At 40.0% G+C, this 531,715-nt stretch overlaps 3 protein-coding genes, 3 long non-coding RNA genes and 1 pseudogene across 15 annotated transcripts; 4 read left to right on the top strand and 3 right to left on the bottom strand.

Annotated features, from left to right (window-relative positions):
• Window positions 1-14,155: 14,155 nt before the first annotated feature.
• Window positions 14,156-19,285, bottom strand: LOC121488337. The gene is made up of 2 exons (XR_005987027.1): window positions 18,868-19,285; window positions 14,156-14,463 (listed from the first exon to the last, which is right to left on the bottom strand). It is a non-coding gene; the product is annotated as an uncharacterized LOC121488337 (long non-coding RNA).
• A 22,613-nt stretch (window positions 19,286-41,898) lies between these two features.
• Window positions 41,899-48,326, top strand: LOC121487829. Its single transcript, XR_005986918.1, has 6 exons — window positions 41,899-42,015; window positions 42,961-43,150; window positions 43,259-43,381; window positions 45,853-46,077; window positions 46,892-47,008; window positions 48,201-48,326. It is a non-coding gene; the product is annotated as an uncharacterized LOC121487829 (long non-coding RNA).
• A 16,439-nt stretch (window positions 48,327-64,765) lies between these two features.
• LOC121488392 lies at window positions 64,766-105,143 on the top strand. The gene is made up of 5 exons (XR_005987040.1): window positions 64,766-64,959; window positions 82,834-83,591; window positions 98,009-98,180; window positions 104,778-104,950; window positions 105,058-105,143. It is a non-coding gene; the product is annotated as an uncharacterized LOC121488392 (long non-coding RNA).
• Window positions 105,144-112,480: 7,337 nt separating this feature from the next.
• Window positions 112,481-123,814, top strand: LOC121487256 (selenoprotein P). Its single transcript, XM_041748774.1, has 5 exons — window positions 112,481-112,633; window positions 115,865-116,080; window positions 116,820-117,032; window positions 118,518-118,635; window positions 122,359-123,814. Exons 2-5 carry the CDS (start codon window positions 115,878-115,880, stop codon window positions 122,986-122,988), a joined length of 1,164 nt encoding a protein of 387 aa, XP_041604708.1. The 5' UTR covers window positions 112,481-112,633; window positions 115,865-115,877; the 3' UTR covers window positions 122,989-123,814.
• A 108-nt stretch (window positions 123,815-123,922) lies between these two features.
• On the bottom strand, window positions 123,923-166,623 carry CCDC152 (coiled-coil domain containing 152). The gene is made up of 9 exons (XM_041748470.1): window positions 166,383-166,623; window positions 146,064-146,157; window positions 144,289-144,394; window positions 137,409-137,477; window positions 132,845-132,909; window positions 129,433-129,535; window positions 127,089-127,216; window positions 125,147-125,230; window positions 123,923-124,072 (listed from the first exon to the last, which is right to left on the bottom strand). Exons 2-9 carry the CDS (start codon window positions 146,148-146,150, stop codon window positions 123,923-123,925), a joined length of 792 nt encoding a protein of 263 aa, XP_041604404.1. The 5' UTR covers window positions 146,151-146,157; window positions 166,383-166,623.
• Window positions 166,624-174,572: 7,949 nt separating this feature from the next.
• GHR (growth hormone receptor) lies at window positions 174,573-446,245 on the bottom strand. 10 transcript variants are annotated; one of them, XM_041747919.1, is made up of 11 exons: window positions 348,612-348,629; window positions 335,304-335,355; window positions 317,911-317,991; window positions 249,954-250,019; window positions 205,941-206,070; window positions 198,945-199,117; window positions 193,818-193,996; window positions 185,469-185,634; window positions 182,449-182,539; window positions 178,122-178,191; window positions 174,573-177,594 (listed from the first exon to the last, which is right to left on the bottom strand). In XM_041747919.1, exons 1-11 carry the CDS (start codon window positions 348,612-348,614, stop codon window positions 176,623-176,625), a joined length of 1,983 nt encoding a protein of 660 aa, XP_041603853.1. In that variant the 5' UTR covers window positions 348,615-348,629; the 3' UTR covers window positions 174,573-176,622. The 10 variants fall into 10 exon arrangements, with proteins under 10 accessions (XP_041603853.1, XP_041603855.1, XP_041603856.1 ...); XM_041747921.1 differs by lacking the exons at window positions 335,304-335,355; window positions 348,612-348,629 and adding an exon at window positions 445,697-446,245; XM_041747922.1 differs by lacking the exons at window positions 335,304-335,355; window positions 348,612-348,629 and adding an exon at window positions 444,564-444,679.
• LOC121486740 lies at window positions 185,642-192,299 on the top strand (annotated as a pseudogene).
• Window positions 446,246-531,715: the final 85,470 nt, after the last annotated feature.

The following is a 531,715-nucleotide window of genomic DNA, read 5'->3' as shown; positions in this document are numbered from 1 at the left end:
TCCTAGCCAGTTCTGTGAAATCATGATTAAATCGTGTAATTGCCACCACTCTAGAAATTGTTGTATATCTGTGAATTTGAGAAATTTCTTCCAATAATGTCAAAAAAATCATATGAAAAAAAATAAAAATATAAATAATATAAAAAATAAATAAAATAAATATTACATGTACTTGTTTATTTTTTCTCACATTCAACAAGTCGGTATACACTGTGGAAAAACGACTTTAGCATAAAGAAAGTGAGAGAGACATAGATAAACTGTCTCCTTGCCAGTTTTGTGAAATTATGATTAAATCGTGTAATTGCCACCACTCTGGAAGTTGTTGTAGACTAATGAACTTGGAAAATTTTTGCCAATTATGCCAAAAAATATCATATGAAAAAATATATATAAAAATATTAAAAATAAATAAATAAAATATTACATGAAATTATTTTTTTTCACATTCAACAAGTCTGTATACACTGTCGAAAAACGACTTTTAGCAAAAAAAAAGGAGAGAGACATAGAATGCGGGGGCGTTAATCCACGCAGACCGAACCGGCCGCCGATGGGTGTCGCAGGCTCCTTGCAGGGCCCGGGGCAAGGTGCTGGAAGTCCCCGTGTCCGGGCCCGCCGCCGCCGCCTCGGGTCGCGGTGCCCGCAGCTCCGTGGCCGTCCGGGCCTGGACGCGCGCGCTCGGCCGCGGTTCTGGCCCCGGCAGGTCGGGCCCGGGGCTCCCGCCCGCACCGCGGCGCCCGTCCCCGCAGGCCTGGGGGCGCCGGCAGGAGGGCGGCTGAGCCCCCGGCAGTGCCCGGGCGCCCGGGGGCAGGAGCGGCTCTGGACCTGCCCCCCGCGAGGCAGCTCCCCCAGCCGGGGCAGACCGGGATCCCTCGCCTCGGCCTCCGGAGCGGCCCGGGCGGAGGTGGGGGGGGGATCAGCCAGCGCTGGAGACCACGCGGCGACGGGGCCGGTTCGGTCTACGTGGACTAACGCCCCCGCATTCTGGGCTGGCCCCGAACCGATTTGCGCCTTGGGGTCTTTATGGTGCAGAGCCTTCCTCGACGCTTCCTTTCCTTAATTACCTACAGGGTTTTTCAGTTAGCAAACACTCGTCGTGTAATCCGTATCTTTAAAAACTTTTCTTCTAGATCTACTGAGAATTACACAACTTTTTTTTTTAATTTTTTTTTTTAAATTTTTTTAAATTTTTATTTATTTATGATAGTCACACACAGAGAGAGAGGCAGAGACACAGGCAGAGGGAGAAGCAGGCTCCATGCACCGGGAGCCCGACGTGGGACTCGATCCCGGGTCTCCAGGATCGCGCCCTGGGCCAAAGGCAGGCGCCAAACCGCTGCGCCACCCAGGGATCCCTTTTTTTTAATTTTTATTTAATTATGATAGTCACACACACACACACACAGAGACAGGCAGAGGGAGAAGCAGGCTCCATGCACCGGGAGCCCGACGTGGGATTCGATCCTGGGTCTCCAGGATCGCGCCCTGGGCCAAAGGCAGGCGCCAAACCGCTGTGCCACCCAGTGATCCCTTTACACAACTTTTTAAAGATTTATTTATTTATTTATTTATTTATTTATTTATTTATTTATTTATTTATGATAGACACAGAGAGAGAGAGAGAGAGAGGCAGAGACACAGGCAGAGGGAGAAGCAGGCTCCATGCACCGGGAGCCCGACGTGGGACTCGATCCCGGGTCTCCAGGATCGCGCCCTGGGCCAAAGGCAGGCGCCAAACCGCTGCGCCACCCAGGGATCCCTTTTTTTTAATTTTTATTTAATTATGATAGTCACACACACACACACACAGAGACAGGCAGAGGGAGAAGCAGGCTCCATGCACCGGGAGCCCGACGTGGGATTCGATCCTGGGTCTCCAGGATCGCGCCCTGGGCCAAAGGCAGGCGCCAAACCGCTGTGCCACCCAGTGATCCCTTTACACAACTTTTTAAAGATTTATTTATTTATTTATTTATTTATTTATTTATTTATTTATGATAGACACAGAGAGAGAGAGAGAGAGAGAGGCAGAGACACAGGCAGAGGGAGAAGCAGGCTCCATGCACCAGGAGCCCGACGCGGGACTCGATCCTGGGACCCCAGTATCGCGCCCTGGGCCAAAGGCAGGCGCCAAACCGCTGAGCCACCCAGGGATCCCCAATTCTTATCTTATCCTAATTGCACATGACGATTAAAGCCTTTTTTCCTTATTCTCAGCTGTGGCTTTGATTTGGGGCAGGCACTGTCTGGACCAGAGGAGTATTGGTAGGTTTGGGGCTGAAAGGCACGCAGGAGACTCAGGTCAGAACACGTAAAATCAAAGAAATGCAAATGAAAACAATGATTACCTTGTGTGAGGTCGGTGTGAGTGGGGGGAGGTGGGGAAACAGTGAAGAATGAGAGCACACTTAAGAGTGATGAGCACTGAGTATCCTACACTTTGTTGAATCACTGTTACACACCTGAAATAATATAACACCACGTTAATTATACTGGAATTAAAACAAAATTTAAAAATCTATGAAAACAATGGGATATAGCTCGACTACTACAGTGGCACACATTAACATTTTTCATTTTATCCAATGTTGCTAAACATATAGAAAGTTGTAACTCTCAGCCGTTTTGGGAATGGATTTGAAGAGCTCTTTGGAAAGGCAATCTGGCTAGTAAACATTCCAATGTGAGCATTCTGTGGGTCCAGAAATTCCACCTCTTACAAGCAAGAAATTATAACTTTAAAAACAAGCATGCAAAAAAAAAAAAAAAAAAAAAAAGCATGCTTTTCAGTAAAAAAAAAAAAAAAAAAATTAGAAAAAAAGAATCATTGTATAGCTGTAGAATCCCCAAACTATGCAGCCCTAGGAAATAAAATGGAAGGTGGGATTTTGAAAAGCTATCCTGGGACTCCTGGGTGGCTCAGCAGTTGAGCGGCTGCCTTTGGTTCTGGCGTGATCCCAGAGTCCTGGGATCGAGTCCCACATGGCTTCCTGCATGGAGCCTGCTTCTCCCTCTGCCTATGTCGCTGCCTCTCTGTGTCTCTCATGAATAAATAAATAAAATATAAAAAGGAAAAGCTATCCTATTACTCAGCTATCAGAAAGGATGAATACCCACCATTTACTTCAATATGGATGGAACTGGAGCGTGTTATGCTGAGTGAAGTAAATCAATCGGGAGGGACAAACATTATATGGTCTCATTCATTCGGGGAATATAAGAAATAGTGAAAGGGATTATAGGGGAAAGGAGAGAAAATGACTGGGAAAAATCAGAGAGAGTGATGGAACATGAGAGGCTCCTAACTCTGGAAAACGAACAAGGGGAAATGGAAGGGGAGCTGGGGGGGTGGTTGGGGTGACTAGGTGACAGGCACTGAGAGGGGGGCACTTGACGGGATGAGCACTGGGTGTTATGCTATACGTTGGCAAATCGAACTCCAATAAAAAATATATAAGAAAGTAAAAAAAAGAAAGATTTTATTTATTTATTTATTTATTTATTTATTTATTTATTTATTTATTTATTTATTTGAAAGAGAGAGCACACCCACAAGCAGCGGGGAGTGGCAGGCAGAGGGAGAGGGAGAAGCAGGAAGCCAGTTGCAGGGGCTGGAACCCACCACTTTGGGATCATGACCTGGGCCAAAGTCAGATGCTTAACCGACTGAGCCACCCAGGTGGCCTGAAATGGAGCTTATTTTATTCTAAAATCCATCTACATTTATTGCACATCAATTTCAATGATCATTTATGAACTCTATAAAATATTCCTTCTTCCTTCTTTTTGAAAGCTCCTCATTATTGTCTTGAGAAAATAACTGCCTAGATAATTCCTTGCTGTTTCACATGCACAAGATTGAAGGATGAACTTGCTCCATCCCGACACACAGAATTGGTGGAACATTCCCATTTTTGATGTTCAGAAAGGTTGTTTACTAATGAAACTTTTAAAAATAGGTGAGATGCTGTAATTGACATGTGCTTTCCTTCACAAAATAAAAGGAAAAATTAAAAGAGATGGGGATCTCATAAATTAAAAGAGATTTTAAGACATCTCGACTATATGTAGTGAATAGATCTGGTCTGAATCCAGGTGATCCCTACCTTGAGACTGATGCTAATCATCTGCAGTCTGGTCACACTGCTGGGTCTCACTGTAGTGGCTTCTTTCTCATGCATCTACAACACTGACTAGCTGCCCCTAACCTCTGGTCGAAATCAGCTGTCACTGTGGTTCAGGCAACTCTTGGGGAAGGTTCTACACCACTAAATTCAGTCTGCTCCATGCTGAGCCCTCAAGGGGAGCATGGATCTGGAGCCTATGTTTGTCCCACTCATACTCAGCTCAGTAGAGCATTCTGTCTTGAGTATCTTTATCCCATGCCCTTAGATGCAAAGATTCCACGTTGCTCCAGTGAACTCCTTCAGCTTAGCATTGTTGGCTCCCTTGACCAGTTTCCAATCCCCTGCTTCTTCTGTTGTGCACACTTTTATCTTCTTTCATTATTTCCTTATTTCTCCCCCAACCAAATATCTCTCTCTCTCTCTCTCTCTCTCAGCTTTGAGTGCCTGTTCTCTCTCTCTTTTTTTTTCCTATTTATTTCTCATTTTACCTCTACCATTGTCTTTTTTCCTCAGCTCATGCAGAAAGACTGTCTTTGGTGGGAGCCATCTCAAACATTAGAAATTTTCTTTCCTAGCATGAAATCAACCACTATAGGTAATAGAAGTTGACTGTATCCTCATGGTTTCTTGAGAATACCATGGAGCAGAGCACCTCTGTTCTCCCCCTAAAATGTGACCTTTGCAGAAGCAGGAGCCAGTTCTTTAACTCTCCCTGTGTAGCACCAATCATGAGCACCTTGCTCATGACAGGTGATCAAAACATGCTTGTGAAGCTCTTTAAATTAAACTGACTGTGTTATATTGAAGATAAATGTCTGATCAAGGAAATGTAGGCTTGGATGTATTGACAAATTTACCAAGAGAAGATCTGAAACTTTTGAAAAGGATACATCCTACATCCTATCCTGTAATAGGATGTGATTTCACTATAGATATGATACAAGGAGGAAAAAGCAATCCACCAAGAGAAAACACACACAAAAAGACATTAAATATTTTTTCATTGATGTCATGTTTATACCCATGGCCATATCACCAATAATGACAATAAAAATAATAATTGTAACAGAACAAACTTATTTCGACCAGGGATGTCTAATTACTTAGCCTTTGTTATCAATTTAATCATAAAGCCTAGCTCATAAAATATTACCTTTTACCTGCAATCCACAGATGAAAATATGTGGACAAGAGAGGCTAGGAACTGAGTGTCACATATATGGAAATGAGGGAGGGGTGCCTGGGTGGCTCAGTCAGTTAAGCATCTGACTTTAGCTCTGGTCACTCTTGGATTGGAGCCCGTCCCACTTCTGCCTCTCTGCTCAGCCGGGAGTCTGCTTCTCCATCTCTCTCTGTCCCTCCCCTCCACTCCTGCTGTCTCTCAAATACATAAATAAAATCTCAAAAAAAATATGATGGACCAAAGTTGAACAGAAACTGTGCATCTAGACCTTGACCCCTCCCCATCATAGGCGTTGACTGAAATTCTGAAGCTATTTTAACTTAGACAAATACAAGACCAGGGTGTGAGTCTGACATCTGTCACTGGCCAGCAGTGTGATTTCATGCAGAGATGGCCACTTCCCACTCTGGTCATCTGGTAAAATCTGCTGGTGTGTTCCAAGCAGAAGGGCCATGAGAATCAATGGATGTAAAGTTGCGTAGCATATAGGATTTTTAAAATAGAAGAATAACCTCCTGAATAGCATGTATTGACCAAGCCCCTCTACCCAAAGTTTCTTTTAAAACAAATTTTACTTTATTAAGATTTATTTATTTATGATAGACCTAGAGAGAAAGAGAGAGAGGCAGAGACAGAGCAGGAGGGAGAAGCAGGCTCCATGCCGGGATCCCGACGTGGGACTCGATCCCGGGACTCCAGGATCGCGCCCTGGGTCAAAGGCAGGCGCTAAACCGCTGCGCCACCCAGGGATCCCCTAAAACAAATTTAATCTTACCAGTGAGTGAACAAAGTTTAACTCCACAGGAGATGATTGAATTTTCCTTTAATTTCACCAGGTTCCCGTCTCCTGAAGCACTTTGCATCTCGGGACCCCACGCAGCCTAGCGCCCTCGGGTGGCCCTAGCGCCCCGGGGGGACCCACCGCGGCCAGGGGGCCCCGCAGCCCGCGCTCCCGGCCGCTCGCTTTCCAGCCCGAGCTCGCCGCCCCTCGGAGCGACAGGGACCCGCTCCGGAGCCGCCCAGTGTCCCGGGGGCTTCTGCGCCGACGCTGCCGAGACCTGCCCCCGGAGCAGAGCACCCGGAGGCCGCCGCCCTTGCCGCGGGTCGCCCCAGGACTCTCAGAGCGTCACCGTCCTCCTGCCCGGGGGATCGCCCCTCGCCTTTCCGAGGCTGCCCGGGTTGGGGCCTCGGAGCTGTCGCCGCCGCCGCCGCCGCCACCGCCGCCGCCTGGAGCGCCCGGGGCCCCTGCGCCCGCCCCTCGGAGCCGCCGCTTCTCCTGGAGCCAGGATGCTGCGGGGACAGCGACCCGCCCAGCAGTCCCTTATAACTGAGCAGTTTACGTTTGTCCTTCATAGACCCCGGAGACTTTCTCTCAGCTTCCTTACCAAAATTATACGAAAATGCTCAAGTCCTTCTTTCTTTTTTTTTTTTTTTAATATTTATTTATTCATGAGAGACAGAGACAGAGAGAGAGAGAGAGAGACAGAGAGACAGAGAGAGTCATAGGCAGAGGGAGAAGCAGGCTCCATACAGGGAGCCGGACATGGGACTCGATCCCATGGGACTGGATCCCGGGTCTCCAGGATCATGTTCTGAGCCACCCAGGCGTCCCCCCCCCCCCCCGCTTTTTTTTTTTTAAATTTTTAAAAAGATTTTATTTGTTTATTCATGATAGACATAGAGAGAGAGAGAGAGAGAGAGAGAGAGAGAGGCTCCATGAGACACAGGCAGAGGGAGAAGCAGGCTCCATGCTGGGAGCCCGACGTGGGGCTGGATCCAGGACTCCAGGATCACGCCCTGGGCCAAAGGCCGGCATTACACCACTGAGCTACCCAGGGATCCCCCCCCCCCCCCTGCGTTTTTTTTTAATGAGAGACAGAAAGAGAGGCAGATCAACCATGCAGTGCCTTATAGAAGAGGTGACTGTCTTGAACATACATGTTGACTGTTTGGCTCCAACTCCAGCAGGATCAACCAGGACCACTTTAGCTGTCCAGGACACCTCTCACACTCTGGCAAGACATGGCCTGTCCAACTTGGGGGAAGTTGCCATTCCAACCCATTTGAGTGTCCCCTCCCCCATGGACAATGGACTGAGGAGCACAGAACCATGGTTATTTCTGCAGAGCCTGCTTTGAGCTCAGGAACCAGGGCCTCAGGCCTCTTTTCCCAGACAGCAACAGTCAGAGGCATGCTGGTTTTGGCACCTAACTGCCTATAGGATGTGGCCACAGGCTGTCAAATTTAACAAGTGTATGGCCTCTGGCAAGATATGCAACTGTGATGTACCTAAGAGGGCTCTCAGTTGAGTTTTAAGAATGTCATTCTTCCTTTCAGTGAGTCCAGCAGCTTGTGGATTATAGGGTAAATGAAACTGCCAATGTACGTCCTGCTTATGAGCCCAGCCCTGCACATCATGACCAGTAAAATGTATTTCCTATCCCTGTCTATCCTTTGAGGTTATCTATACATGACACTAAGTTGTTCTAGGCCATTGAGGTTGGCATTTTGATTAGCCCTTTTACAGGGGAAGACTTGTGTCAGCCCAGTGGCTGTATCAACACAAGTTAGGATGTACTGTTTTCCCTGACTCATGTAGAGGACCAATAGAATCAATTTGCCAGTTGAAAACTGGTTGGATCCCAAGGTGAATGCATGGTGTATGGAAACTTCCTAGGTCTCAGATGGTAGGAGATCAGGCAAGTTGCTGACGGCCGCTAGGACTTCAGTACAGTCAAGTGGGATGCCAGCTCCCTTCAGTATGTTCCAGTTCACCCGAGCACTGCGATGCCCACTGGGCTTATCAATCCCATGCAACCAATTCTGAACTTTGTTGGGGGTAAAGGCCCTGATCTTTGCTAAGGTGTCTGTCTCAATGTTGTAAGGGGGCAAGGTAGGCCTATGCTCTGAGACATGGAAAACAGTAAATGAGGCAGTGGGGTCCTCTATCCTTTCTGATATATTTTCCCATGATTCTGTTCTCTATAATGGTTTCTGTAAAACTTTCTAGTTGTCCCTAGCCTATTGGGCCACCCAGGTTGTCAAAGCCTTGCAGATAGCCCAACTGACAATGCAAAGGGAAAGAGCCAAGGTTCATGTATACTTATACCATCCAGGCTGCCCTCAATTCAGCCCAGTGGCTGCTTTTACTATTCCCAGTCTCAAACCAGATTGTATCAGTCTGGGGTTGGATTACTACTGCAGTCCAGTGACTAGAATTTTCTCTATTAGAGCCATCTATATACCAAGCATCTTTAGGAATAGGGTATATGCCTTCCTTTATTTGTGAGGGGGTCTCCATAGGAGGCTGGGGGGGGCATTAAAGGTTTTATATTCTACTGGCCCCAAGATAGCATGTAATTCAGCTCCCAGTGAACTAGTGGAAAGAACACTCCATTGTTGTAAGTAAGCATCATAGAGGCTTGTGCTATGGCAATTGCCAGTCTTGCCAACGAACCATTTAACTACCCCTTTATAGGCAAACCAGTCCAGTCATTTACCAGAAGAGTGGTCATGAAGGGCTCTCCCTGTTAAAGGTCCTTATAGACTCAACACTTGTTCAGTAGGAGAATATCAGATCTCTGCCAGCATTGTGACCAAAAGCCCAATGGAGATAACTTCCCATGCTGTTCCTGCCGGAATGCCTAATTCATCTAATCTGGTGTAGCAGCCACATCTAGGGCTCAGGGATACCAGGTAGAGGTGTCCTACAGCCTGTTCTTTTACAACTAATATCTTAGTTTGGTCAAAGGTAGCTTGATGTTCTTCTACCCAATGCCAAGTCACTCCTTTTTTTTTTTTTTTAACCAAATGGTATAGAGAGTGCAGATACACGAAATATAGTCCTAAGGGGAGACCACCCAGGAGGAAATGTTTGAGAATCAGAGTCTTATCTCCAGGAGAGATCAAGAATATTATGCCTCAAGACTACCTAAGTGTGTTACTAAACAGAAAGAAAAAATGGAGAGGGTGCTATGCTCAAGAAGCCTTCAGGTCATGGACCTGTCATCATAGTGGGTTTGTCCAAGAGAGTGTTAGTCTAGTTTACACACTGGGTAAATACAGTTATTATTGGAGAAAGGTAAAAACAAGACCCTGGACATTCTGGCCATAAAAGTTGAACTTAGTAAGAGACTTCTAATTGATTGTATTTTGATTGTACTTGATTGTATTTTGCGTTGACCTTAGGAAAAGAAGAGAAATTGGTCACAGGGAGGATGAGAGAATGGATCTCAAGCATCATGGATAGATCAGAATCTTTGATGACAAATCCAACAATTTGAAGGCTTACTCCCCTTAGAAATGGTCTGGGAGATATGAATGCGGGTGTTCTTTCCAGGCCAATGCCAAAAGAAAGGAAAGGAAAAGATGGAGAAAGTATTTCATGTTTAAAGTATCAAGCCGTGGGGCACCTGGGTGGCTTCAGTGGTTGAGCGTTTGCCTTTGGCTCAGGTCGTGATCCCTGGTCCTGGAATAGAGTCCTGCATCAGGCTCCCTGCAGGGAGCCTGCTTCTCCCTCTGCCTGTGTCTCTGCTTCTCTCTGTGTGTCTCTCATGAATAAATAAATAAAATCTTTTAAAAAATAAAAATAAATAAATTGGAATCTGGGGAGGCTTCTTTAACCTGTTGATGAAAGACTTTAGCACAACACATTAAAAACTTAAACAGTAGCCAGTCATATTAGCAAAAGATAATAAAGGGTCAGAAGAAAGTTGTATACCAGTTGACATTGGTCCGCTGGTGACAATCTAATGTGGAATGAGTTTATGTTTCCCAAAAGGGATACCATGAACAGTCAGCAAAATCAAAACCATACATACATCAGGCAAGTCCGATTGTTTTGGCAAATTTACAGGTTTTAAGTTTGAGGATCCCATTAGTTCTCTCAACCGTGCCTGAAGTTTGAGGAGAATAGGGACAAGGATAATTCCAAGAAGTTTGCAAGGTTTTCGTTAAGGTTCATATGATTTGCCTGGTGAAGGTGGGTTCTATGATTACTTGAGACTGGGAATGATATACCAAATGGTAAACACATTTTCTAAGAATTTCTTTGCTGCCACGAGGACATCAGCCTGGCAGCAGGGGGAACTTTCAGCCTATCTGGAAAACCACACACAATAACATATTCATAACCCATAAGAAGTGGCAGGTTCAAAAGGTCCAGAAGGAGGTCTGAAGCCTCTGGAATAAAAATTTACAGGATTATGGACTATGTCCCAGGATTATTGCTGGTAGACTGTTTTTGCAAAGTTATGGAAGTTTTCCCACCAATGTCTATTCACAATTTGAGTCACTTTGAATGGACTAGGGTAGAAGAAGGAATGCAAAAACAAAAAAATGGGGTTTGCCAGGGAGTTGGGAAGAACCAAGCTGGTGTCTTGGGTTTCCCATAGCCCTGACTGTTCATTTAATTTTGTTTTTAATTTCTTTTAAAGATTTTTTTTATTCATGAGAGACACACAGAGAGAAAGAGGCAGAGACACAGTTAGAGGGAGAAGCAGGCTCCATGCAAGGAGCCCAACATGGGACTCGATCCTTGGTCTCCAGGATCACACCCTGGGCTAAAGACAGTGCTAAACCACTGAGCTACCCAGGCTGCCCTGTTCACTTAATTTACAACTATTGTTCATCCATTTGAATTTCTCTGATTTAGGAGCAGTGTTGCCACATTACAAAGACATCAAGAAGGCAAAAGCCGGGCAATGAGGGGCCATTTCTTGCAAGAGAATGGACTTATCCACATGTACCACAATCTTACAAGTACAATATAAAGAAGTCTTAGTATTACTTATTTGACAATACTTCCTATGGAATTGACATATCAAATAAGCCTAATTTAACATATACCTTCCATTTATTTACATTTCACATAAGCATTGTTTAGCAAACACTTTGAAATGCTGCATGTCAAAAAGACTTCATTTACAATTTGACTTTGAGAAGTTTGTGAGAATCTTTAAGGGATCCCTGGGTAGCGCAGCGGTTTGGCGCCTGCCTTTGGCCCAGGGCGCGATCCTGGAGACGCAGGATCGAATCCCACGTCGGGCTCCAGTGCAAGGAGCCTGCTTCTCCCTGTGTGTGTGTGTGTGTGTGTGTGTGTGTGTGTGTGTGACTATCATAATTAAATAAAAATTAAAAAAAAAAGTTGTGTAAATTCTCAGTAGATCTAGAAGGAAAGTTTTTAAAGATACGGATTACACGACGAGTGTTTGCTAACTGAAAAACCTGTAGGTAATTAAGGAAAGGAAGCGTCGAGGAAGGCTCTGCACCATAAAGACCCCAAGGCGCAAATCGGTTCGGGGCCAGCCCAGAATGCGGGGGCGTTAGTCCACGTAGACCGAACCGGCCCCGTCGCCGCGTGGTCTCCAGCGCTGGCTGCTCCCCCCCCACCCCCCGCCCGGGCCGCTCCGGAGGCCGAGGCGAGGGATCCCGGTCTGCCCCGGCTGGGGGAGCTGCCTCGCGGGGGGCAGGTCCAGAGCCGCTCCTGCCCCCGGGCGCCCGGGCACTGCCGGGGGCTCAGCCGCCCTCCTGCCGGCGCCCCCAGGCCTGCGGGGACGGGCGCCGCGGTGCGGGCGGGAGCCCCGGGCCCGACCTGCCGGGGCCAGAACCGCGGCCGAGCGCGCGCGTCCAGGCCCGGACGGCCACGGAGCTGCGGGCACCGCGACCCGAGGCGGCGGCGGCGGGCCCGGACACGGGGACTTCCAGCACCTTGCCCCGGGCCCTGCAAGGAGCCTGCGACACCCATCGGCGGCCGGTTCGGTCTGCGTGGATTAACGCCCCCGCATTCTATGTCTCTCTCCTTTTTTTTTTGCTAAAAGTCGTTTTTCGACAGTGTATACAGACTTCTTGAATGTGAAAAAAAAATAGTTTCATGTAATATTTTATTTATTTATTTTTAATATTTTTATATATATTTTTTCATATGATATTTTTTGGCATAATTGGCAAAAATTTTCCAAGTTCATTAGTCTACAACAACTTCCAGAGTGGTGGCAATTACACGATTTAATCATAATTTCACAAAACTGGCAAGGAGACAGTTTATCTATGTCTCTCTCACTTTCTTTATGCTAAAGTCGTTTTTCCACAGTGTATACCGACTTGTTGAATGTGAGAAAAAATAAACAAGTACATGTAATATTTATTTTATTTATTTTTTATATTATTTATATTTTTATTTTTTTTCATATGATTTTTTTGACATTATTGGAAGAAATTTCTCAAATTCACAGATATACAACAACTTCCAGAGTGGTGGCAATTACACGATTTAATCATGATTTCACAGAACTGGCTAGGAAAATACCGTTTCTCTTTTCCATCTCTTTCCTTTTTAATTTAATTTAATTTTTTACTTAAAGTTCTTTCTTTGCTAAAAGTCGTTTTTCCACAGTGTATACCAACTGGTTGAATGTTTCAAGGAAAATACGCGGTTTTATATGATTTTTTAAATGACATTAACAGAAAGATACCGAATAAATAGTATACAACAATTTTCAGTGAGGTGACAAATGTAAAGTTAAATCTCGATATCACATAAGTGGAAGGACAAAGAAGTCGTTTTTCTCTGTCTCACTTTGTAATTTAGATGCCGTTTTTCCACAGGGTATACCGACTTGTTGAATGTGAAAAAAAATAAAGAATTTCATGTATATTTTATTTATTTATTTATTTTTAATATTGATTTTTTTTTCATATGATATTTTTCGGCATAATTGGCAGAAATTTTCCAAGTTCATTAGTATAAAACCACTTCCAGAGTGGTGGCAATTACACGATTTAATCATGATTTCACAGAAATGGCAAGGAGACAGTTTATCTATATCCCTCTCACTCTCTTCTTTATGCTAAAGTCGTTTTTCCACAGTGTATACTGACTTGTTGAATGTGAGAAAAAATAAACAAGTTCTTGTAATATTTATTTTATTTATTTATTTATATTACTTATTTTTTCTTTTTTTAATATTTTATTTCTTATATTATATTTTTATTATTTATATTTTTCTCATGTGATTTTCTCGACATTATTGGCAGAAATTTCGCAAGTTCACAGATATACAACAACTTCCAGAGACGTGGCAATTACACGATTTAATCATGATTTCACAGAACTGGCTACGAAAAAAACGTTTCCCTTTTCCATCTCTCTCCTTTTTAATTTAATTTAATTTTTTACTTATAGTTCTTTTTTTGCTAAAAGTCATTTTTCCGCAGTGTATACCAACTGGTTGAATGTTTGAAGGAAAATACACGGTTTTATATGATTTTTTAAATGACATTAACAGAAAGATACCGAATTCAATAGTGTACAACAATTTTCAGTGAGGTGACAAATGTAAAGTTAAATCTCGATATCACATAAGTGGAAGGACAAAGAAGTCGTTTTTCTCTTCTCTCTCTCACTTTGTTTTTTAGAAGTCCTTTTTCCACAGGGTATACCGACTTGTTGAATGTGACAAAAAATAAATAAGTCCATGTGATATTCATTTTTTTAATTTTTAATTTTATCGTTTTTTCATGTAATTTTTTTCACCCAGCCAAGAAAATGCTCTTTCATCAAAAAGGCCTCCGATCAGGAGGTCTTCAGCTTTGCACAGATTAAACTGGCAAAGCCGGCCGCGCTACCACGGCCCGGGTACTTATAGCCCCCTGGGCTTGTGGGCGGGGCCGGGGACAAGGTGACGCTCAGTGCTAACTAATCAGAAGACACAACGAAACAGATAAGGTGGTAGAGGATACCTAGAACCCGCCCCCTGATCAAATCAAAGCGGAAACGGACAAAAAAAAAAAAACGAAAAAACGAAATTAAACTGAAAAATAAGTATAATGTGCTAAAGGCATAAAGAGGATAGTTTTCAAGCCAAAGTTCTAAACCGAAAGAAAGTAGGTCTAAATCGTGCCGGCCTACGACAATCCGGTCTTCTTACCCGCAAACCGAGAGGAAGTCGATCTGAGAGCAGGCTGCAACGACTAAACCAAACCGGTATTTGTTCCACCTAAAGGTATCTCCACAGGCAGACAGCATCGCCACGATTAACAAATCGTCTTCTACAGGCTCGTTAAACAAGAGCATAGCTAAATCAAGATTTCCTGGAGCAATTTGTGCACAAGGAATCTTTTCAGGCAGTGGACGCTGTCTTCTACTGGACTCTGTAATAAAAAACACAAAGAAGTTCAAACTTCCTGTTACAAAAACATAACTCCTACTGCTAGGAATGACTAGACAAGGCGGGCTCTGTTGCACCGCCGAAACTCCTCACCAGGAAGCAGCTGTTTTCAGCGGTATATCCCGATTTTACGGGATTTCGTGTAATGAATGGTTGACCGACCTCTCGTTTCTAACTCCTCACTTATTATGATTAAGAAATAGATTTTGTCCATATACACCGACTTTGATGGCATAAGAAACAGAGATGCAGATAAATCTAGATTTACAGAAGTAGCTACGAAGAAGACAATATTTTCCCCATTTTATATCAACTTCCAGCGAGGGGACTTAGTAAACGGGGGCAGGGTCTGTCCTATGGCAAATCCAGCATTGGCAGGATTTAAAAATCGCTTTGCCAGCACACATCGACTTCTAAGAGCTTAAGGATGCAACCATAACTCAGGCGGAACACCCCAGAGCTTGCTGCAAATCACAAAGGGCTTTAGCAAATACACATCGACTTCTGTGAGCCTGACAATCAGAAACAGCAAAGTCCGAATTTTCCAAAAGTTCCTATGAATGTGAAGTTTTTGTAGTCTGTTGATGTGGGCTTCTGGATTCAGTAATAAAAAGCATGGCCAAGGTGGACTTTCTATAGCAAGAAATTCTAAACAAAACCATTCAAAACCAGCTAAACAGGACAAGAAAATGGGTTTTGCCGATAGACTCCTCCTTCTGTGGGACCCAATGACAAGGGTACTTGTTTCCAAACCACAATTTGCTACCTTTGAGTAACGACAGGCCTCATAAACAGGCACAGTGTCCTGGAAAATCTGGACATATTGTCTCTTGAATTGAATTCCCGGGATCTTAGCTATCCCAGGCACGGTTTATTGGGACTCACTGCACCTGGAAAAGTTGGGCTCAGCGGAAGCTCCTAGCCTCATGCTAATCTCTAAACTGGGATTTGGCGGGAGGGAGAACTCTGCAAGGCAGGATTAAATAGCGATTTGCCCAGAGTCCCCGTGGACTCCTTTTACTAAGGTGTTGCAGGCCTGGCAAAGCCCTTGATCTCCCTAAGCGGGATCTGCTGCGGCTGAGAAATGTCCTTCGCCGGTTTCCCCGATTTGTACAAGCTGTGGACCGACCGAACCCGACTTGCGGCAACCAAGAAATCCCACGCCCCGCACCGCTCAGTCCACATTTGCGAAAGGGAACAAGTCGACGAGGACGGCGAGATCCGGAGCCCCCGAGACCGAGCCCCGCGGCTCCAGCAGTGCCCGTCCTCGGGGCGGGGGGCGGGGGAGGCGGGGACGTCGCCGTCCTCGCCGGGAAAGGGAGCGCGCGGGCTCGTGTCGACCGGCTCGGGGACCGAGCGCCGCGCAGCCGCCGCCGAGAGAGCCGGTCGGGGACAGCAGGGAGACTGCACCTTGACAAGGCCCGGTCGGCGTGGCTGGAGAGATGCCAGCGGGGCCAGAGCGGCGGTGCTGGCCGCGAGAACCCGCGCTCTGCGGCCGGCGGTGCTGCGGCCGGGAAGCGGTCCCCGCTGGCAAACGCGCGGCGAGGCGGCGACACGGGCCCGGGTCCGAGCTGTGGCTGGCGCCGGCGGCTCGCGTCCCGGCCGGAGGGCTGAGGGCTGCTCGGGAGGGCTGGGAGGTGCGGGCGCCACGAGGCCGACGGTGCCCTGGGCTGGCTGGAGGGGGCGCCCCGCAGGCCCCACCTGGACGCCGCTAGCGAAAGTGGCGCCGAGGAACCCCCAGGGCCCCGGCCGGCCCCCCCCGCGGTCCCCGGGTTTCGGGCTCCTCTGGGGCCGCGAACCAAACACCCCGCCCCGCTGAGCGGAGAGGGCCGAAGCCCGCAGGGAACACCGCGGCTCTGCGCCCCCGAGTCCCCGCGGCCGGGACGCGCCAGCCGGGCTCTGCTCGCTGGAACCTGCGACCGCGCTACGAGGCCGTGAAGGCGGGGGCGGGGGGGGCGGCGCCGAGGCGGACGCGAGCCAACAGGGGGCAGCGCACCGCGCGGGGGGCAGCAGGGCCGGCACCGAGCATCAAGCACCGAGCACGGAGCACCGAGCACCGAGCACCGAGCACCGAGGCGGGCGCGCGCCGGAGGGGTCGGGCTCCGCGACCGGCGCTGCGCTGCCCCCGCCCCGCCGCTGGGCTCGCGCTCCCGGCGTTAGGGATCCAGAGAACGCGCGGCTTGTAGTTACACATTATCTCGGGTCTTGCATACCTGAAATACATCTGGGTTTGCGTCTAAAGTTCTGACAGAGAAAGAATTCATTTATTTAAAAGATTATTTACTTGTTTGTTTACTCAGGAGAGACAGAAAGAGAGACAGAGACAGAGACATAGGCGGGAGGGAGAAGCTGCCGTGCAGGGAGCCCCATGCGGGACTCCATCCCAGGACCCTGGGATCACCCTCTGAGCCAAAGGCAGATGCTCAACCACTGCGCCACCCGGGCGTCTCCGAGATATAATTTATACAGACATTCCCCCTCTTCGATTATTAAATAGAGCTCTTTAAACAACATCACATGTACATAATGCCAGCCGAGAGAAAGCCAACCTGCAAATATCTTAGGAAATGCTTTGATCCCGTCTTACTGAGGACTCTAGCCCCGGAGATCGTCTTTTCTTACCTTAAGATTTTATTTATTTATTCATGAGAGACGCACAGAGAGAGGCAGAGACGTAGGCAGAGGGAGAAACAGGCGCCCCCGAGGGCAGCCTGATGCGGGACTCCATCCCAGGAGCAAGCCCTGAGATGAGGCAGATGCTCAATCCCTGAGCCACCCAGGCACCCAGAGACCATATTTCAAATGCTCTGAAGAACTGCTCCGCAGCTTGTTCGCTGTTGCAGATTATACATAGGAGGAGGGCAAAGGGATAGTGGTACTTGCAAGCTGTCTCCCAATACTTGCGCATACAAGGTGTAATTTGTTTGGTTGTAGAGATGAAGGCTTACTAAGTTCCACGGAGACATGTGAGAGACCTTCAGATCATTTTAACATATGTTTCTGTCATATCTGATTTTCAAAAATATTGCTTGTATGCCTCTACTTAACTGCTTTCCCAGTTTGTTTTCAATATCTCCTTGAGATCACCTGAAATGGCCCACAGAAGGCTGCCATCAGCAGTTTTAGTGCACAATAATATATATCCATACATAGGTATACATAAATGCCCAAATGCAAATATTAAAGCAACCATCTACAAATGTTAGCCATGTGTCAGGTATAATAATTCAAAGTTCAAAAAAATAGCTGGGGACGCCTGGGTGGCTAGGTGGTTGAGTGGCTGCCTTTGGCTCAGGGCATGATCCTGGAGTCTTGGAATCCAGTCCCCTATCAGGCTCCCTGCATGGAGCCTGCTTCTCCTCCCTCTTCCTATGTCTCTGTCTCTCTCTCTGCCTGTCATGAATAAATAAATAAATTCTTTAAAAAAAATAGCTGGGTCCAAACTGTGTTTTTGGCAGATGGTATAAGTTAAGCTTAACTGCTGGGATGGGTACAGGTGTTCATTAAAGCTTTTATTTATTTTTTTTTAGATTTTATTTATTTATTCATCACACACACACACACACACACACACACACACACACACACGGGGGAGGGGCAGAGACATAGGCAGAGGGAGAAGTAGCCCCCCTCAGCCCCTACCCCTCCACCCAGCAAGGAGCCCAACGCAGGACTTGGGACTCCATGTGGCACTGGATCCAGGACTCCATCTAGACCCCCAGGATCATGCCCTGAGCCAAAGGCAGACATTCAACCACTGAGCCACCCAGGTGTCCCTTCATTAAAGCTTTTTAATAAAAAATAAAATAAAAAAAAAAATAAAGCTTTTTAATATACTGTTATATTTTTCGAGGAACTTATTTTCGGAGCTTTTGTTTTTTTAGAAATTTTTGTATACTAATAAGAGAATGCATTCCTTTGTCTTGGAGAGGTTTGGGATTCTCTTTCTTTCTCTTTCTTTTAGATTTTATTTATTTATTCATAAGAGACACAGAGATGCAGAGACTTAGGCAGAGGGAGAAACAGGCTCCCTGCAGGGAGCCGGATGTGGGACTCAATCCCAGGACCCCGGGATCTTGACTTGACCCAAAGACAGATGCTCAACCACTGAGCCACCCAGGTGCCCCTGGATTCTCTCTTTTTAAGAGTTTCCCTGAAACAGACTTACTTATCAAAGTTAATGGTTCCCCCAAGTGGCTGCTGCAACTTCAAACTATCCACAAGTTTACCCATTTTCCAAAAAGGCACAAGATTCTGCTCCAAGGTTTGGATTAGGTGGAACCCATTTCCTAAGACAACAAATCAGTGGGAACCCAGGAATATTCCACTGCCCCTAAACCCAGGAAAGCAAGGGCATTCTCTCCTTACAGACAGGAGTGTGACTTACCAAAAAGCAAGGAAGTTGCTCAGTCAGTTGCAGAGGTCACCATACAGGGAATGGAGCCTGGATTTGGGAGAGATCACCTGGAACTCCAGGATCAGCAAGGAAGCAGTGAGTCCTATGGACTCCACAGGTACAGCACTCAGTTACTCACTGGACTCCGGGTTCCTCGGGGTCTTTTCCAAATCCCACTTCTGGCGCCAGTCGCTGCACACAAATTTTTACCAAAAAGTCAACATAAATATTTTCGTGAGTAAGAAGCAAACTGTTCATAATGAAGGAAAATTCAAGGGCAAAGGTGGTCTGAGCTTCAGGGCTTTACTGTTACAGGGTGGTTTCTGAAATGATAGTGAGGAACCTGCCCTTTACAATGATTGGTTCTTACAGTGGAGGTTTCCAGGTGGCTGGGGGTTGATTAAGTGACTCTGAGACCGTATTGGAAAGATATGCTTCATTTATGAAAACCAGACACATTTATAAGAAATAACCCAAGTTTTGCTCATGTTCATGGCATCAGTTAGTTTAATTTGCTTATGTGGCTAATTGTTAGGTTTGCTTGGGAGATTTTCAAACCTAGTCTCTATTTTATTATATTTTAGCACCTCGAAAGACAAAAGCAGCCCTGACATCCAAGAGCTCGATGTTGCTGTGTATGATGCCTGTGTTGCCATGAGTTAGCTTGAGAATCACAGGTAGGCACTGGTGTTCTTAGGTTGAATATAAACAGTTTCCTAGAACATCACCATCACACAGGGTCATCCTGTGCCAATAATCAGGACAAAAATACCCTCTATTCATATCTGATCAGAGGCAAAAATGTGAATATTATCCTAACCACAAACAGAAACAAAGATGCCTGTCTTCGATGATACCAAGTGGACTGTCTTTTTTTAATTTAATTTAATTTTTTACCAGTTTTAGGCATGCTCTCTGTCTGGACTTTGATCCTTCCAGAGAGATTAATTAAGATATTGAATCATCCGGAGTACCTGGATGGCTCAGATGGCAGAGCACCTGACTCTTGATTTCTGCTCAGATCATGATCTCAGAGTCCTGGGACTGAGCCCCACATAAGGCTCCCTACTCAGTGGGGAGTTTGCTTGAGGATTCTCTCTCTCTCTCTCTCTCCCTCTCTCAAATAAATCTTTAAAAATATATTAAATCATAAAATTACCCCTGACTCCACACAGGGATATAATGCAGAGAAAAAGTTGCTTGCTGAAACCCTCTACAGGGTCAGTAAACAAGCCCCATCACATCCTATAACATGTCAAAACCCTCATATTGAGGCACCTCATGGTTCCCCCATGGCATAAGTTCATCTTGTGTAATGAGTAATAAACCAACTTATTCAACTGCACGTGTATTCCTGGTGGTCTTTGCCTGGAGCACATTGACAATTAAGGAATTAATGAAATCAATATATACCAAGGGCTTAAGGAATTAATGAAATCAGTATATACCAAGGACATTAGCGGTTCTTTATTTAAGTAGTTTGATCTTTCTGATTGGCTTTTATTTCAAATGAAAGCATATAAGAGAGGAAAGGCCTAAAGTTGAAGTGGACGCATTGCCAGGAATTTGTTTTTATTTTGACCTTTCCTCCTAGGTTTTAAGAATAATACTTTTATTCTTTGGGGAATATACATTATGTATTTAAACTCATTGGTAGGGGTACCCGAGTGGCTCAGTTGGTTGAGCATCTGCTTTTGGCTGAGGTCATGCCCCCAGGGTCTTGCTGGGAGTCTGCTTCTCCCTCTCCCTCTGTTCCTCCTCCCCCCTCCCCACCTTGTACTTTCCCTTACTCTCTCTCTCTCTCAAATAAATAAACAAATAAACTCATTGGTAAAGAAAGCTTGACCTGCTATGTGATGAGGCTATGTATAGTGTTTTTTTATCAATTTTTAAAAATTGTTGATATTCCACACTCTAAATTATGACCATTTTCAGTATGTTGGAATACTTTTTAAAATTTGCTTATTCAGGGATCCCTGGGTGGCGCAGCGGTTTAGCGCCTGCCTTTGGCCCAGGGCGTGATCCTGGAGACCCGGGATCGAATCCCACGTCGGGCTGCCGGTGCATGGAGCCTGCTTCTCCCTCTGCCTGTGTCTCTGCCTCTCTCTCTCTCTGTGACTATCATAAATAAATAAAAAAAAAATTTTGCTTATTCATGAGAAACAACACAGAGAGGGAGAGGCAGAGACATAGGCAGAGGGAGAAGCAGGCTACCTGCCAGGAGCCCAATATGGGACTCCATCCCGGATTCCAGCATTATGCCCAGAGCCGAAGTCAGATTCTCAACTGCTGAGCCACCCAGGTGTCCCTGTTGGAATACTTTTATAGGGGCATGGTTCTTGGGGTGCCTGGGTGGCTTAGTTGGTTGAGCATCTGCCTTTGGTTCAGGTCATAATCTCAGGGATGGAGGGAGCCCTGCACTGGGCTCCCTGCTGGTGGTGGGGAGCTGCTTCTCCCTCTGCCTCTGCCTCTCCCTCTGCTCCTGCTGTCTCTCACTCTCTCTCAAATAAATAAATAAAATCTTTTTTTTTTTAAAGAAAACAGTTCAAGAGGAAAATTTACTTCATAAGAATCTTTATGCTACCTGTTTGATCAATATTTCTATATTGTTCTTTAAAATGTTGTACCAAATTAAAAAAACCACTTGCTCAAATGACAGGTGTCTCCCCACTCCCAAGTATCCTCCCTCCTGCCTGCCACTTGCCAGGCTGTACACCTATACTCCCCTGGTGCCTTAAACATTTCCTTTCTCAAACCTACCACTATATCTTTGCTTATTGGTGTGGATTTTAATATGAATTTGAATCATATGATCTGAGCCTCATATGTACAAACATAATAATAATATGTATATGATAAAGGTGTATTGGGCCCAGTGCCTGGGAAAATTAGAAATGATGCTGGCAGTGTGCCTAGCATAACACTTGAAACACAGGTGAGTTCTCTAATGGACAAAACTACTTAGAACTACCCAGAATGGCGTCACTTGGCCAGTCCTTCCACTTCTTCCTTGCCTGTGTACCACTTTAAACTCTATATTCAGTTAGAAAGCATCACATTCCTGTCAGTTTTCACTTCTAACCGTTTTTATTTTTTTAAAGATTTTATTTATTTATTCATGAGACACACACACACACAGACAGAGAGAGAGAGAGAGAGAAAGAGAGAGAGAGGCAGAGACACAGGCAGAAGGAGAAGTAGGCTCCATGCAGGGAGCCGGATGTGGGAATTGATCCCAGGTCTCCAGGATCACACCCTGGGCCTAAGGTAGGCGCTAAACCGCTTAGCCACCCAGGGATCCCTAATTCTAAAATAGATAATCAGAAAGAGAAGAATGGAAGATTCTTTCTTCTTTCTTTTCTTTTCTTTCTTTCTTTCTTTCTTTCTTTCTTTCTTTCTTCTTTCTTTCTTCTTTCTTTTTCTTTCTTTCTGATTTTATTTATTTGAGAAAGAGAGAAAGCACAAGCAGAGTGAGCTCTAGGCAGAGGGAGAGGGAGAAGCAGGCTCCTCGCTGAGAAGGCAGCCCAATGCCGGCTCCATCCCAGGACCCTGAGACCAAGACCTGAACCCAAAGCAGACCTTTAACCACTCAACCGGACTGAGCCACCCAGACACCTGGGAAGATCTTTCTTAAAGCGGAATTCCACTGGACAAATGTATAGAGAGTGCTACCATTGGAAAATCATTTTGCAACCAGTACATTAAAAGTTTATTTGGACAGGAGTTGCCAAAGGATACTAAATATGGAGGGGGGACTTTAATGAAAACAGAATATTTGCATTATCTCAACTTGTCTGCCTTCAGACTGCTTATTAGTTGTAGGGTAGGGGTGGTGGGGATTGTAAGTCTGCAGTGGAGACATCATATAACACCTTGTTGGCATTATGAGAGTTAACACCGCCAGTGGGAGGCACACAGAGATTGTATACTTTCAAGTGTGATGCTTTGAAATTACACAAAATCCCTTATACAGTATTCAAGCCAGAGATGCATAATGCCAATCTAATTGTAAGGAAACATCAAACAAATCCAAATTGAGGACTATTCAGTAGAATAACTGGCCCTATTCTAGAAACTGTCAAGGCCATGAGAGAGTGGGGAACTCTTCTGTCTTAAACAAGAAAGAAGAAGCAGGATAAATAAATGCAACATTTGATTCTGGACTGGATTATGAACTGGAGGAATAAGTACGACATTAAGAATATTTTTGGGGGGCTCAGTGGTTGAGCATTTGCCTTTGGCTCAGGGTGTAATCCTGGGTCCTGGGATGTGGTCCTGCTTCGGGCTCCCTGCATGGAGCGTGCTTCTCCCTCTGCCAACGTCTCTGCCTCTCTCTCTGGTTCTCTCATGAATCAGTAAATAAAATCTTAAAAAAAACATTTTTGGGAAAATTGACAAAATTGGACTCTGGAGTTTAGATTACATAAAAGTATAGTATAGAGGTTAAATGTCCTGAATCTGATAATTGTACTGTACTTAAAGAAGAGCCTTAAGTAAGGTACCACTGAAACCTTAACCTATAGCTGGACATATTACATGCAAATTGTGTGTACATGTGCCTGAGAGACTGAGAAAGAGTAAGAAAGAGACAGAGAGAGAGAGAGATCAAATGTGGCACATTGAAAACTGAGGCATAGGAATAAAAGGTATGTTGGATTTCTATATTCTATTCCTGCAAAGTTTAGATTATTTCCAAGAGAAAATCTTTAAAAAGTCAGCTTCGTCAGCGCTGGGGAGGCTCAGGTGGTTAAGCAGCTGCCTTGGGCTCAGGTCAGGATCTCTGGGTTTGAGTCTGGAGTAGGGCTCCCTGCTCAGCCTGCTGTCTGCTTCTCCCTCCCTCTCCCCCTCTGATACCTCCCCACCCCTTGTGCTCTGTTTCTCTCTCAAGGAAATAAGATTTTTTTTTTTACAGAAAAGTCACCTTAACTCCTAACTCTGGGAAAGGAACTAGGGGTGTTGGAAGGGGAGGTGGGCGGGGGGTGGGGGTGACTGGGTGAGGGGCACTGAGGGGGGCACTTGATGGGATGAGCACTGTGTGTTATTCTATATGTTGGCAAATTGAACACCAATAAAACATAAATTTATATTTAAGAAGTCACTTTAGCTACCTATACTCTTCATCTCCCCCTTTCCCTTCCCAGCCTCTCCTAAACCTCTACAATGGGATTTTCATTTCCACCATTAGACTTCTCTATCCTCACGGTCCTCCTAGGGAGCCTGTTTCCTTGGCTTCCAGGATATCCCATGCTCTTTGTTTTCCTCTTACTTCAGCAGACACCCGTTCTCAGTTGGCTGGGCAGGAAACCTGTTTCTATGCTCTGCTTCTGGAATACTGGGGCCTATGAGAATCAGCGTGGCCAGACACGACCAAGGCGCGCTCCCAAGTGGTAATTGAGAAGGTGGCGCGACCCGCCGCCCCTGTACAGAGGGTGGGCGCTGGCAGGTGAAAGGGAGACCACAGTGGATGGGGAAGCACTCCCAGGCCAGCACCCTACAAGACAACAGCAGGATGAGTGCTGTTGTACGAAGAACGTGCTGGAAGACATGGCCACTTCACAACACCTTTGGCTTTAGAAGATGTAATTTACCTGATGCACCAGCTGGGAGAGAGCGGGGAAGGAGCTACCCGCCTCACACATCCGCAGGAAACCGCTAGAACCGCCGTCTGCCCTGCGTGCCTGCCGGCTGCTCGGAGCGGTGGAGCAAAGTGCTCACAGGTGTCAAGGACGGAGGCGGAAAAGGCACCTCTGATGCCGCCCAGGGACTGTGGGTGACCTTTCAAAAGTACATTCCCAGCACTCAGCAAGTGGAAAGAGGGGCCATGAGGCGAGGGGGCTCCCCCAGCGCTAGCTGGGCCCCCACCCCCACCCCGCCCAGGTCCCAGGTTCGGGGTGCGCGCAAGGGGCGCACAGGCTGGGCAATTTCGCCCGACTCAGATAACCTGTTTTCTGGGTCCCCCCCTCCCCCGTTAAAAAATAGACCAGTAAGGGATCGTTTAGGATTCCTACGCCCGCCAGAACCCTCCAGGAGGCAGCGATGCCCCCTCCCGCCTCCCCGGGTCCTCGGGCCCCTCCGCCCCCAGACTCCTTTCCTCCCCAGCTCCGTGGGGCCACCCCGCAGCCCCCAGCCCAACGTGAGCAAAAAGCGCCTTCGCCTGGGCCAGAAGTTTTTAAGACTTCATCTACTGGGAGAGAGGGAGTGACGGAGAAGGGGAAGGCAGAGGAAAGAGCAGGGCTGAGCGGAGCCTGGGCGCCGGACCTCAGCCCCACCCAGACGGTGACCAGGGTTGAAGTCGCTTGACCTCAGGCCCCCCAGACGGTGACCCGGGTGAAGTCGCTGGACCTCAGCCCCCCCCAGACGGTGACCAGGGTTGAAGTCGCTTGACCTCAGGCCCCCCAGACGGTGACCCGGGTGAAGTCGCTGGACCTCAGGCCCCCCAGACGGTGACCCGGGGCGAATGTGCTGGACCTCAGGCCCCCCAGACGGTGACCCGGGGTGAAGGCGCTGGAACTCAGGCCCCCCAGACGGTGACCCGGGGCGAATGTGCTGGACCTCAGGCCCCCCAGACGGTGACCCGGGGTGAAGGCGCTGGAACTCAGGCCCCCCAGACGGTGACCCGGGGCGAATGTGCTGGACCTCAGGCCCCCCAGACGGTGACCCGGGGTGAAGGCGCTGGACCTCAGGCCCCCCAGACGGTGACCCGGGGGAATGCGCTGGACCTCAGGCCCCCCAGACGGTGACCCGGGGTGAAGGCGCTGGACCTCAGGCCCCCCAGATGGTGACCCCGGGCGAAGGCGCTGGACCTCAGGCCCCCCCAGACGGTGACCCGGGGTGAAGGCGCTGGACCTCAGGCCCCCCAGATGGTGACCGAGGCGAAGGCAGACGCTGAACCCACCGCGCCACCCAGGCCCCTCGGTAAGAATGATTTTTCAGGCTCTGATATTTTGCAGAAGGAATGGAGAAACACTTCTTCAATTCCCTGAGCGACAATGAATTGTAAAGATGAATCCTGGAAAATTCTCTTTACTGCAAACGGAGGTGATTTCGCCTCGCAGGGGAGGGAAAATAAAACAAGAGGAAATCAGAGAGGGAGACGAACCATAAGAGACTCTGAACCCAGGGAACAAACCGAAGGTTGCCGGAGGGGTGGGGAGGGGGGAGGGGAGCCGCGGTAACTGGGGGTGTAATGAGCCCTGGGCGTTCTATGAATCTGATGAACCCCTGAACTCTACCTCTGAAGCTAATAATACACTCTATGTTAATTAATTCGATTTAAATAACATACAACTAAACCGAATAAAATAAAAATAAATTTAGGAAGAGTCCAGAAGGCAGGTTGGGTTTGCAAGCCCTCAAGGGTCCCTGGCTGCAGGAGGTCCTGGCCGATTGGAGCTAGAGTCCCGGGGCCCACTGCAGCCAGCCAGGGTCCACTGGCACCCCAGTCTTGGGAGACCCCTGGGGCCGCCAGGCTGTGCTGCACAAAGGTGGCCTCTGTAATTCCCATAGCCTGCTGGGACAGAACCAGCCCTCCCCTTGGTGCTTCAGGCTCCTGCCCCTCCTGGACTGGAACCCTAGCAGGTCCAGGCAGGAGCTGGGGCCTCTTCTGGGCTTGGCTCTGTCTCTGTCTCTATCCCCCTCACTCCCAGGGCCCCAGAGAGCAGGGACTTTGTATCGCATCCAGCCCTGCCCTGAGGGTTCAGCAGAGCCAGGTTCAGTTGAGGGAGTAGAGGGTCTCTCCTATTGAGTGATGCCCACTTTGGGGCTTTACCCTATGCAGAACTGCAAGTCCCAGAGGCTGCCCTACCACAGTTCCTGCAGAGCTCCCCTATGGAGAGTGATAAGGCAAAGGATTCAACAATAGCTCAACTTTATGTTTCTCATCCTGATCCCAATCCCATTCTGCCCCGAAGGAGGCAAGTTGTGAAGTTTTCACATTAAAAACTTTTCTTCTGAATGAAATAGATGGACAGCATCAGGTAACCGATTCTTCCTAAGTATATTCGTGCAAGCCGGCATTAGCAAAAGAATGAACTTCATTCAGGGTAGATTTGCTGCCCTGTGAATTTTGCAGTCCCATTTACATTTTGCACTGTAGGTTGGCTTAACTGTTAGGATTTTAGCCTTGCTGAAATGTGGATTATACTCTGAATTTGACCAGCTAGTGATAAGAGATTTTTTAGGGGACTATTATTCTCTCAATGAATTCAAGATGTGTTTTACTTATTAACCCCCTCCCTCTACTAAGTGTTGTATTGGAATCACTCCAGAAAAAGTTGCGGATGAGATAAAGAAACAATTCTGAACAATAATTTATATCCCATCTTTACTCGTTTTTTTTCTTAAACACATTTCCTAAGAAAAAAAGGCCAAAAAAGAAAATGAAAGACTTTGAGTAATTAATGTCTCCAACACACATCTAACTAACAGTTCCTAGGTGAGCTAGCTCTTACTGAAAAAAATCCCCTTAAATATTTTTTTTTTTTTTGAGACTGAAAAGGCCAAAATATCACCCTATGGCCCAAGAGACATGGATAAGCAGGTACTTTGCAGTTCCCTGCAGACGTGATGTTCACAGGGGTCTAGCAACAGCATCCACATCAGCCAAGGTGGCCCAGGAAATCCTGACAGAGAGGAGGGAAGGGTGGGCACAGGGTGGGATCCTGGAACTGAAGAGGTGAGGTGAAGGAAGCAGAGAATTAACCCAGGGCAAGAGAGTCCGAACTTTCATACCACACAGCACAAAATCCCAGTGAATTTTCTTGTTCTAGAGAAATGGCAGAAGAAGGATATCAAGAGTTATTGTACTTAAGCACACACTTAACACTGATGACTGTGCTGGGAATTGTTAAGTCACTGTTCCCTTTGAACCCCAGAAAGTGCCAATAAACTAATCCCATTCCCTTTCCTATAAAGAGGGCGAGTGCTTTGGAAGACCAGCAGTCCAGAGTGGGGATTTGAAGCCAGCACACCCACTCCTTACCTTAGGGCATAAAGGCAACACTATCAAGAGTGGTGGCTTGTGATTTATTTCTCCTTGCCCAGGCCACATCTGCCTTCCCACACCACCCCAGGATTCTTCCTGTCTGTGAACTCCATTGCCCACATTACAAATCCAGATCTGGAGAGTGTGAGACCGAAGGAGCACTTCTTGGGATTTTTGTCTGCACCTGAGAGAGAGACAGAACCCTGGCCCTGAGAAGCCCAAGCTTACCTGGGGCTTTTAGAAAGTGAGAGATGGGCAGCCCTGGTGGTGCAGCGGTTTAGCGCCACCTGCAGGGTGTGATCCTGGAGACCCGGGATCCAGTCCCAAGTCAGGCTCTCTGCATGGAGCCTGCTTCTCCCTCTGCCTGTGTCTCTGCTCCTCTCTCTCTCCCTTCTCTCTGAATAAATAAATAACCTTAAAAAAGAAAGTTCTTCCCTTAATTTATCTCTTTAAAAAAAAAGAAAGTGAGAGATGCTATAGATACTATAGATGCAGCATAACAACTTGAAGTGATCAGTGGGCCCCTGAGATGAAGTTGGAGAGAAGGGCCAGCACAGTGGAGCAGGAAAGTTCCCTGGCTAAATGGAGTCCTTGGGGCTGCTGGCTGCTGGACCTCTTGGAGGCCCAGTACTTGAGAGCAAGTTTGACCAGGGTCGTTTTGACCTCTGTGGCTCTGATGTCTGGGTGCCCCCCTACCAGCAAAGCCAGGTGACCAAGAGTCCTGCCTAGAAACAGCATCCCCACAGCCACCCCTAAACCTGGTCTTTCTCCAATAGACAAACCAGGAACATATGGGAGGAAGAATTTCCCTTCTGTGGGAATTGAGAAAAAGAGGAAAATGTACAAAGCAGTCTCAAGGAACCCCCCTCCCCCCCTCCCGCAAAGGGGCAGGTGGCTACAGGCTCCTCAGTGGGTCTGGATGGTCTGGGGGTGCCTTGGGTTACTCGTGGGTTTCCTTTTTTTAAAATTTTATTTATTCATGAGAGACACAGAGAGAAAGGCAGACATAGGCAGATGGAGAAGGAGGCTCCTCGCAGGGAGCCGGATGTGGGACTCAATCCCAGGACTCTAGGATGGCAACCTGAGCTGAAGGCATATGGCCAACCACTGAGCCACCCGGGTGCCCCTCCTCATGGGTCCCCTGATGGGTGGGGGCGCCCCGCTTCGGGTCTTCCAGGCTCTCCACGTCTGTTACTGGGCAGTGTCAGCATAGCAGCCCACAGATGGGAAAGCATTTCCCAGTTGAAGTCTTGGCGGTGGCTTCAGAAGCTGCCAGCCCATGGGGTTTAGTGATTTCCTGGCCTCTTGAACAGTCCTAAATGGATAGAAAGAAGTAGGATGGTGACAAGAAGCTTAGGAGCAAAGTGCAACTTAAGATGGAATTAGAGATATTAGCATAAAATCCTATCATGTTGGTTGAAATTATCCTGAGTCAAACTCTGTGGCTGATAGATTGGCATAGTGGCTGAAAATAAGTACTTTGGGCTTGGGGGAGAGGAATTTAAGGGGACCCTGGTTTATACAGAGATTATTACAGCTCGGAATTCTACTGGTCATCCTGGAGCAGAGACTAGATCCCTCTTCTGCCAGCAGAGCAATGCTGGCCGGTCGCCCCTCAGGGATGATCTGTCAGTGAGGAGCAGGGAAAGGGTAGTTGCCCACGTCCTTGCGGGGTCTTTCACTCTCCCAGCTTTGACTTCTATGTCTGAGTTGCTAAATTGAAAGGCCTTCAGAAGGTGTCCATGTGTGTAACAGCCAGAAGCCGAGATCTCAGGCTCCAGAGGAAGGCCGAGTTAAGATGAGTTCTGTGTCTTTCTAAACAAGTGACCCTCAGCAAGTTTTCTGATTTCTCTAGGCCTTATTGTATAATATTTGAAAAGGAAGCCAAATTTGTTCTTGTTTTACAAGGTAGCTTTCATGAATGCATTCGATAGTACTCGTTAAATTTTAGGCCGTGTCTGGCAAAAAATAATTTCCTCAGTTGTTCCTAATATCATTATTACTGATTTTACAACGCAGAGAATGATGATCTCAATGGGACCAAATGTAAAATGGCAACTTTTTTGATGTACTCATTCTGTAAGTGCGTTATTTTTACTTCTCTTAACCGTGATGAGATTGTGTTGTAATACGTTCTTCATCTGAGTCAGTGTACACAACATTGATGGACACAAATGGAATTTCTCGTTCAGATATTAGCGTTTACCGTAATGAAATTTGATGGTTCTCAACATTTAACAGGCAAGTTGGGATAGTCTTCCCTGTTGTAGGTGCTGTGATGGGAGCCACACACACAAAGATGAAGAAGTGCCTGCAGCCTTCACAGACCTTGCAAGCTAGTGAGAGTGCAAAGACATTGTGGAGAGACCTTGCTCTCTTGAGTACAGCCAACTCCATGTGCATCAGGCTATGTGTTTAAAGACCAGAAAGAAATGGTACTGAATATGTTTTTTTTTTCACGGATTGAGAAAAATAGGCAGTTATTGAATAATAGATGAGGAATAATGAAACAGTAAAAAAGGATGATCAGCATCAAGTACCGAGAAAGTGCATTCGTAAAAGTACATAACAGGAATAGCAGATCAGAGCCAAGGAGGCAATAGACTTGAGTGTAAATATTGACAGAGTGTCTCCTTGGATTACCTTCGGCTCTAGAGTTCTGGGAGAATCCTGGGTAATCCTAGCATGTTCATGCTAAAATTTACTGAATTGACATTGGCAGCTCAAACAGATTTTTGAAAATATTTTGCATATGTATCTATTTTGCACACGTGTATACATCATAAACACACTGTCTGAATGCTCAAGTTTGAATGAATTTATCCTGGTATGTGTCAGACACCTTTGGATGTGGTCCTTTCTTTATTTCAAAATTTTATTTTATTATTTGTTTATTTTTATTTATCAAGATTTTACTTTTTTATTCATGAGAGGCACAGAGAGAGTGGTAGAGATATAGGCAGAGGGAGAAGCAGGCTCCCTGCGGGGAGCCCAATGTGGGGACTGGACCCCAGGACCCCAGCATCATGCCCTGGGCGAAGGCAGGTGCTCAACCATGGAGCCACCCAGGTGCCCCTCCAAATGTTATTTGGAAAAATGCAAGTACACACTCTACATACAAATAGAGAAAAAAGTACAAGGAACCCTTATGTATTGCCCAGTCTTCCTTTTATTTTTGAAGATTTTATTTATTTATTCATGAAAGCCAGAGAGAGAGAGAGAAGGGAGGGCAGAGACACAGGCAGAGGGAGGAGCAGGCTCCATGCAGGGAGCCCAATGTGGGACTCAATCCTGGGATTCAAGGATCATGTCCTGGGCCGAAGGGAGACTCAACCACTGAGCCACCCAGGCATCCCAGATCATGATAAAGTATTTGTATATAACTAGAAAAAATACAGGAAGCTCTACAGTTTTTAAGAAATACTTAGGGCATGTTTGGCGTAAAATTCAGAATGTATAAAACTTTAGACAGGCAAGTGAGTGCCCATCCTGATAGAACCCTGAGCACCTTTGCCTGGGGTACCAGTCTGTAACATGGTATTTCCATTGTGGAAAGTATCACTATTTCTGTTAATTGGGAGAAATAAAGAGCATAATACACCTTCACTTGGCTTCAGATCTACTTTGATGCAAAATAGTCTAGGGTCCAATTGTGTGTGGGGTGGGGGCGAATTCAGGCTTTATGAAATTTTGGACTTTAGAATCTCTAGTGAGACATTATAGAACTGTACTTCACAGGCTATCAGTGGTTATTGGCAAGCGGGATTGTTGAATACTTTCTTTTCTCAGTTTATACAGCAGTTATTTTATTTTAAAGATTTTATTTATTTACTCATGAGAGACACAGAGAGAAAGAGAAAAAAAGAGAAAGAGAGAGCCAGAGAGAGAAGCAGTCTCCATGTAGGGACCTGACATGGGACTCCCGGGTCTCCAGGATCAGGTGCTAAACCCCTGAGCCACCCTGGCTGCCCCTATAGGGTAGCTATTTATCCCTTTCTCCAACCCCCATTGATTAGTCAGTGTTTTGGAAACAACAACAGAAAGGGTAGAGGAAAAAGAAACTGTAATTTCTGGCAAACTCTTATCTTCAGTGATTGTCACTTTTCTTACATACAATCCTTGGAACCAAAAATTATTGTATTTAAATGAAGGCACCCAGCACCTCCAACATACCTCAATGTCTTTAATTCCTCAGGTGCTAGAATGTATGTTTCACAGCTAACTGTTGGAGAAATCAGAATTGAATCTGTAGTAACAGGAATATCAACCTGTAGTCAAACAGATGGACGTAAACAATGTTTTCCAATTCTCCAAGAAAGGCCAACAGTGACAGGATAAGCGACAGCCTCAGACCAGTGAGGTTGACGCGGTGATTCTCGGTGACAGGGAAAGATGGAAAGGGTGGGATGGATATATCAGAAAAGAAAGGAATGATGAAAAGGGTATTGGAAATAGCTCTTGGGGAAGAAAGCTCGGAGCATTCAAGTACTACAGAGCTAATAGAGTTGGACACTTTGCCCTTCCAAAATTGCTGGAAAAGAGCAACTGGCATCAACTCCCAGTTAGCATGTATTGACTTTACACGGTGCTGCATGTATGCCTAAGGGAGTGCACCCACTAAACACATCGCTAGGGTGGGAACTATAATTAAACCTTGTTCCCGGGGTCCCTGGGGGGCTCAGTCAGTTAATCGTCTACCTTCTGCTCGGGTCGTGATCCCGGGGGTCCTGGGATTGAGCCCGGTATCGGGCTCCCTGCTCAGTGGGGAATCTGCTTCTCCCTCTCTGTCTCCCTCTGCCCCTCCTCCCACTTGTGTGCATGTGCTCTCTCACAAATGAACACATAAAATCATTAAAAACCAAACCAAACCAAACCCTGTTTTCCTTAATGAGGACAAAGAAGCGGAAGGGATAAAGTAAGTTTTGAAAGTCAAGAGGTGAGAAATTTGAAGAATGACTACAGCAGACTTCTAATTCTAAAACCATCAGCCTACATAGCCCAGCTGTCTGGGCCTCCATGGTCACTGGACTCCCTCCCACCTGCCCGCTGCCCCATCCTGGGAATGCAGAGACTCCTCTTCCTTGGACCTCCTCTGAGTTCCCAAGGTGACAGATACCAAACAAGGCCTCATCTGGTTTGTGTGTTTGGTGGGAGAGAGGAAATTCAAGAAACACTGGTGCAGATGACAAGCTATCTGAAGATACTAGGAGGTCCCTCAAGACAGGTTCTGAGGGAAAATATCCTAGGCCTAGCAGCAGAACGTTTATTTTTCTTTCTTTTCTGTGGCTCTGTTCTTTTTTTTTTTTTAATTTTATTTATTCATGAGAGACACAGAGAGAAAGAGAGAGAGAGAGAGGCAGAGACACAGGCAGACGGAGAAGCAGGCTCCATGCACAGAGCCTGAGGTGGGACTCGATCTCGGGTCTCCAGGATCAGGCCCTTGGCCGAAGGCGGTGCTAAACTGCTGAGCCACCCGGGCTGCCTTTGTGGTTCTGTTCTAAGTAAACTTTATTTAATTTTTTAATTTTAATTCTTTCTTTTTTTAATTTAAATTCAATTTGCCAACATACAGTATAACATCCAGAGCTCATCTCATCAAATGCCCTCAATGCCCATCACCCAGTCACCCCATCCTTCCACCTGCCTCCCCTTCTGCAACCCTCAGTTTGTTTCCCAGAGTTAGGAGTCTCTCCTGGTTTGTCTTCTTTTCTAATTGTTCCCTACTGAGTTTACCTCCTTTCCCTGATAGTCCTTTTCACTATTTCTTATATTCTGCATATGAATGAAACCATATGAACATTTGTTTCTTGATTGACTTTTTGCCCCTCTTGCTATTCCCATCATGTCCTATCTCTCGGATCTTAGGTGACAGCTTTGGTGAGAAGGTCTTGCTGACTGACAGCCTTCTTATTGCTAATCTTTTGTTTTTGAGAAAGAGATCAGATAAAATGCAGGTTTCATAAGAGGAAAACCACAGTTGTTTTTCTCACCCTGGTAGCACAAGTAGGTGGCAGCTGTGGTTCCACCTGCCTGACAGGAAGGGTGTAATGTGGTGCATACAGCAAATCTCCTGTAAATATTCTGGTTCTAATTTGAACCATTATTGTGCCCTATAAGTAAACTAATTTTAAAGAGGTTTGTTTTCTCTAGATCAGTTTACATCTAGGAAAGTCTTTTATTTTATTTTATTTTATTTTTTTTAATTTTTATTTATTTATGATAGTCACAGAGAGATAGAGAGAGAGGCAGAGACACAGGCAGAGGGAGAAGCAGGCTCCATGCCCCGGGAGCCCGACGTGGGATTCGATCCCGGGTCTCCAGGATCGCGCCCTGGGCCAAAGGCAGGCGCCAAACCGCTGCGCCACCCAGGGATCCCTAGGAAAGTCTTTTAGAGTACTGTTTATAAATTGGGTTACCATGCTGCTTTAAGTAGAAGACACAATTTTTTTTAAAAAAAAGTTATTTATTATTTATTCATGAGACACAGAGAGAGCCAGAAACACAGGCAGAGGGAGAAGCAGTCTCCCTGCTGGGAGCCTGATGCAGCACTCGATCTCAGGACCCTGAGATCATGACCTGAGCCAAAGGCAGATGCTCAACTATGGAGCCACCTTGTGCCCAGAGACAGTATTTTTGAATAAAGAAAGAAAGATATCCAAAATATTGATAAGTGACAAGTTGTTGATTCCTGTTATAATAGGATTTCTTTGGAGGGAAGTAAAAATAGTATGTTTACATTTGTGTAAAATTATAGAGAGCCTCCAAAATATATCCATTGTGGTTGCTTGTCATTTGGGAGGTAGGAAAAGTGAGGATGGAACTTCAGCTTTCACTTTATACTTTACTGTTTTATTTCTTTTTTTAAAATAGTTTATTTATTTATTCATGAGACACACACACACACACACACACACACACACACAGACAGAGAGAGAGAGAGGCAGAGACATAGGCAGAGGGAGAAGCAGGCTCCATGCAGGGAGCCTGATGTGGCACTCGATCCCGTGTCTCCAGGATCGTGCCCTGGGCCGAAAGCAGGTGCTAAACCGTTGAGCCACCCAGGGATCCCCTTGTTTTATTTCATTTGGAAAGAAATATGTATTATTTTGATGATAGAATATTAAGGATAACTAAAAAATGAAAGAATTCTAATGCTATTCACTTTAAAGAATTCTCCTGATATTTATGAAGAATGGATATATGATAGGTACTATAAGTTTTATTTTTAGTATCTTATTTATGTATTTATTATTTAGCTATTATTATGTACAATTTACTGGTAAGGAAATGTAGCTTTGCAGAATCTGAGTAATTTGTTTGCATGAGGGGCTGCTTAGCAAGTGTTTAGTCTGTAGCTCCCCATTGGGACACCCCACACCTCTGTGTGTTTTAGTCACCACGGCCAAGCATTCACTTTCCCACTGGAGGGGCTCTCGGGTGGCTCAGTCCCTAAAGCATCTGCCTTTGGTTCAAGTCATGATCCTGGAGTCTTAGGATCGGGTCTGAGGATGGAGTCTGAGGATTGAGCCCCAGGATCGAGCCCCGTGAGGCTCCCTGCTCAGTGGGGAGTCTGCTTCTCCCTCTCCCTGTGCTCCTCTCCCCACTATTCTCTCACTCACTCTTACTTACTCTCTCCCAAATAAGTAAATGCATAAAATCTTTTTTTTTTCAAAGATTTTATTTATTCATTCTTTCAGAGAGAGTGAAGAGAGAGGCAGAGACACGGCGGAGGGAGAAGCAGGCTCCATGCAGGAAGCCCGATGTGGGACTCGATCCCGGGTCTCCAGGCGGGGTAAACCACTGCGCCACCGGGGCTGCCCAAGTAAATACATAAAATCTTTATTTTTTATTTTTTATTTTTTAAATTTTTATTTATTTATGTATTATAGTCACAGAGAGAGAGAGAGAGGCAGAGACACAGGCAGAGGGAGAAGCAGGCTCCATGCATTGGGAGCCCCATGTGGGATTCGATCCAGGGTCTCCAGGATCGCGCCCTGGGCCAGAGGCAGGCGCTAAACCGCTGCGCCACCCAGGGATCCCAGTACATAAAATCTTTAAAAAAAAAAAAAAACAAAAAACAAATACTTTCCCACCTGGAGAGACTTATCCAAAATCACGTGGCTACTAGTGGATATATAACCTATTCAATTTGCTCTTAAGGAAGATTAAAAACTGATGTACATCTTTGGTAAGATATGGGGAAAAATAATGTGGCCTCAGAAGAGTTCAATGGCAGCAGCTCTTTCTGCTGGAGGACACTGCCCCATGCTTTAAAACCACCTTTTTCCACCGGAAACCCCCCACAAACAAACCCAGGAACAAAAGAGGCACCCCCTGGAGTGCTAAATCCAGAGAAGTGAACCTCCACAATTGACTGCCACGTCAAGTCTAGAGAAAGAAGAGACAAAAAATACTTACATTGGCACGTGTGAAGCCTTCCCTAAAAACAAGAATGGGAACTCTCTTGAGCAATGTGAATTCCTAGGGGTGGTCTCTAGGTGTCTGGAGGATGGACCCTGAGAGCAAGAGTAAGCCCAACTGGCAAGGGATCACTGAGGATTCCAGTGGTGACCCCAGGAAAGTGGCTTCAGCATTTCTTGGGCTAAGGAGCAGAAATGTATCTCCCAGGCGTGAACAGTGTATTTCACTTGCATTGTACAGAGTGGGTGGTACCTGGGGGGCTGTCACACCCAGAGCAGTGGGGTTTCGCAGTGGGGACTCACATTACCAAGGTAGAAACCTGCTGAGCAGCCTTGGTTTCATCTAACTCCCCAAACCAGAAACTACTCACTGTGACAGGAGATTTTATTAGGGAATCTTGATTTATACAATCTAAAGTTACACTTATTCTTAAATCAAAATGTTACTGGTCTCCAGTGAGTGTGAAAGTTTCCTTGAAAGATCACTTACAATGTTTTGCTCTTACACATTTTTTCTTTTCTATTCTGTCCTGGAAGACATTAGTGTGTCATAATTTAGAAACTAAGCAGCCCAAATGATATGGGGTAATATAATCTGATACACTTAGGAAGAAAATGCAAAAACACACCCTTACACACAATTGGTTGGATCTCCCTTACCAATCTCTTGGGTACATATCTGGCCAATCTCATAATTTACTGGATCAATATCATATATCTGAGTAGTCTTATTGTCAGCAATCGATTGAAACTGAATTGAAATTTCCATCTTTCATCCAAATCACATCTTATGGTTGCCTGGAGGCCAAGAGGCCCTCTTGGACAGGATGGTTCCAGTCCAGATACCTCCCACTTGGGTCACCAGTTGCTTTCTATCTGTTCATGATTGTATTAAACTTGTTCTAGACTCAGAGCCCTTGTACTTTATATTCCCTCTTGCTGATAACACCTGTCTCAGACTCTGCACGGCTTCCTCCATTAAATTATTCAGTTGTACGGCTGTCAAAGCGACGCGTGATACCAATGAAGACATATTTGTGGCATGCAGGCGGTTATTTCTGTTTCTTAAAAAGCTATTGCCAATGGGCTATTAAACTTGCATTTAAAAAGAAAAAAAAAAAGGACAGTTGAAAGGACACCGCCATATCTGACAATTCCTTGACTGCCCTAGCTTAGCACCCTCCCAGCTACATTCTTTCCAATTATCTTGTGTAATATTCTTGATAGTACTTATCATACACACATATATATTTTTTTAATTTGTGAGCATGTTTCCTGCTTGTTTCCTCCCATGAATGTGTCAGGCACATCGCACATAATTCACATCTGTGTTATCAATCACTGTATTTCCAGGGCCTTGATCACCATGTAGCATAATATAGGCACTTACAGGTATTCATGAATGAAAAAGGAAGGAGTGTATGCAAAATAATCTCCAGGCATTGGCTCAACAGAGGAAGGGCAGGTGTAGATATCTTCCTTGGAAGCCTTGGTTCCTTTGTTTCATTTTTTTTTTTAATTTTTAAAAAATTTTTATTTATTTATGATAGTCACACAAAAAGAGAGAGAGAGAGGCAGAAACATAGGCCGAGGGAGAAGCAGGCTCCATGCACCAGGAGCCTGAAGTGGGATTCAATCCAGGGTCTGCAGGATCGCGCCCTGGGCCAAAGGCAGGCGCCAAACCGCTGCGCCACCCAGGGATCCCCCTTTGTTTCATTTTGCTTCTCAGAAGATGCAAGGAAACTTGCTATGACCATGTAATGCTATATCCCAATCAGTTAGACCTGTAAAGCTTTCCTGAACTTGCTTTGATTAATGTCATGCAGAAAGAGCATATTTACCTGCTTCCTCTCACCACGCCAGGCTTTCTGAAGCAATCCAGTTTTCAGCATTGGGTTTTTGCTCATTAAAAGTGCTAGACTGGAGGACCGCTCCTTCCTTGTCTCTCTTGGCTCAGACACTGTTTTGCCATCCAGGAGCCTGATGGATGACAGCTTCATCTGTTTTGCTGAGAGGGTTTGGTTGTCTGCCCGCAAGAGGTGGGGGAACCCTGGTTACTGTCGCACTGCACATGATAGAAGCATGGGCCTGCAGCATCCAGGTACTGAGAAGAGGCTCAGCCAAAGACCTCAGACTGCTGAGAATAAGGGAGATCTGGAGACTTTCTTTGTACTACCAGCAGTTTGAAAAGCCACCTAGATAAGCTTACCTGGGAGTTGATACTGAGTTTCCAACTGGGCCATAGCAGATCCAGGGGAAGGGAGTTCTCTAGACCATGTGGCTGAATGGGACCCAGAAACGCTGAGACAGGTCATTGCTGGTGGAAGCTGAGAGTCCTGTGACCTGATGTCCATTCAGGCAGGGATCCTGGAACTCTGCCCCCTTTTACCTGAACCTGGTGGCTTAGCCACAGCGCTTTCCTCTCCAGCCTGGCTTTTCCACTTCTTCCAAGCCCTGGTGTTGGAGCCGGCAGCCCACCCAGTGCTGGGTTTGTGGTACTGTAGGACAGCTTTTCAAAATCATTTACTTCATTTTATTTGAAGGGCTACACAGTTTTGGGTTTTCAGATGTACCATAATTTTCCCCAACTCTTTCCTGTAAAACACGTTTGTTCATTTTGATAGATCTTCTTTTTTAAAAAAAATATATTATCTTTATTTGTTTGAGACAGAGAGAGAAAGACTGCAAGAGAGGGGAGGAATAGAGAGAGGGAGAAGCAGACTCCTCACTGAGCAGGGAGCCCCATGGGGAGCTTGATCCTGGGACCCTGGGATCATGACCTGAGCCAAAGCAGACACTTAACCCACTGAGTTATCTGGGCACCCCGACTTTCTTCTTTAAAGTCGTTTTAGGGCACAGCAAAATTAAGCAGAAAAGAGGGAGAGTTCCCATGTATTCCTCCCTTCACACTAGCATAGCTACCCCTAATATCAAGGTCCTTCATCAGCGTGGAATATTTATTCCAAGTTATGAACCTACAGGGACCACCTGATTTCAGAAACGCTGTGCTGGAGAGTTCTATCCATGTTGAGAATACTCCATCAAATATGGGTATTGGTGGGTGTTCTGCTTTTCCTGAAGCCATGAAAGACCCCTTAGCCATGTGTAGTGCTGAAGAGTGAATACCCCGGGTTGTAAGTCCCAAACCCTGGTGGATGGAACATTTATGGATCAGGAAAAAATAATGGAATGGAGGGCTTAAAGAATTTGGCAAGTGTGTGCTTGGCGTAATACGATGTATTGATTCAAAGCAAGCATATAAATATCTCAGGCATCTGGGTGTTCTATTTCTTCTATCTCACCGTTTGTTACTTTCTGGGCAGTTTTGTAAATATAGATGATGCAACTCTCTGAGCCATGGTTTCCAGGAAAGGCAGTGAAGTAGTAGGTATAGGTCTTGGCTCACACAGCTGCTACAGTCTTTAACCACTTTCAACCTTTGGCAATCTTGTTTGATTCACGTGTCCCAGATTTCAGGTAGAATGCTTTAAAGCAGATCAGAGACATTATTTCATTGAACTCATCAATACGGTAGCATTCAAGTAAAACAGATCAGACCTTGTTCATAATGCCATTATCTTATAATTTTAACAGGAATTCTTTAATATCACCTAGTAGTCAGTACTCATTAAATTCTCCCCAGTTGCCTCAAACTATCTTTTTGTACTTGAGTTCTTTACATGAGGGTTCAAAGGAGGTTCGTGCACTGCATATAGTTAATATATGTCTCTTAAAACTCTTGATTTATTATCCCCAGTCCACCTTTTTTCCCCCTTCCCTTTCATTTCTGAAAAAGCAGGGTAATATATCCTGTACAATTGTCCACATTCTGGATTTGGCTGATTGATTGCTATGTGTTGCTTATTCTTTTATTCCTCATAACTCTTTCTCTTTTTTTAAGATTTTATTTATTTACTGATGAAAGACACAGAGAGAGATGTAGAGACTTAGGCAGAGAGAGAAGTGGGCTCCCCATGGGGAACCCGAAGCCGGACTCCATCCTGGATCCCAGATCATGACCTGAGCTGAAGGCAGATACTCAACCTACTGAGCCACCGTGGCGTCCCCCTCATAACTCTTGTATATTGTTAGATTTAGCGGTGTGATTGCATTTAGACTGAATTTTTAGGGACAAGAATACTTCATAGGTGGTGCTGTGTTTCCTTTTAATTAGGGGCCATGTAGCCTGTAGTCTATCCCCCTGTTCGTGGGTCCCACTGTTAGTGAGAGTCAGAAATTATTAGAGAAGCTCCTGGGTGAGAACCGTGCTTCAGGATCGGCTTCAGTAGGAGAACCTCCTACAGCTAAGGCTAAAGGATGAGAAGAAGGTTGGTAGCTTAACGTGGAAATCCCGACATGCTTCACTATGGACAATGGCTGGGAAAAGGGACAGTTTATGGAAAGAAGAAAAGCTTCCATTCATTGAAGGATACATGAAAAGTGATAGATGACACTAAATAGAAGGCTAATATAGAATGGCTAAAGTGAACATGGAGAGAAGCTCAAATCATTCTTGAGAAGGTAACACACTAAATAAAACTATGAAACTATCAAGTAGACACAAGTTAGAAACATGGGTGACTCATTGCTCTGGTGGTAAGGATTTGAAGTGAATAGACCTGTCAAAAGGCTGGTATTGCTGTTAAGTCTGAAAGGCATGATGGCAGTGTTTGTGGAAGGTCGTGTCCTTTGTTCCTCTAAACCCCATTCCTGGACCCGTATCACAGAAAGGGTCTCGTCTGGGTCCCTGGGGATTCCTACAAGATGCTGCTCATCTTGATATTGTTTGTGAGGGAAGGGGGTTGGAGGCAACTGTGAGATTTCTGTAAAATGTCCTGTATTCATTCTAGAGCACGGTCTGTAGCAATTGGAAAAACAAGTCGTACTTATAGCTAAATTGATGAATCTTAAAATCCTAATGTATAATATAATTTCATATTTATATATAACTAGGATAAACATAGTACCTCAATAGTATTTGTGAAATATTAGGGACAGATGTGCTTTAGGATTCAGAATGCAGAGGATTTTAGATGGACTAGAAGGTGCATATTCTGAGATATTATAACTGTGACATCCTGGTCTGGGGTAGCATTCTGTAATGTAGCATTACTATTCATGATGTTAAAAAAATATTCATGATGATTGTAATAAAGAGCTTGATATATATTTACTTCAGATCTGTTTTGTTGCCCATAGTTAGTGGACCGAATTGTGAAATAAAAAGACTAGGTTTTAAGAAGTTTTTGACCTTAGAGCTGCTAATAAGAAGTTGTGCTCCCATCTCTGTCTGTGGTCATTGGCAAGGAGGATTGTAGACTATCTACCATAGTCCATTCAGGGACTATTTATCCACATTTCATTCCCCTTTCCTGGTGATCAGTTATTAGTTTGGAAAGAATAAAATAAACAGTAAGGTTAAAAGTGAAAAGTAAAGATGGAATTTCTGGCAATCTTTTATCTTCAACAATTGTCTTTTTTTTAACTTGCACTTCTTAGAAGTAAAAATTAAACCAAAAAAGTTGAAGTATTTAAGGAAAGGCACATCAGTGTCTCCAGCATATATCAACTGCTCAAAGTAGTATGATTTATGTTTTACAGGCTAGCCCTAATCGAAGGAATTGGAATTGACTGAAGTAACAGGACTGAAATAATATCATCCTGGGTTTAATAGGTGGATACAAACAACGCTTTTTCAATTCTCCGTGGAAAGATCAAGTAAACATTACTTCCTGGGTAAGTTATAGCCTTGGCTCCAGAAGGGTGGTGCAGAGAATCTTGTAACAGGGGGAAACATGGTGTGATATCTTAGAAAATAAAGAAGGGGGTGCCTGGCTGGCTCAGTCGGTGGAGCATGGGAGTCTTACTCTTGGGGTTGTGAGTTTGAGCCCCATGTTGGTATAGAGATTACTTAAAATTTTTTTTAATTTTTATTTATTTATGATAGTCACACACACACACAGAGAGAGAGAGAGAGAGAGAGAGAGAGAGAGAGGCAGAGACACAGGCAGAGGGAGAAGCAGGCTCCATGCACCGGGAACCCGACATGGGACTCAATCCCAGGTCTCCAGGATCACCCCCTGGTAGAAGGCGGTGCTAAACCACTGAGTCACCCGGGCTGCCCAAGGACTACCTCTTAATTGTATTTTTCCAATACTCCCTTTTCTCATCTATTGTCCTATCTGCCAAATCTCAGGGCTGTCTTTGAGGCCAGCAAGGTGGCAGCTGCTCCAGTTAATGACCAGGATCATTCACTGATAGTCCCTATCCAAAGGTGATTTTTGGTTGTTCCTGCTGCTCAAACCCAGAGTGTCATGGACCCCAGATAAGACCTCCATTGAGGTACACACTGACCCTAAATTGCATTCCTTTCCAACAGCTGTCCAGTTCCCCTACACACACACACACACACACACACACACACACACACTCACACAAAAAGATGCTGGCATTTGTGTACAGTTTTATTGAAAAAAGAACAAAAATTTTATAAAGACAACAAAGACAAAAACTTCTTACATCATTACTGAGCAAATTGGAGATATCTTAATTGAGCCATAATTTTTTAAGAGGAAGATCCAATAAGAAGAATAATAGAGCTTTTATTGAGAATATTTTTAAGGAAGATACAATCAAGATTTCCAAGCTGAGATCTCAAAGTTCCTGTTTGTCAAATGACAGGTGGCAGCTGCCCACAAGCAGGAAGACAAGGAGGAGTCAACCCACTCCAAGCAGATGGAGGAATCTTGGCAGTGTCTTCTTCTAGCTGGCCCCAGAGGAAGGAGGTGCTCATAAGGTCCCGGTTCTGAGGACTCTCTCAAGCTCTCTATAGACCAGCTGGAGCAGGTTGGCCAGGAAAGTATACCTGGAAGTGAGTCTGTCGGATTCTTGTGCTTTGCCAACTCTCCAGGTAGTGATTTGAGGTCCATGGGAGTTGGAGTCATCTGTCTGGTTTTGGCATGTCTGTCTTCTCTTCCAGTGTTCCGGGCACTCTGCAAATGTTCCTGTGTGGGCACCAGTGTGGCAGCTTGCAGAAACTGGAAAGCATTCCAGTTGAAATGCTGGCTATCCCAAGAACATGTACACAGAACTGGACACTGTTGTAAGTTGCTTGCTTTCACCATTGCCACTGTGGAGAGGACAATTCATCAGAGTGGAAATAGGGATTGTAAGCAAGCATGCCAATTCTGGAATCGCAGCCCATAACGTCCACATTCTCCAGGCTTGGTGATGTGGTGTTCCTGTGTCCAGGCCACAACTGCCTTCCACTTCACCTCAGTGCTCTGACAGCAGGTCACCTCGCTTGTGGCCACTGGGAATTGGGGTTCTCCATAGCTAGAGGCTGAAGGGACACTGTCTGGGATTTCTTTTTTTTTTTTTTTTTAATAAAGCTTTTACTTATTTATTCATGAGAAACACAGAGAGAGAGGCAGAGACACAGGCAGAGGGAGAAGCAGGCTCCATGCAGGGAGCCCGACGTGGGACTCGATCCGGGGACCCCAGGATCACGCCGTGGGCCAAAGGTGGCGCTAAACCGCTGAGCCACCCATGCTCTCTGGGCTGGGATTTCCTCAGTGCCCAAGGCAGATAGCTGCTCTGGGCCCTGGGATACATAGTCAGGTAGACGAGTCTGGGGCAGTGGAAATTCAGAAATTCAGCAGGGGTAACAGGGGAACAAGATCTATACAACTCTAATTTTCAACAATTGCAATCCCAGAGACGCACGGGATCCAGTTCCTGTTGTTGAATTTCTTTCAACAATAGCCCTTTTATGGCGCTGTTTTTTCTTTTCCTCATTCTATTGTTTTCTGTCAGCCTTTCTCCGTCATATTTTGGAACTTCTATACCTGAATCATTTCCTCTCTCATCTCAATTTTTTTCCCTGAGATTTTCTTTTCTTTGCAATTTCTAGTTCTTGCGCCTGGATTCCCATGCTTCACTGTCTTCTGAGCTCATGTCCTCTTTGATCTTTCCCATCCTTGTCCACAACTTGTTTCTGTTGGGCCCTCAAACCTGGCAGTCCCAGGGCTGATGCAGGGTAAAAGCCACTCCTCCCCTATGGGACTCATGTCTTTCCATACTGTGGAGGCCAACCTGCCTCCTTGTCGTTAAAAGAAATCTGAACGAGAGGGAGGGGAAGAAGAGCAGACAGAGAGACTTTTGGACAGGAAGGGAGGCCAATCAGATGGGGAAGCTCCCTTTACATCCAAACCACAAAACCACTCCAACTCCTCTCTGACCATCTACTATTTTTTTAAAGATTTTATTGATTCATGAGAGACCAGAAAGAGAGAGGCAGAGACACAGGCAGAGGGCTCCAGCAGGAGCCTGATGTGAGACTCTATCCCAGGCCCCAATGATCACGACCTGAGCCAAGTCAGGCACTCAACCACTGAGCCACCCAGGTGCCCCTGACCACCTACTTCCATTCTCTGATCCCAATGACCGAGTGTGCTTACTCAGTTCTGTAAGGCGGGCAAGGCAAATGTCCATTTGTCTTAGTTTTTGAAGCAATCGCAAGACTTCAGCTCTTCTACACAGATATCTGTGGTTTACGGTGGTTTGGCTTATGATCTTCTGACTTTATGGTGGTGCTAAAGTGATACACATTCCATAGCGATTGTACTTTGAGGTATGAATTTGAATTTTTTCCCCAGGCTAGTGATACATGGTACGATTCTCTCTTGTGATGCTGGACAGTGACCCCCACAGCTCCCATGATCACGAGGGTCAGGAACCCATGTGCTTCCAACCATTCTGTTCTCATACGTGTTTGCACACAAGCATTCTGTTTTTCACTTTCAGTATAGCATTCAATAAATTATGTGAGAGGGTCAACACTTTGTTATAAAATAGGCTTTGTGTTAGATGATTTTGCCCAACTGTAGCCTAAGGGAAGTGTTCTGAGCACAGTGAAGGTAGGCCTGGCTCCACTGTGATGTTCAGTAGGTTAGACGTATAAAATGCGTTTTCATCTTCTGGTATTTTCAGCTTATGATGAGTTTATTGGGACATAACCTCATCATAGTCAAGAATGGTTTGTGTTGAAATGTAGAACTGTCTGTGCGAAAGGAGAAATGTCCTCATAGGAAGACTAAATTAATGCCAGCGCCCATTTTCTGGGTCTTGATTTCTAATATCTGAGGGGACAGAAAAATTTAAAAGACAAACGTGTCCTTACTACAAGCTTTTTCACATCTCCCAGCCCAGCCATTTTCATGTAGTGTGCAGGCTGCAGGACTGAAGAAGTAGAAATCTTTCTCCTAGGACACCAACAGGAAAGAGTAACTCTCTGCAGCATCTAAGACTCCGAGGCCACAGCCTCACCACGCCAAATGGCTGCACTCAGGAGCCTTCACGTTTGCTGGATCTTTACTAGAGTCCATATGGATATTGGTACAAGGCAGGTCCCAAGAGAAGGTGGGAGAGGTGGATTCTGTAGCTGCTAGAATTGTCTGACCCGGGGCTGATGCCCTGGAACCCCACAGCTGTCAATTCAGATAGCACAAGGCTTAAGATCTTCCTTTTTCTATTTATCCCCCTAAACTTAACCTGTACCTTCCCCCTTGCTAGTGCATCCTCCAAAACCTTCAAGGAACGCTGACATCTGCTCTCCGCACTCAGCTGGAGGGTCACACTCAGCTTCAAGGGAGACAGACCCCTGACCAGGTGTCCTCTGCTGTTCCCTCCCTCGCCAATAATACCTCTGACTTCGGAAAAGTGTTCTAGTTCACCTCCAGCTCTTCCTGCCCCAAGGCCACCTATATTCCTATTGCGCCTGATGCCACCCTCTGAGAGGTAAGCCCACCCTGGAAAGTAGGAAGGAGGGTTCAATTGCTGTATACATATGCGGTAAGAGAACCCTGACGACTATAAGTAGAGGTGAAAGTCCTTGGCATATCATAGATCCCATTAAGAGCGTTTTTCTCCTAACTTAAAAGAATCTGTAAGTCATCCAGGAGAGGAAAAATAAGGAACGTTCTGTATTGCAGGAAGAACTTCCAGGGGCGGGTCGCAGGCTCCTCGTAGGGCCCGGGCCAAGGTGCTGGAAGTCCCTGGGTCGCGGTGCCCGCAGCTCCGTGGCCGTCCGGGCCTGGACGCGCGCGCTCGGCCGCGGTTCTGGCCCCGGCAGGTCCGGCCCGGGGCTCCCGCCCGCACCGCGGCGCCGGTCCCCGCAGGCCTGGGGGCGCCGGCAGGAGGGCGGCTGAGCCCCCGGCAGTGCCCGGGCGCCCGGGGGCAGGAGCGGCTCTGGACCTGCGCCCCGCGAGGCAGCTCCCCCAGCCGGGGCAGGCGGCCCGGGGCGGGCGGGGGGGGGGGGCACCCGGCTCAGGTCGGGGCGCTGCTCTGGGGGGCGGGGCGTGCGAAGGACCGTCCCAGTCCCGGGGGCGGATCCTATTTGCCTTGCAAAGTGCCTCAGAGCCCCGTAGGATTAAGGGGAAAATTGCGTATTATGGAGCCGCTGCTGAAGTTGGGTTTTGATGATTGAATCAGGCCGAGGACTGGCTGGTGGGTGGGGAGGTTGGTCCAGTGTTGACATCTCCACCCGACATAGACGGTTGCAGACAAGCCTGGACGAGTCACACTTACTAAACCAATTCTCTTCCCTTCACAGAGGCATTGCCTGGCAGTGGAGACGAGACTCCGGTGAAGCCGGATCATAGTCTGACATCGCAGAGCTCGTTCACGTTAGCGATGGACTGAGAACCAGGGCCTTACGCACGTGCATCAGGTAAGGAGTGAGCAGAGGAGAGTAGGTAGGGTCGGGAAAAGGGGCCTCATACCTACTTAGAGTTGTAATTTTTCTATTTTGGTCTACACTAAACTACCTGAAAGGGACATCCAAAATTGCTATGATTTTCATACCTCGTGGGCAAATGGGTTGACTTAAAGTCACATTTTCAATAGTGTTTTTGCTGAACCCTATCCATTTTAATGCAATCATGTGCATTATAAGCTATTTCCCTTATTTGCTTTCCCTTCTTCCTCTGCATACTATTTTACTTAAATGTGTATTTTTCTATCAGCCAGTCTTGTAACATGTGATTTATTTTTCCATGTGCTTCTATTTTCAATTCATGTAAAAACTATTAGATTGTAGGTTATTTATCATTTTGCACTCATTTGCCAATTCCTAGGATCTTTACATGGACTTTGATCTATTGCTTCCCAGTCTGGTGTATTAGCCTCTGATGAGTCTCTGCCACTCCTTACCCATCTGCTGTCCCCAGTGGACACTCAGATTGCCACTCGGTCACCATCACCACCTATACTAGTCCCTTACAGACTTGTGAGAGAATTTCTCTAGGCTATGAACTGGTGAGCAGAATTGTGCCATAGCAAGTATATAAACCTAATTTTCCTGAGTTCTTACAGATTGTACGTTAGCACGAAAGCAGCATTTACCTTCTGACAGTGCATGAAGATTATTCCATGCACACATTCCTCACAAGCCGTTGGAGAGGCCTAGCGGGCATTGGAACACTCACTAGGGGTGGCGATTAGCTGTGGTGGTGGCCACCTGATTCAGTCTGTTCTGACTGCTGCCAGGATCTGTCTTGGTGTGTCAGTCTGCACTGTGCTTTGAGACCCATTCTCTGATGTTCAATAGAAAAATCTCTGTTCACCTTTCTGTTGGATTTGAAGCTATCTTAATTTGCTCAAACCCTTTATGCTTAAACTATTGTTTCTGTCACAAAAAAAGACAAAAAGCACAAAAACCAAAAGCCCCAAATGCAAAAACACCAAAACCAGAAAAAGAAACAACAGTCACTGCACATTCAACTTCATACTTTAGCTTATTGTAATCTCTTTTCTTTGTAGCAACCTGGGTAGAATGAATCTAGATTTTTCCTCATAAAATAATTAAGTATTTTAAGGATTTTTTTTCTAGTTTCAGGATATTTCAAGATTTTTATTTTCAGGTAATTTCTACACCAAACATGGGCTTGAACTTACGACCACGAGATCAAGAGTAGCATGCTGTACCAACTGATCCAGCCAGGTATCCCTATTTCAAGAATGTTAGTTTGCCATTGTCCAGGATTTTTAGATGAGAAAAAGGGTAAATATAAAAGAAAAAGCAAATTCCCCTCATCACATCTTGAAATTTTACATTTTTCCTTATAAGCCCTTCCATCAAGAATTATTTAAATAAAGACATTTTGATCATTTACATGTGTGTTAGTTTCATTCACACAGGAATCTTGGGGCAGGAGCCAGGAGGGCTGCTTTCCAGGACCTCTTTTGATCCTGATGGGATGTCTACAGATCCAGATCACACACTGATTGGAGCCAAGCTCTATGGTTGGGGCAGGGAAGGTGGGTAGAGTAGAACCGCAGAGAAACTAAAGATGTAGGAACTGTTCCTTGGCTAAACTCAGAAGAATTGTTCAAGCAGAAAGATATCCTACTTAACCAGATTCTCAGATCCCTGCCTCATTGTATATCCACTCCCCGACTCACCCAGATTTTAAGGCTGACTTTGTATGAAGCTAAAATTGGCACTCCTTTGTCCCTGGTCAGCTTGAACACTTCTTACCCAACCCTGCCCAGGACCAAAGAAGAGGAGAGCTCTAAATTCCTACAGCTAGTAGGTCCCAAGGGTAGCTCAGGATCAGAGCTTTGTCCCCGGCCTTTCACCCTTCACCCTTTTCCTTTCTCCAGCTCCATACCTTTATTCAGAGTACTAATGGGAGAGAAAAAGGACTTCCTCACATATGCACCCTCCCTCCCCTCTCTTTCCTCTTGTAATTCTGTCTACTATTGAGAAAGGGCACAAAACATTTATGAAAGGCCTCTAAAAACACATTTATTGTCTTAATAGGGACTAAATGAAGAGACAAGTTCCCAGGCTGATCCTTCAGCTTTCCTAAGGCCATATGGTCCTAAGGCCTCATGGTTCAAAAGTAGCATGTATCCAGGGTGGAGTAGGGGAGGACAGCATCATTCTGGAGGTCTCCACCACCACAGATCTCCATCTCTGGGGGGTGTGTCCAGAGCTGGACGGATGTGGCTAAGAGCCAGCCATGGCAGGTAGCTGTCCAATGTTCTGTAGTACCCTGTTCTCTGGAGGCTGTCTGACTCCTTTTGGCTCATGGATGATGGCTCCTATGCAGACAGGTCTAAGTCTGGCTCCAAAGTGTTCTGGGCTCCAGATGAGTGGCTGTGTTGAGGGCAGGTGTGGTTCAGTAGCCCACACAGAGTAGAAAGTAGTTCCCAGTTGAAATATATACTGTCCCACCAGGGCTCCCCCAGCTTAGGGTAGAAAGGGAGAGGCCATGGCCCCAAATCTTTTGAGCTCAGAGGCAAAGGCAGTGGGGGTTCTAGCACCACCTCTGCAGATTCCCAAGCCTTCTTCACACAGTGGCAAAAAGGCTGGTCCATGACTTCCACCTCTGGATCTGGAGAAATGGAGTGTCTAGACGGAGAGAAGAGGCAAAGGACTGAGCTTAGCATGGGTTTTTTTTTTTTTTTCGAGGACATGATTGCTACGTTTAATTCAATGGTTATACCCAATCTTGTCTTGTAAAACCAAAACACCCCTATCAAAACTACATTGTGATGTGAGTACAGGTTTCTCATTTTTGATACAGCTCTAGAAAAAAGTTGGCACCAAATGCACATTAAAAGAAATTTTAAGGCTTAATAAAAATACGGACTAAGGATTCCAAAATGCAGCTTAGAGGTTGAGAACAGGATGCTGAGTTAATGAACCTTCCAAATACAGGCAGTCCCCGGTGTATCGAGCATTTCCCAAATATAAATGGGCTCACAGGAGTAGGAAGTCCTCTCCTGCTTCTCTCAGTGACCAGGCTACCAGGCACCTAAACCCACTTCTACAGCTCCAGGGAGGGAAGGGTGGGGAGAGCAGGAAGGGAGGGCACCCGTCTGTACTTTGCAGAGACTCCTGCTCAGTTCCCCTGTGCCTCCATCCCTACTTCTAGCATGGGACTTCATATACTGTTTGGTCTCTTGTGCAGTCCCAAATTACAGTGCATTAGGTAGGGTGGTGACATTACTTTGAGACAAATTGTTTCAGAAGGCTGAGTCTGATGATGTTAAGTCAAAAGTAGAATCATATTGATCCCAATTCTATAAAATTGAACTGGTATCAGTGATTAATAGGGTTAAAGTTAAAAACAAGAAAGGTCACAAATGGGGTTACTCTGTGTGAAAAACCAGATACATTCTGTGTCCTTTACATATGTGATATTGGATATTCTCATCATCACCTGAAATTAGAGCACAGGCTTTGCTAGAGTGGAGGTGAAAACCTGGGTCTCCAGAGAGATTTCTGTAGGGGTACTGGTTTGGAGAGGCGGTGAGGACCAAAGTGATTCATCAATTCACCGGTCTTGATTTGGACTCTCAACTTCCTGCTTTGGTCCTCTACTTCTGGATTCCTAAATGACAACCGAGAAGAGAGAGAGAAAAAAGAGCTTTAGATATCAAAAGGTTACATGTTTTGGGTTCCAATTCTTATTTCAACCTTTACCAAGTGTATATAATTATTAAACTAAGTTGCTTTTTAAAAAGATTTTATTTATTCTTGAGAGACACAGAGAGAGAAAGAGGCAGAGACACAGGCAGAGGGAGAAGCAGGCTCCATGCAGGGAGCCCGATGCGGGACTTGATCCCGGGTCTCCAGGATCAGGCCCTGGGCCAAAGGCAGGCCCTAAACTGCTCAGCCACCTAGGGATTCCCCTGCCAGTTGCTTTTTTTAAACTGTGAAGGGAGAACAAAAAAATACTGATTTCAAAAGGCAGCTGTGAGGATTTAATAAAATATAGGTAAGGTGACAGTTCCTGACACACAACTAATAACCTTTGTAAAGGTATAATCATTATTATTTGATCAAAGATATGATGGTAGAAGTCCATGGTTCTGTCATGGTTTTTGTGTGTGTGCATGTGTTTTTTTGAGATTCACTTGAGAGAGAGAGAGGAGAGAGAGAAAAGGAGAGAGAGAAAGAAAGAGAAAGAGAGAGAAAGAAAGCGAGAAAGAAAGTGAGAAAGAAAGCGAGAAAGAAAGCGAGAAAGAAAGCGAGAGAAAGAAAGCGAGAGAAAGAAAGAGAGAAAGAAAGAGAGAAAGAAAGAGAGAGAAAGAGAGAGAGAGAAAGAGAGAGAGAGAGAAAGAGAGAAAGAAAGAGAGAGAAAGAAAGAGAGAGAAAGAAAGAGAGAGAAAGAGAGAGAGAGAAAGAGAGAGAGAGAAAGAGAGAAAGAAAGAGAGAGAAAGAAAGAGAGAGAAAGAAAGAGAGAGAAAGAAAGAGAGAGAAAGAAAGAGAGAGAAAGAAAGAGAGAGAAAGAGAGAGAGAAAGAGAGAGAGAAAGAGAGAGAGAAAGAGAGAGAGAAAGAGAGAGAGAGAGAGAAAGAGAGAGAGAGAGAGAAAGAGAGAGAGAGAGAAAGAGAGAGAGAGAGAAAGAGAGAGAGAGAGCACACGCACATAGGGAGGAGGAGGAGCGGGAGAGAAGCAGCCGCCCCTGAGCGCTGAGCCCAGGTGGGGCTTGATTCCCACCACCCTGAGATCATGACCTGAGCTGAAATCAAGACTCCTGTGCTTAACCGGCTGAGGCCCTGAGGCGCCCCCAATTATAGTTCTTTATTCCCAAAAAACAAATGGAAACGTGGCTTTTAAGAAACATCTCTCACGTGAGTAATTTTTACATTCTTGGATTCTGGAGTAAAATCATAGCCACTATACACTATTCTCTGTTCTGCATTTTGCGTGATCCAAGGTTCTTCTTCAAGGTCATCAACCTTGCATCCTCACTCCAGTCGGCATGTGCCCAGAGACTGCCCCTTGCCAGGTGCTGTGAAAGGGGCCGCATATACAAAGACAGTGAAGACCCGTCTTCCCTTTCCCGCCTGAAGCAGGTGCAAGAGCTTGCAGCCCCAGGACTTGAGCCTGGAAGGGATTTGCTCCCTTGGGGACCCGGTCTCTAAAAAGCAATGAGCAGACGGGCTCCCCAGCCAGCCTCCCTTGCAAGGTCTGCCCTGTGCCAGGCCGGCGGGGGCCCAAGCTAGGTCTGGGTCTGGGTCTGGGTGTGGGAGGGCGAGGCAGCCCCGAGGGGCCAGCGGCAGGGCCCCTGGCAGGCAGGGGGCTGCGGGGCGGTCGTGCACCCAGGGTGATTCCCGCAGCCTGCTTGGGTTGGGCTGTCTCCCATTACCATCCATCGCTTTTTGAGGTCTCCCCCGCCCACTGGGTGCCCGCACCCGGAGCCCCTCCTCAGCGCCCCGCGGCGCCCCCTCTCCTGCTGCAGGGGAGCTGGGCCCTGGGTGCACCGCCGCCCGAGGCCTCAGCCCGGGGTTCCCTTCCCGGTCCCTCCTTTTCTACCCATTTAGAGTCTTGGGAATTAAATCATCCACTTCGGGTCAGTAATAAGGCAACAGGATTGACTTTCAGGGGTTTTAGAGATGGTGAGGGAATGTTTTGCAAGGAAATTTTAAACCCCGCCCCCACAGTAACAGTTATTTCACTAATTTATTCGTTTAGCTGTGAAGCACAAAAAAAAGAGAGCCCCCCCCCCAAAAAAAAAAACCCCTCAGTAAACCGGGAAAATGCAAGTCCCTTGCACCGACCTTTGGTCTTCCAGGTTAAGCCCTGACACGGGTTTCAAATATAAGTCTGCATGGGTTTCACACCTAAGTGTGCTTAAAATAAGACTAGTGGCCCAAGGGAGCAGCATTACCAGCTAATGAAAAGAAACAAGACACTCGCATTAAAAGCCAGCAGGCAGCTACTAGGCATTAGAGAACAAAGTTGAAACCTAACACAAGAATAGAGAGCCAAAGAGAGTGGATTCTAAGTGTTTTCAACACACACACAGACACACACACACACACACACACACACGGAAGTAACTGTGTGAAGTGATTGATATGTTAATTTGATTGTGCTAATCATTTCCCATAGATTAAATCATTACTTTGTACATCAAAAAAAAATTAAAGATAAAGAAGAATGGAGTATAGAAAGGAGTTTAAACCAAGGAGAAATTTCCTCCAGATGAGAGAAACGTTTCTACCCTGTTCTCCCTCCTATGGCCCAGTACTTTCCAGCAACACCATTAATTATATCTTTCATCCCACTATGCACCCACATAGTCACAATAACAATTCCAACACCATAATGTGATTACCAACAATCATCATAATTTTTGAGTTCTGTAAAGTCTTTGGTCCATCCCATTAGAGAGAAATAATATTACTGTCTTTTAAAGTCACTTGAAATCGTTCCTGGTGTGGTTATAACTCACATTTGTTACACATTTAGGACCTCTGTTGTTCATTTTTGTTTCAATTCTTAAAGAATTATTCTATGTTTTTTAAAGTATTTAAAGTTTTCCCAAACCAAATCTACAAATTACATTCAGAGGTGTTTAGCTTCTATTCAAGCATCCTCCACTCTGTTCTATTCACATAGAGCAGGGTAGGGAGGAAGGGGGAAAAGGAGAGGGGAGGAAGAGGGAGGGGAGAGACTGAGAATATTCATTTCCCTGCTTTTCTTCACTTCGTATTTCCAGCACTAGCTTCTCCCTTGGCTGCAATCCTTTCCCCATCTTCAGGATTCCATAAGGGAGTTCTCACTACGTTTTGTTAGCAAAGGACGTGATTTGTGATGGACAATTGAGATTTCTCCCTCCCCACCCGTCTTACTGATTTAGAATGAGAAAATTGGAGGGGTAAAGGCAGAGAGTGGAATGGGAGAAAAGGGACTCCCATTCAAGAATGAGGAACTTAATTTTGATTAATAGTTAAAAGCATCCAGATAGGGATGCCTGGGTGGCTCAGCAGTTGAGTGTCTGCCTGTGGCTCAGGGCATCATCCTGGGGTCCTGGGATCGAGTCCCACATCGGGCCCTTGTGTGGACCCTGCTTATGTTTCTGCTTCTCTCTCAAGAAAAAAATAAAATCTTAAAAAAAAAATAAAAGCATCCAGATAAATGGATTCTACTTTTCTGGTTTCCTACTATTTGGTGCAAAGAGATCAGCTCTCTTGATCTCTCAAAATAATAATAAGCAATGAGAGATCAACGGTAGGAAACCAGAAAAGTAGAATCCATTTATCTGGATGCTTTTAACTATTAATCAAAAGTTTCTGAAACGAGGTTTTAGAAAATAGGGAAATATATTTAAAACCGAGGCTAGGGTGTCCATCAAAAGATGAATGGATAAAGAAAATGTGGTCTATGTATACAAGGGAATATTACTCAGCCATTAGAAATGACAAATACCCACCATTTGCTTCGATGCGGAGGGACCTGGAGGGTATTATGCTGAGTGAAATAAGTCAATCAGAGAAGGACAAACATCATATGGTCTCATTCATTTGGGGAATATAAAAAAATAGTGAAAGGGAATAAAGGGGAAAGGAGAGCAAATGAGTGAAAATATCAGTGAGGGTGACAAAACATGAGAGACTCCTAACTTTGGGAAATGAACAAGGGGTAGTGGAAGGGGAGGTGGGTGGGGGGTTGGGGTGACTGGGTGATGAGCACTGGGTGATATATATTGACAAATTGAACTCCAATTAAAAAAAAAAAACAACCTGGCTAGGGTGGAAGGTAATGATGATTCATAAAATATGTTTATTATTAATCACTCTACAGATGACTTAAGCTAAAACATCTCTACTGAGATTTAAAAAGTTTTCACTGCCTTAAAAAAAAACTCCTTATTCTCCAACATCATTAAAACCTTGGAGTGCGTTCAGAAATTTCAGACAGCAGGCTGTTATCTCTGCCCTAGTGTCCCGAAGACGAGTGTTTCTGACCAGTTCCCAGGAGCATGCAGAGCTCTGCTTATACCTAGATATTATCCACTTCCCAATGCCCAACCACCACGCTCCAAACACATCTTCATACCTCCCCTGGCAAAGATCTTTCCTTCTCTTCTTTGCGCTGGCAAGTCAGTGCTGCTGCAATCGCCAATAGGTTTGACTTAGTTTGTTGTTCATGGAAAGCAGAACAAAAAAAGCTCTTTCCCCCTCCTCCTCCCACCCTTCCCTCCCAGCGGAGCCAGAGGTAAGCTAGGATTTATAGTTTAACTTGCTACTGAATGTGTGGTCAGCCGACAGCACTAGCATCACCTGGGAGCTTGCTTCGAAGTGTAGTCTCCCAGGCTCCACCCCAGACCTACTGAATCTGAATCTCATCCGTGGCAGGTGATTTGTGTTCACATCCGAGGTGAGAAACACTCCTCAAAATTGGGTTCTGGGAGTTTGGGAACCAGCTCCTTGTAAGAGGTCTGGGGGACACGGGCTCAATGTGGTCATCAGATCCTCGATCACAGGCTTTGGAACACAGATGGCACGCTTGCTGCTCAGCCTGGAATCACTGTTCCTGGGAGAGGTCGGGGCTGCTTCCTGCAAAACAGCTGCCAAACTGACCCCATGATTCCAAACTAGAGGAAGCAAGAGTCATTTCTTGGTAATCTCTAGGAGGTACCCTCCAGGCAGCTGTGGCCTGAAGTCCTGCAGTGCCTCTCTCTCCAAATGTGAGGACAGTTATTTTTGTTATTGGGAATTATTGTGGGACTACTAGTCCATGATACTTTATTACACTAATTAATATTGTTTGATTCTTGTTGGGCAGATTGAACTAGAGGTTGAATCTAGAGGCAGTTGGCAAGATCCTTCTGAGTGTCTAAAATTGATTTTTTTTAGTATGAATGAACATTGAATTTTCTTTTTAAAAATATTTTATTTCCTTGAGAGAGAGAACTCAACAGAGGAGGGACAGAGGAAGAAGCAGAGTCCCCGCTGAGCAGAAAAACCTGGCCATGACCCTAAGATCATGACCTTAGCCTAAGGCAGACCCTTAACCCACTGAGCCATTGAGGTGCTCCTGACTTTTGAATTTTCAATCAAATGATTTTTCTATGTCTATTGAGAAGATCATAAGATTTTTTTTCTTTTATTCTTTCAATGCATGGAGTAGCATTCCTCAACCTATTCCTTGGTGCCCAGTTTGGTCTCCATATTTTTCTTTTTTATGCATATTTCTGGTTTCAGTTTCCTAAAGAGAAGCTGAAGGGACTCCATAAAAATCTGCTTTTTGCCTCTTTTCCTGCTTCTATTCTTGCCAGGACCAGCACCCCCACCTTACATATGCTTTATAATACAAATAGTGTATGTCTTCCTTGTCAGGGACAAGGAGTTGAATGATTTCTTTGGAGCCTTCCAGCACAACAGATAACACCTAAGGAAGGACCAGGCAAGAAAGAGCAGATGGAGCCAATATGTGTGTATTCCAGATTACTGGCGCTAGGCTTCTTAACACAGGACCCCCTGGCTCCAAGGAATAAATGACTCATGGAGGACACCTGGACTCCCGTCCTTGTGCTAACTGGTTCCTAAATGCCTGAAGGACACGTATATCAGACCACAATCCTCTAGAAGTACCCCAGACCCCAATCCTTTCTGTGCTGAGTCCCCTAGATACTCTCTGTACCTGTACTCTCTCTACACCTTCCACAAACTCTGCTCTCACTCCTGCTGGCTCAAGTTTGATTTCTATCCTGTGTGAAGCCAAGGATCCTCTTGGCTAGTCCTGCAGGGACCCCTTCTGGTCCTCAGACTCAACCAGCCTATATCACTATTACTTTGTTTAGAATATTTGTATTACTGTTCATAACTGAGATTGGCCAGTTTTCCTTTTTTGCTATATCTTTTTCAGGGTTTGTATCAAAGTTACTATAGCTTCACAAAATGAGGAGGGAAATGTTCTCTTTCTCCGCTCTCTGGAAGTTTGTGCAAGTATAGAGTTATTTCTTCCTTTAAAAAGCTGGCTTCTCAGAGGGATGATGTTGAAGTCAATCAGTCCTGGTAAACAGCCAGACCTGGTTGGACTCCAGCCCCAGATCTTGCCAGGGTAGGGGTGGATACATTCTGAACCATGAATGTCAACATGGCTAAATCTGTAATGTGAAGAGATATCCAGAACCATGGTCTTGTAATATACTTTGTGACTTAAATAGAATCATCGCACAGTGAATTCAAATTATTTTTTTCAGTGAACTTATTTTTTTACCAACAAGAATCAGTCACAATGTAATTTCACTGATACAAAGAAACAAACTCAAATTTATCATAAAATTTTGAAGGTATTATACCTGGAAATATAATACAATTTAATATTTATTGTTTTCCTGAATAGTTTGTTTTTTTCATAATCATAACATTAAAAAGTAATGATTTTTAAAACCAAGCCCCATAAACCTCTCCCTAATCTTCTTCACTTTAGCCTGGGTGCCAAATATTTCCTTCATTGTGTGCCAGGATATAAAAACACTGAGAAGTGTTGTGTGAGGTTATACTACAACTTAGTTACAAACTATATTTCTATTACATATTTTTCAAAACTGCTCATATAATTGTAACTTTTCTGACTTAGGAAAACAACTGCCTCATCCATTTCCATTTTTATGAAAAAATGGAATCTCTGCAAGGATGAATGTGTGTTTACAACTAGTAATGCTTTCTGTGGTCACTGCACTATTACTGAGTACAAACTATTATGTGACTTTAGACCACAGAAGCATTTTAAAAATACTGGAATTAGTAATTTTAAGAGACTTTACTGCTGGCTAGAAGTCCCAGTCAACGTTTAGCTCTCCTACCACACCTCTGGTGGCTCCAGGTGCTGAGATATGCAGCCCGACAAGAAGAGCTGAAATAATCAAGACAAATTTGAAACATTTCCTCTGAACTCAGATAAAGTCAGAAGGAGCATGTGAGTCCTAACTGGGCCACAGATTCACCAGAACATTTCCTCTCTCTTTCTCTTTCCTTTACATTGGTCCCATTTTTACCCTCTCTAGGATATTTTCTGCCTACCCTTGCCAGGTGACTCCTTTCCTCAGTGCAATTTCTTCTTTTTAAAAAAGATTTTATTTATTTATTTGAGAGGGAGGGAGAGAAAGAGAGAGAGAGCACTGGAGTGAGCACAGGAGCATGGTGGGGGATAGAGGGTAAAGTAGACTCTCCATTGAACAGGGAGCCAGACTCTGTTCCATCCCAGGACTCTGAGATCTTGACCTGGGCCTAAGGGAGATGCTTAACTGACTGAACCACCCAGGTGCCCCCCAGTGCAATTTCTTCTTAACAACTAAAGAATAGTCAATAACGTAAGCAAGGAGGTCTCCACTTCATCTCCTCTGGAACTGCAAGTAGAAGAGCCCCCAAATAGGCAGGTGGTTAATCTAGTAAGTCAGGCAGAAAAAGGTGGTGGAGACACAGGGGAGTGAAATGGTGTGATTGTTGCTTTTGGAGGCTGGTTTCCTATAGTCCTTAAGCTCTGAAGTAACATCTTAATTTTTTTTAAAGCCTTCCTTCCCCAGTAGCACTCTTCTACAGAGAATTGTAGCCCAGCTCTTCACTTTGGAATCCCCAGCTCTCCCTGAAAAGCTCCCCATCATTTCTTCCCTCCAATCCTCACACTGTGTCATATGCTGGCCAGAAGCCACATCATCCCACAAAGATGGCATTGGAGGACTCTGGCGGGCAGGAAAGGTAGAGAAACAGGACAGTTTAGAGAGTCTTTTAGAAAACTAGCAAAATTTGCTCTATATCTTGTGAAAAAAATTTTATTCACTGCTGTCATATTTCTATAGCACATCCAGTGAATGATAGCACTGCAGGGATACAATTCTGTATGTCTTCCACTCAAGCAAGAAATTTCTCTTTCTAAGCATATATATATATATATATATATATATATATATATATATATATATATAATCTTCATTTGTATCTAACAGCTTCTGCTAACAAGTCAAAAACAAATGTTCACCATCATTTGTCTACTATTTATTTATCAATCAACTGAGGGTCAGAGATGATAAACTCAGTTCTCCAATCATGAATATATTTTTTAAAGATTTTATTTATTGATGAGAAACACACAGAAAGAGGCAGAGACATAAGCATTGGGAGAAGCAGACTCCCTGTGGAACTCAATCCCAGGACCCTGAGATCATGCCCTGAGCTGAAAGCAGATGCTCATCCACTGAGCCACCCAGGCATCCCTCTAATCACGAATATTTATATCCACTCATACACACATACTTACACATCATATTCCAGGCACTGAGCTCTGCAGTGGAAAACAATGGAGAATGATACAGATATGGTTCTATACTTGTCAACCACCATCCCTCGTAATTCAACTGACTCTGGAGAGGGACTGCGATGCTTTCTCAATGTATTTTTTTCTGGCAGCTCCATTGGTAGGAGAAGATGATGTTCCATAGATTCTTGGTATGCACCACACCTCTTGGCTCATCCTTCACTATCTTATTCTTTGAGCACCAAATCAAGTCCTGGAAGGAGCCTAGGGGTACATGGGGAACAAAAATAAAATTATGTTGTTAGGGCTGAGGTTTAAGTGATTAGGAACCTACCTGTGGCAGTTTATTGTCCTCCATCGAGCAGGTGCAAGAGTGAGCCAAGAAGCAAGAGCAAGTTGAGAGCTGGGGTCAGCACTGGTTACTCACCCCTGGTCATCCCGACATCCTGGGGGAAGGAGGACAAGGAGGAGGCTTAATTAAGTCCAGTTAAGTTAGATGGGGCCGGAGTGGGGGAAACAATAAAGGACTGGGGTTGTCTTGGCTCCCAGCCTGTCACCAATCTTAGGTAGCTTGAGAACAGAGGAAGAGAAGCTAATCTGGCAGGGGAGTTAGAAGGGCCTCTAGGAGAACTAGCGTAGAAAGCAGTGGCAGAGAAAGATAAAGGAGGTTGGGGAGCATTTACACAGGAAGAAATAAGACTTGGGAATCAGTATATTTCCCTAGAACTTGCTGGAGCTACAGTCATCTGAGGGAGTTTCTGAGCTTCTAGGAACACTGGTGCCCAGGCACCATGCTTACAGATTTAGTTACTGGTTGGTGGGACGCCCGAGCACTGGTTTTGGCTGCAAAGCTCCACAGGTGGTTCTAACATGTAGCCAAAGTTGAGATCAAACAGCATCACCAGAACTGGAGCTCATTGGAAACCCAGAATCTTTAGCCCCTGATCTACTGAGTTACAATCTGCATTTTAACGAGATCCCTAAGTGATTTGTATCTCCACCGAGTTTGATAAAGACTGGGCAAAAGGAAAGAGGTCTGAAGGCAATTGGGAACTGGCTCCAGGTGGGGCTGGGTGTGCCTCCCCCTCAGGTTTAGCCTGTCTTCCCTTTCTCATGAATGACTGACCCCTCTGTGCTCCCCCTTTGTCATCTTCTGCGGCCTATCAGGCTGGAACAGCTCAGGATGTGGAGGTTTGTTCAAGGAAAGCTGTGAAAGCTGCTCCGATGGATCCAGTGGCAGGGGGAGAGGCTCGAGGCCACAGAGGACCTGAGCGGCTAATGCCTCGGGAAGCTCCCAGGAGGCCGAGGCCCATGGCCATGGGGACATGCCGCTTGTCTTCCCCACAGAACCTTCCTGAAGCTCCCACTCCAAGGAGTGTGGCTGGCGGGGCGAGTGCTCCAGGCCACAGCTGTCCAGTCCAGATGCCGGCAGTTCCTTCAGGTTGTGTAAGCCCTGGTGATTGCCAGGGAAGAAAGAAAGTGAGGAAGGGGAAGACTAAGCAAGGCGATGGGATGCTGTTGTGCTGTCTGTGCCTTTACCGAGCACCGGCACGGGTGGCAACTTGGCTCAGGACCGGCAAGGAGAAACCAAGCCTCAGATAGTTTGCTGAAGAAAGAAAGGAGAAGTAGCTTATTTGCCTGGCTCCCTGAAGTTTCCATTTTTCCCTGGTCCAATTTTACCTTCCGGGGAGCTGACTCTTGCACTTTGGATTGCTTCATCCTGGCTTCCAGGCTTTTCAGGATGTTGGATCCCATACTTGGTGGGCCAGTATTTCACCCACGACCCAGAGAGACATGGCAACCAAGAAGAGGGAAAGTGGGGGGTAGTTTGGGGTATCTAAGAAGATGCATAAGTCTGTGTTTTAAAACTTTACCCTTTCCCCCCCACGTAGATCGACTCATACCTTCCCAATATCTGCAGCTCCCAAACCACAATATGGGGCTTCCCCTTTCTTCCTTGGGAACAAAAGTGTCCTCACTCTTTGCCTGTAAGGAGAAGTTCAGGTCCAACCTTCTTCAAGGCAGGTAATCATGATCTCCTGGAAGAGGAAGGCAAGAATAAAAACAAGGAACATTCTCCACTTCCTGGCTGGTCTCAAGGCAGCTCTTCATGCTGCCACCAGGTGGAGCCATTGCATCCTCCTATTTTTTCCAGGAGGCTGACTCTTCAGCAAATACTCATTTGTGATGTCTTTCGTAAGTTAATGGGAGCCGCTGAGACATTTTAGGCAGAAGAAGGGCATGCACAAAATCAAATAAAAAAAAAATCTAAGGAGGATGGATTGAAGGAGGCCATAGCAGAAATAAGGAAAATTGTTAGGGATTTACTGAAATACTCCAGGTAATAGGTTACTGTAGATTTGAATTTGGGCTGTAGTAGTGGGAATAGAGAAGAGGCCACAGGAGAATATAGCACATAAAATAGGCCTTGGTGATGGACTGATATAACTTGATATAATTGGGTGTATATCTACCATCTTAATATGTTTTCTATTTGGCCCATAAATTTAGTTCTATTTCTCCTCCTTTTTTATCTATTGGAATATCTAAACACTTTTATCCTTCCAATGTTTTCTTCTATTGACCTATTGGTTATACATTGTTCTACTACTCTTTTAGTGTTTATGTAAGGGATAAAAATATTCCAATTAGACTTAGTCTAATAGATATTGATTTTGTCAATTGGTTTTCCTTTTTATTAGCATCAATGTCTGGATCATCTGTGGGTTTAGTTCTATTATCTTTTTTTTCCCCACTTAATTATGGACTTGGCTTGTTACGTATCATCTTGTTGTATACAGAAAACATTAAAAAAAGATAGGTGGAATCTCCATATGATGTGATCTTCCACCAGAGAGGGTTCCCTCTCTCTTCTCTTAGGTGGATAGAATGAGGACGTAACAGGGTTTGAGGAAGGTTGAGGCTGGGTTGCAATCTGTCTTTGCTGTACTTTCACAGGAGGGGCCATTTTGTCCTTTCGTTGAGGACCATGCTAATCTCTGTCATCAGCCCTAGAGAACTGAGGACACCTGCTCTGTTCTTCAGAAGTTCTCATCCTTGCTCTAGAGCCTCCTGCTCTCTGCTGCTCCTATCAAGTATCTGGAGAGAGGGAGTGGCCATGGGCTTGAGACTGGCCTTCTCTGCTCATGGGTCTTATTTCCTGAAAGGGGCAAAACACTCTGCCTTCTAGAAGCTTTCTGGACAGCTCTTCAGCCTCTCATAGAGCCCCAGAACTTAGCAAATATCACCTAGGGAGGAAAGGTTATGTACTTGAGGCACATCAAGTTTTCCATTTGTTATTTTTGTCCTAGTCTCCTGTAGAATTGGCCTGGGCCAAGGGTCAAGCCTGTTGTCTCCACTCAGGATTGACAAATCCCTGTGGGGTATGTGTGTATGCTGGGAGATTGGTGACTGATACTGTCAGCACATCTCAGATCAGTTCTCCTTTCCCCAGAATCTTAGCTCATCTGGTTTTCTCCAAGTCCCTTTTCCTGTTTGTCCTTTGTTACTGAGCTGTTCTGACAGTGGCCACCTGACTGCTGCTTCTAGTTCCTGTTATTCTCTGAAAAGCATATGTGATATCTTGGCTTTTGGCCAACATTCAGAGACTGATTTAAAGCACATTTCACTGGAAATCCCCAAGTGAAATTTCAGTAAAAGGAGAGTATTTTTGAAAATCAGAGGGAGGGCAGCCCCAGTGGTGCAGCAGTTTGGCGCCGCCTGCAGTCTGGGGTGTGATCCTGGAGACCCAGGATCCAGTCCCACATCAGGCTCCCTGAGTGGATCCTGCTTCTCCCTAAGCCTGTGTCTCTGCCTCTCTCTCTGTGTGTCTATGAATAAATAAATAAAATCTTTAAAAAAAAATCAGAGGGAGAGATCAGTTTGTGACTTGTTTCTTGGGAGTTCATTTCTCTCTGGATCTACCTTCAGAGTCCCCACCTGCACTAATACTTATTGTGCACATCATACTAGGTGCCGGGCTCACTTCTAGGTGCTGGGCATGTAGAATTTAACAATTCAAAATCTCTCAGCCCATGGAGAACTTATATTTTCTAGCAGGGGAGGAGGAACAATAAACAAAGACATGTATCAGATAATGTCAGGAAAAGTAAGAAGGGGTATAAAAACATGTGAATAGGATGGAGAGTAAGAAGACAGAGGTGTAGTGATTTTAGATAGAGGAGTCAGGAAAAGTCTCTCTGGGAATGTGACAGTTGAGCAGAGATTGGAACTCTGGGAGACTGTGTATGTCTAGGGAGAAGAAAGTTCTAGGCAAACAGGCCAACCAACATAAGAGCATAAGAGTGAATTTGGCTCATCCTAGGAAAAGCAAGCAGGTCATCTTGATCAAACTGAATAAGGCAAAGAGTGAAAGGAGATAAAGCTGAAGAAATAAGCAAGAGCCAGGTATTCTAGACCTTATAGGACTTGATAAGGAGTTTGAGTTTATTCAAAATGTTACAGGGATCCCTGGGTGGTGCAGCGGTTTAGAGCCTGCCTTTGGCCCAGGGCACGATCCTGGAGACCCGGGATCGAATCCCACGTCGGGCTCCCGGTGTATGGAGCCTGCTTCTCCTTCTGCCTATGTCCCTGCCTCTCTCTCTCTCTCTCTCTCTCTCTCTCTCTGTGTGTGTGTGTGTGTGTGACTATCATTAAAAAAAAATTAAAAAAAATGTTACAAGAAGCCACTGAAGCAGGGGTGAGATAAGATCTAACTTATGCTTTAGAAAGAACATTCTTTCTATCTGAAGAGCTGACTACCGAGGAGTGAAAAAGGAATCAGGAGTATGGATGTAAAACCATTGTCATAATGTAGGTAGACGAGGATGGTTTCTTTGGTCTAGATGATAGCAGTGGAAGAGGGGAAGTGTGATGGATTTGAAATAAATTTTGAAGGTAGAGCGAATGGAAATTTCTGATGAATTAGATGTTGAGTATAAAAAAAGTAAAGGTCTCATATTTTGATTCTGAACAACTTGGTGAGTATTTGGGCCATTTATTGAAATGAGTAAGGCTGGAGGGGGCGCTGATCAGGGTGAGGGTTTCACCAAACACAGACAGCTGGAGACATGAGGTGGGAATTCAGGGTCGGATTGGTGGTAAAGATGTGGGTATGAGATTCTTCAGTATCTAGATGTCTGTAAAGCCTGGTTGCTACCGATCCAGGATAGTTGGAGACAACAATATGAAGAAAGACTCGGAGTCTCACTGAATTTTAATCTGGGGGACAGGGGTACCGAGACTCAGACTCAAACTGGACTTGGACCCCGAGGCTTTGTCTCCTCCAGTTTTTATTAAGAGAGCTAGCAGATTGGCTATAGGAATGATTAACTTTGGGAAGCAGAGAAAAACATGTTTACTTCAAAAGGTAAAAGAATAATAGGCTATTGACTCAAGAAGGGGGGAGTGGAGGAGCCATATCTGAACAATGTAGTCAAGAATCAGTGTGTGGACTCAGGACCTCCTGTGTCCCCAGTGTGCTGAGGACTATGAGATTCAGTTCTCAGACACACTCTGCAGCTGGTTCCTCACACCTGGTTCTGAGTGAGACCATCTAAGGGGAGGGAGGTTCATAGGAGGATTGAAGACTGAGCCCTGAGATGCTGGAAGAAGAAGGTGGGTATCTGAACAAGATCAAGTTCAAGGGAATGGTAGGGGTGACCTCTTAATCAGTGTGGGTTGAAACCACAATGAGAAGTAAGAAAGTGGAGATGTAAGTATAGACAACTCTATTTAGAAGGTTTGTGGTAAGGAAAAGTTGAGAAAAGCAGCAGCAGTTGGAGGGGATGAGGGGCCTAGAGAGGGATCTTTGCCTGCTTACAATGAGAGGTGTTGGAGCGTGGCTCCAGTTTCAGAGCTCAGGACTGGTTGGATAGAGCTTGCTCCTTGCTCCCGGCAGGGGGCACTCAGAGGAGACTTTTGCCTGAAAATATCCCTTGGCTAGAAGGGATGAAGCCCATTGGCTGGGGCGGCATAAACAACGCTGCTGTGTGTTTTGGGGGGAGCAGATTTCCATTTTGTCCTGAAGCTTCATAGTGAATTTTTAATTAAAAAAATATTTATTTATTCATGAGACAGAGAGAAAGAGAGAGAGAGGCAGAGGCACATGCAAGGAGCCCAACGTGGGACTCGATCCCAGGTCTCCAGGATCATGCCCTGGGCTGAAAGCAGGCACTAAATCGCTGAGCCACCCGGGCTGCCCCATAGTGAATTTTTAAATGACATTGTTTTAAAATAATCTCTACACCCAATGTGGGGCTCAAACCCCAAACCCCAAGATCAAGAGTCACATGTTCCACCAACTGAGCCAGCCAGGTGCCCTTCTTTGTGAACTTCTAATTGGGTAGTAGTCAGGGACCACACATGTGTTATCCCCCAGTTATTGGTGAAATTGGGTCTAAGCAGCTGATGTGTGGTTTTGAAGTCTACAGACTATGACAGGGCAAGGTGAGTACAGGGGCAAAGGGCACATTCATGTCTCAAGAGAGGAAAACAAAGAAGGACCTACTGGTGCTATTCTCTCCATCTCTTTCCCCTCTCTGCCTTGTTTTTGAAGATGTTGTAGAAGCAGGCCCTCTGTACCCTCATCATACGTGAAAAGTTGACATGGACTGATCTTCTGTGAGGTCATGAGAATCCCACCAGAGAGTATGATTAAAGCACTCGAATGAGAATAGAACATCCCAGTTATCTTGTGTCATTGTGGAAATTGTATTAAACTACAATCATGGGCAACCCGGGTGGCTCAGTGGTTTGGTACCATCTTTGGCCCAGGGCAAGATCCTGGAGACCTGGGATCGAGTCCCATGTCGGGCTCTCTGCATGGAGCCTGCTTCTCTCTCTGCCTGTGTCTCTGCCTCTCTCTCTCTCTGTCTCTCATGAATAAATAAATAAAATCTTAAACACCTACAATCATAGTGTGACCTTGATTGAGTGTGTTATCTTTGGACCTAAGTTTTGTCACCTACAAAATGAGAGTTTGGGCAGGATAAGACAGTATCTAAAGTCCCATTTGCTTAACAGTTTCTAGCTCTATGATGTCTAAATTTTGAAGTTGTAGTGTGAATAGAGCTGGGGTTCTCAACCTTGCCTGCACAGTAGAATTATCCAGAGGATGGATATTTATTTATTTATTTATTTATTTATTTATTTATTTATTTAAAAGATTTTCTTTCTTTATTCATGAGACACACACACACACACAGAGGCAGAGACACAGGCAGAGGGAGAAGCAGGCTCCATGCAGGGCCCAATGTGAGACTCGATCCTGAGACTCCAGAATCACACCCTGGGCTAAAGGCAGGCGCTTAACCGTTGAGCCACCCAGGCGACCCTCCAGAGGATCTTTAAAATTTCCTGAGGCCACAATGCAGGTGTCATATCCTCTGTTCATAAAGCACTCCCAGCTGATTGCAACATGCAGGCGCTGAGGCTGAAAAGCGCGGCATGAGAGCCTGGCTTCTCTCAGTGTGTTCAGGAGCCAACATAGGCATCCCTTGGTTGCTAATTAGACACAGGGACCCACTGAGTTAGAATTTACGTTTTAGCAAGATTCTCAGGTGACTCCCTAGCAAAGCAAAGTTGAGGAGGCTGTTTAGAGCTCTGCTGACATCTACTGGAGACAGTGAATTTGGAGTTCCCTAAAATGAGTTTTAAAATCAAATTGCAGTATCAGGTTGTCACGGTAGGAAGTCTAATTTGTGAAGAACCAGCTTCGTGAATCCCGAGAACAATATCTAAGGGGAATGGCCATGCATTTCTCAAGAGTAAAGAGAGAATACAAGAAACATGCTAAACATACTCTGTTTATTCGAAAACAAAAATGAAAATCGCTGATGGTAGCACTTCTGTACGTGTATGCCAAGATTTAGCTTTATGCAATGCAGACTTTCTTGTCAGTTTAATTTCTGGTATTAAAGAGCACCAGAATTAGAAATAATTCAAGTGTTCCCTAGTAGGGGAATGGTTAAATAATTACATCCACTCAATGGATTTTCAAACAGATACAATGAGGATTTGGATACATGAAAGAAGACTTATGTCAATAGTAAAAAAAAAAATTAGGTACACACTTGTATACAATCTGATGACAGTTATGCAACAATAAAAAGACAAGCCCAGGGGTGCCTGACTCAGTAAGGTGGAGCATGCAACTCTTGATCTCTGGCTTGTGAGTTTGAGCTCCATGTTAGGTGTAGAGATTACTTTAAAAAATCTTAAAAAAAGAAAAAACCCAAAACAACAACAAATGAGCCCAAAACTATGAGAGAAGATGGGAATGATTTGCATCCAAGTGTTACTAGTGGTTATCCATGAGTAGTAGATACCTTTCTATTTTTTTCTAAATATTTCAATAATAAATATAGTTTCTTATAATTTATTTTTTATTATTATTTTTTATTATTATTTATTTATGATAGTCACAGAGAGAGGGAGAGAGGCAGAGACACAGGCAGAGGGAGAAGCAGGCTCCATGCACCGGGAGCCCGATGTGGGATTCGATCCCGGGTCTCCAGGATCGCACCCTGGGCCAAAGGCAGGCGCCGAACCGCTGCACCACCCAGGGATCCCCAGTCTCTTATAATTTAAACCATCCCTCCAAACAACCCAGAATTTGTATGTTAAAAAACCCTCCTGTCTTCATGAACTGTCCACAGCACACTTACTACAACATTTTAGTCTCCTACCAGTATCCTCAAGTTTTACGGAAATCTGATCGAGGGACACACAATCATGCAGCATGATGGCCCCTGATAATGTGTACAGCTTGCCTACGTGGCTCGATGAGACTGTGTCCCAGTTTGCATTCTCAGCAGATCAAATTCCACCTCAGTGATGCAAAGCAATGGATGTCTTGTGTACGTGATTCCCTCTGAAGCAGGCATGGTAATGACTGCTCACGTGTACAGGCATAATTGCTGTTGAGGAAATATAATTAAAAAGAAAATCGCCCAAGCTGGTGAAGGGGTTCAGGACAGCACCTCTACCCTACATGTGCCACTTTGGCATGTGGGTCATTTTGACCAAAGGGATTCAAGTCCCTGCGGGCTCAAGAGAAACTTTTGCCCATCACTTAATTACACAGAAGAATCTAAATTGGGGATCTTACCCAGAGCAAGGGCTATCAACAGAGATAAATTTTATCTGAGTGACTCATCTGTATGGTAGGGCAAACATCTCGTTACTAAACATCTCTTATTGCCCTGTGAGGTGCATCCTTTTCCTCTGAAGTCCCAGACCTTTACCCTTTTCTGTAGTTCAGGATGACATACATACCTCGTTTTCCTGACCGTCTTTGGAATTTCCATGTCTATGTGGATTCCCCTTGTGTTTGCTATTGGATCTCCTGTTGGTCTGCCTCGTGTCTATTTGATTCTTAGTTGGGCTGGAAGGACCTTTGAGGGGACACGAATTCTTGCTCCGTGATGCTAGAAAATCTCTCCACGAAAATAGGAGAGAAAAAAACTCATTAAACCAGAATTCAGTAAGCATCGCAAACAATCCAAGGGATTGCAAAGACAGAAGGAAATCTCCTCTTTTATATAGTTAAGAGGATACAGCCCTTTACATATGTGCTGTCTAGATAATAACTAGTCCTGAAGTAAGAGGATTTAGCTCCATTTGTCTGTCATATGCAGTCCACCCTAAATTCACCTGGTAATTGGGATAACCACCTGCCTTAGCTCATTGGCTTTATTTACCCAGAGGAGAAACAAACTTCTGTCTTTGTGACAGGAGTTTTACCATTTAAAGTGAGGCATGCACCCAAGTTGGGCTTCTACTTTTCTAGAGACCATGGCTCTAATTCCCTCATGTTTACATTTCTCGAAAGACATTCCTGGGTCCTAAGACCAACTGTGGGGGCTGGGATCCAGCCTAGGCCTGACCTCGGGACCTGGAATTCCCTGAGGGAATTTGCTCCTTCTGAATTTGTGGAATTAGTGGGATCTTAAAAGTTGACTCTAGATCTAGGAGAGGCAGACTGCAAGATTTCTGTTCCTCCGTCAGTGCTGGAGCCTAAAAGGAGACACAAGCACATTCTGAAGGGGCTGTCAGCACTGTTTGCCAGCTGTAAACTCAGTTAAAAACATGCAGATGTGGGTGGTTTCCTGTACAATGCGTACCTTAACCTGGCCTTAGGAGTGAATGGCCTTCACAGTTGAAGAGGTCTCGCCTCAATTCAGAAACACCTATTGCTGCTGCCAGTGGAAGCTGAAACCATCAAAGGCCTCATGGTTGCTGTTGAGAGGCCTCTTCCCTCTGATTATGTCTCTGAGCCCAATTCTCTACATTTCCCATTTGAGTGACCAGGAGCTGCTAATTTCTTATCTACTTGAGCCTCCACTGCAGCTTCCTTTCACTAAAGTTGTATTGATTTGATCCGTCCAGGGCTCGCCCCCCCCCCCCCCCCCCAAATCCTTCAGTCCCTGATGATGTAGCCCACTTGGCTCCTTCTGTGCATACATGCTTGCCGGAGGCTATCTAATATATCCTCAGGAATTTTAGGATCCCTAGGCCACGGTGCATGGCTGAGCACCATTTTGACCTGGCAGCTGGTTCTGCTCAGACATCATACCCGGTTCCTCTTACCAGCCTTCTGTTTTGTTCCTGAATCTAACTAAGCCCGTATTTCATACCAGGTCAGCATCTTGCCCAACCAAGCGCCTTTGGCTGAACGACTACATTTATAATCTACCTGGGATTCTATTTGCTCTAAAATCTAGCCTCCCACTTTACAGTTAATTGGTTGCCCTTGAACCACCGTGCTGAATCCAAGCTCCTTTCCTTGGTGCTGAGAGCCCCGACACTCCTCCCGGGTCCTCTGCAGAGGCCTCTTCCCAATCCTAGTTGGCTAGTTGCTCTTGCCTGTCAGGAGTCCACTTCTCCTTTTGCCATCCTATATATTTTTTCCATTCTATTGGCCCTTCCATCTATCCCTTCCCAGTGAGGACACTGACTGAGCTTGGCAGTGGGAATGGAGTGTTGTGTTAAAGGTTAATGGTCTATTTCAGGATGAAATGTAACCCTGAAACCCTGGTTGAGACTTGGGTAGTATCTTCCTTTAGAATCAATATGATAATTAGTGACTAATGATTGTACTTTTAAGAAATGTACTCATTACCCAAATAATACCTATTCATTATAAAATTAGAAATTATGTTCAGAAGGAACAGAAATATCCACTTATAATCTACCCAGCTGGGCTCAGTAGTTTCAAGTGCTATCTGTTCATCATTATACGGAGATATTGTTAAGAGTACATGTTTCTGGTCTCTAATCCAGAACTGCTGAGTTAAAGTTTCCAAGTGTAAGGCCTGAGAATCTGTGTTTTAATTTGTTTTAAAGATTTTAATTTATTTGAGAGAGAGAGAGAGAGAGAGAGAGCGCACAAGAGGGGGGAGAGAGGAGGAGGGAGAGGGAGAAGCAGGTTCCCCACTGAACAGGGAGCCAAACATAGGGCTTGAAAACTCAAGCTAGGGTGTCTGGTACCTTTACCACCTTTACCTTTATTTGGAAGTTAAGGCCCTTCTCTCTTTTAATGACTCTGGGAAGAGAAGTTCCAGGGCTTGTCCTCATTAGCCTGTATTTCACGTTGTGCCAAGGGATCCAGGTACTTAGATTTGATCAGATTCACTTCTTTGACATACATGGGTTGGAGTCAGCACCACTTAAAACACATGCAATTGTTTCTCTCTGAGAAGGGGAAGTTCTATTAGCAGAAGGAGGGGAAGGACATTTGCTGATCAGACGAAAACCACAGAGATGCAACACACACTGCACAGATGGATCTGCTTCCCACTATTTTCACTTAATATTGCATACTCATCACATTTCATGCCATCAAGTATTCTTTGAAAATCTGATATTTTATTGCCACATAATGTTCTACTTTATATGAACACTGTATTGGTAATCTATTGCTGCATTACAAATTACCTCAAAATTTAGCAGTTTAAAACAACAAAAAAATTAGAAGTCTAGCAGGAACCTCAATAACACACCTTTATGGGAACTCTTCCACCTTTCCTATCTCACCAAGCTCACTTGCTCATGCTTCCTGGGATAACTTCTCCAATAAACTCCTTGCACCAAGTGCTTAACTCGGGGTCTGATTTCAAGGAAATACTAAATAAATCAGTTTGGTTCTAAAATTACATAGCAATCATTCTGTTGAACTAAACTGGTGAAGTTCCAGAAAAGACCAAGGATTCTTTGCTATCCTATGAAGTACATGGGACATGGTATATATAACCCGTCTTATTGTGCTTTTGGGTTATAGAAACATCATTTCCTTATTTCCTTTACTAAACACATTACAACAAGCTATGTTAATAGATGCTAATAGAAACCACTGCCTCCCAGATAGTTTTCTAAGCTATATATTTCAAAGGATCACAATAGTTTCTCCTCCAGAAAAAAGAGAATAGTTAAGATTCACGATCTGTGGCATCTTCTCTCCTGGGAAACCAAGGCTTCTAGCTCCTATGGAAGGTCAAGGCCACTAAGCAATGGGATGTCTCCATTTTAAGCAGGAAGAGCTTACACTGACCACACCATAATTGGCCCAGATGTGGAACACACCAAAACTACTATTCAGGACAATTTTCAACTTCGTAATGTGTCAGTCCTAATACAGTACAAAAAACAGTCTAAAGTCCTGTGGGTTGGCCATGTACCAACCCCCAGCACTTTGTGCACAATCCATTGCTGGGTACATGGCTTCAAGTCAAATCTAAATCACTTTGGGTTTATGGGAGGAAGAGAGGTAAGGCATCTGCTCCATAATGTCCTTTGTCCTTTCTGTACATAGTTTTACAAGTTATGTGTATGCCTTACTTTATGGAATGGAAATCTAAATGAAAAAGTTCTGAGCAAATCATATTACTGTTTAAAATCACTATACTTGAGGGGGTGCCTGGGTGGCTCAGTGGTTGAGCGTCTACTTTCAACTCAGGGGGGCATCCCAGAGTCCTGGAATCGAGTCCCACACGGGTCTCTCTGCATGGAGCCTGCTTCTCCCTCTGCCTATGTCTCTGCCTCTCTTATGAGTAAATAAATAAAATCTTTAAAAAAATAATAAAAAAATAAAATCACTATACTTGGGACGCCTGGGTGGCACAGTGGTTGAGCATCTGCCTTGGGCTCAAGGCGTGATCCAAGAGTCCCGGGATCGAGTTCCGCATCAGGCTCTGCCTAGCTCTCTCTCTCTATGTCTCTCATGAATAAGTAAATCTTTAAAAAATAATAAATAAAATCACTATACTTAACTCTAAACTCATCAAGTTATATATGCTAATTATGTATAGCTTTATGTATGTAAATTTTTTGGAAATAAAATCACTTAAAAATGAAGGAGGAAGAAGGTGTTTACTCATGAGGAGATGGGATAGCTTTAGATTTAGATTTTATTCTCATTAAAATTTTCAACATTCCAAGAGGGTGCTAGCCAGTCTTTGGTTGAGCTGTCTGTCAAAACCTTTGTGTCAGAACTTAACTGAAAACACATTCCCAAGGGAATGACAGGGAATTGACAAAACTTATAAACTTGCTGTGACTCGGTATATATTAAAAAGTTAAGATGAATGTATAAAAAGACACTAATATTTAAACACTGAATATTTTATTGAGGTAAAAAATACTTCTATCATGTAAGTAACCAGTCTAATTTATGTTTGGATTTTTCACATAATAGATTTTCTGCTGAATCACAAATTATCTGTATTACTAAAATGAATTGACATAATTTTAGCTAAAGGAAAACAAAACAAACCAAAAAACCCCACCAAACAGAAAAACCTTAGGAATCTGGTAAATATTTGTACCATTAGGGTAGGCAAATGAAAATAAGAGGTTTTTTTTTTTTTTTTTTGAGATACAATTTTTTAAGAGTCCCCATGACTAATTTATTTATATTTTCAATTACATATATAAATGAATTTGGCATATTTTTAGTTGCAAAAATACAATGAACTTGAAAATATGAGATATTTGTATCATAACATGAACTAAAAAATTCAAATGGATGTTATTGGAATACCAAGAAATGGCTTGTTTGTATGAGCATAGTAAAATTCAACATAATCATATTAGCCTAACTTATATTCTAAATATGTGTATATCTATTTTATTGAAGTATATTTGACATTGAAATACAATTGTAAAGAAATTTCTCAGACTCCATTACTACTTCATCTGGGTATCTGAAGTCCCTAGATTAAGAGCCCCCGGTTTAGGTCATTCTTCTATTTCTTGGAAGTCTGTCTGGGATAGTTGGTGAGAATCAAGAGGAGGGCCCTGGTAATCCAGAATTATCTCCCTTCTAATGCTGAACTATCTGGTAACCTAAAGATCATAAAACCATCTTAGAGGGCCTTGACCTCTGAGAGATGAGTTCATAGCCAAGTCCACAGCCAAGTCCACGCTGGAGGTTACTCTCTTACCAGTGGATTCTGCATGGAAAATGTTTGATTAGAATTTCTAGATCAAACCTTCCATTTGTGAGGTCAGAGGCCTGTCTGCTGTCCTGCCTGTGCTCAGCCAGATGTTAACCTGGTGGTAGATCAGAAGCAAGCTTTATTTCAAGCTCTGAGATAGAGAAATCTCAGTTTTTCTGCTTTTCACTCTACTCTTCTGCCCCTAAATCCCCAAATTCCTCTCCCTGACATACATACTACATACACCCCCAGACCCCACACATACACTTGTGCTTAGGAGTAGGAAAGTGGACTTGAGCACACAGTCCATTAAGTATAGGCCTATAATGTACTTTTTCATGTTTGATATCTAATGCTTCCAGATGTGGGTTATCCTGGAGAAGAGCTAAATATCTTGACAAATACTCTTCTTTCCTAATACTCTCTTCTTTCTCATTGAAGGCTAAACACTGAATTCACAATTTTTAAAAAAGATTTATTTATTTATTTATTTTAGGTAGAAAACATGAGCAGGGGGAGGGGCAGTGGGAGAGGGAGAGAGAATCCTCAAGCAGACTCCATGCTCAGTGTGGGATCTGACGTAGGGCTTGATTCCAGGATCCAGAGATCATGATGTGAGCTGAAATCAAGATTCAGATGCTTATCTGACTGAGCCACCCAGGTGCCTGAATTCACAATTTTTATAACGAAGCCATATCATCTTTTTCTAGGTCTAACACTCAGATATTTGAGTAGTTGGCTTTGTCCTTAAAATAAAATTTATGAGTTTTTCCCTTTCCATTCCTCCCTTTAAAAAACACCCAAGAATTCATTTTGCATTTTGGGTAGTAAATTTAGGATTATAATCATTCAAAAACAATATGTGAATATGTGTCTTGGTCAATAGCAGCTGGAATTCCAGCATAAAATCTGTCAATGAGGCAGAGATCATTTGTTTCAGTAGCTTTTGTTTTGTTTGTTTTGTTAACTCTCTGGCTGTTGACAAAGGGTCAATTGTTAGAATTTGACATCGAATAATTTTTCAGGGTTAATTTTCTTCCTCTTGTCTAATTTTTTTTTTTAAGTTTGGAGTCATTGTCTGAAGATTATTAGACCCATCCTATCCTGGCAAGGATGCTGTATCCCAAGGATTCTGCTTCCATCCCAAGGACAGCTCTTCTGCACTTTGCCAATTTCTGTGCTCCTTCTACCGACCCTGAGTTTTTATTTAGAAGGTCAAATGCTTGAGAGAGAACTTGATAAAACAGCCAAGAGGGACACGAAGATCTGAACTCTTTGGTCTCCTTTGGCTTTTGACCTGAATCCCATGTACACTTGAGTTTAGCAGGCCTCAGAATGACCAAAGACAAGAAGCTAATTGGCCTTTGCCTTCTCAGAAAGGTCCTCTTTCTCAAGTTCTCTGGACCATCAAGCTTTCTCCAGCAATCTGAAGTGCAATGATTGAACACAGCTTAATTAATGATGACAGGAGGCAGCACTGAGTACGTATGGTGTTGGGGAGCATACACTAGCTATATTGTATGCAATCTCATTTCATCCTCATGTAACCAATAAGATCATTACTTTAATTTATGGGTGATGAGGTCTATACAACTCCCCGGGTAGAGCTTTTTCCTAAAGCCTGTGTCCCACACCCATAGGCTGCTTTCTGAATGCCCCAGTAAGAGTAAAAGCTACCATTTATTTAAGATCTGTTAACATCCCAGGCATTAAAATAAATAAATAAAAATAAATAAAGTCCCAGGCACTGTAACAGCAGCCTTAGGTAGGTTATCTAACTTGGCTACTTCCCCATCACCTTATTAGTTAGCTGGCATTACACCATTTGCTTATGAGAAAATTGTTTCCTCAGAGAGTTTGAGTTGCCCAGCTAACTATTGAATAAAAGAGAAAATATTCAAACCCAGTATTTCTGATTGAAAGAAAAACATTGCTTTTCCAAGGCTATTAATTATAACCTTGCTTTCTTAGCTAAAAATTAATATATGAATTCAAATCAGATTCAGTGTGCAATGGGGCCTTGCAATAGCTTATTTGAAGTCATGATTGTCTTAAATGAATAGGGAGACATGTTGACTGACCCCTATTCACAGTAACCTCTTGTCCAATCTCCTGCATGCTTCAACCTGCTAGATATTAGCTAGCTGTTACAAAGGAAGCAACGAGATGAAATAAGTCATCCCTGTTAGGCTGTTGTGTCTGTTGAGTTGTGTTTTGTTTCCCTCTGGTGTGAGCAATGGACTGCCTCAAATTATGGAATGCTTCAAAGATTTTCCTGTTTTCCCGTTACTATTTTTATGTGGAATTTTAACATGTAATTGCCAACTTGACAAGAACTCTTTTTTTCCCCTCTCTCTTCTTGAGCAGCATACAAAAGGTCCAAGTTTCCTATTGGCTCCCCCCTTCCTCTCCACAGCTGATTCAAAGCCTCCCTTTGTCTACACTATAGACAATTCAGCGCCGTGTGATTGCTTGTCCATTTCTTTTTTCCCTTTAATAATTAGCTTTGTAAAGGAGGGTAATTAACCCCCAATGGAACCTCTAATTGGTGGGTTTCTTGCTGGGCCCACTTTCTTTTTTTGGGGGGGGGCACCACTTTCTAATTCCTCTGAAATCACATATTGGGTAGGCATCCATGCACCCCAGGAGTAAAGTGAGTATTGGTGGAAGGAAGAGAGATGGAGAGAGCCCATGAGCTCGCCGGGGAGGAAGGAAGAAGTTACAAACCCATGGATGCTGAGACCTCCCTGCCCTCATTCAGTTATCTTCTGGATTATACATGAGGCAGGTGGCCTGGGCTCTGAGGGGTCCTTAAAGTAATGGCTTGGTGGTCTCCTCACCAAGATTACTTTTCCTGGACTGACTCCTGGTTTCTTTCTTTTTTTCTTTTTTTTAAAAAGATTTTATTTATTTACTCATGAGAGACACACACACACACAGACATACAGAGGCAGAGACACAGGCAGAGGGAGAAGCAGGCTCCATGCCGGGAGCCCGATGTGGGACTCGATCCTGGGTCTCCAGGATCAGGCCCTGGGCTGCAGGCGGTGCTAAACCACTGAGCCACTGGGGCTGCCCTGACTCCTGGTTTCTGACCCCAGGATAGATTAAGGTTTGTACCATCTGGGGCACCTGGGTGGCTCAGTGGTTGAGCATCTGCCTTTCGCTCAGGGCATGATCCCTGGGTCCTGGGATCGAGTCCTCATCATGCTGCCCACAGGGAGCCTGCTTCTCCCTCTGCCTATGTCTCTGCCTCTCTCTCTCTGTCTCTCATGAATAAATAAATAAAATCTTAAACAGAAAAAGACCTGTACCTATCCACTTCCCATTTTTAGCTAGAGCCTGGGCACTGTTTCCTCTTTTACGTCTGTGGCCTGAAGAAGAGGAAGGACGGGAAGAGGAAAGGTGACTCCCTAGAGGAAACAGAAGCTGGGCTGCCTCCAGAGGTTAAGTGAGACTTAGCACTTCTTGGAGCAGAGAGTGGACATCCCGAGGGTAAATTCTGGATCTTAAATGTTTGAGAATCTGGGGGCAGAGGAAAGGACAAGGAAATCAGACCAATAGGATCTGGTCAAAGAGGTTGCAGCATTATGATTAGGGGACCTGTGTCCTAGACCCAGTGAAGTGGGTGAAAAGGGCAACATTTCTGCCCATAGAGGGTTTACGAGGGTGCCCTCGAGTTGGATGAGAGGTTTTTATTAAAATTTTCCACCAGGTTACTAACTTCAAATATGTTGATCTTCCAATCCATGAAATACTCAAATTTTCTAAGTCATTTTTGCTGTTTATTCATTTCTGGGCACCTTTTCCCATATGTCGGGAGAAAGGGCACAAACACAGCACGCCCGCTCCTGCAACAGGTGTATTTACTCTTAATAAACCCCTGATACCAAACTCAAGCAGGAACAGACCACCTGCATTTGGCCAAGTCTCTGAAGCTGAGTTTCTTCCTTTGTAAATGTGGGAGAAAATACCTGCCTCATCTTTTTTATAGGGTGCTGTGAGGGTTAAAAGGGTTAATAAATTTTTGTTCATTTTTTTCAAAAGATATTTATCAAAAGCCTATCTTGTGTCCAGCTTCTTCCAAACTTTGGGGTTCTCAGTCAACGTGATAGACAAGGATCCTGACATCAAGGCATTTATAGTGCCTAACGCTGCATAGCTGAAGGCAGACGCTTAACCGACTGAGCCACCCAGGTGCTCCATCACTCTCATTTAAAAATTAAAAAAATTTTTGATTACAGTTATATTTTAGTTCCGTGGGCAAGACAGAAACTTATAAAAATAATTTCATCTTTCATGAATCATTTATTTAAAAAAATTTCAGTGAAGACCGTATGTGGGTGGGCTTTTGACTGAAATAAGTGCTATTCACATTGCAGCAGAAAATGTGGTGGTATTTTGTGTCATTTGTGCCTTCTTGGCCCTGGAGACTGGGGAACACCATACGCATGGGAGGTCGGCCACACGTGTTGCTGAGGCTGGAAATCCCTCTTGATCTGGTGTTTTTGAGGTATCTTGGGGGAGGAAGTATGAGTGTGTGATATGTATGTGAGTGTGTGTATATTTGTGAGAGTGTGTCTGTGTGAGTGTGCATGTGTATGGGGAAAGAGCGGGAGACACCAAAATCCAGGGGGGACTGTGGAGTCCTCCAGCCTCAAGGAGTTTCTCTGGTGGTGCAGAGTGTTGTTTCCTTTGGACCAGAAGTCAGCATCCTGGTTGTGTGTGTGTGTGTGTGTGTGTGTGTGTGTGTGTCACGGAAGGGGATTTGTCGAGGGCTGACCACATAGCCTGGCAAAGTACAAAGCTGGGGTTCGAGACAAAGTCTGCTTTTCAAGAGTCATGCTGTTGGGGAGACTTTGGCCTCTGAGGCAGCGCTCATCTCTAAGTTGTTACCTGTGTATTTTCCTGAATTATATCATGTTAAAGAAAATTCTATGTGTTTGTATAAATATTTATGTGCATTCTTACTGGTTAGGGCCCTATCATAAAACACACAAAAGGGAATTTGTGAAAAGGGGTGAGTGAGCACAGTTTAATGGGGAGTGGTTATAAAGGTGGGGCCATGATAAAAGGAAACTAACTTGGTGAGACCCGTGGTGCGTGGTGCGGGGAGACACTGCTTGATGGCCCTTGTAGCTGTTAGCAGAGGAATGCAGCTGCTGCCTGGTCCAAAGAGGCTCTGACCTCTGCCTCTTCCATCTCCTGCCAATGTTCTCCATTCTGGTATCTGGCCAAAAACTGAAGGCAAAGAACCCCTGGTGATGCAGGCACAGAGCTGGTGGAGAAGGGTGGGGAGAGGTGGAGAGTAGACCTGGAGGGAAAGGTGGAGAATGTCCATGACAGGACCCGGCCACGTGGCAGGCTCTCAGCGAGGTGCTGTAGGGGCACAGTAGGCGAGCCTCGGCCCCTTCTAGAAGAACAAAGTCAGTAACTCTGGGAAAGCGTGATAAAGACTAGAGCTAGATTAGCATCACCGTCTGGATAGTGGCTGTCTTATGACAGAGCAAATGACAACTCCAAATCAATCGTGAAGCTGGAATCCTTACACGTAACATGGCTTTATTCAACAGTGGTGGTTGAGCCAAAAACCTGATATTGATAGGCAACACCGTTCTTGTCTCTTTCTCTGACGGGATTCTGTCAGGGAAGTGGAGGCCCTGACTCTTAGATATTTGGCAACCTGCTCTCCTTGTCAGTATAAACTGCTTTGCTAAAAGCATTAAAAAGTGTTTGCAGGGTGCCTGGATGACTTGGTTGGTTGAGCGTAATCTCTTGATTTCAGCTCAGGTCATGATTTCAGGGTCATGGGATTGAGCACCACGTTGGGCTCCACGTGGGGTGTGGAGTCCACATAAGATTTTCTCTCTCCCTCTGCCTCTGCTCCTCCCCTCCTCTCAAAAATAAATAAATAAGACAAAAGGTGTCTGCAGTAACAGAGCAGAATGGAGGAGGGACCCACCCCTACTCACCTCCCACACCATGGGCCAACTCATAATGTCCTGTCATCTCAGAGAGGGGGACGGTTGGCCACTGTAGGAAACATAATGAAAAGTGAAACAAGATATTACGTGATATGTACATGACATTACTGAACTTAAGAAACCTGTCACAGTTCTATGTGGCCACAGGGTAAAAATCACACGCATGTGTGTGTGTGTATATGATTTTAAATACATAAACAAAGACAAATTATGTGGATTGTGTAGATCCCTCTGGTGTTAGATTATTCCCTTCTCATCTCGGTAAGTCTCTGTTACGATGAGAGGAGATGTGGAGGTAGGTGCCGGTGTCAGCCTGAGATGGGGGTGGCAGGGCTCCGGTCACCTGAGCATCCATGGCCCTTGTTCTGCAGTGGCTGACCCTGACCCTCAGAGGGCAGCTCCTGATAAAGCCTGAGGGTTTGCTGGTTCTCTGACCCCTGGGGAGAGCGTCCGCAAGAGAGGGCAAGAAATCTCATCCTAGATGTTGTAGTTCAATCTCAAATTGAAATGCCACGTGGGTTGTTGGGAAACATTGAAATAAATTCTTAATCAAGTAAAAGTGTGGAAAGAATTGTTTTTTGGTCAGTAAACACATTGCTTTTTATAAAGGCCAGTAAACATGTGGAGAAACCTCTGATTTATCTGATGCAAGACTCCTTGATTCTGACTCGATTTTTCTAAGAATTTGAAAGGAAACCATTTCACTGAGATAGAAGGGAGTGGTTAATTGACCCCCCTCTCAGAATCCTCTTTGGCTCCCTTAGCAAAGCAAAACCTGACCAAGATGGTGTTTATGAGTTCCTTTCTGAAAAGTAAGTAATATGAAGACAAATTATGTGGATTGTGTAGGTCCCTCTGGTGTTAGATTATTCCCTTCTCATCTCAGTAAGTCTCTGTTAGGATGAGAGGAGATGTGGAGGTGGGTGCCTGTGTCAGGACCTGTGTCAGGTCTGTTTGGAACATAGACTTTCTAGTCTGACCTTGTTTTCAGAAGCTGCTGTTTTCAATCACCTAAGACTGTGCTTTTGAGGGGCATACTATAGAGGTGCACCATAGAAAGTTCCTCTGGCTGGGATGTAGGGGAAAGGAGCCCCAGGTTAGCAAACAGCACATGGGTATACACACTGCTAAACAAACAAGCACCCCTAGGAGTATGAAGGGTGGCGGTGCAGGTTCTCAGGGCGCTTCCTCTTCCAGCCGCTGGGCTGCTTGGTGTGGGAGAGCTGAGCTGGTCCTTGTCACCAGGGGCCTGAGAAGAAGGAGGTACACCACAGACCTGAGGACATAGTTCAGGAACCGGTCTGTGGTTTGTCTTCCGAGACCCCTTAGTGAGTCATCAGAGTCAGCATGCTGATAGTTTAAGGCTTGCTGACTTTCTTTTCATGACTGAATGGCATGTATTTATTTATTTTTTTAAATCCAAGGGTTAAAGTACCAGTATTATTAGTGGAAACACTGGGTGGAGGAATGCTGTTTGGACTAAATGCCAAAACACAGTTTCCTTCTGTTTTCTCCTTTGAATCGTGTTAACCCACTTAGCTATGGAGGGTTGACAAAGAGCCCGTGGAAAGGTAGCCGGGGCTGCCACGGCAGGGGGATGGCAGGGGGGCCTCTGGGCACCAGCAGGTGGAGGTGCAGGGATGAAGGTGGGCGAGGAGGAGGAGCAGGGCTCTTGAGTCTTCCTGCCCCCCCCCCCTTTTTTGCTCAGCTGTCCCACCGCTAGAACAGGGGAATGATATCCTCCTCCTTTCCCTGCTTCTCTCTTTCTGTGGCAGCCATACCTACCCCTGTACAGAGTTGGGCTTGGGTGCTGTTCTACCGACCATTAGTGTGTTCCTTGGACAAGTTACTTAACTTTCTGGTTCCCTCATCTGTAAAAAGGAAATAATAATAGTCCTGAAGCATCCTCAGGATTCCTTGAGGTCATCCACTGAGAGCACTTAGAACAGTGTCTAGCAACAGCAGGTTCTCAGCGAAGGCTGATAAAACTCACTGCTCCTCCTACTGATAACCTCTTTGGATTTCCCCAAGGCCCTTTGATCACCGACTTGGGGTCTGGGAGGCCACGGGTATAAGCAGCTAACTGGGAAGTGGAGAAAAAGAATTTGTCAACAGAATCCTCTTCTTTCTGGAAATTCCTGAAGATGGTGAGGTCAGTGAAAACAGCTGATTAGGAGGCATCCAATAAGCGTTGAGATTCTAATGATAAGCGACCCCTTCAATGTATGCTGTTGATTGTGCCACCCAGATGTGGCCCTTTGGCCTGCAGATCTGTGGTGGGCCATATGTAAGAAAGAAATTATTCATCCAGAAGTGGAAAGAAGTCATGTACGTAATGAATGGGAGTAAAAGATATGGGAATACCTATAGATGGTTAGGATTAGCACCAAAAATCTTGACTTGCTTGGCCTGAGGCTATGGAAAGGACTTCACTTCTTGCAGTAGGATTGAGAACTTGAGCAGAGTGAAAAGTAGCAGGACTTGGTATGAAGAGCTTTGAGATAGAAAGGGGTAAGGCCAGAGATGAAACAGAGAAATCATTGCTATCACTTTCACCATCAATAGATAGATACTATTTACTAAATCTCTAGACAATTTTTATCTCATAAGTAATATACCCCTGGATTTTAAAACCAGACCATTTACATGGAATAATCTTTTTTTTTGTTTTAAAGATTTTATTTATTTATTCATGAGAGACACAGAGAGAGAGAGAGAGAGAGAGAGAGGCAGAGACACAGGCAGAGGGAAAAGGAGGCTCCACACAGGGAGCCCGATGTAGGACTCAATCCTGGGACTCTGGGATCATGCCCTGAGCTGAAGGCAGATGCTCAACCACTGAGCTACCCAGGTGTCCCTGGAATAATCTTAGTTATAGTAGTTATAGAGTGTTTTTACTGTATTCTGATTATAATAAAAGCCAAACATATATATTCAATTCCTGAGCACTCAAGAAAACTGCCTTTCCCAGTGCTTTGGGACTAGATGATTAGTTCTGGCCAAAAGAACATTAGCAGAAGTGACACAAGCCAGCAACATTTGCAGATCTTCAATTCTCTCCCCTTTTTTAGGAGGCGGAGCCACGGTTGGAAGGGAGCCTGTATCCCGAGTCAAGACTTAGAAGAAATCCACCTGGGAAATCCACCTAACCAGCATCAGAATGCAAAGTGGACTAGAAACAAAACAGCAGTATTAAGTCACTAAAGTTCTAGGATTTTTCTGGGGGAAGCTAGTAGCACTAATAACCCTGACTAGGACAGCCTTAGACAGTAAATGTGACTGACCAGTGTTGAAATCTTATTATTAAAATAGCCATGGCATTTCACAGCAATAATCATTTGTTTTGCCTCCAGATTTCCCATTAAAGTACACAGATAAAAATATAATGTATTATGTGATCAAAAGGCATGATGACATTTGCTGAAGTCAGAGACCCATGGAAATGCATAGATTCATTCACATACTCAGTATTGAACAAGTACCACCTACTGTGTCCTTGGCAATGGGCTAGGTGTGAGAGGTACCGGCAGTTTTCTGATAGTTTGTGAAGGGCTTGTCTACTAGGATTGAGATCTTTTATTTGTACTTAGTGTTATTATACATAATCTGTACACCCAATGTGGGGCTCAAACTCATATCCCTGAGATCAAGAATCGCATGCTCTACTGATTGAACCAGCCAGGTGCCCCCAGAATGGAGATTTTTAGATCTAAATGAGAAACTTGAACTTTCTATCATGCCTCCTCCCTAGTTTTTATTCCTCAGTCACACCCAGGAAGGACAAGGAAGGAACGCCAAACTTTGAGCATTTGGACTCGCCCTTTGCAGTGTAAGTGGAAACAACTGTCTGGTTGAGAGGCCCTGGGCTGGGCGGGGAAAGAACAGGGAACTTCATGCACCAGAGATGGGCGGGTAGGAGAGGACTGTTTACTTGCTTATGGTGAGATAAGAGCCAGGAGGAAAGACAGAAAGACAAAGACAGAAAGGAGTTTCTCACCATATTTTTATTCAGAATAGGTTGCAGGAGGTCTTACAGGATGGGAATCAAGGCCCTAAACACGCACGGTGCAGGAGTACAGGATGGCAGCTGGGGTGCAACAGACCATGTGACGGGCTGCCTTTCCATAAACTGTTACCTGGTGCGTCGGCCTGATCACGGTCATCTTTATAGCTGTTGTAAAGAGAGATTATTGCTGGGGCCGAGCCCAGCTGATCAGGACAATCACGGACCACAGACGTGCTGCTCGCCATCATCGCCCACATTCTGGGCACATCATCCTTCCTTGCTTGTCATTCTCTGTCACTTCGTGACTGTCAACAACACCAAGAAGCAGGGATGAAAGTGGCATTTTCTCTGCCCCAGGGTTCCAACTATAGTTGGAACAACTCCGAGCAACCTAATTATATGTGTTGTTGGATTAACTGGAGGGAAGGGGAAATCAAAGCAATAAAGAAATAATCACTGAGATTTTTCCAAATTCGATTCTTTTTTTTTTTTTTTTTTCAAATTCGATTCTTTTTAAGCAGAAACTCAAGATCTAAGAATCTCAGTAAGCTGGGAGCACAAGAAAAAAGAGGGAGAGAACATATCAGTGAAAGTAATTTATTAATTTATAGGGGCAGCCCCGGTGGCCCAGCGGTTTAGTGCCGCCTTCAGCCAAGGGCCTGATCCTCGAGACCCGGGATCGAATCTCACGTCGGGCTCCCTGCATGGAGCCTGCTTCTCCCTCTGCCCCTCTCTCTCTCTCTCTGTGTGTGTTTCTCATGAATAAATAAATTAAAAAAAAAAGAAAGTAATTTATATCAGTAGTGGAAATCTGTAAATTATTTTTCCTTAAAAGAGGTCTGTCTGAAATTTTGAAGAGCCTGTTTTAAATAAATTGCTTTTCTCCTCTAAGTCAGTACTGCAGTGGGAATAGTTTGATTTGTTTTAGCAGAACTCAAAACTAGCTTGGATATTGAATAGGTCTCATTGTTTTGCTCATGTACTATTCATCTTGGTCACATGCTCAGGACAGACTAGCGTTGGGATTGTTGACAACCGGGAAGAGGACACACCCAGCACCTTGGCAAAGACGGCAAGGAGCACGGTCTGTGATCATCCGGATCAGCCGGGCTCGGCTCCAGCAATAATCTCTCTTTACAACCAATACAAAGTATAACTGTGATTGTCAGACACATTGTGTATCAGTTTATGACAATTGCCCAATTAGACCATGAACATGATAAATGTAGACAGACAGAGACAGTCTGTCTCTGGAAGAGGCCTTGAAAGGTTAAGATTACTCTTCCAGGAGAATCTAAGTGATAATCACAAACGAGAGCATGGAGGTCACTGGGACCTGGCAGGACGGGCTGTGACTGTTGCTGGGAGGCTGGTGCATGAGCTCGGAGTTCAGATGGCGTGGGTACCTGCTGGCTCAGTTGCTTAAGTCTCTGCTTTTGGCTCAGGTCATAACCCCAGAGTCCCGGATCAAGTCCGCCACTGGGCTCCCTGCTCAGCAGGGAATCTATTTCCTCTGTTCTTACCCCTGTTTGTGATCTTTCTCTCTCACTTTTTCTCAAATAAATAAAAAAGCTCTTAAAAAAAAAAAAAAGTTCAGATGGCTTCCAGGAAAAACAGAAAGGTAAATATCCTCTACTTCTGCTTCTGTAGGAGAGGCAAAACGGAGTGCTGCTAGCTTAGTCCTTATTCAGTGAAGGGTGAGTGATTATGGAGTACATGATCAGGTAAAAACTGACAATTCAAAGCACAGGAAGTTTACTCTTTAAAAACAAAAAAAACTTAATTGTAATTTTAAATTTTAAAAAAGGGAAATTATAGATATACCTATGGAACTAACAAATATTAATTTGTCAGATTTCCTTTAGATCTTTTTTTTTTTTTTAAGATTTTATTTATTTGAGAGAGAGAGAGAGCACAAGAGCATGGTGGGGTAGGGAGAGGGACAGAGGGAGAAGAAGCAGCAGGCTCTCCACTGCGCAGGGAGCCTGATGCCAGGCTCCATCCCAGGATCCCAGGGAGCATGACAGAGCCAAAGGCAGACACTTAACTAATGTAGCCACCCGGGCACCCCAATCCTTCTTTGTGTCTATAGATATTAAGTACACCTACAATTAGTCACACTCACCACAATTTTTAAGTTCTCTTACTTTGAAATGAGGGATCGTAATTTTCTTTCTATAATGGTTAGTCTTGTGTCAACAAAATCCCCTAAAGAGTCAAAAATCAATATATCTGTACTTTTTCTGAACAAAGCAACGACTTTAGAATTTTTTAGAATAAAACAATCAGCTTCCCACCTTCTAATGTTTTAACATTTTAATTTTACCACGTCTAAGTCCCCATCCTCAGTCATTATTATCATTGTTATTTCAAAGAGTCAATGAGTATTTACCTGAGTACTTATCTGACTCCTTTCTTTCCTTTTCAGTTCCTTTTCCCAAAGCACATCCTTCAGGGTTCCTTCAAGGACTATCTGAACAAGTATGCCACTCATTGTGTATGGCACACACACTCAGACTTGGCTTATTCAATTTTCTTTCTCCTCTTGAATGATAATGTAGCTGACAGGTCTCCTCAGCACTCTCTGTTTTGTGGGCTTAGTTTTTTTTCTGTTGGGAAGTCTACTTTAGTCTAATTGTAACTCCATAGATAATCTTTTTGTTCTGATTACTGTTAGGATCTATCTCATTATCAATGGTGTTCTGCAGTTTTACTCAGAGGAGTGTAGGTGTGGATTCATTTTTACTTGTTTAATTTAGTATTCATTGTGATTCTTCAGTCTGGAAATGTAAGTCTTTCATTAATTCTGGAAAATTCTCATTGAATATTGCATCTTCCTCCCTGCCAGTCATTCGATTCCCTCCTTTGTTTTTTTGTTTTGTTTTCTTTTGTTTTGTTTTTTTCCCCGATTCCCTCCTTTGTAGCCTGTAGATCTTGTCCAAATTCCTCTGTCTCTGTGGTTAATTTCGTATCCTTCATGAAAAATTCGGATTCTATCCAACATAAATTCTTACAAATTCCTACCCCATCACCTATAGATGTTTCAATATTTGCACTTATTCTCATTTCTTCACTTCTGTTTACATAGGTATTAGGACGTAGACTTGGGTGTGAAACTCAGGTTCACATTTGTGTTCTATTCCTACCAGATGTTATTTAATAATTTCCAAACCTCAGTTTCAGACTGAGCAGAGGGTGCTGAGTGGAGATAAAAAGAGTATGTGCCCCTTACATTTGTTGTGAAGGTAAAATTAGATAATGTGCAGAACACTTAGGCTGGTACCTGGCCTAGTGGGCATTTAATAAAATGGAATAATTAAAATCGTCCTCCTCGTGTCATCTGATCAAGGCAAATTCCTGCACCTGCATTCATTATCCAGCTCTGCAATGTGCAGCTCTTGTATTTTCTTTTTTTTTTTTTTTTCTCTTGTATTTTCAACTTCTTTGACTCCCCTAGAGCCTGCCTCACAGGATATACAAATATTTGGGTTTCTTGTCTTTCAACATAGAAAGCTCTATCTCTGTTATCTCAAGGTCTTTTCCAGCTATCACCTTTTTATTTTATATTCCTTTCTCAGTCAAATTTTCTTTCTTTCTTTCTTTCTTTCTTTCTTTCTTTCTTTCTTTCTTTCTTCCTTTCTTGAGAGAGTGTGCGGGAGGAGGGGCAGATGGAGAGGGAGAGAGAATCCTTAAGCTGACTCCCCGCTGATTGTGGAGCCCAATGCAGAGTTCCATCTCATGACCCCAAAATCATGATCTGAGCTGAAACCAAGAGTCGGCTGCTCAACCAACTGAGCTACCCAGGAGCCCCTAAATGCTTCTTTTTAAAAAGAGCTTCCATTACATTCTACGGATTATCACTCTCAAATCACCTTTCAACCAATTTTTTAAAAATCTTTTTTTTTTTTTTCACAAAATCAGCTGTGGGTTATAAAATTCTGTGTTTGTTTTTTAAAAAACTATTTATTTATTTGACAAAGAGAGAGAGAGCACAAGTAGGCAGAGCAGCAGGCAGAGTGAGGAGAGGGAGAAGCAGGCTCACCTCTGCACAGGGAGCCAGATGTGGGGCTCAATCCTGGGACCCTGGGATCATGACCTGAGCTGAAGGCAGACACTTGACCGACTGAGCCGCTCAGATGCCCCAAGTCCTGTGTTTTTTAAAAAAATTTTAACTATTGCACATAGTTAACTAGTTTAATTATGACAATGGATAAAAATAAACAGGTTAAGTAAGTGTTTTATTACCATTGCTACTCAGCACGGGAGCTGGGAACCTTGAACCAAGTTTTTTTGAAACCTAGTTGGAGTCACTAGATTAACACAACTGTGATGCCTGCTGTACTTTTAGGATTCTAATTACATCATCCAATAGTTTTTAGTGGTTAAGTCTATCAGGTTTTCTGGTATCTGTAGTCTATAGTGTCCTATAGCTGATCTGGGATATAATGCTTCAAGTCCCTTAAGGGCTGGGTTTGTGGTTTGTTTTTAATCTAGGTGCCTACCACAATGCCTGGAACACTGTAAGTAGTTGAATCTCTCTTGAATGAAAGAAGAAAAGTGTTTTTTTTAAATTTTTATTTATTTATGTATGATAGTCACAGAGAGAGAGAGAGATAGAGGCAGAGACACAGGCAGAGGGAGAAGCAGGCTCCATGCACCAGAAGCCTGATGTGGGACTCGATCCCGGGTCTCCAGGATCGCGCCCTGGGCCAAAGGCAGGCGCTAAACCGCTGAGCCACCCAGGGATCCCAAGAAAAGTGTTTTATTTGTTTTTGCCATTTATGCTCATTAGTTCCTCTGTCAACTCTTCCATTCATTTGAACACTGAATCCAGTGATTCCTAATTGTGCAAAGAGGTGACTGAGCCACTGTGAGGTGTACTGACTGAGCTACTGAAGGAAATATGTTATAACCCTCCTGTTTGTTAGAAAGGTCAAAAGTCCAGAACCCCTGAAAATCTGATATTCCTATTTAATGATTTTACACACACAAATCTTGTTGCTTCTGATAGATTGTAAGAAGTTAGCAGAAATTCTTTCTTCATCTTGGAGATGTTAGACTCACAGAACATAAAAACTAGAAGGGAGCTAGTATTATTTGGTCCATTGATCATATTTCACTGATGAGAAAACTGAGGTCTTAAGAGTTTCAGCAATATGCCCATGGTTGGATCTTTTGCAGTGGCTAGCAAACTGTTAGGCACATAAATATGTGCTCAATAAACATTCGTATGCATGAAAGAATTACAAATACACATGCAGAAGAATGAAACTAGACCACTCTCTTGCGCCATACACAACGATAAACTCAAAATGGATGAAAGATCTAAATGTGAGACAAGAGTCCATCAAAATCCTAGAGGAGAACACAGGCAACACCCTTTTTGAACTCAGCCACAGTAACTTCTTGCAAGATACATCCACGAAGGCAAAAGAAACAAAAGCAAAAATGAACTATTGGGACTTCATCAAGATAAGAAGCTTTTGCACAGCAAAGGTTACAGTCAACAAAACTCAAAGACAACCTACAGAATGGGAGAAGATATTTGCAAATGATGTATCAGATAAAGGGCTAGTTTCCAAGATCTATAAAGAACGTATTAAACTCAACACCAAAGAAACAAACAATCCAATCATGAAATGGGCAAAAGACATGAAGAGAAATCTCACAGAGGAAGACATGGACATGGCCAACATGCACATGAGAAAATGCTCTGCATCACTTGCCATCAGGGAAATACAAATCAAAACCACAATGAGATACCACCTCACACCAGTGAGAATGGGGAAAATAAACAAGGCAGGAAAGAACAAATGTTGGAGAGGATGTGGAGAAAGGGGAACTCTCTTGCACTGTTGGTGGGAATGTGAACTGGTGCAGCCACTCTGGAAAACTGTGTGGAAGTTCTTCAAAGAGTTAAAAATAGACCTGCCCTATGACCCAGCAAATGCACTGTTGGGGATTTACCCCAAAGATACAAATGCAATGAAACGCCGGGACACCTGCACCCCGATGTTTCTAGCAGCAATGTCCACAATAGCCACACTGTGGAAGGAGCCTCGGTGTCCACTGAAAGATGAATGGATAAAGAAGATGTGGTCTATGTATACAATGGAATATTCCTCAGCCATTAGAAATGACAAATACCCACCATTTGCTTCGACGTGGATGGAACTGGAGGGTATTATGCTGAGTGAAGTAAGTCAGTCGGAGAAGGACAAACAGTGTATGTTCTCATTCATTTGGGGAATATAAATAATAGTGAAAGGAAATATAGGGGAAGGGAGAAGAAGTGTGTGGGAAATATCAGAAAGGGAGACAGAACATAAAGACTCCTAACTCTGGGAAATGAATTAGGGGTGGTGGAAGGGGAGGAGGGCGGGGGGTGGGGGTGACTGGGTGATGGGCACTGAGGGGGGCACTTGACGGGATGAGCACTGGGTGTTATTCTGTATGTTGGCAAATTGAACACCAATAAAAAATAAATTTATTATAAAAAAGTATAAATATATATGGTATATAAAGATATATAACCTAAAAAAAATAATTACAAATAAAAATCAGATGGACATAAAAGCTGGCTTGCCTTTCTACTAGGTTTCTTCAACTTCCAAGGACAAAGGTGTAGTCAGAAAATGTGAATTGGACTTGCCCTATATCTGCTGATCTGTCTCATCCTTGAGTTCTTGTGACATTGTAAGATTTACTGTATGATCTAAGTGCTTATTATTTTAAATATTTTTCTGTAATGTTTTTCTGCATTTTAAATGTTCTGAAAATATCTTATTTTGTATTGGTTTGCCTCCCTCCATTATACCCAGCCCTGGCACAGTGTTGGGATTTTATTTTATTTTTTTAAAGGTTTTATTTATTTATTCATGAGAGACACGGAGAGAGAGGCAGAGACATAGGCAGAGGGAGAAGCAGGCTCCACGCAGGGAGCGCGACGTGGGACTCGATTCCAGGACCCTGGGATCACGTCCTGAGTCAAAGACAGATGCTCAACCGCTGAGCCACTCAGGCATCCCCAGTGTTGGGATTTTAATAGTGGTTAACTAAGTCCTCCTTCATTGATTATTGATAGATTGACTGATGCCTAACTTCTGAGTAAAGTTGTTATGCAGGTAGCATTTACTTTCTTCGAGTTGAATACTGTCACTTGACGTAGTCTTAAAAGTAAATGAGTGAGTAAAGGGTAAATTCTCCTTTATTTATTTTTTTTTGAAGATTTTATTATTTATTAGAGACATAGAAAGAGAGAGACACAGGCAGAGGGAGAAGCAGGCTCCATGCAGGGAGCCCGATGCGGAACTCGATCCAGGGACTCCAGGATCACACCCTGGGCCGGAGGCGGTGCCAAACCGCTAAGCCACCAGGGCTGCCTGTAAATCCTCCTTTAGACATAACTCCAGCAAATAACACATTGTGCTGACTTGTTCTTAGAGACTCAAAAATACAAAATTTGAGAGTACCTTCCTGTTCTTTAGGAACATGTGATCTTAGTCTGTAAACATTAGCATGCTGGAGAATGATGTCTTATTTACTTATTTCACAATCACAAATCCACAGCCTTGTTAATATGTTAATATTTAATGGGAATGACAACAGACTTTGAAAAGATAAAAGCTGCAGAAATAGTTCGATGTTACCCACAGTTTTAAACCTAAAGTCTATTGCACAGGAAAAGACCAGGATGAAAAGCCTAGGATGGCAATAAATTAAATCTCCTGTGAGTCAGGAGATTAGATTTCCAGTTCTTCTCTGGTTCAAGCCAGCTGTGAGTCCTTGGATAAGTCTATAGATCCTACTGAGCCTATAGCTTTTCATCTTTAAAGCCAGAGGATTGAATTTCAAATGATTTGTAATGTCTCTTGCAAGTCTAAGAGTCTACTATTTATTGGAATCAATAACCACCATGTTGGTAAGAATACAGAGTGGTAACAAAGTGTTAGCACTGGGAAGACATGCTGCAGGGTGGAGAGGAATAAACTAGTATTCTTGAGATGATTTTATCAAGCCTGGTCAGGGTGATGAACTCACACACCTTCCCCTCCCTCTTTGGGGTTTGCCTATGACTGAGGCGATCCTGGGTCAGCATCATGCAGTGAGTGGGCTTAATATCTTTTAACTAAAAGCACTAACAAGACTTACTCTGGCTGAGTGATTGCAATTTTTTAAGAGAGGATGAACCACAAGTAGAGAGGATAAACTTATAAAGTGCCTCTAAGGGACACAAAAAAATGCATGGAAAACCAGGATAAGTTGGGGTGATATGTTTCAGGGAGAGAAGAGGGACAATATTTGGGAAACAGAAGAACCATCAGAGTCTGAAGAGCTATATCATCCTGTTGAACCCTCAGCACAGGACTTTGTTCTCTTCACTAGAGCGTCACCATCGGTGTGACTCAGCCATGCCCTTATCTTTGTTTTTCTTTGTGGTTGGTCATTTCTCCCCTCAAAATCAACAGTCTGAGGCTATTCTTGTTTCCCAAGTCATATTCCTGAGACAGAGTTTATCAGTATAGCTAATAATTACCACCTCTGCTTTGGGCCATGTGCAGAAAAGAGTTAACATAGCAGGCCCGAGACTGCTATCTCTAGAAGGGCGGGCTTACAAGATTGGCCCTTGGCTGGTGTCTGGGTGTTTCCAACATCTCATAACTGATAAGGGTGGTTTTCTGTGCCTAGACTGTTTGCGTGAACAATGTGATTTATGCTGAATACCTGAGCTCCTCCTGGGAGTCTGGAATTTGGAACGTGATAGGTAGAGTGCAGATGTGATCAGCCCCCAAGAAAAATGTTGAATGCTGAGTCTCTAATGAGCTTTTCTGGGCAAAAACACCATATACATGTTACTGTATTTTTCAGTGTGGAGAAAGTAGTATGCTCATGTGTATCCCCTCATAGAAGGAGAGAGCGTAGGAAGCCTATGGATTTCTCTAGATTCTTCCTGTGTCTTTTTCCATTATAATCTGATGGTGTATCTGTATTGTCATTGTAATAAATCTTAGCCATGAGTCCAGCTTCTGTGCTGGATCCCATGAGTTCTCCTAGCAAATCTCTAAATACAGGGATGATGGTCTTGGAGATCCTAACCCACACCACCTCAAATGACCCAGGCCAGCTTAGGTATTGGCTGTCCTTGGGCCAAGTGTTAAACACTGGTCCAATTAATTGCATATGGGGGAGGAATGTAGGATTGTGCTGAGCCTGGCTACTCCAGCTTATGGAATGGTCTAGAACAGTGGTTCTCAACCCAATTGGCAGAACAGTAGCTTCTGTGATGGCTTTAGAAATTAGATCCCATCCAAGATTAATCAGAATCTTGGAATTAGAATCTGTGGGAGTGGGGTTTAGACAGTTGAATGCTCTTTTTTCTTTTCTTTTTTTTTTTTTTTTTAAGATTTTATTTATTTACTCATGAGAGACACAGAGAGAGAGAGAGGCAGAGACACAGGCAGAGGGAAAAGCAGGCTCCCTAGGGGAAGCCCATGTGGGACTCAATCCCAGGACCCCAGGATCACGACCTGAGCTGAAGGCAGACACTCAACCACTGAGACATCCAGGCATCCCTGACATGTTTTCAAAGCTCTCCAGTGATTCTAATGTGTAGTCAGAATCGGGATCGATGGCCTGGAGCATAAGGCTCTAGGGGGCAGTTTCCTTCAGAAGGAGACTATAGCCTTGGGAGGCATTGTGATCCATTTGGTGGGCAGTGTACATTTTTCACATGAAGCAATAAACTCATGTCTTCAGACATCCTGAAAAAAAAATGAGTAAGATTGCTTAGTTATACTTATGAGCAATACTCTGGGAATTGTGTCATTTTAGGGGTTCTCCTGGGGCCATCTTGAGAGCATAAAGTGTATGTTGACAACTTTCAGTGCTTCCAAATTGTGGTAGAAAAACAAGCAGGAAAAAAAATGCATTAAAATGTATGTGACCGGTTGCAGCAATATTTTGTCATTGACCCAAATTCTTCAACATACTGTTTCGCAACATCTCTCTCTTATGAAATAAACAGTCACATCTGTTTCTTAGGGTTATTTAAAGATCTATGTTAAATTGTTTATCCTTAGAGAGATTCTTTCTTTGTCTTTAAAAAAAGCTGGTTGGCAGAAAATCACTCTTGGGCTAGTCTATGATACATGGTGATCCTTCCTTTTCGGTGCAGGGGGGCACAGCAGTTGACCTTTGGGTATGCAGGGAAGGGCGAGGGTTCCTTGGTCACTCTTCCTATTGCTGACCTCCTCACAGCCTCCAGTTTTTAAGCAGGCTGGTAGTTGCTGCATGAGAGAGCTCCTTCATTTGGCAGATTACCCCTGATGCAATGTCCTGTTCACAGTGACACCTGGCAAATATTTGTTGAGTTGACTTGACGTGATAGAGTTACTAGAAGAAAGAACTGCTGCTGACAAGTAGGCAGCACTCACAGCCCTCTCTGTTTTATATTTCCTTTTTTATTTTATTTTATTTATTTATGATAGTCATACAGAGAGAAAGAGAGGCAGAGACACAGGCAGAGGGAGAAGCAGGCTCCATGCACCAGGAGCCTGAGGTGGGATTCGATCCCGGGTCTCCAGGATCGCGCCCCGGGCCAAAGGCAGGCGCCAAACCCCTGCGCCACCCAGGGATCCCTGTTTTATATTTCCTATAGAGCTCAAGCTCACTCCACAAAGTGCCATTTGGTAAAAGCAGTTCTTTTCTTTTTTTCTTTTTATTTTTTTTAAAGATTTTATTTATTCATTCATGAGAGACACAGATATAGAGAGAGGCAGAGACACAGGCAGAGGGAGAAGCAGGCTCCATGCAGGGAGCCCGACATGGGACTCGATCCCGGGTCTCCAGGATCACACCCTGGGCTGAAGTCGGCACTAAACCGCTGAGCCACCCGGGCTGCCCTCTTTTTTAAAAGATTTTTATTTTATTTATTTGAGAGAGAGCGAGTGAACGAACGCACAGGTAGGCCAAGCAGGAGGCAGAGGGAGGGAGAGGGAGAAGTAGGCTCCCCGCTGAGCAGAGAGCCCGACACGGGCCTTGATCCCAGAACCTTGGGATCATGACCTGAGCTGAAGGCAGACACCCACCTGACTGAGCCACCCAAGAGCCCCAAAGCAAGTGTTTTCTGTATGGAAACCATCTTGGTCCACATGTCCTTGGAAGGTACCCTGAAGCCCAGGCCAAATGTAGACTTTCCTTCGTGATAGTTGTAGGGTATTTGTAAGAGACCAATCACACCACCCTACTGCCCTGATAGCTTAGACTAGTCCTTGCACAGTTGGAGGTAAACAGGACTTAACTTCCAGCCTCCCCTGGAATTGGTGTCTTTCTTAGCCTCACACACCATGTGATCTCTCAAGCTCTTCCCCTTCCCCCATTAAGGGCTGCTTAGGAAAGAACTTGACTCATTTGTTCTAAGAACTTCAGGTTTAAATAGTCTCATGAGTTTTTGCATTTTAGGAAAGCTCCATGGACAGAACTTCAGGTGAAGGAGGTTGCTTTTTGGTGGTAGTGTCAGGATACTGGCACAGAGGGGGTAACTTCTTAGTACCCTTCACCACTACTGGAGTTTCCTCTTATAGGCCTCCTCCATCTGGTGGCAGCCTAGGTCTGGTTCAGACATGTGGACTTGGGGCATAGTTGACCCTTAGAACCATTGCTAAAAGCACCAGAGGAGCAAATGTCTACTTGGCTATACCACCATTTTGTAAGCTCCAAAGCATTTCATTTCACAATTCCATTTTGTTTCCTTTCCCCACAAGTTAACTAAGGCATCTGGCAGCAAAATGTAGAGTCAGCAGGAACAATTCTGTTTGCTTTTTGCTGCCTGGAGACGTCTCAAAGTTGAACACAATCTTAACCCCGACTGTGCTTCTGGAAGTTGTCCTGAACACAAGGAGCTGGGGCATTTATATATCCAGAAAGGAAACTTAATACCTAGTAATGAAACTATACCAAACATGAGAAAAGCCAGAGTGCAAAAATAGCATGTGCAGAATTAGCCCATTTTGGTAAAATATAGGCTATATAAAAATATACACAGTATTTTTTGTATGCTTACTGTGTGCCAGGCACTTAGTCAGGTGTTTTATACACAGTACTTTATTATATATAATTGACAAAAACCTGGGAAGGCCATTCATATTATCCCTGTTTTACAGATGAGCTCATGGAGGTTCTGACTTGGTCAAACTTGACTAAAGTCACATCGATAATATGCAGGAAAAGTCCATGACCCACTAGAACCCTGTGAACCCTTACTGTATCAATCTGTAAAGATAAATCACTGGTGCTACATCGGAATATAAGCTGGTAGAGGATAATGAGTAATTTTTATTTTCTTCATTTTGCTTATGTTTATTATCTAATCTCTTTCCAATGCATATCTTTTGTTAACAAAGTTATTCCTTAAGTAAGAAACTTATACCAAATAGAGGCTTCCCTCACCATCCAAAAGTCAAACTTTTCCATAAAAACTTTCCATAGCCAAAATGTCATAAAGAGAAGATGCAATTGCCATTAATTTATATGGAAACATTTTGGAGCATTCATAGACCCCCAAAATAATCTCTTCTAGGTTTTTCTGATACTTTATAACACATCTTACTAACAGATGCATAGAATTAATTAAGATAAAACACAGATGCTCACAGACACAGTTCAAATCTCTAATGGCTTGATGCTGAGATGCTGAGCACAGCTCCGGAGGTGAAGGAACTGGATGGCACCATTCTTGCTACTTGGGGTGTGCTGACTCTATAAAGGCTTGTTGCAAAACCAATGCTGTACACTTTTGTCACTTTTTGCCTTTTCCATAAAAGCAAAAATCCTCTTAGGATTCTTTTGGTTAGCGAAAAAAGTACTAATGCAAGCCTCTTGTATAAGTGAAGAAGTGTAAGGCAAACTTTCAGAAAGTGGGGTACCTGTCCCAAACAGTTTATAGATGAGTTAAAATATATTTGCTATGAAAGGATGATTTTTAAAGTTTTAAGTAAGTTCTTTTTTTCTGTTTGTGAAACTATGAAGACTTCAGTATTAGTTTGCTAGGGCTTCCATCACAAGGCACCAATAAGCTGGGTGCCCCCCCTGCCAGTACTTTGATCTCAGACTTCTACTCTCCAGAACTGTGGGAAAATAGATTCCCATTGTTTAAGCCACCCAGCCTAGAAGCTGAGGCTGCAGAAATAAATAAGATAGCTATGACCCTGATTTTATTGCTAGAGATAGATAATAAATACAGAAATAAATAAGCACCCGCAAAATCCAATTATTGTGTGAGCTGTGCTGTGTATTAAAATAAGATAAGGTTATAGAGTAAGCTTGAATTCTGAATTATAGTACAGTGTATGGGGTAAAAGCAGGGACTTTGGAGCCACCTCATCATTTACTAGCTGTGTGACCTTGGGCACATTATTGTGGTTAAAAAAAAAAATCACATAAGGTTAAATTTACCATTTTAGCCAGTTTTAAGTGTACAGTTGAGTTAAGGATATCCACATTGGGGACACCTGGGTGGCTCAGTCATTGAGCGTCTGCCTTTGGCTCAGGTCGTGATCCTGGGGTCCTGGGATCAAGTCCCTCATCAGGCTCCTTGCAGGGAGCCTGCTTCTCCCTCTGCCTGTGTCTCTGCCTGTCTCTCATGAATAAATACATAAAACCTTAAAAAAAAAAGTATATCCACATTGTCATGACCGTTAACACATTTTTTGCACGAGTTTGCAGGATGGGAAGACTGCCTGGGCAATCGGAAGACCGATTCCTCCTAAGGACTGTGAGAACCGGGTCTGAGGCAGGTCTAACGTGATTGTCAGACTGAAGTCAGGGCCTCCCCTCCTGGGGACCCAGATCTCAGAGCTCACGAGACATTTCCCTGGGACACACCACTGTGATCTCCAACATGTTGCAAAGTGTGGCTGCTTGATCAAGCTCAGTTATTTATAAAGAAACAAATGAAGGAAGGAAGGAAGGAAAGAAGGAATATAGGCTGTTTTGTTGTGAAGCGACTTGTAGTATTTTATGAAGACCCAGCTTTCATGGTGTTAGTATGGGACAAGATGCTTCTTGTGTGGCCACAAAATGACTAATGTGCCTTCTCAGAGGGCTCAGGAATGCCAAAGAGATGGATCGTGAGCCTACTTCCTGGAGCTTTCTTCAGGAAAAAAGAAAAAGAAATGTGTTGTTTTTCCTCCCTAAAGGCCTCTAGCTGCTAGGCATAATTTTTTTTTCTCATTATTTTCCAGGAAACCTTGCCCTTGGACTAAGATCAAGAAACTCAGAGCAAATGCAAAGAAGATTTTGAGTGAGGTCTTCTTCAGCTCTGAGGAACACTGTGTTACTTTCACCAAAAGACATGCTTCCCTCATCGCAGACCTGGGGGCTGTAGCTGGGCACTGCCAGTGGAAACCCAGAAAGGTGGAAGTCCCTGGAGCTCTGCAGAAAGCCAGGCCCCCAGCTCTTTCCCCTTGGCTTTATGCCAAACTCACAAATTCCTTAACTAAGACATCCGTTCCCAATACAAACACAGAACCTTCGAAGTCTCTTGATTATTCCTTATCAGTCCCTTTTCTATGTTTCATAGAGGAAATGTATTACTTTAGGGGAAAAAGCAGACTCCCTTTTCTCAGGACAACAAGCTCTGTATAGTATGCATTTGTGGTCACCAAGATGGCAAGGCATGAGTCTCACTTGAGAGCCAGGAGGGTAAATATGAGCCTAGCAAGAAGCTTAGAACAACTCTTTAAATAGAGTTTGGCCCTTCCTTCAGCCCCCTGCTATTTTGGCCAAGTGTGCAAATGGCCTCTCCAAGCTCCTTTTTGAGCCCCTAGACACTCGCAAGAAGGGGGCTGATGGCTGAAAAGGCAGCGGTTGGCCTTTAGAGAAGCTCTTCTGACTAACTAGGCTACACCTGCCACTCTTGCTGCCTTCCAATCCATTCCTCACTGTGCACTGAAGTGATCTTTGAAAATACGAATCTGATAGGATTCCCACAAAGTCCCACTGGGTCTACAAGGTCTGGCATATCTGGCCCCTGTGCACATCTCCCATCCCATTGCTACCCTCTGCTTCAGCCACACAGGCCATATTCTGTTCTGTCCAGTTGCCACACTCCCTCCTACCATAGGCCTGCACTCATGTTCTGCTATCTTCCTCCAATTTCACTTTTTTTTAAAAAAAGATTTTATTTATTTATTCATTCATTCATGAGACACACACACACACACACAGAGAGAGAGAGAGAGAGAGAGAGAGAGAGAGGCAGAGACACAGGCAGAGGGAGAAGCAGGCTCCATGCAGGGAGCCAGACGTGGGACTTGATCCCAGGTCTCCAGGATCAGGCCCTGGGCTGAAGGCAGGCGCTAAGCCGCTGAGCCATCTGGGCTGCCCCTCCAATCTCACTTTTGATTAACATCTACATCTCATTCAGGTTGCAGATCAATTGCTACCTCATCAGGGAAACTTCCACCAATTCTATGAACTAGTTATCTCCCTGTCTTCTACTCTCTGGTACTTAGCCCTCATTGACCTTTGTTCGACCACGAGACTATAAGCACCATAAGAGTAGGAATGAGTGATCTATTTTTTCTTTTCAATATGTATCCAGTGCTTAGAAGAATAACACTATTTATATACTCAATAAATATCTGTTGAACTAATAAAAAACACCTCTTAGGAACAGTGACCAAGATACTATAAACACCATATGTTCCCTTCCTGGGATTTCTTGAGTTTTTGCCTTACTTTTAATTTCTATAACCACTTTTAAGTAACAGGGTATAGTTGTGACACCTAATTCCAATGTGTGTGTCTTTTCCCCACACCACCAAGCAATTTCCCGACACCAGATGAGCGTCTGACAATTTAACTTAATTTTGACACTTATCTATGTGGAGATAGTATCAGAGCCTGCAGGTTAAGGGCTCAGTCCCTCAAGACACTCTCCCCCATTCAGATGCCAATCACAAGTCTGGATTGTCACCTGTGTGTCTCACCAACTGGCTCTAGGTTGGAGGTTCCAACGACTCTTTCTTGTCATTTGCTAGAATGACTCAGGGAACTCAGAGAAACATTTAATTACTAGATTACCTGTTTATTATGAAAGGATATAACAACTCAGAAGCAGCCAGATAGAAAAGAGGCATAGGGCAAGATTTAGGGAAGCAGGCGGGACCTGTCACCCTCAGAGCCCTGCAGGCCATCAGAGCAAGTGAAGGAGAGGATAGGATATGAGGAGTTCACTGGACAGTGCATTTTCTCCTCCAGTCTTAGGTCTATTTATAGTCTAATCTCTGAGATGAGCATAACTTGTTAGAATATTGTTGATAAGTAAGAAAATATGTATTTGTGGCTAATGCTATTAAAATCTATGTTGAGTTAGTAGCCTTTCAAAACTTGCCATTGACAGAGTATCAGTTCTATAGTATCCAAAAGCTAAAGAAAATGAAAATTTATTACCTAGATAATTTCATAAAAACCTCTTGGCTGTATAATTCTGTATAATTCATCAAGAGAATTCCTTAGTTTTAAAGAATCTGGCCACACAGTACAACAAAAACTGAGAAAACAACTTTTCAAATACTTCCGCAGTCCTAAAGTTCCTGAACAAATATCTGATTATTCACTGAGTAGCACCTGTGTATGCAGAACTGGGCAAAGCATTGCGGGGAGACCTAGGAGCATCAAACCTTTCCCCTTTAACATATTATCTACCCGCAGAGTTAGGAAATTCAAGTTTAATAACAACAATACCAAAATTACAGCAGTAGAAGACACCTAAGGTTCAGTGAGCTGTATAAAGTGCAAGCTTTAGGATCCTTTAAGGAAGGAGACCTCATGGCAGGCTGGTGGGCTCCAGAGCTATTGGGAATTCAGTAGGAGTCTGAAATAGCAACAGCAACACTTTGTGAGCGCTCACTAACTCAGGCACTGGGCTAGGTGCGTGCGTGTATTTTCGTATTCAATCCTCACAATGACTGTACGAGGCTGTTAGGTAACCCAAGCACAGCAGCAAAATGAGGTGGAGACTTATTTGTCCTCCCATAAAAAGGGAGTCCAGGAGCGGGCAGTTGGGGGCTGATGCAGGTGCTTGAGAAATGGTCAAGCTTCCAGCTCTTTCTAGCTTCCTGTTCCACCAGTTTGACTGTGGTTTCTATGCCCTAGGTATAAAGCGGCTGATCCATTTCAGGCATGACATTGGCATCTCAGCAGAAAGATAAAGAAAACCACAAGTGCTAATTAATGGGAAGAAAACCTTCCCTGGGGGTCCCCAGCTGACTTCAGACTTCTCCTCCATCCCATTGGTTAGAACTGGGTCATATAGACTCCCCGCCACAAGACTGGCTGAGAAATGGAGGCCTTTTTTGTTTTTGTCATTTAGCCTGAGCCCACAGCTGCTTAAGAACCTCAAAGCTATGTACTGAGGGAGAGGAAGGAAATGGATGTGGGATAGACCGTCAGCAGTGCCTCCCAGGGCGTACTGCTGTTCTCATTTTCCACAGGAGAAAACCCAAGTGTTAAGTAACTTGCCCATGGTCATATAGTTAATAAATAGAAAAGCTGGACACACACACACAGAAGCAATCTGGTTCCGGAGCCTGAACTTCTAACCCTGTGCTAGGATCTGAGCTAGAGAGCAGAGGGAAGGACACTCTGTGGCAGGGGGATGGGGTTGACACAGGTGTGTGTGGGGGGGTGGGTTGGAGGGGTGTATAGTGTGCGAGTGAGGCCCTCAGGTTGGATCGGAGGAGCGACCCTGAGGAGTGGTGGGAGATAACATGGGAAAGTGGTTTGGGCTCATTTCACCTGCCTGATTAAGCTGTCAGGGTCATAAGACTTGCCAGTCCCGAGACTGAAATAATAATAATGTAGATAGGCAAGTGCTGGCAAGAAGTGAAAACCCTGTCCGGAAGGCAAATCTGACTCAGCAAATAGGACATCCAGAGATGTCAAATGTGAGGAGAGCCTGAACCAAGCAGGGCCTGGATTTGTGGGAAATCCAAGTTGAAGTTGGAAGAATGAAGGAACAGCCAAGGTTAGGCCAGGATGTGTGATGATTACGAAAGTCTAAAGGGTGTAGGAGCTGGAGGCCAGGGTCTCTGGGCCTGACAGTTTGGGGTCAGAGAGTTGAAGAACCAGAACCCTGGAGTATATGACATACCTGAGGCCTGATGGGTTTACAGCAGTATTTGTACATTCCAGCACCTTTGGAACATAACTGGCACATCACTTAGCACTAGCTTTCAGCTTCCACAGTCACACACTTAACCTTTGAGAGGATGCGATGACCCCAGACTATCACGACCTCAAGGAGATGTTTTCCATTGGAACTTACTCCTTTAAATATTAGCTTTACCTTCGTTATCTCACAGGGTAACTGGAGTGGGAACACAGAGAAAGAGGAAGAATTGGTAAGTGGGGAGCTGTGCAAAATGACCAACCACATCAGGTTTAGAGCGTATGCTTTCCTGTATAGCTCTTGAGGATGGAGTTACGCCACAAGACTTCAGGTTCATGTCAGGAGACATTACTTAGGACACAGGAGACTCAGCAGACAGCATTCCCCTCTGAGTGGTGACTTTCCACACCTGCAGTGCTTAAGCAGAGCCCAGGAAAGAGGTTTCAGAGTGGTTTCCTGCCTGCATAGAGCTTGAAGACTTCAGGTCTTTTATAATTGTTCAGTGCGCACATCTGAAACAATCTGAGCTGTAGGCTCGGAGTAGTAATCTGAGAACATGCTGTTCTGAGTTGGCTGCCAGCCAAACAGTAGGAGAAGCTTTGCAGAACCTTCCATTTCTTCCCACGCGTTTATTCTTTATTTAGTTAAAAAAGTCTTCCAGTTAAGATAGTTGGGGAAATAGTTATAGTTGACTCTTTTCCAGCAACTGAGAAAATGGAATTCAACTTTACATGTTATGCACTTATTTAAACATGCCAAGCCTCAGCATACATGCACCTGGCCTTAAATACAACCACACATAGACAGATGACCCTTGTACAATGTGGAGTATAGGGGTGCCAACCTCTGTGCAATTGGAAGTCTGCATATTCATTTTGACTTCCCTCAAAAATGTAACTGCTAATAGCCTACTGTTGACTGAAAGCCTTACCAATAACTTAGTTGATTAACACGTATTTCATCTGTTGTATGTATTATATACCGTATTCATGTACAATAAAGTAAGCTAGAGAAAAAGAATGTTAAGGCCAAAAAAAAAAAAAAAAAGAATGTTAAGGCCATAAGGAAGAGAAAGTACTTTTGATAAATACAGTGCAGGACTGTGAATGTATCTGTGAATAGGTGGTCCCATGAAGTTCAAACCCATATTGTTTAAGGGTCTACTATACATACACACATGTATATATGTGCACACACTTTTACAAAGAAGTAAATTCATGTTTATTGTAGCAGTTGAACCCTTAAACTCTGCAGCTGATGAGTTTGATCTCAGCTCTACTTTCTATTTTCTTTAGAAGATTTTATTTATTTGAGAGAGAGAGAGAGAGAGAGAGAGAGAGAAACAGTGGGGGGAGGTAGAGGAAGAAGCAAACTCCCTGCTGAGCGGGGATTCTGGTGCAGGACTCAATCCCAGGACCCTGAGATCATGACCTGAACCAAACAGATGTGCAGCCAACTGAACCACCCAGGCGCTCTCCTCTACTTTCTAGATCCAAGTCTGGGGGAGGCTACTCAATATCCCGTTGCTTCATTTTCTCATCTATAAAGCATAAGTCCAAGGCTGCCGTGAGCATGGAGTGAGCTAGGGCCTGTAAGAGACTTAGGGTCGCGGCTGGCACATGATAAATGATAGCTGTTATTATTGTAGACTTGTTAGTAAAACAATGGAGCACAAAGAACTAAAAATCACCCACAGGTCTGAAGGAGAACTACTGATAATTGTGAGTGTATCTTCCCAGTCTTTTCACGTGTGCATCTTCTGTTTACTTTCACTCTGGAGTCACACTCAGAGCAGGTGTGCATGTGGTTGAGCTCACGTGCACATGCACGCACATACACACACTCACACTTTTGTATGCTTCTTTTAAAGGCTAGAATATGTGCGTTAATGATTAGATAATCTGGCCCAAATATGTATTCAGGATTAAGCCATTCACCAAAAGGTCAAAACTTGTAACAGTTATCATGGAGTCATTTTTCAAAAATGCCACTTCCCCATTAATTCTCTGATCAGTGAAAGTATATACTCTGCTATTGGTTGCTTTGTTTGAATATTTATATTTTTGAGTTACATATCCATAGAAGATCTTAGGACTGAAACAGATACCTATTTACACAACCTGTGTTTCATTTCAAAAGGGAAATCCAGGGATCCCTGGGTGGCGCAGCGGTTTAGCGCCTGCCTTTGGCCCAGGGCGCGATCCTGGAGACCTGGGATCGAGTCCCACGTCGGGCTACCGGTGCATGGAGCCTGCTTCTCCCTCTGCCTGTGTCTCTGCCTCTCTCTCTCTCTCTCTGTACTATCAAACATAAAAATAAAAAAAAATTAAAAAAAGGGAAATCCAGTAAATTGTAAATTACTGATGAATTGCCAATAGTGTCTCAAATTGCTAGTGCATCCCTTTATGCATCTGGTCTGCTCCCGCCTTCCGCTCCTTCCTTCCCAAGGTAGAGAAGTCATTTCATATAACACAGGTCTCTGCTCACTTCTTTGTCATGGAGGGGGACGAACTGGCCTAGGGTGATGTCTCTCCCTTCTCTGACAGTTTGTGATTCTAGGTTCTGGTGGTAGAAAACCAGAGATACTGTTATACAAGTTGGGAAACTGGAATGAAGGATGATAAGCTTCCAGTTTCCAAGAAGTAGTGTGGAGTGGTGTATCTCCTGTTTACTCCCCATCCTCCAGAAGGAACATTCTCTGTGCAATTTCTTCCCCTCTTCACATGAGGATTCCCACAGACCCAGGGACCGTGCGTCTCATTGGTGAACAACATGACCCAGTAAGTACGTGATAAATGATGTGTGATGATGACAGTGTGACTGTTTGTATTCTCCAGGTTCTAAGCTCTAAGTTTCATTATCGGACCCTCATGGACCTCATTTCCTTAGGCCTGTGACCTCACTGCAGTGCTGAGTCCCTGTGCTGACAGTAGCCTTCATCTCCACTAACCATTCTGCTATGTCCCAGTGCTTCCTGGAGTCAAGGACAGTTTTACTGGGAGGATTTAAGGTACAGAGGAAGTATTTTTGTGCTACTCAAACTAAACCACATGGACGATTATTTACTTGCCTAAAAAAACAGCTGGTTCCACAAACTGCTGTTTTCTTTCTTTTTAGGATGACCATTTTAATGATCGCTTTGCTGGTTATTATTGGGAGGTTTAATAATGATGCAGAAACAGAGGAGAGCCTGGAGCTAAATGTGAGTGCTGGCTTTATGTATTTTAGAGCTAAGAGGTCTTCATGCTGCCAACATTACATTGAAACTCCATTATAGCAAAACCTAGTTTGAAACCCCCCCCAAAAATTGGGGTATCATGCTTCTATTTGGTATTTTAAGGGCATAATAAAAGTAAAATCCCTTCTGTACCTAAGCTTATACTGTTAATAAGCTAGAATTTAAAAGATACATGTATGTAAGTTGATACTTAAAACAGCAAAGAAAAACACAAAGAGGAAGAATAATTTCCTTAAATGTACGAATAATGTTTATAATACATTTATTTAAAAAGGTGAGCCAATTAATAGTAAAATATCCATCTGGCATGAACTGGCATTTCACAGAAGAGGACATACAAACGGTCAATATTATGGGCTGAATTGTGTTCTCCCAAATTCATATGTTGAAGTCCTAACCCCTAATACCTTGGAATGTGACTAGATTTGGAAATAGGGCCTTTAAAGAAGTAGTTAAGATAAATTGTCGTTACATGGGCTCTAATTCTCATGACTTGGTGTCCTCCTTTTTTTTTTTTTTTTTTTTTAAAGATTTTATTTATTCATGAAAGACATAGGGATTGAGAGGCAGAGAGAGAAGCAGGTTCCATGCAGGGAGCCCGATGTGGGACTCGACCCAGGGACTCCAGGATCATGCCCTGGGCCGAAGGCAGGTGCTCAACCGCTGAGCCACCCAGGCATCCCATGAATGGTGTACTCTTAAGAAGAGTTTAGGACATAAGCATGTAGAGAGGAAGAACATGTGAGAACAGAGAGAAAATGGCCATACAAACCAAGGAGAGAGGCTTCAGAATAAAATTAACTCTGTTGACACCTTGATCTTGGACTTCTACCTTTTCAGAACTGTGAGGAAATCTATTTCTGTTGCTTAAGCCACCCAATGTGTGGTACTTTGTTACAGCACTTAGAGCATCTAATCAGTCAATAAACTTACAAATGATGAAATAAACTCAAATTACACAACAATTTGATGATGATGGAAACAAGTGCTACAATGTACTTTTGAGTGGGAGTATAATTTGATACACTTTGAAGTGCAGTTTGGTAATAACAATCAAATTTGAAATATGCATTCTTTGGCCAAGAATTTTACTTCCAGCAGATACTACATATCATTCACAAATATAGATGTATGTATAAATGTGGTCAATTAAACTTAGAAAACTGGAAACAACTTACATTAAAAAAAGATTACATATTATGAATAAGATTTTGTGCAATTTTTTAAAAGAATGAGGTATACACATTGACATAAGGTGTCTGTGGGTTGAGAAGATGTCCACAATATATTGTTAAATTAAAAATAGTTGTGAAAGAGTATGTAGAGAATGACTATATCTGTTTATAACCTGTATATAGTTTTTTTTTATCCATTTGGGATACAAATTAAGATGACATTTCTTTTTTTGATAAGTTGAATTATTTTCAGAGAACATTATATAAACCCACCTGGTCTAAAGTTAATATACTTAATTGGTTCTTCTATTAGAAAATTAAAATTTGACTTAAGATCTTATCAGAAACTTTTTAGATTTGAGAAATCACTAACACAGAAGTCCTAGAAGAATATTTGGTAGTACATACATATGTAAAATGAAAAGTGGCAAATTAAGATCACCAGAAATTAATGTATATAGAGTTGAAACATCCATTTAACTGAGATGAGAGGAGTGGTTCTGGAGAAAATGTTTCAACTGTATAAACCTAGCCCCGCTGCAAACCAGACAGCAGGTTAGCCACACAATAGAAAGCTCTCCAAGTTTTAAGGAAAATGGGCATAAGTGGTTTTTAATAGCCAGTCTAAGGTATTATTAGTTTTGAAAAGGAGCTCATCAGATAGAAGACCTGTGTGTTTCTCCCTAGGATATTAGGAAGTGAACATTTGCTTGAGCTTCACTGGCAACATGGCAGCTCTGATCATGGTAAATGTTCAAGATAAGAATAAATGATTTACTTCATTAGGTTTGAATGCTCTTTGGGCTATAAGGGATTTCAATGGTATCTCATCATTTGAGAATTCAGACTTAGTTCATATGTCTCAGGGAAAAATTCATCATTAATTTACACATTCCTTCCACAAATATTTATTATGAATCTCTAATTAATCAAACTGCCCACTAACTGTCCACTGTTGTGATTTGGAACCCCCAAGAGCCATGAGGACGGCTATGGCATGTCCCTGTGCTTGTCTAGGACCCATCTCTGGTCCTTGTCACATTGCCCTGTTAAGTATGCAAGTGCCCATTACCGTCAACATTGCCTATTTAGGTGTCTGTCTAGGCATGGCTTCCAGATTACTTTTTTGACCCCAAACTCCCTGATCTTTTCCCTCTGTTCCTTTCCCCCAGTTCCATACCTGGCATTTGAGCACTGCCACTGGCTCCCTTAGTTTGCTGACCTATTTGGGCTCTTACGAACCTCAGCTTCTGATGCAGATTTTATCTGTATAGGCTCCTTGGACTTTAATGTCTTCTGAAGCATTGAGTCAGAGATTAGTTCAGGTAGCCCTACCATCAAGAACTTTTATCTGCTGGGTTAGTGGAAAAACTGTAAAGGCCAAGGGTCCCTTATTAGAAAATATGAGAATAGGAACGGAGTTGCATTTCATTTTAGATTTTGGGAAAACTAGATGGGACACTTAGGAAGAAATTCCATAAAATCTGCTCCAAACACTAATCTAAACGATGACATAAGGACTGATCAATATCATTATAGTGAAAAATAATTGCCAGATTTGCCAGGAATATTTTTTTTATAAAAACAGTTTTCTAAAAGTTATTATTAGACTCACAGGAAGAGTTGTTGACCAAATCCACACATTTATTATATTATATCAAATCCACAGGTTGATCAAATCCACTCCAACCAGTGCAGTGGTTAACTATGGCATCAGCGTGCTTCTTCTTCCAAGAGGACTGGGGGCCCCCTCACCTGTGGTATATAGGGCAGATGGTGTGAATCAGGATCCACTGCCCCACATGACCTCTGCCTAGTGTGGCTGCAATTGACCCAAGAATCTCCTTAGCACCTGTCTAAGCTCAAAAGCTGTATATTTGCTAGAGCCCCAATACAGCTATTGTTGAGTGGACTCCATGCTAGAACACAGAAAATACTTCAAGGCTTAAGAAAACTAATAAGAAACAATACTGATATTTTAAAAGATAAGCTAAAATAGAACATTGATTTTTTTCATAGTATGTGATTCTTAGTGTGTCATCATAATGTTAAAAATTTCATGTTAACTAAAGCACTTTAAAAAATTAGCTAATATGTTATTCCTTGTTTTTTCTTTAAAAATTTTTTTTATTGGTGTTCAATTTGCCAATATATAGAATAACACTCAGTGCTCATCCCATCAAGTGCCCCGCTCAGTGCCCATCACCCAGTCACCCCCACCCCCTGCCCACCTCCCTTTCCACCACCCTTAGTTCATTTCCCAGAGTTAGGAGTCTCTCATGTTCTGTCTCCCTTTCTGATATTTCCCACTCATTTTTTCTCCTTTCCCCTTTATTCCCTTTCACTATTTTTTATATTCCCCAAATGAATGAGACCATATAATGTTTGTCCTTCTTTGATTGACTTACTTCACTCAGCATAATACCCTCCAGTTCCAGCCACGTCGAAGCAAATGGTGGGTATTTGTCGTTTCTAATGGCTGAGTAATATTCCATTGTAAACATAGACCACAGCTTCTTTATCCATTCATCTTTCGACGGACACCGAGGCTCCTTCCACAGTTTGGCTATTGTGGACATTGCTGCTAGAAACATCGGGGTGCAGGTGTCCCGGCATTTCACCACATCTGTATCTTTGGGGTAAATCTCCAGCAGTGCAATTGCTGGGTCTAGGGCAGATCTATTTTTAACTCTTTGAGGAACCTCCACACAGTTTTCCAGAGTGGCTGTACCAGTTCACATTCCCACCAACAGTGCAAGAGGGTTCCCCTTTCTCCACATCCTCTCCAACATTTGTTGTTTCCTGTCTCGTTGATTTTCCCTATTCTCACTGGTGTGAGGTGGTATCTCATTGTGGTTTTGGTTTGTATTTCCCTGATGGCCAGTGATGCGGAGCATTTTCTCATGTACTTGTTGGCCATGTCTATGTCTTCCTCTGTGAAATTTCTGTTCGTGTCTTATTCCTTGTTTTTTTCAAACAATGAATATTTTAGAAATCATTAATATTAACCTCATTTTTTAAAAAAGTGCCTGACAATTATACTTAAAAAAGAAAACCTCAAGTGTTTTAATAGTGTTATAATGCTTTAAGTGTTATAATACTTAAATATGTATCTGGTTTTGCTTTAGGTCAAAATACAACAGGTATACTCTTTGAATATGGTGTTTCATTAATTCAGGGGATTATGTCATTTGGCACTGTGTATATATATTAAACAATTCTAAGATTTGTAAACTTGTGAGCTTAAAGCAAAGCTCTCTTCAAAGCATATTTCAGTTTCATATAGATCTCAAAGGATCAAATTGGTCCTTATCTAACCAAAGCTGTTGTTCCAATGCCTTCCTCTGATCACTGTTCTCATTTATCTTGTTTACTTTGAAAACATCTTTCCTTTTCCTAGATATCTCTTCCACACTCAGGGGCTTATCTTTCAACATGGATGCTCAAACAATATTATATTTGGAACAATGCATAAGGTAAAGTCTAGGGCACTTTCTTGTACATGCAACAGAAAGGAAGAATCACTTAGGTCAATAGGTGCTATTTCCCCAAATATTGGGAAGGTCTTCATTTCCCTTTGCACATAAAACAGCACCTAACAGCCAAGTTAAGGGGGTTAATGTTTTACATAGGCTCTTCATGTAATAATAACATTCTTTCACTTTCTAATATTTTGAGACATTAATGTTTTACAAACGTTAATGGATCAATGCCGTATGATCACCTGCTGTAGCTAATAAGCTGATTTATTAAATCATATTCATAGTTTATCGCTCTTTTAAGTATATCTAGGACTCAGATTTGGAAGGTCCTATCCTCCAAGGAAATTATCTGCTGCCTATAAAATGCTTATTACAAATATGGCTTAAATAAATTTATAAATATTCTGGGGACAAATAATAAAGTTGGGGAAGAATGAGACTGTATGAAGAAAGTTCTTGGTTCCAGAGCTGGAAGTCATAAGAGATGAGATCATTAGGATAAAGTTGAACTTGATAGAATACAGTCAGTGATCTTAATGTTTGATTGTGTGGTGGTGGCTGGAGCAACTGGTCAGGAGATTTTAATTATTCATACAAATTGGAACGAGGGGCACCTGGATGGCTAAGTGGTTGCGTGTCTGCCTTTGGCTCAGGGCATGATCCCGGGTCCCTGGAATCGAGTCCCACATCAGTTTCCCCACAGGGAGCCTGCTTCTCCCTCTGCCTATGTCTCTGCCTCTCTCTCTGTGTCTCTCATGAATAAATAAATAAAATCTTTAAAAAAACCCAACAACAACAAAAAACAAATTGGAACCAAAAAAGCTTTCTAGATAGTGCTGTGGTCAGATTTGGTGGGTAGTCTGAAGTAGAGGGTAAAATCTAAGAAAGCTCCTGTTGAACTTGCTTGAAGTTTACCAACCTAGCATGCTGGCCCTATCTCTAGGCTGGGTTAAGATGCTTCTTTTTTAATTTCCAAGTTCCTAACAGAACCTTGTGCATGCAGCCATTTGGATGTTGTCACACTTTACAGTGTTTTCATTTTGTTTTGTTTTTCTGCTTACTTGTATGCCTACCCTATTAGGTTTTGAGATCCTTGAGAACAAGGGAACTTAGCACTGTGCCTAGCATAAGCACCTAATAAATGTTTATTTAATTTAATCTGATTTAATGTAATTTGATTAACATCAAATCAAGGATTGTTTGAAAATTCTGCTCTCTTAAAAATGTTGACTGGTCCCAGGTTGCCTAGCGCAGGAGAGGCTGTTAAGAATGGCTCCCCCTCAGATATCATAAGCTCCTCATCGTCTCCTTTTGCCACCTGGAGTTTTAGACACACATTGGATTGAACACACACAATCCTGGGTACTTTGCTTTGTAGCTAGATACACATGTGAGGGGAAACCTTTTTGGGGCAGGAGGCAGCTGCTAAAACCACTTGTAAAGAAAGGAGGTGATGGCAAAATACTAGATTTCCTGCCGCAGACAGACCCAAGAGGACTATTCAGGTACTTTGTCAAGGAAAATAGCTACAGGGGGACTATCTGCTTCATACAAGAATCTTTCAAAAAGCAAGTTTGGATGTTTACATTTTTTTTCCCCTGGGGAGAAATTAAGCATTTATCAAAGGGATCTGGAACCCAAAATGGTTAGTACCTACTACTTAGCACAAGTAAACAATTTGGCTTCTCATTTGATGTTTCTTTGTGGGAAGGCTAACATGTGAGTCTCTTTGTCTTTACCCCCACGTGGTACAACAGTACCCAGCACACAATCATCAATAGGGGTTTGTTTGGACAAAATACATTAATAGTAAAGGCAAGGCTTACTTGAAAACCATCGCTTTCCAGGGATACCATCACTTGGCATTTCTCCTTACCTTATACACCATGGTGTGCTTACATGTAGCAGTCAGTAGAAAGAATTTACCTCTTTCTGAAAGAGTAAGAATTTTCAATTTAATTTGTGAAAAATTTAAAATTTCTATACCCTTTTCCATGTCCAACTACTCCTCTAGAAACTTTTATTTGTATGGTACATTTATTTGTAAATATTTCTTTCTATTCTTAAAAAATTCAGCAGGATGCATAGGCCTTCCAAGGAGTAAGATGTCTGTGATGATTATATGAGGCTTGGTTTCCCTCAACTACAAGGCCTGGTTTCTTGTTCCTTTTCTTAAATGAAAAAGAAAAGAGCAGAGGTCCTGTGAGATCCCACACAGATCCAACTTTTAAACACAGCAAAACAATCCAAGCAGGTCTGTAACCACAGGAGATTGGAAAGTTCTGGAACAGCAGGTGACTTTTCTAACAAAGCTCACACAGTCTGGGTTAGGATAACCTGGCCACAACAGAGCAGAAGGAAAAACTTTTTTTTTTCCTTTTTAAAAAAGCAGCAGCTTAACTTGCTGGCTCAGCAAATGTTTTTCCCTATTATAGTTTGAAAAAGAACATGACTTGGAGGCCCTTTTACCCTTAGCCCTTCCTCCCGCCCCCGACTGTACCATTAAATTCTAGATACTGGGGTGACTAAAAAGGATAGGAAATAAATCAGTAATTGCAAAAAAACTTTCCCCCTATTTTACGCTTGGCAGCACATCCTTTCTTTTAAGTTGTTTATAATAATCAGTTCAAGAGTTTGCTCTGCTTGCAAGGTCACAGTCAGAGCGGGCAATGAACTTTGGACTATTGCTGGAGAGAGGTAAACAACAGGACTATAAATACCAGGGCTTCTGGCTGGGGCTTGGAAGAGCTGCAGAGCTGAGCAAAGAGAAGGGAAGCAGCCTGGTCAGAAGGGGTTGTGTAAGTAGGAACTTTGCATTTGCCAATATTTGATTCCTTTAGAGTTGGCTAAATAATTTGATTTTGAGTCTGATGAAATGTTTCCGTCATTTTTAAAGACAGGATAGATTTTTTAAAAAGGGAGATGGGTAAATAAAATAGAAATAATATAAAAGAAAGAGAACTAGAGTCTGGAATTGGGTGTGGTGGGTGAGATTCTGGCCCCGGGCACTAGGCAGTCCTCTGATTGCTGCCCTGCCTTCCACTTGAGGATGGGAGCAGGGGAGGCTGGAGAAAAGGAATGCTGTTACTCTGCAAACAGTCGTGTTGTTATATAAGCAGTATTGCGTGTTCAAGCTTAAATATCTCCCACTGAAAAACAGAGTGAGAACTCTAAGGAAAAATCAGCCCATGGATTTGAAAGGTAGAGACTGAAATATGGCCATTCTACATGCTGTAGAAATGTCCAGGGATATTGTGAGAGTTTCAGGAAAAATAAAGAGAGCTGGGGTGGCAGGTGGGAGAGAACAGGTTCTGTCCATTGTACAGAAGTGCTTGCCCTTAAAAGAGTTAAAACCCATGTCAAATCAGGTGGCCTGGAATTAAATGCGAAGTTTTGCAGTGTACAAGGTGAGTGGGGCTTTCAGGTGAATGAGGAAGGACCCTCAGATGTCAGTCTGAAGTTCAGGAAAAAGTTTCTGCATATTTTGCCTTTTAATGGGGAATTTAAAACAAATGTAAGCCTGTATTCGGTAAAAAAAAAAAAAAAAAACTAGTTTTGTGATTGAAAAGTGTTGAGATTAGTGAAATTCACAACTACTTTCAACAGCTTCCAATAATTCTCATTTACTTATCTTCATTATTTTATATGGCTATCTGATAGCTATAATTATAATCAAATGTTAATTATGTAAAAAATGATGTTAAGAAAATGAAGTTGAACAGCCTATTGATCATAACAAAAGAAGAAAATTTGTGTGAACTCCATAATCCACTACTCTCTGCCAATGACTTTATGCCTTTTTTTAATAAAAAAACTAAATGAGGGAAATGAGGGAAAAAAGTCTTTTCATTTATATTTAGCCCCTTGAAAGTGTATGTATATGGTAAAGTGAGCATACCAAGTGCTGAATTTATTCTGAAGATTCCATAATTACTGAAATTATATTCTAGAAAGTAGGGGAAATCTCTCCATTCTAGTAAGAAACAAAACAGCTTGAATTATTTTAATGTTCTCTTTGCCATCCTAGGGCATAAACTAACGAAACCCTGGCTACTGTAGTTGTTAGAAGTGATCTAATAGCTGAGAGATCATGTTTTGGATTTAGCAGAACTGGTTTGAATCCAGTCTCTTTTGTGACTTACTAGCTATGTGGAGTTGAACCAGATGCCTAACTCTCTCTTAGCCATGGTTTCCTGAGCTGCAGAAGAGGATGGTGATGGTCAGGATTAACTGACATGATATAGAGAGGTGCTTAATACCACTTGTGTAGAGTTCTGTAAATGCTTAATGAGTGGTTAGCTATAACGAGGGTAATTTGCACCATCAATATAAATACTAGGCTAAAGAAATTCCCTAGATTTAGTCCAGATATAGCCTCTATTTTTAAATATTAGGATCTTAAAGATATTAGAATAGTTGGGTGTCCTTAATAAATCATTTAGTTTTTTTTTTCTCTTCTCTTTTGTTAGGCTCTTATCAAGATATCCTATATAGGTAGGAATTTTGTTCGTGTTAAATGATGTGAAAGATAGTCAGGTTTTTGTTTATTTATTTTATTTTATTTTTTTAAAGATTTTATTTATTTATTCATGAGAGATACACACACATACAGAGAGGCAGAGACACAGGCAGAGGGAGAAGCAGGCTCCATGCAGGGAGCCTGATGTGGGTGGGACTTGATCCCAGGACTCCAGGATCACGCCCTGGGCCAAAGGCAGGCGCTAAACCACTGAGCCACCCAGGGATCTCCCTAGTCAGGTTTTTAAAACTTCTATCTATATGTACCAGTGCATGAGAGCCCCAGTCAATCTGATTCTAGCCTTTCTACACCCATCTTAATTTGGGGCTCACTCTAGGTAACTTATTCTGCATTCCCTCCCCTACCCCCTACAAAAGTTCTTTTGCTTATCCCAGTCTGAAAGTGTGCCAGCTTCCTAGTTCTAGAATGTTGTCCTGATCACTCTCCACAGACTTTTATATAAGAATAAGCTTGTTCCTTGGTGGATTTTTCTTTTCGGCTCATCTCTGCTGAATGTGTTCCTTATTTTCACCACCTCTCTATAAATCACCTATTTTATGTGTACCTGTCTACTGAGAGAGTTAGCCTTATTTGGGGCAATATTTCTAGTCAGATATTTAACTTTTCTACCCAGAGAGGGCATCTTTTTACCCAAGAGCATGCCACCTAGTCACAGGAACTTCCTGAAAGTCATGGTAGTCAATATGTAGACTGAGTGTAAATTGCAGTGAGCTTGGAATGATAGAGGGGCAGTTATTTGCGACTGTTTTCCTTGGTCAGGTGTTTTTCTTTGGTCCATATTTATCTGGGATGTGGTAGTAACATTTTGGCAGGTGCTTTTATACCTGAAAAGATTCAAATCCTTTATTGTTTACATAGAGCTAGACTTTAAAGAATAAGAGGAACAGAAGGGAGCTGTACCAAAGAGACTTATAAAAACAGAATGCTTGAACCTGAAGAGCCCCATGTAAGCCACCTTCAGGTTGGCAAATTGTCCCTTTTGCCATCTCTTTTCTTCCTGGGTTCTCTTTCCATGCTGACTTTTTCCATTTCTGTGCAGAACCCCCTACTTACCCTTTCCTTTTCTTAGATTGGTGGAGGATAGAAAGCAGCAGCCAGAACTTGGTGCATCTTAAAAACAAAATCATTTGTAGAATGTTATTTGGTTATAGGGGCTATCTCAAAATTTTTCTAAACTTTTATCTTCTCCTAGACAAGTACTTGGCTGCCTGTTCAGGCAAATCTCCATTGCATGCTTACTAAAATATCTTGCCAAGCCAGGTAGTTAGGAGATACTTTGATAACTCCTCTGCCTCTGGCTGATTTTCTACCCCATCTGGGAAGATTTGGTGCAAAGAGACCCAACATAATGAGGCTAGCAGCGCTGGGATAGAATTCACAGGCTAGGTACTGAGAGGAAGGTGAATTGGACTGGCTGGCTTTATAGAAATTCCTGGTGATGACTTTGAGGTCACCCGTGAAGATGACAGAAAGATTTCCTCTTTTACAGGACAACCCCAGCAATGTGGAGAAGCCTGGGGCTTGCCCTGGCTCTCTGTCTTCTCCCATGGGGAGGAGCAGAGAGCCAGGGACAAAGCTCCTTTTGTAAGCAACCTCCAGCCTGGAGCATAAGGGATCAAAATCCAATGCTGAACTCAAGTGGTAAAGTGACAGTGGTTGCTCTTCTTCAAGCCAGCTGATACCTGTGCATACTGCAGGCATCCAGGTGAGAGGCCTTCTGTGGTCTAGGATTTCTCAAGGGGAAAGCTATTAAATACATACATACATGAAATAAAAATAGAAATGGAAAAGATGTGTTTATTAGAAAAACTATACAAGTTTGCATAAAACATATTACAAGAAAGTATACTAGGAGGATATACAGCAAAAAATTTATAGTGGTTTTTCTGGGATTATAGAACAATTGTCTTCATTTTGTGGACCTATATTTTATAAATGTCCTACTAAATATATATTACTTGTATAAGGAAATATTCTAAAACATAATCCTGCAAATATGTTAGTTATTTTTATACAGGAAGCAAATACTGCACTTTGCTGGAGTAGAATCAACACTAGATTGCCACCAAATGTCTTGTGTCATTTAACATATATATGTGTATATAAATTATATGTATAACAAATGTTTTTTATTTGTTGGGTTATTCAGTATTTATTGGGAAGAATACTCTGTCAGATGGATTAAAAAAATACACACTTTGTATTATTAATTTGAGGACCAAATGAGCTATTTCTTGTGCAACCATTTGGTGTTTGGTATTAACTGAGCACAATTGCTCAATAAATTGAAAAAAACAGAAAGTTTTAATTTTTTATGACAATACAAAGAAGAGATAAGTAAAAAATAGTGAAAGAGTTTCATGTGAAAAATAGCAAGGAGAGAGAAGTCTGTAATAGAGTAAATGAGATTATTCCTTTTTGTGTATTTTTCCCAAATATTTTAGATTGGAAGACCTGCGGGTAAAGCTGGAGAAAGAAGGATTTTTGAACATCTCTTATGTTGTTGTTAATCATCAAGGACTCTCTTCTCAATTAAAATATATGTACCTTAAAAATAAGGTTTCAGAGCACATTCCTGTTTATCAACAAGAAGAAAATCAAACAGATGTCTGGACTCTCTTAAATGGGAAAAAGGATGACTTCCTCATATATGACAGGTATGTACATACACACACACACACACACACACACAGACCAAATTAAAATATAACCTGCTTTTCATTTAATAGTAAGTGATTTGAAATAAGAAATCTTCTTTTGTTTTATTACCAGGTACTCAGAGTGAGCACATTAGAATGTTTGGTTTTAATGTTTTTGAAATGACTCTTTTGTGCAAAGAATTCACCATTCTTGTAGGGAAATAGAGAAAATTAACTATACATTTTCCCCCCATAGATTGGCATCCTGAAAAAGAAGGATCAATTTGTATATCATGTACAAATCTAACTTGAGAATTTTGCAGATGAATAACTATACTTTGCAGACCACTTGCTTATCTCTACTCTGATTAACAGTATAAAAGCTACATACCTGAATTTCTGAACTATAGAGTATGTTAATCATTTATGTCAAATCTGCATAAATCTGCTTTTGATCCCATGAATGAATAAAACATTTGTATTTTGTTTTTTTTTTTTTTTAATTTTTTTATTTATTTATGATAGTCACAGAAAGAGAGAGAGAGGCAGAGACACAGGCGGAGGGAGAAGCAGGCTCCATGCACCGGGAGCCTGATATGGGATTTGATCCCGGGTCTCCAGGATCGCGCCCTGGGCCAAAGGCAGGCGCCAAACCGCTGCGCCACCCAGGGATCCCAAACATTTGTATTTTGAAGAAACCTCAGTGCTTACGTTATTTGATTAGTTGGTGCTATTTTTTTCTGACTTTTCAGAAATGGTGAAGCCAGACTCTGTTTAGGCCTAAGCCCTAATTCATCTTATTCTAAATATTTTTAATATTATATATTCTTTTAGGATTTCAAACTTCTAATTTAGATAGTTGCAAAGTGTAGCTTCTTGATATTCACATAATATTATATATGCTGGGTAAAATGTAGGCAAGAAGGACATTTCAACTCCACCATTTCTGAGAATACCAAGTATTATAGTTTAATTTCTTTCATTATACTGAAATTTTTTGTTGCATCAGATATATTTTTTAAATAAGTGGGACCAAGACATGAGGATCTTTTTTGTTGTACTGTGATTTTTTTCTTGTGTGGAATTTGTGCTGCCATAGCAGTTATGAAAACCTCATGTGATTTGCAGAGCCCAATTTATGATAGGTCGGTGGTTTGGGCATTGGTAGGTTTTATGTCTATTACCAAATTATATTTGACCAAGTCACAATAGCTAAACTATGTAGTTTTGATATTAATAGTGGCATATCTATAACATTTTGAAATGCTAGGGTTAGACTTACTGTTGTTGTGCTGTGACCTAAGCTGGTATTCAGTGTCAGGGAGCTCATTTGAGACCCCATTCAAGGAAATTTACTGAAGTTGTGAATGGGTCTTAAAAAGACCATTAAACACCCCCCCCCAAAAAAAGACCATTAAACCAACAATATCTAACCCAAACTGCTTGAGTACGATCATGATACAGAAAATATTGTAATGATATTGTATTTCTTTTTTTTTTTAGATGTGGCCGTCTTGTATATCATCTTGGTTTGCCTTACTCCTTCCTAACTTTTCCATATGTAGAAGAAGCCATTAAGAGGGCTTACTGTGAAGAGAAATGTGGAAACTGCTCTCTCACGGTATTTTATTTTTCTCAATTATTTTCACTGGGAGAAAAGAGAAAATCTTTTAAGAGATATCTAAATAAGTTAGTGTTTCATGACCAATTAGCTAATCAATGTTTCTGTTGGTATGCGAAAAATAAACGACAACAGTAATTTTTATAATTATCCCCTCTTTCTATTATGTAACATACTGTAAGACATCTTTACAAGATCTGTATTGCTGCTTTTATCTAGGAGGAGTTTGAAAACAAAAATCAGTGTAGATTGCATATTTCAAATACCACCAAATGATGTTGCATGTGTTCAAAGTGGTCAAAGAATTCAGCCAGCATAAAATAACATTATTGTAATAGCCTGAATATGTTCACACAAGAGCATAGTGATAGCAAAGCTTATTCATGGCATTACCCAAAATGGAATTGGGGCCCAGATAGCTACTTAATTTATCAAGGATGTAAAACTATCAGCTTTTCCGGGAAGCCCTTACACTGACTGCCTATTCTGTAGTTAGAATCGCCATGTTTATTTAACAGTGGAATAGATTTTTTTTAAAAGATTTTATTTATTTATTCATGAGAGACCCAGAGAGAAAGAGACACAAGCACAGGCAGTGGGAGAAGCAGGCTCCATGCTGGGAATTCGATGTGGGACTCGATCCCAGGTCTCCAGGTTCACACCCTGGGCTGAGAGCAGCACTAAACCACTGAGCCACCTGGGCTGCCCTGGAATAGTTTTTTTACTCGTTACCGATATTTCTCTCTTAACCGTGAGAATATTTCTTCCTTGTTAGGAGAAGCTCTCTTTTAAAATACTGTTTATAAAAAGATACTCAAGGAATGGATTTTAATTTATATTAACTAGCCTTCCCCTGTCCAATGTTGAAAATAATTCCAAACAGTTTTCCTTAATAGAGCAAATTGGCAAAATTTGAACTCAGGTTTAAAAATAATTCTGAATTTTATTTGTGAGCTATACATCCTTCAGATTTTTCCAGTTGTAAAAAAAGCAATCTCAATTTTTAATGAATTATTTAATTAACTAATTTAGTTGTTATGAAGCACAACAGATTAATTACTATAGTTATATAATTTTCCACATTTTAATCTTAATTATAATCCTATGAAACTTATTCTACCGCTTTTTAAAAAATTATTTTTATTTATTTATTTATTTATTTATTTATTTATTTATTAAATTATTCTACCGCTTTTAAAGATGGGAAGTCTGAGGTGCAAATAAAGAGTTAACTCAATGTTTAACTTCTATTAAGTGCTTATAAATGCTAGCTATATTGATTTCTCATAGTTTGGGTTTATTTTAGTATTTGGCATTTTTGCAAGTGCCTAATAGTATAATTATGTTCAGTTATATTGAAACAAATGCAGAAACACTTCCCATAACATGCTTAAAATTTACAAACCACTTGTGAATAGGAATAATATACCATATATATCTGATATACCAAAAAAATTAGAGTATTCCTATTTCATTGTGTCCTAGATGCCATTAATCATAGGACACCTTAATTTATGTACTATTAAAAAATGTTATCAGTAAAGGTAGGATGCAATGTTACCATCAACAGTAGGATGCATTCTGATTTTAAAAACAAAATGTGAAAAAAATACATTGTAAGATCAACAAAATATAGTAATTGATTTTTGAAATTAGACTACTATCAATCTGAACATTTAGAGCATTATGTAGTGCATTTTAAACATTTATCAGCTTGTTACTAAGTTTATCAAATTTTGTGTATTATTGAATTCTCAAAAGTGAAGGAAACAAAACTAAAGGGCAACCTATGGAATGGGAGAAGGTACTTGCAAATGACATATCTAATAAAGGGTTAGTATGAAAAATATATAAAGAACTTCTAAAACTCAACACCAAAAAATCTGAATAATCCAATTAAAAAATGGGCAGTACACATGGACATTTTTTCAAAGAAGAAATTGTTCTGGTTTAGCACTGCCTTCAGCCCAGAAATGGCCACATTACAGATGGCCAACAGACACATGAAGAAATGCTCAACATCACTGATCATCAGGGAAATACAAATGAACATGGGGAGAACAAAAAGAGAGGCAAATCAAGAAACAGACTCTTAATTGTGGAGATCAAACCAAGAGTTGCTGGACGGAGGGATGGGGATTAAGGAGGGCACTTATGATGAGCACTGGGTGTTATATGTAACTGATGAATCACTAAATTCTACACCTGAAACTAATATTGCACTGTATGTTAACTAGCTGGAATCTAAGTAAAAACTTGGAAAAAAAATAAAAAGAAATAAGATAAAATAAAAAATAAAGCAAAAAAAAAAAAAAAAGAAAGAAAAGAAAAAAGAAACAAATGAGCAAAGGGAGAAAAGAGAGAGAGGCAAACCAAGAACCAGAAACAGACTCTTAACTACAGAGAACAGACTGATGGTTACCAGATGGATTGGGTTAAAAAGGTGATGGGGATTAAGTAATTCATTTGTTGTGATGAGCACCAGGTGTTGTATGGAAGTGTTAAATCACTCTATGGTATGCCTGAACCTAATATTACACTGTTGTCTTTTTTTTTTTTTTTTTTGTATATATTTTTTGAAGTTCGATTTGCCAACATACACTGTTGTCTTAACTGGAAATTGAATAAAAACTTTAAAAATTGCATTAAGTTTTCAAAAGTAATTCAGAAATAACCAAAAAATATAGCATTTAATAATTGTATGCAAAATCCAGTAGAATTTTTAACTTTTCAAAACACTGAATCATACCACTTAGAAAATCAGTTTGAGAGACCACATTCTCTCTAACTTTACTTACAAATCACTCTAGGTAGAAGTTTCATATGATATTGCTGTATCTGTAAGCTTTGAGCCTATGATGTATGGGCACACGAAACAATAAAAAAAGACTTGCAGCAAATTAACAGATTGATGCAGAATGGAATCTTTTGCTCAGTGGAAATGCGCAGTAATTTGCTACTTGCAGCTGACAGCTCTACAGTAGAGACACAGTAGCAAAATTAGTGAAGTTCAAAACATTTCCTGACATAAGCTGAGGCATGAAAAACAATCCATTTTGAGGAGAGTTTATTGGCATTTTTGAGCTCTCAGAGAGAATTGGTTTGCTTCAGAATATAACATTAAATTTGAACAGAGGAGTAGATTGACACAGGTGTAAAAGGGTCCATGTAGTTCTACTGCTTTTAAGATTTGGTATTTGTTTAATGTAAGTTATTTTAGCCAGTTTTAGTTTTACTTTTGCAGATGTAAGTTCAGTGGTTTGCTTTCATTTTAAGCCTTACGTATCTCTTAAATTCTTCAGAATTCTTAAAAATCTGGGAAATTCTCTTGGTGAGGAAAATTTGAATTCAGCTGTTGATTTAACCAGTATGGAAACTTAGGTGAACTGTTGAATTTTAATTGTCTTATGCTCTATTTTGTCTACTTGCAAAACATTAATGTTAATTCTTTTGTGAGATGCTTGAGGATTCTTTGGTTAAGTGCAAACTTTGCACAAGGAGCACTTTATAATTAGGTATAATGGGAACCAAATTTTTTAAAAAGGCTAGGTGTTGAAACTGATATCAATTTTTTATCTCATTAATAAGAGGCTAGAAAAACAAAGCAAGTTCAATCCTAAGTAGCTGGTTTGAATTTTACATATGTTAGCTCTACAGATAATTTTTTGTGCACTTCTGCTAAATCTATACACTTGTTGATAAGTAATTATAAATTTGTTCTAGGTCCTGGAAGATGAAGAGGTCTGTAAAATGGTATCTTCAGGCACTGTGGAAAGCACAACTGAGGCTCCCCAGCCACATCCCCATGACCACCACCTTCACCATCATCATCATCATCATCATCATCACAAGCATTGGCATCAGCCTCATGAGAATGATGAGCTTTCAGAGAATCAGCAACCAGAAGAACCAGATGTTTCCGAGCATCCTGCACCTCAAGGCCTTCATCGCCACCATAAGCACAAGGACCACCAGAGACAGGGCCACCCAGACAACTGAGATATGCCAGCAGGAAGTGAAAGTTTACAACTTTCTGTTCCACAAAATCAGCTCTGACGAAAGGGATGTAGAAACCAGTTACTCTGCAAATTGCCTAGAGATTCAGGGTTGGCCCCTAGCAGCTGATGCTGACACTGACGACATCTGATATTTGAAAAGACAGGGTCTGCAATCACCTGACAATGTACAGAAACCCTCCCCTCTTTATGCAGCTGACAGGGACTTTGGGCAGAGGAGAACGTCATTGAGTCTTGACAGTGACGTTGGCCTCCAGCTGCATGACAAGCAAGTCAGCAGCTCAGGCCCACAGAAGCCAGCACCAATTGAAGCTGAAAACATAAGACCAAAATGTGAAAATGACTTCCATACTAAATACTTTAAATAGGATATATTCCCCCAGTCTAGACAATTTCATTTCCAGCTTTTTACAAGCTACCACAATAATAATGATCCAAAAATAAGAATTGGATTTGTACAAAGAAATCTATTATATTGGCCTCCAAATTTTAAAATTTAAGTCAAAGAAATTTTGACCCAAACCATATTTTCATTATTTTATTATAAAAGGTGATTGCAGCATTTGGTTAATATGTCTTTCTTTTTCTTTTTCCAGCATTCTACTTGCATTAATGAAAACAGAGACATAAACTATGACCTAGGGGTTTCTGTTGGATAGTTAGCAATTTAGAATGGAGGAAGAACAACCAAGACATGTTTTCCATTTTTTTCTTTACTTATTTCTCAAAAAAACATTTAGTCTTTTTAATCTTACATTTTTAACTGATTAAACCTTTAAAGAACTCAGTGAATTCTATCTTTTAGGTTCCAGAAATACTGACACAAATATTTTAAATATCCATTTACACTTTGTATATCTAAGAGTCATATCTTGGTTTTTACTATCACATATACATGAAGCCTTTATATCTTGTTTCTTTATCTAGCATTGTATCACTCTCTTTAAACTTTGAGATAGTCTATCTTGAAAGTTGTAATGGAAAAGATAAAAGAATGTCTATATCTTGATTGCTTAGAAAGTATTTCCATAGTCAATGATGGTTCAATAGGTAAACTAAGTCCTATAAACCTGACCTCCTATATGGTTAATACTATTAAGCAAGAATGTAGTGCATAATTGACCAAATGTGGATTTGTTTAAATAAACTCAATTTAAAAAGTTTAAAGCTCTCTTTTCTCATTATTATTTAGGCAATATGTTAATGATATAGGTAAATTTTCAACTGCTTTTAGAGAAATTGAGTAGCCACTAATGAATTTACTGCCCTAATCAAAACCGTCTACGCTTAAGATAAGAACCTTTGCCAATAGGTTTAAGTTGAGAATCTTTGTCAAGAGAGAGGCGTTGCTCTAAATCGTGAATGGTATTACGAAGAACTGCAATCTCTTTGTTTTTTTCTTCTTGAAGATGTTGAAGCTTCTAAATAAAACAAATAAATTTGTTATTGCTATTTAGAAATAGTAAGATTGAATACAAGACACAATAAAACAACAACAAAAACTGCATTTCTGGTTTAAGTAGATATTTTAAAAGACAGCTTAGGGGCAGCTCCGGTGGCTCAGTGGTTTAGCGCCGCCTTCCGCTCAGGGTGTGATCCTGGAGACCTGGGGTCCGGTAGCACGTCAGGCTCCATGCATGGACCCTGCTCTCCCTCTGCCTGTGTCTCTGCCTCTCTCTCTCTCCTCTCTGTGTATTCTCGTGAATAAATAAATAAAATCTTTAAAAAATAAATAAAAGCTTATTTTGAAAGGTTATAATTTTATTTTTAGGAGGCTTATGGAGTAAAACTGGAATAAAGATATCAAAATATATATTAGTACCATTTCTTCTGATTTATTCCCTCCTCTCTATATAGCTGAAAGTTATAAACCATAAAGGAGGAGCTGAACAAAAATCTATTATCTGAGTGCCTAAATAACTTCAAAATAGTAGGTCAACTTGAGTTCAGACTATATTATAGAATTCCTTAGATGGTCCAGAGTCAAAGAACTTCTCTAACATTTTAATTTACTGCTAAGATTTATTATTTTAAATTGAAAGTGAATTTTAAAGATTTTATTTATTTATTTTACACACACACACACACATACACACACAGAGGTAGAGAGAGAGAGAGGGAGGGAGCATGCTTCTACCTGCATGCATTTGGGAGGGGCAGGGGGAAGGAGAGGGAAAGGGAGAGGGAGAGAGAGAGAGAATCTCTCAAGCAGATTCCACGTGGAGCGCATAGCTGGATGGAGGGTTCAATCTCATGACACTGAGATCATGACCTGAGCTGAAATCAAGAGTTCGATGCTTAACTGAGCCACCCAGGCACCTCAAATTGAAAGTGACCTTTAAAGATTATTCAAAACTCAGTACCTTTCTGATTGTGTGATATATTTTAAGAAAAACTGTTAAGTACATTAATAGTAAATACTAGATAGCTTTTATAGAAACACATTAAAAAGATTATTTTCTTAAGCAATAGCTAAGGAAGAAAATCTCACATACCCTTCTGTAGATACTCTGTGGCAAAATAGTAGAATCTGGATATGGTTTTGATTTAGTTTGAACTCTTGCTAGTTTGGCATCAAACTGAATCAAGTTTAAAAAGAAAGTTAATTGAGAACATTCTAGCTAGACAACTAGAAACAATTATTTCTATAGCTCTGAGCATAATCCATTATATTTTTAACACACCTATAATTTAAGTATATTCTCTGTATAACATAAGATACAGAAGTCTTTCTTTAAGAAACAGTTTTTAAGAAAGAGCAAAGAACACTCAATCAAGAGTAATTTTGCTGCATGTTAAAATTACCTGGAGAGTTTTTTAAAAGTACCAAAATGCCTGGGCAGTATGTTAGAGATTCTGGGATAGAGTCAGCATAATCTTTTTGTTAAGACATTAGGTAGAGAATCTAGATAAGCAGGATTGGGAATCTAGTTAACTTAAAGATGGATAAAAATATTTTCATGTTACCATGAATGTCCTTTTATAAAAAGAAAACATAGTGTAGTCAATAGTCATGGGATAAGAACTCATTAACACTTCTGTAAAACCCTTGAGGCTAAGTAGTAGAATTTGGATACCATTTTGTTGATTTAGTTTGAACTCTTACTGGTTTGACATTAAACTAATCAGGTTTAAAAATTCTCATAGGTCATTCTTACAGGTCATACACACACATACACACACACACACACACGTGTATATATATATATATATTTTTTTTTTTTCTTCAAAATCTTCCATTATAATTCTTCCCTACAGGCTGAGTTCAGTGTAGTCTCTCTGTGGTCTAAACACAAACTGTGAGATTGGATTGTGTTCTGGTTTATGGAGGGAAATGGATATCTACAATGAAGAAGAACAACGAAGAGCGTTCTATGTATCAGTACAACAATAGACTTGGGCTCCAGTGACAGAGTACAGATATCAAACAAAATGCACATTTTCAGTAAATGGATTGGAAGTTGATGGTAGATCTTGAAACATAGCCTATTGTATCTCAGTGGGCTATTCAGCCCATCCTCTCTGTGGGTTGTGGGCATACTTGACCAGAGATGGTAGCAGCAGCAAAATGCCTCTCAAGTCAACATCAGTCCCCTTTTGCTCAAACATTCTACAGATTTCACCATTGTACCTCACCAAGAGATACCAAACTTTCATGAACATGAATAGGAAGTTATCTTAATGAAGCTGGTGAATTCTGACTACATAAGGTAAAGTGGGAGTCAGGTTGGGAAAGAGCAATGGAAGAATGATGGACATGGAGATGACTAGAAGCAAGAAAAAAATTTTAAAGAACAAATATATTGTCAAAACATCTATGTCTTTGAGATTCTGACATAGGTTAAATAACCTCCTGAAAAGGCTTTGGAGCCTAGAACTGTAGCCTTTGATATGCACTATTTGAAGTCCCTTTAACATTAAAAAAAACTGGTTTGTCTGCCCTTATAAGTATTTTCTATACATTTATTAGGGAGCCACTTACCAATTTTTAAAAGCTGAAGGAATTTCTAATTGATTTACTGTGGTACCACAGTTTCTGCTGAGGAGAGAAAAATGTTAAGGACTAGAAACATTCTCTCCACTGCTGGAATGGTAGTCCTATGAAGCTTACATAGACTCAGCTGCAAAGTGTGGGGAAATCTTGAGTTACAAATCTCCAGTCTCAGAGGAAACAGTACCCTCTGTGGAAACCAGGACCCTTTGAACAACTGAAGAGTCCTACCTTCGGGCCAAGTGCTAAAAGGCAGGGTAGCTACCATTATCTGATGTTTGAGAACTGCTTGTGATGGAGAGTGAGGCTGTGTGTGTGTGTGTGTGTGTGTGTGTGTGTGTGAGTTGGGTCTACTTCTGAAATTTATCTCACTGTGATGAAAAAAACCCAAAGTCCAGTCTCGACTAAGAGATGCATCTTCAAATTTAGCAGACTTGTGCACTTACCTCTAATTGTAATTTGATTATTTCACTTTGTTTTTCCTTTTCTTGAGTTCTTAACTTTGCATTTAACTCTGAAATTTCCAGCTCCTTTTTCTCTATCAGTTCTTTATGTTTTTCTTCATTTGACTCAACTGAACAAAAATTAACTCATCTTAACATTTCAAAAAGCTTATAAGCTTGTATTTCTTAGCATTTTAAATAATCTATAAGATAAATTTTATTAATAAAAACATATCTTTTAGAAACCATTCGTATGCAGGGTAGCTTTTATATATTTTTGATAAGCCCATGCAAAATGCTTGAGACATAAAGATTACCCATGAAATGCTTTTTTAAAAAATATTTTATTTATTTATTAGAGAGAGAGTACAAGCTGGGGAGAGGGGCTGGGGTGGGGGGGTGGAGAAGCAGGCTTCTTGCTGAGCAGGGATCCCAATGCAGAGCTCTGTCCCAGGACCCTGGGATCATGACCTGAGCCAAAGGCAGACAATTAACTAACTGAGCCACCAAGGCACCCCCATGTAGTGTTTTCTAAAAAAAACTATTTATTCATGAGAGACAGAGAGAGAGAGAGTGAGGCAGAGACATAGGTAGAGGGAGAAGCAGGCTCTATGCAGGGAGCCCAACGCAGGACTCCATCCCAGACGAGGTGATCATGCCCTGAGCCAAAGGCAGATGCCCAACCACTGAGCCACCCAGGTGTCCCATGAAGTGTTTTTGAACAAATAAACTGACCTGTATTCTTAAGCATCAGTTATATATATATATGTAGTGTACACACACACACACACACACACACACACACACACACACGTACAAACATTTATGAGAGAGAATAAATAGGAGACTTAGTGGTTAGAGAGGTTAGAGAGAGACACAAAGCCTGGATTCCTAGGTACAGAGGGCTCCAAATTACTGGATGGTTTTAGAGCTGCATGATTATTCTACATGATTAGGCCTCTGTCATAGTCACACCACATGTCTATGCTTCATCAAATTTCCTCTTCTCTCAACTTTCCTATTCCTATTAATGACACCATATCATCCAGGATGGGAGCCTCAAGGAAATTTCTGACTTTACGAAGAAAAGAAAATCAATTATTGATTAGCTCCACTAACAAAGGTTCTCCATCCAGGACCAATCTACTACTTATTTAGTTTCAAGCCTGGGTTTTCCTCACTTGGACTGTGTCCAGGCTCTCAATCACAAGTCCCTACACCCTACATGCTGTTGCCCGATTAGTCTTCCTAACGCACACCTCAAAGTATGGCCATCACCTTCTCAAGAACTTTTAATCACTTCCCATTTTTTATCTTACAATTCAAGGGATCAAAGAATCCAGCCCTAGCCACGGTTTTAGGCTTCTCTTGCTAACCTTTCCGTGGGAGCAAAGAAAAGGTAGGAAATGGACTATTATTCCCTAGAATGTCCTATGTCTCCCCCTCTATATGTCTTGGCTTTTATTTTCTCTCTGCTGAGACTCTTTTTTCCATTTTCCCCAATGAATTTGAGCCATATTGAGTCTATAGGATCAGGGCATAGTACTTAACCATATTGAAAGACAGAAGTTAAAAAAAAAAAAAGAAAAACAGAAGTTAGTCACTTTGATAAAATTCAGTTTAGAATTTTTTCCTTTATTGTTTGTGTTTTTTAATTCTTTCTAGGAAGTTGTGGCTAACTCAGGTTCACAAAGATTATCTTCTATGCTTTCTCCTAGAAGTTTATAGATGTAGAAGTATGAGCCATACTATGAAAAGTTTTTATTATTTTCATGAAACCAGTTAATTCAAAATAAGTTCATAAAACCTGCTTTAGTGAGAGAAGGAAATTTCATTACTGAAATAATATTCCATATGCAGGGTGTATAAATATCAAAGTTATTAATTATACATTTCACTGTAATCTTGTAAGGACATTAACTGCTTCATATTAAGTAATGTTAAGTGTAAAAACCATAAATCTAGTTTAGAAATGTTGTAATTTATATTGAATAAATATATAGAAAGGTACAAAATTATATTAAAATTTATCAAGGCAGGGACATTGGAGTGGCTCAGTTGGTTAAGTGCCTGCCTTCAGCTTCAGGTCATGATTCCAGGGTCCTGGTATTGAGCCCCCACATCAGTCTCCCTGCTCAGTGGGCAACTTGCTTCTCCCTCTCCCTCTGCCGCTCCTCATGCATGTGCTCTTTTGCTCTCTCTTACATAAATAAATAAAATCTTTCAAAAAATGTATCAAGGCAACGTTCATTCAAGAATATTGGCAATTACTGAAAGAAGTCCATGCATGCATTTAAATTATTTAATTATGTCTTAATATTCAGTAAGCTGAAAACAAAAAACTTACTTCTCTCCTGCATGTCCTGATGAAGTTTCCTTATTTCTATCTTATGTCCCTCCTCTTTGATTTTCATTTCACTCAAAAGTTTGGCAATATTATTCTGATATTCCTAAAGATTAAAATATATATTCATTCCTCAATTAAATGTGTACACAACTTTCCATTAATTAGAAAGGTGAAATTCTCAAAGTTTATGTTAATTTTTAATATGTAATCATATCTAGAGGGGAAAGATATTGTCAATTGCTTGAATAATCAGCTTTAAGAAGGATCAATTTCCGGTCCAAGGAGATAGAAACCATCTAGAGACAATGTCTTATCTTTGCTTCCTGAATACTCGTCATCACTATTTATCATAGATGCTCAAAATATTTTGTTAATTGTATGAATAAATGCCACGATAGCATTAAAATATGTCCACTAAAGCCAATGCTATACTTTAGAGCCAATAGAAGGTTCTGTTTGGTAACTGGCAACCCTAACTTAACATAGATGAATCCTGTGAATGTGGCCTTAAGTTCTGTTTCTGAAAATTATATATACATTCCTAATTCCCAGAAGGAGGTTAAACACTATCCATGGTAAGGGTTAGCTTTATGAGGAGGAGGCTAGAGAAGGATGAATTTGGGAGTTGAGAAGTTCTCAACAGGTGCCTGAGATTGGTTTCTTAGATTGCTGAAGCACAGAAGTGATTATTGCACTAATGGGGAGAGAGGCATTCAGAGATGTGTTGGGAAGTGAAAGCCCCCAAAGATAAAATTTACAATTTTTCCAGAGGGATGTTTCTACATAAAGAAACCACTCACAGCCTAAGATGTAGGTAGGAAAAAGGAAAGAAGAAAGAATATAAGTAAAGTAGGACACTAATAAAGGTACATTAATGAAGGCAAGAGGTTCAAGAAAAGCTTCTAAAGTAAACATCATAAAAGCAGGGACGTTGTTTTTACTCCCCATTGTATCTCCAACTCCTAGTGTATATCTCTAGATAATATTTGTTGAATGAATAAGATGCCAATAAGAATTATTTAAGTAAAATCTCCTAGCCTAGACCCAGTAAATGAGTTTTTAAAGATCCATTAACTTTCTGAAATTGTATGAAAGTTAGACACAGGTATGTATGCATGTGTACCATTGAGCGCTTTTTCTCAGAAAGTGTTCATGGCTTTCTTTCCTTCCTTCCTTCCTTCCTTCCTTCCTTCCTTCCTTCCTTCCTTCCTTCCTTCCATCTTCTATTTCTTTCCTTATTAAATATTTTATTTATTTATTCATGAGAGACACACACACAGAGAGAGAGAGAGGCAGAGATATAGGCAAAGGGAGAGGCAGGCTTCCTGCAGGGAGCCCGATGTGGGCCTGAATCCCAAGTCCACGGGATGATGCCTTGAGCTGAAGGGAGATGCTCAACCACTAAGCCACCCAGGCATCCCTGTTCCCAGCTTTCAACAGGTATTCAGGGGGTATTGAGCAGGTTAGATATCTATAACTAAAAATAGAGGTATATTTGCCGAGATGATATAAGTTCAAGGGGATATAGTGCGGATACCTACTTGTGCTACTCATCCTGCCTGGCAACTTGTAGGAATAGGCAAACCTATCTAATCATTGGCTTTGATTTAAGCTTGGTAGATGAATATAGGGGTGAATCTCATAAATTGCCATTTTTCACATGCATGTATCTAGATTTCTAGGTGGGCAGCTACAGAGTGGCTTTCATAAATTACTCCCAACTCAACTAGATGCACTAAGCATTTGCTGCTCTGAGAAACCCAAGAGATAAATCTATGTTTTCATTCCTCATTGATTTTGCTGCCTGAAGATGCCACCACTGAAATGGAAAGCTTCCATTAATTTGGAAAGACAGGATTTTCACTCTAGCCTCCAGGCATAAAGGTTATTTTAATGTATGGGCTCAGGCCCGGCTATACCTCACTAGGTTCTTCCCCCCAACTTTAGCTTGTGTTAGTTCTGAGGAATCTGATTCTTTCTAAGGGGACCAAGTTGTAACAAATTATCCTTGGTTGCTTTCTTTTCATTTTCCTTCTGGGAACTATAAATTTCAAGGGGTAGCCCCCTGGTTGTGTTTTTGTTTTTATAAAACTTAAGGATCTTCTATATACAAGTTACAAAACCTCTTCCAGACTTAAAAATAAGGACATTTAGTACCTCTTGCGTTTTTTCCTAGAGAACAGTTCTCCATATGTTTTAGATGTGCCTGGACATTTTGTATCAGAGACTTCTCATTGGATTGAGGTTATTTTTAGCTTGCTTTGAACAGCTGCTAATTAAGAACTTCTGAATCTTGGATTATAGTGTTTTCTCTTTAATTTCCACCACTTTGAAAACTATAGTACCCTAGGCAAAGCAACATTCTATGGCTTAATATTTTAGAAGAGAAAGGCAAAAATTTCTCCCACTTCTCTTTCTGCCCCAGAATATATATACCCTTTTACGTATATAGTTGAGCTTTAAAGGCAAATATGAAAAGAATGGGAAAGAAAAAAAAAGGCATAAAGGAAAGCAAAAATAAAGGGTGGTATATATTCCATAGATATTTAAATTATCTCAAGTGAGGGAGCATGTTGAATTTGGAAATGATCCTTCAAGCTGGAGTTCTCAGGCTGATACAGATCCAATTTGAGTTTTAGAAATCTTAGGTCTGTCAGAGTTTGACATATTGGCTCTTGGGAGATGAAAAAAATGATCATAATATGCCTCACAAAGGGCAGGGGGAACTGATATTTACTCAGTACTTTTTATGTTCTAGGCATTGTGTTATCTGTTTTATAATTGTTGCCATATGCCATTTCTACAGAAGAAAAGAAAAAGTAACAGAGGGTATGCTAGCCTTTGGGAGATAAAATAATTGGTGATACACATAAAAATCTCCCTTCATTTGGATTATGTGATAAATTGCAATGGATTACTCAAGTTAGAAAGATTAAAGATTTATTTATTCTATAATAAAAAGTTTAAAAGTGTTAATTAATAGAATATACTCTAGGGGTGTCTGGCTGGCTCAGTCAGTGGAGCATGCTGATTCTTGATCTGGGTGTTGTGGATTTGAGCCCCACACTGGGTGTAGAGATTACTAAAAATAAAATCTTTGAAAAAAAATAGGGTATACTCTACAGTAAAAATTCTATTAATGTAATTTAAAAACATGTAACAAAAGAGTTGCATTTCTTTTTTGTGGAAAGAAAAAGTAATGTAAGTGATATATTAGTGTATTATAGTCTGCAAAGAGACCAGAATCCTTCAAACTCTTATTTCTTTAAAAATCCTGGCACACATATACATATCTATTTCCTCTCCAAATTTTGGCTGTCTTTCTAAATGAGAACAACTCCCCTTGTTTTCTAATTTGAGAAGACAAATGCTCTACAGGAATTTCATTGATTATAAAAATACATAAACTCACCTGTTCATGAGATTTTAACTTTTCTTTCATAAGATCAGCATTTCTTTTTAGTTGTTCATTTTCACCTGTGTAAAAATCACCAGATGGCATCCTAGTACGTAGCATTTTTTAATTAATATGACTTTTTACCAATAGCCTTCAGTAACTGTAACATTATAAATAAAGCAGGTGTATGGTTAGATTGATCCATATTTGAGGATTAGTCTAATTGGTATTACAGAATGGGTAAGGGAAATAAAACCACTGCCAGAAGAGAAGATAAGTGATAATTTAAGCTAGATATCTAAGCTAAAAATGGAGGAAGGTTGTATCCTATAGCAACATTGAGAGCATAGTTAAATTCACTTAATGTCTTTTCACGTAAAACTTAAATAAGAAAAAAAATGAATGAAATGTATTAATGTTTTGCATCTTTAATTTGCTCTATTGTTTCAGACCTACCATAGTTGGTATCTTTTTGTGTATAACCAAAAATCATCTCCTGACTCAGGATAATAAAGAAGGAGCAGTGCTTGACAAGTTTTTGTACTCATTCTTGTTAACTTCTAGGCATTTTAAGGAAAAGCAGATATACTTAGACCAGGAAAGAGCCCATTCTGATATAGGTGTGATGAGGATTCAAAACAAAGCTAGGATCTGTATGTAAGACAGACATAAAAGGTGCTCAGAGCTAAAATTAGGCCAGGAATAGCATGGTGCACCCAGATTGTAATTCAAAACCATTGTGAAATAGAGTCCAGGGCTTGAGTTCAGTGACTAACTGGGACAAGTGACAAGGCTGAATCAGACACTAGACCGGGATAACATTATTTCTAGATCTGAATTATTTAGAATCAGTTGTCAATATCCATAAAATAACTTGCCAGAATTTTGATTGGGATCATACTAAATTTATAGATCAAGTTGGGAAGAACTGACATCTTGACAATATTGAGTCTTCCTATCCATGAACATAGACTATTTCTCCATTTATTTAGTTCTTTTTTGATTTACTTCATCAGATTTTTTTTTGTTTTCCTTATATAGATCGTATACATATTTTGTTATATGTATATCTAAATATTTCATTTTGGGGCTGTCAATGTATATAGCATTGTGTTTTAACTTCAAATTTCATTGCTGTATATTGGAAAGCAATTAATTTTTGTATATGGACTTTGTATACTGCAACCTTGCTGTAATTGGTTATTAGTTCCAGGTTTTTCTTTTTTTCCCCCAAATATTGGGATTGTCTACATAGATGATGTCATCTATGAACCAAGACAGTTTTGTTTCTTCCTTTCCAATCTGTATACCTTTTATTTCCTTTTCTTGTCTTATTGCATTAACTAGAACTTCTAGTTCAATATTGAAAAGGAATGGTGAGAGAGGCTATTTTGCCTTATTTCTGATCTTAGTGGGAAGCCTCTAATTTCTCACCACTAAGTATGGTATTAGCTGTAGGCTTTTATAGATTTTTTTTTTTAATTAAGTTGAGTACATGCCCTCTATTCCTAGTTTACTGAGATTTTTTTTTTTTTTTTAAATCATGAACGGGTGTTGGATCTTGTTAAATAGTTTTTCTGCATCTACTAATAAGATCATCTTTTCAGTCTGTTGGTGCTCTGGATTAAATTAATGGATTTTTTTTAAATTAATGGATTTTTGAATGTTGAACCAGTCTTGCATACTTGAGATAAATCCCACTTTGTGGTAGTATATAAACCTACCAATGTATACTAATAACACAGTATATGTGACCTAAATTGAATTTAAATAAAAAATTTTTAAAAACCTACATTGGTATTTGAAAACACTTTTTCAAATGAATTACTTGTTTTTTTACTTTTGTGTGACAAAATAACATGCAAAATTGTTTTATTGTTGTTTGTACTTTTTAAAAGGATTTATTTATTTATTTTAGAGAGAGAGGGAGTGCATGTGCATGCAGGAAGGAAGGGGAGAGGGACAGGGAGAGAGAAACTCAAGCCTACTTTACTCTGAGCACTGAGCCTAGTGGAGGGCTCGATTTCCAGACTCTGAGATCATGCCCTGAGCTGAAACTGAGTCAGAGGCTTACCTGACTGCACCACCCAGGTGTTCCTGTTGTTTGTACTTTTGTTGTGTTGTTGTTAAGAAAGTCATTTAAATCTTTATTTCTTTATATAGTATCTGAGGTTTCCATATTGGTTAAAAAGATACCTCACAACTCTAGGTTGAATCCTGGATACAGCTAGTGTTCTATCCTGAATTTTAAGTTTTTATTGTTCTTTTTTACATTGAAGTCTTATCCATCTGGAATTTATTTCTAATGCGGTGGGAAAGAGTCCAACTTTCTTTTCTCCTAGATGGAAAGCTAGTCGTGCCAGTACCATATGTTAACATGCCACTCTTTTTCCAATAAATTGAAATATTTTTTGTGTCATATATTTTTAAAATTTTCAAACTACTTTCAATTTGAGCAATAATTTTTTCTTTAGGAGTAAACTAATCATTGATTAGCTTCCTTTCTCAGATAATTCTTTTATAGCTATTATCTTTTTAAAAACATTATAGTGAGTGACCAATTTTGATTAATCATTTTGCTTACGATGATTGATTGATTCTGTATAGTAAAGTCATACTATACATAATAATGTCTTTTTGAAAACTTACCCTGATAGAGTATAAAGGTCTAAGTAAATTCAAGTAATTCAGGTTTAGTTCAGACATAAAAAAAAGCAATATTAAATTGTAAGAAATTATCTAGAGATAATTGGCAAAAATAAGCTTGAATTCTACTGATTTTAGAGGTGCTTTGTGTTTACAGCTGATTTAATGTTTCTCTTCTCCATGACATCCTGCCCATGTGTTTGAATTCCTAAATTAAATTCCTGAATTCTCTTTCCATGAACAAAAATCTCTGAATCTTGTTTTCTTTGCCCGGTAGTAACTAACCATGTTAGATGGAAGAATGATACTATCTGTCATACAATGAATTACTGGGGTTCTCCTAAACTAGCATATAATATACAGTAATATAATATAGGAGAAATCCCTATCATTTTGATATGTTGTGATGAATCATACTCTATTTCTAAGGACCTATATCCATGCTTTTAACTCCAAACACACATTACTTCAAAGACTGAATATTATATCTGTGAAAAGATTGTATCCTTGACCACTGGTCAATACATCTTTTTTTTTTTTTTTACAAAAAATAACTATAATTCAGTAATGAATATTTTAACATTAACTTCCTGGGACTTCAAAATAACTTTAATATCTGGCCGATGTTTTATTTGAACAAAATCTTGGGAAGAACTAAGTTAAATACCATTTGGCTCCTAGAATAAGAGGATTGTAAGGATAATGAAAACTCACAAATTTTTAAGTGCAGTTAGGTATATTTAGTCACAGAGAAGGGAAAAGTTGTTCTGAACCATCAGCATTGAGATGGCAAAATGAAATCTCAAACCAGGCGTGTGATGGCATTCAAAGGGTGAAAACAATGAACAGACTGCTAGAGCCAAGAAAAGTGAAAAATCTATGGGACATAAGGGTCAGAAGTCTGTAGGACTAAGCCAAAAATAAATAAATAAATAAAAGGCATTGGAGATGGTATTCTCTATTACCCTTCTTGATCTCTAGAACAGCTTTTAGTGGTGTATTGTTGGTAAAAAGAATCCTTTCTGTTCTGTACTGCAGATACTGTTTGACAATGTAAATGTGAAGTCTTAATATATTTTTATATTTGTTTCATCAACACTTGAAGAAATATCTTAGGGTAAGGCAATGGGAGGGGGAGTAAGAACTAATAGTAATTCTTAAAGATAAATTTCAATGAGAATATTATAAAGACAATAAGGAATATTATGCCAAAGTAAATAAATGGTATGTAAGATCATTATTATGTTTTACCTACACTTGTAAAGTACTTTCTTTATGATAGAAATAGAGGGCTAAAATGAAACATTCTTATTTGATGTTTTATGTTGGGAGGGACTTTGAAGGCAATTTCATCTATATCTCCAATATAGTAGAGGAAAGTCCCAGTGCACTGTAGCTAAGTCAGAACAGGACAAAACACTTGGTTGCTTTGTCCATTTTGTCAATGAATAGGCACATATGGGTTTAGCATGACTAGCAAAAATAAGGTAAGCTGAAGGTGTTGGCTTCATTTACACAAACATAGCCTCAGTTTATGATAAAAAATTAAACTATCACTGCAGTTTGAATAGTTTATTTATTCATCATGTAACTACTAGTAGATAACTACCCTTCAAAACTGAACAGAAGGACATTAAAGACCAAGAGTACTCCCAAGAATAAATATTTCTAAACTTTTGAAATAATAAGGAGAATTATGGCCTATTATAAAACATTCTCTGATGTCCCTGTCAGAATATGACTGAATTGTTCCATTTAGTGGTATTTCTTACTTCATAATAATTTAGCAAAGTAGGATTTGGTAGTGAGGAGTCCTGGTGTTAGCAGATGAATGTTAGACCAGACTTAAAAGAAACTTACTGTTAATGATGTAAAAACTATTTTTAAAGATACTCAGATATTACATAATTTTAAAGATTTTTTTCTAACTTACCTTTCAAATTATGTTGAGACTCAATGGTCTGTTGTAGCCCTTTTATCATACTATGAAGAGTATCACATTCTAAAATATGAAAGACATATTTATTCAAAAATTATTTGTTTTCATTTTGGAACTATTCTCTCAAAGTTGAAAGACTTAAATAAAATACTTAATTAACAATTATGAGAGCTTAATAAAACAACCACCTATCTCAGAGTAAATAATGTAATAAGTACTTTTTAATTACCCTTGAAATCAAATGCATTCTGGGATTTGGTCATGAGTTTTCTATGCACAATAAATTCAGCATAGGAGGGATCTCCCGCTCCACATGCTTTAGCAATAGTTTCCCTAGATGGAAGGCACACTTGGACATGTCTGGGTGCCTGCATTCCAAGCATTTATCCCCTGATATGTGAATATTAGCTTTCAATATATTCTTGGTTATAACTAGTAGTAGCTAAACCTTTGGTCGGTAGCAACACAGATGGAATTTTCTGTAATCCAAGCAGTCTACTTGGCTGTAAGCTCCAGGATATCAGGGGCTATTTTCTGTTTGTTCACCATTTCTCCCTAATATTTAGAGTAGTGTCATTCCATAAACATTTGCCAAGTCATTGATCGACAGACAGGTAATATTCTAGTAAACTGAAGCAAGAAGGGGTAAGTGGAAAAGCTCTGGTCTGAAAATAACATATATTTGTATTCTAAGTGCTTTGCAAATATTGAATAATTTATCCCTCCTAACCTTATGATGTAGGTTCTAGTGTTTGCTTCATTTTATATATTTGGAAACTGACACACAGAAATTTAGTAAATTGCCCAAGATCACATTTATAACTAATAAGTGGTAGAGCTACAATTGGAGCCTTAGCAGTCCAGCAATAAAGTCTATGATTTAACTACTTTAGTACCACAAAGAAGACCAGCTAAGGAGCACTCCTTTAGAGTAATATGAGTAGGTTGGAGGCCCTGGAGAGAGGGTAGGAACAGTATTAGAGAAAGACTCTTGATGATGGTTATTGCTGTTGCATTTTTACTAGAAGGTTAGGGAGCACAGGTTGCACTAGTTTAAGCTTACAATTATACTAGGTAAATATATAGTGATGAAAATATCACAAAAGAATAACAATTTTAAAATATTAAAACTTGTAAAATTTAAGGACAATTTCACCTTTTTTCTTCTTCTTTTTTTTTTTAATTAGGACAACTTCACCTTTATGTGCTTGGCTTAATCGCTAGTAATATGGAGCCTTGTTCTTCTCTTTCTTTCAGTTTTAAAGGCCCAAGATGGATATTTTAGCCAGGATGCACTAGTATGACATATTGACTGGCTTTCATTCTAATTGAACATCTATTTTGATGGTTAAATATTAAATACCATATTTCTATCAAATAATAAAAACTTATCTATGTATAATAATAATACCATTTATTGAACATTTACTCTGCCAGGCACTATACTAAGTGCATTATAAACATTACCCCAATTAGTATTCAAAGGGTTGCTGAGAAGTTGGTATTATTAGCCTGATTTTACAAAGGGGGCAGTCATCCATAGGGGTTTGGTCACTTGCCTGGGATTCTGGATTTAGTAAATGGAAGGTATGGACTTGAACATAGGTTTTTCTCATTTCAAATACTGCTGTTAATCTGCTATTCAATACGTTCTCAGGAATTAATTATATGATATTTTGATGAAACCATGAAACGTGGAGTCTGAGGGACTATAATAAAGTTTCCTCTTTTTCACTCTCTAGCTATGACACAATGGACAAGTAACTTATTTGAGCTTTATATTTTTCATCTGCAAAATAAAAGTATGGGTAATACCTATCCTTCCTCACATGTAAGACTGTTTTCATATATAATAAGGCTGTTCTGACAAGCAAACGAGAAAACAATACTTTTTTTTTTAAATTGGAGCTCAAAAAAAAAAAATTAAAGCTCAATTTGCCAACACATAGCATATCACCCAGTGCTCATCCCATCAAGTGCTCCCCTCAGTGCCCATCACCCAGTCACTCCAACCCCCACCCACCTCCCCTTCCACTGTCCCTTGTTTGTTTCCCAGAGTTAGGAGTCTCTCATGTTCTGTCATCCTCACTGATATTTTCTCTCCTTTCCCCTTTATTCCCTTTCACTATCTTTTATATTCCCCAAATGAATGAGAGAACACAATACTTTCTAAATTTACTCACAAATATTCAACATTGTTATTGTTTTTATTTCTCTCCTCTCAACAATTTGTATATATCTCTTCTCTCCATTTCTCACATTTCATTTTAGTTATTTGTGGCTTCTCCCACTAGATGGTGAACTCTTTCAAGTAAAGATCATATCTTATTAATTTTGATATTTCTTATACTTAATATGGTGACTGTTTCATAGGTGTTCAGAAATATTTTTATTTATTGACTAAAGGAAAGAACCAATACTGTGAGGGGAGAATGCAAAACTGTGCCTTCAGTTAGAGGTCCTGCACTGAGTCTCCACATACTTTCTTCACCTAATGAAAGTATTTTGTAGAAGTTAAAAGCTTTATGCAGATACAAAATTCGACTATTGTGGTTTTTCTCTCCACTGTGTATCTCCTCTACCATCCCCACCACCCACTCAAAAATCTCACCACCCTCCATTTTTATTCTTTTTTGGTATTCCCCAGTAATAGAATGATGGTTAAGTTATATTTGAATTGCCTACTTCACATGTTACTATGTTAGCTGCTACAATTAGAAAAGTAAGGGGATACCTGGCTGGCTCAGTCAGTGGAGCATGTGACTCTTGATCTTGGGTTGTTAAGTGTGAACCCCACCATGAGTATAGGGAGTACTTAGTATCTTTAAAAAAATTAAGGAGGCATAGACTCTACCATCTCTTCTCTTTGTGCCTTTTAGAGGAATAAATCCAGCAATTTGTGAAATATGGTAGCTGAAGCTATCTCAGTATAGTTGCCCCATGAGTAACATGGGGGCTAGAGATGCTAACTCCTGAGCAGTCGAAAATCTGTGTGTAACTTTTGACTCTTCAAAAACTTAACTACTGGGGTACCTGGCTGCCTCAGTTTGTAGAGCATGTGACTCTTGCTCTCAGGGTCATATGTTTGAGCCCCACATTGTATGTAAAGTTTAGTTTAAGACAAAAATAAAGTTCAGAAACTTAACTACTAATACTAAGCCTACTATTGACCAGAACCTTCCTAATAACAAAGTCCATTAACACATATTTTGTGTTATGTATTATAGCCTATATTCTTATAATAAAGTAAGCTAGAGAAAAGAAAATGTTATTAGGAAAATCACAAGGAAGAGAAAACACCTTTACAGTATTGCACTGTATTTATGAAAAAACACGCGCATATAAGTGTCATGGAGTTCAAACCTGTGTTGTTCAAGAATCAACTGTAATCAGCAAATTGAAAACAGAGCCCTGAAACTGAAAGTATACAGAATTTTTAAAAAATGCATATTTTCAAAATATGAACACAAGGTGGCTCTCTCAACACTTTCTTTTTCCCCAAAGGAAACTGGTTCAATAAAAAATCGTTCATACGATAGGATACTGCTCATTATTTTAGAATAAGGTTTTTAATTCTCTGTGTAAATCTTTACCCACGCCATTTCTATTGGACTTTACAATGAATACTATCCTTTCCAAATCTTAAAAGTTAGAGTTCAGAATATTAAGCTACTTCTTATATTGTATAATTGAGTAAATAAATGATTATTTTGAGCTCAAATTTAGGCTCTACCATTAACTAGCAATTTGAGTATTGACATCTATTTCACAAAGCACTTGGAAATGTTGAATACAATTATGCATGAAAAGGCTTTTTTTTAGCACTTGGCCCTCAATACTAATATTATTATCATCTTGAACGGACACAGAAATTCTTTATCTTATATCAAATGTAGCCAATACAATATCATGGTCTTGTTCTTTATTGTTGAGCAAATCTAATCATATATGTAGTTTGTTCTTCCTCTCTAAATGAATTAGTACATACTTGACTCTATAAGCTGTCATTCCCATTAGTTCTTTTACTTCTGCTGTGTATTATCCAGTAAAAAGGCCATTAGATTGAGAATAAGTAAAACTCGATTTTTAAAAAGCATTTAATTATTTTTCTCAAATAATAAATACACATTAAACACAATAAAATAGTGAAAAATGATTATCTCTCCAATCTCTGCCCCAAGACCAGTTTCCCTTCCCCCAAAGCAAACACTATTACCAGGATGCTGATGCTGTTTATCTTTCCAGAGATATACAAATGTATGAGGGAGAAGATGTTCTATGTATGCAAAGATATTTTTATAAAAATGATAGCATACTATTGTGAACATTGTTATTTTCATTTACTGTATCTTGGAGATTATTCTTTTTTTTTTTTTTTAAATTTTTTTTTTATTTATTTATGATAGTCACAGAGAGAGAGAGAGAGAGAGGCAGAGAGTCACAGGCAGAGGGAGAAGCAGGCTCCATGCACCGGGAGCCCGACGTGGGATTCGATCCCGGGTCTCCAGGATCGCGCCCTGGGCCAAAGGCAGGCGCCAAACCGCTGCGCCACCCAGGGATCCCTGGAGATTATTCTATATCACATGGAGCTACTTTATTCTTTTTATCAGCTCCTTAGAATTTCATTAAATAAATATGTCATAATTCATTTAATCAGGTTCCTATTGATGAATGTCACATTTGGAAAGGCCTTATCTGTACTAAAAAACACACAAAAAAATCCACAAAAACCAATATTATCTTCTATTTTTTCTGTGGTTTCATTTTTTCACCTTTATTATAAACTATAGTTTTAGATGTATAGAACAATCAGGAAGGTATTACAGATAACTGCCAAATATCCTACACCCAGTTTACCCTATTAACATCTAATATTAGTATGGTATGTTTGTTACAATTGATGAACCAGTGTTGATAACATTATTAACTAAAATTTATGCTTTATTCAGATTTCCTTAGTTTTTTTTTTTTTTTTTATGTTATGTTCCTTTTCTATTCCAGGATCTCATTCACAAATACCACATCACATTTACTCATTTTCTTCTTAGGGTCCTCTAGGCTGTGATAGTTTCTCAGAGTTTTCTTGTTTTTGATGACCTTGACAGTTTTGCAGAGTGCTGGTCAAGTATTTTGTAGAATGTCCCTTTATGGGGATTTGTCTTTTGCTTACCTCATAATTAGACAGGGCAATGGGTTTTTGGGAGGAAGATCACAGACGTGAAGTATCATGTGCATCATATCATATCAAAGGTACATACTAACAACATGACATCAAGTTGACCTTGATTGCTTGCCTTTAGTGACACATGTCAGTTTTCTCCACTGTATAGTTATTCTCCACCACCCCATTTTCCACTTTGTATATTTTACACAGTGAAATCACTATACACAACCCACTCTTCATGAGTGGGGCGTTATGATTTACCTCCTTGAGGGAAAACCATTTACATAAGTTATTTGGAATTCTGCAGAAAAGAGGTATCTTCTCATTTACTTATTTATTTATCCTTATCAGTATGGGCTCACAGATATTTATTATATACTTTGGGTTACAACCCAATATTACTATTTAGTTTGTTGATCAAATTGTTCTAGCTTTGGCCATAGAGAACCCTTTCAGTTCGCTCTAGTATCCCTTTGACATATCCCCATCATTGTAGAGTGTTTTATCTTTTTGAGCATTTTCCTGCTTTGTGGTACTACAAGATGCTTCAGGCTCATCTCAATATATTTCCTGCCCTAGTCCTAGAATCAGCCATTTCTCTAAGGAGCCCTGGTTCCTTTTATTGTAAAATAGTATTAGAAACCAAGATCTGGGTTCTTTTTGCTACTGCCCCTATTGTTTTTTGGTCCTCTGAATTGACATAGCAAGGAAATATCTGTATATGTTTGGATTTTCCCCCTCTCCTGACATAAGGCACTGATTAGTGAGAGTGTTGGTCTGGGAAAAAGGGTGGCTGGGATGAACAGAGTCAGTGCCCATCCTGGGGAACATTCCTAAACATCAGGCTTTCCTCCATGCAAATTTAAGAGAAAACTCCATCATGGAAACCACCCCTCTCCCCAAGAGGATATAGCACTGTGACCTCCCAAGCAGCAGGAGTACGGGGGGCATCCAAGGTACAGCTGGGCCCAGGACAGCAGGGTTTCAATGTCAGGCACAGTCACACTGTCAGGGCACACCAGGAACTTCATGGTGAACCTGAGGGAATTCAGGTTCTTTTGACTCCATCCAGATGCCCTGAACTGGTTACATGGGAAAGCCAAGCACTACCAGGCCCTGGGGCTGGAGGTACAGCTGAAGCTCATTTGTCTGTGTGTAGTTCCAGACCACTGTGCCTCAAAGCAATGCGACATTCTCAAAGAGCAGCACCTACCCTGCAAAGAGCCCAGGCTCTCAGGCTCCCAGCAGGCCAGCAGGTGGGCAAAGAAGAATAGACCACAAGTGAGGCCAGTATGGCTGCTGGGAGATAAGAGGCACACATGGCCTGGCTATCTCAGAAGTGAGGGGAGAGCTTCAGACTAGGACCCATCTGAAATTTCTTTTGGTGTAATTATAAGGCAGAAATTCAACTACTATTTTTTCCCATGGTTTTGAAGGCCTGGACTGAGCCTTGGATTTGCCATTTCTTAGTTTAGTGGCCTCAGACAGATTAACTTCTTTCATCCTATGTTTCTTCATTACTGAGGTAGATTAGTAATACCAGTCTTCTCTGTCTACCAGGGTTATATAAGGATAAAATGAAATAATAACCCAGAAAGTTCTACGCGAATTTAAAATATTTTACAAATGTATGGTATAATACTAATCACTGTTGTATCGAAAAACACTCTCATTAGAATTAGTATTACTTTAGGCAGCAAAAGTACTAACCTTCTTTAATTGAGACTTCCTTTGTTTGCATTACTTTTAACAAATAGTTAGTTTTTTCCAACTGCATATCTAGAATATTATTCTTTCCACTGGTTTCTATCATTTTCTGTAGAAGAAATAATATACATCATTACCAAAGTAACACTGCTATTTTGATTTTTTTTATCTAATGAAATGAAGACTAATGAAAACATAAACCATTTAATACCTAAAAGTCTAATACTAAGTCTGGCATGTATTTTATGTAAGTCAACTACCTAAATTATTTTAATTTTAAAAGTAACATGGCAAAAATACAAAACAGACCTATAAAGAGTTATGAAAATAAAAAATATGACCTAACTTGAATCCCCTTCTTTCCAACTATTCAACTCTCAGTCCTATGGTTAACAATTCCTTATATATATTTCCAAAATATTTTATGACTATCAACTATAGGAAAAGATCATATTATACTCTGTTCTGCACCTTTGATATTCCGTTTAGAACTGTTATCTTGGGGATGATGTCATATAAGCACATGTAGGACTACTTCATTCTTTTTAAGAGCTCCACTGAGTTTCATTTATGGGTATACTGTAATTTATTTAACTAGTCTCCCTATTGAGAATTTGCGTTTCCACTTTTCTGCTATTACGAATGATAAATAAGCATTCTTCACACATCTTTTTGGTATCTTTCTACATAGTATAATAGCTGCCATATGCCTTTTGAACAGCTTCAAAAATTAATTGTATCATCTCTATCTCTACCCACTTCCTTATTCTGCTTCTGAATTTATCTCAAAGTAACTCCCTGACATTATACTAATTCATCCATAAATATCACCATCTACATGTATCTCTAAGAGATATGAGATAAAATGTTTAATATAATTACAATACCATTATCACATCACAAAAATTAATATTTATTTAAAATATTTAAAGTAGATATTTCTGAATAATCTCCAAAAACTTTGCACCAATTCCTCTCCTACCACTAATGCTTATTTCTTTCTCTATTCTCTATTATTTAATAAGAGTCACTTGGTTAAGAAAACTGAAGTTCATTGCTTTAAAAAAGTTCATAATGTTACCTCAAAATACCCATCGTCATGAAATTTTCTTATTATGGCCATACTATACTGTACAGAGGAAAAGAAGGAATGGAGAAGAATGATAAGGGATAGGTATTATTCCCCTTCCCATTTTTGCTTCACAAACCCACTCCACAAATCTTTCATTTACTCACCTACATCTTTTCAACTGCTATTCCTATTCATCTCCAAGGCAGACAAGGGGGGAAAACACTAATATATACTGTGGGTTTGGTCTATCATGTAATTTGTCCAGAGTTGGGGGGGGGGACTTCAAATGCGTCTGTTTTTAGGCAAAAAGAGAAGGAAAGGGGAACAGAATAGGACAGAGTAAAAAAAATATGAGTCATAATGGTAAGATGTTGAGGATTGAGTAAGAATATTTCAATTCTTACTAAAAGATTCCTGGGTTTATGGACATTTTGAACATTAAGGATGTATTTTTCTTTTAACTTCAGCCAAAGTATATCCACTGTTTCCTTGTCCCAGAAACATTTTGATATAGTAGTACAAAGATCCAAAATGAAATATATTTCAAATATGGATTTTAAAAATGAAAAAGGGCTTAGCAAAATAGATTTCCATTATTTTTACCTTGATTATTTTTTGGTACATTTTTCTTTCTTCCCAGCTTTCCACTGGTAAAAGCTGTTTCACTTTTCCTTTTTTACCGTAACTGTTTTATATCTTTACATACCTTTTCTATCTGTGAGAAGTCATGTATAAGTTTGTCAAGATTCACACTGCTAATCTTTTTCATACATCCTTCGCTGCTTTGATTCATGTCTAAACTAGTGAAGAATAAATAGGGTTAGAAATGGATGAAATAAACAAAAGGTAAGCACCACAATAGTGGTAAGAACTCAAATACTAAAGTTTCTGTATTCCACCCATAGAGTACCTACTTGAGCTCCATTGCACTCTGAAAATTTCTGTATACTCATTATTAATAGCAGACAAATGCATTAAGCCTTCCCTATTCCTCTCCATGCCACCCCAGTCAAGTTTTCTCTAAACAAATCTAAAATTAGTGCAATGTTATATGCATATGTAGAAATTATTTGTTCCTATTACACAAAAAACTATGCCATCATGGGATCCCTGGGTGGCTCAGTGGTTGAGAGTCTGTCTTCAGCTCAGGGTGTGTGATCCTGGGATTGACTCCCACATCAGCCGCGCCCCCCCCCTACCCCTGCCCCAGCAGGGGAGCCTGCTTCTCCCTCTGCCTGTGTCTCTGCTGTCTCTGTGTCTCTCATGAATAAATTAAAAAAAAAACCAAACAACTATGCCATCGTTCAACTCATCTCTATGCCATCAGTATAACTGGACTTAAAATCTGGTGTGTTGTTAAATCTGATTGTGTGACTTCAAAATACAGGTCTTCTCAATTTAAGATGTTTAAAATGTTTGTTAGCTATAATGCCACAGACACTTTTTTGCTGGATTTCCTGGAAGCGTGCTTATTGCTGTGGACTCAATTGTGTCCTCCTGCCCCCCCCCAAATTCCTTTGGGAATAGCCAGCTAACTGTTGAAATGAAAAATGAGTTTCAGTCCTATGGAGCCAATCATAAGAAATTCTACAGAATTCCAGAGGCAAACTCATCCAGTTAGGATGAACAAACAAATTGACTTTTGCAAAACTACCAGATTTTATATTTGGGGCTACGAGAGGGTCTAGAAGAATTAGGATTAACACAATCTAAAAGTATGAGACACTTGTCTTTAGGCTTTTCACAAGCAAATTGGAAGAAGAAAATATAAATTTTAAATTTAGGGATCCTAGATTGAGGAAAGATCAAGTGTCAATGCCTGGTGCGTGAAAGTGGTAGTGGCAGCTAGTCCAAAGAAAAAGGCAAGTACAATTCCTAAAGTAATTTCAAGGGTCACATTCTTCTTTAAAATGAGGTACACCAAAACAGATATTGCTTGGTCATCTGTTATTTCACAAAGAAATCTCATTTCCTTTCTCTTTTTGATGTTCTATGATATCAACAACTATTAGCAGTTTTTAAGTGAACGAATTTTAGCTGTATTTCTCAGTTTACTGAATTATTATTCTCCATCAGACATTCAAGTAAAACGCTCTACAAAATCCCTTAAGAAGTCACAACTCCATCTTCCAGACAGGTGAATGGCTTTAATTGCATCCCATGATACGTACAGCAAAATTCCTATCGCGTAAAATTAAAAAATCATCACTACTTGAGAGGTTGTTACTCTTTAACAGAACTATAGGATAATCTGAAGTAGTTAGTGCAAAATTTCCCCTCTCGACTTTTTTTTTTCTTTTCAGTTCCTAACATTTTAAGTAAAAAGGGTTTTACGACGGTTCTGTCTCTCAGATGCCAGCTCTTGAATGGAATTCATTTAAAAAAATAATATTAAGCCAGAGCATTCTTTTATTTTTAAAGATTTTATTTATTTTTTCATGAGACACACAGAGAGAGAGAGAGAGAGGAAGAGACACAGGCAGAGGGAGAAGCAGGCTCCCTGCAGGGAGCCCTACGTGGGACTCGTGGGACTTGATCCAGGGACTCCAGGATCTCACCCCGGGCTGCAGGCGGCGCTAAACCGCTGGGCCACCCGGGGATCCCCTTGAATTCATTTTCATTTCGGCTTGGTTTTCTCCCAACTCCTCTTCTCTAACGAGACTCTCCGGAGGGTCTTTCTTCCTAAAACCATCGCTAATACTCCACTGGCTGTTGCTGCATGCTTTCCGTCGCGCAGGCGTCTGTCACACAGGCTGCAAAGCCCGCTGGTCCACTCCTGGGTGTCTTCTTATCCTCCGTTCCTTCCCTTCCAGCTTCCTCGGTCAAGTTCTCTCGCAGCGGACGTGGCCTTCCTGGTCCGTGAACCTCGGAGACGAGGGGGTGATTCGGGGCTGGTCCAATTCCTTGGTGAGCAGCAGGGACGGCCTAGTGACCTTCGTGGCCCAGCACCGACCTTCGCCTGGGTGGGCGCCAGCCCCGTCTTCCTCCGTCTTCCGCGGGGTAGCACCTGGGCCTCCCCGGCTCCCTCCCGGCTCCCCGCTCGCCGGCGCCCCGCGGGCCCCCGTTCCCGCCCCTCCCCGCCGCCCTCGGTGAATTCGCGCTCAGTCCCAAGCCCGGGGCCCTGCGTCGCCCACCCGCGTCCGGGGGGCCAGGGGAGCCGCACTCTCGGCGGGATGTGCACCGCGGGGCCCGAGGGCAGCGGCTGGCTCCGAACCCCGCCGGGGCTAGGAGACTGTGAGGACACTTGAAGAAAAGAATTTCCAAGGACAAAGTGGGAACTTCGAACCCACCGACAAGAGGTCCGGAGCGTACTTGCCGCCGCTCCCAAGCGTCCCCGCAGTCTTGAGCGTCGCTTCCTCCCGGGCCCGGTCCGCCCCACAAGCTGTCCCTCCCCGGAAGCCAGTCCTCCCCACCGCAGCGGGCCGGCCTGTCTCCGGGCCCTACCTGTGCCTCGGCCTGTGCTGCACTTCCTGTTGTCCCCCGGCTCCCGGGCCCGCGCCCCCCTCACTTCCGGTGCTCCTGAGAGAGGGTCTCTGGTTTCTAGGACTGGACTCGACCCGCAGACTCCCATGGCTGCCGGGTCCATGATGATTTCCCCAGGCAAAGAATACGTCACATTGGCTTTCGGTTGTTTTTAAGATTTTATTTATTTGAGAGAGGGCGAGCCGGGGAGCGCAGTCGTTGGAGAGGGAGAAGCAGGCTGCCCATCCAGGGGGCGAGGGGGGCGGGCAGGCAGGCCGGACCCCAGGACCCAGCACCCTGCACTCAAGATCTGAGCACCCAGGTGCCCCTGGCTTTAAGTTTTGGTCAGTGAGTCAGCCCTATTAAATTAATAATAAGCCATGTGTATCCGAGTAAGCCTACCTACGGAGCAGGCTTGGGAGGTACCAGGGACTGTGCCAGTGGCGGAGATGCAGGCCTGAATAGGCTGCCGGCTCTGCAGGCCGGATCAGGATCACCAGTGGAGCTGGGCTCCCCTCTACAAAGCTTTATCTTGGTGACTTAATGGTTAAGGGCATAGGGTCTGCGTGGATTCAAGCCCCCCCCCCCCAACCCTTTTGTTTACCAACTTGGGTGATCTTGGGCAAGTTTGTAAGTGTACTTGGCTCCATATAATATAATATATATATAATAATGAATAATAATGAATAATGAATAATAATGCCTAACCTCATGGGGCTGCTGTGATCATCAAAGGAGTTGATGCATTTTAAAAGGTGCTGAAAGCACTTCCTGGCATAAAGTAAGTGCTCAAAAATATTAATTAGATCAATTACAAAATTTTGGCCAATAACAGCTTGAAAAGTGTACTACCCACTGCCAACCTTGCCCTATCTACTTTATTTGAGTGGGATAGGAGAGATGTATTTTTATTAATTTCGTTTCCTGTGAAATCCGAAATTTGGCAAGCAGATACATGTAGACTTGTAATAGGATAATCCATACTTTGATAATTTGAAAGGTAGTTTAGCATGGTGGCCAGAGAACTAGATCAAAGTAGGAAATGTGGGGTGGAGTCGGCTGTCTGCAGTTAGTAATCTGGGAAGGTTGATTCATCTTCCCAACCTCCACCCCCCCCACTCCTTTCCCCCCCCCCAGTTTTAAAATAAGAGCAGTGAACTAAATTACAAAGTTAAAATTTTAGGATTTTAAACTGGTCTTATGAGAAAATATTGCTCATCAAAATGCCTTTTTTAAAATGTCATTTTCTTATGTTTTTTAGCTCATTAATTTCACACTATATATATTAATATGTATATTATTTATTCATATATATGTTTATATATATATACACGTTAGATTTTTAACTTCTGACTACTCAGTAAGCTTTCCTTGACATTAATAACAACACATAGGGATATTGAAAATGGCCTTTTGAATTGCTGGTTCTATCCAATTAGCACATTTAAGTGTTCCATGTAACTCATATCATAATCGTTTTTGAAGTATGCCCACTTTAGGACCCACCAAAAATGCTACCATCTCCTTAAGGCATTCACTCATTTCAATCAGCTGTGACCTACCTTTCCTTGCTCTATGTTCCCAGTTCTCCTTTAGACCATGCTGGCCTTCTTGTGGCATTTATTAGGGTTGTTTGAATTGCTATCTTTTCTGCTGTTTGGTCAGCTTCTTGGGGGAAGAAACTATATTTTACACACATATATAATATATATATATATATAAATATATATATTTCTCCATAGTGCCTAGCATAGAATAGGAATGAACCAATACACCAGAAATAAGTCAGAAAAATTTAGATTTTTCTAGTTTAAAATAAGTCATAAACTTCTTTTCCAGTTTATAGATACTAGCTCCCCCCCCACCCCAGAGTCTAGGGAGTTCAAAATATGCCTGTCAATGAGAAACTATATGAGCTTCTCCTGATTTCATTTTTAAAGACAGCATGTCTTTCACAGTTGTATTCACAGTTTTATTGATCAAGTATCATCTGGTTGAGAAACGGGATTCATTGAGTGTTTGCTCAGAAACTGCCTAGAAAACTTAAGACAGGAATAAACTACATTATTGTGGCATACTACCAAAGGGAATATAAAGAAAGTAGTGTTTGAATCCATTATAAAAAAAAACCCTGATTTGGAAAATAAACATGTGAACCTACCCAATTGTAAAAAAACAAAAAAAACAAGGCTACTGATTTATTCATATAAGGTTCCTAATGTGAGAGATACATTGATTTTTTTTTTTTAGGTTACAAACAGCTTCATTTATTATTTCATTCAAAAATATTTGTTAAGTACTTGCAAGGTACCAGCTACTGAGGGTCTAGACACTATGGAGAGAGAAAGAGAAGTGAGATACTTACTGTCCTAATTTGGACCACAAGTCTCTTAGGATTGCCTTCTTAAGACCATAAGCCCTGACTCAACCATTTATCAAGAAATACTTGTTGGGGACCACACCTGTTCTGGGATCTGTGAGAATAGGAGTAAACAAATCAGGCATAGTCTCTGACCCCAGAGGGCTCACAATTTTGAGAGAGAAATAGATAATCAACAAGTAAATAACCAATACATAAAAACTATAATAAGAGCAAAGAAAGAAACATCTAGGATATTGACTTAAGAAGTGGATGGGAGCTGCTTTAGATATGGTGGTCAAGGGAACTCTGAGCAGATGAGATGAAAATGAGCGTCCACCAAAAAGTTAGCTGTGGACGACAGATAAATGCCAGGGTTGCCTTTCTTACCTCCTGCTTGTTCTTTCAACACACTTCTCCTTGCTCTTATTTCTTTATCAGATTCTCATTTTTCAATTATATACTTCTGAACTATATTGTCTTGGCTTCAACTGCAACTTTGGGTCCCTGTCCCGTGGCTTCCTGGCGGCAGCAAGGAGTTCAGCAATTAGGCAAAAGCCATCCCACACACACCAGGTCTATGACCCTATGGAACCATGTTGTTTGGACTCATGCTAATCCTTCCCTTATATGGAGAGAGGAATTTGGACATGATCCCAGGATAAAGCCTAAACTGTCTAGGGTGTTTTCTCACTGGCGATAATCTGCCCTTGATAGAAGGAAGTCATTCTTCCCAAGTCTTTCCCCAGGTCTTCAGCCATCTCCCTATAGAAATTGTGCTTCCGGTTTATACAGCTGGTGTTTTCAGACAGTTTGGGAAGGTTTTTTTCTCTTTTCCTTTGTAAGTGGTAGCTTCCCTCTAATAATTTTCTGCAAAATGTTATTATATGTTCTTGATGCAGTTCAGGCAGAATTTGACAGTTTAGCTGGAGATTTTGAATTTCACTTTCAAGCTGAGAAAGTGAAAAGCCACTTGTTTGCTTGTTAGTTCTCAGCCCCTCCTCTCTGTCCCTCCACTCCTAGCCTGACCCCAAATTTTCAGTCACACTTTTAACCTGATCCCATCTCCTTGAGGACCATCTCTTAGAGGCTTTTATTTTTTTTATCTATTTTTAAAAATATTTTTTAATTTATTTATGACAGACAGAGAGAGAGAGAGGAAGAGACGTGGGTAGAGGAGCTTGACATGGGACTCGATCCCAGGTCTCCAGGACCACACCCCGGGCTGAAGGCAGCGCTAAACCGTTAGGCCACCGGGCCTGCCCTCTTAGAGGCTTTTAGATTCCACTCCAAGTTAATTATTAAAAGATTCCCTCTAATCACACATAGTTATCTGGAAAAGGAGTTCTGAGTGGTTTTCTGCATTTTGTTACATTTCCTGATAGATTGGCACTCAAACACTGCCCTATATAACTTCCTCTTAACTTAGCCTTGCTGTGGTTGTCCAGGCAAACCTACCATCTACCTTCAGCAATGTACCTTGGAAATTTCATTCCCTTCATCTCTTCTCTGCCCACTTTTTTTTTTTTTTAAGATTTTATTTATTTATTCATGAGAGACACAGAGAGGCAGAGACATAGGCTGAGGCAGAAGCAGGCTCCATGCAGGAAGCCCGATGTGGGACTCGATCCTGGAACTCCAGGAACACGCCCTGAGCCGAAGGCAGACACTCAACCACTGAGCCACCCAGGCATCCCTGCCCACTTTCTTTTTAATGCTCACTTTCCCTGATCCATTTTCTTATTCTTACTTTTCACTTATCTCTCTTACTTCTAGATCTCCCATGGGAATTCTTCATGGCCACTATTTACAAGGGAATTGGTTCTTGTCTTGAGTTTTAGGGCAATATTGGCATGTAATGGTCCAGGGATCTTCCCTGGTATAATCTGAAACCAGCCACTCCCTATTTCAAGGGCAGAAAGAGACCAAAGAAAGAAGTAAGTCATTCCAGGTTGATGGTATAAGCAAATGGAACTTATGAGGTGGCAGCAAGATGAATGGATCTCCGAACCCACCCAATGAACCTTAGAAGTTTAGAGACCATAACTAGGTTCAGTCATGTATACCATGCAGATATTCCTAACACCACGTCACTATCTCAAGGCTGTGTCCTCAAGGCTATGCAGCTTCCAGGAGTGAGAAAGGCAAATGGAATTCATCTTTCGAGGATAGCAGAGGGGGGTGAAGGGCCTCTGAGTACCCAAGTCCTGCTCATGGGTCATATCTGCAGTCTCATCTTTTCCATGATCTTCCCCAACGGGCACTTTTTACTCTTTGAATCTCACGACTAGGTTAAGAGGAGCTTTCAGCTTGATGGAGATTGAAGGGTTATAATTTCTAGTAATATGTATTATACTTTCAAATATAAATCTCCTATTTTGCCTTAAATTAGTTCATTAATCTATCTTGCCTCTGAATTATAGTTGAAGACTGAGAAAAGTTCTAACCATTTTCCTGTATCTAGAATGTGGGAACAACTTTGACGAAGCTGTTTGCAGCCTTTATTGGAAAAATGAGCTTTAGCCATCTCCTCTGAGATTGTGTCCAATCTTCACTTATGGAAGAATTTATTTCACCCTGTGGGAGAGTATCTGCATGACGTAGATTCTTTCTCAGGCTGCTCATGGAAGCCCAGAGCTTGTGTTCCCTCAGAGACTCAGCTCAGGTGTTTTCCTTTGTTCATTTCACCTAGGAGCTTTTTCTACTTCCCCACTTCACCCTACCCCATCAGGAGGAAGTATTCACTTAGTCTATTTCTCTCCATAGTTAGAAGGCATAAATGGAAGCCTCAGGACTTTTCTGACTCGACAGTTATGTTTGTGGGTGGTGAGGGTGAGTAGAGGAGCTTTCACTAACCTGCCTGTGTTATTCTCTTGGCTGTCATCTTTTAAAATTTATGATACAGAGTTATAGTTTTTCTCTTATCTGATTCTTGTTGAACTTTGTCGCTGGTTTCATCTAGGTTTTGTTCATATTGCTAGGTTAGGGGGTGATGGCATTCTATGATTTGTTTCTTATCTCCCATTTTACCAAATTGCATCAATAGCAATTTAATCATACGCCAACTTGTGCATACAGTTTGAAGAGATTTAAGGAGATAAGTATACTTGAATATCATTTACAACCCCTACAGAACAATTTTTCTACTGGCTTCATATGCATTGTGTGATTCTCAGATTGCTTAGTGACACTGTTTCCTCTGCTACATGGCACGTATTATGAGGACTTTGTGTCTGTTCCTTAACTGATGTTGCAGCAACAGGCAATTTTCAGTTCCATTTAAGTTCATCTAGTCATCCCTACAGAGTTTATGTTAGAATTTTAAGGTGAGAATTTAGAGCCATAACCTGTCCCTTCGACACCTTCATCAGCTGGTCTGGAGGCCACTGGGTAGTTTACCCTTGCAACCAGGTCTCTATTCAGGAGCTGCCTTATTTATTTGCTAAAGTATGTTGAACCCTCTCAAAGCCTTGTTCTGCGACAAACAGGACAATGGGAAATAAAATACTGTGGAGAACCAACATGACTAATTTCAGCTTCAGGAACCTACCACAGAGACCCAAGTAACAATGGCCTCACAGACTCTCGGTTGAAGGGTTAAGTACCTCTAAGCTGTTGGGCTGAAGGCACCAACCTCTCTACCTGGATCTTTAGGCCAAACACTCAAAACCAGCTCCCAACAATGAAGCTGATTCCATCACAGCTGTTGTAAAATACTGGAAAATAGTATTGCCAAAAACAGGGAGAACGGGAAAATAAGCACATAGGAAACAAATGGAGGTAATTAAATCCCTCCTGGATCCTCTTGCTTACTGAAGGAATCAGAGAAAATCAGCTGCCTAGGGTTAGCAAGTACTAAAATGAAGTGGACATGGGCAGAATATCTTCTAATCAATTTTAGGGGGAAATGGGATTGAAAGATTTTATGACTACACCTGTATTAACAACAACAAAAAAAGTTGATGAAAATTCAACATCACATCTTTCCATAGGAAAGGCTAACTGTGGCTGAAAGTGCCAAGCTTCAAGTCTTTTGACCAGAAATGGCTATATAATTTGTGGGGCCTTGTGCAAAATGAACATGTGGGGCTCCTGTTAAAAAATACCAAGTATTTCAGGACAGAATAGCAGAGCCTTAATCCAGGAACAGGCTGGTCTCTAACATGGGGCTCGGCCCTTGCCCCTACACAGGTCACCTATCCATGAAGTTGGCCCTGCCTCTGACTCCTGCACTGTCATCCCACAGGTTTTTACATTTTTCAAGTTCCCCTGTAGCTTATTTGTTTTGCTGAAAGTAAGTTCAGGACTCGTAGCCTTGTGTGCAGAGAATGCTGGAGATGCAGAGGAGGAGGGGATACAGCGCCTCCTGTCGGCCACTTCCGAGCATTGCATAGCCTCCTGAGGAACGCAGGCGCGGGGTTCCCTCTCTGGCTTTATTACTTACAGTCACTTTTGTAGCCATGAACCAGTGCAAACAATTTCTTTAAAATGAGCTCGGAAACTATTGCGTCAGTGAGCTAGTCAAAGGGGATACAGATTAATTTGGTTATTCCAAAAATTTGTTATGATCAGGGGTGGAAACCTTGCTTTCTCTGTTGGTCAGATTTGATGGCATTAGGCAAAATCTGGATACCGGAAGGGGTAAGATCGTTAAGTCATTTCATTAAAAATAGAATCCACCCAGGCCATCAAAATCTTCAGGCCAGAGTTAAAAGCTCAGACTTTTGATTAAGGATTGCCTAGGTTGGGGCACCTGGGTAGCTCAGTTGGTTAAGTGTCTGCCTTCTGCTAAGGTCGTGATCTCAGGGTCCTGGGATGGAGCCCCAAGTCAGGCTCTCTGCTCAGCAGTGAGTCAGCTTCCCCCCCCACCCTCTCCCTCTGTGACCTCTCTGGCTCTCATTCTCTATCAAATAAATAAAATCTTAAAAAAAAAAAAAAAAGGATTGGCTGGGTTGGGACAGGAGTTAGAGAAGTAGGACACTTTTGTGATGGGCCTTAAAGATCAGGCTAAGGAGCTTAAACTTTACCTTGAGGGCAGTGGAAGGTCAGCAACCTGTTACAACTAAAGGATTGGCATGATCCCATCTATATTTTAGAAAGACAAATCTGGTGAGACTGGAGCTTATGGAAAAGAAGTTTGGGAAATCAGACAATAAAAGTCTGAACTTTTAAAAGATAAAGCTCAAGGAATACGTAGAGGTTAAATCTTGGTGATGGAATGGGTGTTTGGAGGTCAGAGTGGGTATTTAGGGCTTAGATATTGTGTAATTTAGGTAATCATAAGTGCTGACACCATTATTTGATCTAGGGAGTGATGGAGTTTTGGAATGTAGGTGAGGTTTGGTGGGGTGAGGCCTGGAGCCCAGGGCCAAGAAAGAATTTTTGAAACACCTTTGGTTAGAATGGTGGCTTTATTAAAGCACAGGAACAGGTCCCATGGCAGGAAGAGCTTCTGCACTGAGGTTGTGAGGGGTGTCTGATTATATATTGGGAGCTGGGGGAGGTAAGGAAAGAGGGAGATTTTCAAAAGAATTTTTCATGTGCTAGAGAGGACCTACAAGATACTGGAGGCCTTGCCACGTCAAGATTGTTTTTCCCTCTAGTAAGGCATTAACATGAAGACAGTTGGGAGCTTCCTGGAGGTACATTCGACTCTGCCTGCCTTGAGTATGTCAATGCACTGCAGGTTATAAGGACATTTAATTTTATTTACATTTCCTTCTGGAAGTTAGGTTGTTGATAAGAATGTTTTTTTCTTGTAAACCACTAAGACATTTGTAAACTGAGGGAGACTTATGTCTTGCAGGACTGTGATCTCTGTAAGTTAACCATTTGTTTTTCTTTCCCTTAGCTTTAGGGCAGTGAGGAGTACTTGAGGAATGTCACATATATCTCACCTGGGTGTGGGGCATGGATTGCGGGGTGTCAGCTTGTGCTTTGTCCTCAGCTTGCCTTCAGGGAGTACCAGAGGAAGGACAAATCAGTAAAATTCCTGTTCTGAGGGTGAGTGTAGGTAGAGGGGGCTCCGTTCTACATAGAAAGATAGTAACAAACCAAGAAATTTATATTTTTGATTTCTACCAATTGCAGTCACATCTTTAGAGATTTAGCCCATTATAATTTTTGAAATCATTGAGCAAGTTTAAACATTGCTCGATAAACTTTTAAATAAGGCCAAATAATCAGAATATAGTGGAGACAGAGGTCTAGCCAAAAGTCCTGATAAAGGTTGCAATAACATAAGGTATTATGCTATGCATAGTATTCTTCAGCATATGGGTTATTCTGAGCTGATTATTTTAGGAAACCATAGACACAGGAAAAGCTCTGAAAACAGAAGTTGCCCTTTTGTAAGGGTAATTTTACATCAGAGAGGGGGCCTGTACCAGGAAGAAAGCTTTTACCAGTGATAACTTCCTTGGAGAGACTTAACCACTTGACAGGGCTACCCCTGATTAACAAACATTTCTTTTCACCTCATAAATTGCCTTTTCCCCACTTTGAAGGCCCAGGCCCCTATAAGGTCTATAAGCCTCAATGTCTGGCTGCCTTTTTCAGGGCTCTGGTACCTACAAACCTAATTTAAATAGCTTTTCTCTGTTATTCGTGTCAATTTAACCAGACCACATAACCTTGAAGAGTAGAAGGGAAAATTTTTCCCCCTCAACAATGTTAACTTTTTAAAGAGGAGTTTTCTGACTCTAGCAAAGCTACTCTACTGAGTATGTCAAAGGAGATTTCAAAATAGAGCAAGAAAGCCTAGCTAAGAGAGTCTCTTTTAAAATGGGATTAGAGGTGGGATGGTAAGGGAGGAGAAATTTATGCACCTCCTCTTTGGAGGAACCATGAGTTTTTGCCAGCTGCAAATCCTCAGCGTGGGCTTAACTCGCTCCTCACCATGACACCTCAATCATTTGCATTCTTCGCTTTGAAAGGAGCCAATGCAATTTGACTAACATATTAACTCAGCCAATCCCCATTTACCTGCTTTCAGTCTCTGTTTTTCATAAGGGACCTGATTAAGAGCTACACTTGTAACCTTTAGCCTTTATAACCCCACTTCCACAGATAGCAACTCAGGTTTCTACCTGACTCTGTGTCTCCTTCGTTGCCCAAATAAATGCCTATTTGCAACAGTCTAGAAAACAGTGTGGAGGTTCCCAAAAAGTTAAAAATAGAACTACCCTATGACCTAGCAATTATACTACCAGGTATTTACCCAAAGGGTACAGAAATACAGACTGAAGGAATATCTGCACCCTGATGTTTATAGCAGCATTATCAGCAATAGCTAAACAATGGAAAGAGCCTGTGCCCATTGATGAATGGATTAAGAAGAGGTGGTATTTATACACAATGGAATATTACTTAGCCATCAGAAAGAATGAGATCTTGCCATTTGCAACGACGTGGATAGAGGGCTAGAGGGTATTATGCTAAGTGAAACAAGTCAGAGAAAGACAAATACTATACGATTTCACTCATATGTGGAAATTAGGAATAAAATAGATGAATGTTATGGAAAGGGGATAAAAAGAGAGAGGGAAACAAATCTTAGGCCTCCTCAGTCCAGTGGCCTCATTGTTTCATTCAACAGTGTAATAGGACTTGCCTTCTGTCAGCATTTCAAAAACTATGAGGCTAAGTCAATACTCTACTTTTAGGCCTTTAAAGGTAAACTCCCCAAGAGGCAACCTTCCAGAAAATTTCAATCTGAGCCCATTTTACCTACCAGAAATGTTTCTACAACCTTCCTCACCCTTCCCAGCACTCTGTCCACTATATTACTATTAAATGTAACTAGTCCACAAATTGAGATAACCCCAAGACCACGGTGGAGGAAGACACTGATTTTGCCAATGGATATTGGGAACCTTTACAATGAATAGAGTTCTGGTAGGTTTCAACCTAGTTTAGAAGGATGGGTTAGAATTGTTCTGGCTGAATAAGTGAAAGCATAATATCAATAGGAGATTCTGGCTTTCTCTCCACAAGGATTTCTTGCTGAGTCTCTCCTCTTTGAGAATCAGAAATCTTTAAGCAGCCAGTGCCATATGAAGGTGGTCTAGCGTGATCGGCCTGATTGGTGCATTCTATATGGATTGAGGCTACCCAACCAATCAGAACCCTTAGACTGTGTCAGGAAGTAAAAGGCTGAACATAGAAAAAGAGCATCAGAATCACAGGCATAGGGTGGGATGATTAGAGGAGAGGGCTCACCAGATGAATGCTTCTGAGAAAACATAAGAGTTAATGAGGGCACCTGGGTGTCTCAGTGGTTGAGCATCTGCCTTTGGCTCAGGTCATGATCCTGGGATCCTGGGATCGAGTTCTGCATCAGGGTCTGTTTCTTCTTCCCTTGAATTTAGATCAACCTTGTGACAGTGCAGAAGGGATATTGTGAGATTTTGAGCCAAGTCCTGGTTCTCCCTCTGCCTATGCCTCTCTGTGTCTCTAATGAATAAATAAATAAAATCTTAAAAAAAAAGAGTTAATGAGTAACTGTTGGGTCACCATTAGAGTATGATTGTGTAGCTAAGAGTGTGACTTTCTTTGCTTCAAATAAAGTTAATTTATATATTGAGACCCACAAAATGGAGACTGCCCTAGGGGCACAGCTCATGTCACAAATGTAAACCTAATTCAGCCTGCTCTTACAAGAAACATCTGTCGAGGAAACCTAATATACAGAGTCCTCCAACTCAGCTTTAGCTGGCTTACCTTACTCTAGAAAAATGGGACCTGCTGGCCTTATAAGGAAATCTCTGACCTCCTGGCCAGTTCTGTGTTGCTTCCATATTGCTTCTTCTAAGGCTCTATAAAACCTGAGCTTGCCCAAAATACCTTGGGAAGAGTGTTTCACTGCTTGGGAGACATTGTACTCCCCCAATCCATGGATTGTTTCTTCTTGAATAAAGAACATCAAATCCATTACTAATTTTTTTTGTTTTGTTATTTGACACTTCCTTACTTTTTAATGTATATTAGTAAGGCTCATCACTTAGTATGGTTGATGAAAGATGGCCAAAGATTCATTTTAGCTCCTGCCCTCAAAAAGTGGGTCTGTTTCTTCTTCCCTTGAATTTAGATCAACCTTGTGACAGTGCAGAAGGGATATTGTGAGATTTTGAGCCTAGTCTCAGGAGGCTTTGCAACTTTTTTTCTTTCTCTCTCTCTCTCTCTCTTTTTTTTTTTTTTACTCCTACCATATAAGCAAACCTGAACTACCCTGTTGTAGAGGCCATATGGAAGAGCCTCTCTGGCCGACAGCCTACCAAGTGCCCAACAGGTGTGTCCATCCTAGACCATCCAGCCCCAGCCTTGCTGACAGTTGATGAGTGAATAAGCCTTAGCTGAGACAGGCAGAAAAACTGTCCAGCTGGGCCCAGCCCAAATGGCCAATCTCACCAAACCTGCCAGCTAATAAATGATTGTTGTTTTAAGCCACCAAGGTTTGGAGTGATATTTCAAGTAGCAAAGTCTGAGTCTATTGCTCTTATTTGAAACGTGAGAGAGTGTAACGTATCTGTCACGGAAAGAAGTTTGGCTATTTTTTCTCTTCATTTATTGCCATTTTCCAGAAATGATGCTTTTTTTAAAAAAGATTTTATTTATTAATGAGAGAGAGAGAGAGAAAGGCTCCCCACATAGAGCCCGATGTGGGACTCGATCCCTGGACAGGGATCATGCCCTGAGCCCTGAGCCAAAGGCAGAAGCTGAACCGCCCAGGCATCCCGAAATGATCCTTTTCAAATTAGAGGAAAGGTAGCTTTCCTAATCTGATGCAAACTGGGGAATGATTTAGGAGACTAAGGCATGAGATAATCAGAGCCTGAACTAAAGTAGTGGAAGTGAGGATATTAATAAGAGGATAGTTTAATGGGTATTTCAGAGACTTCCAAGTCACATTCCGGGGCATGCCTATAGATGGCATTTTCATTTTACAAATATTTCATCTATTGGGAATAATTATAGATTTGTGTGCCAATGATCTGAGCAATCCCAATAATTGAAATTGCTGGAAAAATCCTAAATTCTGCAATAATTTGGGTTTTCCCTTTCAAAGCACTGATCATATGAGTGAAGGCAATATTTCAAATAAGTTTGTGCATATAAGATTTCAAAGAAAGTTAAAATAATTGGAACAACAAAATGTGAAAACCTTGATTGAGAAAAAGCCATAAACTGGAACTCTCAAGGTCATTTCCCTGCATTTTGGTTTTTAGGAGAAAGAGGTGTATGATAGGAATACATTTCAGTAGGAAATTTAAAATATGCTACATATTATTTTATGACCCTAAAATAATAAATTTTGATTATAGACAATGCAGGAAATTATATCAAAGTAAAAATAAGAAAATTTAGACACTCATATTCCTACTTGCCAGAGTTAGCCATTATAAACATTTTGATGTATATACCATAAATCTTCCATATAACATATACATGTTATATAATATACACAACTTCTTGTGTATATGTATATGCATATATTATACCAAATTTAGACCATATTGTCTATATTGCTTTATACACTCTATTTTTTCTCTTATTAGCATTTTCTATCCTTTAAGTATGTGAATTTTAATAGTTGCATGGCATCCTATTTTATGGGTGTATCAAAATATATCCAACTAATGTTGGGTTATAATGTTCTAACTTTTACAAAATACATGTGATAGACTTTTAGGCACATCATTCTTTATATATTTTTTCGATTAGTTCTATAATTCCTAGATGTGCAAATGCTGGGGAAAGTTTATGAATGTTGCTAAGGTTCAAGATAAATATTGCCAAATATCCATCTAGAAAAGTTGCACCAATTTTGAACTTGCACCATTAGCCACTAAGTATTGTCATAAATAGCAATAATTTATAAGATCTCCAGGATATATATGATTAGTAGGCCACTTACATGTATGTACATAGAGGAACATAATTTGAATTGAAATCCAGGGTAAAGACCTTGATGCTTTTTGAGACATCAGAGTAGTGGACTAGGGTATTTAGTAATATTCAACAGGAAGCATAATCAAGCATTCCACAATTTAGGCATTCTAGTTAACCATTCTAGTTAACTCTTGTCATCTCTTGTTTTTTTAGTAAAATTGAAATCATCTAGAGACTGGTGTTTCAGTAACTATAAGCATCTTTAATCATTCTGAATGTAGACAGAAAGAAGACAAAGAAAATAAAATATCTCTGGTGAAAAAGAAACAGCAGCAATCACAAAAACATAAGAGCCAGAGGTAGCTTTCTTGACAGTCACATACCATACATTCTGAACCATTATTTCCTGAACAAAAGGAACTCTAGTGGTCTCTGTCTCAAAAGTTCAGATTTTCTGAAGGAAATCCAAGGCTGCTATAGAATCAGCAGGAGACAGAGAAAAAAATAAGGAATAGATGTGAAGGAGAGAGAAGAAACCTGAAAACTGCATAGGTATTTCGGGCTTCAAGGATATAGAGGAGAAAAGAAGTAGGAATACAGATGTTACAGCAATGGTGGTAGCGAGCAAACCACAGAGGGAAAAGGAGGGAAGAGATAATAATAAATAGCCTTGCTATTTATAGAGAGAAAGGAAAATGGAGGGGATGGGTATCAAAAAGACCCTGGAGATAATTTTGGATTAAATAAAGGGGTAGGAATTATTTGTAATTTCAGGACTTTCAGTTCTTTTCATTGGTTCATTTCTATCCTTTCTCAAGAATAGCTGGTATTTGCATTCCTGGGGAACACATATCTGACCAAGATTCCTTGAAATAACTTATTTTTTTAACTGTTTTACTGAGACATATTTGATATATAAAAATTGTATACATTTAATTTAATTTTTTTTGAGAGAGAGAGTGGGTCAGGGGCAGAGGCAGAGGGTAAGAGAGAATCTTTTTTTAAAATTTATTTTTTATTTTTATTTTTTTATTGGAGTTCAATTTGCCAACATACAGCATAACACCCATTGCTCATCCCATCAAGTGCCCCCCTCAGTGCCCATCACCCAGTCACCTCCACACCCCACCCACCTCCCTTTCCCACCACCCCTTGTTTGTTTCCCGGAGTTAGGAGTCTCTCATGTGGTAAGAGAGAATCTTAAGCAGGGTTCAAAACGGGGCTTGATCTCATGACCCTGAGATTGTGGCCTGAGCCAAAATCAAGCGTGGGACACTTAACCAATGAGCCACCCAGGTGCCCCCCAAAATTGTTTACATTTAAGACATACAAATTGATGTTTTGATATACGTATACATTGTGGAATGATCACTACAATCAAGCTAATTAACATATCTATTATCTCTCCATAGTTACCATTTTGTGGTAGGGTAGAGATTTAATTCAAGATATATCATCTTAACAAATGACAAGTAAGGAATACAGTATTATTAATTATCATCACTAAGTGGTACATTAGATCTCCAAAAATTGTTTCTCTTGCAAAACTGAAACTTTGTACCTTTGGCTTATATCAACCTGTTTTCTCCTCTCCCCAACCCCTTAGTCTCCGTGCTTTTGTGAGTTTCACTATTTTAGATTGCATATATAAGGGAGATCATGTGGTATTTCTCCTTCTGTGTCTTATTTTGCTTAGTGTAATTTCTTTTTTTTTTTTTAAGATTTTATTTATTCATGAGAGACACACAGAGAGAGGCAGAGACATAGGCAGAAGGAGAAACAGGATCCCAGGACCCAGGGATCATGACCTGAGCCAAAGGCAGATGCTCCAACACTGAGCCACCCAGGCGTCCCTGCTTAGCATAATTTCTTTTAGTTCCATCCATGTTGATACGAATGGCAGATTTCTTTGTTTTTAAGGTTGAATAATAGTCCTCTGCATGTGTGTATATCTCACATTTTCTTTAGCCCTTCATCCATCAATGAACATTTAGGTTGTTTTCATAGCTTGGTTACTGTGAATAATTCTGCAAAGAACATAGGAGGGCAGATCTCTCTGTGATCCTATTTCAATAACTTTCAAATACAGAGGTTGAATTGCTGGATCTTATGGCAGTTCTATTTTTAATATTTTGAGAACCTCCATACTGTTTTCCATATTGGCTGCACCAATTTACATTCCCACTAAAAGAACAAGGGTTTCTTTCCTCCACATCCTTACACTTTTTATCATTTGTCTTTTGACTAAAAGCCATCCTAGCAGGTGTGAGGTGGTATCTCATTGTGGCTTTGATTTGCATTTCTCTGGTGTTGAAAGATGTTGAGAACTTTTTCAAGTACCTGTTAGCTATTTGAATTTCTTTTTTTTTTTTTTTTAATTTTTATTTATTTATGATAGTCACAGAGAGAGAGAGGGGCAGAGACACAGGCAGAGGGAGAAGCAGGCTCCATGCACCGGGAGCCCGACGTGGGACTCGATCCTGGGTCTCCAGGATCGCGCCCTGGGCCAAAGGCAGGCGCCAAACCGCTGCGCCACCCAGGGATCCCGCTATTTGAATTTCTTCTTTTGAGAAGTATCTATTTAGGATATTTGCTCATGTTTGTTTGTTTGTTTTTCCAAATTTATAAATTTTTTTAAATTTTATTTATTTATGATAGTCACAGAGAGAGAGAGAGGCAGAGACACAGGCAGAGGGAGAAGCAGGCTCCATGCACCGGGAGCCCGACGTGGGAGCCAAAGACAGGCACTAAACCGCTGCGCCACCCAGGGATCCCCATTTTTCCAAATTTAATAGGCATTTGTATGGAGAAGCCACATAGACATGAAAACCCCCCTCTGCCAATGTTTTATTTGGGTTATTTGTATTTTTGTTATTGTATGAGTTCCTTGGATATTTAGAGTATTAACCTCTTATTAGATACATGGTTTGCAAATACCTATTCCCATTCCTTAGGCTGCTTTTTCATTTTGTTGATTTTTTTCTTTGCCGTGCAGAAGCTTTTAATTTTGCTATAATCCCACTTGTCTATTTTTACTTTTGTTGCCTGTGCTTTTGATGTCAGATCCAAAAAATTATTGCCAAGACCATGTCAGGAAAGTTTTTTTCCAATGTTTTTTTCTTTTTTTTACAATTAAAATTGTTAATAAAACCCAGAGTGACTATTTGAAATGGGCAGTAAAATAGACCAACATGTGAGGAGTACAATGATGAAAAAAGAGAAAGAAAACACAAATGTCAGTCAGACCCATGAGAAAGAATATTTAACTGTAGCTAAATAAATTTGATAAAATTCATGACCAATGTAAAGATTTAGAGAAGATACTGGAAAAGAATAGACAATAGACATTGACTCTGAGTTCAACAAAGTACAAGAAACTGCAAAATTTGTTAGCACTCTATTTCCATAAATGCACTAGATCAAGGTCTATCTAAATTTTAAAGAAGTCTTTTGCTATTTAAATTATTCTAGAGAATAAAGTCAAATCTCCCCATCTATTTTATCTATCAGCATTATTTCAGTAACAGTGTTACTAAGATATAGAATATTCTGGTTAGGAAGAAAAGGAATGAAGACCTATAAATTTAAAATCACAATAGAGACCAAACATTCCATACAGTGTTATTATGCCTATATTTGGACTGATGCTTTTTAATAACCGTAACTGTAATGCAATCACTGTAGGTTGGTATTTTCTTTTGAAATTAATGATTCATTTAGAAATCACATATTTTCTGTACACTTTCACATTTGATTATTGTTATTAGGATAGTTGTAATTTTTCCAGTCTCAGCATACAAGTCCATACAGTTTAAATGAGTAAAGAAGGCACAACCTTTTGTGAGAAGATGTGAGTATAGTACCAGATAGTCTAACTAGTTGTGTGGCTCTAGGCAAATTCATTAAGTTCTCTGTCTCAGCTCTGATAGGAGCATAATTCCTCTTTTATGCACGTCATAAGTAAGTAGAAAATAAACTCTGTGAAAACGCTTGGCTAAAGTCAGTAAACAAATGAATTAATGTTCATGTGTAAGATGTGATCATGTTAACTTTGCCTTAATATTTACTTGTCACTTTAAAAATGTAAACTTTTAACTATAAAATACTACATACTTTTACGACTACAAAATTCAGTCAACTTAATCAGGTGAAAGAAAATATTCAAGTTAGTAATTATAAGACATATATTAATCTATGCTTTTAATTAATCTAATTGCAGTAAGAACTTATAGTTAATAAAAATACAGGTAAAATATCTTAAAAATATTCCCATTTACTGTATTTTCTGAGTCCTTGCCCATAACACTGACTTACCTGGCATCAGCCACTGCATTGGGTACTCAGAGATTCAAACTGTCCAGATTTGGCAGCATGTCCAAGATGTGTTGGTCAGTCCACAGGCCAGATTAAGTTTTTCATCTTCCTCATCTGTGATTGCATTTTACCTCTCAAATGTATGCTCTTCAAAGATGAGATGATAGCTAAAACACTCCCAATCCCCTCACATGCACCCAAATTATCAAAATATTTATTTTCTACTCAATATTTAGCTGAGAGTCACGAACCTTTCCTTTGATTTTATGTGTCACTATGCTGATTTTGTAAGGGTTATGAGTCCTTTTGAAACTCTTTCTTCTTGCCACATTAAGTAGTGATGTGCAACACTTGGTAGGTGAAGAATTTACTGTGGTAAATTCAACCACATAAATTAAGGTTATTCTTAAATAAAGAATTTAACTTCTGGAAAGTTAATCAGAAAAAAACCCATTTTATCAAATGTTTCAGTCAACTAAAATTGAACAGATGTAAATAACAAAAACATGCTTTGATCAATGCCCTTTGACTGCATCACCAGAGAAAACTGGCTGGATTCTGTTTTCTTCTAGACTGGTGGTCCAGTACCAGTAGCCCAAACTTGGCAAGTGGCTAATTCCTCTTTCCATATGTTGACCCTAGTAATCATTTGCTCTTCCAAAAACAGATTCCTTCTGTAAATCTCAAAAGGTCAATTCAGAATGTAGTAAACTTAAAAGAAGCTGGGCATAGATGTTTGTTTAATACCAAAAGGCAGTGAGGAAAATAAAAAATAAAAGAAAATCTAGAATGAAAGAAACTTTTTCACTGAGAAATAATAATTCTAGTAGATAGTTTTGTTTGATGTCAACCCAACCTGCTTTCTCTGAAAATTTCAACATCCTTGATTATGGTATGTGACCCTTTCCTCTCAGAAAACAAAACAAAATTAAACAAAACAAAACCTGACACGGATGGATAGAAATGGAAACCTAACTCAAACTGATCAAAGTCCATTCTCCTTATATCTAAAATGGAAATTCAAACATCCTCAGTTATTCTTTCTGGCTGGCTGGAAAAGAAGTGATATCAATCAATGACCTGGATGGAGGCTGCCTTCTTCTGATTGCACTGGGGAACAGAAACTCAAGTGTTCAAGGGAGTGAGGGAGAGAAAGAGAAAGAGACGCAGAGAGAGGGGGAGACTGAAACAATGATGGAGTGGCATTTCTTTCAGGATTTTGACACCTTTTCAGTTTCTTGTTTCAATTCATTATGAGACTCTTCATTCCTGTTATTGGATTTTATAAGACACCACTTTGCCTTTATAGATAAAGTCTCTCTCTCTCTCTCTCTCTTTTTTTTTTTAGCCAGCTTTTGATTTCTGTTCCTTGTAACCAAGAGTTTTAACTTAAAACAAAGAACCAATGAGGTAAGACAAACGGAAGGAAGTAAAAGACATGAAGACATCAAATAATAATTCATGGTGTCAAAAAGCCTAAGAACAGTTTCAGGATGAAAATGTGTGTTAGGAAAAGATTCTTTAAAAAAAGATTCTTTTTACCTGCCCCTTACCATATCACTTTGTATTGTCCTTTAGCCTGGATGGTCTAAAAATAGTAAGAAATTTGGGGGTGGGGTTCAATGGTCTGGAATATGTCAAACTATCCCTTTGAAAATATAAAACTCGTTGTTGCACCTTGAACCATGAACCCTGAAAATGCTTGACAGGATCCTTTGTATTTTGGAGACAGCATGTATTGCATTTGAATGTCCGTTCTGAAACATTTATTTAGTATTGTGTAAGGCTGCTGGATTTTAGTGGGCCCAGAGTGAGAAACGGCACTTCAGCAATTCCAGGATGTTGTACAAACAGCCCTGCCCACTGGGAGTTACAGCAGATTTAAAAATACCCAAAGTTTCTGTGGCAAATGGAGATGGTGTATGGAGTTTCTGAATAGTGCCAGTAGGAGAATCCGAGTACAGACGCCTAGGGTTTGGGAGCAAACCATGTCCTCTAGTTTTTGATAAACAGTTTCTGGTTTGATGCTGGATCTTGGTGGAGTCTGAATGCCTATGGCTCATCAAATGGCCATGGAACTAAACTGCCAGTCATGAACTATGTGTTAACTAGTTCAATCATGTTTTAGGTTTGGAAGTGTGCAGAAGCAATGCACCATCAAATGGAAGTGGTCTGAAAATGGGTTGGAGCGTAATTTGCATGAACTGATGGTTCAAACTTCTATGACTCTCTTCCTGCCCACTTCCTGTCCCTCAGACTCTCAGATTACATGTATGCTTTCATTTGCAAATTCTTCTTTTTCTTTCTTTCTTTCTTTCTTTCTTTCTTTCTTTCTTTCTTTCTTTCTTTCTTTCTTTCTTTCCTTTTCTTTCTTCTTTCTTTTTCTCTTCTTTTCTTTCCTCCCTCCCTCCCTCCCTTCTTTCTTTCAAAGATTTTATTTATTTATATATTTATTTATTTATAGAGCATGTGAACAGGGCAGAGAGAGAATCTCTAACAGATTCCATGCTGGGTGTGGAATCCTCTGGGGGGCGTGATCCCACGACCCTGAGATCATTACCTGAGTGGAAATCAACAGTTGATCACTTAACTGACTGAGCCACTCATGTGCCCTATCTCATGGGCAATTTCTTATAACCAGTTGACTAAGGAGGGAAAAATTCATATCGGTTCAAATGGTTTTGTTTGCTATGCTATCTCCAACCACATTTGTAGTCACAATCAGGAATGTCCTAGAAAGATAATAGTGAAGAAAAGCCATCCAATAGGCAGAAATGTGAGCAGGATACAGCTAGGATACAGCTATCCCTTTTTTTTCTTTAGCTTATACCAAAACCTTCCTCCAGTGCTCTAGGCTGATTATTTCCCAGATTATTTGTGCTTTTGTTATAGTTCTTTGTAGAGAACTAACACTGATTTCTCACTGTGCCATGGCGGTCTTTCTGTTTGACCCTGTCTCAGGTGTGATCTTAAGGGCAGAACCTGTGCTGCACTTACATCCTCTTCATCTAGAAAATCACTGGTGCACAGTAGGCACACAGTAACTGTTCTTAAGATCTCTTTATGATGTTGGCTGCTAGATGATTATCTGTGAATATGCTTGTCCCTGGGGTCAGGGAGGCATGACGGATGCATTATGGTTCAGCGAGAAGGCTGGCTTTGTAGACAGAGGGACAATCCTGCTTTTGCCTCTCACTGGCACTGTGATGAGGAAGTTTCATGTCTTTACCTTGCGACTGGGAAGGAAGGTAACTGACCCTGTATTGTCTCCCTAGTTATTGGAGGTGGAGGTAGGGGTATGAGACCAACCTTTGTGGGCAAAAGGGCAGAGTTTCCTAAGTAAATGAGATTGTCACACTTGAATGGTTTGAAGAAAGTTGGGTTCTTCTTCCCAAGTGGTGGCCTTGGGAAGGAAGGTGGGAAAGTAGCAGCTTGGGGATGTTCATGAGAGGAACCCTATTGAGTAACATGAGAGTAACCTTGTTTACTTTTTCCATGTGCTCACATGCTCCATAAAATAAGATTTCCTTGGGAATGTTGTAATTCTCACCAGTTCATTACAATTTAAAAAAATTTTTAGTACTCTATTTCATATACCCCGGTATATCCAAAGTATTATCATTTTAACATGTAATCAAAATAAAAATTTATGAATGAGATATTTTATGTTCTTTCTTCCCTTGTTGTTTGTACTGTCTTAGAAATCCAGCGTGTATTTTATGCTTATAAGGCATGTATGGCTGGTGGTCACTGTACTGAAACAGCACACTTCCAGATTATCTGCCCAGAACACTCAATTAACAAATGGGAAAAGCAAGGCCCAGGGAGAGGCCACAACTCACTCCATGGAAGGCAGGCTGTTAGTTTTCTCCCATGTCACTCTGCCAGGTATGGTGTCCGAGGCCCGGCCCTGCCCTACCTGTAGTGGCCCCCAGATACATGCCATCCCTGGCCTCCCAGGAGAGGTGCTGCCCACACATTGATTAGGCTTGAGGAGGCCTGCATAACCTCTTATTTTACCTACCAGCCTGTGATCATCTTCTGAGGGCTTGTCAGTTGGAAGTTTTGAGTTCATAGGCAGGGTAGGAATGCTTGGAGTCTGCTTCCTCTCTTAACACCCCCACATTAAGTGACTAAAAGGGAACCATGAATCACACCTCTCTGCATAGCCTAGTTTGGAGGTGCTTTGGTAAACAGAGGGACCAGAGAGTACCAATAAATTTGACCTACCTCAATCCACGGTATCACTAGTGCAAGGAGTAGGTCTGTGGTCCAGTTCCGTTCACTGGCCAGCAGCAAACTTGGAGGAAAGGGGAGTGGCACCAAGATGAAGTCACCATGGTCATAGAAGACTCAGAAATAGCATTTTCCGATCTCACTTTCCCCTAGATATTAAATCTAGATGGTGATCCCTGAGGGCATGGAGGGATGATGCTGTGTTATGTAAAGGTTAGCAATTCTGAATGTGAACTATCTGCTTGGATTACTAAGTGCTTAGTAGTTGGCTGACTTTTGTCTCATTATGTACATCCAATCTGGACACAATTATCATCTGGAAGGAGGTGAGCACTAAGTTTAGGCTCCGGAGCTAGAGTGCATGTATTTGTACCTTGGCTCTAGTATTTCTTTTCTTTTTAAAGATTGGTTTATCTGAGAGAGAGAGAGAGAGAGAGAGAGAGAGACAGAAAGAGAGAGAGAGAAAAAGAATGCCAAAAAGGATTCCCTGCTGGCTGAGGAGCCAGACATGGGGCTCCATTCCATGATCCTGAGATCATGTTCTGAGCCAAAACCAAAAGTCAGACACTGAACTGACTGAGTCACCCAGGCATCCCTCTAATATTTCTTAATTTTGTCACTTTGGTAAAATTCATTAAACTAAGTGCCTCAGTCTTCACATCAGTAAACTTGGAATAATAGAATTTACCTAATTGGGTTGTTGTAAGGATTAAACTAAATTCATGTGCGTTAAGTGCTTTGACCAGTGTCTGGTACATGATAAGTGCTTTAATAAATGTTAGCTAGAAATGGTGTCTACTCATTATAAAAAAAATGTCATTATAAGGTTGTATAGACTCAATGGTGCATTGGAATTATAAGGCTGTAGAATGTTTAAAGTAGTATCTTGAGTTGCCTACAACACAGATTTGTTATGTTTAAATGTAATAATATATATGAAAGTGCCTTATGAAATCAAAATACTATGCAAATCATTTTTCTTATTCAGTACCATTTTAAAAAAAAAGCTAACAATACGAATATTTCTACTTTGGATTTTTGATCACCATAATATTGGGAAAGCCAGAGTGCATGCAATTTCATGACAGATTATTTCATCCTTACAGAAAATGCTAGTAAAATCTCTTAATGCCCACAGGACAATTCATGTACAATTTAAAAAAAATCAATAGAAAATTGCTTTCCTATACATCCCACAAAGATGGCTTCCTGGGACTACTGTACAAAAGTCTATTATGTTTGAAGTTCTGTTCGATATTTATTTATTTATTTTAACTCAGCAGACAGCAGTAAAGCGTGAATTATTTTTGTTCACGTAATAACAGATACATATTATTCTGTAGCTTTACAGCAAAATATGCTCCTCTTCACGGAGAGTGATATAAGCTTTTCTTAGTGTCGTAAACCTTTCAGACAAAACTAGGTACACCAAATGAGACTGCAAATTTACTGATGTTGGTAAGTCCCATGTGTTCATCATCCTCCTCCAGTCTTCCACTGAGGAGATGGGAAATGCAGTGTTTCAGGGAGATAGAGTCATTGTCACAGAGCAGACAACAAAGGTTCACGACCTCTGAGCTCTTAGGAAATGTCATTCTATATGTGAAAAGCAGTAATATTATCTGAGTTGCAAAGAATCTGTGGTTATTTCAGATATAGCTGCTTTGCCTTTTATTTAAGAAGTTTTATGGAGAAAGTTTAATGGCATCACAGAAAGATGCTTTGTTCAGATTCACATTTATCTGAAATTTGTTATAACTTTATTTCATGTTAGATCTATGAATTCCCAGAGCAGCTTTCCCCAAATGTTAATAGATACCATAATGGGCACTCTTTCATCATTATATTTTTCGCTGTTAAATAAAGTAGGAAGTGATGTGTTAAATTTAAACAGGTGTGTGTATATGTGTGCGTGTTGTAGAAGCTTTAAAATGTCAAGAGGCACACTGGCCCTCCCAAAGGAAAGTGTAGTATGAAATGTTTTCCAAACTTATGTGATCACAGTACTACTCATTTAAGAACATTTCAGAGAACAGTTATGCCCCAGAATACATGTTGGTAAATCCATTTCATGTGGTTGTTAGGTGAGCTAATGACCAGAGTGTTTATAACACTTTGATGCTTACAGCATCATTAAAAATGGTTTAGAGGGGGGATCCCTGGGTGGCTCAGCGGTTTAGCACCTGCCTTCGGCCCAGGGCATGTCCTGGAGTCCCGGGATCGAGTCCCATGTCGGGCTCCCTGCATGGAGCCTGCTTCTTCCATCTGCCTATTTCTCTGCCTCTCTCTCTGTGTCTCTCATGAATAAATAAAACATTTTTTAAAAAAATGGTTTAAGAGGGGGTAGTGATCACTTAAGCTGAAGGGAATCGGGGGCTGTATAAAGAAGGCGTTTGAGGTGGGCCATGAAGGATGAGGAAAATTCTGACAGGCAGGTTTGGTTAATTGGGAGCTTTTCAGGTGCAGGAAGAGGTATAAGCAAAGAGTAGAGATGTTAATTGCCTATGTTAATAAAGTTGGCATAATACTTATTAGATTTCAAAGAACAGGGCTTGAATGTTAACCAAAGGTCAAATTCTTATTCAGAAGCTGTACCCCTTTATACAGTCTTTACATATTAAGTTAGCAAAGAAGGCTGAGCAAATTATATAGTCTTGGATTCTAAACTAAAGCATTTGGACTTAAGTAATGTGCACTTTCCCCCCATTTCTTATCCTATACAGAGAGAACATGAACATTTAGTATTTTGGTGTAAAACTATGTAAATATGTAAATACTATACCTTGTGAATAGACCTCAGTGTTAGTATGTCGTAGTAGAACCACTGAGAAGTTTACATACAGAAGCACATGCACGGCCACCTTCAACATATCAGTAAGGGTTGTGCTCTTTTAATCCAAGGGGGAAGTAAACTGGCCCTCCTCCCCCTTCCCTCCTAATACCTTGAAGCACCTCAGATGAATGATAAGCCTGTAATATCACAAGGCTGACTTTTGTAAAGCATTTGTAAGAAATGTTTAGTGCTTAAAGTGGTGAGCTTTTGCTGGTTTTGTAAGTTAAGGCAGTGTTTGTTCCAATATCAGTGACAGAAGAGAGATGATGGCCTAAACCCTATTTCCAAATCAGGAAACCCTGAGGCTTCAGCCATGGTTCTTTCAGGGAATAGTTGCTCCAAGGGCAGATGCGGCAGGTAGAGAATTTTTATTTCCATATTGAATGTAAACCCTCTAGTGTAATGAAGAGTTGTGGCAGTTTGCACTCAACTTGCTGCAGCAATAAATACTTGTTCTTGTGGGCTTCTCGGTGTCCTCACAGACTCTCACTTCTCAGAACCTAGCGCCTGCACAAGAGACTGTGATTTGTTAGGTAACCTGCCTGGAACCTGTTTCCTGGGGAGGAATTGTTGCTTCATGGCTTTACCGCTCCCTCAGGACCCCTTTGCCCCCACCCCGCCCTGTCTCCCTCACACAGGCCTGACTTATGTGCTTCCCATGATGGCAAGTAGCCAGTCTGACCAACTGTTGCTAATGTGTGCCTGGTACAGGAGGAGCTGCTTTCCCTCCTCCCAAGCAACAGCTCCAGCTAGAGATGAAGCTAAAAGACAATGCTCAAGCACCACTTTTTCCCCCTCCCCACCCCCACCGCCCGTGTCATGCAAGCTCGGACGCATCCAAAACATGGCACTAAAAGCCTCCGCCCATAGGGTGTTGCAGCCTGAGGAGAAAGGCACAGTCCAGGCAAGCCAGAATAATATTTTTGAGCTAGGCTCCCATTTCCTCAAAAAGGAGAGGTGGGGAGCTGCCAGCACATCGCAAAAATCTCCACATCCATTGCCAATGTGTTTAAGCCAATTGTGCTAAGCTCCCCTTCAAGTGAGAAGAACTGAAGAGTATGCAGTCTGGCTTAGGGTGATTTTCATGTGGGTGTTTGACAACAGAAGCATGCTACTACGAATCCAAGAAAATAAATTTATTAAACTTTGAAGGAAAAAAATCCACAGACATAAGGAAAGTTAAATATAAACTGCAGGACACAACTAGTCATACTAGTGAATAATGGCTTGTGTGGCCAGCAAAGTACCAAAATGACATTCGGAGACCGATTGAGGTATTTAGCTATTTTTGGCTATAGAAATTGTTGTCAGCCTATTGTGAAATAGTAAGATAGTTTTCCCAAGCACACAGTTTTAAGTTGAATTAGGTTCTACACTGATGAAATTGTATATGAAACTAAATGATGTAGCTCTTAGAGAAAACCATAGCAGCAAGGTAGCAGAAAATCTATGAAACACCTATTACAAAGTAACATATTGAACTTGGAACACCCAGTTCTAGCTTTTCACTGTCCTTCCTGCAAGAAAGAGGGAATTTAAAATTACCAACCATTAAGCCTGTTTCCTAAAAAGGTCTGAGCTAAATGGCAAATACTATTTAAGTTACAGCGAACTTTAAAGTTTCATTAAATGTAAAAAAAAAAAAAATACTTAAGGTGAGAAGCATTCTTCAGTGAGATGAGATTCTTCTCCTTTGACAAACCTTTTGGGGACCAATCCCAATGCTCCTAAGAATGGTGCTGAGGTTACCAAGGGATTGAACGATAATAATTTATACATTACTTCAGCCCCCTTGTTCTTCTGACTACCCGCTTTGAGGCCTAGCCACTCAGAGGGGAAATACAAAATGAGGAGACTTCTTCATTGCTACTTTAAATAAACCAAAGAAAGGGTCTGGTGAGGGAGAAAGTTTCTGATATGGGTTTAGGATAATTTTGACTTATCTGTGGGGATTTAAAAATCTTGTTTCTTCTGCTTCTTGTTACCAGGAGTAGTGGGTATATGTGTCTGGCTATTGGCTGTGAAACAAGAACCTGTTTCTTGAACTTTTTATTCCATGATCTGGTTAACTTCACTTCGACCTGCTTCAACTTACAAAATGCTTCTTGTACTTTATTCCCTTCTTAGGTAACCACGTAATAAAGTCAAGTTGTATCTGAAGAGATGCCACTGCAGAGCTTCTGGGGCCTACCTCTAGTGGTCGGCCTGCCCTAAAGAGCTCTCTGTACGTGCCACAGTAGCACCCAAGCAGCCTGCCAAACTGACTGGCTATCCTTCCTACTTCTCCTTGTGTGGAGCTCTCTGCAATGAACCAAAATGTGGGTAAGAAAGAGTTGTTTTGGTTCATGATGAGTTGACCTGCACATCCATCTTAAAAATTTTCTCAATGAACACATTTAAAAAATTTTTTTAAATAAGGTGAGCCTGTTCCAGTAATGCAGGTGACTATAATCATTTTAGGATTGTTTAAGAATGGAGGTATAAAAAGGGCCTGGTAAAAAACTAACTTGTTTATTTGTTTTTCTTTAGGTGTACTGACCAAAGCAGTAAAACTAGCTTTAGACTGTAGTTGCTACATTCTTTAGATGGGTCTGCATGAACTACAGTACACAGTGTGTAGTGTGATATAAAATAGCCGTGCTTGAAGTGTAAATTATTAAAAATATCTTTATAAATTTTATGTCAAAATAAATGTTTTACATATCCAAACTACTTTTTTGCCTTCTTACCTATAATTTTAGTTCCCAATCATTAAAAAAAATTAGCCTGTGCTGATTTGCATTTCATTTTCCTGAACTTCAAAAGCCACCTGATTTTTCGCTTTTTCAAAAAGCATGATTTACTATACATTAAAAACAGCCATTCAATACTTAGTATCACAAAATTAACACCCACATTAACAAGACAATCACTGCCACTAAACAGTCTTTGAGACAATTCTTTAAAATATTTACAATTCACAATAGGAATATCCATCTGATTCGGCCTTCTTATTTTCTTTCTTTCTTTTTTTTTTTTTTAATATTATGTTTCAACATTTCAGGAAAAGGCATTTAGAATCCACTCCCCCATCCCCCCCGAAAAGGTTTAAACATTATTTTGGTTTAAGCACTCACGCCCTAGCCCACGCTTCACCATTAAATATGCAGCTCGTGGGAAACCAAAGAAAGGCTACGGCATGATTTTGTTCAGTTGGTCTGTGCTCACGTAGCCACATGATGAGAGAAACTCTTTGTCAGGCAAGGGCAAGGCAGTCGCATTGAGCACAAGGCCCCGTGGAGACTGGATGATGTGAATGGAGGTATAGTCTGGGACAGGCATCTCAGAACTCACAGCCCTCTCAGTTGTCCCAGACTGGCCAGCGGTAGTGGTAAGGCTTTCTGTGGTGATGTAAATGTCTTCCTGGTTAAAGCTTGGCTCTACACGTGATTCAGCCTCGACGTGAGGGGCCACAGTGATGCACTTTTTGGCATCTGCCTCACAGAAGTAGGCATTGTCCATGATGAAGTTGGCTTGGCAGAGTGAGGCCACTTCTGGAGGCATGTCACATGGAGATATCCCTGCCTTATTCTTTTGGCCTGGGGAAAGGACTACACTCCCCGCTGGAGTAATGTCGCTTACCTGGGCATAAAAGTCAATGTTTGCCAGTGAACTCGGGTTGCTTAGCTGAGTATGGGCAGCTTGCTGAGTTGACTCAGTTCCACTAATTAGAAGTGGTCTTGGTTTGTTTTCCTTCTCCAGGATAATGCTGGGCTGCTGAGTGGTAGGGGTAGCATCAGTAGAAGGTGAGTTATTTTGATTCTTCTGGTCAAGGCACAAGAGATCTACTTCCCCTTTTAACCTCTGTGGCTGAGCAACCTCTGAAGTACCATCACACACATCACTGGCATTAAAATCAGTCTCCAGAATGTCAGGTTCATAACAGCTGGTACGTCCAGAGTCATCATCCTTTGCCCCAAGGATGTTAAGTGATTTCTCATGGTCGTTGCTTAGAAGTCTGTCTGTGTCTGATCCTTCGGTCTTTTCATCTAGGTCATCAATATCCAGCTCAATGAATTCAACCCAAGAGTCATCGTTGTAGAATTCAGGTTTATAGTTGTCATGAATGGCTAAGATTGTATTCACCTCTTCTAATTTTCCTTCCTAGGAAACAGAGAGAAAATGAAATCTCTGAAAAGAAACTCACACAAACAACATTCAGAGACTGAAATTATGGTTGCAATAAGAACAATAGTAACAAAACCATATAATCAAAAACACAGTGTAGAACTTTTCCTAAAAAAAATGTTTTAGAACTTTTAAATATACAAGACATTCTCATAATTTTTTCTTAAAGATTTTATTTATTTATTCATGAAAGGCACAGAGAGAGAGAGGCAGAGACACAGGCAGATGGAGAAGCAGGCTCCACGCAGGGAGCCTGAAGTGGGACTCAATCCCGGGTCTCCAGGATCATACCCTGGGCTGAAGGTGGTGCTAAACCGTTGGTCCACCAGGGCTGCCCAACATTCTCATAATTTTAAGATATATTACTTTGAAACACTTTTCTCCAGAGGGGTTAAAAAGTGAAATGTGATACAGATAGCTTGCAAAAACTTTCAACATAAGACAAATGGTCTTTAGGAAGCATTTGATTAGTGTTATTGATCTCTTAGATAATTTATTAGTACCTTGAGGAGATCTGGATCAATTCCTTTAATCTTTGGAACTGGAACTGGGGGAAGAATCAGCATCTTAATCCTTGAAAACAAATGAAATTTAGGTGACTTATCTGTAAAGTTATACATTCTCTTATTTCAAAAGATAGAAATAAAATATTGGTAGCATTATTACTTATTCCAAGTATTCTGGTGCTCCACATATGCAGAATATGAGAAAGAAAATATTAAGTAGTAAATAATGGGGAAAAACTATAGAAAAAAAAGAAACAATAAAAAAAGCCCTTATGTGAAGTCAATTTAAATAAAACATGGTTTCCTAAAATCTTTTTTCCCCTTATGTCTTTATTGAGAATCAGCATTAGTATTTGGGAATGAGAAATTTGATTCCATCTGAAGTCAACTTCTATTCCATCTATAAAGATGGTAATTTTAATGGACATCTCATCAGTAATTGGCAGAGAAGAGGAGGAAAGAAAAGAAAAAAGAAATAAAAGAAAGAAAAAGAAAGAAAGAAAAAAAAAAGAAAGAAAGAGCCAGTGAACATGCAAATTATTTGCACCCTCAAAAAAGGATGGACTAAGCTAAGTTTACACCATGGCTCACTTAAATAAAATTATCTAAGATTGATATCATAAACCAGGTGTCATTGCCGGGTTCATTTTGGCTGGGAAATACTAAATTTGAAATATCTTTAGTATGGATCAGCATGGATCAGTATGGATCTATATACCCAATTCTATGATGCCCTTAAATTTTCTGTTCTAAATATTTAAATTATTTTTTGACCAGAATTCATTTCAATGTCTCTTCTACCTGTCTTGCATTTTATCATATCCCTAGTACTTAGAACAATTCCTGACACATAGAAGGTGCTCAATTAAACACATCTTGAATACATTTGAATGCCTCACTTATCTAGTTTGTTAATAGTGCAACTAGAATTTATGTCTTAAAATTAACATTGTAGCTCTGGAAAAAAGCTCAGAGATTAGCTATTCCAGTCAACTCATTTGTTTTTTATGAGTCAGAGATGCCACTGTTGGGCAGGGATGATAAACTGCTTTTGGGAGATTAGCTGATATTCAACCTAATGTGAATGGACAGACCAGTCTATTCAATAGGGAACCCATTCTCTGAATATTCCCAGCTGCTTTTTTACCTAACCAAGGAATAAGCTGAATTCCATTTTTTAAATTGCTGTAAGTAGCCTCCACTAGGTTTACTTAGTGGGGCAAATGTTAAAACAGCTTTGTACTGATGAATAGAAGATATAGAAAAAATATAAATTATCAATAATAACTGCTACCATTTTTTGAATGCCTCTGATAAACCAGACACAATAAGATATATTTTGCAATAACCTGTGGGCTGACAAATAATGGCCTGACAGCCAAATCTGGTCTGTTCTCTGTTTTTATAAATGAAGTTTTATTGGAACACAGTCATATTCATTAGTTTGCACAGCGTTATGACTACTTTCATGCCACAGTGGCAGAGTTGAGTAGCTGTGACAGAGACTGCACGGCCTCAGAAGCCTAAGAAGCCCTTTATAAAACAAGTTTGTCAGCTATACACTAAACATTTTATTTAATTCTTACAACTACCAGGGAGGCAGATGACATTATTTGTGGAAAGATTTAGGAAATTTAAGGAATGCATTAAAATCATACACTAATTCTTGGCACAGCTGGGGCTCAGATCCAAAGTACCCAACTCCAAAACCCAGGTCCTTTGCCTTCTGTCATGCTGCGGTGTTATTTGGTCCTGCATCTCCAAATGAATGTTTTAAATGTCAAAAACATAGAAAAAAATAACACAACTGCAGTTACAGGAAGCAAAGATTCCCAAATGTCTGATGCTTGAATTTGTTATATGTGCCTCCCGTTTTTCGCAGAGGACGATGCATTTGGGTGCATGTTAGCTACCTGGGAGTTACAGTTGACTTCATGCCAGGATGACACACCTGGCGGCCTTTAGGCTTCAAGCAGGTCATGCAAATGAATGAAGCAGGCCTGCTGTGACGTCATAGGGAGGGGTGGGAATGGTGACAGAGAACACATGCCCTTACCAAACGGAATAGTTGCCCCCTGCTTCAGCATATGTTGCCATGCAGGAATATCAATGGAGTCTCCCTAGATCTTTCAGTTTTTAAAGATGCCCTGGAAATCTGGATTTTTATGTGGGAATTCCCTAGTCTGTCAACATTTTGTAGCAAATCAACATAACATCAAGTAACAACATTAGGATCTGCAGGCAGGGTTTGGCTTTTGGGTGGCCAGTTTGCCACTTCTGTTTTATGCTGATCCAGTTACTTCTTTCCTGATTAGTAATAGCTGGAAGGCTGGGATAAGTTGGATGGTGGGAATGACTGAAAACAAAGTGCAGCTGAACTGGCATGAAACTATGGGACTTTGCTCTCATTTTATTCAAATCCAAATTACATTATAAATCTTGCTACAGTTGATTCTCAATTATCTGGAAAATGAAAAGTGGCATGGATTCAACACTTCAAACAACATCTAGGACCTGATGCCCTTTAGAGCCCTAACATTTTGGGGAAAGCTGACACAAATCCCTCCTTCTTTGGAGTATCATTTTAATCATTTTAATTATTAGAACTTCATGTTTGTTCCACACCTGCTGACAACTGTTTTCTTCCATTTCTTACTTTCATTGGAACATGGACATTTAGATCATGACAAGGTTTTTATGGGTAAATGAAAGAACAAAACTAATTCTTTTCTACAAAGGACTTAATTTAATACAGGAAATTTGAGAGATAAAGATTTCAGAACAATTTTATAATTTGGTAATTCTGACTAAATGTCAAAGTTAAGAACTTCATTATTCTCAGAAAACACTCTTATACAATGGTTACTATATTTTCTTTAGAATTCTATTTGTTGAGAGAATTATTTTTCTTTGAAGTATTGTTAATTAATATAATTAAACAATGTAACAAATTTACATGATCTTCACAATGACTCAAAATTGACAGCTATTAAAAAACAAAAAAAATTGACAGCTATTGTTTTTCTTTTTTGACAGCTATTGTTAAGAGTGAATTACTTTATATACATACTGGGTCTGTCTACTGTAGTTATGTATAAATTGCCCATCAACTATATAAATCAATAAATTCAAATCAACAGAATAATTTGGCTCCTTTGTTGCTGGCATAACTTAAATATATAAATTACTTAAAATTCTATAAATTTATTTACTACTTTTTCCCCAAACAATTGAAAACTGTATTGTTTTGCTTTATAATACTTGTGCTTGTAAAAAAAATGTTGCTCAAAGGTTAGATGCAAAATGAAATTTTGCAGAATGAATTTTGTCTGTTTGGTTTATATTATAGAACTGAAGATGCAACTCTAATTAAAAAGCTTTTGTAATGTATTTACATAGATCCTGTTTTGATTTGTAGATGCCTCCTGGCTCAGCTGCAGAAAGTGCCTTCCGTTCTACGTAGGGTGACTGACCATCTTGGTTTGTCTAGAACTGAGGGCTTTTTCAAGGCACAGGACTTTCAGTACTCATACCAGGAAAGTTCCAGGCAAACTGGGAGGGTTAGTTACCCTAGTTCTAGGAGAAGGGGCAAGATCAACGCCTTAATCCTAAGGACTTAAAAATACTCTAAATGTAAGAAAATTTACAATCAGTACCAATATCTTTTCCTATATTTTGTATTATAATTTCCTGTAGTCTGTGTGGAATTTCTTTCAGGAAGAAAAATAGAGTGACAGCTCATAGAGCTCAAGAGAAATTTAAGGGTCATATAATCTAGCATGCTTTTGTTACCCATGAGAACATGCAGCCCAGAGAGGTTAAGGGACTCAAATGAGATTAAGCAGCAGTTGCAGAAATAATTACTAGAATCTGAGTCTTTTTTTTTTTTTTTTTTTAGAATCTGAGTCTTTTGACAACAAGAGAATACAGAACAGAATTTCTTTAAACTTAGAAAGAATTTTAGCTGTGTTTACAAATGTAGGATAACCTTGTTGTCCTAGAATGAATGGGCCAGTTTGCTTAGGACTTTGGAGAGATCAAGGGGCAGCTCTGAGATAACAGTTTTGTTAAGGGGTGCCTATCACAAGGTATGCAACCACTAGCCTCTTAATATCCTATACATCTTCCCAGATAGACCACACACCCATGAATTCTCTATGATGGGCACAACAAAGCTGTAAATGTATAACTAGAGATAACATTTTACTGCATTAATTAAAATTTTCACTCATGATTTGCAAAAAAGATACCAAGTAACAAATGGAAACACATCTGGAAATCTAAACACTAGAAAAAACATCTACTTAGGTTATTTCACACCTACCTTTGTTGTTTAGAAAATATGAATAAAAATAATATCATCGTTAGCCCAAATATTCCAAAGATAATAATTAAGAACCATGGAAACTGGAAATCTGAAACACAAAAGAGTATTATCTCACTCATAGAATTGGGAATACTTGAAGTTTACATTTCACTTTTTTACATAAAAATATTTAATTTGTATTCATCTAGTAAAGTCAGTGATTTCTCTTGATAACCACTAAAACAGAATGTAATGACGTGGGAGTATTTTCTATTCCAAGAACATCTCTGTCCACTTCTTCAAATCCTTTCATATATGAAAAAACATCGAAGTGAAGTAAAAGCAAACAGTTGAAGCACAATCCATATTTATATCAAAAAATCCACAACTGCTTTAAGCATCTGATGTGTTCAGGGTATATCATTAATGGCTTCAGCTCTAGAAAAAAAATGCTGTTTGTTAACATACGACTTTACCCAAATAATGTCCACTTAGTTCTTCCTTCCTTCCTTCCCTCCCTCCCTCCCTCCCTCCCTCCCTTCTCCTCTCCTCTCCTCTCCTCTCCTCTCCTCTCCTCTCCTCTCCTCTCCTGTCCTCTCCTTCTCCCCCCTTCCTCCTCCCTCTCCTTCTCCCCCCTTCCTCCTCCCTCCCTCTCTCACCTTTTTTTTTTTAAATTTCATATGGTGATATATATTTTTTTATCCTCCAGACTGAGGATCCATCAAAAAGAGGGCAGCAGAGTTTCTATTTTTGACTCATGAAAAACTTCTTAAACATGCAGACATCAATTTTACAGTTTACAAAATATCCTTTGACAGAAGTTCACTACTGGGGGCCCCAACTTCTACTTGATGGCAGAACTGGGGGGATTTGTTCATCAAACTTCATTTCTTAAGACCAAGTGCCTACCAGCTGCCTGCAGTAGGTTCCCAGTATTACCCACTTTTTAATTGAAACATAGTTGACATACAATGTTCTATTAGTTACAAGTGTACAACGTAGCGATTCAACAATCTGACACATTATTCAGGGCTCACGGTGATAGTTGTAGTCACTCCCTGTCACCCTACAACTCTATCACAGTAGTATTTGCTACATTCCCTATGTTGTACTTTTCATCCCTGTGACTTATTTATTTTATGACTGGAAGTCTGGATCACTTAATTCCCTTCAGCTATTCCATCCATCCTCCCCCACATGTCCTCCCCTCCCCTCTGGCAACCACCAGTCTGTTTTCTGTATTTATGAGTCTGTTTCTGTTTTTGCTTTGTTGTTGTTCATTTGATTTGGTTTTTAGATTACACATATCAGTGAAATCACAGGGTGTTTGTCTTTCTTTGTCCGGCTTATTTCACTTAGCATAATACCCTCTAGCTTCATCTATGTTGTTGGGAATAGCGAGATTTCATTCTTACTATATTCCGTTGTATATATGTATCACAACTTCTTTATCCATTTGCCTAGTGATGGACATTTAGGCTGCTTCTCTGTCTTGGCTATTGCAATGAGACTGGGGGTATATATACTTTTTAAAATTAGTGTTTTCATTGGGGAAATACCCAGTAGTAGAGTTACTGGATTGTATGGTATTTCTATTTTTAATACTCCATTTTTAATACTCCATTCTCAAGACTCTATACTGTTTTCCCAGGTGCCTGCTCTAATTTATCTTCCCACCAACAGTGCAGGAGGGGGGTTCCCTTTTCTCCACCTCTTCATCAGGGTTATCTGCTTTACACGAAAAGACCAGTGGAATTCACTTTATTGTTGTTTCATTAAAAGTAGGATTTTTTATGCTGAAATATTCCTTTGTTATTTTAATTTTATTTTTACCAAAATCCCCAAGGCAAATATTATGGGTACTATAGAGAATTAGTGGAGCATAGAATGGCATTCTGTATCTTGTGGTATCTGTAACTTTCTATCAGTAACATACTCAGGAATACAACAAAGCTAGAACTTATTTTTTTTTTAAACATGGAAGGAAAAACCAATTAAAAGATCTATGCCTAACTGAATTAAATGACATCATAAAAAGCTTAAAGAGTGTGTGGCAAATGTGCTTTTTAAACCAGAATTTCATTATGTCAAATATTGTTTAAAAGAACAAGCCTGTTAACTAGAACTTAGGAAAAAATGATGCTACAGGCATTTTCATTTAAGTGCTCTTTAGTATCATGGGTTCTACCTGTAGCATCCATGCAGAAAGAGAAATTTAATTTCTCTATAGCTTGTGACTGTTTCATCAGCAAGCCTCAGCTCCTCATACATAGCCCTGTAAACATTCTGTGCTTCACTATAGATGTAATACAGCTAATTCCCACATGGGAGTGACAACTTTATATACTTACTGTTCATTGTTAAGCAGATTTCTTTATTTCTGTATCAAAAGTTCTAATTCTTTTATTCTCAATTCATAGATCTCATTTCTTTGAACTTGAATTATCTTTGTATTTTTCTTATATAGGATCTTCAAATGTTCCATGTCATTCTGGCACATAACTAGCATACTACTTTTCAGGCTTATCTCCAGGTAAAAGCCGTGCCTAACCTTTCTGAAACCAATAAGTAGCTGCCATCGACTACGTATGCTGACACAATATTAGGCTTTCTCTTAGATGTCATATATCCATCTATCCATATGGATCCAGTATTTCTTCACTATGCATTTAAAAAGCATTTTTTCTGATTATAAATGCAAAACAAACTCATTATAGATATCTTTAGAAATATAGAAACATATAAACAAAAGAACCATCTGAAAGTCTGATATCCAGAGATATCCCATTAGTATCTTAGTGCGTCCTCCCCTCTCTAGCTTACATCTACCTCCAGACATTTCCTGAATTAAATCCTCACACACGAAGTTCTCCTTCTGCTTTTGTAATGAATAAGATCTGTTAAAAAGAGTGAACTTGAGGTCTCTCACCCTGACTTTTGATGCTAATGGATCATGGTCTGACCAACACTCTGACAATGTAGGCAATGTATTACTCTATTGACAAAATCCATGTTGGCTGCCATTTTAAATCTTTTACCTTCTTCACATGCAAATGGACTCATTTGAGGAAGTGTTACATAGAGCACCTCACTGAACTCGCCATATTTTTCAGAGTTTCGTTGTCTAGATCTCACACGCACTTCATATTCTTTATCCAGTCTCAACGAGTAAACTGGAACTGATGTTGACAATACAGGGTCCATCTTTCAAGACAAAATAGAAAACTTATTGGTTAGTAAGACAACAACTCAATGAGATAAACTCTATTAAGGTGCTTCTGTATTTGTATTCAAAATGAGCTTCTGAAAAGTGGATCTTATTTTCCAGTGCACTGAGGGGGGGTTTGGACAAGGTCAGTGCCTGTGTGGCCACTGGCCGCTGCTCACAGGCTCTCCGATGTGCTGGCTGGTGGCAACCAGGCACAGAGCTGGGTGCCCATTGCAATGGCATGATTCAGCAGGGAGATGGCTGTCATTGGCTATTTTATTTTTCTTTTTGTGGCAAGACTGTCATGGAGCCTAGATATTTCAGGAAATCTAGTATCAAAGTTTTCTTCTTCCTAGAAGAAAGAACCTAACAGACCAGTAACAATGGGAGAAATGGAGAAATTTATCAAAAAACTACCCCCCCCCCCAAACATCAGGCCCAGATAGTGTTACAAGTTAAAAATATCCTTCATGAAGAAAAAAGCTCTTAAGCAACATGGTGGATTCAGAAGCTTATGACAAGAGGCTACCCCTTCTAACATCTTCCCAACAAGATCTATCACCTCATACTACAAATGCTGGTGAAATGAAGCATTATTTGTGTGGTCACTGTGCAGCTTTCAGCAACGTAGCAATCACTTTTCCCACTCGGAAAGCTGTATGGAATCAAAACCTGGGATACAGGGCTTCAGTTGGGGAGGGATGGTTTTTGAAAACTGTACCGCGGAATCCTTCCCCCACTGATGCAGAAGACAGCTATGTTGGCACTTATGTCTGGTCCATATGAGGACTTATCTTGCCTTCTCTGAAAGCATTAGTACCTCTGAGTTTGCAACCCACAGTGTGGCAACCGTGCTGGCAGGGACAACAGAAGCAATTTTCACTCCATTGGAAACAGTTCAGACATTGCTTCAAGATCACAAGCATCATGACAAATTTACAAGCACTTATCAGGCTTTCAAGGCACTCAGATGCCATGGAATTAGTATTATAGAAGCTTGGTACCTGTTCATTTCTGTAATGGATTCAGGAATGTCCTTTCCTTTGGCCTTCTAGGTCCCATTAAGGAATATCTGCCTACCATAACAACTCACAGCACTCATTTGGTCACAGATTTTATCTGTGGAGGTCTGTTGGGTGCCGTGTTGGGAATCTTGTTTTTCCCAGTGAATGTTGTGACAACTCACTTGCAGTCCCAGATTGGTGGAGAATTTCAGTCTTTTCCCATGGTTTTCCAGAAAATCTGGCTAGAGTGGGACAGGAAGCTGATGAATCTTTTCAGAGGGGCTCACCTGAATTACATTGGTGTCTCACCTCTTGGGGAATAATCAATGCAACTTATGAGTTTTTGTTAGAGATTATATGAAAACCATCAGTTAAGTGCCATTTATTAACTGAATAGACCTAAGAAGAATGCAGCTTGGCCTTGTTCCTAATTGGCCAAATACAACTTGGTGTCATAAGTTCAGGGTACAATGAAGTATGGGCTAAGCTGTTTCTTGAAGCACCAACATAATCAGAACAAAAGGTTCTAATAGGAAAAAAACAATATAGTGCACTAGCGGAGTTTGCTACTTAAAGGAAGATGGAGGCAAATAACTTTCTAAAGAAACATTTTGTTACATAGATCACAGTCCTCAAAGTTATTTTGGTACAAACCCAAACATAAAATAGATTTGTTTAAATAACTGTAGTTCTATCTGTACTAGGCTGTCAGATATTCTATACAAACAAAGCATAATAGAATTATAGTGAGAGAATGGTGGGACTATAAAGAAAATTACAGACATGTTGCTTACCCTTTGGATATTACAGTTTTGTAGGAAGGCATAAGAACAGAAAAAAATCCATATTTCCACACCAAAAAAAAATTATAGTCAAACACACACACACACACACACACACACACACACACACACACAATCTATTCTTTGGAAATTCTGGGTAGTCCTTCATAAGATCACAGAATTGGAAAGGGTCCTAGAAAAACCATAGTTGTCTAAATTATTCTATTAGTAGCAATTGCATATTTATTCTGCTTATTCTAGAAAGTTTAAAGGTACCTCAAATGGTTTGCTATTAATTTTTTTTTTTTTTTGCTATTAAAAATTTATAAAGAAATGTCACTTGAGTCCTTGGTAATAAAAACCAAGGTCCCACAATCCTTAAGGTCAGGATCTTCTTTTACCTGCCAGGGGAAGGGTAGTAAGACTGTTAGACCCTTAAAACATAAAGCTATCAAAGAGGTAGACCCCACTAATGATAGTGCTTTCCTTCAAGTCAAACACTCAAAGCAGGTATTCAATATGGATTTTTCAAGGTGGTCTAGCTGGATGTTTTCAGATAGAACACCCCCTACCATTTATAGAAAACTAGGAAAACTTGTATTTTCAACAGCATAGACTTTTCACATTAAAAAGATTCTCATAATTTAAGTTAGAGGCTGGGCCTGCAGCTTCTAAAATAAATTTCCATTCACCTCAGTTAGCTTGTAGTCACAAGGCCCTTATTTTTTCTCACATGTACATGGGATGTTTAGTTTGTATCTTTCATTGAAGCTTCTTCTTCTTTTTAAAAGGTTTATTTATTTTAGAGAGAGAGCACAAGGGGGCATGCATGGGCAAGGTCGGGAGGGAGGGGCAGAGAGAGAGGGAGTGAGAGAAACCTAAGCAGACTTTGTGCTAACCACAGAGTGTTTGGATCTCATGACCTGAGCCGAAACCGAGTCACCGCTTAACTGACTGTGCCACCCAGGCACCCCTGAAACTTCTTAATACATGATATATTTGCATGCCTAAAATACTTTTTAAAAGGCAAGATTCTGAATTTTAAACTTATTGGTTTCCCTAAATGTTTTTTGAAACGTATGTGTCCAGTTTTGAGGCCCAAATTTCTCTGTTATTATAACCAATATTATTTCATTACAGATTTCACTAATAACAAGACCAAACAGAGGCCCTCAGTGATTTGGTCTACGGCTTCCTCTTTATCTTCCCTCCAAAGCAGTCACACCAAACTCGGTTTCATTTACATGGCTCCTACCACCTGCACGGAACCCTGCCACCTGCCTTTGAGGGAATGTCTATTCTCAGCCAATCCCAGTGCAAGTATTGCTTATATTCTTTTATTTTTTTTTAAAGATTTTATTTATTTATTTCAGACAGTGCACAAATGGGAGAGGGGCAGAGGGAGAGGAAGAAGCAGACTCCTCACTGAGCAGGGGACATGGGGCTCGATCCCAGAACCCCAGGATCATGACCAGAGCCAAAGGCAAATGCTTAACCGACTGAGCCACCCAGGCACCCCAGTATGTTTATATTCTAAGAAGTCATTCTTGGTACTTTTTCCTACTCCATCCTGACAGTCACATCTTATATTACTTTTTTAAAAATTTTTATTTATTTATGATAGTCACACACACAGAGAGAGGAGAGAGAGAGGCAGAGACATAGGCAGAGGGAGAAGCAGGCTCCATGCACCGGTAGCCCGATGTGGGATTCGATACCAGGTCTCCAGGATCGCGCCCTGGGCCAAAGGCAGGTGCCAAACCGCTGCGCCACTCAGGGATCCCTTATATTACTTTTTATGCTTATATTACATTGCTCAAATTTCTATATTGTACCGCAAATTCCCTGGAGCAAACAATTCCTTCATTATCTTTGCATTTCCAAAGCCCAGCATAGTACCAAATATACAGTGGGTGCTCAGGAGATGGCCCAACCAGTATGGATAATTCTATAGCACCCATTCCTTTGTTATTTTTTATTTTTATTTTTTTCCATTCCTTCTTTAAAAAACAATACATCCTTAGCTTGATTTAGCAGGTAAATAGTTATAAACAATTATATCATCATTAGTATTACTTTTATATTAAAAATGTACTTTTAAAAAATATTTTATTTATTTATTCATGAGAGACACACAGAGAGAGGCAGAGGGGGAAGCAGGCTCCCTATGGGAAGCCTGATGCAGGACTCGATCCCAGGACCCTGGGATCACGACCTGAGCTGAAGGCAGACACTCAACCACTAAGCCACCCAGGCGTGTTTTGTTTTGTTTTGTTTAAAGGCACAGTAATAGAAAATTCCACATTGTCAGTGGTAACCTGAATCCCCAATACAAGCCGCAAACACTAGCTTCCCGCTGCCCCATTTATGAACCTCACTTGTTCTTAAGCTTATGGCACTTGTGCTCATAATCCATTAGACTGTGAATTTTCTCAGCAGAGGTCAGTTCTTACAGGTAAGCCCTTGGTATTCATGACAACTCTGAGACGCTTGTAAGAAATGCCATGACGATGTAACTTCACTTAAAGAAGGTGGGTGAAGTAAAAGTTAACTGACCCTTTTGGACTCACATAGATATGAGATTTAGCAGAGATGCAGTAAGTGCAGCAGAGTCAAGCTGGGATTGCAACCTGGTATGGTCCCATGCTCCCATGGACCTGGCTCAGAGTGCGAGTGTCGTATCTGTGTGTCAGCTGAAATACAGCTCTATCACTGGACTTTCAGGGCTTAAACTATGATCAGTAAATCTATGGATGCTAATGAAGGTAAATCCATGTATGCTAATGAATTCACATCTTTGCTTTTCCTAGACTCTCAAACTTTTTGTTTCAGGACTCCTTTACACTCTTAAAAAATATCTAGTTCATGATATAAGTCAGAGCATGAATCAATAGGAATTGGTGATTATTTGGATATAAGGTATAAGAGCAAGTTTCTGATTGATGTCAGGACAATATTCTGGATTAAATTTGAACAACTGTATGGATATGTTGTCATTTACTGAGAGAGGGAGAGTAGGGAGGCAGGAGGAGGTTTGAACATGTTGCTTTTTTGAGATGCCACTGAGGCATCCCTGTGGATATGTCCAAGTGTGGAATGCAAAAATGAGGTCAAGGTGGAAAGACTGTGCTAATTGCCCTCATGTGTTGACATTAATACGGTGCTTTCTATTTTTCCACTAGCTTTTACCAAATGGAGTATTTTTTTTTAATACTCACAACCACTATGTGAAACAGAGAAAGTGAGCATGACCAGTTTTACAGTACAATGAAATACTCTCGGCAATAAAAAGGAATGTTACACTCAGCAATATGAATGAATCTTGTATGCATTGTGAGGAGTGAAAGAAGCTAGAGTCAAAAAGGTTATTATATCATTCCATTCCAATGACTTCTTGGAAAGGGCAAAACTACAGAGATGAGCATACCGGTGGGTGCCAAGGGTTCAGGTTTGGGGAGGATTTGACTATAAAGGGACAGTATGAGGAAATTTTTTTGAAGGTTATGATAAGTTGTTCTGTATCCTGATTGTGATGTTAGCTACAAAGGTCTATGGGTCTGTCAAGACTCAGAGAATCATACAGGTAGAAGGTGGATTTAAGTATGTGCATATTTTTGAGTATCTATTCAAAGAATTTTAAGTGAGGGGTGTGTTTTAGAATGATCGTTCTGGCTCCAGTGTAAAGAATAGATCATATGCATCAAACACCAGAAGCATAAGACCTGCTTGGGGGAATGCTGTATTAACCCAGTCAGATAGGACTACCAATTGAACTAGGATGGTAAACATGGTAGTTACTTAAAGGTTAGTTGCAATGTGGAATCTGAAACTGTATCAATGAATCTTTCCTATCCTGCTACATTAAAATCCACCTTTTAAAAAAAGATTTATTTATTTATTCATGAGAGACACAGACTGAGAGAGAGAGAGGCAGAGACACAGGCAGAGGGAGAAGCGGGCTCCTCGCAGGGAGCCTGATGCAGGACTCGATCCTGGATCCCAGGATCACAACCTGAGCCGAAGGGAGGTGCCCAACCACTAAGCCACCCAGGCATCCCCAAATCCAGCTTTCTATCTAGTACTTTAAATGGATCACCTCCCCACCCATTATTTTAATTACATCAAGTATTAGTCATTTGGAAAATATTGGTTCATTGAGTTGTGCAAATTTTCTAAATGTTCACACATTTTATTATACAATATAAAAATCCACTTTAGCTAATATCACCATGGATCTCATATGGAAAGTCATCAAAGACTGGGAAAGCTATCAAGCTCACTACTGCATATCCAAGTTTTCCAAAATTTTAATTTTCCTTTGAAAGCTCAAATTTCATTGGTAACAACCACTGTCATCATTTTTCTTAAACTAATAAGCACACTTCATTCTTTTTCAAGAAATGTTTGCCCAGTATTTGCCAACTTCACTATGAATACCCATCTATTAGTTTATCAGTTGTTCTTTCAAGTAACTATGGTGTTTCATGCAAAAAGCAGCTGGTTCAGCTGGCAACTCAGCCATTTGGGTGCTTTATTAAGACAATCATCCATAGCTCAGTATGCATCAGAAGTGCATTATGTGTACTTGACATGTGTTCGCAAATATTCAAAAGCTATGTCATCGAGGTCGAGATTTAATAAAATTAATAAAACGTGCAGCTTTCTCAAGACCACTCTAATGTCAAGCTGGCTTTCTCCCCTTTACTGTAAGTGCACGGTGGTGGCAAGCACAGTGACTGTCAGTGTTGTTTAGAATGACCGCCTTGATTGTGTTCAGGTGATAGCACTGTTCCCACCATAGCTTTTGAACCATGGATACAAATCTCAGCATGGTGAAAAAAGGAAATAACCTTTTTTTTTTTTTAAGATTTTATTTATTTATTCATGAGAGACACAGAGCGAGAGGCAAAGACATAGGCAGAGGGAGAAGCAGAGGGAGAAGCAGGCTCCATGCAGGGAGCCTGATGTGGGACTCGATCCCGGGACCCCGGGATCATGCCCTGAGCCAAAGGCAGACACTCAACTGCTGAGCCACCCAGGCGTCCCAAGGAGATAACCTTTTAGTACTTGTGTGAAGACAATCGTGATCTTGTGAACTCCATGAAAGGGTCTCAGGGACTCTCACACTCTGAGAACTTCTGCCCTGGAGTACCCAGCACAGTGCCTTCTGCACAGCACTTATTTCAATATCAGTTGCTGAATAAATGTTTCACTGAAACTTGAATTTAGAAAGTTTTATTTGGCTCAACAACCGACCGGGCTTTTTTCCACCAAGTTAATGGAACAGATATCTAAATTAAAATGATTCTGAGGGGCACCTGGGTAGCTAAGTGGTTGAATGTTTGCCTTTGGCTCAGGTCATGATCCTGGGGTCCTGGGATCAAGTCCCGCATCAGGCTTCCCACAGGGAACCTGCTTCTCCCTTTGCCTATGTCTCTGCCTCTCACTCTGTGTCTCTCATAAATAAATAAATAAAATGATTCTGAAAACAGCACCTCAAAGCCCAGTACTTAACTGCTCACAGCTGCTCCAAACTTAACTTTAATGACAAAATTGGCTTCCTTTTCAGCCGATCACTGAATGGACAAGGCCTGCTGTCTCAAAATTCTGGGAGTGAATCTGCAAAGCCACGGGGCAAGACCTGATGACTGGCCAGAAACTACTTGGCCAGGGCTATGACTCTGTGGTTAGACTGATTTAGAATTAGTTATATTTGGAGCAGCAAGATAATCCTGTTTTTCTTCTTGTTGTGTGCCATGTGGAATTTATCTAAGTGCTGAGTTCCCATATATATGTCAAGGAGGTGAGCAGTTCAGAGGTCAACGACTACCATGCTGCTTGCCTACATCAAAACCTCTAAGCTGGATTCTTCCTCCCTGAGATACGTAACAAAATCACCTTCTGAAAGCTCTAGGGGACAAACCCTCTTCCTCTGTTTCCTTCCTGGAGTCACTGAAGAACTTACATTAATGAGGATCCTGTAAGTAGTAGCAACTAAAATCACGGGAGAATGTTTAGCCATAGCTCATTGTTGATCTTGATCATAACTCTTCTCATGTCTAGCCACAGCCCCAAAGATAGCTTACATAGCTAGAGTGTATGATTTTATCAAACATTAAACTGGACACTGAGAAGGACTGGGGAGATAGTTTTCCTTTCCTTCCTTACACTTCCATATAAGCTCCACGGAAGCATCTGTCCTTGGACAGAATTCCCAGATATTTTACTGCTTTTATCTGTTTTCCTCAAATAAAGAAATAAGGAGTGTATATACAGCATGGGCATGTGGAATTAGGTCAAAAGGAAGTCTGACTGCAAATGAGAGAGGTGTTGTTGGTATAAAGAGAAGAAAAGTCAAAGTATTTTTGACCGTGCTGTGTAATGATATCTTACCATTTTCCACTGGGACTCATTAACTTCTTTGTATTGTAGTTCATACTCGAGGACTATCCATCCCTTCTGAACATCCGCATTGGGTGGTGGTTCCCATCTCACTTGGATATCTGCATGGATTCCCGTTAAACTGATGTTCAGTAAAGTCCAGTTGAGGCCGATGGGTGGGTCTGGTTGCACTGTGCATTTCAACAGAGAGTTAGTGCACAGAGAGACAGACAGGTACAGCTTGATTTAACGGAGAGCTTTCTTCAGAAGAGACCAATTACTTTATGCATTTTTGTTATCCATACTCTTAATTCTTCCAATATTCTTATTATACTCTCATTGTAGTAGAGAACACATTTTTTTTTTTTTGGCTGGAGTATGATCTGTTTATGACCTTGAAGACCAAAAGCTCCTATAAAATTCCTTTTCAAGTTTAAAAATCTGATCTAAAATTCTTCTTGGGGCCCATGTCTTACATATCTTTTAGCCCTGATAGGATTAATGCTTTGGGATTTTGGCAAGGGAATTCATTGTAACTCGAAACTGAAGGAACAGAACCAGAAAGACCTAGAGTATTTGAACACGTGGCTATTTTGGAACTAGGGATAGATAAATCCTTTTTATTCCAAATTGTTTATTACCTAGGGCAAAGATCTTGTCTTATTAATTTCTGTATTGCTACTAGAATAATCCCACCAAACACTCTGCTGATGCTCCTTAGCATGATGTCTTCCTAGCCACATGTGGTGATTTTTTTTCAGACATAAGAAGGAAGGCACTGTACTCTTCTCTCAAATGGTGATGAGTCAGGGTTTTCTGTCTCTTACTTAACTGTTATGTGAAGAATCTGAAATAGTGTTTTGCTTGGTTTCTATTGACAAACTGTACATTCTATGGTAAATCAGCTGCATTCTGCTTATTAGGACTGCAAAGACCACAATTTACCAAAGATTGATGAAGAGAAATATGTATTCCAAAGCTAGGAACTATACCTAAATTTACATTTTGGATAGTTCCTGATATATTATTGCCCTTTAGGTCTTAGTACTGAGGTTTTCAAAAATCACTTGCAGATACAAAGTAAAATTTACTTACTTTTTTTTTTAAGATTTTATTTATTTATTCATGAGACACACACACACACACACACACACAGAGAGAGAGAGAGAGAGAGAGAGAGAGAGGCAGAGACACAGGCAGAGGGAAAAGCAGGCTCCATGCAGGAAGGCCCATGTGGGACTCTATCCCAGGACTCCAGGATCACGCCCTAAGCCAAAGACAGATGCTCAACCGCCGAGCCAGCAGGTGTCCCAAAATTTACTTTCTTTTCTACTGTTTGTAGAAGGTCACCCAGAGCGTTGCAAAGTCTGGACCCCTAGGGTTGACCAGACAAAAGCCTATAAATATAAGTGTGAGGAGCCATAACTGGCTGTTAAAGTCTGGTGGCCAAAGGAGGAAGCACTTGCATTCAATCAGACTTAAGACAGACCTTAGTGTGAAGGAGCATGATATTCGCCCCTGTAGAGGGGCCAACTTTAAAAAAAATAGACAATCCAAATATGACTAATAATGACCAAATTTCAGAAATTAAATTAGAGGGATTTGCAAAAATAGTTGGGCTGCATATGGCTACAGTAATGACAGTAATGCTTCACCCTTCTGGATTTGTTGGGGACTGAGGGATTCTGACAACTGAAGCTTAACTCTTTAAGAGACCAAAATATATACATATTTTTGATGGAAAAATTTCAACTTATTACTCATGTTTCACCTTACAAACTCCCCTTTCTACTTTAAGTAGAAAATAGGGAACATGGTCCTTTTTGAGATGGCTTGTACCACTGTTAGAAGCATAGTAACCTCCCCCTTACCTCTGTGCATATTGTTACATGCTGTATGCAACAGCTCCTCTGAGATGCTGGAAAAGCACCTGAGACCGACTACATCCCCAGGCAGCCCCTGGTCCCTCCCCAGAATGTGCTCCTCTGTCACTTTCCCTCTCTCTGTTAATGGCACCTCCATTCCTCCAGTTGCTCAGGATGAAATTAGTGAGCTCTTCCTTGACTCATCTTTTTCTCACCACCTCCACATTCTGTCAGCTGTACGTTTTTTTTTAAAGATTTATTTATTTGTTTGTTTGTTTGTTTGTTTATTTATTGATTGAGAGAGAGAGAGAGAGAGAGAGAGAACAAGCAAGGAAGGGAGGGGCAGAGGAAGAAAGAGAAGCAGACTCTCTGCCAAGATGGGAGCCCAATGCGAGGCTTGATCCGAGGACCCTGGGACCATGACCTGAGCCAAAGGCAGCCACTTAACAGACTGAGCCACCCAGGGACCTCTCAGCTGTACTTTGGAGATGGTCGCAGAGTCCAACTGCTCTTCACCATCTGCACCTCCACAACCCAGTCCCACCATTATGCTTTTTTGTGTATTGCTGCGTTAGCCTCCTAAGCAGTCCTCCTGTGGTCTTTGTCCTGCTTCAGTCTGTTCTCAATATAATCCGTATAATATTTGTCACAGTAGTTATTTTCACACTTGTGTTAGAGCACATCGCTCATTTAAAACCCTCCAAAGGCTTCCAATGTCACTCCAGGTAAAAGCCAGAATCATCCAATGGCTTCACGGATGCTGTAGCTTGGCTCACGGATCCCTCAGATGTGGCCTGTCACATGCCCCTCCTTGCTCACTCTGTGCCAGCTCCTCTCTCCACCATGCTGTTCCTCAAGCAAGCAAGGGCATGCTCCCACTGTGGGAGCTTTGCCCTTGCTGTGCCCTCTTGCTGGAATGTTGTTCTCTCATGTTTTTCTTTACTCAGCAAAGACAGCTCTGATAACTCTAATAAAATAGCAACCTCTCCTGCACTCCTCTTCTCCCTCCCTACGTTATTTTTCTTCATTGCATTGTCTTTCTCCAGCTTCGCTGGGATAAAATCCCACGAGGGCAGATGTTTTCTGCTCCTGGCACCTAGAAATGTACTTGGCCCAAGGAAGGGACTCAGTAAATATTTGCTGAATGAATGAATGAACAACAAGTGTCTAACAATACAGGACTTTAAATCCAAAGATGAGCCCTGTGAGATAGTAGGAGAGTACTCATATAACACGTGACGAAGCTGAGGTTTATGGTTGTCTTCTTAAGATCTATTAGGCTCACCTTGTTCCTTGCTGTCTCCCCCTCCCAGCAACCTCCCTCCCTGCTATGGTTGTAACTGCCTATCACCATCTTTTGCCTTAATTATCTTTTGCCTTAATTATCATAAAGACGATCACAAAGTGTTCTAACCTCTCTCTCTCTACTCTGTGTGACTCCAATCTACCCTCTACACAGCGGCAGGATGGATTTCCCCGAGACATTTAGTAACACAACAGGTGGCACTGGATAAGTTTGAGATTAAGAGCGCAGACTCTGGAGCTGTGCTGCCTAGGTTCCAATCTCCGCTCCACCTACTAGCTGACAGGCCTTGAATTAGCCTTTAAATGCCCTCAGCCTCAATGTTGTCATCTGTGACATGGAGATTATAATAGGACCTCTCTCACAGAGTTATTATACCCGACCCATAGGTGAGGGCTTTGTAAGTGTTAGCTAATATTATCCCCAGGGCATTTCCCTCCTTAAACATCCTCAAATGCACCTCTTGGCAGTCATTTAAAGTCTAACTTCCTTTGTGGGGTTCACAAGACCACTTGGGACTTCTCTGGCTGATCAGTCAGGCCGGCCTAACTGCTCCCAGTCCTTCAACATTCTGTGCCATTTATCACTTCTGGAACTTAGTCACTGTTGGAAGACTCAGTCCATCTTGTATATCTGGCAACTAACTCCCACTGATGCCCCAAGGAGTAACTGAACTGCCACAATTTCTCCGCATTCCTTGCCTCTCCCTCATGCCCAGCCAATCGTTGTACCTTTGGCCATTGCCTTGGTTTACTATGCCCTCCACACACCTCGAGTCCAGCACCTAAACCATTTGACTTCAGTTATTTATTTGACACACCTGACTCCCCTCCTTGACCATAGCTTACTTATTCTGTAGCCACCACACTGAGTACAGGGTTCAAGGCATGGCAGGCCCTCAGTGAAAGTCAGCCATGGAAATGAGTGGGGCTAGGTATTGGCAGGGACGGGGTTAGAACCATGGGTCTGGACCCAAATTCTTACTACTACCCGGTTAGCTACCCAAGGGCTATGTCTATTGATATTGTGGCTTACGATAAATAGTCTCTCCAAGTTATGTAGTCGGGTTCTCATTTTTGCTTGTTCTTCTCCCTGACAGGCTACCAGATTTACTCGTTTCTGCCTGCAGCTTCTAGCCACATTCTCTTAGCCTCTTCTAGTCCACTGATGCCTGGGAAACCACACACAGGTGTCTAAGGACAGAACGTCTCAGAGAAACTCCAAGCAATTTCTATAACAGATGAGCCTTTGTGGATAGATTCTGAGGCACCATATCAGCTACTCATAGTCCTTTGATTCTTTATATTTTGCTGTTTACAGTATTATAGTATAAACATAAATACTCCAGTTACAGTTGTTTGTTTTGTTTTATTTCTCCTTGTGTTCTTCTGATGGGCAAGTGATAATCTGTCTAGATCTTTCATTTGGTTCATTGAGCTCTGATTATATCCAATGTTTGTCTTGAGATCTTATAAACATGTCTTTAAACTGATTTGGGGCTGTTTTGTAAATATAAAGTTCCAGAAATATTACGCTTTGTGATAAAATCTAGGCTCTTATTATAGTGATGATAGGGATCAAAGGTCAACATATTTCAGACCTGAATATAGTAATCATATTGAATAATTAGGGAAGAAAGAATCTTAGGAGTATGGTGAGTTTGTCTCTTGTGGTGGCACCCAAGAACACAATCCATCTTGAAAGACCTCCTCAAGTAAAAGACTGCACAGTTCCCATTCTTTTCCTGACAACATTTACTGTCAGGTTGTTTTTTTTTTATGTTAGAGCCAACTTATGTTCCCCTGCCTTCTCCCTCTTGTTCACTGGCTGACCTCATGCCCTGTAAAGTAGACCTCCATTCACCTAACTTACAATGACAAAGTCTTTCTACTTGAATCCACGTGGACATTGAGGCTTCCCTGCTTATTTAATCTAAAGCCGTGTCAAGTAAAACACAAACCTGTGATTTACCTATTTCCTCAACAGAGAAACACTTTTGATCCACCGTACCACCATTGCTGGTTAGCTTGATACAGTAGGGTATCCAAATGGAGGTATAAGATGAATTAAAGTAACAGCTGTTTTCTCCAGCAGAGACATAATCGGGGCATTCTTTCCACTCTTGAGTCCATTCTTGCGTGCTCCTGAAATGAAGGGTAAAAAAAGATGAATTGTTCCAAAAATTATGCCATTGTTTAAGTCAATGTGAGGTGCCTGAGAGTCAGATTCAATAAGTTGGAACACAAATATTTTACAACCAAGTCTTTCAGCAGCATTGTTTCCAAGAAGTGTCACATCTGTGGACTCACCCACAGGGTCTGCAGACTGACAGGGCTATTGGTACTTTTACTATAGTAAAAGCACCCATTCATCAACTGCTTATGATGCACCAGCTCCTAGATTAAGTAATTTGTGGGTAGGTACTTCATTATCCACATTTTACAGATGAGGGCTCTGAGGCTTAGGGAGGTTCAAAATGTTCCTTTATTAAAACACTACAGAGGGTCAGCACCCAAACTATAAAGAGTTCCAAAGTCCCATTCTTTGGACCTGGATATTTTCCCAACTCATGGTGTAGGACACTGAGGAGGCACACTGGTGTGTTCTTCAGGCTGAGTGACACTGAGGTTTGAGCAGCCTTACGGTAAAGCACTGTGTACCACCCTACTCTGAACCACTGAACCCTGTGTCCATATCCCCAGGCTGTCTTATGCTTGGGGGAGTTTTCCTGATGCCTTGAACTCCTTCCCATATTCTTTTCTTGGTTTCTTCCCTAGTTATATGAAGAGCCATGAGAACACTGTAAACACACTGGACTTCTAGGTGATATTTATGAAGCATAGGAATCCTAGCCTTTTTCTCCTCACCCTTAAAAGAGACAAAAGGTCATGAGCCCAGAAATTAAAATTTTTTTCCAAACCCAGAAGGTAATTTTTTCTATTTTGTAAGTAGAATGGACATTTACTTATAATATAAAAAAAATGGAAACAAAAATGAGCTAAATTGAATCAATGTGTTTGCCTATCTGTTCCTTTTGTCTTTGCTCTACAAAAAACAAGCTCATGTTTTCCCAGATCTTGGCTCAGATTAAAAACAAACAAACAAACAAAACAAATCATGGAGGAAAGATGGATGCGTGGAGAATACTGAAGAAATCAGAGAAGCCACATCTCCATATTTACATTCTGCCATACAGTTTTTCATCTCTGTCCCACTCTACAGAAAGCATCATTAACCCAGATGACTTAAAACACCATCAGGATTAACTGAATGGGAAAGAGATACCAGGAAGTTTACTGTGGAAGGAAGCAGAGTTTTGGGAAAGGAAAATCCCTGGTTAGCTGCCAGTAGGAACCTGAACAAAAATGCAGAGCAATCAAGGATTGCCTGGACTCAAGTCCACCCCTGCAAGAACACAGAAACATGTGTTAGAATGTGACCCAGCTCTCCAAAGTCCCATCTCTCTGACTGACTGACTGAATGAGTCCAGCACGTATCTTTGGGTGCCGGCTATACAAGTATTATAGAAGCATTACATCTGGGGCAGCCAGGTGGCTCTGTTAGTTAGGCGTCTGCCTTTGGCTCAGGTCGTGATCTCAGGGTCCTGGGATCGAGTCCCACAGCAGGCTCCCGTTCAGCTGGGAGCCTACTTCTCCCTATGTCTCTGCCCCTCTCTCTCTGGCTCTCATGAATAAATAAATAAAATATTTTAAAAAGAAGCATTATATCTGGGACTACTGCTGTGTGGATAAAATGATTAATTAGATTTTGTTTGTAACTTCAGGCTAGAAGGAGACTCAAAAATTATCATCTGAGTACATTTTTTATCTCCTGTATTCATTCCATTAATATTTAATAAGCACTGATTATATATATAAAACACTGTGCTGGACATTATGCAGGATGCATGTGTGTCTAAGGAATTGGTCCTGCCTCGGAGGAAGGACTAAAACGCTGTATTGCAAAGCAGTGTGGGTTTGTGCTCACAAATAGTGCCAAAAGTTCAGAAGAGGGAATGTTCTAGTTGTTCATGGAAGGCTTCAAGGTAGTGGTGGTGTTTCTAACAATCTTTGCAGATGGGTTAAAGTTTAATACATGGCAATAGGGGAAGGAAGGAGGGAACAGAGTAGTCAAAGGCACTGAGGTCTGGAAGTGCGGGCATGAGTCTGGTAAGGGGAACACAAGGCAATGGAATAAATGGGAAAACAAGTTAGAATTGCTACTTGGGCAGAACACTTAATTATCTGCTTACTATTCATGAGGTGCCAGCTGAGAAGGTTTATGAGTCAAGAAGACATAAAGCCAGGTGGTCTGTGGCTGAGGGAGAAGCAGGTAGAAGTGACCCTGTGAAGGCTGAGGTGCTTGGGGCTGGTAGGCAGACAGTGCAGGTCTGTGAGCATCCATCTAGGGGACGGGTGCTGGGTAGCGATGAAGGACAAGGGCACCACAGGCTGTAGGCAAGGCAGGGACTGGAAGGAGGGGTGAGGAGATGCAGACCACACATGTTTCCTTCTCTACAGCTGTTTCTCAGGCTGGTCTGTTTGGCACTGGGAGGAAACTTAATGTGGCGTGAGGGGGGTCCTTGAGACAGTTGCCCATCAGCTGTTGGAAAGAACTTGGGATTAACATGGCTGGTGAACTGTAGCTTAAATTCTGGTTGAGATTCTTAAAAGTTGCATAACCTTGGATGAGAGGGAGATTCATCCCTGATGGGAAATGCGAGTGGTGTGTGTGTGTGTGTGTGTGTGTGTGTGTGTGTATGCATGTGTGCGTATAGTGTGTGTATCTATGCACATGTGTGTGAGTGTGTATGTATGTTTAGAGTAGTAGGAAAAGGATGAAAAAATTAGGGATAGGTGGGTCATTGACCTACGGAATGGTTTATTTTATCTTGACTGTCAAACTAAGGAAGAGTATAATTAAAGAGAATGGTTTAGCAAGATTGCCCAGAGGAATGAGGCTCCTAAATAATAATATAGATAAAAAATGTATTTAGTATAGTTCATAGTCTAAATGTATTAAAATGTAAAGATGTAGTACAGTGCTTAGCGGGTCTGGATTTGTAACAGGGAGATTAGCTCTGCATGTTTCATGGTTTCTCGACTTTGACATGCCTCCTTGGGGACTGTATGAAAAACTTTGTTTAGATTATTCCAAATCCATTAGTTCCACAGAGCAAACAACTTAAAGCACTTATCTTAAGCACAGGAACAGTTAGTTCAAAACATACTCCCAACACCCTCCCCCTCATTAACCAAAGTTGAATTTTATTTTCAATAAATATTTAAAACTTATCTTTAAACTCTTGAATTTAGACAAAAAGACAAATGGGCTCACAAAATAGGGACTCTTGCCTACTTTCCCTAGGTTGAATTTCTATGCAGGCGACCAAAGCCAATTTATGGAAACTATTTTCTCCTATCATACCCCTGAGAGTTAAGTGTACTAGGTTTGCTCCTAGTCCATCTTGTGGAATAGAAGGAAAGCTGTACTATCCACAGAGAGAAAGACTATCAGTAAAAATCAGAATAAAGAGCAGAAGAAATGCTTTCTAACCAAACACTTTCCCACCTAGCAACTGGAAGAAAAGTCCTAAAAATACAACATCATTTACGGTCGAAAAACAACTGTTTTCATTACATACAGGTCATGTATTTTAGGCTTAAAATTCAATCTTTTCTCTAGAAAGAAGAAATAGTAACTGTGCCCTTTACTCCCTTCTACTCTCCCCCCAGAACCTTGCATGGAAAATGAACTTTCTGTTAAAAGGCCAGGATAATTTTTTTGAGGGGAGTTGGGTGCGGGGGATGGGAGAAATGGGGGATACAGCCTCAGGGACTGAGCCTTCTTTCTTCAAAAATAAGGCACCTGCGGGTGAGGAGCTGAGAGCAGAGCATCTCCCCAGAGCCTCCTGTTGGGTGCCTGTGATTCGCATTCAGGCTGAGTCCTCTCCTAGCGATGAGACCATACTGGCAGCACCTGCGTCATGGGATGGCCGAGACTGCTCTGCCCCCACTGCCTCCCCTGCCGGCTGCCTCTGGGCCTGTCCTGTTGACAGCCTGACAGCTTTGGGTTCTTCGTGCGTTAGTTACCAAGGCCAGGCTGGTAAACTGAAAGCCCCGAGCATGGCCCCTTCTGGAGCCTTCCCGTCTCCCCTGCTCCAGTTCTGGACGAAATGCTGCCACAGCTTTGTGTGGCAGGGAGGAGGGGGCCGTGATTCTAGAATTCTAGGACTTGTGTGGGAGCTGAATTCTAAGACGCAACGACAGGAGTCAGAAAGTGCATTTGTGCATTAGGCCAGTGCGAAGGCTAACATATCTGTGTACTTACTGGTGTGGTCTGGGCCTGACACTCCCAGCCCCTTGGATTCTAGCCTTCCTCAATCAACAGGGCTGGAGGCTTATGCTATTTTGGCTAGATATTCAAAATAATTATATATTTTTTAGAGAAAACATAAAATACTGATTTTTCAAGTTTGGGTTGGCTCTCATCATGAGGTTGTGCTTGTGGGGTTTGAAGACGTGACAGTGTTTCCCTCTGAGATCCCAAACCCCACTAGGGCAACAATTGACAACATCCTTCCAAATATGTTGAGATTTGCCCTCCACCTGGTCACACTCTCTGTGGCCTCTCCATTAGCACAGAGCCTGGGTTTGGACTAGGGCCGCTGAGAGGCCTCAGAGGTGCAGAGGAGGCCTGGGGGCAAAGGCATGTGACCCTGATGGAAGAGAGTAAGGAACAAATATAGATTTGTGAGGGCTTCAGACCCTTGGGCTCCCCATTTTGCTCAAGTTCAGACTTGGTGAATATTAGGGTGGTAATAACTCATTTTCATAACATGAGCCTGACTCTGTCACCTAACTATTCGGTTCAGTTCCTTGTGTCTACACAAATAACTTATTTTGTTCTCACTGAGCTGGCTCTCTGTACCTTCAAAATCTCTCTCCATTTAACAGTGAATTTGACAGATATTCAAAGGTGTTACTAGACATACAAGCTTCCTGTCCAAATGTATTTACACAAATCAGCTGAGTCTCTTCACCCCTCCCTCTCTGTTGTGTCAGCTTGAAGAGAGGGAGAAAAAAAAACTGCATTTGGTGCCCAAGCATGTCATATTTGTATGCCCTCTGGGGAACATCTGAGAAACTTCTCTCACACCTGGGAAGTAGGTAAGGCCAGTATGGTTGCTAACTCAAAGTATTTATTTGTAAGCAGAGTATCCAGTTTCATGCTAACAAAGGCCTTAGAAGCAGACCAATAATCACCAGCCAGAAAGAATCAAAAGTAATTTTTATAGCCCTGGAACTGGATTTCTGTATCATTATTATTTGAAATTATCACCAGATTACCAATAATAATATAATAATAGCAGCCACCATTTGTCGAGTTCATGTGCCAAGCACTGCGCTGTCTTTCATTTATCATCTAATAAAATCCTCACCAAGAAGCCATGAGACAAGGTCTATTACCTCTGTTTACCAAACAAGGTGGCTGAGTTGTGAACAGACTACTTTGCCTGGTGTCACTCAGCAAGGGCCAGAACCCGGCTGAGATATGGTTCTGTTGGCCCTGAGCCCATGTCTTTAGCTGCTCACTCATCTTCCCTTCTTTTCCTGCTCCTCTCTGGGGTGGATGGCATCAGCCTTGGACTGGTGAACGCTCTCACTCTGGGAGAGAGGGTCCTGGCTAACCTTGCACCTTGGCTTAGGCTTTCCCTGGGGGTTGGGTGGAAAAGAGGAAATGATGAAGTGTTTGAACCCAAAACTTAGAAAAGGCCAAAAGACACAACATAAGAGTGAACAGAAATGGAAATAATTCCAGGGGATGGGTCAGAAATAACCTACTTGGATGGTGATTACATTGAAAGATTTTGTTTCACTCTTCCTCTGTTATTTTACAAGATGACCAGTCAAAATGGAATAGAGAAGTATTACAGTTCCTTACTGAGTATAACTAATTTAATAGGAACATTAAATTATTGTCTACATAGACACCAAGCTCAGTCTTTTAAAATATACACGTCTTCTAAAAGCCCACCGCAGATAAAATCCAATTTAAAGCCCAGCCATGGCCAGCAAGGCTTGGCACTGTCTGGCTCTGGCTGACTTTCTGACCTCTTCTCACATCATATCCATACATTTTACCTTGTGCCATCCATGAGGGCCTCCTGCTTTCCTCAAACAGATCAGCCTCAGGGGCCTTTATTACACTTGCAACTTCCTCTCTTGAACAGTTTCCCTCTAGATATTCACGTGGCCCTCTCTCATTTCACTTCTGTCTCTGCTATAAACACCATGTCAGCAAGGCCCACTGTGAACTCCTCATCTAAAGTATCACCCAAGCTCCCCATGTACACACACACACACACACACACACACACACACTCATTACACTTATCCACACTTTCACACACTTAGTCTCTCACATACATTTCCACATTCGCATACTTGTGCATCCACATACCCACTTTTACACGTTCTCATATGCACGCACTCACATGTGTAGGTACACACTTCACACACTCATGCATATTCACACTAGCACCTACACTTTCACACCTTCCCACTTACCATATTCACACACTCACCATCAGGCACTGTCATGCACACCCATGTACTCATTCACAGTGTGGACACTTTTTATCCTCTTTCTGGTTTTTACATTTCTTAATAACCCATGTTACCCATTGCCTTTATTTTTTTTTTTTAATTTTTTATGGTCTGTTTCCCTCTGTTGGAAAGACAGACCCATGAGGCTAGGGTCTTCCTCTTTTTTGTAATCAGTGCTCTACCTCCAGTGCCTTAAATAGTACCAAACACATAGTAAGGACTTAAATATTTTTTGAATAAATGTATACATTTAAGTCATCAAAATAAACCATTCCCATGTCCATCACTGCATGCAACTCAGTATGCTTTCATCAGAAAATCCATGGAGGGAAAAGTCAGAAAGGCATGAAGGCTGCACCTTCTAATATAGAACAGCTGTACGGATCCTGGGTTCTTTAGACCATGACGAACCCCATCTGTCCAGTGGCATGAAAAAGTCTCTAGTTCAGGTGAACGGCACTTGGTGAACTTAGGCTTCTCAGAAGAATCTGCAGAACAAACAGGAAAGACAAAGCATGAAATCAAGAGGGTAATGTATGGTCCTAATAAAACACATATTTACAGTGGTAAAGAAGAACCGTTTCTTTTAGAAACACTGTTTTCCCAGGTCACAGTTTCAAAGCTCATCATATGTTAGTTATTTCTCTGTCAGTTCTTGAATTCAGGGGAAAACTGTTTTGTCTTTATTTCAAACATTATTTTTAGGGCCTGTTTAAGAAACCAGAACTGGATGTAAGGTTTATTTGGAAGGTTGACCCCAGAAACTGGAAGTGAGGGTAAGGGAGAGTGGGGGGAGGGAGGACAGCTAAGTGTGCTGTTTGGCAGGTTACTATGTGGCTGACTAGGGCCCAACTCCACACAGGCCCCTCTGAGAAGCTGTAAAGGGTAGAGTGTGTCCTAGAGAAGGAGTGGAGGCTGGGGTGTTTATCCGCCAACTCCCACCATCCACTGCTTGACCGCTGCCCTGAAGGTGTTCATGCCCATGAACCTCTAGGGCACACCTGTACATGGGCTGAAGATCCTGCCTGACTTGAGAGGAGCCTGGATAGGCACCCCCTGAAGTGCACCCTGCAATGTGCATGTTGGCAACCATACGCCACGGATGCATCCCCTGACATCAGGTGGGACAAAGGGATGTGGTATGGCACCTCAGCATCCACGACGGAGCCTTTCTTCATTTTATAGATTTTTTTTTTTTTTACAAAAAGCCACTTATGCTTGCATTCTTTAAAAAAATTATTTAAATTCGGGATCCCTGGGTGGCGCAGCGGTTTAGCGCCTGCCTTTGGCCCAGGGCGCGATCCTGGAGACCCGGGATCGAATCCCATGTCGGGCTCCCGGTGCATGGAGCCTGCCTCTCCCTCTGCCTATGTCTCTGCCTCTCTCTCTCTCTGTGACTATCATAAATAAATAAAAATTAAAAAAAAATTATTTAAATTCAATTAGCCAACATATGGCATATCACTAGTTTCAGAAGTAGTGTTCAATAATTTATCAGTTGTGCATTCTTTTCAAAGATTCAGCCAGTACATCCATTAGGCAGATGATGATTAAAAAACTTGTGCATACTTATGTGTCAATTCTAATTTGGGAAGCGGTGATTGCCTCCTACATGCTAGGATATTAGCCAAAATGCCTCTCATCTATGAAATCTATAGCAGATAAGTCTGAGGCAAAACCAATTTTTGTATACAGATTCTCATTGTTCTCGGACTTCCATGTAATTTTGGAGATGGTCAGGTTTCTTTTTTCTTTTTTCCCCTCCTTATATGATTAGTCTTCAATTAGATGTAAACTTAATATATTTGTTCTCGTATCTAAAGCTCTCATCCCAGGGCAATAGGGAGACTCTTAATTTTAAAGTATCTTTTTTTAAAAGTATCTTTATAAATACTTTGAAACATAATTTAAAAATAAATAGCATGCAACCAAACCCATAAAAATTCCTGATTCCAAGTTCCAGGTTTGTATCTGGTGTTCTGAACCAAAACATGCTTCTCTTTCTCTTTGTCAGCAAAATCATAATGAATGGGATATTATAAACCTTCTCAATAAATCCCTCATTCAGCCATCCACTCAGCAGACACTTACTAAACATCTACTTTATGCCAGGCCCTCTTCTAAGAGTAGATCAGGAAACAAAACTGCTAACATTCTGGTCCTTGGGGAGTTTCCCTTTCAGTGGGGGCTGGAAGGAGGGAATCCCATGTAGAAAAAATATGAGCAGGGTAAGAAGATAAGGGGCTGGGAAATGGAGACCCCACCCTCCTTCCACTAATACTCATATGAATGTGGCAAAGAAGCTCAGGATGGGGAAATGTATTCTCATTTTAATTTATTTTTTTTAATTTTTATTTACTTATGATAGTCACAGAGAGATAGAGAGAGAAGCAGAGACACAGGCAGAGGGAGAAGCAGGCTCCATGCACCGGGAGCCCGACGTGGGATTCGATCCCCGGTCTCCAGGATCGCGCCCTGGGCCAAAGGCAGGCGCCAAACCGCTGCGCCACCCAGGGATCCCTGTATTCTCATTTTAGATCACTTGCTGCCCCGAATAGTATGGGCACAGGCAAATGAATCTTCAGGAAATTCTGAGTTGCAGATTGGTCCTTTGCCCTAAGAACACATGTTGGGGGTGACAAATATTTTTTCTTTTTAAAAAAATTCATTCATTCATTCATTCATTCATTCATTCATGAGAGACACAGAGAAGCAGAGACACAGGCAGAAGGAGAAGCAGGCTCCCCACAAGGAGCCTGATGCAGGACTCAATCCTGGACACCGGGATCATGCCCTGAGCTGAAGGCAGACACTCAACCACTGAGCCACCCAGGCATCCCAGAATGTTTTTCTTAATAAAACTCCATGGTCATATTGTTGTAAGAAATATTCCTTTCACTGTATTAACTAAGAGATTTGCAAGAGTTTCGGGACATGGATAGGATCTACTTGGGACCAACGGTAGATAGCCAGCCCTCTCTAGGTGGTCAGCATTTACGAAGCTCTCTGATAGCACTGAAGTATAGAGGCCTGTATGATCTGCTACAAAGGAATATAGTGAAAAGGTGTGTATTTTGCTAGGTAGGCATCTAGTTTACAGTAGAGTACATGGAAAAGTTCCTTTTTCTATTAGCTGAAGCACTGAAAAGGTTATTTTCAGAGCCTTTCAGAAAATAAGCAATTAATAAAACATATTTAAGCCACAAATATTTTTAATGCCTGCAGGTTTGAGGAGAGTATTGCAGATTCTGACTACCCTGCATGGACGGTTAAGAAGAGGAAATGTGCTGGATTACAAATCCAGAGATTGGTGTTCAAGATCTTCCCAAGCCATTTGGGCCTCAGTCTCCTCAACAGAGAGGCTGGAAGAGATGGGATTCAAGCTATTATACAACTTCACTTGTAATGATAAATGACGTATACCACCATTAATAATAATGTATACAACTGAAACATAATTTTGACATTTAAGCTAAAACAACCAGAGAACACTAAAAGCAAACACCATTCAGATTTTTCTATTCCCTGTGCAACAAGCCTACCAAATGATAGCAAGAATAGTAAACCCCACCTAAAAACTTGAAACAGAAAAGGAAAACATTTTTTTGCTAGCTGGAGAGAAGAAACTTTAAAAAATTAATTTGAAACACATTTTTCTTGCTTAAACTTAGTACTCTTTTTTATTCTGCTTCCTTTAGCTCCAGATGTATAGCCCCATATTATCTTCTCATTCTAAATATTAGGTAATTCATGGTTGTGGTGCTAATGTGATGAAGCATGTGCCCATACAGGAACTCTGATACAGACATAGTGCAGCATAGCTATTTTTGTCTTTTTTTGAATGCATTTTTTACTGCCCACCCTCCTTTCCCTACCTTCCTCCTTTCTTTCTCTTTCCTTGCACTCAATTCTCCTTCCTTCTTTTTATCTTTCATGTCTGGGTATATGCTGTTAAGTGTCATAGCAGCCAGATTCTCAGATGGCCCCAATGATCCCTGTTTCCTGTTATTTACAAGATTTTGTATTTCATCTCCTCGGATAATTTGCTAATCTAATCTACAAAATATGGCAGCATTGAGGAGATGTCATATCTGGGGTTCGGCTACAAATACTGAGACTTCCGTCTTGCTAGCAGATTCTCATTCTTGTTGGTTTCAATGAAGTAAACTTCTGTGTTGGTGAGAACCACATGACAAAAGACTGAGAGTGGCCCCTGACCAATAACTAGCAAGAAAATGAGGCCCTCAGTCTAACAACCCTCAAAAACCTGAATCTTGTCAACAACTATGGAAGTTGACCCTTCCACAGTCCAGCCTTCAGGTGAGACCACAGCCCTTGTTGACATTTTGATTGCAGCAGCCTTCTGAGAAAATGTGAAGCAGAGGTCCCAGAGGATGGGTTAATTTAGAGGAAGGGCAGGGTACAACATTAACTGAATGCTGTTTAGACAGAATAAATGAATCCAATATACCATAACTTGAAAGCAGTGTTCGATGGTGTAAAACACTATTCTTAGCAAATGGAACGCATCACAGTGAGTGGAAAGTACATAACTTCTCTGTTGGAGGCAAGATGAACTGTAGTGTAGCTGGCTGCTTAACTCCCTCTCAATCACCTCCTGCTTTAGCTGTTACTGCTATGGCTAAAAATAGCTGGCATTCCTAAAGTTCAGCTTCTCAGTGTCCTATTGAGGTTTCCCAAATCTGAGAGGTACTGGCTCAACCTTAAAATGAGCATCTATCTGATTATCTGAAAATCTTTTTTATTTTTTTAGGATTTTATTTATTTATTCAGGAGAGACACACAGAGAGAGGCAGAGACACAGTCAGCTGGAGAAGATGTGGGATCCTGATCCTAGGACCCCAGAAACATGACCAAAGGCAGATGCTCAACCACTGAGCCACCCAGGTGCCCTTAGAAGCTTGTTTTATACTTCACTAGAAAGACAACAAATGGCTTTCTTAGGTCCTCTTTGATGAGCCACAAACAATAATTTTTGAACTAGTAATAATTCCTAGTCTTTCATGATTTTTAGCCTACCTCTAGAGAGAGTATAGTTCAATATCCATTTACAGCATCTCTGAAAAGAATGTTTCACTTGACAAGACAGTCTGCCTTTGGCCCTAAATTAATTCTCACTAGGAGAAACGAATGTTCTAATTCAAGTGGGTCCCACATTCTGAAAAAAACGTTAGTATTAACTCTGATCAGCATTCAAAATCTTGACAACAGATCCTTATTTTCTCTTTGGAGTCTTCATTTTGAAAATGAGGATTTTGACTCACAACAACCTATTTCTTTTAGTTATTATTACCATGTTACATACACCACCTTTCATATTATATCATCTTGAATACTTTACATGATTGTCTCCTTTAATACTGACAATAATTCCAGAAGTGGGCATTATATACACTTAGAAATGGGTGGAAAGCTGGAGTTTAGAGAAGTGAGTTGCCTGTGTTTATACTGCTGTAGGTAGCAGAGATGGGATTAAAAATACAGGTCTGTGTGATTTCAGGCCTAAACTCAGAACTAGCAAAAAATAGTAGCTTTTTTTGTTAGACAATTTTTTTCTTGCTTCTCAAAAAATTCCCAGAAGGGAAAAATGAAAGCTCGGATGCGCTCTTAATTCAGTTCTCAGAAATCAGTAAGCTGGCAAGCCACTAAGAGCATTTCCTAATTGTACTTGCACATTGAAATCAACAGGAGAGCTTTAAAAAATACTGATGCCTTGGCCTACTCCCAGAGACTTGAGTCAATTTCTCTGGGGTTCAGGCTGGGTTTCGTGATTTTTAAAAGCCCCAGTGCTTGCAATGTGTGGCACAGGTTGAGAGCCAATAATGTAGAGAAATAGTTATAAGTAAGCACTGAAAGGTTGGCTTTCCACCTTATTAGTTTCTCTGATCAGTTCTAGGAGAGCTTTGTATCAAGAGTGACACTTGGTTTGGGTGCTTGGCTGACCCAGTCAGTAGAGCATGCAACTCTTGATCTTCGGGTCATGAGTTCCAGTCGCATGTTGGGTGTAGAGCTTAAAAAAAAGTGACATGTGTAAACTCCCACGAGTCTAGTTTGAGAGGGTGTGGGAAAGATATGAATATTATCATCTCAGAAGAGTAAAATAATGCTTCACCATGAGTACTGGAGAACAAAGAGATATTTTAAATATATACAAATATGGTGCATGTCTAAAAGCTAATCCTGCCTAAACTTCTGATGGACTATAAACTGGTAATGGGAATTAATTAAGAAGTTAGACTGGTATTCCTACTGAAATTGTTATTTAGAAAGCTTGAAGAGAGTAAAACTCTCTTCAAGTCTTTAAATGTTGATCGAATGGCAGTGTGTACAAACTACAATGATAGAGGGACGGTGTCAGAGAGAGCTGGAGGCACTACTGGTTGCAACAGCTCACCATTGACAGTGACCGTAGCTGATTTTGCCAGTCAGACTGGCAGAGCTGGCCAAAGTTGGCTGCCTTCTTCACTGCCCAGTAGCTCTCTCCTTGGAAGAGGATAATCTTCCAGATAGTACTCAGAGGGAGGACATCAAGCAGCTGTTACACACTGAAGTAATCTTACGTTCTTACCCTCCCTCATCAGACAGGCTTTTCCATCCTCTATTCTTGACAAAGCAGAAATAAAAACAAAGGAAGTCACAAACCAATTCCCAATGTCTGCGTGGTGTTGGGTGTTAGGGGAGAGGGAAGAAGAGGAATAATTGAAATGGGAGGGGAGGGTTGGCAGGAAAGGACAACTTTCTTCAGAGAGCTCTGGGTTATGGTGGGGAAGGCACTCAGGAGCCACCTGCCCTGAAATGTGGAGCCTTCACTGCACCATGTAATGTGGACCATCTGCTGTCCTGGGCACACTGGTCATCATCCCTGCATGGAGCCTGAGGACTTGGATACCTCTTGTGGGGGCAGGAGCTTGAAGGGAAAAGCTTCCCCTCTGACCAAAGGGTAACCAAACACAATTGGTTGAGAACTTCCTTTTGAGTTGGGCAGCAGTTGGACAACAAAACAGCAGTCCTTAATATCACTAAGAACAAAAAATTGTAAAGATAAAGAAAGCAATTTTATGGAATAAGTAAACTTTAAGCATGATTTTAATCATAAAAGATGAAAGAAATGATAAGACCAAATCAGAATATGTGGTTATATGTGCATGAAAAATGAAAGACGAAATACTATAATGAGAGAAAAGCAAGACATACATTGGACTAAATGGCTTTTGGTCACCAAATTCCTTTTTGGTGGATCTGAGCTCTGCTAAGCAGATTAATCATAATCTGCTATGATTATAAGAGTAATCATATAAATGTTTGCTGTTATTATTTACATCCTTGCAGCCAGCTGTGATTGTCAATTTATGATTTGTTAACTGTTGTTACCCAAGAACAGCAAATGATGAACATATTGCTGAACCTGAAATTCATCCTGCATTTTACATCTAATTATAAGTCCAGTAGTGCTAGTTGAAACATCTGAAGTATATGTGGTCATACAAGGACAGCTATTTCCCTCGCTGTTAAGAGGTGATTTCTGTGGTTGTCCTCTAGATGGTCAGAACTACTGAAGTCTCAGTTGTAGATACTTGGAGGATGTTGCTATTTTATTACATATTAGTATTAAAATGAAAAAAAAATCCAAGCAAAGTCTTTGTGTGTTCCTGAAAGCAATTAAAATTCCTCATGCTGGGAGGAAAATTATCAGTACCTCAGGCAGATACTGTGGGGTTGGCCAAAGAGGATCTCTGGAATATTAAGAATGCTACTTGATGTTTTTCCCTAGTGACCTCAGTACTCTGGAATCACTGCACAAGCGTTATCAGCTTCTTGGCAATGATCTTTTGAGAAAAAGCTCATTAAAGTGGAAAAGCACTGAACTGGAATTGGGAGAGTTCTGGTTCCATCACAACAAGTTGATCCAACAATTCCAACTCTCTATGTCAAAGCCATCCTGAATGGAATGGGATGGGTGGTTGAGTCGTATTTTAAACATTTTATGTGTCATTTATTTGTGAAGGAAATCCAGCCTAAATATTTGCTGGGGCTTCCTGGGAATGAGTTTCTGTACCAAGGGGTACTGAATTTTGCACAATGTTTGTAAATACTTAGATGGAGAGGACTAAAACTCTCCCTGAACTTTCGAGGGTCCTCTCTTTTGAAGCTCTGCCTTGAGGCCACACATCCTTTAAAAAAGTACTCATCATTTCCAGAGTGCTCTTCTATCTGAAGAGCTTCAGGAAGTCAGCGGTTCCTCCAACTAAGGGAACCTTATACCCACCTCCTTTTACTGAAGGTCATGTCCTTGATGGGTGCTGGTGTGTTGAAATATGGTAAAAGAAATTTGTAAACTTCTTGGTTGATAACTATTGTTAAGAGTAACTGAACTACCTTAGAGATAATCTAATGTCAAAGATCATATTAAAAAAAAAAGACTAAAAAAAAAAAAAAAAGACTGATCAGATTTTTTTTAACCTATGGAATTGCCAAGAAATTATGAAACCACAGATTGTGAGTTTGTATAGGCTACTGGCAAGAAAGGTCTTAAATTAATGGTAGAACTTGGCAAAAAATTTAATTAAGGATTTCATATTGGGTAACACTGAATATAAGGAATTAACCTTCATACTTGCCTTCCTTTATGGTCTCTGAGGAACTGAGGAAGGCATAGCTATAAAATCTACTTAGGTATTTCTTGGTTTAGAGTTGAGAACAAGAGTTCTCAAGCTCTCTTCTTCCTTCCTTCTTTTCTTTTCTCTTCTTCTTCTTTTTTTTTTTAGATTTTATTTATTTATTTGACATAGAGAAAGAGCACAAGCAGGGGAGCAGTGGGCAGAGGGAGAGGGAGAAACAGGCTCTCCACTGAGCAAAGAACCCAACATGGGGCTTGATCCCAGGACCCTGGGATTGTGACTCACGCCAAAGACAGACGCTTAACCAACTGAGCCACCCAGGTGCCCCTCAAGCTCTTTTCCGAAACGTTCATTTCCTTCTTTCTATTTTAAACTCTAGCATGCTTTTAAAAATGGATTTCTGGTGCATTTAAAAAATGGTAGGGTTTACTAAAATAAAGGCTTGGTAAACATGGCCAGTAATATGGCCAGTAATGAATGTCAAGTCAACTGAACTTTGCAGTTAGTATCCCGAAGTGTTTATAGCACATGTGGCCTGGCAGGAAATTTAACTGCACACAGCCTATAAAGATAGCTCATGTGGACAGCAATGGCAGGAAGCAGAGAGCACGCATGTACTACTACTAGCATTTAAGCATTTATCTTTTTGCCAAATTTTGCTTTATGGGGCTTAAATTTAGTTTTCATGGAATACTTTCCTTATAAGAAATTACTTTCCTTCTTAAATACTTGTGATTGAACATAGTTAATCCTAGTTTTCAACATTCAGGGGCATTAATCAATGATCTTTCTCCTCTTTCCTTCCTCCTCCATAGCATGATTCTGGTGCGTTTAGCTTACTTAGTGTTTTCACATTATTTCATTTAATTGTCCTGACCAGAGAGACCATATACTTCCCTAGCTGATTTAAAATGTTCTCAAAAAAATCTCAAAAAAATTTTTTTTTCTCTCCTCACTAGATTTCAGGCTCTGTACCCAGCAATTCTCTTAAAACCAAGAGGGTTTCTCAGGTGTAATGACAAGGGGACTATTTTGCTTGGTGTTTTTTTCTCTGGCTAGAGAGGAAGATGTGCCAAGGCAGCTATAGCAGCCTCAAGTTCCAATAGTGTAGTCTGCTGGAAGGTGGAAACAGGAGCATCACTTCAAAGATATACTTACTACCCTAGAGAACTAACCTAGGAAATAGAATTGCCATGGTTTCATTATTTTAAAAAATTTATTATTCTATATAGCATGCTTTTGAGATGTCTAAGAAACAGCACCACATTCAGTAAAATTTATTTTGTTAAAGGAGGGGACACCCTGGATAACATATCAAGTAATTATGTGTAAATAGAATACAATCAAATAACTAAAATATAAAGCAAGAGGATTAATTGGATTAATTAGGGCCTCTGGAAGGAATGTAGAATGGCACAGCCACTGTAAGAGAAACAATTTAGCGGTTCCTCAAAATGTTAAACACAGAGTTAGCACATGATCCAGCAATTCTACTCCTAGGTATAGAGCCAAAAGAACTGAAAACATGTTCACACAAAAACTTGTACAAATATGTTCATGGGAGCATTATTCACAATAATAAAAAAGTAGAAACAACCCACATGGCTGTGAACTGATGAGCAGATAAAATGTGCTATAAACAGAATACTATTTAGCCATAAAAAAGGAATAAAGGACTGATACAAGCTAAGACATGGATGAGTCTTGAAAACATTTTATTACACAAATGAAGCCAGTCACAAAGGGGCACATTTTATATTATTCCATTTATAGAAAATGTCCAGAACAGGTGAATTCATAAGACAGAAAACAGATTAGTAGTTTTCCAGGAAATGAAGAGAAGGGAAATTGGAAGTGACTTCTAACAGCCACAGGGTTTTACATTGAAGTGATAGAAATGGCCCTTAACTGGTAGGAGTGATGGTTACATAACATTGAGAATACACTAAAAACAACTTTTAAATGATTAAAATGGAAATTTTTCATGTGAATTTTATCTCAGGAAGAAATACTGAGTATTTTTACAAAGCAAGAAGCAAAAAGTTATAAAGCAAGAAGTTATACTTACCACAAAAATTTACTACATGTAATTTTTTATTTTTTCTAATCTTCTATTGAACACTTTTCATGAATTTTAACTTTCGTGTCATTGTCACAAAAATGGGGATTATAACTCACTGAACAAAAGGCACTACTGAAGAATCCCTTGGTCATATGAAAATATTCTGGATGAAACTTAGCTAAATAAAGCATTTGTGAATGGGGTTGTCAGGTTCTTTTTTTAAAGTATTTTTTAAAAAAGATTTATTTATTTATTAGAGAGAGAGAGAGAGAGCAAGCAAGCATACACTAAAATAGGGGGAAGGGGCAGAGTAAGAGAATCCAAGCAGACTCCCTATTGAGCATGGAGCCAGATGTATGGCTCTATCTCATGATCCATGAGATCATGACCTGAGCTGAGCCATCCAGTTGGGGGGTCTATAGGCAGAGTGGATGTGTCACATGCTGGAATCACCCGTGGAATGAATGGATGGATGGATGAATTTATTTATTTATTCATCCAGCCATCCATCCATTCATCCATTCGAGACACAGAGAGAAAGAGAGGCAGAGACACAGGCAGAGGGAGAAGCAGGCTCCATGCAGGGAGCCTGATAAGGGACTTGATCCTGGGACCTGATCCTGGCACTCCAGGATCATGCCCTGGGCCGAAGGCAGGCACTACACCACTGAACCACCCAGGGATCCCCTCAACCATGGAATTTAAAGAGATACTGATGCCTGAGTTCCATCCTTCGAGATTCTATTTTAATTGGTAATTTATGGAATCAGCACTTAATTTTCTGGGCATTGGAGTTTTAAAAGCTCCCAGTGATTTTAAAGGGTAGCAGAATTTAAGAACCATGGACTTCTGTCTTTTCCCTTCTGAGCTCAGAAGACACTATGCTTGTTTTTCACCACTGGGGTCTCTCGTCTGGTTCTCATATGCGAGTTCTTGGCCAGAAACAGGAGGAAAAAGTAAGTGTGGGGACATTCTAATCCAAGCCTAAAAAGTATGGCAGTGCTTTGCCAACATCAAATCTCTGTCATTGAAAAATATGAACCTCCTGAAGTCTCAGGGAAGCCTTATACTGCCAGAAGAAACCAACTAACAAATGAGACTTTATTTTCCCCATCTTGTAATTTTTAAAAAATATTTTATTCATTTATTCATAGAGACACACACACACACACACACACACAGGCAGAGACACAGGTAGAGGGAGAAGCAGGATCCACGCAGGGAGCCTGACGTGGGACTCGATACCGGGTCTCCAGGACCACACCCTGGACTGAAGGCGGCGCTAAACTGCTGAGCCAGCCCGGCTGCCCCCCCATCTTGTAATTTTGTTGAGGCCAGTTAATCCTCACTGATGATGATGTACTCTCTTACATAATTTCATTTTTAAGGCTCAAAGTTTCAAATGCAATAAAACACGGTCTTTTGTAGTGAGCACATCAAAGTTTTTGTTTTAGGATTTATGGCTACACTCACCATTCAGTCATTCACGCGTTCTCTTATTCAACCAACAATCACTGAATACCTGTTTACAGGCCAGGCCTCAGCTTAACACCTGCACTTGCTGGGACAGTGTATTTGGTCCAAGGATCATGGCACACTGTACTGTTTTTTTTTTTTTTTTAAAGATTTTATTTATTCATGAGAGACAGAGAGAAAAAGAGAGAGAGGCAGAGACACAGGCAGAGGGAGAAGCAGGCTCCATGCAGGGAGCCCAATGCGGGACTCCATCCTGGGACTCCAGGATTACTCCCTGGGCTGAAGGCAGGCACTAAATCGCTGAGCCACCTGGGCTTCCTTGGACTGTTTTATATAAATGGGCTGGCCTAGTTCCCTGAGAAAGAGAATTGGCTCATTCTTTTTTTTTTTTTTTTTTTTTTAAGATTCAATCATTCATGAGAGAGAGAGAGAGAGAGAGAGAGAGAGAGAGAGAGGCAGATAAGCAGGCTCCTCGCAGGCAGCCCGTCGTGGGACTTGATCCAAGATCCTGGGATCAGGCCCTGAGCCAAAGGCAGACGATCAACCACTAAACCACCCAGGTGTCCCTCAGTCCTTCTTTCTTAACTTTTGTTCTGCATGCATTCTATTGCTTAGTGGAATTGCTACCACCACTTTTGGATTCCTAGGTCTATATTCAGATTTAAAAAGTGTTCCAAGTATATGTTTTTATTTCCATAAAAGAATGGCCAATATGACAAATACAAAGATAAATATGGTATATGTGGAAATGATCTCTAAAATGCAGGAACGGGGAACATTTTTTCTATGAATACTTATATACATATTTCTCAGGAACATACCTTGTTCTCTTGTGTGTTTTAATTTTTAAGGTATTTCTTGCTGCAGTAAGGCAGCTCTATCATGCTTCATTCTTCTAAGCCAGGAGTTCTCAACCAGGGATGTTTTCCTTCCCAGGAGACATCTGGCAGCTTCTGAAGACATTTTTAATTGTCACGACTGGTGCAGGGAGTGATACTAGCAGTCAGTAAGTAGAGGCCAGGGAGACTGAAATGTGGTGCATTGCGCACCACAGTCCCCACAACAAAGAATTATCTTTGTCAAATGTCAATGGTGTCCAAAATGTCAATGGTGCCCTGCTCCAAGCAAATAAAACCCCCAAACTATGAAGTCATTCTCCAAAATTCAAATATATATTCGTAGTGAAGAAAACTAGCATAAAAATTTAAATATCTAACCTCTTCTACTCTTTTACCTCTCCAAATTCTTTCTCTGCTCGACAAAGAAAAACACCTCGAATTTTTAACTCCTTTCAGATTTTGTTTTCTTTGGCTTTTTAAAAAGAGATTTCCACACAGAAATTCCAAGTTTCAGTTAATCAAGAAATTTTTATACAGAGCATATATTATGTGGAGGGACTCTTATTTAGGTGCAATGGGAATTGCAAAAATAAAATGACACATGGATTGTGCCTTGGAAGAGATATATAAACTAGTACAGAAAATAATACATGTATGCATGAGAAGTAAACAATACAAGGCAGTTAAAATAAAGATAATAATTGCTTTAATAAGATATCAGAGAAAATAGTGATTACTAAGAACTGAGGGTAGAAGGACAGAAGGTTCCAAAGAAGACTTCGGAGAGGGCGATGAACTCATCCCTGTTTGCCAACACGGACATGTGCTGATGAATGATCACCCACCAAAAGCCACTAGGCGCACATCTGTACAAAAAGTTAGTTTTATTTACTCTCTTACCTACTAACTCTGAATCTGCATTCTATTAAGATCCCAGCCTATCTGTATGTAGAGTGAAGACTGAGAAACATTGATGTAAGGCAACTAAGGGCTTCAACTGGACCGGTGGTTCTCAACTCTGGCTATCCATTAGAATCCCTTGGGGATCTTTAACAAAATACCTTCTAAGGGTTCTAATTTAATTAGATTGGGTGATGTCTTACACAATGTTATACGTCAGTCATATATCAAAAACCCCCAACACTATTTTCAATTTATAGACTAAAAACTTGGGGCAATGCCTGGGCATTGGTATTTTTCTAAATGCCCCACATAACTCTAAGTTGCAACTATGGTTGAGGACCACTGAATTAGAACAATGGATTTCTACTCTAGATTCATGCAATGAATTCCTTAAGCAAATAGATTGAAAGAGCCCTCAAATGCCACATCCTCTGAAAAAGAAACCAAGTAAGAATTGGCAAGGTGAAACAGCATGCACTGAATCCCAGGGGGAACTGGACCAGCCCTTGTATAATGAGGATGTGATGTTGAATGTGTCTGTGTTGGCTCGCAGGGAAAGGCAGAGCAGTGGCAGCATAAGCCTCTCTTGTGGGTGACCTTGCTGGGTCTCTCAGGATGGTCCAGCCTTAAATTCCACTTGTGTGGAGCAGAAACATATGCTCACAGCTGTGTCTCAAGGGTTCTAAAGTTGCAGTTTCAAGTATATATGGCGGTGAGAATGCAGCTGCCTTAATTGTGGGAGTCATGGAAGTTAGTGTTAGATCCTTTGCCATAATCCCAGGAATGAAGCCAACTCTAGGCTCCAAGATGGCCCCGTGTCAGTCCACACAGGAGAACAGCCATAGTTGCCTTTGTGGGAAACTTACAACTTCTCAACAGAACACATTACACCAATCCTTGGCATTGCTCAACTGCAACAAATTTCCTAAGCCTTCATGGTTCTTCATTCATTGGCTCCTTCTGGAGCTCTTTGTTGGAGACATCTGTGTTTTTTAGAGAGATGCTTTTCAAAGCTTAATGTGTAAAGACATCACCTAGGGATTTTGTTAAAATGCAGATGCAGTAAGTAAGGACTGAGATTTTGCCCTAAGTTCTCAGATGCTGTCAGTGCTGCTTCTGGTGACCTTATTCTGAGGAGCGAGCAGTTAGATTTGTGCTTTCCAAAATGGTACCCTCCAGCCTCATGCGACTATTCAGCACTTGAAATGGGGACAGTGTGACCAAGGGGTTGAATTTTTAATATTATCAAATTTGAAGGGTTTGCATTCAAATTTAAAAATGAAAATGACACAGAATATTTTTCATTTATATAGCTTTATTGTTTCAGTAGGACTACATTTCACTTTACTGAACATTTAGTGTCCCAATTGAGATGTGCTGTAAATGTGAAATTCACACTGGATTTTTAAGAATTATTATGTAAAAAATAACATAAAAATTCTCATTAATGTCTATTAGACTGATTATAAGTTAGAGTGATACTATTTTGGATATACTGGGCTAAGTAAGATATATTATCAAAATTAATTTTACTTTTTTTTTACTTTTTAATTGTGGCTACTAGGAAATTTGAAATTACTTATGTAGCTCCCATTATATACTTATTTTATAGTGTTGGTTTAGACGGTAGAACTGCTTTCAAAGGAAAACCATATTTATTTAAAAAGGAAGAGTTTAGGAAATATATTGCATCAGGCTTAAATATGAAATACCTAAAAAGTTGCTAAATTGTCATATTGTATATTATGGTATAGCGCTAACCTCCATTTCAACAAATCTATCCCCTCTGGTTCACTCTCCTGAGAGGGCTGAGTTTTCATCTAGTTCATAGATGCTCAAGAGCTCCTCACCAGGAGACCAACCTAACCTTCCTGAGCAGAGACCCTAATATTCTAAAATTTTCTTTCCTGCCTAGTTTTCTTTAAAACACACTCACCTCCATTTCCAATCTTAAATCTCTGCTACATAGGGCCAATATGGAGTAGTAGAAGGAGCCCAGGCTTGGAAGCCAGCTGGATTTAGGTTTGAATCCCAGGTGTGCAACTTACTCGAAATATTACATAGTATTTCTAAGCCCCAGTTTCCTCATGGATAAAATGAGAGCAAAATATCCACACAATTGATGAAAATTAAATCAGATTAGTTACATAAAGTACCTGGCACATGGCTGGTTTTCAACAAAGAACCACCAGTATTAATACAGAGAACAAAATCAGCAATTCTTGTGGATTGGTAGATCCTGACTCCTTTATCTATTGACCTCCAAGGCAAATTTTGAAATAAAACAGGGCCTTATATGTTAAAATGTCTTAGCCTGAAAGTACACCTCTCAATGAGAATCCAAGCACTGGAATAGTTCACTTAGAAAGACATGTAGGACTAGGCAAATCTCAGCATAATCCACCAAAATGGAAACCACTTTCTTATCCATGTACCCACTTGGTCTTAAATGTAAAATAAACTTAGCTTAGAAGTAATGTACTCCCGGGGCACTTGGGTGGCTGAGTTGGTTAGGTATCTGTCTCTTGATTTTGGCTCAAGTCATGATCTCAGGGTTGTGAGATCGAGCCCTGCATTGGGCTCCTTGTTGGGTAGAGCCTGCTTAAGATTCTTTCTCTCCCTCTCCCTCTGTTCCATGTGTGCTCTCTCTTTCTAAAAAGAATTAGTAGTAGTAGTAGTAGTAGTAGTAGTAGTAGTAGTAGTAGTAGTAATGGCATGTTTCTCGGCCTGACACTCTTGATATTTTGGATCAGATAATTCTTTGTTGGGGGTGGGGCTGTTCTGTGTACTGTAGGATGTTTAGCACCATTCCTAGCCTCAACCCACTAGATGCCAGTAGCACTCCCCTTTCCTCCAGCTGTGATTAACAAAATGTCTCTAGACATTGTCAAATGTCCCCTGAAGGAAAAAAATCACCTCTGATGAGGATCACTGCTCTACTGGAATGTATCATTCACTTTAATACCTCAGTTACAGAACATCTGACTATAATTAAATTCCATAATTTATATTAAAATTGACTAATTTTTATTGCATATACGTAAAAGCATTTTACTCAATGTATAGAAGTTCCTTTTACTTCCATTGATTGAGCTCCTACCATGTGCTAAGTCTCGCCATATGCTTTCTCATTTTATTCTCACAACTTTTCTGAGGAATGTTGTATAAAAGGATTATCATCTTCATTCTCTAGATAAGGAAGCTTAACTTCAGAAAAGGTAAATAATATTTAGTCAAACACCACACCAACAAATAGTGAGGCTGGGATTTGAATCCACATTTTTATCACTTCAAAGGTTTTTTTTTTTTTTTTTTTTTAATTTTTTATTTATTTATGATAGGCACACAGTGAGAGAGAGAGGCAGAGATACAGGCAGAGGGAGAAGCAGGCTCCATGCACTGGGAGCCCGACGTGGGATTCGATCCCGGATCTCCAGGATCACGCCCTGGGCCAAAGGCAGGCGCCAAACCACTGCGCCACCCAGGGATCCCACTTCAAAGGTTTTTTCCTCATATGCTGCACTGCCTCTTTCCATTTTATTTGGGTTTTCTTTCTTGGTTAGGTTGCTTTTTTGGCACTGGGATCAGAGTTATCAGCTTCTTTTAGTTGTCAGATAGCTTATAGAGATTAGAGCTTAAAGATGAACAGTCCTATATTGACTTGAGAAGGTCTTATACTTCACCTTTTACTCCCATTATATGAAGCAAATGGAAAAGCATCCTATTATTGGAACCATATGTATTCCCTAAACAACAGTGCTGGATCCCCTCATGGAAATGAGAAACAGTCCCTGCATCTGTGAAGTTTTCAGTCCAGTGGGGAAATAAGATTTACACATGTGAAACAATCCAAAAATAAAACATTTCAGGATATATTGGAATAGAAAATGAGATATTTCAGGATATACTGAAGTAGCTATATAGCACTGTATAAAGAAAGGGAAGACCGGTGTGAGTTACAATAGACCTAGAAGCTTTAATAGAGAAGTTCTGGTGGGAAATGGAGGGTGGTGCAGGTTAGGAGGCTGATCATTTATAACAGGTACTATACTTCTACATTTACCATTGTGACTTAAAGGAAGAGGTTAGATACATATTTCTGAATATCTGCTTATCCACTGGTGGACATTTCTTTGGACAACTCTCAAGAATCATGATCCACATTTGCCTCTTTCTCTTCTAAGTCAGGTTTTCTGCTCAATTCTAACTAAATGATGGATAAAGACACAGAAGAGTTAAAGAAGGAACATTTATTTCAGACATAAAAGAGGATTCTGGGAATATGGACTTTGATAGTTTCAAAAAGAAAAGAGTTTCTATGTAGTCACATACTCTTAGAGCTAGAAAAGACCTTGATAGTCAGCTAGGTCACTGTTTCATTTTACAGATGAAGAGAATGTTCAAAAAGAAGTGAATTGGCCAAGGTTGCACAGCTGGTAAGAAGCCAGACTGTGTTTATCACTCTCTCCGTGAAGTAAAAATCATGATCACTAATCATGGTATTATTTACTTTAGATCTTTGAACATCTAAGGCCCTACCAAATTTCCAAATGTTACATTTACAGAGAGCAAACTAAGCTTGATCCTGAGCCCTGGGCTCTACAATATTAAGACCATGTTCAAGGTTCCAGTGATAAGAAAAACAGGTTTCTGACTAGGCATTTTGAAAGCTTGTAAGAAAACAAACTAAAGCATTATTTTAAGTACTAATGTTCAACCACGTAATGAGTTCAGAATTCCATCCATAACCAACCTATTTTATTACACTAGATGGCAGCAAATAGGTATCTAGGTGTATAGTCAGCAAGGAAATCGAAAACAAGAGGAAACCGCACATAGACTGAGTTTAAACTTGCCTGAATAAAGTAAAAGTTTCCACAAGTATTATGCTCTTGAACATTCTTAAAGAAGTTGTTGTTCTTCTTGTATATTTTTTTAAATTGAGGTTCCTTCTTACACATGGTAGCGTGCTTAATCTTGATGAACTGCTGCAATGCTGAATTGTATAATCACTGACTCTTGAGTAAGTAGGGCAATATTTTATATATTTCTAGAATCTTGTTCCTGGCCATTAGAGGCAGAGCAATAATCAGAGAATAGGGGATAGGAAGTAGTGAACAGAGATCTGGGATGAGATGTTGCAGGATATGACATCAAGATTCATTGGACAGGAAAAGTATATTAACAAAAGCAGGTTGTGAATAATGGCAACAGAGGTATTTAAAATTAGGAAAAATTAGAGGTTAGATAATCACCAATGGGACTAAAAGATTATCTAGGTTATTCTAGGTTATTGTCTTCAAAATGGACCATGCAAGATGATTCATTGGAGAATGAAAAGAAAACACTAAAACTTATTTCTGTGTTGGGTATCTAAAATAGGAAATAAATAACAAACCACCTAACTAACCAACTAAATAAATAACAAGGCCAACTAACACTGAACATTTAGAGTTGCATGGAACCTTCACTCAGCCTGTGTGTCAGAGTCACAAGTCACAGTTCGTACAAGAGGAATCTTGCAGAAAGAGTGGGAGGGCCACAGTTCAGAGAATGGGTTAGCAGTACTTTTACTCTCTCTTCATTTATGATATTAGAGTATTTTTTATAGGTTCTACATGGATGATTTAATGGATAAACACATTATGCTGATATTTTGGTGGTTTGATCATGATGTAACAAACAAGTGGCTTAAAAATATTTATATAAAGAAATCTCATATTTAAGGTAATTCTAATGAAGCAAGTCCATGTCAAAAACAAGGAAATGATTGCACTGGCACTTTTCTTACTATAGAATAAGTAACCAATCTGATAGGAAGTTGACTTCCAAATTGGGAAATTATCTTAAAGATCATTTGAAATATAGATTGACACCTACTACAACTACTATTCATTTTTTGAACCTCTAACTTGGTGCATTGTGAGAGCATATTTTCAAGTATGAGATATATTTTCAGCATGAGATAATAATTAAAACAAAATATTGTAATAAATGTAACATAGACCCAACTTTCAAATTATGCTTCATAAATTGTTAAATGAGGACTCCCCTGCAAAAGAAATAAACTTCAAACTCACTGCAGGAAGCGTTTTGCCCTATTAAACATTAAAGTTAAAATATTTTACAATATTGCCTGGTTCAACTTTATCAACCAGGGGGGGTATATATTTTTTATCAACCAGGAGGGGTATATATTTTATAGTGAACAAAATGTATTAAGACCATTGTGCATATATATATATATATAATTTACAAATATATAAATAATGTATGCTTAGTGTGTGCTTAAAAAATTGCTTTACTAGTGGCATAGAGAATCCAAACTTCAGTAACCTATAATTTTGGTAAACTATGATAACCTATAATCTTTACAGATAAATGAAAATGAATAAAATGAGGCAAGAGGCTGAGGGACTACCAATCTCCCTACAGAGTATAGATTCCCAAATTCTTAGTATTCAAACTCTCTCCATTTCATTCTACTCTATTTTCACTCTCTCCTCAAGTTTGACTTATAGGGTATACATTTAGGTATATGGATCTAGGGCACAGATTTGGGCTCCTTATTCTTTTACAACTCTTCACATGCCTTCATCCTTAAAGGATTGCTCTGTGGGAAGCAGAAACAAAGATAAAGGAATATTAAAAGAGAGGCATCTGCCCATCAGATAAAATGCAACTATGTGCAAAAGAAAGATTCAGGTATTAGAGTGGAAAGACACCACAGGATAAGCCAAGTGCTTATTCCCATAATTGATTCTTTTTCACATGAACACTCATAAGTACAAGAAGTATTAAAAATGTATTCACTATTTTGAACTGTACAGGATAATAAGGAATGGCTTAAAAATAAAAGGCTGACATGGTATGGAATAAATAGTCTGACACTCTGGGGCAAGCACAAGGGGAGTTTCCTTCTCAGATGAGGGGTTTCCATGACCCTCATCGTTTTCTTCTATGTTGGCTCCCTTTTCTTGGTAGAGCTTGACTAAAGGGCCATAATCAACTGTCTGTGTAAACTCTGCTACAGAAGGTATATACCCTTCCTGTAAGTCAGTATCTCCAAAATGTGGTCCCTAGGAGTCTGAGCTACCTATGACAGGGCCACCTGGATAAACATCCAGATTCCAGGGTCCACCCCAGATCTACCTGAATCGGTAGATTCTTTAGGAGGGGCTTAGGAATCACTGTTTTTGGTTCTCCTAGTTGATTGTATACTTTTGGGTCTCAGTACTTAGACAAAATGTGCTGTCTGGTAAGCAGAAAAGGAGAAAAGACAAGATCAGAGGTTCCCCTACTGGTTGGGATGATTAGGGGCTCATCTTTGAAAGACTATTTTCATGTCATGAGCTTCTGTTAAGATGTAAAATTTCTAGCTCATAAAGAAAATTAAACGTTAGAATTTTATACATTTAAGGAGAGATTGTAAATTTTCATTTTGTAAAGGACAAACAGTTTCAGTTCTTCTGGGATGTGTCTTTGCCCATGGCAGGCAGGGCACTGAGACAAATCCAGCTAATACTGTGTGCAATTATATTCCAGAAACACACACATTTAATGCTAAAGATAATGATAAAAGACAGCTTGTAGGTGGGAAATGCAAAACTCTGAGAGGTTAAATGTCCTCCTAAATTCATTTAGCTGGTAAAAGGCAGAGGTGGGATCTGTACCAGATCTCTGAAATTCACAACCAGTGCATTTTCAACTGCCCTTGTGCTACTACCCTTCTAGTTCTAAAATTCAGGGTACCCCTGGCAAACAAATGAGAAAAAAGCGAATCTACAGAGGATATAGGAAAAATGAAGAAAAGGCTAGCATTTTTGACCAAAAAAAAAATTGCAAGCATTCCTTCTGACCATTTTATAGAACTACAATAACTTACAACAGAGAGGACTAAAGGAATCTTTCTAGACAGATGACTTAGCACCCTTGAAGTTATAGGTCAACAAACAGGAAATGTTCACTTGGTTTGAACTAGAACACAGAGTTCCTGTCTTAGAAATTTTATAGGACTGTCAACAGTGACAAGTGGTTGGGTCAGCTGTTGAGTTTCACATCTTCCATGGACAGAGCAGGCTTAAAGTCCCCGAGGCATGGTTCAGCACTGATTTAAGAAGCAATAGCTCTCAATTAGCAGCCACAGCTGCCACTTCCTATATCAACCAAGATTTCTTGGGTGGTCTTTCACCATGCTGCAATTATTAATGAAACTTTATTTATGGGCTCAGACAGGTCTTAGCACAGAACAGCATGGTTGTTATGCACTGAGCCAATACAGCTGCCATTACACTTGTTAACTTGCCCATGATGTAATTTCACAAGCTTGGTATTCCTTTTTTCTCCTGTTCTGTACTGGTGTTTTTTGATCAATGAATCAGAATTAGCTGAACAAACCTGAGGTTTCAAACAAGACAAGGGTGGTAGAAGGAGTTGAGGCTCTGGGGCCAGTGTGCCCTGAGTGTGAATCCTTCCTTATTTGATTTTAGGAAAATAATATCTTTTCTTGTAGTTTGAGTTCTCAAATTCATTGAACTGGGAATACTAAGAGTAATCTTAATTATTATACTATTGAAGTCTAAGAAGTACCTGCTTAGTAAATGTTTATCATCTCTCACCGAGGAAATTTGGCAAACATAATTCATATCTTAAAGTTAATGTATATATATTTATTATAATAAGAACTAACATTTATTGGGTATGGTCACCTGTCAGATGCTGTCCTCAGAGATTCTCGTGTATTATGTCATTCAATCTTTTTCTCCAGGGTATGAGATGGGAACTGATGGGATCCCTGGGTAAAGACGGGAAGCACCACACCCAGGAAGTCTCATTTCAAATCCCAGCTCTTAACCTCTAAGATATAGATATAGATAGATTCTAGAAGGAGTGTTCTACATCAAGAAGATGTAAGGAGGTGGCATAGCACAGAAGTAATGAGAAGAGTGCATGAATTAGAGTGCCTGGGTTCAAATCATGGCTCTGCACTTCTCAGCTGTGTATGCTTTGGGCAAGTTGCTTAGGCTCCCTGTGCCTCCATCTCCTCATATGTTAAATGAGGATAAAGGTGGGATCATTATGATGACTACTAATGATTTAAAATACATAAAGTGCTTAGAACAGCACATGGTAGTGTAAACACTGTTGTAGTAATCAAGTATTATCAGGTGTAAGTCTGATGATGCATGTCTTCAACACACTGAAAACAACTGGCTTTTTTTCCCCTCACTACTTTCAATGTTTACAAATCTTCCTTACAATTCTGCATCAAAAAATAACTTTGCTAGTACTTTATAAAAAATGACATCTCAATTTCCTTATAATGCAATAATCCATTCTGGCCTCTCTGTGATGTGAATAGTACTAAAACCCACTTAGGTCAGAGAAATCATAGGGTAAGAAAAAGAAATGAAAACACGGTCTTTAAAAGTAGGCAATCATCAGACCAGGGACCCATCTGAAACTCCAGCCACACTCACCCCATGCAATCTGTGATTTTGAAAACTCACACTGTAGCATTCTTATTGCTTTTAAAGACATGTTTCATTTTTTCAAGGTCAAAAATTCAAGCTCAGGATTTGATGTTTGAAAGTTCAGAATCCCCGATAGTTGTCATAATGACCTGTGATACAAAATCTAGTACTTTCATGTCATTTGTTTGATAGGAGTGGGATGTATGCAACATTTTCCTTAATTTTTGCAGTAGGGAGTTTACCACATTCTAATTCTGAACTTTCCTTTGGCCCCACAACTTTTGGTTTATGATTTATAATTTGAAAGCTGTGCATCAGCACAGTTATACAATCAAGTACGATCCTTTTGAAAAATCCTAAATAAAAATAAATAATGCCCCCAATAGTTTAACAAACAGCTCATCTTACAGAATTTAGAAGACTGCCCTTTATTTTTTGCACTTATTTTGGCTATGTTTTTAACCAGGAGTTTAATTCAAGGTTGAGACAAACATACCATAAGGTTTAAAACCACATAAAAAAAATAGTTTTACTGGGCATCGTATGCAAGTGATGAATCACTAGATTCTATACCTGAAACTAATATTACACTGTATGTTAACTAACTGGAATTTATTTTTTAATTTTTTAAAAGATTTTATTTATTTATTCATGAGACACACACACACACACACACACACACACACACACACACACGGAGGCAGAGACACAGGCAGAGGGAGAAGCAGACTCCCCTCAGGGAGCCCGATATGGGACTCGATCTCTGAGCTCCAGGATCATGCCCTGAGCGGAAAGCAGAGCTTAACTGCTGAGCCATCCAGGAGTCCCAACTAACTGGAATTTAAATAAATACTTGAAACTACAAAAAAATAATTGTACCGGGACATAGTGCTGAGGTTGAGGATATAGCAGAAGTCTCCAAGTGAAATTGGTTAATACAACTTTCCCTTTTAATAAAAGAACTACCATCCATCTTATGGATTGATAATATCAGCCTGCAAAATATTTTTGAGTAAACAACTCGACTGTGCAGATATGATTGATGGGGAGGCCAGGTGGAAGTGGAGGAGCAGAGAGAAAAGGCTGGAAATAGTTCAGCAATACTCTAAGAAGTATGTCTTCCATTTCTCACTGCTCCAGGAGACACTATAATCCATCTGTGAGAGAAGCCCATCTCTAGGTCCATGTGTGTCTACTGGCTTAGGGCCACTGGCCTGTTCTCAGTACCTCACTGATAAATGGCTGCCACACACGAAAGTTTCTGTCTCATTCTCAACACCGGGTATCCACTCAAAACCTGGTCCCACCTTGAGAATCTAGAGGTCCTCTAACCCCTTTGGGATGTGCAAGGTGTTGGGGGAGGAAATAGAAAGATTACAGATGTGGTTGGGTGGAGACTGAAGATTGCTTGGGATCAAACCTCTCAGATGTGAACCAGGCACATCTTACCAGAACATGTGAGCAGCGTGGCTTCTCCGGCATCCCATCATAGGAAGCCCATGCCTTGTAACATTTGTGAAAGCTCCCAGATTCACTCTTGAGGTTCTTTTTTTTTCTTTAAAGATTTTATTTATTTATTCATGAGAGACACACACACACAGAGAGGCAGAGACACAGGCAGAGGGAGAAGCAGGCTCCATGCAGGAGCCCAACGTGGGACTCGATCCCAGATCTCCAGGATCACACCCTGGGCTGAAGGCGGTGCTAAGCCACTGAGCCACCGAGGCTGCCCACTTTTGAGGTTCTTAATACCCAAATGGGACCCTTTTTACTTAGGATGGAGAAGCCAGACAGAACCTCTTCCCATGATCTTTTTTCCTTATTTGACAATCCCATTTTTCCCCCCAGCAAGTCCTCATGCAAAGATTAGATTAAGTCCAATTTATTTTAATGAAGACCTATGACCATATAAAATCACCTTAGAGTTTGTGGGTGTAAGCTGACAGCGGCCACTTGCACCCACAGATCCATAAGGCTTGGAAACGTATTCAAGATAAAGGCTTTGTTATCCACCTATTTGGGGAATTTGGTTCAGAGTCCCAAAAGGACAACAGAAATTCTGGTAATCACATGCTTCATGAAGACTTCCATACTCGGTATCTGTTTTTATTGCATTCTCTAACCTCACAGATTTTATTTCAATTATTAGTACTTGACATGATTACAAAGTAAGAAAACTTATCATTTTAATCATTATGCCAGAACTCATATATTTAAAAACATTATCTTTAAAAGTGAGTAGACTGGGAAGTTTTAAATAAATCCCAATGCAGGTGTTACTACTCAAAGGATTTTTAAAACTCTTCCTTGGGAATTATCTTTCGAGTTAAATTAATCCATGAGCCACCTAAGAAACTCAGTCTTACTACTTTTTAGCTCCCACCAATCTCACTTAATAATAGAGTGAAAGGTTTTGGAGCAAATAATGTCATTATCTGGAACTGGCTGGTACTGACATTCTCTTGTCCTTGCTTGCAATTTCCCCAGATAACCGGGGTAGTAAATATAATGGAAGCATTTACGTATCACTGTTGTTCTCTGTAAGACTATCCCCAGTCAACCTACGCTCTCTTGTAGGACTTTGAATACAAGCCATCATGGTGTAAGGAAAATGGGGACAAGGGGCCCTCAATAAATTGTAAGCACTTCAGGTGCAAGGGCTGTATTTTCTTTCTTTCCAACCCTTGGCTCCCCCGTCCACTTCCTGGGTCACAAGATACTTTTATGCTTGTAATAGGTGCTCAGTAAATACTACCAATTCGCTGAATTGAAGGTTGAAGGTTGAATTCTACCTTTCTAATTTATTCTTCCAAGTGAAATCTATATTTCTTAAAGGAAAGGACTCTGGTTCCTCCCCTGGATGTCTGGCTTACCACCAAAATAAACAGGATTTTCAGAACATTCTGTTTTCTCAATCTGTCACACTGCTTTATAGCAGTCAAACAAAACCTTTGTCTTGGGCTACTTTATTTTCAAAAAGTCTGTAGAAATTGCCCTATTCCGTGTCCAGGATCATGCTTTTCAGATTTAATTATTTTAATTAGTTCTGATAAATCATTTCATCTCCTTTAGTTACTCTGGCTGTTCTTTTTGGGCTTACGAAGGTTGCTTATCCAGAGTAGGAAATAAGGCCCAGGGAGTAGAGCATAATTTTCCAGATGTCTGTTTTCAAGAGCCCTTCAAAGAGAACTAGCCTTTTTGGCTTTGCCTCCTCTTAAATGGGGTTTTATGGCTCTGTATTACTTTGCAAATACCAAGGGCCCTGTACCTTATTACTTTGATAATTTCCTCCTTTGCTGAATAGTAATCCTCAGTTTATTTTCTACAGGTTCATTAATTAAGGTATTTTGTTTCTTATTTTAAATCAGTTATTTTATAAATTCTCCTTATTCTATTTATTAAATTCCAAATTCCAAATGCCTTTTTAAAAAGTATTCTGTAGGACCTCCGATCTTGGGTTTGATATATTTATATACTTTTCACTTGGGTTCATGAAATGTTAATGACTTCTACACCACTGTATTTTCAGAGCTGGATAGCAAAATGGAAGGAACAACCATCATGCTTAGTGGAAACTTTTATGCAAGCTTACAAAGTAGGTTGTATTTATCCTTGTTTACAGATCAGAAGCTTGAGGCTCAGAGGTTAAGTGACTTGTCCAAAATCCCATAGCTAGTAAGTAGCAGAGTCAGGATTCAAGCCATGCCTGTCTGAGGGCTTCAGCAAGACTTTTGAGAGGGCTACTCCTTTGAGTTTCATTCTTCAAATACTCTCTCATTTGAAGGAACTTTTTTTTTCTAAAGATTTTATTTATTTATTAATGAGACACACACACATACACACACACACACATACACAGAGAGAGAGAAAGAGAGAGGCAGAGACACAGGCAGAGGGAGAAGCAGGCTCCATACAGGGAGCCCAAAGTGGGACTCAATCCCAGGTCTCCAGGATCACGCCCTGGACTGAAGGTGGCACTACACTGCTGAGCCACTGGGGCTGCCCTGAAGGAACTTTTAGGAAAATCATGTGTTCTTTCTAAACCTCTCAGACAAAAGAGAGTATCGTTACTGATTCCACGAACAACAAATATTGATCAGGTTTAAGAGAGAAGATCTCGAGAGCTATATATTACAGTTTGTCATAGTTTGTTGAGGACACAAGCAAGTAAGCTAAGAGAAATAAGACAAATTTGCAGGCAGTTACACACCGGAGATATTTCTACTTACATCTATTTCTCTTCTTCCTTGAAATTGTCATAATACTTTTAGAACATTCATAGACCCAGAGAGTAGGATAAGGCAAGGCTAAGTGAAATCTCAGCTTTCTGATGTTTACTAACAAAGGAGGGTGAGGAGTCCCTTTTCAGGCTTGGGGCAAAGAGAGGAGTAGGGCTCTAGGAAAAGCCAGGAGGAGAGATGAAGGCAGGAAGACAAATTATTTTCCCTTTCATCCTCCAGTTCACACACACACACACACACACACACACACACACACACTCCTTGTGCTGCAGCCATGTCCCCCTTCACTACAGAAAATAACCAGACCTAGACACATGGCCGAGATTCTGTGCCCCTCTATTTCACTGTTTGGAGTAACCCATAATCTCCTCTCCTTTGAAAGTAAACCTGAGAGCTCTTTATGATTTACAGAATCCTAGAACACTTGCAAGGAATGTGCACATTGTTGTCATACCGGATTCTTGTAATGGTGAGAGTGTAAATATAAATATTTCCATTTTTGAAAGGAAAGAAAATAGGCTTCAAAACTTTGTATGGTAGTGCAGGTACTCCAGGCCAGGTTTTCTGACTATGCTCTTTCTACTTTACTCTTGTTGCTAGAAATCTCTGGTCTTTAAAGACTTAAAGAAAAATTTAAATCAAGATACCTTACACATAGTGAAAAGCACAAATTTAAGTTTACATTTCAATGACTTGACAAATACACACAGTGTCATCCACACCCTAGTCAAGATGGAGAATGCTGTCTTTTAAAATTTATGGTAGCATAAAATCTTGGGACCATTGGGTAAGCCTATTAAAGAGGGGGGAGAAAAGCCATTTTTCAGGGAAATAAAACTTTAGGCACTTGATATACCTGTGTGAGGTCCTTTTGCCTGGAGAGAAGAGAGGGAAAACTAGCTAGAGTGCTGATTTTTCTAAGCAAGCCCCTTGTGATTTTACTTAGGTTTCCTGCAATTTGGTAAGCTCCTCTGCTCTACTTTGCACTTTCATATAAGATTTCCCAGGAACATGTGAAAATCGAAGGAAAGAATCAGATTTCCCCTTAATTTTTACTTAGGATTTTTATTTTATTATAGTATTAATATCACACTACTCAGCTCTTGTTTGTAGTTGGCTAATTAGTCTCATTCATAATGAAAAAAGGACCATAATCCCATCTTAAACTTAGCACAGTGCAGCTCAGTGTTTTCCATTCAGATGGTTCTCAACCGTAATGTTATAATTATATCATTTTCTCAGCAGCATCACCCACTATAATTACAGTCAAAGCTAAGATGATGTTTATAAGTGTACCAAAGAGGATGGAATTATTTCGTTTTAAGTGATTCATTTACCTCCTCTGTTGGTAACAGAAATGTGTGGTAATGGAAGAGTCATGGTCTTAATATACTGCTCTGAACAACAATTTTGGATGCCAAGAAGCCAAAAAAGAAAATAAAAAACCCCAAACCCCCATATGAGAAAGTATGGGAGACATAATTCCCGGTCTGGTTGCCACAATGACTCCTAATTTAAAAATCTAGGACAGGTCAGGTAATGGAGACTAGCATGCTGGTGGCCACTGGGGGGGCCTCCAGGATGTCCTCGCTTGATCTGCCTTGCTGCAGAGCATCCCCAAGCACCCCAAGTCAGTTTGTATGACCAACGTTGTGGCAGTATTTTCTATCTAGGCTCTGAGGCTGGATAATAATGACACATCCAAGCACAGATGATTTCTGTCCTGCAGGACCATTCATTCCTTTAAGATGTATTTCATTCACAGCCATTATGGGCCAGTTCTAGGTGCCAAGTACATGGCAAGGAACAGAGGAAAAATCTGTTTCTCATGAACCTTAACTGTAATGTATTTTAAAACTAACTTTTGTTTGTTGCCTAGGTGAATAAAAAGAAAGCTTTTACTTTTACTATGAGGGATGCAGACTCATCCATATTAGCTTATATGCCAAAACCTCAGACAGGTATAGATTAAAAGTCACCATTTTCTTAATATGTAGGCATGGACCCAGTGTGCCAAGGAGAGATATGGGAGATGACTAGGACATGTTGGGTTATATGTGCTGGGTTCATTTGTAATCAGCTATGAGATAGCACCTGTCAATTCTGTGACACTGACAGAGTCAGAGATAGACACTTCATTTCCAGTGCACCTCTCACTTGCTTGTCCAAAGCCTCTGGTTTAAAATGTTTCATAAAACCTTGACATTCTTTGCCTTGTCCTGCTCTGTGAAACCTTATGTGCAAGAGGAACAGAAGATTGACACTGTGGTCAACCATAAAGGATGACTTGGTGGGAAGACTTATCTAGGTACATGTTTTGTGGTTGTATGTTAGGAATTATTTCTCATATGTATGGGATTTTCTTCTTCTTCTTTCTAGAATAGGTCAAGTAAGAAACAAATTTTGATAGCATTAAGGCCAACAAGCAGGTGCATACAGTACAGGTCATCCTCTCCTTTGGTTCTGAGATATCCAAGAACCGAGCCTAGGGCTTCTAGAAATCAGTCAGCAACACTAAGGGACTGAAGAGTCTTGGAAATGAAATTCTGTTATTTTTGGTTATCACTTGGATTTCCTCTAATTTATGTGTATTTGAATGACTGTGCCACCTGCACTGCTCTCAGCCTCTAGGGTCCTAACATGGGACACTGGGGCAGGGGTGAGTGAGGGAGAAAGCAGGCTATGCAGCCCAGGCAAGGGCAGGGTGGCCCCATTCCAAATGATCTAAGTGTGTAAACGGCAAGCCTTAAAGCTGTAGCTTCAAGAGCTAATAGCTAGAAAGTGGAAATGAGAAAAAGGCTCCATTTAGGAAACTGCAACTAATTGTTTCTTTTTTCTCCCTTTTCTCTTTCTTTTTGGTTTGTGACTTAGTCCAAAGGCTATTGGTAATCTTTCCTATTTCTTGTTTTACAAGTGGTGAGAGGCTAACTGCGGGGGGGGGGGGGGGGGGGGGGGCGGGGGGGGGCGGAGAGGGGAATGTAAATGATCTGCAGGCCTATCATCCTGGAAGCTCTTCTAGGACACAGCAGTGTTCACTACAATGTGACTTTGGTTCTAGGAAAATGCTTGCACCAATGTGAAACCTAGAGCAGTGCTTGTGTGCAAGCAAATATCATCATGTTAGATCACAGCGGCAATGAAATATTTTGGGATTAAGCTCAAATAGGACTGAGAATCATAGCCTTAAATTCTAGCTAAGTCATTTATTTTTCTTTGCCAACCGAAACCAAGGATGCCTTTCAACATCAACCCTCAGGATCACACCCTACAGCATAACCCATTAATATCTAGAACACAAACATTTTCTGTTTTCCAATAGTAATTCTCTAAACTGGTATGTTCATATAAGGACCTTTCCCACTTTTCAGAGATAGCACTCTGGTCACTAGTAAGACTAATTTCATGGGTTTCACTGGAAACGTGAGTTGTCTTTATCAGGGGATGGGGGTTGAGACTGTTCATGAGGGATTACTCTATTATGAAATTTGCAAATATACACAAACATAGAGAGCATGGCTTAATGAGCCATATAAAATAATAAGAGTAAAACCATATGTTTATTATTAGTCATGAGAACAGTAAACCATATTATTTATTTTTTTTAGTCATCTGCTTTTACCCATAACTACCAACATGTGTATCTCTAAAAGCCAAGGACACTCTCATTAAAAAAATAATACCAGTATTATACCTAACAAATTAATAATGATCCCTCAATAACATCAAATACCCAGTCTGTGCTCAAACTTCTAAGAATATCCTTAAAAATGTCTTAATAATTTATTTGTTTGAATCAGGATGCAAACTAGGCACACACAATGTCTCTTAAATTGTTCAAATTCATGACCTTTCCTCTCTCTTCTTTTTATTACGTGATTTTTTGTTTTTGGTTGAGGGTAATTTCCCTTAGCTTATTGCATTCTTAGAGTCATTTAAAATGTTCCACTATCCCTCTTATTTCCCATAAACAGGCAATAAGACCTAGAAACTTAATTTGATTCCGTTCAACCCTCACAGAAAGAATCCATCATGGGTGGTGCTGCAAGTCCTATATCAAAGACATATAATATCAGATGATGGTGATATTGATCCAGGTTCAAAGTCTTGTCAGCTTGACTCACCCAGAATAGAGTTCACCTAAACATTTTGTCATTCACTGATTTGACCTTGCCTAAACCCACTATGTCATTAGGGATTCTAAACTGGTGATTTTTCTAATCCTTCCATTTCATATGGATTTATTAGATAGAATATATAAATAAACAAACAACAAGAAGAAAACATGTTTTTCTTCACCGGCTATTCAGTTACCCTGAAATGCAATTAGAACAAAAATTCAAGGTAATTGCCTATTTCCCTTGATGTATCAATTTTCAGAATGAGTACACATCCTAGTGACCTCCAAAGGCGACCATTTAAAAAAATATATCACTATAAACTTACTGATGAAACATATTTTGATGCCATTGTTGAGAGATTGGAATTATAAGAATAAGAATGATGAAGTCATTTCTCCTTTTTCAGGTGTTCTGGGCTGTTTTCATGGGAAAAAGCACATTGCATAATCTTGGCCACCTTTCCCTTTCTGATCCCCTTTTCTCTATCACTCTAATATTTTAGTAGGATCCCTCTGAAAATAGCAGAAGGCAAGACTAGAGACTAGATGACATCTAAAAATCCATGCACAAATATGAAATCTCTAGGGAACCCCATGTGGATGTTTACTGAAGGATGCACTCATACTCAGAGAGGGATCAGTACACTCTAAATGTGTGAACACTGAGTAGACTCATATGCTAGACCCATGCCATGCTCAAATCACTGAGCATAGTTGCAGGAGTGCCACAGTCACTTGCAGCCTGTGCTCCTCTGAACACCAGTGGCCACTGAAGATATAATAGATAATCCCATGAAAAGAAGATCCCTGGTCAACTATTTTCAGGGATTGCTATGGGCTTTTTTCTTTCTCTGGGACAATCGTAAATGTACTAGACTAATGTACTAGAATCTGAGTAATTCTGCAATAAAGAAACCTGTTTAACTTTGCATGTCCTAGTACTTCCTAAGCACTGGAGAAATGGTGGGCTCACACATTAAGGGCAGAGTTTTTTGCAGGAGCATACAAAGGATCATTTTTGGAGAGGATTTTATTTTTATTATGTATGTGTAGTGGGTTAAGTTGTATGCCCCAAAGATATTCCCAAATCCTAATCCCTAGTATCTATGAATGTGGTCTTTGTTGGAAAAAGCATCTTTGTAGGTGTAATTATGGCAAGGATCTCAAAATGAGATTATTTTAGGTTAGGGCTTCAAATTCAATGATGGGTGTCCTTATAAGAGATAGAAAAAGAGAACAGACACAGACATAAGGAGAGGCCATGTGAAGTTGGGAGACAGAGAATGGAGTGATGTATCCACAAACTAAGAACCATCAAGGATTGCCAGCAGTTTCTAGAACCTAGGAGAGAGGCAGGGAACAGATTCTCCCTCAGAGCCTCCAGAAGGAACAAATACTGAGGACACCTTGATTTTGGACTTCTGGCCTCCATAACTGTGAGAGAGTCAGTTTCTGTTATTTGAAGCCACCAAGGTTATGGTAATTTGTTACATCAGTTTTAGGAAAGTAATATAATACTACACCTGAGCTCCATCAATGCAAGTCTGAGGTAGAACTCTGGCATTTATATTTATTGAAAATGACCTCGGGTGATTCTGATGGACACACCCATCAAGAACCACCATTTTAGGATGTAAAACCACCATGTTTAGGATGGGGGTTGTAGGGTCAGTCATCTGCTTATACGGATATCCTATTAGGATTTTAGGCTTCGGCTATGGCTCTGGATGCACCAACGAAGCCTGCAACCCTTTATCTCCAAGTCTCTGTTTTTCAAAGAAAGTCGTCCCAAAGAAACTATTTTTGAGCCATCCTTTAAGAGGTACAGGTGGTGATGATGGTCAAGGCTGTGTGCAAGTAGGAGGAGGGAATTATGGGCTCAAAAAAAAGAGGGAAACCAGCTTTTGCCAAGTGAGTCCTATAGATCTCACTTGAAGAGAATTCTCATTTTGCAGCCCAAACAAGGCCAAGCTTCACCTTCTTTTGGTAAATGAGAAATCCTGGTCTCCAAAGACTTCTATTCCTTCTGGACTCAGTTTCCTTCTTTCCCTCTGCTGCCCAAGAAGGCTGCTTCTTTCATTCCAGATTCTGTCCACCTGAAAGCATTTTCTTTCCTTTCCTAATCGTTCTCTTTTCAGCAGTCTAGCTGCCCCAGGTGATCTTTTTGATACACCTCTCTCTCAGGCTTTTTGGTCTCATCATAAGGATCTGGAGGGGTTTCTCTAGTCCTGTCAGTAACTGATGACTAATAACAAGGTATCTGCTGTTATAAATACCTCAGCAATGAGAGGTTTGCAAGGCAGGAAGGAACTGGTGGATGCTATTCTGGTTTTCTGGTTTGACAGCTTCTCCCATTGAGGTTGACTATACCCTAGGAGGTTATTTAGTCAAGATTTAATCAAGATTATTGAGTCAAAAATGAAATTTTGGGGAAGGTACCAAAGAAAAATTTCATCTACTTCAAAATTTTTGCCTTCATCCAGGATATTTAGAGTGGGGTGTAGGGAGAGACAGAGGGGAGGGGTAGTGAGGTGGTATTAAAGAAGGTGGGAAACATTCCTCCTCTTTCTGTTCCAGAGAGTTCCTGCTCCAATGCTCAGAGCCAGCCACAGTTCACCTGTAGTATGCATCAAATGGCCTGTCATAGACCAGCCTGAGCACCTCACCATTAGTTAACATATTGTTGTTGCTGTTAAATTTTATCCAGGAAGCCTCCTTATAAATGAACTTGTGAAACAAAAACAAATTTTAACTTAGAGACTCCATATAAGGAATTTTACCAATAAAATAGTGCATGATTATTGTCAAATGACTCATCTGGAATGTAAATGTTCCTTGGGACTGAGTTTCATCTAGCAGGGGTTAAAGATGCTCTTTGGAAAAGTAGGAAAAGTGTGTTTTGATGGCACACATTTTAGTGGTCTGTACAGTCTCATTTCTTCTATACCTAAGGACAGCCTTTCAGGGACAAGAGTTAAGAAAGGGAATAATATTCTACTAGGTGCCAAACATTGTGCCTAATCTTGCTGGTGAAGCAAGTAGGCCAGGCTCCGGGCCACCCTTTTGCCCTCTTCCCCACCACCTCTTTTTGGGTGTCTGTCTTTCCTGCCTGGAGCCCATGTCTTGTACTCTGGCAGCTGGAGTTGGGAAAACCTCTCTGGCCCTCCCTTTCACTGCTCCCTGGTTCCCTGCTTCTAAAAGGCAGTGAAAAATACCCAAAACAGTAAAATTTGTTAAATCAATTTTTCTCAAACTGGGCTGTATGAACATTCTCTGGAGTCTGTGAGAATTTTATTTTCTTAAAATATATATCATTTGGATGTGAGATATACTATACTGGATCCAGCCTCCTTTCTATCCTCCCAGAAAATACAGATGAAGTTAAATTGGATATGCGCTTTGGTGAGTGGGTGAGGAAGTAGGCAGGGCACTTCTGGGGACCCAGGTTGCTACTATTCTTTCAAGAGCAGTAATAGAAGTAGTAGCCATAGCAGCAGCAGTAGTAAAAAATAATAAAATATCTAACATTTATTCCATACCTATTTTGTGCCAGGAATTTTTCTATGTACCTATCTGCTCCTCACAATGACCCTCTGAGATAGGTGTTAGCATCTCCATTTATAGATGGAGAAGTTGGAGCTTGTGGCATATTGGCAGGATGCTGGATGCACACATGTAAGATAACTCATGGTCTCCAGCAACCCAAACCCTAAAGTCCTCATCACAGAGCTTGTGACACCAAGTGAAACCAATAAGAGTTTATAAGACTGAGGGTACAAGGTCCTGTTTAAATTGTGAAGAAAGGGACAGAGTATATAAAGATGAAGACTACCTCCTTGCCCTCAAAAAACTTACAGTCTATAAGGAAAGACACCAGGTGTACATAAGCCATTTGAGTTTAATGCAAAAGATGCGCAACTTCAAAAGCTTTTAGGATTCAGAAAAAGAAAAGCTTCATCACAGAAAGGATGTTATCCAGGTGTTTCTCTATTGCTTTGGGGTTTGCCTTGCAGAAGCTTCATGGTGACAGGTGCACAAAGCCAGATGTGCTGACAACAGAGAGCACAGATGGGCTCTCCTACAAATATTTGCTTTCACATTAATCCAAATTTGGAGTTTAAAAATTCTGTTTATTAAGGAATGTTAAGAGAGAATAAAGAACCATTAAAGGCTGTTTTTCCATAACATGTGGAAAATCAGAAATTAACCTACAGCAGTAAACACATGAATGTTACCTGAGAACACCTTGAAGACTCATGAAAGCTATCCATCTGAATCATAACATCTATGGTGATGTGGTGAGGTTTCAGGTTTATGAGTCTTTTACATTACACAATTTCCTTTTTTTTGTATATTTTTTTATTGGAGTTCGATTTGCCAACATAGCATAATACCCAGTGCTTATCACCCAGTCACCCCACCCCCCGCCCACCTCCCTTTCCACCACCCCTTGTTCGTTTCCCAGAGTTAGGAGTCTCTCATGTTCCATCACCCTCTCTGCTATTTCCCACTTATTTTCTCTCCTTTCCCCTTTATTCCCTTTTACTATTTTTTTATATTCCCTGAATCAATGAGACCATATAATGTTTGTCCTTCTTCGATTGACTTATTTTGCTTAGCATAATACTCTCCAGTTCCATCCATGTCGAAGCAAATGGTGGGTATTTGTCGTTTCTAATGACTGAGTAGTATTCCATTGTATATATAGACCACATCTTCTTTATCCATTCATCTTTTGATGGACACCGACGCTCCTTCCACAGTTTGGCTATTGTGGACAGTGCTGCTATAAACATTGGGGTGCAGGTGTCCTGCCATCCCACATTACACTATTTTCTAATGGGAGAGTCTTTTGTCTTTATTCTTCAGCATGAATTCAGTTGCAGCAGGTTATAAAAGACTTACAAACTTGCAAAATTAAGTTTGTCCTCACACCAGAGCCATGTGATCTACTGACTGTAACTCTTCGTAAGATAAATATTGAGTGAAAATGATGATGTATGCAGACAGCTGAGTTGCAAATGCTTGCCTATTCCATCCATCACCGAGCATTTACAGATGCTCAGCATTCATTTGATGGAGTACCAATAGCACCACCACCACCATCACCAATAATAATCATTAACATAATAAATGCACAAGTCCATGTTGATTAGCAGATACTGTTAATCTTACTTCACAGTATAGGGTATTTCAGAATTGACTGTGAAGTAAATTCATAAAGTGAATCTTATACTCTCATTAATGTTAGTTACTGAATTGGAAATAATTTTTTTTGGAGATTAAAAGATAAGATGCAGTACAAACATGATGACTAGTTGATCCCTGGAGAAGCCACAGACAATCTGAAACAAACAGGCATGTTTACTTACAAAAAGTCTAGTCTAGTCTGAGGATCATAGTTTGCCAACCCCTAGATTAAATAATTGTTGACCTTAAAAGAAAAATAGCTATTTAGTATCACAGATTGCAAATTACATGCAAATCAATTCTTTATAAATCATACATTTTAAAAAGCCCTTTGAAAGTTGCATAACTTCTTTTCCAAATGATGTTTTTTATTTAGTAATTAATCACCTCAAGTTACTTTTGGTTTAAATATATATTATTTCATATTGTATGTATTTGCTAAGAGGCATGCTCTTACTTGGATTACTACTTAATGGCACCTATGTTTGAATGCCATAAATATAAACGTGATGTGTTGTCTGCTTTCACAGTGTATATATTAATTTGTATTAAAATCAGTACAGATCTACATAATGAATTCAAGAGTTTTTCTCAGATATGCACATTATCTAAAGAAACTGTTCATCACACAACAGAAGCTGGTGTGGACTCAGGTCAGGGATTCTTTCCCTAGAGAGGCTCCTGTATGCAGAAGCCAGAGCTCTCTTGGGGGCAGTGGTTTTGGAGAAGCCAAGCCGTGAATCAGAAGGCTGCAGGCTAGAAGGACTCACAGGTCACAACCAATATTGTGATGCTTCAACTTTCTAGAGTCTACAAAGTGCTCACCACCCACTGAGGTCACCCAGGGTGAAAGAACGTTTATCTTGGATCTCATCCTTGAAAAATGTGTGTTATGCCTTGGAAGAGAAACAAAACTAGGAACTGGTATATGGAGCACACAAATGCTCACAGGAATTTTTAGGGAGATGCTTAATCATCCTTCTAAGACTTAAAAAAAAATGACTCATTTCTCAGATCAAGGTTTTTAGAGGCATATGCTCACAGATTTCTAAATACTTTTTTATTGTTTGGATTCCAAAGAAATAAAAGACCTTGATATGTGTCTACAACCAGAAAGGAGCTGCAGGTACCTGAAGAGGCTGGCCTTGAGCTGTGGGCAAGTTTATAAATGTTTATTAGGGTCTGTAAAAGTTTATATCCTGCCCCAGAGGTTTCACCAATACTGGCCTAATCATATGCACAGCCACTAGTTCTCTTATAAATTAAGTAGTAAATATCTATTTACCGCTGATTAGGGCTCAGCAAATTGGTGGGAGTCGAAGGAGGATAACAAAGTTAAAATCTAATATTTATTTTACAAAGAATCTGTATCTCCCAACAATTACATGTGAATACAGGACGGTGTATAATAATGATAACAGGACACTAACACCTGATAACCAATGGTAGGCATCAACTGGCTATTTCAGGCTGGAAAAAAGTCACTGCCAGGACCATATTTTGTGGTAGGTGAACACTGTTGTTGAATTATCAATAATATGCATTATGTACACCTTATTTGACTTATCTAGGGGTAGGTACAAGCACTATTCTGACAGTATCTTCTTCACTCTCAGGTTAGTCTGTTAGGATGCGCAGGAAAGCTGTTTTCTCTGTACCTCCACTTCTTCTTGTGTAAAGTGCATAATTCTATCTGTGTTCCTCCCACTTCAGAGAAGCAAGGAAGGCAGTAAACAGTGTTGGCAGGACACTGAGCATTGTCCGGACATTAGTGCTGTGAGTCAGGAAGGGCTACCAGTAGTCTGGGTGCGAGAGAGAGCCAACATAAACACTGTTTCCTTATAAGGGATCATAATCATCTGTGTTTACTTACTGATCATTTACCGGACTATTTATACACAGAAGACTGTCAAGAATTCAACATCAGCTTCAAGGTCAGAACCCAGCGTCAGAGCTGTGCTCTAAAGCAGGTCCACAGCTCAAGTTCTCTGTTACAAATAAATGCTGCACATTCTAAGGTACCAGCCACGCACAGACACGCTCCCCTTGTGGTGTGCTTGTTTTAGCTGTAATGTCAGCTAATAAGCCCTCAGGGTTGCAAAGATCTGATGAAGACGGATCCTCAAAGCTGAGAGGGTCATCCAGCTCAGATGAGGGCAGTGATGGGTCACAGGCAGGCGTGGGGCCACTGTTCCCTCAGCAGATGAAATGCCAAGGGGATACTACAGTGATGGTATAGAGAGGTCCTACGACATATCCCAAACTAGACCATGACACTTGTTCCCTGACCTGAAGTGAAGTTTCTGTGGAAGGCTTTCTGGGAAAGACGGTATGTGTTTATAGCAACAGACAAGAGAAATTTCTCCTCTCGTAGATCTTTAGCCCTCTCCTTTCATAAATGGCTGCTGAAGGGCACAGAAGTGCTCTGTACTAGCCAAAGAGTAGTTAAGATATTGGGAGAAAACCTGGCTTTTTTTTTTTTTAACTTTTGTGTGTGTGTACAAAACCCAACACCATTCACTAAGCACTTGTCATGTGCCAGGTACTTCCCAGGTACTGTGGAATACAAGGATGTATAAGAAATGGCCCCTATCCTTGAGGATAGTACAATCTATTCCAAGGGAATAGAAAGCATTTCAAAGAACCCATAAGGTTCAAATGACATGATATTAAGTCCCAACATTAAGTTGAATATAGGACAATTCATACAGTTCACTTCTAACACTTGATGGAATAAACTAAGAGCCACGAGAGAATACAATAAACCATGGGGCCAGATACTATTCTAACTCTTTTAAATATGTCAACATTTGTAATTCTCACAACAATAAAATAGTAGGTACCACAAGTACCTACTATTAGCATCTCTATTTTAGAGATAAACACTTAAGACAAAACAGAACGCTTATAAAACTTAGGAAAGATCATTCAGGTAGATCTGACACTTAACTGGTCTGTCCTGCAATCAGGCTGGTTTCTTTCAAGTACTGTGTTATATACTATCTCTCCTTAAAAGAAAGCAGGAAAGGTCTACAGAGATTCCAAAGTGGAAGTACTCATCCTTGTGGGGCATAAAGCGATAACTGAAAAATGCTTTAAAGACAAAACACATGAAGGATGTTCCTGACTTAGAGGGAATTTCTGGCAAAGGAGTAGTTAGGAATGGATACAATGAAGCAGGAAATACAAGGACATAGACATCGGTGTCCACAGTATACAAGGGAGATAAGGCTGGCTGGAAAGGCATGTAGGACCCATGTCATGGACCTTCTTGATGCCAGGGAGAGGAGTTTACTCATAATGTAGAAAACAGTGGAGAGCTACTGATGGTGATGGAGCATAAAAATCACAGCATCAGACATAGGCAGGAAGAGTGAATATGGGAGCAGCAAGCAGGGTCGCTTGGAGTGGGGAAAAAGAGGAGGTAAGAAAGAAATGAGCAGGCAAGGACGTGAGTCCAGCTAAGAACAGAAGATAAGGACCTACAAAGGTGACGACTACTGTATCAAATTTGTCTTATAATCATGTGTTTATTGAAAAGAAACTCATGATTGCAAAGGAAGTTGTTCGTGAACTTATCAGGCTTTAAGCAGTTCATCTGTTGTACCCCTCTAAGATGAGAATCTTCTGGAATCCTTTCAAGACTCTGACCTCGTCATTGACATTTATGTTCAGAATGCCTGTTTTCATAAAATTTTGGATTAATTTATACTCTAAATGCCAGTCAATGAGACTTCAATATTTTTCTCCAGTTGGATACTCATTTTAATTTGAAGTGGAAATGCCATTGATTATAAAATTTACACTTTCATAGTAATACACGGTACATTCAGTGAAAAGGAATGACTTTTATAAATGAGAGAGAAAAAAAAATCTTTTGAAAGATGTGTAGGAGGGAGGTCTGCCAATGCTGCTCAGCAACAGAATTAGGTTTACGATTTGCACCTAAAGTCATCAGAACCTGGGGGCTGATGGTTACGGTTGTCCACACAGCTCGAATGTGTTTACATCACCAGCTCACTACAGGAAACCCATCATGAGGAGACTTTGGGCTTCCTGGTATGGAGGTGTTCGGCTGGCAAATGGGTAAGTGGTTCCAAATCTGGAGACAAAGTGCACCCTGTGTGACTGAGCAGTGAGGGGACAAAGAGGCCAACTTGGGTCAGACTCTGGTCAATGCACACACCTCTTCTACTGTTGCCATACTGTATAGCCTCTGCCTGTAAGGAAGCTGTCCTCAGAGTATAAACCGTTTGATTCCTAGGAGTCCTCTCTGCAATGGAACACTTAGGGTGATGAATGCGTAATTAACACAGGTGAAAAGATCTGTTTCTCCCTGATGGCTCCAGGCACCCAAAGGCTCCATAACAAGGGGTGTTTGTGGGACTTGCTAAGGGTGGAGAAGGATCGGTAACCAGGAAGCTATTAAGGCTAGTTCCATTTAATGAATTTATTTGCATTATCATTTATTCCTTACTGTGTTCAAGGTACCATTTTAGGTCCTGGGAGTTACACAACTCTGAACAAGATACAGCTGTTCGTAATCCAGATGGGGAGATGGGGAGATAAGAGAAATATACAAATAACTCTACTCCAAAGCAGCATCTGATATATTCCTTAAAAGTGGTATAAAAGAGTATCATCCCTCTTAAAGACAAGCATGGAGAAGGGAAGCACTGTCTTAAGTCAAGGGCCAAAGTGTTCCGGATGAGATTTAAAGTATGGGCAGGATTTATATTTGTAGAAGGCAGGGGGTAGGTGGAAGGGGGATTGTTTTGGAAGATGGGATGACATGAGCAAAGTCCTAGGGGAAGGAGAGCACAGTGTGCCTGGGGAGTACTAAGTACTATGGACTTGTAAGCTGGGATGAGGGATCTTGGATTTCAGTGTCTTGGGATAGGTTTGTAGTTTGAAATTTGAGTTGTTTAGAGCAGAGTGATATGTTGAGCTCTTAGAATTGTCACTGGCATACACAAAAGGAGAGATGAATAGGGGGAGGAGAGGGGAGGGAGACAGCTATGAAGGAGTTACTGCAAGCCCAAGAATAAAGTTCAAGGTGGCTCTAGAGGTGGCATGGCATTAATTTGTTAGGTCAGTTCTCTCTCAAATTTTTTCAGAGACAGTTGTAATTTTTTCCCTCCATCAGGGTTTTGCTTTGAATGTGAGAATTTGGAAAAGTGTACATAGGCAATGTATGACTTCTAATTGTGTAATGACAGGACATTTCATGTTGAACCCTAGCTTCTTGTGTAAAATGATCTCCTGAGTGAGAATAGGAGCTCCCTGATGTTAGGACAATATCTTATTCACTTCTTTCTTCCCCAGAGTGCAGAGCTGGTGCTGGTGCATATGCTTGTGATACGGTGACAGTGTACACGGTGAGATGACATGAACACTGGGGTCTGTTGTAGCTCAGTGAGATGCTCAAATGATAAAGGTTGCCACGTGTCCAAGCATGTGCACTGTAGAAGGTGAGCACTGATTGACATGTGCACTGATAGGGGTAACTTTATCCAGTTAGTTTTGGGATAGAGGGAGCAGGCTAGAAGGACAGTATTCTTTGTATGGGCAGGTCAGTATCTGTGTGATGTATCACAGATAAAGGACAATGAGTCTTGCCCATCACAAAGACAGACAATCAATGAATGCCGAATGACCTAGCAGGAATTTCCTCAACAGATCTGCCATACCCAGAGGTTGTATTGCAACAAGGCCCTCTGCTTAGGTCCTCAGACCCCATGACTCTACAAAGAAGATGGGAAAAATTGTAGCACCCCTCTGGGGGGAAATGAAGGGCAGTGGACTATGTGTGCAGAGGAAGGACCACTGTGGGATGGAACAGGCACCATTAGGAAAACATTCCTTTTTTTTTTTTTTTTTTAGTTTTTTTTTTTTTAAAGATTTATTTATTCATGGGAGAGAGAGAGAGAGAGAGAGGCAGAGACATAGGAAGAGGGAGAAGCAGGCTCCATGCAGGGAGCCTGATATGGGACTCGATCCCAGGACTCCAGGATCACGCCCTGAGCTGAAGGCAGACGCTTAACCACTGAGCTACCCAGGTATCCCCTTTTTTCAGTTTTTTATTTTAATGCCAGTATAATTAGCATAGAGTGCTATATCATTTCCAGGTGTACGCTACAGTGACTCAACAATTTTGTTCGTAGGAAAACATTTTTAGCTGATCCCTTCTCATTTCCTTGCAGAAAGTAGCAATAAGTCCCATCCTCTGCTGTGTGAAGGCTTTGAAATCTACTGGCTGGGAGAACCCAAATATGATGAAAAGGCCACCCTTTTTGTAATCCTTCATATTAACTAGGGAGCAGAGGAACATGTTCGAGGCTTCTGAAACAGGAGGGCTGTAAAGAGTTTGTGGCCTGGCACAACTGACAAGTGGATGGCATTTGTCAAAAATAGCACTAACGCCCCTTTTGAGTCACCTCCAAGGATTTACATCTCATGTAGAAATTTACTCTGTAATTATGTCATAAAATCCAAATTATGGTTTCATAATACCAGAATCACCAATGAAACAGCAATGGCTTAAACTCAAGTTAGGTGCATTGTCTTCCCTTCCTCTGCTGTGTCATGCAGACTCCAGCATATACTTTGAAAGAGAGAATCCTTCCCTGTAATTTAATTAAAGGCACCCATTACTGATCAGGATTTGGGTTAGGTCACGTGAGGAATTTAGAAGCAGCATAAAAAGTGGGCCTTGTCTTAAAGCTCAACATAATTCATTAATTCAGGCAGCCTATACAGCTCATTGAGTTCCATGCCTGGTACTAACATCTATACTCCAGTACAGGGAAGTAAATCTATCGTGGAACAATGGACAAAGTTCCATGGGAGCACAGAGGCAGAACAAGTCTTTGGTCCTAGAGGATTTAGAGGAGCTTCCCCACAGAGCTGAGGTCTGAGTTCAGTCTGGGGGGTGAAGAAGAGATTGTCAGACGACAAAAGGGTGTGTACAAAGGCATTTTAAGGAGAAGAAAGAGCTTGAAGGTAGAATTTTGGAGCATAAGATGATATGGCTGAAGGGGCAAGTTTAACTGTTAAGGTGATAGAAATATCTCAAAATAATAATGACAATATAATACATAATTTGTAAGAGGGGGTAGGTTCCTAGACTCAACTAATTGTTGGTCCACAGTAAACAAATCTTTTTCCCCTTCTCATTAATTTGGCTTTACTTCCAAGGATAAGCAAATTAGAGAAATAAAGAAGCAGCTTTGCACAAAAGCTGAAAAAAGACACCTTTAAAAAATATATACATATTTTTTTGCTTGTTTGTGCAATTTCAATCATTCATCCAGGTATCAAATCTCAAATAAAGCCACAGATAGGACGGTAGCTTGAATTATAATTAAATTATAATTATAATGTCTTGATGGACAAGATCACTGGTGACAGAAAAAGGACTGAAATTCTTACTTGTCCCTAGGCCTGGATTAACTCTTTGTAGACTCTGGGATGCGCTGCCAAGGATAGTTGGTGTGGCTGGAACAGAAAGGGAAGAAAACCATTAGTCATCCCTGTAAAAATGGTCTGATGTGACTCTGTTACAATTTCACTTTCAAGTGACAAAAATGTGACCTGGCTCAACCTCACAATAATTCTCTCCCTTGTTTTCCTTCTTTCTTTTTAAAATTAAAATCATACCTACTCTCTAAAAAGAACTCATAAATATCAGAGCACATGGAAACCCAGTGTTAGTCACCTCTGGTCTCCTGGCTAGACATGGTCAGGAACAATGGAAAAACGCCTTCCTAGAACATCTGAGTCCAAGCTTCAGTCTTGCTTGTGAAAATGGAGAGAAACATAAATTCTTTTTTCAAAAACAGTATTAAAAACATTTCAGTCAAACAAGTTTATTCTTGGAAATAAACATGTGAGCAATCCTGGGAATGGGGAAGGGATGAGGGGAACTGAGAAGTTAGGACGGACACGGAACTTTGTGACATGAGACGGGCAATGAGTCATCTATTCTAAAAATGGTTATAATTCTATGGATACTACTATTATGTTGCATTAAAAACAGGAAGAATGGAAAATGATCAATGTAGTTTTCATCGAACTGTTGAACAGGGTCATTTTGCTACAAGAGTCTGCAACTGTTATCTGGGCTTGGTGGAGAGGGGGTTTGTCTTGGATTCTGTACCTCCTTAGAGGGGCAACATGGTCCTGGCTCACAATAAACTCTGAAAGCAGTGAAACCACTGATGCTTTTGGTCCTCAGTAGAAACCTACAGAAACAACGCTAAGAAATCCTTCTCTGATTATGAAAAAAGAGCGAGGAACAAAACAAAGACGCCCTGGGCAGTGAGCTGACTCACTCCTGTCGCCCTGAATCTCCTGTCCACCAGCCCGGATCTTTTCAATACGCTTTTTCACTAGCTCCCCCTACCCAGCTACCAGTAGGAAGCAGCTGTCAGGTCTGGTGTTCAAAATAATAGAACCCAACAGATGAAGTTAAGAGCCTCTCATTAAACTGCAGAATTCTAATCTTTCTTAAGTTTTTCAGTCTGCGCACATCAGTGAGAGCATTTTTCCAAGGGAAGTTAGGCTTTGGGGGCATTGATGAGTTAATATTTTAAATGCTGCACAAATATAAGTTCTAAAAGTATTCTTTATTTTCTCTCTAAATTTTAATATTAGAAGCTCATTTGCTGCCAAATGCAATAAAGAATTATGACAAAAAGCAAGCAGAATACACATTTGCCTAGAGTTAATGTACTGCACATTGATTTTAACGTGACCAGAAGGAAAATCGCATTTTATGAAAGTCCCCTGAAGGCTACTTGACTAGATGCCTCGGTATCCTCAGTCTTTATTATTACTATCATCTGGAACATGCCCTCCTCCAATTCCTTGCTACAAATCAGACAACACTTTGTTTTATGACTCTTTGCCTTTAAGATGAGCACTAAAACATTCTTCTCAGTTGAGGGTTGGTATCTTTACATAATTTCTAACTATAAATGACCTGTTTCACTGACAACTGTATACACCTGGAGAAACTTCTGATAGCTAAAAGGAAGAGGAAAATGAAGTCAACCATGAGATGTCACACAATCACACATATTATTTTGGTCCACAGTCTCCAGCCAGTGTGTCTCAGTTTTCAGCTTAAAACTGGGAACACTAACGGACACCAGTTTGCACGCAAAGATCAGCAGCAAAGCTGACAAATTTCTCCAGAATGATGACTGAGATGGAATGTGGGGGTCAATTAGGCCCCGAGGGAGCTTGCAGAGCCAAACCTCAGGCCCGGAAATGCCTGGGGGAACCCTGGTCACCCCTGACTCTTCACAAACCATGATTTTGCTTTCCTTGCAGACAGACATCTGGTGCTTTCTTCTTTATGGTATCAGCATTTGGTAACGTTTTCATACAGCAAAAAGTCCTCCTCAGCTAACACTCTCCACAATATGTGATGAGTCAAGACATAAAAGGACAAATGGTGTCCCAAAGGAAAGGCCACAGATTTGTGCCAGCCCCACAGGGGTGCTGGCTACAAAAGTAAAATGCAATGAACCAAACCTCCTTCTTAGTAAACAGAGGTGTCGTGCGAAGTTGCCAATTTTAATTAGTGTCAGAGCTGTCCTAATGTCTAAGTGCTGAGCAGTGAGGGGAAAACAACGACAGGGTGACAAGCAGTTAATGAAAAACTCTGATATATTTAAGGTGCTTATGCTATAAAATGGATTGGCTGCAGCCCCTGGCCTCAGCAGGCTAATAGTCTTCAGGGTTAGAATCTATAAAACAAGGAGTGGCCAAGCAATAGGGTGGCCTTTAACAGCGTGGACAAGCTTCCTGGGGAAGGGGACTTGTTGAGACAGGTGCTGGACTTGGGATGAACAGGCACAGGCAGCTGGGGCCGGAGGATGACTACACAGCCTGGTTAGGTAAAGAGCCCTTGTCTGTCGGGAGTGGCCAGAGCACGGCTGAGCTAGGGTGTGTTGAGTTGGGGGAGAAGCCAGGGGGACGCTGGGGACAGTCTTCCCAAAGAACTTAATTTTGACCCTGCGAACACTGGGGAAAAGCGAACGCTTTCCCGTGCCCTGATGTAGAACTCCTCATAGTGGACCTGCCCAAGAACAGGACCCCAAGACTGGGATTAACTGCAATCTATTCTTTCCCATTTATGTCCAACCTGGTACTCAACTTCCCAACTATGGCATGTATCTAGACCTGGTTTCTCGTCTATAAAATGAGGACAGTGACAGTATCTATTCATGCAATGTTTAAATCAAATCAGTATATGCAATACACTAAATATACAATATAGGTAAGTAGTAAATGTTAGATATTCTTTCTTTCTTTCTTTTTTTTTTGGCAAGGATGAGGAGGAAGGGAGAGAAAGGGGGAAGGACAGAGGGAGAGAATCTTGAGTGTGGAGGCAGAGAAAATTAAGGCCATTCCACCTTAATTCAGTGCTGAACTTAATTCAGCGTTAGCGCAAGTACAGCCATCTCAGGCCCTTGTGAATAAAAGCTGAAATTTACCTTACTTCAGTTGGGCGGGGGCAGCCTAACACCCTAGAAAGTCCCATATTAGAATGAGAACAGAGCTTAAAGCCCTTGAAAGCCCCATATCAGAATGTAAACAGACTTGAGAAATTCCTCCCCCCCTTCTGGAGGTCCCCTAGACCAGCCCATAAAACTAAGCTGGAAACCACCTTGGGGTCCAAGTCCCTGCTCCGCTGTGTCGGGTATACTCGGACCCAAGCTCGAGCTTGTTAATAAACCCTCGTGTACTTGCATCGGTGTTGGCTCCTCAGTGGTTTCTTGGATTCGCAATCTTGGGCACAACATTGAGCAGGCTCCATGCTCAACCCAGAGCCTGACATGGGGCTTGATCTCACCACCCTGAGATCATGACCTGAGCTGAAATCAAGAGTTGGATGCTTAACCAACTGAGCCACCCAGGTGCCCCACTGTTAGATAGTCTTATCATAGTTATTATTGCTAGCCACTATCCTGGAAGCAAGAGTATATCTTTTCCCACGGAGAATTTGACAGTGTTTTTACGCTAGGTTGTTGAGGACAGGAAGCTGCCCTAAGCCCAGCGAGACTACCATTATTAACATGTACTGTGCAGGCTATATGTGGGCAGCGGGACTCTGGGGACGTGATTTCGGTGGTGTAGGTGATGGATATCTACTTGTGTCAGAGATTTCAGCCTGGGACTAAATGCAGTCAATTCTGGTTCCGTAAATTAGTGAATACTCTCTCAGGAAGGGAGTTAGAGTGAGAGAATCAATGTTCTGGGGAGGACTGTAATTTACCAGTTGTTCAGCAAAGGCATTTAGAACCAGCCCAAAACAGACCATGCAAGCACAAGTGAACCAAGATACTGTACACAACAACCATTTTACACGTGATGAGACACAACATAAATGGCCTCACGTCGTGCCTGCCACAAATAAGCATTGGTTAGTGTTAGCTAGCATTATCACTACTAGCTTATGATTATGATAATGATGATATAAGTGCCATGAAATCTCTATCTTAAGACTTCCTCTGTGATCATTGTTTTGCAATACATACATCTGTCAAATGATTATGTTGTACACCTTAAATTTACACTGTTTGATGTCAATTTTATCTCAATAGAACCAGAAAAAGAACTTCTTCTGATAGCTTTTTTTTTAATTAGAGTTTTTATTTATTTATTTTATTTATTCATGATAGACATAGAGAGAGAGAGAAAGAGAGACAGAGAGAGAGAGGCAGAGACACAGAGGGAGAAACAGGCTCCATGCCGGGAGCCCAACATGGGACTCGATCCTGGGACTCCAGGACCACACCCTGGGCCAAAGGCAGGCGCTAAACCGCTGAGCCACCCAGGGATCCCCTTTCTGAGAGCTTTTGATTTCTCCTTCAGGCAGGTTAGTTGTTTACCCAACAGCCCTGGGTACTGCTTTTATACCCCTTGCTGTCACAGCTTCCTTGCCTGTGCCCTGGGACACACAGTTTCTTGAGGTGGGTATTTCACCTATATAAACTCTGTTAGGAACACAGGGCATGAAACTAGTAGAATCATAATTTTTGCTAAATAAATGAAGCAAATGAAGAGGAATGACAAATGCTTTACACTTTGGGGCTAAATGGGATTCAAGTAAAAATAATTTATTATCAGCAAATTGTGTCTCTCCTTGGAAATCTCAAGTTTGCTTGACTACTTTCTCTGTCTTTTTGATGTCTATTTATTGTTGATCACATAGCAGAAATTTTCTCTCCTTAGGTTTTAATGTCTATAGCTCTTTCCAGAGCCATCTGTTGCCTTTCCGTTCTTTTCTGTCAAACTGTGATCAACATCACTAAAGAGTATTCAGTTTAGAGTCCTTATGTCCCTCCAACCTGCCCTTGTAGTAGGGTTCAAGGTCCAGCTCAGTGTTTGATCACATTGATGCCAGGCTCCAAACTATACTGCAGCCTGTGGAAGGGCTGGCTGATGGCAAAGTCAAAAGACGTGAGGTGTTTATATCTCACGTATATTGTGTGCTTAAAATACACCACGCACTATGGTAAGCACAGTTTTTGAATTTTCCCATTTTGCCTTCACAACGGCCCTCTGAAGTATCATTATTAGTTACATTTTATGGAGAGGGGTTGGAGGTCAGACCAACTAATTTGTCTTAGGCTCCCCAGCAGTTACAGGGTAGAAGCCAAAATTGAACTGGAGCCAGATTCTGACCCCACCCCACTCTACTATTTCCCAAACTTGCCTGACCATCAAGAGCCACTGTAGCATTTGTTAAACATATGGATTCCAAGGTCCTGTCTCAGATCTGTAGAATCTGAATCTCTGGGGAACTGGTAAATCTGTACACTGGCAAGGTCCTGAAAATCTGTATATTTATCTTTTATGCGCCATTCCCCAGCCAGGTGATTCTTATGACAAGATATATTTGAGAAACTCTTCCCTATACACTACTTTTTTGTTCTGGTCAGAGTCACTGTGTCCTTCTTTGGGGCTCCACTCTAGGACTTCTTGCTGTGTGCCTACAACTGGTACTCATGAGGGCATACTTGCTAGAGCACAGGCTGATTTGTTTGAATACCACAGACATTCTGGAAGTTATACTGATGGGGCAAGGTTGCTGAGGCTTTGGGCAGAAATACCCTTCAGGGGTCAATTCATGAGAAACCAGGTAAGACCTGTGATATGCTGGCAGCCAATCCTTCTCCTTCTCTGTCATGCAGTGATGTTGTACAGCAGGGCCTGATTGCAGTGATCATTTCAAGCTGGAATTTCCTTTCCTTTGTGGCTCACTGGATTAACTGAATCCCCACTTGCAGCTTCTCCTGAACCAAAGTATATTATCTTGTACACATTATGACTCTTGGCAACTCTACAGAAGACCGTGAAATCTGAACAGGAAATCTTTGGACCTTTGGAACAGACAAAATTACCTCCCCAGAGCTCCATGAGGGAGTGTGTTTCTTCTATAGTGGACCAGTAAATCACAGAGCACATTACGTGAGATAATTTAAACGAGCAAACACAAAGAACCATGAAATAATGCGGGTGGTTTCAAACACCTTTTAATGCTAAAAAAGCTGCTCTACAAACAATATATAACAATTGGGAAGAGAAAGCAGCATCAGGAAAAACCCCACATGCTGAAATAAATCCTCAGTAGCCATATTTTGAGGTAAATGTATTTTCAGAGAAGCTGGGCCTCAAGGTAAGAATCAATGGTTCAGCGAGAGATCTTAAAGACCTCCTTTTCTCACAGGCCAGCCCCTGGCTTAGTGGGCCCAATGGGGAAGTTTCCTAATAATAACTTCAAGCTTCACATATTCCTTTCCTGTCTGGCAGTGGTCTCCTTGGTGAGTTTTTTTAAAAAACATCCTCCTGACACAAGCTTATGCACGTACTGAGGACATCTGCTTGTAATTAAAGATAGAGACGAGGGCCTGGCATTTCACATGTGGCCCTCCAGGTGATAAAGCCAGGTACAAGTGCGTGATTGAAGGAGAACGCATCGGTGGTGGGTTTTTGTTGTTGTTCTTAAGAACTCAAAGGAGCAATTAATATGAATGCCCGGTTTCAGCTGGCTTGCATCTTCCTCCGGCAAAGCTTCTCGGCAATTTCTCTGGCTTTCCCTTCCAACTGCTACAAGAACAGTTAAACACCCTGCCCAGTTAGCTGCTCCTAAAGCTGCTTTTCATTACGGAGACAGCAGGGGTGTCAACACCAGGCAATGGGCAGGAGACCAGCCCTCTGTGCCATGTGACAGCCAGGGCCAGAGCAATCATAACCAACACTAAGAAGAGCAACCAGAATCACAGGTTGGCATTAGGCCCAGATCAATACTAGGTAGGCCAATCAGGGACATAGGGCTAAGAACAGAGGGATAGACAAAGAGATTATTAAAAGGTCAGATTTGAGCTGTAGGGAGAAGGGCAAAAGTGTCTCTTCCGTTATAATGTTGTTTTAGATGTTTTTAATACCTGTGAATCCACTCATTAAAGTAGTGGAGTCAGAATGATTTAATCAAGTCCAAAGCTCGATGGTGACTCATAGATGGTGCGCTGGAACTGGCACCTCCTCTCAATTTTGTATTCTGTGGCATCACGTCATCAACCTGAAATCAGCCGTACTGGGAATATCTGGGAATATTTACACAACAAAAGTTGGCAAATGCTCCAAATCAAGGCTCCCTGCCATCTAATCCTATGGAAATTCCAACCACTTTCCAAGATCAGTTTGAGCGTATTCTTCTTCATGAAGTATTTATTTTCTCCCAGTTGGAATCCATCTTCCCATCCTTTGTGCTTTTATAACACTTGAAAACACCACCACCACCTGGACCATGGCACTCACTGTTTCCTGCCTACCATCTTACTTATCTGACTTGCCTAGTGAATGATAAACTCCTTGCAGTTTGAAGGCGAGGACCATGTCTCATCCTCCTTTGGATCAGCCATCATATTAGCACGGTTCCTGAAATACACTGAATACCCCATACATATTCATGAAGTTACTGAATATCTCAGCAGGAACCTTTCCAATAAGGAAAGTTGGGAGGCATTATGACTTTACTTATATTATTCCTTTGAATTTATCAGACATCTTGTGGTCTCTGGAGTCTGAATTGGCACAAAAGAAGATTCTCGAACACATTACTATCCTATGACAAATGTATTCCTGGGACCATGAATGCTCAAACTTTAAGCTAAGTCAGCAATATTTAACCCATTTTCATGGTACCTAACTCTTTAACAATATTTAGTAAGGGAAAAAAATAATGAAAATAAGATTAATTTTTTCACTTCCCTTTCTGTCACCTGGATGGTGCCCTTGCCTGATTTTGCTTACAGCGGCAAGCCAGTCTTTTGATATCACAGTGTACAGTACTGGTTGCCTGTTTACAAGGCTGAGACTGGTAGTAGTGACTCTAAGCTCTGGGAATTGATTGTCTTGGCAAGTTTGTAGATCTTCTTGTTTAGACCAGGTATCGTTTCAGAAGCACAACTTGTTAAGGGTGTCCTAAGAAAGCACATACTTTGCCAGAGGTTTTATGGTGTATTTTCCCTTCTCTGGGCAAAAGCATCTTTTATAAACAGGTTGGTCTGGACTCCTGCCACTCTGACTCTTGTTTCCAAACTCTACTCATCAATTTCCGTGTGACATTTCTTGAACAAAATCCTCTGCCCGTGAGAAGTAGGTATTTTGAGAGCCAGAGAAAGTGATCTTCCATCAGAATTGCAGTGTGTGAGCACTTAATGACATGCCATGTGCTGTCCTGGATGCTGGGGATCCAGTGGTGAAGAGAATAGATGGAGTTCTGACTCTCTGGGCCCGTGTTCTAGTGTGTACAGGGGAAGGCGGTAAACAGATAAATAGATAATGCCAGGGAGCAGGGTAGGGTAGCTAGAAGTGGTGGGAATGGCTATCACAGACTTGAAAAGCAGTGCGGAAGAATGTGGGCTCTGAGATGAACTGAGGGGTAGCAAGGAGGCCAGCCAGTGTGGCAGTAGAGGGGGAGGAGAAGAGTTTGAGGTTGCAGAGGTCAGATCTTGCACAGTTTTGCAGGCCAGCATAAGGACGTAACTGCTCACCATGTCAGTTTCCATGACAGGAACCCAGTGAGCTGGAGCTGCTGCTGCTCTCAGACCCATCCCATTCTGGTATGTTCTTCCCCCTTGAATCCTTACTGTAACAGTTTGGAATTGGGAGGTGTTGGCGTTAGGTTCTGAGACTACATGCTGGCTGGCTTTAATTCACGAATTACCTTTATCACACTGTACTTGATCTGGGTTATAGACACAAACTAGAGGCCTTTTTTTGCTGTTGTTCAAGATATATTTGCTGAAGACCTATTATGTGCAAGGCACTATGCTGGGCATTGGAATATGGTGGTGAACAGACTAACGTGGGCCTCAAGGTTCATTTCTTTCTATTCCCCTAAATGGGTCCTTCGCCCCCGATCAATGCATCTGCTTACCATATGGCACATTCCTGATTCTAGGTCTTTGCTCACTTTATATCATTCTTATTGCTTTCTTCAGAATGGGGAGAAGATCAGAGGTAATTCCTATGCTTAGAATGAGGATAATAATTCAAGAAATGAAATAACGTACAACCGCTCAACAGAATGTCTGGCACATAGTAAATATATAAGTATTAGTAATTATGTACTACTGAATATTATCATGCTTGCCTCTCAGCTAATGACATTTATTGTTTTTGCTAGTTATCCGATAGTAACTTATGTCCTACACTGTATCCTGCACTATTGAGTTTGTGTGTGTTTATATTCTTGCCCTCTCAACTAGATTGTAAGTCCCTTGAAAGTAGAAACCACGTTTTATCCCTTCTAACCCTGCACACAGTAGGCCCTCCATAAATAGTAAGACGCCTATCTGGTCTTTTATTCTAACAAACCCTCCTTTTGATGTATACCTGTCAGATTATAGGTATATTAGTTAACAAAGAGTCTTAGTGGGAGGTCATGTATGTTTTATAGATTTGTCACATTTGTAGCTAGTAAAACGAAAACAAAAACAACCCAGAAAATTTTGACATAGCTTCACTCAGATATTTGTCTGAAAAGTATTTAGATTCATTTTCTGAAGGCCAGTTTTGGAAAGAAATTGTTGGAACTCTGCTCCGTGGCTAACGTGGGACCAGTTCCAAGAATTATTTTGCAGTGGAAAATGGAAGCTCTACCAAAAAGTCAATGAAGATGGATAAGGTGACAATCCACCACAGACGCGTACCTTGGCAGCAAGGTACCTGATGCTTATTTGTTTGCACCATGTCTTTTTCCTTGTGCCTTCTGCAATTCTTGGCTCTAGTGAGAAGCAACCTTTATGGGTGCTGAAGCTTACCTCTAAATCTAACTTTAGAGTTCCCAAATGGACAGTTTACTTTTTTTATTTTTAAAATATTTTACTTCTTTATTTGAGACACAGAGAGAGGCACAAGCAGGCGGGGGTGGGGGGGTTGGTGGGGGCTACAGAGGGAGAAGCAGGCAACCCGCTGAGCAGGGAGCCAGATGCGGGGCTCGATCCCAGGACCCTGGGATCAGGATGTGAACTGAAGGCAGACACTTTAGCAACTAAACCACCCACGTGTCCCGCCAAATGGATGATTTAAATAGAGTCAAAACAGTCAATCAAATCACATAACATTAATTTAAAGTGGAAAATTATTCTGAGTGTGAAAAAAATTTTATGACACTTTTCTGGAAGGAATATGTTTAAACTGAAAAGGAGTTACATTTCTTTGTAGCTATAGGGCAGGCAACGTCTCACAGTCTAGAATGCAAGTTTTGTTTCTTTGCTAGAATTATGTTTAATGTGATGATGATATGACATAAGGAAAAAAAAATCAAAAGCCTTATTGATAATCCACATGTGGCCCCTGCTCTGGCCATAGACGCCTTGCACAGTGTGTCTTTGTGTCAGCTCGAAGAGGCACCCTGCCCATAGGCTTTCTGGCGGGACAGGGACACTGTATGGCTTTAAGTGTTCCCTGATCGAATGTGGGAAAAGAAGTAGCTAGCCAAATTCTGAACAGAGTTTTTATTGTGCTGTGGCCAGGAGGTGAGGAGGAGGGAAAAGGACACAACTTCTGCCCTGCTCTACTTTCTGGTAGATATAAGTTAAAGGGACTGAGAGGGACACCTCTGGGGAGATGGGATAAAGGAGGCTCAGGAACTTTATAGAGTTCAAGTTTAGGATCTGCAGCAAATGCAAAAAGTATACATATATTTATATTATTTAATTTACATTTATTTTTAGTTTACACTTACATTTAATTTACATTTATTTTTAGTTTACACTTATATTTAATTTACATTTATATTTAGCAAATGTCCTAGCAGCAGCTGGTGCCAATGTAAGAGCAACCAAACCAATACAGATGAGCATTGAGATTCCAACAGAGTCTTCTTTTACCAGACCCCTGCCCTAATTACAAAATCTGAATTGCCTAATTTCTTTTTAATGTAAGTAGTATGTAGGGAAAAGGGATCTACAGCAGCTAGAAATGGTAGGGCCACCAACATTTTAAATGAAGACCCAATGGCACATTTCTCTTTTCTAAAGAATAATACTGAAAAAAACAAAAACAAAAAACTCCTCTGTAAATCATACTCAATTTTTGGGTTCCTAGGAGTTGCCCTCCCAGAATCTTCTTTCCTATTCCTGGATATGTTAAGCCCTGCCCAAATGACTGACTCCACTTCCGAGTTTCTTCTCTGATTCCACTTCAGCTGTACTTCTTACCCTTCCCCTCCAGTGAAACTGTTATTATCAAATCCAAATCCTCTCCTCAGTCCTTAGATTGTTCAATTTTTCAGACGCATTTGTCTTAGTAGGACCAGTGCCTTTTAAAGATGTGCTCTTTGCCTAGCTTCCATGATGCCAAATTTGCTTGTTTTTCCTTTTATTTCACTGGCTGCTCTTTCTCAGTCTCCTTTGCTGGCTTCTTTTCCTCTGTTTGACCCCTAGTTCTTATAGTGTATAGACTCTGCTTCCACAGCCCTTTTGTTCCCCTGAAAGAGAAATACATCATCTATATGCTGATAGTCCCATGATGTTTCTATCTTCAGCCTTAGCCTCTCCACTGAACTCCAGACTCCACTCAGCCTCTTTGGCAGCTTCACTAGATATTCAATATGTATCTCCATCCAAACACAGAACTCTTGAGTAATCCCTGACAAAACCTGTTCCTTATCAACCCTTCACTATCTGTGTAAGCTATTTTACCATCTATCCTGGTATTCAAGCCAAAAACCTGCAAGTCATTTTTGTTTCTTCACTTTCCCTAACTCCTACTCCTGAGTCAACCCATTGGCAAGTTATGTCAGTTCCATCTCAATTCAATTCTCTCCATCTCCTTTGCTATTTTTATATTCCAAGCTCCCAACCTCTCATGCTTGAACTACAAGCTTCCTACGCAGTCTTCCCACCTCCCCTTTGTCATTCTTCAATTAACCACTAAAATATTTCACAGGGTGATCTTTTAAAACCATAAATCAGATCGTTCTACTTACCGTCTAAAATTTTTCAATGGTTTGGTGTGCATACAGAGTAAAGTCCAAACTCCTTAAAATGGTCACCAAGATTCCTTACATAGTAAAGATGGCTGGCTGCCTACCCAGACTGCCTTTTACCTTCCTCTTTCCTAACAAAATCTTAATTTTGTTCAGGTAACCCTTCCTCTCCAAGCAGCTCATGTGCCTCAAGAGAAGTTGACTCAATTCCTGTTCCATAAGCAGGTATAATTGGATGGAAGGTCATTCCCACCCTCTTTTGAAGTTCAAGATAGAGGATGTGGCCCAAAGGGAATCTTACTAAGTGGATTATAGTAAATTTAAGGGGAAAAAATTACAGGATGGCATAATCTTGCTTTATCTGTTTCATCCCAAGCCCAAAGATGAAGCTTATACACCTAAGACAGCAAAGACAAGGAAACTCTTGGAAAATAAGTTTAGAGTCACTGGATTTAGTCAATCCAAAACCTGCCCCACCGCTGGTTTCTAATTATATGAATGAGTTTTCTTATTCCTTAAACCTGTTTGAATTAAGTTTCCTGTCACTTGCTCCCGATCCTGACTGATATAGTCCAAGACTCGCCCCTGCTTTCCTTTTTCTCTTCTTGTACCAATGTCTTCTTGTCATTATGCTCCAGCCCTGAAATCTGCCCAGCTTATTCAGTCCCAGCTCTTGCTGTTCCCTGCACCTAAATGATCTGTGTTTGACTGGCTGAGGTCTCAGCTCAAATGGTATCCTCGGAGGGATGTTTTCTCTGACCAAATAAACTAAAAGAGGCATCCCCTGTCACTTGTGGGACAACACTGTTTTACTTTCTTCATAGCCCTTATTTATCTTTGTGTTATTTTATTCATTTACTTGTACTCTTGATTGTTTTCCTATCTTCTCCCCACAACAATATAAGGCCTGAAAAAGCAAGAATCTACTTTCCTGGCACAAAGTTAGCATTCTATAAATATTTGTTGAATGGATAAATACATGAATGAAGCCCTTGGCCCTGTAATAATGGGGACTTTATCTACTTCCTGCTTGTTTCCGCATCTGCAACAAATTGAAACACTGCAGGCTATGTGTTCCAGAGACATACCTGTAAATATCTTTCCCCAAAACTAAAACAATTCCTTAAAATTAGCAACAAATAAGTGGTTGCTAATTTGCTTAGCTGGGCAGAAAAGGCTGTTAAACAAGCAGAAGCTTTGAATGCAAATGGTTGGCAACCTAAAGGAGTGGCTAGTATCTTTTCCCTATCTCCAGCAATGGAGTCATCACTGTTTTCTTGGACTGTTAGGCTTAAAACTTTGGACTTGTTTACAATTCCTCCTTTCCCTACTAGTTGTCAGAACATGCAATTGGTTCTTTCTTTCCTTTATGGATTTCCTAGACTCCTCCCTTCTTCTCTTTCCCACTTAACACTTCCCTTCATCCATGTCTTACTCCAAAGCCTTGTGTTCTCTCTGCCTGGGCCCAGGTTTCCAGTCCATTCTCTGTACTCTTGCTGGATTAATCTTCCTAAAACACCATTTGTGTTAGGCCATGCCTCTGCTTATGGACTCAATCGGTACCCTCTGGCTTGCTGGATGAACTCCAAATTCTTCAATCTAGCATTTAAAGCATTTCTTCAGAAGCACTACTTTATTCTTCCAACTTCTTTCTCACAACTTGTTAATGCAAACACACACCTAAGACAGCATCCTTACAATCATCAGCCTGTGTCCTCTTTTCTATTTTTTTAACTATTTTCTCTTTATCTTCTTCTGCGGAAGGTTTCCATCCTTCCCTCCCTCAGCAAAATCCCCAACTCCCTGTAGAACAGCCCCCCTTCCTAAAACCTCTCATAATTGGTTTCATTCTGACAACTGTTGACATTTCACCCCACTTCTTGAACTGGCCACTGAAGTTCTCCATCAGTAATTTTTCTTGAAAAGACTGCTGAGGAGGAACATGGAATGCAAACTATTTGTATACAGTTACTATCATTAGGATGATCTCTCCAAACAGGAAAATGTGACCCAAGTGTATGCAATAAATGAGTAGCATAAGTGTTAGAGGACACAGAGACTTCCAAAAAAGTTCTTGAAGTCACATCAGAATGTGGACTCTTTGGAATACTTATATCCAATAATCAGAATGTATCCAAAGCTTGTAGGAAATAATTTACATTGTTTTCCCTCCCCAGACACTTAGATTGGCACAAATTAGTATATTTTAGAAACATTAAAAGTTTTAGCCATGTAATTTTCTTTAATTAAAATCTATTATTATTTTTTTCAAATTTCTACTTCTAGAATATAGTTTCAGCAGGTAACCTCCTGTTTCTTCAGCTTAACCACAGTATATATTTATTATTCATCACCAGTGGCATGTATAAAGGTCAATGGATGATATGTCCATATTTCTGAAAATGTCTTCTCTAAACTCATTTCTCAATAATCGCAAATGTTGAGATGACAAACTGATTATACATAATCATTGCAGTCAAGGCACTGCCTAAATGCTGAGCTCTTTGCTAGGTTCTGTGGGCTAAGGAAAAATAGTTGAAGATATGATGCCTGGTCTTAGAAATTACAGTCTAGATGGGGGGCAGAACAGAGCAGATACTAACAGAAGTTCCTAAGGCCTAAACTGTTTAGAACTCATCGATGCGTGTTTGTGAAGTAGGAGGGCAGCACGGTCAGGAGCAACTCGATAGCTTTTAATGCAAGTGAGGGGACTGAAATTGAATTCGAAGGCTTGTAGGATGGAGGATACATATGGATGGGCAGGTGAGGGAAATAACACGCCCCAGGGTAATGATAAAAGGGCAAGACTGGCTTGTAGGCACACTGCTAGGAATAGGCATAGCTATGATGAGAGGAGATGTGTCTGGGAGGAGATGGAGGAAAATTCAGTATGGAGCCAGAGTTGGAAATTCAGTATGGAGCCAGAGAGCCTCAAGACACAGACTCATCTAGCAATGGGAGCCACTGAGATCCTTGAGTTAGAATGTGGTAGACAAAAGGGCTGTTTTAGGAAGCAGAGCTCTTCAGCTGCATGCCTGAGGGATTGAAGAATCTAAGGAGCTCTTGCAATGGCCCCGGAATGACCTCTGGGAGTCCTAAAATCATATCCATTATTCTCTATTGTTCCTATTTGACAAAATAAGGCTTTCCACATGACTTGATTTCCATGTGAAAGCTTCTTTTTCCACATCTCCTGCCAAGTCCCCTAAGAGCCATCCCCCTTGCTTCCCTCCTTCAGTGGATGATGACTCCTTCTTCAGTACCACTCTCACCCTCATGACCATTAAGTGCTAAAACACACAAATGATAAGTTTGTGTCTGCTGAAAATTTAAACCCAGAAGTGTCCAAGAATTAACAAAAGTGTTAATTTCTTTCTTTTTTTTATAATTTTTTAAAAATTTTTATTTATTTATGATAGTCACACACACACACAGAGAGGCAGAGACACAGGCATAGGGAGGAGCAGGCTCCATGCACCAGGAGCCCGACGTGGGATTCGATCCCGGGTCTCCAGAATCGCGCCCTGGGCCAAAGGCAGGTGCCAAACCGCTGCGCCACCCAGGGATCCTAAAAGTGTTAATTTCTTGTTGAGAAATAAAGTAAAATGTTATAGATTTCTACGGAATGTTCCCTACTTCCCTGCAAAGTGTGCTATGTCAAATTCCCCCTTCCTCATGAGTTGCAGCTCCTTCAATGTCATGTAGGGAAGGTTCTAGAAAAGGTCAGACACTTCTGCTTAATAGACTAATCTCATTCTGATATTAAGGACTCGGTCTGTTCATTTGAAGGAAGGGCTGCTCTGACAGAAGAGGAATTAGAAGGCCCAAGACTCCCCTCAAGGTAGCACTGATTTGCTTCCTCTCTGAAGAAGCCTGTGGGAAAAGCTTAAAAATTAAAAAAAAAAAAAAAAGAAGTAAAATATCTGGTTCAAATTATACTATTTTAGAGGTTATCTGTACAAATACCTGAAAATTTATGAGGCATTTATGACAACAGAATAAAGCACTGTTTCTACTTTTCATTAAGTCAATAAATAATAATTGATAGCTTAGGAAACATGCTATGTGATTGAGTATGACTGAGGACATTAAAGGGTAAAGGCTGACATATCCCTGCCCTCAGTGAGGTTACATTCTATGGCTATCTCATCTCATCGGTATCCACCCAGTTACAAATGCTCAAGACAATATTTGCCTTGTGACTTCTCAAAAGTAATCTAATACCTTTAATAACCACAGAGATGAGATTATGATGATGAAAAAATCAGGGAATGAATTTGGAAAATAACCAAAATCTTAGTTAAACCTCCTTTACTTATAGAACTCAGTTGTTAACCAACACAGCCTTAAGTTTGATATAAAAAGTTTCCAGGCATAAGCAATGTATTAACCTAAGTAAATGTCAGAAGTGACAGCATCATGTGCTGAATGCCCAGTTCTAACAAAGGTTCAAGTTTACATGATGTGCATGCAAGTTTACAGCTATGCAGCAGTGTATGTGCACAAAAATATCCTTATTTTCTCTTTAGCATTTTTTTGCTGTGGGGTTTTAAAAAATCCTTTTTTTTTTAAGTTTTTTTTTTTTTTTTTTTAAATTTACTCATTTGAGAGACAGCATAAGCACGGGGAGGAGCAGAAGGAGAGGGAGAAGTAGGCTCCCCACTAAGCAGAGAGCCTAACTTGGGTAATCCCAGGACCCTGTGATTATGACCTGAGCCAAAGGCAGACACTCAACCCACTGAGCCATCCAAGTGCCTTGAGGGTTTAAAAAATCTTAAGGGCATAGTCTCGTAAATTGCACAGGGGTAGCTTTCATGTGAAGCAAGTATGAATTTTCTGTAAAGTCATCAGGGTGCAAAGAATGCCACATTATTGTACTTCTCTAAAACTGACTTAAGTCTGACCCTGAGCATCCCCAACTCTTACCAAGTCATTGGGATATTTAATTCAATTTCCCACTCTCCTGGGTCAAAGGAAGGTCTTTGGGAATCTTACCCAGAGATAAACATTAACAAAAACAAAATCCATTGTCTTTCTCTTTCTTCTCCCAACTTTCCTCAACTCTAAAGATGCTCACCTCTCTCCCCAATATTTGTAAACAAACCTAGGAAGAAAAGTCCTGTTCTAGACCTGCAAACCCTCTGGAGCCAAGAGAATATGAAGACTTGGATGTCTTTTGGAATGGGAGCTGTAACAAAACATAAATTGATGCATCAATAAATGCTCCTGTCACATTTGAAATGTAAAGTGGCCAGTGTTCACCTTTTATTCTTACTAAATGACTCAGAAGTGTTGAAAGGCAACAATTTTGAGTCATTATTTCTTTGGAATTATAACCTGGAATAGAGTAGTAATTTGTGCTTCGTGCAAAACTATTCTCTACATCGAAGACAGCTTGCTAATCCAAGTAGTGTGGTCTGGGGACCAGCAGCATCTGCATCACCTGCATCACCGTGAGAAAGGCAGAGTATCAAGCCCCATCCCAGCCTTCAACAAGAATCTGCATTTTAACAGATGATCCATAAGCACCTGAAAGTCTGCGAAGCACTTCTTTAAGTCATTTTTCCTCATTTTTTTTCTTTTCTGCTTCTCAAACACTAGGCATAATCTTTGCATTTCTTACAAATGAGTAATAAAAAATACTCATAAAAGTCCCCAAATCTTCCAAATGAGTAATGAGAAATAAGCTCTTAAAGGAAGCTGCTGCTGCTTCTTTTTTAAGATTTATTTTAGAGAGAGAGAAGAGAGCATGTGCTGGCTCAGGAAAGCACAGGGAAGAACAGGGGCAGAGGGGGTGAGAGAGACTATCTTTTTTTTTTTTAATTATATTTATTCATGAGAGAGATAGAGAGAGGCAGAGACATAGGCAGAGGGAGAAGCAGGCTGCCTGTGGCGAGCCTGATGTAGGACTCGATCCTGGGACCCTGGGATCATGACCTGAGCCAAAGGCAGATGTTCAACCCCTGAGCTACCCAGGTGCCCTGAGAGAGAGAGAGAGAGAGAGAGAGAGAGAGAGAATCTTAAGCAGACTCCATGGTGAAGTTGGACCCTGATGTGGGGCTTGATCCTAAGACCCTGAGATCATGACTTGAGCTGAAATCAAGAGTCAGATGTTTAACTAACTGAGCTACCCTGGCGCCCCTAGGAAACTTCTTTCTGTTCTGCAACACTTAGATGAAAACTGGGTCAGAACATCTGGGATCAGGTAATTGATAGACTTCCAATGGGAAGTCCATTCCACATTTCTTCTGGAGGGAATTAAGGCATAGTTACACTCTGGTTTTGTTTACACTGCTAATTCTACTAAATTGTGTATGAGGGACTTCTGAGCTGGTATCTCTAAACTGTAATTTGAGAAATGAAAGACGAGCATTAGGTCCAGGTTCCAAACACAGCTTACTGACTGCTTACTACAGACAGCAGGAAAAATGCCCTTTGAGCCAGGGTACAAGAAATTTTCAAAAGTTATTGGACTTGTGAAAATATGATTTGGCCTATACACTCGGCTCAAACATTTACACTGTATATTGCCAGCTTATTTTCCAACAGATATCCCCTTCTTTGAATGTCCCTAACTTTAATATACCAAGGATCAGGAATAGTTGCCTATTATAAATACCCAGGTCTTCTCTACTCCCTTCCCCCCCTGTGGAAATTAGATAAGAAAAACAGATTAAACTTTTTTTTTTTTTTAATCATTTCCACATTTCATGTGGTTTAGGGACATGGTTTACTAACTCATTCATTTCCATTTTTGTTTACTTTCAGGTAGCCATTTTGATTTTTTTAAATTTATTTATGATAGTCACAGAGAGAGAGAGAGAGGCAGAGACACAGGCAGAGGGAGAAGCAGGCTCCATACACCGGGAGCCTGACGTGGGATTCAATCCTGGGTCTCCAGAATCACGCCCTGGGCCAAAGGCAGGCGCCAAACCGCTGTGCCACCCAGGGATCCCCGAGGTACCCATTTTGAAGACAATTTTATGTCTTCAAGACAATGTCAAAATCAAATATCTGAAATAACTTACAAGTGATACTTCCTGTTTTTGAAATGATGCTCTCCAAATTATATAGCTTCCCATAGTGGTGCCTGGCAATAAATGCCACCAAGAAATACTTGGTTTGCTTCTTTCTTTCTTTTTTCTTTTTTATGATTTTATTTTAGAGAAAGCATATGCATGGGTGGGGCGAGGGGCAGAGAGAGAGAGAGAGAGAGAGAGAGAGAAAATCTCAAGCAGACTCCCCTGCTGAGCCTGGAGCCTGAAGTGAGGCTTGATCTCATGACCCTGAGATCATGACCTGAGGGGAAACCATGAGTCATCTGCTTAACTGAGCCACCCAGGTGCCCTTGGTTTGCTCATTTCTTAAAAGCATTTATCAAGTGACTATTATGTGCCTAAATAGTTACCAAACACAGAATACACAATCTGAAGCAAGGGTTATGAAAAGCAAAGGTATAAGACAAATCCCTATGCTCAGGTGGATTACAGCTTTCCTGGAGGAGCTTCACTGTCTCCACAATAAGACAACAGTAAGGATGAGCCAGAGTTAACAAAGCATTACTAGAGGACCTCCCAAAACATTGCCTGATGAGTTTCTAACTAGGTCGGTGATGCGGTCAATCACTGAAAGTTGGAGCAGCCTGGGAAACCTACATGGATAAAGAAGGACGTGAAGCAGAGCCTGGAGGATGGCTACGGTGGGAGCTAGAGGACAAGAAACACCAAGAGGCCACAGTCATAGATAATATTATGCACTTATTTTGACTTCGAAATAGCTTTATTGGGAATAACTATTAAAAAAATTTCTTCTCTGGAAAAGTAATTTGAAAATGAATTTGTACATTTTTGTGAGGAAATAAGGCTTGATTTGCAGAAGGTCTAGATCCCAATCTAATAGAGACAGTAGGGGAGACATAGGGGGCTGCGCTGCATCCTGGGTAGGCTGAGAATTTCAGGAGCCATTACAGACCACAATGCTTGTGAGGCTCAGAACCCCAGAGCCAGATGGAAATCTCCCCTGGAAGGTGCAATTCCCACTCTGAGAGCAGGTGCAGTTCTAATGCACCTAAATCAGCTTCCTAAATCTTCTTCTTTTTTAAAAAAGATTTTATTTATTTGAGAAAGTGGGGGGTGGGGGAGAGAGAGAGAGAGAAGACAAGCAGGGAGAGGGATAGGGACAAGCAGACTCTGTGCTGAGTGTGGAGCCCAACACAGGGTTTGATCTCAGAACCCTGAAATCATGACCTGAGCCGAGATCAAGAGTCAATGCTAAACTGACTAAGCCACCTAGGTGCCCCTAGAGCTTTATCCCCCTAAATCTTCATTCAAGAAAATGTCTTGAGTTCAAATTATGTTAAACAGCCAGAAGTTTTATAATATTAAAAACCTAAAATAACAAAACTAACACCACCTATTAAGTTAACATCAGAAAAATATTTGAGCAATAATTACATGACCTCAGAAATGCTTGGTCCAGAACTCAGATGCAGCGGTTAGCAAATACATCCTCAGTGTGGTCTTTCCATTCTTCCCGTTATTATTCCTCATTAGTTAATACGCCTGATGGAATCACCATCTGACATGCCACTATTAAGGCAAAGTCATTACAAATTCTTGGCCTCTATCCAAGGAACATTTAAAAAATTGTTAAAAATCAAAATGCCAGAAAAGAGTTTTATCTTTATCCATGGGGCTGTGTCTTGTGAAGGAACCAAAGAACAGTTAACAGTTGTGAGGAGCTGCCAATACTAATCCTCCATGTGTGGCAAATCACTTATCATTGTAAAAATTATTAATGTTATGACAAAATTAAATGGCTTTCCTAACAGGCTTACTGGCAAAACATTTCTAAGAAATATTATGCCTGTAACTCTAGGTCAAACGAATGACACGGCTCATCTTCCTAGAGGCTTAAGTGAAATGCCTACTTTTTCAAGTTTCTGTAAATCACAATACTATGGAAAGTCCATACTGATGATGTCTTTGCTCCAAAACTATTTTTATAATGGGACTTAGAGGCATTCATTTGCCACTGAGGCAGAAGAGTTAATTCTGCGGGTATGTGCTCCAGACTTTCTTTTGGTAAACATCTAAATTTGATGATTTTTCAATCAGCCTATCCTAAGGGAAGCAAACTACTGTTTCTCTGGCATTTCAGAAATAGCCATATTAAAACCAATATACTAAGAATCTATGGACTTATTACCACTATCTGTGAATCTTAGTGAAGACGTTCATGTTTTCATTTCATCATTCAGGATAATAATTTCACATGATACCTAGGTACAAAATTTCCTTCTCTGACAAAATATCAAAATAATAAAAATAAATGATGTCTTTGCAGTATTTCATGTATCACCTCCCTGGATTAGAACTTTGGCATTTTGAAAATTTTTAATTCACAATAGGCAGAAATGGGGGACATTATGTGGCTTCACTCTGCACAGTGCCATGGGCTCATAGATATTTAATATGGAGCACATAATACTATCTGTCATTTAATAACCACTTTCCATGGGCCAAGCACCATGTTTAAGCAGTTTACCAAAATGATCTCATTTAATTCCTGAGAAAATCTCATGACACGATTAGGCAAGTACATTTATCACCATCATTTTAAAGACATGACTAATGAGGTGCAGGTAAGTAACTCATTCCAAGTTACAAGGTGCTAAGCAATGGAATTGAGATCTTAAGCCACACAGAGGCTCTAGAGTTCACATGCTTAAACCATACAGTCTAGTTGGTATTTCTTTGATGTTTCATCTATGGATCGTTTCACTTGGGTCACTGTTGGAATCCAACAGCAACAGACAAAATGCAAATGAAAGCAACGAACAAAACAAAAGAAAATCAGTGAAAGCTAGAGTGGAGTGGACTTGTTAAATAGACCACAATTTTATAGATAAAATAATCGGATCGTGGAGTACTTAAGGGACTGATCAAAACCAGACAACTAATGACCTGAACTGAAAAGATAATCTAGGTCTCCAGCCTTGCCTGTAAGATCTCTTTTTACTGTGCCATGTGGTCTTCCTCCTTTCTTCTCTTCTTCTCTGACTCCTTATCTGTCATTCCTCTGCTATGTTACTCCTCTATTCTAGGCAAGGTTCAGGGCATGAAGATGTTTGGAATCATAAAGACAGAGTCTGAGTTATAAATTAAATAATAATGTAGGTTTAAACTGGCATATACTTTATATGTTATATTCCTTTTGATGGCTTTATCTCTACTTAAAAGGTGTCACAAGTTCTTTCTATGATAGCATTTTAATGAGAAGTTAAAAAATGTAGAAGCAGATTCAAATACACACATATATTGGACTAACTGGTTAAATGAGATTTTCACTGTTCTGACATAACTTTAATCTGGGCAATATGAAATCACATGTATGTAGGGCAGGATAGAAGTTGAGAAGGTGGGAGATGGTGATATAAAACGGGCAGAAATGAACTTAAAAAAAAAAGGAAAAAAGGAATGAATTTCAAAGTTGTTCAAAAGATACTGGCTGTAAGCACCTCTTGCCAAGCAGATAAAACAAAATGGTAAACTGGGTCAAATTTCTAGTGTTTGCTATAGAATGGAGACTTACAAATATAAGGTCAAATTTTAAAATACTTAAAAAATCTAGAAGATGTTAAAAGGCAATGTTAAATGTTATGAAGTGTTTAGAGGCAAAAAAAACCCCAATTAATTTGCTGTTTATTCATTTCAAATGAATGATGTCCTGCCCACTTGTTTCTGGGAGCTATTGACCAGTGCTGAAGCTGGGTAAGAAACACTCTCATTTACTTGTTCTTTTAAAATACTGTGCATGGTGTTTTTAGCTCTAGGTGAAGGCTGGCATGCATCTTTTCAAGCTTTGTACTGTAAGCAACTTTTGGGGAAGTAAAATTAGGTATAATGACACTGAGTTGAGGATGAGAAACATTCCCATACTAGAGTGTCAAAGGCACTACAATGGAAAAATTGCAGTTCTTGTCTTAATGAAACTCTGCCTATGGTTGGAGTTTCCTGTAGGAAGGGATATGACATTATTAAAATAGCCCTCAATGAGGGGGAAGGTCTGTATTAAATAAAAGCATTTCTCCAAATGAACTCTGAAAAAACAATCTGAGATGATAGCCTATCAAAAATACATCATGTTCCTTCTCTTTGTGTGTAACCCTTGTTTCTGAGAAGATAGGGAAAAAGACAACAAGAAATAACGACTGTAAAATCTGTATCTATACTGCTATGCACTGATCTATGTCAGCAGGCATTTGTAAGGTGAGGTTGTGTTTGAACAAACGTGGTCATTTGATACAGTAAAGCAACCTGTGAAATCCCGGCTGCCAGTGGTGACTACCCACTGAAGAGCTGTTTCAAAATAGTAACTGATTTACTACTTGGCCAAGTGTTCTTCCTAAAACTTGGTATCTATAATAATGAATTTTCAAATAAATGGTAAACTTACAATACCCTACCTTGAAGGAACCTACAGTGAATTCCATCAATAGAAATGGTCTCATCTGCTACGGATTTGCCTCTGGTTCAAGTTCAGAACTCTTTAGCTATGTGAACAGTATTTTCCAACTATGGTATGAAGTCTCCCTTTTTCCCCCACAATTCAGATCAATGTCAGCAGGGGGAACTTGCAGAGGGTGGGACATTGTTCATTCATTCAAGCGTTTGTTGGATGCTACTAGAGGGTGTTATCCTAAATGCCATGCTAGAGAGGGAGATAAATCAGACATGATATATCAAAACTACAAAAAGCTTATAGGAGAGAAGAGACAAACACAAATACATTATAAGCTTCCACATTTTATGTATATACATACATTTTGTATGCAAGACGTACGTCACAAGGGGCCAAAATGTTGAGAATCTGATGAAGAAACTCAGGAATGACTATGACAACCATGGAAATATCTTGCAGATGATGAAATTTGTACTTGCAGTACCTAAGCTTTTCATGTTACTACATCCCTGTCCTCATTCAAGTTTCAGGTTAAATGCCATCCATCCCATGACTGCTCTATCTAAAATAGAGCCCTCCTCAATTCTGTCAAAGTATCCTGTTCTTTTATTTCTGACACTCCTATGTGATTTATAAGCATGTGTTTGTCTATGGACTTACTTAGTATCTGTTGCTTCTCAGCTAGATTCAAAGCTCCAAGAGGACATAAACATTTGTTTTGTTCCCTACCATATACCTAGTTCTGACTAGGTGGTGCTCAGCCCAGGCAAGGGTATGGTAAATATATGTTATGAATGAAATCTAGCTGAAAAGAACAGCGTTAGAAAAGAGGAGTAGAGAAGCAAGAATCATGTAGGAAATGGAAAATACTGTAAGCAGCTAAAATACAAAGTAAAGTGAGGTAGTGATGAAGTTTGGAAGGTGGGCTGGTACTAGACTATGGGAGACTGAACTCCAAGCTAAGAAAATTTAGACTTTATTATTTAGATGCAATAGCCATATATTTCCCAGCCATAGATTTAGATACATTGTACACTCATGGGTCAATGGGCTCTCTGGAAAAGGACTGTTTCACAAAACCTGGGCTATAAGATCACAGATGTAAAGACAAGGAGAAAGAACTGAAAATTCTTTGATAGAAGAGACGAGATGACAGTTGGGATACTGAAAATAAATCCAATAGTTCATGAATGGCCTTCATCAATGTTATTTTCTCATCTGAAAGATAAGACATCTCTAGATTTGGCTTGTCCAATCCATTGCTCTTGAAAGGTTTCAGGGCAGCTGTGGTGGCCTGGAAATGCATCTCTTAGATCTCCTGCCGAAAGCTGTGCTCTGAAATCCACCCAGCCAATGACTTAGCACGGCAAGGACATCAGGGCAGATCCATCCCTGGGAGATAGGGGATTCCTCTGTCAGGTGACTTTGGTTTGAAGACTCCCCACTGGCTGCCCAAACTTTTTTTTTGGCACTATACCACAATCTAAGATCTTTCCTCCCTCCTGCCTTCCTTTCTTCTTCCCTTCTCTCCTTCCTTCCCTTTTTTCAACACTTTCTTCATTTCTTTTCTTCTTCACAGGGCTTGGCCCTGCATTATAGTCTGACAGCTCCCCCAGTCTTGAGTTCCTTCTCCATTTTTCTTCACAGGAATTTCCTCTAAATTACATCTCTTGCACCTCTAATCTCCCAGTGAATCTCTTGCAATACTGCATCTCAGAAAACCCAGACTAACACAACAGCCAAACCTTACATTCCCATAATCACAACAGCTTTAAAAAAAAAAAAAAAGGTCAGCCCCTAGCAAACTGCTGAAGAGACCCTTAAACACTGTACCATGAGCTTATGAGCCACTTAGCTTTGCTTTTTCTCTTAGGAATGAAGGCCATGCACTGGGTAAAGAGCCTGGTAAGCTTTGAAATAAAAAAAAGTCTCAAGGGCTTAGAGGGTTGAGATTCAGGTTAGATTCCTTTGCCAAGGAGGACCCAGAGGCTGGAAGAACATGGCTAATCTCAGCATCTAGAACCTTCTCCCTTCCTTTTCATTTTCCCCTTGAACATGCTATCCTCGCATTTCTTTTTATCCTCTTGTGATTTCTGTCTGGTCTTCTTCCTTTAGAGATTTCCTTTCCATTCTTTGATGCGTAAATAAAAAAAGAAGAGTAACTCCTATCACCCACTTATACAATTCTGCTTCTTACCACTCAAGGGCCTCCTGAGAGCCTTAGCTGTCAAGAGCCTTTCACGATTCCTGATTTACTATTTAAAGCCATGTTCATTTTTTGTGATAGTTACTAAGGCCACTTCATCTTCTAAGGTTGTTCTTAGTTACTGGACCATTATTTCCCCCTCTTGTGCACTGTACCAAATGATAGAAACCACAAGTTATTAAAGTTGAAAAGGAGGTTGAAATTTCAAATGATATCTGAAAAAGATTAATCTTGTGAGAGCAAAAGATGGCTGTGTTCACAATAAGCCAGAAATGAATCCGGCCAATTTTGTGTCTTCCTGCCTTACTAACTTAGTTCCTTCTCTGAACCTATGACCTAGAACTTGTGTTTATGTAATCAGTCAGGATACTTCATTCTTTATTTCTTCTGAGAAGTTCCTGTGGGCAGACGCCATTGGTTGGCTACTCAAAGTACCCTACATCCATGCCCTTAGATTGGGATTAGTCCACAACTAGTTAAGATATCGCATTCACATTCACCAGATGCTAACCCTTCTGCCGTTAATAGGGGAGGGCAGGAGACTGAGTTCTGATTGAAGAAACTTCAGTGGAGGTTGGCTGAAGACTTTTGGAAAGACTTCAAATGCCTTACAAAATGGACACATATGGAAGAAGAGCTCGCTGACACCATCCCCTCTATTTTCAGGCTTTGAACACGTATGTGATGTCTGGAGTGACAGCTTCCATCTGGTCATCACACAGAGACAATCATGAAGCCTGAAAGCTGACATCAGAGGGAACTGATGCAAAAGACCCTTGCAGAAAGCCAGAAAAAGCCCGAGATCTTAAACTGCCCAAGCAAACCTGAGATCACTTACTTCTACACTTATTTTCAGTAGGCAGTAAATGTCCATTTAGCTTGAGTCACTGTTACTGGGATATTTTGTTACTTGTGCCAAAAATAATTTAAAGCCCCCTGCCTGCCTCTCTGTTTCTGGCAGAGACTATGTTCTGTGGCGACAGCTCTGGTCATGTGGCTCCTCTCCCACTGCTCCAGTTAAAACTCTTTGCGTATGTCCTCCCTGGATCCAGACTGATAAAATGGATTTCTATACAAACTGAGATTTATTTCCTGATTCCACAATCCTGGTTGAGAGTTACAAAAAAATAAGCAAGTTAAAAGCTGCTATAAAAAGTAAGGTAAGATGAGGTTCTAGGAACATAGATTTTAATGGAAACAAACCCATTGTGATCCACATTGGATAGTAGAAGTGAAGACAGAATCTGAATATTGGCAACAGACATAGGAAAAAAAGTGTCAAACATGTGGTTCTGTGTCTTCCTCATAATGTCACTTTCTTTAGATAGTATAACTAATCTCTGAAATTCACCTTTTTGATCAGTTTAACTTGAGGGTTCAAAAATGAGGACTGAATGTTTTACACTTGCAGTGCTATACTATTAAGCAGTGGCTTTCAATCTTCCTTGACAACAGTCCACGAAAAGAAATATATATATTACATTTGACCCATCTGTATATCACTTGTGTCTTTGTGTGTCACTGGACAATACTTAACCACTACTATAAATGGTATACTCTTCCACGCTAAAGAGTACAATATAGATCTTATTACTCTTCTGTTCTATGCTACTTCATTAAATAATATTAGTTGAGCCTTACTAAATAAATTTCTTGGCAGTCTGATGTTTGCTACTTGTAGTGTAAAAACCATTGCTGAATATACATAAGTTTTTAGTGAAAACAATCTAGATCTAGGACATAAAAGAATGGTCTGGCCGAGAGGGTAACAAAAGTACTAATTTGTGCTGTTAATAGTTTAAATATTTTGATATTATAATTTAGTAATATAATGTAATAGCCACAATAACTCAGGAAGAGAGATGAGGCTGTCATTTACATTCCTAGATGAGAAAACCAGATCTCATCAAGATTAAATGATTTGCTCACGTCCACACCACCAAACAATGCAGAAATTTCCATCTTCTGACACTAATTCCTGATTCCTGAATTAGTCCCAATTGTATTTGAGAAAGTCAATAATCTCAGTTGTAAATCAATAAAAAATATTTGCTTCTTTCACTTTGCCAGGAAATCTTGAAAGTAGATTCAGGTATTGGATGTTTTCAACACTCAGAATTCTTAAGAGAAAGTTAGTAACATGTCCCTATTAACATCAAACCTCTGCTATTCCCACCTTGATAAATGCTCAGGGCCTCTATCCCTGTTATACTGGAAGGAGCCTCTTCCCTTTTCTTTCCAAATCCCACTCCCTTCTTTGATATGCAAATTAAGCCATTTTGTTCTGTGCAGTCTTCCTGACTAACCCCCATGTGCCCTGACCCCTTTCAGTTTTCTGAATTTTACCATGATTTATAAACTATCACATTTAGCAACTGATTCTGGTGCCTTGTTATTTTGCTTTTATCTTACTACATGTGTCTCAGTCTTTTCTTCCTGATTAGATTGTAAACTATCTCAGGGTGAGGATAACAAAGGCTTTTATGGTTGTACCTTTCTCAACCTTTAGCACAATATGGAATGCCTAGTTGGTGAGTGTAAGAAATTAGTTAGCTATTAAAAAATGCCAGACCTATTTTTATTTATTTATTTATTTATTTATTTATTTATTTATTTATTTATAAATTTATTTATTCATGAGAGACAGACACACACACACACACAGAGAAAGAGAGAGAGAGAGAGAGAGAATGGCAGAGACACAGGCCGAGGGAGAAGCAGGCTCCATGCAGAGAGCCTGATGTGGGACTGATCCAGGGACTCCAGGATCACACCTTGAGCCAAAGGCAGGCCCTCAACTGCTTAGCCACCCGGGTGTCCCCAGACCTATTTTTATACTGTTTCCTTCCCTCTTTTTCTAGTTTTCAAATTTTCAGACAAGAAGTGGATTTTTGAGCTATAAACCCTGTTAAAAACAACCCTTGATACAATACGTTTTTATTAAATGCTTAGGAAATGAATAAAAAGCTGAATAAAAGGTAGGAAAGATAAGAACTAGTGCAAATGAAATAGAAGCAGGTTTGTTAGTATTTGACATCTAAGGGCAATTACATTATATATATTTAATATAGTACAAAATTATAAAGAATCAGATTAGATTTTAGCAATTAATGACATTAATCCTGTGAGTGATGGGAGAGGAGAAGAGAGTAGTGGGAAAATCCCATTTCCATTAAAGCTTTACTGAGATTTGGGAAAATAACAAACCTATCATGTATTTGGGATTGTAATTTCTTATTTGGGACAATTGCTTCAGAACCACTTAGAAAAATGGATATATTATTTGGTCAAGGTCCCTAAAACCCCTCTTGTAATGAAGTGAGATTTTTTTTTTTCAAATGCTTGTGGCAGTAATCTTTATGAATAGATTAAAATGGAATAAATAAAAGTAAAAAGTTGCACCAGCAATTATATAAATCACAGCTGAAGCCCTCTGGTTACTTATTGTGTGATGAACCCAGCAGAGTTATAGTTTTGGGGGAAAGAAAAGGGAAGACATCAAAAGAAAGAAGATTCTGGCCCTTCTCAAAAAGCATTCTTTTCTGAGGTTAGAATAAGATATAATAAGAGTTGAGTCAGAAATCTGGACACAGAGTAGAAACAGTTTGATGATCTAATATGTGAAGATGAAAACAATTTCTGCAGTGACTGAATAAGTCAGTAAATGGGGTACAAAGAGTCATCATGGCATCATAGTGCTGCTCTCTTTTGGGCTAGAACTTGCTTGATTCAGTCCAAGAATTTATGCACAGCCTTGGGTAACTTGTAGGACAGGGTCACACTCTGTGCCTAGAGGCAGAGCTGATCCTCATCTGATCACTGATGAGGATCAGTTGTCACTGATACAACTCTGCTTGTGATGGCTACCGTGGCTTGCTGCCCAGAACCCCTTCAGTGAAGGACTTCATTACTCCAGATGTTGGAGCTTCTGTAGGCCAACAGTCTACAGCTCTCAGCCCCTTTGAGGGATCGTCTCAGCAGCATAGGACTGCCTCGGACAAGGGCAAGCCCCCTTCCCACACTCAGTGAGTGATGCATGTTGGGGTAGAATGGCCTGGCCATCTTAGTGTCAAGAGAAACAATTATGAAGGCCCTCCAGAGTTCCTCACAGAGTCAGTTGAGGCTGTCACTTGGCCTGTTTTATAGCTTGACTTCCCCTTTGCCCCCTTCTGCTCCTTTTCCCTCTCTTCCATAGGTACTGATTGATTAAGCAGTGCCCTTAATAAACATCCTGTATGCTAATCTCCATCTCAGAGTCAGCTTCCCGGAAAACTCTACCTGGACATATTGAAAATACTCCTGCCCTAGTTGGTAAAAAGCTATCAGCCCAAGGCCCCTGAGGGCCCCATTCTCCAAACTGCCTCCTCAGCCCCTTCTCTAGGACCTTATGAATCTTTCCATGATCTAGTAACTAAAGGGATAATGTCCAGCCTAGTAGAGTCATGTTCTAGGACTGTATCTTGGTGCTCAGGCCTGGTTTCTTCTGACTGTATTTGACTGTTTATATGACACCTGTTTGCCAATCTTTTAAATATGACGTTGGCCTACTGAAATCAGAGGGTAGCAAAAATGTCTGAAGCCACCTGGTAGGACAGTAGAGAATGTTTGCCCCATCTAAAAGGGGGTGGAAGCTACTTAGTTCCAGCCAACTATCTTGAGAATGTACACCTAGGCTTGTCCAATTAGTCAAAGAAAAGCCAGAAATAAGATCAATTTGTTTTTGTTAAATTTTGTTCAAATTTTAAATGATATCAACCAATTTGACTTTATAAAAATGCTGCCTGGATAAAATAAAACATGTCCATGAGCTAGACATCAGTTTATGAGCTCAGTGACTCAAGATGTCTCTGGTCCACATGGCATTAGGAGGCCAATTTCAATAGAATTTTTGTTCTATGGCTGGTTTTTCTAATCTGGCATCTATGGAAATGTGGACTTGCATTTTATGCAAGTCAAAAGGCCATGCTAGAGTTAAGGAGTTTAGCCTAAAACCTACCTCAGGTAGTCATGACTTTTTTAAGTTTAATTTTATTTTTAAGTAATCTCTATATCCAATGTGCAATTCAAACTCCAAGATGAAGAGTCTCATGTTCTACCAACTGAGTCAGCCAGGTGGCCCAGTCATGACTTTCAACGAAGTATGTGACATTGACCAAGTCTGCATTGTCACTATCAAATCCCCTTTTGTCTACTGCCCTGGAAGACGTTATTTAGAGAGTTTAATAACTCAAAATCATACTTTGGGGATTTTAAAACTGAGTGATTGAAAGCTTTGAAATTGTAGCAGATAATCTGATTATAAATGAAGCAGTGGTATCTTGAGTGGCTCTTGTCTACAGATACTTTTCATATTTTACATTCATATCTGTACACTCAGTTGATATCTATTTTCTTAAGTTTTTTTCTTCTAAGATACTCTCAGGTAATTGGTCCTTTATTGTGGTGGGGTTCTATGAGGCTTTGGATCTGTGTATTTTTCCAAATTCTCAATCCAGATTTACAGAAACATACTTCCTAAAAATGACAGGACAAAATTCTGTAACTATAGGAAGAAGATGGGTCTGATAAATTCAAGATACAAGCATAGAGAGTTCTGGGGGTTCATAGCCATTTATGTACATCAAAGTATCTTTAAAACTGAAGATCAGTGGACAGTTACCTAAATGATGAAAGATTAACTCTCTTGATTAAAGGTACACTGCTTTTCTAATTTGCCTTTTGGAAAGGAGTAGAATACCTTTAAATATGAAGACTACTGTTTTGGAACAGGTTAAGAACAGATTAAGAACAGGTTAGGGCCTAGCCCTAAAAGGCCCCAGTGTTGAAATCACAGGCAAGAAGAAAGCCTCAAGCGGTACCCAGCAGCCTATGCAGTGACTTGGGAAATTTCACCATAATCCTCAGGTAATGGAGTGATGCCCAAGCATTTTTTTGATTTTTTTTTTAAATTCTTACAAAACCACAAACCCGATTCTTTCAGTTCCTGCTTATTTTAAGGTCTTTCTGTTATTGAAAGGAAAAAACTAGAAACTCTTTAGCATGGCATAAAATGCCCTTGACAACCTTGCTCCAAACTCCTCTTCCACTTTTATCTTTCCTTGTACTCTGGGCTAGGAAGCATTAAGGGGCCTCTTTCCCAAGGGCACTAAGCTTCATCAAGGGCTTTATCCTCATGACCCAGTGGCCTCCCAAAGGCCCACCTCCTCATACCATGGGGATTGGAATTTCAACATATGGACTTTGGGGGCACACACACATTCAGACCATTGCAACCTATTAACCAGGTAGTTACCTGGACAATACTGCAACACTCCACGCTCCTTCAGGCTCCCATACTTTGTCTACCTTGCTTCTTTTACTCACTCTCTCATCTTTCCTCTCTAGTAACAGTGATGAGTCTTCCTGCTAATCACCGAAGACCCAATTCAGTGATACCTTCCTTGCTTCACTTTTCTTTAACCCATTTCAGAACCATAATTACTTCATCATTTCTGCCTATTGCCTATCTTACATTTGAGTACCTCCAAGAAAAATGTTTCCTAGACGGTCTCAAATTCCTTGGTGGAGTTCTCAGGAAATAGGTCACTATGTTTCCTACTTGGTACTGGATATGGCACGGGGAAAGCTGGTAATCATTCCAGTGCCTTCGTAACAATATCACTCTGCTCTCAGGGCCTCCTGGCATACCTCATGGGGTAGTGCTATCCAGTACTTGCAAATGAAACTGACCATCAACCATGGAAACCAGGACCTGCAGCTAGGTAGGCCACTGAGGACAACTCACTCTTCCTTCAGAATGACAGTTTCTCTGGCCATGGGAAGAGGCCTGGGAATAGTATTGCAGCATCTAATTAGTCTTTCCTCAACCCTGGAATTGGAGCCATGAATGCCAGTGTTGATACCTTTCTGGGAAGGACAAAGTATTTATTTCAGGCTGTTCTTACCTAGTGGTATGCTGGAATGAGCTCTAATCAGCTCATGGGCTGGTTGTCAAATTTTAAGGAATTTTGTGAGCTGGTTATTCAACACAGTCACTATTAAAAAATTAAAATATATAGGGGTACCTGGGTGGTTCAGTCAGTTAAGCATCTGCCTTCAACTCAGGTCATGATCCCAGGGTCCTAGAATGGAGCCCTGTATCGGGCTCCCTGCTCAGAAGGTTGCCTGCTTGTCCCTCTCCCTCTCTGCAGCTCCCCCTGCTTGTGCTCTCTCTCTCTCTCTTAAATAAATAAATAAATAAATAAAATCTTTAAAATATATCAACTTAAAATTAAACATTATATTAAAAACAAATATAATAAACACTTAAACCCCATCAGTTCATAATTATTTTATTTACTACATTTAATTAATATTTATGATCTTGAGGTTACTGATGTCTGTTCTACCTGTACAGTGGAAATATTATGTAATGGTGGACTGCTGTGCCTGTCTTCCCAGTGCCATTTTCAATCATACTGATGGCTGGAAATTGAAAATAGTGGGTGGATTTACACCATGGAAATCAGCAAATACTACAAATCACTGCTTCCACTTCCTCCTGATCCCCTCCTCACCACCAAAAGCAGTTGTCAAACATTTACCAGCATACCACTACAAATAGTACTTGTCAATCTATCTTGAGTGAACATAACCTGCACCCGGCCTGTTGTCCTATGGTGTCATCAGTGACCAGCCTCACAGGTCTTACAGGTTGAAATAGCAAAGTGGAGTACAATGCTTTCATTTAGGCTGGTGAGCTGAGATTTAAAGACTAATTTGCTCAAGATTGATCTCCCCATAAGCTGGACTCCAAGGAAAGGAGTTGGTTTCCCACAATGCTCCATGGAAGAGTTCTAGCCCAAAACTTAAGGCAATTGATTCTATTTAACCGGAAGCCTTAGACCTCAGACATTTGATTATGCCAGGAGAGAGGCTGGTGCTACCTGAAACCACAATCACTAAGATGGTAGGATTAGGCTGGAGCCAAAATTCTGACATACATTCAATTGGTTCCTGGCTCCTGATCACACCAGGGAAGAAGCCAATGCTTCCCTCATCAGGTGACTTAAAAATCCCACAGTCAAGGGCCCTGACCCTGCAAGACCATGTGCATACCTGCTTCTGCTGCTGTCTCCATAGGTTTCCCCAGTGACTGTGGCTCTATGCTTTCTGCTGAGAATGCTGCTTGTCCTTGTTTATAACACCTTCCTGAAGCAACTGATGCATAGTTTGTTTTATATGTTGATTTACCCATCTGCTTCTCTTTATCTTCCTTGGAGGTAGGGACACATTTTTTTCATCAAACACAACATTTTTCTTTCTTTCTTTCCTTTCTTTCTTTTTTTCTTTCTTTCTTCTTTCTTTCTTTCTTTCTTTCTTTCTTTCTTCTTTCTTTCTTCTTTCTTTCTTTCTTTCTCTCTCTCTCTCTCTCTTTTTTAAAGATTTAATTAATTTATTTGGCAGAGAGAGAGAGAGAGAAAGAGAAAGTACAAGCAGGGGAAGTGGCAGGCAGAAGGCGAGGGAGAAGCAGGCTCCCCACTCCCGATGTGGGGCTCAATCCCAGGACCCTGAGATCATGACCTGTGCTGAAGGCAGATGCTTAACCAACTGAGCCACCCAGGCACCCCCAAACACAACATTTCCAAAGCACCCCCTCTGTGCTATATGCTGTAGAAAGCTCTGTACACAGTAATGAATAAAGTAGACCCGGTGAAGTCAATAAACAGTGCATTAATTTTAACTCAAGCCATTCACTGATTCTTCGTCATATTCTCATCTGCTTCTTCCTACTTGTGCTTAGACAGGCCTTTCTTCCATATATACCATCAGAATTTTCTCCTAATTGGCCTCTTAACTTTTAATTCTCTACCTTCTCATTTATTTTAGAAACTGAAGTGAAAATCCTTCCTTACAGGAAGCTGACTCCACTTTTCCTTAGTTCCTATCCTCAGGGGCCTCTTCAGTCAAATAAAAACATAATAAGGCCATCAGCTCTAGTGCCACAGTCAGACAGATCTCTTTACCGCTCTGAGGATATCACTCACTCACTCTACAGCTGCATCTCTTTTAGAGCCAACCACTCACATGAAACACCCTGCATGTCCAGCAATCTATTTCCTTTTGCTCCTAAGTTCCACTTAGGATCCATTTCACCCATGAAACCTTATACAGATAACTCTACTTGGTCTGTACCATGCTAGGTACTCCAACAATCCCTCTAAGCTACATCACATACCCCGTCATTCATTCATTCATTCATTCATTCATTCATTCTCACTGGAGATTAAATATATAAATAAGGCATATTTAAAAATATATGCAAAGAAAAATAAGAACTGGGCAGCCCATGTGGCTCAGTGGTTTAGTGCCGCCTTCAGCCCAGGGTGTGATCCTGGAGACTCTGGATAGATTCCCATGTCAGGCTCTCTGCATGGAGCCTGCTTCTCCCTCTGCCTGTGTCTCTGCCTCTCTCTGTGTCTCTCATGAATAAATAAATAAAATCTTTAAAAAATATAAAAAATATAAAGAAATAAAAAAAAGAGGGGATCCCTGGGTGGCTCAGTGGTTTAGCGCCTGCCTTTGGCCCGGGGCGCAGTCCTGGAGTCCTGGGATCGAGTCCTGTGTTGGGCTCCCGGCATGGAGCCTGCTTCTCTCTCCTCCTGTGTCTCTGCCCCCCTCTCTCTCTCTATGTCTATTGTGAATAAATAAATAAATAAATAAATAAATAAATAAATAAATCTTTAAAAAAATTAAAAAAAAAAAGAAAAATAAGGACAACGGGAAAAACAAGATTCAAGTGGTAAGATAATTCTAGGGAAAACTTCATGTAGAGGTAATTCCATTGGGCTCAGAATATTAAATATAAGTTGGATTTTCAGCTCTTATCTTCCTAGTAATCAAAACAGACCAGAAAGCACAGTTACAAGATTTACAGTGGCCATAAGAAAAAAATACACCAGATTTTGAGGAGAAGCAGAGTTTTTACTATAGCATTTGGCATTTTTCCCACAGGTCATTATATCATTTCTCCCATGGATCGTTACAAAAAGGAACAGTGTGCTCTATATCATTTCTAAGGTTATGGTAAAACATTTCACAGGGCTGCTTCTTATAAAATGAAAATCAGTTCAAGCAATTCTGCAGGGTAGATAGTAAGAGAGTAGGCAATACCAAGTGGCTAATGAATCTATGCTGACTTCTATCTAATCTATATTTTTAGGATTACTACAGAAAGCCATCATTGAATCTGAATTTAGCATCATTTATTAGTATTTATTTGTGGCCTTAGATTGTTAGTTTCTAGATGTTATGGAATGTGTCATGAATATATTCTAAGTTGGTGGGTTCACACGTCAAAACTACTATTATAATACCAAACCATTGTGTCTTTCACAAGTGTACTGTAGAGTTTCCCAGACGCTATAGGATGATGAAGTCATCACTCTAACAGGTGTGTTCTAAACATTTCTCAGTTTTAATTTCTAATACAGTGAATATCAATATAACTCCTATAAACAAAAGCTTTTTGTTGTCTTCTGTAATTTGGAAGAACATATAAAGGGGCTCTGAGACACAAAAGTCTGACATGCTGTTTCACTGTGTTGGTCACTTACAAAGTAAATATAGAAAAGTGTTAAGGACTTACTTATATAGTGGATGTACTTTAGAACCTCATGTTACTAAAGTGATCTTTCTAAAGGGAATCTATAGTTGGTACTGCTACCTCAGTGGCTGGGGAAGAAACGTCACCTTTATTTAAAAACAGAAACTGGTCATGACATTACTTTTTTCCTTTTTTAAGAAATCATTTTAAAGTTTTTATTTTAATCCCAATAATTCCATACATCACCCAATGCTCATCATGGCAAGTCCCCTCCTTAATCCCCATCACCTATTTCACCCATCCCCCCACCTACCTCCCTTCTGGTAACCATCGTTTGGTCTCTGTAATTAAGGGTCTGTTTCTTATTTTGGCTCTCTCTTTTTTCCCTTTGCTTGTTTGTTTTCTTTCTTAAATTCCTCATATGAGTGAAATCATATGGTATTTGTCCTTCCCTGACTTATTTCGCTTAGCATCATACTCTCTAGCTCAATCCACGTCATTGTAAATGGCAAGATTTCATTCTTTTTTAATGGCTGAATAATATTCCATTGTATATATGCCATACCTTCCTTATCCATTCATCAATCAATGGATACTTGGGCTGTTCCATATCTTGGCTTGTAAATAATGCTGCTATAAACATAGGGGTGCTTGTATCCCTTTGACTTAGCATTTTTGTATTCTTTGGGTAAATACCCAGATGTATGATTGCTGGATCATAGGGTAGTTCTATTTTTAACTTTTTGAGGAACCTCTATACTGTTTTTCACAATGGCTGCACCAGTTTACATTCCCACCAACAGTACAAGAGGGTTCCTCTTTCTCCACATCCTTGTCAACACCTGTTTTTCTAGTGTTGTTGATTTTAGCTATTCTGACAGGTTAATATATGATAATATCTCTTTGTAATTTTGATTCAGATTTCCCTGATGAGAAGTGATGATAAGCATCTTTTCACCAAATAGCCAGGGGAATTTTAAAAAAGAAAAAAAAAAGCTGGGGGCATCACAATGCTAGATTTCAGGTTGTACTACAAAGCTGTGGTCATCAAGACAGTGTGGTACTGGCACAAAAACAGACACATAGATCAATGGAACAGAACAGAGAACCCAAAAGTGGACCCTCAACTTGATGGTCAACTATTATTCGACAAAGGAGGAAAGACTATCCACTGGAAGAAAGACAGTCTCTTCAATAAATGGTGCTGGGAAAATTGGACATCCACATGCAGAAGAATGAAACTAGACCACTCTCTTTCACCATACACAAAGATAAACTCAAAATGGATGAAAGATCTAACTGTGAGACAAGATTCCATCAAAATCCTAGAGGAGAACACAGGCAACACCCTTTTTGAACTCGGCCACAGTAACTTCTTGCAAGATACATCTACGAAGGTAAAAGAAACAAAAGCAAAAATGAACTATTGGGACTTCATCAAGATAAGACGCTTTTGCACAGCAAAGGATACAGTCAACAAAACTAAAAGACAACCTACAGAATGGAAGAGGATATTTGCAAATGATGTATCAGATAAAGGGCTAGTTTCCAAAATCTATAAAGAACTTATTAAACTCAACAGCAAAGAAACAAAAAATCCAATCATGAAGTGGGCAAAAGACACACAGAAATCCCACAGAGGAAGACATAGACATGGCCAACAAGCACATGAGAAAATGCTCCGCATCACTGGCCATCAAGGAAATACAGATCAAAACCACAATGAGATACCACCTCACACCAATGAGAATGGGGAAAATAAACAAGGCAGGAAACCACAAATGTTGGAGAGGATGCGGAGAAAAGGGAACCCTCTTACACTGTTGGTGGGAATGTGAACTGGTGCAGCCACTCTGGAAAACTGTGTGGAGGTTCCTCAAAGAGTTAAAAATAGACCTGCCCTACAACCCAGCAATTGCACTGCTGAGGATTCACCCCAAAGATACAGATGCAATAAAACACCGGGACACCTGCACCCCAATGTTTCTAGCAGCAATGTCCACGATAGCCAAACTGTGGAAGGAGCCTCGGTGTCCATCGAAAGATGAATGGATAAGGAAGATGTGGTTTATGTATACAATGGAATATTACTCAGCCATTAGAAACGACAAATACCCACCATTTGCTTCGACGTGGATGGAACTGGAGGGTATTATGCTGAGTGAAATAAGTCAATCGGAGAAGGACAAACATTATATGGTCTCATTCATTTGGGGAATATAAAAAATAGTGAAAGGTAATAGAGGGGAAGGGAGAAGAAATGGGTAGGAAATATCAGAAAGGGAGACAGAACATGGAAGACTCCAAACTCTGGGAAATGAACTAGGGATGGTGGAAGGGGAGGAGGGCGGGGGGTGGGGGTGACTGGGTGGTGGGCACTGAGGGGGGCACTTGGCTGGATGAGCACTGGGTGTTATTCTGTATGTTGGCAAATTGAACACCAATAAAAAATAAATTTATTATTACAAAATAAATAAATAGAACAAAAAAAACATCTTTTCATGTATGTGTTGCCCATCTGCATGTCTTCTCTGGAGAAATGTCTGTTCATGTGGTCATGACATTATTTTAATAATACATAAAATGCTGTCTTCAGATTTTAAGGAAAATGAAAAAAAAAGCATGTAAAACTACAAAAAAATGATGAAAGGTTTAAGATGATTCCTAACCTAAGGACTGCATCTACTTATGTGGGAGAGAGGAAACACAGAGAAGGGAGTTATGGTTCCACAGATCCGTATCACTTCCAACGTCTGTCTGAATACTTCAGTACATAGGTTACAACCAAGACACAGGGGGGCTATTGGAGTTGACATTAAATGGGGATCACATTTGAAAAGTTTGGGAGCTTCTGAATTAGAAGACAAGAATACACATAGATATAAGATATACATGCATATAAGATTTTTTCATGAGCAAAATGCTAACAAAATGTTGACAAAATTCTGGCAATGCAAATATGCTCACCATTCATGATGAGCCACGTAGGTTAAATACATAGAAAAACTGATGGGAAGGGTTTCCAATAGAAACAGGTGGGTTGGGATCCCTGGGTGGCGCAGCGGTTTGGCGCCTGCCTTTGGCCCAGGGCGTGATCCGGGAGACCCGGGATCGAATCCCACGTCGGGCTCCCTGCATGGAGCCTGCTTCTCCCTCTGCCTGTGTCTCTGCCTCTCTCTCTCTCTGTGTGACTATCATGAATAAATAAATAAAATATTTAAAAAAAAAAAAAAAAAAAAAAAAAAAAAAGAAACAGGTGGGTTGGGGATGGCAAGGGATTTTTTTTTTTTTTTAATGTTCTAAGGATGGTTCAGGTATAGTCTTGGGTGGTGGCTGGGAGAAGGGAAGCTAAACTAGACTGTGCTAAGTATGTTTATTGTCCTGGGCCCTTTTTATCCTTCAACTTCAAAAGACTCTGCTTAAGAAGCCAGCAGCTGAATTCCTAATTAGGAAGATCCATCACTATTTAAAAGCCTCAAGAATGGCTATTAGCCTACTCAATTCAAAAGAGGAAGTGAGGTTTGGATAGAGTATATGAAATCACCATCTATTTTCAGCTAAGGGGATTCCCCCACAAGTGGAAAATGTGTATAATGATCTCTTGGGGGCCTCACTTTAAATCCCAGGCCCAGGCATTACATTCCAGCACACTGCATTCAGAAATAACTTTAGCAGGGCCACTCCTTTTGTGGCCCAGTAAATACAGGTGGGTTACCTTAGGAAGTGGCTTTAAAGTCTGGGATCCAGTTAGGGAAGGGAGAGTAAAGTAACTGCCTCATATTTCTTCAGCTGCCCAGTGCTATATCTACATATACGTATATAGATATATAATGTTCACTAAATTGGCAGAATGTGTTTGTTTATGCAAACATAGTTACTTTGACATCCATATTTATATATAAGAGGCAGCTTCTCTTGGCCTAACCCTCCACATCCTAAGGAATACATAGAAAGCAAAATAAAGCAGAAACAAAACTATACTAACTCATTAAGTAAGCATTTACTAATTGCCTACTTTACACAAAGCGCTTTACTAGATGCCGGGTAGACCTACGAGACATGGTACCTGACACAAGACATTTGCATCTAAGAGAATAACAGGGAATCACACATCTGAAAATTTAAATACATAAGTATTTTTATAATGTATACTGCTTTGTAATAATAAATAATGCCTCCATAATTAATTAGCAGTTTAGTAAGAATGATGTCCCCTTCATCATTTTTTGCTTCTAAACTACAAGTTTATAAGGAACTTTTGAGGGTAGAGGCCGAGTTTCCCACTGCAAACTGCTTGGCCTTCATGAAAAATCTTAGAAATCATTTCCCTTTTACCATCACCTTCTAGAGAGCAACTATTACTCTTATTAACCAGACTAAGGTATTTCTCTTTATCAGTCCATCCACCCGGTAGCCACCCCCTCCCAAAAGAGCCTTCTTTCTATTTTCACTGACTTTAATGAATTTTGGCAAAGGTGTGAAGACAAATGTTTTCTAAGATGTGACTCTACATCTTTCAAAAGAAAATAATGGGAAGTTGGGATTAGGCATTCACCCAGAGAGCATGACTTGAACAGCTAAGGAAAGAATCCCTTGGCTCCCCAAAATGTCCATACCAGCTGGTGCAGAAAAATAGAAATTGCAACAGTAGAGATTTACTCATTTGGATGAATCATGGTCTCCTATTAAAATGCTCATATCCCTTAATTACCATATTCAGAATACTCAGCAAGGTTTACCTCAGTGTAAATTATTTAATCGGATTCTTTCCATGGGTTGTTGGTTTGGGGCACGTGGAAATAGATTTTGAGGTAAGGCTAAGGTAGGGACCTCTTTTAGGAGGATAGGCCTGGTTAGGGATGGCAAAGGGATGCCCTGACCCCAAGGGCAAGTGTTGAGTAGGGCAGGCATGGGGAGGACAGGAGACAGGACCAGAGGGAGTCACAGAGTGACAAGTGGGAAGGCCTTGAGAAGATGAAAATTATGGCAAGGGTTAGTGCAATAGATCTTTTGTTTTTTTTTTAGATTTTTTTTTTTAAAGATTTTATTTATTTATTCATGAGAGACACAGAGAGAAAGGCAGAGACATAGGCAAGAGGGAGAAGCAGGATCCCTGCAGGCAGCCTGATGCAGGACTCTATCCCGGGACCCTGGGGTCACCCCCTGAACCAAAGGCAGATGCTCAACCACTGGCCACGCAGGGGCCCCAGTGCTATAGTTCTTGATGTGATTTCCCCACCCCCGGGGTGGACACTGAGGGAGAGCAAGGAAGACCCATTCTCATTCTTCATCTTCCCTCCCTCCAGCTGCAGCTAGAAGAACATTTAACGTGAAGGAAAAAAATGAAGTTTAAAATGACAAAGCAAGGTCCATACGAGCCATTTGCCTCGTACAGGGTCAAAAGTTCACCTCACAAACCAGGCCGCTGCCACTACTTTGACCTAATGCGGAAAGCGTCTGCCCTGTTTCTGGGCCTTCTAAGCGCTGTCAACAGCCCGCACAGCTCCTACAGACAACCCCGGACAATGTTACAGCTGTTTCCTCGCCTGCCAAGAACGCTTCAACTTGCAGGGCTCCCTGCATTCTTTTAAATCGGGGCTGGAAGCTATAGCTCACGGTAGATGATTCAGCTCAAGTGTTTTTCATTTTGATTACAGAACTGTCTATTTGCCTCATGAGGAATGCTTCTACACAGAGTTCCCTTTGAGACACTGTGAGGTGGGTGGCCAGCAGGGAGTTCTCTTCTGCTCAGATTTTACTGTGCTGAACTGAAAAACAAGTTGCTAGGCTTACATCAGGGAAACCAACCGTGGTCCCTACAACACGCACAGCAGTATAAAGAAATCCAATATGGAAGGCAAGGAGTCCTTCCACTCCTGCCCTCCTGCGAGCAGCTCTGTCAAGTCTAAGTACACATGCACCTTGTTTCTTTCCTTTTTTTTCCCCCAAAGATTTTATTTCTGTATTTGAGAGAGAGAAAGAAAGAGAGCAAGCAAGCATCAGATGGGGGTGGGTGGGTGGGAAGTTGGGGAGAGGCAGAGGGAGAGAGAGTAGCAGACTCCCCGCGGCAGGGAGCCTGATGCTGGGCTCGATCTTGGGATCCTTGGACCATGACCTGAGCCGAAAGGCAGATGCTTAACCGGATGAGCCACTCAGGCGCCCCTCTATGTTTCTGATACTGCAAATCTGTAAGTCACCAGTTGACATGTTAGTAACACGCCCTTATTGTTATGAGTAACACTAAATCTTAATAACAGAATTGCCTGTTTTAGATGCTGGTGTATAGTTACATTTCCTACAATAGAATTTAAGCAGCAAAAACCCAGGAATAATTTTGTCATAGAAACTTCTTAGCATTCTGTAGTTGGTTTGCAATCCGAATATGTGGCAAAACCTGATGAACTGTGGTTGTGTTTAGGGAGACAGTTCTTAAGTATTGAATGGATTTGTGTTTCCACGTCCACATCTCTATCACGCTGCCAACACAGCAGTCCTCCCATACGACACACTAGCCTTAGGTTATAAACTTTCCCCACAGAAACACTTCTTCTTTTCTGATTTTAATTTTAAGCCTCTTTTAAATGGTTACACATAGACTCTTCTGAAATCTGTCTTTTGATTATTTTGAAACATTATGTGTCAAAATAGAGGTTGTCTATAGCTTATTACTTTGGTTGATTGTGTGTTTGGAACAGAAAAGCATATCCGTATGTGGACTGGCTGAGCTGTCGTTGAGGGCAGAGAGTGTTTGCTTCTCCCTCATTTTCACATTCTCATTTTGTCTCCCTTAGCATCCTAGTTTCACCAAAAAGGATGCCAGGCAAGTAGCATGCTCCCAATAAACATTTATAAATGAACGGATGAATGAAATAATTGGTTACGGTTGCCTTTCCCTTCTCCATCACCTAATGACCTCCTGTTGACTCCTACGGGCCTAAAGCCATTCACTCATGTTTTCACCTCCAGTTGGCCCTCTCTGGCTCTGATTTTCTCACCATCTGAATTTCTCTCCATCTGAATTTGGTACTCTAGGGGTTTCACTGGGTCTTGCCAAGCAATGGTACTAAATTTGATGATTTGCCATGTTTAGTTCATAATTTTGAAATGTGTTACTTATTCTAAGAAATAATAACTCAAAGCGATCATCTCCACCTTAAATTAAACCTCACACTTGGGTAGCTTATCAGTTCTCTCACATGTAGTACAAATGACTTTTAAATATTCAGAATGCACTGAAAGCCAGAGTAAAAAAAAAAAAAAAACCCACACAGGGAAACAAGTGCAGGCATACACATGTGTGAGCACACACACAGAGAAGAGGAAAGAGACACTATAGACTATTTTTTTAAGATGATGAAATAATCAACAGTCCAGAACTTTTACACTTAACTCGTAAAACTATAAGCTGATATAGATTTTGTCTCATCTTACAAAACTCCAAAATAGTATGTAAACAGCAAGAAAAGATGACAACTCTGAGAAGACAGGAAAAGCAAAAGCAAACTGTTCAAGAGTTTTCTTCTTAGTCAAGGATAAAAACATGAAGACTGAAGAGTACAGACTAAATGTAGTTAATAGAACTGAAGTCTAAAGTCAATGGGACAATCAACACAATCTCAAACTAATGATGAGTTCAAACACAAGATTAAATGAGTCTTATTCCAGATCCTGGAAATATGAAATGGTCTAGTAAACTCTGCTTATCTTTGAGGCGTACTGGAGGACAAAAATCAGGAGATATCACAATGTTTGAATAGGTTTAAAATGGTGCTTCTTAAAGCTGTATCTTGAATCTCAGTCTCCCGCAACATTCTAGAATGAATTACTAGATGGTTTCTGAGTCTCTGGAGAGGAAACAACAGGTCACCAACATGGATTCACTAAGAACAAATCATTATAGGAAATGTACTTCATTTCCTCTCATCTGGGAAGGCTTATCTGCCTGTTGTTAGGAGAGTGTTACTCATCTAATGTTTCTTAGTTTTAGTGAGACAGGTGATGTCGTCTCTCATGATATGTTGTGAGTGGAATGTATTCCTGTGGCCTGAATAATTATAGAGATAAGCAAATTCACTGAGAATTAAACAAAGGATCCAAGAAGTTAATTAGAGAACCTCAGATGGCCTGGGGCACAACCTTGAAGGTAAGTTATAAGGTTTTGAATTCGGTTTTGTATAAACGCTTTGGTAGAAGACCAAAAGAAAAAAAGGTATGCTTACAGATTTATCAAGTCCATGGATGAAAGAAAATTGGTAATGCTGTCACAGAGGGGCAGAAAAAAAAAAAAAAGAGCAGAACTTCCAATCTACAACATCTCATTAGATGCCATTAATGGACTAAAATTCTCCAAAATTAATTTGGAGATGATGAAAAATCCTGAGTCTGAATTTGCAGTTGTCCTGCAAAAGGACAGGGCATTCCTTATCACCATGCACCACTGCCTGTGCTATGAAAGAAGCTTCCCTGCCACCCCTGGAAACTGCATCCATATGACCCTGACTCAAGGCATCATTTTGATTTTGAAGATGAGATTCAAAGAAGACAGAAAATTATTATGATTTTAAACAATACACACTTTAATGCCGAAAATCTTAGGCTTCCAAAGAAGACTCAGCCTTCTTTGGCAAAGACAGAAGTCCTGGCAAGGAGAAAAGACAAGTTCATGCTCTTCTCAGAAGACTGACGCTGAGCCAATGGCTGACTCTTCCTGGGAGATTATAATTCCCAGTAAGGGGCAGCCAGGTAACCACACAGTATGATGGAGACAGTGGTGGGCTAGGGTGGGGAGAAGAGGCAATGCTGGACTGTGAATATGGGCTAGCTCCAGGGGAAGACGTGCGGCCTCATTTGTCTAAGATCATCTTGTTCTTTAGTTAGTCGAGGTTTCCATGCACTGCAAGAGGTTTGTGAGACCAAGCCTCTTGTTTCTTTAAAAAACAAAAACAAAAACAAAAAAACAGCAGCCAAAGCCAATCCCCGAAGTTCATATTCCCATATGAAAGAGAAGGGAGCAAAACTTTGCCACTGAACAGGAAGACCAGGCAGTTGTGTTTACACAAATTTCCCAGGGAGGAAGCAGGAGTGATCTGGACCAGTGATAAGATCACAGCTTCCAGTCTGAGTGGCTTTCCCTGACCCTCTGGTCTTGGGAGTTCTGGGCCAGAATTCAGATCCCTTCTGGCTGTGACAAGGGAAAAAGAAAACCAAAAACAGAAAGGGGGAAAGAAAAAGAGAACCTTCCTGATCTCCTTTCCCTCTCATTCCCTCTGTCTTGAGTCCATCCATCCCCTGCAGTGATTTGGAAGAGGAAAAAAAGCCATTTCAATAAGATCCCTAACATTCTCATTTCTGCAGCATCCCAGCCTTAGAGACCATCCTCAGAAAAGCCAAACATCTTCATGGGAATTGCGTCTGCTTTTGCTTTATATTTGTTTGTTTTCAAATTACACATTACACAAATTTCAATATATTCCAAATAAATCCGTTTAAGAATTTGGCTTACTGGGCTTAAAAATAAGGCAGAGTTAATTTTATCCAGAAGGTCCATCTTTTTTTTTTTTTTTTTTAGTGTGCATCACCTTGGGGTTCAGTATTTGAAATGGTGAGACTGACCTCAAGCATTGGACAACAATTCAATATCTTGCCCCTCTCCCTTTCCCCATTACCGTGTTATTTATAAACCATTTCTCCAACAAGCTTATCTGCTATACCCAGTGCCACGTGTTTGGGCTTTTTTTAGTCATACATTTTGCACCTTCATTCAGCTTTGGCTGTAATCCCAGGCCTCTGGCTCAGATGGGCTTCACAGCCTGGCAAGAGGGCCCTCTGAGGTCAGTGGGGCCTTGTTAGGAGGGGTGAAGAACAGGGAGCTGGGAAAGACACACCAAAGGCACCTGAGGCTGCTCTTAGATTTTGCCTTCCATTATGTTTCCATGCAGAATTCAGCAGCTCAAACCAAATGGGTGAAGACAAATGGGCTTTGCTGAAAAGCATACATGACACTCCTCTCATCTTCATCCTTTTGATCCTTGATCTCACTGTGCTATCCTATCACCGATCCAACTTCCATCTACCTGCACAGAGAGACCTATCCATCAAAAAGTTAAGCTCATTTCTTAAGAAATAAGTTTTCTGATTCATAAAGCCCATTACTATGGGACACAGTCACTTTAGCAGACAGGTATACTTGGCTATCAGAAAGCTTGGCACCCTCCCAAGAACACATCTCTTTTTCCAAATATTTTCTTTCTTTTTTTTTTTTTAAGATTTTATTTATTTATTCATGAAAGAGAGAGAGAGAGAGAGAGAGAGAGAGAGAGAGAGAGGTGGTGGTGGGGGGGGGAGGCAGAGACATAGGCAGAGGGAGAAGCAGGCTCCATGCAGGGAGCCCGATGTGGGACTGATCCCGGGACTACAGGATCATTACCCTGAGCCAAAGGCAGATGCTCAACCACTGAACTACCCACCTGCCCCTCTTCCAAACATTTTCGCTGAAAATTCTAACGTTGTGAGGAAGAGAAATAGGAGGCAGAGGTGGACTGGGAGGTAAGCAAAGTGGGAGCAGGGGAGACAGAGGAGGACGAAGAAAGGTTTCCACCAAACCAAATGACTTCTGGACTCTCTGTACTTTTATAGGAATAACAGAGTATGTCTGTTGGGCATTTTCATGCTTGATAGGCTTGAAAGTTCTTTATGTGGATCAAATTATTTAATCTTCACAGTAAGCCTGTATACTAGGCACCATTATCCCCTTTTACTTATTGAGGAAACCGATGCACGAGGTGCACATGGTAGAGACAGGACTCAGATCTAGTCTCTTCTCTGAAGCACTCTGGTTTATCGCCTTCATGTTCTATGGATGCCTACAATACTGGGCAGCTTAATGTTGCAGGCTTAGATAGCGTTCTTTCTCTTTGTACCTTGCTAACTCCATCTGTCCCCTTTTTTCAAGTTTGTTACAAAGATTACATTTGTACATTTATTTAGTATTTAATCATCAATAAAATAAAGAGATGGTTATTCCTTGGAATCCTGAAACTTCAAATGGTCAAAAATTGGGGGATAAAGTCTTTAAAATTTTGATTTTACACAAGTGAGCTCTAACAGTAATAAACTGAAAAGCTATGCAGCAAAAGGGGCAGAAGGGTGTGTGGCTATTATTATTATTTTATATATATAATTCTTATACATTGTAAGCTCACCAGTGCTGAGCAGAAGGAAGGAAACACAAGAGGTTGTAAGGAACATTCCAGGGGTGGGGTTGGATAATGACTGCTTGGAACTCACCCTTCAGCTATCGAGTCAGATGTGCCCTACATTAGAAAACTTAAACACTCTTTCTTTCTTTCTTTCTTTCTTTCTTTCTTTCTTTCTTTCTTTCTTTCTCTCTCTCTCTCTCTCTCTCTCTCTCTCTCTCACACACACACACAAACACATTCTGAGGTGAAAAACAAGATGTCATTATCTACATAGGCATTTTGGTTTTGTAAAAGGGTTAACCTAGGATTCCTTTAACCATGCACTGCCAGTGTAGTGTTTATGTATAGGTTATTTATGAACCAGAAAAATCACAAGAGAAAAAACTAGATTGAAGGAATCCTCTCATTGGAGGTCCTATCAGAAAGAAAGGCAAGCATCATTTGTGCAAGCCAATGGAAAAGCCAATCCAACTGACAGCTACTTATTTTTATTAACATGGTATTCATTTAACTATTCAGAGCCTTTGATGTTGCACAAAACTATTTTTATTTATTTAATTTTAAATATTTATTTATTCATGAGATACAGAGAGAGGCAGAAACATAGGTAGAGGGAGAAGTAGGCCCCCTGTGGGGAACCCCACGTGGGACTTGATCCCAGGACCCCAGGATGCTCAACCAAAGCCAGATGCTCAACCACTGAGCCACTCAAGTGTCCCTGCACAAGACTATTTAATTGAGCCATATCTGTCATGTTATCTTGGGTTTACAGGGACAACTGAGGCTCACAGTTTATTTACCTCACCAAGGTAGCAAAGCTTAAAAATGGTAGGAGGGCAGGCAACTGGAATCTAGAACCCAAGTATTATTCTTTCTATGCTACACTATTCACACACAGAGTATAGGGTGGGTTTAGGACTCAAAGCAAATTCTCTTATCTACACGGGTCTGTACTTCCCATCATTACAGAGAAAAAGGGCAGTTTAGGTGTGTGTGTGTGTGTGTGTGTGTGTGTAAACACATTCCAGTTAAGAAGTTAAATAGGTTGTATGACAATATTCCAATAATAATTATCGTCTACAATGGTAAGAAAAAATTCAGCCAAATGAAATCTTATGTTGTTTGTGTTCCTTAAGAAAAAAACCTTTTTAAATAAAAGCCACTTACTAAGATACTAGCAATCACAATAAAAGAAGAGTGAAAAATCACCACCACAAAAAGGGTACACTCTGGCTGGTCTATCAATCGTGAGGGATCCTGTGGGGGATATGTGTGGGTGTGCACACGGTGTGTATCAGTGTTTGGCCTAGGAGTTCTGTTCTGCTGGTTCATATAGATAACTACTTAGCCTCCTTTAGAACTGCAAGAGAATATGGCATCTACCTTGTGATATCCAGCCTCAGCTTTGCATCGGCGTGTGCCTTTTGCTGTTCTCACCCCTTTCCCAAACTTCCCCACCTGCAAACTTCTCTGTGAAACAATTCTGGATGTAAGAGCATTAAAAATGACATGTGGGGATTGCATAGAGATACAGTGATTATTAAACATTCATTAAAGAAAACTTGAATGATTTTACCAAGAATATAATACCAGGAGACTTCATTTCATTTCCCATGAAAGTTGTTATTTATTAGTTACTAGTTACTAAATAATCACTGTGTGGAGGCAGTATAGTACATTAAAGGAACACACGAGGGCTTTCCATCAGCTATACATATTAGAGTTCTAGTTCTGGCTTGGCCCCTTGCTGAGGGACTTACCACGGTCTTTTCTCTCAAACTCTCCTGACCTCAGAATCTCTGGGGGAAAAGAGGGCTACTTCAGGTATCTCACAGGATCTCGGAGGGATGCAAGGTGCACACATTGCCTAAGTGTTCATTACACTGTTAATGCTGAGTTCATGTCAGTACCTTTTACCTGGTAACTAGAAGCTTCTAAATTGTAATGATTAAAAACAAATACTAAAAAACAAACAAACAAACAAACAAAAAAAAAAACCCAGAAAAAACAAATACTTTCATTTCTTGCAAGATTTGGAAAACCTAGAGAATGGGGGAGGTAGGAATGAACCATCTTCTTTTGCAAGAGGTAGAATTTGGGTAAACAACAGAAGAAATGGGGCCAAAGAGGCAATAATATCCCAAGGATAATGTTTTCCAGGTAGATTTCTGAAACCTGAAAAAAAAAAACAACAACCCATAAAGAGATGCCAGGATCTCTGTAAAGCTCTGCTCTAAAAAGTAAGATGTGTGCAAACAGTGTCCAAACAGCTTGAGGCTAGCCTCATGATTCCTCTCATAGCTGTGGTCTGTGGACAAGCCCGTGGGGGCCTGCACTGACCCCTGTGAGCTCTGCTCAGACAGGTCAACCCCTGGCGCTCCCATTTAAAGATTTTGCTGCTTGTCAGCACCTCCACTAGAGGGCAGCAGGTGGAAAGAAGAGATGTCAACGTGGATTAATGTGGATGCTTGGCAATAACAGCTGTCAAGGGGGGCGATGCCAAGTGCTGGGGGTATAAGGGGACAAGTTAACTGTGTGGAAAAGATGAGAGCCTGGGTAATTAGTGGTTTTCCGTTTCCAAGTGAAACCAGGGATGGTAGGAGAAGGAGCTCAGCATTAATAGGAAGTCGGAGCGAGGTTTCCCAAACCTGTAATTTTTAGATCCATGTTTGAATTTTCCTAAAACAAACACAAACATATAACATGCAAACAAATTCCAAATCACTCCAGATCTTCTGCAGCAGAATCTCTAAGTATGGAACTTATGAATCTGTATTTTTCAAAAAATTCCCGGCTTATTCTGAGTAACAGCCAAGACTGGTTCCCTAAGGATGCCTGAGGTCCCTTCCAACTTTCAGAAGACTGATTTCACTAACAATAAATGTGCCTAAAGCAACCTTCAAAATAGTGGTAAACTTGCCTAGCCCTCTGGTAACCTGTCTATAGAGAAAGGAAGGGTAGAAGTAACTGAAACTGCTAGCGTAGACCACCATTTATAGTTTGCAGAGTGCTACTGCACACACCTTCTCCCTTAACCTTTTCATCCTCACAATAAGCCTTTCAATAGGAAGATTTGAAAACCTCATTTATAAGTAGGAAAACCAAGTTCCCGCTAGGCTGCCTTATGGTTGTAAGTCTAGAAGCTATGACTGTTGACCACGGTTCATTCCACTCCATCACATCATGCTGTGCCTTTTCAGTTCTCTTCTTAATCTTTTCATCAAATGATTTGGTGGAACTTTAAGAATGAGGGCCAAGTCCAAGTTCCAGGCAGAAGAGAAACAGAGATAAGAGAGGAATAAGAGAAAGCTGGGATGACAAGGCCAATAGACCATCCTTAACTATGTCTTCTGGAGCTCCAGGAAGAAGGAAAATGGTCAGTGATAATTTGTGAGTAAGAGAGATGAGGGAGGGTATGTGGATCAGGGCTCCAGCTTCTGTGGTCAGCCTGCCACATGAAAGAGCAGAGTGATTTTGGAAGGGTCTGGTCTCCATCTGATTCATACATCTCAAAATCTTTCTGCTGTGGACCTCTCCGCCATGAGGATGCCACTCTGCATGCATCTTATGACATTTCCAATTTATCAATGTTTAGAAATAGATTTTCAAGTAGATTCTATCAACTAGGTCACTTTGTGTTGAAGCCTAACCCATGGAGGAATGCACAACAGAGCAGGAGCTTGTATGCCGGCCCTACTCCTGCCAGTAACTGCTGGAATCTTCGGGAAGTCTCTTAGTCTCAGGGCCTGGGCTTCCTCACCAATAACCAGAGGGTTGGTGCTGAAGCTTCCAGACAGACAGTGAGGGTAAGTTTAGTGTTGAAGTATTTTGGATTGGGTTATGACATTTAAAACCTAGGAGATGCATATAAAATATTGAAGATCAACTTTGGGGTATACTCCAGTGAGGAACAAGTGGAGTGGTTGGTTTTTCACAGCCCCTTTTAACACCCTAGACAATTACTTATTACTCATACAGTCTATCATCTGCCTCACCTACCCACACGCCTCTGCAAACCACACACATAGCCTGTAAAGGAGAGCCCCCAGGACAGTCGGAGTTTTTATCATTCTTTTTTATCTTTTACGCAGGTACTCGAAGCACCCAGAATAGAGCCTGGCACATAGTAGGTGCTCAAAAAATATTTGTTGGAATGAATTTGTGGTAACTTTATGAAAAGTATAGTTGTTTTTTTTCAAGTGAGGGAAGCTGAAGACAATCCGTTCAATCCAGATATAAGACATGAATATACCCAATAAATTCCTGACTTACAAATCATAATCTAGACTTGGTTTTCATGAGCTAAGTAAGGACTATCAATATATATTGACAATTATACGGTGTGTTTGTTTCTTATACATATAGCCAAATTGAGATTAAAAAATAATGTTGGTGAAGTTTTCACAAGGATTCTGAATGTACTACAAGATCCACCTGCCAGCTGTTTCACTTTTAATGCTTAAAGAAACAGCAAGGCATGGTTGTTCCAAAGGCATGTGACAGTTCAATATGTGGAATGTTCCACAGTCGTGTAACCTTAAATACGAAGATTGATTTCTCTGGTGGTAAAAGGCAGGTCTTAAGACCGATGAAATTTAATCTCACACCAATTATATTAATTTCAACAGCTGGCTTTGTGGTTACCGTACTCTCCCATGCTTTGAATAAATGGATGGATGTCTCCCTGTTTGCTCCACCAGCCTTCAGTTCTCCCGGTGGTGGAGAAGTGACAGGAAGCATTTGCTGGAGGCAGTCAGATGTGACTGTGCATTCATGGGGATTTGTTAGCTGATGTTTAAGTTGTTGTGTTCCTCATAAACAAGCATGAGTGACAGGCTTTAAGGGTAATCTTCCAAAACAAATGTGACTCATAATCATTAGTGCAGCCCATGTTACAGAACAACTCCTGTTCTATCCAACCCATGAGTACCTCTGAAACATGGAATCGGTAAGATCACAGGAGAGGTTTAAAGAGGGGAATGCTGCAGCTCTTAATGCAAGTGCAGCTCCATCAGGACACCAGCTTTTATACAGAGTTTCCTTGTCAGTGGTTACTTAATTTAGAACACCTTGGAATAAGTTTGGAAATTCTGGTACATTCATGATGGTCAACCCACTCTCCTTGGCACTAGCAGGTGATCTCTCAGGCAGAATTATTTCTACCTAAATATGCAAGGTCAGATTTAGAGTTTAAAACAGGTGTTCATGATGCTTAAGAATATTTGTTTTTGAATCAACTGACTGAAAATTATCAAGGTCCACATGAAGAATAGACTCGGGACTGAGCTTACTGGTGCTCCTCACTAGTGCTTCTGACATCTGTGCTCTACTGAAGGAAATCTGGGCTGGAGTTTTTGGCTTTACCATTTTTGCTTGATTGTTTGCTATCACTGGAATAAGTTGGACAAAGATGGGAAAATACTGTGTCTGTGACAACTTCAATTCTTAAATTGCTCATTTAAGATTTCATACCACTTTAGGAGTAGCCCTAAAAACTGATAATACCTTAATCTCTGTTATATACTGACTGTCGGGAGATACTTTAAATGCTTCTGGCAAAACTGCATAAATTTACAGCATTGTATGAAAAAGAATTAGTCAATTAGTAATTACTATCACAGAGCTTCAGCTGTGTAATCCAACTGGTTTTCTATGGTTCGGGTCAAAGGCAGCCCTTTCTTTCCTGGACTCCCACAACGTTTTGTGCATGTTATATACATACATTCATTTTGGATGTCTCACATGACCTCCCTTTTTCTTTTAGCCTTTGTCTACTTGGCAAACACTAAAGCCTCTCTGGGTTTATTTATTTATTGGTTTCTAGCACCTGACCCCACAAAACCTTAGATGAATGAACATATGAGCCAGTGAAAACATAAGAGATATAATGTTGCCAAATGCATAAATATTTTATTTTTAAGAGTACTTCAACATGCTTTATGTAATTTGACTCCCACAACAATCCTGGGCACTGTCTATTCAACAAGCAATCACTAGATTTGGACCATGGTTCTCCACTGGGGGGGCTGTTTGCCTATCCCCCAGAGAATGCTTAGCCATGTCTGGAAATGTTTTGGTTGTTACAGCTGAAGGTGGGAATGCAGCTCCCACCACCTGCTGGGTAGAGGTCAAGGATGCTGCTGAACATGCAACAATGCATAGGACGCCTCCCTCCACAAAAAAATCATCTGGCTCAAGATGTCAATAGGCCGAGTTTAAGAAAACCTCATGTAGGCCCTTGGTCTCTGAAAACTAGTATAACTCTACAGTCTGTGAGCACCTGTCCAACAATACTTTTCTGATTAAGTATATCCTGTAAGAAGTTACATAATATACCATATAAAACTACTTCTTGCATTCAGTCAGTCATCTTCCTCAAACTGTATACAAACAACTAACCAAAAAGCATGGGATTAGCAAGTTCATGGTTTGATTCCTAAGTGCTGAGCCAGGATGAATGTTCGGTTTGCCAACTCTGTCATTTTAGAAAAAGCACTTGGGTGTAGTTAGTATCTGGATACTTCCATGCATTTCAAGAAGAACGAATTCAGAACATTTCCAAGTTCAGCTGTTTCTTACAATCAAAGCTCCTAGGAGGACAGCTAGAGAGGACTTGGTAGGTGGATTTAATTATCAGCTATTTTTAAAAGAAACTTTGGAGTCCAAATACTGGCAAGTGAATTCCACCGTTTGCCTTTGAGGAAACCATACGTGAGTGCAGGGGAGTAAGCAGGAAGTGATGGTACTAGAGAGAACTATAGTGATAGCCAGAAATCCCTTTGTTTGCCACAACTAATCAGAAAGATAATCATCTGTCTATAACTTGCAAAAATGATCCCCTTTCGTAGCAGGTGTAATACGGTAACACATTTGGATCTTTAATAACCCAATCTTTGGCAATAGATTACATGTTTCAGTAAACATCACTTTCAACAATGCAGAAGAGCACTGATGTCGCAGAACAGAGGAATCTCAGGTATCATATTACTCAGATTTTCTACCTAGTTTTGACTTTCTGAATTATTTATTCACATAAAATCATATCTGGAAACCCACTGTGTAAAATCAAAATGATTTATTATATGAAGCTGTGTTTGAACAAGAACACAACATCAGAGTGCCTTGGCAAGTTAGCTCCACACTCCCACACTTTAACCCCAGCCCTCTCTGACTTTTTAATTCATCCCACTTTGGGATAATTATGCTTGGCATAGAGTAGTTTCTTGAACATCAACCTAGTTGTCCCTGTTCTTTCCCTTTTGAAGAAACGGTAAACAAGGAAGAGATTAGGCTTTACTGAAAACCTAACTCTTACAGATAACTATGCCACCTACTTAACACACTATCTTGTCTAATTCACATGGATAATTTTATGAGCAAGGATTATTATCTTTATTTTAAGATGAGAAATGGAAATGCTGAAAAGAAAATTTGCTGAGATTTGCAGAGTTGAAACAGGTTGAGCTGAAACTCACACCTGCCATATTTTCGGTGTATTATTCTACCAAACTATGTTAAGAGAATTGGTTAAAGCCCTCCTCAAGATGATACATTTAAAAAATCAACATCTTGCCATTGTCCCTTCATCACCCTCAGACTGAACATCACTAGTTCCCTTCACATGGTCTCAAGAGTCTTCACCATTAAGTCTGTTTTGTTCTGGTTTGTCAACATCCTTCTTAAGTCTTGGTGTCTGCAACTCACCAGATTATTCCAGACATGTTGTGGCCAGCACAGAATCCAGAGGACTGGTGTTTTCCTTGTTCTAGACCCTCCATTTCTAATGAAAGCAGCCTGAGCTAGCTTGCGTCAGCAGCTACATCACAATAGGTTAGTTACACTGTACTTGCAATGAACTAAATAACTAGATCTTTTATGAAGAACTTGCTGTAAGCCAGGAATCTCACGTCCTTCAATTGTGAAGTTAATTTTCTTTCTTTTAAGATTTTATTTATTTATTCATGAGAGACACACAGACATAGGCAGAGGAAGAAGCAGACTCCCCACAGGCATCCCGATGTGGGACTCGATCCAAGGACCCCGGGATCACACCCTGAGCCAAAGACAGACACTCAACCACCGAGCCACCCCGGTGCCCCTCAAGTTAATTTTCTTAAACCCAGACACATGACTTTACATTTATTCCTATTAAATTTCATCGTGGTAGTTCTGGCCTCCTACTGTAGGCTGTCAAGATACTCCGAAGCCTACGTCTGTCATTTAGCACATTAGCTATATTTAGTTCTGCATCGTCTGCAGATTTGATGAGTCTGCCTTCCTTGTCTGCACTCTAGTCACTTATTAAAAAAAAAAGAAGTCCAGAGGAAGAAGGTCTATCACAAAGGACTGAAAATAGGGCTTGGTAGGAGGGAATCCATTCCAGAGTACCACATCCATATCTAAGGAATAATAGAATAAATAATTTTGGAGTTGAAAGGGACAGATTAGATTTTTTTCTCTGAAAGTTCTATTAATAGACAAGCAACTGAATTTAGAGAAATTAACAGCTTTTGCCCAGGACCACAGAGCTGATTACTGATACAACTAGATTTATAACCAGGGTTGCTGATTACTTAATAGTGTTTTTTGCCCCATCACACCATTAGATGGGATCACTAAGAAGATATCCCAAATTTGGTTTAAATAGTTTCTTGATACAATTCTTTTTCTGATACCTTGTCCTTTTCTCCTAAGAAAGCAACACAAAAAGAAATTCCAGTGAACTGAAGGCTCCTATTCTTATAAGCTCAGTTTCACTTCCACTGACTCATATGGACAAATTCCATCAGAAAAATGGCGTAAGAACAATGCTCACCCAACACAAGTCCTATATACAAAATACGGCATATTTATCCCATGAAAGGTAAAATTCTGGGTAAGGAAGGGTAGATTTAGAAACAGGCATAAGTATATGGCATAATAGTGTGTCTGTGTAGCACTAACTCTGTGGACATGTTGGCAGAGAGAAGAGACAATCTCCCTTTACTTTGACAGCTTCCACCTTCATAGAGAATATGTGAACACCTGTGAATGATACAGAAGAGAAAACCCAGAGTTGATTTCATAAGCAGTTCTTGTACCTCCCTCCAATAATGGGGGGAGAGCTCTGTGGATAACAAGACTGGACAGCATGAGAGGGGGTTGTTCGGTGACCTAGGAGGGACTTTTCATGGAGTTTTTTTTCCGCAAAGAAGAGGTGATTCCTGTACCCATAAACTTTGGCTACTGATTTAGTCTCAGGAAGAGATGCCCATTTGCTTTGAGAAAAATACTCATACCTCATCAGAAGTTATATATGTATTAATTTATAGATAAATATATTTCCCTGGGTGGCTCAGCGGTTTGGCACTGGCCTTTGGCCCAGGGCATGATCCTGGAGTCCCGGGATCGAGTCCCGCGTCAGGCTCCCTGCGTGGAGCCTGTTTCTCCCTCTGCCTGTGTCTCTGCCCCTCTTTCTCTCTCTCTCTCTGTATCTTATCATGAATAAGTAAAATCTTTAAAAAAATCTTTAGGTAAATATATTTTATATATGAAATAATTTATGTTACATATATTCTATAAATTATAAACAAATACATATTATATCATTATATAAGTACATATCCTTTATTATACATACATCATATATAAAATATATATTATATTATATATGAAATAATGAGGTCCAACATTGAAAGTCTAAGTACTACATTAAGTGTAATGAACCTGAATCTAAAGGGTTTACTGAAGTAGTTCATGGAATCACTTCCTGTCTTTTGGACATAATATAACTATAATTCTTTCATAGGCTTGGACTCTCACTTTTGCCCTCACTAGCTTTGTAAACTAGTTATGTAGTTATTCTTCCCAAAGGGTAATAATGAAACTTCCTCTTATCATTGCTGTGAAGATTAACTAAGGTAATAAGTATAAGGTACTTAACACTAGAGCCACTCAGGGCACCTGGTTGGCTCAGTCAGTTAAGTATCTCACTCTTGATTTCAGCTCAGGTCACAATCTCAGGGTCGCGAGATAGAGCCCCTTGTAGAGCCCCGAGTCATCTCCATGATCAGCACGGAGTCTGCTTGTCCTTCTCCCTCTGCTCCTCCTCTCACTTGTGCTCGCTCCCTTCCTCTCTCTCAAATAAATAATAGAATCTTTTAAAAAAAAAAAGTAGCCACTAAAATACTTCTATGTAATTATTGCAATGAATTTGTTTTAATTTGGTGTCTTCACATCCTGGTTCACCTAGTTACTAACCTGGGGATGTTGTCTCACTCCTCTTGACATAGTGTGTGCCACACAGCAAATGCTCAGTAAGCACTCACTGAACTGAACTGACTTGCCCAGTACGACTACCAGGGTCAGATTTAACTCACTATAGACCCACTTGCTGACTTGGATCAAATTTAATTTTATTAAAAATACAAGAACTAGCAGACAGAGGTTGCTGTTGTTGTTGTTTTTTTAATCAAACTTATCCTCAGAACAGTCATTGTAAAAATGATAAATATAGAAGTGTCTCATTTAATAAAAGTTTATGCTATAAAATTAGTTCTATTGTTAAACACACCTTAAACATAAGAATCCTTTTTTCCACAGTTTTCTGAAGGCACCACTATAATTATCTTCAGCTTTTAAAATTTCCTTGTGCAACTGCACTGCTTCCTTTTGGCACATATTGTTATAAATCCAATTCTGCACATATCTGTTTAGTTTGCATGTTTATTCAGGTCTCAGGGTTTGCAATCACGCAATTCAGAGCCAATAATAGTTACCTTACTGAGTATGTGTTTTTTCCCCACGGAATCTCAACCAGTGGTTTACTTATGTTACTTCCATAATGACCTTAAACAAGTTATTTTTTTTCTATTTAACAGAAGACAAACCTGAGCATCAGAGAGTATAATAACCTCTCAAAAGGTTTGTAGCAGATGTTGTCAGTTCTTTGCTGATGTCGATTCCTTAACCACACCATTTTTGTGCATGCAGATTCCCTGTGTGCTTTCACATCCGACCCCTGGCACCTGTGTCCCTGCCGCTCTCAGGCTGCTGGAGCCATCCTGCTTTGCCCTTGGGAGAATCGATAGCATCCTTCTGCATTAGCCCTCAAACACCAACTGAAGGCTGTTCTGGACAACTTGAAACACTACTTCCAGAGGGGACTGTACCCAGTCCCCCCCTCACTACTCACCTCACAGTACCTGATAGTGCACCCTTGCTGCTTTTTTTTTTTTAACATTCTCTGTCTTATTTCCCTCTTCCCCTGTCAGCTTCTCCCTGGGACATTTTCTAACAATTTCATTCTCATTTGAATCTGTTTCAACATTTGGCTTCTGGGAGACTCACCCTTTAAAAAAAGATCGCGTGACTCAGAAATTGGCAGAGCTGCATTTCAAATCCAATTCTGATAAGGTTCAAGATCAATACTCTGAAATCCCTAGTCTGGGCTGCTTTTCCTCAGGATGACAGAAGAAAGAAACAGGATCTGATATGACTGGTACAGAGACTTGCTAACTGGTCCTTCGCCCAGGCACTTCAGTAGGTTCAGTACCAGCCAAGGCCACCTGACCAGCCTCTCCCCTTCTCAGGGACTCCCCCATGGGCCCCCTCAGCCCTCTGACAGACTAAGCCCCTGGCTGATTGCTGCTGCCTCAAGGGAGTGACAGCAGTGGCAGAGTCAGAGCACCAGAGGGACATCTTGCATAATCAAATCAAATACAAATCAAACTGGGCTTCTATCAACTGATGGCTGCAATCCATCAGTAGTCCTTACGGTATCTACCAAATGCCCTCTGTGGCCAGTCTCAGTACAGTCTGGGGTTTCAGTCTTCTACCTTCTGCTTTAAGGCATCAGTTGACTCTCCCCACATCAGAGGCTCTGACTTTGGGTTCATAGCAACCTACTCCCAACCAATATGTTGGAGAAATCACCCCTCTAATTCAACAGGGAAGACTTCTATCTTAGATTCATCTCATGTTAATGAAAGTGCTTCATATTCTATTTTTTCCTTAAGTTTTTTAGACCTAGGAATCCATGTTTTTAGCACCTGTCCATGGAAATAAGACAAGACAGGTCATATAGGGAGTAGCTATACTTTTGCTTCTTATCCCCATAACAGCTACAATAAACATGAATTTCAATAAACATGAGTTTCGCATACAGATACGGCCAGGGTATATGCGCAGAAATTAATCTAGCTCTTCTATTCCTCGATCAGAGCTTTCCAGGAAGTCAGGCTTAATGATGGCAGCAAAGGGTGGGAGAGTTAGTCAGCCGTGCTTATGAAGTTCAGAGCAAACATCCAGAGAATATGGTGCTGGCACGGCTGACATGGGCAGCTGGGCACAGTCATACAACAGTTTGTAAACCCAGCCAGGGATGCTGAAGCATGGCCCCTGGGGGACTTCACTGCATTCTACTCCTTGCTAGATCTGGCCAAACTGCCCCGATGTGGAGCAGGGCTCTTTGACAGACTCCTGTCCATTTCCCTATTCTCCTACTCTCATCACAACACATTTTTCCATCACCAGCTATTGTTAAGAAAGGCCTGGTGACTCTTGCTCCAACCAAGGAAGCAGTTGGGTGGATCGATGTCTGGGTAGAGGAGAAGCAGTATATATCCTAACCGTTAAGCAGCCACAAAGTGGTCCTTTCCTTAAGAAATGACCTCTTGTTTTTGAGGAGGCCAAGGCTCCTCAAAATATAGAGTGGCCAACATCACCATTTCAATCTCTGATGATGTGAATCTGTTCATTCTTACATGTAGCACATGGCTATTCAGAAGTCAAATGCTCTATACAGGATTTCTCGTTCTCCAAATTTTTAAGGATTTACTTAAAGGTTAGAGAATACAGAAAGCAAAAGTTTTTCACACTCAGAGATCAAGAAACTAAGTATTTTAGCAATATAACTTTGAATTTTAATTTTGGGAGTTTCATATTTCAAGATGGGTTTTCACCAGATAATTGGAAAGACCTGATATTTAAGGAAAGAAACTGGGAAAATTGATCCAGTTATCCTATAATCACTAATCAGAGTTTTCGAAATTTAAAGGTCAATGTCCAAAGGGGCAGAGAAAACTTGGATTTGGGATCTGCAGGCCTCATTATACCTCTGTATGTCTGTCAATATTTGAGGTGATTTAATCAGGTAGGTGGGGCATAGATAAATGTGGTGTCAGGGGGTTGATACTGGGTGACTGGTTCTTTCAATCCAGGATGTTAGCCCAGTGGCTGGTGCATGGGGTACAGAGTTCAGTTACCTGGAAAAAGGTTGGCAAGATTTAGGAAGGGCATTGGGGTCTTAGGGATCAGTGTGTAGATCAGAGTTCCAGCCTTGATGGCATCTGAAGTATATAGCAGAAAAACGAGATCATTCTATCCACAGAGAAGGTCCACAAATCAGGGCTTAGGGCAGGGTACAGGCTTGGGGCTTTTTGGAGGCCATTATTTTTAGCTTCTATAGCTGCACAGCTATTTCCAGACCCCTCTCACTGGAAGGGGTCCTAATTAAGCCCCCCGCTCTGGTTAAAACAAGATAACAGAGCACTAATAACAGCACAGAGATATGACTGGAGGAGTCCCAGGTCAGAATTTACATTCTAATGTATTCATTCACTCCACAAATAAATGAAGATCTACTGGGGATCCTTGGGTGGCTCAGCAGTTTAGTGCCTGCCTCCTGCCCAGGGTGTGATCCTGGAGTCCCGGGATCAAGTCCCACATCGGGCTCCCTGCATGGAGCCTGCTTCTCCCTCTGCCTGTGTCTCTGCCTCTCTCTCTCTCTCTCTGTGTGTCTCATGAATAAATAGATAAAATCTTTTGAAAAGTTTAAAAAAAAAAGAAAATGTAATAAAGACACTATAATTAGTTATGCTTAAAGCTTAAGGTCAGTAAGTTGTATAAACAGAAACAGAGATTCCTGATAGACATATCTGGGGAAATACTGTGGATTCATTTGAATAGATGTGAGAAATATGAACCAGAGAAAACTCTGATTTGCAGCAGATGCTGATAACGGGCTCCAAAGCCCCTGGGCCCTGTGGTCTGAGCACTAACCACCGGCCAGAGAACCAAGAACCCTTTCTTTGTAGGGTCAGTTGCATCAGATTTCAAAGTGTGTTTATGTTACACATCATTACCGCCTTTACGCTGCTCACTACAGATCATGAGGAAGCTTCTCTTTGGGTTTGAGAATGACATTGTTGACAGCATGACTTAAACACCCATGTAAGTGCTGGAGAAGCCCAAATGGACGGGTGATGGCTTGCTTGTGAAAGGTAAGGGTCGTGGCTGCTCCCCAGCACCTGATGACAAGTTAGAAGCACAGGCTATGGATAAGCTGACAAGTATAAACAGCAGAGGCTAGACCTTTCATTGATGGCTCTGAAATGCCTAACACTCTTTATTGTATAGAGATTAGAGTTAAGGTTTAAACTGAATTAACTCTGGGAAAATACCTCATTGACTTAAATTCATAGTGAGGAGAAATCCACCAGCCACAGGTTCTTCCCAAGAGGGTTTTCTATGGGAAAGGCACTGGGTGTTTGATGCTGGGCCCCATGTCTTGGAGGATGATAGCAGGCAGAGGCTGGCTATGCTGGCCCAAGCCGGTGTGGACTTCTGTACAGCCAAACCCGGGTTAGCTTCCATCCAGTCAGAAAACACAGTGTGTCCACGAACAGGAGCTCTGGCCCCACATCAAATCCATCATGTCAACCTCCTTCCTGTCTACTCCATAACAGAAGCCCCAGGTTAGGCTACTGAACCAAAGTGGCGGGGAGACACATTTTGCAAACCAGGACTGGCTCATGCCAAAGGACTGGCTCATGCCAAAAGAGTTGGGGTCTAGGGTGGCAAACCAGAAGTACAGTCAGTCGTTGGCATGCATGAATCGAACATTCAAGGTTCAGACTATTCTTGGGTGGTCCCAGTCCTTTTATTTACTAATTAGCTGAGGCACAAACCTAATCACTCATATTGCCAGCTGCTTTGTAGGGGTGAGTCACTTAGCTATGTGTAAGCCTAACCGACCTCCCAGAATCTGCCCAGCACAAGGCTTTGCTACTGTCAACTTTCCCCTGCATTTATTTTGCTGCACTCCATGAGGTAAGTACATGCTCTGGTGATGATACGCTATCTGGGGATACGTCCAGGTCTCAGGATAGAGTCATGAACATCCAGAGACAACACCGGAAGGGAGCCAGGCCTTTGTTCCTCTGTGGACCCTAAACCATACTATAGCCATGCTGCACAGGTGGGAAGATAGCCGTGGGGCCCAGGCCAGGCACAGGAAGGCATGCTGGGAAATGGCACACTGCTGCTCTTAGCCTCGGTACGCTTCTCCCCTACAGAGCTGCCCCGGCAACTACCACGGCACGGTTAATGGGCTGAACTGTGTTCTGACACTTCACTGCACTAACAGTGAGTCATTGCTGGTGATGACATTAACTACAAATACGAGAACTTAGAAGTGGATGGAGTAAGAAAGTTCTGACCGTTCTTGAAGTCAAAACTCCACATGTAATTGGACTCTAAGTACTGGTGGTTCTGTCTCTGCAACATCTTTGTGATCCCTCTATTTTTTTTTTTTAACCAAAATCATCGCATTTATATCATCTGTCTCCTGACCTTCCTCTTCCATCATCTTCCTCTACATTTATCTCTCTCAAATTCACTTTCATCCTATGACCAGTAAGATTTCCAAAGTGAAAACCTAACAGCATTATCACCCTGTTTAAAACTCTTTAATAACCTAAGGGGATCACAGTTAAATGTTGTGTACTTGTCTGTCTTCTTTTCTGCAAACCATGGACTCTTTAAAAGTGGGAAGAAAAAAAAAATAAAAGTGGGAACATAAATGTAAAATTCATCCTTGAATCCATAAAAGTGCTCAATAAAAATGTGATGAAAGACTGTTTTATGCCATCATCCACAAAGATGTGTGCTCATATCCTCCACTGGCCCCACTCCAAAAGACAAGGCCAGGGGCATGTCAAGTTGGCCTCCTACGCCCTGCTGAACTCTAGCATCGAAGCGGGTGTGATACCGTGAGGACCGAGTGATGCAGGGTTGCTGATGTACATGCACTCAGGCTGTGGCATGAGATAGACTGAAAGATTTCTTCTTGCTCTTGGTAACAGTAAAGACAGCAGCAATCTGAAGCTCGCTGGTGATTTTTTTTTTTACTCTCAGTGTGAATGGGAACTGTTCCTTCTCGAAAACATTTAATAGGCACACCATTTACTGGTTTACCAACTCCAACCATGACTCTAATACTTGCTTGATATGTATCTGGCAACCTCTCAGGGCTCTGTGGAGCCTCACTGTAACGGAGAGGGGCTTATTAAAAAAATACAATGTTCCTTCCACTACATCATTATTTCCTATTTGCTAGCAATGAGAACAGCGGGGTCTTCTTTTTTCCCCATATTAGTGCTGTATTGGTTTGCACAGGTTTATAAAAAACGTTCAAAAGTATAAAAAAAGGTTTATAAAAAACGTTCAAAAGTATAAAAAAAGTATAAAAGTATAAAAAGAACATTATTTTGAGGATCCTGATTTGTTTAGGGCATGGCATCTTACTCTTAGTGTAAATTTTTACCTTGACTGATATGGAATGATGTAGTACCTTTTAATCTCTGGAGTGATAAAATACTAATTATGTGCTTTGCCTGCAAGCCATGCCATACACACACACACACACAATAGCCATTACACATCAATATTATATATGCTATCTATAAATATTACACACACACACAATGTTCCATAATTAGCACTTATGCTTGGCCTACAACTTTGAAAAGAACTATGACTTGCTGGATAAGTCTATGCTTCTCTCTCTTCTCATCCTCTCTAAACACTCTCTTCACTCTCCAAGGCCCAGCAAGACCTGCCTTTTCCACAAAGTTCTGACCATCTCTAGGCTCTTCTACAATTTAACTCAAATCTACTGACCTAAGTTTATTTCCAAAGTGAATAATTACAGATATAGTGTTCAGGTACGACATACTCTGGCCAAATGAATCCTATGCCTTCTACAAAGTAGTGCTCAAAAGATATCTATCAAGCACTAAATGTGTAAAACAGAAGCACTCCTTGCCCAATACAGTACCTGTACGTAGTATAAACTCAGTAACTGAATGAACTGTTCTCTAATTACACCTCCTAACTCTACCTCCAAACTTCTGTTTGTGTTGTTCCTCGAGTACCTCAGATCTTTCTGTAGTCACCTCCTGCTCTTCTCAGCCTTTTTAAGTCTTTTTTTTTTTTTTTCCTTTTTAAGTCTTAATCCAGTTATTCTAGCTCCTGCTGAAATAACACTGATCTCCTTCATGAAGTTCCCTCTAATTCACTACAGCAAGAGCTGACCCTCCTCACTTTGCTCCTCCCAAACAGTGTATTTCGGGCCACTGTTTTGATGGTTAATCAACACTGCCTCACATGGTAATTCTTTGTGCAGATTCCTGATCTCCTAGCTCAAGATAAATTCCTTGAGGGAAGAAGCACTATATTCCTCACAGCCCTATGCTGAATCTTTGAAAACAGAAAGCTCTAAGAAAAAAGAAAATCTGTACATTGAATGAACTATTCCAGTCCACCTTGATTTATTTTCTTTCGGAGCATCTTGACAATTTATATTCATTACACAATTGAGACCTTAAAGGTATACAGGTTCTCACTCATTTCTAGAAGTTCCTCACGTCTCAACCCGACTAAACTTCTTCAGGGCAGGGACTTGTATGCTCCCATGTTAGGCTGGTGAGGTCAAAGAGGATGCTTAGTTGTGGGCCGACTAAAATAGCAGAGATCTGACCTGATTTGTAATAGACACTCCTTTGGAGAGTATTTAGAGCCATCAATTTTTTAGGCACATATCTCACTAATATCATCATCCCAGGAGCAGCAGGTCTGATGCAACCAGTTGACAGTTTAACCCTGTGAAGCCCTCTGAAAATAAGGCACCGCTGGTCATTCTCAGTTTTGGAGTAAGGAGTTCTCCCAGAGACTATGTCACTGGTCTTGAGGAGCAGGTGCAGGGACTAACATTAAGGATGAAGGACAAAGACAGAGCACCGATTACAACACTTGAGCTAACACAATGGTGCACTGTTTGCTGTTCCGTTTTCATTACATTTCCCATAAGGCAATTAGATGTAATGAAAAATCCTCTCAGGGCCAGTATATTTCTAACTGCTCATCTGCCCAAGCAAGAAAAACCCTGCTCAAGGCTTCAAGTGCCAACTTTCCCCAGGCATGCAAATCTGTCATCCTTTACCAGCTCCTGGGAGACTCGACTCTAGGTAACACTTTCCAGATCCCTTACTCAGCAGTGTCACATCTTTCCCTGACCAAACTGAATTCAAATGAATGGGTGGTACAACTACAGGAGTGTTTTGTTTGTTTGCTTTTATAAATCCTTACACTATATATTTTTAGTCTGCCTTATACAATGGGAGAGAACAGAAAAAAACTGGCTACAGTCCGGACCTGGCAGAAAAAGAACCGCATGGCCCTGAATGTCATCTGAGATTCAAGCTACGTTATGTCAAGTGATCACTTTGGCAGGACTCACCAGATAAATGGCCAGAACTGGTAAACACGCTAACATGCATACACGGTCATGTTCAAACATGTTCATCTACACCTTCTTATGGAAACATCATGCTCATCCTTAATAATCCCAGGCCATATTAAGGTAGAACTCTGGAGCAGCCACATATTCCAAAAGAATTTTGGTTTGCCCACTAACTTAAAAAAAAGGAGGAGAAGGAAATTTTTTCTTTTGCTAATTACGTGTGTAAGTACTGGTAGGCTACATGATTTGTTTACTGTAAGCCACTGCATTTTCTTATCTCTACTACCCCAAACAGACCAAGCAAACAAAAAAATGATCAAAAAGCAAACATAAAACCAGCTAATGGTGTTGTTCTCTCCACTCTCCTTACGAAGTTAAAGGTTTATGTCAAAGCTAAAATGTCAAAACAGCTGAAATAGATGCTCTCTGCAGACTCTCTAGGTCTAAATGTAACTTGAGCTCTCGTCTTTCAGCTGGGGATACATTTTTAATTTTCTTTAAAGATTTCCTTTGCCATACTTTTCATTTCACAGGTTTTTTAAATTCCTCAAGCCTTGCCCAGTGGAGTGAAAGCCACCTTAATGAAGAAAGTAGAGATTAAACCACCATAACTTTCGAACAGCCAAGGATCTCAGCTGTAATTCTTTGGCTCAGAACCAGGATCTAAAACCAGCCATGGGAAAAGCTGCTGAAACGGAGCCTGCAATTCTCTCCATGTTTGACTTGCATAATGTTGACACTGTAACACCAGAGAGACCCAAAAATATTTCAAACAATTATGACTTCTTTTCTATAAATATTTTTAAAATTGCTTTAAAAGATAAAATAACATATTTTAAGCTTCTCACTCTCTCTCTCTCTTTTTTTTACTCTGGTTGCCCTCAGCAGCTCACTACTATGGATTTATTTTTGGCTCAAAGGTCAGGGAGGACATCTTAAGGCACTACCTCTGATGTTAAACTGTGTTTTCCAACATGAGTTGTCCAGTGAGTAGGGGAATCAGCAACTCTTAAAGCAACAACTGAATGCAGTGTCACAGCACAGGAGAAATAGATTGTTTATTTCTTATGCTGGTGCAAAAAAACAAAACAAAACAAAACAAAACAAAACAAAAAGTACTCAAGACAATATAAAAAAAAATTCTCCCATGCCTTTATAAGCACAGTTTGCTTTCTGGACAGAAAAAGCCTTCTTTCTCACTCCCTTTCATTACTCTTTCTTGTTCCAGTTATTTCTGCCACAAGACATACATTTGAATGTACTGAGACTTCTCCATGGTGAAGAGGGCATAAAAATGGAAGGAGAATTATAGAGATGGCCAAGGAACTCATGAGCTCTGAGTACATTATTCAACTATTTTCAGTTGTGTCTTCCTTCAAACCTAAGCAAACGGCAATTGCCCAAAGCATGAGAGGTGAAATTTATTTGAAACCTGCAATTTCTGCTCTCAGAGAATATGATTCAGAGACCTTAATTCTGAGCTCTGGAAATCGGGGATGATATCCATAGTCACGGATGAGCAGAGTGATCAGTAGGTTAATAACTAACCTTCCAGCGCAATTTCAGTCCCTCTCCCAGGACCAAGAGACCTGGCTTGCCTTCAGTATAAATGCCCTCAGCATGATTTGCAGCATTTATTTTTGATATGCAAACATCAGATGCCAAAACTGTATTCCTCCTCAAACATCCACAGAAAACTCCTCCTGGCTTATGATTTTAAAGCTAAGATAAGTTTCCCATTTGCAGCTACTTAAAACTTACCTCTTTTAATTAAATCATCCAAAGAATTTACATTTAACAAATAAAGTTCAGTGTTATTTCAAAATACTGGGGGTGGGAATGCGAAAGCAGAACTCACCTTCACTCCCAGAAAAAGCACTGCCTGAGCCTGCCACTGCCAAGGTCAACAGCAGCTGCCAGAGATCCATACCTGTAGGACCTGCAATCACATACAAAAGAGAATAAGATAAAGCCAACTAAAAGCAGACCATCATCACTGCATACTGTTTAAAAATTGGTTAACCCATCAATGAATTGACATGCGTGTCAGTTCTTAAAGAAGTCCTAGTAAGTTTTTCATCCCCCCAGAGTCTCAGATTGTTGTACTTTTCATGAAGGCAAACAGTAGGTTTGTAATAAATTCTACTTGGTGCTTCATGGTGTGCTTGCCTCAGGAAATAACACAGACACTAGAGATTTTCACACCCTGGACGACAGCCCTAGAAGCACCTCAGCACAAAGGACCCCCACACACTGCTTCAATACTAGGGCCGGTGTGGTTTCACTTTAACTCGATCTGGAAATAGAAAAACTTGTCAGCAGTATCACCATGCATAGGGCCTTGAGCTGGACAGGCCATAAAAGGAAAAACACAACAACCCACTTGTAATAGTAAAACTTCTCCAGTGTGTTTCCAGTGAATAGAAGAACTCAACTAATACTCAGAAGACTGTGCTAATGAGCTATCATGAGGAGGTTTAGCTAGAAGACAGCAGGAAGGAGACAGTGAGACACAAAAGACAGCAAAACATCTGTGCTCTCTAGGTGGCCTCCCTAGGATACCTGGTGTCCTGGGTTTTCTGTTTTAGGTGGAATGTGGTCTCTGAAAGGCCCAGGAACATGAGCAGCCCAGACTCAAAGAAAGGTCAGTTCACAGCCTTGCAAGCTCTTTGGGATCCCAAGTGTGGCCACACCTAGACCCCTTCAGTTTTATGAATAGGGGAGCAGATCATGCCTCAGCCAGCACACACCTTTACCTGGAGGAAATAAGCTTCTTTGGAATCAATAAACCAGGTGTACACTTCTAGGATCTCTGAAGAGACAAGTTTAGGCTGGCTTAAAATGAACTCCGCACACTATCCTTTGGAGAGCTGACAACTAATGGTAACTCCTTTAAAGCTTTGCTGTAATATTTCCATAAAACTATATTACTTCTGCATCACTCAGGCACAGCTCCACCAGGGCCTCCCTCTGGCCTCATTTTCACTATTGTACGTTCTTGACAATAATGAAATAGCCCTTCTTGTTACACCTAATCAGGCTGAAATGATGAGCAAGAACGTTCATTCTCATGGGTAACGGAATGAATGGTGCAGTCCCTGGTGGTGGCCGTGACATTCTGACTAGGTATAAAATGTGATGTTTCATACTTTCACTTCTAGATGGTGGAGGGCCCATCATGTCTTTCTTCAGTCCATATGATTTTCTGTTCTTAAAAAAGTCTCAGCATACACATCTCCACGTAAACTGAGTATCTTCCTGTGTCTGAATAGCCACGTATACGTTGAATGCATAAAGAACCCCCTCAAACACTGCCTCCTGGAGTCACTGACAGAGTGGAGTGTGATACCGCACATAAACACACTTGGCCAATGACGAGAGTTCACACAAATGTGAGTTGCAGTTACTAAAAGTCCTAACCGGGAAGGCTCCAGGCTAATGGCTTTGCATCATCCTCATCTACTTTGCAAATGTGAACCAGTGAGCATCTCTCCTTAGATCCTTTACTAACAGGTGAATAGGCTATGTAATCTGAGCTTGGGGCTTCCAGCAGAAATACGTGAAAAGGCTAAAAATAAATATCTTAAAGGCTGAAAATGCCATCCCATTGTTAACTGGATATTTCCTTTTAAATTTTATTTTTAAAGTAGGAAAAGCAATGAGGAACTGGGCTCTATATATAGTGTTAGTTTTACCAGCAATCCCCCAAGGCATTTAGTGTCAGGTAAAGAAATCTCCCTTGTACTTGCTTTCTGGATATCAAGGTGTAACAGAATTCTAATTTCTTAGGCAGGGTTTTTTCATCCCACCTGAATAGAAGGATAGAGGTTAGCATTTCTCAGAAGGCTGCTTTCTCTGGTTTGGAAGTTGCCTCTTCAAATATTTCAAAGATACTGGGCAGATGCCAGAAACAAGGAATTTTGCTTCAGATGAATAGTAGTTGACTCCCTCTCATCCTCGAACTTTTGAAAGTTGCTACCTGCAAATGAACTTTGCCTCTTCCAAATTAGCACAATATATCTCCATAGGACGTGTTCTCTTTCATAAAATGAAACAACAAATCAGAATCCCAAAGCAAAATCAACCAGAATCAATCCGTTTGTACACTCCTACAGCAGAAAAGGAGGTATTTAAAACTGTCATTCTCCCAAATAGGAGACAAGAACCCTTCACTGCACTGAGAACATTGCCCAGGGCCCCAACTCTAGCTCCAGGTAGGGGGCAGAGAGGAGGATGCAGAGGTGTAGCTGGATGCAGGAAGAGCTAACCGCTGCGTTCAAGACTAAGGCTCTCCTTCCACTGTTGCTGGCTTTGTGGGGCTGACTGTGAAAGCAGTCCCCTAGTGAACTGTCCCCAGGGCCAGTACACAGCTGGGCGGATGGACATTCTGTTCGATTTGCCTGGAAGCCACCCCCTTCAGTTTTGCAGAACTCCATATGGCAGCTTCTAGATAAGAGGATCCTTCTTCGTTAGGTTCAGCTGGGAGAAAGCATCCCTAGAGAGGACAAAGTGCCAATGCACAAAGTGTGAAACTTTAATGCAGTCTGTCAGTGATGTGCCAGATGTGAGCAGGAGAGAGTCCCATTATTCCCTTTCCCCAACATAAGTCTCTATGTAGACGCGGGTACCGTCCAGTGGAATCTACCAAATGTACCTTAGCCTACTGGGTTTTTAAGTTTGCAATATTTTTCTAGGGAAAATACCTCTCTAAATTTTTACGGATATTTATGCATTCTTTGGCTATAGCCTCATGGCAAGATTTTCCTTTAGGGTGGGGCAGTGGTTGGGTGGGGGAGACAAGCTTCTATTCTTGCTTAATGGAACTCACACCATTTCCACTTTCAAAGCCTAAGGCACTTTGCCTGCCCTCCTCCCATCTCCTCACACCCCTCCCCCCCAACTTCCTCAAGGGAGAGCCAGCTGAAAAGCAGTATAATCCAGCTGGTGTGAGTTTTAGTTCTATAAACTGCCCAGCAGAGGAGACTCTAAATTACAGTTAGGCCTGGGATATACAGACTTTTATTCCTTGGCTATAAAACAGTACATAAACACATAAGAGATGGAGATTAAACATAATATTTTTTTTCCAACATGTTATAACCAATTCCAGGCCAAGAAAGGAATTAGTTCAATTCTCTTTATTTTAAAATTAGCATGGATGTATTGAACTCCTAGAATCGTGCAGAGCACAATGGAGAATACGAAAGCAATCAAAATCATGGTTCTTTACCTCAAGATTTAGGCAGGATAGGCAAATGATATTGGGGGAAAAACGAAGCATACCTAAAAATGAAAGAAAGACCAGAGTGGGGAAAAAATCAGTCACTGAGGGGCTTAAAATTAGAACAAATGACAGAAGATTGTGATAGGTAAGGAATAGTGAGGGGGGTGAACTTGCATTATGGGTAAAAGCTCAGATGGTACAAACGTCCTGGGTATGGCTCTGGGTCTGATTAGTGGAGGACAGTAGGAGGTGAGATAGAGAACAGAGTTCAAAATTATGAATAAAAGGGAATAAAACTGAATAGATAAGGGAGGACTAGATCGAAACAGCAGTTCAACTCATATATTTTTAAAAAGATTGATTGATTGATTGATTGATTGATTGATTGATTTAGCATGAGCAGGGCGGGGGGTGGGGGGGTGGGGGGTGGGTTGGTGGAGTAAGAAGGAGAGAAATCCCCAAGCAGACTCCCCACTGAGTGAAGAGCCAGCAGAGGGGATGGGGGCTCTCTCCCATGAGCCTGAGATCATGACCTGTGCCAAAATCAAGAGTCAGATGCTCAACCCACTGCACCACCCCGATACCTCAGAAGTTCAATTCATATTAATCAGAAAGTCACTGGAAGATTTGGGATTGGTAAGCATGTGCAAGTGGAGTTTTCTTAGGATAAATCTGCCCCTCATACTTTCTTAACTTGGCATCACTGAGAAATACTAACAAGATTTGGTGGTGACTGGATACAGGAGATGATAAAGAAAACAGATCTATCACAAATGAATGAGTATATAGTGTATGTGTGGATGAAAGATAGTGCTATTGATAGAAATCAGGATTTGGGGATCTGAGTTTGTTCAGGAATGAGAAGATCACATGACTGTCTTGGGATATTTGGTATTAAAGTGATATAATAGTGATTCAAACACTTGTAGAAGTGTAAGAAATGTCTGGTGGGAAGTTGAAGGTAGGAGACCAAGGAGACAGAGAGAGAGAGAGACAGAGAGAGAGAGGTCATTATTAGATTTCAGAGATATTTGCATGGAGATGATGAGTACCAGATGAATTTAATGTGAAGACTAGGCTATTTCATGAAGAACCCCCACATCAACCTTATTAGAAGTAATATTATAAAGCATATTAAGCCATATAGGGGAAAATGTGCTCCTATCTGGTTTGTAATTTGGCAGAGACAAAAGGAACAACCACTCAAAGCTACCCTCTGATTTGTATCAAGTATTTAAAAGGAAAGCGGTCAAGGGCACCCCTAGAAGAATGGTGTCAGCATATTAGCATATAGTTAGAATTATATGATAGATGTAGGAACTTGTAGTCCTGTTAAGGCAAAATACCAACATGGTAGCTGAATTGATAGAAATAATATTTCCCCAATATTTTGTTTTATTGGATCTAGCTATCTTGATACCAAAAAAGTAAGAACTGATTTAAAAAATACACACAGAACCAGAATTGTTTATATTGCAAAACCAAGACTCTAGTTAGATAACTTAATAAATGTGTACTTTCTGATGCAGGTGATCATTAGTAATGAATTATTGCAAAACTGAATCTAGTTGATTTCCTGGTGAAGCTGTTCTAAAAACTCAACATCAAAAATGGCTACTCCAAAAGGGTATTTGAAATGATCCACTCTAGTTAGTACCAGGAATTTATTTGACTAATTTGCATTTGTTCATGTTATTACCTACTTTTTATGGTGCTGGTCATTTGAAAATTGGTCAGATCTGAACTGTCTTAGGTCAATTTCTTTCTTTCCCATTAGTGAGAGAGAAAAAGTTCACAGACATTACTGGCATATGTACTTTTGCTGAGATTTTTCTCTTCTCAGGATCCAGTGGGGAATAAAGGATGGGAAATTATTTTAAATGTGTAATGTATGAGGAAAAAAAGGCTTGTGGGAGTAATATATATATTAAGTGCCCTTTTTCAGTAAAACATTAAAAGTATAGATCATATGCACCTGCGCTGACCAATTCAGTCACCATCAATCCCCAGTGGCCACTGAGCACTGGAAATGTGGCTAATGCAACTGAGGAATTAAATAAACTAAATTTTTATGTAGTTTTAATTACATACTTTAAGTAAGCATTTAAGCATATTTGAAATAGGTTGTGATGTGAATCTAGTTTCTCAGCTGTAGATTTTATTAAACCTAAATAAAGATCAAGTATATCTGATGCAAATTTAGCATCCAAATTAAGACGTGCTGTTAGTGTAAAACATACATGGATTTTGAAGGCTTGGTACAAAAAAGGCATCCAAAATATTTCAACAAGGTCTATGTTTACTACATGTTAAACTCATATTTTGGGTTGCTGGGTTAAATAAACATATTACTGAAAACTACCAATCCCGGTTTCTTTTTATTTTTTTAAATGTGACCAGCTGAAAAATTAAAATTACATATGTGGCTTGCATTATATTTTATACTTCTCTTTGGCACACTGATATATATATATATATATATATATATATATATATATATATATATATATATATAATGGTTTGTCTGTACTCGCATTCAGAAACATTAAACTGTTACAGTGGGCATGTATGTTTTTGTAACAGAAACAATAATAAAAATTTTTATATTTCTAATGACATATAAAATCCTTACAGTTACATTTTAAGAGGTCATCCCAAATGAAGAATGATGGGAACTAAAGATTTACTGAAGAATTAGTCATGATTATATCTGCAGGTGTTTTTTTTTTAGGGTAGCCAGTATGCCTATGTTTACCTTTAGAAAAGTGACAATTCACACTCTATCTCTCTTTGAGTCATAGACAGTGGTGTACTGATAAGTGTGTAATTGTCTTTCTGGAATTAAAAAGAGAGAGGGAGAAGTTCCACGATTGGTGGGGCTTACCAGTCTCTGTGGTGTGAAAACCTCCACCATGTCTGATTCGAAGTTACCACGTCACTGCACCTGAAGTCACTGAACATGGGTTCACAAGCTAGTACAAACTGGACCCAACACACCATCAGCTGGGGAAGTGAACGATGCTATCTAGGCTCCATGTAGGTAACAGGTACAAAGATTAAGCCATCTGCTGACATTCATACACAATGTAAGAGACAGTGAGTGCTAGTGCATGAACCCTGGATACTCCATTTCATTTGATGCCATCTGTTCTGCTGTTAGCTAATCATATTTAGTTAATGATCATTGGTAGATATTTTTCCAAGTCTTTAGAATTAACATCAGCCTCTACCATAAATACCATCCTTGATCTTCATTTATGGAGAGAGTGCGCTTGGGTTAAGAGCATGTGTTCTGGAGTCAGAGAGAGCTTGCTTCAAATCCTAGCTTTACCACACCTGTTGACTTTTCTCTAATATATAAATGATAATATTACTACCTTTCTCACAGGGAAATCAGGAGGAGATTAAATAAGATGATTTATTTAAAACATTTAGCATGTCCTCTGTGTGTATCCAATAAATAAGTTATTAGATTCTTTCTGATACCAGTAATAAATAGACTATGTTTTATAATGTTTCCATGGGATAGATGGGGAGTAGAGCCCTCATTTATATATCATGAAATGGAAGCCTAGGGAGGTGAAGGCGATTAGTGTTCCTGGGTAGCCACAACATATATGACTCCCTTCTTCAATCATGCACTTACATAAAGGCGCAAGGGAAAGGAGAATCATCATAATGTGATGTGTGCATCTCCTAGGATAAGGCAGGAACGCTGCTCATGTTTGCTTAGGTGTACAGGCAAATGTGCACCTTCTAACGGAGGCCCAATTATGGGAAATAATCTAGAGGCTGATTTCATCCATAATCATGATCTCATCTGCTGTAAGAAAAGGCTATGCTGTTGTTACTGGGTCCAGATCATTTGTTTTGTGAATCATGGATTTCTACAGCTGAAAATTGGGTAGATGAATTCCAGTGATAAAACACTTAGCTTCAAAGTAGGACTCTCTCTGTGAGAATACAAAAGGCAGCTGGGTTATAGGAACTTTGGTCTTTACCTCTTCCTTTCTGGAGAAATGAGAAAATGCAGGCCTTTTCAGCACGAAATGCTTCATGCTGTTCCTAGTTTGGTATGCATGGGATTCTGCTATAAGTGGACTTTCTCTGCATATGGGCATTCTGTGTGAGTTCAGTATGACTCAGTGGCACTTTGCAATACCTCACTGTAACAATCATCCTTGTGGATGGCCGCTAGCCTCACCCAGTTTGATTCACATGGTGCATCCACTGATTTACAATGCAGGAGTGACTCTCACACAAAAGAGAAATCAATTGCATGGGTGCTTATTTGAACACCATATTCCTTTTTACATCATATTTTATATCTCTGCACCTACCAAATCATTTTTTTTCCAAAACAGAACTTGCAAAAGCAAACCTCTTACTGAATTTCTGCTGATTCTCTTTTCACAAGCGGCTCTCTTTTAAATTTTTTTTTTTTTTTTTTTTTTTACTGTGATAGATAATATAGAACAGGGGGAATGTGCTTTAAACAAAGTTGAAGAAAAAAAATAAAGTTGAAGATGGAGTTTTTTTCAGACTCTCAGATGAAAATTGGCTTTGTTTTACTGAATTTAATAGGAAATAAATAAGCTATTGAAGATATGATCTCACAGAATGAAGTCTTCAAACACAAACATTATTATTTTGATGAGATTATAATCTGACAATGAGTAGTACAGCAACTCACAGTGTACTAAAAGGAGTTACTAGCAGCCTCAGGTAACTAACATACAGAGCAAAAACTGGGAGAAACTCTTCTTTCCTTTTATCAAGTCCCAAATGAACTTGTTCTTTTAAGGTAAACAAGTTGAGAAACCAAGAGTGAGGCAATGTGATCCTCTGGACAAAGCATTTCTAGAGAAGGAGTCAGCAGTCCCATGCCTGGTGCCAGCCCAACATTGCCTGATGTGGTAACTTGGGCGGTCACTCAATCGCCATAGGCCTCAGTTCTCCTGTCTGCACACCATCCCACGATTTTGTGATAAGCCAAATCCCATGCTGTGCGATGTAATGAAAGCTGCCATTCATCGAGGACTAATCCTGCCCCATGTTGCCAGGCTCCTTGTCCTTCTCTTCTTCTAGCTGTGAGCAGCTGGGGACAGTAGATGTGCTTCACTTGCTCACTGTATCCCCAACAACTACCCTGGGGCCTGACACAGAGTAGATGCCTATTCTAAAATCTGCCTAATGAAGAAGTTGACCAGGAGCCACATTATTTCACTCAACTTTTACAAAGAATCTGTGAAAGACAGCCTCATTTTAAAACTGAGAAAATAAAAAAACAGAGTTCCTCAGTTTAGAGGAACTCTGAGAGGCTGAGTCCCCCAGACAATTAGCACCATGTTCAAGGTCTCCAATGCCTGCCTGCCTTCTCCTTCCTGTGCTTCTTCATAAATGTGAAACAAGGCTGACTAAGCACATGGGCAGGGTACCAGCGAGGCAGGAAAAGCTATAGATGGTAAGAAAAAGAGCATAAAGTTTGGATTTGAATTATGGACGGAGGCAGACACCACAGCATTTTCAGTGCTCTGGGCCTGTCAAGGACAGTAATAATTCATAAAAGCTGACATAGCAGTTTCTTTAGGAGTATTACTCAAGGGATATAATATTCATCTCTAGGCCTTAGAATCTCCAAGAGCACCTGGTCTACTTTTGGGTACATTACTTAACAGCTATAAAGTGTGCTCTTTCCATGACATGGGGGCACCCCCCTCCCACCTCCTCTAAGCCTATACATATAAATAGAAAGAAGTCTAGTTGGCCAGACTGACTGGCTGCCAGATAGATGGCAGACATAAGGCAGATCAATGTCATGTCTCAACTCCAGGAAGTTTGTAATATACCACTTCACTTTTCGAGATCATGGGAGGTGTAATTGTTTGGACTTGGACCATTCATGGTTCACAGCTTTCATAGAAAATGCCCTCTAGAACAGTGCTATGTCACAGAAATATAATGTGAGACCCAAATGCTGGCCACATATGTATTTTTAAATTTCCTAGTAACTACATTAAAAAATACATAAAATGTATTTTAATAATATACCTTAGTTAACCCAATACAGCCCAAATATTATCATTTCATCATACAGTTAATACGAAAAGTACTGAGATATTTTACACTCCTTTTTTTTTCATATGGAATCTTTGAACCTAGTGTATTTCACACAGCACATCACAATTGGTATTAGCCAGATTTCAAGTGATTCATAGTCACATGCGGCTAAGTGGCAACCACATGGAAGTGTGCAGCTCTGGGATGCTGAGAGATTGTGCGTGTCCATGTGGCCAGCTCCCTGGCTAGGGCGGAATATGTCTGCACTTATTATTGCTCATGAACAATAGGTCAAGCTGCTGAAAAGGAATCTTTAAACAGTCATTTTTTCAAGGTCTAATAGTTTCTTAAAGTCCTGGAAAGAAATAGTCTTCCTACTGATGCAAGAGGCAGGATGCTCCAGATCTCCCTAAAATTTGTTTTGCCTATGATTACTGAGCCCTGAAATCTATACACAGTTAAATCATAAACCTTTTTTGGGGGCACAAAGCTGGCACAGAGCACCAGATCTGTCATGAGGTATGAGATTTAAGCAAATCATTTCTCACCCTCAGCCTCAGCTTCCTTATCTCCAAAACAGAATGTCTGGAGCATATCAATAGTTCTCAGCCTTCACTGCAAATCAGAAACATGTGGGAAACTTAAAAAATGACCTGGTTTTACCATAGATAAATTAGAATCTCTGTGGTAGGGCTTGAGTATTAATTTGTTATGTGATTCTAAAGTGCAGCTAGGGCTGAGAATCACTGACCTAGTACAAACCAAATGTGCTACAATTTTTTCAGTTTGTGAAAACAGTGCACCTATATTCCAGGAAGCCTTCCTCACAGGAGTGGAGGGAGAGAAAAAAAATCAATCTTTCCCATTCAGTCAACCAATAAGTGTAATTTTTGCAATAGAGAATCTTCTATACCAAATGGTTGAAATACTAAATCTAAAGGTAGGAAAAGAAAATATTACCCCATGAAATGGCAAATAAAAAGAGTACACGTAATGGATGAAATCAGCCATCCACAGATAGGACCACTCAAGTAATGACAAAACAGTATTTTAAAGTGTTGCTGATGAGGTCCCGTCAAGATGACCATCTCTAGTTTTTCAATCAAACACTAACTTAGGTACTTCTCTGAAGGAACTCTGCAGATGTAATTAAGGTTACTAATCAACTGATTTTAAAATAGGGAGATTATCCTCTATTACTGAGGCAACTAAATGTAATTGGCCTATAAAAGCAGAAGCAACTGTGAGATGTGCCAGAAGAGGAAGGCAGAGAGATGAGAAATCTAAGAGGGATTTGATGTGCTGTTCCTGGAGGGGGTGGCACAGAAAACACGAGATGCCAGCCGGGCAGACTCTGGTAGCAAACCTGGATCCTAGCAGATAGCCAGCAAGGAAACAGAGAAGACTGTCCTCCAATAGTAAGGAATTGAACTGCATTAGCAACCTCAAGGAGCGTGGAAGCAAATTCATCCCCAGAGCCTCCAGAAGATAACAAAGTCCTTCAAAGTATTTTGATTTCAGTGTTCTCTAAGCAGAGAATCAGCTGAGCTAGGCTGTGCCCAGACTTTTTACCTACAGAACTGTGAGGTAATAAATGGGTGTTGTTACAAACCAATATATTTATGATCATTGGTTATGGAAGCAATAGAAAAGTAAAGCAATATCTAAAAGTCCATTGTAGAATCCAAGGTTGACTTCCTAATTGTTAAAAAGGAAGATTACTATCCAGTCACCACTGAAACTTGTCCAACTGGAGAAGAGCCTTTTAGCAGAGTGTAGAAATTTGTGACTTGATGTCAAGACAGTACAGTACTGGCATAAAACAGACACATAGGTCAATGGAACAGAAGAGAAAACCCAGAAATGGACATAACTACATGGTCAATTAATCTTTAACAAGGCAAGAAAGAATATCCAATGGAAAAAATATTCTCTTCAATAGATGGTATTGGGAAAATTGGACAGCCACATGCAGAAGAATGCAACTGGACTACTTCCTCACACCATAAAAACAAATAAACTCAAAATGGATGAAAGATGTAAATATGAGACAGGAAACCATTAAAGTCTTAGAGAAGAACACAGGCAGCAACCTCTGACCTTGGCCACAGTAACGTCTTACTAGACACGTCTCCAAATGCAAGGGAAACAAAAGCAAAAATGACTATTGGGACTTAATCAAGATAAAAAGTTTCTGCACAGCAAAGGAAACAATCAACAAAACTAAAAGCCTACAAAATGGGACAATATATTTGCAAGTGACATATCTGATAAGGGGTTAGTTCAAAATCTATAAAGAATTTATCAAACTCAACACCCAGAAAATAATCTAGTTACAAAAAGGGCAGAAGACATGAATAGACATTTTTCCAAAGAAGACATCCAGATGTTTAACAAACACATGAAAAGATGCTCAACATCATTCATCATCAAGGAAATACAAATCAAAACCAAGATGAGATACCATCTTACACTGGTCAGAATGGTTAAATAAACATGTCAGGAAACAACAGATGTTGGTGAGGATGCAGAGAAAGGGGAACCCTCTTACACTATTGGTGGGAATGAGAACTGGTGCAGGCACTCTGGAAAACAGTATGGAGGATACTCAAAAAATTAAAAATAGAATTACCCTATGACCCAGCAATTGTACTATGTATTTACTCAAAGGATACAAAAATGCACATTCAAAGAGGTACATGTACCCCAATATCTACAACAGCATTATCAATCATAGCCAAACTATGAGAAAAGCCCAAGTGTCCACTGACTCATGAATGGATAAAGAAGATATGGTGTATGTATATAATACATAATCATACTAGAATACTATTCAGCCATGAAAAAGAATGAAATCTTGCCATTTGCAATGATGTGGATGGAGCTAGAGTGTATTATGCTAAGCAAAATAAGCCAGTCAGAGAAAGAAAAATACCATATGATCCCCCTCATATACAGAATTTAGAGAACAAAACAGATGAACATAGGAGAAGGGAAAAAAAGAGAAATCATAAGAGAGACTTAATAACAGAGAACAAACTAAGGGTTGATGGAGGGAGGTGTGTGAGAGATGGGCTAGCTGGGTGATAGAAATTAAGGAAGGCACTTGTTGTGATGAGCACTTGGTGTTATATGTGAGTAATGAATCACTGAATTCTGTTTCTGAAACCAATATTATACTATATGTTAACTAATTAGAATTTAAATAGAAATTTGGGGAAAAATAATTATGGGCAAAAAAAGAGAAAAATTTGTGACTTGAGAGACAATCTTGTCCAATCAATTAATGATGGATGAGGAATGCTTAAAAAAAATTAGACAGTAAATAATCTGTGACTTTGGTTCCTCCAACTACCCCTGGCCAAGAGTGCTTTAATCAGGCAACAAAAATGTCTCAGTACAAAAACAGGTACAATAATCTCTCGACTTGGTGATGCTCTCCTGAAGTCATTCAGTTCCTTCTATTCCAACTCTACAATTGCCAAATTACCTTCTGATTCTTATCTTGTTTTCTGGGTTTCCTCTCTTTCTGGAAAACTAATATAATAACCAGCTGAAATGAAATTGCTTGACAGCTGAAATGGAGAACAAATGAATGAATTGGCATTCTGGTATATTGGCCCATCTCTTGAGTTTGGCTAGTATAAATTGGTCCCCTAGAGTCTGATCACCTCTCGGTCAATTGATGCAATTTATTTTGCATCATAACACATAAACCTGGACATGAGATGTGGACATGAGATGTCCCAGGGAAAGTGAGAAATACAGAGAAAGCCTGTCTGAATCCACTTGCTGGCCTCGCTTCTCATCTTAACCTCAGATCTAACCAGGGAATTAAAAAACAGATGATGTGTCAATGGAAAGGTAAATCAAAACCAAGGTCAAAATCTAGGACCAAATGGATGGGGAAGATAAGGACAAGCAGCACGTATTCGGTGGAGGAAAAGGTGGTGTGGAAGGGGGAAGTACAGGCTATCTTTGTAACATGTCCTTGTACCTAATATCTTGGCTCAGGAGAGCTCGTTTTCAGTCCTTTGAAGTAAACATTCAATTCCCAGGAGCCTTGTGTTTACCTATGGGATCACCACTGCATAACTCAGGAAACTAAATTCAATGACTTGGCCATGTTTCTCCTACATCAGTTGGCAGCCGGATAATGACTGGAACGAGCAGGCTGAGTCAAACCATGAACCGTTTCACAGAGACAGTCCTCCTACCAAGACGTCAAAGAAGCAAACACTTCAATGCCTTTTCGTTGTAATCTGAGTGGTTTCAACTATCTCACATCTTGTGGAACAGTAATACAACATTCATCTTCCAAACTGAAAAGTGATTCAAATCACCCTTTTTTTTTTTTTACAACCCACCATTTGTGATCATGTTATCAATTAAAACTACTTCCCAATGAGGAAGGGAAACTCCAGGGAATCCCCAGGGTGGCAGTTTATACAGAGCCTCATGTAAATGCTGAAGAACTCGAGAGCCGGCTCCTCAGAGGCAGACTAATTTTGCTGGATGCCCATAAGCATCTGAAATAACTCCTGTCCGAAGTGAATTCAGCATTTCCTACCTACCCCCGACCTCTGCCTAAGGAACAAATGGCCTCATCCCTCGCATTTCCTATCTTGCTTGATGAGATTAGGATTTTGTAGTTTCCTGAACTAGGTACCTTAGTTACCCCTATCCTTCTCACAGGTCACATGATGCTGTAAGAGACTGATTCTACCTCAGAATTCTCTCTGGAATGGAGCTCCTCCTGCCTGATCACCCCACTGCCTCTTCTCTGCCTTTTTTTTTTTTTTTAACGCATGAAACAGCCTCCCTCATGGTCTATCTTCCTTTACCTTCAAGGCTGCTGCCAAACAAATCATAGACCTACTTATGCTTAAAAATTATGCTCAAGCATCACCCCCTCCAAGAAGCCTTCTATACTCCCCTGAAACATAAGTGTTCACTCTTCTGTGCCTCCACACTTATATTTTTTAACTTCTGCTATAAACAGTATCATAGTATTGATGTCACAAGATGATGGACTGTGGGTGGAATACATTTCTCAGGGCCTGTGTTGCTATCTGTAAAGCTCTTCAGGGCGAAAAAAGACCCACTCCCCCTATCTACACTGACACCGAAGGGCCTTGTGGGATTTGATGCATGGGCAGAGACGTGTGTGGGCTTTGCTGGCAGGTGGTGGATACAAGGTAGGCCAGAGGTACTAGAAATTCTCCCCTCCACCCAAGATTATCCACATCATTGTCTACCTATAGTTTTTGGATCTTTAGGAGAAGTTAGTTTGGGTAAAAGAGAGTGAAGGGTAATCTGGGGGCTAGAAGATGGGCCCAGGGCTGAACTTTGGGCAGCTAGCGCATAGCCTGAGGGTGCCAGATGTAGGTACAGGAGAATTTCACAAAGGCATGGAGGGTCACAGGTCAAAACTCTGCCGAGGAGCCACCTGTATGAATGCTTCTGCTGAGTAAAGGCTGCACTCCTTTGGAAGATGGCAAAACTCAGCTTTCCCAGGTCACCTTCCCTCACCCCCCATCAGGGACCTCACCCTCAGTCCCCTCAGATCCAATCTCCTCTCTACCTTGGCAGAAAGGACAAGCAGAAAGTCAAGAGAAAATGAAGAAAGACGTGTCCACGGAGCTTTCTGATTCCCTTTTATCATCAGCACAGGATGGAATATGAATTGTAATTTTTTTCCCTTTGCTTATTTCCCATGATCACTAGGATATATTCCTTCAACTACAACTGGTTTAAACATATATATATATATTTTTATTTAAACATATATATATTTTTAATTATATATTATATATAATATAATATATTAATATATAATATTAATTATATAAAATTATATAAAATATAATATAATAAATATATAATTTAATTATATATATTTTTAATTTTAATTAAACATATATATATTTTTATTTAAACATATATATATATATAATATATATATATATATATTTTTTACCAGTTTCTCTATTAATCTGAATATCTGGAAGTGCAAGGTTATTGCTGTCAGGGGGAAGGGAGACGGTGTGGAGGCCAGAAGTATGGTGAGAACCTGGGAGCTGGAGGGAGCCCTAAGGACCATGTTAGGCTAAAGGCCTCACCTCACACATGAAGCAGGCAAGGCCCAGAGAGACAAAGTGGGGTGTGTGAGACACCACTGCTGGGTACAGCCATGTTGGGAGTAGCACCCAGGTCTCCTGTCCCTGGTCCAGTAGGTTTTTTTTTTAGAACCCCCTACTGTCTTCAATCTGTTGCTCTGGTTTCAAAAAGCACTTCAAGAAGTAAAAAACCACACTCACCCTCAGGCGCACATGCGCTGTCACACACATCATTTATCATTAGGCATTCAGTGTAAACAAATCATAACGTACAGTCATAAGGCCACCCGGCTCTTCTGGCTGCCGCAGAGGGCTGGCCACCTGCCCCACCACAGCAGGAGCTGAGCGCTCCTTGCCACCTCCTTTGAAGTAGGAAGACACCTTGAGTAATCAAGAAAAGGAGTTTACTCAAAACCAGTTGTAAAGTCTGAACCTTACTGAACTGAAATTTCTGAAAATAATCCTGGATAGAACCTTGCAAAAATCTATTCTCTACACTGACACCACAGTGAGTTTCTTAAACTGCAGATCACCAGCCTCTGTTTAAGATTCCTCAGTACAAAATGATAAACTCCCAGAAAGGTGCATCCAGCCCTGTGTGGTCCAACCTGGCCTTTTTCTTCCCTTCCATTCCTGTCTTCCACCAATTCCCCAAACCTCCTCTTTTCTCTCACCAAGAGGAATCTTCTCAGAAGGCTCCAGGCTCTTCATTCCTTTGGCTCCTCTGCCACCTGTCCTCTTCCTACTTCTTCCATCTTTGCTACTCATTCCCCCAACCCTCAGATCAAAGTCACTTCAACTTCAATGCATTTTTTCACCTATGAGGTGAAGTTAGGTGCCCCTCCTCTCTACTTCCATACAGCCTTGACAAACCCCTATGGGAGCACTGTAAGCTATCCATGACTTTCTCATCTCTCTCCGGAGGGTCATCTTTGGATCCCCCACTATTTTGCACAGTGCCTTGCACACTCAGTTTAGAATGAATTTTGAAGGGGGAATGAACACAGACTTCTGACATTGTTTTAACAATGGGTGTTTTGAGGGATGGGAGCATGTTCTTCTGTGGAAAGTTCAACTGAATGTTAATGAGATAGTCTTTCTATCACACCAGGCAGGGTAGGATAGCTTGATTCAGACATGCAGTAAGGAACCCAAAGCATCAGAATAAATTAGAAAACAGGTATGGCTAGAAGCACAAAAAAAAAGTTGAATTTTCTTTTGCTTCAAAGTACTGGCCTTTTCTCCTTACATCTTTTAGAATGGCTGGGATCAAAAAGACAAGAAATAAGGGTTAGCAAAGATGCAAGGAAAAAGAAACCCCCAGGTACTTTTGGTGGGAATGCAAATTGGTACAGCCACTGTAGAAAACAGTATGGAGGTTCCTTAAAAAAAATTAAAAATAGAATTACCATATGATCCAGTAATTCCTACTGGGTATTTATCCAAGGAAATTTTAAAAAATGAATAAAAAAGATATATGAACTCCTATACTTATTGCAGCATTAATAAGAAGAGCCAAAATACGGAAATAACCCAAGTGTCCATCAATAAAGAAATGGATAAAGAAGATATGGTACATATATATCATATATACAATGGAATATTCCTCAGTCATAAAAAAGAATGAGGTTTTGCCCTTTGTGATGACATCAACAGATATAGAGGGTATTATACTAAGTGAAATAAATCAGTCAGAGAAAGATAGATACCATATGATATCACTCATATGTGAACTTTAAGAAACAACAAAGAAAAAAGAGACTCTTAAATTCAGAGAACAAACCGGTGGTTACCAGAAAGGAGGTGGGGGTGAGTGAAACAGGCAAAGGGGATGAAGAGTACACTTACCATGATGAGCACTGAGTAACGTACAGAACTGTTGAATCATTATTCTGTACACCTGAAATTAATATAACACAGTATGCAAATCAAACTTCAATTAAAAATATATATACACCAAAAAGTGCTGACCTTTTCTAAGACTTTAGAAAACCTAGAAGAAATGGAAAACAAACATGGGCCAAAATTAAACCTCTGAAGTGTTTCCTGAGAGCAAATTATAATCTCTATTGAGATGTATGAGCTCCTTAAATAATTATAAAAGTAACCTTTTATTCAAAGAACAAAGTTTGGAAACCCAAATTATATCTTGTGGGTGATCAGGCAAGGAGGAAAGCAGTTTGAGAATACTTTATGAACTCCAGGACAAGGAAAAGAGGTCTTGTTTAGAGTAGAAAGGAGTAGAGCTGAGAAGTAGAAGAAAGAGGGAGCAAGGGAAATTAAGACAGTTGGAGGAAAGAGTGAGGTGGGAGGAGAGAGCAAACAACTGCCTAAGCCATCAGAGATTTAAATCTAAAAAAATTCAAAAGCACATTAAAAAATGAGAGATCTGACTCAGCCTTTTAATCAAAGTTAACACGAAGGGCACACTAACCAACAGTCCAGCAGATATTTCTGAAATAGAAGCTGGATTTTTGTATGGTTTTCTCTGGGCTTTATATCAAGATATTTTTAAATTTCCCTTTTCTGGGACACTTGAATGGCTCAGTGGTTGAGTGCCTGCCTTTGGCTCAGGGTGTGTGTGATCCCAGAGTGTTGGGATCAAGTCCCATGTCGGGCTCCCTACATGGAGCCTGCTTCTCCCTCTGGCCACCCCCACCCCCTCTCTCTGTCTCTCATGAATAAACAAAATCTTAAAAATATTTTTAAAATAAAAATAAAAATAAATAAATTTCCCTCCTCATTCAGTCATGTCTGCAAGTAGACCATATTACACTCATTTGGTTAAAATCTATTAGAGAAGGTAGGGTTGGAGGTGGTATATGGTGAATTTCTTGGTCACCTCTTGGCATGTCTTAATCTCTAGCTTCTTGGTCTTGTTCATTTATATGCCGTGGCAAAACGCTCCCCAAATCAATCATATTCTCTCTTGTTCTTTCTCTCTCTCTCTCTCTCTCTCTCACACACACACACACACACGTGCACACACCCCTGGTACCAAAAGAGTCGATGAAAGCACACAACCCATTGCCTCACATAACCCCACCTCCCATGCCCCATTGAACTTTGCCCAGAACTTCTTTGGGTTCTGCCAATTGAAGTGAAGGCCAGGCCTGGGCTGGAGCCTCGTAAGACCCATCACATTATCGTAACAGAATCAGCTGGACCAGATGAGAAGGCAGCCATGCATTAGAATTTGACAAAGACTATGAATTAGGCTGAAGAGAGTGATAGTCCCATGGCCTCTCGAAGGAGTGCAAGAATGACAGCTCTCAGAGGGCAGAGGCACCATCTGCTATATTCACTCCTACTGCACCAAAGTATCCTAAATGCCCAGGGTGCAACACTTTGAATATTTGTTAAATGAAGGATGAGTGAATTCCAAGAGATTAGTGCCCATCGGAAATCTTAACATACTTAAATGTTTAACCATAGTATTAGTGGTGCAAAGTAGACGACTAGAAAATTTTCAGTACCGCCTACATGTTAACTGGATATTTATTCCATTAATAAGATATTTTGATTGATTGGGCAGGAGGACGCAGCACTTAGATTATGTGTTTTTTTCTTTTTAATTAGCTTGTAATAAAAGGAAGTAGGTCTATCAAAAAAAAAGTCACAAGTCCGCAAAAGGTGCAAAACACTAAACATTTAGTGATTTATGTACACAAATACCATAAGACACAAAATGAATGCTTTCTAACTCTGGAGCTTAGCCACATTGCTTGTTGCTCCTCATATGGTTAGAACAATCATGATGATTCTCATCATTGAGTGTGAGCTGAGTTGTGATAAACGCAAGGCTATGCAACTCACATTCCTGTGTATGACCATACTATCAATACAAGAAGGCTGTTCATGACTTATGACCACAGCCAGAATTAGCAAGGCCTTTTGTTGGTTACAACTCCCTTCTGCCTGGCTGGCTTTCCTATGTTGTACGTGATTAACCATTCTGTGACAGGTCATCCATACAAAGCCCTGGAATAGAAGAAACCCTCACAGAGGAACGCTCATTTGAATAGGTTAGTTGACAATGACTAGATCTGAGTCTGACTGTGAATTGGAAGTTAGTTTATTTTGAAATCATATTTTGGATGTGTAGAAACAGCCTGTCTGATAAACATCTCTAGAGTGCATTTCCAAAGCTGACTTCAGGGGTCCAGAAACACTTCATTCTTCAACCTGGTGTTCCTGCAGTGTTTGCAACACAAGCCAGAGACTCAGAAGATGCCTGGCTGTCTACCTCCTCTGCCCCCAATTCTGTTAACAGTAGCTCTCCAGCATCTTCTGAATTCGCTTCATCCCCTTTCCCCTCTTTACAGCTATCACCAAGTCCCTGCCACTCCAACTCACTTGGACTGCAAGCATGTTCAGGAATGTTCCCTTCACACCCACTAAGGCTCCCCCCAATCTATTTTTCACACAAAATTATGTTTTGAAACATAATGATGATTATGACACCCTTCTGAATGAAACGCAAATGTCTTCCCTCGTCCATAGAATTAATGCCACAACCCACAAGGTGATCTCATATTTACTAATTGTGCTCAACAGTCACTCACTCTAATTTCAACGGGTAATAGAATCCAGTGCAAGATGACATTTCACAGCCAACCTTGCAGTGAACCATGATCACATGACTCAGTTCTGGCTAGGAGGATGTGAGCAGAAGTGGCAAGTGCATCTTTCAGGGAAATGCACATCTCTTCTACTTCTTCTCCACTCCTGCTAAGCTTGGATGTTGATGTGTAGATAACACATGAGAGCTACCTGGGTCTGGGGAATGCTTCTGGAACTCACTATGAAGTAGGATCACAGATAATATGGGTTTGAACAGTGGCAAGGGACCAACTAGCCAGAGTCTTCTGACTAGACAGCATAGATCTTTCTAGCTTGAAAGAAAAAGCGCATTTTCACCTATTTTTCTTAAAGGCTCAACTGTAAGAGTGGAAAAGAGTAATCACATAGGATTTGTATAAAAACAGGCTGAAATTTTATCCTTACTCTTTGTAAAGGAAGAAAATTTACCTGAATGTGTAACATTCTGATAGGGATTTTTTATGAGTTTTAAGAGGAAGGCCCTCCTGTTTTTTTTAATGAGAGTTATAAATCCTATTAGTGTGCTGGAACCAGAGTATTTTTCACTTTAGAACTTGTGAATGCTTTTATTTGGAGAATTATTAAGGCCACAGAAATGGCCATCCTAGTCAGATAGAAATATTTTGATCTAATAAAAAAACAGGTGACAATCTATCTGACCCTATCCCAAACCAAATTTCTAACCCTCAAGTTAATAAAAACAGATAATAAATACTGGCTATACAAAGAAGAGAAGAGAAGTGTAGGAAATTAGGAAAAGGAGCCTGGCCTATTAGTGGGTTATATTTTTCTAGGTTTTGGCACCCAGCTTCCCCAAACCAAATTGTATACTGAGTAATGTATTCTGAAATGGTGCTAGTGGGAGAAGCATTAGGCTTTCTGCTTCAGACACAATTTTATTTACAGACACTTCATATTTGTACCAAGAAGATGAACTAAATCAAGAGTAGGAGTACATGATGCTGGTTTGCAAAATGACTGTATTCCCCGAAGTCGATGTTATTTTTCTTATTAGAAAAGCACAATACTGGGACACCTGGGTGGCTCAGTGGTTGGGCGTCTGCCCTCAGCTCAGGACATGGTCCCAGGGTCGAGCTCCCCAGAGAAAGCCTGCTTCTCCCTCTGCCTATGTCTCTGCCTGTTTCTCATCAATAAATAAAATCTTTTTTTTTTTAAAGATTTATTTATTTATTCATGAAAGACACAGGCTGAGAGAGAGAGAGAGAGAGAGAGAGAGAGAGAGAGAGAGAGGCAGAGACACAGGCAGAGGGAGAAGCAGGCTCCATGCAGGAAGCCTGACATGGGACTCCATCTCGGTTCTTTAGGATCAGGCCCTGGGCTGAAGGCAACGCTAAACCTCTGAGCCACCCGGGTGTCCCTAAAATCTTTGTTTAAAAAAAGAAATGCACAATACTTATGTAAAGGTTTGGTAAATATTAATACAATGGAAAACAAATTATGAATTCCTTTTCTGTCATTCTCTTTTCAGTAAAATTTCTAAAGACAGTTGAAAACAGAGCCCATACAAAAAGCTATCTCTTTTATTTTTTTTCTTTTTCCATTTAACATTAGTAAATCTTAAGTACTTGCCAATTAGATTGCCACTTTTTCTTGCAAATACAGCTTTTAGCAAGTCTTTGTTGATTCAAATGAAATCAACCTGGCTCAGCTAAATATGCATGGATTAGATTGAGAATTAGGTCCTAATACAAATAGGAAATACTTGACATTAAATGTTGGGCGACCCCAGCAGATTCTATCAGCTTGGAGAAGTTAGAAGTAAGAGGATAGGGAGCTTGAGGATATAAAAGAACCCATGGGGCATCCCTGGGTGCTCAGTGGTTTAGTGCCTGCCTTAGACCCGGGGCGTGGTCCTGGAGTCCCGGGATCCAGTCCCACATCAGGCTTCCTGCGTGGAGCCTGCTTCTCCCTCTGCCTATGTCTCTGCCTCTCTCTTTCTGTGTCTCTCATAAATAAATAAATAAAATCTTTTTTTTTTTTTTAAAGAACCCATGAAGGACCCATGATACGAGAGAGATATGTGAGAAGGGGTATGCACAGCAACAGATACCTGCTGTCATTATAGTAAATCCCCATTACATGGAATTACAGGGAAGCATCCTCTTCCTTGGTGGCTAAAGCAGCATAATAACCCCCCGTTCAACCACCCCCCTAAAAACAGAAAAACTATGAATATAAAAATTAATGGCTGCACTAATTAGTATTCCCTCATATTCCCATTACTGGCCATTCAATTCGGTGTTTTTCAAACTGTGAGTCATGACCTATTACACTGTAGGATCATTTTAATGGGTCAAACCCAGCTTTGTTTGCTGGTTTATTTAATCAAATAGAATGGTGCTATAAGGCTGAATGTTCATACCCGCTGCCCCAATTCATATGTTGAAACCATATCCCCCAGTGTGGTATTTGGAGGTGGGGCTTTTTAGAAGGTGATCAGGTAATGGATGGGATTAGTGTCCTTATAAAAGCGGTCCCAGTGAACTCCCTTTACCCTTCCACCATGTGAGGACACGGTGAAGACAGTTGTCTATGTGCCAGGAAGTGAGCCTGCTGACACCTTGATTTTAGACTTCCCAGCCTCCAGAACTGTGAGAAATAAATTTCTATTGTCTATAAACCCACTCAAATCGATGGTATTTCTGTTATAGCAGCCAGAATAGACTAATACAAATGGAGAAGAGAGGGAAGGGCACTAAGTTTCTTCACATGAAATTTTGTATTGGCCAACATGGCACTGCAAGTTGACATTTTGAACTTCCTCCTTTACGTCAACTACTGCAATGGTAGGTTTTTTTGTTTATTATTTTTTTTAAAACTAAGATAGTTGTAGTGGAAAATGTGAAAGAGCAATTACAACCCATAGGGGGTAGACTGAGGAGCTCCCACTCAGGTATGATGGGAGTTCCAAATGAGAAAACGTAATTCAATTCCAAGAGTCAGTTTTAGAAAAAGTTATTATTAATAATTTTATAAAATTAAAAGAACAGAGTGAATTTGGATTAAATACCCACAGTAGGGATGCCTGGGTGGCTCAGTGGTTAAGCGTTTGCCTTGCTCAGGGCATGATCTTGGGATCAGGATCCGGGATTGAGTCACACTTGGGGCTCCCTGTGGGGAGCCTGCTTTCCCTGTGTCTCTGCCTCTCTCTCTCTCTCTCTCTCTCTCTCTCTGTGTATCTCACGAATAATAAAATATTTTTTAAAATTTTTTAAAAACCCCACAGTAACCACTGTGGATTATAAATCCACATTGGGGCATCAGGATAAAGAAAAACTCTTTAAAAGGACTTCAAATAAGAGGTATATTATCCAGTAAAGGATTCAAACAGACCAGTAGAAGATTTTTTTTTCCTCAGCAACAACAAATGCCAAAAAATAAATAAAAAGCATTAAGTGTTAGAGAAATAATCATCCATCTAGAATTTGATAGCTAAACTGTCACTAAGTCTTGTGCTGGGCAATGTGGGGTGGAGGCATAAAAAGACAGAGTTTACTACTTAAAGATTTTTTTAAAGATTTTATTTATTTATTCATGAGAGACACACAGAGAAAGGCAGAGACATGGGCAGAGAGAGAAGCAGGCTCCCTGTGGGGAGCCCGGTATGGGACTCAATCCCAGGACCCTGGGATCATGACCTGAGCCAAAGGCAGATGTTCAGCCACTAAGTCACTCAGGTGCCCCTACACTCTCAACTATTTCAGTTATTATCCCTGTAGTTATTGATTCATTTCCCTGCTCCCCATTTATTTTCTGTTAAATTTTATTTATTTCAGAAAGAGAGAGAGCATGCACACAAACATGAGCAGTGGGAGGGACAGAGGGGACAAGCAGACTCCCACTGAGCAGGGAGCCTGTCTGCTCCCCATTTAAAGCAAAACTTCCCAAAGAATTGCATTAGACTCTTATTTTCAATTCCTCTTTGTCTACCTTCTTAAACCCATTCAAATAAGGCCATAAGCTTCACTACCCAATAAAACAGCTTTTGTCCTGGCCACCAAGGACTTCACATTGCTAAATCTAGTGGTTACTTCTTAATCATCTCATTTGACTTATTAACATACAACATAATGGATCGCTTTTTGAAACACTATCTTAATTTGGCATTTGGAGACTATTCTCCATCGATTCTCCCACCCAACTGGACACCTCATCTTGCTCTACTTTGCTGGGTACCTCTTCATTTTCCAAACCACGTAACATTGGAATACCATGCCCCACCCCAGTATTTATCCTCCTCTCTTTTTTTCCCTACCTATACTTATTCCTTAGGTGATTTCATTCAGTACTATCATTAATATCATCTATAGGATTATGTTCTCCAAATATATACCTTTAATATGAAACTCTTCATTGAACTACAGGCTCATAACCCAACTGACTAAATAATCCCTTTGGATATTTGATAGGAATCTCAAATTTATAAATCTGCAATAAAACTTTTGATTTTACCCTCCTACTTACTCATTCCATAGTCCTGCTCATTTCAGTCAATATCACCTTCATCCTGCCAGATTCTCAGGCCTTTCGGTCATACTTTGAAAATCAATCTATCAATTAATTCTCTCAGATATACCTCCAAAATATACTCAGAATGTGATCACTTCTTGCTATCTCTAGCTCCCTCATCCAAGTTATCAATATTTCTTCTCTGGATTATTATAATAGTTTCTTAATTAGTCTACATACTTCTGGTTTTGAAACTCCTTATTTCCAAATATATAAGCTACCCATCAAGATCTTGCTAAAAAAACAAGAACATGTCAGTTTCTTCTTCGAGACGCTCAGATGGTGTCCCATCTCACTTAGAATAAATGCCAAAATGGTTATGGTGGTCTGAAACACTTACCTAATCCCCCTTGACCCTCTCCCCGACCACCACTTACTATCTCTGCCTCCATCTACCATACTTTTCTTGCTCGTTCTGCTCCAACCACCCTGGATTCTGATGTTTTTGAAGACCTGATACAGCATATACCACTCCCTCTGCCTGGGATCCTTTTCTCCCAAAATTCCATTAAGTAACCCTTAAAATATCACTTCATCTTTGAGCTCTTTTCTGACTATCTAGATCAATAATAAATCATATCTTATTCTTCTCTATAGCAGTTATCTTTATTTAATATGTCATATATTTACTTGTTTACTGGTTTTTCATCTCCTCTTCCTAGAAGGTCAATTATATGAGTTCAGGAATTCTGTTCAGCTCACTGCTATATTTCCAATCACCTACAACTCACCTATAACCTATAAATCACCTAGCAGACCAATAGAAGATATGAAATATAGATTTATTAGATGACTAAAGAAATGGTGAGGAAAAACCAAGGTAAAACCTGATAGCCAATTCAACTAAATATTGTTGGTAAAAACAATATGGACCACATTTTCTATTGATCGAAAAAGAAAATTTTGCACAATAAGAACCAGGAAAATAGGTGAGATTATTTCAAGGAACAATTAAAATGTGCTAGGTCTTTTGCTTTGTTTGGGAGAAGGATAGATAATCTGTGACATGGGAACACCAATGTTGCTTGACATGGGAGTGAGCAGCCCTACTGAGGCATACATGAGATACATGAGTGCATGGGTATCAGGTAAACACTGACAATGTTGTTGTTGCAGGCTTCTGCTGCCTTAAAAATCAGCACGGTTGTTGGGGAACCCATATTAGAGAGGACTGAGAAGGTCACACCCCTACCACAGGCTCTAGGAAGGGATAAAGAAGTTGAGCATAATCATACTTTTGGAAAAGTGACAAGCCTCACATAGTTTAAGAATAGAAAGAAGAGACGTTATAGACGTGTTCTGTGGATGTTTTTTCTCAATAGGCAGAAATGGAGAGTCCTTATTGCTACGTAATAACTAGACTTGAAAAAAAGTGAAAGAGAAACCTTTGTATTTTTAGCTTCACAAAAAAACATTTCTGAAAAGTAATTATTTAAATCAATACCTATAAAAAGCAAGTCTGCCAAAATACACCTTAAGACTTTCTGGGAAAAAAAAAAACCCAAAACATAATACAATAAAACACCCTGTTCAAGTAACATTTAGACAAGGAATATAAAGATAGTTCAGTATCAGAATGATCTAGCAATATTATCTACTGCATTAATAATTTTAAAGTGGTAATCAAATGATTATTCTACTATGCAGAAGACCACTGTTTATAATTTAACACTTATGATGTTCCTAATAAACTAGAAATCTAGGGTTTTCTGAATCTGACAGAAATGTCACCCAAAAACCTGTACTTAACAGAGTACTGAAAATAAAACATTTAAAGCATTCCATCATGCAATATAAGGAAAAAATACTTATTATAAAGGTATACTTTTTACATGGCATGGTACCTTGTAACAGGAGGAAAGCTGAAATCAACAGGACAAAAAAGCCTAGAAGGTCCAAAGCATACATGAGATCTTTAGTACACACCAGAGAAGCACTACAAATAATGGAGAAAGGATGGAGCTATTTAGTAAATGGTATTGGGACAACTTGTTTTTCATATGGAATAAGAATAGATCCATGCTTTACACTATACATGCAAATTAACTCAACATAAATTCAAAGTCTACACATTTAAAACAAAACTTTGAGAAATAAATTAAAACAATTTAGAGTAAAGGAGAAATTTATATACAATATAACCATGGAGGAGAAAGTAATTTTTTAAGCAAGGCACAAAAAGCAGAATAACAAATTTAAAAATTATCTATGTTAAAAGATGTCTTGAAAAAAATTTAAATGCAATCAACAGATGGGACACAGAATTTTCAATGTATAGACAAAGTATTATACGTGAAATATAAGCACATACAATAAAAGAATAGAGAAGAAATAGGGGCGTCTGTGTGGTTGGTTAAGCCACTGACTCTTGACTTTAGCTCAGGTCATGGGATCCAGAGCCCTGCATGGAGTTCTGCATTCAGTGGGGAGTCTGCTTGAGATTCTTTCTCTCCCTCTTCTTTGTCCCTCCCCAATGTGTGCACATGTGCACTGTCATTCTCCTTCTAAAATTAAAACAAAAAAAGGAGGTGGGAGTGATGGGATAATTGGGTGATGGGTGTTAAGGAAGGCATGTGATATGATGAGCCCTGGGTGTTATACTCAACTGATGAATTATCAAATGCTACATCTGAAACTAATGATGTACTATATGTTGGCTAATTGATTTTAAATTAAAATTTTTTTAAAGAGTAGAAATAAATAATTCAGAGAGGAGGAAATCCTAATGGCCCTATAAAAATGATGTTCAATTTTATGAATAGTCAGAGTGATGAAAATTAAAACAATGAGATAGTGATTCATATGTATTAACCCACAAATAATTAAATCTGATAATAAGTGTAGACAAGGACCCGGGGAAGTGAGGGTTCTCATACATTGCTGGTAGGAGTATAAATTGGTATGAGCACTTTGGAGAGCAACTTGGCAATGTTTACCAAACATGAAAATGTGCATATCCTATGACATGTCAAGTCCACTGATATATACTCCAGAAAACCTCTATTATATATGTCCTGAGGGAAATATAAAAGGATATTTATCTCAGTATAATTTATTTTAGTAAAACAGTCAATTTAAATTTTGATCAGTATGGGAATGGGTAAATTGTGATACTTTCATAAGATGGAGTAATATACAGCAATTTAAAAAAATGAACAAGGATAGGGGGATCCCTGTGTAGCTCAGTGGTTGGGCGCCTGCCTTTGGCCTGGGGCATGATCCTGGGGACCCGCGATCGAGTCCTGCGTGGGGCTCCCTGCATGGAGCCTGCTTCTCCCTCTGCCTGTGTCTCTGCCTCTCTCTCTCTCTCTCTCTCTCTCTCTCTCTGTGTGTCTCTCATGAATGAATAGAATCTTTAAAAAAAAAAATGAACAAGGATAATACAACATCAGATCTGAAAACAAAATGTTAAATAGCAAAAGTAGTAACTGCCAGAGTACCACATTCCACAGTTAAAGCAAAATATATGAGCCTTTTAAAATACATAAATAATTTGTGTTTCATACATATAACAAGCATGTTTCATATATGTAGTAAAATTTAAAAGTATAGAAACAGGACTGTACAAATGTCAACACATGACAATTGTTCCTCTGGGGTAGCAGAGCGCAGGGTGAGTCTGAGAAAGGCAAACTTGGGAAATGTATAATTTGTTTCTTTATAAATAGTAGCTATGAAGTATATATGGGGAAAAATGTTTATGTTTGATGTATTTGCCTGGGTCGCAGGTACATGGACATTTATTGTAGAATCCTTAGTACATTAAAAAAAATAACAGTATTAAAGGGTTCTAAATCTATATCCCTGCTTATAGTAAAAAATAACAAGCCCATACAAACTTATACAGATAGAAAGATAAAGTGTTGTTTTTTTTTTAAGATTTTATTCATTTATCCATGAGATACACAGAGAGAGAGGCAAGACATAGGCAGAGGGAGAAGCAGGCCCCCTGGGGGGAGCCTGATGTAGAACTTGATCCCAGGATCCCGGGATCATGCTCTGAGCCGAAGGCAGATGCTCAACCACTGAGCCACCCAGGAGTCCCAGGAGTGGTTCTAACAAAGAGAAGTTTATATAAGGCATCTACTTCAAGACAACACTGAGGGGATGGCTGGAATGTTACATGGTGAGTTCTAGTCACTGAATCCATGACCATCACCCCCATATGCACCCTACTTACTGTCATGGCTCAAGAGTTGACCTTCACCAGACATAGTGTTATAGGACAAGGAAGGGGAGCTTTCTCAATCCCAGTTTCTAAACTAAGGAACATTTTCTTCATAGATTCCGGAGAAAAGCCACAGAGTGGACCTTCCAAGAACAGCAAATCACATGCAATATTGCACAGGCTAGGTTCTGTCATAAGGCTTCCCAGAATTCTGGTGTTAGCTATGTCTGATTAATGCAAAAAAAAAAAAAAAAAAAAAAGGCGCTCTATCACTAGCTTCAAAAAGCAAGCTAATTTAAGCACTTCAATACTCTAATGAAAAACTCTGATTTGGGGCACAATGATTAGCAAATGGTTCTCAGTCTCTCACTGAAAGTCACAAACATGATCCACAACCCCTAGGTAAGCTGGACCAGGGGTTCTTGTTGAGTCTCAGTAAATTGCAACAAACGGATATGCCAAGGCTGGTTCATTTTACCTCAAGTGGACCACTGTGAAACCCGCTAGCAAATATCCATTAAAACAAGAACCAAAACATTTCACAGAGTACGATGTGTTACAGTTGGCTGAGAAACATCAAAATAATAATACTGTAACCATAAAAGGGATAGCATAGGCCGAAGCCCTATAATGTAATGATCCAGGATAAGCTTCACACATCTGTGGTCATCTCAGTGCCTAAATGCAAAAGCACCAGAATGCCATGTTCACGGTCTCAAGTGATTACAGAAAATATCCCGAGAAAGTCCTTTAATTCATTTTCTTTTTCTGCTGCATTAACCACTGAGGATGAACTCAGAAGCTCCTGCTGAAGATTTCCTTAGAAAGAGAGTCAATGGCTTAAATAAAAGGATTTTACTGTTAAAAAATATAATTATTCCAAATAGGCTTCCATTTGTAGTTTAATGTATGCAGAAGTTTTTGCATACATACAATTTGTAGTTTAATGTATGCAGAAGTATCTTCCCTATATATTTATTCTGCATGTCATATGGAAATAGTCTTCACAAACATTTCCCACAGAATTGACCAGAGAAGCTTTAACTGCCTATCTAAAAAACACTCTATTTAGCCATTCCTCTTATTGAAAACATGAAAAACCAAGAGGATAGATGACTTAGTTGGTGCCAACAATCTATCTCTGAATATGACAGAGCTTGTGCAAAGCTGGCACTCTTTGTATGTTAATAAAAGATTTGGCACAGTAGCGATTTCTACAGCTCCAAATGAGTTGCATTAGAATTCAAAACATTTAAAAGTCCTGTGACTTTACATCTAATTTTTTTTCCCTAAAGAGGCAAACTGTTTGTATTTTTTGAGTTCTAATGTGGTACCTACTTACAGCAAAAAGGCAAAGTATGCAATCGATAACACCATTAGCTGTCACTCTCCATTACATCATGGTTCATCTTCCCCCTTTAGCCAAACTGGAAATATCCATTATTCTATAAGACTGGGTGGGTGTTTTGTTCCATGTCAGGCATCTCAGAGGTAAGCGTCCCCATTCATTCACAAATGTCTGACAGTCCAAGTCTTCCTCATTATCATTCTAAACCTGAACTGCCACAGGACGAATTTTTCTTCTTCCATCACAATATTAATTGTGTTGTAATTTGGGGCTTATTTAGTGCTAATTTTATATTTCATTTGTTTCAGGTAAGGAAGATGGGGCATGTGTAATAAAGCTAGGGAAAGTGGCCTGATGAGTCCTTCCATTTGTTCATTTTTCTTCTGGTCTTGAGAGTGAATTTTGGCTCCCTTTTTAGTTAATACTGAGATATTTTAAAATCAAAGGTCTAAAAAATCATAGATCTTATCTCAGGGATGACAAGAGTGAATGTATTTCATAAACTTACCATAGGCAAGTGGGATATTTCTTCTGTGGATCAGAAACCTGCCGAGTCCTCAAATGGAACAGGTACTGAGTGACCTAATCATGAGTGAGGCAGTGTCTATGACAGTAGGCTTCAGCACACTGAACATGCAACATCCACTCTCATGAAGGCTGTCAAATTCAAAATCTGCTGGACAGATTCACCTTTGGGACTCAGACATCTAGTAGTTGGAGAAAACAAGAAATGGCCAAAGCTGCCTTAACTGCTGGTAAAGACACAGAGCCTTGCAGTCTTCAATGTCGCAGATGATAATGAGATGGCCAGAATTTTAACAAGGGGCATATATACTGATGTATATATTTGAATATATGTCATACCATGTTTATCAGCTGTGATCTGCAACATCATTGTATATTGTTCTTAATTCCACAGCTGAACTGACAAACTAAATCCCATTACAATGAAACTCCACTGAATTGTTCTGTTGTTCCACTTAATTTGTGTTCTAAAGAGATACTACTCCTTTGAAAGACACTAACTTATCTGTGAAGAGGTTGTAATCATGCAACCATAGATCTTTTTGCTCATTCTGGGGACTATTACCACATAGTCCTCATTGGTCACCCAGTTGTCCAACTCTTCTGTCTCCAATCCATCATTTGCTTTGCTGCCAGGAATCAAAAGTCTATCTCCAAACATGATATTTTCTTGTTTAATATTCTTTAATGATTCCCCATTGCTTAGGACCCTGCATCCTTAGCTGACAGTCAAGGCCCCAGGCAACAGTCCCGTCTATTTTTCAAACTATCTTCCTCTCTACACCCAACTTCATTAACTTTGCCATATGGATTGGCCCAAGCTCTTACTCAATATGCTCAATACTACCTGGCATACCCTCTATTTTCCCTTCTTCCTACACTCTAGCTCTTTTCATCTTGTAAGATCCATCAAGCTCTCCAGGTCCGTCCCAACTGTCTCTTCCCTCATCGAAGTTGTCCTTGGCCACCATATCAGGAGGAGTTTTTCTTGTTCTGTAGCCTGTTGTACTTTCTTTGTCCCTTGAGCTCACTCAGGGTGACATGGTCTGTCTTGAATAGTGAGGTGTAAACTGTCTTCTCTTTACCAAACTGTCAATGCCCTTTGGACAGTAGAGCCTTAATCAATATATTTGGTGTTAAACTGACACTGCTTCATATTGGAAAATGTGCCTGATAAATGTGATCGTGCAGTTTACGGAACCAAATCAATTTAAAAATGATCTAGAGCTTTTCAGTTCTGTCTCTCAATCCTCAGAGCCCAAAGGGAAACAGATCTGATATTTGGGAAGCAAGACCTTCTTTCTGCCTCCTGTCTTATCTTACATAATGCCTAGAAAATTATGAGCCCCAATACAATGTCCTTTTCTTCCTCTAGTAAAGAGGTCTGGTTGTACAAAAGCATAGCCAACACTTCCTCATGATGTGCAAATCTTTGGGATTTGCTACTCTTTCTTACAAAATGACAAATAACCTTGGGAGTGAGAAAAGTTGCCCAACCAGCAACCACAAATGACAACTCACCTTGGCAGCAGAAAAGAGTGATAATTAGACACCAATTTCTTTTGTAGGATGAGTTGAGAGTAGTGGGTGGGGTTTTTTTGACTTGTCATTTCAGAATCAGAGAAAAGTGTTTTTATAGTTAGCAGTTTTATGTAGCTCACTATAGCTAATATTGTTGCCAGAGTGAAAAGGTGGTAAAAAGACAGTAAGACTGAATTTGTCTGTACTTACATTGTCACTTTTAAGCTCCAAATAAATGCCTTTGATCAAGATTTTTCAACAGATTGCTGGAAACAGAAAGTTTCTTCTGGTAAGTACTAACATGCATAAATTTCTTACATAATAGATTATAAAAAATTTTTGATATATGAATTTTTTTCTTGTGTTGACAGAAATTTGGCATTAACTGTGCACCACCCTTAAACAAAAAGTGCTCAATCAACCGGTCGCCTTTTCTTAGGAATCTGGTAATCTGTGTCCCCTTAATAGAATAATGATAGAGATGTTTTTCTATTTGTAATACAAAACTATGGAACAATGGAGTGTTTATTTTGGCTCAGGGACTTTGTTCAAAGGTCCCATCTCTGTTCCCCCTTCAAAAAATCCTGCTTATAAATTCCTAGCACCCAAAAAGTCAAGCTGAGAAAAACCATGACTTTAGCATTTCCTTTTGGACAAGATCTTTAATTTGGAGAATGCAAATAAGTCTTTCAAAATTATTTTTAAGCAGCTGAGAGAACCCATGAATATGCCAAAGCCTTTCAACCCAAACTATTTCCAAAAAATTGTGTGTCCCATTTTTAATTCAGTTAAGAATTAGAGAAATACCTTTTATATAACAACTCTCAGCCCAGCCCAAGGAACATCTTCACTTTTAAAAAGTAAAGTCAATTTTTTTCTCTTCCTTTATTAACAGGTTTTCCCAGCAACGCAAAAAATAAAAATAATAATAAATAAAACAAAATCAACTTAAGTAATATGAAAGATATGTGCCTAAAGTGTCTTCAGCAATCTGCTTTTTAACTAGACAAGCTCTTTGGCAGATGAAAATCATTAGCAAGGGAAACAGTGGAGCTTTTAAAATGTGCTTGGAAAAGTTTCAGGGAAGATCTATAGCATTAAATAGCTTTAGAAACCCGAAGCAACATTCTAAATTACACCTGCTGCATCGGTTGCCTGAGAGGCCTAGAATAAGAAATATGAATTAAATCCTGAAAGATACCAGCCTCAACAACAGTACAGCCTACAGGGAACCTGTATCTAAGATGCTGTCCTTTTATCTGAAAAGCATAGATATCCATTGTTGTACAAGGAGAGGTATGGGCTGGAGCTAAGGCAAAGGTACTTCAAGAACAGCTGATACTGTTGCAAGGGTTTTTTTGTTTTGTTTTTAGGCAAAGAGCCTAATAGGTCTATAGACCATTTCCCTCAGCCTCTAGCCACTCACACATCCAATTAGTCATTTAATAAGCATGTGTGAGTGCTTATCATATGCCACACACTTTCCAGGGCACTCAAAATCAGTGGTAAATGTCCCCTATTTCATGGAACTGACATTCTAGTGAAAGAAAATTGACCAAGAAACCCCAAATAACTGGGGAAAGAACCCCTGCCAGATGGAATAAATGCTATAAAGAAAGCAAACAGGATGATGGAAATGGGAGTGGAGGGCTTACTCATGTAACTGGGGTCACAGGTCTTTTAGTTGAGCTGAGATCCGATGACAAGAGGAGCCAGCTATGCCAAAATCTGAGGGTACAGCATTCCCGGTAAGGGTATAGTCAGCTTGGTGGATTAGGGAACACAAGGAAAGTCAGTGTGGCTGGAGCTTAGTCCTCAGTTCATCATCTATAATTTTGTACACATACGTCACTGTAACATGTTCTTCACATTTGGGGCAAAAGAAGGCAATCTAGAGACAAAAACATACCTATGCTTATAAAAATCATAAAGAAGTCACAGGGCCTTATGTACATAATAATGACTCTAAGGACCCTGATGTCAAGAGCCTGAGCCCCATTCCAGTTTATTTCCCAGTACTGATCGACCTGACCAGTTTCTCATGGTTGAAGGCATGGAGAGAGCGTTCAAGGCTAGTAGGATTGAGGAGTGCAGGATGTGGCCATGAGAGAAACCATAATTGTTTGTCTCATGGGACCTCTGAACATAAAGGAAGCCCTTTTTTCTGATTCTTGAGAAGATTTGCACAAGATCCCAAGGCATCTTGTAGTACAGTGATCTTTCTCTTGCTTTTGACTCCCACCTGACTATTACATTCCACCTTGTATAAAAGTTATTTCAGTATTGTTTTCCTGACACCATTAACCGGTAAGTGACTTCCTGGCAGGGGCTGTCTTACTGATTGTTCTCTTTTCAGTACCTAACACAGCACCAGACACAAAAGAGATGCTCAATAAATGATAAATTCCTCAGGACTGGCTTTGGCTTTATGAGCCCAATATTCCAATTAGAGGTATAATAATGGTACCAAATAATGTAATTGTTTTTGTTTTGCTGTGTAAGTAATAAATCCTTCAGAACTTCTGTGATATCTGCCAAAGTACAGATGGATTCCCAGCAATGCTTTGGCATAAACTAGATAATAACGCTTGTTGAATGTACACATGCATGTCTGAGTGGACAAATCTATGAACAAATTCCAGCAGGAACAACTGCACCCAGGGCCATTTTATTCAATCAGCAATGTGTTCTACGATATGCTCAGCAGTAAGTGCAGTGCCACAGGGACAACAGTGAATTAAAACAGATGGTCCTGCCATACTAGAGCTATCCGTATGGCAGGGATGCACATGGGAGACATCATACATGTATGTAATTTTAAGAGCTACGAAGGGATGATGACCAGAGAAGCCTTCTTGGAAGGCTACCTGAAAGACACGGTCAATTTTATTCAAAGTATCAATGCTACCACATAATCATGAAGTCTTTTTAGGAACCAGGCCTGTAGGGTAGGAACCAGGTAGAGAAAGTGGTCAAGAAAAATGGCATCTGACAGTAACTGAAGTTGCCTCTGATGAGCAGGGATGGGTTACTGAGAAAATATGTGGAATCTTCCCTTTTGGCGATCCTTGAAGCTAAACTAGAACTTTTTATGTGTCCTGATTGTGTGTGGTCTTGTTTAAAGACAGAAGCAACCTAAAATTGTCTTTTGCAGGCATTCTTTACTATACCATGATTCTTTTACTAAATGCTTTACATGTAGCAGCTCAGCTATTTTTCTAGGGCATACCAAGAAAAATTGAAATTTATTTTATGAGTTAAAACACAATGCATTGCCCTTGTTCTCCCATCATTCAGGAAAAATAGCTAAGTGAAATTTTGGTCAAACTTTCCAAAAAGCTTTGGGCTGAGGACAAGCATGGAAAAATTCAAGCCCAAAGGAGAAATTTCCAGAAATTTAGAAGCAAGTGAAAACAGGGGGTTATAACAGTTCAGTACTTGCTGCCAGGAACAAAGTATATATGATATTATTTATTGCTGAAAGCTTTTCAGAGAGGCAGCATCTGGTTTCAGTGAGGTCTTGCTTTTTCATCCCATCCAGCAGCTGGACGGAGCACTACAGCACAAGAAGATCAACCAATTGGCCAAGGTGACACAGCGAGTTAGTGACTCTTTCCAGATTAGACCACAAGAGCCTCTAGCTCCTTGAATGCCAAGAATAAGTCACATGACAAATGGAGAGTTTAACATTTTTTGTTGACTCCAAGTGGATTCTTCAGCTTTAATTTTCTATTTGTGTTTATAGCTTCAGTGTCCTAAAGAATCATTCTTCCTCCTTCTTCTTCAATGGACAGATCGGGTATCAGCTTGGTCCCCTGTGACTGCCAAGACCCCCCCTCCCCCTTAACTAGGCATTATTCATCTAGGTTGAGTGTGCTAATGGCAGGAAAAGTCAGAAATGGTCATGCAATGTTCCACTCACACTGGGAAGAGGAAGACGGAGATCGAAAGGCTGGCTAACTCTGACAGAGAAGCTGGCCACTCTGCTCTGGTCTGTCCAAATGTGCCTCTCTGGGGTGGTGAAGGGGGAGGGGAGACTCTCATGAAGGTGAAGTCAATCCTGGAGAAAGCGGCAGAAGCTTTTACTTCTCTGCAAGCCTTTTTCTCTACCCATGTGATTTCTCACAGAATCCTGGCGCTAGAAAACACATCCCTTCATTCTTTCTACACATGTCTTCCTTACCAACAGGAGAAAAGGAGCCTCTGTTTCCTAAGTATATGTGTTCCCCACATCCCAAGAAGATTATGCTATTTGAGTTGCAAAGGGAACAAACAAGCAACAACAACATATCCACACACGAAATTTACTGAATAAGAAATCTCAGCATTAATGCAATACCCACTGTGGTACTTAATTATTCTAAGAAGCAACTTGAGCTACCATCAGTTGTCATCTTTCTTGACCACTTGCTCTATGTCTGTGGGCTTGGTTCCAAATAACGGCACACATCCACTAACGGTATTAATATTATACTATTAATTAAACTAATTATTAATATTATTATTAGTTTCATGAAATCAAAAGGCTATTTTTATTTTTAATTAATAAATTTATTTTTTATTAAAGGCCATTTTTAGAGAAAGAAAGGGAAAGGGGGAGGGAGGGCAGTGGAAAGGATTCTAACCATTCTTTTAAATGTCGAAACTTTTGGCTGGTGGATCATCTAATGTGAGAAGACTAGAGAACTGAGCCAGTGAGTCATGTGAACAAATCTGACATATTCTAAAGTGATCAAAAGACTATGGGTCTTTTGAGGGAGGGAATAGAGGCCTAATTTGGTTATCGGATGCTGCAACAGCAATAGGGCACAGCATCAAGAGAAATATCATAAGCTTTTGGAGTACACGACAATGCCCAGAAGGCATGCCATTTTCATAACATAAAACATATGCCTACTATGAGTGGCAGCAACCTAATTTCACTTTAAGTTGGAATGAACAATACCACTAAGAAACATATGACAAGTTCAATACCAAGTTAAGGAATTTTTAGTTACAACTTATTGCAGATGTCAAACACAATATGAAATAGAACATTTCACTTTGTTTCCTTTACATCACAATTTTGTCTTAATTGGAACTGACAAAATAATTCCTGGCCATACAGAAGTGATGACATTTCAAGCATAAGGACTTATGCTTTGGCTCACATATGCATTCTATTCCCCTTTGACTTATTATTATTCACGAGACAGCCACAATAATATAAACACTGTACTCATACATTTGGTATTTACTGAGTGCCTGCTATGACCTGGGTACTGACTTAGGCTTAAAGGTTACAGTCATAAAAACAGGAAAACATTCCTCCCCTCTTGCAGCTTCTAACTGGGCTAATTTGGTCTTATTTCAACATTCACAGTCATTGTTTTGGTTAAGCTCAGTTCAGGTTTTAAAAGGGAAATCCCCATCGAAGGAAAATTCTTAAGTTATGACTGCCTTTTTCCAAAATGTATTTTCTCAACCCCCTACAATTTATATTAAACTCAGAGATACGGTCATTCTTAGAAGAACTAGGATATGACGAAGGGTTCTTTCTCTTTGAGAAGATGAGTTTCTCAATTACAAGTGTCTAATGAGTTAGCCAGCAGGTGCAGTTGCTACATGTCAAACCAAGAATGGTCACAGAATCCTGGACAGGCCAGCTGAAAAAGAGTCCCCCAAATATCAAACTTAATCCTTGCTCTGCCCAAAACTGTAAACTGGTATCTTTAGCAAGTGCCAGTAAATAATTACACATTTTGGCAAACAAGTGCAAACAACCAGATTCAGTTTGCCCCAAACCTGTCCACAAGATCCTCTGTGCCAACAGGCATCGATCTGACCACAGGGGATGCCAGGTAACAGGCTAGGGTGCAAGACACACCTGGGCGTTAGTGCAAGTTTCCTCCTTTTGCTGATGAGCACTATGGTGTTTCAAAGCCACACAAGCACACCTACACATGTCTCTTCTTAGAAGAAAACAAAATGGTCATTTCATGTTTGAGTTTCTTCTACCTTAGTTCTTTAGCTGTCTCTTGCCACCTCCCCTCACCCCCCAGCCTTGTCTTCTTTCCCCTCACTATTGCTATCCCTTCACAAGCTCATTTCATGAAGCTCTGCAGACATCACATATCACAGGAGGGGACCCTGAAGCTCAGGATCTCAAAGCTACAAAGCAGCTGAATCAGGATTCCATCTGAGTCCAGAGTCCTCAACCATTGTACAACACTGCCTCTTTGGTGATTTTTGACTTTAAGTCTTTATAATAAAGATGAAGTTTTTTTTTAGGCATTAGGTAGAACAGTAGCAGTGAAACATAAGAAGTCAGTATTAATCTCTAATGTACTTGAGAAAAATCTAACAAATTCGCTAGAGTGCTTTAAAGCTGGTAATTAAGGGGGCAATTTATTAAGGTTACACGTCCTAATTGCATCAATTTTTTCCCTCCAGTTTTATTGAGAAATAGCTGACATACAACATTGTATCAACTTAAAGCACACAGCATGATGGTCTGGTTTACACATGCTGTGAAATGATGACCCACAACAGGTTCAACTAACAATCAGGTTCTCATACACATAAAAATAAAGTTCTCCTTGTGATGAGAACTCTTGGATTTACTCTCTTAATAACTTTCCTGAATATCCAACAGTGTTAGCTATATTCATTACGCGGTACATTATTCAACCTGTGGTATTTATTTATTTTATAACTGCAGGTTTGTACCATTTGACCAACTTCTTCCAATTTCCCCTTCCCCATCCTCTACCTTTTTTTTCCCCTGAGTTTTTTGTTTTAGATTTCAAACGTAAGTGAAATCATACAGTATTTGTCTTTCTCTGAGACTCATTTCACTTAGCATAATACATTCAAGGTCCAACCATGTTGTCCCAAATGGTAAGATTTCCTCATTTTCTTTAACTGGCTGAATAATGTTCAATTGATTACCACGATTTTTTAATCCATTCATCCACTGGACCCTTAGATTGCTTCTAGGTCTTGGCTATTGTAAATAATGTTGCTATAAACATGGCAGTGTACGTATCTTCTCAGATTAGTGTTTTTGGTTTTTATTGGATATATTCCTAGAAATGGAACGGCTGGATCATATGGTATTTCTACTTTTAATATTTTTGAGAATCCTCCATACTGTTTTCCATAGTGGCTACACCAATTTACAATCCCACCAACAGTGCACCAAGGTTCCTTTTCTCTACATCCATGCCAGTATGTGCTATCTCCTGTCTTTTTTTTATTCTAACAGGCATGAGGTGATGTCACAGTGTGGTTTTAATTTGCATTTTCCTAATGACTGGTGATGTTGAACATCTTTTCATGTACCCATTGGTCTTTGTGCATCTTCTTTTATTTAAGCCCTTTGCTCATTTTTTAATTGGGTTCTTTGGTTTATTTTTGCTATTGAGCTGTGTAAGATCTTTATATATTTTGAATATTAACCCCTTATTACGTATATGGTTTGCAAATATATTTTTTTCCCATTCCATAGGCTGCCACTTCACTTTGTTGATGGTTTCTTTGCTGTGCAAAAGTTTTTTAGTTTGATGCAGTTCCACTTATTTATATTTTATTTTGTTGCTTATGTTTTAGGTTTCATAGCTAAAAAATCATTACCAAGACCCATATCAAGGACCTTTATTCCTACCCTTTCTTCTACAGTTTCATGATTTTAGATGTTACATTTAAGTTGTTAATCCATTCTGAGTTAATTTTTGTGAGTGGTGCTAAGATATGGGTCCAATTTTGTTTCCATGTGAATATCCAATTATCCCAGCATCACTCATCTCCATCGAGTATTTTTGGCTTCTTTGTCAAATATTCTTTGACTCTGTATGCTTCAGTGTATTTATGAGTTTTCAATTCTGTTCCATTGGTCTATTTGTTTTTATGCCAGTACGATACTGTTCTGATTACTGTAGTTTCATAGTATAGCTTGCAGTCAGGAAGTGTGATGACTCCTGCTTTCTTGTTCTTTCTCAGGATTCCTTTGGCTTTTATGCTTCCATATAAATTTTAGGAGTGTTTTTTTTCTTCCTAGTTTTGTAAAAAAAAAAAAGTGCTATTGTAATCTTGTTAGGGATTGCGTTACATCCATAGATGGCTTTTAGTAGTAGTGACATTTTAACAATATTCATTCTTCCAATCTATGAACACAGGATATCTTCCCAGTTATTCATTATTTTGATTTCTTTTATATGTCTTGTTTTCAGTTCTTTCAGCATCTTAAATTTATCCGTAAGTATTTTATTATTTTTACACTATTGGAAATGGGATTGATTTCTTTTTCAGAAAATTCGTTGTTAGTGTACAGAAATGCTACTGATTTTTGTATGTTAATTTTGGATCTTGAAACTTCACTGAATTCATTGATTAGATCAACTGAATCTTTAGATTTTCTTTATATAAAACCCTGTCATCTGCAATCAGAGAAATCTTCTTTTCCAATTTTAATTCCATCTATCTGCCTTATTACTCCAGCTATTATTTCTAGGTACTATGTTAAATAGGAGTAGTGATAGTGGACACTGTTTGTCTTGTTCTTGATCTTACAGGAAAAGCTTTCAACCTTTCACCACTGAGTATGATGTCAGCTGTGGGCTGTTCTATATGGCCTTTATTATGTTGAGATACATTCATTCCTTCTGTACCTCAGTTGTTATGGATTTTTATCACAAATGGATGTTGATTTTTGTCAGATGATTTTTTTCTGCATTTATTGAGATGATACAATTCTTTCCTTTCATCCTATGTATCACATTGATTTGTTTGTATATGTTGTACCATCCTTGCATCCTAGGGATAAAATTCACTTCATGATGGTAAATGATCCTTTTAAGCGCTGCTGAATTTGGTTTGTATTGAGAATTTTTGCACCTATGTTCATCAGGGATAATGGCCTGCAGTTTTCTTTTCTAGTAGTATCCTTTTCTAGGTTTGGTATCAGGATAATGCTGGCCTTGTAAATTGAGTTTAGGAGTATTCTCCTATTTTTTTTTTTGAAGAGTTTTAGAAGGACTGGTGTGAATCTTCTTTAAATGTTTGGTACAATTGCCAATGAAGTCATCTGATCCTGACCTTTTCCTTTGTTGGGAGATATTTGATTACTGATTCAATCTCCTTAACTATTAATTGGTCTCCTCATATTTTCTATTTCTTCCTCAGTCAGCCTTGGTAAGTTGTATGTTTCTAAGAAATTTTCCATTGCTTCTAAGTTGTCTAATTTGTCGCTATACAGTTGCTTATAGTAGCCTCTTGCAATCCTTTGAATTCTTTATTGTCAGATGTAATGTCTCTTTTATTTATAATTTTATTGATTTGGGTTCTTTTTGTTTTTTCCTTTGGATAGCTAGAAGTTTGTCAATTTTATCTTTTCAAAGAACCAATTCTTAGTTTGGCTATTCTTTTCTGGTGTTTTTCTGTTCTCTATTTCTGTCCTAATCTTTATTATTTCCTTTCTTCTGCTAATTTTGGGCTCAGTTGGCTCTTCTTTTTCTAGTTCTAGCATGTAGAATTAGGTAGTTTATTTGGGATCTTTCTTGCCTTTTAATGTAGGCATTTATTGCTATGAACCTCCCTCTTAAAACTGTTTTTTGCTGCATCCTACACTGTAATATGCTGCATTGACACTTTCATTTATATCAAGAAGGTATTTCATTTCCCCTTTAACTTCTTCTTTGATCCACTGGTTGTTGAGGAGACTGCCATTTAATTTCCATGTGTTCATGAATTTTTCAGTTTTCCTCTTGTTACGGATTTCTAGTTTCATGCCACTGTGGTCACAGAAGATACTCAGTATGATTTCAATCTTCTTGAATTGGCTTAAAGTTCTTTGGTGACCTGCCACATGGTCTATCTGAGAAAATGTTCCATGTGTGCTCAAGAAGAATGTGCATTCTGCTGTTGTTGGAGTGAATGTTCTGTATATGTCTGTTAGGTCCAGTTGGTCTATAATGCTGCTCAAATCTGCTGTTTCCTTATTGATTCTGTCTGGATGTCCTACCCATTGTTGGGAGTGGGAAATTAAAGTCCCCAATCATTATTATATTACTGTTTATTTCTCCTTTTGGATCTGTTAGAAAATTTTTGTTTTATGCATTTAGGTGCTCCAAAATTGGGTGCATAAGTATTTACAATTGTTATATCTTCTTGATGTATTGCCCTCTTTATCAATCTCTAATGACATTTTGTAAATCTTTTTGCCATTTTTTGGTTTAAAGTCTGATATGTGTATAGCTACCCCTGCCTTTTCTTTTCTTTTTCTTTTTTCACTCTTTGGTCACCATTTTCTTAAAATATTGTTTTGCATCCCTTCACTTTCTGTCCATGTATCTTCTCTAAGGCTAAAGTTTGAGTCTCTTGAAGCCAACATATTGTTGGATCCTGGTTTTCTTGTTTGTTTTTTAAAATCCATTCAGCTATTATATGTTCTTTAATTGGAGACCTGAATTCACTTATGTCTAAAGCAATTACTGATGGGATAAGGACTTACTATAGCCATTTTGTTGTTTTCTGGTTGGTTGTAGATTCACTTTTCCATGATTCTTATCCTGCTATCTTTCTGTGTTTTGATGTCTTTTGTTACCAATATACTCTGACTTCTTTGTCATGTTCTTTTGTATATAATTACCATTAGATTTTCCTTTGTGGTTACCATGAGGTTTACATAAAAGATTTTAAATTTATACACCCTATTTTAAACTGATAACAATTTAAATAAAATGTATAAACTTTACACTTTTATTTCTCATCCCCTTCACAGTTTAAATTTTTGCTGTTAAAATTTATGTTTTCATATTATATAACAATAGATTATTATAGATATGGTTATTTTATTAGATTTAATTTTTTAACTTTTAAACGAGTTTTAAGTGAATTCTGTGTCACTATTATCATATTGTAGAGTATAACTATGACAATATATTTACCATTACCAGTGAGATTTACTCAGGTTTTTATGATATTAGTGTTCTTTTATGTTTCAAAGAAGTTCCTTTAATACTTTAAAAAAAAAGATTTTATTTATTTACTGAGAGAGAGAGAGAGAGAGAGTGCACATGTGAGCCCAGGGAGGTAGAGGGAGAAGGAGAGACTCTCAAGCAGATTCCCCATTGAGTGCAGAGCCCAACATAGGACCTTGAGATCATGACCTGAGCCCAAAATAGGAGTCAGATGCTTAACCAACTGAGCCACCCAAGCACCCCTCCCTTTACTATTTCTTTTAAGACAGGTACTGTGGTAATCAACACCCTCAGCTTTTGTTCAGGAAGGTCTATTCCTTCTTCATTTCTGAAGAACAGATCTACTAGGTGTAGAATTCTTGATTTTCAGTTGTTTTTTTTTTTTGTTGTTTTTTTTTGTTTTTTTTTTTTTTTACAATTTTCTGAATATATCACTCCATTCTCTCCTAGCCTGAGAAATCTGCCACTAGTCTGAAGTTGTATGCAACTTCTCTCTTCTCTTTTACTGCTCTTAAAATTCTTTGACTTTTGACAGTTTACTTATGTGTCTCAGTGTAGTCCTATTTGGATTCAACCTATTTGGAATTCTTTGGGCTTTATGGATCTCAATATCAATTTCTCTCCCCAGGTTTGAGAAGTTTTCAGCCATTATTGCTTTAAATATGCTTTTCCCCCTTCTCTTCTGGAATTCCTATAATGCTAATATTATTTCTTTTCATTGTGTACCATAATACCCATAGGCTTTCCTCACTCTTTCATCCTGTTTGCTCCTCTGACTCAATAATTTTTAATATCTTATCCTCCAGCTCACTGATTCTTCTGTATGATCAAGTCTACTTTTGAAACTCTATACTGAATTCTTCAGTTCCATTATTGTATTTTTCAACGCCAGAATTTCTGGTTTTTGATGTCTATTTTTTTGTCAAACTTATTTTGTTCATGCATTGTTTTCTCAATTTTGTTTGGTTGTCTGTGTCTTCTTGTAGCTCATTAAACTCATTATTCTGAATTCTTTGTCTGGCAGTTCATAGATCTCCATTTATTTAGGGTGAGTTATTGGAGCTTTATTATTTTTCTTTGGTGGTGTTGCATTTACCTTTTTATGATCCTGACTCCTTACATTGGTGTCTGCTCATTTCAGTAATCAGGCTCCTTTTCCAGACTTTACAGGTTTGCTTTGATAAAGAGTTTTTCACCAGTCAGCTCACTTTGGGTTCCTGGGTGTGTTTGGTGGTAATGTCCTGGGGCAGGTGGGGCCCACTATTATGATCTATTTTTGAGCAAGGCAATTGTTCAAGCTCTGAGGATGGGGATGGGGGTGGAGATGGTTTGCTACTGTCTGAGAACAGTTAGATGGACTGTTGGCTTGGTTTCCAACCTAAGTGAAGCTGTAGGATGAGATCCATAGTTGCCTGGATTCTCTGGTCAGGCTTACCAGATGGTTGGGAATGAGTACTATATTCAGTAGTAGATGGGGCTTTGAATTAGCTTCCCTACCCTGTCAAGGCAGCAGAGTCTATAAAACTTGTTTGGGGACCCAGGTCAGTCCAGACTGCATTCAATTCCCCAGTCAACTGAAACTACTGATTTTGCTCTGCACACAGAGAAAGCCATGGGCTGTGTTCTCTGTTCACTGTATGTAGGGCTGCTCAATGGCCTCTGCAGCTTCCTGCCTACTCTGGTTAGGTTCCCTGGTTTGATGGGCTAAAATATGTATTCAGCAATGAGTGGGGCTATGAATTAGATTCTCTGTCTGGGCACAGCAGAAGCAGCAGCTCTAGAGTTGACAAAGTATTCTGGTGGCCATATTAACTCAAACAAACCCACATCCCAAGTTCCCTGACCAAACAAGGCCACTGGCTTTGCCCTACAAAGTATCAGCTCTGCCTACCTCCTGGGTCTAGGGCCACTGAGCTGCACAGCTTCCAGTAGTTATCTCCAGCCTTTCTGTCAGATGGTTAGAAGATACCGTGGTACATGAGGCTGTTTCAGCTCCCTTGCCTGGGCAAGAGGGGTAGGGGCTGCTCCAGACTATCAGTTTCCCAAACAGGCTCTCTGATTGGGAGGGGCTGGAAACTACCCTCAGCCATGGCTGTAAATTAATCCCCCTGCCTCTGCATAGCACAGGAATGTTCCATGCCTGGTACTGGCTTCGCTCTGGGGATGATCAGCTTTGCCCACTCACCTCTCAGCTCAAGTGCTGTTAGGCCACACTGCTTCTAGATGTTGCCAGTCATTCTGGTCAGATGGGGCCTGAAGAGATTCTCCACAGTGAGCAGGACTATGATTCAGCTCCTTGCTGAGGGCCAGCAAAACTCCTCATTTGAGGACCCAAATCAGGCAGATCTGTACTCTCCTGAGTTCCCTGGTTAGAGTACATCTGACTTGGTTCTGCAGATGAGCAAATCCTCTGGCAAGGGTTACTACTTGGGCACTGTCCAGGTGAACTCGGTCTGCCAAAATTCATGTGCTGGTTGTTGAGAGGCCCTCTCCCTTTCTCCTCCACAATCAGATTCCCAGGGACTGAGCCCCACAGATTCCCCTGAAATTCCTGTGGTACAAGATCAGAGTAGGGGCTCCCTCAAAGAGACCCACAATGCTGGGGGGGTGTTAACTGTCCCTCCAGGATTCTCTTCCTACTGTAGAAACTGAAGGCTCAAGGCAGACCTCTTCATTTGGTGCTGTCCTGGTGTGGGGGAGGGGCAGCATGGTCATTGTACAGCTGCTTCTCTTACCCCCTTTTTTCAAAAAAGATTTTATTTATTCATGAGAGAGAGAGAGAGAGAGAGAGAGAGAGAAAGAGAGAGGCAGAGACACAGGCAGAGGGGAGAAGCAGGCTCCATGCAAAGAGCCTGATATGGGACTTGATCCCAGGACTTCAGGATCACACCCTTGGCCAAAGGCAGATGCTCAACTGCTGAGCCACCCAGGCATCCCTTCTCTTACCCTTTTAATCTGACTTGGCCTCTTTGGTGTAGGATCATTCTTCAGCTGCACCTCATGTTCTAGGATTCTCTCAGTGACGTCCTGTTCTTGAATAGTTGTTAGTTGTTTTTCTTGTATATAAGGGTAACAACCTAATCACCTCGGTGATGTTAATCTCAACTTTAAGCCTTTTGTCCCTCCCATGTGGGAGCGCAATGACAAAAGTCAGGAACAAATACTAATTAGAGGTTACAATGACCCACATGAACCCACAAGTAAATGACAAAAATCTACCCTATAATGAATGTCACAGTTATCCTCTGTAACCTACTCCAAAGGAAAGCCAAATGAAGTCTTTGTTTCCATTAACTTTTACTATTGTTATTCAGTTCATGGATCCAGAAAAGCTTTTGGTGGGCATAGTTCTTAGATTTATACTAAGCAACTCCATGGAGAGAAAGCTGCAACTGTGGTCTCACAAGATCCACACACCTAATGCACTCATTTACAGGCTGTGTAAACACTGATGACACAGGAGGATTCCTACTACCCTCCTTCACCAAAGCTTTTACAACCCAACTTCACTCTTACTGGTTATGAAGGCTGGACCACCCACTAAATTTTCTCCAGCTAAGTAAACAGCTACAGTTGAGAAAAGTGCAAACTTCTGGGCTTACTGCTTTTAGATCCACCAAGTGTTCGTTCAAGACTGAGTTCCAGCAGGTTACAGACAAAATCCAACAGAATGAAACTGGGAGCTTAAGTAAGCCTTACCGCCAAATGCATGAAATCATTAGGTTAGTTCTTGACCTGTGTCTACCGTCACTCTTCTTTCTGCTGTACACCTGTCTGGCTCAGAAGCCAATGCTATTTAGATGAAATGGAGCATAGTAACACTGATTCCATGGAAAAAGAAAAACGCAGCAGCTTATAAAGTGAGTTCCATTAGTGAACTGACAGTATTCAATGACAGAATACCAGGAGATGGAGAAGGAAAAACATGATAACAGCTGTAAACAGTAGCTGTCTGCATGAAAGAGCCACTAGCCTGTGCCAAAGTAAACTACGAGGAAAAGAAAACTGTTTTTACCAGTAAGGCAAAACTGCTTTCTGGATTTGGAATCATTTTCCTTTAGAGTCATTCTTTGGTTTTCTGAAAGGGACCAGGTTGAAGGTCTGTATGGAATTCTGATTAGATTGGGGAAAAACCAGCAGCTAGCAAACGCAGATTAAGTGCCTACTGTGTATAAGACATTGCACTGTGGTAAAGCCTGCATCATGCTTTCCTCCCTGGCCTAAGTACTCTTGGCAATTTCAGTCTCTGTTCTTGATAAAAGATGACTGCCCCCTCCTGGCCACCTTTTATGAGATTGTTTTAAGACGTGGTTGTACCCATCACCTGCCCTCATTGCTCTTCCTCCTCTGAGATGTCACAAACTCCTAGTGAAATCAAGTGTCTTATTGGTCTATAAAGGTCTAATCCACTTTCAGATGACAGAGGCTAAGCATAGGAAATCTCACATAGCTCCTTTATCAAATGGGACTGGGATCATACTACTCAGAGGGACGCTCCACTGACCCTCCCACCATCTTTTCTTTCCATTCTCCTCTCTCATTCAGTAATGACCACAGATCTTCACCAACTTCTTACCATGGTGGAGTTCTAGAGACAGGCCTGGGTATTACTTCACCAGAAATCCCAGTCTATTTACTGCCTTAGCCCTTCCTCTTACTTAGGCCTTGCTCCAATTTTTCACTTCTATTTCTCAAACCCACACCTGTTTCTACTAACTCTATACTTACAAAGATACCCTGAGACCAACATATCTCTGAATCATTTCTTTCTGCTTATATCTACAACCATTTATGTCTATGATCATAGATTGCTGGGAGTTTGCTTGCCTAAACCCAGATAAAATCTGCTTTTTGAGGATAAATTTTAAACAGAAGGTAAGAGAGACCTGATTATCAGAGAAACAAGGCTGAAGATCCCACCAAGTAGTGTAGTGTGAATTTATCTTCCCAATGTGGAATCTCTGGGCCTTCCTATCCAAAGAGGTGATCTTGCTCATAGATTTGCAGATTTGCAGAACAAATCTGGATTGGGGACCTGTACCCAGAAGCCACATGCAAGCAATCAAATTCCTACATGCAGAATCCAAAACATAGTGTAAAATGCATCCACTGATTTTAGTAAATCTTTTCCTATAATTAGCCACTCGTCTTCAAGACCAGTTCTAGTTCAAGAACTTGTCCAATGTTGACTAGGAAAAATAACATTCCAAGCATAGGGAGTTTTATTTTTTCAAGGACCTACAGGATTGTAAAGAATTTTCATATTGAAATCATTAATGTTAGTAACTAACTCATGGTTAATCACTAAAAAAAGGTGGCAGGGAAAGGAGGAAGGTAACATACATAAGCTAAAGTCACAGATAATCCCCAAACCTCTTTAACAAAGTTTTAACCTCTTCCTGCTAAGCCTTTTATCAGAGCTGCTAAGGAATAACCAATGTGACATATTTAAGCTTTATCTCATCTATTTCCTCTCCCTGGCCTCTCATTGGGCTGCTAATGAGCTGTGAAGTGGCCAAAAGATAGCTGGCCTCCACACGGGAGGGAGAAGGCTACAAACTGGATAATCCACAAAGTCACTTGGAGACCACGGGAGAAGCTGTGTACTTCTTACTCCACAGCCCTGGGAAATATGATGTCAGAGGCTAAGCCAGCATTTTTCTCCCAAATACCTGCCCCTACACAGTTGAAATCTCACCAAAGAGGTACTTTTGCTGTTATTGTTTAAAGCATTAGGTCTCTAGGAATCACCTGATTATCAAAATTTGGCTGCATTAGTCCACTGAGATGTGGAAATGTGGATAGAATAACTTGTTAACAATACACAACCTGCCCACAGCAGAGCTGAGAAATGGCTTACAGGAGGGTGCTGTTTTCACCAGAAACCTCACTAAGGATCTCTCTGATTCGGCTTTATTTCCTTGGTCATTAAAAAAATGTTTTCCTCCCAGCACCATGAGTTTAGGGCACCAGAGTAAGAAGTTTAAGGTGTTAAAAAGTGTTCAGGGGTTGAGGGAGTGATACCACTATGAGTTGAGAGATGAATTGGAACTGGCAGAGGGAACCTAAGAGAGACCAGGGGAAGAGGGTGTCAAAATTTTTAATTCAAGTCCAAAACTGCTATGGAGAATATACTTGTTTTGTTACCTTTATTAATTAACAGTTTTACGCAGCTAGTTGCCAATGGGCCGCCTGCTATCCAAGTATAGGGTCCCAAAGGATTTGGATACAGAATAAGTTTTGTTTTAGAAAAACATGTAGAAATGAAATATTGATAGTTTATTTACACATATGTATGTATACATATATATGTAGGTGTGCACATAGATATATACATCCACACGTACACATATATAAATGAATATAGAGGTATATACACATATTCATTGAATATCTTCACAAACACAAATTCAGAAAAGAAATAAAGGCAGATGGACCATTCTCTAGGTTAGAAGGAAATTCAGACAAATTCTAAAAGAATGTGAGTTTCACTCATTCCACAAAGATTTACGAAATGCCTTGCACATGCTGGACCATGCTCTAGGCACTGAAGATACAGCAGAGAAAAAGCAAACAACTAAAACAAAAACCACACAACCCTTGCCTTCTCAGAGCTTCTATACTTATGGATGTGGGTCAGGCAATAAGCGAGTAATATGCATCAGATGGTAAGTCCTATGGAGAAAAATAAACCACGACACGCAGGGAAGAATGTCTGCACGGGGGAGGTGGGTGGTGAGAGTGTTGTACTTTCAAATGAGCTGCCAGGAAAGCTGATGCTCTGAAGGAAAAATCAGAACAGAGATCTGAAAGAGATGAAGAAATCCAGGCAGCTTCCCAGAGGGAGAGCACTCCAGGTGGAGAGCAGAGCAAGTGCAAAAGCCTCAAGGTAGGCACTTGCCTGACACATCCGAGAAAGAGCCAACATGACAGTGAGGACAGGCTGTTCTGTTACAACATGTGTTTCTGTACCAGCAGTCTGCTCATAGACTATTGGTAAACAGTAGGGTAATGTTGGTATAAGATGGAAAGAAGATTTTTCTTAGCCAAAGGAGCCAGAATGGGAGTAGAAATCTAATCTTAGCAGGAAGGGAGGAAGCCCTCAGTGTGGTTCCTGCACGGGCTGGAGTGAGTTCAGCTCCATTTAAGAGAATTAAAAATGAGCACCCCCGCCCGAGCTACCTCCCCAGAAGTGTGCCCCCTCTTACCCGCACGGCTCTCCCAAGCTACCCCTTGCTGTCCTGCCTAGTGCTGGAGGTTTTAAGTTATGTAAGATAGGAGAGGTCTGCTCCAATCCAAACTTTCCCATAAGCCTTGTTATTTTTAGAGTGCATTTTGCAGAACACAGAGTTTTACAGGACACATAGAGTGCTATAGCAGAAACATCGACCACAAAGGGCCTTACAGGCCACTATGAAATGGGGAGGCACTGGAGAGCTTGGAGCAGAGGCATGAGATGATATAATGTGCTGAAAACAAACTGGTGGGGGGAGGGAGGGGGCAGGGAGGGGGGCAAGGATCCAAGGGGAGAGGAATAAACAACTGCAGAAGCAAGTGGACCTCACAGCAGTCTCTGCAATCCCCCAGGTGAGAGATGATGGTGGCTTGGACCAGGAAGGAACTAGTGAAAATTGTGTGAAATGGTTAGGATTTGCTGATGAATCAGCTTTGGAAAATGAACAGAAGAATGGAGTCAGGATGGCTCCAATACATTTCAGCCTAAGGAACTGAATGAAGGGTGGTGATGTCACCACCGGAATGGGAGGGATGACTGGAGGATGATCCAGTTAAGAGTGGTTAGTTTGTTTTGGGGTAAAGTCAATTTTCAGTGTCCTCTATACAGCATTCAAGTGGAGATTTCAACCTGTCCAGAGCTCAGGGGAGATGAATCTGAACTTTTCAGGGCATAGATATTATTTAAAGCCACAAAAGTAAACGTATTCACATTCCTATCAAAAATGGACTCTCCAGCAACCCACTAGCAGGCTGAGAAAGTGCCAATATCTACAAACCTTATGGACTTAACTTTAATTTGTAGTACAAAAGCTTGGATGCCTGGAACAGAAGTAGGAAGTGCTTATGGTGGCAGAAGAGTACCCTCCCCAACCCCCTTACCTCATGCCAAAAAAGAAAAAGGTCTAAGGCCTGGATCCTGGGTCACTGGAATGGATGCTGGGATAATGAGCAAAAACAGCAAAGAAAGCTTATAAGGAAGACCTGTGAGGTGTGAGGAATATCAGGACAGTGTGGTGTGTTCTGGACCCCAAGTAAAGAAGGTGGGGTGGAGATCAAACAGGTCAAGGAAGATGAAGACTAAGGATTTGCTACTGAACTAGGCACCCAGCATATGGTGAGCAAATGTCCCCGTGGCTGAGCATGGTTTTGGTGTCCATGTGCCACCCCACCATAACCAATGGAGCATAGTCAACCCTCCCAGAGAGTTTTGCCGAAAGGAGGGATTTAAAAATAGAGCAGTGGCTAAAGACACAAGACCACCAACTGTATGTTTATTTTTTAATAGTATGGGGACATTACAGCATGTTTTATGGTGACCAGAATGATCCAATGAAGAGAGAAAACAGACAATACAATAGCGAGAAGGGGAGAATTGCTGGGGTAACATCCCTGCATGGAAGATAAGAGGGAAAGCAAGTGTCCAGCAGAGAGATCTGTCTTAGCTCTCTGTTAAAAGGAGGGAGGCTTGGCATATGGGCACTGATTCTGAGAGATGCATAGATGTGGTGTTGGAAGCTTGTAGATGCTCTCCTGATTTCCTTTGGGTTTGTTTTGCAGTAAAATAGGAAGATCGGTTATCTGCAGAGGTAGGATGTGGGAAGTTAAGTGTTAGAGGCTTGAGGATAAATGAGAAAGTGTGAAATAGTGGTCTAGAAGAGTAGAAAAGTAACTTGGACTAGAGAAATAAGGGGCACTGCCAGACATTCCTAAGGGCTCCATGAGGTTAGTGGCTATGCCTTTACATCGAAACCAGTCAGCATGGTATGCATTTTCTGCTGGGTCTCTCAGGTGCAGGCACAGTTGAGGTGGACAGGTGGATATAATCTTGGGTGGAATTTTGCCAACTAGAAGTATGATGAAGCAAGAGAAGTGCAAAATATTGTAATAATGAACTTCTATGATTTGAATGCTGTGTCCTCTCCCAAACTTGCATGTTGAAATCGACACCCAAAGGTTATATTATTAGTAAGCAGGGCCTTAGGTTATGAGAGTAGAGCCCTCATGAATGATATTAGTGCTCTTATAAAGAGATTAACCAGGTTCCCTTCCACCATGTGAGTCTGTGACCCAGAAGGGGGTCCTCACCTGACCATGCTGGCACCCTGATCTCAGACTTCCAGCTTCCAGGACTATAGAAATAATTTTTTTTAAAGCCACCCAGTCTCTGGTATTTTGGTACAGCAGCCCAAACAGATTATGACATGAACCATGAAATATGGTGTGGGGTAAGGATGTGTATTTCTTGTCAGCTACAAGTGGAGAGTTAGTCAGTGTAGGCTGTAAGCAGTTGTCATATAGTAAATGACCATCCATTGATAGACATTTCATCACACAGTGATATCCTTCCCCCCTCCTTTGGAAAAGTTCTTGTTCCCTTTCAAGCTGGTGAAACAACAGTAACTTCATACACAAACTTTTTGTTGGGAGATGGGTAAGATGCAATATCTTACTACGTTGTGTAATATCATCGTTCATACCAAGAGTAGACATCTCTTGAGGTTCATTACTTAGAATAAGGAGGGTGGGAGTGAAAGCCCTCAAATGAGGGCTCTAGAAGATAGCAGGGGCACGGGTGGCAGGAATGTGGGACAGAACATTACTATATAGCTGTGAAATCATATGCAAGTCATTTTCATGCACATGCCTCCTCCAGGCTTCCCTACTTATTCCATCCTTAATTAGTATGTCTCTTGGAGAGATTTTTCTATGACTTTCCTTTTATTTTTTTTTTTTCTTTTTGGACCTTCACCCATCAGTAAGCTATAGAACCAGCCCTCTCAGTGCTACCACCCCCCAGCTGCACATAGTCTTGAGTGATAAGGCTGGGACAGGCTGAACTGACCAGTGATTCTGGACACTGGCAGGCATTTACAAGTGTCTTTGCAAAAAGTATCAGAAAGCAGATGCTAATCCAAGATACAATGAGGTCAGGGCCCTGGGTTCCTTGAATATACCATTCGTTTTTGGCAGCTTATAGACTCTAAAATAGCATTTCCCATCTGGGCTCATTATTCTATTTGGCCCTGCCCCCCTAGCAGGTCCATTCTAGATCTTTCTCCTCCTCCTACACCTCAAGAAGCTTGGCTGCTATGGCCTCAATCTCTGGGCTCACTTGCTGGCTGATTTCCTATTGGGTTTGAACAATGGAGATTTGAAAGAGAGGTACTGACAGTAGCAGTAGGAAGACTGGCAGGGCTGCAGCAGATGACTTCCCTACAATTCCTGCATTCTGACAGAACCTAAGTCCCTATAGGACTCTAGCTTCTGTTACTTGCCCATCCTCTGTGATGCGTGCTCTTCCAGAACAAGAGTAACACCATTTCCTCCCATTGCTGCTCCAGGTACAGGAGTGGTAACAGCTCCCACCTCATGGCTGGGGTCCAAGGGCCTCAACCCATTTCATTAGTGACTTCACTCCCACCCCCACTTGTATGTCTCTCCCCTTTATTAAAGCCTCTTGAATTCTTGCCAGGACCATTTCAAATTCTACCATGTGTAATTTTACAACTGCACTTCAGTGCTGAAGCTGCTAGACAGAGGAAGGAAAAGCAAATCCTAAACACACGTAAGTTGTTTATTCATTTGGTCAGTCTAGGCAAATACGCTAACACCTATGTCCTGTTCAAAGTAGAGACAGAACCTTTTAAGAGCTTCAGAATGACTTAACAGAGAGCCAGCTCTACAAATACCTCTTTTCAATAAAAGTTTCACTTCCTGAATCAAAAGATACTTGCAAAGGTGACCACCATGGTCACCTTTGTTAAAACTTTTTTCTATTAACCTTGAAACTACAATCATTTTGACAGCAGAGCTGATTTGATACTACAGACAGCTGGTTATTAGATTGAGAAGTTCTAATAAAAGCCCCAAGCTTCTGTTTCTAAGAAAGAAACACAGGGAATAAGAATTTTAACATACTTCAAAAAAGTCTTCAATAGTAATAACTGGCCCATTAGCCAGCTAATTTGTACTAATGTCAATAGGTTAGTAATTCAGTCTTATATCTATACAAGATTAGCATTTTACCTATAAAGACTGAGGTCAAAGAATACTGCTGTTATTTTTCAACGATTCTGCTTAATAATCAACTGTGAATGATTACTTCCCTACTTCCTTGTAAGGACCTGGAATCCTGAAAGTCTAGGGAAAAATTTGCTGCTATTACCCAGCTGAACTCAGGTCAGAGTGAAATTCCTAAAGGAGATCTAGGAGTCTAATAGTTTCTTATCTTGAGGAAAATAACCTTTCAGACTGACCAATGTCACTGGTAATGTTCACATGAAATAGATGTCAACATTTCATTTTGCAGGATACATACTCTAGAAAGTCTGGCTTTATAGAAGACTAAAATATGTCTTTTCATTTAGAATTAATAAATAGGTAACCTACAGTTCAATCTAGCGATGAATCAAAAATGTTTTGCTACGGAAAAGGAAGTGAACAAAGTTTATACTTTTGGCAACTTTTAAAACCCTTTGCTACTAAGAAGAAGTATGGCAAAATGAGCGAAACCAGACAAATTTCAATTCAATTTTTGGCTTTGCCTTTGTTACTTATCTTGGGCATGTACATTTACCTTTCTAAGACCCAGCTTTGTCATCCAAAGTACTGGAAAAAATATTCAATTCCCTTGCTTCACAGATACCATCAATTATGAGATGTCCTATCTCACTTAGAAATGGCTTCTGGGGAAAAAACTACCACATTAAATATACTTATTGTATAATGTATCCTGATTTGAGAAATACTAAAATGGATAAAATACAGCTTAGAAGATAGGAAAGAGGACAAGATTATCCATTTTGCTAAGAGTGTCACACGGAATAAATAACAAAGAAAGTAAAGAACCTATATGGCTCCTGGTTCCAGAGCAAGTCCTCAGTAAATATTGAAGATTTATTGCTAGCATTAGTATTACAAAGGAGAAGCATCCATGGAGCTTTTTACTCAGTATATTTCAGTTCAAAATAACGTGGAACTGGGGTAATTGGGTGGCTCAGTTGGTTAAGCATCCACAACTCTTGATATTGGTTCTGGTCATGATTTCAGGGTCATGAGATGGATCATCATCAGGCTCCATGCTTCAGTGGAGAGTCTGCTTCTCTCCCTCTCCCTCAGCCCCTCCCCTGCTCACATGTTGGTGGTGCGCGCTCTAAAAATAAATACATCTTAAAAAACAACAACAACAACAAAAAGATTAAAAAAAAAAAAACAAGACAAAATAACATGGGATTTTGGAGGTAAAACACATTGTGCAGAGATTGTTCCCTTCACTTCACAAATGACCTACACATATGGTATGATAAAGTGACTTACCTAAAGGTCTCTAACAATTGCAGAATCAAAACTAGAATCCAGATCTCCTATTTGTCTGATTAAACAATAAGTGCTTCCTGTGTGCAAGGCTCTACACTAATTGTTTTACATATAAATTACTGAGTCACTACAGCAATGTGATGTGACACTGTAATGGGCATTATCATCCTATTTTCCAGGAGAAAAAGCTGAGGCCCACACAGGATAAGTGAATCTCACAAAGCATGCTCTTGGTCACAGTACTGATCCAAACCCAAATCTACCTGATTCCAAAGCCTGGACTCTTTCCACCGAGCTAATGCTCCTGCTTGGCTTCTCACTTGCTCCTTCTTGGATTTTTTTTTTTTTTTTCCTGCTGGAAGTCTTATCTTTTTAATAAAACAGTTAACTCCACAAGTGCAGGGACAGTGCTACCTAATTCTCTTGAGCAAGTATGGCACAGGACTGGACCCAGGGCAGATGCTCAAGAAATGTTTTCTAAGTGCATGAAAGAACTTTTTTAAAAAAAATTATGACTTGTAAAAACAAAAAACCATAAACACTGAAGCACTTGAAACTCACAAACTGTGGACAAAATTGCTCAAGTAATGACTTGTGTCTGGATGCCATCCCTTCTCAGGAAGTACTTCCTTGCTGCTTTAATCAGTCTTGAGTCATCAGTCCAAGGATTGGGCTTGAACAGAAATTCTCTTCAGCTCCAAGAAGTAGAATTCCAGCATATTCTCCTGCTGGTCCAATGCCAGTCCTGCTTTAATAGTCAACAACTCCCAACACGCATGCTCAACAACCCTGAAGGCAAGGCAAGACTGGGAGGTGTGTAGGTGAGATCTGACTGTCCTTGTGAACAGGGAAACCACTTCCAACTGGCACATGTGACGCCATGTCATGTCAGGCATTCAAAAAACCTGGAGCAATTCTTAGCTGAAAGGGGCAGGGTTCACTGATGCCTCTTTTCATGTGTAAGGAGAAAAAAGCACCTTTTGAGATAATGAAAAGATATAGAACATACGGCAAAAATTTTCCAAAAGACTCTTGGAAAGGTGATATGATCGAAGTCCTTGGCATCCTTGTCCTGGCCTAGAGAAGAAGTCATGCCCTCTAGGAAAACATTTTGTTCATACCGAAGACCAGGATAAGGTGGGTCCTTTGAGGGATGTGAAGGCAACGTGAAGCCAGCTAACACAGGATCTTTATCTATACTTTTCTGCTTTTCCTCCTTGAAATTGCCCGGCCCAGCAAGATCTCTTCTTTGTAAAAATCAGGCACAAAATCTGGTGAAATGGAGGAGGGACCACAGAGAGGCACAATCTGGTTTTATTACTTCCCAGTCCAGATTCATAACATAATCTACTCTGGGCAATGTATATGAACTATTGTTTTTTTAGTTAGTCTAAGCTTTGGAGGATAATCCCATGTTCATTATAAGTTGGTTTATACAGAAGACCATGATGCTTAACAGAACTATGGGTCTCATATTAAAAAAACCCTATAAAAGACTGACAAATACATAATTCAATTTTATGGTTTGTCTAATCAGTGCTATGTATAAATTCAGTGGGTATATTCAGTGTATCCCTTCTGCTTTCCCAAAGCTCCCCTTTTTATCTTTCCCCCTTTCGTTCTACGCACAGAGAAGCCTGCTATTCTGAATCCAAATAAATTTTCTGTTGGAACATTTAAAACAGTTTCTAATATCTTCCTCCAGATATCCATAAGGCTCTCTGTTTTATGTCCTTTAGTTCTCTGAGCAAATTATTAGAAAAAATTCCGATTATCTCAAATAAAATACCAACTTCTTGGTCAACCTGCTCCACCTACCCTCTTACCCTATTTTGCTTTTCCCCATAGTACTTATCTCTATGTGACATATCATATATTTATTGATTGACTCCCTTCATTAAATGTAAAAAATGATCTTGTTTTGTTCATTGTGTAATCTCAACCACCTCTAACACTGACTAGCTCATGACAGGCTCTCAGTATTTGTTACATGCATTAACAATCTTCAAAGGAATTCTTCATTTCACATCATTGTCAAAAGGTGACAGTGTAGTCTACCATCTTTTAGGTAAAGATATCACATCTCTTTCAACCATCTCTGTCCTTAAAATCTGGAAGAGATTGCATCTCCACCTCGCCCCCAAAGAAGTATTATTTTAAGTGAATCATGTGCTGATTCTACTAATATATTTCCTATTTTGACAGTGTACCTATTTTTGAATGTGATTATCCTTGGGGTCCAAAAAAGGCCAAAGGCATGTCAAGTCTTTTGACAACCTTTATTTCACATTATAGGAGGAAATTTTCCTTTTATTGTTTGGGTACAGGGAGAAATTTGGAACATGGTAGGAGAAAAACTGGATCCACATCTGGTCTTGGAGATTTCCATTTCTGAGACCCTGGTAATCACAAACTAAAGTTAGACAGAGCCTGGGGCACCCCAACAGCCAGCAAGAGTACACCTAGTAATCAAAACTTGTACATACCAGAACATGTTGTACCTTTCCTTTCGTGATGTTCTCACATTCCAGTTAACACCATCTGAACCTGATAATTTTCCTGCTTACTCTTTCTCCATTAGATCAGGAGCTGACCACATAGAGAAAACATGAATACTATATAGTCTCTATGTAATACTGTATATTCCTCCAATTTGTGAAAGAAATTTGGTTACAGGGAGGGATATCCTAGACCAATGTGATGAATTCATTCACATCACCTTATTTTAGAATTATAATCGTGGTGAAGATGATAATGCTGCATGGAGGTGGGAAGAGAGACAGTGAGAATATTTGGTCTGACTTAAGGAAAAATCTATTTTAAATCACAATTCAAGCTCCAAATTATTTAGTGGACATAATTTATAAGTATGATAGGCAAATTAATGGAAATCTACCATTCCCAACTGGTTGATACTATGCAATCACGTGTTATAAAGAGAAAACAAATATAAATTTTGGGATGCTGAAACCAAAGGTACATTGATGGTATCTTTAGGTTTTTGAATTTGAGACATTTTTAATTTTGTCCCTGGTTTCTCTTAATTCCTAAAACCTTGAAAATGGACTTAAGAGTATATTTTTAACATTTTGCTCAATAACAATTCTGTGCCTATACTGTTCTATACCTATTTTATTGCAACTTTCAGGCTAGTGTCTGAATCACTGAGGTTTGTGATAATAAATTATGTTGTAAACTATTCTCTGGACCTCAGCCCCTTGTCGTATAAACCATAAGTGGACCTGAACTCGGAGGTCCCTCTCTGGTTTATGAACCTCTTATTCCCACTGAGTTTTTGTATGAAACACAAATGGACAAGCAACATTCCTGTTCAGAAGTCTGGATAAATTCTTTAAGGGGGGGGGGTATGGATGATCTGGTTGACAATCCACCCTTCTAGACTGGTTAGATGGATAGCCATTAACACAACGCATGGAAAAACTGCTATGAGACTTAGGAAAATCACCTACTTGCCAAACACGGTCCTTACAGGATTTGTCTCTGAGCATTTTGTCACGTAGCTTGCAGATCAGCCCATTTTCAAAACTCTTCTGTCTTTAGGGCCTTTTTGTCACATACACATACACATACACACACACACACACACACATCTGCACACCAAAACCTATTGTGTTTACAAATCTCAACACTTTTCTTAGCCTAGAGCAGTGGTTCTCAGCCAGGAAGCTCTCTTCCCTAAAGTGGCATGTGGCATTATCAAGGACTCTTTTAGTTGACACAAGCTGCAGGGCGTCCTGAGGGAGGGCAAGGTGGGAGGCGTGTCACTGGCAGCTAGGAGGTAGAGATAAGGGATGCTGCTGAACATCCTAGAGTGTGCAGGACAGGCTGGCGATAAGGAATTATCTCCCCAAAATGTCAACAGTGGCAAGATTGAGATCCAGGTCTGGAGAGAGCAGCTTTAGAATGCTGGTAAGCCACGCCTCTGTGAAGAAAGTGAGAATAGAATTCCTCCAGGCAATTCTTTTCTTTTCAAGTCTTCATGTTCCCTTAGGGCTTAATGAGTGTTTAGGGGAAGCTTACATATTAATGAAGTGAGAGAAAAGTTAATTTAGATGCAGGTAGAACTAATTGTCTTCTGGATGCCTTTTCCTGGTCATGTGATAAAGTAAGTTGATAGGCTCCTCTTCTTTAACAAACACTATTGAACACTTTGATGTGATTGGACCTCTCAGAGCAACACTTTGCGGCCTTTCAACCCAAATCTTTGCAGCCAACCGCATTTTCACTGGCATCAGGACGAGTTAACACTCCCTTCTCAGTACAGTCTTGGCAATTGGTGGGCATCGAGCTTCTGTGCAGTGTCTGATGTATGTCAGATGCAAACAGCTGTGACAGTTTTTAATGCTAGAGTATCGACTCTCTGGCCCGATCCTAAGAGAAGGATCCAGGTTAGAAAATGAACTCAAGTAACTAAGCAAGTGCCTTTTACACTCCAATACTTTTAAATGCTTTTCCATGTAAATTATTCTACAGCGTATCCCACACACCTGTGCCTTTTGCAACAGACGATATTAGATTTAATTGATGATATTAGATATTAGATTTTCTTGATGGTTTAAAGACATCACATTATGGATGTCAGTTGTCATTCCCCATAACTGCTTTATGCAGGGAGACAGATAGTGGTTCAAGCAGAGTGTTTACTGCACTAAAGTTCTCGTGGCCCTACTAGGCCATCGGGTGAGGAATGCTATTTTAAGCTCCCTGCCTTCACACAGTCACCAGAGACAGAGCGTAAGCATTTTCTGTCGAAATAGGAAGAAATCCTGAAGCTCTGAAATGCACTCTCTCATCCATTCCAGATGCTGTGACTTCAACAAAACTTGACTTGCAGAGATAGGCCAATGAATAGAAAAAGTCTGTTTTTTAACATGATTTTGATATTAAGTAGCACTCATGAATGTTGACTATTAGCTACATTCTGAATGGCTAAGTGCATATCCTACATTATTTAATTTCAACGTTATAATAACCCTGAGGTAGGTCCCAGTATTTACCCATTTTACAGACCCAGGAGGCTGAGGCAGAGAAATCCTGAATAATTGGCCTCAATGATGGAACCGAGGTTTGAAACCGGACATTCTGACTCCAAAGCTTAGTTTTAACCACAACTCCAGGGGCTGCAAAATGATAGTCTTCGGGCTAAATGTGGACCACAATATAAGCATTATGTGAGCCAAACAAAACACAACTTTTAGGGCCATGTCTAAAGTTGGGTAGCTGGTGGGGCGCCTGGCTGGCTCAGTTAGTAGAGCATAAGACTTCTGGTCTCAGGGTCGTGAGTTCGAGCCACATGTTGAGGGTAGAGCTTAATTAAAAAAATAATAAAATCTTAAAGTTGGGGAGCTCATGCCTGTCACAAAGGCTCGGCCAAGGGGCAAATAAGGGTTGCTATTCAGCCTGCACTTGACTTGCACAGCCATGGGTCTGGGGGTGAAGGAAAAGGTGCCATTTCCTAATTTGGATGAAGGAGCCAGATGAGCTAGTGGCAACCTGGTCGTCAACACTAACAAACTGGATGGATTAGTCACACAAAGCTCCACATTCTAGGGCTTCTCAGGGAAAGGAAGGAGAGGAAGGAAAAAGGAAAGGAAGGAGGGAGCTGGAGTTACCATTCCTCTGGAGCAATCATTTCTCTAGAAGGGACACATGCTTGCCTGGGTACAACTGGCTCATATGACACCTTTGCGTTACCTGCCAAGACTATAGGCTTTCCGAGTTTGTAACCTCTGTACTGCATTACACTTCTGGCATTTTGTTTTAAAATCCCCTCCCTTCTCCTTCTGGACAATGGTCCAGTCACAATGCTCCAACTGTTTTCAGCCCCCTCTGCAGGGCAACCTCAAAGTCCAGCTCTCTGGAGCTGATGGATTCCCTCAGGTGGCCAAGCAGGGTGGATTCTGTTTTTCTCTGCAGGCTGCAATTCTTGTTTTTTTAGGACACACTGTTCTCTTGAGTGTGTCCTATGCTCTATGCCTGACAGAAAACCAAAACCAAAACCAAACAAAATACCCCCCACCCACCCCCAAAAAACACAGAAAGGACTGTGATGTGGATAGCCAGGTCTGGGGCAAAGACTCATACATTTGATAACTTCTCCTCTTAGGGTACTTCTTTATTGATGTGAACATGGAAACTACCCCACACAAGTGTTTACATTTTGGAGGCATCATTATTTCTTCTCCTTATACCACCGCAGGTCTCAGCCAGGCCTGGGGCATGTGGGCCAGCGGTGAACAAAAAGCCACAGGGGGTGGCGGCAGAAAGATGAAAGGTAACTGCTGACTGAGCAGGAGCCACCTGGAAGGCCAGATAGTTTCCCATCCAGCTAGTGTCCAGTGTATGCTACATTTGTCTCTGCGAGCTGACGCCGACTGGCAGCTCCAAGTGGCCTCCCTGTGCCCCCACCAAAGGAACTGCTGGCTGGTCTACACAGACACCTGTCGCTAATACGCAACTAGAAGACTTGGAACATCATCACACCTCCCCACATTTGGCTGAGAACATCAAGCAGTTTTGCCATTCCTCACTGGCATGTGCCCTGTTTTAGCATGGAAGCCAGAAAGAATTAATTCTATCTGTTGGCTCTCGGTCTTGTACCAGGGGGATTAGAGACGGGTAATAACCTTTATTCTATCCAATTCATTTGAAATGAGAAAGAGCAAGATCCAGGAGAGTTTAGACCAGGAATGTTTTTCATTGTTCCATGTATCAGAATGACCCCTCGAAAAAAAAGATTGTGAACTGCCTATTTAATAACATTTCTCCCCCACTGCTGTTCCTGCAGAACCATTTTTTAATGTGAGCGGCAATGTGCCCAGCTTAAAGCAAAGCAAAACAAAACACACTGCCCATTTTCAGGTTCCCAGGCAGAAAAGGATGGCCCTGCAATGCTAACTACTGAGATGGAAGTTGAAATCACCAAGGAGGGCATCTAGAAAGAACAGATGTGGCTAGCTTGTCTATTCATTACCTTTGGTCCCTCATTCTTCACCTGTTTCTTGAGTGGAAACACGGTGCATGGATCTCCGGCCGCCGTTTTGTGAGCACAAGGAAGAGGGCAACACAGTAAGGGTTAAAGAACAGGAAGCTAGAAGCAGCCCATGGCATTTGCTGATAGACATAATTCTAGTGCATGGCACTTCGCAGTTTGCTTAGTTTTCCTGAGTGTCAGTTTCTTAAAGTATATTACCTCCCTAACAGGGTTTCTTATGGGTGTTTAAATGAGATAATATGTGTCAAACTGCCTCACAATGACTGATCTAAAAGTCAACCCAATCAACAAATCACTCCTTTTTCTCTTCTGAGATTAGATCTCCAGGTCAAGGAAAAGTTAGCCAGACTGACTTACTACCAGCTAATGCTTTCAAAGTAGGCCTCTGTATAAAGTGTTTTGTTTTGTTGTTGTTGGTTTTTTTTTTTTTTTTTTTCCGTTATTGTGTTTTTTGGCATAGATACTATTGAGTAAACAAGGCCCAGGGCAAGTGAGAATGCTCAAGGTGAGCAGTAGGATCCAGACTGGGCCTTTCCAGGCTGGAGCAGAGAGAATGGATGGCCTGGCCTGGTACAGAACCATCATGAAGTATCCCAAATTCCCTTAGAGCCCAAGACATTCACCCCTCGAGGAAATTATGGCAAAATGAAAAAAAGTAAAAAGAGAAAGAAATCCACTGTATGACCTCAGGTCTGGAGACCTTCGTACAAAGAGAAGGCCAGTCATTCCTTCCCCCAGTTACAAGCATGCACATTATTTTCATACCGAAGTGCAGGTAAGTCACCTATGAACATGTGACTTTTCTGGTATTTTCTGCTTTTTGAGAAAAGTATAGAATTCCACAATTTCTCTTTTCTAGCCAGCAGTTCTTTGGCACCATATAAATCTGATAACTTCTTTCTCCTTAAACCAGCCTTAGGAAAATTGTTTTGTAAGGGGCTAGAGAGTAAATAGTGTAGGCTTTGCGGTCCACGGGGCCTCTGTTGCGACTGATCATCTCTGCTGTTCAGTGAGACAATAGTCACTGTTAAGACATGAAGGAATGGATTTGGCTATGTTCCAATCAAGTCCCATTTATAAAAACAGGTGGCCTTCAGCTTGGCAGTCTCTGCTTTAAAGGACACTGAAACCATGTAAAACTACACAAGAAACATTCAGTAATAGGTAAGACCGTCACCAATGATCATCACCATGAAACAAACCAAAGAGCTTTTAAGTAAAAACCAATGGAGAGAAAGGAATGAAATGGGAGAGGCAGGGATTCCTACAACATTGAAACCAGTGCCTATCCCGCAAAACCAAAGACTCAAATGTTCCCAGATTATTGCAAATTGTGATAAGGAAAGGCGGAGAGTGCAATCTGATTGCATAAAAAGGCGAAGACGGGCAGCCGGGGTGGGTCAGTGGTTTAGCGCCTTCGGCCTAGGGCGTGATCCTGGCAACTCGGGATCGAGTCCCACACAGGGCCTGCTTCTCCCTCCTCCTGTGTCTCTGCCTCTCTCTCTGTGTGTCTATCATAAATAAATAAATAAATAAAATCTTAAAAAAAAAGGCAAAGATAACTATTCAAGTGAATAAAACAATCTGTGGACTACAGCAAGGGCGGAGGGACACAGGAAGAAAGGAATGAGCAGGGCACACCATTAGGGATTTTAGTCTTTGACTCTTTTTTTTTTTTTTTAAGATAGTCTTTTACTCTTTAAGCACAGAAGGAGGACAAGAAGCAGAGGGGAGGTAAGGGGGAGAGGCAGCAGCAGCAGCAGCAGAACATAAGGCCCACACAGGTGCCCTCCAAACATCTGAGGCCCCCTTACTCCTGGCCCCCAAACCGATCAGCGCTGGGGTCACTGCTTTGCTGTCTCTTCCTGTGTGAGGTGTTCATATAACGACAATAACGTGTGTGTAGGATGGGACATGGAGAGAGATGAGAAAAAGAGTGCAATGAAAAAAATTAGTTGGAGGAGGGTCATTAGGTCTGGCACAGCTCTCAGGCAGGCTGGTCTCGTGGCTGTTCTAGGACCACGTCCTCCTTTTCTTTCTACTACTCTCCATGCCCTGAACCCCCCTCTGCCTTCTTTCCTAAATCATAGCCAGCACTTGGAAAGCAGTAACATCCCGCAAGTGTTCTAAGCACACTACACACACATATGTTGATCCTCTTGGTCCTCATAACCCTATGAGGTAGGCCTTATTTTTGTTCTCATTGAACAGAAAAGAAAACTGCAGCAAAAAGAGGTCAAGTTTTAATTTTCCCCGGGGGAAACTCAGCTATGAAGGGACAAAACTGAAATTGGAACCAACACAGTCTGGGTCCAGAGTCTACACTTTCAACTACCACTTTATCCTGCGTTCACAACCTCCCTCCTCCACATCCCAAAGCCAGCCTGGACAGGACACCTCACACCAATGGCTCCATTTTACCCTCCAGTGGATAGAAGGATGTGTTTTCTCATTCTCTTGAGAAAGTAATTCGATACAACTTTCAGACACAATTACCAATTTAAAGAATATAGAGAGGACAGAAAAACACAGTCAGAGGACACCATAGGGAAACAATCAGCAAAATGCAGACAGTAGCAAACTCTCCAGACAACTGTTTGTTCAACAAATAAACTGAAGATAGAGAGGTTTTGAACCTACAGATTAAAAGGGACTTTAAGACTTATAACCAATTATAGCATGTGGAAATTACTCAGATCCTGATTCAAACCAGCTATGAAAAGCAAATTATGATATTTGAGACAACTGTAATTTGAACATTATATATTTAATGATTTAAAAATGCTTACCTTGTACTAAGTGAGGTGATGGCTGTTAATTAACTAGACAGGGGAATCCCTTCACCATGCACATGTATAGCAAATCATCACAACGCACTCATCAAATATCTTGCAACTTTATGTATCAATTATACCTCAATAAAGCTGGGGGGAAAGGGGGGTAATCCTCATCTTTTAGAGATTTAAACTAAAATACTAATGCATAAAATGAAATGATATCTGATGTTTGCTTCCACATAATGTAGGAAGGGAGGTTGGGGAGGGAGGGCACCAGAGATGAAATGAGATGGGGCACGAGTTGACAACTACTGAAGCTGGCTAATAGGTATTCAAGGGTCTATTGTATTTTTCTGTCTATTCTTATACATTTTGAACATTTTATATAACAAGAGCTTTATAAAAGTTTGAAGGAAAGAGCCACTAGGGCTTAAAATGAGACTTCGGTCAAGGAGGAGATTCTTGATTTTTCTATATGTATGTGCATAGTTGTTTTTAGTTTTTGGTTTTCTCTCAGAGGGCATTTTAAAGCTTAAAGGAAGAGTTTAAAAGGGATGCATGCTTGGGAGTAAATTGTTCTTGTCCCTGAAAGATAAGTCTTGGAGATGCTGGGATAACCTGAAACTCCATTTCTTAGTGAATGAGTTTCTTGAATGGCACTAATGAAATATAACCCTCTGCCATCCCCTGGCCAATACTTCATCATACTGCTGACAAGCTCCAGGGAGGAAGTATGAGGAAGAAGAAAATCACACCCAGAGGTCTCAGGATTGGAGGATGAAAAGGAAATACTGAGTGGAGGGAATTATTATGGAACATGCAAAGGTCCCATGGAGTCTTGTTCAGAGTGCCATTCCAAGAGCCTGAAGTTCTATCTCAACCCCACAACCAATTAGCTGTGCAATCTTAGATGATCACTGAACCACTGTGGTCTTTGATTCTTTTACCTGTAAATTGAAAAAACTGGATTAAAATTCCTAGGAAGATCCATAATCTAAAAGAGGAAAAAAACAAACAAACAAATAAAGGATTTTGCTCTTGAAAGCCAGCCTGAGAACACGAGGGCCCCGCACCTTTATCTAGTTCTAGTCTAGTGAGAGCTGCTTTGAAATGTTAACACAGAGCCACAGAGCCCTGGGTTTGGGGCAAGACAAAGAAACAAGCTACCATATTGGAGTAACACTGAACATGAAGATTCATATGTCCTACACTGGGATCAATGTTTCAACTAAGGGGCGAAATCATGGATGAAAAGGGCTGCTGAGAGTAAATGAGTTTTCTGCATATTCACACGGGTGCCAACTGTCCTGAAGGCAATCTCTCCTTCAACAACTGCAATTGAGATTCTGCTGGACAAGGCATACCTGACACTTACAAACTTCACAGGCCAAATAATATTGGCTCAACTTCCAGAAACTAGGCTCCCACAACACAGCACATGGATTTCCACTTGACACCCCAAGATCAGGCATGGTTCTAGATCTGCATCTTGATGTAGATGCATCCATCACATCCAGCCTTAAAGTCTCAGCATGCCATTAGCTCTGCAATAATATTTTAAGAAAATAATTGGTCCAGTTTGCTCAATGACCTTCGAAGAGAGAAAAAGTCATTAGAAATGCTGAAGAAGCCTGGCATATTGAATTAATTGATGATACTTCTGACCTTAAATTGCAGGAACTGTTCACTAATCAAGAAGAATAAATTCTCTCTACTCAGAACGCCTAATTATTTTTGCACTTATGCTTCCCCTTCCGACATAAAGTACTTCTTCACAAAGCAGGGAGGTTTCTGACTGTGTTGCCTCAACTGGTCTTGACAAGAGAAGAGATGAATCACAGGAACAGCCTGGCACCATCTCAACTTGTAATAACTCTTTACCAAGCACAAATCATAGCTGGCCAGATCCTGGGAGCTCTTCCTTTCTTCCTTTATTTAATAAAAAGAGGTACATTCATCAAGGATCAGTTCTCCTTGACATAATTAGTAGAATTACTGGTGAATTAGCGAATAGAACTGCTGTCAAGAGTGGATCTATGCATACACTAAAGGCAAGCGTGGACAGGATTGACTTGATCTTCAGGGTAGCTTGTTGATGGGCCCCCAAACTAATCTGTAGCAAGAAATGGAATAGGTAACATAATCTCCTGTATAATGAAGACACAGAGAATTAAATATCTCGGAGATTCCTGAGGGTCACCTCCATTAGACCACTGTGAGCTAAGGCTTTCATGCTTCCTCTACTGCAAATATTTCTTCTTTTAATTTGAAGATATGTACACAAGCTTCAGTTATCTGAAGTTTCAGCTATCTACTCCATCCCAAATGAACCTACTATCCCATATATCTGGGTTGGGCTAATTTTGAAGCCTGTGCATTTTTTTCTGATCTCATAGTAATAGGGCAGTGATGAAAAGCTGTCCAGAAGAAAAATAAGAGATAATATATGGGAGGTGGGGGGGAGGGGAATGTGTGTGTTTAATACAGGATGAATAGTATACTTAGGAAAACACACAAATAAATTGAGTAACTGATATTAATAACCTAGTGGGCTGGCAGGCAACAGGTGAGATGATTGTAATCTTGGTGGAAAAATTAGCTAATACATAATTCATAAGTCTCTGAGGGGATGGACAGGGAAGGAAATTTATATTTACTCTGTAGCTGCACCATGTCACTCTCAAAGGGGCATACTTCTGTATTATTTTTTTGTGTGTACATCTCCCAGTACAGGCAAGGTGCCTGGAAGTACTTATGAGATAGTCTGGAAGTACTTAGTAGACAGAGTGTCCTGAGTGTGACACAGGCATACTTTCCTTCTACCCATTATTTTCTCTTTTCTTTTTTGCTTGCCTACAAATGTAACAAGTACCTTCAAGCACTACCTGCACCTTATAATTGTAATCTATCCTCCTCCTCAAATAAATAAATCAGTAAGAACTGGGAAATACGTCATTTAGTTCCATACCTATGAAACAATAAAATGTAGATGTTGCCAGACTGCCTCAGAGAGATAGCAGAGATTCAGAAACACCAAGAAACACTCAGAAACACCAAGACATGGGAATTTTCATCACTTATCCAAAGGGGATGCTAAGTCAGAAACTTAATTCCAACTATTTATAAGTTTGGCTCTGATAGTTGAGCACTACAAAAGAACTAATGTATTTTTTTTTAGCACAAGTGAACACCTTCATTGTAGTTCATTCATCCATAAAAGACAATGATCAGAAATAAAAATCCAGGGATCCCTGGGTGGCCCAGCGGTTTAGCGCCTGCCTTTGGCCCAGGGCGCGATCCTGGAGACCCGGGATCGAATCCCACGTCGGGCTCCCGGTGCATGGAGCCTCCTTCTCCTTCTGCCTATGTCTCTGCCTCTCTCTCTCTCTCTGTGTGACTATCATAAATAAATAAAAATTTAAAAAAAAGATTTAGAAATAAAAATCCAAAAGTTCAAGAAGACTCTCCATTAGACTTTTAAATTCTGGCTGAGGATGTCATCCACCTGTCAAAGCATCAGTTTGCTATTAGTAAATTATATTTAAGGCAGTATGTTGTCTCTCTTATCTACCCAATGCTAGGTTAGCTTGAAGGTAGACAGAACTGTCTGATTTCCTAGCAAATTTCCAGAAGACAGAGTGCTGAATGAACACTTAGGGTTTCTAGGATTAGTCTCCTGGATACTGCTAGTTTTATATATATCCACCCATGCTTGATGGTGCCTGAGGAGTTTTAGACAGAAGACAACATATGGCTCTTTTTATCCCCCCTAATAAGTCTTGAATAATCACAGTCTGTTTCTAAATATTAGAAGTTTCCATAGGGCTCCATTACATCTTGAACTATGTTACTAGTACTCAGCAATGAAGATAAGGGATGCAGGGAGGGCAAAAACTTATGTATGACCTCTTCCTTTCCCCTAAAAATAACTGTCCCACCACTTCCAATCAGCCGGGATACAGTTCCAACATGAAGAGACCCGGGTGGCTCAGTGGTTTAGCGCCTGCCTTCAGCCCAGGGTATGATCCTGGAGACCCGGGATTGAGTCCCATGTCGGGCTCCCTGCATGGATGGAGCCTGCTTCTTCCTCTGCCTGTGTCTCTGCCTCTTTCTCTCTCTCTCATGAATAAAATCTTTAAAAAAAACAAAAACAAAACAATATTCCCAAGAAGAAACTTTTAGAGTCACTTTCTATCCTCCAAGAACTCAGTGTCAGTCTCTAAAAAGGCTTCCCTGTGTTGATTATGTAAAACCATGTTAGTTGACCTCTAAATAGCTAGACCTTCCCGAGCCAGAAAACCATGATGGAGGGTCTGCCGCATGACCATAATGCAGGCAAGATGAGGAAAATTTATCCACCTGGCTGTATGTCACCTAGATTATCGTAGTCTGTCTTGACAAATGAAACCTGGAAGAAATAGTTTAAGCCTAATACATGTATAAAATGTGTATAAAATTGGTAACTGGTTACCAATTGGTTGCAAAAGCAGTACTTCTAGAAATATTTCTTTTGCTCTAAATTTATAAGGATTAACAGACTCTAAAAGTTGACTTTCTTTTCTGCTGTCACTGTAGATGATCCCATTAATAAGAAGCAGACAATGTACAAACCTTCTAAATTACCTGTTAGATCCCTCCACAAAAATCATTTCTAATTGGATATCACGGTCCTCTCAGAAAGTCATACACACAGGTCTGGAACTGTATCTTGCATGCCCATGTAAGTATACAAAAGGCCCTTCACAGAAACAGGTTTCCATTCTTTTTCTTTTCTTTTTACTCAAAGCCTGGAAGTGTTTAAGTACTTAGGCAGTGTTTTAAAACAATGTGATAACCTGATAAAAAAAATTTTAAAGTCTAGTATGAAAAGGACATTTTCTCTGACCGGATATACTGAATTCCTTCTCCATTCTTAAGAAAGGCTGGCTTCCTTCTAAGCAACAGCTTTCGTTGAACACACTGAGTGCTTCGTCACCCCACCTCCACTGACATACTTGGCACCAAAATCTGTTTTCTGTCTACAAAATCGCTAAAACTAGGAAACACCCCAATCACTCATGGGGAGAGTGGGGCATTAGCCCTTTGAAAACACCATTTCCATTTTATCTTATGCACCAAATAATGGAGTTTCTGCACAATAATAAGACTTTTTCCTGACAGCGTGGATTCTGACTTCCCGTTACACATTCCATTATTTTATTTGTGGTGATCTAAACTGCTTCTGACATTCTTTGATGCCTCCGCCCTTTACATACTTGCAGGCTTATCTGTGTGTTAAGTCGATTTTTGCCCATTGTTTGCCAAAGTCCCATTTAACTCTCAGAATCTCTACCCAGGCAACACAATTTTTGGTTCCCTTATCTAGAATTCAAATGCACATAAAGTATGCCCTTTCAGGCTGGCTCGTTTGTAAAAGCTCTCTCTAAGGAGTACCTTGAAGCTGTGAAAAGAAAGTGTGCTCCATAAAATAATATTTAAACATTTTAAATATATTTCTCCAAAGATTTTTTCCAAATCAGCAGCAAAAAGAAAATCTGGACTATAACCAACATTTCCAAGTGTTAGTTTATGACTTAGCATTAATTACGTTTAAAATTACTCTTTCCTCTACATATAAACAAAACCTAAGCCAAGTAGAACCACAGCCTTCTCCACCTCCCTAGGTCACCTCAACTCCTTCTGCCTACAGCAGAAAAACTCTTCAGCATCTTCCTGAACATGCCTTCCCATTCTCAAACCCACAGTGGGAACAGACTCCAGTTTTTAGCTAACATACCAGAGACACTGCTACATCCATCAACTTCCATTTGGCTTTCATCTAAATCATAAGTAGTCCCTTCCCCATATTTCCCTTTACTTCTTATTTCCACTGTGCTTTGCTTTTCTCCATCCTAATCCTCAGGTTCCTCAACATTAGCCACTCACTGTTTTTCCCACCACTACCCACTATATGGATTTGCTAGTCTTATAAATTTAACGGACTTTTTGCCTGGTCATTAGGGTCAATCCGGTCACCATCTAGTAGTTTGAAAAGCCTCACGGGGACCATATAAGTGCAGACCAAAAGGATCCCTTTTTGCAGCTCTGACTTGTTAAAATTGTTTACAGAAACAGAATGCAAGGTAAGGCTGGAAATACTGAATGTGAGTAGTCAAGAGGGAGAAGCAGAGGAGAAAAAGGGGCCTGTGAGTTTTCTTTAACTTCAGCTGGTAGTCCTTCTTCCATGAACTCCTAGTCTGCTTGCTGTTCAAGATCCCCACAAGTAGTCATATCTAAAACTTCATCTTTTGCCCTGAAAATGCTACATGCATTCCTGTCTTCATACCTCCTGTGACCCACACTCACTGTCAGGAATGCCCTCTCCCTCTGCCTGCTTAGTGACATCCCACCCACACGTCCTGCCTCAGCTCCAGCCCACCCCCTGGACAGCAGACCTCTTCATCCACACCTCTTGTCTCCTTGAGGGTGTAGGGAATTCTCTGACTATATTCATTTAGCGCTTTCCACATTCTGCTTTGTAGAACGTAGACAAAGAGGTAGATCTGTTCTAGAAAAACAGCAAATGAGTAGAGAGCTAGGAATTGTACAAACATTTCATATTCTCAAGAGAACTCTATAACATGGTATTAGGATCTGTATTTTATAGAAAAGGAAATGGAGCCTCAGAAAATCTAAGTGATGAGCCCAGGGCCATACCTGCTTCTGAAACTCATGTCTGTTTGATTATGCTAATTGCCTCTGCTGCGGTCATGCAGTAAATGCTTTAAAAACCAGACCTTGTCTTACACTTCTCAGTGTCCTCAGCTTGTAGTCTGTGAGCACTTAATGAATATTCATGGAAGCTTACAATCACTGGAGATCGCATTTCCTGAGTATACCACTATAGAGGAAGAGAGCCAAGAGGCACAAGAAAGCAAGTGCAGGATTAAAATTTCTGCAGATAATCCAACAAGTGAATGATCCACAGGCATGATAATCCAGTGTTGGCTACATATCCAATTCCAAGAGGTCTCCTGCTTCATTTCACGATGTCAGAGCATAAACACCAGCATTTACTTCCATGGCCATTTCTGTTCATCCAGTGAACTTGCTGGGCTTGGAATTAATCCTTGGTGGATGTTAGAAATATTATGACAACAGCTGGCACTGTCATTTGCAGTGTCCAAAATGGAACTTCCATTTTTTTATTCCCCAAGGGAGATTTATGTGTTTCTCTTCAAGTACCAGGCTTACTTCAAAATTAAAATATTCACTTCTCCTCAACGTCGGATTTTCTGATTATATAAAACCAAGAAAAATAGCTAACTTCATACTAGCCCCTGTGTCATATAGGCTGTGATATATTAACATTTTATATCCAGAGTAATGTTTCCGAGAAACATGCTTTTGATTGTGATTTTTGAACATGTGCAAGGAAAAAGTGTGATACAATAGATACCACCATAGTGCTTGTCAGAGGGGTAGAGAGTAGTTTTTATGAAATAAAGAAAGAAAGGAAGAAAAAAAGAAAAACAACTCAGCTTTTTTGTTTGTTTTTCTTTCTGAAAATCGATCATGGAAACTTCAGTCCAGAAAATCCAGGGAGGGTATCGGGGGCCAGGCTAAGGCTGAAACACTGTTTACTAGGGCAGCTACATCTATGGAACATGGGTCTCCTGACCACATCCTGCTGATCTTTTATTTTGCATTAACAGCCTGAGCACAGCAAAGTGGCATATGCCAGTGAAAACCATCCCAGCTGTCACAAAGGCAAATACAATCAGGTAATTTGACAACATAGCCCTGCCAAGATAATTCAGATTTCTAGGCCAGGGTTATGATCAATTCGTGCAACTTTGAAATATTACTGAGATCTTTCTACACATCGGCATACACTATTTATAATATAACTCATGTGGTAATCTCATTACTGAGAGTAAACGTGGTCTTAGGCAGCACATAACCTAATCTTTCTGGAAGAAACAAGGGATAAGCCACGAGGGACCATATAAGCCATTCCAGTGTTTTAATAAGCAAGTACTGGATCTCTGGGAACATTTCAATAATCAAAACTTATCCACACCATTCCCCAAGCTCAGAAGTTTATTCCACATTTCTTCTTCCAAGTTCTACTGGTCAGCTAGAAGTACTTGCCCAATTTTTGTACTTTTCCATGTGGGAATATCTCTTACCAAAATGTTCTTGCTATATTTTTCTTTAGAATCTACTGTAATTGTTAGCCTCCCCCTCCCCCCACTACTTCTTTAGAGAAAAAAAATGGGAGGGTGTTTAAATGAGATTTAGAGTTCAAAACTAAATAGAAAGGCAGTTTATTTAGCTGGGCATATCCAATGCTGTTTCCCAAATGTTTATTTTATGGCTTTGTCCTACTTTAAAAGTCTTATTTAAAAGATGAATGGCCATGACTTCAGAATTTGGAGAGAAAAGAAAAATGCCTAAGCTCAGACAGACATCCAAATGAAACTCCAGTGATAATTCATATCAACGTACAATGATCTCCAAAGCAACCCACTACACAATAGAACAAAAGAAAAAAGGTCAAATGATGAGTCTGTCTCTGCTTCTGTAGGATAACTCAAATTATTTTATGGTTGTTGCTGCATTGCTAAAAATATGCTGCTCAATAAAATGGCAATCAATGCATAAAACAAAGGTGTGTGTTTAGTGCCTTATTTAGATACTTAGAAATCATGGAGCTTAACACATTATAGTCACTCATAATTTATGTTTCTAATAGAAACAAATTAAGAGATTCTTTATTTCAATCTCATATTCTACTTCTGTTTTCACCTAGCTAATTATCATCTTATATAATAGTAGACATTGCCAAGAAAGTTAAAGAGTCCATTATTATTATTAGGCTTTAAGCTGTTTTTGTTTGTTTTGTTTTTAAGATAGGTAAAAAGTTATATGAGTGAAAAGAGGGCCAGGCGAATGAGCTGAGAGAGCACTGGGAAGGCAGCAGAGGACCAAAAGAGAACAAAGTTAAGAAATAGGAAGACAGAGAAGATTGAAGAGGCAGGAGGGAATGAGTAGAGAAGAAAGTGAGGAGCAGAGAGGACAGATGGTAAAGAATGGAAGGAACAGGCCGTAGGCAGAAGCCCAGAGTCCACTGAGGGAAACATGGGGTAGTTAAACACGTGGAATCTGGTGTTGGACCAACACCAAATGGCAGACTCAAGCTCTACTATTTAGTAACTGGATGAACTGGGGTAAGTCTCTTAACCTTGGAGTAACAATATAATCCACTTTACAAGGTTATTGTGAGGATTAATTGAAATAAGCCATGCAAATGTTTGGTGCATGGTAAGCACTGCCTAAATGTTTCCTGTGCTGATGAAGATGATGCGGGCTACTTTGGGTCAGGTATGCATGTGCTTGGCTCAATGCAGAGGCCCTAACTGGGCAACTTACCATTACTCTCCACCAGGAATTTACATTAGGAAGATAAAACATGTAGACAAAAGAATCTCTATTATGTAAAAAAGAAAAATAGTTGGCGGGTCTTCAATATTAACACACGCACACACACACACACAGAAAAACTCAGAAGGTAAATACGCTGAAACTCTGCCAAGTAAAAAAGAATTGAGAAGTGAAAATAGAGAGCAGGTGAAGTGTGAGTAAGGAGTTGTGTCATAGTCAGCAAAAAGAGATACAGCAATTGTGGACATAGTAGTTAAAAGGGTAGGCTTAAGAACTACACGGACCTGGCTCCATCTAAGCCATTTACTAAGTAGGTGGCTTTGAACATGTTACTTGTTACCTGGACCTCTGTTTATGCATCTATAAAAGGAGAATATAAATTCCTACCTTCTAAGGTTGTTATGTAGATTCAAGGAAAAAATATATAAATTCAGTGCAGTGTTATGATAAATGTGATGTCACTATTACTTTAATAAGAGTTCATCACAGATTTAGAAAGTATTTTATTTGAGAAAACCAAATACAACTAAGCTAACAAAGCTTAAAGAAAAGAAGACAGGAGCCAGAATGTAGGGCACAGTGAGTAGACAAGGGTATCCGTGCTGTGGTAGGTGGTGGCAGGAGAAGTGTATGCCCATCAAGAGCATATCAAGAAAAATAAGCAGTTGTTATCATTTTCCGAGATGTCCAAGATAGGTCTGAAAGAGTTTTAAGTTAAATGTTTGAAGACAAGTTTCATGATATGCAAATGTTCAGAGCCATGACAATGATCCTCATTAGTATAAGCTTCCTTTGTAGGGTTTTTTTAAAAAAAAAATATGGCAGTAATCTTTACTAGCGCTTTATTTAATTTTAATTTAATTTAATTTAATTTTATTTATTGTACTTTTTTGTATATTTTTTATTGGACTTCGATTTGCCAACATATAGTATAACACCCAGTGCTCATCCCGTCGAGTGCCCCCCTCAGTGCCCATCACCCAGTCACCCCATACCCCTGCCCACACCCCTTGTTCCTTTCCCAGGGTTAGGAGTCTCTCATGTTCCGTCACTCTCTCTGATTTTTCCCACTCATTTTCTCTCCTTTTCCCTTTATTCCTTTTCACTATTTTTTATATTCCCCAAATGAATGAGACCATATAATGTTTGTCCTTCTCCGATTGACTTACTTCTCTCAGCATAATACCCTCCAGTCCCGGGATCCCTGGGTGGCGCCGCGGTTTGGCGCCTGCCTTTGGCCCAGGGCGCGATCCTGGAGACCCTGGATCGAATCCCACGTCGGGCTCCCGGTGCATGGAGCCTGCATCTCCCTCTGCCTATGTCTCTGCCTCTCTCTCTCTCTCTCTCTCTCTCTCTCTCTCTGTGACTATCATAAATAAATAAAAATTAAAAAAAAAAATACCCTCCAGTCCCAACCACGTTGAAGCAAATGGTGGGTACTTGTCGTTTCTAATGGCTGAGTAATATTCCATTTTGTATATAGACCATGTCTTCTTTATCCATTCATCTTTCTTTTTTTTTAAAGATTTTATTAAAAAAAAAGACTTTATTTATTCATTCATGAGAGACAGAGAGAGAGAGAGAGAGAGAGAGAGAGAGAGGCAGAGACACAGGCAAAGGGAGAAGCAGACTCCATGCAGGGAGCCTGATGTGGGACTCGATCCCAAGACTCTAGGATCACGCCCTGGGCCGAAGGCAGGCACTAAACAACTGAGCCACGCAGAGTTCCCCTCCATTCATCTTTCTATGAATACCGAGGCTCCTTCCACAGTTTAACTATTGTGGACATTGCTGTCATAAACATTGGGGTGCAGGTGTCCCACCAGTTCACTGCATCTGTATCTTCAGGGTAAATCCCCAGCAGTGCAACTGCCGGGTCGTAGGGCAGATCTATTTTTAACTCTTTGAGGAACTTCCACACAGTTTTCCAGAGTGGCTGCACCAGTTCACATTCCTACCAACAGTGCAGGAGGGTTCCCCTTTCTCCACATCCTCTCCAACATTTGTGGTTTCTTGCCTTGTTAATTTTCCCCATTCTCACTAGTGTGAGGTGGTATCTCATTGTGGTTTTTATTTGTATTTTCCTGATGGCCAGTGATGCGGAGCGTTTTCTCATGTGCTTGTTGGCCATGTCTATGTCTTCTTTAGTGAAATTTCTCTTCATGTCTTCTGCCCATTTCATGACTGGGTTGTTTATTACTTTGCTGCTGAGTTTAATAAGTTCCTTATAGACCTTGGAAACTAGCCCTTTATCTGATATGTCATTTGCAAATATCTTCTCCCATTCTGTAGGTTGTCTTTTAGTTTTGTTGACTGTATCCTTTGCTGTGCAGAAGCTTCTTACCTTGATGAAGTCCCAATAATTCATTTTTGCTTTTGTTTCCTTTGCCTTCATAGATGTATCTTGCAATAAGTTGCTGTGGCCAAGTTCAAAACAGGTGTTGCCTGTGTTCTCCTCTAGGATTTTGATGGATTCTTATCTCACATTTAGATCTTTCATCCATTTTGAGTTTATCTTTGTGTATGGTGTAAGAGAATGGTCCAGTTTCATTCTTCTGCATGTGGCTGTCCAATTTTCTCAGCACCATTTATTGAAGAGACTATTCTTTTTCCAGTGGATAGTCTTTCTTGCTTTGTTGAATATTAGTTGACCATAGAGTTGAGAGCCCATTTCTGGATTCTCTATTCTGTTCCATTGATCTATGTGTCTGTTTCTGTGCCAGTACCACACTGTCTTGATGATCTGTCTTGATGATCACAGCTTTGTAGTACAACTTGAAATCTGGCATTGTGATGCCCCCGGCTCTGGTTTTTCTTTTTCAATATTTCCCTGGCTATTCGGGGTCTTTTCTGATTCCATACAAATCTTAAGATGATTTGTTCCAACTCTCTGAAGAAAGTCCATGGTATTTTGATAGGGATTGCATTAAATGTGTAAATTGCCCTGGGTAGCATTGCCATTTTCACAATATTCATTCTTCCAATCTATGAGCATGGAGTACTTTTCCATCTCTGTGTCTTCCTCCATTTCTTTCAGAAGTGTTCTGTAGTTTTTAGGGTATAGATCCTTTACCTGTTTGGTTAGGTTTATTCCTGGGTATCTTATGCTTTGGGGTGTAACTGTAAACAAGACTGACTCCTTAATTTCTTTCTTCAGTCTCATTGTTAGTGTATAATGTTTTAAAATACAATTCCGCCTACAGGCTGATAGATGGGATAAATAACTCTCTCAGTAGGGTCTTCTACTATAGAGGACAAATGGCCTATTAGTTGGAATGTACTTTTAGTAGGTGTCATGGAAGAAAGAAAGAGGAATAAATATGGCCCACTATGATTAAAAAAAACCACATCTAAGAATGTAGCATTATGGCAGGTCACCTGTGATGGATTTGTAGTGATTCTACAATCTGGTCCACAATGGCCTTTTCATTGGTCTTGTATTTCATGATCTCTAGTCGTTTTAATCCTATTGATGAGCAGTACTGCAGTATAATCTTTATTTAGCAAATTTGGAAACAGAGGCATAAGGAAGTTAAGTTAGTGTTGGAAATAACCATGGAAGACAGAGGTTTTTTTCAGCCTAAATCGATTTGCCAAAGCTGAAATTAAAAATAGCAGTGAATAGCCAATGAGTTACTGGACAAAGATGTTTTCCATATAAAAATTAATACACTAAGAAATATTCAATATGATATTCTATTTGATAAAATTGCTTTACCTAGTAGAGAGCCTTCCCACAGCTCTTAGAATCCAGAGCCACTCTGGCCCCTTGATGTAAGGAGGGTTCACTCATCAGAGCTGGACTAAGATTCACCATGAAAAATGATGGTCTAAGTGTATGAAATTTTCTGAAGAAGACCAATGTCACAATCGTAATAGCACATTAAAAGGAGAAAAAAAATGAACTCTGAAATTTCAAGCCTATTAAAGATATCATTGTGTAGGAGACTGTTATTTGCACATTTGTAAAGTGATTATTTGGAACCCATCTTCTGAATTAAAAATAAAAAACTATTAAGTAATGATCACCAAAAAGTTTTATAGACCATGCACAAAAAGGAGAAGAGAGAAACTATGAACAATCTCACAGCATTAAACATTTATTTTAAAAGCATCATTTGCAATTAGACAAATGAGACTTTTGAAGGATAAAGTTAGAGGTTTACAATCTTTCACTCATGACTACCACTTATTCATTCAATTGGCACTGATTAAGCTCAGAGCCCTGTATTAAGGGTTCAAAAGGAATAAAAGATATGATCTTTTGATCTCACAGAATATATATGCCTCAGATAGGAGACAATGTTTCATTCAGTTTCTGCTAGATAATTTAAAATCTAGAGTTCTATATGAATAAAGATAAAGTTGCACGTGTTATAGGAATATAACCAATTTTCAGAAAATGAATAGATCAGGGAACTTTCCATTTCTTTTATGTGTTTTGCCTACATGTTTTATAAAATATATAAAACTACATGTTTTATCTAATTCCTGTGTATTTCTAAGAATACCAGTATTGATTAGGAAAAGAGCTAATAGTAAGAATACAGGTAGGAATGAACTGCCCAAGTATAATTGGGTAACATTATGATTCATTATAAGGAATCAAGATTAAGCAAATGAGGTGAATGCAAATGAAAACTGTAAGTGACCATCAGAAGAACATACAAAGTATTCTTATGCAGCGAAGTTCTTAAAGAGACTGATCATTAGAATGCAAAGAAGTTCATTGTGAAATGTTTCAAAGTACACTTGTCCTCCCTTCTCTCACTTCCAACTGCTTAATGAAAAGCTGGAGCCAATACTACAATCCCCCAGAGTGGAACACATTCAGGTCAGTGAACCAAGTGTGCTGTTCAAGCTCCTAGAAGAATCATCCTTATTAGAATATTGAAATGTACAAGTTAACTCTTTTGTGATGTGTCATCCATCAGTCTCTTTCAACCACCTCCATAAAAATAAATTAAATGTGGCTTACTTCTGTCTTCAAGCCAAATCCCAAATTACAGAAGCTCAGTTCCTAACCAACTGAATTGAATCTAAAGTTGTTAAATATTCTTTAAGATTTATTTGAGACAGAGAGCGGAAACAGGAGGGGTGGAAGGAGAGGGAGAGAGAACCTCAAGCAGACTCCCTGCTGCGTATGGAGCCCAAGGCAGTGCTTGATCTCATGACCCTGAGATCATGACCTGAGCTAAAACCAAGAGTTGGATGCTTAACTGACTGTGCCACCCAGACACCCCTGTAATTGTCATGTATTCTTATGGGAATAATTGTTTATAATCATTAAGCATACCAATGTATCTTAAATATTATCCTGAGAGAGGAAATTTAAGCAGTTGTGTTAGTAAAGGAGTAAAGATGTAAAGCTAACAGAATGCGTGATACAAGAGATGCAGAGATGGATGGGCTGCAAGGTCCTGAATGAGACAAAACGAGCTGGGATAAAAGCTGCTGGTAAGACGGATTGGTCTGGGAAGAGAAAAATGCTTCTCTGAATTCTCACTCACAGAAAGATAGGAAGGCTAATGACCAGAGAGGTTCTGTATTGGACAAAACATCTCCACCTCATACCATGGCTTAAATCAGTGGTTCTTCTTTTTTTTTTTTTTTAAGTTTTATTTATTTAAGTAATCTCTACATCCAACATGGAGCTCCAATTCATGACCCTGAGATCAAAAGTCGCAAGCTCTTCCCACTCAGGCAGCCAGGCATCCCCTAAACCAGTGGTTCTTAAAGTGTGGTCCTCAGGCGAGCTGCACCGGCATCATCTATGTGCATGTGAGAAAGCAAATCCACGAGCCCCGTCCTTGACCTGCTGAATCAGAATCCCTGAGGATAAGGCCCCAGAAACTATGTTACAACAAATCCACCATGTGATTTTTATACATATTAAATTTGGAGAACCACTGACCTAAATCATCTCAGTTAAAGCAGAGCACAGGCTGAGTATGAGAGGGTGGGGTCAGGATTTCAGGGTGGAGATTTAGAACAGCTGCAGGGAGGAATGTGGGATGGAGGTGAGGAGTTAATGAAAGGTTAGTCAGGTTGCCCAGGCCCATATGAAGCTACTCTGCATAGCCTTATGAATTTAAATCTTGTGAGATGGCTTCTGCGTCTACCTTCCATGCACAGTAATAATGAGTCTATGTAAAACTGCATTCTGATGATCATATAATTGCCTATGGTTCTAGAAAGACAGTTGGATTATGATTTGGGGATTGCTATGTATGACACATATGTATAATATACACATGGGGCGGGCGTGTATGTATGTATATATATGTACAGAACTAATCAAATTAAAAGAGAAGAAAGTCTGCAAAAGACTAGAAAAGGAAATACATTGGAACAACAGACTCAGATTGAAGCCCATAACTCTTTTGTGTGGCCCTGGGAAAATTATTAAACTTCTTCATGGCTCATTTTCTCATCTGTAAAGCTGAGTCTAGTTCATTTATTCAAATAAAGTAGGGGGGAAATAGATAAGTCCATTAATAACCACAGCACAGAGCATTATGAGAGAGGCTTTGATGGGGTATTTATTGATATTTATAGAATTCTTAGAGAACAGTGAGGAATTACAATTAATTCTAAACAAGGAAGCCTTTACACTAAAGAGGCAGCGGAGCTAAACCATGGAGAAAATTCAGCAGATGGAAGACCATAAAGACAGAGTAAGAAAGTGCAGGGATGCCTAGGGAATGAGAATAGCTCAGCACGGATTTGTAGATGTGAGGCTGTGCTGAGAGGGAGGGAGGAGGTCTCTTCTAGCTCTGTAAGAGATTTTTCAAATATTTTTCAGCAGCCTAAAAATAATGGGCAAATTTGATAGTGTACTCTTCTTATCAACCAATCCAGTACCAGAGCACTTTTTTCATATTCGAACAGTTCATAAATACTGAACTTTGGGCAAAAGCCTCTCAAAATTCTTCCCGGCTGGTTTTAAAGTAAAAGAATCAGGGGTGTAGGCATCCAGCCCTTCCATTTTCCATATTCCTGGCATGAGGATCACAGGTATTCCTGGGGTCACTTGGCAGAAGAGTTGCTTGCCTCTTTGAAAAATACTGTGGCTCAAAGGCCAGAACTTAAATTGATTCCATCATCGGAAAGGAAGAACACACTGCAATGAACTTTTGATTATCCTTTTATAAGTGGGCCAACTTTTTATTCTCGTAGTAAAATTTGTATATTGAATCTCTGGCAAAGAGCCCATGCTAAACACCCTTTTCTTGTCTGGGGGCAAGTCTCAGGAGACCTGAGTGAGCAGAAAGCTGTTGTCCTCCTGAATTTAAAAGCAGTTCTGAGCTCTCCTCAGGGTAACTCAGTTACACTTAAGACAGAAGAATAGCAGGCTCCGAATTTCTGGAAGAGAACATACAGAAGAAAAGCATCTCTTGCAGTGTGATCAGATTTCACGATTCCAGGACAAAGCAGCAGGTGGATCAATCGCAACAGCATACCCCCCCTCTCCTGGAAAATGTCTCTTTCTGATCACTTTTTATACCTTCTGCAAACCTTCCAGCTTCCAGACTGCAAGGGCATGCTAACAGTGGACATCTATGTTCCTACGTAAGGAAAGAATGAATTCTATTTTCAGTTCATGAATTCTATACTAAGCAGAGGAGCCTTGAAAGTTCAGTCCAAAGAACATCACTTCACTAAGTTCTAGGTTCACAGTGAATGAGTCACATGCCTCTCTTATAAAGATGACTTCTCTGGGCTTTTCAGGGCTGTCCACAGGATGGAAAGTCCAATGGGAAACAATCTCCCGGGAGCGTGTGTTCAGATGCGCACTCGCCACCATTCCCAGGCCGCAGGCTGACCAGCAAGCATCATTAAACATCTACTTTGTGCTGAGCAGACACAAGAGTGGTTGGTTCTAAACATAAACACACACACAGACACAGACACACACACACACACACACACACACAAAATCTGAGTCAAATCCTATCCCTGAAATAGAACTCAGAATGTCACAATTGTTGGTTTTTAATCCTTTCTCTGACCGTGATCTGACAGGCTGACAGTGAATTTTGAGAGTTCAGATCTGGGTAAACTGATCAAATAGCTACTTTTTCCCTGTTATTATGTTAATGATAATGTTATGAACATGGGCCAAGCCTTCCCTTTGTTTTTTCTTGGCTCGTGCTACATCATTTGGTCTCTCTTTTTTTTAAAAAAAGATTTATTTATTTATTTATGTATTTATTTATGAGAGAGAGAGAGAGAGGCAGAGACACAGGAGGAGGGAGAAGCAGGCTCCATGCCGGGAGCCCGATGTGGGACTCGATCCCAGGACTCCAGGATCACGCCCTGGGCCAAAGGCAGGCGCTAAACTGCTGAGCTACCCAGGGATCCCCTCATTTGGTCTCTTTAAGTGGGCATCACTTTTAGATTTGGTCCCCTTCCCTAACATGTAACTATGTATCCATTCAGGAAATAGTGGATATCATGAATGATGGATTACCTCTTTCCTCAGTTATCCTTATCATCATCAATAAAAAATCTGGGATATTGTAAAGAAAGAGGTTTTTGTTTTGTCCAAATAAAATGAATCTTTGAGATCTCACAGGATCATAAACTTACAGATGGGGTAGAAGGGAATCTATATTCATTAAGCACAGGCTCCTTGGGCAGATTCATTTGCAAGCTGTGATGCTGACCATTAAAAAGACAGTAAGTGTGAATGCCAACAAGAACCACAAGTGTGTGAGAGCAGAGATGGGGTGGAAGGCAGGAAAGACAGACCAAAGTGAACAGGAGTTCCCTGACAGCCCATTAGAGACAGCAGCAATCTGAAGTGCTGTAAATTGTTTGAATCTCAGAAGCACCCGCTTTCTGTTGAATTTCTGTTGGCCATTATTTCTCCCTCAGAAGAGAAGTTTGAGAAGAGGCTTCATAATTATGTAAAGTGGCAGGGGGAAAGGAGGATACAGTTTTCAAACAATTTTTCTCTTCAGTCAGCAGTTTTCTCACCATTATTTTCATAATTAGCTCAGTCTGCATGACTTTAAAAAATCATGACTTTAAAAATGATTTAATTTGATGTATTTTTCTTAACTAATACATTAAGTTGCTCCATGCAAAGGGTATTCCTATTCAAAACAGACCTCAAAGACAAGGATAAAAAGCCCTGTTTCTCCACTGTCAAATGGCTGGTTGCAACATGGGTTCCCATTCACTCTCCTTCATGGGATCTCACCATTTTTATTTCTGACTCTGACATATTGGTTCCAAGGCACACGCAATTTCTGATTCATTAGCCACTCCATTCCTATACCCAGGGGGAAGATCCACATTTAAAGCTGCCTGAAGGGATCCGTGGGTGGCTCAGTGGTTTAGCACCGCCTTCAGCCTAGGGCCTGATCCTGGGGACCCGGGATTGAGTCCCACACCAGGCTCCCTGCAGGGAGCCTGTTTCTCCCTTTGCCTGTGTCTCTGCCTCTCTCTCTCTCTCTGTCTCTCTCTCTTGGTGTCTCTCATGAATAAATAAATAAAATCTGAAAGAAAGAAAGAAAGAAAGAAAGAAAGAAAGAAAGAAAGAAAGAAAGAAAGAAAAGAAAAGAAAAGAAAGAAGCTTGAAACTTAGGCAATTTGAAGGATCCATTTCAAGTAAAAAAAAAAAAAAAAACCCTAATAACTAATACAAAATGCCCATGATCACTTGAATGCCACTCATGAGAAGGGGAAGCAGAAAGGAGGGAAGTTGAATTTGAAGGTGACAGTGTTTTAACAATTACAGTTGAATACACTGTGTTTTACATTTTTACACAAAAGCACCAGGACAATACATTGCTAGGCCCCTCTCAGGACTCAGGAGGGGTCCCTGCAAATGAGGAGCCCATAAGGCTTTAGCTTCTATGGCTTCAAAAGGAACCTGCCTCTGTTCCTGCCACCAATCTCCATTGCCACCGTTAGAGTCAAACCAAGGGAGAATTCTAGCTCAAGAATAATTCAGATCCCTTTTACTAGTTTCCCTTAACCCAGAGAAAGACTAAGCTCTCAAAAGAGACATAGTTCAAATTAGCATTTTCGTTTTTCTCAGGTAAGTACCCAGAAGTGAAATTATTGGATCATATGGTACTTCTAGTTTCAGTTTTTTGAGATACCTCCATACTGTTTTCTACGGTGACTGCACCAATTTATATCTCTATAGTGCACAAAGGTTTCCTTTTTCCACATCCTCATCAACACTTGTTATTTCTTATCTTTTTGATGCTAGCCATTCTGATTGGTCCCATTGGTAGATGTGATATGTATATATACAATGGAATATTACTCATCCATAAAAAAAAGAATGTGATCTTGCCATTTATGAAACATGGGTGGACCTAGAGGGTATCATGCTGAGTGAAATAAGTCAGACAGAGAAAGACAAATACCAAATGAGTTCACTTATATGTGGAAGTCAAAAAACAAAACAAACAGCAAAAAAGAAAAACAGACTCCTAATTATAAAGAACAAACCTGTGTTTGCCGGGGTGGGGGTGAGAGGTCGGGGGGGGGGGGCAGTGGGAGGATAGGCAAAACAGGTGAAGAGGATTAAGAGGTACATCTTTCCAGTTAAAAATAAGTCACAGGGGTAAAAAGTATAGCATGGGAAATAGTCAATAATCTTATAACTTTGTGTAGTGACAGATGGCAACTGAACTTCCCACACTGAGCATATAGGAATGTATATAATTATCAAATCACTGTTGTAAACCTGAGACTAATATATGTCAACTATGCTTCAATTAAAAAATTGTTTTAATTTTAAAAAGTTCAAGAATTAAAGGTAAAAAAGTGTAAAATTATAGAAAATTAAAATATTGTTCCTATAGATACAGGTTTCTGATCCTCAACATACTACCCATACTCCCTTGATCATCTTGTCTTGAGCATCCTGCTTTCATAGGATGCACATTACCATAATGTTCCTCTTCATGGAATGTTATATTTAGTGATCAAAATTTACCTCTCTTTTTTAAAAAGATTTTTAAAAATTTATATATTCATGATAGACAGAGAGAGAGAGAGAGACAGTCAGAGACACAGGCAGAGGGAGAAGCAGGCTCCATGCCAGGAGCCCAACGCGGAACTCGATCCTGGGACTCCAGGACCACACCCTGGCCCAAAGGCAGGTGCTAAACTGCTGAGCCACCAGGGATCCCCCAAAATTAACCTCTCTCTTAAATTCCACCCAGCCACCCATTTTTTTTTTTTTTTTAAGTTCAAACAGGATCTTCCATTGTGGTTCCAGGCTCAGGTCAGAGAGAGATGCTTTATTCAGAAATAATTTGCCAAAGACTTCTGCAGGCTTTTGGGGCTATTTGTGATGACTCTCACAGAAAGAGTTTTATAAAAGCCCAGCCTAACTATGTTCCAGCAAGTGACTGGCTCCCCAGACAGTGGCTAGAGCTCATGGCCATCCTGAACCAGGCACTTCCACAGTCAGAAGAGGAGACTCTCAGAAGTACATTGGCAGACAGACACACTGTAATGACCATTCTAATTCATTTACCAGCTTTCCTGAGCTTTGCCAAAGAATAAGGTCTCATCTTCAGAAGGCACATTGTATGATTCACCTAATTAGGTTCTGGTTATGACCTACTGTGTATCCAACACAGACCCAGAAAACAAATTCTTTCTAGCCACAGAGAAATCTTATTTTTGAGCCATTCATACCTCTCCCCTATAGAGCAGTTTCATTCTTAGCTTGGCTGCTTATATGGCAAAAATAATGTTGATGGTCATACAGCATCTTTAGTCATACATGGACTTTTTTCCCCCAGTTTTGTTATTTACTTTTTTTTGTTGAAGTATAATCAATATACGTGTCACGTTAGTTTCAGGTATACAGTATAATGATGCAACAATTCTATACATACGTTGCTCAATGCTCAAGATAAGAGGACTCTTAATCCCTATCACCTATTTCACCTATCTTCCCTCTGGCAACCACCACTTTGTTCTCTGTATTTTAGAGTCTGTTTTTGTTCATCTTTTTTTGTTGTTGTTCATGTGTTTTTTAAATTCTACATATGTGTGAAATAATATGGTCTTTTAAAAAAGATTTTATTTATTCATTTGACACAGAGAGAGAAAGAGCACAAGCAGGGGGAACAGCAGGCAGAGGGAGAGGGAGAGGCAGACTTCCCACTGAGAAGGGAGCCTGATCCGGGACTCCATCCCAGAACCCTGGGATCCTGACCAGAGCCGAAGGCAGACACTTAACCAACTGAGCCACCCAGGCACCCCATTTCATATTTGTCTTTCTCTTGTATGACTTATTTCACATCCAGGTCCAGGTCCCTCACTATCCAAAGAATCTACACATTTAAATGCAACCCATGTCTGAATACCAACATTTTTCACAGGTAATACTAAAATTTGCATGGAACCACAAAGGACACAAATAGCCAAAGCAATCTTGAAAAGTAAGAATAAAACTGGAGGTTTCACAATCCCACCTTTCAAGACATACTATAAAGCTGTAGTAATCAAAGCAGTATGGTACTAGCACAAAAATGAACATATAAATCAATGGAACACAACAGAGACTCCAGAAATAAACCCACATTTACACGGTCTATTAATTAATCTACAACAAAGGAGGCAAGAATATATAACAGGGAAGACAGTCTCTTCAACAGATGGTGCTAGGAAAACTGGACAGCTACATGCAGAAGAATGAAACTGGACCACTTTCTCACACCATACATAAAAATAAACTCAAAGTGGATTAAAGACCTAAATGTGAGGCCTGAAAACATAAAACTTACAAGAAAATCCAGGCAGTAACTTTTTTGACATGAGACATAAAAACATTTTTGAGGGTATGTCTCTGCAGGCAAGGGATACAAAAGAAAAAATAAAGTATTGGAACTACATCAAAATAAAAAGCTTTTGCACAATGAAGGAAACCATCAATAAAATGACAAGGCAAACTACTGAAGGGGAGAAGATATTTGCAAATGATATTAATAAGGGGTTAATACCTCAAATACATAAAACACTTGTATAACTTAAACTCCAAACAAATAATCCAATTAAAAAATGGGCAGAGGACCTGAACAGACATTCTTCCTAAAATTACACACAGATGGCCAATACACATGAGAAGATACTCATCATCACTCCTTAACAGGGAAATGCAAATCAAAACCACAGTAAGAGATCACCTTACACCTGTCAGAATGGCTAGAGTCAAAAAGACAAGACATAATGTTGGCAGGGATGTAGAGAAAAAGGAACCCTTGTACAGCCACTTTTGAAAACAGCAGGGAGGCTCCTTAAAAAATTAAAAATAGGATTACTAGATCATCCCATAATCCCATTACTGGATATTTACCCAAAGAAAATGAAAACACTGATTTGAAAAGATATATGCATCTCTATATTTATTGCAGCATTATTTACAGTAGCCAATACATGGAAGTACCCATCAATAGATGAATATTCATCAATAGATGAATGGATAAAGAAGATTATATATATATAATATATCTTATATATTATTATATATAATATCCATCCATAAAAATATAATATATAATATATATAATTATAATATAATATATATATAATATCCAGTCATAAAAAAGAATGCAATCATGCTATTTGCAACACTGACTTAATAGTAGAGTAACTGGCAGAAGGGCAGCATCAGAGAGGACATCCAAGTCTTGAAATCACAGAGTAATTGATTTTCTAGAATACTAAGAACCTCCAAAGTGATTTGTTTGAACCTCCCCTCCAGCAGCAGGAGTCAGGTCTCCAGGACTCAGAAGCTTGTCCATCTAGCAGCAACTGAAGAGATCCACTCCGTAGAGCTCCTCTCCTTATAGGGCAGGCAGCTTCCTTGGGGATTAATGTTTAGAAATTCCTTGTATTTAAAAAGAAAAGAAAAGAAAAGAAATTCCTTGTATTTGCTCACTTCTGGATCACAGTCTCCAGTCTACCACTCCTATTCTGGAAGCAACCAAGAATAACCCTCGTCTTACTCTACCAATGACAACCCTTTCAACTCTTAGGAACGATATATCAAGTTCCACTTAGGCATCTATTTCTCTTTCTACTATTAACTATTTGGCATGGTTTCTTGCCCTTTCACTATTCTGGTACCTGCTTCTAAATGTTCTCTAATTTGTCATATCCCTCTTGAAACATCTCACCTAGACCTGAAACTATTAACCTTGATGTGGTCTATGCATATTTGTACTAGATATTTCTACTTTTGTGTAACAGCATTTATACAATCTACAGTTGAATTAATTCCACAATTAATTGTGGATTAAGCTCCACAATTAAGCTCATGGCCAATTACATTTAAAACCAGAATGTTCTCTAAACTAGATTCTTTAAGAAGAAAAGATCATGTGCCTCTAGGAGTTAAACCATCTTACAATGATCATCTTCCAAATTGATATCTGAAGGATGGAATTCCATAATTATCCACACACACCCCTACCTTGCACCTCCCGCTTTGACCTAAGGTCAGCAAATTCATCTTCAAATTCTGCCAAACGTCTATACAGTACCATGCTGTATAAAAGTTGTCTTGTAATTTAAGACTATAGAGTCCTCAGTCAAATGGTTATCAGCCCTAAAAAAAGGTCATCTAGCCTAACCCAGGTTAGGTAAATGCTCTATAAATCTCTTATATTTTTATGACTGTCTCCACAGCATTGATAGCGTTCCAAGGTCAATAGTAAACATTGTTACTTACTAAGCAATCAGATAAATGATGAGTTCCCCTACTCCTGCACTCTCTTTTATAATGTTGATTGGTTTTATTATTTTAAGATTTTATTTATTTATTCATGAGACACACACACACACACACACACACACACACACACACACACACACAGAGGCAGAGACACAGGCAGAGGGAGAAGCAGGCTCCATGCAGAGAGCCTGATGTGGGACTCGATCCCGGGTCTCCAGGATCAGGCCCTGGGCTGAAGGCAGCGCTAAACTGCTGAGCCACCTGGGCTGCCCTGTTGATTGGTTTTCAATGTATTTCCTTCCCCAAATTTCTCCCAGGAGCTATAGTTCTATCCTAGGGCACTGAGCCGTGATAATATTCTTGCCTCTGCCAATGACTGATTCTGTTACCTTAGAAATATGTGTTAAGCCTCTCAAGATCCTTGTTTTCCCATCTGAACAACAATCCCAAAATTCCATTTATTTAAACAAAGACGCATAGCACATCCTATGGACCAGGCATAGTTCTAAGCACCTTAATAATTCATTTAATTTTCAGGAAAACCAGACTTAAGGACAGAAAGGTTAATGAATTTTGCCAGTATCATATTGCTAGCAAGTAGTAGAGCTGGGATTTGAATCCAGGTAGTCTGGCTTTTGCATGTGTATGCTTACCCACGATGCCCCCTCTCTCTCTACATGTCTAGTGGCATAATGTTTGGATAGTAAGAAAGAACTTTATCTTCCTTGGGTATGGAAGATCATTGATCACACTGCTTACATAATAAGTAAATCTCTTAATATATAAAAACAACTGCTTTATTTTTCATGAGCTCCTCAGAGAATACCTTCTCCTGGGTCATTTTTTTTTTTTAAGTTACTAACCAATGGAAAAATCACTCAAAATACAGCTCCTTGAACACAGAATGGATGCAAATCCCTTGAATTGATTTGGATTCCTTCCAGTCACAACTGTTGGAAGTATTTACCCGAAATGTTAAGAACCATGAGAGCCAGCTGACCTATTGCCAGAACAACAGCAAATCAAAAAAGTGCTACGCCAGGCACCAGGAATCTGAGGGAAAGGAAAAACGCATTTCCTCAGAAAAACATCAAGGTACAGACTATTCCAGAGCTGAGCACTAGAGCACTGGCCCAGTTGAAGGTAAGAATGGAAAGGTTCGCAGATATTTGCAGGCAGTTTGCAGTAGCATAAATAGTGACTTAGGACCTCACAAATGAGAAAATTCTCAGCATTTACCTTGCTCCAGGCTTGTCCACACACACTCCCAGTCGGTAAATTCACTCAAGTTCAGGATTTTCTGGGTGCTCACTACTCAGGGCTCTGATCCCAAAGGGTTCAGGGCAATGGATTTTTAAAAATTAATAAAGCCACTTCATAAAAGCTATAAACAAACTCTTCAAGAATGTGGACTGATAGGAAGAGAAGGAAAAGTTGGAAGGCAAAGTGGTCACAGAAGCAGTTCTACTGAGTGACATTTTTTTTTTTTACTCCAAATTTAGATTCAAACTGAATCCAGTAGTCCTCCAGCTGAGTAAGACGTACACCAGCACTGCATAGAGCAGAACCCTAACGGGGATGCTTCTGTCTCACAGAGACTTCGCAGAAGGCAAGGTCTTCCAGCCTAGGACTAGGGTCTGTGGCAAAAGAGTCTCTAAGTACAGAATTTCTCTCTGGCAAGTTTCTTTCTGAAGGGAGTTGATGGGGATCAGCTCTAATCATCAGAAGGACACTGATGGGCCTTTGAATGACTAAGAGTCACACTTCATTTAAATGAAGCAGCAAGACATAGCAACAGAACATTAGCATCTAACTAATGTTAGAGATTAGATGACCAATCAAGATTCTAGAGGGAATCTTTTGGGAATACAAATATGAATGTGTATTTTTAACCTGTGGCTAATTGAAATATTCTTATGACATAGTAAATGAAGGGAAGAAAGAGCAGTTAATAATTGCAAGATAATTTGAAGCAAATGATGCAATGTATATGTACATGGACACTAGTTTACACACACACCCCTACATTCCTCTACACCTCCTTTAGGAGGTGAGACTGTTAGGTTGGTGCGATAGGCTAATTCTTGACATGTTTTTCTAAAAGATAAAATGAATATTTGCCCCCAATGAGTAAGTGTTCCTGGGAACTTTCCAGAAAGAAACTCTACAATGTAAAAACCAATAAACAGAAAATGAAGCAATAGCCCAGTAAAGTCCAAACTCGAGAACTCAAACACACCTTATGCTAATTCTGGTACCAAGGGCTCCATTTCCTAGTTGAGGAAGAGACACACACATCACAGGATCTAAGTCCAGGAACTCTCTGGGTCTCTAGGTCTGAGGAGGCTGTTCTCCTGCTAAGTCTTCCCTGGGCACTAGTCTGATTATCATGGGAAGTAGGATTCTGGGAAGATTTGTGAACATTGGCCAGAGGGGAGGGCTCATGAGACTCTAACAAACAGTGCTTGGACATGACTTGTGGAAGCAAAGGTGGGCAGTTCCAGTGACAAAGAGAAAGCAGACCTTTTTCCTGCTACCATGGAACTCAATGTTTTTCCCTCTGTCTCTTCTGGCATTTCCTCTAAGATAAGCTGAGACAGATAATTGACTGGCCAAAGTGGAATACTGGATGTGAACAGGTCCAAGCCTCAATGTCTTGAACTATAAAGTGGGGATAACTCTACTGTCTCTCCTACCACAAAAGCTTGCCATAAAAACCCGATGTGTATGTATGATCCACCTGCTACAGATTGAATATCTTGTGTCCCCTTCAAATTCATTTGCTGAAATCTGACACTCAATATCATGGTATTAAGAAATGAAGACTCCAGAAGGTGATTAGGTCATGTGAGTAGAGGCCTCCTGAATAGGATTAGTACTCTGAAAAGAGACCCCACAGAGCCCCTTAGCCCCTTCAGCCACATGGTGACAAAGCAAACGCATGGCTCTCTAAGTCCAAGAAACAGGCTCTCACTAGAGATTGATTTTGTTGATGCTTTGATCTTGGACTTCTCGGCCTCCAGAACTAGCAGAAATTTCTGTTGTTTATAAGCCACCCAGTCTACAGTATTCTGTTAGAGCAGTCCAAATGGATTAAGACACTATCCTTCTATTCTCCTTTATCAACAACTTAGAGACCACACAAATAAGGAATAATTTCCCTTCTTTTCTCACTTCCCATCAGGCTATCATTAGACCCAGACCCACCTTTCCCAATAAAAAGTGGGGCAATGCAGTTTATTAACAGTAAGTAATAAAACAGACAATAAGTGCCCTGTCTCAAGCTCCCAAATTGCCTTTTTCCCAAGACAAGAGAATTTCTTTCCAGGATGAAGTTATTTGGAGTTACCATTTATCATAAACTTATAATTAAACAGGACTCCATTTTATGGACTTTAAGAAACCAGATTGAAATTTACGTTGCCTGACATTTATAGACATATTTAAAACAAATTTGTTCTTCAAAATCATCACATTCATTATAAGAAAAAACAAACGCTGTCCAAAGTCACTGTTTTGGCTTTGCCAAACTGATGCCAACCTCTGGGAAAAGTTGTTCTGTTTTTCCCCTTGACTGAGATGCTCATTATTAACCAGTGTATCTCACTGCTTTTCATTATATCTAACTCGTAGGACAAGGAACTGAGGTCTGTGTCACATAGTACCTACAATGCAAGCACTTTATTTATTTTAGAAAGAGGGAGAGAGGAAGAGCATGAGCAGGAGAGGCAGAGAGTATCTCTAGCAGACTCCCCGCTGAACGTGGACACCAACTCAGCCAGATCTCACCACCACGAAATCATAACCATGAGTTGGAGGCTTACATGACTGCACCACCCAGGTGTCCCAATGCAAGCACCTTTAACAGAATGATCATTCTCTATGTTCAAAGCCACAGAGTTGCTCAATTGGCAACAGGAAACAAGTATTCCACAAAAGAGAATCCTCTCCTATCTCTTCATTATTTTCCTGCAAATAAATATATTCCAGCACACCTTTTCAGCCAGTTTAATTCACTCACTAGTTTCACTACCCCCTAGTTACTTCTAATCTGGGAAGAGTCTGCTTCTCTTCCTTTATTTGTGATGGTGAAGATAGAAGATGATCATAATGACAGATATTAGCAAGTACATCGTGTGTGTGCACGCGCAGACACTTATAATTGAGAATACAGACTCTGCCAAGGACTCCAGGGATCCCCTGGCTCAACCCTCTTTGATCCTCATTATAACTTGACAAAACTAAGATCACATGGCTGAGACTTCCTTTCTGTTCGTTCTTCCAGGCCATTAGCCCACATCTGCAGAATGGATTCATGACCTTCCTACCTTTCCTCAGCTTCCCACTCATCTCTCTGGTCTCTCTCAACTAGGTCCACTTTTCCCAGGCTGCACACCTTTTCATCAACTACCACCATGCAGAGACCTCATTCACACAATGCATCTGGGCTTTCCACAGAGGTGTGTCTGAGGGTACACCTCCACTGCCAAATTCCTAAAAATTCAAAAGTAAAAATAAACTTAAAGTAAATGCTGCAGACCAAGCAAAGGGCAGTTTCAATCAGAATAAGAAAAGGGAAAACCAATTTTTGAACCAGAATGTGAGTTCCCATTCACCATTACATCCTCAGTACCTAGAGCAGTGCTAGCATATCTTAAGTGCTCAATAAATACACATGCAGATTCCTGAGGAGCTCTAAGGCCCAGTCATCAGCAGGCAGAAGAAGTAAAGGCAACATGCATTAGAAGCCAGAAGACCTGGAATCAAGTACTGGCTCTGACAAAAATAAATTATATGGCTAGGAGCAAATTTTTTCCTTGGTAAAATTAATGGATTTCCACTAAATTACTTCTAAGGTATTTTCTACTTTTAAAATTCTATGATGATAAAATATATGAATTATAGCTAAAGGTTGAAAGGTCTCTGAAAAAGGTTTGTGGTTAAGCCACCTACCTCTCGCCTTTATTTTATATTTCCAGAAAGATGATGCACTGTCCCATTTGGAAAATTTCCAGGAAAATATCTGAATCTCCTATTGTCATCTGCTCTAAGATTTTAGTTTTTTTAAAAAATCATTCTCAGATTTAACCGAAAATCCATTTCTATGTTTATATTGCTGTTGATCAATTTAGGACATAACTATCCAATTATAAAATTCCACAATTCCCATAATCTTGGAATGTAATTTTATTTCCAATGCAAGTATTAAAAGATATGGCCAATAAGGCATAAAAAACATTTTCCCTGAAGTCGTATCATTGACTAAATCATTAAGCTTGTCTACTGTGCTTCTCTGCAAATATACATTTGTAGCAGGACTTGATTAGTTTTCTACCAAGAAATACATGTTTATTAAATTATATCTCATGCACCAGGACTCCTTATTTATCTTAGTAATTTTTAATGGAAAAGTAAATGAAACATTATTATATAAATGCTTAGAGAGATGACAGTAATTTTATTCTAAATTAAATAAAGAAAAGGTTAAATAAATATTGCAATCTTTCAGGAATTACAGTATAAGCCTTAAAATCATAAATCTCCCACTTACTTTTTTATAACTTATGCTTAAAATATTTATCAGTGTAATATTGAAACGAAGTTCTCATTAATTATTTTCTGGCAATTTCCTGGTTTTTCAAAAGTATAAGTTAGATGATATGCCAATTAATTGCCATTCAGAGCTTAATTCAAATATTATATTTTTAAAGATATCCTAGTTTAGTAATACATTTTTATGTCACAGGAAATGCTGACATGTCAACCTTCTATCAGAATCTTTGGATTAGAGGGTCTCCTTATATATACATGTGTTCTCAAACATATACACACCCACATTTTGTTGTCAAATATCTAAAACACAGTACTCAGTCTCATAACCATAATAAACCAGAGACAAAGGAAGAAACTTACTTTCAGTTCTAAGGAATGACAATTACCTGGATAATCTCATCTATTTGAAAATACACCTCTTCCTTAAGAAATAATAATTTACATATTATGACAAAGTAGTTAAGTGTATATGAGAATTAAGAAAATCATTAAAATCAAAAGTCCCCTTCCACCTTGCATCTTTTTGGGTGCAAAAGTAAAAAAGGAAAAATCTCAAGCAAGTACTATTTAATTTAGTTTCATTTTTAATAAGAAGTGACTTCATAATTCCCATAGCCATGCTGAAAAATAAATCCTATTTCTGACTCAGAGAGTCTGAGCTGAGAAACATTAAAATAACTCTTAATGGCAGAAACACAGTCATGACCTGTTACAGACTGACAAGAAAAAAACAATAATTCAAGGAAGCCCTAAACAGAGTAATTCCCAGGTTTTGTTAAAGTCAGTGTCTGTATCTGGGTTGGAAATGTGAACATCAGATTTGACACTTTTTTAAAAAGATTTTATTTATTTATTCATGAGAGACAGACAGAGGCAGAGACATAGGTAGAGGGAGAAGCAGGCTCCTCCTGGGGAGCCCAATGTGGGACTCCATCCCAGGACACAGAGATCATGACAGGAGCAGAAGGTAGATACTCAAACACTGAGCCATGCAGGTGCCCCTTGATGCTCATTTTTAAGGCTCTACTTTGAAAAATGTGTCCCTGAACAGTTTCATCAGAATTGACTTCTTAGGAGCCAGCTCAGGTCTCTGATAGGAAGAGGAAACCACATACTGGAGGGATTAGGTCTAGAAGTTCTTAGGTAGGGACTTGGAGGTGGTCTTCCAGGGGTGAGACTGAAGAAGGTAACACTCATTTTCTTTTTTCTTTGTTTAAAGACTTTACTTGAGAGAGTGCACAAGAGTAAGTGCAAGCAGGGTGGAATGGCAGAGAGAGGCAGAAGCAGACTCCTTGATGAGCAGGGAACCCTATGTGGGGTTTGAACCCAGGACCCTGGGATCATGACCTGAGCTGAAAAAGCCCCACAGGCGCCCCATAGCATTCATCTTCTGTGCTTTTCCATGCTCCTCAACTAGTTCCCACCAGCCTCTCCTGCTAATACTGGCTTCCCTAAGGTTAGGTGCTCACACCTCCCCCTCCCTGGATAAATCTCCATGCATTTCATTTCCTCTTTTCATGTTCCCTTCTACAAATAGTAAAAGAGTTCTGGTGATGAACCCAGCACCCAGCAAGGTGCTAGAGGCAGGGGTAGAACCAGAGTTCCACTCAGTCCCATCTTCATGGTGCTGATGGACTACCAAGAAAAGAGGAACAAAAATCAAATAATCCTATAGATAAACACAGAACCAGTCAAGGGCAGAGAGGGCAGGCCTCTCTGAGGAAAGGACAGCTGAGCTGATCGTCATCAGGTAAGGGGGATACAGTAGCAAACAAACAGCCTCAATATTTGAAAGATGATAAATGGGCCATCACCAAAAAGGAGGATTGTGACATAGAGCTGGAAAGGGAGTCAGGGGCCAGACCATGTGGCTTTAAAAAACAAAAAACAAAAAACAAAAACGATGTAAAGGTTTGTTCAAACAGCACTGGGGAGCAACTAAGGAACTGTATACAGATAAATGAATGAAATAATGAGGTCCAAGGACACCTGGGTGGCTCAGCCGTTGAGTGTCTGCCTTCGGCTCATGGCATGATCCTGGAGTTCTGGTATCGAGTCCCACATCAGGCTCCCTGCGTGGAGCCTGCTTCTCTCTCTGCCTATGTCTCTACTTCTCTCTCTCTCTCTCTCTCTCTCTCTCTCTCTGTCTCTCATGAATAAATAAAATCTTAAAAAAAAACAAAACAATGAGGTCTGAGTTTAGAAAAAGGTCACTCTAACCAAGTGTGGTGAACAACAAGGTGGGGAGAGGACAAAATTTAGCCATCCTGGGACACCTGGATGGCTCAGTGGTTGAACATCTGTCTTCAGCTCAGGGTATAATCCCAGTGTCCTGGGATCGAGTTCCGTATTGGGATCTCCACGGGGAGCCTGCTTCTCCCTCTGCCTATGTCTCTGCCTCTCTTTGTGTGTCTCTCATGAATAAATAAAATCCTTTAAAAACCTTTAGCCAGTCTGACCACCAGGCTAGTTCACTTGCCCCCCTCTTACCATCTGTGCTTAGGAGTGGACAGCTGAGTCCTCCTTGACCAGGACCTCCCCTTCATTAATGTGGGCTGCTCCCATAAGTCACCTGTGTCACTTCTTTGTCCTCATCGGCCAAGAAGAAAATTACCCATTGTAGGAATGGAAGCATCACCCAGGTATGAAACAGTCAGGGGACCTTCCATTCCTCAGCTGCAAAGCATGATTAATGGGGGGATGCTACACACCTCAGGATATATTCAAGGACATGGGAGCCTTTTGATGCCTCTCAAATAATACTGAATAAAGTTCTAGAAAGCCATTTGAAGAAAACACACTAGAGCTATAATTTTGCCAGTTTGGTCTTCATTGATTAATAATGAAAGATAACTCTTTCCTTACTGACAGGCACTCAAATGAGCATCATTAATATAGCCTTCATGAGTAAACATTTGGTTTCTTTCAAATTCCCCATTAATCTGTCAACTATGAAGAAACACTTTGTATTGCTTTTGGCTTGATCAATGGTATTTGCAGATGTGACATCCTGCAGATGAGAAATGTAAGTTTAACATGAAAAAAAAATCATTGCAATCAGTCACAGGACTGTTCCAACAGAAGATGAACCTATTGCAGAGAGGAATAAGCACTCCCAAAGACAAGTATTTGCATAATTAAGATCCATTCCAAACTTCCTGAAGATAAAACTAACTTTAAGTGCCTGAAGATAAAACTAACTACGGGTCAGCACTGTGATAATAAGCAACGAACATTATGCAGTTTCATTTAAAACTCACAACAGGGGGCACCTGGCTGGCTCAGCTGGTGGAGCACGCCGGGTTGTGGGTTTGAGCCCCACGTTGGGTATATTGATTACTTAAAAAACAGTTTTTTCAATCAGTCAATCAATCAATAAATCAATCTCACAACAAAATCATTTCTCAGGCTGATGAAAAAGTAAGAGGCCTATATGGCTAGTAAATGCTAGAGCCAGGATCTGAAACTTTAACTTACTTACCTACATAGTAAATTTAAGTAAACTGCTTACATGATATATTAGTCTGCTTGGGCTGTCATGACAAAATACCACAGACTGGGTGACTTAACCAACAGAAAGTTATTTCTCACAGTTCTGAAGGCTGGAAGCCCAAGATCAAGAGGCCAGCCCATTTAGTTCCTGGTGGGAACCTTCCTCCTGGCTTGCAGACGGCAGCCTTCTGGCTGCGTGCTCAGTTTTAGGGCCACCAACCCTCTTGGATTAGGGCCCCATGCTGCTAACCTCATTTAACTTATTTCACCTTTACACATGCCCCACCTCCAAACACAGCCACACCAGGGGATAGGGCCTCAACATGAGAATTTGGGGAGGATCCAAACATTAGGTCCACACAAAACCACAAGACAATGAGAAGAGTAGGAGAGGCCTCAAACACCCCTGAGCATTCCACTTCTCATCCTGTCCCTGTCAAAGCAGGAGGTGTATTCGCTGAAGCTTCAAAAAGCTAGACCATCATGAGTGTCTGAAGACGTGAGACTTATTCATCCAGTCTCTAGCGGGCTGGCAAACACAAATAAGTAGCTCATTCATCTCACTATCCTCGTGTCTCACTCATTAGTCTTCAATTTCTTCTTTACCTTTGCTCATAGGCTGTTAATAAATGAAAGTGATTGAAAATTTTCATCATCATATTGCAAATTCCCCTGTCAAGCATTTCGCCCCAGGGAGCAAAATTTAGTAAAGACCTTTGACTGAAACACCAGGTAACAACTACTGGCATTTAGCCTTTGAAAGTGAAGTATAAACAAGCAGATAATTCATTATGTTGAATGTAGTCAAAAGACTAATTTATTAGTGCCAGAAAACAGGTATTTGGTGGTGTGATTTACATAGCTTCTCTAGTTTGGCATCATTCTCTCTCAGTTAGACATTACTCAAGAGCCTGGAAGGAAAAACTCTCTTCCTTAAGCAGAAATTCACATTAACGGAGTTTGAACAAATGAAGGATTATAACTTGTATTAATATGTGGCCCTTAAAAGACTTAGAACTATCCTGAAACCAACATAAAACCTCAAAATACATACTAATTATAAAAATAAAACTCCTAAGTTTCTTTTTTATAAATCCTTAGAGATTATAGAGTTCAGAACATTTATCCTTTACTATCTTTATAATTCCAAGTATTAACAAATATTAGTTTTTACATGCAAGAGAATTTCATGAGAAAGTTGTTTTAAAATAAATACTTATCTCACAATATGAAAAATAAGGACTTTCTTGGGCAGCTAAAGTATTTCCTGGCCTTTTTCTAACTGTTGTCATTGGTGAATTTACTGCAGCAATCATACGCAGTACTCCTTATGCTAAGTGCGCACATAAACTACCTATAGATGTAAAATCATATATGTACATGTCTGTGTATGTATATATACACACACAGGGACTGGGACATGAGAAGAACTTGGATCCCATTTTCAGTTTTTTACCTTTATGAAGGCTGCTATCTGTACCATAAAATCAAAATTAGTTATGACAAGCGCTCAACCATATATGACACCACGAATGAAAGGCTCAACTCATAATTTAAATTACTCAGTAGATGAGAGACATTGTGCCCCTATTCCCCACCCCCTCAAATCTTCTCAAGTTAGCATGAGCTATATGGAAGGAGTGGTTCACTTCATGAGTCAACTTATGACAGGGTTGAATGCACATATAAGCAACCTTTCAGGGCAAAGAGTAGACAGGGCTTCAACAGGAGAAGATAATCCATCACATCAGCCATTTGCATTGAAAACAGCTTGGCAGCAGTTGCCTTGAACCGGCATGGAGGGAAACTGCTCTGGAAACTGTGCAAGAATGAAATCAACTTTCAGGTGCATCTCAGAGACAAAAATTCTCATTGTCCAATCAATCCACATACCTGGAATGGTATTAAATCTCTAAAATGGACAAATCCCCATGGATTATTGTCCCTAAACACATGTACGTTTACCTTATATTCTACATCACAATGAATACATCAATATCTAAGAGACACATGGACATCTTGCAGGGTTGAGGAAATATATTTTCACTCATTATCACACTTGATCCTGGAAACATCCTTATGGGCTGAGGTTAGGCATATATTATAATTTCCATTTTCCTAACAAGGAAACTGGAGCAGAGAAGCCCAGGATCATGTTGATAAGCAATTAGCTTGGGTTACCAGAGAAGAACTAATGCTGCAGTTCAAGCCTCAAAACTACCTCTTGCAAATTCCCTCTTGCTCACAGCAGATCAGTCTTTCTTCTGTTTAGGCCACCAATTGATGAGATAAGGCCCACCACATAATGGAGAGAAATCTGCTTTGCTCAAAGTCTACCAACTTGAATGTTATTAATCTCATTCAAAAATACCCGCACAGAAAAAAAAAAAAATACCCGCACAGAAACAGAATTATGTTTGACCAGAAACAGGTTTCCCTCACTATCTGAAAGAAGAGTGTTCCTATGAAAACTTTTGTAAACTGAAAATAACAGAAAGCAAAGAAGCAATTACTGTTCATTGACAAGGAAAATTTTTTGAGTATTCCCAGACCTCCAAAATAACCTCTTTTAGGCTTTTCTAATACCTTAGCACATATCTTGCTAAGAGATGCACAAAATAAATCAAGGTTTAAGTTAAAGGTAGGAAACACAGGCAATAAGCTTAAATTCAAGATTTTTGAAGTTACATGGAATTCTGCAATCCACCACATGTGAACAGTATCAAGAGACAATAAAAACATATCTAGTGAAGTGGAGGAACCAGGAGGAAAAGATAACAATCTGGAATGATCTATCTTGTCTTTGTCAAAAATAATACTAACAAACAGAGGTTGGGTTATACAGATTAATGGATCTCTCCCTGGCTTTGAAATATGGGGAATCAAATAACTGCTCTGAGGCTCAGTATTCCTCATCTAGAATACATGAATCATAACAGCACCTACTTTCTAGGTTAGTTGTGAGAAATAAATTAGATATTTATGTAAAGCACTTGGAACATTGTTGGCACATAGAGCACTCATTAAATGCCATTTTTATTATTGTCATCACATATAAGATATCACAAAGTTGATAGTGTAAATTTTTCTTAATAGAACAAGGCACAAAGGATTATTCCCTTTGAAAAAGAGGTCCTGCACAAATCAAGTACATATTTTACAATCCTATTAACTCAAACATACCCCCACTTAAATCTCATGCCAGGCAGCTGCCAATTAATCAAAGAAATCAGTCTTCTCTCCTGCCCAGGTGTTTGCTCCCAGGCAGACACAGCAAGAAGCCACGAGGAAAGCTGAAGGAGCACTAGGACTTTGAGAGCCTTCCGCAACCCAGCACAGGAAGAAGGGAGCACAGTCTCTGATAATTGCCTCTTTCCTCCCTAGGGAACGCCAGTCACATCCCAACTAATGATCCAGCTCTCAAACAGGAAAGAATGAAAAAGAGGATAGGAGGAAGTGTCATTAAAACTCACCGGAAAATGAACTAATCCTCTGCCCACCCCCCATCCCCTTGCCCCCAAGGAGGTGTCCTCCCACATTAGTACTGGGAGTTCTGCTCTTAACAAGTTGCATCTCCCCTTCCCCTGGACCCTGGGATTTTTCCATCTTCAAAGATTAAGTTCCCTTTGGTTTCAAACAACTAGTTTATACATAAAGGTGCCATTTGTTTGCCATCAGTTCTCTGCCTTTAGAAATAAGCAATTCAAATAATTTGAGCCTTTAAGACAATCTAACTCAGTTTCACAAATGGAAATGCCTTCAAGAGCTAGGGAAGTAACACAAAAGGATGAAGTGGGCCCAGTCAAAACTGTGGGTTTACTTTGGAGAACTTTTGCCACTCAAAAATATAACCTTAATTGTTGCCCAATCTTTCCAATTTTTCAAGAGAAACTGGAAATTTCTTTTTAAATGTTAGCAATGAACTTAAAAAATAATTAAGCTCAGTACCCATTTTCAGAGAAACTGCACCTAGAGATTTCCCAGTGGGAACTCCAACCTAGTCCAACTTCAAAAGGAAACAACACAAATAGGAATATTGGGAACTTTAAAAATGCCAGCCTCCTCCTCCAAAGGCAATGCTGATTGAATTGGGCAAGGGTAAGCTTTCAGGTGATTCCAATAGACAGCCAGCACTGAAAACAACTAATCTGGTCTAACCTTTTAATTCTACAGATGAGGGAACGGTGGCCCAAAGATTAAACCAACCTGCAGCCAGCAGGAGAGCAGGAACACAAGTTCTCATCCCAATATGCTGTTAGCAAAACTCTAATACACATGCTACTTTTTTTCCCCCCAATAAATGGGAGTTTGGGTTTCAATATACGTAGTCTGTAAAACATTTCAGATGTTCCCCCAGCAGAAGTGTTAGCTTTTGATGCCAGCATTTTTTCCTCTAAATCCAATGACTATCATGCAACATCTACTTGGACTATGAACTTCACAAAAGCAGAGGGCTGGTCAGTGCCCCCCTCACCTGTGAGGTAAGTCAGTGCCTCCATAAACACTGAGTCATTAAATGATGTTACCAGGATTTTCAAAATTCTAGTCCCACACAAATTGGGAATCAAGTTCCATGAAAGCTCAGAAATTAATCTCCTGCAGGGAAATGTCTGTAACTAAGTCTGACTCCAAGGAAACAAATGGCCAAGTCTCGGCTTTAACAGGATGATCACTTAGGTCACTTGACGAGGAGCTGTGAACAGTAAGTGAAAGAATGGCAAGCTTTTCACCGGAACCTGTATCACTGGGCTTAAAGCTTCCTTTCCCTGCAAGAGCACAAAAGGTACAGACAACTGTACTCAGATCACTCTCACTACCACTGCCTCTGTGTATTTATTTTCCCTGGAGCTGAACCCTTGCCAATAGCAATAGCCATAGTTAAATATCCTGTCTGGTTTCCTGACTGCCGGTGACCAAGAACTGCTGCATTCCCTTGTCTGTCTGCACTTGAAATCGTCCTCTTCACACACTCCCGGGGATTACAACACTCAAAAATGGAATACAGCTTTGTGATATTATATTTACATCTCCAAAGATCTGGTGATAAATGCCAGGCTTCCTTTCATCCTCTGAAGATGTTGGCAAAATCCTACTCATTGTGCAAGAGTAAGACAAGTTATTGCTCATTCGGTTTATTATTGAAGAATACACCTCCGCCCTACCTGTCAGTGAACACAATGCGTCTCCCTCCTTCACGGTGAGCTGTCTTTCTAAAATAACAAATCTGATCGTGTCACTTATCTATAGAAGATATGCTGGTGCAGCTACCTACCTAAGGGGCCCCTGGGAAAAGTCTCAGATCCCTGACATAGCTTACGAACCCCATCTCTTTTCCTAGCCTCATTTCCTTTTGCCTCCCTCAAACATCCTCTAGTTCAGCCACTTCAAACCACTCCTTTCCCTAACACACCATCTGCTTTATTTATTAAACACTGATTTAAAGATTTATTTATTTGAGAGAGTGGGACAGGCAGCGGGAGAGGGGGAATCTCAAGCAGACTCCCCACTGAGCATGGACCAGATGTGGGGCTTGATTCCAGCACCCTGAGACCACCACCTGAGCCGCGACCAAAGTCAGAGACTTAACCTACTGTGTCCCCCAGGCTCCCCCCACTATCCTCTTTTATATTTCCATATTTCTGGGTTGTCTCTTTAAAGAACACCCTTTCCCCTTTTCTCAGCCTAATGACTTCTTCTAGAACGTCCAAGAATCACCTCAAATGGCACATTTTCTGGGAAGACTTCCATGACTCCTCTAGGAGTCATGAGTCCCTGCTGCCCCGGCTCTGCAGCCCCCAGTTGGGCTGGCTGTGAGTGCAGTGCAATGCCTCTAGGCTGTGATCCCCAAAACCTGGGTCTGCTCTTCATCGCATCCCTAGTGCCTGACTCATGCAGGCACCTGGTGGAACACAGGTTTGCGGAGTTCACCTGTGGGGAAAGCAGACAAAGGGGGGTTTCCTGGGCAGTTCTGCCTTTCGTGGCAACTGCCTCTCGATGGCTTCTATCCACAGTGAGCCTGTTGGAATCTCATAAACTGGCCCACTTTGAGTCTCCCTTGTGAAAGAAAAAAAATTTTTTTAAGATTTTATTTATTCATGAGAGACAGAGAGAGAGAGAGAGAGAGAGAGAGAGAGAGAGGTAGAGACACAGGCAGAGGGAGAAGCAGGCTCCATGCAGGGAGCCTGATGTGGGACTCGATCCTGGGTCTCCAGGATCACACCCTGGGCCAAAGGCGGCCCTAAACTGCTGAGCCACCCGGGCTGCCCATGAAAGAAAAATATTTCAAGATCTCACTTAAGTGTAGAATCTGCAAAAGTCCAACTCATAGAAACAGAGTACATTGGTGGTTACTACTGGCTGGGAGATGGGTAAAATGGAGATAGTAATCAAAGGTATAAACTTTCACTTGTTATGAGTAAGTCCTACAGACCTAATGTACAGCATGGTGACTATAGTTAACACCGTACTATATACTTGAAAGTTCCTAACAGAGTAAATCTTAAATGCTGTCAGTATACACATACACACACACACACACACACACACACATAACTATGTGAGGGGATGGGTAGATACCTTAATACGGTTATTATATATGTGTGTATTATATATATGTGATATTCATATCAGGTCATCTCAGTGCATACTTTAAGCTTATACAATGTTGTTTGTCAATTATATATCAATAAAAACCTTAAAATATATTAAAAACAATTTAAAAATTGCTCCCTTTAAAGCATATGGAGTTTAAGTCAGACTCCCCTTATTCAGCATTGTATATGACATATACTCATATGTCGATCTGAAGTCACATTTTTCAAATCAGAAGACAGATACCATAGGCAGACTCTGTTAATATTTATTAAAGTCTCTTTTGCTGTGATTTGAATTAGGAGACATCAAGAACATTTTCACAAAACTCACCACCAGAGACTGGAGGAAACAGAGAAGCACACTCATGTCAAGTTTATAAATTAAAAAAAAATTTTTTTGAAACCCCAGTGATTACCAAACTTAAATCTTTTCCCTCGCAGAACACACTTATACTGTTCTTTAAGTACATAAAGCTGGCTATGGGTGCTCTCAGAGTGGGATATTTTCTAGTGACACCACTACCAATACTTTACAGTTTGACAGTGACACAATTCTAACAATGAATCTGACTCATGGCTGATTCATTTTCTATTTCCTGGGGTTCAAAAGATACCACAATTCCCTCACTTTGTGCATCAGCCATAATGTTGCCTTCTGAAACCTGTATCATCAAACCAAGTCTCCTTTAGCCTGAACGTACCTGAAAAACTTTATCAAATACAGAATAAATCCATCAATTACTAATTAGCGAATGGTCACTGTGGGCTCAGTGCCTAGCATGTTGCTAAGTACTGCAGAGGATATGCAAAAAATTCAACAAGAATTTCTTTCCTTTGATGAAATTGATAAATCATAAGGGGGTTTTACACATTGCATCCCTCACTTCAGTTTGCTCAGCAGGAGCTTATGAGGAACTCATCACGTGCAAGGTACTGCAGGGAGGCTGCTGGGGAGTCTGTGGACATCCATCCTGGAGGCAGGCCATGGAAGGCAAGACAATGCCCACAACAGACTCACATGAGAATCTTGGTAAATGTGCAATGAAATGCTGGGGAAAAATATAAAAAACTTGTAGCTGGGAAGGCGATGGGGAGGGGGGCAGAGGAAGGATCAGAGTAGGGGCTATGAAGCCTGACTTTGTGGCTGTTGAGCCAAGCCTCAAAGTAGTAGCATGAGAGAATGCAAAAAATGGGAGACAGAAGAGCCACGGTGGAGGGAACAATATGCACAAAAGTTGCTGGGCAGAAGCAAAGGAGTTATTTTGAGGGCAAAGGGGTAGTTCCATTTCAAGCTCAGCAGAAAATATAGATGGATAGGTGGATTGGGTAATAGTTCAGGGAAGTGAGTGACCAGGCTAAGGATCCTGAAAGTCAATCCATAACCTTGTAAGATGAGTTTTGAGAAAGTGAGCGGTTGAACAACAGTTAAGATTATTTGGCAGCGGTAAGACAGAATTAAAGGAGGATACGCAAGAACTACTGTGGCTGTTCATTCTGTTCCAATCCAGGTGTATGAGCTGAAAACAGCAGTGAACCTTCTGGTTAATGTTTACAGCTACTGCCAAATTGAAATCTATGAACTACTGTGGTGTCGTGTTTCACAAAGCTCTGGCTTCAAACACATCTGTATGAGGTCTCACTCATCACTGGTACTGAGCAGTACGCACGCTTTCTATGTGCACGGAGCTCCTCGAAGTGGTGTAAGACAGTGCCAAAAAATACATACAGAGAAATGCTCATCATCTCAAAGAAGACCAAACTTGTAGTATAACAGCGATACTCCACACAGCCCCCGACATGCATTAAGCACCCTACAGATGATACATGGAATTCAATTCTGTTGTTGTTGAGTCCAGAGAAGACAGTACTCTAACTTCCTTTGGCCTGATGGTTAATTTTATGTGTTAATCTGACTGAGCCACTGCGCCCAGACAGACGTATCCCCCGCTTTTCACATCACCCCACATCACATTAATGAAAGACTTAACGTTAGTACTTGTTCTCGGCAACAGAAGAAATCCGAAGAGGATTTTACTTTTTGAAAACAGACAGAAAGTGAAAACTGTGTGCAGCTAGCCATTACAGAAGCAGGGCATACTCCAAATAGTGGGGGGGAGGGGGTACCACCAACCTCCTTCACTGGGAACTACGCTCAGCATCTCAACATTAAGCCACTACGGCTATGAACTGTGTCTGTGAGCATCTGTACTTTTCCTTGATTTATTTTGTGCATCTCTTGCCAATATATGTCCTAAGGTATTAGAAAAGTCTAAAAGAGGTTATTTTGGGGGTCTGGGAACACTCAAAAAATTTTCTTTATCAATGAACAGAAATTGCTTCTTTGCTGCTATTTCAGTTTATAAAAATTTTCATAGGAATGTTCTTCTTTCAGATAGTGGGGGAAACCTGTTTCTAGCCAAACATAATTCTGTTTCTGTGCAGGTATTTTTAAATGGGATTAATAACATTCAAGTTGGTAGACTTTGAGCAAAGCAGATTTCTCTCCATTATGTGGTGGGCCTTATCTCATCAGTTGATGGCCTAAACAGAAGAAAGACTGATCTGCTGTGAGCAAGAGGGAATTTTGCAAGAGGTAGTTTTGAGGCTTGAACTGCAGCATTAGTTCTTCTCTGGGTCTCTAGCCTACAAGCCTACCCTGCAAATTTTGGAGTTGCTAGCTTCCATTATTGTGTGAACTAATTCCTTAAATCTCTTTCTAGGCATACACACACACACACACACACACACATCCTATTGGTTCTGTTTCTTGAGAACCCTGACTAAGATAGTGGTAAAACACGCCAATATTTTCACAATGTGCTCCGTTTCTATGTGAATCTTATGATGGTCTTCTTTAGGACATGACCTTGATCTCTACAGTGGCCTTCTATCTAACATGCAAAGAACAGAGATAAGGTTTCTTAACTGAAACACCTGGCAGTGATGATCCTTGTCACTGAATCCCTGGTAAAACCTTAACAAACCTTCCTATGTGATTTTAATGAATAGAATTTTGCCATCATTCCAAGATGAGTGGACTGTAATAGAGCCACCAAGGCCAAGGATCTGGGCTGAGGGCCAACTGGGGCCCCTGTAGGAACCTGAGCCACACACTCAGACCTCTGTAGCTGGTCTGACACCATCCATGCCACGTGACCCAAACGTTGCCCCTCCAAAGAGACCATAGTGAACAAGTAGTCACCATGCTTCTACTTCCATTTTCTATCAGTCGAATCCCAAAGCATCTAGCCCCCGGGGAATTCATCTTGAGTTATAGCATCTTCCCCATAATAATCTTTCTTCTTTGCCTTGGACATCTAATATCAGAGAGAATGACCAAGAAGGCCAGGTTTATGACTTCAATTTGTAAAGAATGGAACATGGTTTTGGTCTTTTTGTTTGTTTTATTTTAAAGGCACAATTCTTTGCTTTCTCTGTGCCTTCATCTCGATTTCACACTGCTAGTATCTTTTGCCATCCTGGGCTTCATTACATCCGCATTGTAGTCCCTTCTTCCAAAAAGCACTGGAATTGCCTGAGGAGCTTTAAATAATCTACGGCCACCACCCCCAGAGATTTGTATTTAATTGGTGTGGGATGCAGCATCCTGTTCCGATCACTGACTTCGGTCCTTCCATCACCTTTAATCAACTGCTCTGACTACAACCTTCACATGGCTCTCTACCCCCTCCCTCTCCTGTCTACAGTTTGCCTAATTGGCTCTGATTCCTTCTTTATCATTTCCATGGCTCCCTGGCCACTGCCATCTTTCCATCATACCTCTCGGTTAAAGCCTTAGGCCTAGATGCTCCCACTTTCTCTGTACCTGGTGAACTATGGAAACCTCCAGAAAGGGTCACATATTTGGTAACATCTTTATCAGTGGTACCAACCATGAATTTGTGATCATCAACCTCAACCAAGCCTTCAGGTAATGACTGGCAATCCTACTAAAGCTTACTAATTTATTCCCTTTGTGGTGCTAGCTTTCTCTCTCCTCCGCAAACACCTATAATTACCTCCTTTCTTTTCCAGTACCCCACCTCCTTCCTCTCTCACAGCGGACTCAACTTCCAAAGCAGATAGGGGCCATCGAACAGAAATGCCTTTAACTTTCAGCTACCACACCTTGGCATGTGCACACATCCTTCCTCCTTCCCTCCCAGGACAGAAGGGCTGAGCCCCTTCTCCTCTCCAATTCCTTCCATGTGCTCTGGATCCAACCACTTCCATCTTCTCAGGAACCCTACATGATTAATTATCCATCCTCTGTCTTCAAGCCTCTCCATTGCTCTTTCCCAGCAACCTTTAAACATACTCAAATCTCCCACCTTTAGAAAGCGCTCCCTTAACTGTTTCCCTCTCTAGTTACAGCTCTATCCTTTTGATTCCCTTGACAGTCAAGTGACTTGAGTTACCTATATCCGTTGTCTCCTTCGCTTCCCACCCGCTCTCCGTGACACTTTATTCTGGCCTCTGCCGCCATCACTACACTCATGTCACTCTCCTTACAGTCCTGTAAGACATCCACTCTACTGATCCAAAGGACATTTGCAGGACTTTCACTTTACCCCTTATCAGACACTGGGGAGCCACGGGCGGGGCGGGGCTCTTTCCTTGGCTTTCTTCTCTTACTGCATTTCCCTCCTGTGATCTAGCTCACTTTTGTGGCTTCAATACTGTGTGTGTAAAGCACTAACTTCCAAATATCTCCAAATACCTCCATAGATCGAAGACCCAAGACTGTGTTTCCCAGTGGATGTCTTAAAAGAGCCTCCATTCAAAATGTCCCCAAACTGAATACCTCTCTTCCAATCTATACATGGTGTCCCTCCAGCGTGGCCCATTCACATGAAGAAACTTGGCACCTGGGACTTACCCATGCTATCCTTTACCCAGTAATAACTATGTAAGCACTAAGTCTGGTCTACTCTACTTCATAAATAATGGCAAACCTATTGACCATAAATAATGATAAATCTAGTTACTTCTTTCCATCTTTCCTACCACTGCACTGGTCCAAGCTACCAACATCCCTGCCTGATATAATCTATCACCCTGAATAGCTCTTTCTATTCCTCCTTCATTCGTTCTTCATAATAGAGCCAGGTGGTCTCCTTAAAATGCAGACTGATTATGTCATTCCCTTGCTTCAAAGCCTTCTACAATTTTCTATTGCTCTTATGATAAATAAAGACTATAAAACACAGTCTGCAACATCATGTAAGATATAGTACCTTCTCTGGCTCCTTCTTAGGTCATGCCCCTTTCTCACTCTCTGAACTCTGATCACACTGACGGTTTTCAGTTCTCCAAAGTACCAGGTGTCTTCCTGACTACTGTTCCATCCCTCTGCCCCATTTCTACTGTTTTAGATTTCAAATGTGTTCTTTTGGAAGCCTTCCCTAACCACCAAGCCCCAACTGGATCAAGTCCCCTTATACTTTGATTTCATATAACTTACACCAGTTTTTAATTACACTTGCATTATGTCTTCCTCCATCCTAGACTGTGAACTCCAGTAGGAAAGAGGTTATTTCTGGGTTGCTTATCACTATACTGGTCCTAGTCCACTATTCTGGGCAAAATGTAGATTAAATTAATGAGTTGATTTGTGAGTGGGTGAGCATATGAATGAATGATGGTAATGGTGGATTTTTGTACTCAGACTATCAATATTGCTCTTTATCTTGCTCTGCAGCACAAACCCATGAATCAAGGTCAAGCATATACTATCAAGTCCAGTTCAATATAAAACGTGATTTTAAGAACTTGGGGTACAAGCTGCATGGAGGAAACAACACTGAAAGGGAAGGACTAGGAGGGTCTGATCTGTGTTCTCCAGCTTAGATGAGGAAAAACCAGCATTTCTACCTTATTTTCATTCTGAGTTCCAAACAAGAACTAGCAATATCTGTTTCATGAATGAATTCCTTAACTCACTTAAATCACTTTGTAAATATATAAGAAAAAAATCACTTTCCCATAATTGTTTAAAGGCCAATCAATTAGGATCTTCTGTAAGGGCCTAGAATACTCCAAATTCAGTACCTCTGCATGTATTAAAACCAACACATTGGTTAATATACCTCCTTCCAGCTTTCAGAGTCCATCTTTAAATAAGTTTACGGTATTACATCCCAAAGTCTTATACAAATTCCTGGTCTTAAGCCCAAAAAGATATTAATCAAAGTCCAAGTCATTTATTAAACTGCAAGTGGCCATAAAACAGAGTTAATGCAATTTGTCAGGCAGAGCAAACCAAGAAATGGCTTGACCTATGAGCTTTTAGGACCCTCTTTGAAAAGCTGGGTGAAATCACCAGGGAAGAGGTTAAAATTCAACTTTGCTTTATGTCCCTCTTTAAATCATGGAAAGTGCAAGCATGCTCCTGACAATTTAAGATTATGAGTGATAACTTACCAAACTAAAATACTTCCTGAGTTTTCCCATAAGGATTTTTTTTAAAGTTCAAAATGCTATCTTTGGCAATATGGTTATTATAAATATCCTTCCTCTTTAAATCACAGATTTTTAAAGCAGTTGTCATTTGAATTATAAAATCCCAAATCTCAGAGAACTCAGTATAACTATTACATTAAGTGGGTACTAATGTTTTACTACTTGTATTTGGCGGCGTATATTTTTTCTAGAAAATTTCTCCTAGCTATATATTTCAAAATTTAGGATTTAATAATGTTAAGGTAATTTCTTTTTTAAAAAATATCATAGCAGTGTTAAGCTGCCTTAACTATCTATTGCTATATAGCAAATTCATCCAAAACTTAGCAGCTTAAAACAACAAATCTTTGTTATCGTATAGTCTAGGGGCAGGGACCCGGGGGGCTTAGCTGGGTTCTTCTGGCTCGAGGTCTCTCATGAGGTTGCAGTCAAACTGTTGAGGGGAGAAGGCTACAAGGTTCTGCAGCTGGATGGGACTGAAGGCTCTACCTCCAAGGGCATGGTCGGAGGTGGCTGTCAAGATGCTTTAGTCTCATACTAGCTATTGCACTGGGGCCATGAGCTCTTCATTCCACACTGGCTGTGTGACTCCCTCACTTCCCTCTCATCTGGGTCTCTCCATAGGGCAGCTCAAAACATGGCAACTGCTTTCCCCCAGAATGAATGATCCAAAAGACAGAGCAACCAAGACAGAAGCCACAATGCCTTTGAATGATCTAGTGTCCAAAGTTGCACACCTTCACTTACACTTTACTCTGTGAGAAATGAATCGTTAATTCGAGCTCATGCTCAAGGAGAAGGAACTTGGACTCCACCTCTGGCAATACTAAAATATTTGTGAATGGTTTTAAAACCATCATATAGTGGTGGTTAGGATGGTTAGAAGCATGGGAATTAGATACACTTGGAATTAGGAAGATCTGTGTTTGAATCTTGTCTGTGCTGCTTGCCAACAGTGGGTCGTTGCACAAATTATTGAACCTATGCCACAGTTCTACCAAATGTAGAATTTGGTGGATCATGGGGGTTTTGTGTGAGATTAAACAATGAACATCAAAAAGAACTCTGTAGAGCCCTTAGTCATAGTAAGCACTTCCTTAATGCTGCCCCCACACCAGTAATTGGTGAAGCAAACTACCGTGTGCCCACTAAATAGAGAATATGTAGTCCTTTGCCCCATATGAGCTTATAGTGTAGGAGGTTGAAAGGAAATCCGAACATGGACATAAAAAAGCTAATGAGATTTTTCTTCTAGAAATCTCAGGGCTTTGCAAACAGAGACAGTCAGAAAAGCAGTCTATTCCATAAAAGGAGATCTATAATGTGTTTTAAACATTTTTGTTTGCTTTTTTAAAGAAGAGAGGCAGTTTCTTCAAGTTAAAATTTCTCAGGAGCACTATGTGTAAAATGGATGAAAGCACAGCATCTTGTAGGGGTGGAGGCATGTAGTGCCTGGATCTCTCTTCTGGAGACCCCAAGGCCCCAGAGGGAGCTTGCTACAGCACAGTTTGCAAATCTGCATGAACAGATTGTGCCTGTAACTGCATACACAAAGGATCAAAGATCACAGTTTAAAACCATGCCAACTTAAAGTAGCCATTTAAGTAAAGAAATCCGTTTCACACAGGTTCTAAAAGGTAATGGATTTTCTCCTTTAAAAATGTACAACGCTCTAAACATTAGAGTCTGAAGGGATTAGCTTTGTCAACCCCTGCTTATTCCTTAAAAAAAAAAAAAGCCCATTTTTACATGATTGTCCCTTTGTATCTTCTTAGAAGTTAGATTTCATAGTGAGCCAATAATTTGTGTTTTACATAGATTGTGTTATTAGATACCAACTCTAGGCTTCCAACAACTTGTAATCAAAGTAAAAATAAACAAAAACCCTTAAAGCCTATTCTTTTCTGAATTTAGAATTAGAGGTTAGAAGAATTTCAGCATTGGTTAGCCTAGATATTCATGTTGTTTATCTTCCCAGAGTCAAAGCCCAAATAATTTATAAGAATTTTTCCTTCTGAATTTCATGTCCTGAGTTCCAAGGCAACCAAGGCAAATTTTCAGTTGGGCCACTGCAAGTATAATGATTAGTGAAAGATTTCATTCAATGTTCCAGATCCCTGATGTAACATTTAAAAAAAAATCTAATTATGGAAATGCTGAGAAATGGAGGTCAACTATCCAAACTTAAACACATTATAAAATAATACAGTATTTTAATTATTATACAACATCAATGCTCTTTAGAAATGTTTGCTTCCAAGTCTGTTATTAGCCCTGTATCAAACTTTACTACTGGAGCACGGGGGACTTTCTGAAGATCTCTGTGGTCAATGTATGTGGCTACCAAGATAATAGGTTTTACGAAGGTTAGGTAGGCTTTGAAAAAAATCCACAGATTCCAGGCTGATGCTTAATCCAGCTCACTTAGAAATATACCATGCATCCACATTCATTGCAGTTTGAGAATGCAGACTTGATGATGGTCACATGCCTAGCAAGAAGGCACCAAGAAGAGGTGTTGGGCAAGCAGAGAAGAATGGCAGTAGCTGAGTACAGAGCAGTAAGAGTATAGGCTCTGAAGGCAGAAGACATGCTTTTCATCTCAGTAGTTATCATGTACCACCTGCAGAGCCCTGGGCAAGTCACTTAACGTCCCAGAGGCTATGTGACTCACCATTAGCAGAATGAAGTGCCACAAGCACATACAATGCAGGCACACTGGAAGGACTGAGTCATGTCTGATTTAGGGGGTCCTGTTTCACATCTGATGATCAGGATACATGCTGAAAATCAGATTTCTTCCAAGTCATCACACTGTCATGAGTACTTCTCAGCTGATAGAGGCTCAGCAACTACTGAATATAAGTTTTGCTCTTATTGTTGTTTTGATATATTTGTTTTTTTGAGAACATAACCTTACATAACATGATATTAGACAGCATCATTGTATTTTCACTCACAGAACTTAACTGTGTGGTTACAAAGACAAGTTAGTTGAACCCGAGAAGGCTCAAATAAAAGAGTGTATGCACAGTACCTAAAAATTGTAGGGGCACCTGGGTGGCTCAGTCGGTTAAATATGGGACTCTTGATTTCTGCTCAGATTCTGATCTCAGTGTTGTGAGATCAAGTCCCACATCCAGCTCCATGCTGGGCATGAAGCCTGCTTAAGATTCTCTTTCTCTCCTTTGCCACTGCCCCCCCCCCCCAAATAGTCATAAAAATAAAAAATAAAATAAAAATTGTAAAATTAAATGCAATGTAATATTCTGAATTGAATCTTGGAAAACAAAAAGGACATTAGTTGAAACAGAAAATATAAAGTCTGTAGTTTAGTTAATAGTATTGTACTAATAGTTGTTTCTTAGTTTTGATAAATACACCACGATTTACAGATGTTAACATTAGGAGGAAATGGGCAAGAAATATACAGGAATACTATGATGTTTTCTTTGCAAATTTCTATTAATTTGAAATCAGTCCAAATAAAAAGTTTATTAAAAAATCACATTGTATTATTCAGTGCAAGATTGTCTGGGGATTGGGGATCCCTGGGCGGCTCAGCGGTTTAGCACCTGCCTTTGGCCCAGGGCGCAATCCTGGAGTCCCGAGATCGAGTCCCACGTCGGGCTCCTGGCATGGAGCCTGCCTCTCCCTCCTCCTGTGTCTCTGCCTCTCTCTCTCTCTCTCTCTCTCTCTCTCAAAAATAAATAAACAAACAAACAAATAAATAAATCTTTAAGAAAAAAGAAAAAGATGTCTGGGGATTGCTTTATTCCACTCGGGCAGAGTGGAAAGATGAAACTAGATGAGCAAAATACTCAAGACTATGGAAGCTGAAGACTGAGTACCCGAGGCTCAAAATACTATGCTCTTTATTTTGTGTGTACTTAAAATTTCTCACAGCCAAAAGTTTTTTTTTTTTTTTTTTATAAAGCATGTATTTGGGAAAGATGGAGAATTCCAAAGGCTATAGAAATCCCACTTTCCCAAATATTCAACAGCAAATTAGGAGTTCAAGGGGCAATGGGCCAGGGGAATCACAAAGGTTTAAGGAAAAACTTTTGACTTTGAAATGAGAAAGATTAATGGATATCCTTTTGATGGGCTGCTGAGGCCTCCAGAGATTAGCTGATCCTATGGGGATCTGGGCCTTTGTCTTTGACTTATGCTAGTTTTCAGCTCAGGGCGAGTCAGAAGTTAACTTGCAGAAATGAGCCATAAAAAAATAATTTTTGTTCATACTGTGCAAGTCAGTTGTGTCCAATGGAATGTAATTGATTAGTGTCCTGTGGATAGACGGATTTTGAAATTCTCTTCAACATTTGTTTGTACATTTGTGGTCCTCTGAGTTCTCCTTTGAAGTGGCTAGAATATCTTTTAAGTTACTTCATTAATTAGTATTTGTATAATTTTACATCTGTTCATTTTAGATCTGTTTACATCTGTTCTCCCATACGAGAATCATCACTTTACATTTTTAGAGGATTATCTTTTAGCAAAGAAAAGCAATTCTGAAGTGTGCCAATAACAGGAAAGCATGCACCTATGTGTCAAAGTCTACATATTTCCTCAAAGTCAAGGACTGAAACATTCTTAGGCTTTTGTGTCCATTCCTTCAGGTTCTTGCATCTTACAGCGTGTCACCATATGCTGTTCTTCACCCAGAAGGCCTTTTACCACAAGTCTACCACCCCAAATGGCCAATTTCCAACTGTCCCTGAACTTACAGATAGTACCCTAAGGAGGCTCTTCCAACAATGGTAGAAGAAATCCGACAAACATATATGTATCCAGGAATGAGTTTATTTTTATTTATTTTTTTTTTCAGGAATGACTTTAATATTTATTTTAAAATCCACATTTCATGAGCCACCAATAATCATCTGGATATAGGTTTCATTTCTGCTGTACGGTGATAGTCGAGGCACATGGACAGGGAAGTCAGGATTAGAGGAAACTCATCTCTGGCCAGCAGTACTCTTCTGAAGGAGGGCCATTTCAATGGTTCAAATTAAAAAAAAAAACAAAAAACAAAAAACCACACACTTCAAGTACTCATTAAAGCCCTAAAGTTGGCTAAATGGGGAAAAGAGGGAGAGAAAAAGCAGCAATTGAAATCAAGTTGTCTTCTATGGGTCAAAGTATGAAGTCTCCTCTCTCACAGCCTCTCAAAAGAGAATCTTCTCTTTCTGTAGTGGTCAATGTGCCAGGCACAGTTTTGACTCAGACTACAACAGCTTTGTAAAGTAAGAAGTAAAGTATCCCCATCTTGCAGATATAGCTCAGAGAGTTTAATTAACTTGCCGAGAATCAGAAAGGTGGTAAACGGCAAAGCTGGATTCAGATCCCATCAGACAAACCAGATTGTGTGATTCCAAAGCCCATTCCATGCCCTTTCTAGAATGCCAACCTATCTGCCAGCCCTAATTCACAGGCAAATCTCTATGTGTCCCCAATGAAAAGAAGTGGTCAGGTATCATTTGCCACAATTCACAATCCACCTACCCAGATAGTTAACACAGCTGTCACCCTCATACATGATGACAGAGGTAAATAACATATTATTTCATCATTAAAGTCATTGTTTATGGGTGGGAATGTGGTATAGCAGAATGAGTCCTGGAAAGAATGCTAGACAAGCTGGGTTATAAATCTGTCACTCTCACGGTGGAGCTTTAATCATAGAGAAATCTTGTCACTTCTCAGGGATTCCCACTTCCTCACCTATAAATAAAATAAGGATGTTGGACTCAGTTTTCAACAGCAGGCTACTGGCATTTGAGGATATATAATTCTTCTTTTTTTAAGGCTGCCGCTGGCACTATAGAAATTAAGCATCCCTGACTTTGGGCACTAAAAAAGTCTATAACTCCCTTTTTTTAAAAAGGTTTTTACTTATTTATTTGACAGAGAGAGACAGAACAAGCAGGGGGAGCAGTGGATAGAGAGAGAGGGAGAAGCAGGCTCCCCACTGAGCAAGGAACCTGATGCCAGGCTGGATCCCAGGACCCAGGATCATGACCTGAGTCAAAGGCAGATGCTTAACTGAGCCACTCAGGTGCCCCACATGACTCCTTTTTTTAAAGTATTAATTTAAATTCCAATTAACATACAGTGTGATACTCGTTTCAGGTGTACAATATAGTGATTCAAAACTTCTATACAATACCTGTTACTCATCACAAGTGTACTCCTTAATCCCCATCACCCATTTCACCCATCCCTCCACCCACCTCCCCTCTGGTAACCATCAGATTGTTCTCTATAGTTAAGAGCCTGTTTCTTGGTTTTCCTCTCTCTTTTCTCCCCTCTTCCTCATTGATTTTTTCCTTAAATTCTACATAGGAGTGAAATCATGTATTTATCTTTCTTTGACTTACTTCACTTAGCATAATACATAATACTCTCTAGCTCCATCCATATCTTTGCAAATAGCTGAATAAATCCCATTATATAATATACACAAAACATCATATATATCATTATCTATCTCACATCTTCTTTATCCATTCATCAGTCAATGGATACTTGGGCTATTTCCATAATGTGGCTATTATAGACAATGCTGCTATAAACACTGGGTATACGTATCCCTTGAATTAGTATTTTTATGTTCTTTGGGTAAATACCAACTAGTACAATTGCTATATCATAGGGTAGTCCTATTTTTAACTTTTTGAGGAACCTCCATACTGTTTTCCACAGTGGCTGCACTAGTTTGCATTCCCACCAATAGTGCAAGAGGGTTAGTTCCCCTTTCTCCACATCCTCACCAAGACCTGTTATTTCTTGTGTTGCTGATTTTAGCCACCCTGACAGGTGTGAGGTGATATCTTGTAGTTTTGATTTGTATTTCCCTGATGATAAGTGATGAGATCTTTTCATGTGTCTGTTGGCCATCTGCATGTCTTCTTGGGAAAAATGTCTATTCATGTCTTCTGTCTATCTAGTCCTTTTAACAATCATATTTCTAAATAACACTGGGTGCTTGCCTAGCACAGAGGCAGCACTTTTGTTGAGAAACACACTGGTGGATGACCTCAAGTTCTATAAGGCCCCATGACCAAAACTGTCATTACAGCATGTGGCAGGGAAGTGGGGGTGAAGGAAGGAATCACAGTTGGATTGGATCTATATGCAGCATCCACAACAAGCAATAAAGGAGGCTTCTAGTTTAAAACAAATCCACAGCCTGGTACACCCTGCCTACTCACCCGTTACAAGTAACCTGAGTGAGCTCCAGATATGTCTCCTGGTGCTCAGTTCCTATAACCTTCTCACAAAACATCTACCTATCAAAAAAAAAAAAAATGCACCACATTTTAAGTATTGACTCAGAAGCCACTTTGCCTATAAGGCCTTGCCCCATATACTTCAGCCCAAACAGATCACCCTTTCTCAAAATAAATATAGCATTTACAGTCTGTTATTGAATTTTTCATTAAATTGTAGTATAATTGTATACTGTTCCTTAATCACACAATGGACATTATTGGTATTGCCTTCCTAGCTTGAATGCTAGGTCCCAAAGTCAAGGGTCATGTCTTATACTACTTTTATATTCCCCAGAGTGTCTAGCACATTCCTGAGAACACAGTAATGACTCAATAAATATGTGTTCTGTCTTTGATTTTTCACAGTGATCCCAAAAATACCACTAGCTTGGCCAAACTTACATCCTGCAGACTAATAAAAAATTTTATTTATTCAGCATCTTTTCCCAAGTAGTTTTCAAAGTACTTTTCAGATGACATTCCTAATTCTCACATACCCTACGAGTACTATAAGGAATAGATAAAAATACTAAAGTTTATGGACAAAAGCAAAGAGAATTACAATTTTATACTCTTTGATGGGGAGTATACCAAGAACTGGTAAACTGGATGTCTCCCAAACCCTACTGAGTCCCACAGAAAAATCCCAACATGTCTCCAAATTGCCTCAAATATTAAAAACTTCTTGTCATTGCCAAGGCCCTAAACAGGATCTACCTAGGTAAGTTGGTCATCAAGTTTGGGTATCATCCTTAATCTAAGGAGAATAATACCAAGTTAGCATTCTGAGCTTAGATCCTTGTCATCACCTGACCCTATCCATATTCTTTGCCTCCAGCTCACCACATACCACCACATTCAATTTCTCTGTTTTACTACAAACTAAGGCTAAGGCCAGCAAAAAATATCTATTAAACAACTATCCTGGGGATCCCTGGGTGGTTTAGCGGTTTGGCGCCTGCCTTTGGCCCAGGGCACGATCCTGGAGTCCCAGAATCGAGTCCTGCATCGGGCTCCCAGCATGAAGCCTGCTTCTCCCTCCTCCTCCTGTGTCTCTGCCTCTCTCTCTCTCTCTCTCTCTCTCTCTCTCTCTCTCTTCTCTCTCTCTATCATGAATAAATAAATTTTTAAGGAAAAAAAAAACAACTATCCTATGACAAGCAAAGCATTGTTTTGCCAATGTCTCCAAAGGAAATAAGATGTTATGCTGAGTGCTAATATAAAAGAAATCATTCCTCTTCATTCTTGTTCCACTTTCTTTCATCTTTTTGACTTGCTAGGTATCAAAGTGGTGTCTTCATTCATCATCATCTTGCCCAAGGATTCTGGTATCTTCTTTTACCCCTAGGGCAAGAAGCCACTGTAGAGGTTTTCTCTTCAGTACTCTTCATAATTTATCATTCACATATGCCTTCCCAGACTGTTTTTCACTTTGCTTTGCCAAATTGAGGTTTTCTGGGATAACAATGACGTAGCTTGTAGGTGTCCAAAGAAGCCACGGATAGGGTGAATTAGGATCATATGCCATCATCCTCACCAAGGAGAAGGGCTGCCTGCCCAGTGGCAATCAGAACTGGGAGACTGACAGTTCATCACCAGCCATCACCATATTTGAGATGAGCTTTTTACTGCATCACAGTAGCACCTTTCGTTTCAATAAGCACGTGGGGAGAGAACCAAGGATATTCATTTTGTAATGGTCACACTCTCCTTTTTTTTTTATATGGCAACTCAAAGAAAAAAGATAGATATGATGCTTATTATGATAAAGCACATTTTTTTAAGCAGGAAGAAATAAATTTTTCTTTGGACCAATGACTTTATGGTATGTCTAATATATACTAAAGGAACTGTTTCTTTAGTTCTTTAAAGTTTTTAAATAATACACTTTGAATGTTTCATTTATAAACAATGGAGGAAATAATCATGGACGAGTTACTAGAGCAAATATTGAGCACAGCAGGCTGTCCACCATAGGTAAATACACAAAAGCACCTACTCAAATTGCAAAATCCTTTGGTGTTCTACTACTGAGTAAGGGCTTTCTCAGTGTATTCTCCACCACCTGTGTCAAATCACCATGAAGCAAGCATTTTCCCTAGGATACATTTTTCACTTAGAAGCCTAGCCAGCTGGAGATAGACTTGTTTATGTTTAAACAAATTCACAATCTAAGAAGTATAATTCAGTAGGATTATAACGATATTATTCTAAAGAGAACTGACTGAAGTCTTGTCAGTCACAAAAGAATCAAGGCCTAATCAAAGCAGTAAACACATCTGGAAGTTTTAAGGACTCTGTAGGAGAAATTATCTACTGATTTTGAAATGAAGTATTTGAAGGTAGGTTTGGATGCTAATTAAAAAGACACAACCCAACAATTTCTGACAAAATCACAGCCTTCTTATGAATCATTATTCAGTAAAATTGGTGCCTGACCTAAGGCTTCATTTGCCTCTATTAAAATATAGTGAGAAGGGGCGCCTGGGTGGCTTAGTGGTTGAGTGTCTGCCTTTGGCTCAGGTCATGATCCCAGGGTCCTGGGATCGAGTCCCACATCAGGTTCCCCACAGGGAGCCTGCTTCTCCCTCTGCCTATGTCTCTGCATCTCTCTGTCTCTTATGAATGAATAAATAAAATCTTAAAAAAAAAGTAGTGAGAAGCACTGAAGAAAGAAGTTGAAATTAGACAAGAATCCTTTGTGTTTTCTTCAAGAGTCTGGTACTTATCATAGAATTGTCTTTAGCTTAAAACAAACAATAAAAGAAAACTTTCAGAAGGATTTTCTGCATCAGACCGTGATGAGCTGGTATTGTTTCAGGAAGCACAACCATGATTACACCACTTTTATCTGTTTTAATTAATTGATTAAAAATATTAACGGTGAGGGAATAAGCAAACACTATTTCTTGACGCTTATATTAAAAATTGTTGTAGCTTGTTAAATAAGTGGTCTGAATTACAGCTTGACTATCCAAAGCATTTCATGTTAACTAAACTAACACTCTTTCCAGGGCTACTGTGTTTATAAGCATTCAGCAGAGAGGGGGGAAATATAAAAATGAATGAAATTTATTTCCTATTTCAAGGAATCGTTCCTAGCAAAGAAGACAGATATGAAAAAGTAGACCAGGAAACTGAAAACAAATGAAATAGGTGTTCTTAGAGGTTTCAAGCGAAGTCCCAACAGCATGGAGAGAAAAGAGAAATTCAATAATTAAATGTATTTGAATTATAGCCCCAGAAAGAATCCTAAGAGGGCATCTTGTTTATTCCTTGTTTTTGTTGTTGTTGTCTGTTATTAACATGTAAGAAATATGAATCCCAGGAAAGTTCAACAGTTTGCAAAAATTACAAAGCCCGTTGGAGGGGTTCCCTGACACCTCATTTACTATTGTTTCATATTATACCATCCTAACTTAAGGGTTTCTTATATCAGAGTAGAACTTTGGTTGGGAAATTATACATCTAAGTACTTGTCAGTGGATCTGCTCTAAATTTATTTTTTCTTTTTCTTTTTTCTTTTTTTTTCAGGAGGTGGGGACTAGAGAGGAGGTAGGGAGTTGTGAAATAAATTTTTTAGGAAGCTTATTAAATAAGTGATCTGAATTATTTATCAAAATAAATTTTGAACTTTAAAAAATGCACTTTATCATTGATTAAAAATGCACTTTATCATTGATTATTTCCTCCCTTTATATGAGAACAAAATAAAGAAGCAAATGTGATCTAGGTGGAGATCGTAATGCAAGCGGATTAGTGAGGAATCTCACTGCAAACGCGGGCGTGCACACACACACACACACACACACAGAGGAGGGCACAGCACGAACAATTTCACCAAAGAACACAGACTGTCACTGGCCCCTTGTTCTGGCTAAAGGTCAATGTGCAAAGTAGGACCTTCTGATAGGCCCAGATGTCAATCCATTATCACAGGTTGGTTGTTTTCTCTTTGCCAAGAAAAATGGTTATTTCTTTCACATTCAGACTTGCTGAGAAAAACAACACTGTCATCATCATCAACCATAAACATTTCTTGCAAGAAGACAGGAGATTCTCAGCTGTGGCAGATTCTCAGCTGGTAGCAGGGGAAACATAACTTAGCTGGGAAGCCCCAGACAGATACATAAAAGGGAAATCAATTGGATCGGGCAGGTGTCTAATGAGCAGCACAGGCCATAAATGCTACAGAAGTTGTGTTAAATACCTCAGCCCTGGGTGTTAAGCATCATAATTTTCACGGAGGAGAAAAGTGAGTCTCAGAGGAGCTAATCTATCTGCATGCTGGTGGTAAAGCTCAAATTCAGGCTAGGTCCAATGGGCCCCAAAGAGCTTACCCTTGATCCACGCCTCCTCCCCCGGTACATACCAGCTTTGCTTCTTTCCTCCAAGGCGGCTAGAACTTGGTCAGTGAAGACCCTCAGAGCCTTGGTCTAACTTGGATCCAGACACACAATAGGAGACAGGAACCTCTCCTAGAACTGGCGCAGTGATATACCTGCTTTTGACTTCTCTGCCACATTATAAGCCACTGACCTCCAGGAGAAGAATGGGTTGTTGACTCAGCCATGTCCTGATGTACATCTTAAGTTGCAGTTGCCTGAAGAAGCACGTCTGTCAGACGTACTTTCACCTGATTTAGGGCCAGATGGCATACTCTTTGAGACTCGGATAGAATGAGCCTGATAGCTAGAACTGACTCATGCTTGTGGAAGCAACACAATAAGATCCAGGAAAAGAATACCTCAGAGTCCCTACCCCCTTCTATGATATGCAACTTCAATCTGCTTGTCTTCAGAACATTCTGGTATTTTTTTTTTTTTTGGCTTAGTATTCCTTTGACCAGGAGAAATTAAGTAGCTATGATCATTCCATGTAGAATTGTATGTACCTACACAGTATGACACATGGAGTTATAGGAAATTCAGGAACGGAGAACATTTTCTGTTGTTAATCAAGTACAGTTAACATAAAAACTGTTTTGAACTATTATAATGTTCTGATTACGGATGACTAATAATCTAAAAAGAGTAAGTTGTTATCTTGTTTACAGCTCTGAAATTAGTGGACAGTATAAACAGGTGGCTAACATAGCTCATGAATATTAAGCTGCCTTAATGGAGGCAGAAAGACCAGAACTAGGGATTTCACATCTGAGTTTTAGTTTTGTTTTGTTTTTTTAAGATTTGATTTATTTATTCATGAGAGATACAGAGAGGGGGCAGAGACACAGGCAGAGGGAGAAGCAGGCTCCCTGTAGGGAGCCTGATGCGGGACTTGATCCCGGGATCCCAGGTTCATGCCCTGAGCTGAAGGCAGAAGCTCAACCACTGAGCCACCCAGGTGTACCCATACCTGAGTTTTAGATAACAAACACATATCGTGAATGTGAACTCTGGGGCATATTGTCAGGGCAGGGAAGGGTGGGGACCCCACTGTGGGTGAGAAGAGGTGTAAGGATAAGCAAAAAAAAAAATTCAGGAAGAAGGGGCATAATGTTTGTTTTCAAATATAGCACTTAAAGGGAAGAGAGATTAGATTCATTGTGTGTTGCTCCAGCAACTGAACAGTAGGTCAATAGATAGAAGAAAATGTTGACTTAGTACAAAGCAGAGCTTTTTAAAAATGAACCTCTCCTCAAATGGGCCAGCCAGCAAGGAAGCAAGATTCCCAGCTGATTATTTTCAAGAAGAGGTGGGCTGGCCCATTTACAGAAAGGACTACTGAGGTGGAAGTTCACACCCCTGATAGGTACCTCTGAAGTTGGTTACTATATTACTATACTCATCAATCATTTTACTGGGCATGTTATTAATCATACTGTTCAAGGTCAAAAAAAAAAAAAAAAACCACTCGCCAAAGACAGCCTACATTGCTCTGTTTACACAACGAGCAGAGGGCTGACTCCAAAGCCTTACCAAACTTCAATTCATATCAACTCAATGTTCAGAAAGTGATCAGATGATTTGAAATCTCATATTATTTAAATCATTACCACAGAGGTTATAGGGTTTTCTCTTTTTTTTTCTTTTGAGAAAAGTGAAGGCTTTTATGGACACATGTGAACACACTAAGTTATCTTCATTACTGACATATTTTTAATTGTCCTCTAAAACTAAACCAAGTCTCCATCACTGTGCAATTTACCAGTGGAATGACCGGAGAAGCTTAATCTTCAGGTTCGCAAATTTAATCAATATAACTCACGCCTGTTTTTTTAAGTTAAACAATTGGCTGTGCCACATTCTTACTGTATCACTCATATTTATCTTTACATTAACAATGCTCACCAGCAGATAGCCAAAGAGGCTCGCCAAGTTGGACCAACTTCAAGATTTGTTTCCATGCTGGGGTGTTTCATGCACTTGGCAGAAGCAGGCTGCAAGTGGGGCTCCGTTTATTACACTATGCTATAAACATTACGTCCTGACCTAATGAGATACTCCACATGACCATCCCATAGGTTAGCAAGCACTGTAAACATCTGTTAACACAAGCACCAGAGACAGCACAGGGAAGATGCCTGGGATCCATTTTAAGTGGTTTATGATGTGGAGTCTCCTGTTTACACACTAACAACAACAACAACAAAAAAACAGCCCAAACTCTGCCTAGAACAAATATTTGCATGCTCAGTTTGAAAAAAAAAATGCACGGGAGAGTCACTGTATTTATAGACTTTGATTTCACACTTCTGCCTATTAGGTGTTGGCTTTCCATCGCATTCGGTGAACCAAAACTATAATTTCACTGTGACATATTTACTCCAAGCAAAAAGCTGAATGTTGACTCACCAAGTTTCCTTAGACTTACCAAAAAGTTGCCAAGGGTAGAAGGAGATAAGGGATGAGCCATGCTTAAACTACAAATGATGTTTTCCAAGGGTCTCCGGGTGGAAACGCACCCTTCCAGCCCCATCTGAAGTCCATTTGAAGAGAAACGGTACATAACCAGAGACCCCTTGAAATATAATCTGGGGGCAGCCGGGGTGGTGCAGCGGTTTAGCGCAGCCTTTGGCCTGAGGCCTGATCCTGGAGATCCGTATGGAGTCCCGCATCGGGCTCCCTGCATGGAGCCTGCTTCTCCCTCTGCCCCTCTCTCTGTTCTCTCTCCTGAATAAATAAATTTGAAAAAAATCTTAAAAAAAAAAAAAAAAGAAAGAAATATAATCTGGGAACACCAAGCTTTTCTCAAAAGGAAACAGAATCCCCAATCACAGAAAAGATGGAACCAACAACCCTGTCTACTAAATCATTTTATTTTGTTCCTATGCAGCATTACAATTTCTGGAAAATATTTCACACTAATTATCTCCAAGGTCTATGTATATACACCTTGGCACCCCAGAGAAAAGGACTTGCGGGTGACCCAGGTAGACACTAGCCTAGAACACCAGCTGCACACAGCACAGCTGCCGCAACCTGTATGAAGAAATAGGGGAGTGCCTGCCCAGGCACACATGACAGGGACTCTTAGGGGTAAACACCCCAGAGACCGCCTAGTTTGGGGACTGTGCACAGCTGCACCCCGGGGAATCTCAGATGCGCAGCTGCAGCTTGGGCCTGGGCTCCAGAGTTCTGTACCTACACGTGCACACGGGACTTAGAACCCTCGTCCTCCTATGGGGTCTCCCGAGAGCTCCGGGAACCGCCACCTCCAGGTCTCAGCTCCTCAAAGGCACCGGGTTTAGCAGTGGTTTCAAGGCCGGGGTATTTAAATCCTGCGCAGGAACTCCCGCGGCTTCCCAACCCTCTGGCCTCCCGTTACCTCTCCCTGTCCCTTGCAAGGTCTCCGGGCGCACCAACGGGAGGCGGCACCTCGCTGCCCCCCCGCCCAGGCCCTACTGGCTCAGGCACCACCCGCCTCCCCAGGCGCGCGCACACGCACACGCACACCCGCGCGCTCGTACACCCACCGGGCACACCCACCCGGGCCAGGTCAGCAGCCCCCGGCGCGGCCCAGGACGCGCCCCCACTCCGGCGACCTGGAAAGCCCTCGCCCCCAAGGCAGGCTCCGTCAGGCCGCGCGGGTGGGGGACCGTGCCCCGCACCCCGGAGTGGCCGCGACCCCGCGCGCCCGCAGCGGTCATGCCTCGGGCGCTCGGGTCCACGCCTGGAGCCCGGCTGGTTTCGTACCCACGGGGGCGTCGGGGGCTGGAGGGGACGGGGGTGCTCGGCTCGCCGCGACCTCCACCGCTGCAGCCCGCGGGGACCGGCGGCCGCGGCTCCACCACCCCGCTCCGCGGCTGCACGGACGCGCACGGGGCGCTGCGCCTCGGGTCCTCCGCTCCCCGGGCCCCCTCGGCCGCGGGAGCCTCGCAGTCCCGGCCCCAGCGCGGCGGGGATGTCGAGTAGCAACACTCGCAAAACTTTTACGACTTTTTAACGATCCTGGCTTCGGAGGAAGCCCCCGCGGGCGCCCCCGTGGCACGGCTCGCGCGTCGCCCCAACTGCCCGACGCCCACCAGCAGCGTCCACACGCGCTCGCACGCCCCCAGCGTGGATCGGGTTACAACGACCCACCCGCGGAAAACAACTCCCGCGGGGGGAGGAGGGGAGCACGGCCAGCCCCCGAGTCACCGGGGAGGAAAAAGAGAATCACTCGTGCAAATACAAAAGCTGGTCGCCACTTCCCTAAACAGCCGGTGCCCCCAGGGTCCCCTCCCCGGGGCCCCGGGCGAACGGGGCAAAGAAGAGCCCGAGCCCCGGGCCCCTCCGTACCTCCGAGCCTCGCCTGCGGGTTGAGAGCGCGGTCCGCTCGCGCGCGGGGCCCGAGGGCGCGGGGCCTCCGGCCTGCGTGGCCCCAGCCCGGGGTCCCGCCGCCGCCGCCGCCGCCGCCGCCGCCGCCGCCTCGCTCAGCAGCCGCCGCCGCCGCCGCTCCCGCCGCCGCCGCCGCCGCTCCCTAGACCGCCTCCTCTTCCCATGGCTGCGCCCCGCTTGGCAGCTCGCGGGCTGTCAGGCTCGGGGAGGAGGAGGGGGCGGGGTGAAACGGGAAGGGAGGCCGGCAGGGGCTGGGTGGGGAGCGGCCGCCGCGCACCGGGGGTCACGCCGCCCCCGCGGCCCGGGCCGCGGCGGCGAGGGGCGGCGGGAGCTCGCGGCGGCCGGTTCGAGACCCGCGGCGGAGGCGCCGGGCGCCGCGCGGGCCGAGCATTCCGAGGAGCTGGGATGCGGCGATCCCCGCGCCGGAGTCGGAGTGGGTGCGTGTCACCCCGCGCGGCGCTGCGCGGCGCTGCGCTGCGCGGCTCCTCCTAGAGGAAAATATTGGTAGTTGCAGGACGCGTCCTCTCCGCCCACCCCGTTCCCAAAAAGAAGGCAGGACCTAAAAGAGCAAGAAGTGCAGTCGCCAGATTGAAAGGAGCGCTCAGAAGGAAAGTGCAGCCTCTGCGGGAGCCGGGGGCGAGGGGGCAGCTCGGAAAGCCTGATTAGCCACCTGCAACCGGTGTCCAAACTGTTGCTCCCTGGGTTTGAAAGGATCGCTAAAAGCGGAGAGGATCTTGTTTTAGAGGCTGGAGAACAGAGACAGAGAGGTGAATTTGCAGAAAACACAGGCCATGTTAGAAGAGACGTTGGTCCCGAAGCCACCGCACGGGGCTGCAGGGTGTCCGGACGCAGGCCTCAGCCTGAGGACTGTCCTCGTGTGCGCCCCGGGGGATTCCTTTGAACCGCCCTGTGCAGGACCCAGCTCCTCTGTCCAGCCCGAGCCTGTGCACCTGGTTCCACCGTAGGGAAAGAAAGTGAGAGGGGAAGTTGTCAAAGTGCTTCAGAAAGTTCACAGCCTTGCGCATAGGCATGTCATTCTGCAAAGCACCCAACTCCCCGTCACCCCATGCTTTTCTCAGCAGAAAGTACAAAAGTCCAGTTCCAGGTTGTGTGAGATCTGAAGGAGCAGCCAGTCATGCTATGTTGTTAGCTGTTTACGTTACTGCTGACAGCCAGTTGTAATGTCATTTATCTAACAGCTTCAGCCTACTAAAGGACTCAAAAAAAAAAAAAAAAAAAAAAAAAACCAGGGTCGCAAACGCAAAGCCAAGTTTATAACCAGAGAGAAATGTTTAAACAACAATCTAAAGAAACCAAGATTCTTAGCAGTGGAATAAAAGATCCCCAGGGTGTGGGGAGTAGCACATGGTGAGTGGGACATGGCAAGTAGTCCAGGGAGGGCAAGAGTCAGGAAGAGTCAGGGCAAGAACACGGGGCCAAAGATTGAAGCAGCAGATGTCACAGAAGTTACTCCTACTTTTAATTTTTTTTTTAAAAGTTACTCCTATTTTTAAAGGAATCGAAGAAGTGGAAAATTCTGTTCCTTAGAGTCCTTTTTGAGTCTCAGCTGTGGCTCAACGTCTCAACTGTCTCCAGGCAAAGAAAGACAGAATGAGAGGAGGGGGAGGAAAGATTCTGGAAGGGGTATGTGTCATCACTGTCTAATGGGTGTTGATCTTGACCGGGTCCTGTTCTATCCCACCTGAGTACAAGAAGGCTTTCTTTCCCTCGGATCCTTCCCCAGTCCCTTGATTTCTGGGGTTCCAGGCTTTGCTAGAGCAATGGGAGTGCTTCTCCGTGTCTGGAGTTTTTAAAATGGGAGTTGGCCACAGAGAGAAAGATTAGGGCCCAGGCAGGCCGAATGCCGGCTGGGTGGTCAGTACGTGCCATGCTGGCTGGAAGGGCAACAGTGACCGGAGTGGAAGCCAGACAGTCCTCGCATGTTGACTCCATTCTTGCCTGAGATGACCTTCCACGTTGGTCCTTCAGACCTGGCACAATCACATTTTCTCTTAATGTCCTTTCTGTGCCTTCTTATCCCCTTTCCCCCATCCTCCAGCCCAGAGAATCTTGATATAGTCTAGGATGTGCCAGATGGACTCACAAAATATTTTCTAAGTTCTATTGTTTATGGCCTGAGATGATTTAAGGGCCACGCTAAAAAAGGAGGATTGCCTTCTTTTTTCTTTTGGGTTCAGCTGTAACCCTCATTCCCTGAGACAGGAGAGTGTAGACTGACTGCTTTGGCTACCGCTCCATCTTCGGTAAAATAGTGTGCACGGACAGAACAGGCAAAGGCACACTGGTTAATATGAAATATTAGGGAACCAGATGTAACCTTGCAACTTACACTGAGGGCAGTCTTTATTTTTAAGTCCCACGAGTAAAGGTCCCTGATCCCATAGATGACTATATATAGGTCTATAGCAGTATATCCCTCTTCCTATTTTCCACATTATGGGGGGAAGTGTATCAGGTCTTAAACTGATTAATTTGTTACAAGTTAAGGAATGTCAAAGCACATTTGCCTCCTGAAAAGTGCATTCGCACTTACTCATCCTTTCCCTCTGCCTGGAATATCCCACTCTGACCACATAGGGAAATTCTCCTTAAGCTTCCAGTTCCAGTGCAATTGTTTGGTTTCTAACATCTTTGGTGGCTCTTCCCAGAGGAAGAACTAGTTACTTTTCTTTGTGTCTGCATCCTCATGGGCCTTTACACCTACTTTTGTTACATTTCAGTTTTTATTAATATGTCTACTTTCCCCAGTAGTTATAGAACCCTGAAGGAGGTACCATGTATTCTTAATATTTGTACCTAAAATGTCTAGGTTAAATGCCCAGCAAATGGTAGAGTGCCCAATAAATGTTTAGCCAAATTGGACAAAAATTTATACGACCCACATTTCTATCTGAAACCCAGATCTCTATACAGAGCTCCTAACTGCCACATTCAGAATCTGTTCACTTCTCATGAGTCCCTCTATGACCAGCACCACCATAATCTCACCTCGATGACTACTGTGGTCTCCCAACTCCACTAGTCTCCCTACATCAACACCCTCCCCCACTCTGGCCCCCCACCAACCCAGATTCCTATGCAAACTTGCCAGAGAAATTCTTCTTTTTTAATACTTGTTTTAATTTCTTTTAGAGAGAGAGGGAGCATGAGTGGGAGGTGCAGAGAAGAGGGGGAGAGAATCTCAAGTAGACTCCATACTGACTGCAGAGCCCAATGTGGGGCCTGAGATCATGACCTGACCAGAAACCAAGAGTGGAGCACTCAAGTGATTGGGCCACCCCAGCACCCCAAGAAATTATTTTTCAACCAAGTCATATTAAGGGCATTCCTTTGCTCAAAACTCCCCAATGGTTCTCCATTTAAATCAGAGTAAAATTCAAAATGATCCATGACACCTCATGTACTTATTGCTCTCCCCATCATTCAGTCACCCATTCTGCTCCAGACACACTGGATCCTCCCCAGAGATCCTCCCTCACTTCTTTAAGTCTCACTCAAATATTACTTTGTCAATGGGTCCCTTCTTAGCCAACCTATTTCACCCTATTATAGCCCACCCTTCCCCTACCCTATTGCACACCTCTACTACAGCTTGGCTGAAAATATAAACTGCATTTTAAAGACAATAAAACCAAGTCTTACATGATTCAGATTATGCATATTCAAGTGTAAATATCTAGGTCAGATGGTATCTTTCCAAACCATACAACTCCACTGTATAAGGTCCTATGTCTGAAGTTATTTAGGATTGGAGCATGGCTTCCATTGCTCTGTACACTCTGAAGTGCCAAAGCTTTTTCCCAATACAAAACAGAGACCAAAACACCTGAAGCACCATTTTGCAGCTGCTTCTTTTTGTAGTATTTGCAGTTGAAAAACAACTCAGGAACTCAGGAGCCTTGGGGAACTGTGTGGGTCATTTTTGACTTTGGGTAAGCCAGTTATTTGTCTAAAATGACTCAATTTCTTGGTCTATAGAATGAGGGGGGTCCTATCTGAGATCATTTCAGCTCTAAAATTATTAGATTGATACTTGTGATGTATAATATTATATGTCAACTTAGCTAGGCCATGGTACCCAGATACTTCTTCATATATTATTCTAGATATTTCTACACAGGTATTTTTAAGATGAAATTTACATTTATTTAAAAAAATTTATTTATTTATGAGAGACACTGAGACAGAGGTAAAGACATAGGCAGAGGGAGGAGCAGGCTCCCCTCAGGGAGCCTGATGCAGGACGCATTCCCAGGACCCCAAGATCATGACCTGAGCCAAAGGCAGATGCTCAACCACTGAGCCACCCAGGTGCCCCAAGATGAAATTTATGTTTAAATCAGCAGACTTCAAGTAAATCTGATTTCCCTCCATAATGTGGGTGGGCCTCATCCAATCAGTTGAAGGTCATAATGGAAAAAGCTGGCTTCTCCAGAAGAAGAGAACATGCTACTAGCAAACTGCCTTTGGAATGAAACTGAACCATCAATTCTTTCCTAGGTCTCCAGCCTGCCAACCTGCCAGGCTGCCCTGTAGATTTTGGACTTGGCAACTCCATGATTGCATGAGCCAATTCCTTAAAATAAATAAAATCTCTATGTCTATCTTCCTGTCTCTTTCTCTCTGTCTCTGTGTGTGTGTGTGTGTGTTTCTAGAAAACTTGGACTAATACAATATTTATTGGTAAAAGTAACAAGATTCTAAAAATAAAACAAACTTATTTTAAAGGGTTTTTTTTAAACTAACACTGAAGTCCCATCCACCAGGTTCTTTCATTCAACTGATGTTAGGGAGCATACACCACAAATTTGTTCGAGGAACTTAAGATACATCAGGCAATAAAAATTATACAGCACATCCACAAAGACCCTGCCCTCATGGGGCTTGCATTCTAGTTAGGAAAGACAATAAAGACAGGAAATAAGCAAATCACTGAAGTGCTGATTGTAGAGAATTATAACAGGATAAGAGGCTGAGGAACGCCAGGTTACAGGTATAAGAATCCTGGGGATTCCTTCCTTGCTCAGGACTCACCAGTGCCTTAGTGGAATTGGACATGGAATAGTTGTGATCACATTGTAAGTGGTCCCTGAGCAAGATAATCTCTCCATCCTCATCCCCGACTCTGGCTCACAAATGCCTTGGTTGAGAGAATGGAAAGGGAATCATAACAGGAGGAAAACAAATTAGGGAGGTATTTACCTTTCTTCTACTGGAAGGCAACATGGGAAAACCTATTTCATGATCTGGAAATTCTTAGCCAAGACTTATGGGGAGGTCCCAGAACTAGAATTTAAGCTTCACATAAATCATCACTTAATTTGTGAATTTTTTATAAAAAGAGTACTTATTTCAATTCAGAGCTCATAAAAGCTAAAAGAAACATGATTGTCTTGACTCTTTGGTGGATTCCGAGCTACCCACAGGAAAGCTCCGGGCCTGAGCAGTGTCAGACTATAGACTGTCACCTGGTGGCAAGAAACAGAGTAAGACAGGGCTCAATAGAGACTCTTGAGTGAATGTTCCCCTTTAAATTGTTTAAGTGTAAAGATTTAAAAAACAAAAACAATGTTTTGCACATTCCATTTTGTGACTATACTATTCATTAAAAGTACTTTAGCCAGGGGTCCCTGGGTGGCGCAACTGTTTGGTGCCTGCCTTTGGCCCAGGGCGCGATCCTGGAGACCGGGGATCGAGTCCCACGTCGGGGTCCCGGTGCATGGAGCCTGCTTCTCCCTCTGCCTGTGTCTCTGCCTCTCTCTCTCTCTCTCTCTCTCTCTCTCTCTCTCTGTGACTATCATAAATAAATAAAAAAAAAAGTAAAAAAAATATTCAAAAAAGTACTTTAGCCAGACTCTGCTATTCTATTATTTATACTCAGTTCTATCCCTAAAGCTCATAGGGACAAAATTAGACATATAAAATTTATTTTTCTTTTATGAGACACATTTTCACATGTCTCACTGCAAGTTACCTCTTCTTCAGGCCAAATGTATACATATCTTTTTAATACTTCTTCTGTGATGTGGTTTCCAAACCCAACATCATCCTAGTCTTCTACCTGAGTGTGCACTCTCGTTCCTCAAAATTCTTTATAAATTGCTGTTTTCAGTATCAAATTCAATCCACTATGGACACCACAAGATAGAGAACCATGAGCTTCCACCTAGGTCTTATGCAGTAATGGAAATGGCTGAAGCCCTGGAGTCTGGCAGATGGGGTAGGAACCCCAGCTCTGACGCAACTTCCATTCACCACTCAGCCTACACCCTACAGATGTGAGTTTAGCTAACTTTCCTTGATCCAGGCATTTCCTATCTCCTCTTTCCTTTTACATTCAACCCTTCCTACTTTTTGTCTTCACATATTATTTTGTTCTTTGCTTCTATCCTTTTCATTCTTAGAAGAGGTAGAAACATAAAAGAAAAAAAGGAAAAAATGAAAGAAATTGGAGGAAGTATGAAAAGTTTCTTTTAGTAACTTTCTTTATAGAAATTAGGTACACAGACTGTTTCCAATCGCTAAATAAACTACCAATCTAGTTTGCTCATCAGACTTCTCTGAGAGCTTCAGAAAACCCAACGGGAAGAACACATAAAAGGAACTGACCCACCTACAACCCAGGGTCTATCCAGTGAAGCCAGGAGAGGTCAGATGAGGGAATTCGAGAATTGATGGCTGGCAAAACCCTTAGGTAGAGCAAGGACTGTATTGAGGAGAGAGAGAGAGGGCTTGCAGGGTAAAGTACTTTTGTCAAGGTCACTGGCCCTCTATCATACTTGCTGAACAAGGTGTGAGGTTGAGACATGTTACCACAGGAAAGCATGATATCTTTAATAAAAGAATTTGAGAACTGAGTAGAATAGGTCTCAATTATAGTAGACAAATCATAGATCAGAATGTCTGTAGAAACTACGTTTGCTTCATAAAATTTGCTTATCATATGTTTTCCTAATACTGTATAGTATTCCAAGAACATTCACATAAATTAAATCAATTTTTCTTCATAGCAGTTCTGTGAAGTGCAATTATCCTCTGTTTCTCAGTGAGGAAGCTGGCTTAGAGAAGCAGAAAGAGTGGGCCAAGTGCACAATTAGGTATATGTAGGTTTGGATGGGAACCCAGAGCCTTTCTGGGCTGAGTGCATTCTTTGGACTCCTCTACTGCCTCTCCAGGTAGCCATGGCTACTATCTTATCCATCTTGTGTGTGTGTGTGTGTGTGTGTGTGTGTGTGTGTGTGTGTTTAATTCCAGTATAATTAACATACAGTGTTATGTTAGTTTCAGGAGTACAATATAGTGATTCAATAATTCTATACATTACTCAATGTTCATCACAATAAGTGTACTATTCCTTTTTTTTTTTTAAGTGTACTACTCCTAATCCCCTTCGCCTTCTTCACTCACTCCCCACCCCTCTAGCAACCACCAGTTTGTTTTTACACCATCAGACTGAGGCAAAAAATTTAAAAACTTTAAAATTTCCAGGAACCAAACTAATGGAGAAGGTAGTAATGGGGACAGAGAGAAGCAGTCTACTGCATTTTTAATACTATTCATTCCATGCAGGTTCACCTCTAACACTTGTGGGGGCCAGAACTGGGAGATAAATGGAACCCATACACCATAGGCCTAATACTTAAAAGTGATAGTTTAACAAATCATTGGACACAATGTGTCCTATCTTCTCACCTTGAGCAATGTACCTTCACAATGGCCTGGGAGGACAGGTTTGAATTTAGATTTCTCAGAGTTCTGCACCAGCAAGTGGTAATGCAGTGAGATCCTCAGTGTCCGTCCTCCCCACTTCTTTCCACTCATGGCTCTCCCCTACACACAGAGAGGTTCTCCTATATATGTGTGTAGAACCCCAGCTCACACGTTTAAGCTCTAACCAATATTTCTCTCTCCAAACTTAGGACTTTAGGATATTTAGGCTGGGAACTCCAAAATCTGAGATGTTCAGAGGATAGTGTAAAGAGAAAGCACAGCCCATGAGTGGGCACATATCATTTACCAAAAGTTCCTTGTCTTGTGAATTAGGACACAGCTAGAACAGAGCCAGTGCAAAGACCTCTGTTGCATTGGCCTGAGGGCAGTAGTTATTATTTTATTTCCGTTAGATGCATGTACATTTCTTTAGTGGTCTAAAGGCATCTTTGAAAAAACGTCCAGTTGAGAAGCTCAATGCAGAATGCATCATACATTACTTAGTTAATGCTTGTTTAAAAGGCTGGTTTTAATTTTTTTGAGGCAATTTGATGCTCAATATTGAAAATAAAGCTAAAAGAAAAGCAGCATATTATAAAATATATTTGAAATATATATGTCTAGAAGACACAAGCAACCTGATAACAAAAATGCTAGTATTTATGGGAATTTGGATAGATGGAAATTTTTAGTTATTATGAATAGTTCTCCTATGGACATTCTAGTATATATCTTTTGGTGAGCATTCGTATACATTTCTATTGGGTACAAATAGCCAAACAGTGTTCAAAGTGGCTGCATGAATTTGCACTTCCACCAGCACCGTATGAGAGTGATTGTTCACATCCTTACCAGCACTTAATGTTTTTCGCCTCTTTTGTTTTAGCCATTACTACTGTGGAGTAGTACTATATTCTGATTTATTCTGAGTATTTTCTTGATATTGAAGGAAGTTGAGCATCTTTTCATGTATGTTAGTCTTCTAGAAGTGTCTGTTTAACTCTTGTCCATTCTATACATAATAACCTGATTTTTTTAGTCACTTGGAAAAATTACATTAAATTATTAACTGTGGTTTCCTCGAGGGAGTGAAAATTTTTGGAAAGTGGGAGGTGGTAGGAGGCATGAAAGAACAAGGCTTTTTATACTTTTATACTATACTTTTCTTTAAAATCAGGGAACCTGAATCTATATAACAAAAACCTGTTCCTTTTTAGAAGTTGAGTACTCATTTAATACTAAAATTCTGTGTCTTCTGAAGTGCTTGAATAGCAATTTCCTCTAATAGATTAAATATATATTTGCTTTATAATAATTTGTTTCATAAGCAACATTCTAGAAATACATCCACTATATAATGTGATATGAGGTACCATCACTAATTAATTAATTATTTTTATGTAATAAAGAGTTTGGGTAAACCAAACTCTATTATGCAGTAGATGCATAATAATCACTTTACTTCTGTTGACTTTGATCATTTTCTTAACCAACGTATGACATCACAGTTTTTATTTTTATTTTTTTATTTTTTTATGACATCACAGTTTTTAAATCTGTCTATATGCCTTCTTATCTGTTTTATCATTCATTTGCCTTATTTATCTATTTAATGTCTTTATAGCCCCCTTCTTCTGAAAGAGGATTTGATATGGTTTGTGGAGAAATATATAAACCAAAAAGATGACTGAATAAAACAAATGAGAAAATGGAAAAGAAAGGAAAAGAGAATAAAACTAAGATAACAGGCAGGCATAGTTAGCCTTTCAAAGCGTATCATCATGTCCTATTTATTTGCCAGAAGTCAGCCACAAAATTGACTCTGAGCTTCTTGGTGGCTATGACTAGTAAGAGAAAAACTGTAACAAATTAAAAAAAAAAATCTCCAGGGGCACCTGGGTGGCTCAGTGGTTGAGCGTCTGCCTTTGGTTTAGGTCGTAATCCCAGGGTCCTGGGATGGAGTCCTGCACTGGGCACCCCATGGGGAGCATGCCTCTCCCTCTGCCTAGGACTCTGCCTCTCTTTCTGTGTCTCTCATGAATGAATCAATAAAATCTTTAAAATAATCTCCAAGATGTACAGCACCCATAGGTGAGATCCAAGCGTTGTGTAGAAGGGCATCTTCTAAAACCAATACATTCACGAAGTTGTTCCTGGAGGTCATCTTACATGGATTTGACATGGTGGATTGAGTGATATATTGGTGACATTGTATAAGATGAGACCAAGGGACCCTCTCACCCTCTGAAAATTTGTGTGGAGATACCCAAATGAGAAAATGCTGCCAGAAATAAGAGGCAACCTCACACTCATCTTTAACTTCTTTTTAACTCAAAGACATTGGTAACATTTAATTTTAGGAAACAAAGTATTTACTTCATAGTAACCACAGAAAGCTTGGTACAAAAGTTATGTTAATTGATTAATATCTTAGATTCAAGAATATTCGTATTTAAATATTTAACTGCACTCATAGTTCATGTAAATCTTAAAGAGTCTATGGAACTATGTGTTCCATGGATTAAGCAAAGTCCATGCAGATAAACAAAAACCAAAATGAACAAGATATCTGAGATTTATTTATAATTCCCAGTTTTCTTAGTAAATGGTTGATCTAACTACTGCCTTATCTGAGGGTTTATTAAGTTTAGTAGAAATACATCGATTGTTTCATTTATGCTTATGACTCACAAAAGAGTTAACAAACAACTTTAACCACATTTATATGCTTTATACATGATGAATGTTGATTTCAAACTGAAAACTATCAAAATATAACCTAGAGCCTGTTTTTCCCCTTGAGAGCACTATAAATTTGCAGAAATAAACAGCCTTAGTGACTTTAAATTATTGTAAATGTCCATAAAAGGACTGATACAATCAGCAGCCTAATATTTGTGGTATGATGCAAGGTCATCAAAGTTTCTCTGATAAAATTCCCCACTTTTCTCTCATGCTGTTCTACTCCAGATTTTTCTTTCTGATCATGAAATTCCAATTTTTTTTAAGATTTTATTTATTTATTAATGAAAGACACCGAGGGGGGAGGAGAGAGAGAGAGGGAGAGAGGCTGAGACACACAGGCAAAGGAAGAAGCAGGCTCCAGGCAGGGAGCCTGATGTGGGACTTGATCACAAGCCAGGATCACGCCCTGGGCCGAAGGCAGGGGCTCAATCACTGAGCCACCCAGGCGTCCCTGAGATTTCAATTTTTGAATACCTTCTTTTTGGTCAAAGCTTAGTTTGTAGAGTGGCCTTGTCGAGGTTCAAATGTTTATTTGAGATGAGCAACAAATCAATTTACTAGAAGTTATTTATGTATTCACCTGGATGAATTGCTCATACATTTTTTAAACAAAGTACCTGTTTCATTTATGTTTTTCCCCAAGAATTCCATATTTTGAAGGAGATTGCATACCAAATATTAAGTTCATTTATTCCTCTTTTTATTAATTTATCCATACAGATACAAAATAGAGTTGCTGTTCACTATAAGATAATACTGAGTTAACATAGTTTCATTCAGTGGGAGGAATTTTATGTTTTCTTCATTTTCTATCTGCCTTTATTATGGATAATGTATATTTTGCATTAGAGGAAAGTTTCTATGCATAGATTTACCTTGAAGGTAGCTTGGGCATCTCCACCACCATTTGAATTCTTACCAGGACAACTTCTGTAATTTTTGAAAGGCAATGATTTAAAAAAAAAACAACACAATGATTTTTATAAATATAAAAGTAGTACATATGCTTTGGTTTAGGAAACAGGTAGTGTGGTCAAGCTGTTGTAGTCCACATATTGGAATAAACCTTTGAAACAAACTGAGGATGAAAGCTCAGTTCCATCAGCAACACAGAGCAATAGATTAAAGAGCATTACTTTCAATAAAAATTGAAAGAAATTAAAATTTGGCATTGCTATTAAACCAACTTTCTTGAAATGGTCTAATACCCTTTAAGCAAAAATAAATCACAGAGAATGATAGTTGTGTTAAAAATTCCCATAAGGACTTCGTTGGGTTCATGTTGATAGAGATTCAACTGATTGGTATACTTTGAAAAAAGGAAGAGTTCCAGTGGAATAAGGCTGGTCATGATTCCAGTTCCTACTAGAGATCAATTTCTTTTCTTTCTTCTGAGTGCTGGCACCCTATCCTGTGCTTGGCAGAGTTTTTTATCAGCATAAGTCAGGGAGGAGTTGGGCATTCTTTCTTGTGGGAGAGTTGTCAGTACGCTTGGCACATTTTAGGTTAAGTTGGATTATGCTATCGTGGTAAAAAGTTTAGCTCAGGAGGTAATCTGTACTTTGTTCATTTACCCAGGCATAGAGTTTACTGAGGAAAGACTATAATTATTGCTCCCGAGTGAATTCAAAGAAGACACAATAGCTTTTCTCTTGAATGCTTTGCATGCATTGCATGCGAGGAGGTTTGTTATCCTAAAATTTCAACCCCAAATGAAAAGGTTTTACTTGGAAGGTTGAGATGATCTTTTAAAAGGATAAATTCAAGATAGGCCAGAAAGGAGGCTGGGCTGGTCACAAAGTGTGGGGGTGGTGCTGGTATAGTTTACATTTAGTTGCTAGGAATTGATAGGAAAACCTCCGGATGTTGCAGTGAGAGGCTCAGCAATATGGTGCAGAAGCAAAGAAGCAAAGCATAACTGACTATAGTCTGTTTTACTAAGATTCAGTCCCCAGTTACTTTTCCTCCCAATGACAGGACATAAAACCCATCCTCCTGCCTCACCTCCTTACCTTCTATGGGTAAAACAGAAGTAGATCAGAAACAGAACTGTCAGATCTTAAATGCCATCATCATTCCCACGGAATGATGATTGTCAAAGAAGGAAGAAAAAATTCTGTTTAAGTTTCGTGAAATCAGGAAGAGTCATCAAATTATTGAAATAATGTACAAAGTCAGAATTCACGAAATAAGAATGCTGTGTAGCAGAGACTGATCATTTTTTGTAGTGTTATTGGTAATATAGTCAATTATTTGATGGAAAAGCCATTTCAGCGTAGAACTGCATGAAACTCAGATGAAGGGGATAAAGGAGATCTGGACCAAGAAATAGATAGTCAAGAAGGAAATCAGGATATCTGGGTGGTGCAGCGGTTTAGCGCCTGCCTTTGGCCCAGGGCGCGGTCCTGGAGACCCGGGATCGAATCCCACGTCCGGCTCCTGGTGCATGGAGCCTGCTTCTACCTCTGCCTGTGTCTCTGCCTCTCTCTCTCTCTCTCTCTCTCTCTCTGTGTGTGTGTGTAACTATCATAAATAAATTAAAAAAATTTTTTTAAAAAGGAAATCTGAACTTACACAATAGAGGCAATGACCTAAGCCATGCTTCTGAGCCCCAGCAATTGTCTGTTGTATCTCGATGTATGAAATGCTATCTGGCATCCACTGCATTTCATTGTTTCAACCATCCTTAACAAACCTTCTCATCTTTTTAAGAAGCCCGCTTAGAGAACTCTGTGGGTATTATCTTAGAAAAGCATCTAGGCAGCTGTGGTAGTTAGTGTTCAGATTTCCCTTCCAGAGAGCTCTATGCGACTACCAGGGCTGGCAGACAGCCTCTGGTGGCCACGCCTTTGAATCTGCCAAAATGTTCATGCCAAAGCCACACTTTCTCCAGGCTGCACCCAGCCAGTGACTGGCAACCAGAGCTAGGCCATTTCTGCCCCAAAGCAGACTCTTCCAAAGAGCCATCTCTGTTCTGGGTGTTCCCTATTGACCTGACTGAAACACTCTCAGAGCTACATTATAGTGTGAGGCTCTTCCCACGCGATCATCCTTCCTTCCTTTGACAGGTACTCCAACTGCATCATGGTGTGATGCTCTCCTTGCCTATTCCGCTCCCTCCCTCCGGGTCTTTCACAGTTGTCTCCTACAATAAATTCTTCCAACATCTAATTCTGTCTTGGCATCTGCTTCTCAGACAACTTGAAAGGATACAGCGTTTGAATTAAGTGGCCTCCAAATTGCAATGGAGATAAAAGTTCTCCTATGTACTTTTTTTCCTATGTATTTTTTTGAAGAACTTTTAAGCACTTCTTAAAAGCTTGCTCCAACAAGAGCCATTGTTGTCTGTATGTGCTTTAGATTATTTACAAGGAGGCCTTGAGTAAAGACCCCTTATCTGAACAATGGAGCTATTGCTGTTTAGAATGCTATGTATAAGAGAATCCTCAGAGACTTGGCTTTCTCTCTGACCCAAATACAATTTGCCTACCAGCCAAAAAGAGTTGCATCGAAGCCAGTTGGCCATAACTGTTTATTGGCATCTCGTTGGTGATACTTTGCAAACATATGTTTGATGTTCAGGTTCAGAGTTCTTACATGCTGAAATCAAACAACTGGATCCATCAAATTCTCAAGAATAGGAATATGATATTGGATTTTTCTTACATTTGCCTCTGCTTACAATGATAACCTATTCATTAAGGATCTAAAATCTGATTTTAATATGATTAGATTCAGTTTCAATTAATTAAAAAAGATAAATCAAGAGGGCCAGTTTACTTAAATTTCTCATATATATATATATATATATTTCATTCCTCCCTCTACACACACATACACACATATATATACATATGTATCTATAATATCTTCATTGGCTCTGCAGATGAATTCATGGCAGCGTTACCTTTTTATCTTCCATAGACCTCCTTCAAAGTGGCTTGATTTTACAGAGAAAGTGCCCCAGGTTCAATATTATACCCTATGCAACTAATGAGATTCACAAACATAATTTAAACAGCCTGAAATATTTCTTGATAATACTCCATTCAAATTTAATTTTTAAGCTATTAAGAGCAGAAATTATTCACTATGTTTTGCAATACCATCAGGAATTTTAGCATAATGAATTTATATATTTCCTGTGCTGTTTTATTATTCTCTGTGTGTGAAGACCAATTACATTGGTTTTCTCACATAATTCACATTGCAACCTTATGTGGTAGGCTATTTATTATCTCCAGTTTAAGACACTGAAGCTGGGTTTTAGAGAGGTTGAGTGACTTACTCAAGGTTACATAGCTAGGTATCATTCAGCAAGGATTTTAATGTCACTTACTCTGACCCCAAGCCTATAATTTTACATACACATGGTACTTCATTCCCAAATGTCCTATACAATAAAAGACAGGGACCATGCTACACATTAATATAACACTGCTTAAGTCTCTTAACTTTTCTGGGAGAGTTTATAAAAGAGGGTTTATAAAACAAGAAGGTTGGGTTGGCCTCCAGCCCTAGACCCTCTCTAGGGGTCCCTTCTGTTCTAACATTCCTTTACTCTAGAGCTAATCTGGATAAGTTCCTACCAAAACATAATCTGAAAGAAAAATTATATCCAATGTAGGGTGCAAGCCTCTGCACATTTCAGAAGTTTCATTCCTCCCTCTACCTTAAAATAGAGTGTATATGGCAAGGAAAGAAAAATGTTTATAGCTTTGATGAATGAGTGTCCTTGCTCCTGTTGGGGAACATTAAGTTAAAAACCGTGAATAAATCTCAAAACCAATTTGAGGTGAAAGAATAGCTGTAAACTACTTAAATATGCAAATGAAATCACCCAAAGGTTTAAAAAGGCCATATATTCTGCAAAATTTACATAAATGTTCCTTATTATAAATTCTAATTTAAGAAATAGTATTTGGGTGATAGGTCTCTGATATGTACATTTCCTCACCTATACTCATCCTAAAGTTTTTAGTCTGATAATACTACTAAGTTATGATATCTGAGCTAACGACCATTTGGATCTAGAAATGGACACTTCAAAGCTGTTCAACAATCAGTGAATGATCCAAATGGAAAGTCTCCTACAGGCAGTATGATATAAATTGTCCTCTTTGAAGGACTGGCATCTCAAATTTATCTTGTGCTTGGAAAGATACAATTTCCATATAAAATGTAGTCAATTTCATGTTTGTATTAGCAAACTGAGGCCATTTGGGCAGAGGATTATTGTATAGGCCAGGTGGCACTGTGACTCAATCATGTAATTTCCTCCTCAAAGTTCTCTTCAGGTTTATTCATTTATTTCCATTGTTGTATATTGCTGCAAGCCTACTATGAATTTTCTACCATTTTGAACTGTAATAGATGGCTGTTGAATAACCTGCTCATCCTCCACTTGCTATTATCAGACAAGCAATAGGAGTACTGAAGAGTGAAGTCAATATTTATCTGGGCAAAGCACTGAGAGTCCAAAAAAATACTGAGCCCAGGATTTATTTTATAAAATTACTCTTTTCACGCCTTCTCTCTCCATCTGTTATTTTTTATCATTTGCTTCAAGTTAAAGCCAAAACCTTTGCCCAATGGACCTACCATTGCATTTTTATTATTTGTTTAAAAATCAAATTGTGCAGCTTATTGAAAACATATTGAATGATCAAAATGAAATAAGTCTGTAAAACTCAGTCTTCCTTTCCTATTTTTTCCACAGTAGCAGCTGGAAGAGAAGCTTTCATGTTCTTCAGGAACAGACAGAAATTGCTCCTTCTTTTTTTGGATACATTAAACAGACCTGAAAATGTAATTTCCTTTTCTTTTCCCCATGAGGGGAGATAACCCAGATTTTAATATGGCAAATGTGCCTGTAAAACAAAATGGAGCTATATCAATTTATGTGGGTAGTCTCCTTTTGATACACTGCCACCAAAACCAAGCAGAGAAACATACATTATTCTTCTTAGTTGAAATAATTAACAAAAGGAAACGGAAGAAACGAGCTAAAAATATTTATTTTTCTCTCTTGCCAGAAACACACATACCCGCCCCTTCCCTGGAGGTGCCACACAGCTGATAGGGCTCTTGTTAAACAGTAACTAATAGCAAAGTGTCAAGAGTCTAAAAGGAAATTGGTTTATAATTCTCAATCCCAAAGTGAAATGAAAGTCAAACACAACAAACATGTAACTTAATGTCTCAAAGTTAAGTCATGGAAGATAACTGTCAGAATTTGGGTTTTGTGAGAGCAATGAGTTCAGGCATGCCCATATTTTTCTGGATGAATAATGCTTAAGTTTTTAGCTACTTAATTTTCTGACTAATGCTGTTATCCTCCAGGTCAGAGAACATTTAGAATGACTTACCAATCATGTAAAAGACATGTAATTTCAGATGATTATTTCATATTCATTAATCTCCCCCTTCAACCTGCAACATTTCTTCCTCACCCTCATTTTTGGCTGGAGACATTCTTTCTTCACTAAGAAAATTGAAGTAATCAGAGCAGAGATTCCATACACCTGCCCTCCACCAGCACCACTACAGCATCTACCCACCTTCCAGCATCTGTTCACATTTATCTGCTATGGTGGGTCAGTTCTTTTCACTCCTACTAAATCCAGACTTCTTTCTTGTGCACAAATTTCCACATCATTTCATTCAGAACATTACTATCTCCCTTCTCTCCTACAATCAACTTTTGTTTTCTTCTGAATTATTCTTGTAGGTAGGTAGACAGATTTTCATACTTTTTTTATATTAAAAAGAAAAACTAGGGGCGCCTGGGCGACTCAGTTGGTTAAGTGCCTCTTGATTTTGGTTCAGGTCACAATCTTAGGGTTGTAACATTGAGCCCTGGGTTGGGCTCTGCACTGGGCAAGGAGCCTGCTTAAGATTCTCTCTCTTTCTGCTCCCTCTGTCCCTCCCCCTGCTCACTTTATCTCTTTCTCAAAAAAAAAAAAAAAAAAAAAAAAAGACTAAGTGTGTACTATACGTTGGCTAATTGAATTTAAATTTAAAAAGGAAGAAAAACTGTTCTTAATCCCACTTCCCCTCCCAGCTATCACTCAACTACTTTTATCTGCCATTGACAGCACAATTCCTTGAAAGAGTTACTTATACTCACTATTTCCAATTCTTCTCAAACTGCTCCTAATTTCACTCTAGTCAGTCATTTCCTCCACCACTCCATTAGTACTGACTTTTCCTAGGTGATTAATGAATTTCCTATTGCTAAATCCAATGGTCAATTCTTAGTCCTCGTTTTACTTAACATTGTTTGAAATAGTCAAGAGGTCTCAACTCGTAGACATTGCTTCTTTATTAGGCAAGTGGAGACACACAGATGGTTTTGGAGACTCGTTTGTTCTTCTCTTCTGGAAGCTTAGTGAGGCTAAATTAGCTACTTAACAGAAATATGAATTGTTGACAAATACAACAACATACATAAATCACAGAAGAATACATAATTAGTGAAAGGAGCCAGACCAAAAAATACATACCTTATGAATTTATATTTATAAAAATCTAGACAATGAAAACCAATTGTTTGTGTTGATGGCTCTACAGGTATATATTTGTCAAAACTTAACAGATAGTACACTTCAAATACGGGTAGTTTATTCTTTATCAATTATATCTCAACAAAGCTATGAAAGAAATTGATTACAGAGTGTATCATCACACAGTGAGTTTAAACTTTGTCTCCCAAAAATTTTCAATGTGTATATGTGTGTGTGTAAACAGGCCTGTATTTATATACTGATTCCTTTTTTTTTAAACAAAATATTTTCTGATTAATATGTTTTTATTCTTCTTGTTTCCCTTAGGTATGTCTTTTTGCACTCCCCTCTGCTTCCCCTTCTCCTAAATTCTGGAATTAAGTGCATAATTCATTTATTTTCATTCTTTTGATTTTTAAATTTTTTTTAATTAATTTATTTAGGAGAGAGAGAGAATGCATGAATGGGGGATAGAGGAGCAGACTCTCCGCTGAGCAGGGAGCCCAACCACATGGGGCTCAATCCCAGAACCCTGGGATCATGAAGGCAGACATGTAACTGACTGAGCTGCCCAGGCAACCTCATTCTCTTGATTTTTATGAATAAAATAATTTAAGGCTATAATTGTACTCCTAAGTAATGCTCTTAGAGATTCCCATCTATTATTTAATATAGTATTTTCCAGTGTCACTAGTTTGTTTTTTGTTTCTTTTTTGATCAAACACAGATCAATTCAGAGAATTTTTAATCTATTTTTTGTTGAAGTGTAATTTCTAATTTTATTGCTTTGTGCTTAGAGAAAGCTGCTTTGGTCAGCTTCTCCCAGTAAGAATTAATCAGTTAGAAGCGTAGCTCTAAAGTCACACACACTGGAGTTAGAATTCTATTTCCTGGGATCCCTGGGTGGCGCAGCGGTTTGGCGCCTGCCTTTGGCCCAGGGCGCGATCCTGGAGACCCGGGATCGAATCCCACGTCAGGCTCCCGGTGCATGGAGCCTGCTTCTCCCTCTGCCTGTATCTCTGCCTCTCTCTCTCTCTCTCTCTCTCTGTGTGACTATCATAAATAAATAAAAAATTTTTAAAAAAAAGAAAAAAAAAAGAATTCTATTTCCTTCACTATAATTGTGGTTTTGGAGGGTCAAATCAAATAAGTTCTTTTAAGCTGCAGTTCCTGCATCTTTAAATATGTTCAATAGTGTCTATCAATCTTCTATAGCTTTGGTTGGGGCAGAGGCTGCATCTCTCAACCAAAAGTCATGGCTCTTTTTGGATAGCATCTCTTCTATGGCTGATAGAGGAGAAATATGATAAATGGTGGGGTGTTTTGGTAGAGAATGCCCCCAGGAGTTTACTTAGGAAAGTATGGACAAGGAAACCTTCCTTCTGGAGGTATCTCTTAAGCAAAAAGATGAGCAAGACCATACATATTAAGGCTGAAGAAAGAATGGTCCAAACAGAAGGAAATATAAAGCAAAAAGCTTTGGGCATTCTATGAATGCAAAGAAATCCAGTGTGACTAGAGCATAGTGAGAAAAGACAGCCATGGCATGAAATGAAGAAGACAAGGATTTAAAGTGTGATGGAAAGCCATTTGAAGGCTTGTTACCAGAGAGAGATATGTTCTTAAAGGATTGCTTTGAATGGAGTGCGAATAGGTTATAGAAAGGCAAAAGCAAAAATAGTCCAGTTGGCTGGCTATTGCAGGAGTCGGTATGAGAGATGTGGCTTGGACTAAGGTGATAGCAGCAGATTGTTCCTGAAAAGATTTGCTGATTTATTGAATGTTATGCTATAGGAAGAAAATAGACTAGTCTATTGCTCGAATAAATGGAACCGTTTATAGTGATAGGAAAGATAGTAGAGAAACAGTTATGAGATAAACCAATAAGCCATTGGAGATGTCAAGAGGGAGTTTTTCCTATGAGACAGAATGTCAGAGAAGTCTTTTCTGGAAATAAAATTTCAGCATTGTTAACACACAAATGATATTTAAACCAAGGAAGGATGGGGAGAAAGAATGTATAGGTAGAGTAAGGAAAATGGCTCAATTTTAATTTCCAAAGAACCTTAGCACCAAGACATTGGATGGAGGAGTTGACTGTGAAGGAGATGTAGAAGGAATAGTCAGTATGAAAAGAAAAAAAAATCCTGAAGCATAATGTCAAAAAGAAAAAATGGAAATACTTTCACTAGGAAAGGAGTACCAACTATGTGAAATGTAGCTGAGAGGTCAATAAAGAAGAAGGTATCCATTGGATTTTGCAATGTATAGATCATCATTTTGAATAAAAACTGTCAGTGGAGAGATTGGAACAGAAACCAGATAATATAGATGGAAGCATGAATACTTAATGAAGAACTGGAGAAAATGAATGTAAGGAACTCCCTGAGATACTGTGCTATGAAAAGCAGAAAAAATGGTGTGGAAACTGGTATAGGAAGTTGTGTAGTAAAATGAATGCTCTTAATTATTATTATTTTTTAATCAAACTAAAGTATGTGTTTAGGCTTATGGTAATAATACAGAATAAAATGAAAGTTAATGATTAAGGAGAGAAAGAAGGAATTTGCCTGAGTAGAGTCGTGGATTTGGCTAGGTAGTATAACTGGAGGGATTGACAGATTGACTTCATGGAAAGTAATGTATGATACTAGAACTTAAATTTGCAATGGAAATAATGAAAAGCAGATTCAATGGATGCTATAGATTCCAAACTTCAAACTTGGATTAACCCACTATTTATTTTTAATCTGTTGGCACTCAAGGAATTAAGAAAAATAAAATTGTATAGGTGGTTGTACTTTAAATTGATAATTGAAAAACTTTACTTTGTCATTCAACATTCCCCAACAATTCAGCTACATTTTGCAAGTAAATGTTTTCCCACCAGATGAGCTATTTCACATCTTCACTTAAGACATTCTACATAATAAGCAAGGACCATGCTAGAATCAATGCAGAGCAGGAAACGAGGTTGGCAGTATCTAATATGACGCCAAAGTTTTGAGAGGTTGTAGCCAAGAAGCATGCATATCCCATTAGCAAGTGGTTAAAATGAGATTAAAATATTTTTTAATTATACATGTTATTCTTAGGGAATAAACTTACCCAATCTGTATTAGGAAAAATTGATTTAAAGTCAAATGAATATAATTTTTTATTTCATTTTTGTAAATCAAATTGAAAAGTATGACAGCTGAATGTTGTTACTTCTGTTACAATTTTAGTCAAATATCATTTAATAAATCATTCAAAAAGTTTTGTCAATGACATATTCTAAAGCCAATTTTTCCATTTATTTGTCTGTAACCTTTCAGGTTGCTGTAAATTTGAGTAGTCCCATAATGAGACAAACTGCATCTGAAATATTCCTACCCATTCTCTCCAACAAAGTGCTCAGGTGATGCACTTGTTTCAAGATAACTCGGGTGTAGAAGGAGTACCTACTTAAAGTCTGGAAACTGTCAAGAATTAGATTTGTAATCTCGGACACATCAGAGAATAAAACTATATCTCTATGCATATACATATACAAAAATAAGTTTCACATGGACAAAAAAAGAACCAAACATGAAAAACAAAATTTTAATCTGCCATTAGAATAAAATATGACTGCAAATATTTATGTGTTGGATGGAGAAGGGCTTTTTAAACAGGGTCCAAAAGCACAAATCAAAAAAACAAAGTTTGACTACAGCCCCAATTAATCCTTCTATATAATTAATTGTCCCACAAAGTGAAAAGACAATAATTAAACTTAAAGGAAAATATATTTTCAATGTGTGCAATGGATAATGGGTCAGTATCCAGAGTGTATTGAAACAGATTTTAAAAATCCAAAAGAAAAATGACTACTAAAAGAAAAATGGGGGAAAGACAAGAACAGGTAATTCACAGAAGAAAAACTTCAAAGAATCAAACGTAAAAAATTTCATTAGTAATCCGAGAGGTACAAAGTAAAAGCAAAAATGAGATTTCACTGTTTACCCATCAGATTGGATAAATATTTTTAAAGGGATAAGATCAAGGTTGGCAAAGCATGGAAGCTTTTATTAAATGCTACTGGGAATTTAAGTCACTATAGCCACAGGGAAGAATACATTGAAAGATTCATAAACTAGAAAAAGTATATAACTTGTGGTCCAGTAATCCTGCAACTATTTGTATAAATCCTAGAGAAATTCTTATGCTATACACACACACACACACACACACACACACAAAAGAATATTAATTGCAGGGGCACCTGGATGGCTCAGTCGATTAAGTGTCTGAATCTTGATTTTGGCTCAGTCATGATCTCAAGATTTGAGACTGAGCCCTGTGCCAGGCCCCACATTGGACATGGAGCCTGCTTAAGATTCTGTCTCTCTCTCTCTCTCTCTTTCTCTGTCTCTCCCCACTTCCCCTCTCTAAAAATAATAATAATAATAATAATAATAATAATAATAATAATAATAATAATAAATTTCAGGATTGTTTAGCAATGAAAATTTTAAAACAGTATATCTGTGGTGGCCATAAAAAGCTCCAGCCTGCCCTCTGAATCCATCATGGCCTTTATGCTAAGATCAGACTTCCCACAGGCTGCTCTCAGCCAATGATTGAGCACAGTGACAATACTAAAGCAGCCCCTTTCTTGTGAAATGTAGGACACATTTACAGGTGACATTGGCTCAAGAACTTCCTGTGGCACTCTTAGAGCCACAGCATACCTGAGTTTCCCTTTCTTCCTTCTCTCCTGCACAGGGGCCAGACCTGCATCCCGGTCTGAGGCTCCTCCAGCCTCCTATAGCTACCTATGCATTGTCCCTCATATGTAATTTACCCAATAAATCTGTTGTATAACTAACCCCATGTTGGCATATGCTTCTTGGGAATCCTGAACTGACACAAGGGGTGCCAGAAGTGATCCAACAATACAGGTGGCAAGATGACATGGAACTCGTTACTGGTCCAACTGCTATAAATTTCACTGAAGGTGACCTGGTAAAATCACTTATTTTGGGTGGGGTGCCTTTAAGGGTGCATTGATTCATAAATTTAAAAGATGGTGGTGGTAATGTGGGTACTTACAAAGATAGCAGAGCTGGCTGGTTACTGCTAAATTATACTGATGTCCTTCAGAGTAATAATGAGAAACTAGATCCATTAATAAAAAGTTATGTGTTAAGGGTGAAGACCAGAAGTTCCTACTGGTAATTAACAGAGACCCGTATCTCCTACAGTGGGATTGCTGACACAATTTAGCAGCAAATACTTTGTAGGTAGAGTTACAGAGTTACAGAGATGTTTGAATGTTCAGCCAAAGCAGAACTCTTAAGCTAACAGACCCTCATTGGGAAACCAAGAACCCCGAAATATTGGATGGAAATATCTGGGTGGATGCCACTGGAGATGTCGGCCCTGAACCTTAACAGCTTACAGAGATACTACACTCCCTAGTGGGTATTAGCACCTGCTGTGTGCTGCAGAACACTGTAGAGGCCACCCCCTCCTACAAGGCAACAGGTGCCCACCCCGTGGCATCGTCTGCATCTCCCCTTCTGGCTGCTACAATAATAGCTAGCAAGGCCTTGCCAGGGCAGTGCTGGAGCCATAAAGAGAAAATATCATATATAAGAGGAGCTATGAGAATTAGCTAGGTTGTACTGGTAGGAGCCACTGGAGTACCACTGGGATTGGATTGTGAAGGTGCTTGATCAAGGAGGCCAGCATGTAAGACCAAGCAAGAATTTTTTGGCTTAGGGCCAGTTTATCAATGCCCGGGATTTATCAACTTGCCAAGGCCTCGCACAAACTCACTGTGAGGGTAGCTCTTAGAGGTCTGGAAGCAGCTACTGCCCCAGCAGACAATGAAGGAAGGAATGAAGAGGCTGCTGAAAAGTAGGCATACCAGGGTGGATATATTATATGAGGCCAGAAAAGCCCAGAGAGGACTGTGTTCCACCAGAGTCCGGAGGACACACCACTCACCAAAGCCATTAAGAATGCACTAGTGAGAAGGACACCATTCAGCAACACCTAAAGATATGGTAGTAGGTCCCCTTTGTTGACCAGTGTTAATTGTAGAGGAGGTGGTCACAGAGCTAGGTTCATTAATATCATCAGGATGTGGGGCCTGAAACAATAAAAGCCAACTGGCGATGCTTAAAGAAAGAGCCAGGCAGCTGAAAGTATCATAATGCCTGGCAAGGCCGTAAAGGTAGTCAAGAGGACTTGACTGGCAAGGAGTTGCAGAGACGGTAAACAGAGTATGACATCCCCAGAGGTGCATTCGTTGGCAGTCAACAAGGGCGCTGCTTATCATCTGCAACCAAAACCAAAACAAACAAAAAAAAATCCCCCCCAAAATCCAAAAGTGATTCTGAAATTCTGGCTAAAGTCCAACTCCTAGTGCGCCCACTGTCATTTTATCCCCAGTCCCTGAATGTATAATTTCAATCGTTGTACTAGGCATTGAAGTTATACACCACTTCCCCCTACCCCCACCTCCGGCAACACATGCACAAACTGGGCCTTTGCCTCTGCAGTAAGAGCTATCTCTCATAATGGAGAAGATCAAGTGGAAAACTGTGCGACTACCTCTCACCCTGGTGAAGAGAGTAAATCAACAATGTGATAGTTGGGTGAGATGGTGGAAATGAGTGGCTCCATTAAAAATCCAAATGATTTTTGTTCCCTATCACATTTCTGTTCAGCGTGCCAGTCTGGCCTCAGCAGAACTGTATGGATCCTGGAGAATGACTGAGGAGTATTGCAGCTTATCAAGTGGTAGCCTCAGCTCCGTGCAGGTCCGTGGGGGGCCACGGAGGGCACTGCCATCAGAAGAACCTATTAATAATGCCCCAGGTACATGGTATATAATCATTCATCTGGAGAATACTTTCTCTTTACTGTAAATCAGGGGAGAGGATCAGAAACTGTTTGCATGCATGTGGGACAGGAATATTCATTTACGGTTTTGCCTCAGGGTGCTGTTAATTCTTCTGATCTCTGCCATGATATGATCTGGGCAGTTCCACAGAACATCTCACAGATTACATAAATGACATCATGCTAATTAAGCAAAACAAATAAGAGGTAACTAATATGCTGGGATCCTTGGAAAGATACACATGTTGCAGAGGGTTAAAGATAAACTTTATGAAGATTCAAGTACTGCCATTCAGTACTGATCTGAAGGATCCATATTCAGGGACCTGCTGTGATATTTCGCACAAAGTAAAAGCCAAGTTTCATACTTCTCTTGTTCCCCTACCCCTACCTTCTGGCCCAACAAGAAAGCATAAGGCTTGATGGGTCTCTCTTGCTTCTGGGCTCATTGTGAACTGGACTTCCATAATTGGGATCTCCAGGCTTGTAACTGGTGGAAGGTAAAGTCCTTAACTGAACAAGGAAAGAGAAGGGAGGACAATAGTTTTTTAAATTATTTTTTTATTTTTTATTTGACAGTTTTGCTTGAGGATTGAGACTTAAGGCTACAATACACACAATATCTGATCTCAGATCAGAAAAGTCCCCAAGACACAGAAAGGCTGTTTGAGTATAAGTGTAAATGGGAACAAATAGCCTTATCTAAGTATGAAGAGAGTTGCAGGGATGGAGACCCAAATGGACACTCTTCTAGCACAACACTACTTAGGATGTGTGACGGCTTTGAGGAGAGTTATTTCACTAAAGCTATTACAGATGTAAATAATGCTTATTTACTTTATGTCCTTACTAACCTCCCTTGAATGACATGTTATAAGGACCTTGTAAAGCTCTTGTTTACTCAACAAGATCAGATAAGTTTATGAGAACATCCTGCATTAGTACCAAATCTTTTCTGGCAGTTAGAGAAAAAGGTTGAACCTTTTACAAACCATACAAGGGAGAGAACCAAAGAAATGTATTGGAGGAACTCTTGCTGGATACTCTTGTATGCATTTTTTATTTTGATCCATGTGTCTATATATTTTCTATTCCAAAACAAATGTTTAAAAACACACAGAAATGAGCATCCTACTCACAAAGTCCTCCAAATCATAACATGCATAAGGATAAAATTTAGCAAGAAAGGGACAGGACTCTTATGAGATAAGCTATAAAATATACTTTAAAAACATACAGTAAAGGACACCTGCGTGGCTCAGTGGTTGAGCACCTGCCTTTGGCTCAGGGCATGATCCCAGAGTCCCAAGATCAAGCCCCACATCAGGCTTCCTGCATGGAGCCTGCTTCTCCCTCTGCCTATGTCTCTGCCTCTCTCTGTGTCTCTCATAAATAAATAAATAAAATCTCTTTAAAAATACAGTAAGACAAATAGGAAACAAAACCTATGTTCCCAGATGGAGAATTTACTATAAAATATAAATCCCTCCCAAATTAAAAAAAATAATACAAAACAATTCCAATTTCAATGGGTTGGGACAAAGCATTTTAAAGTACATGGGGCGGGGGGTGGAGACACCTGGATGGCTCAGTCAATTAAGTGTCTGCCTTGGGCTCAAGTCAGCATCCCAGGGTCCTGGGATTGAGCCTCACATTGGGCTCCCTGCTCAGTGGGAAGTCTGCTTCTCCCTCTCCCTCCACTTCTCTCCCTTGCTCATGCTCTCTCTCTCTCTCAAATAAATAAATAAATAAATAAAATATTTAAAAGTATATATAGAAGCATAAATAATAACCAAGACCATTTAGAATAAGGAATATTGGTGAAGGATCTAATGTTACTGAATATTAAAAATTTGCTATAATATTTTTATAACCTAGTGTTTTGAATATATACCATTAAAATTTATTTTTATTTAGTTATCAAAAACATATACAATTATTTCTATTTTGTAGATACAGTTCTAAGTGCTTCACAAATATTAACTCACTTAATCCTTAGAGAACTCCATGAAAGAGATACTATTACTATTTCCATTTCATAGGTGAAGAAACTAAGGCCAAAGAGCCTTGCCCCAGGTCACACGGTCAATACATAGGCAGAGATGTCCTTGATTAGTGTATTATGCAACCTCACAAAAGCAAATCAGACTAGAACAGAGTCTGGAAATGTGGCGGTGGGTTGTAGAACTCCTTGGTCCTTGTCTTCTCAAAGGAAAAAATTCAGGTGAGACACTTGACAGAGAGTTAAAGTAGTAAAATTTTTATTTAGCAAAAAGTGACTGTACTGACCTGACAATTGGTGGCAGTGTGGTGAGTTTCACACTGTGTTCTTTTATGGGGATGTATTTGGTGTCCTCCTTCCTGTCTCATTATCATCGCTCCACCCTGGGATCCACCTTGGTTTCCTTCCCTTCATACTTTTGCTCAAGTTTGTATTAGTCATTTTCCGATGACTAATTGTCCTTTCCTCCCTCCTGCTTGTTTCTATCTATCTGTCTACTCTAATAGATCCATTGTCAAACAGGATCTTATTTATTTATTTATTTATTTATTTATTTATTTATTTATTTATTATTTATTTTTATTTATTTTATTTTTTTCAAACAGGATCTTCTTAGATGAAAAGAGTGATGGTTTTATTCAGGACAACATTACTCTCTGGTGCTGATACAACTGGTTCTTCAACAAAATAACATGCTCAGAATCCTAGTTGTATGGCCAGAACTGGGGAATACTGACTCTTCACCAGTAATTGCAGAGTAAATTATGATACATCAATACTGTGGAATATAAGAGCTATGTGTTTAAGTGGGGGAGAAAAAGCAAACTGAAGGATAGGATATATATTTAAATGCATGCATTTGAATGCAGATGGAGAACTGTATATAAAGATATACACCATGGTATATACCTACGTCAGGAAATAGTGAGAGAATGTTGGTGACAGAGGGACTTGTTAATGATTTCCATACTTTTCTGTTCTTCATTTGTAACAATAATTTTTACTTTTAAAAAATTCCAAAATAAGTTTCAGATTTTGTAAAAATGGACTATCTTAGCTGAATATTTAATATTTACATAAAATGTTTGGTTACCGAACTTTTTTTTAAAGATTGATATATTTATCTTTAAATAAATAAAGGGGGGGCAGAGAGAGAGAGAGAATATCAGACAGACTCCCTGCTGAGTGTGGAGCTGGACATGGGACTCAGTCTCACAATCCTGAGATCATGACCTAAGTCAAAATCAAGAGTCAGTGGTTAACTGACTGAGTCACTCAGGCACCCTTGAAGTTTTAATGTCTGCTTTTTTTTTTTTTTTTTTTTTTTTTTTTTTTTAATGTCTGCTTTTAATGTCTGCTTCTAGTATACAAATTTTATCTCTCAGCCTTCACTTTCATTTTTCTTTACTTTAAACAAAATATTAAAGTATCTTTTATTTGAGAAAATGTTCTTATAAAATTTTCATGTAGGAATTTGAATATAAAATATATTCTTTCTTTAAAAGTAAATCTACTAAAAACAAACAAACAAAGTAAACCTACTTCTGAAAAAAAGAGCCAACACCATTCTTCTAAAAGATGCTGGTAGCATCTAAGACTGTGTGTGTGCAGTGAGGAGTTATGGCATCGAGGAGAGTATAAAGTAAAAAATATAGCAAGAAGAGTGTTTGAACAGATGCTAATCCTCTGGTTATGTAGTAGAAACCCTATGAAAAGAAATAGGATCCATGGTCTTGACCAGCTGGACGGGGATATAAAGGTCAGAGAATTACCTCAATTTCAAGCTACTGGTGGTAGAAATAATGCATCCCAGCAATTGGCACAAAAATATCCAGAAGTTGACTAAGTTTGGTTACAACCCTGCTTTTTTCCACAGGCAATTATTCTGTTTCTTCCATTATTTCAACTATAAAAATAGGATTTTTTTGTTGATGCAGTTGAGATCATCCAACATAAGAAGACATTATATGGCCCACTATACAATTCAAATTGGAACTGCTTTCAGAAAAACTCATCCTTTATCCATTTCCTCATTTCCCCTGATACTTGTATTTCATTAATAGAAAGAAAACATATTCAAGACATATACAAGCAGCTATGTATGTGGATTCCCAAGGAAACCAAATTAAACGGAATAGACAATAGAGATACATTTTATTACAATGTGTTGTTTCCCTGCCTCACTTTCTTTAGAGCTATCTTGAATCGTTTTAGATCTTGACCACTTCTCTCCAACCATTTCCCTCCCTTCCTCTCTTTCTCTCTCTCTCTGTCCATGCTTTATCCCTCCCATCAATTGTCTTTAATTTAGATATAACTTACAGCTAGAGCCATTTTTTATTCATCTTCTTTTTGAACATTTTCTCTTGGAGTGTTTCTCAAAGTGTGGTCCCTGGACTACCTATAGCAGAAATACCTGAAATATTTGTACAAATGAAGATTACCATGCTCCACTTTGTACAAACTAAATCCAAATCTCTGGGAACAGGGATCCAGATTTACAAGCATACCATGCAGAGATGTGATTCCCATGTAGACATGTGATCTGGACACAATATTTAACATGGATGAATTATTTTAGAAAACTAGTGATTTCCAAAGGGGAAGCAATCCCAGCAGTCATTCATTTAGTCAACAGCTTCTTAAAGGACATTTACTATGGGCCAGCCACGTCACAGAGATACGATAGTGAGCAAAGCAGACATTGTCTTGCCTTCATGACACTTCAAGACTAATGCAAAAGATATTGATCAATCAATTATCTAAATTAGTGTAAAGCAAAACTGTGTTATGCTATACAGTAGTTATAGAGAGAGCCATATAATATAGTAGATCTTGGGATTCAAGGAAGGCTTTCTGGGATAAAGTCACACTCAAGTTAAACTAGAAAAAAAATGGGAGAGAGTTTTCTTTCTAGGTAAAAGTAATGTCATGTGCTAAGCCCTGCAACAAGTCCAGTGCATGAGACAGAGAGGAGACCAGGGTGACCACCTCCAAAGCAGCGGAGAGGGGGTATGTACCTGCAGGTAAGAAGGGGCTTGCCCATGTGGGGCTTATAGGACATTTTAAGGCAGTTCCTCAGATTGTAAAAATGGGTTTGTAGATGATGACTTGTTTTGCTAGGACTATGTGTCATGATATAGTACACAGAATACTCAAGAGAGATTAAGACATTTGTACCCTGTCCTACCCCTGACTAGCTGCATGATAAGTTACTTGGCTTCCATGAATGTCAACTTCCTTACCTATAAAGCATGGATGATAAAACCATATTGTCATTGTGCGAACAAAAATGAGAGTGAGGGACATGAATGTTTTAGAAAACACTACTTACCATGGACATATAAGAGACTACTGATTTTTCCTGTACATTGTCAAAATGATTTTTCTGCTTTTTAACCTTCATTGTTCCCCAGATCAGAGACATTATCCATTTTTGAAGGTCTGCCATGAACTCAGCTCTTGATCTTTGCTTTTACCCACTATTTCTTACTACTTCTCTCAGCTCTGTTCCTTATGATTACCCTAGTCTCATAAGCTTCACACGACTGATGTCTCAGTTTGTAGTTGTTAAAAAGCATTCTGAGGATGTATTTTCCCTGAGTTTCTGGCACCTTTTCCTTTCCTTCTTCATTTTGCTTTTTTGCGATTCTAAGATTCTTTATTCTTATGTCTTTTATTCCAGTTTGTAATTCCAACAACTGAAAATACATTTGAAACACCCAAAGATTGCTCCTTGTTCAGTACCCCTTTCTCAGCTGTTTTGTCTTAGAAAGTTCTTGCTTACCTCATCTTCAATGCCAGTTTTGGTTCTACTTGAAAGCAGAGCATTATGGAATTTAGTTCATAAATTTTCAGAAACACTAAAACTGAGCCACCTGTCTGTATTTTCTTTTCTTCCTTGCCCTGACCATCTCCACTGTCATAAGAAGAACTGACTTACTTTCCATGCATATGAGATTTGAAAAACTTATGATTCAACTTACAAGTAACTCTGCTGGTCTTTCAAAGGAGCTAAGTCTTCTAATCAAGGCTATGCCTTATCACTATCTGGTGGCAGACCACAAAGAAAGTAGATAGTGGGTCTCTAAAGACCTTGGAGAGCAAGGCCTTGTCTTATATTTCTTTCATATCCTTCAAAGTTCAGGGCTGAGCCCAGAGTTAGTCTCAGGCCTGGTGCCAGATCAGTGAGTAAGTGAGTGAGCCTCTCAGAGTTATGTTTTCCAGACCTCTAATGGCAAATTGTAGCTGTGACTCTCTTTATCTAATGGCAGACTTGATGTTTGACAGTTTCTTCTAATTCATTTAAACCTATTTCAGGTTTAATGGGGGAACTAAACCTCTTCCCTCTTCTGCTCTGCCTTAAGGCCAGGCACAATTCCTTGGCTCTCTTGGTTCATGGCAAGTTTGTTGCCTTCCCTGGAGGATTTGTTCCTCATTTCATTCTGGCAGCGTCTCAATTCTGGAAGACTTGGCAATAATCCCCAAATGCTTTGCATATGTTTTCCCATAAGGACTGAAAGAAACTTAAATAAATTTAGGGACAACTACATCCTACAATATAATGTAAAAAGTATGCATATTAAAATTCATCATGGTCTCAGCTTATTTGGTTATGAAAATTAGCTTTAGTTCATGTGTCCAATATCTAAATGAAGCAAATGTAGGTCAGGAAAAAAAAAAGTAAGCCACATAAAAACCAGACAGTAGCTCTTGGAAGACTTGCCTTCTACTTTTCTCTCTGACCTGAGAAGCAATGGATATTAAGGGGAAAACCTTAGCAGAATTTATCTGCTAAAGGAGGGTAGTTATGGTCTCCTGGGCATTGTCTGCATAGAAGTGCCTAAGTCCGTTTTAGTAGAGTCAAAGCAGTTGTTTTGGGAAATGTCTCAGTGGTCAAAAGAGTTGAAATGACTACATGTCTGTGCTGTTATGCTGTCATTTTGATTTTCTATTATCAGGCTAAATAATTTTTTAAAAAGATTAATCAATGAAACATAAGCATTACCTAAAAATCAAATTTCTGGGTCTATTAGTCCTACATAGTTGATGAAAACTATAGAATAGATAAGAATAAATCTGCCCTTGAGGGCCTTATTCTCCAGGGGGTGGGAGCTGTAACTTGCTTCTAACTAATAGAATGCGGTAGATATGTCATAAAATACAACAGTAGACGATGGAAGGAAAGAGGTAAGAAGCTCACCAAAGTTACTTTGAGAAACAATGTTTCGATTGAATAGAAGTAGATTAAATAGAAATTTAGAAATTCTGACTTTGTTTTTATACAATAGTTGATAAATAATATATGTATTAGAGGTAATAAGTGTGAGGTTTCTTACAGTTAGAGAAAGAAGTTACAAATAAGGAAAAGGAGGAAAGTAGAATGAACCCTATAGGAGTAGACTGGTATCAGAGCCATCAAAATATTTGTTCTTAAATACTATACAGATGACTAACTAATTAAATAAATAAATAGAAGTTAGTATATTAGCTTTATCCACTGACTGTGGCTAGAATAGTGACTCCCCAGGAACAAGAAGAACATCTAATACTCAGATTTTGTTTTCTAAATACCATTCTCCGATTAAAAACAAACAAAAACAGGACTCCTTGGAGAACAGGCTTATTCCAGGACCGAGTCAGGGAAAACTGGTTTATTCCAGGACTGAGTCAGGAAAAACAAAAGATTAACCTGAGCATTTTGTAGTGTATGAAATAAGGAAGTGCTCAAATAACAAACAAACAAACAAAAATGAGATCATATCAAAAGGACACAGAAGATACTCTAAAAAAGTTCCCAATGGCCAAATTTAAACAGCTTGAGCAACAAAAAGATAACGATAGTATTGGATTATAACCCAAAGAAAGAAAGAAATATCTATGAGTGCATATTGATATAAAAAAATAAATAAATGGTTTGGAATTGACAACTTACAGGAGATGGAAAATGAATGGAAAAAAATGGAAAAGGAATGATGGAAACAGAAAGTCATCATTAACATATCATAGTAGAATTGCTGTGGGCAAGTCCATTACATATGCTTAAATCTATCAGCTAAAGTTTAATCAAAACAAGGTATTTGCATAACCTTAAAGTATCTTTGTCAAAATAGTAATTTCAAAAAATATTATGTTTCCACCTTAGTCAAGTGATCAAGGTTAACATCATCAGTAATAATAGTGACATCATGTTTGATGAGATGATACCCTGAGAAGGGTACAATATGTTTTGGTAGCCTTTCCAATAATGCATAATTTTAATCTAATCATAGAAAACATCGATAAGTTGAAGAATATTCTTTAAAATAATAGACCAGTGATTTTCAAATATGCCAAGGTTATTCAGTATAAGAGTAGACTAAGGCACTGCCACAGAAAGGAGGAGACAAGGAGAAATTACATCTAAATTAGGGGTGGGCAAAGTTCTTCTGTAAAGGGACACATTGTAAATAATTTAGGCTTTGTAAACCACATAGCCTTTGTTACAACTACTCATTGCTGCCAATTTAGTTAAAAGCAGACAGAGATAACATGTAAATAAGTGATCTTGGCTATGTTCCAATAAAGGTTTATGTACAAAAACAGACAGATTTGTCCTGTGGGGGCCATAGATTGCTGACCTCTGATATAAATGCATTGTAGGATCCTTGTACAGAAAAAGGTCAGTTAGTGGAAAAAACTGATAAAATCTAAATGAGTTCTGGTTTTTTTAGTTAATAGAATTATACCAAGATTAATTTCTTAGTTTTCATAAATAATCTATGGTTATGTAAAACATAAACTTTAGAAAACTGGGGGAGCAGTATATAGGAACTCTATATACTATTTTGCTACTCTTCTGAAAGTCTAAAACTATCTTTAAAAGACTCCAAAAAAATCAATTAGTCAAATACATACATTCACACTTAGATACATATACATATAAATGGAGTTGAAGGTGGCTAAGAGAGAGAAGAGGCAGGATTAGTTACTACAGGAAAAGTTAATGTGAACTTAGCCAGAAGTATAATATTTGTTGACCTTGTGAGCTTTGAAAGCTACTTCATATCAAACTCTTATTTACGGTTTTGTCCAGGTCACTAAATGTTTCCCGGTAAACATTTTTATTTTTTTTCCAGTGATAACAGATGCCAAGCGCCATTAGGAGCTCTCCTGAGATAACTCACATAAAAATTGTACATTCATAGAGAAAGCTTGCACAACTTCAAAGAACTCCTAGAAGGTACAGTTATGAGATGGCCAAAGCAGTTTCTTATCATCATCATTGAATGAATCTTCAGACTAATAAACCCATCAGTTTATTTAGAGACTGTAAGCCTTTTGTGTGGTTAGGAACACAAAAAGACGTCTCAAAAACACAAAGGCAGATACCTCTACATATACATATCCACAGCTTTCACTCTACATTCCTTTTAAAGTCACTTAAAAATGCTCAATTCTTTTCCTAAGAAATATAGAAGTTGGGAAGGAAATGGAGAGGGGATTGTGGCATTTGGACTTAGGCTAGAATTGAAGCACCAACTTCTTCCCTTGGTAAGAATCATGCATACATATCTGCATATGTGTACCTGCATACCTACAAACATGTATTTGTTTGTTTTTATATTGTGAAATTATACTTGGAGGATCTTAGATTACCTACCTTGGAAGCATCTGAACTCATAGACCATCAGCCAATCAACAAACCCCTACTGAGTAACTGTTATGAAATAACTCTCTCTCATACCCCATTTTATTCAATACAAATCCTGCTAACTCTGAAATCTATCACAAATGTAACCATTTCTCTACTATGGCCTAAGTTCCAAACTAGTACAAACCACCATTATTCCTTGGTATTATTCCTGTACCATCTCTTGTCCCCCGGGTCCACTTTTCAGTTTACTCTTCATATAGTAGCCAGAGTGGTCTTTTAAAAATGGATTTCAGGTCACATGACTTCTTTGATTAAAACCTTCCTATATATTCCTATTGCATTAAAAGTAAATTCGAAATCCTTTTCAAGGACTACACAATCTTGGGCACCCTGGGTGGCTCAGAAGCTTAGGGCTGCCTTCAGCCCAGGGCGTGATCCTGGAGACCGGGGATCAAGTCCCAATCGGGCTCCCTTCATGGAGCCTGCTTCTCCCTCTGCCTGTGTCTCTGCCTCTCTCTCTCTCTCTCTCTCTCTCTCTCTCTCTCTCTCTCTCTCTCATTAATAAATAAATAAAAATCTAAAAAATAAAAAAACGGACTACACAATCTTATATAATCTCCCTGCTTACCCTTCCAATCTAATATTGCTATTCCCTTCATCCAGAATATCATTCCTCCAAATCTTTTTGTGGCTTGTTTGTTCTTACTTAGATCTCAGCTCACATGTCAGAAACCCCTCCTAAACTTCAGAAATAAAGTTGTTCCCACCCCATCTCTATCTCATTACATTTTTTTTTCTTCAAGGTACTTGCTACTCTCTGCATTTACCCTCTTTGTTGCCTTTCATATGGCTATTTTCTCCAACTAATTCTTTAAGGACTGTATCTGTCTTGCTTGCTACTATACTTCCAAAGCCCAACATTGTATTGGCACAAATATGTGGTCGATAAATATTTCTTGATAAAAATAAATGAATGTGTAAATGAATTAAGCAAGATACTAAACTTAGCAACATAACACGTTCAAGATTGATTTCTGTTCTTAGAGAGCTTATAATTTTGTAATAGTCATATTAGGGAGGACAGTAGGGTACATCTGCATGGCATACTCTAAGAGATCTTAAAAGACAAGGGTAAGGTTGGGTTAGGATTCATAGGAAGTATGGTTGGATTCTAATCCAGGAGATCAAAGTGGTGTCATTCAGGTTATGCCTTAATAAGCTAGTAAACTTTTAAATGCAAAAACCTGTGGCTGCAAAACAGGTGAGTAGACTGTCCATTCCACTCACCCCTCCAGGCCAAAGGAGTAGCAGTAGTGTGGCCCATCAGTGGATGTAGCAGTAGATGCAGACAGTGGGAAATGGGAGCCAATGATGCAGGGTTTATGAGGTCAATTAAGAGGTCATCTGCTCATTAAATCATAATTGGAACTATGGACGTGGAAGAAATCTGGAGAGCAAAAATGGAAAGTGATATAAATGAAGGTAGAATAATTATATTTAAGAAAAAGGTAAACATAAAGTCACTACCAAAGAGAGAGAGAGAGAGAGAGAGAGAGAGAGACAGGGACAGAGCAAGAATGACCAGAAAGGTAGAAAAGAGAATATAATGGGAAACTCATATTTATCAGCTCTTTGTAGTCCATTTTGAAACTAACAAACAAATGCAATCATTCTCTGGTAGTTTAAGTAGGAGGATTATAGAAACCGAGGAAAAGAGGCTCAAGAATGAAGAATTGGTCAACAGGGTCAAAGAACAAGTTATAGAGAACAGGGAATTGGATTTAGCAATCGGGAGGTTATTGCTGACCTTCTGGGAACAGTTTCAGAGGAGTGCTGGCAGGAGATGCCAAAGTGCAGTGGAGTAAAGAGTGAGTGGCAGGTAGTCAAGTGGAGGGAAGGCAGAGAGTTCAGCTTTGTTTTTCAATAAAGTTGGTGGTAAAAGGAGTTACAAAAGGTGTTTTTTATTTTTTGTCTTGTTTTGTGTTGGTGGGAGCTTTTGCAAATCATCCTAAGGAAAGGGAGGGCTTGGAGTCTGAGTCAGCTGTATCTCTGAGTGAGTCCTAGTTAGAGAAATCACTTCTGATATGCCAGTACGCTCCATGCTGAGGGAAAGTACGTGGTGTCAGACAATTTCACCTGTTAAATTTAGTAAACTGAGTTAAATTTGGCTCATAAACATATGCCTTTAAATTCATCTTTTTCTATATTCTTTATTTTGTTTTGTGCTTCCCCCTTTCTTTAAAGTTTTCTTATAAAAACCTCCACCTTAATTTGGCTGAATTAAGAAGAAGATTAATGTTTTTTCACTTTAGTCAAGATAGACTAGTATATAGTTGGGGAAAGTGTGTGTGTGTGTGTGTGTGTGTGTGTGTGTGTGTGTGTATTGGAGGAAGCATGGGTGATAGTTAAAGTGGTTGAGAGCAGATAGATAAGTGAAATGGGGGACCTAGTAGGACAAGGGGTAGGAACACCTAGACACTGGCTCTTTATCACTTACATAGTTGTCCCTATTATGTTACAAAACACAAATCAATTGGCTGTCAGACTTTTGGGGAGCTTGAAACTTTATTCAAACTTTAGACATGTTTGAATGCCTGACTTATTCCTTTGGGTATAGGCCTCTTAACTTCTGCATGTGACCATCTCCCTACTTTGCTCACCCTTAACAATGTCTACCATGAGATCATGTACTTCATGTATTTTCTATTGATGGCCATAACCAAAGTTTATAGCAGTTGTAAAATTCTTATTACATTTTAGTATATCAAATGTGGCCTGGAGCATTTATTAAGACATAATGACTGAATCAAGCAGGACACTAATTCTGTATCTAATGTGAACCCTCTTAATTGACTGTCATTCAGTTAAGAAATACATATTTGGCACCTAGAACTTACTATGTCCTAGGCTATTGTATGTTTGTCATAAAAAAATAAATAAGAGGGAAGACTAGGTGGCTCAGTGAGTAAACATCTGCCTTCAGCTCAGGTCATGATCTCAGGGTCCTGGGATTGAGCCCCAAGTCGGGCTCTCTGCTCGATGGGGAGTTTGCTTCTGCCTCTTCATCTCCCTCTGTACTCTCCACCCCCCTCAAATAAATAAATAAAATCTTAAATAAATAAACAAATAAAGAAAGCAAATAGCTTCTATTTATAGTTTAGATTGTTATCAATGGTCTGTACCTAGGGATATATGTGAGATGGTGGCCATGAGATAGGAAGAAATTGTCTCTCAGAGATATAAGAAGAAATCATATGATGCAAGAGAACAGATGTAATAATCTAGCAGCAGATCCATAGAAGGGACAGCATGCATGACATCCACAAACCACAAAGAAGGTATTGACAATTGTTTGGACTTTACTGTAAAAGTGAAGAGAACAGGGAGGGAGTCCTGGATATAGTAAGAGCCTTCTACCAGTTGCTCTGACCACCAAGGCTTTGAATGTGATTCTTCTAGTACAGGGACAATTGCATTAGAGGAACATATCAGGTGGCATTGCAAGCTTTGAACACTGGCCAGAATGGAAGCAGAAGAATTTCTGAAAGCCATATGTTGAGAGTGTAGTGATGGAAGCAACAAAGAAATGATAAGGTAATTCTAGTAGAGAGGGTATTAGGGTGCCTTCCATCCTTATTCTTTTACTTCTCTTTCTTTTTTCTTTCTTTTTTTCTTGTATATTTTTTTATTGGAGTTCAATTTGCCAACATATACCATAACACCCAGTGCTCATCCTGTCAAGTGCCCCCCTCATTGCCCATCACCCAGTCACCCCATTTCTACAACCCACCTCCCCTTCCACTACCCCTTGTTCATTTCCCAAAGTTAGGAATCTCTCATGTTCCGTCACCCTGTCTGCTTTTTCCCCACTCATTTTCTCTCCTTTCCCCTTTATTCTCTTTCACTATTTCTTATATTCCCTGAATGAATGAAACCATATAATGTTTGTCCTTCTCTGATTTTTTTACTTTTCTTTTACGCCAGCTACATGTTGTATGTCAACTCATCTGTGGACTTTGGATCAGGCCAATGATTTGGCTTGTTATTTGACTCCTTTTTTACTGCACTAATGGCTGATACCTTTGACCAACTCAACTGTAGGTCTCTGGGTCCCTAACCCTTGACTGTATCTGCTCTGGTAGCAAAAGATATTTTTTAAAAAATATTGTCTGAAATGGGTTTCATTGGATTCTGTCTAGTGACAGTACTTTACTACTGACCACAATCTACCAGCCTAGGAACCAAGATAAGGCAGCAAGCATTGCACAAGAAGCAAGTGGGAAAGAGCAGCTAGCCTTTAGCCAAAGCTGGTACTCTTGGTCAGAATACCTGATGGTTTCACCATTTCAAATAAGCTGGTCTGTAAGGTTACATTTAACCCCATAGTCTGTATCTATGTTAATATCAGGATTAACCTATGTGGTACAGCTTGCTAGCATGCAGTAGGAGATGTCACTCTCTCTTTATTTAAACTAAATTCGAGACCAGAGGTTTTCTCACCCTTTATCACCTGGAGTGTGTGTGTGTGTGTGTGTGTGTGCGTGCGTGTGTGTGTGTGTGTGTGTGTGTATGTGCTTGTGTGTATAATTTTTCTTTTTTCAATGGTCATGGTACTTAAATCTTCACTCTTTAACCAAAATAGCCAGGCAGATCTGTGTGATCTATGGGAACTCAACTTTTAGTCTGCTGCCCTTGAACCATTTTTCTCATTTCAGATTTAGACTTTTATCTATTAACAGAATATCAAGCATTGCTATCCACTTCTGCCTACCAGTCAACTTGTTTGGTTCCATAAAACAATCATCTTTGTATTACGATGGTACTATTTGTAGATCCATTGAGTGTTTTATTACATTTTCCTGCACTGTTTAAAATAAATAAATGGAAGATGGAGGAATTTAACATGCTAATATTAGCAGTAATACAATTAAGACAAAGATGGAGAGAGCATGAAGTAGACCAAATATTGATGTTGCAACCTCAGTAGTTCCTTGGGTGAAATATGAAATTAGCTTCCATATACAGGTCAAGGAGAGACTGTAAAAAGAGTCAGACCACTCAAGGTGGTAAGTGGCAGTTTTAATAAGCAAGGGAACTTACATATGAGGCTTCTCTTGGGTGGCTACAAAATAAGTAGATCTCCACACCTACCTGTCAGAATCTTAAAGTTTATGGAGAAGCCTTAACTGGGTTCAGTCATTTTTTCAGTCCAGATGGTCTCAACAATACCTTACTCTCTCAAGGCTATGTCCTTGAAGCAGCTCATAGTGTGGAAATGGTGGGCAGAATGTATATCCCCAGGACAGGAGAGGGAGTGAAGAGTCTGTAATTGCCCGGGGCTAGCTCATGGGTCAACTGACGGTCATGTCCATATGATGACATCCTCCAACATCAAAGGAGTGTCTCATTTGGATGCATATTAGAAGTTACTTTGTTGGTTATATGTTTAATTCCAATAGAAGAGAAAATAATTTTAGAAATCTATAAAATACCCATAAGATATTGTTGAAGAGGGGTTCCTGGGTTGGTCAGCCAGGTAACTGCCTCTTCATTTCAGCTTAGGTCATGATCTCGGGACATGGGATTGAGCCCTGTGTCAGGCTTTGTGCTCAACATAGAGTATACTTATCCCTTTTCCTCTGCTCCTCCTCCTGCTCTTTTTCTCTCTCTCTTAAATAAATAAATAAATAAATAAATAAATTAATTAATTAATTAAAAATTCTTTAAAAAAAGATATCATTGAAGATTATAGATCCAAAAAGTGAAGTGTTATAACAGAGGAAAACATAAAGAGTTTAAAAAGTTATAGATTGACATTTCATATCAACAAAATATTCTATTGCTCCTCTAAAGAACTTCACAGGATTATACATCATTTAATAGAGATATAACTTTCTTCAGTCTTTTAATCAAGAGAATTAGAATCCCAGACTTAGCCTTTCTTCTGTCAATTTTTAAAAAAAATTATTTATATAGAGCAGAAAATCAGTAAAATTAAAAAAAGAAATCAATAGAGAGAATCAATGAAAGCTCATTCTTTGAAGATACCATTAAAATTGATAAGCCTTTAACCAGGCTAACTAAGAAAAAAAGAGAGAGGGCATAAATTGTTAATACCAGAAATGAAAGAAGGGATATTACTACAGATACCATGGACATTTAAAGGATGATAAAAGAATACTGTGAACAACTCTTTGCCTACAAGTCTGATAACCTAGATAAAACAAATTCCTTGAAAAATACAACTTGCCAAAATTTACTACAAGAAGATATAGACAATATTAATAGGCCTATATTTATTAAAGAAATTGAATCAATAATAAATAATCTTCCCAAACTGAAAGCAACAGGTTCCAATGGGTTGGTTGGCATGTTCTACCAAATACGTATAGAAGAAGTTACACCAATTATCTACAATTCCTTTCAGAACATAGAAGTAGAGGGAGTACTTCTTAACTTATTCAACAGGTCCTTATAATCCTAATGCCAAACCAGAAAAAACATTATAAGAAAACTATAGATCAGTATCTCTCATAAACATAGATGCAAAAATTCTCAACAATATACTAGCAAATAAATCCAACATTGTATAAAAAGAAGAATATGCCATGACCAATTGGGTTTTATCCCAGGTATGCAAGGCCAATTCAACATTTGAAAATCAACTAATGTAATCCATCATATCAACAGGCTAAAGAAGAAAAATCACATGATCATATCAGTAGATGCAGAAAAAGCTTTGGACAAAATTTAGGACCCATTCATGATTTTCAAAAAAGTCTCAGCAACAAAGGAATATAGATGAACTTCTTCAACTTGATAAAGAATATCTACAAAAACAAACCCTTCAACTAACATCAAACTTAATGATTAGAAACTCAAAGCTTTCCCAGTAGGATTGAGTAGAAAGCAAAGATGGTACCTCTCACTTCTCCCTTTCGATATCTGGGAGTTCTAGCTAATGCAATAAGGCATGAAAAAGAAATAGAAGTATATGGATTGGGAAGGAAGAAATAAAATTTTCTTTGTTCACAGATGACATTATGACCTATGTAGAAAATTTGAAAGAATTGATGGGGAAAAAAACCCTTCTAGGACTAATAAGCAATTATAGCAAGGTTGCAGGATATAAAATTAATATATGAAAATCAATCACTTTCTTAATATACTAGCAAAGAACACATAGAATTTGACTTAAGAACACGATATTATTTGCATTAACACCTCTGAAAATAAAAAATTTAGGTGTCACTCTAGGAAAATAAGTAAAAGTTCTCAATGAGGAAAACCACAAAACTCAAACGAATGAAATCAAAGAAGAGCTAAATAAATAGAGGAATATTTGGTGTTTATGGGTAGGGAGACTTAATACTGTCAAGATGTTAATTCTTTATAACTTGACTTATAGATTTAATGAAATCCCAATCAAAATCATAACATGTTATTTCATGGATATTGACACTGAAGTTTATATGGAGAGGCAAAAGACTCAGAATAGTCAACTTAATATTGAAGGAGAACAAAGTAGGAAGACTGACATATCTGACTTCAAGACTTACTATAAAGTTATAGCAATCAAGACAGTGTGGTATTAGTGAAATAATAGACAAGTAAATTAATAGAACAGAATAGAGGGCCCAGAAACAGACTCATAAATATTAGTCAACTGATCTTTGACAAGAGAGCAAAACATGCAATGAAGCAAAAATAGTCTTCAACAAATGGTGCTGGCACAACTGGACATCAAATGTGTAAAAAGTGAATCTAGATGTATACCTTACACTCTTTACAAAAAATTAACTCAAAATGAATCACAAACCTAAATGTAAAAGGTAAAATTATAAAACTCCTAGAAGATTACATAAGAGAAAACCTAGGTGATCCTGAGTATGGTGATAGCAAAACCAAGGGCATAATCCATGTAAGAAATAATTGATAAGATGGTATTAATTAAAATGAAAAACTTTATATTCTGTGAATGACAATGTCAGGAAAATGAGATGATAGGCCACAGATTGGGAGAAAATATTTTCAAAGGACACATCTAATAAAAAACTGTTATTCAAAATATCGAAAGAACTCTTAAAACTCAATAATGGGAACACAAACAATCCAATTAAAAATGGGCCAAATACCTTAACAGATACCTCACCAAGGAAGATATACAGATGGGAAATAGACATATGAAAATATGATTCACCTCACATGTCATCAGGGAACATAAGTTAAAACAACAATGAGATACCACTATATACCCATTAGAATGGCCAAAATCTGTAATACTGATAAAGCCAAATGCTGATGAGTATGTAGAGCAACAGGAACATCATTCATTTCTGGTGGGAATATGAAGTGGTATTGTCACTTCAATAGAGAATTTGGTGGATTCTTAAAAACTAAATATACTCTACCATTAAATTTAGTAATCACATTCCTTAGTATTTGCCCAAAGGATTTGAAAATTTACATCCACACAAAATCCTGGACATAGATATTTATAGCAGCTCTACTCATGATTGCCAAAACATAGAAGCAATATCCTTCAGTAGGTGAATGGATAAACTGTGGTATGTCTAGATGATGAAATATTATTCAGTGCTAAAAAATAAATGAGCTATTAAGCCATGAAAAGACATAGAGGAAACTTTAATGTATATTACTAAGTGAAAGAAATCAATCTTAAAATGCTATATTCTATATAATTCCAAATATATGACACTCTGTAAAAGGCAAAACTATGGAGACAGAAAAATATCAGTGCTTACCAGTGATTGGAAGAGATGAGGGATAGATAGGGGGAACATTGAGGATTTTTAGGGCAGTGAAAATATATGGTATTACCGTTGAACACACAGGTTTGAATGGGTCCACCTATAAGTGGATTTTTTACAGTCTAATATTATAAATTTATTTTCCCTTTCTTATAATTTTCTTAATATGTTCTTTTCTCTAGCTTATTTATTGTAAGAATATAGGTTATAGTACATGTAACATATGAAATATGTATTAATCAACTATGCTATTGGTAGGGCTTCTTCTGGTCAACAGTAGGCTATGAATAATTAAATTTTTGGAGAGTCAGAAGTTATATATGGATTTTTGCCCATCCCCAATCCCTGTGTTGTTCAAGAATCAACTGTATAACAATGGATATATGTCATTATACATTCATCCAAATTCTTAGGATGTATAACAGTGAAAGAGAACCCTAAGGTAAACCAAAGATGTTAGGTAATTATGCTGTATAAATGTAGGTTCAACAATTGTAACAAATGTACTGTACCACTCTGGATGAAAATGTTGATATTGGATGCAGAGGTTATGTGGGTGTAAGGGCAGGGGTGTACGGGAAATCCTCGTACATTTCTCTCAAGTTTGATTAAACTTAAAACTGCCATAAAATAACAACGTCTTAAAAAATAAAGTCTACTAAAATAATTTCTAAAACATCACTAAAGTTATTATTATAATCTTCTTTCCATTTCTTGCAAATTACCACCATGGATTCCATTTTTCTTCATTACACTTTTTTTTTTTTAAATCAAAAGTGCCTTCAGTTAAACTAAGAGAACTATAATTTGAGGTAAGAAACAAATTCATAAAATTAATTTTCATTGCATATTATTAATGCTTAATCCTTATTTTTGAATATTCATAGATGTATGACATACAGGTTAAAAACATCATTATGTAAAGAATTTTAGAATTATTATTTGTTCTCTGAGAAGAGACCTCACCTCCGCCCCTTTAGATAGTCTACTTTCAATCACACTCTCAGGGAAGCTGTATGTGTAAAAGTAGCAATTGCATCTAAATATTTGTTTTATACCTTCACAAACCTTATAACCTACTGTCCACAATTCCCATTCTTTGATTCACACCTTTGGGTTAAGGTTGTTATTACAATGTAGACAACAGAAGTGAAGCCCATTATATTTCAAAATAGAAACAAAGAAGAGTAATTTTTTTGATGGGCATTTTTCTAAAATGTGTTGCTCACGTTCCTACATTATTAGAGCATATAGAGCATGGTGACAAGTGTTATTAGTTATTTTTAATCTTACTAGCATATATTATTCTACCATTTGGTAAAATACTCTTAGGTTCTAATAAAATATAAATATAGGTTTTTATGGATTCACTTATAAGTATATTTAATAGCAATGATTTAACTTATACAAATTTCATGTCTGTTTTTCATATATTTTTATTTCTTCTCTTTTTTTTCTAATAATATTATACTTTCTACTTTTAGCCAATCTTATAAAATTCCATTTAAGAGGCTTTTAATAAGAATCTGAGAGTTACTGCTAGGAATAATAATTATGAGTTTGAACATATAGTTTTGGAATTTTTGTTTGGCAACTGAGATGCTTCTTGGTCTCAGTTGTCTTCTGTAAGATGGAAATCACCCAATGAGTGACAGCTGGAAATGTGAATGTTATAATATGCTTCAGTTTACTACTGAATTTATAAGTATTCCTAAATGATCGGTAAATTTTCCCCATCCTTTTATGACCAAAATATTTCAGGAATGTCAAAAATAACCAAAGAAATATTTTTAAGTTTTTAAAAATATGTGCAAATATGTAGAAGTATCTACATATGCACATATATTTACATATATAAATATATAATCTAAGCAGATTATATAAAACATCTACATTTTTCTGTATTAAGAATTTTTGTTAAAGAAATAAAATGCATGGAAACAACTAAAGTTTTTTATAATCTCACAGATTCCCTTCTTTCTCGGATGCAGCCACTTGCCTGAGAATGATGGGTATCCTTTCTGTTCAAAGTTGTATACATTCACAGTGTACATGTGTTAATAACTCATTTGTGTAATATAGCACTATATGTTTTTAAAATTTTAAATAAACAGTATCATAGTTGGTGTAGCATTTTGCAATGTGGTGTCACTCAAACTTTTTCAAGATTGATCTTTATAATTCATGCAGTTCTACTTCATTAAATTTTAAATGCTGTGCAGTATTCCATTGTATGACTAACACAATTTATATGAATTTTTCACTCTTTTTAACAGGGCTTCTATAAACATTGCCATACTTATCTCATTATGTATATTACATCTTAATAAGCATGTGGGAGAATTTCTCTAGTTTATACAGCAGGCATTGGAATAACTAGGTTACAGAATAGACACGTCTTCACATTGACTAGATACAAAACACTCTCAAGGTGGTGCCAACTTTTATTTTCTCCAATAATGTTTTGACATTTCCATTTTCTCAATTCCTTGCTAACTGCTGATTTTGCCAGATTTAGCCTTTTTTTTTCTTTTGCCAACCTGTTGGATGTGTTATAGTTTGCTCATGTTATTTTAATTTGTATTTCCATCATTATCAGGGAAATAGAGTATCTTTTCTGATGTTTATTGGACATTCAGGTCTTGGTTTCTGTAAACTGCATATTCATATCATTTGCTCATTTTCCTATTAGGTTGTTTAAATCTTCTTATATTCATTTGCAGTTATATTTGTATATTTGAATACTCATTATTGGCTAATTATTTGTGTTACAATGATCTTTTCCTATTTGGGGAATTGTTCTTTAAATTTATTTATGGTCACTTTTTTCTTAATGGTCACTTTTATTTCATGCAAAATGTTTGTGTATGTTCTTAAGTTTAAATGTAAAGGAATTGAATATATGAATATGAATATATTGAATTGAATATATGAGTCTTCTCCTTCTTGGCCTATACTTTTTGTTTCTTAATGAAATACTTCCTACTCCAATGTCTTAGAGATATTCTTTTAGCTGGGATTTATTAATGTACATTGTGCGACATACCTATCTCACTTAGTTTTCTCATACAAAGAATCTATTTTATATTTCTTTTGGAATCATCGACATCTTTTGAATATTGAGTTTTCATTGGTGTTAAATATTCATTTTTTTATAATAGTGTGGTTATATTTCACCTTCCTTTTCAGAGATTAATTCCTTGGATAAAGTGACCTTTCATTTTTCATCTTACTATTCCTTACTATTATTATTATTATTACTATTGTTAGTGATAGTAACAAGCTATGTTCAGTTGGAATGCGATACTCATCATTTGTTCAGAGTCAGCATCAAGGGCATTTTGTACAAGAGCAATGACTAATCCAGGAAGCAAATCAACAGAGCTACAGTTACTATAGTAATGATGAGTTACCATGTGCCAGACATTATACTTAATATTTTACTTGAATTAAGTAATTTAATTGTTGCAAATATTCCTTGGGATAAATTCTGTTATTATCCTTGTTTTCCAGAGGATGCAGAAGAGGTTTAATAACAGTCTGAGCAGTTGCCAGTGTTGACCATAACCCAAAACCTACTTGTTCCAAAGTCTTCACTGTTACATAGGGACATGATTATTGTGAAACCAACAGGAAAGTATCTACCTAAATTATTTGGCTTGTGTTGTCAGTGTGTCTATAGCCACCCAAGAAATATTAAGTTGTGCCATAGCCCAATGTTTTGCCCTCCCTTGAGAATAATTTCCGGTATATCAAAGACAAGACACATTGTTAGTTTGCTGCGGGATTTTTCTTTTTAAATCGAAGTGGCAAGCCCCAATTATCCAATAATTGACAGTAAGAATGAACTGAAGAATGAGATTTTAAAGATGGCTAGTAGAACATATAGAGAAATGGAGTCACTATGTTGTACACCTGAAAATAATGTAACATTATATGTCAACTATACTCAAAAAAAGATGGCTCATTCATAAGTGGAGAGCAGATGCATTAGAAGAAAACTGAAATAGATACTTTATCCCTGTGTGAAATACTCTAAAAATATTGAGAGTGGGGAAAAATGATAAACCTGTTTTTGGCTTAAACCATGCAGAAAATAAAGAAACCTAACATCATATGATATGTCACTTCAGAGGAGTAGTTCCATCTCTTCACTTTGAGAATTCCCTAGTAATGCTAGTTTAGCTGCTTTTGTCCCGCTATTGACAGAACGCATTCTGTTGCTCATTAGTGAAGAAACATATTGAGTCCCCAGCATAATATAAAATTTACAAGCTAAATAAGATTTTAAAAATATGCTATGTAGTGTAATTACAGCTTTAAATTTTTCCAGTAATGTGTAATAGTCTGAATCAATACAATAGCATTCTATAAAACATATTATAAAAATTGTTCACTTAACTCTTAGAGGAGAAAAGGTAGGAAAGGCATTTTCCACAGTAGGTATTAAGATGTCTTTGTAAATTAGTTTCTTGCCATTTCAACAAATATTTTTTGAGAGCTTGCTTTAACCAAGGATACCAAGTTTAAAGATTTAGTCATCATTATCCTTGAAGAAGTCATCATCTTGATTAGTGGGCTATTATTAGCCATTGCTTAGCTATATCCTGAAAGGGTAGGCAAAAGGACAAATAAGATTTGGTGGTAGATTGATTGCAAAAATGGCCCATTCTATTCTCTGTAATCATGCCTTTTGCAATATGACTTTGTAGCTCCTCCCATTAAGAAATGGAGCCTGGCCTTGTTACTTGCTAATAAAATGTGACAGAAATAACAGCATACAAAATCCACATTTAAGCCATAAGAAATCTCTCTCAAAATCCTGCCATATCCATGAGAACAAGATTGGAATAGTCTGGATTGCGAACCCCTGTTGATTAGCTAGTTGATGATAGAATGAATTAGGAGCAAACATATTTGAGATCAGTTCATGTTGTTTTAGATCAGTACTGCTCAGCCCACCCACAGCTCATGAGAAATAATAACTGATTATTAAATTAAAGCTTAAAATGTTAGGCATTAGGTTTTGGGGTGCTTTGTTACATAAAAGTAGCAGACTGATACATATAGGAAAAGTATTTGTGGGTATGGAGTAGAAGTTTAGGCAATTGGGAACCTATAAGAATGTTCCTCGGTGGGTATGTGGTGGGAAAACACTGAAATGAAGACAGCTGAGGAATTATCAAGTCAAACTTACCAACCTTACAAGCTTTCCAAAGTCAGGGTTTTTCTATAGGTGTTAGCAGGCTTCCAAATGTCTTCATTTATGCTTATGATAGTCAGTTTTTAGGCTCAAAAATCTGGTGGCAAAAGACCATAGAATGTGAGAGCTAATAGAAGCTTCTTCAGAGATTTCATACACTCATTTTGCAAATAAATAAGAATAGGGACCCAGCAGTGATCAATGAGCAGTCCTAAGTCACACAGGTAACTCTTAGCTCTCATTCTTGTCACTCACGTTTAATTACAATGTTATTTTGAATCTTGTCAGTGTTCTATGGATCTATGCCCCCTTTTCACTGTTTCCTCCAAAGTTTATGGCTTCATTGGTATTTGACTTACATCAATGACCTATTTCTTGCTCTTCTTTTTGCATAATAGGAGCACCACTGGTATCTTAGGCAGGACAATCTCAGTGTGAGAGACTGTCTTGTGCATTACTAGATATTTCATTTCCTCAATCCCAAGGTAATAAGTGGTTTTTCTCACTGATATATTATGTGTATCTTGCCATACCTAAAAATAAAAATTAAAGAAAAAATACCCCTACATAGTTACAGTTATGTCCCTCTCCCACTGGCTCTATGGAGGGTGTACTGAGCCACTACAAACACTCTTGAGAAACCTTTTGTCAATCACTTTTCTTAAAGCCTTCCTTGGTGAATCTAGCCCATTTTATTCTTTGAATTTTCTGTCTATAGCAATAATTGATACTTTACTATATTTATTCATAGCTTCTAATTATTAGCATCACATAATCCAACATATTATTTTATACAATTTGTTTCATTTAATGGCTCTTGTGGATAAGCCCTGTGTTCTGGGCTAGACCTTAAACTCTTTGGGCTTTTCTCGTTCTTCTAGCACCTTGCTCAGACTGGGTCTGTGGTTTATATTCCCCGTCTGCTTATCGATCAATTAACTATTGGAGACTTTACCAGAGAGCAACATACAGCTACTGAAGTGATACTTACTTTGAATTTAATTTTGCTGCATTCTGCACTTTGTTTAGCCTTTCTCTGCATTTCCTACCTTGCTACAGCACTGTGAGCTACTGTCCTCCTACAGACTACAAAAATATACCATTGTCCTGTGAATTATGAGTCTTGCTGCCTAGTTATTACTGAATCAGAAAGACCTCTTTAAGCTTGAGCTCCTTTTATCCATGTGACACACAGGATGGCTTTTAAATCCAGTGTATTGTCAGGGCCCTCCTGGGGGAAGTGTCCCTTCAGTTATCACATTCACTAATAATGCCAAACCTTTCCCACCTGTTTGCATTAACCTTTTCATTTACTATTCTTTGGAACCATTTCAAACTTACTATCAAATAATAACCTGCCATCATGTAACTGTGTACATTATGGCTGTCTTCCCTCCTCCACATCTCTTCCCCTTCAAACATTCAACTTTCCTCCCCACTCCAATCCCTAAACTAGACATTACTGCAAAAGAGTCATGAGGTTCTCCAGCATTTCTCTGTCCCAACAATTCATTTTCAGAAACATAATGCATTTAATCTTTCTAAATTTCTCTGACCTTCTTAGGCTTTCATGTGGGAACACAATGCTCAGTTTGTCAAAGTGGTAGAGCATAAAAAAACCCTTTGCAGTTCAGTACAGGGAAATGGAACCCTGAAAATCAATTTGAGAAATAATCATCTGACAGTTGTTCAAACCCCAGATGGAGTAAATCAGACTTATTACTGCTCCAAAATATACCTTCAATTTTGTTAGAGTTTCTATACAAGAAAAACAGTCATTTCATACTGACATTACTTCTTACATTTTTGTTCAGTTTTAACAACCTACACAAGAGCAACAACCTTTCCCCCTAATTTCTGCCCTTCATATCAGAGGCCAGAAACCCTACAAGCCATTGATGATCATCCTATTTACTTAGCAGAGCTTTAGTTGGGCCCCATGATTTTAGCTCACCCTGGAGATGAATTATACAGTTCCTGTTTTCAGCATGAGGCTGTTACTCCCAGTGTTAACTTGAACATCTGTGGATTTTGATATCTGCATACCCAGAAGGCATGTGGTTCTCTTTTTGAAGTACTCACGTTAAATGTTAATTGGCTCCTTAGGGGAGTATTCTTTATGTAAATAAAAGATAATTTATACTTTGTACTTAACATTTTTCTTCCTGTTGATTTTGGGATAGAGCTGATGAGAAATGTAATGTTCCTTTAGCCACAGGGAAGAGGTGAGGATGGAGGGGTAGAAGGTTCATTTACCTGTTTCCTTAATACACATTTATTCCCAAGGCACTGTTTCAGGACAGTAGAATATCCTTTTTGGGCACAAATGTTGGTAATACATTTCTCAGGGTGAAATATTTAGCAATATCCCAATCCATTTTTATTAGGGCATTTGGGGATGTATCAGAGTAGTCCTATGTCAAAAAGTCTTGGAATTCCATACTCCATTAGGAAAAGGTGGTTATAAGTATGACGGAGAAAGAGGCAGGTGTGTTTGGCACATTTGTATGTGGTTTCTAATGTGTGATCTGAACAAATGGCAAGGAATGTGTAGAAATCCCCATGTCTCCTGGTCTTCTAACAAGTATATCTCTGTGCTATAGAGTGAATAAGAATGGAAAACTCTATAAAGGAAGACCAGTTGTTATGTTAGCAACTCTGTCAATAAATTGATCCTTAATTGTTCATATTGACTTGTTCAACACAAATGGCAAATGTCTTTATGAATCCAAATCTGAGAGGGATTGAGGTCACAAAGAATTCTTTTCACTTCAAGAATTGGTAGTCCCTGTACTGCTAAGGTCATTGTTTTAAAATTAGGGATTATTGGTCCTCCTCTTCTAGGTGTGTGTACCCTAAAAATTTGCCCAATACGTCACAAAACAAGCCTAAATCTACTTCAAAAGTTAAAGGTTATCCTTGTTTTAGGAAACAAGCCTAAATCTACTTCAAAGGTTATCATAGGCTAACAGTGTTTTTGAGTTTCATGGGAGAATTACAACATAGCTTAAAAATGTATGAGCTGTGAACTCATCTGTGTGATTACCTGACTATAAACCATTTTATGGCAGTTCTATAAGTCCACTGTGGACATGTTTATGTCCTCTTTCTTTCTGGCAGTTAGATTCAAAGCAACTCCCATAAAGTTGAAATGATCCTCCTCAGATGAGAAAGTGGTGATTATTCTACTGAGAGATAGAGATAAAAAATTAATTAAAAAAAAAAAAACATACAACATAAAGCCAAGAAAAAAAAAAAAAGAGAAATAGAGATAGATGGTGGGTGGGGGGTGGGGTAGAGAAAGAGAGAGAGGGGGAGAGGGAGAGGGAGAGGGAGAGAGAGAGAGAGAGAGAGAGGCCTTGGATTCTACTCTGGAAACTCCTGGTGAGTTTCCTGGTGCAAGCTGCTTGGAGGTCAGGCCAGCTTCAGCCACAGCTGGTCTATCTTTATGTCAACTACATATTAGGCTCATGTATAAGCTTTTATTCAAATTAAGAATTCACAAAGTTAAACCCATGACAAAAAGCTTAAAAACTACTTTTTAGTATATTACAATTGGCAAAATTAATTGTTGATGTCACGTCTCTCTTCTACCTTCTTTCTATGTCCTTATTTTCTTGATCTTTATTCCAGTCAATCAACCAAGTCTCTATGGCCTCTTTTTAGAAAGCTTAAATTGTAGGAGTAATAGAAGATGGCACCATTCTATGGCTTAGAACCCTTTTTTACAAGACCCCTCTCTCCATAATCTTCTCCCTTTTTCTCTACCTTTCTCATTCCACTTCAGAAGTATACATACAGCTATTCTTTCCCGGTTTTCTGTGTCCTAATTTGTTCACCTTTTACTGGGGCTTAGTTTCTTCTATTAAACATATGTATGAAACTCTTCAGAGCAAAGCAAAGCTTTAGCTTCAGGGAACCTGTGACCCTGACAAATGTGCTTCCTAAAACTTGCCATCCTTTTCTTGGCAGGCTTCTTCCACTCCCTTAGAGCACTTCTCTCTGCCCCAGGTGTGCTCTACCTCGCTGCTGCACATCACAGGGCAAGAGTAAATTCTCAGTGAATATGGTACAGGGGTTGACAAACTTTTCCCATAAAGGGCCATATAGTAAATATTTTAGGCTTTGCAAACCATGCATGGTTTCTCTTGCAACTACTGAACTCAGCAGTTGGGTCACAAAAGTGGCCAAAAGCAATACACAAATGAATAGGCATAGCCATGTTCCAATAAAACTATGTTCATGTACCTCGGCATCTGAATTTCAAATAATTTTCATGCATTGCAAAATATTCTTCTTCTTTTGGTTTCCCCCAACTGTTTAAAAGTATAAAAATCAGGGGTGCCTGAAGTGGTGCAGTTGGTTAAGTGGCCACTCTTGGTTTCCACTCAGGTTATAATCTCGGGGTCTTGAGATCAAGCCCCATGTCAGGCTCTGCACTCAGCATAAGTGCGCTTATGACTTTCTCTCCCTCTCCTGTCCCTCCCCACTCAGGCTCTCCCCCCCACCCCCAAATAAGTGGATCTTTAAAAAACTGTATTAAAAAGCAGTCTTAACTGGTAGGCTGAATAACATTAAAAAAAAAAAAACCAAAAACAAAACTACCAGGCCGTGAACCAGATATGGCCTGAGAATTATAGTTTGAAGACATCTAATATAAAGGATAAATTCTCAGAGACTAGTAATTTTATGGAAATGGCATGAAGTTTAATCTACTTCTATTTTGGCATGGGTCAATTCACTCAGATGGGGCTCTTTACATATGATACATCTCAAGGTTTCCTTATGGCATCCAATTATCCCAAATCAGAAGAGAGAAGTATTCAATTTTGAAAAAAACTGAAATTACTCAGGAAGCCAGATTTTAGAACATTATGATCCACACATGTCACCTTTTAAATTCTCATGACCCACATGTGGTCTCCTCCTGTGGTGTGTTTTCCCTCTATGTTTACCTTCATCTGAAAGGACTTCAGAAAGGGTGGCTACCTAAATGATATTACTCCCCTCCAAGCATGATACTGAAGGAAGGGGAGCGGCAGGATTGGAAGAAAAAAATCACATGAGGGGAAGAAAGAAAAGACTTTTACCCCCTCATGGAGGTTTCCATAGCGAAACCATTAACACCCATGACCTAAAATGGGAATAGAAAGTTGAAAAGTTGTCTCCAGTGACCTCGAGAATCATTTATACAATACCCCACTCTCTTCCTCACCCTTCAGTAAAAACCATCTTCCAAGAAGAATAAAATTCTCAGGACATGCCCTTGATGGCACTCTCCAGCCAACACTGCTTTTCACCTGCAGGCCTTTGAACTCTTCAAAAATACAGAGGCCTGCCTAGACCAAGGATTAAAAGAAGTTGGCTTCCAGTGAGCTTTTCACCAACTTTGTTGCTTTCAGAGCCGAAGTCTACCATCTATAACCAAGCAATGAAACAACTGCATCACTTGAACAGCAGAAAATTGAGTAGGAAAACTGAACTCTGAGGCTGAAGGACAAAGCACAGAATCAAAGGCCCTTGCTTAGAAGTGAGTTCTTGTTTTTCTATTTATCTTTTTGTTGTTGTTGTCAGACTATTTTCCCAACTAGATATTCATACTACAAAGTTCTACTTACAGGCAATTTGATATCTCTGGGGAAAAAACAACAACAATGTACAACTTGAAGAAGAGATGGGTTTTTACAGAAAGTAAAAGAACCATTTGTTGGGATGGCTTATGAAAACCCTGTGGCAAGGACATTGTATTAGTACAATCAGTTCCCAACTTATAAGTGGATTGTGAGCCAAAAGTTTGTAAATCAATTGTTTGTAACTTGGAAGGCCTTTGCCTATAGAAACAGTGTTGCAGGTGGTGGCTGAACACTGACATTTTGTGCTAAGGCTTGTCTTACATTTGAAACGGTAACACAACATTGTTTGAGCTTCTCAGACTGAAGTATGCAGGGAGGAGACAATGAATACTTCTAGCCATGGAATAATCATGGTGCATCTTTCTGATATGTTCATTTTGTTATAAAATTTAGGGAAGGGATTCCCAGGTGGCTCAGCGGTTTAGCACCTGCCTTCAGCCCAGGGCATGATCCTGGAGTCCTGGGATCAAGTCCCACATCAGGCTCCCTGCACGGAGCCTGCTTCTCTCTCTCTCTCTCTGTCTCTCTCTCTCTCATGAATAAATAAATGAAATATTTTTAAAAAATTAGGGAAGTTTCTCTTCTGAATTAAAAATAGGTAATGCATAATTTATGTAATAAAATATAAAATCCCTGAAAATTTTAAACATAAAAGATGGGACTCAAAAGCATCTTGTGCTTGTAGCTTGAAGCTTCTGTCTAAATCTCCAAACTTCCCTGATTTCCCTATTATGCAAATTGGACACATATGAGAAGCAAAGCAGTTCAGCATTCCAGCTCCACCTTCATCTGCAGCATAGCACCTTCTTGAAGTAGACTCCAGTGGCCAGAGCCAGGCTAAGACAATTAGTGAAACTCAAGCTTTACCTAAAGTATAAGTTACCATCTTGCTGGGGCAAAAGGATAGAAAGTACCCAGAGATGTTTGGAGACTGGAGCAGACGAAGGAGACATGATCATGTGGAATGTGGATCCTACAGTGGATTGTGGAATAGGAAAAGGAGATTAATGGGGAAACTGGTGAAATTCTAATAAGGACTAGAGTTTAGTTATAGTATTGTAACAATGATAGAATGCAGAAGAAGAGTGGGGATAGCAAAAGCCCAGGCTAAAAATTAAGCTACTAAAAATGGTATTTGTATCAATCTCAGTCTTTCTCCTTAAACATCTTTTTATTAATTAATAAGATAAGGGGATATCCTGATAGTATTTCCACACCTGTCACCTCTAGAGATAAGGATAGTGCAGAAAGGCTGAAAGCGGTTGGGGCTTAGTGTAAAAGGAGCTTTCTTTGGATGATTCACACATCTGAACTGTACAGTCTACAGACAGATCAAGTTTTCCAGACTCTACTATGGCTGGGAGGCTTTGTGTTAGAACAGAGCTTGGCTGGGAAACTTTTTGGTTAGCTTTCTAAGTTAGAGGTCTTGTTCCAAGACAGCTGACCTACAAGCCCACCCCTGTCCCCCAAGGTATTGGTGGAGCCAGAAGCATTTCCTGCTCATCCTGGTTAATGTAAGACTTAGTATCATTTTGGTATGGTGTGCATTTCCCAAGTCCTAAAAAAATTCATGCCATCCATGAGTGGAAATGAACTGTTTATATTAGCCTGACAGATACAATGTCAATATAATCAGTGCTACTGAATCTATTTCTGCTTTAGGAGGGAATGGAAAGACAAAGCAGAAAAGAGCTAGTCATGCAAAATGGAAAGGCAGATGGGGGAGTGGTGTGCCATTTGAAGAGAAAAGGGGAACAAAAAGAGACTACAGCCACAGGTACAAACTTACAGACTACAGTTTTGTGGCTCTCCTGTGGATGGGTAAACAGAAGTTTAGAGATTGGTGTCATGAGAACTCCCTGAACTACAGACACGCATACACATATGCATACACACATGTGTACAAACTTAATGGAACTTTTCCTAACCAACATTTACTCTACTTTCAGAGAGTAGAGTGTAGGGATGGTGTTAAGGGTACAGTAGAGTGAAGATTAAGGGATGTTCACAATTCTTAAGGTAAGTGTAAGGGACAGAAAAAAACCTCCGAATGTAGCATGGAAGGCTTCCTCTGGTACACAGTTATGCCTAAGAATGGTTCTTTGTCTCCAACTATTTGAGAACAAATAAAAATTGCTCCCAGAGGTGTTCTAAACCATGAAGAGAGCATTAAAAACCCCATTTTCCCACTTTACTGTTCTATTATTGGTTCTGAGGGCTACAAAGCATTTAATGAGACTTTGAAGTCTCTAAGAAATGCCTTCCTCTGCAGAGCAAATCTCCCCTGTCCCAATACAGCCTAGTCCAGCCCTCCAAAGGGGGAATTTTTTTGTAAATGGATTTACTGAAACCAGGATATACTTATGTATTGTTGGAAGAGGCTTGTTTTCCTTAATGTTTAAGTTTTTTTAAAAACAATTTTAAACTTAAGGAAAAGTCGAAAAAATAGCACAGAAATATCCCACGTACACTTTACCGAGCTATTTCCTATGTTAACATCTTACTTAACCATGATACAATGATCAAAACAAGAAAATTAACATTGGCACAATATTGTAGATAATTTACAGGTTTTACTCATTTCCTGAGTTTTTCCAGTGATATCCCACTGATATCCTTTTCCTATTTCAGGATCCGATCCAGGATCCTGTGTTTCATTTACTTGTCATGTTTCTTGGTCTGCTTTCTCTGTGATAGTTCCTCTGTCTTTCCTTATTTTTCATGGCCTTGACACTTTTGAGGAGTACTGATCAGTACTAAAGTTATGCATTTTGATCAAGAGTACTACAGAGATGGTGCTACATCCTTCCTGGAGCATCATGTGGGGAGTTCATGATGTTAGTAAGTTTTATTAATGATGCTAACCTTGGTTAGAGTGGTGTATGATTCCCCACTGTAACATAACTATTCTTCCCTTTTTAATTAATATTTTATAATGAGATACTTTGAGGCTCTTCAAATATTCTTTCTCATTGTATGTTACTCACTAATTTTAATGTCCACCAATGGCTTTCCTTTGTAACAATTATTACTATGACAATCACCTAAAGGTGATTTTCTATCATTTCTTCTACATTTATTCATTGGAATTCTACTGCAAGGAAGAGATATCTCTTCTTCCCTATTTATTTACTTATTTGATTATTTATTTATATCAATATGGACTGGGGAGGTTTTTTTAAAATCTATAAGTTATAATACAGAACTATCATTATTTGTTTGAATAGTTTGTTTTTCTTTTGTTTTTTAACCTCGTGGATCCTGAGTTCCTAAAAAGGTGAAAATTGGAAAAAAAAAAAAGAAGATTTCCTTATCTATCTTTAGATATTAAATTTTAGGGCTAGACCCGAGTCTTTCAAAAATGCTAAAGAGAGAGACTGGAAGGCATGGGAAGATGTTTGGTACATTTTGATAATACATAATTCTAGAGTGCCTTGTCTCAAGCAGGTAATTTAAAGATACCCTTACTGGCTAAAGATAAGATTTTTTTTTTTTAAAGATTTTTATTTACTTATTCATGAAAGACACGGAGAGGGAGAGAAGCAGAGACACAGGCAAAGGGAGAAGCAGGCTCCATGCAGAGAGCCCGATGTGGGACTCAATCCTGGGTCTCCAGGATCACGCCCTGGGCCAAAGGTGGCACTAAACCGCTGAGCCACCCAGGCTGCCCAAGATAAGATTTTAAAACCAGGACAAAAGAGAATACCTTTAATTATGAAGATGAATAGGAAGATGAATTCCATATTGGAATCCTCATAATTTGGCTTTGAATTGTAAATGTACAATTTCTTTGTTTCCAACTGAATCCTTCTCCCTGTTGTTTCTCACTTACTGGGGAAAAGGGAAAGAACACAAAATCCACAAGTATTCCATGTAGAAGAGGGATTTCCTCCTGTGTACTATTTCAGAGCCACTTTTCTGAGAAAAGCCAAAAACAAACAGTTGTAAAATGTCCTAAACGTTGATCCTTTCCCTTGGGTGAAATGTTCTTTAATGCTGGAAATCATCCCCTTTCCCCAAACTCCCATAGCTCCTTTGCACTTTTCTTAGGACTATTACCACATTCAGTCCTCTCTTGTAACCTCTGAATATGTCTAAACTTCCCAATCACTCATACTGAAAAATAGCTGCTTTTTAAATTTTATGATATTAATAAATTAATTATACTTACTTTTTAAAGGTATTGTGGATTTTTTTAGGACTTGTGTTTTGGAGGTGCCTGGGTGGCTCAGTTGGTTAAGTGTCTGCCTTTGCTCAGATCATGATCCCAGAGTCCTGGGATCAAGTCCCATGTTGGTCTCCCTGCTCAGGGGGGAGCCTGATTCTCCCTCTGCCTCTTCCTGCCACTCTCTCTACTTGTGCTCTCTCCCTCTCTCTCTCTCAAATAAATAAATAGAATCTTTTTTTTTAAGAACTTGCTTTTTGGAGATATATGCCATAATATTTATAAACATCATGATATGTCTCAGATTTATTACAAAATCAACACAGGGGTAGGGGGAGTAGGTTGCATATTTAGAGGGTGTAGGAGAATATCCTCATGATCTTGAGTCAAAAAGAACTCCTTAAACAATACTTCAAAAACACAAACATCAAAGGATTGATGACTTGATTAAAATTAAAGTTTTTCTTTTAAAAATGGTGGAACATGGCTAAAGGCATAGACAGATTTGTAATGGCAGGATATATTTGCAATATCACTACTGATAGGAGGGTAATATCTAGAATATACAATATACAATCTTCAGATCAGTAACAACAACAAAAGGATAGTCATCCCCTTAAAAAAATGGATAAAGCCGATCGTCAGCAGAGGAACTCCTCAAAACTAATTGGCATAGTAAGAGACGCTCAATGCTATTAGTAGGTCTAAGAAATGCAAGACAATACAATAGAGATATTACTCTATTAAAGTGGCAAAAATTTGAAAGTTCTTTACTGTCAAGAATTAGTAGGGACATGGGGCTCTTGTAGCCTTCATGCATAGTTGCTGGATTGTAGGCTGGAATGGTCCTTCCAGAGGGCAGACAGGAAGAACTTGGCCACTTTAAATGTACAAGTACCTCATGATCCAGCAGTTAGGCCACTGCACCTCACACAAGTCTATTAAGTTCATTGTGTGTTCGCAACAGCAATGTCCACAATAGCCAAACTGTGGAAGGAGCCACAGATGACACAGATTTGGTGTCAAATCTATCAACGTCCTTCAGCAGATGAATGAATGAAGAAGATGTGGTCTATATATAAACAATGGAATATTATCCATCAGAAAGGATAAATATCTACCATTTGCTTCAATGTAGATGGAACTGGAGGGTATTATGCTGAGTGAAATAAGTCAATCGGAGAAAGACAATCATCATATGGTTTCACTCATTTGTGGAATATAAGAAATACTGAAAAGAACTATAAGGAAAGGAGGGCAACTGAGTAGGAAAAAATTAGAGAGGTAGACAAACCATGAGAGATTCCTAACTCTGGGAAACAAGCAAAGGGTTGCAGAAGGGGAGGAGGGTGGGGAATGAGGTAACTGGGTGATGGGCACTGAGAGGGCACACGATGAGATCAGCACTGGGTGTTATACTATATGTTGACAAATTGAATTTAAATAAAATATTTTTTAAAAAGATGTTCATTGTGGCAATATTTTTAAAGATGGGGATTTGTAGTCCCAAGTGATCTTACATTCAAGGAACAAATATTCCAATTCTGCAAAATTGTTCCAGAGAAAAGAAAAGAGGAAATGCTCTCCTACTCATTTTATGTGCCCACCTCCCAGTCCTTAGTAACCACTACTCTATTCTCTGTTTCTGTAAGGATTCTGTTTCTATGCAATTATATATATAAAATATATTATATTATATATTATATATATTGCTTCTAATATATATTAATATATATATATTATATGCCCAAAAGTGAGATTTCTGAATCATATGGTAGTTGTGTTGTAATTTTTTGAGGAACCTATATACTACTTCCATAATGGCTGTACCAGTTTACATTCTCATTGGTAGTATATGAGGATTACCTTTTCTCCACATCCTCACCAAAACTTATCTTTTGACTTTTCAATAATAGTCATCCTAACAGATGTGATATAATATCTTGTCATCTTGATTTGCATTTCCCAGATGATTAGTGATGTAGAACATTTTTGATATACTTATTGGCCATTTTTATGTCTTCTTTGGAAAAATGTCTATTAGAAAACTCTGCCCATTTTTAATCAGATTATTTGGCTTTTTTTGTTTGTTGTGCAGCTTCCATATATATTTTTTTATATTAACCCCATATTAGACATATGTTTTGTAAATATTTTCTCATTCCATAAATTGCCTTTTCAGTTTGTTGATTGTTACCTTTCTGTGCAAAAGCTTTTTAGTTTGATGTAGATCCACTTGTTTATTTTTGCTTTTGTTGCCTGTGCTTTTTGGTATCAAATCTAAAAACTCATTACCAAAACTAATGTCAAGAAGTTTTACTGTTTTTTTTTCTAGGATTATACAGTTTCAAGTCTCATGTTTAACTCTTTAATCCATTTTGAGTTAATTTTTGTGTATGGTTTGAGATAGTAGTACAGTTTCATTTTTTTGAATGTGGATATCCAATTTTCCCAATACCATCTATGAAAAGGACTATCCTTTCCTTATTGTATAGTCTTGATGATGTCTTATTATTTGACCATATATGTGTGGGTTTATTTTGGGGGGATATTTTGTTCTATTTGTCTATGTGTCTGTTTTTTTTAAAATAATTTATTTATTTAGAGAGAGACAGAAAGCACATGCACGCACATGTGCAGGTTGGGGGAGGGGCAGAGGGAGAGACTCTTCAAGTAGACTTCCTGCTCAGCACAGAGCTGGATGCAGGGTTCAATCTCATGACCCATGAGATCATGACCAGAGCCAAAACCAAGGGTTGGACACTTAATGGACTGAGCCACCCAGGTGCCCCATCTACGTGTCCATTTTTATGTTACTACCATACTATTTGATTACTAGAGCTTTAATATAATTTGAAATCAGGAAGTAGGATGCCTCTAGGATTGCTCTTGTTGCTCATAATCACTTTGATGTTTCAGGATTCTTCTGTGGTTCCATATGGATTTTTTTCTCTTTTTTAAAAAATATTCTGTTTATTTATTTGAGAGAGAGAGAGAGAGAAAGAGAGAGAGAACTCAAGCACGAGGGGGGTAGAGGGAGAAGCAATATGGGGCTCAATCCCAGGACCCAGGGATCATGACCTGAGCAAAGGCAGATGCTTAACTGACTGAGCCAAGCAGGTGTCCGTTAAGATTTTTTTCTGTATCTGTGAAAAATGCCATTGGAATTTTGATGGTAATAACATTTTATCTGTAGAATTTTCTTTAAAGACTTTATTTATTTATTTATTCATAGAGACACACACACACAGAGAGAGAGAGAGAGAGAGAGAGAGAGAGGTAGAGACACAGGCAGAGGGGGATGCAGGCTCCACGCAGGGAGAGCCCAAGGTGGGACTCCATCCCGGGTCTCCAGGATCACGCCCTGAACCGAAGGTGGCGCTAAACCGCTGAGCCATCCAGTCTGCCCTGATCTGTAGAATGTTTTGAGTAGCATGGATATTTTAACAAGATTAATTCTTCTCATCAATGAACATGGGATATTTTCCTACTTATTTGTATCTTCTTTAATTTCTTTATCAGTGTTTTATTAGTTTTCAGTATACAGGTCTTTAAACTTCTTGGTTTAATTTATTCCTAGATATTTTACTTTTAATGATGCTATTGTACATATGATTGTTTTCTTCTCTTTTGGATTGCTCATTGTTAGTGTATAGAAATGCAACTAAATTTTTGTATACTGATTTCTGATCCTGCAAATTGACTGAATTTATTCATTAGTTCTAAGAGTCTTTTTGATAAGATCATGTCATCTGTAGAGACATTTTCACCTCTTCCTTTCCTTTTATTTCTTCTTTCTTGCCTCACTACTCTGGCTGACTTCCACTACAATGTTTAATAGAATGGCAAGAATGGTCATCTCTGGCTTGTTCCTGATTTAAGAGTAAAAACTTCCAACTTTTCACTGTTAAGTAAGATATTAGCTCTGAATTTATCATTTATGGCCTTTATTATGTTGAAAGGCATTTCTTCTAATCTAATTTGTTGAATTGTTATTATGAAAGGATGTTGAGTTTGGTCAAATGCTTTTTCTCCATGTATTGAGATAACTATATAATTTATATCTGCATTCTATTAATGTGGTTTATCACATTGACTGATTTGCATATGTTGAACTGTCCTTGCATCTCATGGATAATACCACTTGATCTTTCTAATGTGCTGTTGAATTAAATTTTCTAGTATTTTTTCAGGGATTTTTGTGTCTATGTTCATCAGGATGTTAGTTTGTAGTTTTCTTGTAGCGTCTTTCTTGTCTAACTTTGGTATCAGAGTAATACTGACCTCATAAAATGAATTTGGAAATATTCCCTCATCTTTAATTTTTTTGAAAAGTATAAAAGGGATTGGTATAAATTCTTAAATGTTTGGTAGAATTTATCTGTGAGCCATCTGGTTCTGTGCTTTTCTTTGTTGAGAGATTTTTGATTACTTATTCAATATCCTTACTTATTATTGGTCTGTGGATATTATCCATTTATGATTCAGTCTTGTTAGGTTGAATGTCTCTGGAAATTCATATATCCCTTATGGGTTATCCTTGTGTTGGTCTATGATTATTCATAGTAATCTCTTATGATCTTTTCTAGTTCTGTGTTATCAGTGTAATGTCTACTATTCCATTTCTGATTTTTATTTAAATTTTTTCTCTTTTTTACTAGTCCAGCTGAAGGTTTGTCTCTTTTATCTTTTCCAAAACAACTCTTGTTTCATGTATCTTTTCTGTTCTTATAGCTTTATTTCATTTATTTTTACTCTGATCTTTGTTTTTTTCCTTCCTTCTTCTAACTTTGGGCTTAGTTTGTTCTTCTTATCTAGTTCCTTGAAGTGTAATGTTAGGCTGTTTGTTTGAGATAATTCTTAATAATATACACATTTATCATTATAAACTTCCCTCCTAGGGCTGCTTTTGCTACATCCCATAAATTTTGGTATGTTTCATACCATTATGGTAAAAAAAAAAAAAGGTACTTGAAATCAATTTAATCTTCTTATATTTGTTAAACTTCGTTTTGTGACCTAATGTGATCTATCTTAAAGGATGTTCCATGTGTGATTGAGAAGAATGTTTATTCTACAGCTTTTGGATAAAATTTTCTGTATATGTTTGTTAGATCCATTGGTACAAAAAGTATTTCAAGTCTACTATTTCCTTATTGATTTTTTTGTCTGGATGATCTACCCGTTGTTGAAAGTAAGGTACTGAAGTCTTGTACTATTTTATTGTTTTGTTATTTTTTCCTTCAGATTTGGTAATATTTGCTTTATATATTTAGGTGTATACATACTTAGTATTTTTAATTCTTCTTGGTGAATTAACCATTTTATAGTTATATAATGACTTTTGTCTCTTGTTACATAAGATTTCAGTCTATCTTTTCCCATTCCTTCACTTTCAGCCTGTGGTGTCCTTAAAACTGAAATGAGTCTCTTATAGTGCGCGTAAAGTTGTGTGTTGCTTTTATCTTTTATCCATTCAGCCACTCAACACCTTTTGATTGGAAAATTTAATGCATTTACATTTAAAGTAATTATTCATACATATGGACTTACTAATACCATCTTATTAATTGTTTTCTGGCTGTTTTGTAGTTCTCTTTTTTTCTTGCTGTCTTCCTTTGTGATTTGGTGATTTCCTACAGCAGCATGATTTGATTCTTTTTTCACTATCTTTTGTGTATCTATAAAAGTTTTTGCTTTGTGGTTATAATGAGGCTACATAAAATATTTTATAGTTACAATAGTCTGTTTTAAGCTGATAACAAATTAACTTCAAATGCATTTAAAAACTACCTTTTTATTTCCACCTCTACATTTTGTTTTTGATATCAGTTTATGGCTTTTTATAATGTATATCCACTTATAGTGTGTATCCAACAAATTAATATAGCTATAGTTATTTTTAATGCTTCTTTCTTTTAACCTTAATACCAGAGTTAAAAGTGATTTACATACCATCCTTATAGTATGACAGTATTCTGAATTTGGCTATATCTTTACCTTTACTAGTGAGTTTTGTACTTTTGTGTTTTCATGTTATGAATTAGCATCCTTTCATTCCAGCTTGAAGAACTCCTTTAGCAATTCTTGTAAGGCTAGTCTTGTGTGAACTACCTCAGTTCTTACTTGTCAGTGAAAGTCTTCAGAAGGAGAACTTTGTCAGGTAAAGTATACTTGGTTAGCAGTTTTATTTTAGCATGTTGAATATATTACTCTACTCTCTCTCGGCCTCCTGTGAAATCTGCCGATAGCTCTAAGGGAATTTTCTTGCATGTGATAGTCTCTTCTCTTGTTTTCAAATTTCTCACATTGTCTGTGATATTTGACAATTTAATAATAATGTACGTCATTATGGACCTCTTTAGGTTGAAACTCTTTGGGGACTTTGAGTGTCATATATTAGCATGCCCAAATCTTTCCCCACATTTGGGAAGTTCTCAGCTATTATTTCGTTAAATAAACTTTTTACCCCGACTGTCTCTCTTTTAAAAAACCCTGTAATATATATATTAGGTCTCTTTATGGTAACCCATACGTTTTATAGTCTTTTTTCATTCATTTTTCTTTTTTTCTCCTCTGACTGGATTATTTCAAATAACTTGTCCTTAAATTCAGATTTTTTTCTTCTGCTGGGTCAAGTCTGGTGCTGACAAACATGATTGACTTTTTCATGTTATTCATTGTATTCTTCAGTTCCAGAATTACTGTTTGGTTCTTCTTTTATCTCTTTTTATGATTTCTATCTGTTTTGTCTAGCTCCTTCTTTATTCATGTATTCTTTTTTGGATTTCACTGAGTTGTCTAGTTTTTCTTACAGCTCAGTGAGCTTCCTTAAAACAATTATTTCAAAATCTTCATCAGGAAATACACAGGTCTCCATTTATTTATGAACAGTTACTGGAAAATTATTGTTACTTTGATGGTACCATATTTGCTTTGTGTGTGTGTATGTGTGTGTGTGTGTGCGTGTGTGTGTGTGTGTTCCTTGAAGTCTTGTATTGCTGCCTTCAAAATTGAAGATGTCAACTCCTCCAGTCTTTACTGACTGACTTCAGGAGAGAAATGCTTTCATAAGTCAGCCCAAGTAGGGATTCTGAGACTCTCTCAGATCTTTTCTATGGATGCACCCACTCCACAACTCTTATTTCTTCTTGGGAGATTATTCTTAAAATTGAATGCCTTCTCTTGGTCCTACAAAGCCTATCACTTGTTTCCTAGGGAAGTATCCTGAAGTGCTTATGTTTGTGTGCCCTCTCCAAATCCTGCGGAGTTGTTTGGCATTCTGTGCATGCTTGCAAGCCATCTATGAAAGACTGTATTCAGTGTCAATACAAGCATGTGCAGGGAGCTGGCCATAGGTGGGTGGTTGAGGTAGTGGAGCATTAGGGATTGACCACTTAGGGGGTCTGCAGGCAAGGCATGCCAACTGGCTCATAGATGGGCTTCCTGTTGGAGTCTACAATGTTGTTAATAAGATCTGCAGCTTGTTGAGTTCCAAGTGCTGCTTGATGTGCTCCCAATCTCTGCACTGCTTTAGTCATTCTAATCACTTGTGTATTCTGGGTTGGATGAGAAAGAAGTGGGCTTCTTGGGCAGTGTCTTGCAGAGCTGGGGAAGCCAGATATTTACTCACTATGCTGTCACTTTCCCTCTGGGAGAATTTGGCACTGAGCCATATTGCCTTGGAGGAGAAGTTGACGTGGATAAAGTGAAATTGTTTTTAAACTCTTGAATACATCTATTCTTAGTGTTCTTTTCTCTGACAATGTTTTAGAACTTCTCTACTGGACTTCCAGTCTCCCACAAAGTTACAGTCACCTGTGAGTGGTTGTCAAAATTGATGTTCTGTAGAGGATGATGATAGAAAACTTCTATTCCACCATCTTATTGACATCACTCTCTCCCTTCTGTCTTTATTGATTGGAATTTTACTGTGAGAAAGAGCTATCCCTTGTTTCCCATTTATTTATGTATTAAAGATGAGAAAATGATAAGAATTAGATGTCTTTTATTTTAAACTCACATTTTAAAAATTAATGTTTTTATTTATTTTTTTTTATTATTTTTTTTTAATTTATTTATGATAGTCACAGAGAGAGAGAGAGAGAGAGGCAGAGACACAGGCAGAGGGAGAAGCAGGCTCCATGCACCGGGAGCCCGATGTGGGATTCGATCCCGGGTCTCCAGGATCGCGCCCTGGGCCAAAGGCAGGCGCCAAACCGCTGCGCCACCCAGGGATCCCCAAAATTAATGTTTTTAATGAAACATGATAAAGTGTATAAAACATATATGCACTACCTTACAAATGTATTTGAAGTGAACACATAGTTCAAGAAATAGAACATTAATGGCTTTCCATAAATCCTTCATGTATCTTTTCCTGGTGACAATTTATTTCCTCCCTTAGAGATAACTGCTGCCATGATAAATAATAAATAATTTATAATGAATTATTTTTATATAAATTATTTTATATAATTTTTATATAAAAATTTTATGTAAACATTTTTATATATAAAATTTTAATAAAGTATCTTATAATATATAATTCCCTCCTTTTTTATGTATCTCTCACCATTAAGTTCACTTTGTCAGTTTCTGGACTTTATATGAACAGAATCATGCTATATGCATTATTTATAACCTGCTTTTCCTCCTTCAATGTATTTTTTTCCTTCAATGTATTTTAAGATGTTCATGTTTCTGTAGATTTCTGAAGCTTACTCCTTTTTTTTAAAGATTTTTTTTAAAGATTTTATTTATTTATTTATTCATGAGAGATACACAGAGAGAGAGGCAGAGACACAGGCAGAGGGAGAAGCAGACTCCATGCAGGAAGCCTGATGTGGGACTGGATCCCGGGACTGTGGTATCACACCTGAGCCGAAGGCAGATGCTCAACTGTGTTGAACCACCCAGGCATCCCTTTTTAAAAGATTTTTATCTTTATTCATGAGACGCACACAGAGAGAAAGGCAGAGACACAGGCAGAGGGAGAAGCAAGCTCTATGTGGGGAGCCCAACGTGGGACTCGATCCTGGGACTCCAGGATCAGGCCCTGGGCCGGAGACAGGCCTGGAACCACTGAGCTACCCAGGTGTCCCCATAAAGTATTTATTTTAATCTTCTGCATTTAAGAAGGCTCATTTTGCTGTCTTTTAGCGATAAGTCTATAGTTCTCTATATCTTCTTCATGTATTATTAATTCTTTGTTGGTTATACAACTCCAGACATCTTCCTTCCCCCACTTGATGATTATCTTTTCTTTCTTTGTATAATGCTACTTGGTGAACTGCTGTCTTAATATTAATGTAGTCAAACTTATCATATTTTTCTTTATCTTTTTTTTTGTATCTTGTTTTTTTCTTTGTATCTTGTGTTTTTGTATCTTTGTATCTTGTATTTTTTTGTATCTTGTTTATGAAATATGTCCACACCACTAGGTAATACATATATTCTCTTACATTCTTCTCTAAAACTTTATGGTTTTGGCTTACACATTTAGACCTTTAATCTATCTATGATTATTTTTATGTTTGGTGTGAGGTAAGAATTTTTTTCAATCCATGGATAGTTAATTGTCTTGAGATCATTTACTTAAAGGTATGTTTTTCATTAAAAAGAGAAGTAGTGCCGGGGTTGGGAGTAGGAGAGAGAGTAGGTATAGGTAGAGTATAAGGAATTTTTAGGGCAGAACAACTATTCTATATGATACAGAAATGATGGACCTATGTCAAACGCATAAAATGTGCAACACAAAGACTGAACCCTAAAGTAAACTATGAATTTAAGTAATAATAACATATAAACATTGGCTCATCAATTGCAACAAATGTTACAAAACATGAATAATAGAAGAAATTGGGGATGGAGTAAAGGGTATTTAAGAACTATGTTTTGTACTTTTTCTGCCCAGTTTTTCTATTAAAGTTTATTAATTAAAAAAAAAAACTTTATCCTTTTCTCAGTGGCCTGAAGTACCTGAAGTACTATTTCTGGGTATCTATTCTGTTTTATTAACTCCTTAGTCTTTACTTTGTCAGTAAACATTGTCTTGATTATCAGAGCTTTACAATGTATCTTCCTGTTTGGTGGTGCAAATTCTTCCATCTTTGTCTTTATTGTGAGGAGTGTTTTGGTAACTTTGTGCCTTTTGCATTTTCTTACATTTTTTTTTGCAACAACTTGTGAAATTGTACACATACACACACCTACTACATGCATACATACAAGAAGCTGGGATTTAGACTGAGATTGTATTGAATTTATAAATCAATTTGGGGAGAATTTATATTGTAATGTTGAGTCTTCTTATCTAATCTTGTTATCTATGAACAAGGTATGTTTTTCTGTTTATTTAATTCTACTTTCATATTTTTACATAATAAGGTTTCATAATTTTCCTGTAGAAGTCTTGCAAATATTTTATTAGACTTATACTAAGCACTTTGTATTTGTTTATATATGCTTACAAATTATTTTTTACAAGCTTCATTTTCTGTTTGATTTTGTTATATGAAAATATAGTTTACTTTTGTGTAGCGTTTTTTAAATTCTGGGACTTTTCTCAATTCTATTAACTTAGTAATTTTACTTGAGAATTCTTCTAGATTTTCTATACACATCATATCATTTTTGAATAATGGTAGAATATTTTGTTTTTTCTTTCTAATCTGTAAATGTTTTTAAATTTTTTATTACTTTGCCTTTTAATGCTCATTAAACCTTGCTGTGCAATGTTGAATAGAAGTCGTGATATCATGCATTCTTTTCTCATTTCTTATCTCAAGGAGAAATATTTAAAAATTTTACCATTAAGGATAATGTTTATTGTAGAATTTTTTTTCAGATACCATTTATTACTTTAGGGAAGTTCCCTTTTGTTTCTAATTTACTAAAAGTTATTTTTTCTCACATTGTTGAATTTTATATTATTTCACTGCATTTCCACTTCTAGGTGGAAAAGAGGCTGAAAACTAGAGTCATTGTGCACTAAAACTATTTGCCCAGCTAAAAATTGGGAATATAATGTTCCAGAGGAAAGAGATACTGGACTGGGGACTGTTGGCAATCTCTCCTGCAGGCTCCAATGTATAGTGCTTTTTTTTTTTTTTTTTTTTTTTTATTGGTAGCCTTTGGTGTAGGTATTGGCAAAGAGCTACTATAATCTTCTAAGGAGGAAAACCTATTGACTGCATATTGTGGGTCTCAAATCCTAAAATTCTAAGGGCAAGCTCCCTGAAGACTCTTTCCTGGGATCTAGAATCCTATATCAGAGAGGGAACTTGCCAGAGATGCAGAATTCTTTTAAGCTTAGATGTATAATGTCTTTTGGACAACAGGCAGTTATTCCACTGTTGACTCTCCCCTGCTTTTCACTCATCTAGTCTTCTGTTGTATTTTGAACTAAATTTTACTTTCATTTCTGGAGCTTATTTTCATGGTTTTTTAGTTACTCAGAGAAAAGACAATATCAATAAATGACTAATGGAATTGAATTTTAATAAAGGTGGTTACAGTTTAAATTTTAATAAAGATGACTGCAGCGACTCTTTTAAAAGCTAAGTGCTCATCCTCATTTGGCCCTTTCCCTTAAAAGTTAGTGAAGGAAAATCACTAGGTTTTCAAAAGAACAGGTTCAAGCACAGAAAAAAGCTCTCTGGCCTCAAAGGCTTTGGCTTCTTTTGCGTGGACTCCGTATCATAGGCCTCAGGTCACCTGATCTTACCCAGACTAACCAAGTATATCAGTAGTACTATCTGTACTTATACAGAAAGATAATAAAGCAGAAATTCTTAAATATTTCATGGTCATAAAAAGTATGAATTCATCCAAAGTTCCAGAGTCAAGGAAACTTCAAAATTTTTTTAATTTAAATTTTCACAGCTTTCTTGAGATGTGATATATCACATTCTGTATGCTTAAGATGTACCATGTGATGATTTGATATACAAATATATTGTAAACCATAGATCTGATAAGGGTTTAATATCTGAAATATATAAGGAACTCATACAACTCAATAGCAAAAAACTAAACAACCTAGTTAAAAATGTGAAGACCTGAATAGAAAAGTTTCCAAAAGACATAGAGAAATGGACAATGGATACATGAAAAGATGCTCAACATCACTAATCAACAGGAAATGCAAATCAAAACCATAATAATACATCATCTTACACCTATTAGAATGGCTATTATCAAAAAAGAGATTTCACTCTGACAGTGTATCCAGTATGTCAAAAAAGAAAGGAAGGAACAAAGGAAGACAGATAAGAAGTAACAAATGTTAATGAGGATGTAAAGAGATGAGAATCCTTGTGCACTGTTGGTGAGAATGTAAACTGGTACAGCCACTATGAAAAACGAAATGGAGATTCCTCAAAAAGTTAAAAATAAAAAAATACTATGTGATCCAACAATTCTACTTCTAGATATTTATCTGGAGGAAATATCACTTCAATGTTCATTGTAGCATTATTCAAAGCAACTTTTAGTGAAACTTTTTTTTCTATTCCACTAAGCCTTGGCTTTAAGGATTTAAAAAGAAGAAAGAACATATTTTCATGCATATGTGAATTCAAGGGCTCCAAATATTTTATCTTTACAACCATTCTTTCCCTGGACATATTATCCTCTTCTTCATGTTGGCACCTCTAGTGACTTTTTCCTGTAGCTCTTTTGTAAGTTCATTGGCAGATACATTCATGTGTCTTTTCCCTTCAATGATTTAGTTTTTATAAAAACTATCAATCAAGTACTATGTCATTATGCTGGTTTTCCATTCATCACTGAGAACAAGAAAAGGTATATTGATCATTATTCTCCTTTACTTGGAGGTTTCACAGCCAGCAAGTGCCTCCTTTTTTAGATTTACATACTTTTTTGAGTGGATTCAGGCAGGTAAAGTTTGGGCAAAACCTTTTTTAAACAGAGAGAGATCATTAAGGTGACAATTTTAATATTCTTTTGACAAAGAGGCTCATACATATTCACATAGTCAATCAACAAGTCTGTGCATGTGCATATGTGCATACAACAGAAAAGAGGCGATTCTTGGAGGCAGGCAACTTAGCTGTAGAGACCTTTACTCCCAAGGCATTAACCAGTATCTCTGATAGATGTAAATTAGAGTAAGAGACTGGCTTGCATGACATTATGCATATTGACTTGAAAACATTCTCAGAATTCAGAGATTTTTTTTTTTCAGAAAAAAATTTTAATCCTATTATTACTTTTTTTAACAAACGGCCCCAGGGATAGGGGACCAGGGGAGGCGGGTGGAGGGGAAGCCAGGCCCCAGCCCCACAACCCCTCCCCACCCACCCCATTCCCCCTTATATATTTATAATCTATATACAAGAGACATTTTTTCAATAGTCCTTTAGCTGTTTGTCCTTTATATGCCTTCACATCCACAACCACTGCAAAATTACAATTAAAAATTTTTATTGATTATAGTTAAGTAAATTTTTACATTTAGACTCTTCCTAGTAAAGCAAAGAATAAATGCATGTAAATAAAACAAAAGACTTCATCAATTCCTATTCAGAACTGTGATGCAATTTAAAGCTTTTTGGTTTAAAATTTCTTTAATACTTTGGTCTGAATTAAAATTTGTAGAGGTCCAAGTTGTGGAATTTTTCACCATTCATTCATTCATTCATCCACAAATATGGATTGTCTTCTATGTGCTTTGAATGGTGTAGACTATGTACATGGAGTTCAGAAAAATAAATACATAAAAGGAGCAGCATGGTCCCTGCTGTCATTGAACTTAATGACTTTTTAAGTTTAGCTGGATACATTAGTTATTTATGTCCTTGAGATTCTTTGGAAAACTAAGAGTTGAATCGGCTACATTTACTAAGGAGACGATTATAGTTAAAATGTACAATCAATAGCCTTAAAGGATAAAGATGAATTTTATTCTAGAGTGTTATAAGGTGAAAGCAGTTAAGCTGTGGTTCCACAATGGAATCCTGACACCTTTGAGGAGAGCAGAAATGTCTGACCAAATTACAAAAGGATGTGCTATTTCTTGGGAAAGCATTGTTCTTTGAAGCATTTCCTTAAATAATGAAGATGTCAAGCAAACATTGAAACAAAAGGAAAGAAGAAATAGAAATAAAGAGAAAAATGTACAGAGAATGAAAGAATGGATGAAAGGACCAGTTAAAAGAGGAAGGAGGAAGAGGAAAAAGAAGGGCTTGGAAGAGTGAGGAGGGAAGGGAGACAAGGGGAGGAATTTGGAAAGAAAGAGGGCTCAGAACGACTGGCGGTTTCTGAGACACATGGAAGGAAAATGGCCACAAGAAGAATCTTTTTTTTCTTAAAGAAAGAAACATTGCACAGTCATCCCCTCCTTCCCTGGTCCCCCACTCCAGTCCTATTCTCATCTGAGGCGTTTCCAGGGGAGTTTAGTCCCCTTGGGCCACTTGACTTTTATTTTTCTCCAAAGCATCTCACTGGAGGCTTTTACTCTTCTCACTAATGATCTCTAGATATTCTGGCTTTGTAAGTCTTTGGGGAGAGAAGTATTTCTGACTTAATTCTGAAATAGATCTAATAAAAATAAAACCAGCCCTTTTAAAACACGGCTTGGGCTTCATTAAAATCATCTGCCTCTTCATTTAAATAGCTTTTCTCTGAATTCCTTCTTTGAGGGACCATGCAACAAAAAAAGATCAGGGTGAGAGCATGAGTGTGTTTTAATGAATATCTTTTATTTTGGCAACTAAACTTTATGGAGTTATAACATTTAAGCACTGAATGCAATCTTCAAGATATTTTTATCCAAAAACTTTGTTGTGTATGTCTTGTATGAGGCAACACATCTATATACTTTGTTTCTCAATAATTCTTCATGAGAAGTCCATTTGGGAGGAAGAAAATGCTGTCATGTATAGATCTATTGACTATGTGAATTGTATTCAGTGTGAATTCCTGTCCAGGTCTAGATTTGTTGAGTGATGTGAGGTACAGATTTCAAAGCCCCAATGACTTTCACATGTAAAATGGAAAGAACAGCAATTACCTTTCAGGATTATCTGGATAAGGGAAGATACATTCAAAGGCATATGCGATGCAAGAAATAAGTGCCACCTTCTATTAGGGTGCTTGCTCTAGGTGCTTCCTTTTCTTGACCTTCTAGTTCTAACTTTTCTGTTTTTTTGTGGCCCCTGTGGCCCAGGCATCATACCAGCAACTGTGTTAGACAATGATAGAAATAGAGTTAACAACAGTTGAGAGGCTGTCTTAATGACAAATTGCATCAGCTTTAATGCTGGGAATCCTTGACCTATATTGGGCTGCTCAAAAACTTCTTTTGCCTTTTTCCTGGTACTCAGTCAAGTATAGCAGTCTGTAAGTGGTCTATGCCTGAGTATCATATGCCTATAGCTTTGGTGATCCACTGGGAGGTTTTCTGATTCAGGTGTAAGAAGTTTTGTTAAGGCTTAGAAACTTTGAAATCTTCCACATTGGGCACATTGTGAAATCACCCATTCTTCCCATCTGAGTAAAGAGTATTGAAGAGAGATGATGTAGCTTTCAAGAGTAAGTTGGCTTGAATAAAAGTCTCAGACCCTAACAGGACATTTCCTCAACATTTCAGTTATATCTTGTAGTGAGACCAATGACCTTTATCCGGGTTCCACCCACCTCTAACTTGTTTTTCTCAAATAACATGGGTAAATACAGACAGATATTATATACTCCAAAGGGATTTTATGTACATATGTATGATTTTATTTAGTTTCTTTTTAATTTTCTAGCAAAGACAGCAATGCAAGATACCAAATATATGTATAAAACATGCATAAAAGTGTATTCTATGTTTCCTTCATTCCTATTAGGGCCTTTTAGACTCCTACAAAACCCCACCATCTTTTGAGACCCATGTCCTTCCAGAATTATCTTCTCTGACCTGCTCTTTCCAACATGACTATCTTATCCATAAATTCACAATTTTCCTGCTCATTTCTCACATCAAAATTTACTTGTGCTGTTTTCCTTTTACATAATTACATAATTTTGGAGATTAAAGTACATGACTATTTACTAGAATTAGGAGTTCCTATATGATAGTAGTTCTGAGGGTTTTTCAAATTTCAGTGTCCATAATATTCTCTTAAAAATTATTGAGAACCCCAAAGCTTTTGCTTATGTGGATTATAATTATCAAGATTTACCATATTAGAAATTTGAAACTAGACTTATTACATGTTAAGATAAATAACATGTTTTATAAGAGATAACTGTGTTTTCCAAAAATTTGTAATAACAGTGCTATTTTACATATTTACAAAACCTTTTTATGTTAGCTTAAGACAGCTGGATTCTCATATCTGCTTCTGCATTTAATCTGTTGTATTATTGCATTCAGATAGCTTCTTGAAAATCCTGTTGTACACTCACGAGAGAATAAGAATGGAAAAGCCAAATAATATCTTAGTATTAGTTTTCTACTCCTACTATAACAAACCACTACAAACTTAGAGGTGTAAAACAACAATCTTTTAGTTGTGGAGGTCAAAAGTTCAAAAAGGATCTCACTGAGCTCAAATTAAGGTGTTGGCAGGATTGCGTTCCTTTTGGAGGTTCTTAGGAAGAATAAGTGTTTTCTTTTCCTTTAAGCTTAAAGAGGCCACCAACATTACTAGGCCTGTGGCCCCTTCTTCCATCTTCAAAGAGAGCAATAGTTAGGCCTAGTCCTCTCACACTGCCTTGTCTCTGGTTCCCTCTTTAAATTCCCTCTTCCAATTTTAAGGACCTTTATGATTGCATGGAGCCCTCCAGATAATCCAAGATAGTCTCTTAAAATTAAGATAATCTTAAATTGTTTATTGACAATTCAAACAAATTCAATTGTTTATTTCAATTTGAAATAAAGGATTGAAAGGAATATTTCAATCTCTTAAGGATCGATTGAAAGGAATATTTCAATCTCTTAAAATTAAGATCAGGTGATTAACAACTTTAATCCATTGTAATCTTAATTCCCTTTGCCATGTAATGTAATATATTCACAAATTCCTGAAGTTAGACCATGGACATCATTGACAGAGTGTTATTTTACCTATCACAGCATTATTATTAAATTCATTTTGACTTCATGGATCTTCTGAAAGGGTCTTGAGACCTTCAGAGGTGCCCAGATGCTACTTTGAGAATCACTATTCTATGATATACCTTATAGGTAGCATGTGCCCAACAAAGTCTTTCACAAGGCAGCCTTAAAAAAAAAAAAAAAAAAGTAGACAAATTAAAGACTTAAAAAAAATCTGTCTTCTGTAATTTCTACTCAGTAATGTTCTATTCTTTGGAGCTGCAATATTGACAGCCTTTCAAATATTTAAAGAACATGAATGCGCCCCCCGTGATTTTTCTCTGCATGCTATATATACACAGATCCTTATGAGAAAAGTTATGACATCAGCAGTGATAATATTTGTCCAAACTCTACCTCCCCAGCTAAGTATCAAGGTTTCCACAAACTTCCACAGATGCCTCTAAAGGAAAATTATTTTTGCTTCCTCTAATCTCCCATTTCACATTATCAGAGAAGTCATTTACATGCAGGACTACTCCACAGTATGATTGTAGATTTCTTGAGGGCAAGATCTTTCACTCATTTGTTCTTACATTATACACTATTTAGCGTCTATCGGATAAGAAGTACCCTAAGTGATTTTGAATGAAAGGACAAAGGAATTGGATCAGGGGTCTCAGATGGAGCCCATGTTTATCCTTGGTCTCAGACACACATAACATGGTTGAGGGTTCCATGCAGGAGGTCTGAGAGTAGAAGTTTCTGCCTGCAGGGCATTTACCCTAAGATAAAGGTAGATAGGGACTCCCTCTGATGTGAGGAGTAGGCCACAGGTTTGAAGTTAGGAGTAACTGAGCACAACATGGTGTCTGTCATTGGCGCTGTCTTGAATCTAAAGAGAATGGACTCAGAATAAAAATGCAAAGAACTATTTCCTGAAATCCCAGAACTATTTCCTGTGTTATCCCAGATAACATAGTGCAGCCACATTCTGGGGCCCATGTTTTAGCAAGTATCACATGATGGTACAATGCACAGCTTCTCTGAGGTGCAGATTGATGTACCATTACAATGTGACCTGCTTAAGACTTCTCAGACGGAACCAGCCTCTCAAGGATGGGCAATTGTGGTTTTAGCAGAGACAGATTGTTTCCTAAAACTCCTTTCTTTGACCAATACCAATACCTTCCTATTTCCTTCACCCCTAGGCCTAGTAACCACCATTCCATTCTCTGCTTCTAAGAGTTTGACTTTTCCAGATGCAACATATAAGTGAGATGATTCAGTATTTGTCTTTCGGTGACTGGCTTATTTATCTAACATAATGTCCTTAAGGTCCATCCATGTTGTTGCAAATCACAGGATTTTCTTCTTTTTTATAAGGCTTAATAATATTTCAATGTGTGTGTGTGTGTGTGTACATCTTTGAGTTTTGAACAACATGGGTTTGAACTGTGCAGGTCCACTTATATGCAGATTTTTTCAATAAATACAGTATAGACTAAAATTTTTTTTCTCTTCCTTATGATTTTCTTAATAACATTTTCTTTTCTCTAGACTACTTTATTGTAAGAACACAGTGTATAATATATATATCATGCAAAACGTGTTAATCGACTACTTATGTTATTGATAAAGCTTCTGGTCAACAGTGGCTATTAGTATAATTGAGTTTTGGGGGAGTCAAAAATTATATGCAGATTTTTTGACTCATTGGAGGTAGGCACCTCTAACCCTCACATTCAATATATACCACATATTCTTTATGCCTTCATCCATTGATGGATACTTAGGTTGTTTCCATATCTCGGCTATTGCAAAAAAATGCTGCAGCAAATAGGGAGGTGTGGATATCTTTTTGAGATACTGATTTTATTTCCTTGGAATTTCAGATATGCATGATGGCTATAGTTAATATACTACATCATAACTTGAAATTTGCTGAGACTAGATTTTAATTATTCTCAACTTTTTTAAAAAAGCTAATCATGTGAGATGATGGAAGTATTAATTAACTTGATTATGGGCAGCCTGGGTGGCTCAGCGGTTTAGTACTGCCTTTGACCCCGGGGTGTGATCCTGGAGACCTGGGACCGAGTCCCACGTTGGGCTCCCTGCATGGAGCCTGCTTCTCCCTCTGCCTCTCTCTCTCTCTCTCTGTCTCTCATGAATAAATAAATAAATCATCTAAAAAAATTAACTTGATTATGGTAAACATTTCACAGTATATACATGTGAAAACATCACATCGTACATCTTAAATATACAGCTTTTATTTGTCAGTTATAATACCTCAGTGAAGCTAGAAAGAAAACCTATTTCTTCACAAATCAACACAAATGTTACTTTTTCAAATATGACTGAGAAGAGGAAAAAACAGCATCAGTAGCTTCCTAACCCCTCAGGCAGAAGCATTTTCCTCCTCTGAACTCATGCAGGAGCAGAGGTGGCCATTCCTCCATTTTCAGAGGCATTAAAAAGCAACAAAGCACCTCGGTGCAGGGAAGAGGGTGGAGGACACTTAATTAGATACCATATGAAAGCTCAGGAGCCAGTGCTTTCCTTGGGAGACACAATCTAAATAGAGGAACTGGGCTTTGAATGGAGTGTGGCAGCCCAGGACTATGAACAGGGTAGAACCAGGAGAAGAAAAGTTCTGTTTTGGCTCCTATTCATTTCCTCCAGAATGGTGTAGCCCACAGAAATGCAAGCTACAGCTGGCAATCCTGGCTTGACTTGCTTACAGCTTTGCTTACCAGAGGAAGAATCTTGGTCTCCCCATTTCCCATTTATTTCCACTGTTATAGCAGTTCCTGAAATGTCGGACTCTTTCCCCAGTTGATGAAATCTAGCACTTTGCCATAGAGCTAACACTTAGCTTCTTCTGCAAACACTTGAGTCAGCTCTTATTGGAATCAATTTTTTTTCTTGAAATTAAATCTGTTTACTATTAACAACTTACAAACAATTCAGACATACTAGCTTCAAACTAATTAGAAACATACATAGTGTGAAAAAGCAAATAAATATTGTAATTCATTCCTTGCTTGAATAATGAACTTGGATGAACACACTGATCCCAGTATTTTAACGGTTTAAGTATATACGTGGCACTAACTACATAATGACCCCAAAATTAAGTAATCAAGTTCTTATTCAACAATCATGTAACGCTAATTTTGGTCCAAGGTTAGAGATATCAAAACCACAAATGCTGCTCTGCACCAAAAGAGAAGAGCATTGGTTTAGTTTCCCTGCCCTCCATGAGTTACTGAGGTCTCTATCACCACTGAATGCCTACTGCAGTAATTCCTGACGTGTCCTCTGTCCACACTAGCCTTTGCTGTGGTGTAGCTCCTCTTCATGTGTGCACATTGTTTGATAGCTGGGATATGATTAGTCCTACCTGTTTTTCAGACACTATGTACTGGCTGGTATCACTGGTAACTGATATCCATGGTCCCTGTTCTTGTTTCAGGTCACATCATTTAGTGTCATATTCATACTGACACCAGAATCCTGTAAATTCCCTAACGCATTCCCAGATAGCTTTTTGGATGGTGTATCATATAACACTAAGCCAATGTGGCAAGATCCTTTTGTCTGTCATTGGTATTTGATCACCTATGTGTTATAATTGGTCTTGAGCCTTGACTCCTGGGCTTGTACTATTTCAGCTAAGAAACAAGGCACAAGTTGTCTCTGCTGTAAGATTTACCCTAACCTGATGTGGGTTTCTGTGGTGAGCATGAAAGCATGCCCCTCAGATCTCTGACTGTGGAGAATATAACTGATCCCCAACTCTACCTGCCATGTTCAGAAATGCATCACTGTATTTGAGTGAGGCTACACTTTGGAGGGACTACTCCCAGTCAGTAAGGAGCATGACTGACATATTAAGGTCAGAAAACCACCTCGGAGGTACAGGGCTCATCTGCTGGGTGACTTTGGCTTGAGAACTCCCTATAAGCTTTACCAAAATCTTCTTAGGTTTTGCTATGTCTTCACCCCCTCCCTTCCTCCTTCCTTCCTTTTCTCCTTTACATGATCCAGATCATGGTCTGACAACTGTCTGGCCCTCCTCCTTTCAGTAAATCTATTTCATTTCTAATCTCATCTTGGTATCTGTTTCTCAGAAGACAAGGGCTATAACAATTTAGAACAACTAAAATTTTAATCCTCCTGCCTTATTTCTTGGGGATATTCTCGTTAGGATCTAAATATTGCCAATCTCTTCAACTTTCCCTCTTCCTTCTTTCTAATTGAACTTTTCTTGTGGGTAGGAGAATGGCTAACATTATCATTCTGTAAACACTTCAATTTTATTGTTTATTTTTGAAACTCTATAATCTGGCTTTTAGCTTTCATCTTGCTTGGAACAGTCAAGTTTTTGGAATTTCAGAAAACAAAATCTCTAAACCAAGCAAATCAAACAAAAATATCTTTGCTTCCCACAAAACTTGGCTCTTACATTTGCTTCTATACAATGTGTTCAACAAAAGCCCATTCAGAAATTCATCTGTCCCTTGGTTTTTGGATGTGTTCACTTTCCTTTTGTGGTAGAGAAATGAAAAAAGCTATCACTGATAATTAAATGGTGGGAGAAGTATAAAAGAATTGTGGAAAAACTGTGATGTAAAAGGAATAAAAAAATAACATATCATTTAGAATCAAAATCACTAGAGTATCATTTAATATCATTTAGCATAAAAATATTTTTATTCTCATCTAAGCTTCATCTGTTCTTTGTGATTCTGGAACCATGGGAAGGAAATGAGAGTTCCTTCTAGGTATAGTTCAATTGTAGGAAGATGTTATCTATTTTTGACCCCTTCCTCTCTATTTCTTTTGGGGACATCAGTTTATAATTTCAAAAATTCTTGGGCACCATGGACTATTACAAGCTATACATAGGAATTGGAGCAAGTCAGCTTGAGGCCAGGACTTTGACCCTAGGAGAGATGGTATATGCGGAGAGAAGACAGATTTTGGTTTTAAAACAGTGAACTTACTAATATTTAGCTTAAAACTATACTACAGAATGCTTTAAATCGCCAGAAATAATAAGCAGAAGTAAGAAAAGAGGGGAAGGGAGCTGTGAGGACCAGGATGTCACAAGACAGTAAGGACAAGAATGGAGAAAGGGCATTGAAAGGGAGGTTGGGGCCAAAACTCCAAGCTTCTTCTGCCATCATTTTGTCCTGGGTTGGGTCTTTGCTCAGTCTTCAGATTTTTATTAGCATTTTTTTAACAAGATGCCAAATCTAAGGAATGAATTCATCTCTTTAGGAGCCTTTCCAAGTATGTGGAAAGAAGAATTATTCCAAACAACAGGAAATAAAGAAGACAATGTGTGTGTCTAATGGCCTGGGGTTGGTTAGGTTGCAGTAAGCAAGCTAGTTTCATTTAATGGCTCATTAGTGCACTGCTGAAAAATGTGTAATAGTCCTAAAACAAAATGTGCTGCTAGACCAGAAAGCAGCTTGAGTCCCAGCATATATAAAAGTGTCCCAAAATAATAAATTGGAATTCATTTTGTAAAATATTTGCTAATGCATTTGAAAGAAAGTACACATCACAGATATTCTGATGGCAAAATATATCTGGTGAGTAATATTGCCAAAAAAAAAAAAAAAGGCCATGAGAATGCACACAGAATGAATTTTGTGATCTGGTACTCAAATAAAAAAAAGACCAAAACAGTGTTTAGTTGTGGAAGGCCTGGAAAAAGTATTAGAGTCCTACGCTTTGACTCTGAGACTCTGGGTGGCAAATATATACAGGTGAGGTCATACCTGGAATTTTTATTTACTTTGGCTCATTTCAGGTCTGGATAGAATTAAATTGTTTGGCAAGCATTCAAGAGTGAGCAATGATGAAGGTTGGAGAGGTGGTGAATGGAAAAGATAGAAGGCAGAGGAGACAGGAGCTTCTCCCAAGTAACAAAAGTGAATGCTATACTATACACACACATTGTCAGAGACTGATTTGTGGTGGAACCATTTAAAGTGACTCTTCCTCTAGCAGGTGGGGTGGCCATTGACAATGTGCTACTGCAACCTGCAGCCAGCCCCATCTAAAAGTAGCTTTATTGAGACAGAGCTCTATAAGAGATCTACTTATATAGCTTTACCCAGTTGGGGCACCAGAATTAATTATAAAAGGTAAGGTTCTAAATATCCCCCAGGCATTGTCTATATTACTACTAGAAGGAGGTTCCTTAGATCGAGGCTTTAAAGAAAACAAAATAACACTACCTTATACATTTTACTGACCTCAAAAAATGGTTAAGAATTTATGTATATGTATATTTACATGCTCTCTCCCTTTCCCTTTCTCTCTTTCACTCATATATTTTGATATCTACTTCCTAACAAAGGTATTCTAAATAATCCTTCATAAGTAGCATGGTCAAGAGAATAATCTGCATCTTTGCCTGATGTGGATCCTAGTTCTTGCATCACATTATATGTTCCTCCCAAGAAGTCTGTGTTGGGGTATCCATTTCTTATTGAAGGGGCTTTGAATTAATCTTAGAAGTAGGACACCAAATATAAGTTGGGTTTTTGGAAGTGAGTTGATAAATTTTGTTATAGCATAGATTTTAATATGCTTTGGAGCTACTGTTTTTTTTTATGGAAATACATCTGTAAATTTTCCTTGATAAAATTAGATTCATTATATAATTGTTTTCAAGATCAACCTATCAGGAATATATACATCCTATATATATTAAGGGTTATTCACATAAATTAAAATGATTCAATTTCACTAATCTTATCACTTTTACATCTTCAAAGGACCTTAAGCAACTTAATTGTGTTAATCATCTTAAAATGATCAAACATCAAATAAGAACTTAAAAGGACTTCTGGAAGAGGAGTTAAGATGGCAGAAGAACAGGAAGACCCTAGGCTTGCCTTGTTCCTCAAACACAAAATACCAAATTATTTTGAACGCCCAAGAAATCAATCTGAGGACTGAGAGAACAAACACACACAGGTAGAGGAGTAAAAACTACCACATTGTGGAAAGTAGGAGCTGTGGAGAGTTACTTTGGAGGAGAGAAGAGCTACATGTGCTACAGTGGGGAAGGAGCCCTTATTGCAGATAGGAGCAAGAGAGAAAGAAAACGAGAGAAAAAGTGAAAGTGTGCACGGGGAATTGCACAAGAAAGGCTTTTCCCCAAAACCACTGACTGGTAAAAGGAGAGGGGCTGAACATTGCAAGTTTTTATAAATAGCAGAGTTTAGAGTCTGAAGTTTCAGAGGTACACACCATTGCCAGGGTCACCTGGTGGGCTTAGGAGTGCTTTGGTGGTGAAGGAGGGCAGAGACCCAGGAATAGGTAGTGTGGTCTGAAGATCCCCTGGACTGCAAGGGAGAAGCATTCCCCTGAATTTTGGAAAAGTGCCACAGCCTCTCTGGGGCAGAAGACCCAGCAGGTGCCATTCATAATAGGAATGGGGATGCTGGCTGAGGGCAATGAGTCTTGAGATGGCTTTCTGCTGCATTTTACCATGAGCTCTGAACCACTGTGCCATCCTGCAACTGATTTCTGGGACAAGCTGGCACCAACCACAGTGCAGTGAGACCATCCCCCAGATGATCAGGGCAGGTCCATGCCACACAGATCTCTAAAACTTTGGAGTTTTAAAACCCAGCCTCCTGCCTCAGACAAAACAGAGGAGTGCTGTGCCTCCTGGCAGGTAGATAGTTCAGATGTAGGCAGGGTGAAAGTGGGGTTCTGGTGGAAGCCGGAGACATAAGGGAAGTGATTATTGCTCTTCTGTGAGGGCTTCCTGAAGAGTGGTGGGTGGGAGTTCCCTGTTCCAGGACAAGAGACCAGGCTGAGCCATTGCCACCATACTCATAAGTACCGATAAACTTCAGTGAGCAAAGCAGCACTACCAAGGGGAGGCCACAGCCACTTACACCAAACCCCACCCCCTGCACCCTGCAGGTGCATCTCCATAGGGCAAGTCCATATGAGAATCAGTGCAGCAGGCCTCACCCCCAGAAGACCAGCACAAACTCTTCATACACACCAAGTCTATTGATCATAGAATGCTACAAAGCTTCAGTTCTTTTGTTTTTTAAAATATTTTATTTATTTATTCATGAGAGACACAGAGAGACAGAGAGAGAGAGGCAAAGACACAGGCAGAGGGAGAAGCAGGCTCCATGCAGGGAGCCTGATGTGGGACTTGATCCTGGGACTCTAGGATCACACCCTGGGCTGAAGGCAGGTGCTAAACCGCTGAGCCACTCAGGAATCCCCCAAAGCTTCAGTTATAGGTGAAATAGGACCTAGCTTTCTTCATTTCCCCTACCCCCAAACCTTGAGATAGAGAAAAAGCAAGTGCTTAAAAATTGTATCATATATATATATATATATATATATATATATATATATATATATATATACATACTTTTTTATAAGCAAAACAAAACACACCTAGGATCTGCTTCCCTTTGCTTTTTGACCTTGACAATATGATAAGATGTAGGAATTCATCCCAAAAGAAAGAACAGAAAGAAGTAATGGCCAGGGATTTAATCAATACAGATATAAATAAGATGGCTGAACTAGAATTTAAAAAGATTATAAGGATGCTAGCTGTTCTTGAAAAAAACAGCATAGAAGACACTAGAGAATTCCTTACTGCAGATATAAAAGAATTAAAAACTAGTCAGGCCAAAATTAACAATGCTGTACCTGAGATGCAAACCTGAATGGATGCCAAGACAATGAGAATGGAAGAAGCAGAGGAATGAATCAGTGACATAGAAGATAAAATTACAGGGAGAAATGAAACTGGAGAAAAAGATGGAAAGAAAGGTATTGGATCATGAATATAGACTTAGGAAACTCAGTGAGCCATAAAACATAACATGATTCCTGTCATAGGAGTCCCAGAAGATGATGAGAAAGAAAACGGAGCAGAAGGTTTATTTGAACAAATTATAGCTGAAAACTTTCCTAACCTGGGGAAGGAAATAGACATTGAAATCCAAGGAGCACAGAGAATTCCCATTAAATTCAACAAAAGCTGGCCATTACTAAGACATATCAGAGTCGAACTCACAAAATACACACACAGACAAGGAAAGAATCCTGAAAGCAGCAAGGGGATAAAAAAAGTCCTTCACCTAAAAAGGAAGAGTCACAGCAGATCTGTCCACAGAAACATAGTAGGCAAGAAGTGAGTAGCATTATATAGTCAAAGTGCTGAATAGGAAAAATACCAAGCCAGGAATATAGAAGAGATAAAGAATTTCCCAAACAAAAACTAAAGAAATTCATGACTAATAAACCAACCCTGCAAGAAATACTAAAGGGCACTCTTTGAGTAGGGAAAAAAGGACCAGAAGAAACAGACTAGATAGGAACAGAGAATATCACCAGAAATACCAACTTTATAGGTAGCACAAAGACACTAAGTTAATAGATATCAATAATCACTCTGAATGTAAGTGGACTAAATGCTCCAATCAAAAGACATAGGGTATCAGAAAGGATTAAAAAAAAACAAGATCCATCCATATGCGGCCTACGAAAGACTCATTTTAGACCTAAAGGCACCTGCAGATTGAAAGCAAAGGGATAGAGGACAATTAATCATGCTAGTGGGTATCAAAAGAAAGCTGGAGTAGCCATAGTTATATCAGACAAACTATATTTTAAACCAAAGACTAACAAGAAATGAAGAAAGGTACTATATCATAGTTAAGGACTCTATCCATCAAGAATTGTAAATATTTATGCTCCCAACTTATGAGCACCCAAATATATAAATTAATTAATAACAAACATAAAGAAATGGATTGATAATAATACAATAACAGTAGGGTACTTTAACACCCCAATGGACAGATCAAGCAAACAATGACTTTGAATGACATACTGAACCAGATGGACTTAACAGATATATTTAGAACATTTCATCCTAAAGCAGAAGAATAGAAATTCTTTTCAAGTACATGGAATATTGTCTAGAATAGATCACATACTGGATCACAAATCGGCCCTCAACAATTTCAAAAAGATTGAGATCATACCATGCATATTTTCAGACCACAATGCTATGAAACTTGAAGTCAACCACAAGAAAAAATTTGGAAAGACCACAAATACATGGAGGTTAAAGAATATCCTACTACAGAATGAATGGTTTAACCAGGAAATTAAAGAGGAAATTAAAAATTACATGAAAGCAAATGAAAATGAAAACATGACAGTCCAAAACCTTTGAAATGTAGCAAAGGTGGTCATAAGAGGGAAGTATATTGCAATACAGCCCATCTCAAGAAGTAAGGAAAGTCTTAAATCTGCAACTAACCTTACACCTAAAGGAGATAGAAAAGGGACAGCAAATAAAGCCTAAAGCCAGCAAAAGAAGGGAAGTAAAGATTAGAGCAGATACAGAAAAACAAAACAAAACAAAACAGATCAACAAAACTAAGAGCTGATTCTTTGAAAGAATTAATGAAATTGGTAAGTCCCTAGCCAGATTTATCAAAAAGAAAAGAGAAAGGACCCACAAAGATAAAATAATGAATGAAAGAGTCAACACCATAGCCAACACCACAGAAATACAAACCTTTGTAAGAGAATATTATGAAAAATTTTATGCCAACAAACTGGGCAGTCTGGAAGA

Source organism: Vulpes lagopus, chromosome 3 (genome assembly GCF_018345385.1).
Source record: "Vulpes lagopus strain Blue_001 chromosome 3, ASM1834538v1, whole genome shotgun sequence".
NCBI lineage: Eukaryota > Metazoa > Chordata > Mammalia > Carnivora > Canidae > Vulpes > Vulpes lagopus.
Note: the sequence above shows the minus strand (reverse complement) of the source record. Positions and strands in the feature narration are given on the sequence as shown.

What these genes read in the sequence shown, in the direction of transcription:
- CCDC152 (XM_041748470.1), bottom strand. Translation starts at nt 146,150, where the DNA reads ATGAATCAAAGCAGCGAAGGATGTATGAAAAAGATTAGCAGTGTGAAT. An exon ending in TCAGGACATGCAGGAGAGAA is followed by an intron (nt 127,217 to 129,432) that starts GTAAGTTTTTTG and finishes ATTTTTGTTCAG; the next exon opens with TTGAGTCAAATGAAGAAAAA. An exon ending in TAATCAAATTACAATTAGAG is followed by an intron (nt 125,231 to 127,088) that starts GTAAGTGCACAA and finishes AACTTGATTCAG; the next exon opens with TTTGATGCCAAACTAGCAAG.
- GHR (XM_041747919.1), bottom strand. An exon ending in GTTACTCAGTGCTCATCATG is followed by an intron (nt 317,992 to 335,303) that starts GTAAGTGTACTC and finishes ATGTGATTGCAG; the next exon opens with GTCCTACAGGTATGGATCTC. An exon ending in TTTCTCTGTTGAGGAAATAG is followed by an intron (nt 193,997 to 198,944) that starts GTAAATCACAGG and finishes TGAAATGCACAG; the next exon opens with TGCAACCAGACCCACCCATC.